Below are 523,538 nucleotides of genomic sequence, written 5' to 3'. Positions count from 1 at the left end.
AAATATAACAGTTTAGTATTAGTTTTATCAAAATATAACAGTTCAAAATATAAATGTTGAAAGAAGTCACTATAGTGTAGCAATGAAGCTTCTAAAACTGTGTTAAAATCGACATATTTTCTGCTAAGCTGAATAGTGAATAAGTGGAAGTGCAGCAGGGTTTTTGGTTCACGCCATCAAGTTATTTGAAAGAGCAAACTCTTCAAAGTCTCATACTCTCGGGACGATCTTCATTCTTACACAAAATTCCAATACTCAAAATGAATGATTCCAAACTTTTTTATTGTCTGGAAACCTACCTGAGCTGCACCTGGAGGTCCAACAAGCTGAAAATTAACAACCGTTGACATTTTTCTGCGTAAATGAATGAAACACAATATTCTAAGATTGAATTTTAATTGGTTTTGTGTATTTGTATTCTGTTTTCAGATGATGAGGAGGCCGTATTTGGAATTAATGTAAAAAATACCGAAGAAGAAGATGCTTTATGTATTTACTGTTTCAAGTACACAAACAATAATTGCCTCCTGCTTAAAGATGTGCTCTTGGTGATTGCAAAACTACTAGCAAAAAGAGATTCTTCCAAGTCACCAGAAGATTATATTCTATTTGATTTCCCTATCACTAGAATCAGTAGTCTTCCTATTATTGAGTGAAAATTTTGAAACGTACGTTTTCATGTCCCTGGTCTTTTACTCCGTAGATACTGTATTTGTAGTATATTATTATGTGTTTTAATATTTTTTGGGACGGGGGCAACATGTTACAAACATTTATTTGGTTTTAAGTAGGTTCTAGGTATTTTTTTCGTATTTTTAAAGTCTCAAAATTCACGACCATGACGTGTCCCTAGGGTACATTTTTCCACTTTCACGCTGTTTTTAGACTAATTATTCATGCCGAAATATATAAAGCCATATTTTTAAGTCATCAATAGTTATTAAACTTACAAAAAAGGAATAATGTTGTTTTCTTTCCAAACTGACTACCATGACAAAATAGGTTTGTCCCTCGATTTGACGTCCCAACCATAACTTTGGAAGACGACAGTGGCAATCCTGGCAGCGAATAACGTCAGTTGGTTTTAGAGACTGGTTCGGGACGTGCATTAGTTTTGTTGTGCCGGTGGTTTTGCAGTAAAAAAATGAAGTACAAGATTAATATAGGTAACTTTGTGCTTTTTGTAATTTTGGTGTGTCCACGTCCGTACGTAGTCATGTAATAAAGTAGACATGGTGTTAATTTTTGTTGATATGATATTTTAATTGCTACGTTAACCAAGAAATCCACTTTGCCTCCTCAAACATGAGGTGTAAGGCTGCCACCAGAACTGATTTTTAGTGAAAAATAGTGGTCAGTGCCGTTGCTTGGTCAAATTCCAGGGGGGGGGGAGAAGCCTCAAATTTCCCAACTGCTTAACATAGATTTCCCAACTATTTTTTATTTTAAGAAATCAATTTCTGTACTATTTTTTAAAATCTACAAATTATTATACTACACTGCAGTCACACTCAATTCAGTATTTATTAACTTGCATTAACAAAACATTGCTAGTTTTACATATATACAAAATTACTCAATTCAAAAAACGTCTAAAACTTCTACAAATTCATAATGAAATTTTATAACTTCAATAACTTGAATAAGTATTTTTTCAAATCCAAAAAAAACTTTACAAACCATTGTGGTAGCAGACGTAGCAGTGTAAAATTTTAGGGATATAAAATAAGCCTAGTACAAATTAGTATAGAAAAAAATATTTTATTACAAAATAATGAAATTAAAATACTTTTAGAAGTTGATATTAAGATCAACGCTTTAACTTTCATAAAACTTACAACTAGGCCTAAACAAGTTTGTAATGATGAAATATTCAATTCAATTCAATTCAAAACTTCTTTATTCTGTAACATGTAAATTGTTTACAAAGAATAGAGTCAGAGCTATTAATATCAGTGTTGTGAATAATATTATTCTAGTCTAGAAAAGAATAAACCTAAAATAAGACTTGTATAACATAAAAACGTTCAACTTGGTTCTTATACATACAATAAAAATGTTAACCTTCATCTTCGTCAAACTAGAACTTAGACAAAAATCAAACTTAGACGTGAAAGTCAATCATCAAATTTTAGGTTATGTTTTGTCCACGTAGATCTGTTTCAGAGTGAACTTTCAAATACAGAAGCTGGTCAAACATTTCAAAAATACTAAATTCCAATCCATTGAAACATTTGAGAGGGGTTTCTACACTAAACACGGGCTGCATTTGAATGAGAGGGGTAAGCTTTGTCTTGCCAATTTGTTGTGTAAATCAATTTGTAGCAATGGCACCTGTAAATCTGACCATACCATTGTAAATCCCCCTCATTCAAGGTCACGTGTATTTTCAAACTCTAGGTTTTTGAAAGATTTTACTTCACCAGCAGAAATTCACACTAGTTTAAAAAAGATAAGAAATAGGAAAAGTCAGGTTTTTTATAATAAATCTTTTTTAGGCACAGGACACAAGCAACACCAAATACCGTGGACGGCTCCAGAGTCTGCCAAATGCGGGCTCCCCCGAGTCATCTAAAACTGTTACATCAAAATATACGTGGTCTGGCTTCAAAAATTGAGGTTTTTGAAATGTTATTGGCACGTGAAATACCTGATATTGTTTGTGTAACCGAACATAATCTCAGGGATCATGAGTTCGAAAACTGCAAGCTAAGAGGTTATGCTAATGTAAGTGCGTATTGTCGCCAGTTTATGAATAATGGTAGTGTATGCATACTAGCAAGGGACGGCATTGAAATCCAAAGCATTGAAGCAAGGGAATTTTGCGAAGAGGGAAAGTGCGAGATTACAGCTGCAAAAGTAACTGCAGATAACGAAAACATTCTTATAATAGCTGTTTATCGACCTCCTGACAATAGCTATGACCTCTTCCTAGAACTTATGGCCAACTGTCTAGAAAAGAATATAAAGCCTAAAGATAGAGTAATTGTGGTGGGTGACTTCCCAAGTAGCAAAAATCGTTGGCAAATCGTTGGCCCAACGTTTCTGTCGATCGTTGGCCAACGGTATGTTTTGGCACTCAGTCTTACGGTTGGCCAACCAACAAATTTTTGCAGAAGGGCCAACTATCCCATTGGGCATAAACATAAAAAACACAAAATAATAAAGATTTTGTATGCAAAGCATAATTATGAGTTGAGTAAATTGATTAAATAGTTCATAAAAACTTATTTTGAAAATAAAACGAAATAAAATTTTTTGGCTGGGACGGGTCTCGAACCCGGTACCTTCGACATGTGAGCCTCACGCCTTACCTCTGAGCTAACTGTGCTTGTTGATTAAGAGTCTTTTCAAGTGGTGAAAGAGTAGCCGACAGGTGTAATGGTCACAATTAATACTTTAAATATTTTTGATGCTACAGTATAATATGATTCTGTTAATCTGTTTAGGCCTCAAGTAGTTGAATTGTTTTTCTGGTAGTTGGAGAGGATACTAGTATTTGAATATAGATTATTTAATTACCATTAGATTAGTAGGCTACTGTTATAATTGATTGTTATATTATTAATTAATCTTTTCTCTATAACTATTAAAAACTTGCTTAAATAAGTTAAAGAATATTAAAAAAAATTATTATAATAATTATTATATGTTAAGCAGGTGTTCCCCACTGTATCTAGTATCACAACATCATCTGACTACATTCATTATTGATCCAAATTTTTACAATATTTGTCTTATATTCTGCTGCCATAACATTTATGTACTTTTAAATAAACCAATTTGTTAAAATTCGTTTTAGAATGTCTTATACTTAAACCCAACGAATGCCCAACGAAGGCCCAACGATTCTTTCCTTTGTAGGGCCAACGAATACCAGTTTCCGTTGGGCCAACGTTGGCAAATCGTTAAAATTTCGGCCAACCATTTCCCAACCGTGCCGACCATTCCCCAACGTTGGGCCAACGATGTGTGCTACTTGGGTTTAATGTTGACGTATCAATAGAATCAACAACTTCTAACCAACTTAAATATATAATGAGCTCATTTGGTCTTAGAAATGTTGTGAAATCATATACACGTGAATTTAAGAACTCCAAAACTTTAATTGATCAGATTTATACCAATTGTACTGACGATTCTATTGATTGCGCTGTTGTAGTGTCAGCCCTCTCAGACCATCATGCCCAGATTGTGACAATCCATGGTCCTAGAATAATAAAATCCTTTGCGAAGTACACATTTTGTAGAAGATTTAACCAATCAAGCAGAGGGTTATTTAGATATTTACTGGCTTCTGCAGATTGGGAGCAATTATACAACACCAAGGATTTAAACACCAAATTTACAATATTCAATGACCAACTGTGCCATTTCCTTGACGTTGCTTTCCCAAAAAAATTACAAAAAATTAATAAAATTCAGTGTAAGGGTAAATTCAAACTGGACAAGGAGACAATAAATATAAAAAACCAAATGCTTGATCTTTATGTAGAAACCAAGGACTTAGACTCTAACCACCTCCTTCGTCAAAAATACTTGCAGATTAAACGCACTTACAGAAATATAATAAGGCAACAAAAATCAGATATGATTCATGATAGAATAAACCAATCAGATAATAGAAATAAAGTCATCTGGGATACTATTAAAGAAAATCTTCCAAACAAAAATAGCAATGCAAAAGAAATCAATCTTCATAATGAAAAAGGGGAAATAATTAAAGACCCACAACAAGTTGCTAATGTCTTTAATAATTTTTTTACATCAGTTAGTATGCCATCAGATAAGAAAGGCAAGCCCAATCATATAAAGCCTATTCCTGATTCTCTTTTTCTTAAGCCAACAAACAAGACCGAAGTATAGAAAAGATCATAAAAGATATGAAAAATAAACGGTCGGCTGGAACAGATGAATTGTCACCAAACCTGTTAAGAGAAGTTGCAGACCTCGTATCTAACCCTCTAGCTAATTTTTGATCAATGCCTCCTTTGAATGTGGCCAGTTCCCAGATGCCCTGAAAACGTCCATTATTAAGCCACTCCATAAAAAAGGAGATCGCCACCTCTGCGACAACTACAGACCTATAGCCATAACATCATCTATATACAGGGTGTCCGGTCATAAGTGTTAAATAAAAATTTGCATCAAACTACATGGTAATGGCGACATAATGACGCACATTTGAGGTTCCCAACCTCAACCGTTAGAGAATAACAAATAAATTAAGGTTTTCCAAAAATTATTGTAGTTGTTATGAAAAAGGTTATATTACTCTGTTAAAAATGCACTAATTGTTAATTTAAATGTCATTTTCAGATTCCTCACAAAATTTTAAATAGATATAACACATAATCGTTGGGGCACGGAAAAATATCCTACTTAAATTTCTTCGTTAAACAATTATTTTTTAAATCGACGAAAATTTAAATAACATTCAGCAATTTATTTCTCGGTTACCGAGTTCCGCTGAGTTTAACAAATATTACTAAAAACTTCCTTATTTAAAGGGCTTTACAATGGTGTAATATAGTTTTTACCAAGTTTCAAATTTCCTAATGTAATTCAATCATTGTTTTGAAAAAACATGGTAGGGCAAAGAAAAGCTATTGTGAAGAATAATACATTTAAGTGCAGGCAACGAATAATTTGTATTTTTTTCTCGCATGCAACGCTTTTTTGTAACTATTAAGCTAAGAAAAGAAACATATAGTTTTAAAATGTGTTTGTGATAAAGTTACGGTTATCGTACATTTTTCATATTTCAGATAAGATCTCAATTAACTCGCGGAAGTTCGGTTGTGACCAAAACTACCCGACATGGATTGGACGTGGTCGACGTGGAGGAAGTGTGACATGGCCTCCTCGATCTCCAGACTTGAGCCCGTGTTAGATTTACATGAAAGGTCTAGTTTACTATACTGTTGTAAGCTCTGAAGTTGAGTTACGGGAGAGAATCTTTGAGGCTGCTGGGAAAGTAAGGGAAAAATTGATGTATGAGGTCACAGTTGGCGCAATTCACAAGCGAGCTAGGGCCTGCTTGTGGGAAAACGGAGGGCACTTTACACCCAAACTGTGATTCCACCTTAATAAAAGTTGTGCTTCGGACGAAGTATGTCATTGATTTGATTTGTATTGTGTGTTTTTACTAATGTATTGTGTTTTTTTAATAACAAATTTTCCAAAGTCTAAACAAAAACTCTTTAGTTTGGTGAAAGTGTAGTCTGGTCAATCATAAATTACACAAACCCTTATCATCACTGGTCAGTTCATTAAATAGTAAGTAAAATTCATTATTTTTTACAATATCTGTTTTGGTTTAGCCGTGATTTTTCACAATAGTGCGTAAAGTTCCCCATAGATTTGACAGTAGATAAATGTAGTTATACATCATTGTAAGACCCTTTGAATAAGGAAGTTTTTAGTAATATTTGTTTAACTCAGCGGAACTCGGTAACCGAGAAATAAATTGCTGAATGTTATTTAAATTTTCGTCGACATTAAAAATAATTGTTTAACGAAGAAATGTAAATAGAATAATTTTCCGTACCCCAAAGATTATGTGTTATATATATTTAAAATTTTGTGAGGATTCTGAAAATGACATTTAAATTAACAATTAGTGCATTTTTAACAGAGTAATATAACCTTTTTCATAACAACTACAATAATTTTTGGAAAACCTTAATTTATTTGTTATTCTCTAACGGTTGAGGTTGGGAACCTCAAATGTGCGTCATTATGTCGCCATTACCATGTAGTTTGATGCAAAATGTTATTTAACACTTATGACCGGACACCCTGTATAAGGTATTTGAAAAGATAATACTACTAAGACTATTAGCATTTTTTACAAAAAATAATATTATTTCAGAGAAGCAATTTGGGTTCACAAAAAAGAAAACCACCACAGATGCAATGACTGACCTTATCTCAAATTTAGTAAATTCATTGGATGCAGGGGAACATACAATATGGGCTTTTTTTCGATCTGAGCAAAGCCTTTGATATGGTGGATCACGTATTGCTTCTTGATAAGCTTTCTTGTCTTGGAGTGCGAGGGCTGGCACTGCAATGGTTTAAGTCATTCATTACAGGACGGAAGCAGTTTGTGATGATTCAGGCGGTGGATGACTTAGGATATCTGAATACCTACCGCTCACCCCATTGCGAGTCTGCTCGTGGCGTGCCTCAGGGGTCAGTCCTCGGTCCGGTGTTGTTCCTTGTCTTTGTGCATGATCTTCCATCAATTGTAAATTCTGGAAACATTTGTCTGTTTGCTGATGATACATCGCTCTCGGTTTCTGATCAAAATTTCGATGAACTCAAAATAAAGGCCTTTTTGCAAGCGAGCTCCATGATGCAGTGGTTCGAGGACAACTCATTGAGTCTAAATGCCAGAAAAACTGAATTTGAAAATTTGTCTATAAGTTCAGCTGGGAAAAACAAAAACAATTTCCTTTTGAATGATGTTGAGCTCGATGCAACTGATCAGGTTAAGTTCTTGGGATTGGTGCTCGATAGAAACCTGCGCTTTCATTCCCATATTGACACTGTGTGTAGAAGGATTTCTTCGGGAATCTTTCTTCTCCGCCAACTTTCTAAGTTTGCAAAATGTGATGTTCTAATTACAGCATATTATGGAGTGATTTTCCCGCACCTGATATACACAGTGCCGGTGTGGGGGTGTGAGTGTGGGAAAACGTCTTTCCTTTTCCGACTCCAGAAGAGGGCAGTTAGGGCAGTCTTTGGTTTGAAAAGAAGAACATCTTGCAGGCAATACTTATTTCATCACAAATTTTAAAAATTTCCCTCAATATACATTTTGGAAACTTTGATTCTCATTAAAAAAAACTTACACCAATATCAATCTTCACTTACACATTCCTATTCACTACGTAACAATTCTCATCTTAAATTTCCATCTCATTCAACTACATTTTTCAAGAGACACTTTCATTACAATGGCATTAAACTTTTTAATCTCCTCCCTCCCTCCCTTCAGCTGGAGTCGGACTTGAACAGCTTCAAAAAGCAAATAAAAAAAAATACTCTTGGCCAAGGGTTACTACAGTGTTCGAGATTGTGTCACTGGTGGGTTTAGTTAGTTAGTTTTTTGTTGAAAGAAGTATAATTGGTATAGTTTTATTGAAGCACCATTGTCTATTGTTTATTTTAATTTTAGTTCTAAGCTATTAATTGACATGACCAATGCAAATTTTGTATTTGTTATTTTGGTTCAATAAATGAGTTATGAGTTATGGAGTGATTAGTTGATTCATTTTTGTAAATCCTTAATTAGGAATGATAAAAAACTTTGGAAGATTTTTTAAATATATTCAGGCAATAAAATATATTTCATTTAGGTTATTAAAAAATAAGAGTTTTAAAGGTAATACCGATGCACAAACCCTCTTGAATGTTATTTTAATCTACTTATTAGCAAGTAGGCCTACTCCTGTCAGTTAGCCTGCTCCAAATACTACAAAAAAAGGTATAAAATATAGTTCATGTGACTGACGTGAAAAATATTTTTGAATTTCTTGTAAACACTAACAAACAACATAATTGAACTGAAGAGCTACATTGCTTGCACTTTCAAAATTCAAACTCGCAGACGAATCATTCAGAATCATCAACACAGGACAGGATCAAGGTAGCCAACATACGTCCAATAAGGAACAAAATTTCTTGTAAACGAAATTCCAACAAACTATACCGCTAATTGATTATAGATTTCTTAAAATAAGGCATGTTTAGCCATGGTTTAGCCTAGTTTAATCAAAGTTAAATGAAATCAAAGAAACATCAAGTTTATTTGTCCAAGACAAATAAACTTTTATCTTTGATGGATTTTCGCAAATATTTAAATTTTATTTAGTTTAAAAATATATTTTTTTTGTATCTGACATCCCATCTGTCCCAACTCGTGGCAAGGAAATTCCCAACTTTTCTCTTTCTCAGATTCTGGCAGGGGAGGCTCCCCCCTACCCCCTACTATTGTTTACTGGCACCGATACGTCAACGACGTACTTTTGCTTATTCAAAGCCAATAATAGACAAATTTACCTGTTTAGAAAATATCCTAATAATCATCCTAGACTTAAATTCACATGAGAAAAGCTCTTCAATCAACTTCCTTGACCTGACAATAACAAAATCCGATAACAAACACCTTTTTAACATTTATAGAAAACAGACACAATCATCCATATATCAGCTCTAATCACCCTACTCTCACAAGATCGCAGCCTACAACTCAAATGCTCTACAGATTGATTCCTTTAAGTGAAGAAAATTATATAAATGAACTTAACACAATAAAACACATTGCCTTGAACACGGTTACATCTCTGACATGATTGATAAACTGCACAGGAGAATTAAGATGAGGAAACGCCAATAATAAAATCGCCAAAGATAAAACTGATACAAATACGTGACATTAGAGCTCTGTAAACTCAACCAACGTCTAGCAACTCGTCCTTTAAGTGTAGGCACAACCATTCAGTTGCATACAGAACTACGCACGCACCCGACGATGGACTTATCTCCAAAACGGCCGTAGTGCTAAATTAACAGGATTGCGAAGATTGTAAGTAGCCTTTATATTCATTACACGCAATCTGGTACACTGAATAATGTGGCAAAATGTGTGTTAATTATCTGGCTGAATAAAGGGCTTTGACTTTGATTTTGACTTGTTATTTATATTTTGAGCTTATTGGTACGTCTGGCTCTAAACAGTGACGTTGCCAATTCTACCAGGCCGTGGCCTGGAGTTAAAGGTGGCCGTGATTAAATTCTATGGTTTTATTCTACATCCGTACTAACATATAATGTTGTCCGGTTCTGGTCATTTCCAACGTTAGAGTCATAAAACTATTATTCCGCATATCTATTATACCGTATTGTAAAAATATGATTTATATTTTACTAAGATGAGTCGTTTAGGGTATAATATCCAATAATTTAATTCTGGATGAATTCATATTCAGTAATAAAATCTCCTCAATACTTTACAAAAGATCTTATAATCAATGGCTGCAAGAACAAACTCAATAATAGCGAAAGAATATCGTAAAAGGATTTCTACACTCACTCAACGAACAATGAAATGTAATCTGCTTCTGTCACTTTACAGCTGTTAAACAAACTCAACAGACAACAACATCCAAGCAAGAACTTAAAATTAAAAAAGATATATAATATAATTATTGTCGTCGTCGGACGTCGACCGTCCCGTCGTTGTCGTTCTCTCTCACTCTCAGTGCTCTGTTTGTAGTCTTATTTAGAGCAGATAGATAGATAGATGATTAAAATAACATGAATCCATCCTAGGCCAGGCCTATTTGATATCTAAGCCGAATCAGTTTTGATTTAATTTTTATAATGGCTTTGCTATTTTAACCTAGAGTCCTCAATGGAAGTTTGAGACTCAAGCAGCCTAATTTTCAAAACAAGGTCCTATCCTACCATCAACATTTGGATTCATAAGATATCATTGATTACATAGCTTCTCTAGGAAAATGGATACAGAGCTTTGTGATAGCTTATTGAAATGGGTAAGTTAAACTACATTAACATAAGTTGATTATCAGTGATGTAGAAATATTTAAAATTAGGTTAGGGTACAGTAATCAAGCTTTTTGGTTATAAACATGTAGCATAAGCTTAGGCAAATTAGTTTAAATGGATTTTGTATCCGGTTTATTCACTTCTAATATGAACATGTACAACAAAATAATTTTATGACAAATGTTTGGTGGACACACACATAACTTACGTGATCCAGATAGGCTAAGTTAAAAGTGGCAAAATGCCTAAATTCTAGCTGTAACTCACAAGAATCCATCCATGACCTTAACTTCCATCCTAGAATCCACTGTTTACGCAGGAAACTCCCATAAGGCTCTACCACAAAAAACTACACCTTTTCCAAGATGGGATTTAAACCCTAAATCATGTAGCTGTTTCCTAACCAGGAGACATCGACCGCTCGGCCATTGATAAGACCGCATGTCTAACACACTTACAAAACCCAGTAGCATTTGTTGGTACTTTCGTATTATACGGAGGCCACTTATTTTACAGCGCGCTGCGGCGGTTAGGATAGGTTGGGTTATCATAAATATGTTTGTAGGACTTTCCTCATTTCGTTATGAATCGAATGATACCAGATGAGTCATAACAAATTTATGATAGGCCTAACCCAACCGAACATAACCACTGTGAGCGCGCTGTATTATAAGTGTGGCCTCCGTATAATACGAAAGTAGTTAGGCCTACCCATTTTTTACTATAGGCCTAAGTCAACGTGAGGTCAAACGCTTTTCAAGTGAAAGCTGTCCAAACTCATATAGGCCTAATTAAGTTTTGTAGATGTGCTGGAAATTGAGCCCGTCCCTCCTGCACCAAAGTTCGAGACGCTAACCACAAGGCTAGCAACACATCGAAGCTTTCAGCTGTTTGAAAGTTTTCAGCTGTGAAGTTTGGATAAGCTACCAGGTTCAATAAATAAAACCTTTGATAGATTGGCCTTTGGAGCTCAAAGAGTCAAAGGTCTTGGTATGTTTACCCATTTAGCTTAGCTTCCAATTAGGCCTAACTTAGACCTCATTTAGGCTAGCTGCAGAGCAAAGACCCAACACACCTATTTCCTGACCAATAACTTGAATCTACCTAGGCCTATACGATGAAGGGTGGTTTTTGCATCACCAGGCATGAGGCCAGAATATTGATTTGAATTAAAGGCATCAGAGGATTAATTCGTTGATGGTCTAGAATCAAAAACAAATTATATAGGCTAGGCTACTTCTAAGACACCAATGGAGTTACCAGCAACTTGGTATTTATTTAACCCTAGATCACTAAGCCTTCGTAATATTTACGACGACAGTTGGTAAAACTGGTTTGGGGCTGACGCCCCACCCTCAAACTCCTCCCTCTCTCGTGACAGGTCCAGTAATTGGCCTTGCAATTCAGTCTAGGGCCAGCTGTCCTGTGGTTCAGTTCGGCGTGTGTGTAAGTTATTGAAGTGTGTTTCGTGATTTTTAAGACGGCTTATGATGGTTAATTCTTGTAAAACATACGAATGCTTAGTGTTTGCGTAAGTTTTTCTTTAAGGTTTTTATTTCTACACGAACATTATTATTTTGTAATTTATACTAAGTTAGGCCTAGGCTATCTTGTTATTCTTATTAACTTTATTTGACAAATGGCTCATAATGATAGATCTTTAGACCTGAACTCTATTAGGAAAATTGTTGCTTGAATAAAACATCAAAGAACCTCTCCCGGATGATACAACTAGTGATGAGAAGATATTTTAGAAAGGGATGACGTTCAAGATAGTGATAGTGCGGATGAAAGTTCAAATGATAGTGATAAGGATCCCGAGTGGAATCCAAATGAGAAACATGGCGCTACCTAGAAGTCTGTGATATAGACTTTACTGATTCAAGTGATATCCGGACGATCCTCAACCTCTTGAAGAAATAGAGACACCTGTATCACCTTATCTCAAGCCTACAACAGTGGAGCCCCCTGTAGATATACAACCTGTAGAGTCTCCTCTCCATCTTTGATTAATCTGCATCCCATTGAGACAGCTCCAACTGCATTGCCCCTATTATCACCAAATTCATTTTATGGTCCACAAACTTTTCAAGGAGTTACTAGTGAACATGATTTACAGCCAGCAGGTGTTGGAATCAATGTACCTGTTGTTGAATATGAAGATCCAACGAATGGTCCAAGTACAAGCTCTACTAGAGTACTCCATAGAGGAATATCTCGTACATGAGGAAGACCTACTACAGGCGAAAGATCAACCACTTCGCACAATAATTGCTATGGAAGACAAAAAAACTAGTTAAAATGAGCCAACATCAGCTAATTGTCTGAGCCTCCTGTATCACTGGTGCAGGGTGTCCACATTCTGGAAAGTCAGGGATAGTTATGGAAAAAAATTCTGGCCATTTAAAGTCATGGAAATAGGCAAAAAGTCATGGAAATCCCCAATGATGGATGTATTTGTTTTCAATGCTCTAGTAGTGTATATTACAACTATGTATGTTAAAACTTTATTCTTACAACTGAAATTGCAACACTGTAAACTCAATAAAAAATAGATAATAAAAGTATATAGATGGGGGAAAAGGAGAGAGTGGAGAGAGAACTTGGACAGCTATGGAGACGTAGGAGGCTGGGTTTTCTTTTTTCTTCCTTTTTTGAATACCATATTTTTGCATAATGTATTACTCCGTTGTTACCTGTTAATACATATTTCAGTATCTTTTGTGAATTAACTTGTCAAGGCAGTATTATTTGTGTGTGTAGGCCTACCTACTTTATATTATAATTTTGAGTAAAGTTTGTGAGTCTTGAAAATCAATAGTAGGCCTAAATGGTCATGGAAAGTCATGCATGGAAATTCATGACAAATTTTCTGTGGACACCCTGCTGGTGCCTTAGGAAGCAGATCCCCTTATATTAGTGTCAAACACGTAAGTTATTCGTGGAAGGGCCATACTCTATGTAGCACCAGTGCACCTCAAAGACAGAATGCCCCGGTCAGAAATGTGGTGTACGACCAGGTCCCAAAAACAATGCAAAAAATGCATATACACCTGGAGAATGTTTTGAGCTGTTTTTCACTCCTGAAATGGCTGTTCTTCACAACAGCCTCCGTAAATTATATGGAATTGTTTGCTTTCTTTGGAATCCTACTTTTTCTGCTACAATGAAAAATAACCACTTATCAAGTAAAGATATGTTTGATCCAAAGCTGTGTGGGAGTCAGTATCAGACTGTGATGAGCAAAGAATAATTTGTTGATTTTCTTTGCTTTACTCTCAGATTTCTTGACAAAAAAACTTGTGCGGAGGGATCTACAACAGATCCTTTAGTTCCAATCAGAGAGTTGCGGGATCAGTTAGTTACATACTACAGATATAGCTACAAGCCTGGTCCCTACATTACAATAGATGATCAGTTTTTAGCATTCAGAGGGAAATACAGATTTAGGATGTACTACATCCCTAACAAACCTTCTAAATATGGATTATAACTAGTGATGTGATACAAGCATCTCTTCGTAATCTTTTTGCACACTATTGGTGCATTGTCATCAAATATCTTTCTAATGTTTGACGTAATTAAGGTTTCCACAATGTCTATTTCCTGTTCAATCATAATACTGTTCCAGGCCAATGCGGTAATCTCAGTCACAACTCGATTAATGTCGAAGTTTCTATAATCTCTATATTTTATTAACTTGGCTTCAGATTTGTTCCTACTTGTACTTAGTATGCAATAAATTAACTTATGATCTGTTATGTTAATGCCTCTGTGATCCGTTATACTCGCAGCATACATTATGCTGGTCCTCTTGACTTCAGTCAACCTGTCCACAATGATGTGGTCTAACAAGATGGCTGAAGTTGCTGTTACTCTCGTTGGCTCATTAATTAGTTGTACAGCACAAGCTTCTTTCAAGAGTTGGCTGTAATATTGACATTCATTACTTGATTCCGACATGAGATCAACATTCAAGTCCACTAAACAAATGACATTGCTCACTTTGACTGCAAGATCCACAAACAAAGAGTGGAACAAGGAAGCAAAGCAAGACTGCCTCACATTGGACGGTTGATAGGCCACACATAGCCCGAGTCTCTCACCCCTTATTTTCTAAATGACACAAAGTGCCTCTATGCTAGGGTTTAAACTATCTTCAAAGCTGTGGCTTCAAAGTGTATACCATCTTTGGTGTAGATGGCAACACCACCACCTCCTTGATCTTAAAATTCTACATTTGTGTTACGATCAACACACTTATTCATTGCCAATTAGCTGATATGCATTGTTGCATAGTTATCTATGAGGCTTAGTGTTATTGGGAATTTATTGTAGCACAAATAAGACACAGCATGGTGTTTCCCCAAGCTCGAAGAGTAAGAAGACATACGTTGAAAGTAAATCGTTGGTTTTATGCCTAGAAAGGTTTGAAAATAAGTTTCCAGGTGTGATTCCAGTACCTAATACATAAACTATTATTGACATATACAAATTTAAGGAAACCGGATCCGTAGTGAACAGCTGATAAGCAATGAACTAAAGAAATAAGGGATATCAACATATACCTAAGCTTGTTTTGTTGTTAAACAGAGCATCACAGTACTTGCAATATTTGGGTTGCGTTGAAAAAAAACAACCTGTACACTATACACTTAAACCGGTATCAGTGACCTTAGAAATAACCTGCCTGGAAGTTAATGCAAAATGTACATTCATAGATTTATACAGGTCATGAAGTTAACTATTTATTTCTTAAAACTAAAAATTCTGTATGTATTTCCAGCTTCAAACATTTGACCTTGAATCTCCGCATGACAAACCTGAGGATGTTCAGGATGGAGTAGCAATGGCCCAGGCTCTACACCAAATGTAAGTTTGATGTGATTGGTAGGTATTATTAAAAAGAAAAAATATTTCATCTTGGATTTTGTTTCTGTGATATGCCTATATGATTATTAGTTGTATTAATTTTTATTCTAGTTTCCATGTAGCCACCATGAAACAGTAGGCCTATAATATCATACGATTTTCAATAAACAGCATTGGCTACAAAACATCAACCTGATCCCCTCTCCATCTACATCATAACAAGGAGACCAGGGCCATATTTAGAATTGAGGAGGCCCCCCGGTGATTCTCACCAGAGAGGCTCCTCTATCTTCTGATTTTTCTTAGGTTGGCACTTAAGGGTTTAGAAATACACATCGTATTGTTTCAACACGATAAATTGACCTTTTGTTTTCAACCATCCGATCGGCAAAAAAATCCGCCGTTAGGGAAATATGGCCCTGACCGAGATGATAGAATTGGCCGACTCTGGAACTGTCTGACCTGGGGCCCTATATTTTGAAATGGTTGACAGTTGAGTCAATCGTCAACACTCAACTCAACCAACAACAGGATTTGGTATTTTTGAAATCCAACAGTTGAGAAGTGAGTTGGGAATCACTAGTTGAGTGACTCGTTTTGGAAATGAAGGCATACGACCGCACAAAATTCAGATTACGTCATTTTGAGCCAATCACAATGCAGAGTTCTTGCGATCTTCGATCTAACCTCTTACTCTAAAATCTGGATCCTTTTATCAGCTAATCTCAATCTACCATATTTTGAGAAACTGAGGTAAACTGTCAACTCCGTTCGTGAGAGATTGAGGTTATGTCTTGCTTAATCTTAGGGATTGCAAAAGTACCTTAATTGTATAAGTAGGCTTATTCAAAATAAAATTTACTATGGATGCTTGTTTTAGGCTGTAGCTCATTATAGGTGTACCCGAAATAAATTATTTGCTTTCTTCGTCTCTATTTCAGAAATCAGAACACATCACCTTATTTTAGTTCCCTTCATCGTTTTTGTTTCATGTTATTTTTAATTGTGTTTGTATTTAGGTTAAAGCTTAAATGGATATTTGCCATTGCACTGAACGCATACCGTAACTTAAAATAATTTGACCCTTTACCCTTTATTAACCTGAACCCTTTATTAGGTTAATTAATTATAGTATTGAAACAAACTAACTATGATATTGTTCTCTTTACCACGATCTTAAATAAATCATAATAACAATTATCTTATAATAAGTTAAATTAGTAGGCCTAGTCTATTTCAAAGTATTGCAAACATACCAACAAGGATAAAACCCTTGATTTGATAGTCTAGTATTGACACAGCAAATAAAATAAAAATACAATTTTGTCTACAGAAAACAATCGCATAAAGTATTGGGTACTATGACATTGACAACAAATACATAACCTCTAATCGCAAATCGCAATTAGTACTCAGCAATAACAATATGGCGTAGACTCAAAAGAGCAATTTTTGCCTAAAGATGAAGAAGAAAGTGCAGTCAACAGTCCACTCAACAGCTCGATAGGTGGTGAGTAGTTTTGGTTGGATAAGTCAACTGTCAAGCGTTTGAAAAATACGAAAGTGAGGGACTCAAACTCAACTCAACAGTCAACCATTTCAAAAATAGGGCCCCTGGTCGGTTGGCGGAACTGGCTAACTGTCCCACTCCGGAATCAACTAACTCCGGGACCTGCACAATTTTGTCCCACGACGGAATTCACTAACTCTGGAAGTCACTAACCCGGCCCCGCCCACTGCACGGAGCGTTGCTTAAGTTGTACGACAAAATAATCGTTTACTGCCACGATTATTAATACGTCAGGGATCACGAAGAGAATTGTTATTGTTTTTTCAATGATCAATTAGTAAGTGGAGGCCAAAACTCGGACCTGGCCGATAGGCCCTACATCACGTCGCAATCTGCCAGTTTTGGCGCAGTCATGCTGCTGAGCCCAAGTGGTCACAAGACCGTCCCTGACCAATCAGAGCGTTCCGAGTGCCTTGAACCATGATTCAATACGAATATTCAGGCTTGGTAGGTGCTGCAGCCAAATCATTACTTAAGGCATGAGCAAAACTAAGAATGAAATGAAGTAGGTGAAAAATGAGACCAGGAATGTATTACCACGCTATCGTTAACCACGTGCGCTGCAGTGTCAGCGCATTCCATGATATATCCGGCCAAGCCACGACATCTGGTTAGTATTGTTGAAATGAAATGAAAAATTCTTTATTTTACCAGGCAAACTTAACCTGACAAACGTAAATATAAAGAAATAAAAATGCATTGAGATTTTTTATTCTAATATAAATCTACATATTTAACAAATCAAGAACAGATGAAACAAAAATGCAATTTAACAAAATAATAATAACTATAAATAGAAATAACAAAAAAAAAACACATTCACACCGTCACACCCACACGCGCCAGCAATCGCGCAAAAACACAGAAGCCCTAGGATTGTTGCCGAGTTATGAATTAATAGAATAGACTGGAATACCGTTTTTAAGGTTCACTTGGAGACTTATACGAAGTTAAACTAGGTGGCGTTCGCAGAGGCATCCACAAAATTGAGCGGAGTCATCAAGGGTTCGTATTATATTTTTTTTCATACTGCAGTAAAAACGTTTTAATGCATGCGTTGCGGGTCTAAAGTAGCATTTTTACTCTTAGGGGAGTAAAAATCGTTTTTAGCCTCTACGGAGTAAAAATCAGCTGTTGTCAACTCAGTTGTAAATTTCGATTGAAAACGATTGCATGTATCGGAAATATAATATGTATCGATTCGTGCTTCGTAATCATTTTAACCTACAGTCTACAGTCTCTTCCCATAGCATTTTAGTATTGCAGATACATTAATCCATTCCCACACTCAACACTGCTCACCTTTACTACTTCCTTCGCCACCCCCTACGTCGTGGACCTGTTTCCCTCTCTTCCCATAGCATTTTAGGATTGCAGATACATTAATGTAATTGCCAAAGACAGTTCCCACACTCTGCACTGCTAGCCTTACTACTTGCTTCACTATTTCCTTCGTCATAGACCTGTTTCCTTCCCTTCTCATAGCATTTAAGTATTACAGATACATTTATCTAACTGCCCAAACGGTTCCCCCACTCTGCACTACCAGCCTTTAATACTTCCTCCGTCGTGGGGCCTGTTTCCTTCCCTTCTCATAGCATTTTAAAATTGAAAATACATTAATCTAACTGCCACAGACGATTCTCACACTAAGCTCATACTTTACTACTTCCGAAGCCATCTTCCTACGTCGTGGACCTGTTTTCATCACTTTCCATATCATTTTAGTATTTTAGATACGTTAATCTAATTGCCACAAACATTCTCCACACTCTCGCACTGCTAGCCTTTACTAATTCTTTCACCATTTCCTATGTCGTGGACATGTTTCCATCCCTTCTCATAGCATTTCAGCATTGCAGATACATTAATCTAACTGCTACAAACGGTTTCCAATTCCCACACTCCACGCTGCTCACCTTACTACTTCCTTCACCTATTCCTACGTCGCGGACCTGTTTTCCTCTCTTCCCATAGCATTTTAAGATTGTGGATACCTTAATCTAATCGTCGTTAACAGTTCCCATACTCCGGACAGCTCGCCTTGACTACTTTCTTCACCACTTCCTACGTCACGGACCTATTTCCCTCCCTTCCCATAGCATTCCTCCCTTTCCATAGCATTTTAGGATTGTAGATACCTTAATCTAATCGTCATAAATAGTTTCCACACTCCGGACAGCTCGCCTTGACTACTTCCTTCACCACTTCCTACGTCGCGGACCTGTTTTCCTCTCTTCCCATAGCATTTTAAGATTGAGGATACCTTAATCTAATCGTCGTTAACAGTTCCCACACTCCGGACAGCTCGCCTTGACAACTTCCTTCACCACTTCCTATGTCACTGACCTGTTTCCCTCCCTTCCCATAGCATTTTAGGATTGCAGATACCTTAATTTAATAATCATAAAAAGTTCCCACACTCCGGACTGCTCGCCTTTACGACTTCCTTCACTACCCCCTACTTCACGGACCTGTTTCCCTCCCTTCCCTTACCATTAATGGTTTGCAAATACCTTAAATCTATTAGTAATAAACAGATCCCACACTCCAAACAACTCGCCTTTACTACTTCCTTCACCACTTCCTACGACACAGACCTGTTTCACTCTCTTCCCATAGCATTTTAGGATTGCAGACACCTTAATCTAATCGTCATAAACAGTTCCTACACTCCGGACAGCTCGCCTTGACTACTTGCTTCACCACTTCCTACATCGCGGACCTGTTTTCCTCCCTTCCCATAGCATTTTAGGATTGTAGATACCTTAATCTAATCGTCATAAACAGTTTCCACACTCCGGACAGCTCGCCTTGACTACTTCCTTCACCACTTCCTACGTCACGGACCTGTTTTCCTCCCTTCCCATAGCATTTTAGGATTGCAGATACCTTAATCTAATCGTCACAAACAGTCCCCACAGTCCGGAGTGCTTGCCTTTACTACTTCCTTCACCACTTCCTACGTCACGGACCTGTTTCCCTCCCTTCCCATAGCATCAGAGGATTGCATATACCTTAATCTAATGGTCATAAACGGATCCCACACCCCGAACAGCTCGCCTTTACTACTTCCTTCACAATTTCCTACGTCGCGGACCTGTTTCCGTCCCTTCCAATAGCATTTTAAGATTACAGATACCTTAATTTAATCGTCATAAACAGTTCCTACACTCCGGACAGCTCGCCTTGACTACTTCCTTTACCACTTCCTACGTCGCGGACCTGTTTTCCTCCCTTCCCATAGAATTTTAGGAATGCAGATACCTTCATCTAATCGTCATTTTTAAACAGTTTCCACACTCCAGACTGCTCACCTTTACTACTTCCTTCACCACTTCCTATGTCACGGACCTCAATCTAGTGTCGTCATTTGATTATAATTTATGATCCATACCGTTTCTGTTCTAATATCTGTGGAATAATGCTATCAGCTATTTCTTTATTTACTGCATTCAATAGTCAACAGCTGATCATATGTCTTTGTTTATGTGTCAAATACTGCTTCCATAAGGATTACATTGAAACTTTGAGACCCAGTGGGGCGGATTCCTGAGAGACTTTTTTAACGCCATATAGATGTTGGCACTCACCGATATGGTCTTTATCACCTTGCAAAATTTGAAAACGATTGATTCAGCCGTCTAGGAGGAGTTTGCGTATTACGAAATGCATAAGAGTCGACGTATAAGAGCTTCGCTCGCTTCGCTCGCTCCGCTCAATAAAATACAATACTGCTGGCCATGGTTGGTAAATATCAACCTAATGAATATCTGATGTCGGCCTGTAAGGCAGGTTTAGGAAGTACCATCCAACAGGTTTAAGCCAGTCAACTTAAGCTTAAAGTTACAAATTTGTAACAAAATGAGGCAAAACAATTCTAGGCCGTCACACAACCATTCATAAGGTATCTTTGAATAATTTAACAAGGTTCTCATGGGTCTAGGCCTAACTGATAAGCCATTCTGATTTTCAGAGATCCAGAGTGGTTTAGTTACAATTGGTTGAGTAAGATTAAGACAACAGACACCAGAAATTGGAGACTCAAGGTAAGCTGTTTTATAATATAGGCCTAAATAGGTTGAACCTATACTGATTTCCTTTAAACACAGCTGTTTTATAATATAGGCCTGAATAGGTTGAACCTATACTGATTTCCTTTAACACGTTCGCTACTGCAATAGTACGAAATTTGTCATTCACATAGACCAGCGACGCACATATGCGACGGCCGGTTTCCACCCATAGACTGCCATCGCATATTTGCGTCGGGGTTCTAATGTTATTAAAATGCTTATATCTTTTGTAACGGTCTATTTGAAGGCACTGAAATCCCTGCAGTGGTCTACAGAGATGTCTGACGCACAACTGCGTCACTTAGTCTGTGGATATGATGATTGGTGACGTCATATGATAGTTGGAAAAACTGGTCTTTACTTTTCTGCATCACTGTATGTATGTATGCAGTATGTATGCTGCATTATCCTATGTAGCTTTTATATTTGTTCAGTTATAAACTTATCTTGAATAATCTGTTTTTTTTACTTTCATCTCAAAACACAAACAAAAATGAACTGTCGCATATATGCGACGTTTGGTCTATTTCAAGAAAACTATGATAATTTTCACTATTGTCTTCGCTGTAGACCAGGCGTCGCAAATATGCGACATTACAAAAGGTTATAAAAAATACAAAAAAAAACATGAATAAATTATTTACAAACATGATTGTAGCGTATTACAATGTAAATGATCACTGTTTTACAGGTTTTTGCCTGTAGTCTGTGTGTACTGTTATCCAAGTGACAGCCGGTCTATGTGTAAGATTCAAATGTTTACCTTGGTCTGTGGTAATGACCGCGGGGTCGCATATATGCGACGCTCAGTAGCGAACGTGTTAAACACAGCTGTTTTATAATATAAGCCTAAATAGGTTGAACCTATACTGATTTCCTTTAAACACAGCTGTTTTATAATATAGGCCTAAACAGGTTGAACCTATACTGATTTATTTTAGTTCCTAAATACTTAACTCTACTCCTCTATTATGTAAGACTGGATGTATTAATTAGCACAGCAAGAAATAATACTACTTTACCCTAGAGTGAACTAATTTACTGGCATAGGAAAACTACTGGTTATGTACCTAACTAGGTTTTTAAACCACAATAAAAATTACAAATAATTATATAATATTGGGCTGTATATAGATTTATTCAGAATAAATCAAAGAATCATGCCACTTTAAGTTCCCATGGTCAGCCTAAAGTCAAAAAAGTCAAATATTTTTACTAAGTTGTTAAATTGGTTTTTTATAAAAAAAAATTATATTTCTGGTTGCAGCTCAGTACAGGTGAGTCACATCATCGTATAGTAAATGATAATAATACTATTGTAAATGTTGTGCTGATTATAAAAATGTATACTTTATGAGAGTTATTTCAAGTTATTTCCTTTATGCAAGCTCTAATGACAAATAACCTTGACATAGGCCTAAGCCCATCCAGCAATCCCCTCAAGTCACTTAAACAATTCTTATAGTTTTTATCCATTTTATCTTAATTATTTATAACTTTTTACAGTTTTTAATGCTCAAAAATGTATAGTGAGGACTATGGCCCGAGTTTAAAAAAGAAGCTGCAGATCTTTATTTAAAGCTATCGGTATTTTAACAGTTTAAAAAAATGCATCTTATACATTAATAAATATTCAATACAATAAACAAAAGTTTCAACAAAATAAATAGAAAAAAAAACAGTAAACAATGATCGTAAACAAAGCTGACAGACAACAGTCAACAATAACTAAATTAACACAACCGTTTATATAGATAAAACAATCGTTCAAAGAGGAATAAAAATACTGAAACTTTTGTAAATATATACTATAGGCTAACTCATGACAAATCATGTTAAACAGGGGGCTCCAAAATTCAAAATTATGTTAAATGCAGTCAAGTAGTCGCACATTTTCCAGTGCAGGAACACTCACCATTGTTGTAGAAAAAATATGGGTAACGTACCAATACAGGTTCTTTGTAAAAAGCAGAGTCCTCCCTCTCAGACGGCCACACCTCCACTACACCACTGGTTTAATGGATCAATATAAAAGAAAAATCAAGGATAACATTTCCTACAAAAATGGCCTTGTTAGCAAGGTATCCACCATTTTGTTTTTTTATGTTTTAAATGTAGGCCTATATCTTAAAAGATCTTTGCGATATCCTTATGACATTTGGTATACAATTGTTAAAAGACATAGGTTATTTAAAAAAAATAACCATTACAAATATTTGTTTGTTTCAAAGTAGCGTGTGTCGCATATGGAGAGTCAACTGCCCTTACATTTTTGTGATAAATGTTCCTAGTCACATAACAAATAGAATTACGTTTCATTTGATGAAATATTTTCAGGTTAGTAATTTGAAAAAAATACTGGAAAGGATTACTGACTATTATCAAGATGTTTGCAACCAGCCTCTTCATGAGTCGGGAAAACCAGATGTTACAAAAATAGGTCAGTTATTTTTTAACCTGAGCTTAGATATTTTAAACAGGTGATACCTTGACTTTTAATTTCTAATCAAACTGGCTCCAAAAAGGAAACTATTAAGTATATGAGGCCGAACTGGAAAAACTGCGCCTTCAAGCAGCAAAGAACCATATATGGAGAGAGATGTAATATGAATCCTTCAATGTGTGTGTATCATCTATGTACTTTCCTTGCACTCCTCCCTCAGTCCCTGAGTAAATCATATGCATCCGTCTCTATTGGGCCTCTCTCTACAGTAATTTATTGTCAAACAATTACGCTGGGTAGGCCACCGACCACTTGAATAGCCAAAAGAGAATTTCTTTTTGTTTTGGGCCATTTTTCCTGAATTGTTAATTTGTTTGTCCTTTTCTCATTAATAAAGGCTCCTCTAGGATTTGTCTGAACGCCAACATGGCCAGTCTGCCCCTGAACTCAACCTTAACTTCTAATCCCAATCAATCTAACTTAGCTAATCCCTGTGTCTATCTGTGTGTTATAACTTTTTCTCTTGGGCACCGATGAATTTGAGTGTTTAGCCCATGCCTTGTTGTAGGTCATAGAAAATCAGTATGATTGAGTTGAGATGTCGACATGAAATAAACTTGGACAGCACAGAACTCTTTGTGACTTATTTTATAAGATGTTTACTACTTTTATCCATCTTAAACGTAGAGGTTAACTGTGAGAAAGGACCATTAAGTCCTAAGTTCGCCTCAATAAAGAAGCATTATATTTGTATTTTAACCAAATTGAATTGAAAAATCCTTGATTGCTCAACATACATTGTTGATGTAACAGTAATCAAATCACAATTGTCATTGAAACACAATTATTTGTATATAATATATAAAACAGTAAATCTTAAAATTAATGCCTACATAACTAAAAAGAATTATTTTTTAAACTGTATACTGTTTACAAAAACATAAAATTCCATACAATGAAATATAGAGCAATAAAGTCTTAAGGTTACAAACTTATTAGGGGCGTGCGATGCAACGAAAATGCATTGAAATTCCGATTCGATGCATCGAACCGCGATTAAAATCAGTGGGGGACAAAAAACTATTCGATTCATGAGGGAGTCAGTATCCATATACGAAAAAACGCCTGCAGAAAGTCAATGCAATACCCGCAATACAAGAGCGCGTTGTTGTTGCGTTCCCTTTGCGAAAGAGTTCTTAATTAATTCTTTGCATGTAAATATTACTTTAACTGTTTTACAATTATTTTGTTTTGACATTGCAAATGATGAGAAGTTTTGTTAGTGTAAGCAGTGTGAGACATATTTTACTACAGTAAACATAGCCAAAACAAGTCACTCCAAAATCATTCTAAAAATAATACAAGTCTTAAAAATCGTTACTTGATACTTAACTAGTAATACTGATGTTTTAGACTGATAAATTTGGTATTTTTGTAGGTCTGAAGCTGGACCAATGCCCGTTTTTTTACTTGAACCGACTTTATTTTACATACACTTGAGTGGACTGTAATATCTGACTTGCTTCGGTGACTTATTTGGGGCTAGACATGAAGAACAATACATACATTTGAAACAATGGGTTTATTAAGGCTTTCACTCTTCACAGTTAACATGGATTGTACTTTACTTTTACCTAGAAATTAAGTGTACCTTATATCTTACAGTAATATTTAACTTAATTTAGATTTATTAGTTGAAATCTGGCCAGATGCATTAATTTCCCCAATACTTAAAAGTGGTTAAATGGACTTGGAGGAAGGAAGGGAAGTGGCCACATAATGTCTGTTGACTGTTACTGATGCTAATAATGTTCACTTATGATGTTGGAAAGATCTTACCCACTCCACCAGTAGTTCAGGCTTTGCCCACTAGAGTTCAGCACCAATCAAACACACAAACACTGCATTACACTTAGTTTACTCACTTTCCACAAGAGTAATAGGAGATTGGAGGGAAATAAGGAGGGCCCAAACAGAAGCTATGTACACCTTGTAGTTTGAAGGTCTGATTCTATCCTCTCATTTGATCAATGTAAACCGTATTAAAAGTTTTAGTACAAATCTTAGAAATGTTTTTATTTATTTAGCCTACACCAAAACATAACTTATTTGTAAAATCAATATTGTAAAATAGGTAACATGCTTAACATTATGATTCTGCAAGTAAAATTATGAAATAGGCAAGTAAAGCAGCTCACTGACATTTCCAGCAATACAGGTTCTTCTAATATATAGTTGAAAATAAATATTTATTCACCAATTATTCATATAATAATAATTTATCATATGTATGAATAGGCCTACCACATCAACAAAATTTGCATTACACAAATGTGGTAAATTTTAATTATTGTTATTTCACTCCATTGACAAGTGTTGAATAGAAAAATGCCGTATTGCTTCGAATCGAGTTGCATCGATTCGAATAAAAAATCTTTTGAATCAAATCGTTGCTTTGAATCGAACATTTTTTGTTGCTTCGCACACCCCTAAAACTTATGTGGGAATCTACACATAATTCTTACACAAACTCAGTAGGCTAGTAGAGGAATGCCTGGCTGGAATCAGTGCCACAAATCATGCTACATATATATATGTCGAGGAATTTTTATCTTTCTGTGTCTAGCAGAAAAAAGGATTGGTTAAATTAGCATGGTTGTTAGGTGAGAATTAGATAAGGTATCAAATTGTAATCTTTTAACTCCTAATAGCCCAAAGCCAAAGTAGTTGAATGGTTTATTTGAAATAAGTTACTCTGTTGCAGGTGAAAAATGTGACCCTACGGAGCTTGGCCGTTTACTTCAACTTATTTTGGGATGTGCTGTAAACTGCAGTCAGAAAGAGAGTAAGTTTACAAACTCTAAATATTTGTTTTATTTTTGCTTCTTAGTTTCTTGATTGATTATCATTTTAGACAACATTGTAACACCTAAAAAGTGAAACAATATATTGTAAATATCATTTGTCTCAAAGGTTGTGGTTGATCAAATACTGGAATGATATGATAACATTTATACCTTAGCGGTCGGAAGGCCACTACATGTGGCCACGAGATCCGTAACAAGCTGTAATATATATACGAAGCGACGCACCTATAGCTCGGCAGGACTACTCTTAGTGCCCCCCCCCCTCCTTTCCTGGCTTGGTCACCATTATTACTACTCTTGTTTTTGTTTACCTCTTACGCTTGGATTTAAATTCATAGTTGCAAGCCTTTTAACTCCAAAACACTGATCTTTAACCTAACATATAACTGTAAACTTGGCCATCATTAGGATTCACTTGTGTACACTCTTATTTAGTAACAAATTTATTACTTAAATATTAAAACGTTTATAATTAAATTATTTAATACTAGCAACAGAGCCCGTTGTGGTTAAATACAACGGTCTCTAGTAAAATAATGGTTATGCACCACCATACACCACTTTACTCACTAATATTAATGGTACAGATTAAGCACATAACATTAGAAACACACACTTAACATAAGGAACACCATTTAAACACAAATGCAAATTGTTAACAACAACATTCAATCAAAGAAAAATCAATTAAATAACAATATAACAATAAGTTTGTTACATCCTAAATGCCTACCTTTACTTATTACTTATTTATTTTATAACTATTATCAGCTGGTTATAATGTTTACTTGTTCACTTTGTTTTTAATTTGTGTTGAATAAAGTTGGTTAAAATTGTACTTTGATAAATACTTTTATTATTTGTTCTAATTACATACAGAAAAAAGCTGTTCAATTAATTATTAACATATGTTTCGTATGGTTAGATTATGCATATTGGTAAACCAATTATTGCCATCTATAAAATTTATTGGTTTTTCTTGTCCGAGTCGGGTTAGCTCTTCTACCCGACTGATTTTCATAATTTTGGTCTTAACATAAAGCTATGCAAGCATATATTTGTCATCAAGTATCACCATTAATTTATCTAATGTATTACTCGACTTCTTCAATTAAATGTGTATTCCAGCAGTTCTAATTACATTACCCTATATGTTTTGGTCTTAAATTAAAACGTTTAGTGAAATACCAGTTTTCATTTCAGCTATTGATTATTAAGATCGGACTACCTAAAGCACACTGCTGAATCACGAATCATCAATAATTATAATCATTTTAGTTTAGTACTTATCTGCAATCAATGATAGGTAACTCTATTTTTATTTAAGTTATTTTATGTCTTGGTTTATATGTCATAGATTTATAGTCAAGGATCTTGCTTGCAACCTCAACAGTAACTGTTGACTTTAAGTGGTTTCACCTAGTAAATCTTTAAAAAACCATACTTCCATTATTATTTGCTAGTCTACATAAATTAGGCTTTCCAATGACCTATTAGTTATTTAAATAGGTTCAATAGAACTGTAGATTTAATTGTACGAAGTTTAACAACAACATCTTTAATTCAGTATTTTCTCACCACTATAAATAGGGAGGTTGCTTAACGTTTTTGCAAATAACTTTTAAATGGTGAGGAAATCGACCAAAGTGGAAGGTGATATTCTGATAGAGAATGAAATTTCCTACAAATTACTATCATGTATTTCTTGAAAATACTCAATAAAGGCAGCCTAAAGTTAGCTACAAATATAAAGTTGGAAATATAAACTTGGGAAAAAAGGCGTTTTAAATGTATTATTGTTTTTTTTTTCACCACAAATATTTGATAAAATCATACTTTCATAATTATTTGCAAATCTACATAAATTAGGCTTTCCAATGACCCATTACTTAACAAAATCGGTCTAGTAGAAGTCTAGATTTAGTTGTACAAAGTTTAACAAAAATATCTCTAACTCAGTATTTTCTCATTATATAATTTCGGAGGTTGCTTAGCTTTTTGCAAACTTTTAAATGGTGAGGCAATCGACCAAAGTGGAAGATGATATTCTTAAAGAGAATAAAATTTCCTACAAATTGATACCATGCACTTCTTGGAAATACTTTAAAAATGCAGCCAAAAGTCGCACACAAATAAAAAGTGTGAAAAACACTGTTTCAATGTATTTCTTATGGAAAACATGTTTTTTTAATTTTTCACCATAAATCATGGCAAAAACAAACTTTCATAATTATTTGCAAATCTACACGAATTAAGCTTTCCAACGATCCATTAATTAATAAAATCAGTCCAGTAGAACTCTAGATTTAGTTGTACAATGTACAAAGATTTTTAAAACTGAATTATATATAGAATAGATTCTTAAATATAATAAAACACATAGTATCTTTTATGGTTAAAACTGATTCAAAAGCAATGAAAATGGGTAATTTACAATTATTTAGGCCTATATAAAAAAAACTACAAATCAAAACAAAATATATTTTACAAATTATTATGATTATTGTACAGTTTTATGCAAATTACCAGCTTTATATTAGTTTAGTGTTAAGTAGAAAGATTATATCTAATATATAACATTACTGTAATTTAAAAGATTAGTACTTAAAACAAAATAATATAAAGTAGTATTGTATATAAAAACCGTTAAAATAAAATAAAATGCTGATTTCCCTCTACACCTTAAAACTCAAAAGATAGTCATCTTTGTCGACTTGTAATAAATCACGTATAGTATCGGATGTTAGGTCTCTATCTGAGGCCATTTGAAATCATAAATATCAATTAATTACATATTAAAAGGCTTTACAAGGACTATTGCACAACACAAGCTAATAACTCACAAGGAAAAACGTGATAATATTGTTATAAGCTCATATAACAACCAATCAATCAATTAATCAATTCTTTATCCAGAACGTAGAGATACATCGTACATGAATGCGCCATTATGGTTTTTTTATATATTTTTTAGATAAAATAAGTATATTACTTTAAGTAAAAAAATTTATATAACAGCAGTTTTTGACAACGGATTTTTGTTGTCTCCAGATAGTTCCGATGATTGTCGAGGGAGTGCAGCTCCTCCCAAGCGGAGATAATCAAAAACAAAATTACAATGCTAAATATTATGAAGACAAACAGAGGGCCACAATGGGCTGGCCAGCCGAGCTGAATAGGGATTGCGTAGTGGGCTTTACGCATGGCCGGCCCGAGCTGCGGGGCTACCTTCAGCGCTGACAATGTCGCGTTATTCAACAAAATGGAGAGGGCCACTAAGTGTGGCCTTCCCGGTCCATAGGGAAGGAAAAGAGAACGATAAATACGACCGCAAAGGGTTAAAAAATTTTGAATTATACCTACAGGTGTATTTCTATTTGCTTTTATTTAATTAATTCAGTAGTACCCAAAAAGGTTTTATCTGTGAACCCACCTTCAAGAAATCTATGGTATCTTGGCTTGTGCCAACCTAGGACTAGCCAGATGCTACAAAGACAAGAATATAGTGATTTCGTCTGATTGTCAGGCTGCTCTTAAACTGCTCTTGAGTCTTGACTCCAATGAAGTCACCTTTAAGCTACTTTGGGAGTGTTTCAACACCCTATGCAGACTTTCCACATGCTACTCTGTAACTCTCGGCTGGGTTCCAGGACATGTAGGCATAGGCAGCAACGAGAGTGCAGATAACCTGGCAAAAAATGGTGCAAGCATGCCATTCTTTGGACCCGAGCCATTCTGTGGCATCAGCAAAAGCTGCTGCTAAACATGCAATCATGCAATCAACAAATGGTCCAGAGGACAACACCTAGAGCATTGGCGTAATTATCCTGGACAATCACTTGGCAAGAAATTTCTCTCAGAACCTAGCACCCTCTTCACTCGCTGGCTGACAAAGCTGGGGAGAGGGTAGGTCACGCAGGTACTTGCTCTTATCACTGGACACGGCCATTTCAGGAAACACCTCCACACTCTAGGAATTGTCAATAACAATCAGGAGTGTCGACTTTGCAACCAGTCTGATGAGACTGCAAAACACATTGCTCTGGATTGCGATGGACTTGAGGCTAGGAGAAGGGCTCTGTTTTGTCTAAAGCAGCCAGGTGATGAACCAGACACTAACATTGGACAAAAGCTCCTGCACCTAGTCAAAGACACAGGCATATGCTTACCCAGTTAGCGGCAAGTGGTATGCACCATAAGCTTCGGTTGACCTGCTTGGACCACGAATCCACCCCTCTCACAATACAATATCCACCTTCTTAAAACCACACATTCTGTTATCATTTGATTCTAGTAGTCAACAAAGGTTGCCATAGTTATATGAACGTTATAATCGTTGTAGTAGTTCTGATGATAATAATGTACAGCATCCTTCCATACTAACTAATATTAACTTAAAAAATTAGATTTAGAAACCAGGTAACTGTAAATTGCCATCTTTTTCTTAGTTAATATTCCTTACTCATTCCCTGTGGTACCTAAAATAAAATTTGTCAGTTATCTTTGTCAGCAACTTTGTCTTTGGCTCTTTTCTACATGTGTTGTTGTGTCTTCTTCTCTCTTTACACCTTCTTTTCTTTCTTTCTCCTAGTGTTTCTAGTCAAGTATCTGTCTTGCTATGTCTACATGCTCGGTTTTACTCAATACAGGGTACATAGAACGGATCATGTCTCTGGAGGAGTCTGTGCAGGTGGTAATCATGAGATCCATTCAGGAGTTGGAGAGTATGCATGGATCCACCAACTCATACCCGTTTGTGACAGCCACTCTGAGTGAGACTGAGGCTCAAGTGCAGAAACTACTGGTAGATCTGCAGACTGCAGTGGAGGAGAAAAACCAAACTGTGCAGAGGTGTCTCAAACTGGACATGCAGGTATACTACACAATAAAACATGTGGAAACAGTCAATTACTGCTAGGCTTTTAATACGTGGTCAAAGATTTAAAATAGTACATTACGTTACTAGCCCAATAAGTGACAAGCACGATACTAGTAACTGTACGCTGCACGGTGATTTATCCATTTTTGGTGTACAATTTATTGTGTACTGCACAGCAGAGAGTAAATTACTCGCCTATAAACAGGCACAGGAAACAGATGTTTCTGTTCAGTATGATGTGATAGTATATTTCTATTTAATTACTAGTACCGAAATTGGCATTTTCTGGTGCTTGTTCAAGTTTCATGTTCGAGGCCAAGCCGAACAAAGGAACACCAAAATTCACAAGCGAGTCAAAGCCAAGCATGTGAGAATTAGAATTCAAGTACAAGACAAAGCCTAGGGTGGGAATAATTGGAGCAAGTGCTGGGAAATCGCTTTTAGGACAAGTTATGAATTATACTTTTCATCACAATGCTAAAATACTCACATACAGAATAATAGATCAGTAAAACTAAAACTATTATATTTTCTAACTAACATTGTCTATAAATTATCCCAATGGGTTACTCACTGACTGACTCACTCACAGTATACAAATGTTTATTCACTTCTAGAATAGCTGGAGATCTGAAACTTAGCACGATTAATAGGTCTTGGGCCCAAACAATAAGGGAAATTCCCAAAAATGTAGTTTTTAAAATATTAATCCCTCAACAAATTGAAAATGACGGATTTTCAATAATTTCAAAGGAGGTGTCAAATTGTTGTTTTGATAAAAAACTGTAGGCACCTTGTGGTCTTCATTCTAAACGAGCTATATCTTTGTAATTTTAAATTATTTACCATCTCTCTCCCCCCCCCCCTTACGCTTAAAGCTCATAAGCCCTTCTTTTGTGTTTTATGCTGACCTGTAGTAGGTTAACAAAGTTTTGGGCATGTTTAACTTTATACCTTACCTAATACATGTCAGTTCTATTTATTCTAACATTTGCTGTGTTATGTATAACACAGCCAAACAAGCTTATGACTACTTCTTTTTACATTTGTATTGTTGAACTTTAAAAATAGCTGATTTAAATGATAAATATAAATGGTAAAGAAAGAAACACTTGTGTACATAATGGGCAGATTTTACTCAAATATTCACACTTTTTATATAGTCTTAGTTCAAACCCCCTTTTTAATTATCATTATTATAAATGTTTACAACATTTATTTTCACCCTGAAATCTGCTTGAATTAAACTGCTAACAAAATTATATTTAAATATTACACTCCAAATACAATATTTTTGCAATTTCTGAATTTTGAAAAATAGCTTTTTGAGTATTAAGAGCGTAAAGTCCATCATTGCCGATCGAGAACTGTAGATGGCGGCACTCAGCTTTTGAGAGTGGAAATGACTGTTTGTGTTCGTAATACACACAAGCTTTTTCCTACCACCATAATTAATGTATTATAACACACAGATTAACTTTCAGTTAGCCTATATATAAATTTCGTTTAGGTTATGTTTGCTTTTTTAGGTTATGTTATTTTCTTACCAGTTGTTAACGTACCGGATCTGCGGCTGTAGTTCGCGTAGAAACGCCAACAGTGAAATCAGCTGATTACCGAGCGTAAATGAACTATTTTGCGTACTGTTTACATGTGGAGCAATATGATTATTATCATGCAATAGTAGGAAAAATACAATTTTATTGATTGTACATGGTTTTAATACGTTTTTGTATTAATGTAAGAATAAAAAACTTTGTTTGTCTAATGTTTCAACACCCGGAAAAAAACTCTGTTTGTCACCAATCGTGTTTTAAAATCAAAGACACCGACGAAGAGTTAATGATCTTTCTCCTTATCATTCAGCAGCAGTTTAGTCAATCTGAATTGGTTTCAATGAGTAATGCATCTTGGACCATCAGTAAAACAATATTGTAATTAGAGAAAAACAATTTTGTAACTATTACATAGGTATATATATATATATGTATAATGGATTTTAATTCTTTTTATGATGATATTTTAAGCCATTTAGTTTTATGATAGACAACAACACAAGTAGACTTCCCATCACATTGTAAATTTTGAAGCTTGTTTTTCGTGTCTAGTTCCTGTCCGGTGACACTGGTGGCTAGTGTGGACGAAATTTAGTTTATATTCTTTTAGAGATTAGTGCTTTTCTGTTTGGTTACATGACTAAAGTATGAGTTATTGTTTATGATTATAACGTTTTATTTGGTTAAACGGGGTTTTAAATGACTGAAATAACAAGAAACAAATTGTAAACAAAACACGACCTCTACAGTGTACCAGACAGAACTAACGATAAAATTGGCTTCAGCTGTTCCATAAGGATGGGAAATCTACTAAGGGAGTATGTTTTATCTATGGTTTTATCCTAGGTTCTTCAGTTACAAGAAGAGAAGGCAAGTTTAGAAGAAGATAAGAAGAGACTTATGGAACGTTTACAGGAAGATCCATTGACTGGAACTTCTTTGTCACATAGACAAATAAAAGATCTTAAAGAACAGATCTTCAAACTAGAAACATGTAAGAAAGTTTGATTTAGTTTACTTTTCTAGTATGTGATGGTCAACTAATGGTTCTGAGACGATTCTCTGATCAGAGGAAATCAAACCTTTTACAGAGATTTGTTATATGAAATAAAAGTGCCATGTATAACTTTCCAAAGTCTATAAAACAAATTGTGGCATGTTTTATTAATATTTCCTTATTATGTTATATTTCATTATTAATTCTCCACTAATTCCCCACTAAATATAATGTCTCGCACTTGTAACACCTATCAGTTTGATATATTTAACTTGTCACAAAAAAATTTTAAATGTCTGATTGTTAAATGAATTCAAACTTTCTTATCAACGTTAATTAATAATTTTTTCAAATAGTACCTATTTATTTGTTATATTATATTTATTCCATATTTATTATATTTGATTCATGACCATCAGTATTATTTTAGTTAGTATAAATTCTCTTGTGACTGTATTATATTGTCATTCTTATTTATATTTCATATTCTTTTATTTATATTTTGATTGAAACTGTTATATGACTGCCACCATAGAAGACGGACATTTTTCCCTTGTTTTTATTTCTATATTGTAACATTCTTTTTACATGATATCCTGCATGATTCTTTGTCGTTATATTTGCTACAAAGTAATTGGCATGTGCTGTTTTGTAGCATTGGAAAATAAAATAAAATAAAAATAAAATAAAATAAAATATTTTTGTTAGTATTTTTATAAAAATTATTCACAAGTGTTAAAGGCTGAATTATACACTGTCAATTTTCAGATAATTTAGTGTAGAATCAGTAACAGATTTAAACAACTGTAGGCATGAGGATATGATGAAAATAATAGTTGATAACTTGTTTATGGTACATTGGTAATAGGCGGTGGCCTGAATATTCCTTATTCATAAAAGATTTGAACAACTTTACAAAGGTAGTGAAGATTTCATTTTACTGAACAACGTAGTCATGTCAATTAGGGAGATAGACTTCTAGGGAGTAAATTTGTTGGGTTGTATAATTGATACAAACTTAAACTTCTTCTAAGCTACTCTCAACAAGAATAAAATCATATCCGTCAGTTGCAACACCACTTTTTAAATTATTAATCATAATATGAACTCTATAATTAAATATGTTTTATCCGTTTGCAGAGTAAAAGATGTTGTTGTTTTTGTTCTACTTCTTATAAAATACTCTTGTTCCAGCACGAGATGACTACCGAATGAAAGTTGAATTACAAGAAAAAGAAATGCTAGAGTTACAATCAAAACTGGATACATTACAACAAACAGCTGGCGAAGCTCGGTTGCTGAAAGATGAGGTTGACATTCTCAGAGAGACTGCGGACAAAGTGGAGAAATACGAAGCTACTATCCAATCTTACCAAAAGAAACTTGAAGAGCTCGGTGACCTTAAAAGAGAATGTAAAGTTTTAGAAAGCAAAAATGTAGAACTACTTGAACAAAATGTTGAACTGGAAAAGGTATTTGATACATTTTATTTAAGTGGTTTTTCTTGGGTGAGTGTTTGAAGTAATACTACCCCTAGCTACTTCGACCTGTTGATCTTTTGTACCACCCCTCTTCCCAGTCTGACAGCATTAGGCTTGTTGCTAGACCTAACAGCTGTGGGACCTCCAATTGTCTCATCTCTTCAGGCTCAAATCGCGGCCTTCCTAGAGATTTCAACCTTCTAAGGGCCAAGGCCGAACAGTCCAGCCCGTTTTTTGAGTAAATAAATAAATCTTTCAGAATCAGAATACTTTATTCTTGAACATAGAGTACAGAATAGGTGTCAAACATTACAGAGATTTAAATATAAAACAGCATAAAGTTGTTGGGCTTTGAGGCGCTGTTGGTAGTTATGGTTATTACTATGAGGGTTGTTTACTTCTCACTGGAACATCGGTGATGTTTTCCAGTTCATGAACTCTTCAACTGTATAGAATGGTCTCTCCACAAGCCAAGCCGATAAGCGTTGTCTGGTGCTGCTTATGCTGGGGCCTTTTATTGTCTCTGGAAGCAGGTTCAGGAACTTCACTCCCATGTAGGAAGGCTTTTCTTCAAAAAGAGTTAGATGATGGAACTGGAAGTGTGTAATTCATAGCCTGTCGGTTGTTATGGCTGTGCCTATCCGTACCTCCTTGGAGCAGTAGCCGGCTTGCATGAGTAGCCACAGCTAGGATGTACAGGCTTGTATTCGTTGGGATTTTTAGTTCATGGAATTTCGGTCTGTGACTTTCTCTCTTGTCAATATCTGCTAATATTCTTACTGCTTTTTTCTGGTGGATAAGCACACGTTGGAGGTTGGTTGCCGATGAGTTTCCCCATACTTCAAGGCCATATCGAAGATGTGATTCAAACAGTGAGTGGTAGGCAATCTTGGCTATGTTGGTGTCACTTATGGTTTTTTTTATCCTTCTTATCACGTAGACACTGCTAATCAGCTTACTAAACAGGCCGTCAATATGGGGGTCCATGTCAGTTTCTGGTCTATTATTAAACCTAAATACTTTGCTTCTTCTGGGCCTTCGTTGTCTGGGATCCTGCATACCCCACCATTTCTCCTGCCAAAGACCAGTTGTTGTGTTTTCTCTTCATTAACTACTAGGCTGTTGTTTTGGAAATACACTGCCTTTGTCACCAGACTCACAGACTGTAGACTGTTGCTCCATTATCACATTGTTTAGTTAATTTGTCAGAAATACAGTCTTTAGACTGAGATCTTCCAAATTTGTTTGTGAAGATAACGGCAACACCTGCAGACATATGTTTAGGATCTGCGAAATCAGCAGAGATTGTGTGGGCAAAACCCACCGAACGGTCATCTCTCATTTTGTTGATCATGATTTTCATGTTTGTTTCCACAATATTAATTTTCTTGTTGTCAAAATTTAGGGTAGACTTCTTTCTGCTGCTCCATTGGCTCTAACTATTTTTTTTAACTTTTCAGCCAGCTTGATTTTGCCCCTGTTGCTGAAGTTCAATCCGTGAGATGTAAATTAGTGTCAAGGAAAAAAATGAAGGGGCAGTAGGGAAACATTAGAGTGTAAAGCCACAATGTCTTCCAGGTCCTTATTAATTTTTCCAATTTCAAAGTCGAGTTCTGGTTTGTCATGTCTCCAAGGCAGGGAAGCAATCATTAAATTGGTATGATTAGATGTTTAAATTACACTTTTTACTTTATTTAGAAGATGTTCAGAGTTTTGGGATTGGGATTCAATGGCATTAGTTCCTCCGATGACCTAAAGATAATCCTCCTTTCCAAAGCCACTGATCTGCTCCCTGGCAAATTCCACCACATCACTGAACGTAGCGTTTGGTTTAACAAAAGGGCAAACATTGAAATTGGGTCTTTGTTCAATGAGGTGGCCTAAGTTTCTTCCATGGCTGTCTCCCAAAATAATGAGTTTTGACTTATTTGTTTGTAATTTATCAAGGTTTTGACTATTTTGTTGTTGTTTGCAGTTTGTGTTATCTTTTGACCTAAAAAAATTGCTTGATTGATTGGTTGCAGTATTTTCTTCGTCACTTTTTTGAAGGACAGCGAAAGAGTTCTTGTAGGCTTACTCAGTAGATGGAGTTTTTTTCTCTCCACTGAACCTTGCAGCATTTTTTGGTTTTTGCCAGTCATTATCATTGGTTTGCTGGTCGTTGTCTTCATCTTGGAAAACAGTTTAGACACTTCATATTGTATTTCTCTGCTTCTTGTGAATTTGTTTTATTTAGTTCAGTATTTTCATTTTGTAATACAACAACAAAAGCCTCTAATGATATAATTGAGTCTATCGTGTTTTTTGTTTCTTGCCTGTATACCTCACATTTCCTACAATTATTCCTTAAAACATTAATTTCTTTTAGCAACGATTCTTTGTCGCTTTGCATTAATTCAATCGTTGATTGAAAATTTTTATTCTCATTTTTCAGTTTACAATGTTTACATAGTTCTTTCTTTAGGATTTGGATGTGAAAATCATCCGGTTTATCTTGATGAGAGATTTTAATTTTATTTTTTAATGTAGTGTTCTGGGATGACAGATCTTTAACACATTTGCTGCTGAAAACATTTAAACAGGCGCTCGCCAATGGCGGCGAGGCCCGGGCGGAGCCCCGACGCGCTAACTGAATCAGCGATCGCTATTGGTATTGAAATATCTCAGTAAGGCGAATCACAAAAGAGCAGTGGTTTGTCATCTTCTTGTCTTTGTTCTGCGTTAATCCGAAAGTGGACGTAGTTCACTGAAACACCCAAAGGTAGCAGCGCTGCCTGGATCAATAACCAGAGTCTTTGTAATATGGCTCGAATAGAGAAAATCTCCGAAAACGGGACAAAAGCATTGCGAGACGGGATTTTACAGGCAATTTTGGTACCAATCTACACCAGAATAAAGCTTGCATTCTAAGCTACAGGCTGGTAAAGATTACAACTAGGGATGGTCAAGTCTCGAAATTTCGGGAAATTTTCGGGAAATTTTCAATCTCGTTACACGAGACGAGATTACTTTTTGGCCGAGATTTTTATCGAGACGAGAATTAAAAAAAAAAAAAAAAAAAAAAAAAAAAAAAATTAAAAACGCCTGCAGAAAGTCAATGCAATACCCGCAATACAGGAGCGTGTTGTAGTTGCGTTTCCTTTTCGAAGGCGTTCTTATTTAATTAATTCTTTTAATGTAAATATTACTTTCATTATTTTAATAATATTACTTTAATAACATTTGAGAAGTTTTGTTAAGTGTAAGCAGTGTGAGGAATGTTTTATTACTATAAAAAAAGTCAAAACAAGTAACTATTTTATAAAAATTAATATTGCTTTTATTTTATGATTTATTTTATTTTAGGATAAGTTGAACTCTATCCCAACTAATATCACCATGTTTCCTAATCGTAGGCATTTTTAATAAGTTAGGCGTGATTAATAAAAAAATGTTATGCTGATGTTATTTAATGAAAGATTGTAAATATTCTTGCCTATTATCATTATTTTAGTATTTAAACAGTCATCTAACAATGTTACAAAATCAGGTAAAAATTTCGAACGTGCATTTCCCGTTGTGTATGAGAAGAGAAATCTCGTCTCGATCTCGTCTCGAAATTTTATGAGAAATAAAAAATCTCGTCTCGTCTCGTCTCGAACTAAAAATCCAATCTCGTCCATCCCTAATTACAACGTTCCCCGACAATGGCTGAGCTCACATTGAAACAAGGTTGTTGCTATGCCAACATGACGGGTGCGCCCGCCAGACACCTGGCGTGCTAACTGCGCATGGCGGACCGGCCCGTCACTTGCCCTCAATGTGTTAATTTGTCTCATGTAGCTGTCGCTTTCGACCTTTGCTTGTTTAATGATGCTTTTAGTTTTCGTTCAGTTTCAAGTTTATTCTGAAAGGATGTTGCTCCAGAGTGTAGTTTTTGATTTACTTCTTTTAGGTGCCTTATAGCCTCCTCAGCCAGATTAAGTTTGTCTTCAAATTCTAGTTCCTTGTGGGATTTCTCCTATTTAATTTTGTAAATCTGCTGTTTATGTTGATTATTTTCTACTAACAAAGCATTGCCTAATTCAGCAGCCAGAGTCAATGATTAGATTCATTTGCATCAAAATTCTCCTCTTATGACAAGTCATGGATCTTTGATTTTAAGCTTTCAATTTGATTAACATTTTGATCTGATTTGCAGCTGTCACAGGACCAGGTTTTAATGTCATTCTCTTTGAGGTTTTTGAACTTTTTAAAACTCCATTCAAGGCATTTGGCATGGAACCAGCTTTTACAGGATCTGGTGCAGTGTATTCCTTGGAATCTAACTCCAATTTCTCAGATTTTACAGGGATATTTTGACACTTTCTTTATTCTGTTTAGACAGTTTTTTATTAAGTGTTTGGTTCCTCACTACGTCTGAAAAATTTTTAATGGACAGTTTTTTATTAAGTGTTTAGCTGGTTCACTACATCTGTAAATTTGAAAATGGACAGTTTTTTATTAAGTGTTTGGCTGGTTCACTACGTCTGTAAAATTGAAAATGGACAGTTTTTTATTAAGTGTTTCACTACGTCTGTAAAATTGAAAATGAACAGTTTTTTTAAATGAAATGAAATGAAATGAAACAATGCTTTATTTACATGATCTAAGTATAAGTTTTACAATACATTTCCATAGTATAACCAGTCCATGATTCACACAGCAGGCTCGCATTTTTCCAACTTGGTCTTATAAGACCATCAGCCGGGTTGGCAAACACATTGTAAATGCTAGATAAAACAAGTACAGTACATTTGTATACATTCAAATTACCTTTCTGATGTACCATTAGGCCTATTTCAATTAAAACAACATTTGTTAATTAATTTATTTTATGTTTTTTTTTTAATTCTATACATTTATACATATATTTGTAACTTATAAATTTCTTAAAACTAGAGAGTGTTCAGAGCTTGAAAAAGGCTAACAATTAAATTCTTGTATAATTTCCCACCTGTACCGCCAAGCTTGCTATAGGAATCGGGCAAGCCGCACCCAATCAGCCCCGTTCAACAAGGATATGAATGTATCCCGGGACAAATCCTCTAAACCGAACCAAAAAATTCTAAAATGACGCAATATCTTCCACAACAATCTCAATATCTTCCGCAATATCTTCACTTGGCAACAAAGTGGTAAACATCCTCTACTTCCCCCAAATTGCATAACGAACAGTTATGATTTTGATTTTGTATCCATGGTTTATAATTTAAATATAATAATTCACCTCTACACTTGAAAATCCATTTAATTGTATTAAAATCCAACTTTGAAAAAATGTAACCATTATCTTTCAAATCCAAACTAAGTGATTTATAAATAGCATGATAGCGAGCATTCATGGCTGTCTGAAGGACACGCTGGCGATTGTTATCACGGACCGCAAACAACAGCTGACCCAACTGATATCTTGTTTCACTAATATCATTTTGTTCTACTGATAAGTGTACTGATAAACTTTCTGCTAAACTCTTCCATTCCCTATACCAAAATATCAGTTTTCTTATAACTTCATTAGCTAACAATTTTGGTAAATGTGATTCGGGCATATTTAATACTTTCAAAACATATTCAAAGTGAAGTTTCAACGTATGAATGGAAATTGGGTCTTGGTCTGTTTCTAAGTATATAATGTAATTAGGTGTGCATTGAGGTAAACAAAAAACCTTTTTGACGAAAAAACTTAAAAGTTGTTCAACTTCATTATACATATTAAAACCCCAAACTTGTGCGGCATAACACATTATTGATCTTACTACGGAGTAAAAACACTCAAATTTTAACAATACTGAAATGTCTTTATTTTTAAAAACCTTTGACCATAACGAATTTACTGCATTTTTTGAGGACGTTAGCTTTTGTTCAAAGTGTTTTTGGAAAGAAAACTTTGATGAGAAAACCACCCCAAGATACTTGTAAATGTTTACACACTCTATTAAATTTTCTTTATAACGCCACCGCTCGTTTGCTCGTAAGCCGCCACCATTCCTAAACACCATAACCTTGGATTTGTCAAGATTTACTACCAAATTCCAATTCTCACAATATTTTTGCAGATCATTTATCATTAATTGTAAACCCGCCGCCGAAGGTGACACCAAAACAATATCATCCTCGTATAACAGAACTTTCACTTTGAGGTTTCCAAAGATGCACCCACCCCCTAGAACATCATGTAGGTCATTTAAAAACAATGAGAATAACAAAGGACTCCCTAAACATCCTTGCCTCAGGCCTTTTGTTGTCTCAAAGCACTCTGACACACCTTCCTTACACCATACACCTGCTGACGTACCATTATAGCAACTTTTTAATAATCTTATTATCTTTGAAGAAATTCCAATCGTATAAAGTTTATAAAACAACGAGTTTCTGTCAATCCGGTCAAAGGCGGCAGAAAAATCTACAAAAAAACAGTATAATTTGCCTTTTTTGACTGAGAGCCTTAGATTAATCATATTAGAAAGGGAGAAAACATTATCTACTGTAGAATAGCCTTTACAAAAACCTGCTTGGTACTCACACAAAATATTTTTATCTGTAACCCACAATTCGGTTTAATATTACACCTATAAACAACTTAGCCACAGCATCCATAAAACAAATACCTCGATAATTAGACACCTCTCCAATATCCCCTTTTTTATGTAATGGATAGACAATTGACTTCTTAAAACTTTCTGGAACCTCTCCCGTATGTAAAATTTTGTTAAATAATTGAACTAAAATATCTGTTAGCCTCATTGGTCCAAATTTAAAAAAACTCATACGGTATGCGGTCGAAACCAGCGGCTTTATTTTAGGGATGGACGGGATTGAATTTTTAGTTCGGGACGGGACGGGACGGGACGGGATTTTTTCTGTGCATAAAAAGAAAGTCTTGAGTATTGCAGTTACCAAAAAAAGACATACAAAATCAATTTTTACTTTTTGTGGTACTGATCTATAAAAACCAAAAAAATGTGTAACAATATACAGGTACCTATAGAAACTTGTGACTCGCGGTCACGGTGCGATCGTCAAAATGACCGTGGTCACGGGGTGATCGCTGGTATGACTCGTGGTCACGGCATGATCGTCGGCATGACTCCACGGTCACGGCACGATCGTCGGTAGGACTCCGCGGTCACGGCGCGATCGTCGGTAGGACTCCGGTAGGACTCCGCGGAACCGCAGGGGGCCCATGCTTGCGTGGGTACGTGGCCTAGCGACCACGCGGACCCTAGCTCTCCCAGAGGGGAGGTAATTGCCCGGTGTTTGACCCGGCACTTCAGGTAGGCCACAGTTATGGACGACTGGTAAGCGCCAGCCCCTTAGGGGGAGCCTCCAGTGACACTCCCTCCATTCAGGGTGGGGGGGTGTTTAGCTCTCAGTGACGCCGTTAATTCCGCCTCTCCTCACCTACCTGTAACTGTGGTTGTGACTTGAGTTCTTCGGGCTCGTCCTACCTGTTGTGTTCGACTGACATTTTGTGAGGCATATCCTCGACTTTGGAAGTAGCCTCGTCCTGGGAGGTGAAAAACCTAGCCGCCAAAGGGGAGGTAACTGCTCGGTGTTGGTATCGGCATTTCAAGTAGGCCACAGACATGGACGACTGGGCATTGGGTCCCAGTGACATTCCTGCATCAAGGATGGAGGGGTGTTTAGTTCTAGGAGAGATGGAAGTGCATCATAATCTCTAACCTACCTGTGTCTGTGGTTCTTTGGGTTTCGGCCTGCTTGTTGTGTGCGACCAGCATTCAGTGTGGCAAATCCTCGAATTTGGAAGTAGCCTTTCCTGGAGGTGAAAACGGGCAAGTACCCGTAGCTCACGGGGACACTCAAGGGAAACGTAACTTTCCGCAGTGTGAGGGTAACGGTTTGTAGGCACTTATGCAAACCAATCCCTGTCTCTGATCACGGACGGTATGGTTATCTTGAGTGTGGGGGGTTCTTCCCGGAACCTCAATTGAGTCAAGGGTGTCGCCACCTCTGGTGGATAGGTTCATCCGGGTGGGTCCCACTTCTATACCTGCCTCCTTTTGGGAAACGAAACCCTGATGGCCTGGCAGTGATGTTGGGTCTGACGGGCAAACGAAGTAGATCGGGTGCTGGCTCCGAGCCCGCCAGGGGTATCTGGGGATCTATCGCTCTGGTTATCTCTGGTTTCCCAGCAACTGGGTAAGGCCTCGATCGGGTAGTGGTGTAAATGGGAGGTTGGGGTTCCCCCGTCAGCGTGCTGACAGTCCCCTTCCTTCTGGCTATGATGGCGGGTTCTGCCTGTCAGGGATTAGATAGGTCCCGAGTGTTGCTTGCACTAAATGCGTCGGGGCGCTCCATTATGGTCCTCTAGGGCTTTGTACCTGGTGGAACCCAGGTGGAGTGACGCTTAAACAAGTAGCCGGAATCCCTGGTTAGGATTGAGGGGCAACCCTCTTTCCGAAGGGTCTGCTTCGGCAGCCGGTGAGCCTGATGACCTTAAGTCATCCGCCCATGATGTGCTAAAGGTTGATGCGTAAGCTTCGGCCTACATCATGGGGCCCGGGTATGTCTCACGATAGGTACCGGGTATGTAGTCAGGGGGCTTCGGCTCTCATGACAAAGAATAATAATAATAATAATAGGACTCCGCGGTCACGGCGCGATCCTCGAAATGACTTCGTCTCCTGCGTTCGCGGACCTATCGCTCGCAATAGCGGCGTCATCGGCACTCGCGAAGCGGCAAAATCGCCGACGATCGGACCAAATCCCGTCCCGAAAAATTCCCGATTAAAATGTAATCCCGTCCCGATAATCGGGAATATTTTTTTCCCAAAAAATTCCCGAAATTTCGGGACCCGTCCATCCCTACTTTATTTACTTTTGATGCCTAGATAGCTCGATTTACTTCTGAGAAACTAATGTCTTTATCTAGAAACTGATCAACTATTAGTGGTTCGGCAAATAAAAAGGTCGTAGTCTCCATCGGCGGATCAAGTAACATTTTTAAGTGCCGGACCCAATCCTCAACATTTTGCCCCCCCCTAATATTTGCTCCCACAAAATTATTTTTTGTTTTTAAATGCTTTACTGCTTTCCAAAAATCACTCATATTACTAGCCATCTTAATTTGTTGCAGCATATTTCTCTCATAGTCTAATCGTTTTACTTGCAGCAACTTTTTGTACTACTTATTTGATTCCAAGTATTCGTTTTTTGAAAATTCCGTGTTTAACCTACGGTAAATTTTTAGCAGTTTAAAACTCTTGTTCCTACTCTTATTGCAGTCCCTGTCAAACCAAGGTTTCTTCTTTTTAAATCGCGCGTTACTAGAAATGCTCTGATTTCCCCGTAATGCCGCGGGCTTCACACACGCTGTTATCTTATCTAATAAAACATTTGGCTCCACATTTTCTACTGATCCTAGGGTGTCTAAGTGCCTTTCAACCTTTACTTTGTAAAATTTACCGTCTTCCTCTGTCCAACTAATCTTTGGCAACAAAGGGATACATTCCATGCTAGTTAAAGTGTTTTCGCGCCTTAAACAAAGAGTTAGTTCAATTGAAAAATGGTCAGAGCCTACAAAATCTAATACACGAAAGTCATTAACTTCATTAAGACACTCCAGTGAGACTAATGCTAAATCTATTACCGATGAACCATTTTTGTTTATAAATGTTAATTCGCCGCTAACATCAGAAGGTGTGCGGCCATTTAAAACAATTAAGTTATAATTATCACAAAACTCTAGCACTTTCTTGCCTCTATCATTCAAAACCTTATCTTTTGAACATCTAGTATTAAAATGTCTATTTGGCTTCATTAGAATAAACTTATAGTTTAGAAGTAATGTTTGGTGTGCAGTTTAGTAGGTATTTTGTTGGTTTTACCACATAAACTTCACTTAAAAGAGGGAAAACTTTCACACTACATGATGGGTGTCCGCCATGTTGGTTTGCACTTACATGAGTGTTGAGTGTTTTGAGAAAATTCATTTTCCCTCATTTTCACAGAATATGCATTGGTCTGTCTGTGATCGCCCAATAGTTCTTAGATGTTTCCTTGTTGGGCCGTGCCCAGTTTGCCGCCCCACTAGCAAGCACGTTTTCTGAATTCCTACCCCAGCAGAAGTATGTCCAGAATTGCTTCAAGTACTGCTATAGGGCAAGTTTGCATGGCCCGACAAACCCCATTGCATGCTAGTCTTTACAGCTGTTGCAGTTTTCTTCCTGATACTGTTTGCTCTGTCTTTGGCCTCAACAAGCAAAAACAACCCTTTAATGTTGAGCTTATCAATTTTTATAAAGAATTTAAACAAAACCTTAGTGAACAACTGAAGCAAACTAAACAAAATTATTACCGGCAAAAATTAAACGAAGCCTCTAATAACCCTAAGCTGTTTTGGAGATTAGTCAATGAACTGGCCGGCAGAATAAATAAAAAAGATTCGTTTCCAATAGATAAATTTACATCAAACACTCAGTTATCTACAACATTGTATAAACAAGTCGCAGATGATTTCAATATTTTTTTCTCTAACGTCGGTAGCTCACTGGCCAGTAAACTAGACCCAAGTGGGGCCCTTTTGGTTGATGACTGTGACTATCAACTCGACACGACGTTTACGCTTCAACCGATCACTGCACATGACTTACAACGCTACGTCTGCGGCCTGCGGGGGGGTTCCGCGCCTGGTTACGATGGTATATCGGCCGATGTCCTTAAAGCAAACTTTCGTATCCTCTGTTTTCCACTTTTACACATTGTTAATTTAAGCATAACTTCAGGAACTTTTCCTGATTGTTACAAATTGGCTAAAGTCTTTCCATTATATAAATCCAACGAAATCACCAATATAAACAATTTTCGCCCAATCTCATTGTTGAGTATTTTTACTAAGATAATTGAAAAGGCTGTCAAAGATCAGTTGGTTGCTTACCTTCATTCTAATAACATTCTCAGTGAGCATCAATACGGTTTCCGTCACGACAAAAATATTTCAGATATTCTTTTTGATGTAAACAAAGAGTTGTACGATACCATTTCCAACAAAAAACGTTCTATACTAATATTTCTTGACCTTAAAAAAGCATTTGATTCTGTAGATCGTTTAAAACTTCTCAACAAGTTAAAAACAATTGGAGTTTGCGGCAGTGCTTTGGAATGGTTCAAGAGTTATCTTTCAAACAGAGCTCAATTTGTTACAATTTGTGGTACAGACAGTGATCCTATGCCTGTCGATTATGGGGTGGTCCAGGGAAGTAATTTAGGGCCTATTCTTTTCTTAATATATATTAATAATATATCGAGAATTAATATTTTTGGAAAGTTATTTTTGTTTGCTGACGATACACTAATTTTCCTGGAGGGGAAGTCGTGGCCCGAGGTGCGAGAAAAAGCGCAACATGATCTAATGGTTATAAAAAAATGGTTAGACCAAAATATTCTTTCCCTAAACATATCAAAAACAAAATTTATGCCTATTTCTATTAGTAAAACCACAGATTATAATTTACAAAACCTAACAATTCATTCTTGTAGTGATTTCCTTAACTTGTCTTGTAATTGCGAAGCTATTGAAGAGGTAGCTTCATATAAATACTTGGGTGTAATTTTCGACCGTCGGCTGAAGTGGGCTGAACATATTCAAAGTGTTAGGAGTAAGGTCAGGAAATACATGTTTGCCTTTAGACAAATGAATGGAATTCTAACCTTAAAAGAAATTAAAATTGCCTACTTTGCTTACGTCCAATCTTTGCTCTCATTTGGGATTATAGCCTGGGGAGGATGTTTTAAAAGTTTGCTCGAACCTCTAAATATTGCTCATAGGTCACTTTTAAAGATTGGTTTTGGTAAATCTAAACGATTTCCGTCTGACGCCCTATTTAAGGAAACATCAATTCTTACAGTTCGCAAACTATATATCAAATGTTTACTAATTAACATTTTCAAGAATTGCGCTAGAATATTTAATGAAACCTCACATTCTCATAACACAAGATACTCATCTCAAGTCCACATTACTACACTTCAGGTATACAACACATAGTGTATCTCACATAGTGTTTCGAAATTTTTGTAAATACTATTCTGAATTAAATTTATTTGACGCCACATCTATTGTCTCTTTTAAACGTCTTGTTAAAGAATGGCTACTTAATTTAAATACGGACGAAGCTGATCTTATTATTACTTCATCTTACCGGCGCGACGGGATCGGCCCGCGACCTTTGACTTGACCATTGACTTGACTTGACCATTGACTTGACTTTGACCTCGACATTGACAGCACACCCTAGCCGCTCTCTCTCCGACGCTTATATTGATATTTATTGCATGTTCTTTTATTATTGCATGTTCTTTTCGTGTAGAGTTCTGTCACTTATTACATAACTCAGTCAGTATTACTTAACTGCTGAAATTCATTTAATTTTTCATTTAATTTTACTTTTCATTTAATTTTATTTTTCACTCATACAAAATAATAAAACTAAATTGCACCACTTTAACTTTAACTTCATAATCTTTATAGCAACTTAGCAGACGCACAGGCACAGCCTATGTCTGCTAATTCCAGAACTAATTAGATAGGAACAACCTTTTACGCATGTATACAGGGTGATTGATATAAGTGTGCCAGCCGTTTTATTCGAAAACTATAAGAGATATAAAAAAAAGTTAAATAGTAAGTGCCTTGGATGTTTTATTTAAAAAATTGTAGTCAAGTCAAAAAAATTATTTTAGCCGCCATTTTTCCAATATGGCCGCCAACTTTGATTTTTCTTATGGAACACCCTGTATTTTATGATGTATTCTGGTAGAAAAAGTAATTTTAAGACGATTTTATTCTTGTAATTTTTTCCATAAACCAAACCGTTTCAAAGATAATAATGGTTTAAGTTGTGAAATTTTGAATGGTTTTCGAACAAAACAGCTGGCATGCTTGCTTAGGCCTTTATCGAAACTATTTCTCATGCAGAAATTTCAAAAGTTTAACCATTATTATCTTTGAAACGGTTAGGTTTATGAAAAAAATCACAAGAATAAAATCGTCTTAAAATTACTTTTTCTACCAGAATACATCATAAAATACAGGGTGTTCCATAAGAAAAATCAAAGTTGGCGGCCATATTGGAAAAATGGCGGCTAAAATAATTTTTTTGACTTGACTACAATTTTTAAAATAAAAAATCCAAGGCACTTACCATTTAACTTTTTTTGATATCACTTATAGTTTTCTAATAAAACGGCTGGCACACTTATATCAATCACCCTGTATAGTTAATTAGTTATAGTTAGTTAGTTTAGTTTTGCATAAAGCCCTTTTTTCTTTTGTACATTTGGTTGTGTAATTTTTATATATGTGGTGGAATAAATTCATAATTCATTCATTCATTCATTCATTCATTCATTCATTCATTCATTCATTCAACACCAAGGCTGCATATGTTACCATTGGCTTGGTTATGATATCCAAGGTCCAGTACATTAGACTGGGGCTCAAGCCCCATTTCTTGCCAAATGTTTTACTACAGGCTCCGAAGGATCCTGTGCCTTTTGAAAGGACATAGTTAAGGTGCCTGTTCCAGGTCAGTTTCTAGTTGAGAAAGACTTCTCAGGGTTTTCAGGCTATGTTATTTGCTTACCGGATATTATGTTTTTTTAGAAATGCCAGAACAGTGAAATTAGCTTGTAAAGTACCAAATTTTAAGGGGGTAAAAACGTACTGCAAATAAATGAACACCGGAACTTACCTGATTTTTATCCACAATAGCCTACTCCTAGGCCTATGTGTTGGCCATAGCTTGGGCTATGGGCCAAAGAACGTAAGCCTATTTATAATCACAATGAAGTACATACACACACTCACACAACGTATTTATCGTTAATAGCACTGCATTTTACCAAATAAAGTTAAACCGAGCGATTTTACAAGTATTTAACGCCGACAACCACATAACCCCAAACTGGTGTTTGTTTGTTGACAGACGACAGACGAAACTAGACCGGCTCAACAGTTGAATATTTGATCACCTGTACTATATTTGAATATTTGATCAGTAGTACTTAGGTTCGCCGCTTGAGCGCATAAGCCTCGACCGGACTGGAATGAAGGATTTTGCTGGGAGACTAAATTATTCGTTAACTAGATTTTTAAACCTCTAAATTTAATAACTTAAAATTTCGCCGACTTGATTCCAGACCCGCCAGTTCCTGCCAGCCAGTGACTAGCGTTGGCTATTTTTCGGTTTGTTTTGAATCAATTATCAATTAGCTAAGAAATTACATTTGTTCTGTTCGTTTAACGAATAATTATTACGTACGTTTATTTTAGTTAATTTGTCGTTTAGTATCTTGAGACTTATCGACCGAGTTCTAAACCCCGTCTTTGGCGGGTGAAAGAATCAAGACTGGGAGTAAGCTGAGTTGAAAAACAATCAGCTACGAAAATTAATATTAAATTTATCTTAAATCATCTCACGATCAATCCTCCGTTTAGTTATATTAATTAGGCTCCGACGAAGCTGTAGGAATTGATTTTTACATTATATTCTATTTTCTAACATCTTTAGCCAAATAGTTTAAGGTTTAATACAAGTATTTATATCAGATTGGGTAAGATTGAATACTCGTCAGTCCTACAGAGTCAACCTAAAAGCTATGCAAAATTCTCCACAACACGTCAACAAAGGTGGTGATGATATAGCTCCAATTGAGCGTCTGCAGGATTTCTGAGCGCTTCTAGAGCTCTGAGCCTTCGATAAAATGTTTATAAATTGATCAGTTAAAGCCGTGACAACTTCGTATCGACCCCTGGATTTTTCTCGGCTCCTTCTGAGCACTCCGGGGAAGAAATTTGAGTGTGGCTGGTTCTAGGGGTAGGCCTAGCCTGAATTAGGTGAATACTAGATTATTCCCCCCTAGAATTTTGCGTCACAAGCTGAACGTGAGCAACAATTAATAAAGTGGGAATGAGCTATTTCGCGTACTGTTTAAACAAGTGTGGAAATGTTGCAGTGGTAGGAAAAAATGTATGATTAATAAATCACTACATAGTTATTGTTCGGACCAATGCCCGTGTTTGACTTTAACTGACTTTATTTTAAACATACACTTAAGTGGACTGTATTATCTGACTTGCTTTGGTGACTTATTTGGGGCTAGACATGAAGAACAATACATACATTTGAAACAATTGGTTTATTAAGGCTTTCACTCATCACAGTTAACATGAATTGTAGTTTACTTTTACCTAGAAATTAAGTGTACCTTTTATCTTACAGTAATATTTAACTTTATTTAGCTTTATTAGTTTAAATCTGGCCAGATGCATTTATTTCCCCAATACTTAAAAGTGGTTAAATGGACTTGGAGGAAGGAAGGGAAGTGGCCACATAATGTCTGTTGAAGTTACTGATGCTAATAATGTTCACTTATGATGTTGGAGTGATCTTACCCACTTTCGAAGATCTTTACATCTTTATAGGAAGTTATTAAAGAAAATAATTACTTGAAGCACTACATATTTACATTTACTTTAAACCAATACTTAGAAACTTTAACACTGCACCAAACAAAACCCTAGACATGTTGCTTGTCTGAAAACTTTTCCAGAAGAGAGAAAGTAGATAAGATCACCCACTCCACCAAAGTTCAGGCTTTGCCCACCAGAGTTCAGCACCAATCAAACACAAAACACTGCATTACTTAGTTCACTCACTTTCCACCAGAGTAAGGAGATTGGAGGGAAATAAGGATGGCCCAAACATCCCCCCACCCAAAATGAATATTTTAAAACAAACACATAAAAACATTGAAGCTTAATCTTGAAAAGGCAATAGACATAGTTTATTCACAGGACGAGTGAAGGTTCCACTAGCAGTCTTTATCTGCGCCACCCAAACGGTTCCATCTGTGCCAGGATACACTTCGAGGACTCGGCCAATGGACCATGATGTTGGAGGAAGGTTCTTGGCTGGAAGAAGTATCATCTTCCCTGGAGTGAGGTTTGGAATGGTAGTATCCCACTTCGGGCGATGCATGAGGGTGTGAATGTATTCTCGAGACCATCTCTGCCAAAAATCCTGAACACTTCGGGAGATAAGCTGCCATCTCGATCGAAAGTCTATGGGTTGATTTGACAGATCCTCTTCAGGGCGACTTAAGAGTAGAGGAGCACCCACAAGAAAATGTCCTGGAGTCAAATAATCAAACCCATCGGAAGGGCTGGATGACACTGGACACAAAGGACGGGAATTCATGATAGCTTCTATTTTCGCTAATAGAGTTGAATATTCTTCAAATGTTAAGGGACGATCTCCGATTACTCGTTTGAGGTGATGTTTCATTGATTTTACTGCGGCTTCCCAGGAACCACCAAAATTTGGAGCTGATGGAGGGTTGAACTGCCAATTGATGTGACGCTCTTCACAGTAGGACTTGATTTGGTCATTACCCTGTAGTAATCCATCTCTAAGTTCTTTCAGTTCTCTGGCTGCACCCACAAAGTTTGTACCTAAATCACTATACATAGTAGCTGGCACCCCTCTCCTTGAAATACATCTGTCCAAGGATGACAAAAAGGCTGCAGTAGAGAGATCACTGACTATATCTATATAAACAGCTCGAGTACATAGACAAACATAACTACCCAACATTTATAGGTTTTAGCATTTCTCCTTCTACTCTCTTTACACACAAAAGGACCCGCTAAATCTACACCAGTGTTGACAAAAGCTCTTGTCATCTTAAATCTACAGCTAGGAACATCTGACATGAGTGGTTCTAACGGTTTAGCTCTAAACCTATAACAATTCATACACTTAAATACAATACTTCTTAAAAGATAACGTATTCCAGGAATCCAAAACTTTCTTTGAATAAGCGATTGCATTAATTGTGCTCCTCCATGTAAGGTCAACTTATGATAGTATAAGCAAATCAACTCCGCTAATCTACTCTTTCTGTGAATCAAATAAGGATGTTTCCTGGCACTTGAGACAGGAGCTTGAGCTAGGCGACCCCCCACCATTAGCAAACCCTCTTTACATTCAAAAGGAGTCAAATGTTGTACATATCCTTTAATAGGTTTATTACTCTTAATACTGTTAATTTCTGAGGAGTAGTATTTGCCTTGTGTGAATCTAATAAGTACCTTTAAAGAATTGCTTAGTTCTAAATGAGTGAGCTCTCCAAACCTTCTTTTATTTACACTTGCTTTAACATTAGACACAAATCGCATAACATAACCTAAAACATGTTGGACCTTTGTCAGCGAAGAACATGATTGCAATAATGATTCTATAATACAATCATTATTTTTATCGGGGATCTCCTGAGTGACGAAACTACTTTATTCCCTTTTTGTTTCTGGAATGGGATTAACACATTGATAATCACTACGAGGCCACTGACTAATATCAAACTTTAGGAAGTTTGGTCCATGCCACCAAAGGTTATGATCAACTAACTGGGTAGGTAGTAACCCTCTTGAAGCAGCATCAGCTGGATTGGTTTTTCCAGGAACATGTTTCCACATAGAAGGAGGTAAAACTTCTAGAATTTCAACAACTCTGTTACATACATAGGTTTTAAGTTGATGGGGTGGTGTATGTAACCATGACAGAACCGTACTGCTATCAGTATAACATATGGTATCATAAGTGGGCAAATTGGATAGAAAGTCATTCAATGACCTTATTAGCCTGGACAGAAGCAAAGCACCATTTAATTCCAACCGAGGAATTGTCACCGGTTTGAGTGGAACAACCTTACTTTTAGATTTGAGTAGGTTAACATTTACTTGATTGTCAGAAGACTTTACCCTAAGGTAAACACATGCTCCGTAACCCTTTTCACTTGCATCACAGAAGCCTATCACCGAGATTTGGTCTGGGTCCCTGAAACTTATATACCTGGGTATTCGGATCTTTTCTATTTCCTCCAGCTGAGAAAAAAATTCCAGCCATAACTGAGCCAAGGGAGCAGGGAGATTTTCGTCCCAATCAATGCCAGCAAGCCAAAGCCTTTGAATGAAATACTTTATCCAAAACGTAACAGGAGTGAGATAACCATTTATGTCATAAATGCGCGCGACTTGTGACAACACACCTCTTTTCGTAGTTACTGGATTTTCATTGGACAACTTGTAACAAAATACATCGGATGTAGGGTCCCATAGAAAACCTAAAAGTTTAATGCAATGGGATGATTCAAAGGATACAAAAACATTTTGTTCTTCATCAGGAATGTGTGATAACACATTTGGACTGTTACTAGCATACTTTCTGAGTGAAAATCCTCCTTTACTTAGCAAATTAGTTACTTCATGGTACAACTGAACAGCTTCCTGTTCTGTATTAACTGCACATACCATGTCATCAATATACATGTTGGACGTGAGGGCCTTTGAGGCAACTGGGTAGCTGTCCCCTTCATCCGCAATTAACTGTTTTATTGTTCGTTGAGCTAGAAAAGGACTACAGGTTAATCCAAAAGGCAGAGTTGTAAGTTCCCATTCTGTAATAGGTTGACTAGAATCATTTCGCCACAATAAATGTGTGTACTTAGTGTCATTAGGATTAAGACCTATACATCTGTACATCTGTTTGATATCACCTATTAGAGCTATGGGGTTCATTCGAAAATATAACAAGATCTGAGATATATCAGATTGTAATTTAGGACCTGATAATAGAAAATCATTTAATGATTTGCCCGTATTACTTTTTTCACTAGCATTGAAGACCACTCGCACTTGTGTAGTTGTACTTTCCTTGACAACAGCATGATGAGTTAATAGATAATCTACTCTTGTAGTGGCAGGACGCATATGCCCTTGTGTTACATAGTCTTCTAAATTAGCATTGTACTGGTTTTGGAAATCAGGAAATTTTGCCATTCTTCTTTCTAAGCTAAGAAGGCGTTTATGAGCTACCTGTCTTGTGGATCCTAAATCATCTGGAGGTACAGCTCCCTTGAATGGAAGAGAAACTTGATATCTCCCATTACTATCACGAGTGGTGGTTTCTCTGAAAACCTTTTCACAGAAAACATCATTATCATCTGTGGGAACTACATGAGTGGGTTCTTCAGACTCCCAAAATCTTCTTAACATATCATCAAGGGATGGTGTTTGGGTAAACATGGTTTGAGCGACAGAAGAGTTTTGAACAATGGGAATTTTACCAAAAATTATAAATCCAAAAATGGTATCTAAAGCTGCTGGAGAACCTTTGATATGCACCAAACTCTCGGAGAGTATGTCGGAGTAATGTTGAACACCTAAGAGGACATCAATCGATCCAGGTTTATCGAATTCGGGATCAGCTAGTTGTATATTACCAAACCTGTTGTGTATACTTGGGTCTAGCTTGGTTTTTGGCATGTTAGATGATATAGTTGGCAAAACTATAGCTTCTACTGACAGAATGGGGTCTTCCCTATGGAGCGGAACAATGGAGCAAGATACACAACCCCGATTATTAGAGAATGAAGATGATCCAACACCTACCACATCAACTGAGTACCTTTTGCGGGGTAATCGTAAAGTTTGTGCTAGGGACTCTGTAATAAATGATGACTCACTGGCAGGATCAACAACCATACGACATTTCACCCAGTCACCTGTAGAGGACATAACTCGAGCTTGGACTGTACCTAACAACCCAGTTGTACTTTGTTTGTGTGCTTGTGATTTCACATGACAATTTAATGCATTAGTGGATGGCTCGTTACTTCCAGGAACTTGAGTAGGGAGGGTTTTACTGGTTTCAGTGCTACATTGTGGTATTTGTGGTGTGTCACGGTGCAACAAGGAGTGATAGTTTTTGTTTTTACATGTTCGACAACTGAACTTACTTCTACAGTTAGCACGTGGGTGTGGCCCTAAACAAGCATAACACAGCTTCAAATTATTTGCTGTCTCGAGTCTTTGTGTAGGAGACATTGCAATGAACCTTTCACAGGAACTTACTTTATGTGTATCCTGATTTTTACACAATGGACACTTAACCTTATCATTGTACATTTCTACCCCTTTGGTTTGAGGTGTGCTACCTTTTGGTTCTTGAGCGTTAGACATAAAAGACTTAGTAGTTGAACTTTGTTTGATACTTTTATTGGATTTTCCACTTTGGGGAGAGTAGTTGGGGTTTGTATTTGGCTTACTTACATTGGGGGCCTGCACCAAGGAGGCAACTTTATACTGCTCATATACAAACAATGATGAGTCCTTAAAAGTAGGAAATCCTTATGAGAATTCTTATCTTCGAATAAACGCTTAGTGTCAGGATCAAGAACATTCATGGCTAAATTGAATACAACGAAATCAGCTAAATCAGGAATTTTCAAAGCTTTCAGGGATTCATACTGAACGCAAAATACATCTATAAACTGTCTTAAGTTGTTAGAAGAACCATTCATGAATGGTTTAAACTGAAGTAGTTTATTCAGATAGTGTGTACCCACTAACCTCTTATCTGTATACCTTTCTACTAGCTTATCATATGCTGCTTGATAATTCTCCTCATTAAAATCAAAGTGATCAATAACTGATAGAGCAGGTACCTCTAAATATGATTTCAAAAAAGAAAACTTTTGTATAGGAGCTAACTCGGTTTCATGCACAAGTGTATCAAATAAAGACCTAAAAGCTGGGAACTTTTCCAAATCACCTTTGAACTTTGGAATGTCAATTGGGGGTAATTTTGGCCTCAGTTGTTTTACATCATGAGTAATAGGAAGTACAACATCTTTTTTTCGATTATCTAGAATCAACTGACTTTGAGCAACAACGTTATAATACAAATCCTCATATGCATCAGAGGTACTTTCAATGGTCACTGCAGACTCTATTATTAAATTTAATCTTGCTAACTTATCTTGAATTTCATTGAATAACGTATAATCACTTTCAACCTTTTGTGCTCTCGCAATAAATACATTTTCATTTTCTGGTAACTTCTTAATTAAATCATAAGTAGTTTGTAGTTTACGAAATAATCTCTCACGCTTCTCAACACAAGCCTTACTTTCTAACTCCTCTTTAGTACCCATCTTAATTAAATCTATAAATCAATAATTTTATAGTTTGAAAGACAAAACCACTTAAATAAGTTGATTTATTTACAAATAACAATTTATTTATATATTAATTCTTCTTTTCTTTTCATGAAAATTAAAAGAGAAATTTACAGGGAAATGCATGAGCATTAGCAACCTTGAATGAACAATAGCTTGATAAGCTTATCTCTCCCAGACATGAAAGACACTATTGAATTTTGTACAAATAAATAAACCCTTTAAAGTCACCAAACTTATTTATTTATTAATATAACTTATCCTGGCTCCGACAGGACCAAATGTTCGGACCAATGCCCGTGTTTGACTTTAACTGACTTTATTTTAAACATACACTTAAGTGGACTGTATTATCTGACTTGCTTTGGTGACTTATTTGGGGCTAGACATGAAGAACAATACATACATTTGAAACAATTGGTTTATTAAGGCTTTCACTCATCACAGTTAACATGAATTGTAGTTTACTTTTACCTAGAAATTAAGTGTACCTTTTATCTAACAGTAATATTTAACTTTATTTAGCTTCATTAGTTTAAATCTGGCCAGATGCATTTATTTCCCCAATACTTAAAAGTGGTTAAATGGACTTGGAGGAAGGAAGGGAAGTGGCCACATAATGTCTGTTGAAGTTACTGATGCTAATAATGTTCACTTATGATGTTGGAGTGATCTTACCCACTTTCGAAGATCTTTACATCTTTATAGGAAGTTATTAAAGAAAATAATTACTTGAAGCACTACATATTTACATTTACTTTAAACCAATACTTAGAAACTTTAACACTGCACCAAACAAAACCCTAGACATGTTGCTTGTCTGAAAACTTTTCCAGAAGAGAGAAAGTAGATAAGATCACCCACTCCACCAAAGTTCAGGCTTTGCCCACCAGAGTTCAGCACCAATCAAACACAAAACACTGCATTACTTAGTTCACTCACTTTCCACCAGAGTAAGGAGATTGGAGGGAAATAAGGATGGCCCAAACAGTTATACTAAGTGTAGAAGAATAAATAATACATATTTTTTATGGTTTTTTTATGTTAAAGCCATAGAATTTTTAAATATATGTTTCATAATTTATTAGTGAAACAAGTTTAGCTGCAATAATACCTGTAGCAACATAAACCTAAGACAAAGGAAATGGTCATTAATTTGGCTTAGGCTAAAATATATGTGGGTGGTAATTTAATCTATTTCTAACCGAAAATCACCCACAACCAATTAAACCTAGACCTAGATGCAATAAAATTTGTAATGCACATCATTGATAAGATTATCCACATTTGACAGGAATTGAAAAAGTCAGCTGCCTGGAAAACTCAGGTGGAAGTGTACAAAAAGCAAATAGCAGAACTTCATAGCAAATACAACGAAGAAACTAAACGAGCAGACAAATGTGAATTTGACTACAAAAAGACAAATGAGCAACTAAAAGCCGTCACAAGAGAAAAAGAGGTGAGATAATATTCTGCAATTTCAATTTGTAACTAAACTGTACGTAGTATCCGAGTGTTTGTAGTAGTCGTGATGAAATCCAAACAGTGTTAGCAATTTGGCAAGTTTGTATACAATTACACTACACTATACAGGGTGTCCCACGAGAGGTGTCTCAAATTGGTTACGGAAAAACGGCTGAACCTACAAGGATGAAATAAAATTATTTTCCACTAAATCGACCCCAAGGAATAACGTAAAAATATTTTAAACTTTTTTACGTTACAGAGTGTGCCAAAAACTGAGGGTCACTAGTTCGAATCTCGGAATTTTACAATGCAAACATATGCTGTGTTATACATCATTTTAAAGGTATTTAATAGAAAAGCATTTTGGCGAAAACAGAAATTAATTTTCTTTTTCCATTTCAAAATGGCGGCAGTTAAAAAAAATATCTATATTTTTTTAATATTATGGGTTTTTTATACCAATGTACTTAGTTAGCCCTTCTCCGGTTGAATTTTTTTACTTGTTATGAAATTAGCTTTACTCTGATATGCTACAAGTAAAAGTTTTTTTGAAACGACAAAAATTAAAAAAATAAATATTTTTGAAAATTTGCAAATGCTCATTGTTCAAAATAAAAAAAAAAAACATATGTCAAAAGGCACATCATTTTATAGGTTTTTTTTTTAATTTTGAACAACTTTGTAATTTACACTTACTTCGTATCTCTTTTAGTTTTTGTGTAAATAACAAAAATCCTAATTTTCCTTTATCAAATGCATGTTATTTGAGATTAACACTAATGGCCCCATTTCAGAAAAAAAATGTTGAGTATTAAAAAAAATATTGATTTTTTCCAAAAAAACTGCCGCCATTTTGAAACAAAAAAAGATTATTAATTTATGTTTTCACCAAAATGTTTTTCTATTAATTACCTTTAAAATGATGTATAACATTTGAAAATTCCGAGATTTTAACTAGTGACCCACAGTTTTTGGCACACCCTGTATCGGAAAAAAACGTTTAAAATATTTTTAAGTTATTCTTTGGGGTTGATTTAGTGGGAAATAATTTTATTTCATCCTTGTATGTTAAGCCGTTTTTCGGTAATCAATTTGAGACACCTCTCGTGGGACACCCTGTATTTAAGTGATTGGTCTATATAGAACAATAAAGCTAGAAAACAAGCACTTCATGGTTTGGTGAGTCATTGGCTCAGTTGGTAGGGAAACGGACTACTTTGTGTGTTCGCTTCCTGGTGCCCGCAACTTAATTTTATAAGCACAGATTATTTGCACTTTTCAGACTCACCCCTTACAATGCAAGATTAAAAGAGGCTTCTAACATCATTAGGAAATGAACATAATCATGCCAAGAAAAAAGTGTTGTCATATGAATGCAATTTAAAATTTTTTCCTGAAATTATAAATATAAAAACCCATCATAAGCTTTTTAATTTTAATTTTTATTTTTTTGCAGAGCCTAATGAGTGAACGAGACCTTCTAAAAGAGACAAATGAAGAGTTACGTTGTTGTCAACTGCAGCAACGAAATGACAATGCTGCGTCAGTGAATCAGTTACAAGACAACATCATCTCACAGGCTGAGCTTAAGTAAGTCAAACTATTAGAAAATTGACTATATTATATTAAAATCCTACTAATCCGGCACATTCAGTACCGTACTCTGGCACCGGTCTTGTGATTTTGGCATTTTTTCCACTGAAACCTTCATAGCACTTTTGGCAGAGATTTTGATTTTGAGCAATCAGCTAAGTTAAAAAGCTGAGATACATGTTTCTGATGATGGCATCATAATTTTGAAAAACAAAAATAACAGTTACAACTACTGAGCCGATTGAGGAAGGTAAAGCCTCCATTTTTGTTAAATTACAGCTCAGGGGCTAAAATCATGGATTTTAAATCATTAAAAATCAATTGTATTTAAAAATCAATCATCCAGCCATAAAAAAAAAAATTATGTTAAAAAAAAAACAACAAAAAAACAACTGTTTATCACCATGGACTGCTGGTCTGGACAGTGGATGGTGATCCAAAGACAGTAAAGTACCGTTCCGGTATAAGTCGCATAGGCAATCCAGCATTGACTAAAGTCTAGTCTCTAACCAGCTATGTCTGGCTTATCTGGCCATGACCCTACCACTGAGCTACCATGTTCCGGTATAAGTCACAAAGGCAATCCAGCATTGACTGCAGTCTGGTCTCTAGCCAGCTATGTCTGGCTTATCTGGCCATGACCCTACCACTGAGCTACCATGTTCCGGTATAAGTCACAAAGGCAATCCAGCATTGACTGCAGTCTGGTCTCTAGCCAGCTATGTCTGGCTTATCTGGCCATGACCCTACCACTGAGCTACCATGTTCCGGTATAAGTCACAAAGGCAATCCAGCATTGACTGCAGTCTGGTCTCTAGCCAGCTATGTCTGGCTTATCTGGCCATGACCCTACCACTGAGCTACCATGTTCCGGTATAAGTCACAAAGGCAATCCAGCATTGACTGCAGTCTGGTCTCTAGCCAGCTATGTCTGGCTTATCTGGCCATGACCCTACCACTGAGCTACCATGTTCCGGTATAAGTCACAAAGGCAATCCAGCGTTGACTGCAGTCTGGTCTCTAACCAGCTATGTCTGGCTTATCTGGCCATGACCCTACCACTGAGCTACCATGTTCCGGTATAAGTCACAAAGGCAATCCAGCATTGACTGCAGTCTGGTCTCTAGCCAGCTATGTCTGGCTTATCTGGCCATGACCCTACCACTGAGCTACCATGTTCCGGTATAAGTCACAAAGGCAATCCAGCGTTGACTGCAGTCTGGTCTCTAACCAGCTATGTCTGGCTTATCTGGCCATGACCCTACCACTGAGCTACCATGTTCCGGTATAAGTCACAAAGGCAATCCAGCATTGACTGCAGTCTGGTCTCTAGCCAGCTATGTCTGGCTTATCTGGCCATGACCCTACCACTGAGCTACCATGTTCCGGTATAAGTCACAAAGGCAATCCAGCGTTGACTGCAGTCTGGTCTCTAACCAGCTATGTCTGGCTTATCTGGCCATGACCCTACCACTGAGCTACCATGTTCCGGTATAAGTCACAAAGGCAATCCAGCATTGACTGCAGTCTGGTCTCTAGCCAGCTATGTCTGGCTTATCTGGCCATGACCCTACCACTGAGCTACCATGTTCCGGTATAAGTCACAAAGGCAATCCAGCATTGACTGCAGTCTGGTCTCTAGCCAGCTATGTCTGGCTTATCTGGCCATGACCCTACCACTGAGCTACCATGTTCCGGTATAAGTCACAAAGGCAATCCAGCGTTGACTGCAGTCTGGTCTCTAACCAGCTATGTCTGGCTTATCTGGCCATGACCCTACCATTGAGCTACCATGTTCCGGTATAAGTCACATACGCAATCCAGCATTGACTGCAGTCTGGTCTCTAACCAGCTATGTCTGGCTTATCTGGCCATGACCCTACCACTGAGCTACCATGTTCCGGTATAAGTCACAAAGGCAATCCAGCGTTGACTGAAGTCTGGTATCTAACCAGCTATGTCTGGCTTATCTGGCCATGACCCTACCACTGAGCTACCATGTTCCGGTATAAGTCACAAAGGCAATCTAGCGTTGACTGAAGTCTGGTATCTAACCAGCTATGTCTGGCTTATCAGTCCAAGACCCTACCACTGAGCTACCATGTTCTGGTATAAGTCACATAGGCAATCCAGCATTGACTGCAGTCTGGTCTCTAACCAGCTATGTCTGGCTTATCTGGCCATGACCCTACCATTGAGCTACCATGTTCCGGTATAAGTCACATAAGCAATCCAGCATTGACTGCAGTCTGGTCTCTAACCAGCTATGTCTGGCTTATCTGGCCATGACCCTACCACTCAGGGGCGTCGTCTTAAGGGGGGGTAGGGGGGGGAGCCTCCCCCCCCGTAGAATCTGGGAAAGAGAAAAGTTGGGAATTTCTTTGCCATGAGTTGGGACAGTTGGGAAGTCAGATACAAGAAAAATATATATTTAAACTAAACAAAATTTAAATATTGGCGAAAATCCATCAAAGATGAAAATGTCTTTGACTTGGACAAATAAACTTGACACTTCTTTGATTTCATTTAACTTCGATTAAACAAAGCTAAACCATGGCTAAACACGCCTTATTTTAAGAAATCAATAATCAATTAGCGTTATAGCTTGTTGGAATTTCGTTTACGAGAAATTTTGTTCCTTATTATTGTGGACGTATGTTGGCTACCTTGATCCTGTCCTGTGTTGATGATTCTGAATGATTCGTCTGCGAGACTGCGAGTTTGAATTTTGAAAGTGCAAGCGATGTAGCTCTTCTGTTCAATTATGTTGTTTGTTAGTGTTTACAAGAAATTCAAAAATATTTTTCACGTCACTCACATGAAATATATTTTATACCTTTTTTTGTGGTATTTGGATCAGACTAACTAACCGGAGTACTTGCTAATAAGCAGATTAAAATAACATTAAAGATAGGTTTTGTGTATCGCTATTACCTTTAAAACTCTTATTTTTTAATAACCTAAATGAAATATTTATTCTCTGAATATATTTAAAAAATCTACACAAGTTATTTATCATTCCTATAAGGATTTACAAAAATGAATCAACTAATCACTCTGAAACAGATCTACGTGGATAAAACATAACCTAAAATTTGATTTTTGACTTTCACTCGTTTGATTTTTGTCTAAGTTCTAGTTTTTGAAGATGAAGGTTAACATTTTTATTGTATGTATAAGTTTATCAACAACCAAGTTGAACGTTTTTATTTTATACGAGTCTTATTTTAGGTTTATTCTTTTCTAGACTAGAATAATATTATTCACAGCACTGATATTAATATTTCATCATTACAAACTTGTTTAGGCCTACCCTAGTTGTAAGTTTTATGAAAGTTAAAACGTTGATTTTAACTTTTAAAAGTATTTTAATTTCATTATTTTGTAATAAAATATTTTTTCTATACTAATTTGTACTAGGCTTATTTTATATCCCTAAAATTTTACACTGCTGCGTCTGCTACCACAATGGTTTGTAACGTTTTTTTTTTTGATTTGAAACATTACTTGTTCAAGTTTTTTGAAGTCATAAAATTTCATTATGAATTGGTAGAAGTTTTAGAAATTGAGTAATTTTGTATATATGTAAAACTAGCTATGTTTTGTTAATGCAAGTTTATAAATACTGAATTGAGTGTGACTGCTGTGTAGTATAATAATTTGTAGATTTTTAAAAATAGTACAGAAATTGATTTCTAAAAAAAAATAGTTGGGAAATCTATGTTAAGCAGTTGGGAAATTTGAGGCTTCTCCCCCCCTGGAATTTAGCCAAGCAACACCACTGCTACCACTGAGCTACCTTGTTCCGGTATATATGTCTCATAAGCAATCCAGCGTTGACTGCAGTCTGGTCTCTAACCAGCTATGCCTGGCTTATCTGGCCATGACCCTACCACTGAGCTACCATGTTCCGGTATAAGTCACAAAGGCAATCCAGCATTGACTGCAGTCTGGTCTCTAACCAGCTATGTCTGGCTTATCTGGCCATGACCCTACCATTGAGCTACCATGTTCCGGTATAAGTCACATAGGCAATCCAGCATTGACTGCAGTCTGGTCTCTAACCAGCTATGTCTGGCTTATCTGGCCATGACCCTACCACTGAACTAATGTTCGATTAATTACTTATAGCCCCTTTGCCTCTATGTTATAACAGTATTTCTGCCGTGTTGAGAATAATAGTTGTTTGAAGACAGTGCTGAGTAATCTGGCCAAAATCTCAGACATGATAGACAAACTATTCAGCTAATTGTTCACTGTACACTGATTACTAATTCAAAAATGTTAACTGTTTTGTACTAGGCCTAACAAAAATATATTTAAAAATTAATTAGTTTAGACATGCAACAGTGTTTAGTCTAAGGATAGTTTTTATTTGTGGTTATTGTTCTCTTGAGTCATCAGTGTTTATTTAGAGTGGTATCAATCTTGATATATCATCAGTCAAATAAACAATTGCTATCTTGATAAGAAATCTGGGCTAACATAAAAATCCATGACTAAACTATTAATATGGCTTGTGTTGAGACCGACTTGTCATCTTTCTAATACTGATTTATCAAACTCATCAGTTTTGAAGTTAACCTCATGTGTCTTTGTTGGAAATAGTCAGTGTAGAGTGTTGTTTTAAAACAAAAGAGGTAAAATGGCCAGGATTAAAATATATGTCCAAAGGATGTAATAATGTTAAGATTCTTATACAAATTAAACCTTAAAAATTGTTAATAGGTTATCTACTAAATTTACCATTTAGTGAGCCGGTGGCTCAGTCGGTAGCGTCGCGGACTTCGGGCCCAAGGCAGCGATGTCGTGGGTTCGGATCCTGGTCACTGCTACTAAAATTTATCAGTACAGTTCACCTTTGTACTGTACCGGCTCACTCCTTGCTTTGCTGTAAATGTTCCACACACGGGCGGTTAGTCTATGTGGACAGATAAATGCAAGGTTAAAAGAGGCCGCCAACCTCTTAAAAAAAAGGACTTTTTTCTTGAATTATATTGTGCATCTATACTGTTTATATCTGTTACAATATTTTTATATCTTTTGGGGTTATTGTTTTTCTAATCTGTCTTTGTACTGACTTGATTATTTTTAGACAAAAAGTTGTGATGCTGGAACATAAATTACGTTTAAGCCAGCAGACCTCCGAAGATGAAAAGTTGTCAGTGGTCCAATCTTTACTAGATGACGCCCAACAACAAATTAATCAGCTAAGGCTAGAAAATAGGTAAGATTAATAAGATATATGTGTACAATACGGGTAGGGGTTTGCGGGTCTGTCCAACAGTTGGCTTGAGAGGCCGGGTCAGGCCAGAAATAAATTTCGGCCCGCAGACCTCTGAATAGGGGTAGGCCCTAATTATTATCCATGTAGGTGATCACTGGTGTGGTAATGAGACTAGGTACTGTTTATTGTTGTGCATGAATAAACACTCAATTGAGATTTGCAACATTATTATTATTATTTTTAATTAAATAATTTCTTGATCAGCATTGTATGTGTTATTAAATTTACGGAAGGTAAATAAAAAGATATACGTCTTATAACACTTAAAACATATATTTACGCTTATACTGTTTGCCATTTCTTATACCATACCATTTCTTATACTGTAGAAATGGTAAGTGGTGATAGATTTTGATTGGACACTCCAATCGAATCATCATCAGACCCAATAAGCGAAGCGAATGCAGTATAAGCGTAAATATATGTTTTAAGTGTTATAAGACATATCTTTTATTTACCTTCCGTATTATTTATTCAAAAAGTTTTAAGTTAAAAGTAATTTAAGGAAATAGGAATTATGAGTTTTTTTTAGCTTTGGCTATATATTTATCAAATAGCCCTTTATATTAAATCAAATCATAAAAGATTGCCAAAATTGAACTCTTTTCATAAGTATTTGATGAGAAAAGGTAGTGAATTTGCGTTCAACAGACATAATTTATCGGTATACGAGAAAATTCTATCTTATAGTGGTGTTAAAGATTTCAATAGCTTACCTGACAATACAAAAATGTAACTGATTTAAATCTATTTAAAAACTTTTAAAATTATTTCTTGACATTTAGCCTACTTAGACTAATGGTAAATGGTTGAAACTTCGTATGAGTGAAGTTTAGAACACTATTAGTTCCAATTAAAAGCTTAAGGGTTAATATTTTATATTTTAAATATTCAAACAAAGTCGGTACTTTTAAATGATTTTTGAAATATGACATGAAAAAGTTTGTTGGCTACTTCTTTTTAAATTTTTTGGTTAGGTAAGTTAAAAAAACTGTGGATTTTGTAGCTAAAGGTTTGAATCTTCTGAATTAATCCCGCCACGTCGCATCATCCAGGCCTACTACAATTACAATTGTTGATACAACACTACTGTGGTAACAACATTTAAAATTTATAAATATATTTGTATAAAAAACGTCTTACTTTTTGTATTAATCTAAAAATGGATATGCTTTTTTATAAACATGAATATGACAGTCATAATGTAAAGGAGTGTTGTTTTATGAGTTTAAAAAATCTTGTGACTTTGAAATTCGTACATTCTAAACCAAACTTCAGAACTTTATCAAACTTAAATACAAATAGATACTAGTGATGGTCGGATCCGAATATTGGACTGCCGGATCTGAGCTAGAACCGACACCCGGTTTTAATGGATCCGAGTTTTTTTAAATTATTCTATTAACACCACACGTTTTTTATGAAGTACAATTCATACATAAGAACAGGTGTTATGTCATAATGATGTATTTTAAAATAAAATTAATAGTGATTATCTGTGTCCATATAAAAGACTATCTGTATCCATATAGAAAAGTATCTGTATACATATAAAAGACTATCTGTATCCATATACAAGACTATCTTTATCCATATACAAAACTATCTGTATCCATGTACAAGACTGCCTGTGTCCATATACAAGACTATCTGTATCCATATACAAGACTATCTGTGTTCATATACAAAACCATCTGTATCCATATACAAGACTGACTGTGTCCGTATAAAACACTATCTGTATCCATATACAATCTATCTGTATCCATGAACAAGACTATCTGTATCCATGTACAAGACTATCTGTATCCATGTACAAAACTATCTGTATCCATATAAAAAACCATCTGTATCCATATAGAAGACTGCCTGTGTCCATATACAAAATTATGTGTATCCCTATAAAAGACTATCTGTATCCATGTCAGGGCCTGATTACCCATTAAGCTAATTAGGCTGGAGCCTAGGGCGCCAGTCAGCCAAGTGTTTTAGGGGGGGCGCCAGACAGCCAAGACTTTCATGATATCCATACATAAAGCCCAAAGAACCCATGAACTTTTGAGAAAACTACAAGTCACACCCCCATAAACCATATAGGCCTACTTAAAATATTCGTAATGACAAGAAACCTTGCGCTAAACTATCCATTATTTCATAAATTGCCCTTTAAGGTCGCAATTCCTTTCCAAAGGGAACTTTCCATATACCTAATGTTAAAAATACCTCAGCTGTACTTATTTGTTTATTTCAGCTTAACTTAACCAATCAATAGTTTTATTAATACCTATGAAGTCAAACGGGGTGAAGCCCGTGGGTTATAGCTAGCTTATAATATAGTAATAATTGATTTGTAAAAACTAAAAACATTTAACGATACTTTTGTTGCAGATAAATACAGATAATTGTTGTAAACTAAGTAATTCCATCTAAAGGTCCTAATGAAATTGGTTTAGGCCTAGGTGACTAACAGAGTTAATTTAGAAAGTACGCATATTATTGTTTAGTTTTTGATATTTTAGGTTAGGTCTACTTTTTATTTAATCATATGTTTAATAAAATGTAAAATAAATACATTATTTTAAATAAAAACGTTTTACATTCCTTGAACAACCGATTTGTTACTATTTTAAAAGTTCCTAATCAAACCATGCATTAATTATTTATGATCAGTTTTCTTTTGTTTTTAAATAAACTGAATACTAGTATAATGCCTTTGGCCATTTTTAATTTTGAATTCAGTATTAGTATTCATTCTTTGAAATTTTGAAAGTGGTAGCAGTGAGGAGGGGTAGTGGAAGGGAGGAGGGGCCGTGAAAAACGTCAGCCTACTGGCGACTAGACCCTTAATCAGGCCCTGATCCATGTACAAGACTAACTGTATCCATATACAAAACCATCTGTATCCATTTAGAAGACTGCCTGTGTCCATATACACAATTATCTGTATCCCTATAAAAGACTATCTGTATCCATGTACAAGACTAACTGTATCCATATACAAAACTATCTGTATCCATATACAAGACTGCCTGTGTACATATACAAAACTTTCTGTATCGCTTTACAAGACTATCTGTATCCATGTTGAAGACTAACTGTGTCCATATACAAAACTATCTGTATCCATATAGAAGACCATCTGTATCCATGTACAAGACTGCCTGTGTCCAACTATCTGTATCCATATACAAAACTATCTGTATCCATATAGAAGACCATCTGTATCCATGTACAAGACTGCCTGTGTCCAACTATCTGTATCCATATACAAACTATCTGTATCCATGTACAAGACTATCTGTGTCCATATATTAAACTATCTGTATCCATGTACAAGACTGCCTGTGTCCAACTATCTGTATCCATATACAAACTATCTGTATCCATGTACAAGACTATCTGTGTCCATACATTAAACTATCTGTATCCATATAAAAGAACATCTGTATCACATTACCCAGCCATATGAATTTTTTATGTCAACAAATACTGTAAAATTGCCTAGCCATATGTGCTATTTAAAAAAAACCCGTCCTCGGGGAAAAAAGAAAAAAACGTATCCGGATCCGAACATCTGGAACCGAAGATCCGGATCCGGTACCGACATTTTCTTTGATCCCCCCATCACTAATAGATACATATATTATAAATTAATTTGTGTGTTTTCAGAATTTTTGTTACGCCCAAAAAACTTTTGTTGTTAATTATGTAAACTAACTTTTTCTAAGAAACGTTAAACGCTATAGAACAAGAATTAAAAGTGTGTTTTGAAGGTCATATCTGGAAATATTTATAATGTAAAGGCGTGTTAATGGTATTATTGTTTATTTTTACAATTGGTTTGAGAAGATGTGGGAGTTTAACATAATAAAATTGTAGGATGAAAAGGTAACACGGGTAACACTGTAGAAACAGTCATTGCCATACGGTTTCATCCACATGCACTACTTGTTTTTCTTCCTTGTCTTTGACGATGTAACCAAATATGCCTCTGAGATTGGGCATCTATAATGTATGCTGGATCATGCACACGAAGATGCCAATTAATTGTGCTATCTATGATTTCAGGTAGAATGCAATAACCACCTTGGCCAGTTTTGGCAGCATTGTCTTAGTCCACAACTCACTGTCTATGGTGATCCTCTCAAACAAACAGTTAATTCATACGTGTGAATATAATGAAATCACATGAACTCCTCTTTGTTACGATCAGTAAAATATATAAACTGTTTGCCAACCGAAAGAATCTAAAGTGCTATGAGGATGAATTCAGTAAATACTCCCGTATATAAAACGCGTGACCGATGACAGGTAGGCAGACGAGGAAAATATAACAAAGACAGCTGAGTAGAGTGTGCGGGAACGAGGACAGAGATGGTTGTAGGCGCAGGTGATAGGGGAGGGAGGGGCGTGTGCCCGCATGTGGTGAGTGTGCGTAGGTGCACTGTACACACTCACATCGCACGCCACGCTGATTTTACGTGATTTCAATTTTCTTTCCAGCATTAAAACGCTTAAAAATTTTCCATTGGAGTATTTTTTTATACATTCTCTACATCTTTGGCTTTGTTTGCGTTTCTTCTCGATTTATGTCAAAATAAACGAGGTATTGAATTTACAAAAAATGGTACTTTTTTATTTATAAACGATATGGGAAATAAAAAGTTTTAGCTTAGAAAGATAAATTTTGTTGAATTTTTAAGAGTAGTTTGATTAATATAGTCGAAACCATTTTTCTGGAAAGCAAGCGGAGTTCGCACTTCAACAACTAATTTATAACTCGCTTATCAGACCTCTTAAAAATTTCTGGTGAAATTTTTTCTCACCTTTATAATGGACCTTAACAATTATATTTTTAAAAAATATTTTATTTTATTTTCGATCGAACACCCTTAAGGAGAAATTTGAGTGAAAATCAAATTAGACAAATGGAAATTTACTTAGCCTGCAGGTTTCCTGTGGCGGGGGTATTTAATTTACTCCTTGATAGTTTCTGAGCTGTGAAATTGTACAATAGACCCAGGCTGCACATTTTTGTCCCATACTGTATTCTCTCCACTTCTGGGTTTGTCCATGTCAGCATGTCCGTAATATCAATATCCATACCTTTTTAGGAAATTTCCCATATACCTGTTTACCAACCAAGACCAATTAACTTTTTCTTGAGGTCCCTAGAGGCCAAAAACACCATCTGTTCAAAAATCATATATATATATATGTGTCCCTTAGCACGATAACTCGAGCAAAAATAATCCGATTTTGATGAAATTTGGTACAAATGTGTAAACCTACATTTATTCGAACGAGTTTGCAAACCAGCATGATCGGACTTTTGGAACAGGGGTTTATGGGGTAAAAATAGGTTTTTCCCATTTTTGACCGCTTGAAACACAAAATTTCACAATATCTTTCCAAACCATTTTACCTAATGGTTACGGAGAAAATTCCAACAAATTTTAAATTTAAAATTCCCATGTTATTCTTATGGAGAATAAGTAAACTGTTGTAATTTGCTTGTTTATGAACATATTTTGATCAAATTTGGAAAATACATTCATTTGTTACTAAACTACAGTATCAACATTTTACAACAAACACAGTTTTTACCCTCCCTGTTGCAGCAAACCTAAGTACTCGATAAACTAATTCTATTTAAATAGGGAATAATGTGATATTTTTAAGGAGACGTTTTAGTGTAAATCCAATCAGGCAAACGGAAATTCGCTATGTCTGCAGGTTTGCTGCGGCGGGGGTATTATATGTATGTGTTTGTATTGTGTTTACGGACTGAAATGATTTTACTTAGCGCTTTATGTATTAGTGGTGATCATTTCGGTTAAGTGCTTGAAGTGTCTATTTATTTTGAAACTCATCTTATCCATCCTTCCTTAAATATTTTAGACAACTAAATCAGCGGATTATGGAACTTGAGGGAGAAGTTACTGATTTACATGAGAGAGGGGAAGACAGTGTATCTACTCTGAAAGTGAAAATAAAAGACTTGGAAAACAAACTTCAGCAAGAAAAAGAACAAAGAACAGCTGAGCTGGAGGAAAGGGAGATGGCTCTTGCAGAGAAAAGTGAGTTTTGTCTAAGAAAAGAATTAATGATCAAACAACAAAAAATTATCACGTGTGCATGGTGGCAGGAAAATACACAGGTGTGCTATTCCTGTCATTTGCTGACATCACCCAGATTGCAGATTGAAAAAATCTGCTGATGTATTGCCATATAAGTATATATTTGTTTTGATTTGATTGTTATTGTTTTTATAATTTTTCTAAATGGTAAAATGTTGTTTGCAATCTGAGTGACGTCAGCATATGACGGGAATAGCACACCTATGTATTTTTGTTCCACCATGTCACGTGTGTCTATATTTCTTGTGTCTTTATTACGAAAGTCCCACCCCTTATTATTTTTTTTTATTAATAGAGATAAAATTATAATATTCAGGGAATGTTTATATGATTAAAAAAGGATGTTTTTGGTGTAGGCTATGTAAACTTTCACCCCCTCCCCACCAGTTTGGGGGTAAGTCAAAATTTTCAAATGTAAATCAAGTTAAATACCGATTACATAATTGTAAAGGTCATAATAAAAGAAAAAGAATGGCGCAAACTAGAGGTATCCGTACGGCAATCCTATCAAAAGTTATGGCAGCTCAAAGTTTTAATCTCCCCCTCCCTTTTTTTGAAATAATACGTTTTTTTAACGGCTATAGCTCGTTGTTCAATTTAAAACACGCCAAAAATCCGAGTAATTTTAAACATTTTTTAAGTAGGGTGTTTTATGAAGATGAAGGAGTGCGATTTTCGGAAAATGTCTTTGAGTGTTTTGTAAAAAATTTAATTCCTGACCATAAAAATCCTCTTTTAAATCTTTGCTAGCTCTTACGCTAAATTTAATAAGTTCAGTTCAATTGTGCTCTAAACATTTAACCTTAGATCTATTGTGCATATGTATGTGGAAGTTAACTTCGAGTCGCCTTATAGTGGCACACCGCGTAAGCTACTTCTGCTCTATGACAAAGATGAACACCTGTTCCAATGACAAAAATTGTTTCAAATGGAATTTACTTCCTCTAAAGAAGTACGTAGCGTTCATTCAAGACCAGATTGCCCACTTCATAATATTTTTTCACAAAAAAATATTATTATATAGCCTATAATATAACCTTCCACCATGCACACGTGATATATTATTATATAATATAACTGTTGGCAAGTGCAGTTTTTTAACTCCTGTCATGCGTCCAATGGAAGGTAAACGCAAGATGCAGGATCTTTGATAGCCGTAATCGCGAAAAGTTTAGATAATCAGAAGCCCAAATAATTAGGGCCAGAAGAGCTTAAAAACTATGATCAGAAAAGCAATACTTATTTACAGTAAAAATGCAATTACAATTTACAACATCAACAATAAAATGGCACTTCGTTGCCAAGTGCCCTATACCGCGTCATTTTAAAATTTTTTGGTTCGGTTTATAGAGTTGTTTTAGGGCCTCTTCACACTGGGCCACCATGGTGGCGACACCGGTGGCGACACTGGTGGTCGGTCAAAATGCGCATGGACCACCAGCTCAGCCACCAGTGCAGCTGCAGCCACAAAGCTCACGGTTGGACGTCGAAGAGGCAGGTGCTTAGCGTATTTTTTTTTTTTAATTGTGAAAACATAAGAAAAAAACGTATTTTTTTGTTCATCCGTTTTTATAAGATATAAGTACCAGAGAGACTTTTTTCATTCACTACCAAGACCTTAGAAATAACCCTGACACGTTTCACAATTATAGAATGAGTGTTTTAAGTTTTGATAAGCTTCTGGGACGTCTGAAAGATAAAATATCTCCAGAAGAGAAACTGCTACTATTGTTGTGGAAAATTAAAAAAAAACATAGTTAATATACCATTTATTAATAACACTGTAATACCTTGACTCAATGTATACATTGCAATGATGAAAAGATGTAAATGAAATAGAGTACCTATACATTTTGTTATGTTAATAAAATCGTTTCCCCATATTTATTACCTTAACAACTTCAAAAGATTAGTAAACTAGTATACTGAGTAATGTTCGCTGGTAGTGACTGGTGGCGCTGCCAGTCGCTCCAATGTGAACAGTCCGATAAGAAACCATGGTACGACGTGGTGGCGCCACCAGACTGGTGTCTCTGAAAATCGCAACCCCGAGCCACCGCATTTCTGGTCGCGCGGCCAGACGCGCCACCAAAGCTCAGTGTGAAGATGTCCCATTTAAATCAATGCTAATGTAACGTAGCCACCATGGTGTCGCCACCGGTGTCACCACCATGGTGGCCCAGTGTGAAGGGGGCCTTAGTTGACCTGGGATATTTTCATATCCTTGTTGAACGGGGCTGATTGGGTGCGGCTTGCCCGATTCCTTTAGCAAGCTTGGCGGTACAGGTGGGAAATGATAAAGGAATTTAATTATTAATCTTCCTTCAAGCTCTGAGCACTCTCCTGTTGTCTTTAGAAATTAATAAGTTACAATAACAAATATATATATAAGAAAAAAATTTTATAAGCAGAAATAATGGTGGTTATTGGAGCAGAAAGGTAATTTTAATGTATACATAATACACCAGGGACGAATTTCCCACTAGGCACACTAGGCCAGTGCCTAGGGGCGGCAGACCCTTGACCGGTGCCGCCGCTTACGGGTGCCGCCGTTTACGTGTGCCGCCGCTTACGGGTGCCGCCACTTACCAGTGCTGCCACTTACGTTTTTCCCGTCGCTTACAAGTGCCGCCCCTTACGTTTTTTCCGTCGCTCACGAGTGCCACCCCTTACGTTTTTCCCGTCGCTTACGAGTGCCACCCCTTACGTTTTTCTCGCCGCTTACGAGTGCCGCCACACATTTGCGGCCACTTACTAGTGCCGCCGTTTACGAGTGCCACCGCTTACGAGTGCCCTGCTTACAGCTGCCGCCTCGCCGCTTATGGGCGCCGCCGCTGCCATAGTCCGCCGACTGTATGTGCGACCACGACGGCACGGTGGTGAAAGAAAACGACAGTCAAAAGGCAATGATGAGATAGATGAGTTTGCAATGGTTAAAAGTAGGAGGAAACCACTGTAAGGACTCAGAATGAAGACTTTACAAAGATATTTATGTGAAAATATATAATTTCGAAGTCGTTATTTCTTATATTCAACTCAAGTACTGTATGTCAATATTACGTATTTTAATGTTTGTGGGATGGTAGACCTTTTCAATTGTAATTAAAATATAAAAAATATCTTGCAGTGTTCTTTTATGGACACTCTAAATGGGTTATACTTAGTTTATATTTAAAAAATAATAAATTTCACCACACTAAGATGTTTATAGCCGTTTTACAAAACGTTAATTGGAGGCTCGAAGCTATGTAATTGCTGTCCAGGACCGAAATGGCAGCTGTCATCGTCATTGGGGACCGATTTGGTTTTTACAGCCCTAGGGTCACAAAACCAGTTGTTCAATTACTAACTTAAAACATCAATGTATATAAAATAAAATATACAAGCAATATCCATATGCATTTTATGTCATCGCTGCCTAGCAACTATTTATTAGTATATTTTTGCTGGTTCCTCTAGATTATTCCTTTACATAACCTTAAAGTTATAGTTGTGTTAACTGTTAATATGCATTTATAGTGTGAAAATGACAACTTAAGACCCTCAATCTTTGTACAGTGTGGTGAAAAATGGTGTTCGTACCACGGGCCGAAAAGGTTTTGCAGCTCTTAACTTGGTCCCGAACTGGTCCTAGGTACGAAACATACTATGAGGGGGGGCGGCACTAAGGATAGTGCCTAGGGGGGAAATATTTATAAATCCGTCTCTGTAATACACTTGTTTTATCTAGCAATTATAGTGTGTTTGCCAACCCAGCTGACGGTCTGTTGGAAAAATGCGGGTCTGATGTGTGAAACATGGTGGACCTTTCTATAATATCGAAATGTTGTAAAACTTGTACGAACATTTTAAAATAAAGCATTGTTTCATTTCATTTCAAAGCAAAACATTGATAGAAATCACTTCAAGTTTTTGACTTTGACATATTTTTACAGAACAAATAATTACTTTGATGCAAGAAACAATCAGCCAAAAAGAGCTTGAAGTACAGGAATCTGAAGACAAATACAAGAAATGTATAGAGAAAGCGAAAAATGTTGTCAAAGCTATGGATTCTAAACAAGTGCCTTCATCAATGGAACTCAATATCCTTCGCAGTCAACTTCTAGAGCGGCAGAAGATGATCACTGACTTAGAGGTATTTATCGTAGTACTCTCAAACTTGGCATCCTATGATGCAACAATATGCAATACATTATATTCACCATTAATTAATTTGATTAATTACACCACACTCAAATAATCAGTAAGATTTTAAACAAATGTATTAGGATTTAAATTTAAAAAAATAGACATTAACAATCAAATGAGTAGTAAATTAAAACACATCTTGACCCTCAAAACTTAGATATTTTGCTTATATCTTTATATTTATTTTGTTACAGAAAGAATGTGAGAAAACTAAATCATTAAAAGAAATGGAGGAAAAGCTTATTTCAACTGCCTTTTATAACCTTGTAAGTAAAATGTCCATGAATATGAATTTGACAAACCAGATTTTAAATTGATACCTGTCATGATTACTAACTTGAATAGTGGAAGCATATTCTAATATCCCTGTTTTACTAACAACAATTTTCAAAACTACTGCATGTAAACCCCTGAACGTGTTTGGCAAAATTGATAATTTAACTGTTTTAACTCAGGCTATACAGCTACAATTGGCTGTTTTAAGTAAATGATATTTTATGTACCATACTTGAAATTTCAGAAAACCAGCATATGAAGCAGTATATTATCTTATTTTAATTTTTGATTTGTTTTGCATGGTCAGGGCTGATTTAATAATCTAGTAGTTATTAACATGCCAACAATTATTTAGTACGACATGTTCTGATGCTAGATGATATGGTAGGACTACCTCCTGAACATGTGTTGGCCTCCAAAAATCATCAAACTTTTTTACCTTAGCCGTGGACTACGCACAACACCGGTAGTGATAGAAAAGCATAGGCAGAAACCAGAAAAAACAAGCCTGGGATTCTCTGAAGTCTTTACTTGGCTGATGGAATTGAGGACATGTAGAAGATCTCTATCCATTTTGAAAAGATATTGTGACTTATATTCTAGGGGTGAATAATATTGTATCTCAAAACAGGAGGGGGGAATAATATTTTATCAAAAAACCGGCTAGACCGACCCCTGGAACTAGTGACACTCAAAATTCTTCTCCGGAGTGCTCAGTAGGAGCTGACAAAATCCAGGGGTCGATACAAAGGTTGTTCCACGGTTTTGACTTATTAATTATTCTATTTATTTTAATTTAATCTTTAATCAAAGGTAGATCTAGAAGCGCTCAGAAAATCCTGCTGGCAGAGCTATAATTCTATAATATTCTAATATTCTGTAATCCATCAAGAGGCTGCAGCATTAGTTCATTTAAAACATTGTTTGTTGAGTTAATTCCTTGAGGATAGAATCTGTAAAGCACCGCTGCAGTACTTAGTGTGCACCTATAGGTTGTAGCAAGTATGTCGGATATTGTTGCTATTTCAGTTATGTTGTGGAACTTAACTTCAAGGGATTCTGTTCTGTTGATGTACGGGATTTGGTTTACGTCCCCAACAAGCATAGTTTCTTTTACTCCCGATAGCACAGCCGCAAAGAGTATCTCTCCTGCATGCATCATAAGGGCTTCATCTACTACAAGCCTCTCATATTTCTGTCCTTGTTTTATGTGTTGAGTTGAGTTTATTAAAAGAAGTTATTCAACCTTGCCCGTTCCTAGATTTAGAAGGAATTCTTTAACCCTGATTTTAAATAAGTTGAGAGAAGGTGAATCAAAGATGGCTAAGTCATTAAAATAAGAGCTGATGTTACAAAACAGTATAGGATAAATTTAAAAGGAGTTAAGTGAAGAAAAAGAATAATTTTGTTGTAATGTAGTAATACCAACTCTTGAAGAATACCTTGTGTTGTGTGAATGTGCAATTCCATGGAAAATGTTATTGTAATTTTTGAAATATGAATTAATATATTTTTAATGTATAGTTTAGTTGGTGAATAGAAAAAAGGGACGTTTCCTCAAATAAAGCGACTGATGGATATCGTCTGCATCTTCCAAATCCTATTTTTATTATTGTTTTTTGGGCAACATTTAAAGGTTCCATAATACTTTTATAACAGCCACTCCATGCTATGATACTGAAAGACAACAATGATTGATAGATACATCCATAAACAAGCAAACTAACAGAGTTTTCTTTTTCTCCATTAGAATAACATCATAAAAAAGGAAAATTTACTTAAATTTTCACTATTGTTCTTTTTAATATATGCATATATATGTAAATACATCTTTTGTAGAAATATGTCCATTGTAAAACGCCGGCCGCAACAGACGGGCTTTATGTCCATTGTCGTATTTAGTGCTGAAAAATTGTTTGTTGTACATTTATTTAGTAAATAAAAACACTTTTTTCATTTTATTTTAATTTCATTAGAATGACATGGGAATCTTACAGTACAGTTTTTTTTTTTAATTTCCTCCATAACTTTTAATTTTACTACAATGCTTCATTGTACACATTATTTGTTTTTTGGGGGGTGGTGGGAGCCATTTTAGTGGGTGGCAGAAAGAGACTAAACATTAATTATGTTTTTTTTTCTGGAACGGTCTCCAGAGCACCAGAATAGTACCCAGTGGGTAAGAATAGGCAAGGCTGTACATAAAAATATTTTCAGAATATTCACTGTTTAACGTAATTAACTTGTTTTATCTCTAACTAGGAATGCCAGATGTGTAGATTTGAAAATTTTTTGGGCGTGAATAACGCTAAAATTGCGATCAAGGAAAATGTCTTAAAAGATTCCGCGACCAAAAATTTACAATATTGCCGAAATCTGAAATATGCAAAGGGCTAGCTAGCCCTAGCCCATTTGTTGTTGTTTTTTTTTTTTTTGTTGAATCTTTACGATTTGTAGATTATCATGGTGCATATTACCACGAATTCGGAATATGATTACGACGTCACCACGGTTGTTAGTGCCGCGATTACAGAAAATAGTTAGGATAGATTTGTAATAAATCATAGCATCCTCTAATACAAGGCCGCGACAAGACATAAGTGGCAACACCGCTGTCCCGTCAAACCAAAACAGCTGTTGCACTAATTTATAATGGGCTGTATAGGAAATCTTTATGCTTACACTTTTGTTATTTCTGTTATTACCATGACAATAGGCATGACGTTGCGACGTTGCCACACACCAACCAAGCGGCCTTGTGTTTGAGGAGGCTATGGATAAATACACAATAGGCTGCCGGCTACACAAAATTTACTATACACCTTATAAACATATGTCACATACTTTAATACACCTAGGTTTTTAAAACTTGAGATTTTATAGTTAAATCAACAGGAAGGCTTAGTTAAATTGTCAACAATTAACCTCCTGTTAAACACTTCCGTCAGTGTTTAATTTAAAGGGGATATCTGACATTACAATTTAAAGATTTGTTTACGAAGAGTGTGTGAATAAAGTGTTAGTTATCATGACAGATTCTTCAATTATCACTATCTTTTGCAAATACTAGATATCACATAATGTTTATTTTGGGCATGACCCAAAGCAGTGCCGGATTTAGGGTACTTGCGGCCCTAGGCCAAATTACTTGAGCGGCCCTCCCCCTGTGGTGAAAATTCCTTGCAATCGCGGAAGTATAGTGACTATCTCCTATACATCAAGGGGACATCATCATCGACACCCGTGATCCTGGATGAAATCGTGGACATCTCTCCTAAACCAAGTCAAAGTCATCATAGTTATCCGGGACCGCAGTAAAATCGTGAACATCTCCCGCGAGCCGCAATCACGGGGACATCATAATTGAAACTTGCGATCGCGGCAAAGTCGTGTTAAAAAAACCTCTCCCGTCGACTGCGATCATGACGACTTCATCATTGTCACCCGCGGCCGTGCCGAAATCTTAAACATCTCGCTCGGGAAGCCATCACGGGAACGTCCTCATTGACACCCCGAGCCGTGGCGAAATCGTTAACAACTCCCGTGAACCACGATCACAGGGACATCATCATCAACACTCACAGCCGCGGTGAAATCATGAACATCTGCCGCGGGCCGCAATCATGGGAACATCATCATCGACACTTGCGATCGCGGCAAAGTCGTGTTAAAAACATCTCCCGTGGACTGTGATCATGAGGACTTCATCATTCTCACCCACGGCCGTGCCGGTATTTTTTTGGGGAAAATTATGGGCTTCAATTTAATGTACCGGTAGCCTATACATAAAACATTACATTACAAAAAAATTTTCAAAAATTTTTGTGGGGTTAACATTTCTCAACAATTATAAAATCCATGGGGACATCCACATTGACACCCCCAGCCGCGGCGAAATCGTTAACATGGCGCCATTGTATTATTCTTAATGAAATTACAAAATAAAGAATGAAAAAAAACATCTCCCGTGGGCCGCAATCACGGGGATGCATCATCAACACTCACAGCCGCGGTGAAATCATGAACATCTGCCGCGGACCGCAATCACGCACGGGGACATTATCATCGACACTTGTGACCGCGGCGAAATCGTGAACATCTCCCGCACACGGGCCGCAATCACGGGGACATCATCATTGACAACTCGATACAGCATCTAATTCGTGAACGTCTCCCGCGGCCGCGGCTAAATCATGAACGTCTCCCGCGGGCCGCAATCACGGGACGTCATCACAGGCACCCGAGGCCGCGGCAAAATCGTGAACATCTCCCTCGGTCCGCGGAGACATCATTATGGTCAGCTGTGATCGCGGCAAACTGGTGGTTTAAAATAAATTATTTGTTATTAATTTTATCTAAAAAATGTTTTTCCCAATCCTCTGCGGCCCCCTTTTGCTTGCGGCCCTAGGCCGCGGCCTAATCGGCCTAGTGGTAAATCCGGCACTGACCCAAAGTAGTCTATATTTATTATAGTACTGGACCCAAAAGTGTCGCAAACTCTTAGTTTTCTGGAATAAAAAAAAAATGGAACATAGGCCTATTTTATGACATAGCCTATAATTTAATTTTTAACTTTTAGCTGCAGAATTATAAAAAAATGATCCATGAATTATAGCTTTTTTTTTATTATATGTTTTGAAACGCGTGAAGAGGAGCACCAATAAAAAGAAATTGTGTAGCGAATCGCTACAATAGCGCAAGTCATTTACACTCATACTACTCCACATCATCACAATTGTATCAATTGAGTAATATTGTAAAGAGGTTATTTCGTTGTAAAAAATTTATTTATGTGAGAGTGCATCTCTCTTAAAATCTATTACAGAAATGGGTTATGTGTGGGAATGCCTATGTAGTTTTCAACATCAATCCAGATAAAGTCTCTTGTAAATAGGCTTCAGTTCTAAATACAGTAGTATAAAGTTTCTTATACGATAGTGTTTTTGACTAGATATTGTATTTCCAAAAACATCATCCTCATAATTTTCATTTAGTAGTATATTTCTCAGTGCACATGATAATATTAACAAATTCATAATAATAAATAATTATAGCCTACATGTTAAGTTAATATAATTTTATAATTGGGTAAATTTTAAGGTGGTACAGTAGTGGGTTGCCCGACCCAAAAGTTTGGGAACCGCTGCTCAACATGATTGCTGTAACGAAAATTGGGGATTTCCTTCTTTAAGGGTAAAAATTTGAAAATTCCCAATTTTTGAAAATCCCATGAGCCAATCCTGTTGGTTTGGGAACTCAATCAAGTTTATCCCACCCTATTACCTTCAAGCCAAATTGTATTAAAATCCCTTGAGTTATTGTGTTTACACACACACACACACACACACACACACACACATATATATATATATATATTTATATATATATATTAATTTGAATGAATGGTGTTTTTGGCCTCTGGGTGCATAGAAATGAAAAAGTAAATCGGTCCCCGGTCTAAAGTCCTACCATGCCAACTCTGATATAGAAAGATACAAGATACAAGATTCTTTATTTGGTCGATTGAACAGAAATACAGTTATAGACCACGTCAAATTGTTGAGTTAGGCTACAGATACATACAAATTGAAATATTGCATACAGTACAGGTACATATTGAATGGACATTTTTGGTTGACTAGATTTTGTAGGAATAGCTACTTCCCTATAGGAAAATTTGCTAAAACAACAAACCCTTTGGTGTATTTACTGCCTAGAATTTCTGAGAGCTTGAACTGGCATAGGCTGAACTGGGAAGTTTTTTGAGAAAACCTTTCCACTAGATATGCAAGATATAATAATCAGGAAGTGGGTAATAATCAGTTCTTAAATTCAGATTCAAAAAGTAAGTTTTAAGTGTTATAAGACGTTTCTTTTATTTACTTTCCGTAAATTTAATAACACGTACAATGCTGATCAAGAAGTTATTTAAAAAGTAAGTGGCATAGGTAGGGGGGGGGGGGGTCAGAGGGATATATCCTCCCTTGAACATATCAATTTAACCCTTCCAGGACTACAGGCATATATATCCGCTAGCATTTTGTGCATAGCGAACAGTAGGTGGATATATCCGCCGATTATTACACCAGTTATTGTTATGCTTGATTGTCTATAGCATCATTAATCTTCCAAAAAACCGTTCTTTTATTCAATTATATCTTTAACCAATGTACCGTACTAGGAATTTTTTTATAGAAAAATAAGAAATTTAATTTAAAAAAAATGTTATGAACCAAATTTTAAAAAATTAAAAAAAAGTAAAAAACAAAATTATTTTGGACAAAAGTGCTGCATAGGTTAACTATTTACAAAACATTCTATAAATTATAGATATAAAAAAATATTTTTTGTTTTGATTTAAATAAAAATAATTTTGCTGTCTGTATACATACTGTACTAGAGGCCGTCTCAGAAGGGTTAAACGATTGATATCTAATGGATATGAAGGAGGTGAAAAAAAACCTTTCTGAATTTTTTTTAGTTTTTAAATTCTGTTGCTGATATGTTGCAATAAAATAAATTTTGTTATCTTTTTAATTTTACCTCTATTATACAAGCTTGTTTTTCGTAGTATACTTTCAATATCTATAACTGGTACCAGATAAACTGCTATGCTGGTGGCAGTGGTACGGTATTTGCACGCCAAACAGTCAACCTCCTAAAAACCCCTCCTCCTTCTAACACCCCTTCGCCCACACTACGCTTGATCATACCTTCATAACACCACTAGTGTCGGCGTAAGACTGTCAGTCGTCTGATGTTAGTTGTGTGCGTGTGTGTTTGTTACTTTGCTTCAAATCAACTTTCAGTCTTTCACTGAATGTAAAATTTAGGGTTTTACGGGTTCAATTGAACTTCTTATACTGCATTGATATTTATAAACAATCATTAAGCTAATACAGTGTTAGCGGTTGTTTTTTATAAATATTCAACGTAGTGACAAAAATAACACAAAAAAAATTAAATACACAAATTAACAGCATAAAAATGCAGTTTAGAGGTGATTTGGTTCAAGCAGCGACCAAAGAACTTGAATGTTCAAATTTTTTTATTGTTTCGATTTTTAGATCCCTTTGTTCGCGATTTGTGTTGTTGCAGTCAAGGTCATTCCCCTGACCAACCCCTTCCCCATATCTTGTAGTTTGAGAGAGAAGTAGGCCTAAAACCCTCTGAGTTAATCACTATGCACAAATGACCATCTAATGCCTAATGCGTACATTTTCAGAGCACATACCTTCCGTAATTTACATTTTACATTGTCTAAAATTGTCAGTTCTTAGCAGGCGTGGCAATGCAACAATTAAATTAGGTGATTTTTGCCTTTAAAATAAAATTTTAAAAATATAAGTGTAAGTTAACATTTTTATCAAAATTCTAGTGTTCAAGGATTGAAAAAGCAAAATTTTATCATAAAACAAAAGAGCGTATGTAGTTTGTAAATAAATTTAATAAAAAAAAACTAGCTACCTACAAATGAAACAAAAAACTTGAATTCATTAAAAAAATTTTCATGCAATTTTATTGCTTATGCTTGGTAAATTAAATGCCAGATTTCACTTTCTAAATTCATAAAAATAGTGTTTAGAAAAGTTAATTATTCAACATTTTCCCGGGAGAGGACACCCGGACCTTGCCCGTTATCCACCCCTTGAAAAAAGTCTATCCACGCCACTGCAAAAAGTTACCTTAAAATCACAATACATTCTCACTTCGTTTTTAGGTTTCCCAACCTCAACAAACGTTTAAGTGTACTGCAACTACTACACTACTGTACTCAATGTTGTAATCTTTACAAAATATTGATTTATTATCCTTCAAACCCATTTATTCTTATTCCATTCCCTTAATAGTTCCGACACCCAACTTCAGACAAGGTTAAAAGTTCCCTTCAAATTCTTTATAGGAGAACCAGTTGAAAAGGAAAACCAACCCTTTACATTTATGTTAGATATTGTTTTTCAGAGGAAATTTTATATTTGTCAAAAACAATTATTAAAAGCTAAGCTCTAATTTTTAAAGGTTTTAGTTTTCATTATTGTTTCAGGGCCAAGCGAGACAAAAGGAGTCAGTTGACCATAGGTTGCAGAACCTAAATCTTGGCCAGGGTCAATCCTTCCTGGCTCGTCAGAGACAGCCTACGAGCCGACGGCCCCAGTCAAACTTCAACTCAAAATAGTATTTTCCTACAGTCACCTGACAAATTGGGCTGCACTGATATTAGTACAGAAAGTTGCTAATTGCTGCTTTTAATTACTTTTGCCACACTCATTTACTTTTGCCGCACTATTTTTTTTGCCGCACACTAGTATTTCAACCAAACAACACAAAACAGCGTGCTTTTATCAGGCACGTAATCCGCGTACGCTTGGAAATAGGTTGGCAACACTTAAAGATACTACGACTATGATCAGCTGGTCCAGCGTTTACTATTTCGTTCAACACTTGGATTTAACCTATCCGAAAAACTTGTTGTATAGTGTTGAAAAACTACTTTTTTATATTTATATGCTTTATAGTAACTGTAGGAAAAATATAATGTGTAACGCGAGTGCAAAGTGCCTTTGCTGCACTCAAAAAACTTTCCACACTCGCCTGCGGCACGTTACACAAATAACTATTTATTTTCAGCTTTAATCACCCTTAACCATTTTCAAAGTCACCTTTCTAGTGCCTTACGCCACTAGATTTTCTGTCAGGTGTCTGTGCTATGTTAAGCACCACATATTCTAAACTATCAATAGACTATCAATGTGCATGTAAAGGTTGTATTTGTTACAACATATATTTATATAGAAATGATTGATTCACATTAATGAACATACGTGTATTTATTGTTGAAAATGTCTGATATTATAGTCTAATGAGCATGATTAGGAATAATGAATTGTATTTAAAATAATTGTTGACTATTGATGTATTATATTAATTTTTAAACAATATGTTTCTATTCTATTGAACTTGATTTTAATATTGTTTATTACTTTTCAGTATTTTGTAGATATGTTGCCATGTTAATAAAAATAATTACATGAAACTTAAACAAATTTATTATATCCTATGATTACTTCAAAACTCTCAATTAATTCTTATTGATGATTAAATTTATTGTCATTCTGAACCAGTGGCAGTTGGGGATTGTAGCAATATCATATTCATTATTCAGACAATTAAATAACCACTGAAAATAATGGAGACAAACATTTTGATTTTACATAGTACGGTAAACATTCAACACTTCGACACTCGATAGTTCCAGGGCCGGATCTAGGAACCGCGAAACCCCAAAATGCGGGGGGCCCAAAGAGCTCATAAAATTTAAAATTATTTTAATGCATATAAACATAATTGAATAGGGCAGTAAGTTTAGTTTTGACAGACAAATCTTATCAATATCAAAGCTCAAGTTAAAATTATTAAGTAAATTTAGACCTACTGATTTTACTCGTCAACAACTCGGGACCTTTCCGTTGACAGTTTAATAGTGTCACTTTCAGTCTTTCCAGTCAGCTTGTCAGATCCACCCAGTGCGGGCTTCACAGATCCACTACGGTCCGATCGACGTGGACGTAGTGTCAACTTAGTCAACTATCAGTTGAGCGTTAAGCTCGAGCTGAGCAATAAGTCTGTAGTACAGGCCGGACTTATACTAACCTCTGTAGCGTTATCTAATGACCTCAGGGCCAGTGAGAGCCGTCACGGGCCCCTGGGCTGAGCGATGCCGGGCCCCCTATTTTCGCGATGTAGTGTCTAGCCGCCTCCGTGCCGTTTTGTTAAACATTTAACAATATATCTAAAATGCATGATAGTTTGATTAATTCTCTTGCTCATAGGTTCAACTTTGTTCTACTCAAACATTACTAAGTGAACTGGAAAACCATGCTAAAATCTCTGATTTTAGCAGATTACATGTACAGAAAAGATTTTACATTTGACCATGATTTGTATGTAGGCCTATCTATCTTGAAAATATAGTGTAAGTAGTACTAATACCCCTCAGTGTGGAGGGGGGCCGGGGGTCCTCCCCCAAAAATTTTTGGACATATTTTAGGCTATTTGGAAACCAAAATAAAAGAAATTACACGGATTCAGTGAACACGGTGAACATACTTGAAGGACCTTGTAATCGGCTAAGGCCTAGCACACACGATAGACTTTTTGTCGGCCGACTATTTAGTCGTAGTCGGGAGTCAAAGTCGGCCCCATAGTGGTAAATGTGAGCGTGCACACGGGCCGACTGCAGCAAGACAGTCGGCAGACTGTCTGCAGACAGTCGGGGCAGTTTGGTGCTGACCGATTTTCCCGCCGACTGCTCCCCGACTCAACTGTTGTGTCTTATTGATAAAGGCATGGAGATAATAATAATAATAATAATAATAATATATCTTTATTGTCGTTTGGTAATATAAACATTACAATAGACAAGGTCAACATGTTTTGTTACATATGTTATATAAAATATTAAATATTCTACAGAAAATGTTAAAATAAAGTTAAAAGAATCTTAAAAGGATAAAGCATCAGTAATAATAAAAACTTTGAAATTAACAGGGAAAAGACCATAACACGAACAAAGAATCATCAAGACTGCTTGGCCTCACATTTAAGCGTTGAAAAATCTACATTCTGCAAAAACTCCTCAACTGAATAAAAAGCACGACTTGTTAGCCAATCTGATAATTTTGACCTATACAAATGAATATTTTCCTGATTTCTAAAATATATTGGAAGTTTATTAAATAGTTTTATTTGCAAATATTTATAACTTTTGATAAATTTTGATAGCCTGGCTTGAGGAATGTATAAATCTTTTGATTGTCTGGTGATATACCCATGGATTGAGTTGCAAGGAACAAATTTATTCAGATTCTCTTTAACGGAAACTAAATTGTAAAAAATTAAAATATTAGAGAGTGTCATGATTTTATTTTCAGCAAAAAATGCTTTGCAACTAACCCTATCCGGAATTTCAAACATAATTCTGAGAGCCTTCTTTTGCCATGTAAGGACCCGGTGAGCTCCTGAGCTATTACCCCACAGTATATTGCCATACAGCAAGTGTGAGTGAAATAAACTGTGGTAAACAATTAGAAGTGTTGGTTTAGAAACACAATTTTTAAGTTTTCTTATCAAACAACATACTCTTGACAATTTTGAAATGATATTATTGGTATGTATTTCCCAAGTGAGTTTAGAGTCTATGGATATTCCGAGTAGTTTGACAGAAACTGCATTGTCTGCTTCAAGATTACGCAAAGTAAAACAAATTTTTTCTGTTTTATCATGATTTATTTCAAGAAAATTACTTTCAAACCAAAGCTTACCCAATTCAATGGCGTTTTCTATACTTTGGTTTGCAGAGTGAAAGTTGTCAGCTGATGAGATGAAGGTTGTGTCATCAGCATATAAAATTGTTTTGCAAGGTATGGAGTTTGGCAAATCATTAATAAAGAGAATAAACAAAACCGGACCCAGTACCGACCCTTGAGGAACCCCAGCAAGGACCTCCTTAAAATTTGACCTATCTTTTCCTAAATTAACAAATTGTAGTCTTCCACAGAGGTATGATTTTAAAAAAATTAGTTCGTGCTCCATTATTCCATAAAATTCTAATTTCTGCAAAAGAATTGTATGTAAGACCGAATCGAAGGCCTTGCTGAGGTCTAAAAGTGCCACACTAAGATAACCACCAGATTCAAAACTATCCAAAATATCAGACACCACCGATTCTATAGCCAAAGTAGTTGAACGACCCGGTCTGAAACCAAATTGGTTATTGTTTAAAATATTATTTAAGTTAAGAAAATCAAAGATCTGGGCTTTAGCACATAATTCAACTATTTTTGATAACACTGGAACCATTGAAATTGGTCTATAATTTGAAATAAGAAATTTATCTCCCTTCTTATAAAGAGGGATTGTTTTACTGATTTTTAAGCAATTTGGAAAGGCTGAAGTAGAAAACACCATATTAACAAGATGAATCAGTGGTTCCATAATGTAAGGAGCTATGAATTTTACAATTTTGTTTGAAAAACCGTAAGCATCTTCACTGTTTGATGGATTAAGAGATCTTATTATTTTTTTCATATCATTCTCTGTTACCAATTTCCACAAAAATTTATTTCTAGAACGATTAGCATTATTTAGAAAATTAGAGAAATCCAAACTCCTACCTTGCTCAACATGAGCCTTCTCTACCACCTTTTTCCCAACATCTATGTAATGGTTATTAAAATCATCTGCTGAAAAAGGTGGAACGGTATTATTATGTTTGAAAAAATCCCCACTTTCTGATTTTACTATTTGCCAAGCAGCCTTACATGTATTCCTTGAACTGCTAACAAATTTCTCATTATAATTAATCTTAGCCACTTTAATCATAGTCCTATATTTTTTCCTATAAACTGACAGAGTTCTCTTTAAATCATCATGTTTTGCTAAATTAGGCATTTTTGTTAAATCTGCAAGAAAAATAACAGTATCTCGCATTTTCCTTAGAGATTCATCAAACCATTTATTCTTTAATTTACTCTTATAATCATGCCTGATTTTCTTAGATATTCTAGGACAGTACAAATTAAAATAATAAACAATAGTATTTAAGAAATATTCAAAAGCAGTGTTTACATCCAGAGTATGAAAAATAGGCTCCCAATTTGCATTACACAAGCTCAATGCTAACATGCCAAGGTTCTCCTCATTAAGTTTACGAAAAGAAATTTCTTTGAGTACATTTGGTGCTATATTTTTAATTATAAGTTTAAAAAACAAAATGGGATGATCAGATATTTTATAATCCCACACCGTATGAGTGAATTGATGTTGATCAATATTTGTTGCGATATTATCAATACATTTATCCCCTTTGGTCGGGTATTTAAAAACATGATATAAGTTGAAAGATTTTAAAATACTTTTAAGCGATTCAGTACAATTGTCAGTTTTTAAAAAGTCAATATTAAAATCAGCTCCTAGTACAATTTTGCTAGAAGGTTTTTTTGACAGAACGAATGATAAAAGTTTTTCTAGATGATGAAAAAAAACATTACAATCTGAAACAGGCGTTCTGTATAGAGAAATGAAAACAATATCAAATTCATCAACATAAATACATGCAGCTTCAAAAAGGCTTGTGTACACAAAATGAGAAATATCAATCACATCATACATAAGTCCCTCACTAACCAATATAGACGCACCTCCATGGGGGTCATCCTGCCTGCAAAAAGATGCTGCAAGGGAAAAGCTTTTTGGTACATACAAATCTATTTCTTTTTTAAGCAACCAATGTTCGTTTATGAGTACAATATTGCATTTTGATTCCTCCAAAACTATTGCCAATTCAGGTAACTTATTTCTTAAAGACCGAACGTTAATATGAATTACATTTAAATTAATATCTTTTAAATTATTTAAAGCTGCTCCCTTTGCAGAAGAGGATGCCCCATTGGAGTTGCCTCTAAAAAAGAGGTGCTACAGATATTCACATCAGAAGCACTCACACTGGCACTCACACTAATTTTGGCCTTTTCACTATTCTTCCCACACTGTGACACTGCTGCTGGAGGTGGTAGGGGGCAGATGAAGTTGACAGACTAGTAGTTACATGAGGTACAGGCGAGCTGGACGCCTGTAGTTGGCATACTAGAGCAGGTCCGACTGGAGAGGGAGCGTCTTGTTCGTTGAGAGTAGGAGATTTTGTGCTACTTGGAGCAGTTGAGTGGTGCAGTGGTAGAGGTGGGTATTCTTTTACTGACTGAATATTCGGTGTAGCCAGCTTAGTTGCGAGGTTGTTGGAAGCAAGAGAATGTGATGAGGAAATCAGTTTCTTAATGCAGTCCACAAATCCTTTAAAAGACATTCCATTTCTGAGCGTTTCTGTGGTAATTTCATCGAGAGTAACAATTATGATTGAAGCTGAAGTGTTCTTTTGGAAATTAAGTAAATTTTTCATAAAATGGTGAGGTGAAACTCGGTCTCTAATACATCCCATGGGGGAGCAGATTAGTGTTTCCAAATTGTTTTTCTTAAAATGGTTTGTTAGTTGTTCGAAAGCCGAGTCATAGTAGAGTGTATAGTTCTGTAGGTTTGTAGACTTCTGGTAAAACTTTTCCTTAGTTACCAAGCTGTATATTGTTGCACCTTGTTTGGATTTCTGGAATGTCAAGTTTCCTCCACAATAATCTGATTGGCAGGGTCTACCAAATTTCTCCCTGAATACTGTAGCTACTCCTTTGCTCATATGTTTGGGACAGTTAAAATCAGCAGAAATGCAGTGAGCAAAAGCACAGCTGGCATCACTCGCAAACAAATCAATAACTTCTTTCATATCTGCCTCTATTAGCTGTATGTTGGATTGCTGCTGATTATGTTTAATATCATCGATGGATGTCTTGTTGACTATTTGTTTAGTGTTATCTTTAATACACTGTAACAACAAACGAGCAACCTCCCTTTTACCTCTGTAACTCAAATGCAACCCATGAGCTGTATGGTGAGTTCTTTTTAGTAAATGTGTGTCAACTATGTAGATGTTATTCATACGGGCCGCCAATTCCTGAATGTAGTTATTGAGAATTTTAACCTCTGTATGCACTAGGTCATTAGGTCCAGCATCATGTCTCTGGGGGACTGTGCAAAACAAAATGGTTTTGTTTTTATCAAACTTTTTTAATTTGTCCTCAAGGCTCTTAAATATTTCTTTAGTTGAACCATCAAAAGTGTTGTTTGTTCCTCCCATAATAGCAACAAATTTACTTTTCTGTTTCAATGCCACATCAACAACATGCAAGAGGCCTGTATTTGGCATAACGATTCCTGTTGAACCAATACTGTAGTTACTTATGTTATTTATTTTAGAATTTAGCCTCCGGATTACGTTGAATATATTAAAATGGTGTAAATACCTGCTTCGTGGTAATCCTAATGTTGCTAGTGTCGCAACTAGTTTCGACTTTTTACAAAGTCATCTTCAGGCGAAGGCGTCAAGGACTCTTATCAATGACGCAATTAGTGCTAAGCCAAAACTATTTCCAATTTCAGAATAATTTTTACAACCAAAAGGAAGGATTAGCCATGGGCTCCCCACTCTCCAGCATCCTAGCAGAAATATTTTTAAACAGTTTTGAAAATGAACATCTATTTTCACCTGACAACCGTTATAGGGATAAAATAGTTTTTTACCACAGATACGTCGATGATACCATCGTACTATTCAACGGCAATAGTAGACAACTCTCTTTGTTGAACAACTATCTGTGTAACATACACAAAAATATGAAATTCACGCTTGAAGAGGAGGAAAACAACAGTTTGAATTTTTTAGATCTAACCATAACAAAACAGAACTCAGCATTTACCTTCAAAATTTACCGAAAACCAACTATTACAGACCAAACCATCCACGCAGACTCTCATCATCCCCATTCACAAAAAATAGCCGCCTACAATAGCTTTGTACATAGATTGCTTTCAGTGCCAATGAGTCCATCGAACTACAACGATGAAATAAACATTCTCAAACACATTGCTGTCGCTAACGGTTATCAGAGCAATATTATTGATAAATTAATTCTCAAACACCAAAAAAGAAAAATATCAAAAACAAAAGATAAAAAAACCTATGTTTCAACGGAGTACGGCTCATCTCTAAGTACTAAATTCAAAAATATTATGGCCAAAAACAACGTCACTGTATCGTTTAAAACAGTAAACAAACTTGGGTCTTTATTAAAAGAACGGCCCCAAACGACAACTCCAATTTTCGATAAGACTGGCGTTTATAAGATAAATTGTGACAACTGCTCTAAATACTATATTGGCCAGACAGCTCGTTCCTTCAAAAAAAGATTCAGAGAACATTTACCAAGAAAAACAACATCCGCTCAAACCTCAACTTTTGCCGAACATTTAGTCTCAGATAACCATAATTATACAAATATCGACAACAACATGACAGTACTGCATCTATCTAACAACCATTTTAATAGAAACACACTAGAAGAATTCGAAATATACCGAGCTGTAAAACTTGACAGACAAAACATCTTAAATGACAAGCTTTCCTTCCAATCAAATTATATTTATGATACGGCTATCAAAATACTAGAGAAAGAGTCAGGAATGAATGGGATGGGACCTACAACAGCTGACTGATAACAAGACAAAAGGAGTGACGTCATCGCACCGACCGACCACGTTGACCGGTAGTCTAGACCTTGCATCCATCCCGGTCGTGTCACATCATTCCTTTACAGTTACCGTTGTTCGTTTAATTGTGTTAAATGTACCGTTTTTACGTGTTAATGTCCGTGTTCGTGTTCGTGTTTTTATGTACATTTATGTGTAATGACGACCTTCATATGAAGTGACCACCAGTTGACATCCTTGACGCCTTCGCCTGAAGATGACTTTGTAAAAAGTCGAAACTAGTTGCGACACTAGCAACATTAGGATTACCACGAAGCAGGTATTTACACCATTTTAATATATGTTATTTACTTCCTGAGCAACACCCCTTCCCAGGCTGTCACTGACTAAAGATAAATTTATTGGTTTTGTCCTTGGTCTAATCGTGTTTTTATTATTTTCCTTCTTTTTTCCAGTTTTCCTATTTAGCTGATTGTTAGTTTTAGCACTAGTTTTTTTTATATTTGAAACACCATTTAGACCTTTTTCCGTATTGCTTTCTGCAAGTAAATGATAAGGATTAGATGTATTTATTTTTGATGAGATCTCTTGTAGATTGTTTTTCTTATGACTAGATTTAATGTTTCTCTGTGAATATTTAACTGTAGTCCAGTCATTTTCTGAAGTTACTTTGGGTGTAACTATTTTTTCGTCCTCTTTTGTAACTTTTGTCTCCCTATCTGCCACACAGCTCATGTTGGTAAAAGTTGACTTATCAACCAGAGTTTTTTCCGCAGTCCCAGACTGGTAGGCTAGATGTGAGGCCTGGAAAATCACTTTCTTCAATATTTCAGAGCTAATATAAATGAAATTATTGTTACAAGTCAGATATGCAATAACTGCTCGTTTCACAATTACATCATGTTCTTCTATAGTGCGTTGTTTGAAGACCATTTCCAACTGATTTAATTTCTGATCCAGAATTGCCTGAATAATCCACTCAATAAACATTACCATGAATACCCCACAGTCAACTGAATTATTTCCCTGTTGAGGACAGGTCACAATAGTCAAGGGGAGTTGCTCATTTTCAGTGTTTTCAGATTGAGGTAGAATATACTTTGAGATCCTTGATATAATTTGCTTGGCTGAACTTAGATTGTACTCACTAGATAAGTTAGAACGCGCACACTGACGACTAAATAGTCTGCCAGTCTGACAGTCGAGTGCGTTGCTATCATGTGTATTATTATTGTTATTATGATAAGTATTATTATTTGTGTGTTATTGTTATTATTAAGGCTTCGACAACCACCAGTGTGTGTGTTTTGAGGGACGAGAAAGTTGATAAACTTATCGATGAAGTTGAGGCACGGTCCCATCTTTATAAAAATACTTTGAATGAGTATTTGGTCATAATAAAAAAATACCCCCGCTGCAGCAAACCTGCAGACTAAATGAATTCCTATTTGCCTGATTTAATTTTGTATTTAATCTATTTAAATAAAATTAGGATAAACGAGGACCTAGGTTTGTTGCTACAGGGAGGGTATTCAGGATGTGTTTTAGTAAAACATTAATATCTGAGTTTTGGAATTTCCCTCTAACCATTATGATAACAATTAGCATGCTAAATTATTTGTTTTTTAAGCTCTGCAAAATGTTTTCTAAAGAAATTACAGAATCTTTTGTTTTTATCGTAAAAAAAATGGGAAACCCCCATTTTTACCCGATAAAATCCCCCATAAACCCCCGTTCCGATAGTCCGATCATGCTGGTTTGCAAACTCCTTCGAATGAAATGAAATGAAATGAAATATTACTTTATTATCACAAAAACATTTCACAGATCCAGCGTTAGCTGGTGAAACAGGTGATATTGTCAGGGATCTTAAACACTAAGTTACATAACAAAACTAAAATCCACATAGCTTTAACTAAAATATATTTACTTATCATTTAAATAATCGGAAATATTATAATAATTTTTCTGTAAAAGGTATCGTTTGAAATCATTTTTAAATTTTGAAATACTGTTAATTTCTTTGAAATTAGTGGGTAGACTGTTGTAAAGCCTTAATCCCATATAATAAGGAGATCTTTCATATAAACAAAGGCGATGTCTTGGATATTGAAAATTTTTTGAGCGTGTAAGATATGGATGACTGATTTGTTTATCATTGTACATTTGATAATTAATTTTAAAATTCACCATCATTTTAAATATAAAGTGAAGGCAAAGTTAATATCTCATATTTAGCAAATAAAGCTCTGCATGAGGTTCTTTTAGGCATAAATGATAAAATCCTTATAAATTTCTTCTGAATTTTGAAAACTGCTTTAGAATAAGAAGTTGCTCCCCATAATTCAATCCCGTATTGCAAGACAGAAAAGAACATTGCATAGTACACTGTGAGTTTAGTTTTTAAATCTATTACATTTCTCAAAACATACATTTGAAAGCAAGCCGTATTTAATTTACCAACTACCATTTTTATGTGTGTTTTCCATGTTAAATTCTTATCGATATCTAAACCCAAAAATTTTGCATTTTCAGTAAAGGATATAATATTATTATCATAAGATAATTCAACAGTGGAGTTTTGCCGATTCTGAATTGTTTGAAATAGCATCACCTGTGTTTTAGAATTATTAAGTTTTAGCCCGTTGGCTGTAAACCAATTAGATAAATTAAGAATAGAAAGACTGATTTCTTGTTTAAGATTTTGCAAATTATTTGATTTAACTATTGCTGTAGTGTCATCAGCATATAAGATAAGGTTAGACGATACATTTCGAGGTAAGTCATTAATAAATATTAAAAATAGCAAGGGGCCTAGTATTGACCCTTGTGGAACCCCACATTTAGTGTTAAGCCACTGTGAAATACATTTTTTACAATTATTGTTCTTTGATGTCTGTTAGTCAAATATGAATGCATCCAAGATAGAGCCATATCAGAAAATTCATAATATTTAAGTTTACTCATTAATATATTGTAATTTACACAATCAAATGCCTTGGATAGATCACAGAACACCGCAGCTGTGCTCTGAGACCCATCCAGGCCATCAGAAACCTGATTTATGAAATCTGAGACAGCAGATATAGTGTTTTTCCCAGATCTAAAACCATATTGTTTATTGGTAAATAAATCATTATTTTCGAAATATGAATAGATTTGGTTGTAAGCAATTTTTTCAAAGATTTTAGACAAAGATGGGAGTATTGAAATAGGACGATAGTTATCAGGGTCCATTACTGAGCCTTTTTTGAAAAGTGGTTTCAGCTCAGCATTTTTTAATTGATAGGGAAAAATTCCTTCATCAAAACATTGATTGATTACTAGACACAGAGGCTCTGCAATATGGTTTATGACATTTTTAATTAATTCAATAGGAATTTCATCCCATCCAGAAGATTTTTTATTTTTTAAATTTCTAACGGTTTTTTTAATTTCTAAAATCGATACATGTCTGAACTGAAATTTCATTCTTATATTATTAGGCCTACTAGTATTATTAATCAAATTAGTTGCAGTGTGTAAGCAAGGCTTACATTACAATTTATATTTTTGTAAATGTTGCAAAATTTATCATTGAGAAAATTTACCACATTTTGTCCATCTTTTAATTGCTTGTCTCCGACACACAAATCAGGGAAATCCAAATGATTGGCATTCAGGACTCCAAGTTCAGACTTCACAACATTCCACACCGCTTTGCTCTTATTATCTGAAGATGATATAACTTTACAATTAAACATTTTCCTAGCCTTATCGCAAACAGCTTTAAATATCTTTCTATAGTTTTTGTAATACTTTTTAAAATTAACATCTTGAATCGTTTTGGCAATAGTGCTTAGCTCTCTTTTTCTTTGACTTGATATTTTAATACCTTTAGTCACCCAGCTTTTCCTATATTTATTTTTGGGTGGTTTGTTAGTGTAAAATTTAAGAGGGAAACATTTATCAAAATTTAGGGCCCTTTCACACGAGGCCACTGGTGGCGGCCACCGGTGTCCGCCACCAGTTACCGGCCGGGAAACTGCAGTGGATGATACAGGCAACTTACAAGCCACTCCACTTCAGCCACTGTACAATGATAGTTGTGAAAATGCTGTCGAACAATGAACATCTCCTTCTTCTCGCGTTGATAATAAAAAAAATAAGGCAAAGACACAGGCGTACTATACCGAATTGCCGGTTACTTTTCAATTTCGCAAATTAGATCTTCAGTATCCACTTTGTTTTCTACTATTTTGTTTGTTCTCTTATTCTGTTGTTTTCCTTTGTCTTTTTCTTTTTCAGCAACGTCCTCTTTATTTTTCTTCTGATCACTCATTTTCACAAACAAACAATTCAACACGAAAACACTCAACAACTACCATAGTGTGTTTGTCTTTGCAGTCTGCATTTGGACTGATTCAAAATAGTAGCTGCGCGCTCATCCACGGTGGCGGCCACTGGTTGCTACGTGTGAAAGCTCCCATTTAATTCAATGCCCCGCGACGAGTTGCCGCCACTGCAGTTGCCGGCGGTTGCCAACTAGCAGTTGCGCGAGGAGACACTGCTCGGCCACTGTGTAGTGGCGGGCAACTGCAGTGGCTGCGTGTGAAAGGTCTCATTTAAAATAATGTTAAAGCTGTGGCGGGCAACCAGTGGCTGCCACCGCCGCCACCGGTGGCGGCCACCAGTGGCCTCGTGTGAAAGGGCCCTTACTAACAACTGATTGAAAAAATTGTTAAAATTAGTTTGAGCATCTTGTTGAGGCAATATATTCCAATTAACTTCTGATATGTGTTGATAAAAAAGTGCTTTATTTTGTTTTGAAAATAATCTTTTTTTGTACTGTATTTTTTTGCAAAGTGCAGTATTTCTTAAATTTCAATAAAAAGTGCCCTGTGATCTGTGAATAGATGTAGATTTACTCGTTTGTACCAAATTTCATCAAAATCCTTTTTGCGAGTTATCGTGCTAAAGGACAAATTTATATATATATATATACAGAGGGGTGCAAAAGTAGGTATACAGGTATACAGTACAAACAGGCAAACAGTTTCAACACACAAGGAAGTAGGTGTTTTTGTCAAGTAAAACTATTTTATGAGTTGGTTTAGGTGTCTTAATACTCTTCAAATTAATTGGAAAAGATTGGTTTTGTATGAATTAATATATTTTTCTATACAATGTTTCATTACTGTATACCTAATTTTGCACCCATCTGTATACAAGGTGATCAACTCAAGGAGGCCACCATTGGGATATCGAAAACGGTAAGAATTAGAGAAAACTTTAAATGGGGGACATTCCTTTATTTTTTGTGGCAATTAAAAATATGATTTTATTTTTTTGAAATTCAGCCGCTATTTTCCAAAATGGCGGCCAACTTTGAAATTTCTTATGGAACACCCTATATTTTATCATGTTTTCGGATAGAACTGGCAATTTAAAAACTTTTTTATTCCTGACATTTTTTCGATAAACCCACTGGTTTAGGAGTTACAGCCTATGGAAAAATGACTTCCGGTGTACATTTTTACATCATGTAGCTCCTAAACAAGTAGGTTTATAGCGAAAATGTGAAAAGTAAATAAGTTAAATAAGTCTAAAAATTGCATCCACATTCCAAAAAGACCATAAAATTCGTTTAAACTATTAATTCTATTATTTCCAAAATGCTGGCCATTTTCCAAAATGGCGGCAAACTTGAAAAGTGGAAAACTGTGTATTTTATGGTCTTTATGGAATGTGGATGTGTGTGTCCGGATATTTCCTCAAATCCGAGTATAAAGGTTTCAAGGTTCTCTGACTATAAATTAGATGCACCCAGTATTTGCTCTTAAGTTTTCTTGCACGAAATCTTGTCAGTAACGCACATATGACAGCGGTTTCTGTCATATACATCCTTTTGACACTCGAAATACGACTAAACAGTCGTGGCGTGTGCGCACCCATAGTCAACGACCAAACAGTCTTGACGACTTTTCGATTGTCCCCCCGACTCCAGCCAGACAGATGGCCAACAGTCGGCCGACAAAAAGTCTCTCGTGTGCGGTAGGCCTAATTTACGAATTCCATGTAAGATTTTCATTTTCACCCTTACACATTATGGAAAATAGCTGACATAAGGTAAATGAAAGGAACAGACTGATCCAAACCCTAAATGTGTGTGTACTGTGTACCTAGGATCCTAAATGATTTGCTGGTTTGTAGCATATAACTCAGGTCTTCTCACAGACGAAGTCAAGAACTTGACTTTGTCTATTGAGAACTCCAACACCTTTTTGGTAATGGTAAGACGTTATTTTTCACCACTTAAAAAGTTAAAATTTAGGGTTTCTAGTTTATAACCATTTAAAAATTCAAGACTAATTCCAGACTTTTCAAGACTAATGCTAAATTTGTCAAGACTGGAGTTTTCAACAATTGGTGATGTATTTATGCCAAAATGTAGCAATTCTCAATTCTTGATACTAATGCCAATTTTTTTAAAATTCAATCAAATATTTTAATTCTACACCAAACCCTGTCTTTATGTCATAAAGTATTAATATGTAATGGGGTGTTTCTCAAGTAAAGAAAAAAATGTAGTAATAAAAATTCTAACTAGCCAATTTGGATTTTTTGAATGATGAAAATCTTCCACGACTAAGTAGACATAACATTAACTGCCTCGGACGTCATCGTTGCCGTTCGTGTTTGCGGCAAATGATCATTTCCCGCGGCCATCGAGACATCATCATTGACTCCACGGCGACGGAAACGTCATCGGCGTCGTCTGCAATGATCGCGGAAAAATCATTAAAATTCCCGACTTTCATACCAAAATAATGACTAAATCCCGACTTTCCCGTTTTTCCCGCCTACTAGACGCCATAAAAATAATAAATTTTGTTTACAAAAAATCAAACTTTGAGGTTCCTATTTATTATTTTAAATTAATTTTTCTAACTTGACCAAAAAGAATGTCAATCCCCATATGTGGCGGCCAATTGGCCGCCGCTGTTTCTAACCCATTTAAAAAATGTTTATTTTATTTTGTGTTATCCTACCTTGCCACGACAGGTTTAGGTCTCTAATATTTTATGAAATACTATTCTTGCTTGAATAGAAATGAATATATGATTATATTAATCAGAAAATAGAAAACCTGTTAATGTTTGCTATAGCCCCGTTCACACAGGACGAGTTTACAAGCTACACGCCGGCTTTTTTACACGCAGCTAGTAAAATAGCTCAGTGTGAACGACATACGCGTTCAAAAGCTGCTTGTAAAAAAGCTCTGGAAAAAGTTGACGCTGCCGCTACTTTACACGCCAACTCACCAGCTTTTGAGCGAGTAGGCATGTAAAGTAGCCCAGTGTGAACACAGTTGCTTGTGCTTGTGAGCATGTTATTAAAAGATGTCGGAAGATTTGGTTCAAGCTAGCTACTGAGCGAATGGAAAAAGCATCGTGTGAACGACTACAAGCGCACTCGCTGACTCGCCGGCGTCTTTCTACACGTCTGCGGGTTGGCAAGTGGACAAGCTCCGTATGAACGAATACAAGCACACTCGCCAACTCGCCGGCTTCTTACATGCTGGCGAGTAGGTAGCTTGTAAACTCGTACCGTGTGAACGAGGCTTATCTTGAAGTTTTAGACTTTAAACACGCAAAATTATTGAAAAAGGTATTGAATGGAAAATTATATTTAATTAAACATACATCTTGCAGTTTATTACATTTAATTTAACATACATCTTGAAGTTTATTTTGTTGGTAATCAATGATACTTATAAACTATGCCTTAACACTAGAAAGTAAATGGAGGTAAGAGTAGACTAGTAACTAAATAATAACATTAAACAAATTAACAATAATTTTATCAGCTAAATAAATACAACTTCCTGCAAAATTAATTTTAATTTATTATGAGTTTATTTATGAGTGAAATAATTTGATTCAAAATGAATAATTATGCATATTAAGTGGACAAATGAATTTTTATTAGTGTTTTAGTGATGATATCAAACATATTTTACTGATCAATAATAGGTTATACTGTATATTTTTCTTTAGTGCTGTAACTCACAAGGTTGTTACTAGTCACAATCATTGCTTTCATGGAACGCCAATCCCCTAAGGTTCAAAACTTAATATTTATATTGTTATTACTAAATCAAAATTAATAATTGTTTATACATAATTTGCCTCCAGGATTGATTTAATGACTTAAAATGAGGTTACTAACCTGTCGTCAATCAGTCCTACATATTGTCGTTGGTTTTGTCCTTGGCCGGCCACACGCAAATGTACATGTCTTTGTATTGTATTATAAACGTTTTCGTATGTGTTATGTTTATGTGTGAAATAACTTTGACGACGGCTTGTGCAAGAAGATATGTTTGACATATGACGACTGAAAGAGAAGATTTGAAAATGGAGTTTTAGCCCCGAAACTAGTCATCAACGACAATTTATAGGACTGATTGACGACAGGTTAGTAACCTCATTTTAAGTTAATAATTGTATAACAAATATTTACAATGTATTAAGTGCAAGTTATTAGCATATTAATTTCAATGCTATTTTTTTAGTTTTTAAATTTTCTGTTATTTCAATAATTTTTATCTTCTTTCAGCATAAACTTTTGAATGCAGGGTGATAAACTTTTCAAAAAAGTAACCTAACCTAAGATAGGCATTTAAAAGAAATTTCTAAGGGTAGACCTTTGTAAATTAATAATTTTATTGTACACACTGAGAAATGATAAACAAAATGAAGCTAAAAGACTGTATATTTAGGACAATAAAGACCCCTTACACAATTCAAATATAATTGTGGAATTTATATACAAAATATTGAAAGTAAACATAAATTCAGGGACAGAAATGTATTGAAAAGATTAAATTAAAGAATGAGTTTCCTTATCGTAAATTTGACTGAGATTTAACTGTGGAAGAAGTTATTTCTTGCTGTAGAGAGCTCTGGCGACAGGAGCTGGGATGTTGTAGCAACGGGTGAGAGCATCTCCTGTGTAGCCAGGCGGACAAGAGCACACGGCTACATGGTTACGAGCGTTGCACATAGCGGCAACACCGCACTGGTTTGTACAAGACGAAACGCAATTGTAGTTGATGCAGTTCTGGTCGTTACGGCAGTCGTTATCCGTGCTACACTCGCCTCGTCGACAGTAGGACAACGGATCTCCCAGGTACCCAGGGATGCAGGTGCAGACAGGTCGTTCCTTCCCAGAACGATCGTGGCCCGGCTCACACCTGGCGTTCGTTCCACAAGGGTTCGGGATACAAAGATCAGCTGGGGAAAATAAATTATTGTTAGTAGAAATATGTTAAATACATGTTTTTAGATGGTAAAAGTTGTAACATCAATCATTTCAGTTTCTAGAAATAAACAAAAAGTATTATCTATATGGATGTTCTCAATATGACATATCAATTTTTTATAGAAAACATCCACAGGTAGCAACAAAATTGTAAATTAATAAAAAAATAAACCAAATTTTTTAAATGGTTGTATTGTAAGTAAAAGTAATGTAAGCAACTCACATAACTAGGCTTTACACTATACGTTTTTATGGCACATTCCAAATCACTTTGAATACATTTTTTAACTACAACAAAACTTTCAGCAGCCGTAATATATAATTAAATTATTTACTAAAAAAAAATTGATGTGTGTTGACAATTATTACCCAAATAGATTTTTCGGTTTTTCCACAAGATGTAAACTAGTACTGTATTTAAATAATATTTGTCAAACTTAAGACTGTGTTGCTATCTTAAAAAAAATATCAATTCAATTTAACTAGGAATGCTTTCATAGCAATGAAAGTCAGTTGAGTGGAGCAATCATGTTTCATGATTTTTAATAAAGCAATAAATGAAAAAATTGTATGGATACAATACAAAATAAAAATGTTCCCACACTCTGCACTGCTAGCCTTTACTACTTCCTTCACCATTTCCTACGTCGTAGACCTGTTTCCCTCCCTTCCCATAGCATTTTAATATTTTAGACCTACATTAATCTAACTGCCCTAAAGCGTTCCCACACTCTGCACTGCAAGCCTTTACTACTTCCTTCATCACTTCCTACGTCGTGGACCTGTTTTACCTTCCTTCCCATAGCATTTTAATATTTTAGATACGTTAATCTAACTGCCATAAAGCGTTCCCACACTCCGCACTGCTAGCCTTTACTACTTCATTCACCACTTCCTACGTCATGGACCTGTTTCCCTCTCTCCCCATAGCATTTTAATATTTTAGATAGATTAATCTAACTGCCCTAAAGCGTTCCCACACTCTGCACTGCAAGCCTTTACGACTTCCTTCACCACTTCCTACGTCTTGGACCCGTTTCCCTCCCTTCCCATAACATTTTAGTATGGCAGATACATTAATGTAACTGCCACAAACGTTTCCCACACTCCGCACATCTCGCCTTTACTACTTCCTTCAACACTTCACTTCCTACGTCGTGGACCTGTTTAAGTTTGCCATTTATGAGATGGATCCATGAATGTGATTCGCCGACGAATTGTTTAAGATAAAATGTTATTTGTTATAACCTTATATAGCTACACAAATCAAATCTGTTAATGTACCTAAGAAAGTATGTTTTATCTATGACTGTACCTATTCAATCAGTGGTCGTTTCCAAATTGCGACTTAAATGTAAATCTAAGACTTTCTCTAGTGGTATTTGATCAGTTGTCATCATCCAAATTTGTTTCCTTTGTGCTGTGTTTAGGTCGTGGCTTGATTTTATGCTATGATTCTTTGTTTTGTTTACATTTACTTACACCGCTATTTTGTAACCATCATGGCAACCCATAAGACCAATGTTACAATTTGAAAACTTTGAGTTACCGTAAAACGGGGTGACTTGATACCACTTTTGAAGTTTACACCATTGTATGTTTGTAACTAAGCACATTAGAACTAATATTTTTATTTACTTATTACAGTCTTAGCTTATACTAACTATTTACAAAGTAATATATTTTTACCATGGTTACAAGTAAAAGAAAGAAAAATAAATATTGCCGGTTCAAGTCACCCCTGCAAGTGGGGTCCCTTGATACCAGCCTATATGATTGCATGTGATTTCAATGTAATACAATATTAGGCTTATTCAAGGGGTTATTTGAGTCCATCTTTTTTACTGAATCTTTTGATATTTTTTACATATTTTTAGCATAATTATTACTGACTGAAGTTATTAATAAAATTATAAACCAAAACGCGGGGTTTGTTGGTAAAACTATAAAAAAATCTGTAAAAAATAATATTGGACCAAAACACAGTATTACTTACCTTAACATAAACTAGAAGAGTGGTGTGTTCAAACAAAATAATAACCAAAATTGTAATTACTTATTTTACATTTTTTTCTTCTTAGTGAAATGTTGCAATTTTACACGTCGTCGCAGTTATACTTCTTGAAAAAGTGGTTTAAATTTTAAAAATGTTTCTTTCTCAAAAATTCAAGGACAGAGAAGATGTTGTCAGCTTTAAAGTAACTTAATTAAATTGTTCATTATATACACTATTTACAGGGCTTCTTAAACACATTTATTCATTGGTTTTGTTCTTCAGCTTCAATTTTTTTCATCTTGGGGACTGCGAACATTCCCCTCGCGTTAATGGGTAATGGAGGTGTAATGGTTCTTTCATATCACATTTGTTATACCAGCATACATCTGGATTGGTAGGCCATTTAAAATGGTTTGGGCCACTCATTGACATTGAAGTTATTTTTTAGTCCTCCCCAGAAACTAAAATTATTGTAAGAAGGGCATCTTTCATGTACAGCCAATGTGGTATCAAGTCACCCCGACATGAAAATTATGTTGAGTTTTGATAAGACGAGGTTTATGACAATCCTATAATAGATAAGAGATAAAACTATGCTGACAATGTAATTTGAGAAGTTGAAAAAAGAGAAAAAAAATGCCACAGGTTTCACAGAGTCATTGTTCTGAAAAAAGTATAATATTATTCGGGTTAAAATTTTCGGGAAACTTTTTTGCTTTTAAATTTCATTTTCTTTTACATTCAATTTTGTTTCAATTGAAGATATTATTATACCATATTGAAGCTAAGGTATTAGGCTTAAAAAAAAGTTTAAGTGTACAAGTAATTTATTAGTAGTTACAAAATTAAAAAAGTTTAAAACTTTTTTTAGCTTATGGTTTCAAGTCACCCCACAGGCCTCAAGTCACGCCGTTTTACGGTATTTTAAATTTATATAGGCATTATCAAAAATTGAAATTGGTTACGTCTAAACCATCCAAACATTTGACAAAACAACCTTGGTAAGTTTGGGTAAAATATGTTCAGCCTTTATTGAGATTAAGTGTTATAAAGACTGCATTGAAGTTGATCCCAAAGAGCTTCGCTCAATTACAGTAGACTCTCTCTTATCCGGACTCCTCGGGACCGAGGCCAGTCCGGCTAACGGGTTTTCCGGTTAAACCGACATCCCCAAAAACTCGTTAAAACGGACTGTTTACTGTGATATCATTCAACTTAAATTTAGGAGAGCATTGTATTTAGACACGTGATCACTGGTCTCAAATCTTTCCCACGAGAACAGTCGTTTCAGTACTGCCCACTTCCTGCCGATCTAGTCCGGTTAAACCAATGTGCTGATAAAAATGGTCCGGTTAAAGATATGTCATTTCCGCCGAGTGTTGTCCAGTTAAACCGATGTCCGGTTCAAAGGTGTCCGGATAAGAGGAAGTCTACTGTATTTATAGCGTACACCAGTTTACAAATGTACTTAATTTAGGACAAACCATAATTAAGTACAAATTACAGAATGGCAGGTAGGCCTACATTAAAGTAAAGCAGAACAAAAAATAAAACAAAAAAGGCATGAAAAAATCTGTCTGAAAGTAATGAGCCGACTCGTGAATTTGATATAACAATGCACAACAGAAAAAATACTCCTGCACAGCAAACCTGTAGACTAAGGGTATTTCCATTTGCCCGATTTGATTTTCACTTAAATTTATTTAAAGTAACATTAGGGTTGCTGCTACAGGGAGGGTAGTAAAGAATGTTTTTTGTAAAGTATTACTAGCTTAGTATAAAAAAATATATCAAGATTGATCAAAATATATCCATAAACAAGTAAACTACAACAGTTTACTGATTCTCCATAAGAATAACATTAATATTTTTAATTTATAGTTTTTTAGAATTTGCTCCATAACCATTAAGCGCATGAAAACATTTCAATATACCCTACGAAATTATTTGTTTTTTTAAGCTCTACAAAATGGTTTAGGAAATTGCAAAAATTTAAGCCCTCTTTCACACCAGCACGGTGCGGGAAGGTCCCTGTTTAATTGAATCATAGCCTATGGGAGCTTTCACACCAGTGCAGGTTCGCCCAGACAGATCTAAACCTCTGCCGGGGTTGAAAAATCACCAGGACGAACCTAAACTTCCGATGCGGGACCGAACCAGATGGCTAGTTTTTTAGAACATTGGCTCTTATGTACGCTTTCACACTTGTGCGGGACGGGCTGGTAAGCACATGATTAGTTTTTATCAAGTATTATATTTTGGTTTGGTTTGAAAGCAAATGATGTGAGTCAACCCCCCCCCCCCCCCCCCCCCACTTGGCAAACCATCTTTCATTTGCATGATTATTTTTGTACAAAAGATTTCATGCCTGATTAATTTTATATAAAACATTGGTTTAATGATTACTTAAATTTTTTTATATAAAAGGTAGGCTAATGAATTGTTGTTTTAGCCAAAACCTCATACAATATATGCATAAATATACATATATCAACAATTGAACTACCTACATCATTACGTTTTCCCTATGGGGCCATAAAGAAAATTGGTCCCAGATCCGTATGTTATTGTACCACATATGAAAAACCCTTCTTGTTGCTGTACCGTAAACCCTTCTTTCCTGTAGGGAGGAATTAGCTAAAACGGTGAAAGCCTACCATCTTATGCTGTAGTAAATAAAGCATGGCGAGCGGTGTATTTAGAATTAAAATCAGATATGCCGTGGACATCCTACAAAAGTTTAAGATCTTCCTCAAAGGCCACTGGCACCTTTCTCAACATTGAGGGTCATTTCACACAGGATTCTGGAAGTCTTTCACTGGTTTTTTACTTTAAGAATCCAATGTGACTCTCAATGATGAGAAAGGAGCCAGCGGTATCGAAATATTCAGTGTTTCTTCTGTATATTTTTAAGGTAAGCGTGCTTATACTGTCCTTTGTCTCCTTAATTCTAAGGCAATAAGCCCTTTCTAATCACACCAAATATCAGAAGATAGATTTGTTCCAATTCCAGGAAGTTTTAGTTAAGATAACAACTTTTTTGCATAGTGTAAAGTTATGTATTCTTTGTGCTGTTTGGTTGGACTATTTCCCATACATGTAAGCCTGCTATCCAAACTATAAATCATAAAAACCTAGGCCCTTGTGCTCTATGTTACTTCCTAAATCAGTCACACATCACAGTGATTTCAGGTGCCAAATCATGTGTCCACTATGTTTTAAGCAACAGTGTTGTAGTTGTAAAATCTCCAGTATGAGAAACGCTCTGCATTTGACTTTGGGGATAACATTGAAGGGATAAAATCACCACTTATTTACAAAGCTACCGGAAAAGGAAAAGCCGTTTCCAATGTCCCTTTACAACTTCACCACTGTTCTACTCACTATCAGGTTTTTTTAGTATACACTGTACCTATAGGGTACGAATAAGGAATAACTCATAAAATTAATATTTTAAATCAGGAAAAGTGACTGGTATATGGTATATGTCCTATTTATGTTGAACAAGGATCATTGAATAACATAAACAAGAATAACAGATTTACTTATCAAAACTGGATATTTCATCATCAGTCAGTTCTGATAATGACTTTCACACATTCATTATAAACAAATAGATCGTATAATTTCTACCAGCTTTGTATTACTGTGTTAAATGAATCATCTACCTATATAGTGTTTACAATCATCGTAGTGCTCCAGTGCTAGACAACGACTTTCCCATGCAAATGAATTCAAGATGCAAACCTCAAAATACACTGCCATAGACAAAATAACACTTGTAATAAGATTCTTGTTTAGTTCCAGTTCTCAAATGTCATTTAAAAGTCTTCATTCAATAGGCTATAGGCCTAGTAAACTTATATTTTAATTGAGTTGTACAAATAAATATAAAAATATTGATTAGTAGCCTAAGCTCTTTTTAAAAAAATATGCTGAAGAATGGTTTTTTTAAATAAGTAAATTAGTTATAAATTAAGGATTGAAAAATGTATTATACCATATCCCCCTTACCAAATCCCTTTTTATTAGGCCTAAATATGAATTTTAGGCCTAGTTAAGAACTTCATTCATTTAAACAAACACAAGTAAAATCCAATAAATTTTTTATTATGAGGTATTGCCAGGATTATATTACTGTATCAGTATAAAGGAAAAATAAAAATTATCCTCCCAAAAGGATGATTTTATCAACCATAAATAAGTAGGCCTACTTGATTTCCCACTAGCAAACTTGTTATTCTGCTATTTCAGTGTATTTGGGAACAGAAAATTGCTGCTTACTGACTGAAATCACGAAGTTGAGAACAGTGTCGTAGCATCAACAATGGAGATTTCACCACAGTTGTTGTCCGAAAACTTCCAGAGACTGATTGGTCATAGTTTGAACCTATTCATTTTACACTGGTGTAATTTTGAACAGTAAAAAAATACTTAGTACACAATGTTTATACAGTGTGTAAATTAAGTATTGAAACAAATCTGTATATTTAAAACCGAAATAGATAGAAATATTCTGTTTGTGGCAATAACTGTTATAAAAGGTTTTGCAATTTTTTACATAAAAATATTTTTTAACCCCCATAACAGGGTGGGGGTAGGGGGTGACTTATGTTTTTCAAATAGCAACCCCTATTGACTGACTCATCATTTTGAAGGATTTGTCAAAAGAAACACAATAAAGCAAACCCGAGGTGGATATCTCACCCCTAGCAAAAATGACAGGTATTTCAAAATTTGATTTACTGTACGTGAAAAAAGCACCAATTTCACAAATAATGGAAACAAATCTGTATTTTTAAAACCGAAATGGATAGAAATATTCTGTTTGTGGGATTGATTGTTGACATAGGTTCCGCAATTTTTTACATCAACAATATTTTTTCAACCCCTTTAACAGGGTGGGGGTGGGGGTGACTTACTTAAAAAAAACAACCCCTATTGAGTGACCCATCATTTTGAAGGGTTTGTTAACAGAAAGACAATGACGCAAACCCGAGGTAGATATTTCACCCCTAGCCTAAATGGCGGGTATTCCAAAATTTAATTTATGTGAAAAAGCACCCATTTTGGAATACCCGCCATTTTGGCTAGGGGTGAGATACTCACCTCGGATTTGCGTCATTGTGTTTCTTTTGACAAACCCTTTAAAATTAGGGGTCACTCAATATTTGCTATTTTAAAAAATAAGTCACCCCCTACCCCCTACCCTGTTAGGGGGGTTAAAGAAGTAATTTTGATGTAAAAAATTGCGGAACCTTTGTTTACAGTTATTGCCACAAACAGAATATTTCTATCTATTTCGGTTTTAAAAATACAGATTTCTTTCCATTATTTGTGAAATTGGTGCTTTCATAAAACGACTTTTGTCAAAAATTAAGCCCACAGTTTTAGCACAACTGAGTCCAATATTTCAATGTGATACTTAATTTAACTTCCCTACATACCTAAAAAATATAGAACTTACTCTTCTCGAATGGGCGACAGCTGACAAAAGGGTTTCCCGTCATGTCTTTGGGACAACTGCAGACAGCTGTAGTTCCGTCTCTTACGCGACAGTTGGCATTAACTCCACAAACTCCCGCACATACGTCCACACACTTGGCGTTAAGGCAGGATGGTTTGTGGGAAGGACAGTCGGAGTGAGTGAAGCATTCGGCCCGACATGAGACGTATGGGTCTCCAACATGACCCTGTAAACATACAAGATATTTACGGTAACAATACTTTGTGAGAAAAGTGAACGGGTTGTTGACAATAAAGTAGACTCCTTGATAAAAATATCAGTAGCTTATATTAATGGTGAAAAGGAACGTGTCAATTGAGATAGCGTATAGGGTGAGGGTTAAAGCTCACAATAACACTTGAGTCACATAACCCCTAAGATGCTACAGGTGTCAATTCAATCTAATGGCAATCAATTGTTGACATGATTGTACATAAGCGTGTTGAGGGAAGGGTTCTTGTGCGCAAGCGTCCACCAATCGCAAGCGGATTGCCACTCTAATTTAATCAATCGAAACGATATTTATCGTACCATTGTTGATTCAATATTTTAAGAAATTAAACTGTTTGCTCTGGTATGGAAATCCAAATAAGGCCGGGGCCACACTCATCTTATCTCGCTGAATTTTTTCCACGGGCGTTACCCGTGGGTTTGGGAGATACATTAAGGTATATGGGGCAGGCCACTAGAGTAAAAACGTCCGTGAACGCGTTTGTCATCAGTCTCGCTGGTTATACCAAATAACGTGGCAAATCGCACGTGTATTCTCTACTAACATTCCACGGGCGTTGCACGTAAAACTAGTCGCGGGGCATTGCGGCTTATGGGAGTGAACACACTCATCTTATCTCGCTGAATTTTTTCCACGGACGTTTCTAGTTTTAACCTGACTGATTTAGTACGTTGAGGGGGGGAGGCGGAACACGGACACGGACGATTTTTATTGCCAGTGTGGCATGCTCTAAGTTATCAGTCTCACTGGTTTGCACGAAAAACCAGAAATCTCTTATCGTCTTATCTTGTAAGACGAGTGTGGCCACGGTCAAACTATTTCACGTGCGTCGCACGTGAAAACGGAAAAAACAGTCTCGCTGGTTAAAAGTTACAAGTGTGGCCCAGGCCTAAAGAGTAGCTTACTGAAGAAAGACCTTCCACTCATATTCCAACCACCCAATTCATGAAACACTACTAATCAATAGACGTCGCTGTAAACAAAAGACTAAAAATTATATCCCACTATGTTTTAAACTGTTTCTTTCTAAATGGGCTAGGGATAATGAACTTTGAATTTTTCGGGGTAGTACCGGTATTTCTAAAACATAGATTTCATAAGTTAGGATTACGTACATTTAGTTTTTAACATTTTGTTTCTGATTTGTGAGCTTGCAGAAAAATAGAGTCTAGGCTTATTACTTACAGGAGGGCACGAACACACAGCTCGGTGGTTCTGTACTACACAGTTGGCACTTGGCGCACAGACTCCGGTGGCACACGCAGACTGACACTTGAAGTTCTGGCAACTCTGGGAAGCAGGGCAGTCGTAGTCACTCTCACACTCGTGGCGGCATCCACTCAGAGGGGAGCCAACGTAGCCTGGCAGGCAGGAACAAGTCGGGGTGTTGTTGATGACATCACACTTAGTGTTGACACCGCAAGGAGAAGGAATACACAGCTCCTCTGTCAAGAAAACAATGTGGTTTGAAAATGATCCAAAGGTTATTAATTAGGTGAATCAGTGGCTTAATTGAAAGGCAGTTGTGTAGGCCTTAGTTTGAAGTTGCGGCCTAGACATTTCCAATTCCGATATAAGTATGCGAGTTCACTGCTTCTCTCATGGCTGTGTAATCTGATCAGTAACTTAAGATGAGTGTCTTCTTTTCTGAGGTGATTCTTTTCTGGCATAAGTTACTATTGTAGACACCTTCTTTAACATATTTTTCATACAAACTGAGATGATGTAGTGGGAGCATGATGTTCGTTTGCAGTGTTGCACGTGTTTGTTGTGCTGACTGTTAATAAAGATCTACATTTGGTTTACTGGGTAGAAACTAAATGTAATAGCCTGATTACTCTTCTTGTGTATAGGGATATTAGACCTAGCCTAGGTACTGTATTTTGAGTTAACTTATTTGTATGATTCTCTGCAGATGTCTTGGTAGTTGAGGTTGAGGCTGAGGTCTAGACATGCTCAATTCAGATAACTTAATAGGAGAGTTTACCTTTGCCTTTACCTTCTTCTTCACTGCCACTCTCCTTAAGACAGGGGGTACGTCTTCTTGTTTGGGCAAAGCCCCAGGAAGTTTATTGATGGTCAAAGATTGACCCGAGTTCTTGATTTGGATGACAGCCTAGGCTATTTCGCTGGTGTTTCGTGTATGTGTGAGCCTATGTGTTTTTGTTAATAGTGTAGAATTCTTGTTTAGTGTAGCATGGATTTTGTGTGAGATGATTTGTAAGGGTTTGTTTGAATTTGGTATTGTTAGATTTTAGGGATTTGATATTTTGGGGAAGGTGGTTGTAAAATTGTGTGCCAATATACAGGGGTTGGTCCTGTGCCTTCTTTAATCTTTTGTAAGGGAGATCCATATCTTCTTTCTTCCTTGTTGATGAATTTCCGCTCTTGTCATGTTGTTTTCTTGTATGGAGTATAGAATGGTGTCACAGATGTACATGGATATAACTGTTAATATTTTGTCTTCTCTGAAGTACTGTTGGCAGGGTGTGTTGAATGGAAGATCATTTAATATTCTTAAAACTTTCTTCTGTAGTATTAAGATTGGTTCTATGTATGTTTGAGGTGCACTTCCCCAGGCTATTAAGCCGAATTTGATGTGGAATGCCATGAGTGAGTGGTAGGCTATTACTGCTGGATTTTTCCCCTGCTATGGTTTTTATTCGTTTTATTACAAAAAATGCAGAGGATAGTTTGTTTATCAATAATTCTGAGTGCTTATTTAAAGTTAGTGTGCTGTCTAGTTGGAGTCCTAAAAATTTAGTATGGTTCACTGTTGCAATATTTGTTTCCTTCCTGCGGTTCTTGGGGTTGAGTGGTTTTAGCTGTGAAATTTATTTGAAATGTTTTTGAATGGTTGATTTCCAAGCTCTGATCGTATTTAGTTCTTCTTCTGTTGTTTTCATAGTTGATTTTATTCTTTCTTCAATTTCATTGCAGTTATGTCCTGGTAAACAGCAGAAGTCCTGGCAGACTTCCGGCAACAATGGCTACTAGGAAACGCGCGCAGTGTGGAGTGTGCTCCAAAAATGTTAATAAAAACGATAAAGGACTCTGTTGTGAGGGTTTTTGTGAGGTGTGGTTTCACTCGAAGTGTTTAATGATCTCATCTAATGAATACGACATGATTTTGGCCTTAGGTGATAAAGTGAAGTGGTTTTGTGATAACTGCCATGATACACTGAAAGTTCACGTAAGTAGATTCAATGCTGACATTATGACCAAGGATATTCTGGGTTTGATGAAAGAGTTAGTTTCGAGCAACTCTCAAATAGCAAAGAAAATTGACAATGTTTTGGGCTACCAAAATGTATCTTATGATTCTTCTCATATTGACAAAGTGAGGTTAGACACAAGTTGCTCTAAACAGGAAACACATGTACTTGACGAAAGTAGTGATTTGTCGTCTGCATTGACAGTGACACAGACATCCAAATCGGATGGAAAAGATGAAAATGTCATTCATACTACTGTCCCCACTGACATGTCTGCAAATACCGCCCGTTCCTCAACTCAGACTGCCTCTGATACTCTTCCTGAAAGACTGCGTGGGGTGTCATAGCTTATAATGTCATAGCTTATAATCGTGAATTTGTTCCATAGCTTATAATGTTGAAAATGTGGCATAGCTTATAATCAGTTATAAGCTATGCCACACTTTCACGAAAAATTATAAGCTATGCCACAATTTCTCTAAAACGTTATAAGGTATGACACATTTTCAGTTTCACAACTTATAATGGTCAAATAGTGGCGCAGCTTATAATTCCGATTCTGTTCTATAGCTTATAATCCTGATTTTGAGTCATACCTTATAATCCTGATTTTGGGGCATAGCTTATAATTGAAGAGAATGTTGCATTGTGGGAATGGCATCAGCTGCTCGCTTCAGTCAGGTCTACCATATATACGATATTTTATGGTAGGATACGATAATTATTGTAATTGGACCGTACTGACAACTGCCCAACTGCGATATCGTAATTTATAACCTAAACATTTATTTATTTAAATGTTTTTAAACGATTTTTATACGAGAAATGGCAACAATTACATGCTATATGACAATGAAAATGCAAGAAATATTTATAGAGAGAAGTTAAAAGATATGAAAATGAAGTGAAGGATAACGGCTAACGGCATTGAAAATTAATGAATCTTATCAATAGTCCGGCTGGTGTTGACAGAAGATAAAGAAGAGGAACAATAATTATTAATAAATTGTAGCATCAAAAAATTCCAAAACTATTGAGGTGTTGAAATCCAGTAAGTTGTGTTTTAATCCAATCCTGTTCCTAGGCCTTGTTATTCAAAGTAACAAAAACGCAGTAGGCTATTATTTGCTTGAGTGTTATTAGGTTAAGTTAGTAGGTACAGTTGCCTAGCCTCTACTTAAGCTTAAGGTAGCTGTGACTCAAGTTACAGATTTCCTGTGACAGGCCTAAACAATTAACTTAATAAAAATATCAGTGAATGTATTCAACGGCTGCACTTTATTTTACGTCCTACACTCATTCGAATGAAAATATTGATTATTAGATTGTTTCATTCGATATATCGTTTGGTTAGTTAGGTTAGGTTAACCTTACCTAACTAACCAAATGATATAACTTATCTAAGTAATAATCGACATATCGATCGATATCTTCATTCGAATGAGTGTAGGACATAAAGTAAAGTGCAGCCCTTAAGTTTACGTCCTACACTCATTTGAATGAGTATTAAGTATTCGAGTAGGCCTATATTCGATATAAGTAGGCTATCAAGTTTGTATCATTTGTGTAACCTTAGAAATGGTAAGCGTGATAATACTGAGCCAAGAGATTTAACTTGGGTATTCCTACAGTTTCTTAACTGGGCTACGCTAACTTAAGTTAATATATTTTATTAAACTACAGTATTGAATTAAAAATATTGATTAATAATAGATATTTTAAAATATACCTATCTAAGTTTATTATAAAATTAAATTATCATAACCTAACTTAACCAACCAAACTTGCTGATGGTGAAAAAATCGCATGTAGGTTTACTAATCGAATCGATAGTTTCAATAAAATTAGCGTAGCCCAGTTAAGAAACTGTACCCTTTAACTTATTCTACCATCAATACTGTTAATACTATTCAATGAAATGGCGACGATACATATTAGGTATTTTAAGCCAAGTATGAATGGAAATTTAGTAGTCTATAAAATAACTTACAATAGGCAACGTCACAAAACTTAAGTTAGGTTAATTTCACACAGTAAACAAGGCAGCAAACCATGCAGTTAACTTATGGCAAAAAAACATGTAGGCTACCTAAGAAAATGAAATTGTGACACATACCTGAGTACATGAATAAAATTACAAATTAGGCAAGTAGGCCTATGGGTCAACTTTTTTCATATTAGCCCACCATACTTACAATTGATTGTAATTGGCAAAGGCAAATATCCTTGTATTATGTTTCTTTCATAACCTAAAATCAAATGAAAATTCGGTTTGAAGGTGTAAGGCGGGATAAATCTGAATGAGTTCGCGAACTAGCATGATCGGGCCATGGGACCGGGTTTTAATGAGTTCTATGCAGAGAAGGGGCCTAGGCCAAAAAATGGGGTTTTCTCATTTTTTACCCTTAAAACACAAAATTTATCAATTATTCTCTAGACCTTTCTAAAGAAATTAAAAAAAAAATAATATGTTATCTATGTATCGTGTTGTGTATAGTGGAGTCGTGGATTAGTTGTCCGCTTAACTGTGTGTGTGTGTAAGTGTTCGCATAAAAAACTCAAGCTAACCGTTGCACCTATAGTGTTAAAAAATTGCACGAATCTTAATTATGACAACAATGGAAAGACACCATAAAATTTAGACAATTCCGTTCAGTAGTAATTATAAAACCCTCAAAATACATTTTTAAATTTGTCCCATAAGAATAACATAAAGAAGCTACCTTCTTCTACTTTTTATTTGTTTATGTTTTGCGACCAACAAAAAGCTTGATTTATATTTTAAAGTATATATATATATAGGCTATATTTATTTTTATAAATCAAACTTGAAAGCTTTATTTTATACTAAGCTATTAATGTTTTAATAAAAAACACACTTTATTAGTTCCACCTGGGTAATGACACTTGGGTCCGAGAGAACCAGTGGCCTTCGAGTTTTTAAGTTTTTATCTACCAATCCAAATATTTGTACAAAGAAAATATGCCCTACCTTGAGCTATAGTTCTATATTCTGTTTTTACTTTTAACAAGAAGTAGGCCTGAATGATGTACACTGCCTATTTTTGTTCCAGGTAAATTTTCTTGTAAAGCTTGGAGAATTGCAAATGTTTGGTGTTAATGTATGAGAGTACTTCATATGTAAACAATATTGATGAAGTTGTCTGCTTATTTGGGGCCAAATAAGAAGGAGAGAAATTTTCTTGGAAAAGAATCGAAAGCAATAAAGATAAGTAAGTTTGGCTAAGTTATCAATATGATTAAAAAGCATTTTCAGTCCTTGTTTAACATTAACACGTTGACTGCTAACGCCGACTCTAGTCGGCGTCGCTAGCACTTCAATGTGGCGCGCGCCGACGAAGGTCGGCACCAGACCAACAGAAATATATTGAGTCAGTGTGAGCTTAGCCTCAGACGGAGACGTTATAATCGTTGCCAGCCTGCCAGCTTAGAATGCGAGCTTTACTTTGGTGTAGGTTGGTACTAAAATTTCCCGTAAAATCCTGTCTGGCAATGCTTTTGTCCCGGTTTCGGGGATTTTTTCTCTTCAACCCACATTACAAAGACACTGGATACGGATCCGTGCAGTGCTGCTACCTTTGGGTGTTTCAGTGAACTACATCCACTCTCGGGGTAACGCAGCACAGTCACCACTGCTCTTTTGTGATTCGTCAGACTGAAATATTTGAATGCCAATTGCGTTCGCTGATTCGGTTGCGTGCCGGGGCTTCGCCCGCCACTGGGAGCGCCTGTACGTTGTTTTCAGCAGTCATCGTGTTAACTTATGATGTGCTGTGGCGGTTAAGTTTTTATATTTGGAAAAAAATACACTTTAATCAACTTACAGCACTGTTCAAGTTTCAGAGTTACCTATGGTGACAGAATAATACAAGGCATGTTATTTAAGTAAGTACTGTTTTTAAATTTCTCCGTTTCAGTGCTGCGATTGGCATTTTGGACATTTGTGCTGTGTATGTGGATGTATTGGCAAGCCTGCGCTGGAAATTCGGCACAAATCGGCTGTGTTTACATCCGGTTTAGAGCATTCAAAACGGTGCCGCCAATTGAGACTGCCGTCGCCTGTGAAGTTTGCGCTGTACCGGTACCTAATTAGATTTTTAAGTGCTAAAGGTGTGAAAGCCATTTAAATTCATTGACAGATTAGTGAAGTGTATGGGGAGAAAATTATGAGTGGCGGAATTGTACCTACGTAGGTGGGTAAGGGCATTTAAAGATGGCCGCACCAACGTTCATGAGAAGCAACGCACAGGGTGGCCATCTATCAAATTGTCATGGTGATTTCCAGGATGTGAATCCGTTATCTTCGGAACCGGAGACTTACGCTGTACAACTACACCAGTCTAAATATGTGGAAAGATCAAGTTATTTGTTTATAGTTTATTGCCCCCACACAACTGGTAACAATAAAGTAGTTTCACATCTTTTTGTGGTAAAAAAATGTTAATACCAGCACAGAATTAAATTAGTTATTTTTCCCCAACACCCATTAAACCTTAGATACATCGATTGCTCATATGTAGGACCTTGAACAAAAACGATCATACTAGTTTGATGAGACACCGTGCTTGTCAGATCATGTGAAATGAGAAAGGCTACTATCTTACTAATGTTATAAATGTGAAAGTTTGTGTGTTTGTTTGTTCGTTTGTGTGTTTGAAGTTCAATCACGTGTTAATTACTGGATGGATTGGGCTCAAATTTGGCATGATGATAGCTCACATTCACGATTAACATAGGTATAGGCATATTTTTATCTAAAAAATCCTTTTGGGCTCCGCCTTAGTGGCTCTAGAGTTTCCCATGTTAACCTTATGAGTACTCATATTTAAATGAAATTAAAGAATTTAGTCAGCTGTTTCAACTAAAAAGGTTGGTTCTATGATATGCAAAGGCATTAAGAGTTTATAAGATTTACCAACAGGATGCAGCACTATTATTTTTTTTTCATTTATGAAAACAGCTAATTTGAACTAAGCAGCAACAAAAAACTGTGATACACAATGAGAACTGTCTGTTTACAGTTATGTTTGTTTTTAATTTCACGAATAATTTGTGATATTTTGTGAATCTTTAATAATTAATTTTTAGCGAATTTCCCATATAGGGAATAAGCTATTACCGTAGTACTCATGGTAAGACCTGGACGCGGGACCGATTTTTTTTTCGTTTTGAGGTCCCTAGAGGCCAAAAACACCATCCGTTTAAATTCATATATATTTATATATTTATATATATATATATATGTGTCCGTTAGCACGATAACTCGAGCAAAAATGATCCGATTTTGATGAAATTTGGTACAAACGTGTAAACCTACGTTTATTCGAACGAGTTCGCGATCCAGCATGATCGGACCATGGGAACGGGGGTTTACGGGGGGTTTTATGGGGTAAAAATAGGTTTTTCCCATTTTTGATCCAAAAAACATAAAATTTAGCAATTTCTTTCCAAATCATTTTGTAGAGCTTAAAAAAACTAATAATTTTGTATATTCAAGCGTTATTATACGCCTAATGGTTACTGAGAAAATTCAAAAAAATTGTAAATTTTAAATTCCAATGTTATTCTTATGGAGAATAAGTAAACTGTTGTAGTTTGCTTGTTTATGAACATATTTTGATCAAATTTGGAAAATGTTTTTATTTCTTACTAACTATTAACATTTTACAAAAAAAAACAGTTTTACCCTCCCTGATACAGCAAACCTAAGTACTTGTTAAACTAATTCTATTTAAATAGGGAATAAATGTTATATTTTTAAGTAGACATTTCAGTGTAAATCTAATCAGTCAAATGGAAATTTGCTTAGTCTGCAGGTTTGCTGCGGCGGGGGTATTTTCTTTTCTTAGGGTGAAGTGGTAGAACATTATGGCTATGGTAGATGTGTAATACTATAGTCATAGACAATAGAGTAAATATAGACTGTCAAAGAAAGGTTTTGCAATCTGCGCTAGAGCGTTTTTGCCGTTCGATATCAGTTATCGGTATCGTCGTCGTTGTCGACAACTCGCCAGCTGTTACCAGCACTACCACTCTTGCAAACGAAATGATTATTATTCGCTATTGTCGTCTTCTGCAATCGCGTCAAAATCATGAACATCTTCCGCGGCTGTGTAGACATCATCATTGAATGCCGTGGTCACGAAACGTCATCGTCATCCACAATTGCGGCAAAATTGTGAACATCTTCAGCGGCCGTACATACAATCGTCTTGCGCGATCGCAGAAAAGACGTGATCATTTTTCCCGTGGTCCGTGGTCACGAAAACGTCGTCTAGCACAGTCGCGGTGTAAGAACATCTCCCGCGGTCGTGTAGACACATCATCCATCGTCTTGCGCCGTCACGGAAACGTGATCGTTGTCTAGCACGATTGAAGTAAAATCATGCAATTTACCGACTTTGATATCAAAATAAAGACTAAATCCAAACTTTTCAAGACCATTTTGAAATTCAATACTAATACCTGACGTTTTCCCTGACTACTAGACATCCTGGTTAAATTTTATTTTGACCTTGCAAATATAAAACAAAACCTTCCAATAAACCACTTCCTAAAATTATGGATTAATAAAGAAAAACTTTGAATCATTGTAATGAAACTACAAAAGTATAACAAATATATGTTTAAAAAAAATACAATAAAAGATGGCATTTAAATTAATTTACTGCTTAATATTAGCCTAAATAAGTCAGTAAACTCCAATTCCGGGGGATTCCTCCAAAGTTGGCAACACTACTCCCAACTACCAAGTTGTTATGGAAACGGTCGCTAGCACTTGATGCTGCAGCGGCGTGCGCCGTAACTACACATTACCCCTGGTGGTCGGCGCCGGAATATACGCTAACCGCAGCACAGCTGGCCACTCTACTCCTGCCCAGTATGGTCAGACCAACTAGCATATGATTTTATGAAGCCGTACTTGGGCTACCGCTGTATGGTTTCATCATGACATGTATTTCAATCATTCACTGGGTTATAATTTGTATGTATTTGAATGGATACATTTAATACTTAATTGATAAAAGACTATGAAAACCGTTTAGTGCTCTATGATGTTCTATAATGCTATGGTGGACACAAGAGCGTAATCTGATTTGGTTCTACAGTACTTTACTTTACTTTAATTTTAGTAGTAGCCTGCTGTTAGCAGGTTTGTGCTGTGCTGGGCAAGTGTGTGCAATATCCATGGAAAAATTATGTTGAATCCTCTCACCTTGTGCAAGGATCCTTTAAGTCAATCTCAATTTCTCTTGCAGCAAAGTCCAGGACAAATTAACCACCAAGCTAACAAGACACCCCTTTCTCTATTTAGTTCTGATAACAATTTTGAGTTATTGTTTATTTGTTTCAGGATATCATGACAGAAGAATGCAGAAGGGTTGCTCAGCTCTTAACTTCGCCTTATAATCTTTATTTATTTCAATTGTGTTGTAAGAAGTATTTTTTAAACAGTAAAACTTTCTCCAATTTATAGACTACCTATTATGATTCATTGTTGTGTTTTATTAAGGTCCCTACCCTTATCTAAAAAATATTTTATAAACCAAAATGTTTAATGCTGTTCGCCTATTATTCTTGATGAAACATTAAAATACACTCCATTATTGAGCCTAATCATATTGATTTTCTACTTTAAAAAAAGTAAGTAACACAACCAAGACCAGTCCTTAAATAAAAGTACTTCATAATTATCCCAGTAAGACATAATGGATTTCCAAATTCCTCCCTAGGAGTTAATCTGCATCCGGACAACCAAATTTTTAAGATTATTATATTTAAAGAATAGGCTTGCTAATACAAATATTATGTTCATTTATAACTTTTATCTCATTATCTATACATAAAATTGATTAAAATATGTGAATGCGACTATTATTACTGGAGGGGAGGGGACGCCACAACCACGTTTGCTCCGGGCGCTGCCAACCCTAGGGATAGCCCTGATATTTACCTTAGGCCCCATTTATGCTCAAGTTTGGTTTGCAACTAAGGCTTGGTGTGTCGCCCAAAACAAGCGACAAGCAAAATTTAAATTTCTTTCTTTTGTACCGAATGGTGGGGAAAGCTTCTAGCCAAGGGTCTGTCTCAGTGACCAGTGTGTCTCCAACCTTCCTATGCGTGGGGTGAGTTGTTAAGTTGAGTCATGCAAATCAATCCGTAGTTTGCAGTGTTAGTTGGCAAAAATTTAATTTTCAACAAACCCTAAAGCCACAGCCGCATGGATATAATTGCCAGGGATATAATTTGTTTGGAATTAAATTAAGTTAGGAAAAACTCATTTCATCCTCACCAACTTATACATACCGCTCCCGAAATTTCACGTCTTAGTTCAACCAAAATTCAATTTGTCCGCATTTTGGAAAAAAACTCATCCTATTCTCTTTGATTCCTTAAGTGTTTTATGTCTGACGTCCAGTTGTAAGTAACTATATATTATTTATTGTATTAGTGTTATAATTACTCTTAGTGGGTCGTACAAGCCGTTACATTTTATGTTATGTTTTGGCCTCCTGTTCTTTGAGCACATGTTTTCAGATTCAGATACTGATAAGTACATTTTGTATCCATTTTGATCTAATTAATTGGTATTGATACATAGTCAGTGATATTATCATTATTCTAAAAAATAAATAAATGTTCAATTATTTGTGATAAAATTAACGTAATTTGATTAAAATGTTTGTATTATAATCGTCATTGCAAACACATTGTTCCCATAACACAGTATTATTCCAAACAAAAAGTTACAAGAGTATAATTGCCAATAGTTTTTTTTTATTTTTGCCAATTACTTGGAAAATTTAATACACTTGGAAGGGCTGCAGGTTCGATTCTGGCTTGCGATTGTAGTTAGTGGGAGTGTATTCCAATATAGACGTATCCGCCATAACACTCTTTAGCTATAAATAATAAATAATCTTTCATACCATTGCCTTGAGTTACGTACAGTTATACTGTGTAACAAATTGGACAACGAGATCTACACTTCAATTTTATAGTCTTTCAGGGTAGCTATAGTGACCTGGAAATGTCAGGAAATATTAAATATCTGGAAAAGTCAGGAAATTTTGTCATAAGTCAGGGAAAATTGTAAAATGTTTAAAATAATTGTTTGTAAAGGTCGATCTGGTGAGAGTACGTATGCCGTGTCGCGGTAAACTAAAAAATATGTTTGTACAAGTAAATTTTGTGTTTTTGTACAAATTAAATTTTGTTGTAAACTGTGTATCATCTTATCAAACTCTGTTTAATTTTATTAAAGCAAGCTGCAAAGTTTGAATATAAGCTACAAGCCTGTATCTATAGATTTTATGTATTTTTTGCATGTCAACAAACATAAGATATTCTTCAGATAAAGATTAGTCCTTTTGAAGATTTAGTTAGAATTAAAATTGTAATTTTGAATTTTTCGATCAGGGAAAGTTTAAAAAAATCATGGAATCGTCAGGGAATTTTTAAATGTGATTTCACTAGCCAAAAAAAAACTAGCATTTGTCTTTGGATTTTGTGAGTGTTGGATCGTCTCAAACATTAAAATTTCAAACCTTAATGTCACTGTCGCGGCTATATTGTAACCGCGCCAATCACTTCATTCCTCTACCGAGATGAGGTTCGTTATACAGGGTGTTTTTTTTTAAACTTGCATCTTTATTTATGTAAAAACCGTAATAGATAGAAATATGCAGTTTGCGGGAATCATCTATTGACGTAGGGGGCCCAATTATTTTGAATTCAACGTTACATTCACATTCCCCCCCTTTCCCCCCTGCCCCCAACTTAATTTTTTTAAATAGCAAGGTACCCATTGTGACATATCAAATGAAAGAGCATAAAAAAAGAAAATGTTTGATGAAAAAAAATTTAAAATCGGTTCATAAATTTGCGAGATATTTTCCCCCCCTCTTCCCCGGAACTTAATTTTTTTTAATAGCAAGGTACCCCTTGTGACATATCAAATGAAAGAGCATGAAAAAAGAAAATGTTTGGTGAAATTTATTTTTCATTTGATATGTCACAAGGGACCTTGCTATTAAAAACAAGTTATGGGTAGGGGAAAAGGGGGGGGATTATCTCACAAATTCATGAGCCGATTTTAATTTTGTTTCACAAAAAATTTTCTTTTTTCATGCTTTTTCATTTGATATGTCACAAAGGGTACCTTGCTTTAAAAAAAAATTAAGTTCCGGGGGAGGGGAGGGGGGGAATATCTCACAAATTTTTAACCGATTTTCAATTTTTTTCGTCAAACATTTTCTTTTTTCATGCTCTTTTATTTGATATGTCACAAGGGGTACGTTGCTATTTAAAAAAATTAAGTTGGGGGGAAAGGGGGGGGAATGTGAATGTAACGTTGAATTCAAAATAATTGAGCCCCCTACGTCAATAGATGATTCCCGCCAACTGCATATTTCTATCTATTGCGGTTTTTACATTAATAAAGATGCAAGTTAAAAAAAAAACACCCTGTATAGTAGTGATAACATTAATGGCAAATATATTAGGGTAAAAAGGCCATACATTTCATAACACATCACCTTGTGTCATCGTTATAATATAATTATATTCTCCACTGAAGTTATTTTTAAATATATGGAATTGTGATTTATTTACTGATTATCATTAACCTTTCGTATTTCAATCCTAGCATAAATATAGTTCTTTCAAAGAGTCGTAATTATAACCAATAAGAATCCACTACAAAAGATACACCTTGGGTGCAACACTAAGTTTAGTGTGGTAGTGTGCAAGGTAGAGTCAGTGTAGTCTTAAGATTGTTTTCAGCCTTGGAAGAACTAAAGACTACCAAGAACGTCCCCTAAGGACTTCTGGGGGTAATTTTATTCCACAGGGCCCACTAAATTTTTATTTAACATCAAGCTTCCACTGCCAACGCTCTGTTGTAATATTTTTGTTCACTTAGTTCTTCCAACCCAGGGGCAACCAATTTGTAAAGAACCAGTCAGTCGAGAGGTATTTGAGAGTATTTACGAGTAAAAATATATTTGAATATTTTTATATTAAATATGTTGTTAGAAATCTGTTTTTTTCTTTACACTTTTACTTAGTACTGAATCACTTGATCAATACAAATAAAATCTTAAATGAAATTATTACTTATTCCTTATTACATTACATTATGACTATTTTGGTAACTAAGTGCCTTCTTGTGTCAAGTTTTGCTAATGACGTAGAGTTCAGTATGGATTTTAGAATTTTAGTACTGTTTATAAATACTTGGATATACCATTTTTGATATTAGAAATTACATCAATGGACAAAACTATTGTCAAACGTATGTTTCCGATCTTTGGGAAGAATATTTTAATTTTTCTTGCAATAAAAAATCATGCTTGGGTTACTTTTTAACAGAAAAGTTGCATTAACTTCTAATGTTTACAGGAATGGGGGTTGCACTATTTTGTAGTGCTTGTCCTGTGACACTGACCACTACATGACAAGATCGTTTTATTTGGCTAAATGAAGGCGTAAACAGTGAAACAAATTGTAAACAAAACATGACCTCTATAATCTACATTGCACCGTACAGAAATAAAACTAAAATTTGGGCTTAAGCTGTTCCATAAGTATGACAAATCTACTAAATATGTTTTGATCGTAGATCAAACATCAAGTCCCTTAGAAGATTTGTTATTCTTGTTGAAAAGCTGAAGCCAATTTTATTGCTATTCTATGCCAACTGTAGAGGTTGTATTTCTTTTACAATATGTTTCTTAATTGTTATTTCAGTTATTTAAAACCTAATTTAACCAAATAAAACTATCTTATCATAAAAATATCTGGTCTCCTAGTTATATAACCAAACAGTAAAGCACAAAAATCATAAAATTACCCTAATATAATAGAAACAAGATTTCGTTTACACTAGCGATCAGTGTCGACGTACATGAAATAGAAACGAAAAACAAGCTTCAAAATCAACAATGGGACGAGAAGTCTACTTATGTTGCATAGTCTACGGTTTTATCTATGAAAAAGTATTTTTACACCGGTATTACACAATATTAAAAAATAAATATTACCTATACAATAGTTATCATGCATAGCATAAATAAGCAACACGAGCAATATTAAACTTATGATAATATATTTCAGCTTACATAATTAAAGTAAAACAGCAGATACAAAAAATTATTCTATTATTCAACAAAAAACCATTTAATATATACATCTATAACATATGTCGTCCAGGAGTAAAAAAAACTTGAAATACTTTTAGTTTTGCTACGTTGGCTGCACTTAACGCGACTTCTTATTGCCGAGTAGCGGCTGCTAGTCCATACGATAATTTGAGGACCATTGCACGATAATTTTTTTGTCTACTCAGGATAGATCAGCTGTCCCATCCGCTATGACGTAATTCCCGCGCGTTATAAGCTATGCCACGTTTTTAAAATTATAAGCTATAGAACAAACGAGATTTTATAAGCTGCAGCACATTTGAGCTATGCCATTATAAGTTATGCCACATTTTAAGAAAACCGTTATAAGCTATGCCACATTTCTACGATTATAAGCTATGGAACAATTTAAATTTTCCATTATAAGCTATGCCACATTTTCAAGATTATAAGCTATGCAACAAATTCGCAATTATAAGCTATGACATTATAAGCTATGACATCGTACCAAAGACTGGGTATAGCCTCTGTCACTAATGGGACTGTGACTAGTGTGACTCCTCCTAATGGTCTGTGCTTAACGCCTGATGTTGGGATTGGGAATGAACTACTGACTGAACTCAGTGAAATTTCTGGCGGAACTCAACAACAACATGGCCGCTCTAAAGTTTCTCACCCCACTTCTTCTGTAGATGTCAGCTCTAAATTTGTAAATAGAGATCTGAGTGTTAGTTTTGCGGATAAACTTAAAGCCCTACCGAAAAATCTACAAACTACAAGTGATACCACGGGACCTTCACAGACTCCCAAATCTAGAACCTCCAAAAACATCATCGTCTGCACTGGAAACGAGGTAGGCCTCAAAACTGCTAAACCTGTAAATAGTTCTCCAACCGAAAGAAATTATATATTTTTGACTAGAATTTCAGTAAATGAATCTTGCGACTCAGTTTCTAAGTATCTTTCTGACAGGCAGGTAACAGTCAGTGATTGTATAGAACTCAAAACGAAATCCGATAGTTACAAATCGTTCAAGATAGGGGTAACCTCAGTTTCTGAATCTAAGTTGCTGAGCGCTGAATTTTGGCCTGCTGGTGCACTTGTGCGAAAATTTCACATTCGAAGTAGGCATAATGTTCAATCTAGAGTTTTTTTAGGGAGAGCAAGCCTGAACAACTGGCAAACATAACTAAAGACATATTCAACACTAGGCCTAATGACACCTTACTTCTGGGTCACTGGAATGTCCAGAGTGTTAGGCCTAAGCAAGCCCTTTTGACTCTATTTGCTGAAAATGAGAAGCTAGACATCTTGTGTTTGTGTGAACATTTTTTAACGCAAAATGAAACTGACTTTTATAGCAAAATATCTGACCTCAATGCTGCCAGTTTTTTCTGTAGGTCTGAAATTCGGTGCGGTGGGTCTGCAATTTACATCCGTAGCGACATCGATTTTAATGTCTTGAATGTAAATAGTTTCTGTAAAGAACTTGATTGCGAACTTGTTGCTGTTCTTTTACCTGCTCAAAACACCATCTGTGTATCTGTTTATCGTTCCCCTAGTGGAAGTTTTGAAAGTTTTTGTGAACTTTTTGAACAGTGCCTTGTCTTTCTGAACAGAAAATCATCTGTTAAAATTGCTATAGCTGGAGATTTCAATGTAAACTTCGTTGGAGATGACCATAGAGCGAGGACTGTTGTGGAGCTATTGAAATCATATGGCCTGTACATTACCTGCTTTGAGCCAACCAGAGGAAGATCCTGCCTCGACAACGTTGCTGTTAACTTCCAACCCTCCGACTGTGACACAAGGGTGGTGGAGCTGCATGGGGATGATCACGCAGCCTTGGTAACCTCTCTCAATGTGGCAAACTGCAGCCTGGTAAGCAATACTTCTTTATCCTGGCGTGTGAATTATACTTTTAGTTCTAGGCTAGTTGATGATGCTGATCTTGTGCGTTTCAGGGAGGCACTTGCCAGCACCCCTTGGGAGGAAATCTTAAATGATGCTGGAGTTAGCAATAAGTTGTACGGTATGTTTTCTTTAAAAAATTTCAGGAGATTTTTGATATGTTTTTCCCTGAAAAAATCAGACCTTACCGACCCCAGAAGACCAAAAAGGTTAAACGTTTAGTTAGCCACAAGGAATGGTATACAGATGAGTTGGCTAGGATTAAAGCTGTGATGCTAGCTCTTAAAGATAGGTCTGCTGGCGGTGAAAATGACAGGTACCTTTTAAGGTATAGACAGGCCAAGGCTTATTATAAGGGACAAATTGAGATGGCGAAGAAGAAGGCTACTGAGTCACAAATCGAACACGCCCCAAATCGCTGTAAGGCTGCATGGGATGTCATCAACTCGCACAGGTCTTGCACTAGACGACCTGTTGAATTTGCAAGCCCTGATACCTTCAATGGATATTTCATTGATTCTGTAAGAGCTATCACTGAGGCCTTACCTGATGTAGATGTGGACCCCATCCAGCTTCTGGAATCTAGAGTGAATCCTCCACCTGATACTCTAACAGTTTTCCAACCTACAACTCCTCACAACCTTAGAAAGCTGGTTCTGTCTTTCAAGCCATCTAGGAGCCCTGATGTGTTTGGTATGTCTACCTACATACTTCAAAAAACTATTGATGCCATCGCCATTCCACTTGCTGCTGCTGTCAACGACTGCCTTAGTTGTGGCGTCTTCCCGGACTTTCTGAAGACCTCGAAAACTGTCCCTATTTACAAGAAGGGTGACCACCAGAGGCTTAATAGCTATCGGCCCATCTCCATAACTCCTGTCTTCGGAAAGGTGGTAGAAGCCACCATAAAACCCCAGCTTGAAGCATTTTTTGAGGGACTTGACCTCTTCTCGAATATGCAGTTTGGCTTCCGTAAGGGCAGGTCAACCGTTGATGCTGTTGCAAAAGTTGCTGCAAGCGTGGAAAATGCATTTGAAAACCACCAAGCTCTCTCTCTGACTCTCTGTGATATCAGTAGAGCATTTGATTGTGTCTCCCACTCCATCTTGAAAAGGAAACTCCACTTCTATGGGATCAGGGATGCCGCTCTTGCCATCCTGAGTACTTACCTCGAACGGCGCTCGCAGGTCGTTGCAGTTGGTGGAGCTGTCTCCAGCACTTTGCCAGTTGATTTTGGTGTCCCCCAGGGTTCAGTGCTTGGGCCTACCCTTTTTCTCATCATGATCAACGATCTCGACAACCTTGGCACTACCCTCATGTTTGCAGACGACACTTCTCTCCTGTCAGCTGGTACGAACATCGATCAAGCTTTGGCCATCTCCAGACAGCGTCTTGAAGATACAACTGCCTGGTTTCTGGCAAACCGCTTCCAACTAAACGAGGATAAGACGCAGCACATCATCTGCAGCCTCTCCAGAGATCAGCCTGGTGTTCAAGATCCAGTTAAATTGCTTGGATTTGTTCTTGATGGGAAGTTCAGCTGGATACATCACATTGACCAGACCACCAACAGACTCTCACGGATCTGTTTCCTCCTCTTCAAGCTGAAATTTTGTGTAACGGAGGCATATTTGGTGATGGTGTACCATGCCCTCTTTCACTGCCATGTCAGCTATGGTCTTCTTCTCTGGGGACACTCGCCAAAGGTTGTTGAAGTGCTTAGGCTCCAGAAGCGTGCATTAAGGATTATTACTGGGAGTGAGTATCGTGCTCATTGCAAACCCCTCTTTGCACGACTTGGTGTGCTTACTGTAGTTGGCCACTACATACTTCTCTGTCTGGTGCACGTTAGGGCTAATATAACAACCTTCACCACTCGTGTTGACGTCCACCAGTATAACACCAGGCAGCGCCATCAGCTTGATGTACCAAGGGTGCGACTATCTAGGACCCAGGCTAGTTATAGTGTGTCAGCCATAAGTCTGTTCAATAAGCTGCCACGACATATCCAGTTGTTGGACTTGAGAAAATTTGAGGCAGTGTTAACCACTTTCATCAAGAGCCGGGCCTATTACGATATTTCAGAGTATTTAGGGGATGATTTAAGAAGCCTGTAGCCTGCCGGAAGTATGTAAATAGTTGTAAATATTGTTTTTTGTATTAGTAATCGTGTTAAAGTGACGCTGTCAATCCCACATTGTGGGTAAAAGACGAAGAAGGAGGTATTAGGTATTAGGTAGGTATTAGGTATTAAGTTATCAGTGTAATTTGAGAGAATCATCTCTAATGGTTGTGTCATCTTACCTGATAGGCCTAAGTGATGTCTTGAGTGTCTTCCTCATCAAGGCGGGGGTCTGGCATATAAGTATAAGACATATAAGTTAGGCTGTTAATTGTAGGTACACAACTTATTTATAGCCTATTAATACAGTAAGTTACATGTGTTTTATACAGACTGAGATGATGTAGTGGGAGTTAACGGTCAACGTTTGTAGCGTTGCACGTGTTGAGGTACAGTTTCTTAACTGGGCTATGCTAATATTGATTGAATCTATCGAATTGAAAATATTGATTAATAATCGATATTTTTAATATCTCTATTATAAAATTAAACTATTATAACCTAACCTAACCAACCAAACTTGCTGATGGTGAAAAAATCGCATGAAGGTTTACTAATCGAATTGATAGTTTCAATCGATATTAGCATAGCCCAGTTAAGAAACTGTACCCAGGCACTGTTTCGTTTGCTAGGTAGAAACTATGCCAGTTTCACTGCATATACTTCACGAATGGGTAAAAATTATGACCCACGACACGAGTCACCCTAAACGCACTTCTTGAGGTGTGAAATTCGTGTGGGTCCGAAATAAATACCATGTTAAGGGTATCACTGTGTTTTGAGTTCTTTGCATACTTCTGCATGCTTATTGTTGCAAAATTTCTTCCTGCTAATTGTATTCTATTGCACCGGTACCGGTACTCAATTGTAAAACGGTGCATTGCCATAAAAGGGCCTAAAAAATTTATAAATTTAAAAATGCTTAGCAGTTGTGGTCGAGGCCTAGACATGCAATAACTCGGATGCGATGCGGACTCATGAACTAATCAACTGATGTAGATGTAAAAAAAGTAATTGAATAGATAAACTCATTTAATAATTTCACTTGGTCATCTGCTTCTCTTAACCCTTAAACTCACTCTCGCCTCGCGAACAGTTGAACGTTGAACAGTTCAGTTCAGTTCATCTAGTCAGTCGCCTCACCAGTCGCCAGTCGCTTCCAAGATGTATGGAGTAAAAGACTTTTACTCCATGCATCTTGAGTCGCTTCCGCCACGTCAGTCAGCCAATCGCCATGCGCCTTCGCCCACGGCCACCTTTAATTTAACTACATGCCGCGGCCTGGTAGAATTGGCAACGTCGAAAGTGGTGTTGTTAAGTGACATACGTCCCATAAGATAACATGGCAGACAGGTGACATCAGCTTATTAATTCGCACTCTATTGATTTAAATTTAACTTTATGAACATAAATGTATTAAAATATTGAAAATAAAACATACAGAATTGAAAACCGAAACAATATGAATTACAAATCTAGATCTGTACATTTTAAGCGGAGTCAATATTGTCATAGTCCAGTAACCAATCTTTCGTAAACACACAAATATTAGCTGCTTCCAAACAAAACAGCTGTTACAACACCACTTGCGACGTTGCCACTTCGAAGGCCGTGGCCTATCGCCACTAGGTGCGCTGGTGGTAGGTGCGCTTTCGCTTTGACGTTCGCAACAGTTCGTCTAACTGCCGCTAGGTGTCTCCCGACACAGAAAACGTACTACTATTAGTACGTTTTCTGTGCTCCCGAGTTGAATTTCCAGTTTTAATCCACCGTCGTTTAATTTATTTATCTATATTATTAATTAGTAAATTAAAAAAAACTGAACCTTTCCCAAACAAATTAAAACAAATCACGTTTTTTTTTTCAATTTAAACCAGTGTTAGTATCCTGAAACGCGTTTTTACTTGCAGACTCTCGCAGTGACTTTGTAGTAGCTGGTACATGACCTCCCCGATTTGCTTTAACCTAATTGCACTATCTGGGTTCAAGTTTTTATAATACAATACAATATTTAAAAAGCCGTGAATCGTGTCTCTTACTTGAGACGGATGATTGGCTTAACTCTCAATCCTCAAGTAGAGTTGCCACCTCGTTGTGGCAATTTTTTACCCTAAAGGCGAGCTAAAATTACCCTAAATCTACTTTGAGCTACCCTAAAAATGACCCTTAATGGAAATCTTTGTGTTAAATGCTATATAACATTGTTAAAATAATATAAATCTTCAATAAGGTTGTTAATTATACTTAATAAGGTTTCAATATCAATCAATATACGTAAAAACATCCTCGATTCTCAAAAATACCCCCAACGCAGCAAACCTGCCGACTAAGCGAATTTCCATTTGTCTGAATTGATTTTCGGTTAAATATATTTTAATAACATTAGGTTTAACGAGTTCCTAGGTTTGCTGCTACAAGGAAACTAATAAAGTGTGTTTTTAAGTAAAATATTGATAGCTTAGTACAAAATAAATAAATTTGCCAAGTTTGATCAAAATATATCCATAAACAAGCAAACTACAACATTTGACAATATTCTCCATAAGAATAACATGGGAATTTTGAATTTACAATTTTTTTTAATTTTCTCCGTTGCTAATAATCGAACAAAAATTCTTTTATATACTAAATTATTTGTTTTTTTAAGCTCTTTAATAAGGTCTAAAGAGAAATCGGGAAATTTTGTGTTTTGAGGGTCAAAAGTAAGAAAAACCTATTTTTACCCCATAAAACCCCCCGTAAAGCCCATGGTCCCCATGGTTCCCATGGTCCGTCGTGCTGGTTCGCGAACTCATTCAAGTTTATCCTGCTTTACACCTTTAAACCAAATTTCATCAAAGTCGGACAAAAATTATTCAAGTTATCGCGTTCACGGACGTATATACATACATATATAAAAATTTGAACGAATGGTGTTTTTGGCCTCTGGGGACATCAAAATGAAAAAGTAAATCGGTCCAGGGTCTAGGTCTTACCGTGCCACCTACGGTAATAGCTACTTCCCTATAGGGAAATTTGTTAACAACACGAAAAAGTACAAAATGTTCATATTCAGCTCAATGTATACAAAAAATATCGAACCAAGAATTATTGAAGCCTATTTTTAATTGTATCAACCCATTACTACTTTTTTTTACAATAATCACTTCATGATACAGTACGGTACTGTATCATGACGGAATTATTAAAGTGTTAGTCTATTTTTCTACATACAGTATATATACATACAGTAATTTTTAGACACAATCGGTAAAATAATCCTAGTGTGATTCAACTCAATCACATAATTAAATACCAAGAAGTAATGAATAATATTTCATATTTTATTATAACGTGTTATGGAATCGAACGCAATACAATCTGAAACATATAATTCACAAATACAGTATTGATAACGATAAGATCAATGATTATGAAAATCATAGCAATCGATTTAAACCGGTTGAGTCGCATATCACGGGTTTGCCATGATATGTAATGTGTGTTTTTTCTCAAATTTTGAAGTTTTTTCATGTTTCTAGTTCAATTTCTATTGTTAAGCTAACTTTTAGTTTTACCCTAAAATTACCCTAAATCTACCGTTACCCTAAGACTACTAAATTGGGGTAAAAAAGGGTAATTACCCTAAAGTCTCGAAATCGGAATCGGATCGGAACTCTCCTCTCCTCTCCTCCTCCTCTCACTCCTCATGCGTTGGCTTTTTTGGGATTTTGCTGTGTTCTTGGTTGTCGGTTTGCAGGCAACGTTGTAGATGTTGACATTTTATTCTTATTCGTAATTTGTACAAGTGTTAAAAAAACTGATTATCAGGATTCGAAGGACTATAGGACTTCATGGGATTGTTTATAAGAAAGGTTGGGATTGGAGACTATGGGACCGTCCACATTTTTACAGCAAAAGTTTTACAGCCCGCTTCCGCTCCTCGTGCATGAACGCAGCCTTAGGCCCCGGCCACACGAGGCGGTTTTACCGCGCGAAGTTAAGCCGCGCGAAGTTAAGGGGCTCGACAACACATTGAATCAAATGAGAGTGACCACACGAGGCGAAGTTTAGCCGCATGTACGGTTGAGCGGCGCCATGTCGTCCCTCGACCGCGCGAACTTAAGCCGCGTTGGAGGGGATGACACATGCAGTCTTATGAGAGTGGCCACACAATAGGGTTCGACCGCGCGGCAGCCGCGCTTATTGGAGATATTCTTCGGACATTTCCAGTGGTTTTTGAGTTTGTTTTGTGTGTTTTTTACCGGTTGTGTATGTGGTGTTCAAACAATGTTTGATACATATGAACTCCGAACTATGGTTTCGCATGTGCTCGTAAAAGGTTTGGAACACAAAAAATTGTTTTTCCGTTATGAAGGGATGGACCCAATGATTTATGTTAACGTTCCAGATCACCACACGCTTTTAATGCACAAACTAACATAAGTGTTTCGCCCATGACTAAAAAGAGTGAACTAAACTATGTTTTAATAGAGTACTGATACTGGGAAAACCCAACAGGAAGCGGTTCATCCGCCCCGTGTGGCCAGGCACTTCGCGCGGCTTAACTTCGCCAGTAGGTACACAGAGTACTCTATTAAAACATAGTTCAGTTCACTCTTTTTAGTCATGGACGAAACACTTATGTAAGTTTCTGTATTAGAAGACTGCATGTGTCATCCCTTCCAACGCGGCTTAACTTCGCGCGGTCGAGGGACGACATGGCGCGGCTCAACCGTACATGCGGCTAAACTTCGCCTTGTGTGGCCGCTCTCATTTGATTCAATGTGTTGTTGAACCCCTTAACTTCGCGCGGCTTAACTTCGCGCGGTTAAACCGCCTCGTGTGGCCGGGGCCTTACGTAGCATGTTTTGTCATTTTTAACCCCCTCCCTCCTCTTGCGATGCTGCACAACGCAAATTTAACCCCCCCCCTGTAACGCAACGCAGCCAGATATTTTCTTAAACTATAAGGTTTTACGTGGTACGAAATTTCTGAAATAAAAAAAAAATTAAATCCTGAGTCCTAGTAGCTCAGTTTTTTAATACAGTAGCAATAACAGGACATAATTTTAAACAATACATGCCCTTACATATATAGGACGGAACTCATATTATAAAGGTCTTATAGGCCTATTTATTATGGAGTGTCAATGCAGTTACCCCTTGTCGGTGTGTATGAGCAGTTTTTGTCGGTGTCAATGAATAGTTTGTTATTATGATTTGCATAACGATTTTTGAAGGTAGCTGATGCAATAACTTGGTGACCAGTGGAAATAGATATCTTTTTCTGAGCTGGATATCCCACTATGTCCAGAAAAATGCCTTCTACATTAGAGTCTTTAGAGTTGTAATTAATTCTGTCAATTGGCTGCTATGGTCTGGAAATGTCACAAAGTGATTTTGAGGTAAGTTAGATGGTTTAGGTATAGAATTGTTTCAGGACTGCTAAAATTCGTTAAAAAAAACCTGATGTACGGTACATGTTGAGAGTGTATGTCCTGTATGCTATGTTCAGTCGAGGTATCCAAAAGGAGATGCCTAGTCATTATTATTTTTGAAGCCAAAACAATAAACATAGACATAACTTTTCTGATTAAACAATTAGCGACATTTGATAACAAATTTTGTTTCATAACTATACATTTAATCAGGCTTTCTATTTAATCATCGCTATTTGTTACGTACGTTTTATACTCTCTAGCATACGAATTTTTATTTAAAATAACCACACAGGATACAACTGTGGTGACGCCACTAGAATTACTCACATGCACATGCGTTGTTTAGATGGATTGTGAATACTTACGAGGATCCATGAGTCGACAGTTGCTAAAGGGGTCGCCTTTATAGCCCGTGGGGCAGCTACACACCGGGACGTGGTTCCGTACATGACAGTCGGAGTTGACACCACACACTCCTGCACATACATCTACGCAACGATAGTCCTTGCAGGCCTTGCTGGCCGGGCAGTCACTGTTATCTATAAATCATCAACATATCGGTAAATATTGATATTGATTGTATATTATATGAAAGCTTACTGTAAGCAGGATTCAAGAGGCTACCCTCTTGTATTTAGAGTTCAATATTTGAAATATGAAACAGATTTTGTAGCGTTTTAATTAATTTCATCCATAGTGTAGAAGTTTTTACTGGGGGTGGCATGGTAAGACCTTGACCTGGGACCAATTTGATGTTTCATTTTCATGACCCCAGAGAAAAAAAAAAACGCTTTCTCAAATGAATATATGTATATATAATATATATATATATATATATATATATTATACCCACAATGTTTCGCCATTGAGTCCATTAGAATACAAATGTGGTCTCCCTTACCAAATCATAATATTTATTTTAGATTATGAACTTTGTTATTATTACTTAGAAAGTTCCTTTATATAAAAGAAAACATTTTCAATGAATTACATTACAACCATGTTTGGCTTCAGAATCCTGGCCAAGAGCAGACAAAAATGCTTCCATAATCTATATCATTTTTCCTTGTAAAATTATACCATACAAAAGTATGTATAAGTAATCAATCTGTTCTACTAAAAGAATAATAAGCAGGGCTCAAGTCCTCATTTCCTGCTGAATTAAATAATGTTAAAACTTTCTTTCTCATGAGTCATTAAAGTCACTCTAACAGACTTAGACATTTATTTTGGATAGTCCTATTACTCGTAAATCTTTTAAAATGGTTTCAGAAATCGTCGTGAACAATTAGCATAATATGCCTACAATTATAGTGTGTAGTTTTTTAGAACATTATTTGACATCCGATTAGGTTTTAGCATAGATTAAACATGTGGTTTTAGTTTGTTTCTAAGAAGAAAAGAGAATTGATACAAATGATCTCTTTAGTTCAATTCAAAAATATACTTTGAATTTATCATTGAGGTTAAGTTGAAGTTTAAACGAAATGATACATTTTAATTTTAATATTTAGCAATATAATATATATTTTTATATTTTAACCATATGATTGCATAATCAATCGTAAACTAGTAATTTACTAGATTTAAAATGTGCTTAGAAACTAACTTTTAGAAAATTGTAAATACCATTTGTCACGCCCTTATGAATACACCTCTTTTAAGTGGTAGTGTAATGAATAACTAGAGAATTTAATTAATTTGTTAACTTAGTAAAAAGCATGATAATGTTCTAAGGTAACATGATACAAACGAGTGTGTGTTTATCTTATGTTAATAGGCTGACTTTAAGTGTTAAAACTGGAAAAATGTGAATACTTGTAACACTTGCTATTACAAATTTATTGTGTTACATGTACCTTGGCATTCCCCTCTCTGACAGTAAGACAGGGGGTTTCCCCAGTGGCCGGGCAGGCAGGAACACACAGGACGGCCACTGGACACATAGCACTGGGTGTTCTGTCCACAAGGGTTGGGACTGCAGGGGTTCCCGTCATAGGACACTTCGTACCTGCCTGTGGATAAACATCATATGTTAAAAGAGATCATTTATAGATATATCCTGTCCTGGATAAAAATGTATGCAAAATAAATAGCTTAGGTTACCTTTTACCATAAATCCTTATAGTATTCTGATGGATATAGGTTCAAGGGTTAGGTTTCCTGATTGTCAAAGTTTTCGCCTCCGCTGTTGACTTTGTATTGTAAACCAATGGATTCCAAAGATAAATCTACTCTTATAAATGATTGAAATGTAGTATAAACTAAAGATGAAAAAATAATTATGATAACTGCACATAAACATTTTGACATCGTTTGTTCGATATTACCAGCATTGTTGCGTTGGTTGTTCATTCATTGCGCAGAATGTTGCAACAACCGGGATCGTGGTCGTGGAATAAAGCCTCGTCCACACATGGCGATTTGTCTGCGGAAACATGGTCTGCCGACTGTCTCCAGTATGTTGCTATATTGTCTCCAGTATGTCGGCCGACTGTAGGCAGACAAATTTCGGTGTTTCTGGAGACAAAATACAGTGTTTTCTGTTTCCCGTTCGAATGGGAAACACGGAGACAAGAGACAAAACTTTTGTCTCAAGTCTGCATGTGTGGACGTGTCTGGAGACAGCAGACTGGATACAAGCCGAAGGTGTTCAACATTCAGCCCATTTAGTTAGACTACAAAGCGGTAATATTACGATTTTTGGGCGGTAATAAAAGAGCTGGATTGAGTTTCTTGAAAGTTTTGGAATTAGTTTTCAATGATTTATATCATTAAATGACATTTTATTGAATTGTTCATCTCTTCAAGTTTAAAATCTTAAGACCAACAAAGCCCAGCAAAATTTCAAAATCTTTAGAAGTCGACCTCGTGAAGTTACTAAATCCTCCACCTAATCTGAAGGTCTGATAGAAGATTGCGACCATCGTACGAACCTTGCTCGAGAAAATGTAGAGTCCATCATAGTCTCTTCCTAGATTAATAGGCCCATGGCTCAGAAAAATGAAGCCCGCATAGGATATAATTACGTCCTCCTCGGTCACCATACCAACAAACATGGAAACACTGGCTGGCTAGTGTGGACGCAAAACACATCGGAAACTTGTATCTGAAACTGTGTTGACCGCGCACAGTCGGCAGACAGTCGGCCGACTCAGTCTCCATGTGTGGACTAGGCTGGACGCGCCTAATTACGCGCCCGCGCCGGCCCGACAATCGAAAACTAACAACTGTCATGGCTTTTCTTCAAGACTCTTAGTTCAAAATTACTTTAGAATTTTTGCTGTAAAAGATTTTACGTATTTGAACAGTCGCAATTGTCTCATTGCTCAGTAATACACCCTAAGTGTATTACACGATCAATGGTATTCATCCAATGATTCAATTCTCCTTTTCTTTTGCACAATTTTTTTGACAAACAATTCCAGGTCTGTGTCCAACAGAGTAGAGGGGGTTTTTTTAGTGAGTAGTCTGTGATAAATTCAGGAGCCTCGCACTACAGGCTGGCTACCTGTGTGCGTAAAAGCAATGTCCCTCCTCTCCCTTGAAAAAACATATCATAGTTTATTATATATGACGTGATGAGAAGTACGTTCAACATTGAAGAAGTGGTATTTAACAATGAGGAAAGATAAAGTTTGAAACAGAAAGATACAAGTGTTAACAACGGCAAAAGGTAACAATTTTTCACAATTTTTGTCTAAAATATTTCATAAAAAATACATTCATGAAAATAAAGAAATTTAAGACTACAAGAAAAACAAGGGTTAATTTTAGGAAGAACTTATAAAAAAAATATGAAGTTCCGTTTAGAGAACTTATATGATATTGTAAACTGGTATTATAAAATTGTGCTTGTTCCTTTATGTGTGAAAACACCATGACCTGGGAACAAAAACGATTTATAATATTCAATTGAAAAAAAAACCATCTTTTCGGAACAGATTAGGCCTAAATGATTTCAGCTCCCAAACATATTGTTACAATGAAAATAGTTTTAAGTCGAATAAATGTCTGGAACATCCAAAATAATTTTGAAATACTGGGGATACGAGCTCTTATTGTACACAGGCTACCAAAAATATTCAGATAACTGGAGTAATACATAGGCCTAACATGCCAGTGCCAACACATCGGTATTTTGTTATCTTAATGCGACAAATCACACCAGACTTAATTGGAAGAAAACATTTATAATTGTATGAAACTTAGTACTTCATGCCAAAATGACAATGGAAAGTATTCTCGTTTGCCTTGTTTGATCATTTTGTTACTAAGGCAAAAAAAATATATTTCCTTGGCACAAGTATGGTTGTGTCATTAAAATGTAAGCTTTTGACTAAAAATATGCTACATTTCATTCACCCCCAAACTCAACAGTATAATAGTATATTGAAACATTGAAAGCATAAACAAGTGACTAAATTATTTATGTATAAGTTGCATTTCATGAAAAAGGTGGATATAAAATGTAGACTGTGAAGATAAGAGCTTTTATTTCAACGCGGTGTATCATCTACATATGCTTTTCTATTTCTAGATTATATAGAATATTTGAATTACCTAGAGCCACATCAAATGTCAGGGCTGAAATAGCAACAGCCACCCATATCTGAAACAAACATAACATATTTATTAAACTACCAATCGAATAAGAGTTATTTAAAAAGCAACATAATCACCAGAAAGTACTTTTTCTTATAACTTAACTTTATCAATAGATATAAAATTATGTAGTTTTATGAAATTGCAGTAAGGTTTTTCCAAGGGAAATGTCTATTACTTATTGTACTGATTGTTAATATTATCATCGTGAGGATTCATGTATAGTTATGTATGTTGTATTTATAGGTTTATTTTTATACTACAAATATTCCATTCTAAACTGAACACATTCACTGTGATTTTTGCCCTGTAAAATATTTAGTTAAACACACTGATAAAAAAAATTAGTTTTATGATTGCTCTCAAAATATAAAGCCTTTTAACTGAATGCTTTCCAAAAAAATTTAAAAAATCGTCGGTTTTTAAACATTTTACTCGTATCAGTCGTTTGAGCTTCCATATCAGGTTTCAAAACGAATATCATCACAATAAATAAAAAATCAGACATAGTATTTTGCTCCAGTGGAGATATGTTGATTATTAAAACCTGTTCCATGCTTGAGTTACTTTTACCTCCAATCATTCAGTTTGTATATAGTAAAGTGTATCAAGCATTCGTGGTAAAGCATTCTTAATAAATGAAGCATATCGTATTCATTGGGCCGCATGAAGTATTGAGACCTAAATATTTCATCCACTATGATAAAAATTTACTATTTTATATTTTTGATCTCACAAATTTGTTTAGATCTTCCATTATAAAGAATTATGTTTTTATAGCACTTGAGAAACTGCGTTATAGTTGATTAATTATTCTATTTAATATGGACATTTTCTTTACCAAAGTGTATATAGAATATGATATGCAAATAGTTTGATGAAAATCATAGATACAGTACTGTATGAAAAGCACAGTTAAATACATTTTAAATCAGACATATAAAATATGTCTACAAGCAAATAACTGTTTGAGAGTGAATGTTAATTGAATGGCCTTAGAAGTGTTTTGTTTACTTTCACAGTTGATATTGCTTATTCCTAAAAAACTTTTTTAGTAATTTAGTAAAATTTAAAAATTGGGCACCTTTTTATGGAGTAAAGGGAGATGGGCTTTCTTCAGGTATTAGATCTTACATAGTTTTTTAGACATATTTTCATAGAACTATAATATTATTAAGATTGGTCATTAGTTCAACTGAGGATGAGCCTTCGATTTTATAAGAGGTTGTTGTTTTCCTTTTGAATGAGTTCTCTACCACTAAATCATTCAATAATTATTGAAAATATTGAAACACTCAAACATAAAAGTATTTTAAAACCCATGAGAAATGAACTTTTAATATGTAATAGTTTTAACTAGAATGCAGTGAGGCGTAATAGTCTGGATTGGTGTACCTATATTGAGTACGGTTTAAGAGCTTTCAACAAGCGAGCCTGTGCCACAGAAATCATTGTGCTGGAAATTATCTGAAGCTAATTTGTATATGATGGATGCTATAGAAGTGGTTTGTGCTTTAAATGGAAAGAAGAGTTTAACTTGAACTCAATAAACACACCTACGCCTGGAGCTAATATGCATATTGGTTGTAAATTACTTTAAATAAATCTATTTTTACCAGCATTAAAAATATAAAATATAGTACAGGTAAAATTCTTCTAAAAGACTAGTAGAAAACATAAAAATTAGTCCGTTCATGAAACTTGCAGGAAACATAGTACTTACCATTAGGTTTTGGAATCTGAAGAGTCCTGACAAACCTGACGCCAATCACATTGCGGTGAAACAAGCAGGGGAATGTATATTACTTTTCTTGTACGGATCCAAGGGCGGTACGCTTACACTAAATCTAATTAATCCTTTTCAGAAATCATTGCAGAAAAGTGTAGCCAGATTGGGCTCCCTACCACCAACATCGGACAGTGCTGCTCAAAACTCCTACCACACTCAATATCAGATACAGCTCTGGCTAGGGAATAAGCTGCTTCCATAAGAGTGGGGTTGAGCTAGACACAATAACTACTTGCTACCAATCAGAACAACTACTGAGCCAGCTCCAGAGACAATACTGAAATTAGTATCTTGTTTGTGTTAAGGTCAATGCTCCTGTGTTACGACACCCCACTCCCTTGGATCCCATGAATAAAAATGTTCTCAAAATCACCACCCCCATAAACTTTAACCCCCACAAAATGGTACTTCCACCCCCACAATCACTAGGGACTCTTCAGATTTCAAAACCTAATGGGAAGTACTACGTTTCCTGCAAGTTTCATGAACGGACCAATTTTTATGTTTTCTTAGGTGAGTTTTACCTGTACCAATAGTGTACCTACATATTTTCCTATAATTTATTACCATGTTGGGGGATTTATCGCTGAAAATCAGGAAGCTATATATTTTCTTCATAGTGATGATTTCAGAGGACAAACTTTTGAAGCTTACTGGAGTTTTAACATAAAATGGTACTTAGGATTTTGTTAAGTTATACAATTTACTAAAAACCTGTAGCGAGTCTAAATATTTTAAAAACATTAGTTTGATTGTTTTTCTCTCTATGTCCATATTTCTGACCAAACTCAAAAAGTGAACCCATAGATAGTTTTTCTGGGACCCTGTATTAATCTTTTCAAATTGAGAGGTAAAATTTCGCTTGGGTCCTTTTATGCCTTGACTTATGGAGAGCACAAAATTTGATATCTTTATTAGGTGGTCAATGTGCCTACATATGTTATAAACATAAGTTATATAGTTCGGTTAACTTTGGTAATGCAAAAGGTATATCAATATGAGTATAAAATATAAGTTATGGGTTTGAACAAAAAGTTTAGTAGGTATAATCATCAGCAAAAGTGAATTATTATCAACTTTTTGACCAAGCCAAACTTAAAAGACTTTGCATTGCAAATCATACTGCAACGAAAAACGGAAAACGGAATCGGATCGAATGAAAGTTGCTATTGCTCTTAAAGTTTTAAAAATTATTAAGTTTTATTGACATAGAAATGAAGGAAAAAATATGGCGTTTACAAAATAAAATACCTCATTTTAAGTTTTGAAAATAACTTCACTCAAATTGCGGCCACTGAAACGGACACACATTTTCAAGCATTGCTCGAAAACGTTACTCTTTGTTCAGTAACTATTAATTGATTAGTTAAATTTGGCTCCTAATTGCGGCCTTTAATTCTCCCAGAGTACGTGGTTTTTCAACACCTGTCTTCATATGACTCCACAGGGATAAGCCATCCATTGACAAGTCCGGTGAAGACCTCCCAACATCACCAAACCATGAGATCACACGCCCAGGAAATAACATTCAAAATGCAGCAATAGGCATTGGCCGTGTACGCAGTTGTCCCATCTTGTTGAAACTATATGTTCTTGATGCAGACTTTCTACCCTTTAAGTTAAGGAATGAAAAAGTCCGTTATCATGTTCATGTATCTTGCAGAATAATTAACAGTGACAGGAGTTCCTTTTCTTCAAAGGATGATGGCCCATAAATCCCTCATTTCCCTACAGCACACTAAACTGTGTTCCAGGTGTTTTTGGTTTAATAACTGACCCTTTAGTTCTAAATAAGAAGCCCACCTTAAAAAATTGTATTTTGACTCGGAAGTTCACCATGACGACCAATACGAAAGTAATGTCTAAAACGTAATTGAGTTTCACATTTGACTCGCCACTTTAAAAAAAAAACACCAACATACCAACATGCAATGATATTTCGTCCACCACGGCATGATGGCGACTAAATGGCATTCTATGGGGAGCTGAGTGACCTTAAACCCAAGTTTCTCAGAGTACAGTATCACAAACTAAGAGAGAAATATAAACTCACTCTGTGGCAAAATCTTAAACAATGTTCTATTAGGGTACAAAATTGGGTTCAGCGGGTCCATACATGTGAAATATTTATAGTTGAAACATAAAAATGTTTAATTTTTGTTTTTCTTTGTTGTGTGTTGTTTTTTTTTTTTATCTCAGATACTAGGGTGGATACTACACATGCATGGTTAAAAGGTCTGTCAAAGAGTTAGTTAAGATTTTCTCCTTTAATTTTATTACACTGTACTCTGATAGTTGTTCTTGTTTAGTCTATAAAAGATCCATAGTCCTTTAAGTTTGTCTTGGTCTAAGAGTTGGTGTATAGGTACAAGAGAAATCAATAACTCAATATCGATAACTATAAATAAAAAACAGCTCACTCTGAGGCTCATTCAAACTACGGTCATTTCTAATAGCGAACTGGCTACAACTTTAACAAAATAATGAAATGTATAGTGCTTTCCATAGTCTATTAAGTAACTGAAGACACATAAATATAAAACTATGTAATCCTAATGGGTAAATATTCAGCGAACCATTTCAAGAGATGTGTTTATTTGGAACCCTTCCCACGTCCAGACTACAATATCATTTGCGGACTACAGGTTATGTACTTGGGTAGGATTGTGTGAGTTAAATAAGAAAGAAACCCTTGGGATGGAAAAGATACAGGTAGTGAAAAACAAGTCATTTATTTATAAAAAGTCGTAAGGTTTACTAATTTTAACTTTAAGGCCCATGTTATTGAAGTTAACAGAAAAACAACTTATTGTTTTTGTCAATACAAAGTCCATATTACAATTGGTAACATTGGCCAATGAATATTATAAATAAAATAAATAAACCATCATTATGCAGTGTAACAAAAATGTTTCAATGGCGTACAAGGAAGATGGGTGTCCAATAATTAAGAAGAATTAGGAGTGAGTTACTGTACCTGTCAATATTAATTTGTAATACTTGCTCTTGCTAGCGAATGTTTGCTACAGTACCACACTAGTGGTCGTTGCTAACTTAGCGATGTTCTCCAATGCACATTTCACTTAATTTGATTTGTAAGGCTATTCCATTAAAATTTACAATCAATATTCAGGCTTTTCCAAAACTTCAATTTAATTTCGATTAAATTTTGAAAAATAATCCAAAGGATGAATTTAGAGATGCGTTTTTACCTATATAATTTTTCAAAATCATCTCACAGTTAGATTATAGCACTGAATATTATGTATTTTGCATTCTCTCTTATTTTATAGAATCTATGAAATACCCATTTAGAATATCATATTTTTTTATGAGTAGATCATCTTCACACAAGCCTAATAACAAGCAACAACAACAAACAATAACAACAAGCTTAATAATTTGAAAGAATTCAGGTTTTAGACCGACTGTTCGTTTGCCAGGCCACCAGCATTATCGGTATATTAGCTTAGATTAGCATTGCAATAATGAAAATGCTACTGCTCTTTTTAACGTCACTTACCGTCTAAGTTTTCTATTATTATAGGCTGTTGTACTAAACTTTAGTAATGTATCGTAGTAATAGATTTTACTTAACGATATGTAGATGGCCGTGTCTTTATTTTTAATTGAAATGGGAACGCAATTATGCCTATTTTTAACAAAAATATTTAAAATGAATGTAGAATGGAGTGAAAATTCTTACGTAGCCTTGTTTTTACCCAACTCAAGTCTTTTTAGAGACTCTTCATTTAGCCCTATGATACATGGGTCAAAACGTTCTGACAATGTTCAGGATTGAACCGAAAACCTTTTGATTGTTAAGTGAGTACCAAAACTTCTTCGCAACAATTATTTAATATCTTTTGGTAAACCAAATGTATATTATTGTACTTTGGGAAAAATTGGCGTAGATAAAGTCAACATGCCTAAAATAAAATAAAAATTTCGTGTAGTTAGAATTGCAAATCTGATCAAATGAAAATGTGCATTCATATTTTTTGTCGCATCAATTGTAAACTGTTTCCAAACAACATGATATTTCATTCCACCCTTTTGGGAACTCTCCAAAACCCACATATCGTTCCTCTATGTTATTGTTCCTAATGAATATTTGTTGGCAGTTTATGAAGGGTTTTCATAGAAAGCCTTACTCGCTTAACCTTAATTTATCTATTCCAAAATGGTGTAAAGACACTGTACTTTGTGTTATTCATACTATTTAAGGCTGTTAAAACACTTATGTGCAGCACTACGTTATCGAAATAAAATTCTGTATTATTTAATCTACAATAGAGTTTTATTAGACTTAACCTCATTTAATATTGGTTCCAAGAGCTATTACGCAAATAGGCGATTGAGGCAAATGTTAGATACATATGTGGTTCACGTTATGTTTGTGGTCGCGGTTTGAACTGCAGCTATTTGTTCCAGTATCAATTAATTTCTGATGTAGCTCGAGTGTGATTTCCAAATTAATTCCAATAATTTTATATTTATAACATTATAAGTGTTATAATTATTATTACATCATTTTTCGTTGATTTTGGTAGATAAATTTTCATTGCCCACATTTTGTTTTCGTTTGACTTTTTTGTTTTTAACAATTTTTTTAGAGACGTTCGACCATTGATCCTAATCAGGGAATTAGTAATTATGTAAGCTGTGTAAATGTACCAAAAACAAATAACCCCGCTGCAGCAAACCTGCAAACTAAACGAATTTCCATTTGCCTCATTTCATTTTCAATTAAATCTATTTCAGTAACATTAGGTTTAACAAGTAACTAGGTTTGCTGCTACAGGGAGGGTAATAAAGTGTGTTTTTTTAGGAAATTATTTATATCTTAGAATATATATATACAGGGTGGCTGAAAAGTAACTTGCACCCCCCCTTAACTTTTCAACTTTTAGATATTTGAAATCGGTTTGCGGCAACCTTCTTAGATATGAGGGGCTACAATAATCATGTTAAATTTTGAAAATTTTGCCCTCAATGGTAGCGGGGGTAGGGGGTAGCTCAAAACTTTCAAATGGCAAGTATAGTCGATTTTGGTATCAACAAGTCTATTAACAAGTCTTTACGAAACAAAACAATTGACATAATTAAACGAAAATCGACCCACTAATAACAAAATGTTGCCCTAAAACGTATCAAATCCAAATAACCATGAGGGTGGCTGAAAATTAACTTGCACCCCCCTTTACCTTTTTAACTATTTGAGATATTTGAAATCGGTTTGCGGCAACCTGTTTCGATATGAAGGGCTACAATAATGATGGTAAATTTTAAAAATCTTGCCCTTAGGGTAGTGGGGGTTGGGGGTAGCTTAAAATTTTCAAACAGGAAGTATGGTCGAGTTTGGTATAAATTTACAGGTCTTGATACAGTGGCGGTTTCAAGGGGGGGGGGGCTATAGGGGCTAAAGCCCCCCCTTGGCCCTGGAAAAATAAAATTTAAACGTACATTTTGTCCTTAACGCAATGTAATAAAACAGACATGACATTATAATGTAGTTTTTATTAAACTTAATAAGCGATGACAGGAGTAGCATTAAGTTCCACATAGATAAACTTTTTGGACAATATAGCACAACGAATAAAACAATATTACGCTTTGGAAAGTGTTGTACGCATCAACCAACCTTTACAGCAGTCAGCTGTTGACACGCTTACAGCGGACAAAGGCGGGTGCCGAGCGCGCGAGCGAGGACGGGGAAACAGCTGATTTCCTGATGTTCCATAGTTAGTTGTCAAATTGTCTGCTAGCCACTAACTTTACATAGACATCAATCGTAGCACCAGTAGTCTATTACCATTGAATATATAAACACTAGTGTTAAAGTGTATAGTCAATGCTATTACTGAATTCGATACTATATAATTGTGACAGATCTATGAAATGGAGAAAAACGTATAAGGTTAAAAAAGTGTCTACTTGCTTTCATGACATATAACAGGTGAAATGGAAGGTTTTATGACAATTATTGGGCATAGTTCTAGACGTTAGAAATGGCTTTATAAAGTAACCAAATTGCTTTTAGGAGATATGGCTTCGTAATCTACAATAGGCCTACGTTTCGAAATTCATGAATGCAACTTCGTCATAGTTTGATTTTTAAAATGTCTACTTGCTCATGAAAAAGACAAAAATAACAGGTGAAATGGCCGAAATGGGAGGTTTTTGGACAGTTGGACACAGATCCACTTTAATAATGGCGTTAGAAAGTTAGTAAACAGCTGTTAGGGAAATATGGCCGTAGTCTACAGTGTGTTTTGAAATTCATGAATGCAATCGTCATAGTTTAATTTATTTTAAAATTTCTACATTTGCTCATGACAAACAACAGGTGAAATGGAGTTTATGGACAATTGGGCACGGTTTTAGGTGTTAAAAATGGCTTTAAACAACCACCAAACGGCTTTGCAAATTCCACATTTTCCCGGGGGATGACCCCCGGACCCCCCTGCTTTATTGTGGGGTGCTCCACACCCCCCAAGCCCCCCGGTAGCCCCCCCTTGACAAGGTCCCAGAACCGCCACTGTCTTGATATAACTAAACAATTAACATAAAGAAAATATAAATCGGACGATTAATAACAAAATGACAGCTAAAAATCATTAAGACAATGGTTATTAAAAGTAATTTTTAACTGCCATTTTCTTTTTAGTGGTCCGATTTCAATTTTCTTTATGTTAATTGTTTAGTTATGTCAAGACCTGCAAAATGATACCAAACTTGACCCCACTTCCTGGCCGCAAACCGATTTCAAATATCTCAAATAGTTAAAAAGATAAAGGAGGGTGCAAGTTAATTTTCATCCACCCTCATGGTTATTTGGATTTCATATAATTTAGGGCGCCATTTTGTTATTAGTGGGCCGATTTTAGTTTTATTTATGTCGATTGTTTTTTTTCGTCAAGACCTGTAAAATGATACCAAACTCGACTATACTTGTCGTTTGAAAATTTTGAGCTACCCCCTACCCCCGCTACCCCTAAGGGCAAAGTTTTCAAAATTTACCATAATTATTGTAGCCCCTCATATCTAAGAAGGTTGCCGCAAACTGATTTTGAATACCTCAAATGGTTGAAAAGTTAAGGGGGGGGGTGCAAGTTACTTTTCAGCCACCCTGTATGTATGAATTGCACGGATGGTGTTTTTGGCCACTGGGGACGTCAAAAATAAAAACATAATAAATCGGTTCTGGGTTCAGGTCGTACCATAAGACCGACGGTAATAGCTGATCCCCTGTATGGGGAATTCGCTAAAACGTGAATGTATTTTACATGGTTACTAATTGACAGCATAAGCAAACATTTTCATCAAATTTTTGCAGTCGTGACCATTGTGTTTTCCTACCTATATACTATTTATATTAATTATTAAGTTCTCTTAGGATTTTTTGTTCTTAAGAGTCTTCATTAGTGGTAGCCATAATTGTTTTTAGTCCCATAAGAGCAATGTTAACTTTGTAACAGAATTTTTAAAAAACCTGTTGTGATAAAATAATGATTGAGGTGTTAAAATTAAGGTTTGGTGATCCTCTAGGGAGTGAGGTTTTTAGATTTGTCATTTTTCCTCCACATAATGAGTTAATGATCATTAATTAAGCCTTAATTAAATAATTTACTAAGGAAGACAAAAACAAATATTTGAAATATCATTTCCTCATTCCCTAGTACTCTATGTTATAAACATAATTATTCATTTTCAAAACTATATCTTTATAAATAATACCGGCATGCTGCTTCAAATGATGGTATGTTCTGTCAAATTTAACACTTACGGGATTATTTATTATTATTACTATTATTCATTTATTTATTATTATTTATTATTATTATTATTATTTATTATTATAATTATTATTATTACGAGATTATTATTATTTTACTTTTACGGGACTAAAATCCAATATGGCTACCACTGATGAAGACTCTTAATATAAAACAAAATGGTTTATGTATTAATATATGTTGTGCGTTTCTCTTGTTGTTTTAGGTGGGTTCTCACCCAAGGACGGGATCAGAGTCCAAATCTCGACAATACTTAGTATTTTACTAATTGCGACGAGAAACGTCCGCAATAACAAAAATTTACCGTTGTAGTTTTAATGCTAAAGATATTACAAGCCTGCGTTTATTCAATTATTGTGTTTAGTAAATGTTTCAAATCCTTGCGCTACACATCACAATGGTGGGACTTAGGTAAGTATTTTTAGCGAACATTTCACAGTTTAACGTTTTCTACGAACCATTGTTTTGTTATTTACAAAGTCGTTAACCACAATGAGTCTTGACTGCTAAACGCTCACGTTGAATTGCCTTAGTAAGGACACTGTAAGATATGCTTATGCTACTAGTCCCCAGATAGCTTGTGAGTGCATTTGTTTTAACAATACCAGTAGCTTCTTAGTAAATAAACTTTCTAGTGAAATAATTTATCCGAATATGAGCCGCCGGTACAGTACAAGGGGTGAACTGTACTGATATTATACTATTTTCGTCAATGCATCTAATTCACGAACATTATACAATAATTAATGTTAGATACTGTCTAAATCGTTCTAAATTGTTCATACGTATAGTTGACAGTTTGTAAATGAATAATCTGTTTATTAAATGTATAGGAAAATAAATTAAAAATCTCGAAGAAAAAGTTTAACAAGACACTCAAGAATTTTAGTTTATATAATTTAGTAAGATATGCGCAAGGCTCCATAATTGTAAATATATTCTTGTTAGCAGACTTTATCATAAACCCCTAGCCTATACTGAGAAATTCGAGAGTGAATCTAAACCAATAGCCCGAAAAGTCATCAGCCTATTGATATGATAAGGCGACCGCCCTTGAAACGGTTAATGGGACCAAGAGGCTAGGTTTTTCCAAATGAGTTTTTTAACAAGATAATCTCTGGAAGTAATTTTGCATAGAATGTTTAGATGTTACTGTGCATTTATAATGAGCAAAAAACTACCCACCTGCGAAAATGCGAACAATAAAGCACACATGTTATGTTACGTTTGATAACGCAACTGCTAAAGTTGAATTTAAAAAACGGATTAATAATTGTTGGTATAATATGTACATGTTATATCTATAAATTATTTTAATATATTTTTAGATAAAACATGTTGTTTGGAAAAGGGTACAAAAAAAGCTTCAAATACTTTAAAATCGCATTTAATATTATATTGTACTGCCATATTGTAATTATGACCAACTAGACATTATACAGAACTTGACTATCGGTTTAAAAGACAGTGCTGCAAAGCAGTGCTTGATTTGTACAGTTTGAGGTGCACGACAACTAAACCCTCGTACTCTATTCCAGAGGCAAAGTTGTTGTACAACAAAAATAGTAAAATAACATGAAGTTTAAATATTTTTGTTAAAACACTTTTTTATATCTATAATTTTGATAAAGTCTCTAGAGAGAGGTCCTGTGATGATCCATTTCTCCTAAAATCACACCAAATTTCATATTACTTCAAGTGTTTTTCAGCTCTAGACGATTCGTATTGCTAAAGATAGCCGAAATATAAAAAAACAAGTCAATCTTCAGCCATCGATCGAATTTAATATTAAAAACTACAAAAAAAGACATACTCAATAAACTGACAATCCATTAACATCCTTAGGATGTACATCGCTTATGTAAAGCTATGCTATGAGTAATATCTTTAAATATTTATAGAACTATTCCATTCCAACGATAAAATTGAAGCCAACTTTAGAATAAGCATCCACGTAGTAGAAGTGAACCACCGACAGATTGTGCTGATGTAAAATTCTGAGTTCTGTTGAATATGCAAACTTCTTAATCGAATCAAAGTAAAGGACAAGTTACAGTAAAATGTAGAATCTGTGTCACATATACTATCACAGTAACAGAAATACGGGAGAAATACCCCTGCCACAGCAAACCTGCAGACTAAGGGAATTTCTATTTGCCTGATGGATTTACACTAAAATGTCACCTTAAAAATATCACATTTATTACCTTAAAAAGCATTAAATTTTGCGTCGATTGGTGTTAAATACGTAACAATCGGCCGAGCCATTCAGCCGTTGTAGCTTTTCTAAGTTGGGTCATTTAATTTACTAAAAGAGACCTATGAACAACATTTTCCGTAGGATTCGGTATTTAGGAGTTATAAGCGAAATACTGAAAAAAGTGCAAAATTTTCATAGTTTTTCGACTCCCAAAACTTAAGCAGACTTCAGAATCCGTCGCAAACTCACACGACTCTTATCTGGGACCCCCAAAAGGTATTAAAACACTTTCCAGCTTTAGATGATTTTTTGGGGAGCACTCCCTATATTTGATCTAATTTGCCTGGACTAAATTTAATAATTTAAGAACTGTTTTTACTATATTTATTAATAATCATAATCAAACTCAATTGTCGATTTGTGAATAATCCTTGAAACCTTTGGAAAAAGTAGAATTCCTCTTTTGCGAAAAGTTGTGTATTGTATTACGTATTGCATACAGTGTATTATGTACTCACATTAACGTCGACCATCTCTGCAGGAAGCGCGGTGGCCACTAGCTCCTCAGTCGTCTCTGCGGCCACTAGGCTAGGCGGTTACTACGTTCAAGGCCGAGCCCTAACATGGCAACTGATCTTCCTACACTTCCCTGACACTTCCAATCTTGCCTCATATCTCGTTCCTACTCCCGCTGTCGGAAACGGAACGCCCTGTGAATAAGAATATTCGGCGAGGATAACCTCCTAGAGTGCGTAGGTGTCTAGGCCTGAATAAACAAACTTTCCGGGTCCTGGACTGGACTGACTCGTTGATTGAGAACTGACCCTGCTAATATAAGCATTCCTAAACTGTCGGCCCCTTTGGCATTATTAATAGATCATTGCAGTTTATTTCGTGTTTGGAAACGTGAATGAGAAACCTACGTGGTTGGACATAACTCGTAACATGAATTATTTCGATAGGTCGTGTCTTGGGAAGACTATATGATCCCATTATAGTTTATGTGTGTAATTGGATAAAATAATATATGACTAAAATTTACAAAGTCAAATTAAATCAAATAAAATCTATTAATCGTCATAAACAAGCAGTAACTTATGCCTTAACATAGTCATAAAACCTCGAGTCTACGCACAGTCCCTGCCTATGTAGACTTTTTCCTTTGTTATAGAAGGTATTTTTTTTACACCTTTGTTCGCTTTATTTCTACAGTATAAAATTTTTTTTTTGTTATCTAGTTAGTAATGTTTGCTGCATTATATTTCAGTAAAAGAAAATACAATGTACTAATATGTTTATAATTAATGGGAAATCAAATATTATTTATTTTGATTGCATTTCAAAATACAAACACACAGACATAAAATGTGTTTTCCCATGAAAGGAAATTACGTCGATCAAGTAGTTCTTTATTGATGTAAATTGAGATCGTAAGGTCGGTTTTAATTCGGAAAGCCTGATATTATTCCAATAATTTATTTTTAAATCAAATTGAAGTTGATTGAAGTATATTGCATTATAAATGGGCCAATTTCTGTATGACAAATATATGTTCTAATTCCATGAAAATATTTCCTTTGATTGGTTTTGTGGAAGTGAATATCACTATTTCTAACTGCATAGGGATAGGCATTTATCAGCAGGTCAAGTAAAAAAAGTTAATTATTGAAATTATCAGTGTCAGTTTTGTCGGCTCCTGAAAGTAACTTGAAAGAAGTATCTTAGGTAATCTGTTTTCCACTCGTCGTAAATACAACTCGTCGTAAGGTACAAAATAATAACATATAATAATAAGGTATAAGATAATAACATAAGTATCTCGTTAGATATCAAGATAATAATAATATAATAATAAAATATAATCACAAAATAATAAGATAATAAGATAAATACCTTCTTAATCTTCTCGGTTAATAAGATAATTAAAAGAATTTAAATTTAAAATTCCCACTGTTGTAGTTTGCTTGTTTATGGATATATTTTAATCAAATTTGGCAATTTTGTTTATTTTGTACTAAACTATCAACATTTTAATCAAAAACACACCTCAATACCTTCCCTGTAGCAGCAAACCTAGGTACTCATTAAAATTATTGTCATTTAAATACGAAAGAAATCTGATAATATTCCGGGTATATTTTTTTTGGAAATCCAGCCAGGTAAATGGAAATTCGCTTAGTCTGCAGGTTTGCTGCGGCGGGGTTTTTTTAATATTCACATGCGGAGCATGATTGTTGATGTCGTAGATTTTTCTATTAAAGGCTCCTTTTATGTTAAGAAATTTCACATAATCTTGATACAATTAAATGCTGGTTGAAAGTAAAAGATGGTCCTCTCTATAAAGTTTTAAAGTTATTTTAAATATTAAAGAAAACAAATAAACTTACTAAATAATAAGAGCAGACAATAAATAATCGGTGAAGACCAACCTTGTATGGTTTTGCACCTATACAATGCATGTATCAATTGTTTTTGTTCAATAAACAAATTGATTGATTGATCGATTGCTAAGTACTTAGGAGGATGAGGGGGCCAGAATCCAAAGCTGCTAATTTGTGGGGGGCAAATCAAACCAGTCTATTGTATGTACGAGTCGAATGGGGTTTTTTACAGATTTTCGTAGGCTTGTATTTTATTAATAAGAATCTAAGCAAAATATGTCCTCCATCGGTTATAAAAATGGAAGTCACTCTTGATATAAATCCCAATTATAAGTGATCTAGAGCGATTTGCAAGTGATAATTTACTTGGTTGTCTTGTGCAAGTTCAACATTTGCTTGTACGCATTGTCAATCAATGATGACAATCGCTAACACGAACGATGTTAACGATTGTGCTGCGTTAATTACACAAATACTTAAACTATTTGATTGTTGTGATTTTATTGTTATAACATTTACAATAAGTGTATTGCGGAAGCCATTTTATATTAAAACTGTTTATACTTTGAAAACACTATCAAATAAGTTGCCATCAGCGAGCATAGAATCTATTTCTATGTACCATATGTTCAGTTAAGAAAACGTACTGACAAATATTTAAGCGGCTGAAATTTTAATCTGGAGAATAATTGAAAATTTAATGATGCTGCAATGGAAATGTAGAGAACGTAACGATACATCATATTTATCTTTAATAGTGGACAAATAAGTCGTAATAAAATAAAATAATTATGAATTAATCCTTAAATTACGATCAGAATCTTCAAAACGATGAAGTGATGATATTGTGTACAAGTGAATTAGTAGCAAATTGATAGTATTACATAATGAAGTGCATACAGCTAAACGTCGCACAAGCCACAGAATCGTAAACATTCTTACAATGTATCATGGCTTGACATAATCTTTTGTCACTAAGATTTTTCTACTTTAACTCCAAACTATACAAAACTTAAAAATTACAGTGTTTATCAATTTTAACTATATTAGCATTAGCGTATAATTATTTGTCATTACATCCAGCAACAAATTAACGACGTGTTCATCAACGCTTCACTGATTTACATATGAAACATTTTTAACTCAAGTAAAAATATGTTTGATTCTAAGGTGAAAATATGAACGATGTAAGAATAACAGTAGAGCAAACCTTTGACAAATGAGTCCAAGGAGTTGCCACCTGCCAGCGCTCAATGGGCCAATAAATAGCCAATGAAACATTGCGAACACTGCCTCGCTTGAGTTACATAGGGCCCAATACTCCTGTAGTACTTGTGTCCATGACTTGTTACAGAATCATCCAGCGTGTTTCGTGTACATTTCGTCGAATGAGATTACTACTAATACTAATTTATTAGTATTAGCCCCCACAGCAGCAAACCTGCCGACTAAGCCAATTTCCATTTGTCTGAATTGATTTTCAATTAAGTCTATTTAAATAACATTAGGTTAAACGAGTACGGTACCTATTTTTTCTGATACAAGGAAACTAATAAAGTAGGTAGGTATATTTTTTAGTAAAATATTAATAGATTAATATAAAATAAATAAATTTGCCAAGTTTCATAAAAATATATCCATAAACAAGCAAACTACAACATTTTACAATATTCTCCATAAGAATGGGAATTTTAAATTTACATTTTTTTAATTTTCTACGTTACCAATAACCGTACAAAACACGATATTTACTATGTTCAGACTTTGTTGTTGTCTCCTATTTATTTAATTCGTTATTGTTGTTATAGATATTTAATTAATTGCCAATGCTATTTTTAAGGATATTATACGTTATTTATTGATATTTATTCGTTTCTGTCATCTATTGTATTGTTGTGAATGATTACTAATAGCTATATTCTCTTCAGCAAGAGGAACTTTAACCATATTTATTATTTATCATGCATGTTAAGATTTTGTTGTTAGAGTATTGATGCTGCAATGTAACTCGGTGTATCCTGTTTGTAATAAAACAAACAAATAAACAGACGAGTTGAGTATGCACTGAAAGTCTGACAAAATTTGACTTTTGATTATTGTTGGGGACATCTAATAGATAAAAAAATCGATGATGTCGCATTTCTAGGATAGTCACAACTCGGATGGGAGGTGGGGAAGTTGCGCGCGTCAGTGTTTTACGTTTTCGCGTTAAACTCTCAAACGGTTTATGATAGAAAGGCGGTTTCACCGTCTATCTACGCCTAAATATATTGTCCTTCAAAAAAGTGGAACAATAAACAATAAAGTGGAATAATAGGAACAATAAAAGTTAGACGACGTTTCGGAATCTGTGATTGGATCCCATCCTCGGGTGAAAGTATTTTAAAATGTATAAAATCTTAATCTATCCCATGTGTCCACCGAGCTGCAATACACGAGCAGATAAATAGTTATAGATATTACAAATAATATCCATGCCCCCCCCCTATTTATAGCAAAACTGCAGCCTGAGCGAATTTCCATTTGCCTGATTCAATTTGTACTAAAATATTTCCTTATATTTTTCAGATCTAATCCTTATTTAAATAACATTAGTTTTAATAAGTAATTACGTGTTTCTGCTACAGGAAAGGTAATAATTTTGGGAAAAAAGAAGAAATGTAACTGTTCTAGGTCAAAAGTCGGGAAATCGATCTGTCCTTCCATAAACACCGTTTCCATATTCCGATCATGCTGGTTCGAGAACTCGTTTTAGTTAGCCTATGTTTACATTTACATGTTTTTACCAAATTTCAATACTTCAATTTAAACATTTAAGCATTATATCTATACATCTAATTCCGTAAGCCCAAAATTTTACAATGAAATTGTGAGCGAACGGGAGGTCGTAGAAAACTGGGAGAGGTCTCATTTTAAAGGTCCTTGCATGAAATTTTGGGGGAAATTGTTCATTTTTCTTAATTATGCACCAAAAGGTTTGTTAGGGAATAAAATAATTCACATTTAAATAGCATGGGAATCTAATTGTATGTTTTTTATTTAGTGTAAACACAGCTGTGATTATATAAATTGAAAAAAATTATAACTACACCTGAATGTGGATTATTTTGTTATTGTAAAATTGTTACTGAATTAGTAAACAACACAAAGTGTAAATGAGATAAAATCTTTTGAACAAACAATTTGATACTTTTAAACTCAATACTTTACAATGTATTGTTCTTGTGCACAGTAATAATGTCGGAAGACCACCACGCAGAGGTAGTGTTCCTCGAAATGAACATTAAGTTATTCCTGTGTATAGATTACGACTTTGATTTGGTGAAATTGTGACGCAAGGCCAATTCTGCACAGAAGATGGCATTTATTTGAAAAACCATGGTCAACTATTTACCATGGTCAAGTATTACCCATGGTCAACTTAATATTGCATTCAGCCGGGTAAAGCGACCAGATGATGTTAAAATAGTACTAGAACCAAATAAAGACCAAGGAATCGACCAATAAGGATACTATACAACAAATGTTGTTTTCAGAGAGATTTTGTTATAGCAGCATTTTACAATTGGGATGATGACATTATCTCTATGTGTTTTTCTAAGTGAATTTATCTATATTCAAAGAAATCTATATAGATATAAATAATTGTAATGAAGATTATTATTGGAAAATGTTCCTTAGTTGTATTAAGATTAGAAAGTTTATATTATAATCACACCGCATGTCCTTTGAAATTTGAAACTCTTTTAAATAGAGCAGACATCAAAATGCATTATGCAGGTATCTAATAAGTAGGCATATTATACATATTATAATATACAAAAATGTTAAACGATAATTCAAGGTAGAGTACAAAATAATTACTAGAATATATATATAGGGGCTATTGCCCCTAAAAGCCACTAGTTTACATATATTTACGCAAGTAAACAGCCAAACCCCCGTAACTGGTTTCATTGGTCAAAATGAAAAGAAAATAATAAAAATATCTAAAATTGACTATTTAGCAAGATATTCGCAATTTTGTTTTAGCGAATTTCCCATTTGGGAATAAGCTATTCCCGTAGGTCTCATGGTAAGACCTAAACCCGGGACCGATTTACTTTTTTGTTGTGAGGTCCCCAGAGGCCAAAAACACCGTTCGTCCAAAAATTCATATATATACATAGGTGTGTGTCCTTTAGCACGATAACTCGACCAAAAATGATCAGATTTTGTTGTAATTTAGTACTAACGTGTAAACCTACATTTATTCGAACGAGTTCTCGAACCAGCATGATCGGACTATGGAACCAAGAGTACACGACATTTAACCATTTCTTTCCTAACCATTTTGTAGGGCTTTAAAAATAAATAATTTTGTGTATTGAAGCGTTGTTTTATGTCTGTAATTCAAACAATTCAAAGTTGAAAGTCCCCATGTTATTCGTATGGAGAATAAATAAACTGTTGTAGTTTGCCTGTTTATAGATATATTTTAATACAAAATTGGAAATTTTGTTTATTTCATACTAAGCTATCAACATTTCTGAAATACTTTGCTGATTAATTTTTGATCTTATATGAACTAAATTCAACATTCGACAAAATATTATATCGTCACTTCCGTTTGCTCAAGTTATGTTTGCTTTTTCCTCACTTGCGTTTACTTTAGAAACGAGTGACTAGTCATGCATCCAGAAAGATTACGTATTTCAACTTTACATGTAGATAAACATTTTATATCCTCTGTATGTATTTGTTTTTAAGATTTGTCATCACGTGAATATATTTTATAAAACCACTGGATTTACTCTCCATTACTGAAACACGATCTTTGTATTTTTTTAGTGAATTTCACATTTATGTAACATAAAACTAGCTATTACCGTAGTCCTAGGTCTCATAAAGGACCTAAACCTGGACCCACACTACACAGTAGCACTACTTTCCAAGTACTTGTATCCTTTATTCATTATATGCACTGAAGTAAAGATTTTTGCATCTATAACTTTGACTATAAAGCTCTAAACCCTATTCCGGACATAACAGCTTTTTAAGATTCTTTAAAAAACCATTTAAGTTTAGGAATAGTAATATTGTTAAACTCTGCGATCAACTTGATTCTCCTGTTCTTGAGTGTAGTTTCAAATAAAGTAATGAATTAAAGTGTCGGTATTTTGTGCCCGAAAAGTCCTCATAATAATAGTGAATTTAGGATTTTATTTGTAATACATCATAACAATCAATTAGAAAAATTGATAAATATCTTAATGCCGGGATTAGAAATAGTGGCTCTGGTTACGAAGGAACATTTTCTTCAAATATACAAATTCCCAGCTTAGTTAGTTTAAATTATACACCAATACCGGTACTAATATCCCAGCATTCTGAAATTGACATTTGCATCACCCCGTACAGAGAGTAGCTATTTTTTTATAACAGCTGATATCAAAGTAAGTAATTTATTAGCAGCCTAAAATTTAGAGCAAAGGAAACACGATCAGCCTTTTCCATTGCTCTACATTTACTTCCCCTTGCTCTCAATCAGTTCTCCATCTGCCCACTACGTGCGTTAGTGTTTTGTTTACAATTAATTTTTATAATTGAAATCAGCTGTTTTTACCGTTTAACATTACAAATGTGAACAATATGGTTAAGCTAGTTTTTAACAATACAAATTTTGTATTGTTAAACGATAAAAACTCCTGATTATCAGTTTTAGCTTTCAATTTTCCCATTGCTATGTAGGTTTGCTATAATCTTTCCCTGAAAAAACAAACAAATTATAGTCTAATAACGCTTGTAATAATATATTTACACTTATACTGTTGAATCACAAGACGGTAAAATACATATGAAAGATGGTAAGTGGTGATCGATTTCGATTGGACACTCCAATCATCATCAGACCCAATAGGCGAAGGTAGGAATAGGTAGGGGAATAGGGTGGAATAGGTTTATTTGTTTTTTCCAGCTCATTTAATAACACGTACGATGCTGACCAAGAAGTTATTCTAAAATCTTTTTACTTTCATTTTAAATTCATGTTTTACGAAATTTAATCATTTTATTCTGTATATAAGTATTTTATTCTGTATATAAGTTTTTTTTTACGTCGTGATGAAAAATATATATCTCTTGAACGGAAAATGATTTTCCGGCACTTGTCCATTTATTTACGTTCTCGACTTCGCCTCACACGTAAAATTTTGTGTTGTTGTGTTCGGCCATTTTCGAAAAGTTGGCGAATTTTGTGGGTGGTACATTTTTATCACCAACAAAAACTTACACTTAAAGTATTGGCGAGCGTTTAGAAGTTATACAATTGCACAAATCAATGGGTTTTCTCAGTACGATTGCGGACGTCAATTTCCTCAGCCAAAGAATGACTCATTGACTCCTCTATTTCTTTAACCATCCCTGAGTCAGAAGTTGAAATTAGGAAACAACTAACACTCCCAAATAGCATCGTGGGACCCAATACCTTTGACTATTAATACAACTAGACATTTCATCCCCCTGTTAAATTTGTAGCCAGATGTTTATCAAAATCGGCGTAGTTGATGTGAGCGACATACAGATTGCGCAGATCTAAATTACTAAATTCTGTCAAATAAACAAACCTTTTTACCAAGTCAAACTTAGGGAATGACTTATGATGAGTAGTAGCAACAGTTTTGATCCATCAACCTGGTCAGCAACACAAAATAAGGTATAAAATAGAATAGAATGTTGCACTAGCACATTCTGTGACTGGCTCACAACATTACGTTATTTTTTAATAAAAAATTGGCTTCAGCTGGTCCATATAGATGGTATACTTCAGTATTCAATAGTCAATGCCAATACCTAGTGAAACAAGATAATAATTTCACATGACTCTTCGCCTCACCAATACAGATCTATAGCTTAGTTGCCAGAATACAATCAAAGATAAGAACAGTCTATTAATATAGAGGATCTACTCATTTTAATGAGCTAAATTGTGGTAGTTATCTAATTTTACATTGAAATAGTTCCCTTTACAATATCACAGGGTTAAATAGTTATGCATTCAATATATTTATGGCATTTGTTTGCTTTTGTATGTTTACCAACATCTAATCACATTTGTAGGAAAATATAAAACCTCACGATATTAAACCTCTAATAATACAAGAAATAAAACTTAGATAAAATTGATTACTGGTACTGTACCACTAAACCTGAAGCAAGCCACTAGCAACATTTAGAGTGAATGATGGCACCAAACAGACAGACGAAAGTAAAAAACAAACTGTTTGGCTTAGTGGCGACAAGAGAGGGTTTAGCGTTAAAACGACCCTGTGATAAAGCAACCCTCTTGTCTACCAGACATACTTTTAGGCAACCAGAACCAGACTGTACTTCTAGCCAATATCGCTCGCCTTAGAGGATGTGGCAATCCGTATATCGTCTTTAATTATCCATTGCACCCTATTGGAGAAACAAATGTGGCGATCTCAAGAGTTTGGATCTTCAGATATAGTTGAAATCATGTCATATCAGATAAACAAAGGTTGGACCTTTCAATAGAGTTTTATCAGAATTTAAGACATTATATACATCCGTAGGAAGAAACATGTCAGTAACTCATGCTTAAGATAGTGACATCCATTGAATACTCGTAGGTGGAAGCATTAGTTGGATGCGTTAGCTTCATGAAGCGTTTTTTAGCAAATTTCCAATAGATAAAAAAAAATATACCTACCATAAATATCATGGTAAGACGTAGACCAGGGACCGCTGTACCTTTTTTGATTTGTTAACCTGAGAGGACGAAAACACCATAAGATAAAATTAATATATACTGATTGTACCTCGAAAGGTGTCTACTATTAATTTCATACAAACCGTTGGTCCCACAATGATGAAATTTTGAAATATTGCAATAAACCAATCCCAAATAATAACTGAAAACTATTGAAATTTGTTTTCCAATACAAGATGTACTAGAACCAGAGTTTCACTAGTTTGAATCTCACAATTGTCAAATACAAACATGGTAATACTTGGATGTTACTATCCTTGTACCCAAAAAATAGTTGGGTAACGACTCTAGCGTTACACTAGACTCAGATAATATTACGAGAATTTACCTAGAAATAAAACGTTTGTTCACATTTGTTGTATTGATAGTTCTGTTTACTTTTTATAGCTACTTTTTGAATAAATAAGTGACAAACCAAAGTACTCTAAAATTCATATTTTATCAAACTTATTCGTATTTTGGCACTAAGGCCATGATCACAGTATTAGTTATGAAAGTAGGTATACAAATGAAATAAAGAAATAGTTAATAACATATGTTTTGAATTGATAGTAAATTTTGATTAAATGGTAGGAAGTATTTTTTTACATGTAAATGTATAAGATTCTTCCCTGATTTGTTTGATTTTTCATGAATTGGATTTTGTTTTTGCTTTTGCATTACATTGAGAATTTGGTTGCCGTGTTCTTTAGAGTGTATGTAAATTTGCAGTTCTTCTTTACTCCTAGCCATTTAATCAAAATTTACTATAAATTCAAAACATATTTTATTAACTATTTATTTATTTGATTTGTTTACATACTTTTATAACTAATTCTGTGATCATAGCATTAGTGCCAAAATACGTATAAGTTTAATAAAAAATGAATTTCAGTGTACTCTATTTCACTTATACAGGGTGACAAAAAAGTCTGGAAACGGCTTGATATCTTTTTAACTAAATTCGTTAGAAAATTCAAACCTTTCACATCACCTTATATGCATGAAAACTACTTTTTGCAAGTATTACCATTTTTTTACCTTCACCAGGGGACGGCCCATGAGGAGTAGGTACATGATCTTCAAAGTAAGCATAGGTTGATATGCACATCATTTTTAAGGTCTGGTCAAGTTGGGTTCATTACCGGAAACCACATCTCAAAAGGTTCATTCGTTATAAAATGGCGGCATTTCAAAGTTCTTACGGAATATACCTGCACAGGCCTTAGTAATGGTAAATACTCATAGTCAAAATTAGCCGGGAAATCTGAAACCCGGTTAAATTTGTTTTGAAGATTGAATAAACTTAGTATATGGGCTAGTTGACTTTAAAATACAGTTTCTGCTCTCAAGATAATGTTTAATACGAGTATTTACCAATATTAAGGCCTGTAAAGGTATATTCCACAAGAACTTTGAAATGCCGCCATTTTGTAACGAATGAACCTTTTGAGATGCGGTTTCCGGTAATGAACCCCACTTGACCAGACCTTAAAAACGATGTGCATATCAACCTATGCTTACATTGAAGATTATGTACCTACTCCTCATAGGTCGTCCCCTGGTGGAGGTAAAAACATGAAAATGCTTGGAAAAAGTAGTTTTTATACATGTAAGTCGATGTGAAAAGTTAGACTTTTCTAACAGGTTTAGTTAAAAAGATATTAAGCCGTTTCCAGACTTTTTTGTCACCCTGTATATATACTGTATAAATCTATTTATCTTTCCTGCAGCTCAACATTAAGATATTAAGGAAAAACTGTATATTGTCCATTATACTAGATTTAATATAATAAACCCCCTTTAACTGGACCATCTGGTAAAAATTAACGTTTGTTTCATACAGGATAGTTAAAGCATAATTGATAAACAATCAAGTATACTTCTGAGTTATCTTAGGAATTAACTGTAGTGAATTGTCTCTGTTTGCAGATCGCCAGTTGGATCTGTGTAATAACAGATGGTGTTTACTGAGTATATGTAATACACAGGCTTGTGTGTTGTTGTTGACCACTGATAAGTACGATAAAATGGTTAGCGACTCGGACTTTGGGTTCGATTCCTAACATATTCACGAAAAATAGATGGGTTTGTTCCGCTTTCTCCTAAAATCTTTTGAAATTCCTCAATTTAAAATGAAACTGGCTTAGGCAATGAAAATATACTACTAAATAATTTATGAAGTATTGTACAGGGTGTCACTTAAGTCCATAGTGGGCTGTTACAAAAAATTGCCTTATTTTACAATTATTTAAAATCGTGATATTTGAGTTATTATTATTCTATATTTTTGAACTTGGTGTGGTTTGATAGGAAATTTAAAAAAATAAATAAAACTATACTTAACATATTTCCATAAATTTAGTAGTTTAAATGTAAAAATAAAAATTGCCACTATTTTGACATTTTTTGAATCAAGATATTTTTTTCGTACATGGGTCAACTACCTTAACCTGCATACAAAGTTTCTTAAAGATTGTTTGGAACAATATATAGATTAGACAATCAAGTTTAACAATTTCCCTATTCCTTAGTCACCCAACCTGTATAAACAGCCTCAGTATCAAAGGTCAAACCCCAACCTTATCTCTGAAGCTAGTTCCGTGTTAGCCACTGAAGAAGACACATGGGGTACCCCACTACACTACAAGTTCAGTAAGCAAATTTACTCTTGCAAAAAGGTATTTATTATACTTTCACTTTAATTTTTTGGGCTGTTCCCATTATTCTATCCAACATAGATAAAAATGTTTATATTCAAAATAAAAACTGGCGGATATATGGTTAACGAAGCGATTTTGAGAAAAATATTTAGTGACGTGTCGGGAGTAAGAAAAAATAGCCTACTAATAAACTTGTTTGCCTCCTTTGTTGCTTTAAAAAGCGTGTTTCACGAGTCTTAAATTTCGCTTTGATATCGTTGGATAAAAATTGTGCACATATTTTTTTTCTTGGTAGATTTTATGTTCTATTTTTTACATTAGATCAAGGTGGACTTTATCAACCCCGATTAGTAAAAACACAAAGTTTTTACTACGTTTCGGCATCTGAAATTTGATTCCGACCTCAGATGAGAAGCTGCCTCAAACCGGTTATAGTAGTACGTTTTCTATGCTCAAACATAACTAGATAGATAAAAACCCAGCTGAAAGTGGAAAAATGGCAACAGAAACCCACACAGGAAGCTGAACAGTGGTCAAAGAAGAATAAAAAAATCCTTTAATGAATCAACAACTAGTAGAAATGGAGGGTGGGAGAGTATAATTTTACTGTCTGATTATAATACTTTATTAACGCAGCCTGACAAAAGATTAATTTTAAACAGATGAAATGGGTGATGTTTATATTTTAACCAGATACATAATGACATGTTGTCGGGAAATATAATTCAAATAATCTGTAAAAAAATTTCGGGCCGACAAATAAAGATTTGCGGGTTTATGTTGTAGCACGGACATGCAGAATAAACCTCGGTCAACCCCTCTGTATATACTGTAACTCATTTGTACTGTTGGAATACCTTTGTAGTAAATACCTCCTCCACCTTGTCCCATGTGATAAATTGATCTTGCCACTTAAACTGAAAGCTGATGGATGGAAGTTACTCTTGCGTTAGTTACCAGGAGCGAGATCGACTGATATACAGAGGCGCGTAGGCCGATATATAATGGCACCTCTAAAGTGGTAGAATCAAAACTTGCAAATTAATCCGAAAGGCTAACGCAATCTATGTATTTTGCCCTGATAAGATATCTGCACGCGAATAACATTATCTTCTACCAATCTATAACTCCAGTTTTGCTTTGACAAGAATTGAAGAATAAGTTAATAGCTATAACACTCCATACTCTTGATCTTTGGCTGGAGTAATTTTAACCTTTATGTTTAAGATGCTGTGTCTACCACCTTCCAATTACATTTCAACGATTAAAATGTAATTTTCGAAAAAAGATCATATTTTTGGTTTAGAGTCAATTTGAAACTCTATTACCTTCATGTAAATCTACAATCAAACTCTAACCTAACCTAACCAAATATATGATTGTATAAAGGGTAATTAAGTTATAGTGATGGTTTCGAGTTTTTTAATGTATACTAAGGTGTATCAATCAAATGATTTGGTATTTTTTAAATTCAAGCATACGTTTTATAATTTAATACGTAATCTGCATAACATTTACTAGATTTTACATGTCTTGCAAACATTTGGGTAAATTAACAGTCTTAATGGAATTTGGCATCAAATATTTTTAAATGATGCCATTTTTAAACAATTTAAGAGCTTTTATTCATTTTGCACAAACCCACTGGTCAATAAGATAAATAATTATACAGAATGTCAACGCTGTCACTCAAACAGTTAAGGAGCTATGAATGTTTTTGTAAAAATCACATACAGACAGATAGACCGAAAACGGAATTAGATAGAACACATTTTATATTAAATTTTTTGTTTCTTTTGACATGCTGAATAACGTGACAAAGTTTGTTCACATGACCAAACTTTATCACGTTTGTTGTCACCATATGGTTGCAAGACACACTGTAATAAATAGCTCAGTCAAATCAGCATATTAATCAGTGCCATCGTTCCATCAATGAATATTTATTTACAATATTATGGTTATGAGGTGTAATACAAAAGTATCAGTTTCCAGTTTGCTTGGCTAGTCTTGGAGTACGTAACATGTTCTCAAACCTACCATTTAATACACTTTATTTAAAATTATCTGAGATTGTATAATAATTTTCCTTTGACGTTTCCGGAAGACCCGTAATATAATTGAGACAACGACTCACTTTATAAGGCTAGCATGGTTGTAGCTTAGCCATGAACAAGTTGACACGTTAGAAAACAGTGACATTACAATTAAAATCACACGTCTGTCCTGGGGTCCAGGTATAATTTTCCGTTTGACAATGGCTAAGCCCAGGAGTTTGGATCCTGTCATAAGCTGTAGATTCATTTTTTTACACAATCTTTACAAAATCCGTAAACCAATATTATTTAAGGTCAGGTGAGAAGTCACTGATTCGCATGTCTCCTCCACTAAAATATATTACAGCATTCCATTTATTTTTTCCCACTTTTCTTGTATGTAGCGTCAATACTTACTTACCTTTGTCGAGCTTATTTGAATGCTATGTCAACATACATGATCAGACACATTTGTACAAAATCAAATAATTTGGGCTTTAAAATTGTCAAATTAATTTATAAAAACGTGTAAAACCGTAGAGTAAGTTATGGATCGAATGGTGAAATCAAACAAAATCGTTTTAGAAATAGATTCTTACCAAGCCATCGGTGACAGTATAAGTAATATGTAAATGTGTATGCAGCAGATTACTACAGACTTGAGCGCGTAAGGCGCATGCGCGGAGGCGGTGGTGGGCGCCATTGGGCAATAACTTGACCTTAAAACTGTATAAATTATAAAATCAGAAACAATAAGATTACCGAAGCCAAGTACATACAGAGGCGAGAGTAATGGAATGAAAAAGAAAACTTGTTTTGGACCTTGACTATTGTTAAAAGTAGAACACCGGAATTATACTTAGGTGTGTTTTGAAATGAGTTCATCTACCTCATAAACAATGCATTTTCGTGCAGTCTCTGTAATTATAGCAATGCTTGATCATATTGTTATATAACAAGTATAAGTACACAATGGAACCATAGTCTATCAATTATGTAATGGGTCATGTACACCATTTGTAAATAGTTACATTTTTGTTGCCATGGCTTTATAACAATTAATTATATTCATCTAGGTAATTAAAATTTGTTTGCATATGACGGTGAACGAATCTGATGATACAGTAATTTGCACAAGTGTATAGATATACCTTCATTTTTTTAAAGGGATGTGCGGAAGTTGCGTTTACGCTCACCGGGGGCCTGCCTCTAGTGTGAGATACCAACGGGTAAAACTACCCACTAAAATCCTCAGATTCTTCACGCACTATCCTGGGAATTCATCAGAACTACTATTGTGCCAAGTTTGCCTATTTCCAAAAGGCTGGCTATCAGTTAGGCGAATTTAGGAAATTAGGCTGTGTATCGGTTCATTTCTTACACGCTCCAACCTAGATCTACAATTCAATCAAGTCGTTATTTTTACTTGGATGATGTTCTGAACGAGGTGTAGCCAGCAGTGCCAGCTGCCCTACCCCTTGATCATGCTCTCGCAAACCGAATCAACTAATGGCCTTCCCAAAATAACCGGCCTCTAGACGAAGAGCTGCTTAATAAGGATGACACCAGCAATCACCAGGACAGGGTGGCTTTCGGACGCAAACTTAAGTACAACCTGATGCTGCAGACGGGCGAGCCTTAACCGATAATCTTTGTTAAGTGCGTCTGCCCTCGCCTCAGAGATAAAAAGTTTAATTCTACTGGACCAATGACCCCGACATTGGCCATCAGCATACTTAAAGCAGTAACATTTCTAGAAGACTTACGTCCATTATACGGACACTACTCCGTTACTTCGGAGTTTCCAACCCAGTCTAAGAAATGGGATATAATGAGGTATCATGTTGGTTTTTCTCTACGCAAATGAAGTAGCGTTCTGCTGTTTTGAAGTGGCTCAATTCCCCACACCGATAAACATTCTTGGCTTGTTCGGGTCCATTACAGTTACGGAAGAAACCGAACCTAAAGAAGCGAGAACATCAGGTCAACCACCCTCCGTCTGAGCCAGCAATTGACCTATCCGATTCCGATTCTCAGATGTGCGATGTGACTAAGAGTCAGCAGCTTAATTCTCGCATTAGGCGACCGCCATACGTTGCTCTCTCCAGTCGGTCCTTGTAAGCCGTACTTCGAAGGAGTTGACTTTCGGGATCTCAGATAATGGCCCCCTGACCTCAACATCCGTCGACAATCCGTCAAGGTCCCAGATCTCCAGTGAAATTAGACTTGAGTTGTGCCCTTGCCCTCCAGAGTTTCTTTGACTTTTGAAGCACAAACCTCATCAGATTATCCCAGTTTGAAGATAAAATTCTTGTTTTGAGAGCATCTGATCGATTTGGCAATTTATTGTCTTCGTCTCCCCCCTTTTGGCCTTGGTTTGAGCTCACCCCAGAAATCAGAAAAATAATGCCCTCAGAGAATATCCAGGCGAACAAGAAGAAACTAAACTGTTATTAGCTGTGTGTTCTAAATTAACTCTAATGCATTCTTTAAGATCGCCTTAGAAAACATGCACCCTAAACAGATAATTGGGTGTGATGCTGCCTAGTTGATAACGCCTCGGACTTTGGTGAGACATGAACGGGTTTAGTCCCAGGAATAAGACAACAATTTGAATTATGAAATTGGGCTGCACTCCTAAATCGTTTGTGATTCCTCAACTTAAATTGTCACAGGTAGACTTTGATAAAAAATGCTGACTAAACTGAACCATCCGTCTTAAGTAGTACAGGGGTTCGCAAATAATAAATATACAGTCCATTAAATGATTTAATTTATTTGTCCTAATTTATAGTATATGTAAACGAAAAAAAAAACAAATTGACAAAATAATATACGATTATTAATTTACATCTACAATCCATACGAATAAATTTTTATAACAGCCACTTATTCGATTTAAAAAAAAAAACACATAAAAAGTCATGTGATATTTAATTTAGAATTCACTGCGGCAGATGAAAGAGTAGGCCTACCTTAGTATGACGATATTGTATATTGCGGACAAGACTATTGTCATTGCTAGCGGTCATTCTACCCACAACAGCGATAACCCTTTATGTGCGATTGTAAATGTTATTTGGCCAGTTTAAAGTCTGAGTCAGACCTTGGATGACGGGAGACGCCCATCCGCTGGGCTGGGGCCTTTGGGGAGTCTGTCAAGAAGAAAACTGCCGGTTTTGAATTTGTAAACACAGCATTAATCGTAGATTCACTATAGTCTATACTATCTCTTTTATCGCAATAACATTCCAATAACATTTACACCTTAACACCCAAAATGTTACTTTTATGTATTACGTAACAAGCTAAGATGTTTAGCATATACAAATGAGAGAGTAGTTCACAGAATATCTGCCAATCATCTCACCCAAAAGCATGCATGAGCATGCGTCATAAAACACACCATCTTTATTGAAAACGTTTAACTTTAAGCACAAGCATCAGTGAAGCAGTAGTAATAGCCTACTAGGCTGTATATAGAGTATGTTTTAAAGTGAGACATAGCACTGATATGTATGATTTGTGGCTATAAGGGAGTCCTCCAAAAATATTTTTGAATTCAATGTTCTAAAGTAATGCCACAGACATCCTTTTACAGTCAAAATGTCAAAAGATCATGGTGTGATACAAGTTTTAGTTTTTGGTGGTGGACATTAGCCGTTGTCTACGTCACAAGCAAGTGCAGTAAAATAAAATATATCTTTCACTTGCGTACAAAACATATTTCCATCAATTAAACCACATACAAAAAAATCAAATAATTAGATTATTTATAATGGGAAATTGTGTTTTTGCACATTTAAACAAAATAACTGTGATATCATCAGGCTATTCACATTGAAAGCCCCTGGTATTAGCGTAGTCATTTATCTCCGCTTCATGATATCTATTTTGTAAATATTCCTTTCTATAAGACTGATTACACTGTCCTAAGCCACACAACAGTTTATAAATGATTTCTCCCAATGAATATATAATAATAATTAACACAATTCTTGGAAAACAGGAATAGAGACATAACTCGTTTGATATGTTCTCAATGTGTTCCAATATTTTTTCCACGGTCTTGCAGCTGAAGCCAGTTGTTTATAATGTCTCCTCTAAAGCTACAGTTGGGTTTTGTGATAGTAAATTGGTGGCTTGTTAAAGATGGTCGTGTTAAATTCTTTAGGTTTTAAGCTCAGTCAAGATAGAAGTAATTATAGAAGTAGTTAATTACTGTCATTAACCAATTTCCAAAAAACCACTTGTATAGCTAATTTTGTCCGGAGATTTTCGAAATACGTATTTAAATTACAAAAGACATTTCGTTCAAATAACTGTAATCCATTAAAGTACAAGTTGTAAAAATTTTCTTTATAGTTTTGTTTTATTTACATCTGGCTTAGTTATTTTCCATACAACCTGTGTCAGGAAAACACAACTCGGATAAGAATTAAGAGTTTAATATTAATATTGAATTATAGTACTGAAGTAGTCTATCTTTATCTGTATGGTGTATGTTAAACACTAATTTCACAGAAAGGTGGATTTCAAAATCCCGTTATGCGTTATGCGTTATGTATGTGTTAGTGTTTTATCATTTTACAAAGACTTATAATCATTTTTGGGGATTTATGATTGTATCAGATAATTTGAAAATAGTAAGTAAACTACTCTATATTATTAGATAATATTACTTACGTTCGCTTTCCGTAGCTATTGCCGTAGGTCTCATGGTAAGACCTGGAACCGGAACCCATTTGATTTCGTTTTGATGTCCCAGAGGCCAAAAACACCATCCGTTCCAATTCGTTATGTCCGTTAGTGCGATAACTCGAGAAACATTTTCAGATTTTGATGAAAATTGCTACCAAACGTGTAAAGTCGGCAGGTTGGCTGCAGCGAGGTATCATACACAATCAACGTCTCCAAAGTGTGTTACTTATATCTTCAACAACTACTTATGTCTTGTGTAGCGCATTGCACTTTTTACGTTATAGTTTGACAACCATTTGTAGGATTTAAAATCATATTAATCGGAATTTCGAATATTTTATGTATTCAAATTGTATGTTAGGATCCGTTTCGTAGCTGTATAGGTCATTTCGTATTAACTTGTAACGAATATATAAAGCATTTTGAGAATTTGTTCGTCAATATTTACGCCTGTGGTATTGAAAATATAACTAAGTACATATGCCTACCTATATAAGAGGACAAACATAAAGGGTGAACATTTCTAAAAATTACGGAATTGAATTCACCCTTCTTGCACCTCTAGGTCAGCAACAACCCCGCAATATCTATTTATTTTATATTGAATTCAAAATCCAGTATTCATTAACAGTCCTAATTTTTAAATAACATGTCCTTAAAGTTTAAACTTTTCTTCTAAAATTCAGCTTGATTAAATCGAATTACATTATGATACTGTGCTTTTCATCTTTCTAAATCTTTCTGAATTCATATTCATTTTTATACATTCCTTATCTTTATACTTAATTTCATACTTTCACTTCACTTCAATCACGGCTTGATCGTGGTTTTAATCTCGAATCGAACAGCTTTCTCCTTATTTTCGACCCACCCGTTCTGTACATACTGCTGTTTCGTCATCTTTAAATGGCTACGCCATTTATTTGGGTTACTGTTATATATATACGTTCTTACATTCTAAAACAATAAATATAAGTATAAGAACAATGACACAAAAATGTGCTAGCCTAAAACTAGAAATGTACAATTTATGGAGATTGATTCTCGTCAAATATTTTATAATACAGTATAACTCTACTTCTACAATAACATTCATACTAGTAGTATGTTAATAACTGTGATTATTGTAATATTTTTAGTAGCCTATTAAAAAAAATAATTATACTGTATACAAAATAAGTTTGTAAGGAAGTCTCAATAAAATAAGCTAGAAGCTATCAAATATAAGACATTGTTTTTGTGTTTGGACAGTAAAATTACACCGTTGGACGGTACAATTACAACCTTTAAGCAACAAAATGTGTACACTTTTAACAATAAATGTCCTTAAAAATTAAAATCTAAATTTTATAGATATATTCGTCAAGTTAGTAAAAAAAAGTCAACTCTAATTTTTTCTTTTAGTTTTTTTTTACATAACGTCGAAAAACTTTATGCGCAAATTCGAGTAATTGAAGTAAAATTTCTATAGTTGTTAAAAGCTTAATACAAATTTACTTTGAATATGTCTAATTGCGTTGCGAAGGTTCACATATATTTTTGCTTTAAGTTTTAACTGATTACTTCTAATAAATGCTAAAATCTTTCCTTCAATTCGAGTGAACATGTCTCATATACGTTTCAGGAGCTCCATTTGGGTCTTCAAATGTTTCACAAACTCTGGGTTACCAACTAGACAGCCATCATTTGCTTTCAATATAGCAACAACTTCATTGGAAGCTGGTCAAATAACATAACGTGTTTTATCTTGATGTCTGTCAAAGTATTTGCCCAGCATCTGTGCATTCTCACGTTGTTCAAGTGGGGTGTCACTTAATACCTGTCCCAAAGTTTTGAAAGCTTCTAAGTATAGATTTATCCGTTGAAATATGTTAGAAAACTCTTACAGAACATTTAGTTTTCAATTCCTAAAATTGAACAGTGGGCATTACTTGCTTCTCACAAATCATACCGTAGCGACTGCTATGTGCACTTTTAATTTAATGATGGGCTTGACAGTTAACTACATACACACAAGGTTCTCCTCTTGTGTTAGGTCTAATATTTCCAATAACCATAGCTACCGAGTAAGCTTATTATTTTTGACCTGAAATGTCTTGATTGTCGGCGACTTCATTTGCTTGTAGAACTGGCAAAGTAACCTTGCCGTGATGATAGAAAGAAGAAGTTAAATGTGAGGCTAATTGAAAGCTCGCTTAATCCTTGCAAGGCGGTATGGAATTTGGTCAACAACAACCGTGATACTGGTCAAGTGCTGTCACCTGCCTCTAAATGTCCCGATGACTTCAACACCCATCTCATCGGTACTGTAGCAGGCATAGTAGGCCCCGCTCCTGTTGATAGCAACGAAATAGTCAAAGACATACGGTCTCCCGATATCAACCTTTCAACCTGGCAACCTCTTACACCAGAGAGCCTTGTCACCATGGTAGGCCATTTTAAGACCTCTCACAGCCCCGACATATATGGAATGACTACTGTCATCCTAAAGCACACTATAAACATTGTTGCCATACCTCTTTGCCAGGTCCTGAACTCCTGCCTAAGTGCCGGAATATTTCCTAGAATCCTAAGGGTGTATAGAACTGTCCCCATTTACAAAAAAAGGTGATCCAGCAATTGTACAGAGCTATAGACCTATATCTATTATACCAACTTTCGCTAAGGTCTTTGAAACCGCCATTAAATTCCAGCTAGTCTCTTATCTTGAACGCAATAACCTGCTGTCCAATCTGCAACACGGCTTCCGTAAAGACAGATCAACTGTCACTGCCGTCTCTGAGCTCATACATCGCGTTCAACAAGCCTTTGAGGATACCAACACTGTTGCCTTGAAATTATGTGACTTGAGCAAGGCATTCGATTGCGTCTCACATGACATTCTCCTTGCCAAATTAAATAAATATGGGCTGTGCGGTGCAGTTTACGACACCTTTGTCACATATTTGGAGAACCGACAGCAGGTCGTCTCAATAGCCGGAGCTAAGTCCCGAGCTCTCAATGTTCCTCACGGGGTGCCTCAGGGATCGGTTGTGGGACCTGTCCTCTTTCTGATAGCCATAAACGACCTTGAACTAGGTGGCAATGCACTCAGGTTTGCTGATGACACTACCCTAATTTCTGTTGGTGACAATCCAGGAACGGCTTCAGAAAGAGCTGAAGTGATGTTTAGGGCAGCAAAAGATTGGTTTGAGACAAACAAATTAAAACTCAACCAAGACAAGACACAAAAAATCTTGTGTTCGCTTCAGTCAAACTTGGCTCAGGACGTTGATACGGTAAATCTACTGGGCTTTACGATCGACCCAAAGCTGAGTTGGAAAGATCATGTGGATAACGTGGCAAAGAAATTATCAAGAGTTACACATCTTCTCAGGAAACTAACAAGACTAGTTGATAAAGCTTACCTAGTTGTGGTTTACCATGCATTATGCCATAGTCACGTATTTACGGTCTTCAGCTATGGGGTCATGCATCCAATGACTCCAGAATCCTTAAACTGCAGAAGAAAGCTCTGAGAATCATGACTGGCAGTGGGTGACAGGAGCATTGCAAGCCTATTTTTGTTGACTTGGGCATACTTACCATACACAGCAACTACATCCTTCAATGTGTGAGCTACGTACACTCCAATGTGCATACCTTCACCACCAGGCAGCAGGTGCATGCGCACAACACCAGGCGCAAAGACCACATTGATGTGCCCTATTGCAGGCTCAGTAGGACAAAGGATGCTTTCCCGGTCATGGCCCTCAGACTGACCAATAAGTTGCCGGTTGCAGTTAGGAATTTAAACAAAAATCAGTTTCAAGCCAGGTTAAAGTGTTGGCTAAAAGCTAGGCCATATTACTCGCTTAAGGAGTTCTTTGAGGACGACCTCACGGGACTTTAAATCCACCGCCATTAAGTTTATTAATCCGACATAATGGAAGTTTGTAAATATTGTAAATATTAGCTTTTATTTTTAAAATTGTAAATAGTTGACGCAGCCTAACCAGCTTATGCTGGTATCAAGCCAAGGAGGAGGTAATGAGGTAATGAGGTAAGTGCACAATCCATTTGCTTTTGATGCGTGTTACAAAACTACATAATTTTGTCAATTGTCAGATAATTATAAGTTCCTAGTGCGAAATTATAATTATCTGGGTTTCTATTAATTTCCCCATTACATTATTATCATTATCATCAGCTGGTCATAATCTAACCAAATCCCTCACTAATTCCCTCTTCTTCTATTATTCTTTTTAACACTTCTATGCCTTGGTATCATTAAATCGGGTTAGGCTGAATCAGTGTAATATAAAAAAAAGACTTAAAAACAAATCAATAAATCTAGGCATATATAACTATGTCGTATATACATATAAATAGGTATACATATACTGTATACTATATAGTAATGAAAAAGTAAGTAAATAGAATCATATGATGGTTTCAAAGAATTGTGTAACAACATAATATTCACATGAAGTAGATTATTTGTTTAATTTATAAAAATTCATTTGTCTGGTCGATCTGCTGTTTCATGTCAAATGAATTTATGTCAAAGATTTGTGATTTGAAATATTATAGTTAAGTTTTCTAGATCATGGTAGTCATTCTCAACTAAATTTTACTATTCCAAGCATTAAAACAAAAAATTAACAGTCATAATACACAGAAATTATTATGTAGTAGACGTTTACTATTCTAATCTAGAGGTTAAATACCTTGTTGCCAACGTAATCCTTGGTAGACTTAATGGCTACCGGTTTCGACACACTTATGGTGTCATTGTCAAGCCTAGACGTGGTTTTTCGCTCCTAGGAGGTCGTCATAAAGTCTTCAAAAACACATAACGAGACGAACAAATAACAAAAACGAACACGAACACACATTTTAACGAATACAGTATGGCCATACTTAAAATGTGTTAAAATGTGTGATCGTGTTTTTAAATGTATTAAAATGTATGTCGGGAGGTTTTTTAAGAAGTATCTTTATAGACAAACGATTGTTTATAGGTCAAAGGAAGGAGTTTTGTTTCTTGACAAAAAATGCATATGAGCTTGGTCAATAAGTGCCTCCAAGATAAAATAAAACTGAACAAAACATGTCTACTAAAATAAAAGAGTTACTAGGGATATGTTTCCACAAAATAAAAATAAAATTTCCGGCGTGAGTGAGAGTGTAGGCTACGTTAAAATGAATAAAAATAATTGTTTATTGCTTATTAGATATAGACCGTTCGAATATTTTCATTACAATCTTTGGTATGAAAATATTTCATCCTCAAGTTAAAAGTGTTTTGTTTTTGTATTATCAAATATACCATGTATAATTCTTAATCCTGTACTGGGGGGGGGGAGAGTAAACAGAGTCCGTTTCTACGCAATTGGTATTTGCTAACTTTTTTAAAGTAACAGTCCAAACCCTGGTCTTGCAGCTATCTAATTTTGACCTTTTGTTAAAAAGAATCGTTAATGGATTAACAATCGACTCACCTAATAGAATACAACCAGTGTTGGTATTGATCTGTGAGTAATTTATCGTTTATGAATCACCAATACCAAGGTGAGATTGAGGAGATGTCCATGAGAATGTCCCCTGACCTGACCCACCCATCTGCCTTACATGGACCCCAGAACATGTCACTTGGGCAACGCCCACCACCCAGCACTAACAACAGCATATCTTGGAGGTCGTTGTCAATTGAAGCAGTTAGTTGATAAAACAATAACAAATGTTTGTTTGTTTACGTCAACAAAATAAAAAAAAAATATAGTAAAACATAACTTTTCCATAGTAAACATTACTTTTCCGTAGTAAACATTGTAATGATGATTTGTATACAGTAGTGTAGCGAAAGAGTAACTCCCATGCATTTGTTTACATTCCTAACCTAACCCAACTAAACTTGCTGATTATGAAAAAAACTAATGAAGGTTTACTAATCGAATCGCTATTTTCAATCGATATTAGGGTAGCCAAGTTACCATAACTGTACCCGGACCCGCTCTCCGTTACATCTATCCCACTACACCCCTTCAACTACCCCTCCCCTGAATCACTCTTACGCTCTGGGGGGGGGGGGGCAACTGGCACTCGGGCCTACCTTACGGTTTCGACAGTTTATGACCCCCACGGCAAAAATTAAGCTGGCACACCCTCCGCTTCCCACGATAAGGCGACTCATCGCCTACCTGGATTAGTGCTGGCGCAGTACAGGCTAATGCTAACGAGGGATTATTTAGACCTTGGGATTAGGACTGGATTTTTGGCGCAGTGCAGGTTTACCCTATGATAAGAGTTGTTAGTTTTAGAATTGATAGTACTGTAGCCCTATTATGAGTTAACAATGAGAAAACTAAGATTCATTCAAGTAACAAGACCCAAGCAACAACAAAAATGTCTAGTTTTAAGATAGATAGTTTAATGATTGTAGGTAACACGAGCAACAACAAGTTTATCTAGCAGGGGAAAACGTATAAGAATTCCATATTACGTACGTTAATTATTTTAGAAGGGAGAGAGATGTATGCTGGTCTGGTGGTAGAACGCGGGACTACTGTCCCCACGGTCCGGGTTCAAATCCCGCCATTCATCAATGCCTTTTTAATAAATGATAATGCCGCTATCGTCTAGCCCATTTTAAAGTAAATGTGTAAAACTGTTCCGGGCTAGAGCCTAGCGTCCTAGCATTTTGAGATGGGAAATTAATTATAGTTTTGTAATCAATAGTAGTAGTGAGCATACCCTAAAGAAACAACGACAGCAGTGGACGGTTTTGTCATGATAGTATACGAATCCGAATAGGTCAAAACACATACCACCAAGGATTTGGTAATGAGGTATTTAACCTCTTGAGTAGCATAATAATTGTAAAGTGATCGAGAGGTCCAAAACCAGAGGATGAAATAGAAGTCTCATTCTAGTACCTTAAGTCACAAACAACACAAAGAATGTGTTTCGGCATTGATGTTAGCTTTTTAGAAACGAGCAACAACATTGATGGTTTTGGAACTGATAATAGCATTCTGGGTACCCTGAGCAACAACAAAGTTGATGGTATTGGGACTGATAGTATCCGGGTTAATTTTGGATCAGCGCTCTAGCCAGCGCTCTGGCCCGTTGCTGATATTAATACCATCACAGTCGCCCGTCCGTGATTTGCGGGTAAGCTGTTCTGTTTGTGGTGATTTCCGGAGACGGTGCGATTTGTGTTGTGGATATTTGTGTCTTGTGTGGATTTTACATACATAATTGGAATAACAAAGTCAACAAACATCAGGTAAGTAACTAGACAGAAACAAATCCGAACAATTTGGATTCCTGAAAGCGTGGTTTTACAAACAAAGGTGATTTTGTAGCAAAAGCCATTTGTAGCTAAAGAAAAAGTCACTCTTTAATTGAAAATAAACGTTTGAAATTGTATTCATTTGTATTAAGAGACTAAAAAACAATAATCATATGAAAAAAATTAAGGTCAGTGAAGTGTTACGTTTTCATGCAAATTGTTTAGACATGTCGGCTATCGCTCGGTCGGTTTAGTTTGGAAGACATAAGACATCGAAAAGAACTCGGTCGGTCAGACCATGCGGCAAATAACATTGACGGCAACCCTGCTTCCTTCGCTTATAGAATTTAGTATTATATAAACACTCGTTATGTTAATCGATTAAAAAAAAAACCTATATTTAATTTAGCTTATAAAGCTGTTATAAAAGCTAAGTGTTTCATGAAATTTCATTTTCTCTCAACCTTACTTGATTTTGGATGGTTTCGTTGTTATCGAAACTTATTAATGCTAACTTCAAGCAATCCACATTTTGTATGATGGTAGTCACTTATATTCTAAAACAACAATATTATCAAGGGGCTTGACCAAGAACAGAACACTTTTGTTGCCCTACTTTTGAAGAGGATTGCATTTAACTTTAATTTTAAGATCACCTGTTTCAGAACTAGTGATGACGTACGTTTCCTTGTAAGAAAATGTTAATTGAGTTTGTGCTATTAGGGATATACTTACACTCAGAAAAGCAGATAATTTTTCTTCTGTGTCTGTTTTTCTAAATACATCATTTTATATCTTTTAAACATCTTTAACAGCTAAAAAAGACGTATATTTTATAAAATAGATTATATAGAGAGCTGTAGTGTATATACGAGTGATTTGCATGGAAATGTTTAAATGTAGTGTGCTACGATGAACTTATGAATTATGGCTTACAACTATGTAGATTTAAAAAAGTAACCTTCTCAAAATAATGTTTAACGCTAATTAATTAGAAATAATGAGTGAAAACGTATTTGCAATACAGTACTTAATTAGATGAATTTATTTGAACATTTTAACCTCTTTATGTGGCATACAACTACATTGACGTTTTTAACACATAAGGAGGTACATAGCCTATTTAACCTTAAATAATATGAAATGCATTTAAAATCTTTTCATAATAATGTTCAAACAAACTTAATCATAAACACAAATTTCTTACCACGATTTATATAACAATGAATATGCATCAGGGTGACTGAAAAGTAACTTTCATCTTCCCTTAACTTTTCAACCATTTGAGATATTTTAAATCTTTTTGCGGCAACCTTCATAGATATGAGGGGCTACAATAATTATGGTAAATTTAGAAAAATTTAACCTTAGGGGTAGTGGTGGTCGGGGGTAGCTCATAATTTTCAAATAACAAGTATAGTCTAGTTTGGTATCATTTTACAGGTCTTGACAAAACATAACAATTAACATAAATGAAATAGAAATCGGACCATTAATAACGAAATGGCAGTTCAAAATTACTTTTAATAACCATTGTCTTAATCATTTCTATCTGCCATTTTGTTGACCCCCTACCCCAGCTACCCCCTAAGAGCAAAATTTTCAGAACTGACCAAAATTATTGTAGCCCTTCATATCCAAACAAGTTGCTGCAAACCGATTTTAAATATCTCAAATAGTAAAAAAGTTAAAGGGAGTGCAAGTTCATTTTCAGCCACCCTCATGGTTATTTGGATTTGAAACGTTTTAGGGTGCCATTTTGTTATTAGTCGGCCGATTTTGGTTTTATTTATGTCAATTTTTGTGTTTTTTTAAGACCTGTTAAAAGATACCAAACTCGACTATACTACTCATTTTAACATGTTGAGCTACCCCCTACCCCCGCAACTCTAAGGGAAAACTTTTCAAAATTGACCATAATTATTGTAGCCCCTCATACTTAAGAAGGTTGCCACAAACAGATTTCAAATATCTCAAATGGTTGAAAAGTTAAGGGGGGGGGGGTGTAAGTTACTTTTCAGCCCTGTATAGCATGCTGCAGGATGGCCAGTAATTTCTTGGGTTTGCAGCAAGGTAGGCAGTACACGTTTCAAAAATTTGTTATTGATCGAAATTATTGAAATTGTTTATCCTGGTTTGACCAGCTGACCTTTTAATGAACTATCTGGTTGTGAACAAATATATGTGTTGAAAATAAGATCTGACAGTCAACTACATATGATTATTTGTACAGCTAAAACATCTACTGTGCGACGCTTAGAGTTTTAAAAATCTTTAATATAAATTCAATTTTTATTTTGGAACTTAGTATATGGATTACTCAAGAATATAGTTTTCTCCCTTCAAAAACACTTTTTAATTAGACGTTTAGTAAAGTGTGAGTTGATAATACTGTAATTAAACTGTACAGTAAACTGGGATCAGTAGTAAAATATATACATTAAACTTAATAATGACGGTTAGTATTTGATACTGTATTACATTTATTTATTCTATTGAGCCTTAATTTAAGAAACGCCCAAGGGTTAGTAAAAAGAAATATATTTAAAAAGCTACTAATAACAAGAAGAATAAAACATAAATGACAAAATTTGGGCTCTAGACTAGTTTATAGACAGGCAAAGGAGCCATCTGAACAATTTCGCTAAATTAACGACAGTTGAAGTACTGACCAGCCTTAAAATATCACTTTAGACCAGTGGAAACAATAGTACAATGAGATAAAAATAGAATTTAAGGTAATTCATAATAGTAAACCATATAGTGTTAGCAAATCTCTCATCAGGTCTATGAGCTGCTATTTCAGTGAACAGTGTTCATGTTTAGTGCATGTATGGGGGAACAAGATTTTAATACCCTGATTGCACAAAATTATCATTACGGAAAACAATGTGTTATCAGATGTGAGAGCCGGATACTTAAAAGTTGTTTGGTATATGCATAATTTTAATTCTAAATAAATTGGCAAAATTTATCTAAACATTTACAAAACCAGCCCTTGATAGGATTAATGGAATTAAACCGTATGGCTTGATTCCCTTTTAAGCAAGATTTTCTTTGAATAAACCCTGACCCTGAATTTCTTTGGCCTTTTGGTTTTTAAAAGAATATTCTTATCATAATAAATGGACCTTCGGAACCACACTCAAGTAGCTTTCATTTGTTGATAAGAAACAATACTGTTAAAGCTTATTGTTAACTTTTCACTGTAGAATTACCTTAATCGGGTTGTTACACAATTAGATACAATCATTTTGTGTATTGTGAAATACATTTATCAACATTTTTTTTAAATTAAAATAATAAAACAGTTGTTGATATATGTGTTTCATTATGGTTTTGGACCAATAACTTTCAAGTCCGTGGTACTTGAAGGAGCCGAGTATATGATTATTAGTTATTACTTATAATAGTAAACACATTCATTGACTGATAAGACTAAATTTACTTCCTACTTCGTAGTGTTTAAACAAAATCCTGTCTTTTATTTTCTTACCAAACAGTAAAACAAATAACACAGTAGAAATGCAGAAAATAATTTAATCATATTTTTTATGACGAGCCTCATAAATTTTGAGAATACTAATTGGTCGTTTTAGTTTATTTTGCAACAAAAGCAATTAGGCAGGGAGCACGTTCGTCATTTTGTGTTTGTTTTATTGAAAGTGATAATGAGCCTGATGTGTCTGTAGTTATGCGTTTCACTGAAATGGGCTACAAAATGATTTTAGGCAACTTTAACACTGATATAAATACAAATAATCATTGAATCATATGATGTTGATTTGTTTACTATTAAATACCAAGTAACAATTACGTTTTCCAAGAGGGTATATTTATTTAATACTCCACATTTAATTCAACTCGCCGATTCTCACTGAATAATAAATTTGACTATCAGTTCCGTAAGAGTAAGTTCCATCTACGTAAATGAACATTATTTTTAAAGAATGTATTTCAACTATTTTCTTTTTCAACCGTATTTTTAATGGACGGTTAAAATTATACGTATCCATCCAACGTATAACCAAGTTCGAAATGTTGCTAATTTTAAAAGTGACCCGTGACCCTCACTTTTGGTACGCCAGTGGTAAAACCTATCTTTTGAAGGTTCTTAATTTTTAGGGACAAATAATTTTTTACATAAAGGCTATCACTCATTGGTTCTTGGTAAGATGTAATGCCCTGGTGTCTGTTACCTTTAATCGAATGCTTACATTTCTTGGACCAAGATCTAGATGATTTGGACAACTTGTGAGGAAGTTTCCTCTAGAGCACTAGGATAAAGGGTGGTAAGGGTCGATAAGTGAAAGACTGGGTATCTTACACTTCCTTTTATTTAGTGGTCTTTTATCCGAACACACAGGTTTCTATGTACAATTGTATATACAGTTTTGATCCTGGGTCCGTAGTCCTCCTACCAGGCAGAGTCTCCGGGTGTAATGTGCTACTGCTCTCCACTGGAGACGGTTCTGGCGTCACTTGCTCAGAAGTTAGCACTCTCTAGGCAGTCCGACGACAACTCCGTCAATACTCAACGTATACCATGTATACGCTTTTTAAGGTGGCGGGGGACCAAACAAGTCCTCCCCTCCACCTACGACTATAGACTCACGGGCTCAACACGCCCATCCAGCGGTGCTGGTGGCCCAACACTCCCATCCAGCGGTGCTGGTGGCCCAACACTCCCATCTAGCGGTGCTGGTGGCCCAACACTCCCATCCAGCGGTGCTGGTGGCCCAACACTCCCATCTAGCGGTGCTGGTGGCCCAACACTCCCATCTAGCGGTGCTGGTTGCCCAACACGCCCATCCAGTGGTACACGCGGCTCATCAGGTGTCCCGCGGGCTCAACACGCCCATGTGGAGCATACAATGAAATGAAGCGTGACAGTTTTAACTATTAAACGTAAATATAGCAGATTACGTAAATATAGTAGATTGTGTCAGGTTTACCACATGCACGATGTTAAACTTTGTTTGGACCAAAAGTTAAGCCAATAATTTAACCCCAAACAAACAATCATTTTGAGGTACACCAAATATCATCATTAGTGAGTTGCTTACATAGTTGATGTTTACTGAAACATGTTTGATGTATAGCTGTGGTTTGTAACACTTTACAATAAAGATTTTAACAATGTGGTGGATTCTGGCAAGGAACGTTTTGGTAAATAGATCCGTTTACGGATTTGGATTACATTCATGGAATAAAGATTTATTTATAGATTCATAATCCTTAAACTATTGATCAGCCGAATACAATTAGATTGTTTTTGTCAAGTAACGTTTGAGTCCACTGATGACTCGAAAACACCATTATTTGTTATTTTACAAAGTTCGCAATAGTTAGAATGACAAAATTGAAGATATATTTGTCAATATGACCGCTTGCTCCATGACCAAAAAGGAAAATGTGTGATTAAATATTTGCCCTAAAAGAAGAGGTAAACATTTAGTCGACACAATCAAACTCTGGCTTTGTTAAGACATCTAACACACGTCAAAATAAGCTTATCACGCCATCATGGATTTTATCATGACCGTGTAAATGAATAATAAAATCCAAAGTCCAGCGCTTCTATAGACAATATAGTCATATTGTGAACATCTACAACCCGCTTTATCTAACCACCCTATCCAACCTAACCTACCTACTCGTTCGTTACATGTATTACATTAAATATCTCATAATTTAAAATCAATATACAAAACCACAACTAAACTGAAACTAAAAACAACTAAGTATACACAAATTTCAATACGCCACACGTCAAATGGTGGTGTATGCCAGTGGGTTGTGTTTTCTGTGGTTGTATTAAGGTAGTTAGGAAAATGTAGATAATTATTTATGTCATTATAAAAATGGGAGGAGCTCCCTTACCTCCCGAATCATAGTGTAGTCAAAACACGAAGCGGAGGAAAAGTCCATCAAACTAAAATTAAAATAGTTCACCTTCGGATCTATGAACTTTTTAAACCACTATGGATTTCGAACAGTCACCTCTGTCGTCATCAGGCCCAATCAGAGACTCCATTGCTGAAGTCTAAGTGGGTTGTGTTGCTAGCCTAGTGGTTAGCGTCTCGGAATTCGGTCCGGGAAGGACGGGTTCAATCCCCGGCACATCCACTAAACATCTTTCGTGACTCTCTCAAGAAATGCCACTGGCGTAGAAATAAGTACCCATTGTAACATATTTTGTATATACCACCTTGTAAATGTTTTCACCACTAGGTTAAATGTACATGTATCATAAAGTGTTGTAAGATGTATTACATCACGTTGATATAATACCGCCAACGCCTAATATTCTAATCAAGAAGTTATTTAAAAGTGAGATCAAGTAAAAAAATACATTGTCTATTACAACTTCGCATGTTGTAATACGATTTTCTTACAAAAGCGAGAAATGTTTCGGTGTGACAGCGGGTGGTCATAGTAACAAACCAACTTGACACCTGTGTTCGCGCTTTGATGTGAGGACTCGACCAGCTCATACCAATTTGGACTCCTCTACGGAGGGTTTTCATCTGTCAAAAGTATTACATGCTGCAGACATATACTCATCTTCAACCTTATGTTCGAATACAAACTAGATTTTCAACGAATTATTTATTATTAAATCACGGTTTATTAAATACTAAATTATAAATTAGATTGTTGTCTGGGTATACAAGTAGTTATAGTCCTCGCCTTCAAATCTGAAGCTAACTGGTTCGATTCCAAGCGGTGTAAATTTTGTCCCCAGATAAAAATAGTAATTACTCTCAATTAATAACACTATTAAACAAAAGGTATGATTTATATGGTAATTAGGACAGTGAATGGACCACCCCATACAAAAAATGTAAAAATTTATGTAATAAGTACAGGTCTTTCTCAGTCTGAGATATGTACTGTTATTTACGAGTAATTACGATCAAAATTAGTACTGTATTATGATAACGTAAATAACATTATTACTTTATATCTGCGTATGCATATGAAGATAAATGAGCTTTAAATCCACCCAAACATTATAATACAAAATTCTCTCTTTGTTTACAAAATACTCAATAAATTACAGTTTTATTAGTAAGAAAAAACTATAGACTTGCATTGAAAAATCCCAGTCTGTCTTTTGATATATTGTCATTTATGTTACCCATTGTAATATTCTTTACAACTTCTTGTATAGGCCTACTCATGGCTACTACCACGAAGTTTGTTATGATTCCGTTACTAATGAATATTGATAATAATTACACTCAATTTAATGCATATTATGGACTCATATTCGCGTAGTCGTTGTAGCTAATTTTAATTCAGTAAACTGGGTAGTCAACAAGAGTAAATTAGTCTCATTATCTGATGAGAATTCAATACTATCCTGTGTAGTAACTTAATCACATTCTTTTAAAACCAAACATCCTTTTTACAGTATATTTATTTAGTATATTTACTTTTACAGTTTTATTTAATATAATAAATAAAACTTAATGCATGCTTAACCTTTGTTTCTCTCTTTCGCTATAGTTTATAGTTGTTTTTGGGTTGTTTAATCATGTTCAGTATGTATTAAGTTTTAAAGGCCGCTCTCCCAAATCAATCACGAAACATGAACCAACATCAGTGTAAACTCCCCACGTTTAGCGGACAACGCTTTATGCAAGGTACGATCAGGTTAGAGATAATGATGATTGTTTTTATTTTTGACGTCGAAGCTAACCACAGGATTACTCATTCCCAACCATTATTCCTTTATTATTAATCACTGTGAATAAAAATTTGTCATTGCTAAATGAAAAATTCAGGTTTGTTGTTTTGTTTGCGCTTTAGCATTTGAGTAAGGTTAACAAATGACTCAGAAGAGCCTTATGTACAAGAGCAATTTAGTGAGCTAAACTTAGTTGTTGATAAATATTACTCACAGCCACCTTAAACACAATCATGATATTAATTTCAAACTGTAGTAGCATAAGGTAAGATTTTTCGAACTTCTTTTTCGGGTGTAGCCGATTGAAATTTTACTATAACACGTATAGGTATATAAGACATATATATGAACCAGTATAAAAATAGCATATTTCATTACTAGAAAGTAAAGCGACTCTTTTCTACACGACCCCAAGTTTCACGACCGAGGCGATGCCGAGGTTTACAAATGAGTGAGGTTTGAAAAGGTATTTTGGTCCTTATGTTAAACCATGTGGTCCGTACCTCCAAAAAAGTTTCCATCTGGTTGTGTTAATATATACGAACAGCTTTTACCGTTATTTACTTCAACAATAAAACTATACATTCAAATTCAAATTACTTAGTCTCTAATATTGAAATTCAAATTCAATACTAAGTGTCTAAATAATAGAATTTTGTGAAGTATAATGTGGAACTATTATGAACACACACAAATCTTTGAAACAATACGATAATATTCTTTCATTTATTTATTTATTTTTTATTTATTTATTGCTCTTGACAACTTTTACATTGTGTAGCATATAATATTTATTCAAATATTTATAGTTACATAGAGGTTATTTTATAAAATTACACTTTAAATTAAATTTAACTTTAAACAAATAAATCAATACATTAAAGAAATGGGGGAAAATACATTTATTAATAAAACCTTAAAATATTTAACTCATAACCCCTGGGGAATATAATACTGTGGCCCTTAACTCCAACGGTGCGCAGTGAACTCATCCACCGAATAGAACGCCTGATTGTTCAAGTCACAAGAGTTGTAAATTCATCAATCCGTACTGAAATTAGCCACTTGGGATAATAGCTGATATCAACGAATTTATATCTCATGACTAGTACAGAAATTGGCATTTCCATTGCACGTATAAGTTTCATGTGTGGAGGAAAGCTGAACTCAGGAACCCCAATTTCACGTGTAAGGGGAAGCCGAGCATATGAGAGTTATTTTCACGTACGGAGTGAAGCAAGGGACGGGAATAGTTGGAGCAAGTGCCGAAAGATAATTAATGTACAAGTTATGTATTATACTTTTCATCACGACGCAAAAACCCTCACATACAGAATAACAGTCATGGTAAGACCTGGACCCGGAACCGATTTACTCTTTTCGTTTTGAGGTCCCCAGAGGCCAAAAACACCATTCGTCTAAATTCATATGCATACATAGATGTGGGTCCTATAAACTGTCCTATATAGTAAACTGTCGTAGTTTGCCTGTTTATGAAAATTTGTCTGATCAAATTTGAAAAATGTTTATATTTCATACTAAACTATTGAATGTCACTAAGAAAACACTCTATTACTTTCTCTGTAGCAGCAGACCTAAGTACCTTACTCAGAGAAATAATGTTATTTAATAGGGAATAAATATGACATTTTTAAGAGATATTTTCGTTAAAATCCAACGAGACGTATTATTAAAATTCACTTAGTCTGCAAACCAGCGATAGTCTGCTTCGGCGATAGTATGTTATATAGTTAATGTTATTTATACTACGCTTATTAATACAGTGAAGTTCCTTTACAGTTATTCTGGTTGGAATAAAGACTTGATAAAGGTTTCCATACATAGGGTTTTCTTTCGTCCCAATGCTTAAAACCGTAGTAGTACTTCGTTTATGATTGACTGGGTATTTTAATAACATTCTTGTAATATCGTAAATGATTTAAATTGTTAATGTACAGAATACTTGAAATCTCGAATATAACATTAAATCACGATTTAATGCAATATTTACTGTAATATAGTGTATTCTATTTTTCTACGGTATTTTGAGCAAAATAATAGATTTTTTTACGATCTGGCCTTTACTGTAGGTATTATGACACATACAATTTTACAAATTGCAAAACCATTAAATTTATAAGATATGTTTGGACAATAATACTGAATACTCGATGAATACTGAAATTTACGCTAATATCAATTAAAACATATTCAAAATGTATTTCACCTACGTCATAGTATATTACGTTACTAGTCCTGAAAATAAGTGTTTACCGGACGAGTGTGGTCGTTCCCGTGCGAGACGAAGTCGAGTACGGGATTACCATACGAGTCCGGTAAACACATTTTGGACGAGTTACGTACGATAGTTTACGCCATACTACTTAACTCGTACAAATCCTTATATATTTCCACCAACTAAAGGACTAAACATCACCACTCATAACCTCTAAGAGAGGTTATGTTTTTGTTTATAACCAAACCAATCATTGCCACGCAAATACAGTATAATCAGCTGATTGGTGTCCGGTAAAACTCATTGCAGAACAGTATTACGCAATGAAACCCCATTTGAATAAGCTGGCGGCAAACAGCTGTTTTCTGGACTAAATCCTTGCGTGGGAAGTTCGTCAAAATAATGTAGTGTGGCGTAAAAAATATTTCACAAACTATTCAAGGGAGTATCTCAGTTGTTTCTTCATTGATTTTCTTTATTTGTATTCTTGCTTTCTTGACAAATGCTACTGTTTCAGGATATTCTTTATAAATTACATTAGTTAAAAATGATATATTTTAACGTGATAGCTATGAGCAATCTTAGGTGTTTTAGAACCTTAATTCTAGGTTTAATAGAGAAATATCTATGGGCTGTTAAACATTTTTACTTTAAAATTCGTGATAAAAAATTTTGGATTTGACTTTACCAAATCTAAATAAAAATTCATAAACATTTTTAATTTTTCTATGGAAGTATTTTTTATAAAATCCCAGTAGAAGTTTATCAACAATTACAGCATGGTCTGACATGGCAAGACTTAATTGTTAAACTCAACACAATTGGTAAATGTATTTATTAAGAGTAATATAAGACTACATAAACAACACTAAACCCATCTCCCTTAAAGCCTTCCTAAGTCAAAAACGTGTGTTTACTAATTATTGTGGAAAGCAGTTCCTCTTATTTTTTCACCAACTGAATAGCAGGAAACAAGGTGGGAAGATTAAGTTATTTAAGAATATAACATTAATGGTAATGGGTTTCCAGTATTAAAAGTTCAACAGGTTGCTAAAGCTTGACACATAGGCGTGACACACCCTGTATAATAATAGAAATGTGTTATTTGAAACTTTCTCAAGTACTTAAGAGAAGTCTTTAATTTCAAAGTTAATATTTTTTTGCTGTAGGCTACTCGCTTAATTTAAATCTTTTGCATTTCAGGTACAGGGAATCACCCACTAACATTGTATGATACATCTAGTAAGTAAAGACTTCAACTACGGTACCTAATTATGTTCCTTTATTATGAAAAGGGCAATTAAATTCAATGGAATATACATCTTTCTTCCCGATCTTTCAACACAGCAAGGGTGTTTCAAGTTTTCTGTTTCAGTCTTCAGAATCCACCAGACATTAACTTAAGTAAATTTCTATATTTATATCCAATCAATAATTTTAATTCCCATAACGCCTTGCTCAAGACCAACCTAATAATTATTTTACCCGATTATAATAATTTGTGGTGTAGGCATATTACCAGGCTTCATTTTGTATACAGAATATAATATGGGAGTATTTCTTTATTTAACTGAAGAACCTTAAACTATTTTTTCCACTATACCAATGACTTAAGTTAGAAATGAGCCAGTTAATATATTGGAGGGTTTGTAATGATTTATAATACACTCTATGCAACTAACACGAAGGACACACACGGTGTTGAGCCAGTTTCGTGTTTTAATTATTGGTCTCACTTACGAAGTAGAATTGAATGTAAACCATCTGAACATTTAGGTTAGACCAACCAGTTTGTCTTGTTGGGAAATACAACCCCCACTTGGTTGAGATTCATTATTGCATATTCAAATAATTTAAACGTTGTGCAAAACTAAGTAGGTTACAGGTTAAATATGGATGCAATCGAGTCAGGACGAAATAAAATAAAAATATAAAAGGGCAACAACAAGGAGAAAGGCAAAAGGATAAACAAGCAGAAACTTTAATCCTCTGAGCATGCGTCGAGAGGAATTATAAAACCAAAAGTATGTATTAATAGCAAAATCTTTAATATGTTTCATCAATATTGCCTGGACTGACCTTTTTCATCCAAGATCAAGTGAGCGAAGGTCAAAAATACCTTTTACTACTTTTCGTCGTACTGCACTATTCTCCCAGCTAATACTTTGCTTGCATTTATAAATTAGTCCAAACAATTTTTCTACCTTGTTTTGCAAGTATTTATGCATATGTGTTACTTTTATTTAGATACCATATTTATTACTCATCCAACACAATTATAAATTAATAATTTAGCGATGCAGCTTTTTTACTATTTAACTTTTTGTAATCAAACATCAAGATCGAAATCTCTTTACTGTCTTTCAGCTACAAAGGCAATTGACATTTTCAAAAATGATATAGAGTAGTTAATAACAGAAGGCATCACATAAAATGACATCTTATCATTAAAACAAACAAACATTTAACATAGACATGGATTACATAACAGGAACCTCGATCTTAAATTATTTAAAACTTATATTCAAAATATCCAAGAACCTATCTACAGAGAAAACCCATTTTAATTTTAACCATGAATCAAGGATAGTTTTGAATTCTTTTATAGGAATTGTTAGTGCGGAAGGGGGTAATTTATAAACAATAATATACTTAAATATTTGTAGCTATTGTGTGTAAGTGTAAGTCTTGTAAGTGTTATGGCTATTTCTTGTGTAATGTGCATGTTTGTCAGATTGGATGCTATACTGGTCTATAATCTCTTTTACGTACAGTAAGCAATTTAAAATGCATAAAGTACGAAGGGTTAGGCCTTAAAATCTGCTCTGAAATCGTCCCTGGGCTTTGTTCCTCTAATGCACCTAACTGCTTTCCTTTGCCATTTAAAAACTGTTTTAGCTCTTACAGAGCTACCTCCTAAGAGAACACCATATTGTAAGTGAGCATGGAAAATGCATAATAACAATTTAGAATATTTTTTACACTTACGTTGTCCTTTAATTTTTCAAACAAAAATATAGTTCTAGCCAATTTACTTCATAAAAAGTGTATATGCTCACTCTAATTCAGCTTCTCATCAATATGAATTCCTAGCAATTTTGCCGATTTTTTGTAATGAGAAATGTGTTTAAGGTTAAAATGAATTTCTTCTGTTTTTGTGTTATTAATATTTAATTCATTTCCTTGAAACCACTCTTCAGCCAACTTTAACATCTCATCCCGTTCTTCAAGTGATTTTGACCACTTGTGAGTAATGTAGTATCATCAGCGTAAAGAGTGGTTTTACAGGGAATAAAACCAGGTAAATCATTAATAAAATCAATAAAAAGTAGAAGCCTAAGGACCGATCCTTGAGGTACGCCCGGGTACGCCAATTTTTATTTTAAATAGATTATATCTTGAATTGTAAGAATAAGAAAATGTATTTCATTGATCTTTTTACCAAGAAATAGGACTCGTCTTATACATTACAAAATAATCATCTCAATACAATCAATTTTCTTATACATCAAAATGTTACATAAAATACAATTAGGCATAATAACTTATTTTAATAAAAATTTAACATAAAAATTGCAGTTGATAGAGTCACTTAAGCTGTGGAAAGGATTTTGAATAAGCCGATTATAAATTCTATTACAAAAATATTATAATCAACAAATTTTGCACTCTCAGGTAGTTTATTAAAAAAGCGAATTGAGTTGATTTTGAAGGAGTCGCCCGTTTTAGCCAGTCTATGAGGTTTAATGCTGAGCTTGCCTCCACCCCTAAATGTTGTACTCATGACTGTCAGATCTAAGTGGGGGAGAATGCAAGTTTGACTTGGTGTAGAGTAATATTTGAAAGATGTACAAACTGATTACTGCTGGAATTTTTAATTCTATGATAAGAGTATAAATAGGGTAGAGTATAAATATATACCTGCAACATCTGAAAAGGGCTCTTTAAATAAATATAAGCATAACAGATTTAATGATTTTTCAGCTACCCCATGAAAAGCCAAATTTTTAATAAGACTTTTATGAGAAACTGAATCAAAAGATTTAGCCAAATCAGTTAATGTAGCAGACATATTCATTTTATCATCACATGTTTGTTGTGTAAAAATGTTGTTTGTGTGTAAAAAATTAAAATAATGACAGAAAAATTAATCAAGTCATTGTAACAAGAAGAACCAGAATGGAATGTTTATTTTCACAATATTATGAATTGATTAACAATGATCACCTGCTGTTGTTAATTTTAATTGTAAATGCTAGTAGAAAAAATTAACTAAAAGAACTGAACATCACAATTGTTTAAAATATCTGTGATTATGTTTTCATTATGAATTGATTAACAATGATCACCTGCTGTTGTTAATTTTAATTGTAAATGCTAGTAGAAAAAATTAACTAAAAGAACTAAACATCACAATTGTTAAAAATATCTGTGATTATGTTTTCCAAGGCTTTGATTGTGGACAAATTCGATCTCAACCCAAACTGAGTATCACAGAACAAGTTTTTTTTAAATATGAATAAATTTATTGGTGTAGACAATGTTCTTATATTTTGGAAAGAATTGGGATTAGAGACATTGACTTTATATCTACACAATGCAATTTGAAAATGGCACTTTTCATAATTTTCCTGGGGGTTTGGGCCCAAGACCAAGACGTGTGCCAAATTTCAACTCCCTAGCACTTCTAGATGTGCTCAAAAATTTGTATACCAACAAACATTTATATTTGTGTGGATATAATGTCAATGTTAGAGATATCGGTCTGTAATTATCTGGATGTGTTTTTTGCCCGTTTGAAGATTGGTATTTTAGCAGATATTTTATGACATTCTGGAAAAGATTCTTGTTCAATCATCATATCATATAGAATGGTAAGTGGACTTATTAAAAGTGGGTCCACCTTTTTGATTACATAATTGGAGAAGCCATAATAATCTTCACCCTTAGAACTACTTAGTCTATTAATTGATTCTAAAATATTTAATTGAGAGATAGGTGACCATTGGAATTTAGTATCAACCTCACTTGAGGCTGAGTAGTGTAGGCCAATATGTAATTTCATGTTTTTTTTTTGTTTTTTTTTTGTTAAAGGCAAAAACTTAATATATTTTGAAAGGAGATATAGTAATCTCCAAAAAAAATTAGGGTATCATTTTTTCCAATCCAAGATGGCGTCCAAAATGGCCGCTGTTAGGTACCATTTTCAGGTTTTTCCTAAATATCTCGAAAACTATCAACTTTTTGTATACTATACTAAATTAGGAAATTAAAGAAGATTAAATTTCCTACAAGAAAAGCATATGATGTAACTATTTCCGTTCAACCATTTACAAGATATAATAAATAACTTATTCAAATACTCCTTCCATAAGAAATACATGTAAATTTGTATGTATAATAAATGCGAAACATAGCAAAACCTATCCACCTATGGCCAATATAACCGATATTCTTGAAATCTTGACAAATTTTCCAGCAATTTGACACTTTAATCATAAAAATTGGTCAAAAATTAAGGCGAGGGTGAGCACACAAAAAAGCTGTAATTATTTAAGAAACTATTGCAAATAATGCGGTTTTTGTGAGACCGCCAACGCCTTAATTTTGGACTAATCATATCACACAGTGTTTATTTGTATTTTAGCAGTCATACATCAATTAACACCAAGTAATAACGTGATTTAAATAGTTAAACTATATTTTAAAGATTACACTGTATCATTTATACTAATTGGCTAATATAGTAATTTAACAATCGTTCATGTTTGTACATTTATTTCCAATTCCAATATAATTTAAATTACATGTGTGCTACAGAAGAAATTAAATTATTGCTAAACGGCAGCCATTTTGGACGCCATCTGGTATTCGAAAAAATTACGCCCTAATTTTTTCCTTATGTTTGCATATATTTTACTAGAATAATCTTTTGCTTTTAACTAAATAAATCCACGAATTTTTATTTCATTACAAATGAGCCTACACAGGTCCATACGTAATTTCATTTAATTTTTAAAATTTGGTTTTTTATTTGATAATTTTTAAATCTTGACCAAATTTCCAGCAATTGAACACTTTAATCATAAAGATTAGTCCAAAATTAAGGCGTTGGCGGTCTCAAAAAAACCGCATTATTTGCAATAGTTTCTTAAATAATTACAAATTTTTTGTGTGCTCATCCTCGCCTTAATTTTTGACCAATTTTTATGATTAAAGTGTCAGATTGCTGAAAAATTTGTCAAGATTTCAAGAATATCGGTTATATTGGCCATAGGTGGATAGGTTTTGCTATGTTTCGCATTTATTATACATACAAATTTACATGTATTTCTTATGGAAGGAGTATTTGAATAAGTTATTTATTATATCTTGTAAATGGTTGAACGGAAATAGTTACATCATATGCTTTTCTTGTAGGAAATTTAATCTTCTTTAATTTCCTAATTTAGTATAGTATACAAAAAGTTGATAGTTTTCGAGATATTTAGGAAAAACCTGAAAATGGTACCTAACAGCGGCCATTTTGGACGCCATCTTGGATTGGAAAAAATGATACCCTAATAATTACAAATTTTTTGTGTGCTCATCCTCGCCTTAATTTTTGACCAATTTTTATGATTAAAGTGTCAGATTGCTGAAAAATTTGTCAAGATTTCAAGAATATCGGTTATATTGGCCTTAGGTGGATAGGTTTTGCCACGTTTAGCATTTATTATACATACAAATTTACACCATTTTGGATTGGAAAAAATGACACCCTAATTTTTTTGGAGATTACTATATCTTCTTTCCAAATATATTAAGTTTTTGCCTTTAACAAAAAAAAAAAAACACTAATCTTCATTTTATTACAAATGAGCCTGCACTAGAGAGCAGAGCAATTGGGTCCTTTGTACTTTGTCCGTTAAGTATCTGTTATTATTCAGTAGTAAACAAGCATAATTTACAAAACTACAATTTAAAACAATTATATCATCTGAAACAGAATTTTCCATCTTAGAATAATTTATTTCGTTCTTTATTACATTCCAAGCAGCCCTACTTTTATTTTTTGAATTAGCAATGTACTCATAATTAATCTTACGTGTAAACAATTTTGTTTCATGGCTATAAATTTTTTCTCAGCCTTAAATAATTTAACCAATTCTTTTCACTTATTACACGAGAAGCATTATTCTTATCCTTTGGAGTAATGTCGCTAAAGGGATGCTATTGTAGTAAAATATACTATCATCATCATCATCATCATCATCATTTATTGATTTTTCCCTCAAGGGGTACATAAAAAAACATTTCCAAAATCAATTACATGAAAAAAACAAAGGTTAGTACATTAGTTTTACTAATAACTAGGTAAATAAATAATCATATAAATATTAACATGCAATAAATAATTCAATAAATAACCAATAAATATCTCATAAATAAATACTGTATAAACATAGAATACCGGTAGAAGAACAATAAATATTTACACTGATAGCTGAGCCAACATTAAAAATTAATTATATTCAAAAATGCATTAAAAGAAAGAGATCCGCATTGAAATTTTAAACCAGACATTTAAGGGGGATTTGAGTCAAGAGGGGGGGGGGGGAGGGCAGCTGTATGTTGCCTGCGGACCTTATTTTCCATTCATTCTCTAATATATAAAAAAATATCTTCAAATGTTCCGCAAACTCACGCAATGTCGACATATTATTTTCCATAAACATACTGTCCATTCCAGATTTGCCCATTCCATTGTACCTACATTCAATAAATGCGTGCCTTCCATTCTCTATTTCCCCAAACAGTACACATATTCTATTTCCTGTCTCATCTTTCCTGCACATCCACAGCCAGGTTCCTAATCTATATCCCGCTATCAGTGACCTCTGACTTGGTTAAGTAAACAAACATACTCTGCTCCTGTCCTTGGCACTCCAATCATCCTTATAACTTCTAAACATTTATTTTTCATCGCCTCAGTCCATAAATAAGAGTAACATGCATTCTTTAAAACATGTTTAATTTGTTTAGTTTTTTTAAGCTAAGAGTATCACTTTGCCAGATATCAATTAAATAAATATTTTCTAACAACTGCTATTTTGCCTGACCATGAACTGTTGTTTCTATAATTTTCATTAACTTTTAAACAAGCTCTTTGTAATTTCTTATCTAATGATGTCTTTATTCTTACAAAATATACTATCGCTCTTTCTTTAGCTTTAAATGACGTTAATAACCTGCCAGCTTCCAAAATCGATCCACTATTGGCTATATTATAACTTACTCCCAATAATCTTTTACAATGTGCTATGCCTACTCTGTTTACAATTCTTTCATCACATCTTGTTCCACAGATTTCTGCTCCATACAAAGAAATTGGTTCTACTAACGCATCAAACATTCTATTTATAAGCTTTATTAATTTTTTTTTATTTTCATAATAAGTCTTTCTGACAGTCGAGGCAGCTACTTCCGCTTTGTTTGCCATTGCTTTTTGATGCTTAGTCCAAGTTCCGTTATGATTTAACTCTACTCCTAAGTATTTATTTATACTCTTTCACAATTTCTAATCGCTTTTTCATTATTTACCAACTTAGGGAAGTAAAATATACTACATAACATGAAGATGAACCCAACAAATTTTAATGAAAATATATTTATTGAACGGGGCTATTTTCCTCGGAATACGCTGCGGATGAGTTTTACAGCATGCTGCTTATTTTCGCCCTAGAGAAAAGTAGAGCTGCTTTAGCCACGTAACCCAAGAATTAAAAACAGCCCTATTTGTCTGCAGTGTGATGAAAATGTTGCTTACTTAACATGTTTTTTATGTAGACATTGTGTAAATGAAGACAATAAGAAACACATAAGATGTGATAAAGCTGTTATTAGCAATATTAATACAAAAAACAGTATGTACAGAAAACATTTTTTTAAATATGTTCAATTGTTCATATTATAGGAGTGTTCATTCTTTTGAATAAAATAAGGGGTTAAATGACCCTTCGTTAAAGGACGGACATTGTAACAGATATTGTAATCCAATTAGGTAGTGTTCAGGGAATGAACTTAATGAATGTAATTGTTGCTATTAACAGCGCTACCATATCTGATACCATTCTTTTTAAATTTTCTGACGTAATACCTAAGACTTTAGAAATGCGTAAATTCCATGGGTTAACTACAACCCATATACCCCCGCTGCGGAAAACCTGCAGACTAGGCCAATTTCAATTTAAAATTCTGACTACGAGGTGTGTTAAAATTATTTATTTCCCGTACAGTATTTGCATCCTCAGGGTTTTATTGTTCGATTATAATGATATAGGCTAGTTAGATATTTTTTAAGTCAGAAATATTTGTACTATTATTTGTCAATACTAATGTTTACGGTTTTAGAGTTCTAATATAATAACATTGTGTTCCGTATTTCATAATATTACTTATATTAAATTACTTACTTCTTTCACTTATTGAAAATAATATTATAATCTAGGCAATAAGTGTATGACCTAGTATTTTAGGGCTTGGTAAACCAAGGTTTCAGCTTCCTAAAATAGTAACTAGAGATGGTAGATTCTAAGAATGTCATATTGTACTTGAGAATAGTGGTTTGTAAACAATTTATGCAAATTCCTTCCATACAAAATCTATCTTGTAATTTTTCTTGTATTTCCCACTTTTTATCAAATTGTATTGCCTTTTTTATAATCACCCTTTTTATATTTAATTTTTGAAAGGTTTAATGCATGTTAAGATATGACCTTGCCGTGCCTAATTTTGGATAATGTATAAATAATATTGCATAATAATATGTCATTCCCGCTATTATTACAAATACACGTTTTAGTGTAGGGAAACCAAAGCATTTTCAAACCAATATAAGTGTAGGTCTTCATTATTTTGAAGGGAAATATCACGTAAAATTATTTGCGCTTGTGTAAATTAGTTTAGAATCCCCTTGTACTACTGCAGTATAGTTACCATATTCAAAGAATTTAGAATAAATGCAACAAAGGGGATTCTAACTCTATACACCATCTTTGCTTAATTTAAAATAAATAGGCCTATTACAAATGTAAAATATTTTACCCCTAATATTTTACTCTGACCTGTATGGAAAGCTAGAATGTACTGTAGGCCTACACTGTATCAAGTTGAGTAAATTCAGAGTGTATACCTGAGACATATAGGAAATTCAGTACCCACTCGAAATTAATCTTATTACAAGCAATTTATGCTCAAACTAATCACAATATAGCCCACCCCTCACATTTGTAACATATATCACATGCCACATGCCTACGCCAAAAGAGTATTTAGTTTATAATTTACTATGAAAATAAATAGTTATAAATACATTGTCAACAAAGCTTTAATTTAAGAAAATGCATTTATAAATCAAAATATGCTGCTATGGAATTTCTTTGCTTCGAGGAAGAAAGCCAAGAAACTTCAACTTTGATTTGGTCAGATCCTTCAAGTTGTCCTGCGTGATATGGTATACGTACTTACTTCATTGTCACACACTGACACATGCAGGCGAGAGCAATAGCAGGATGTTAGCTTTGCTTTAACACTCTATAAAACTCTTTCTAGGTTATACACTTTATAATGTACCGTTTTTATAATTCCGTGGTTGTTTTTATTTTAGTTTTTCCATCTCTTCACAGCATAATAGTAAAGAAAATATTGAGTGTATGTCTCAGGACGAAACATAAATCGGTACAACAATACAAACAAACAAAAATACACCTTTCAAGGAAAGTCCGCAAACCAAACGACATTCTGTTTGATATACACATATATTCGTGTTTTGAGAAAACAGATAGTTTTGTAAAATCATTGAAATCAATAATAAATAATGAAGATATTTGCAAAATTTTATAGAGATGAATACTAAAATAAGCGATTTTAAAACATCAATTTCTTACACAGGCTTAATTTTAGTAGGACAACACACTTTCAGTTTAGAGGGTGTATTGCTAGATTAGCGTCTCGGACTTCGGTGCTGGAGGGACGGGTTCAATTCTCGGCACACCCACACAAGTTAATGGGTTTTGACCTCTTTCCCAACTTTGACTTTGAGACATACAGTAATATAAAGTGGTTTAAATACCTGCATAAAAGTTATCCACAATACTTTAATACACTTTATTGAAATATTGGTTATCCGGAGGCTAAATCACAATGAAAATATAGTAATAGCTTATTTCCTATATGGGATATCCCAATTGTGGATCATAAAAACACTCCTAAAGCCTCTCTTCTCACCCATGGTAGGAATCATTGGGATGGTTAAATAAAAACATTGAGAAATTGGGATTTACTGGAGTTATCGTGCTTTCGATTAGTATTGTTTATTCGTGTATAAAAAATGCTGCATTTTCAAAGACTTGGTAAGCCTCTGGATGCTATCATTTTACTTAAAATGGCGTACAATACCTGCATAAAGTAATCCTTGGTTGCTATAGTGACATTTAGTTTCGGTTCTTACTACTGTAGTAGGTTGAACCATCATCAGGCCTACAAGGATGATGGTTCATGCCAAAAGTTCTACTAAGTTGGAACTACAGCAAACAAGGATTACTATATGCAGGTATTGAACACCATTTTAAGAACAAAATGCTATATAAACTATAAGCAATTTAGACGAACGGGGTTTTTACTTCTGATATTCATTAAATAAAAATGTTAAATGGCTTTATATCGAAGTCTCGCCTTACAAAATACCATACAATCCATATCATTCCAGGGGAACCAAAATTCATCGAATCATGTTATTTATACTGTACATGAATATGATAGTAAATCATCTTTTACTTTTAACCTCTTTGGATAATAATTATTTTAAACCAATCTCCAAAGATCTGATCTAGTTTAATTATTAAAGCATAATAATTTGATGTATAAAAAATCAAGTAGGGATGTATGGGACCTTTCTGTCTGATACTATCACGATCACGAACACAGAGTTCTTCACAAAACTATGCCCTACATAAAACTTGTCTGGACTCAACAGAATTCCCCATTTCCTCTGGACGCTATGCACTGCACCTTAACTGCTACTAACTTATTCATGTACAACTAGTACCCTCGACACTTCCTCCACTTGTCCATCTCATTATGGTGAACGTGTTCACCAGTGAAAATAATAAACAAATTAGAGTTACAGTACTAAGATCAACTTAACATATAAAACGACAAACAAATAAAAAGCACAAACTAAAATAATTAAATTCACCATTGCCTAGGAAGAACGAGTGCATTTCTATGATTTTTAACCTAAACCATTAACAAACATGTTTTGACACCACAGGGAATTTCGTTATCATTGACTATACACAGAGTAGACTTCCCTTCCAATGTAACATTTTTAAGCAAAAAAAGTTGTGCAATCTGTTGAGATGGTCTACTAACTAATGACAATATTCTGTGTCAAGTGATAAACCAATCAGCTGTTGGTATGGATTTTTATTAACATTAAGTCCAATACACTAGTACCCTCTGGTCAGATGGTCCTGGACTTGATCTATTTTCTTGGCTTTATATTTTTATATCGGATGCGAAATCTACTCTGTGTATAGTCAATGTCGTTACAATTTATGTCGTATACAACTTTAGACAAATGTACGAGAAACTCCATTTTCCAAACTCAATCTTTGACTCAGGGACAGTGCAGCATGAGGCTTCCATGGCGGGTTCTACTCCTAGAGACCTCCTCTCAAGAAGGTACTGTGGCTGCTGTTAGTCAAGAGCCTTGTGCACCATGTGGCACGTTATGATAATGACTGCTGCAGCTCTGTATGGATTGTCATGTTAAAATCTTTCTCATTGCTACTAGTTCACGATTAATTCGCCAGGAATACAATGGATGACATCTTACAAAAATTGTGGTAACATTAAGCTACAGTTCAATATTGTAAAGAAAAAAAAAGAAATTCTTTACTTATTTTGTAAGGAAATACAACTACTTTTTGTAAAGAAAAATAAGAATCTCTTTACTTATATTTTTGGTAAGGAATAACAACTACTTTATTTCCTTACTTAATTGATCATACCATCAAATAAAATCACCTCACACCTTTATGTAATACAATTTAGGTATTCCATACAGGTGTGAGTATAACAAAAAGTTGCCCCCTGGTGGGGTTTGAGAATGAAATTTAATTTAATTTAATCAGACAACTGAGGACTAAATCAATTACAGAGCAGTGCCGTGGAATTAATGATATTAAGTGGGCCCTGCAATTAAATACCCCAGAAGTCCGATTTATGGACCGTGAGAGGTCTGATATGTCCTCCTTCACACCTTCTTCAGCTTAATTCTAAACACTTCTTACAACTAATAGATGTGTTTGTTTCTACGTTATTAGGGCGTACAATACGACAGAGAAAAAAGGCACGCGCTTTAGTGAGGAATTGTAAAGGGTTTCCTACAACGATTTACATGTCTACCGTAAGTGATTCATTCCAGGCTGGGCCCGGCGACGGCGCGAGGCTATTTCTAGCTCAACACTTGGGCCGACACACCCAAGTCCACGACCGCTCCCACGTGCTAACTTTGCTAAAGAATCTGTTTCAATCCACATTTACGTGTTAAAATTAACTAAACATAATAAATTCTTTTACGAAACAAAATTCACATAAGATAGTTTTTGCCTAAGCTGTTTTCGTAAAGATCTGATGTTGTTAATATGTTTTAAAGTTAAAGTTGTATATTTGTTTGCAAAGTAAATTTTCAATACACAGACATTTATCGCCATAGACGTTTTCTTTTTAATTACTATCCTACAGGTTTAGACTAAGCCACCAAGTTTCGGAATCTGTTCAAGCCTTTACGTAATTGGCTATACAGTACGGACTGTCTCAATTTAGTTTTGTTTAGTAATTTAATTTTTATTTTACTAGAGCAGATTAATAATAAACGAGTTTGTTTTTTTTCCTCCAACTGATGAATTCAACTAGTTTGGGAGTGACAAAAATTATAAGTTATTATGTTAATAGTATTACATTACAACTTATCTCCGGATCTATTTTAATCAACGAGTGTTGTATTTAAATCTGTTATTTCATCCCTAGATCTAACATTGACCAGTTGTCCGTTTGACAATTGACCTGTTGAGGCTGAATTTTAAAATACCAGTTATTTGATGGTTTACATAACACGTACCAACATAGTTTTAGTTAATGGACAATAAGTAAATAAATATAGTTTAATAGTAACAATCCCTGCCAACATATTTATATATCTTAGTCTTGGAAGAAATTCCTTGTTATTGAGGAGACCAAATATTTTAACCCATTTGGTTCAAAAGGGTCATCAACAAGGGACCACAGCAATTTCACTTTTAGACCTCAACCTGCGTTTTTAAAACATCCACTAAATTCAATAATATTCATTGATCATCAGTACTAACTCAAGGTACTTGTCTCTGCCACCATGGAGGATATGATATACACCTTTTCTCCGAAGAATAGAACTTTGAGTGTAAATAGCTGGCACTCGTAGTTAGTTCATCGACTTCTTTCTGTATTTCTCTTTTGACGAGCACTATCGATTGTATAGGGTCCGCAAATAATTTGATGATAGTCGGAAATTGGTTTTTGGGAGATCAAGATCCCATAAAAAAACTTGATTTCGTAATCGTCTTAACACATGCAATTATATACTTGTTAGACTCGACTTGTCGAGCACTATCGATCTATAGGGTCGGTTTTTGTCTCTTAGGGCCGCTTTCCCCAAATCAAGATTAACTCTGATCGCGGTTTAAACTCTAGTTTAACCTCAGATTCACTTTCCCAAAAATAATTTCTCCGTTTAAACTAGGTTTAAGTTAACCCTAGGGGTTAGGCTGGTTTAACTGGCGATCCGTGGGTTAACCCAGGAGACAAGAATAATAGCTTGATTTTGATTGGCTCTTGGCTGACTTGTTACGTTCGGCAGACGGCAATGGCAAATATCCTTGTTTGACATTTGTTAAACATAACCTAAAATAAATTGAACTGGAAATAAATTAAAAATAACAAACCAGAACCTATGTGGACAATTAATTCATGACTATTTCAAATTTAAAGATATAAGGCTACAGATATACAGTAATGGTTTTAAGGTTTTTAAATGCGTAGAGTAGGCCTAAATTATTATATATTTTCGGTAGGTAGTATCGTAGTTGTGTACAATCGATAGGTTACCTTGTCCATAGCAACGCAACAGTGGTTGGAAAGTTTGCTCATAAGAAGCCTTTTGGTTTGATTTTATTTTAACACGAGTCTTACATTACACAAAAGTAAATATTAAACATTCGGGCCTAACCACTAGTCTATTATTATCATGTGTAAATTAACAACTACTGCAGTACGCCTAAAATTAAATTTAGTTTAGAAACATCGAACGTGTCTAATGCTGAGTAGCCTAGGCCTGCCATTACAAAGGATAGGCTCTAGTTTTTAATCCACAAACATTAATTTTGCGTCTTTCCCAACATTTTATTTTCCCATGATTGTAAATGCTTTTTTTATGCGTACAGTAGGCCTACTGTTTAATTAAGTTTGAGCTTAAATAAACACAATAAATGAAATGCTTATAAATTAGCATCAGTACAATTTATTAGCCTGCAAATAAAAATGTTTCTTTTTAATGTCAACAATTGGAGACAATGACACGAAACCTAATACAAATAACCAAAACACGAGAAGATTAATGACAGATATGTCATAGTGGGAAGTTAAACAGCTAATATTGCAGACAAAATTGCATAACAGTGTTGCCAACATTGTTGCTTGCAAAGAAAAGCTAGGTTAAACTAAACTTTCATGACAAAATAGTGGGGAAAGCCATCCTAAGTTTAACCCACGGATTAAAGTTAACCGAGATTAAGTTAAACTTGATTTGGGGAAAGCGGCCCTTAGCTTCAAGGGCAAGGACCATATACGGAAAACGGACAAGTATCAAAATGCACTTATGTTCATCAGGTTTAATTGTAATTGAATAAGAATAAGCGAATCACTGACATTGTTAATTATTAAAGAAAACTCATAATGTCATGACGTCCATAATGAACTTTTACGGAATAGTGTTATGAAGGCTAGGGGAGTCGAGCCCCTTCCCCATGTTTTGCGGAAAATTTGATGTTATAAGCGACCCCGTATTCTACCTGTTTATTGGTTGACCATGAAATCTCTTGGAAGGGTGGATGTGCGTAATTAAGGGTTGTCCTTGGGGGATCCCTCCACCAAGTGCGCGGTTAAGGCGTCTACCTTTGGTGATGTTGAGCTGCGCATGTCGTTCCCAGAATTCAGGGATTAACCGAACTAATGGTCGTGCTGCGCATGTGGCTCCTCCGTCGAGGGTAGTCTACAAACTGCGCATTAATGTTTTCGGCTAAATTGGTAGTCAACAGTTTTCAAGTATTCTAAGTCATACTGTTGGGAGCAAATGTAACAATATGTTCACTACGGTTGTACAATTGTAGAATGTACCCACTTGACACTCTTACGGTACTCTTCTGGTGCTCCCCCGACCATTCGGGTAGTGAGAAATTATGCCGGGTCTATAAAATATTTGAAATGATTCATCTATTCTCGTAACAGATCCATTGTTTGGTTACCACTGGTCCAAACTAATTTCCATCTGCAGTACGACCTAACTAAACTGTAATAACTACCTAACTATCTAATAACTATTCGCATTTTCTAGTGGAATGTGGTACGTCACAGTCCTCTCAAGAATCGCCAACTATTGTGAAACAAACACATAAAGCCTTCAGGTGAATCAAACTGGATTTTAAACATTTCACTGGAAAGTTTCATTTATTATAATGCTACCGTCAAAGTATATAATCAGACGTTCTGTATATTCCCAAAAATGAATCTGCAAAATATGAAATAAAGCTATTAATAATACTAATAATAATAATACTATAATATAAAATAAATATATACTTTGCCTAGTCATTTTATAAAATGCTTATTGCCTCTATATGTATAATACCCCCGCCGCAGCAATCCTGCAGACTAAGCGAATTTCCATCTACATTGCTGATATTCTACTAAATTATTCCCTTAAAATTATCAGATTTATCTCCTATAAATATCATTAATTTGTTATGAGTACTGAGGCTTAGTTGCTACTGGGAAGACAATAAAGTGTGTTTATATATATATATATATATATATATATATAGCTTAGTAATAGCTTAGTAATAAATAGCTTAGTATGTAGTAAACAAAATTTCCAAATTTAATTTAAATATGTCCATAGACAAGCAAGCTACAATAGTTTATTTATTCTCCGTTAGAATAACACGGTAATTTTAAATTACAAATTTTTGGAATTCCTTCCGTAACCAGGCATAACGCAGTAACGCTTCAGTGTACTAAATATTTGCTTTTTTAGCACTAAAAAATGGTTTGGAAAGAAATTTGAAAAAAAATTATGTTTTTAGGATGAAAAATGGGAAAACCCCATTTTTACCCCATCACAACCCCAAAAACCCTTGTTCCCATAGTCCGATCATGCTGGTTCGTGAACTCGTTCGAATAAATGTAGGTTTACACGTTTATACAAAATTTCATCACAATTTTTACTCAAGTTATCGCACTGACGGACACATATATAAATAAATAAATATATATATACTGGTATATGAATTTAAACGTATAGTGTTTTTAGCCTCTGGGGACCTCAAAACGAAAAAGTAAATCTGTTCCGGGTCCAGGTCTTACCACGAGACCTACGGTAATAGCTTATTCCCTCTAAGGGAAATTCGCAAAAAATATGGTGTTTTGTGACTTTTTTAGACTTCCCCTCCCTGTTTTGCAGTAATTGATCTAATCACCTTGCTGGCCTTACCTTACCACATACAAAATATTTATTTTTGTTAACACTTTTTTAATCTTTTGATAATTTTTTTGTCATTTACCTATCCAATCTCAAATAAAATAACTTTAAATAATCTAAAGTGACCATAAACAAAATAGTTGAATATTGTCAAGTAAATCGTTTCTTAACAAACATCTTTATTTTATACTTTTCCTGACATACCTATGGTTATTCTATACATGGTCTAGTCCAAGATAAAAAAAATTCTATCCTAGCGTCAGGCATAGATTACCTGCATTGTATACTTTGCGGGTAACATATGTAACTAAATGGTTTTGTGTAGAAACAAAGTTCTCGCTTAGAGGAGCCGCAGTCGGGTTGTGGGTCGGGGTGATGGGTGGGAATGGGGTGGTGACGTCCGGTAAAGGGGGGGGGGAGGGGGTGCGCCGTGACGCTATAGTTCGACGACGCCGGTCGAACTCACAGTTACATAGTAGTGAGGCTGATACATAGTCGCCGTGTCGCGGACAAGACGTAGTGGGTGTGTCTTCAACTGATGGCTACTGGGGACCCTAGGACATGGAGCTGGCCGCCCCCCAGACCCCAGGTAAACTTTGACCCTTATACCCGTGTACCCATCTGGCCCGCCGAGCTGTGCCGGTGTAGTGTCTCGACCCGCTGGCAGGAGTGTTGTTTTGGTAACTGATAAGCGTATACCGAAATACCTTTGGGGACCATTATACTTAGTCAACAATGGGAAATATTCAATCCATACAATATATGGTTAGGTAAGAATAAATGTTAGTTACCTCACTTCTCGTCACTCATAATAAAGCATTATAAAATAAGAAAACGAGACAGATCTATGTTGTAATTAGGACTTTATAGAAAATAACGTACGTTACATTAAACATGAATATAACTTTAACACCTTATTTTATACATAATCATTGTTATTTAACATGTTTTATGCTTATATGCGGACTTCTTTTCATTTGTGATCAATCACGACTAAAAATATTATACTTTAATAAAACTATTGTCCCGGAAATATGCTGGCCATTGTTGTAAAGGATACTTGCATGTAGGGTGCATGCATACACAAGGGCAGTGCTGTGTTATGTTGTGTTTCAAGAGTTCACCCTAATTAGCTACCCTTGGACCAAGTAAACAACGAACTGTAAAATTAAAATCTCACATTCATGTTAGAGCACTGCTGGTGTTTTCAACACTATAGTAATAAGGATTTTAATTTAAGCCTTTCGCACCGGCATACTTTTAATCGTAATTTATTAGTAACATTTGTGTATCCTAATTTTGTACTAGGTATTTAGTATCTGTTGAGCGTATTTAGCCATAAAAAAAAAAGATTTTAACAACGTATTTTTAACATTTTTATCTTGTCTACGTGCTATTAAGTGAACAAAAATTTGGTTTGGAAAAATCTTTTTGTCTTAAAACAATCTATACATGTTTCGTAGACTAATTGTAGAGTTACATTTTCTAGACATTATATTTTGTTAATTCAAAATTCTATTATTGTTGAAAGTCTCCAAACACTGGCCATTTAACAATGAACACACATTAGTTTTTTTTCTGACAGTATTGTAATAATTTACCTTAAATCTAAATATTTTTACATTTTAAACTTTTACAGACTCATGCATATATGAATACAAGGGTGTATGAGTGTAAGTAGTTTAGTTTGTAAAAACTGTTTTAAAGTATTAAATTTAATCAAACCCTACCTTAAAAGTAACACCTAGGAGTCCTCTGGCTTCAACGTAAGCAACGCTATCTAACGTAAATTGCAGGTTTCACATTCTGTAGGTGTTTAAAATAAGAATAAAAAAAAAAACAACTGTATACTTTTAAGACACTCTGACACTCATGACATTTAAGTTTATTCGATCATGTTTGTCATTTTTTTTTAAAGGAGTTCAACAATATATAGTAGTACTTGGTTTAGTTTACATTGAAATGATTTTGAATTATTCCGAAGAGGAGTAGTTATACGCAACTGTGTTGTAGTAGTTCAAACGATTATTTAAAAATACGTTCTATGGAAAGAAACTATTAAAACAAAAGAAGAAGGCTAGACTACGAATCACTTTGTGAAATTAATATTTTATTCCAACAATGTTGAATGTTCCTACACAATGTTCCCTCCGTAATTAATGTGATAATGTACATACACCACTTTTAAATTCATTGAATAATCATTTTTCCGAATACGCAGGAATACAATTTAAACTGTTAAGATCCCTAAATCAAGTAGGCCTAGTCGTACTATTGGACATAGTGTTCTAGTGTTGAAACAACAGCTTTCCTTGAGGCCGATTTCCTTAATAAACCAGTAAATAATTTCCTTAATAAATCTGTAATAAACCAGCCACTTTAATCATTTTCGTTTTAGTACTTCTCGTGAAAAAGATATGGTCCAGTATACATCGAAATATTTATTTTTTAAATAAAATTATACCACCCAGAAATCAATAGTGACCAATTGTTCGCTTGGAAAAATCGAAACACATTATATAAAGTGGATATTACGGAAAGTTGCGTTGAGTACAGTACTAGTAGGCCTATCGTCGCAGCGAACGCTCAACACAATGAAGCAAACACGTCTTGTCCTGTTTGAGCTGCAACTTGACAGGCCTACGGAGGGATTGCTAAGAAACACATTATATAAAGTGGATATTACGGAAAGTTGCGTTGAGTACTGTACTAGTATCGTCGCAGCGAACGCTCAACACAATGAAGCAAACACGTCTTGTCCTGTTTGAGCTGCAACTTGACAGGCCTACGGAGGGATTGCTAAGAAACACATTAAATAAAGTGGATATTACGGAAAGTTGCGTTGAGTACTGTACTAGTATCGTCGCAGCGAACGCTCAACACAATGAAGCAAACACGTCTTGTCCTGTTTGAGCTGCAACTTGACAGGCCTACGGAGGGATTGCTAAGAAACACATTATATAAAGTGGATATTACGGAATGTTGCGTTGAGTACCTACTGTACTAGAATCGTCGCAGCGAACGCTCAACACAATGAAGCAAACACGTCTTGTCCTGTTTGAGCTGCAACTTGACAGGCCTACGGAGGGATTGCTAAGAAACACATTATATAAAGTGGATATTACGGAAAGTTGCGTTGAGTACTGTACTAGTATCGTCGCAGCGAACGCTCAACACAATGAAGCAAACACGTCTTGTCCTGTTTGAGCTGCAACTTGACAGGCCTACGGAGGGATTGCTAAGAAACACATTATATAAAGTGGATATTACGGAAAGTTGCGTTGAGTACTGTACTAGTATCGTCGCAGCGAACGCTCAACACAATGAAGCAAACACGTCTTGTCCTGTTTGAGCTGCAACTTGACAGGCCTACGGAGGGATTGCTAAGAAACACATTATATAAAGTGGATATTACGGAATGTTGCGTTGAGTACCTACTGTACTAGAATCGTCGCAGCGAACGCTCAACACAATGAAGCAAACACGTCTTGTCCTGAACACGTTCGTCCCAATACCTCTTGACAGGCCTACGGAGGGATTGCTAAACAAGCGCGTCCAAACGTAACCTTAAATCCGCTTACTTAGAACTACCTGCTTTAAATTTGGAATTCAGTGATTCCTTCGTCGACCAAAGGATTTTAGGAATACGAAATCAACTTATGACATGTTCTAGGATTTCTTACTTAGTGAGTTTATTTGCGTGTTTATCTACATCGAGACGTTTATCTACAGTTGACAGTCAATCATAACAAATCCAGAGGCCATTGTCTATGTATGAAACCTCTACTATGTTATCGTACTAAATAGATGGTCAATTAGAGACCATTAATAGAGTGGACTTTGACATTATTTATTCTCTACAACAGGCTACTTATGAGGTACATATAACATCTCGTGTGTACCGGCTCAGTTCTAGAATTGCTTTAAGCTTTCCAGTTTGACGCTGAGTAGATAAATTGGCTAGAGGATGATATATTAATATGCTAAAACTTCTTTTTCGAGAATAATGAACGAAAATGTGTTGATCGGATACGCCCGCAGTGAACGTGTTAAATGATACAGTGCCATTCGACTGTTACACCTTTGTCGAAGTAGAATTAGAACCAGGTCTTAGGTCCATGTTAGATTATGAAATGAGTTAATTGTATTTGTCGGATCCCACAAAATTATGCTAGTTTATTTTTAAAATCAAGCCTTTCAAAACAAACAAAAAACGGTTAAAACATAAATTGCTAAATATAACGTGTTACAGCGCCCAAGAATTCCTTAAATGTTTTGAAAGCTCTTAAATGCAACTATTGTAAATATTAGAATTAGTAATTGCTGTATAGAATAGTATTTTAGTATTTTTGTACTGTTGTGACCAGGTTAATGCAAACTGTAGCCTACTATTGTTACTTTGGCCCAATAAAATGATTTGATTTTATTTTATTTAAAGAATTAGAGTGCTATGTTTACGTAACCTCTGGAGCTCCACTTCGAAGAATGTAGAACTATAAGTAAAGCAAGACTTGAAATTTAAAATCTTGATTGCAGCCAAATCTCGACTATGGTTCGGCAATATCGAGCGGGAAAACTAAGCTACGAGCGTCTTGTTTGTTTGAACACCAAGATCTCGATTGTTTCTTTAATCCTTGGAGGCAATCTTTTCAGCGATTATGAGACTTTCCTTGACAAATTTCGGTTATAAATCTCTAAAGTGTCACAACAAGTTGTTTAAATATTATAACATTAAAGTTTTAATATATTCATTTCCCCATTTACTTTTTAGAGTAGTTAGTCCATGGTTTGAATTTAAGCTATCTCCAGCCAGTGGTAGATTTATTTCTTATACTTCCCATCCTTTAATGAATCGAGAACAGTTTAAGATGAACTTCAACCAGGTAACAAGAATTATGTAAAAAAGGTAATTAGATAAACTAGAATCATCCAATTACCATAGATTGATCCAATGAAAGTTGATGATTTCACAAGTATATGAATTGGTCCAATCGACGAATACCAATTGACTCTTATTGATTCATATCCATATATATTCATATATTTTTTTAGGGAAATTACCAACTACATTTTCGGCACAATGGACGAGGATCAAGATGAAGCATTTGTTTTGTTTATAACCATGTCATAACCAGCCGACTAACATTAAAGAGGTCTCAATTGGCCTGTCCTAGATTAGGGGACACAATGAGATTTGCCTGATGTGTTTTGCTATATATATAATCCACGTATCATCTATTCTATCATTACTAACTATCGTCACATATATTCTGTGATATAACGATTCTAGATATTTCTATTTACTGTATAAAGGGATCGTGTGGTTGAGTTCTCGACTCACATATTTGTCTCATGGAAGAATAGATTTAATAATTTGAACGAGTACAAATCGATATTCAAACAAATCATGTGTCACTAAACGTGTTTCCTTATAAATCGTGGTTTTCGAACTTAAATGAAATCACAATGATAATGATTTTTACTATAACTAACCACAGTAAAAGGATTTTGGATTCGAAAATCTGTTCTAAATCAAATTTTTAGACTAAACATTGTTCATCAGTATTCCACGATGAGATTTATCACAAAAATGGTTTCATAACTAAACACATTGACAAAGTGAATGTTCCACCAAACTAAAACTATGCCAGGAGAGGCCTACACAATATTAATTTGTTAGTACAAACGCTATCACAGTAAAGTAAGGAATTTTAAAATTGATGATGACCGTTAAATTAGATAAAAATACCCCTGCCTTAGCAAACCAATTGCCAATTGCGACTATGTGAATTGCAATTTGTCTAATAGGATTTTTACCAAAATATTTAAACAAGTCATATTTATTTACGGTTCAAATAACATTATATTTAACTAGTACTTAGGTTTGCTGCTACGGGGAAGGGATAAAGTAGGGTTTTGAAAATTGTAATAATATAATAAGATGAAATAAATAGATTCGCCAAATTTATTCAAAATATATGTGGATTTCATTATAGTTATTATGTAGGCCTACACAATGTTTAAAAATAACTGAGACCGTTATCCTTTTATACTATCTACGTAATATTCTATTGGCGTTTTTGTGAATTTAGTTTTAAAACCCTAAAACCTTCTTACTTAATCAAGAAAAATTAATGTGAAATTCTGTAAAAACTTTTTGTATATCTCTTGTAATACAGTGGATTTAACGTAATTCTAGACATCTCCCATGGTTTCCCCAGTTAAAAGCCAGTTTAAAGATTTACTAACAACAAAACATTTAGATCAAATGAAAACTCTATACAAATTATAAATGTTAATTTGTCCCCTACGTCGTTTTATAAATTTCTGTCAGAAACTGAAAACAGCATTTCTTTATTCCATCTAGCCACACTAGAAGTAAAATTTTATTTGTCACCTAAATAAAAACGAATCAAACCTTTTTTCATACAATAATTACTTAATGGTATTTATAACACAACCTCTTTATGTCCTGAATGGAAACAAAACAATTTTAAGCGTACTCAGTATGAACAATTTTATTAAGTGTGCAATTTTGAGCAAATTTCTGTATAAAATCAAACTTATAATCAATAATCCTTATCTACAAAAGTATGATGGCTAGAGGAATGGCTTAACGCATTTTTTTAACTTCTTTTATGGGGAGAAGGGAAAAAGCATTTACGCACACAGGTGGCCAGCCTGTAGTGTGAGACTCCTGAGAGGATCAGACTACTCACTAAACAACCCCTATAATCTGTCGGACACAGACCTGTGACTGTTTGTAACATTTCATCAAGTCAGGCCAACATGTGACCTATGCCCTAGGGCTCTCACTGTTATTTTATACCCTAGACCGCATCCCGGTCAAGGTCGATCTTCTTGGAGCGGAGAATACCCTTGACGATATGCGACACACAGGTCTAATTGTCCTCACCCTCCAACGTACGGTCATCCTAATGATGGCTCATTAGGATGACCGTGTCCACCGACAGCAGTCCTACGTTGTATTGAGCCTCCAGACGGGGCCTTTCCCAACGCGGACAGCGGGAAAAGTGTGTTCCACGTCTTCGGGAGTGCCTGGGCAGTAGATATAATCGGGTGACACAGCTTTGCCATCCTGAACAGGTGCGACTGGAAAAATCCGTGACCCGTCAGAAATTGGGCAAGGTAAAAATGTACCTCACCGTACCACCGATTTACCCAAGGTTAGACTTGCTGAATCAGTCACCTGGTCCAGCGTCTCCTGTTCCCAGCTCTCCTGTCAGAGCCGTTAGGTGCGGGTGAGCTTCTTGCCTAGACCTCTCCACGCCGCTTATATTGCCTTCCTCTCCGCCGCCAAAGGTTTGACGGGGATGACTCCAGCAATCACCAGGACGGCGGGTTCGGACTCTGATTGCTGCCAGACGCTGCACTCGGGCGAGTCCTGTACACCTCTTTATTGACTGCATCTGGCCATACTTACACATGGTACAGGAGTACGGACTGGACCGCAGACATCAACAGCCTTCAACGTTCCCCACCCTCAACGGCACAGAATCGCAATCTCAGTTTTGCTCAGAGCGAGCGAGAGACCGCATTCTTACCACTAACTCGATAACAAATACCAATATCTTCCCAACCAAATTCATTGAAGGTTTATGTTCAAATTAGAATACAGTAATTAGTATTATGTATGGATAATAAAGTAGAATACAAATTAGGATAAATTCTTGATGAGTAGTATAATGTTTTATTGTAATCGTAAGTAATACAATTTTCTTTCTAGAAATACAGGTATTATGTAGTTTTTCTTCATCATGAGACTAAATTGAGCGTAACAATAATTTTTTTAGGTTTCATCGCAACAGTAAAATTAACTTTCATTTAAATAGTTAGAATGTATAAATAGGTGCAACATAAACTCTGAACAAAGTTTTATTGAGTTGAAGGTTACGAAAGAGTTGCCAGAACGAAAGTCGCGTGGGATTTGATGATGTTCGTAAGGCTTCATGTAAACTGGTCCTTCTTACACCACCGAAAAGTATAAAATCGACGTTAATTTAAAATATGTCACTATTTTTTCTTTATAGTGAAAGCACGATTAAAATGATGTTATTTTGAAATTAAGCTGCAAGAAACCCTTTTTTTATACTGTTTGGAGTTTCAGTCGAGAATATTGTCATTAATTTACGTGTTTAATTTAAAATGAATAAAATCATATTTAAAAACACCCACCACAGCAAACCTGCACTCCTGCAGAGTAAGCGGATTTTCCATTTACCTGGTCAGTTTCACTAAAATATTCCCTTAAAATTGTCAGATTTATTTTCTATTAATTAATTGTTAACAAGTATTTAGGTTAGGGCTGCTTCGGGGAGGTAATAATATGTGTTTTTCCAATTGAAATGTTAAGAGCTTAGTTTAAATAAACAAATTTGCCAAATTTAATTCGAATACATCCCTAGACAAAAAAACCCCACCACAGCAAACCTGCAGACTAAGCAAATTTTCATTCGCCTGAATTGATTTTAAATTAAATCTATTTAAATAACATTAGGTTTAACTAGTACCTAGGTTTGCTGCTCAGAGAGGCTAATAAAGTGTGGTTTTTAGTAAAATATTAGTAGCTTACTATAAAATAAATAATTTTGACAAGTTTGATCAAAATATTTCCATAAACAAGCAAGCTACATTATTTTACAATATTCTCCATAAGAATAACATGGGAATTTTAAATTTGCAACTTTTCAAATTTTCTCCGTCACCAATAACAGTACAAAAACACTAAATTATTTGTTTTTTAAGCTCTTTAAAATGGTCTATAGAAAAATTGGGAAAATGTTGTGTTTTAAGGGTAAAAAATGAGAAAAATCATTTTTTACCCCATAACCCTGTAAAACCCTGTAAAAATACCCATTTACATTTTTTCAACCCCCATAAAACCCTGTTTCCATGGTCCGATCATGCTGGTTCGCGAACTCATTCAAGTTTATCCCGCCTTACACCTTAAAATCAAATTTCATCAAAATCTGAAAAAATACTCAAGTTATCGCGTTCACATTAGCAGCTTTAATCACTACCCTAAAATGGAGTATTTTTGAGCATCCATAAAAATTATTATCATACAAGTCCATATTAACTGACATCATTAAAATCTACAGCAAATTCTAGACTCACACAAAATGGTTGCCATAACACATTTAATTAAAAATTACCATGTTTAGGGACTAAGTGTATAGTCGCACTTTAAACTTGTTCTGTCTATTTATAAACAAAAAAACTTAGTGATCCATTAAATTACACTCAATTATATTGGATTCTGTATATATGCCCGTTCAAAAATAAGGTAATCTATTTGGAATATTTCGATTCATCAAATACAAATCTCCCATTGAGTGATCTCATTGTAAGAGTAAAAAAGAACACAGAGAAACCTTGGATATTTCAACCATAATCCAGTGTTAGCTATTCTAAATTTACGACGGATTCTGGGCTGACAAATGGAAATTTCAATCGGCCGTCAATTCTGCTTGGATAAAACATGCTATCTGTTCAGTTACAGGCATGGGTTTGGTCTTCATAACAGTCATTAGAAGCGGTTTCCTGCGTTTAGCTGACCATATATCGTTGACACAAAGACTATTAATTAATTATTTAAAATTTGTTGTATTTTTAGGGTAATTATATTCAATCAAAATATTTAATTATAAAAAAAAACTGAGCATATTGGAATGTATAAATATGTAAAATCCAAATATTTCAAATCGAATCAAATTTTATGTCAGTCATTATTATAAATGTAAAAACCTACAAAATACTTCTTCCAATAATCACACCAGACTGCTTTAGAACTAATTTCGATATATGTTTACATAAATTTATGTGGTAAAGATAATTAATTAGGAACATTTTGATTGTCCCTTTACTTTGCATAGAGAAAATTAAGGAGGTGTATTTTTTAAATGGGACTTTAAAACGAATAAATAGTTTAATGCGTGAAGTTTGACCTATGTACAAGATTTTTTAAATTCTGTTTTTGTGAGAACCGATTGATACAAAAAACCTAAATTAATGTTCTGAGAATGGATCGGTGTTTCAATGATGTCATTAGCCAGAACACAAACATCCCAAACTTGTTTTAATAAATCACGTTTTGTAAATGTTTCCCTCAATAAATGTGCAAAACCCATGATCGAGTATAAGCAACGCAGCAATGGATCACAACAATATTTCTTTCCATGACTAACAAGAACTCATACTCATGAATAATGCATTTTCATTTTAGTTTTCGAAGTAATTTCAACCCATCTAACTACCTCTATAAACGGATTTTACATGAAATATGGGTAATATTATTCACACCATTTGGGATTATATTCATTAAAAATTTTAAATATATAAACATAAATGATAGGAATATGTATTGTTTGACACATTCTTGTCGTTGATGCAATAGCTTTTGTCATCAAAATCATCGCTTAAACCAGGATGGTCCTGATCGCATATTGCATCCCAGGCGCCATCGCATATTTATGGCTTGTCAACAGTTTTCATGTCCCCCCTCCCATCCAAGCTACAGCAAATATTTTCTGGTTTTTCAGCAATGAAACTAACGCATTTCAATAATAATGATTTTTAGTAATGGTGAATTATTTGAGGTGTTTTCAATAACTTATTGAGTTTTGTGAAGCGAACGTATTTTTTACCGCATGAGAATGAAACTAATACATGTACCACCGTTATCCTACAATGGGGGCTTTTCAGTCAATTTCTTAAAAATGCTATCTGGACCTGAGAACGGATCGTATGAATGGTTAAATGTGATGCCTGTGTTGGATGTGAGGGAAACTATCTAGCACCTTTCTACAAACTGGAACAGGTTAAGCCTACTATGATTGATCACCAAATAAAAAACAAGTCTGGCATGCACCCATGACTGTCACGGAAGAAAACAGGTACAATATAGGTACATAACAATCAAGAGAAAAGGTTGATAGTTTCAGCCCAGCTTATATGAGTAAGTTCGTTATTTTCAGACGAGAATTACCACAAATTATTGCTATCTAAAAAGTCTCAAACATATACAATTGGATGTATGAAAGCTTTATCTAAAAGTTTCTAAACGGGGTTTTTTTTATGGGTTGTATGGAAGTGATACCTTAACATTAACGATAATTATGTGCCCACCACAAATGTTTAGGGACTGAAACCCTGTCAATGTCGTATTTAAACATGTATTCACACGCCACAACCGCCATGAGCGATTTTCCTACAGATCTGTATCCAGGAATTTCACATTTTCAATTGTAATTAAAATATAGAAAAATCGTGTTTTGAGGTGAATTAAAAATTGGATAGTGAATATTTATGAACCAGAGTCTGCATGGACACGTTTTAGCATAATCTGACTAAATATAGCATCCTACATGGTCACTGTCGCCTATTAAATGTACTGTATGTGTTAAATGTGTGTATCTTAAAATCCCTAAACTATAGGTTTCCATGTGGATTTATCAATTTAAAAAATGTAAGACTGCCGTATTTTAAATACGATTTTATAGTAAAACATAATTAGTGCGATTTAAAATATACAGGGTGAGTTTTAAATGAGTTCCCCCCCTACTTTTTTCTACATTTCTTGAGATATCAACTCCGGACCACGTCAGATCATTGTAGAGTAGTAAGTACTTCATTTTGACCGGGTAAGAATTTTTGGCCGCCATATTGGATACAAAGTGTTTTTTTCAAATGTAAAGGTAGGGTTGTGACCCATCGTTTTAAACTAGATTTTTATGCTGAATACGATGCTTCAATTTGTTTTTTTAAATCTTAATTTATCTAAAGTTATGAGAGCTTTTTATAACATTATTTTTAGCCCATTTTAACATTGTGCATTTAGAAACCAAGAACATAATCACAAAATAGAGCTCAACCTAACTCAACCTAACTATAAACCTAATGCAATATTGTAAAATACCCCTACACGTCTAGTATCAACGTGGAAACCTTAGGGGGAAAATCTTGGGATTAGCTGCATTTTCTTAATAAGTATAGTTTGGGATTCTCACGATTGTTCAATTTAATTTGCATGGTAAAATTTACATTATAAAATAATCCCAAGTACATAACTAATACAACGCTATCTAATACCAACTAAACGATTTGTATTCTTCCATTCTATAAAGGTAGATGTCTGTAAAGGTATCATACAATTGTTGCTAAGGAAACCCTATTGTAAATTTATAAATGATTTTTAATGTTCAACTAGTTTACTCTCGTTAATCGTATAACAACACATACTATATATATATTATGTAGTTTGTATATATATATGTATTTAGTACAGTTGTTTTAAAATCACAGATATCAGCTAATTGAAAAAACCATTCTTCTGTCTTTCCTTTAAATGCTAGGGTACTAGGCTCTAGCCCAATATCATCCCACACGTTACTTCAGGCTAGAATCTTGGTTCTACAGGGTGTTTCAGAATTCGTGTCGGGTATTTTAGGGTATTATTCCTGGTAAGAAATCTATTTAAATAGCATATTTAAATTGTCAGGAAGTCCTGAGTCGCTATTTCGTTTTTATCACTTATTAATTGTTTTCTAAAAAGTAGTACAAGATACAAAATTAAGAAGAATGACAATTTTTAAAATTCATAAAACAAAATGGTGGCCATATAAAATTTTGCTTCTTGAATGACTAAAAAACAGTTGATTTTACATCAATAACCTTTTTCAGGCAATTCAATTACAAATTGATTGACACCTTACTTTTTAAGGAAGGACTAATACTAACAGATATGACAGCTTTTACATGACCGCTGGATGTTAGATATAGTGCATGCCGAGGCATGCGGCCTAAGTCTGCCACAACAATGCAACAGTCTCCATCCCCTTTGTAAGTAATTTTTAAGCAATTTTCGATTATTACAAACAATAATAAAATATTACATAACCCCAAAAGTTTACCACAGCTGATAAGTTTGGGTGTTTTGTGTGAATTTTAAAGACATTAAAAAGGTGTAATTTTTAAACCATCCTAATGATAGATAATTGATAAAAAATACACTTTTTGGATTATGTAAAATTTGATTACTGTTCGAAATCATCTAAGATCACTCAAAAATAACTTTCAAAGGTGATGGAGATTGTTGCATTGTTGTGGCAGACTTTAGCCGTATGCCTCGGCATGCACTACATCTAACCTCCAGCGGTCACGTATTACTAAAGCTACCATATCTCGGTTAATATTTGTCAAGTCTAAAAAATAAGGTGTCAATCAATTTGTAATCTTGTAAGATTTGTGTAAAGTCAACGGTTTTTGAGTTATTTGAGAAACAAAATTTTAAATAGTCGCCATTTTTTTATTACTTTTAAAAATTGTCATGACTTTTTTTAGCTTGGTCTAGTTGTCATAAATGTTCGTGCAAAGTCTCAATTTCATATCTTTTACCACTTTTCAGAAAACAATTAATACTGTAAGTGTAAAAACAAAATAGTGGCTGTGTAAGTAACTAAGGACTTCCGGACAGTTTAAATATGATATTTGGATATGTTTCTTACCTAGGAATAATACCCTAAAATATCTTACACGAATTCTGAAACACCCTGTTCAACATCGTTAAAAGCCATTATTCATTTATGGGAATTGAGCCTGTGATGATGGGGACTCAAGTTCCTCTCTTTACCACTAGACTAGCTCGCTTCCCTTAATCCACAGATAAAACCGTTTGCACCACGAAACGGTTATGGGTACAGTTATACGAGTATATGAAAGTTTTCAAATAATCTTGAATCTGATATGAATAATTTCCTATGTACGAGTATGGTTTTTCAACACATCCATACCAGATACCATATACATATTGGTATTACGCTATATCAAATGACATTATACTGTTCACAATTATGTGCACCATCAAATGACACTTTTACTAGTTCTCCAATACTCCACCTCATTTCAATTAAATTTCACATTTGATACACAAAATTCATTGTTTTGAATAATGTACTTTGCAATCTCGTTATTGAGGGCAAGGCCTTGTAGCTACGTAACCGGGGGGGGGGGGGAGATTTAAGGTGGGCAAGGGTGGGGGGTGTGCGTGCCCTATGCTTATCTCTTGATCACATCAGTACGGTACTTACTCTCGGGACCATCCGTGGCTGATAATGTATCAAACAACAACCACCTTCCATGCCTTTCGAGATTAGGAAATATTTCGATATCCTCCTGAGGAATACACTTATACTCGTATTCAAGCTCCAAAATAAATATGGAGTGCAACCCTGAAAGTGCTCTATCATTACACTTGCTCATTTCTCAAATACTCTTTGTTGAAAAATTTCTGTGGTAGAGTAGATGCTACTGGAAGTAAGATTGAAATAATATTGTATTGACATCAAAATGTTTTGTATTTATTGACGTTACAATGGTATATTTAAATGCAATAACTTCGTCCTTATTTACCTTTATTGAAATATTACTAATTTGAATGTACTATTGTTTTGACCTCCGTAGCTTATAAAAACAGGTGACTTAATGCAAAACAAGACTTAATTAACTTAAAAATTCTAATACAATTTATAAAAGTAAGCGATGTAAATAATTTATTTTTTGTGGTTTAGTTAGCTTAAATAATTGTGTTCGGAAGTACTGTATGACAAAAAATAATATCCCTTATCACGAGGGCTAGAAGTGTAATTTTGGCCCGTGCTCGTTTTCTCAACTCAGTTTCCCTTATTGAGGCGAATTTCATCATTAAAGTGTAGCTCTAGTTTGACTATAACTACACTTTAAGCCATAATGATGAAATGTACTGTTATGAAATCGTCTAGTTGGTTAAAATGTTAAATTTAGACCTAGTTAAACTGTTGTAAATGAAAATTATTAACTGCATATTCAGTAGATGAGTGCATATGTATGACCTATAAATTTAATATCAAATATATGGTTAAGTATACAAAAACTGTAAGTCTGTATTTATAACTTGTTCCTATGATTTTACGGGTCCGAGGTCACCATCAAGATGGCTTTCTGTCAACTGTTCAGGAATTTCTGTATGATTTACCCATATAATAGCTCTATTGCTACCATGAGTATGTTAAGGCTCAGTGCAGCCAACCCTTTTGTCGTTCAATTTTGTTTTGAACTACTTCTTGGTTAAAAAATATGATTTTATAGCTTAGGAGTTCGTAAAAAAGAGAAGACATTGTTAATTGTTTATATCATCTAAGTTTGTTCAATTATATCATAAATTTATGAAAAGTAACCATCAAGTCTCAAATTAGAGATGACTTGAGCCGTCTGCGATTCCTCGCCAAATCCAGAGTCCGAATTGTCGATCAAGCGTTTCACCATCACTAGATATTAACACGTTCTGTGGTACTACTTGCTCAATGGAAACGAGATAGTATAATGATAGATCACGGAGCTTTGGTTCCGAGGTCTCGGGTTCATATTCCGTTAATCATCAATGACTTGCTTGCCTTGACCATCTAGCTAGTAATGTACGTAAAAAGGTCCCGGGTTAAGAGACTAGCTTACTAACATGTTAAGGTGTAAAATAAAATAAAAGGAAAGGAAAAACTATGTATAAAACCTGCTTGACTAAAACTATATGTTGATGACAGGTGGATTTGAAACATTCGTTATCGATCCACGTCCAAACGTTATCTTCTGATAATTGGATTTGTTTGTTTGAAGCACTTTACGGCCCAATAATCAATATGAAGTACTGCAGTTAAGATGGTCAGTAATATATGCAGCTTAGGCTCACTAATATACTATGATTTTTACTTAAAACCTGAATATTTAATGTTATCATATTGTTTTTAATTTAAAATCATTGTAATAAAGCCCCATATTGTACAGCAATAACCATTTTCTTTTCTTCACAAATAAGAGAGTTTAATAAAGAGTTTAATTCATAAAAGTAAATTTGCTCTGAATTAGTATTTTAAGCATTGGTGCTATTGTAAGGATATCAAACACGCCCTCCAAAAATGTCCGATACATCTTTAGTTATACTGCAAACATGAACGAGACTGTAAATACATTTAAAATATGTATCAATGGTGAACGATGACGTATAGCCTGATAATGACCAGGTGACTATTTGAAACAGATTGCTATTTAAACTTAATTTAAATGCATATACTGTCTCGTACACTTTGACAGTGTAGGCCTGTGTAGACTTGTAGACATCGTTACGGTAGCCCACTTGAAGGAAAATGATTTCATTGTTTATAAGATTGTACTTATAAAGATTATAAGTACGTAAAATTATGCATACTATTATTATTATTATTATTCTTTATTTAAAGGAACTTTCCCCTGGTTTGTGTCTTTTTAGTTGTTTTAGTATTGTTTATGTCATAAATTCAAAGTTTGATTCAATAAATAAAAAAAAATTATATTGCAGCTTTTACATGTTTTATATGGAAAAGATAATCGTAAAGACCTTCTTATCACTTATATTCCGTATTTATGATAATGAAATAACATTTTGATATAATTTATAGTTTGTAGTTTATTATGAAACCTAATAAAATACACGTATATACGTTCTTGAGACATAAACCAAATATACTGTATGAAACAATTATAATTTCAAAAATTCTGGTTGGTTTAACCAACAGTTAACTGGCCCCCATTGGGGGGAAATAATTTGTTGGTCGGACAAATGGAAACACCTCACATTACAGAAAAATTCCCGGATTTACCATTTTTACTTGGGTTTGTGTGGTCCCCAACTCACTAAGACATGTCCGAGTAGTTCCCCAACGGCCGCAACTTGGGTTTGTGTGGTCCCCAACTCACTAAGACATGTCCGAGTAGTTCCCCAACGGCCGCAACTTGGGTTTGTGTGGTCCCCAACTCACTAAGACATGTCCGAGTAGTTCCCCAACGGCCGCAACTTGGGTTTGTGTGGTCCCCAACTCACTAAGACATGTCCGAGTAGTTCCCAACGGCCGCAACTTGGGTTTGTGTGGTCCCCAACTCACTAAGACATGTCCGAGTAGTTCCCCAACGGCCGCAACTTGGGTTTGTGTGGTCCCCAACTCACTAAGACATGTCCGAGTAGTTCCCCAACGGCCGCAACTTGGGTTTGTGTGGTCCCCAACTCACTAAGACATGTCCGAGTAGTTCCCCAACGGCCGCAACTTGGGTTTGTGTGGTCCCCAACTCACTAAGACATGTCCGAGTAGTTCCCCAACGGCCGCAACTTGGGTTTGTTGTCTTATACCATACTCTCGTAGTTCTAAAATGTGCCTAGTCTTTTTAACAGTACTGAAATAAAACTACGTTAAAATGTAGTATAAAGAAAAGAAATGCATCCATACAATTCGTATCAACGAATCGAAATCCCAATTATAATGGTCCAAAATTACATGCTAAATGCACTAGGAAAGCTATGGCATTCTTCTTGATTTAGACTCGTTTACGAAGGTAAGACGGAAAGTGGAATTCTAACCTCCAGCCAGGAAAACTTCCCTAAGAAAAAACATGATGTCACGGAACCTGTCAATCAGCTGGTATTATATAAGGTGGACCACAAGGTTTCATGGTCTCAAAAACAACCGATATATACGCTTTATGTGCTGTAAATGATATGCTTTGTCCTATATCAGTTGTTTTTTTTTCAACCACATGTTTTTAATTTAAAAGTGGCGTAATAGGTTGTAACATTTACGTTGATTCAAATAATCATTGATTTGAGAAACTCATAATTAGTATTTTTACTTATTTCCCCCTGAAAAGTCCAAATGGGACAATCCATATCCATGAGATGTATACTTCAAGTATCTAAAGTGTGTGATAACATTCAAAGTTTCTTTTATAAATCCAACCTTTCTCTGATGGACATTTAAATATGAAAATTTTAAAGTTTTACAATAGTGCATGTTTTTCTTTTGCTTGCTCCTACTGTAACAATAGTATATGGAAAAAAGTATTGTTTTGTCAAAATTATAGAGTTTGAGTTGTGAGTGGATATATCCGTATTGGGCCCCTGGACCCAAAAAAGTGGTTTTCGAAGTGATCTCTATGTGTGTGTGTCTGTCTGTCTGTACGTGTGGATGTGTACAGACCTACTAGACCACACCTGAGATCCGATTTGGATGAAATTGTATATAGGTACTATTCATGGTAGCTCCAGGCGTTTTCTTTTTTTTTGAAATTTTGATTTGGAGATTTCCCAATAAAATCCCTTTAAAACCCATGATATAACGGAAAATCAAATTTTCTCGAAAACGGCCCGAACGATTTTGATCAAATTTTATAATGATACAGTCTTTTAAATTCTGAACAAAATTATACAGCTCCAATTAATGTAAAATTGGGTTTCAAAGTAATTGTAACTTATAAAATAACAAAACATCTGATTTTCGGGGAAAACCCTATTTTGATTAAAATAAGTAATAAAAAATAGTTTTTTAGTATGTTATGGTCCTTATAATTTTAAATAAAATAGTGTATCCTCCCATTGCTGTAAAAATTACGATTCAAAAGTTATGACAACTTTTGTGATTTTCCTGTATCACAGGAGCTGGTTGCTTCCACCGATTATTTATGATAATGGTTGTTGAAAAGCTAATGGGAGAAAATATGTGTCAGATTGCTGATATCATTTATTTTTGTAAGGGAATGATAGAAAGTATGGTCTTGTTTCTATTTTAAATCGACAATTTTGTTGGATAGCATTATTTATTAATAGACCCATGGTATTAGGTTCCAGAATTGAACTAGCATGTAATCGAACCAGCGACATCACTGCGATCACTATAACCACTCGGCTGGCCAGGGGAAACGGAGCGAGTGCTCGCCGTTCTGTTCTTTGCCATCTGTCAAAAACCGTCAGATAGGGCCGAGTGCCGTTTGACTCCCCAGAGCGTAGAGTGATTCAGAAGAGGGGTATTTGTGGAAGGGGGTTTATTGGGCAGGATGTAACGGAGACCGGGTACCATTTTCTTAACTGGGCTACCCTAATATAGATTGTAAATTAATATCGATTCGATTAGTAAACCTTCATTCAAATTTTTATTAATCAGCAAGTTTGGTTTGGTTAGGTTAGGTTATAACAGTTTCATTTTATCCCTAAAACAATTTTTTTCTCATCCCTGGTTGATCTTTCCACCCCCATACTCGCAGCACCGTGGAACCAGTCACTGATACCATTGAATTTTTACACTGTGTAGATATAAAGTCAATGCTTATACCCAGCCGGCACTCGCCCCGCCAAGCCTCAGACTGTAAAAAAACGGCACTCGCCCCTTGCATTCGCTGCCCATACCCACACATCACAGTTTATTGTTATCGGCACAGGACCGATGGCCTACAATATTCCTAGTTCTAAAACATTATTTTACCAAAAATACGTCACGCCTTATAAAAAACTAGGTGCAACCCGTTGAAATCGACGGTTACTTTCAAGGCTTACGCTAGTTCATCTAACTGCGATAAATTGGGTGAAATATACATATTTTGAGCGTTTAGCATTGTTTAAAGAGTAATAAGTGTAAAAACAATAATAATATTAATTGCGTTAGTTGCCAAATTTGGTTGATCATTAAATGAATAAAATATTCCCCATACTGTACGTCATCGGAGTTATTATTAGTATTGGTATCTCTTCCTTTGGAAGAACCTAGTATTAAAATCGTATTGGTGGATCTTTTGCAGTTAAACATTTCCATCTTTTCATCAGTGTAATATGATTTTTATTTCAAAAGAAAATATTTTTTGGGAAGACATATTCTTTACTTCAAAGGGAGGTATATCCGTTACAGTGTGAGTTTGATTTTTCCTTCGTCACGTCACGTCAGTTCATATCGTACTTCTGTGCCAATGAATGAACCCTCTAGCATAGTTTTGAGAAATTGGTTGTGGGGTTACTATTAAAGCTGGAATTCCTTGAATACTTGAAGTGAAGTTGGCTTTTATTCTTGAACTGTTAGGGGCCTCCTAGTTCATATGGTCTTGCGGCTTCATTGGCAACAAATAATGCAAATGACATAGCAATGGGACATTTCCAAAAAGCAAGTAAATTGGCTGTTACGTATGTATTGACATTTACATATTTTTTTTTTTTTTTTTTTTTTAGGGAGAGGTGGGATAATGCATTTATGCACACAGGTTGCTAGCCTGTAGTGTGGGACTCCAACGGGCTTAAGGCCCAGAGACTACCCACTAAAAACCTCCTCTACTCTTCGGACACTAGCCTGGGAACACTTGTCGCACTTCATCAGAACTAGGCCGAGTTTGCCTACGCCCGAGGGGCTTATGCCGTGTCTAGCCGTTTATTTCTTATCAAATCTAGACTATGTTCCGATCTAGATCATTCTTTTTAGCTTGAAGGACATTCCGGACAAAGTGTGACCAGCAGTCCCAGTTGTCCTCACCCTTCAGCAAGGTCTCACAGATCGATTCAATCGACAGCACCCCAAGATGTTGAATGGCCTCCTGGCGAAGCATATCCCATTGTGGACAGTGGAAAAAAGTGTGTTCCGCGTCGTCGGGAATGCATGGGCAGTAAATGCAGTCAGGTGAATTCGTTTTGGCCATCAAGTGCAGGTACGACTGAAAATAGCCGTGACCTGACAAGAACTGCGTGAGGTAATAGTCTACCTCACCGTGCCGCCGTTCTACCCACGGTTGGACCTGCCTGATGAGTCTGGCAGTCCAACGTCCTCGAGTCTCCCTTTCCCAGCTTTCTTGCCACATCTGAAAAGTGCGGGAGCGCTCTTCTGTTCTTGCAGCGTCCTTTCCGATGTAGCCTTGTCTCTGGTAGATTGCCTTCCTCTCCGCTGCCAAGAGTTTGACTGGGATAACTCCAGCGATCACCAAAACGGCCGGTTCGGACACCGTACGGTACGCGGAAGCGACCCTGAGTGCCGCCTGACGCTGCACTCGTGCGAGCCTCAACCTATACGCCTCCTTGTTAAGCGCGTCTGCCCACACCTCAGAGCCGTAGAGAAGCACGGACTGGACTGCAGACATCAGTAGTCTTCTACGGCTGGACCGGGGACCACCGACATTGGCCATAAGCCTAGTAAGAGCAGCAACACTCCTAGCAGCCTTGTCCGCCGTACGGAAGATCTGGTCCCTCCAGCTCAGCTTGTTGTCCACCATGACACCAAGGTACTTGGCGGTTCGCGTGGTTTGGACAACTACGTTCCCAACTCGTAGCGGAACGATGGTTTCAATCCGTTTTTTCGTGAGGATGACGATCTCTGTCTTGCTCAGAGCGAGTGTCAGACCATGATCAGTCATCCAGGCGTTTAAAACGCGCATGACTTGGTTCAGTTTCAGTTGGGCTAGCTCAACGTTGCGTGCAGCAATGAGGGCTGCGACGTCATCGGCGTACCCAACTAAAACGGTCTCCTCTGGCATCTCAGATCTCAGAAGGCTGTCGTAGGCAGCGTTCCACAAATCTGGGCCGAGTATCGAACCTTGCGCGGCACCGGAAGGTCCATCGTCCACCCATCCATCCGCGAACCATCTTTAGTTTCGTAATTAAGAGTTCTGCAGCGCAGGTAGTCCTCGATCAGCCTCAACAGATATGCTGGTACGCGGAAGCTGTTCCTCAACGCGCTCAACATATCGACCCATCTCGCCGAGTTAAAAGCATTCTTGACATCTACATATTGTTAATGACAGTAGCTGCTTAAATAGTATTTTTTCTTTGTACCATATTTTACAGCCAAAATGTCGTGTTATTTACAATAATTGTACCAACCCAGTGCGTCAAAGTTCGTAATATAGGCAGGTACAAATTATTCGTCAAGATGGGTACCATTTTAGCCAAGGTTTCTATGTTTGGATTTTATTAGACACGATAAGAGCAGATATTTCTACATAAATATTTTATATGTGTAGAATAATATGATAAAATTTAGGCAAACGTGGTGAAAAAGACAGACACCAACCCGTACAATAGATATAAGATAGTTCAATAAGAAATAATTTAAGAATTGCTGTGATAAAAGGATTTTCCACTGATTTCGTAATGGAACGTTATATTGCAAAACATGACATGATGAAGAAGACAATCAATTTTAAAATCAGAAAATAATATTGCAAATACTTATTTGGTAGAATTCAGTAACTCCCAATAAATGTGTGTTGTTTGAAATACAATTTAAAAATGAACAGCTGTTTCATTGAAATTATTATTCACATGGCCAAAATGTAAACAACTCTGTGGAGGGATCTTTAAAGGCTTCTGGAGCAGAGTCCTAAGGAATTTTGCTTCGTTTTTCTTTTGATATCTCATCTACAGACCAAGACCTTTCTTTGGACACCCCTACCAAGTTTCTACGCCCAGCCATTCTCTCAAATTAGTGGGGACAAAGTTTCCAATTAAATATTTAGATTTCCCCCATGTTAATTTATGGGAGAAACTCCAAATTTGATGGCCTGAGGGGCAAAGCCCGAGGATTTGTATTACAGGAATTGGTAAAAGGGGGCGTCTACACAAAAAATACTTTATTTTGACACATCGTTTGTAAAAATCCGTCCATTATTAACGGAGGAGTAGTGTTTCGTAGAAATCGCCTTCACGTATTATATATAAGGATATATATAAACAATTTACTAGTTCGTATATTCATGCTTTATTTGATGAAAAGGTACAGTAAATGTAATTCCAACCAAGTCAATTATCATGTACAGAATACTACATACAAAGTGTGTTATGAAACCCGAACAACAGAAGTGGGAGAGTGTATGGTCTAAGTGGTGCGGTGAGGGGGTGAGGGGGTGAGGGGGGTTGTTGTAAGAGTGCCAATAAGCCATCATAAGATTTACATACGGGAGCACGGGTCCCCAGTCTACAAGTATAAATCATTCCTACAATGTGACTAAGAAAGATACGACATTGGCCGGCTTGGGAGCAGTCACCGGCCTTCAGAAATTATCACCCCATTTCCGCTCATATTGTGTTGCAACGAAACTATTGCGATGTTTTGTTGCTGCAATAAATGGGTTTGTTCCACCTAGCGTTTAGCATGTATCTTTCAAATACGTTTTAGAAACTAATAGATTTGCATTTTTATTTAACTGTAACTGATATTTTATATGTGGCATGTGCATGTCTGGATAGCCGAGTAGTTATAGAACGTTTTAATATATGAAGGTCGCTAATTTAACTAGGTACCTTACAAAACTCTAATGAATACAAAAATAAATATCGACTCAATTTTAACTGGTTGAACATTAATACGCTGGCTATGAAACATTTTTTGACAGTCTATTGCTTTTTTTGGAAGAAAGGTTACCCAATCTTTCACTACCAATAGGCTAAAAAATTGTCGGGCAGAACTATTTTATAATAGTTCTGCTATTTTATAATAGCCGAAGTGCTGAAGGTAATAGTACAATCGTTTTTATTCAGAAAAATAATTAGAATAAAAATGCACAGTTTTCATATAAGTTTCATCAGTAATTCATAGTAAGTCATGGACTCTTTAGCAGCAAGGCTTCTTAATTGGCAAAGCCAAGACTTTTGCGAAAACGTGTCATAAATGCTATAATAACTTGCATTAATGAGCATTTATTTTTTATTGTATTATATTATTATAAACTTAATACCCATTAGAATACATTTTTATTTCAACTACCAGTTTCATGTATTAAAAAAATTCAAAAGCTCTTGACTCAAAGACAAAATGTTTCAAAATAAACTTGTTTATATATTATTTATTTAATTTTGTGTACATCAATTATATTTGTATCAAAATGCACCAATTTTTGTCATGCTAGAAACATCCTTTCTTCTTGTAACGAAAACTTATGCGATATTCCCTATGATGCTCCTACTTAAATCACAATTGCATGTACGAAATTTAAATTCTGAAAAGGGTAAATATTCAAATTGTTTAGAGAAAAGCATTGAACAAGCAAACCGTAACATAGTATATGATGTAGCGTATAGATTGTTTCCATTAGCATTGCGCGATACCTTTTAACGATGTTTTCCTGCTGCAATATTATTATCAAAAGTAAAAGGTTGACAGGGGCCGGTTCCTCCAAATGGCAACTCATCATGGTTAATTATGATGTAAGAAACTGAACATTTCCTATTATTTTAACAATTACTCAGCGAAATAACTTATGACTTAGTACCTTAAGACTTTACAATAATAATCAAAAAATACAACAATTCCTTTATTGACCCATATTCGTGCTTCTGAAATGACGGACTTACATTGTTCCAAAAATGACGCCCAATAAGTCATCATCGGTACATTTATCTTCTGTCCCAGCTAGCGCCTCCCAGAATAATTCTTACGTCACTGCTGTGACATAATACTTATTTATACACACAATACTTCTTTCAATTTAATTAATTATCTTCTATACGGAGGGAATTTTTCTTTTTGGTAAATTGAAATAGAACGTCTGTGGTGATAAATATAATTTCAATGTGCAGCATTCAAATTCAAATTCAACTGCAAATACCTTTTCTAGCACATCAAATGATTTCCACCATAACGTTATTTGTTTGTTTTTTTTTCAATCCATTTCCTAGATCGTGATTGAAACCAAACTATTGAAATAGAACAATGAATATGTCATTAGACATTTCTAGCGTAAAAGAACTTGCAACCCAAATTGGAGTAGGCATAATCCCTACAGTTGACAGTGAAAATACGACAGCTGAAGGAAGGTTCCCTTTGGATAAGGAATGTTTACAAGTTAATATGTTAGTGTCAATATTAGTTAAATAAATTACTGTTCTGAACAACTCTTTGAATTAGTCTGAATGCTTGTTGTGTTCTATGATGGATTAAAATGCTGATTAAGTCGAATCTGTCATGATTACAAATTGTGTTAATGGACAGTTAATGGAGGATAAGGGGACTATTTTTATTTTTACAAATTGTAATTCATCCCTCCCAATGGTCCTATAAATAACAAAGCTTGGTAATTAAAACAAAGCTAAACGATGAATGCATAGTTTTCTTGGTGGGTATAAGATAAATATAAATTAGGTTTCATCATATTAAACATTTACAACAATATACAAACAATATAATCCACGAAATGTCCTTATTTTATTCATATTATTGTTTTGATTTCATTGACGCTATCATAATTAAGTCTTGAGCTCAATACATCCCACTCTTCAATGCTCCGAAGTATAGATAATATTTGTACAAACATCAAATAACAAAGTCTTTTATCTTTTGCAATATTTTTTAGCTTAGAGTTCTTTGTTAATGGTTACCCTTAATTCTTACACATGTTACTACAAGTTAAGTATCAAATACATAATGAATGAAGCTAACAAACGTTTAATATTCATATTAAATTTCAAATATAAAGTAGCGTAGCTATATATAAAAGCGTAAAATATAGTAAATAAAGTTCCAAACGGGGTTAGATGAGTGATTTTCGACAAAAAGAAACCTCTCTTAAATCGTTAGCACCCCAAGACCTCTTGACTGAAAGCTGGAGCTGTATATGGGTTGATAGGCTACCAAATCGTCGTATGTAACCAGATACCTAACAAGGTGAATTAGTATCACTAGTGTAAAATAAATCTGAAAACGGTTCTTTAGGACAATATATATAGACATATTAACATGCGGTTCGGGTTATCATATCAGAAGTAACTTTTTGATCAGCATTGTACGTGTTATTAAATTTACGGAATTTAAATAAAGAAACGTCTTATAACACTTAAAACATTTACGCTTATACTGTTACTCACAAGACGGTAAATATACAATAAAGGTGGTAAGTGGTGATCGATTTCGATTGGACACTCCAATCATCATCAGACCTAATAGGTGAATCTTCATCTATCTTCACCTATTCACCTATTCATCTATCTATTCATGGATCTTCACCTCCAGATTCCGCCAGACGCTGTGGAAATGAAGACAGCCCTGTTATGGCCGCCAAGATCGCCTGTTTTAACGCCATTTTATGTTTTTCTAAGGGGGGGATTTATTAAAGACTAAATGGTATCACCCTCCTATGCTCTAAACCATGCAAGAATTAAGACACGTGTACCGGCTGAGTACTTAGCCTTGTTCCACACTTGTACCCACCTCATTAAGATTAATATTACCTCAACGAAAGCCTCGATTGTTGAAAGGGGGATCTTTAGGGATAACCCGCGCGTTTTGATATATCATTTGCTCTAAGCACGAAAGCAGTCCCTAATTACATGAATTTGTGTAAATACTTGTTTCTGGGTGGTTCAATTGTTTCTTATCGAATCTATATTTTTAATATAAGTAACAGAGAATCTGTTTACAACAATAAACATGGTTCAGCACTTTTAGATCTATTTTTGAGCTGTTACTGATAATTTTAATGAGGAATATTTAACTGCATTTAAATACAATTTACATTTTTAAACGTAGTTTACTAACAATATATTTATCACTATGACCGATCAAAATAAAAAACCTAAAAAAATGTGAACCGTAAGCATTTAAAGATAAACAATAGTTAGCTATACAGAATATTTAGAGTTATTCGAGGTAACGATTTAACAGTTTAATACAAAACCAATCTGTTGAAAGCAAACAAGACAAAATCAAGCGTTAATAATAGACTATGTTTTTTGCGTCAATATTCATTAAGGTAATCTACATAATACGCCGAATCCGACTTTTTGCCTACGATTATACCTCCGTCTTGTAGTGAAACTTCAGTATCCAGGTTAGTTATGCTTTACGGGTTGCGGTTTATCAGATTTAACAATGTATTGTTAGTCGTTTGATTTAAATGGCGATTAGAGTTGGAAATACAAAAAAAGGCTTACGGTGAAAATTTATTAAAGTATTTGTGAATTATGTGACACCGTTCTTTTAAGTAACCGTTTTGCTCTTTGTCAGTTTATGTACTTCTATAGTCAATAGTATTCCCGTGAGAACTTGATTTAAAATGAGGAGTTATAACGCTACGTCAGTTCGTCTGTGTTAAGCCCCCCATACACGGGCGAGCATGTTCGCGAGCATGCTCGTGACGGTGTTGGCGACGAACATGCTCGCCCGTGTGTGGGATCCGTCGCGGCGAGCATGTTGGGCTCGGCGCTCGGCTCGTCAGACCTGGCGAGCCCGAATACGAACATGCTCGTGAACATGCTCGCACGTTTGTGGGGACGACCAATATGTTCGAGAGCATGTTCGTCGCTGCAGCTTGGGTAGAGATAGGCTAAATGATTCCATCGATGTAGCCGCTACTATGATTCAAGTTACACTCGTGGACTCATTACAAGTAACCGTTCCGATTCCAAACGATTACTTCGTTACCGCCATTACAAAGTAGCCGCAATAGACAGATTGCACTTGTAATCATCATGGTGTTGATACTCTGATGTATTCCAGTTACAGTAATAGATTTAGAATCAATGTTTACAGAAGCTAAATAAATATTTATTTGTGATTGTAACGCAATAAATAGAAATTTAAATGAGTTTCCAAAATAGAGGGTTCATAAATTACAATTTGTATATTACAGTATTACAGAAATGTGTACAATCAATTCTGTAGCAATTTGTCACAATCAAATAATTCTAAGAAAGGCAGGAATAAGCAGAACTACGAGAAATGTTATTGCACAAAGATGGAATTTTAACCAACATTATTTTCAAACCATAGCGGATGAATTTAATCCGATAACCTAAGGCCTGGCACACACGGTCGATTTTTACATCGGCTGATTACAAAATCGGCCAAAAATAAATCGCTCCTGATTTATGTCTAAGAAATAATGCGTATGTTGAAAAAAAAACTAAATGCTGTAATTGCAGCAAAAAAGCAGGAGTATGCTAAATACACACAACTTGACTGTCACAGAACACAAGAGAAGCAAGAATAGGCCTAGGAACCGCTACCGAGCGCCGAGCATGTTCGCGAGCATGCTCGTCCGTGTCTCTTGGAAACGACAAGCATGTTCGCGAGCATGCTCGTCCGTCTGTTGGCAACGCCGAGCATGTTCGCGAGCATGTCCACCAACATGCTCGCGAACATGCTCGCCCGTGTATGGGGGGCTTTACAACACAGTTAATGCTCGTTGGCATGATGCAGCACATCGTCCAAATGATCTACAGGGTGATTGATATAAGTGTGCCAGCCGTTTTATTCGAAAACTATAAGAGATATAAAAAAAAGTTAAATAGTAAGTACCTTGGATTTTTTATTTAAAAAATTGTAGTCAAGTCAAAAAAATTATTTTAGCCGCCATTTTTCCAATATGGCCGCCAACTTTGGTTTTTCTTATGGAACATCCTGTATTTTATGATGTATTCTGGTAGAAAATGTGATTTTAAGACGATTTTATTCTTGTGTTTTTTTTCATAAACCTAACCGTTTTAAAGATAATAATGGTTAAAGTTTTGAAATTTTTGCATGAGAAAGAGTTTCGATACAGGCCTAAGCAAGCATGCCAGCTTTTTTATTCGAAAACCATTCAAAATTTCACAACTTAAACCATTATTATCTTTGAAACGGTTAGGTTTATGAAAAAATCACAGGTATAAAATCGTCTTAAAATTACATTTTCTACCAGAATACATCATAAAATACAGGGTGTTCCGTAAGAAAAATCAAAGTTGGCGGCCATATTGGAAAAATGGCGGCTAAAATAATTTTTTCGACTTTACTACAATTTTTTAAATAAAAAGTCCAAGGCACTTACCATTTAACTTTTTTTGATATCTCTTATGGTTTTCGAATAAAACGGCTGGTACACTTATATCAATCACCCTGTATACTCTTCACCATGCTCTTCCTGCAGAGCAATAGTCTTCAAATATTTAAAAAAATATAACATCTCATGAATAATTCAATTTCACCAAGCTATGGTTACTAATGCTAATGTCACAAATTCAGGACATTCCTTCAAATCAAGTTTAAATTATGGTACAGTGAAATATAATGTATTTGTAGTTTTTCAATTGATATGAAATTTTAAAATGTTACAACAGCTTTAACACATAACTTGGCTTTTTTTATTCTACAGTTATTTTTAATAGCCTTTGTACTTTTTCTAACGGAAAGGGACCGAATCAATAGTAGGGTAGTTGTACGTAATTGATGATCAACACTTCCAATATTCAGGTGCACTGATCTAGATTTAGAAAGTCAACATGGATACTTGTAATTGCAAGCTTAATTGAATTTTACCCTGACGTTTGGAGTGGTTTTCGATAGTTTTAAAGGTATCACTTATGTAACGCGTGTTAAAACCCTTTCTAGCTTTTACCTACTATGTGAATGGTAATGTTACAGCTTCTCTATGACCAGTCATTAAGATTATGGGTGACTATTTACAATAATAGGACTAACAATTAATAATTACAGTATATGCTCGACCACTCCCAACTATTTAGTGGTATACTTATATTATAGATGTACATTATGGATGTTTAGAAGATTGTGTATTTATATAAAAGCTTTTAGTAAAACTGACATAAGCATTAGTTAATTTAAAAATTAGTTCTATCACCGAAGAGTATCAAAATAAAAGTATTTTGGTAGAACTGTTGTAATCTAGCTAAGATATTATATTGCCCAAATTCGTAATAAATGCTCGAAATAATTAACAAGGTATACGTAGGAGCATATCATATGTAATATATATATGAGTAAGCCTATATGTAGTATTCGTATATCGTAGTCGCCACAAAACGTTGTCAACGATAATAATTGACGACTACTTTTAGTATTGTTCAATATACCGAGTAATAATTAAAATTATGTCAAATGTTCACGATACTACGAACATTGTAATACACATACAAATATCATGTAAAAACTACCAACCTATGCACTTTTAGTGCACTATCTTTGACTATTGATACAATTAGATATTCCATTCATATGTCAAAGTTGTAGCCAGTTTTTTATAAATCAAAATGGATCTAGTTCTGGTTGATTTGAGCCACAAACAGATTACGCTGATGTGAACTACAGATTTTTCTTTTTAACTTTTTAACCCAGTCAAACTGTCAATACAACTTAGTGTAAGCATTTTTAATCCAACCTTAACTGTCTTAGTAAATACCCCAAGGTACTTAATTGAAATTTAGACTATAGCGCATTCTGTGAGTGGTTCATTCAACGTTGTTCTTTCTTAATGATAAAATAGGCTACAGCGGGTCCATATAGATGGGGTATCTACTTCAGTATCCAATAGTCAATGACCGTACTCACTGGCAAAACAAATCCATGTAAATGAATGTACAATTTTCATTTTTTTGTGTCATCCAAGCTTCAAGAACTTAAGTTAAGTTTCAAGAACCTGTCGTTGCCTGCGTTCATGAGCTAGTAGTTTGTATTCACCTTGTGTAAATTAAGCCAGCTTTTGAGTAATCTTCAGGGCCTTTTCTATTTTCATATCACTAACACTAATACTGTTGTCCATTGTTAGCAAAACAACGAAATAAGAAGGAGGACGAAAGAATGGTGAATAATATATAATATAGTGTTAGTTAGTAATATGAAGATAGAATACCCCCTGAAGATACTGCATGAACTGACAGAATGTACATAGGGCAAATACAGCCTACTAGCTCAAGGCCGCAGTCAACAAAAGGGTATGCGTAAAATGAGATTATAAATAACCACTATTAGTCACAAAACACATTTAATCAAATCGTCTTCCAATCAGGTCATCCCCAGAGAATTTGGCATGGGTACAACGATTGTAGTTTATCGAATTCTAATTCATTTGATTTTACAGAGCTGTAATTTACATCTATTGTGAGCTAGATTTGAGTCCAGTGGTTCAAAAATACTAAAACCAATATGCTATTACAATGATGCATACAGATTGGGGACATCGGGAATTACTTGCGCGTATTTAAATTCAATGTAATTAGGGTAAATATCTCGTAGAACATAATCAAGATTGATATCACTACTTTGTTTTTAATGTAAAGATCTCGTAAACAGGTACTAAGATGACTTGATTATAATTGTACTTATTGGCGTTACTATACGACGATAATCAAATAACATTTTTTTTAAGTAAACTTATGCTGTAAACAGTTTCAAGACGGCAAATACATACAAAATATTTTGAAACGGCAGACGATTTAGTAATTTTTTCGTCATGAACAAGTCAAATCGGAGGTTGCGAATTGAATCACGATCAAAGCCATTACATTTTTTAGATTAAAGGAATAAAACTACCCTTCGAGGACTAAAAATATAAACAGTACCCTGAGAAATGTCCTAAGGCAAATGTATCGATATATACAACACTCAGGCACACTATGTGGATATAGTGCAAAACTTGTGATGAGGAAGCTGGAGAGTCTAGGGGTCTCCGATTAGGCCAACAGGTTGCTTGCTAACTGATGGCTGATGGCAGGGAGTCTGGTTTGGAGAAGGTGTTTACGGGCGTCCCCCAGGGGTCATTGCTGGGACCATTGCTGTTATTGTGATGATTAGCATCTCATGCTATCATGTATTGATAGCTGCATCTCAGGTAGAACGAGCATCTACGCTGACGACATGACCAAGGGAGCACAATTTAAGGGAGCAGATTTTGGCTCAGCGTTGGAGCAGATTGAGTTGGCGTACAGTGAAGCCAAGGTCTGGTTTCGGGCTAGTGGGTTGGCACTGAATGAGGCGAAGACGCAAGAAGAATGAGGACCTTGGTCATCTTGATGTGGCCAAATTACTGGTATTCCACTTTGGCCCAAAGTTAGATTGGAATGAACACGTTGAAATTGTTCTGAAGAAGCCCAGCAGAGTAATTCTTTTGTTAAGGCGACTACAAGACAGTGTAACTCCCGAATGTGTGATGTTTGCCTATTTTGCCTTTTCAACAGCATAATTGTGTATGGGATCCGCACCGTTGATTAATTAGTGCATCAGTGACAGCTACAGCAGTACAGGTCATGAACAGCAGTTCTTCAACAGGGTTTTGCTATTTATTGACATAGAATTGTAATTTAAAGTCAATGGACGATTACCAAGTTATATCAGGCAAAAATATGTAATTATAAAATATCTCAGGAGTAGGGAATCAGCAGGAACATTGCAGACCACATTTTAAACAGTTAGGAGTGATGACTGACCCCTGCCTGTATATGTCAGCTAGCCTGTTGTGGTGTAAAGAGGACAACATGAGCTGGAGGTGAGGAGTGATATACACGAGCATAACACAAGAAAAAAGACTGTCTAAATGCCTCAGATTTAGAGTTCTGGCAACGAATGTTAAGTCTTTTAGTACAGCTCTTTCAAGATGTTTAATAGTCTGCCAGAAAACCTCAAATACTGCAGTCTCTCAATTTTCAAGAACCGGATTGAGGAACTGTTCATAGAGCAGGCATTTTACTCTGTGGAGGAATTCTATGAATTCATGGCAAGTAGAGAACGAAACCAGCCACTTCACCAAATCAAATAAAAGTTTTATTTTTTTGAGTGTGTGTGTATGTGTTTTTGAGTTTTTATGACAATGCCCCTTCCAGTCTACTGGGCAACGGCTGCTTTCTTAAAGGTAACTAGGTATATCACATATTTTCTTCGTAAGTCTGTTTCTTAGGATCATAAACACGGATTTACTGCTTTATTCAAAATGTAACTTGATATTTTACGATTAATTAGTGCATCAGTGACAGCTACAGCAGTACAGGTCATGAACAACAGTTCTTCAACAGGTTTTTGCCATTTATTGACATAGAATTTAATTTAGTAATTTAAAGTCAATGGACGATTACCAAGTTTTTATAAGAAAATGTTTTCTTTACTTGAAAAACCAAAGCTATTTATGATTTATCGAATTCTATTTAAAAAGATCAACCCTTATATTTACTAGTATGGCACTAGAGTTTTAAATGAACATTATAAGTAAAAAAACCCTTGATCTGCAGTTTCCTAAACAAAGGTATTTATAAAGTTTCAAACAGTTTCGGGGCTATAAATATGGATTTTAAAAATGTACATTAGTTTTATTCACAATATGTTTTACAATGTTTGAGGATATGTTTTACTCTAGTATATGAATATACAGGGTGTAATAAAAATTAGGACCTCCCTTATTAACTTTGGGAATGACCATTTTAAGAATACGCACGAAAATTATTCAAATATGGATAAAATATATCCATAAATGCATGTTATATTATCCCTAGGTTTTAACGTCGCTCGAGAATCATTATTTGGCCTGGTGGGATGATCGCAGTGTCAGTTACTGGGTCCACGTAGACGGGGTAGAATTGATTGATGTTTCAAAACCGAAGTCGAAGAGAACAATAGGCTGGATTGACTGACTTGCCAAATATCCGATGATGAAAAACACTCTCACTTTTAAAATGATGCGTTGTATTTGTTCATTTGTCTTCTTTATGGCCTGACATTAGGATCGAACTAACTTTACATTTCAGACTTAGAGAAACCTCATTCGAATTTATTACATATTAGTTCAATCAGTGTTTGGCATTATCGTTTCAATAATACAGAGTCATAGCCATGTTTTAACAGAATTTCAACAAAGAGTGTATTTTGCATTCAGAGAGTTTGGTATACTTTTTATTACATCTTAAGAAGTGTTATATTTAAGATCATTGAAGGTACTTTCAGGAGGACATATCAGACCTCTCACGGTCCATAAATCGGACTTCTGGGATACACAATTACCAGGGCTCATTACAACATCTTACTTCCACTGCCGGCTCTGTGATTGGTCCTCAGTAGTCTGATTAAATAAATTAAATCTCACCTTTTCAAACCCTACCAGGGGCAACTTTTTATAACACTCACACCTGTATGGAATAGCCAAATTGCATTACATAAAGGTGTGAGGTGATTTTGGTTGATGGAATGATCAATTAAGTAAAGAGAATATTTTGAATATAAGTAAAGAACTTTTATTTTTCTTTACAAATTTCAGAAAATTAAATATCGAAATATTGCTTTATGTTGTGCCCAAATTATTTAGGTTGTTTCTGCTTCATCTCGGAATAAATAATATACAAAATGCATAACAAAATAATGCAATCAAGGTCATATAATTCAATTTGTATTGTCGCCTTTCTTATTAAAACACAATTTCACATTTTTATTGATTAAAACTTTTTCACCTGGTAAAGCGTACGTACACACATATTAACTATTGTTTCTATTGTTAAAATAGTGACTATTGACTCATGACTATTGTTAGTAGAATTGTTTCAGAGTTTACGAAGCGATTATGGAAAAATGTTAATCTTGATTTTCTGTTTGTATTTTTGCCCATACAACCAATTCTCGGAGTTTGGCTGTTTACTCACAGGGCACTTTCTTTGTACATTGAAAATGGCTCCCGTATGTAAAATCCTTATCCACATATGTAATGATTGTTTTTTTTTTGTTTTTGTAAAATAAGGATTTACACAGTTTTATACCTGTAGAAGGGGGCATTCTTAAAATATTTAAGTCACAAGTACAGTACTCATTCACAATGTTGATTCCACAAGTGAAATTAGTGGTATGACAGAAATCAACTAACGAGGTTTGTTTTGTAATTAAAACATTTAAATAAAATGAATCGATGCAACAAAACTATATTATTGATCAAGTTTAAACACAGAACTACTGTGGTGACAAGATCCAAACAAAAAGTCAGTTAAATAGTCACCCAGATGTGTGCCGTACAACTACAGTTTCTCACAGTGTATATCAAAACACCCTGGACTTGTAAGATGAGGAATTTCAAATACAGGAGTCAGACTTGTGAGATGAGGAATGCAAATACAGTCAGTCAAATAGTTGCCCAGAGGTTGTAAAGCTGGATAACTACTGTGCTGAGCGGGAATATACGAGTTGTTAAGTTACAGATGCACTCAAGTTAGAGTTGTATTTGTAGAGTTGTAACGTGACTGTTTCCAGTGTTGTTCTTATGTTTGGAATATATAGTCAATGGTTTGGTCTAACTGCGACATGAACGTATGTCTGTATGTCTGTACATCATATGGCTTCCGTATAAATAAAAAAAAAATAATCGGTTGTGTGATTGCCATTTTCATAGGATGTAATGTTAATGTATTTTCTAAGCCGCATGTTTTGACATAATAAATAAAATATAATTTTCTCGCTTTACCCTTGTTACCACTAATTATAAAGTGATAGTAATTGTAGGTTAGATAAATTAATTATAACGCTGATTCCAGGCTCTTATTGCAACAATTTGCAAGGTTTTGGACAAAAGGCTAAGGACAAAAGGGTCTGAGCTAAATGACCCTTAAATGAATCACATGTTCTGAGACAAAAACTCTTGCTGGTTATCTGATTAAACAGGATAGGTACGAGCTTTGCTCAACTTGGATGGAAAAATCTAGGCGTGACAAAAACTTTCCAACTGATCAAAAATCGTATAGTTAAAGTTCTTACTACAGAAACATTTTTAGTAACATAACTATCAAGTACTTTTTTTAGTTAGTTTAGGGAATTTCCCATATAGGGAATAAGCTATTACCGTAGTACTCATGGTAAGACCTGGACCCGGGACCGATTTACCTTTTAGTTTTGAGGTCTCTAGAGGCCAAAAACACCATCCGTTCAAATTCATATATATATGTGTCCGTTAGCACGATAACTCGAACAAAAAATATCCGATTTTGATTAAATTTGGTACAAACGTATAAACCTACATTTATTCGAACGAGTTCGCGAACCAGCATAATCGGACTATGGGAACGGGTGTTTATGGGGGGGTTTTATGGGGTAGAAATAGGTTTTTTTATTTTTGACCCTGAAAACACAAAATTTCATAATTTCATTCCAAACCATTTTGTAGAGATAACAAAAACAAATAATTTAGTATATTAAAGCGTTATTATGCGCCTTATGGTTACGGAGAAAAAAAAATAAATTTAAAATTCCCATGATATTCTTACGGATAATAAGTCAACTGTTGTAGTTTGCATGTTTATGAACATATTTGGATCAAATTTGGAAAATAATAACATTTTTAAACCACAACGCTATTTTACCCTATTTGTTGCAGCAAACCTAAGTACTTGTTAAACTAATTCTATTTAAATAGGTAGGGAATAAATGTGATATTTTTATGGAGACATTTTAGTTAAATCCAATCAGGCAAATGGAAATTCGCGAAGTCTGCAGGTTTGCTGCGGCGGGGGTATTTTTATCTTTGGATGTTCTGTTTCCTAAAACTTTTTCTGTCACGGAAATAACCTAAACCATAAAATACTCGTGGAATTGATAGAAAAAGAGAGCCCACCGTACATAATTTGCCCACCGTGCAAATTTGAAGTGAGGACTGATGATTATGGTGTGCAATGTGAAGGACGGTGTGGAAAATGGCACCATGCGAAATGTGTGAGTATCTCAGACGATGATTACAAGAAGATCATGGACCTTGGGGAAGTTATCCACTGGTTTTGTAAACCATGCGAGCAACAGCTGCTCAAATGGGTAAATGGGACGGACGACATCTCCGATATGCGTAAAACGGTTGCTGATCTCTTACAAATAGTTAAAGGTGTAGTGAATGACAATTTACAACTAAATAATAGGATGGACAAATTCGAAAATGATCAAGTAATTGAAACCCAATTATCTTTTCCTAACCCTAACCCTACTTTCAACAAGCCGTCTGCCACGACAAACGCAAGTGAAAAAACGCGCGCCAATTCATTGCCACAGAGTAGTCGTTACACCACAGCAGAAGTTAAAAAAGCCAATGGTAGGTCAAAGACGGAAGAAGTACTAAATAGTAATGCCAAAACTAGTAGCTTGGTGGGCCTTGAGCCGTCTGTTGTTACCACTGTTGTTACCGCCCAAACTGTCAAAAACAATAACAATAACCTCTCAACTACTCAGGATAAGGTTATGCTGAAGACCAATAAACCAACCTACGCTGAGAAGATTAAAGCTTCAAGAGTCAATCATAACAAGAAGGAAAAGGTTATTATTGGTTCGTGCAGTAATAAGACTTCAGACCAAAATGGAATAAAAATAGCGGAAAGGCAGTATTGGTTGTTTATTTCCCACATCCATCCAGACGTCTGCAAGGAAAGTGTTGAGTCGTATTTGAAGGATGGTGGAGTTGAATCTTTCGAGTGCTGTGAACTTGAGACTAAATTTAATAACTATAAGTCTTTTAAAGTTGGAATTCCTGAAAAACATTGGGAGGAGGTGTTCTGCGCCGAGTTCTGGCCTAAGGGTACCCTAATTAAAGAGTACACTGCAATGAAGAGGACAACCAATACAAGGGTTTTTTTAGGGAGACAACACCAAAACACCACAGCTCGGTAAATAAGTGTTTAATTAAAATACTCCAACAGAACATGCAGTGTCTGACCAATAAGTTAAATGAAATGGACATTCTTCTGTCTTCTTCGGACTTTGACGTTCTTTGTTTAAGTGAACACTGGCTAACAGGTGAACAAGTCGATTTTGCGACAATTGATGGTTTCTCTTTGTTGTCTACCTACTGCCGAGTTGAACGTATCCATGGCGGTACCTGTATATACATTGCCAATAACCTAAAACATTACTTCTCAAATCTGGATATATCATCCTTCTGTGCGGAGCTGCATTTTGAGGCATCGGCTGTAACTTCGTCGGAGTTGAAAATTATCATCGTATCCATCTATCGTTCACCTGAAGGACTCTTTTCTCAGTTCCAGGACAGTTTAGAGGACATGCTACAGTTTTTGATTACATCAAGCCCTGGATATGCGCTTATTGTGGCTGGAGATTTTAATGTGAACTTTGGATCAGGAGACATAAATGACAGAGTCTTACAAGATTCATTCCGCTCATTTAACCTTTACTGCACCAATTTTGAACCTACTAGGGAGACAAATTGCTTGGACAATATTGTTGTGAATCTACCAAAGGAAGATTACAAAGTGTCAGTCAGAAATTTTTTTATCTCTGACCATCTGTCAGTGTGTCTGAACTTTTCAATCTTGAATCATAGTGTCTCATCCATAGGCCCTGGTTATAGAAGATGTTTTAACACCGCTAATAAAGATTTTAAATTTGGAATAACAACATGTTGGAGATCAAACAATATCTTAGTAAATATTGTAAAGCTACAATGACCTAAATTATATATGTATCATCGCACAATCAAATGCATTGAAATACAATACCGATGCTAGAAAACTAAAACATCTTTGAGTGTCAAGCTAAAGAATATTGGCTTCAATATTACATGTCGTAAAAATAAGGAATCCAACCAGCGAATCAAGTACCGAGTTATTAAGTTGTTTGAATCGCCAAATGTAATTTATAAAACCAATTTGTTACATATTAAATAGATTATAAACAACTGTAACTGCGGTATTAAATCAATTTTTGTAAACGTTATTTTTGGGCTACATTTATAGTATTTTAATACTCGATTCAAATAGACAAGTTTCAAATTGTGAAAATTGAACACTCTACAAATCTACTAATCTAATCTAACCATGTCTGATTACTTATTGTATCGTGTGCTCGACATGTCGCCATGGGCAATAGCTTATTCCTTAAACATTTATATTTCATCCACTCAACTACTATATTTTCATCTCTAAGGCATCATTTGGCACAATCGTGTGTAAAGTCTTCAACTCGTTTATTGTAAGCTGAAATGTTGTACATAACATATTTCTAAAACTTGTTATGAATAAAAATAAATCCAATTAAACATCTCTCGAGTCAGCAGTCTAGTCTGGTTCACTTTGAGAGCCATGTCTGACGAACGAAGTGTGCTCGTGAATTTCTTAGAAAATAAGATCTTGCTGTGAAACTCTAAGATATTTCGTAATTATATTATTTCTCTCCAAAAACAAAATGCTTTTCACTACATAACAGAGATTTTATTTTCTAGACACTAGATTTGTTAGGAGCGTATTAAATAAATGTATAAAGGAAATTCAATATTGTGATACGACACAAAACTCTGCGGTCAATATGCATACGTACGTATCGAACGTTTACAGGAATTTCACATGTGCAAAACGTGAAATGTGCACAAATCTCCTTCGATTTAGGGAATAAATGCATCTAAACGAGTACGTTTGTTTGTACTCCCTTTCCAATGAAAACCCTTTTATAGAGAAAAAGGTAGTAGTCATCACTTTAAACACAAATCAATGGATGTACATATGTTCTTCAAACGAGCTAAGCTACCAAAAATGCATGTAGAGGCTACATGTCCACAAGGACATATCAAACAATTTGAGTTTGATAGACTTGAAAAGTCTAGTTCTTATATTGTCTTTAAAATCATCAGTTACGTTTTAAAAATTGTCTGTGCTATGTAGTTTTGTAGGTCTTTCAATCATTGAAATTTTAAGTTCTTCGACAAAAAATATAACCCTTTACTGGTAAGCTAGCTAATATAAAAACCAGCTTGTCCTGAAACACTCTGAAAATGTGATTCGTAACATTTTTTCATGGCATTTGTTAGACATAATTGTAAGTTTGTGGTCATATTGACTTGGACATCTTGGACGAAACTTCACGTTCAGTCCTTCGATGGAAATGGCGCCCGCTTAAACGTTTACAACGCTGTCCGTTCGCCCTCTGAATAGCAATATGTAATATATTGCCGTTGCCGTTCATACGTTTTGGAATTTATAATGGACTGAGAATATCATATTCGATTGTGGAGCAATAAATCTAGTGAAACTTGAAATTCACGCAATGATTTCTATAAATCAATTACGACAATAAATGACGAAAGTAGTTACGAAGAATCAATTAAATCGATGGTTCAACCAAATTAATTGATATTATTTACCTGATCCTAGGGAACAACTATGGACTGATTTTAATTAAAAATCGCGTTCGGCTTGTGGAATTTCGAACCTGTTAGCTTGCTGAAGGATACTAAGAAATACAACCCTATATGATAATGTTCCTTTCCACGACTTTAACATTGTAACATTTTGATTGGTGTTGTTTTTGTGTCCAAGAAGAGTTTATATAAATGCCGATGACCTCATACATCAATGAGAATAGTGTTTAACGTTTAATCTGAAGACGTGCTCTTAGCAGCACGAAACAGCTGTCGTTATTTATAACACAACAGGATCAATTGACGCTACAGGTATTCTAAACTTTTTTAATATTGCTATATCTTGATCCAAAGGCTAGCCCATCATGAAAGTAAAATAAGCCCTCGTTCATGTTTAGTGGAAGTAAATCATTTCGATATTTCTACTAAATTATATGAATGAAAGATATATATAACAGTTCGGTATTTACCCCCGACTTATAGACAGTACAATCCACAGTTCAAAATGCAGTTCACGCGTAATAAGATTTGAATATGTCTAGTGGTTCTAATATCCCTACGATATAACTATGTCTCAATTAAATGGGAAGTTTGAATAAATTATTAGATTCAGATCGAAAATGTTAAATCGAATATACATCAGATCTTCCCTGCGGAAGCCTTGATGATGTAGAAGATATCATTTGTTGAGTGCTTTGGCAGCAACCCAGCTCCCGACATACAAATTTCTCAATTTATGAGTAAGTTTTCCCATCCAAAGTAAAATTATCGGATTTCCTTTTTACGCTGTTTAACATAGAAGGTATGGATGAAGTTACATTAAGGGACTTATTGCCAAAAACTTAAAGGTAAAACATAACATCGGAGTGGAGATTCAAATGTATTAGCACATCGTTTGTCAGAAAGTATACGTAATAGGCTCAGAAGTTAGACGTTAATTGGTTTGTATTATTCAGAATTTTAATAAAAAAAACTTATTTCTTAAGACATAGAAACGAATAAATATACATCAACAAACAAATAAAATATATTGTAATTTTTTCATCTGAGGAATAGCATCAAAGTAATTGTGAGTCAATATCTGTTTGTCCGCTATTGAACGAGTGGATCTCCATAAACTCTTCTAATCAAATTAACAGTTCAATTAAGATGCAGATGGAGCCCATTATCCCCCTTAATTTACTTTTTCAAACTCGATGAGCATCATTTAGACATTGAGATAGAAAATATGTATATTTGCGATAACACTAAAGCATATTAAGGTAGGATGCTGTAGGCCTCATTGCAAATTTATATTTGGGCTGACAACAAAGATAATACCTATCTGATTTTCAATATTTTTTATATGATTGTAAAAGTATTACAGACTCATGTATAACGTCACCTATCAACCAATAATCTAATAGTGGTACATTACGTATTCTGCTAGATGAAAGAAACAACGCCACAGCGAACCTGCAGACTAAGCGAGTTTCTATTTACCTAGCTGGATTTGTACAAAAATATTCCCATAACATTTTCCGGTATATTTCATATTTAAATAAAATTACCTTTAACGAGTAGGTTTACTGCTACAGGGAAGGTAATGAGTGGGTTTTTGTTGTTGTTGTAATTGTGATTTTTGTTGTAACTAAATTGCCGAAGAATTCGATTAAAATATATCCATGAACATGTAAACTGCAATAGTTTGTTTATAAGAAACATGGGGATTTTGAATTAGCATTTTTTTGAATTATCTCCGTAACTGTTAGGCATACAGTTAGGCAACAGTGCTTTAGTATACTAAATGGTTTCTCCAGCTCTACAAAATAGTTTGGAAAGAAATAATGAAATTTTTTGTTTTAGAGTCAAAAATGAGAAAAACAAATGTTTACTCCATAAAACCCCACATAAACCCCTGTTCCCATAGTCCGATCATGCTGTTTCGCAAACTCGTACGAAAAAACGTAGGTTACTTCGATGTCTATAGTAGTTCGACTCTATAGTAAATACTTAAAACTTTTTTAATAAAAAAAAGAAAAAAAGTGAAGTATTTAATATTCATGTATTAATACCTATTAATGTAAGTCGGTGGCTCAGTCGATGGGGGCGCAGGCATCCCTCCCCTGCTGTCTACTGTTGGGGTAGATTGCCAGTCACGAACACTCTTTACATCTTATATAATGTCTTGGGTTCGCGTCCAGGTGTCCAGGTGCCGCCATTAAGGATTCCGTCTCCCGAGCGCCGCGTCTCGCCAGGGCCGAGCGGGCCATCTGGCATAATCTGACAGTTTTGACAGCCGAATTGGAATTCACAATAGCAACGAACTGAGGTAAAGTAGTCTGCCTAATTGAGCATTGTAGACGATCAGCACTTGAATGGCGTTAATTGTACATACATTTTATTGCAGACATGATAAGTCTCGAAGTCTAAATTAACATTTAATGAATATTTTAATTCAGCTTACCTGCTCTCGTACTTTTGAGATGCTCGCACCTAATCTTGAATGACTAACCTAACCTAGCTTAACCTAACCTAACCTTTACTGCTTCACGAATTAAACCCAATAATACCGGAGTTTTTAAAGAGAAGGTATTAACCTTCGCCACTTCTGCATTACTGAGCAAACCCTTTGGTAGTTTATGGCCTCGGCGCTGGGGAGACGGCCATTAAGCGTCTATCAGTCTCTTACTCTCAGTCTCTTAATCTTTTACTACATCCACTACAATACTAGGTTCCACGCACAGATCTTTGAGACCTATGATGACGGACAAATGCTAGGTAAAATACGATAGCCTAAAAAAACGTGATGACAAATTAAAAGTAAAACAGTATGCAATGCCTCCTAGATATACAAGAAATTCTACAAATCCTTATCTAAAAACACATCATAAGGAGCAGTGTAAATAGATAATTACATTTAGGTTCATTGCATACCTGAATTATACTTATTTATACATTCTCCCCCTATACATAGTAAATGGAAAAAGTAGGTAATGTTTTCATTAACAATTTTTAGGTTGAGTTTTAGGCCACCCTAAACAAAAAAAAGTGGGGTTTAAAGTTATGTTTTTGTATGTATGTGTGTAGATGTGAACATAGCTACAGACTACACCTGTAGTTTAATGTTGATAAAATTTTGTATGTGCATTCTAATAATCAATTTTATCTCCTGGAATCTTTTTAATTGTTTGGTAATTGGGATTTGTAATGGCAAATTTCTTATAAAACCCTATGAAAAAAAAGAAAAATTGGATTTTCATAAGGTGTTATGAAAACATAATTTTCCGTTTTTCATACTTAATTGTAACCAAAATTGTTAGAGCAGTGGCACTAACAATTTGGGTCACAATAAAGTATATGTGGCCCTTTTGACAAAATGGAACAACCTCCAACGCTGTAAAATTACGCTATTGAAAGTTATTATGATTTTTGTAATTTCCGCATCAAATATCATAGTTCCTTCCGCCACATATTCATTATAAGGGTTGTTGACAAACTAATGAAAGAAAGAATGCGTCAGTTTGCTGATACCATGTTTTACATTTAGAATGGTTTTAGTATAACATTTGCTGAATTAATTAGATAGGGTAGTCGCAAAAGTCACAGAAGTGTATTCAGTAGAGGAGTAGATAAAAGCAGTGAAGCAGTTTGCTCATGACGACACGGTATACAAGGACTCGCTTGCTCAAAGGACAGAGTTGCCGAACTGCCTTGGAATACGAGCAACCCACACCTCATTGAGCGATTGCGCTCCCCTTTGAACGGGTCGCTACGAGCAACTAATCAACTGATATGAAGCCTGTCAATGCAATTTATTTATTACTAGACGACCTATTCTATAAATATGAATATTCAATGTTTCGCTTGAATCCTTTATCATGCGGTAGAATAAGTAATTATAGTTGACGTTTTGTATGGATTGAGAGAAGCCAACATAATACTGTATGAAACGTACTACACCAATTGAATATTTTAGTCATCAAATTCCATGAAAATAACTTGAGTAAAATGATTCTGATGCTTGTGTGGGCGAAGCTACAAATACCGTCTACTATATCATAAATCTCCGGCGCACAGTGTTAACTCATAAAATATATTATATAGTCATATAACCCGTCCACAGCAAACCTGCAGACTAAGTGAATGTTCAATTGTTAGGTTGGATGTTTATTGAAAATTTTCATCAAAAAGTCACATTTATTCCCTTTCTAAATAACATTAGGTTTAACGAGGAGTTAGGTTCACCGCTACCGGGAGGGCGAATGATGTTAATAAAATGTTCGTTTCTTCGTAATATATTTATAGTATAGGATAAAATAAGTAAATTTGATAACTGAGTAATTACAATAGTTTCATAAATTTTTTACCTAATTCAAATTCAAATAGTTTTATTCAAGATATAACAGGCATTGCCTCGCCAAGTTTACAAAACTTGTCGACGAGGACCAATAGATAAAAAAATGACAAAGTTTACAGTATTTTTTTCTTTAGTATTTTTAGTCCAAAAAATATAATAATAGTTCTAAGGCGGTGTATGGCAGGCACCTATTTCATAACCAGATTATTTTGGAAGCAAAACTTAACTCTAAAAGTATTAATAAGAAATATAAAAATAACATATAAAGAAGTAAACGGTATTCTACCTAGATTGGTGATTGTGATGTTTCGTTGTCTTTGGATTTGTGAGTTTATGGGCTGCACTTTATTTTACGTCCTACACTCATACGAATAAAAATATCGATATATGGATTATTCGATGTATCGATTATTTTATTCGGTTAATATAAGGTTAGGTTAACCTTATCAACCAAACTTGATATATCGAATAAAAATCATCGATATATCGATCGATATATTCATTCGAATGAGTGTAGGACGGATACTAAAGGTGAGTGATCTTGTCTTTAAGCATGATAGAAAAATACCCCCACCACAGCAAACCTGCAGACTAAGCGAATTTCGATTTGCTTGATTGGATATACACTAAAATATCTCCTTTAAAATATCACAAAATTATTCCTTATTTAAATAGCATTAGTTTAACAAGCACTTAGGTTTGCTGCATCAGGGAAGGCTTAAAAGTGTTTTAGTGTGAAATGTTAATACAGTATGTAGTTTATTATGAGATAAATGTATTTTCCAAATTTGATGAAAATATGTTTCTTCTGCATAAGAATAATATAGGGATTTTAAATTTAAATTTTTTTTTTATTTCCTACGTACCCATTAGGCGCATAATAATGCTTCATTGTACTGAAGAGTTTTTTTTAAGCTCTCCAAAATGGTTTGGAAATAAATTGCAAAATTTTTTGTTTTTATGGTACAAAATTTGAAAAACCTATTTGTACTTCCATAAACCCCCGCTCATACGTATTTGAACGGACGGTGTTTTTGGCCTCTATGGACCTCAAACGAAAAAGTAAATCGGTCCCGGGTCCAGGTCTTACCATGGGGAATAGCTTATTCACTATATGGGAAATTCGCTAAAAGAGTTGCTCGTCTCGTGTTTGTTCGTTTGTTGGTTGAACATAACATCGCACTAAAAATGCACATTTTTCATGATCAGAATAAATAACATTTGCTAGAAAAGCTTTCTTTTCCATGTTCTTCCCTAAAAATGTATAATAAAGGAATTTAAATTTTGTTAAGATTTGTTGTAATTTTCTCCTTAACCTTTAACCATACAAAAACACTTCATAATTTTGTTTATAGCTTTACAGGCTCTGATGAAAATTGGTCAAGTTTTATTTTGTAGTTGTTGAAAAACAATTATTGAAAGATTCTAAGCCCCCTTAACACCAAATTCCTATTGCCCGATCTTGCAGGTAATTTTATTCCTATTTTATTCAGGTTAATCCAGCACTACACATTCATGCCAACTTTAATCAAGATCTAAACTAAATTTTATTTTCAAGCCTCTTGCTTCATATTAACAGTTGAGCACACTGCACACAATCGTCGTCAATATACAAAATACAACATTAAACCCACACAAATGAATGCATTTTATTGACATACACGAATGCGCGGCCGGTAATAGCATGTGTGGTGACGGACAAACGACACAACTTGTGTGTTCGTGTCTGTGTTGTATTTTTGTGTATTGATGACGACAATGTATTAGGTCTAACGATATTTATCATACAGGGCGAATAAAAAGTTAAGACCCCCATCTAATATTTTTCTAACTAAATATACAGAGATATCCTATTGTTGTTAAAAACTTAGCAGGAAGTTTCATTTTATGATTTTGAAAAATTTGGGTGTCCTCCGAAAATGGGGGATTTTTGGGGCAGCTCAACAATTTTTAAAATGAACATCCTTCAAGTTACAACTCATTTTGAAGTGTTATCAAAAACACATAAAGAATGGTGGAAACCAGAGCAGCTATCTGTTCTATATCCAAAATGTTAGCCCATCAAATGTATTGAAGTTTTCGCATTAAAAAGACAAGGAAAATAAATATAATGGTAATACTGGCTACCCATTTTTTGGGGGACACTCAAAATGTTCAAAATCATAAAATAAAACTTCCTACTAAGTTTTCACGACCACCAAAGTTATATCTCTGTATATTTACTTAGAAAAATAGGTACTTCAGTATTAAACGGAGGCCACATTTTGTCAGCGCGCTGCGGCGGTTATGTTAGGTTGGGTTATCATAATAGAAAGTATCGTTCGATTCATAACGAAGCGAGGAAAGTCCTACACACATAATATTTACGATAACCCAACCTAACATAACCGCCGCAGCGCGCTGACAAAATGTGGCCTCCGTTTAATACTGAAGTACCGAAAAGTATTAGATGAGGGGTCTTGACTTTTTATTCACCTTGAATACTAGCAAAGCACTCGTCCTTCTTACCGGTTGGGTGGCTTAAAGATTTTTTAATTCTATTACTGTATGAAATATCACAAACACATTATTGAATTTAGAAACGAATTTCAATTGTAACACTATGTATCTTTCTTTAATTCGAGTAAGTGGTGAAAGACCTATTTTGCTACTTAGTGCGATATGTTAGCAGCGCTGATACATATGAATATACTTTAACTATGAAATTTCATTTTTAAAAGCTAATTAATAGCTGACTTAAAAGTGTAATACTGTGACTTAAGTGTTAAAACTTTCCTAGATGTTATGTTAATAGGCAAAAGGTAAAAAATAACCCTTCGATATAGGGAAAAGAGAAATAACACAAAACCTTTCACTATCTTACATTGATGAAGCATATTTACATACAACATATTTATCACAAAAAAGCGTCAATTTAAATCAAACATCAACCAACAACATATAGCTGGTTAGTACCAGCATGCTAAGAGCAACCTAATTGCAAGTGACTTCATATTGCAAACATAATGATCAACCAATGCACCCAACTATAGATTTCCTTTTAACATACTTAAATGTTTTTATGGAAAACGTGAGGGTAACACAGTCCAATTTACAATTGAATTTTGGATATTGAAGTAGTCTTCCCATCCATATGAATTTAGTTTAGATCTTGATTAAAGTTGGCATGAATGTGTAGTGCTGGATTAACCTGAATAAAATAGGAATAAAATTACCTGCAAGATCGGGCAATAGGAATTTGGTGTTAAGGGGGCTTAGAATCTTTCAATAATTGTTTTTCAACAACTACAAAATAAAACTTGACCAATTTTCATCAGAGCCTGTAAAGCTATAAACAAAATTATGAAGTGTTTTTGTATGGTTAAAGGTTAAGGAGAAAATTACAACAAATCTTAACAAAATTTAAATTCCTTTATTATACATTTTTAGGGAAGAACATGGAAAAGAAAGCTTTTCTAGCAAATGTTATTTATTCTGATCATGAAAAATGTGCATTTTTAGTGCGATGTTATGTTCAACCAACAAACGAACAAACACGAGACGAGCAACTCTTTTAGCGAATTTCCCATATAGTGAATAAGCTATTCCCCATGGTAAGACCTGGACCCGGGACCGATTTACTTTTTCGTTTGAGGTCCATAGAGGCCAAAAACACCGTCCGTTCAAATACGTATGAGCGGGGGTTTATGGAAGTACAAATAGGTTTTTCAAATTTTGTACCATAAAAACAAAAAATTTTGCAATTTATTTCCAAACCATTTTGGAGAGCTTAAAAAAAACTCTTCAGTACAATGAAGCATTATTATGCGCCTAATGGGTACGTAGGAAATAAAAAAAAAAATTTAAATTTAAAATCCCTATATTATTCTTATGCAGAAGAAACATATTTTCATCAAATTTGGAAAATACATTTATCTCATAATAAACTACATACTGTATTAACATTTCACACTAAAACACTTTTAAGCCTTCCCTGATGCAGCAAACCTAAGTGCTTGTTAAACTAATGCTATTTAAATAAGGAATAATTTTGTGATATTTTAAAGGAGATATTTTAGTGTATATCCAATCAAGCAAATCGAAATTCGCTTAGTCTGCAGGTTTGCTGTGGTGGGGGTATTTTTCTATCATGCTTAAAGACAAGATCACTCACCTTTAGTATCCGTCCTACACTCATTCGAATGAATATATCGATCGATATATCGATGATTTTTATTCGATATATCAAGTTTGGTTGATAAGGTTAACCTAACCTTATATTAACCGAATAAAATAATCGATACATCGAATAATCCATATATCGATATTTTTATTCGTATGAGTGTAGGACGTAAAATAAAGTGCAGCCCATAAACTCACAAATCCAAAGACAACGAAACATCACAATCACCAATCTAGGTAGAATACCGTTTACTTCTTTATATGTTATTTTTATATTTCTTATTAATACTTTTAGAGTTAAGTTTTGCTTCCAAAATAATCTGGTTATGAAATAGGTGCCTGCCATACACCGCCTTAGAACTATTATTATATTTTTTGGACTAAAAATACTAAAGAAAAAAATACTGTAAACTTTGTCATTTTTTTATCTATTGGTCCTCGTCGACAAGTTTTGTAAACTTGGCGAGGCAATGCCTGTTATATCTTGAATAAAACTATTTGAATTTGAATTAGGTAAAAAATTTATGAAACTATTGTAATTACTCAGTTATCAAATTTACTTATTTTATCCTATACTATAAATATATTACGAAGAAACGAACATTTTATTAACATCATTCGCCCTCCCGGTAGCGGTGAACCTAACTCCTCGTTAAACCTAATGTTATTTAGAAAGGGAATAAATGTGACTTTTTGATGAAAATTTTCAATAAACATCCAACCTAACAATTGAACATTCACTTAGTCTGCAGGTTTGCTGTGGACGGGTTATATGACTATATAATATATTTTATGAGTTAACACTGTGCGCCGGAGATTTATGATATAGTAGACGGTATTTGTAGCTTCGCCCACACAAGCATCAGAATCATTTTACTCAAGTTATTTTCATGGAATTTGATGACTAAAATATTCAATTGGTGTAGTACGTTTCATACAGTATTATGTTGGCTTCTCTCAATCCATACAAAACGTCAACTATAATTACTTATTCTACCGCATGATAAAGGATTCAAGCGAAACATTGAATATTCATATTTATAGAATAGGTCGTCTAGTAATAAATAAATTGCATTGACAGGCTTCATATCAGTTGATTAGTTGCTCGTAGCGACCCGTTCAAAGGGGAGCGCAATCGCTCAATGAGGTGTGGGTTGCTCGTATTCCAAGGCAGTTCGGCAACTCTGTCCTTTGAGCAAGCGAGTCCTTGTATACCGTGTCGTCATGAGCAAACTGCTTCACTGCTTTTATCTACTCCTCTACTGAATACACTTCTGTGACTTTTGCGACTACCCTATCTAATTAATTCAGCAAATGTTATACTAAAACCATTCTAAATGTAAAACATGGTATCAGCAAACTGACGCATTCTTTCTTTCATTAGTTTGTCAACAACCCTTATAATGAATATGTGGCGGAAGGAACTATGATATTTGATGCGGAAATTACAAAAATCATAATAACTTTCAATAGCGTAATTTTACAGCGTTGGAGGTTGTTCCATTTTGTCAAAAGGGCCACATATACTTTATTGTGACCCAAATTGTTAGTGCCACTGCTCTAACAATTTTGGTTACAATTAAGTATGAAAAACGGAAAATTATGTTTTCATAACACCTTATGAAAATCCAATTTTTCTTTTTTTTCATAGGGTTTTATAAGAAATTTGCCATTACAAATCCCAATTACCAAACAATTAAAAAGATTCCAGGAGATAAAATTGATTATTAGAATGCACATACAAAATTTTATCAACATTAAACTACAGGTGTAGTCTGTAGCTATGTTCACATCTACACACATACATACAAAAACATAACTTTAAACCCCACTTTTTTTTGTTTAGGGTGGCCTAAAACTCAACCTAAAAATTGTTAATGAAAACATTACCTACTTTTTCCATTTACTATGTATAGGGGGAGAATGTATAAATAAGTATAATTCAGGTATGCAATGAACCTAAATGTAATTATCTATTTACACTGCTCCTTATGATGTGTTTTTAGATAAGGATTTGTAGAATTTCTTGTATATCTAGGAGGCATTGCATACTGTTTTACTTTTAATTTGTCATCACGTTTTTTTAGGCTATCGTATTTTACCTAGCATTTGTCCGTCATCATAGGTCTCAAAGATCTGTGCGTGGAACCTAGTATTGTAGTGGATGTAGTAAAAGATTAAGAGACTGAGAGTAAGAGACTGATAGACGCTTAATGGCCGTCTCCCCAGCGCCGAGGCCATAAACTACCAAAGGGTTTGCTCAGTAATGCAGAAGTGGCGAAGGTTAATACCTTCTCTTTAAAAACTCCGGTATTATTGGGTTTAATTCGTGAAGCAGTAAAGGTTAGGTTAGGTTAAGCTAGGTTAGGTTAGTCATTCAAGATTAGGTGCGAGCATCTCAAAAGTACGAGAGCAGGTAAGCTGAATTAAAATATTCATTAAATGTTAATTTAGACTTCGAGACTTATCATGTCTGCAATAAAATGTATGTACAATTAACGCCATTCAAGTGCTGATCGTCTACAATGCTCAATTAGGCAGACTACTTTACCTCAGTTCGTTGCTATTGTGAATTCCAATTCGGCTGTCAAAACTGTCAGATTATGCCAGATGGCCCGCTCGGCCCTGGCGAGACGCGGCGCTCGGGAGACGGAATCCTTAATGGCGGCACCTGGACACCTGGACGCGAACCCAAGACATTATATAAGATGTAAAGAGTGTTCGTGACTGGCAATCTACCCCAACAGTAGACAGCAGGGGAGGGATGCCTGCGCCCCCATCGACTGAGCCACCGACTTACATTAATAGGTATTAATACATGAATATTAAATACTTCACTTTTTTTCTTTTTTTTATTAAAAAAGTTTTAAGTATTTACTATAGAGTCGAACTACTATAGACATCGAAGTAACCTACGTTTTTTCGTACGAGTTTGCGAAACAGCATGATCGGACTATGGGAACAGGGGTTTATGTGGGGTTTTATGGAGTAAACATTTGTTTTTCTCATTTTTGACTCTAAAACAAAAAATTTCATTATTTCTTTCCAAACTATTTTGTAGAGCTGGAGAAACCATTTAGTATACTAAAGCACTGTTGCCTAACTGTATGCCTAACAGTTACGGAGATAATTCAAAAAAATGCTAATTCAAAATCCCCATGTTTCTTATAAACAAACTATTGCAGTTTACATGTTCATGGATATATTTTAATCGAATTCTTCGGCAATTTAGTTACAACAAAAATCACAATTACAACAACAACAAAAACCCACTCATTACCTTCCCTGTAGCAGTAAACCTACTCGTTAAAGGTAATTTTATTTAAATATGAAATATACCGGAAAATGTTATGGGAATATTTTTGTACAAATCCAGCTAGGTAAATAGAAACTCGCTTAGTCTGCAGGTTCGCTGTGGCGTTGTTTCTTTCATCTAGCAGAATACGTAATGTACCACTATTAGATTATTGGTTGATAGGTGACGTTATACATGAGTCTGTAATACTTTTACAATCATATAAAAAATATTGAAAATCAGATAGGTATTATCTTTGTTGTCAGCCCAAATATAAATTTGCAATGAGGCCTACAGCATCCTACCTTAATATGCTTTAGTGTTATCGCAAATATACATATTTTCTATCTCAATGTCTAAATGATGCTCATCGAGTTTGAAAAAGTAAATTAAGGGGGATAATGGGCTCCATCTGCATCTTAATTGAACTGTTAATTTGATTAGAAGAGTTTATGGAGATCCACTCGTTCAATAGCGGACAAACAGATATTGACTCACAATTACTTTGATGCTATTCCTCAGATGAAAAAATTACAATATATTTTATTTGTTTGTTGATGTATATTTATTCGTTTCTATGTCTTAAGAAATAAGTTTTTTTTATTAAAATTCTGAATAATACAAACCAATTAACGTCTAACTTCTGAGCCTATTACGTATACTTTCTGACAAACGATGTGCTAATACATTTGAATCTCCACTCCGATGTTATGTTTTACCTTTAAGTTTTTGGCAATAAGTCCCTTAATGTAACTTCATCCATACCTTCTATGTTAAACAGCGTAAAAAGGAAATCCGATAATTTTACTTTGGATGGGAAAACTTACTCATAAATTGAGAAATTTGTATGTCGGGAGCTGGGTTGCTGCCAAAGCACTCAACAAATGATATCTTCTACATCATCAAGGCTTCCGCAGGGAAGATCTGATGTATATTCGATTTAACATTTTCGATCTGAATCTAATAATTTATTCAAACTTCCCATTTAATTGAGACATAGTTATATCGTAGGGATATTAGAACCACTAGACATATTCAAATCTTATTACGCGTGAACTGCATTTTGAACTGTGGATTGTACTGTCTATAAGTCGGGGGTAAATACCGAACTGTTATATATATCTTTCATTCATATAATTTAGTAGAAATATCGAAATGATTTACTTCCACTAAACATGAACGAGGGCTTATTTTACTTTCATGATGGGCTAGCCTTTGGATCAAGATATAGCAATATTAAAAAAGTTTAGAATACCTGTAGCGTCAATTGATCCTGTTGTGTTATAAATAACGACAGCTGTTTCGTGCTGCTAAGAGCACGTCTTCAGATTAAACGTTAAACACTATTCTCATTGATGTATGAGGTCATCGGCATTTATATAAACTCTTCTTGGACACAAAAACAACACCAATCAAAATGTTACAATGTTAAAGTCGTGGAAAGGAACATTATCATATAGGGTTGTATTTCTTAGTATCCTTCAGCAAGCTAACAGGTTCGAAATTCCACAAGCCGAACGCGATTTTTAATTAAAATCAGTCCATAGTTGTTCCCTAGGATCAGGTAAATAATATCAATTAATTTGGTTGAACCATCGATTTAATTGATTCTTCGTAACTACTTTCGTCATTTATTGTCGTAATTGATTTATAGAAATCATTGCGTGAATTTCAAGTTTCACTAGATTTATTGCTCCACAATCGAATATGATATTCTCAGTCCATTATAAATTCCAAAACGTATGAACGGCAACGGCAATATATTACATATTGCTATTCAGAGGGCGAACGGACAGCGTTGTAAACGTTTAAGCGGGCGCCATTTCCATCGAAGGACTGAACGTGAAGTTTCGTCCAAGATGTCCAAGTCAATATGACCACAAACTTACAATTATGTCTAACAAATGCCATGAAAAAATGTTACGAATCACATTTTCAGAGTGTTTCAGGACAAGCTGGTTTTTATATTAGCTAGCTTACCAGTAAAGGGTTATATTTTTTGTCGAAGAACTTAAAATTTCAATGATTGAAAGACCTACAAAACTACATAGCACAGACAATTTTTAAAACGTAACTGATGATTTTAAAGACAATATAAGAACTAGACTTTTCAAGTCTATCAAACTCAAATTGTTTGATATGTCCTTGTGGACATGTAGCCTCTACATGCATTTTTGGTAGCTTAGCTCGTTTGAAGAACATATGTACATCCATTGATTTGTGTTTAAAGTGATGACTACTACCTTTTTCTCTATAAAAGGGTTTTCATTGGAAAGGGAGTACAAACAAACGTACTCGTTTAGATGCATTTATTCCCTAAATCGAAGGAGATTTGTGCACATTTCACGTTTTGCACATGTGAAATTCCTGTAAACGTTCGATACGTACGTATGCATATTGACCGCAGAGTTTTGTGTCGTATCACAATATTGAATTTCCTTTATACATTTATTTAATACGCTCCTAACAAATCTAGTGTCTAGAAAATAAAATCTCTGTTATGTAGTGAAAAGCATTTTGTTTTTGGAGAGAAATAATATAATTACGAAATATCTTAGAGTTTCACAGCAAGATCTTATTTTCTAAGAAATTCACGAGCACACTTCGTTCGTCAGACATGGCTCTCAAAGTGAACCAGACTAGACTGCTGACTCGAGAGATGTTTAATTGGATTTATTTTTATTCATAACAAGTTTTAGAAATATGTTATGTACAACATTTCAGCTTACAATAAACGAGTTGAAGACTTTACACACGATTGTGCCAAATGATGCCTTAGAGATGAAAATATAGTAGTTGAGTGGATGAAATATAAATGTTTAAGGAATAAGCTATTGCCCATGGCGACATGTCGAGCACACGATACAATAAGTAATCAGACATGGTTAGATTAGATTAGTAGATTTGTAGAGTGTTCAATTTTCACAATTTGAAACTTGTCTATTTGAATCGAGTATTAAAATACTATAAATGTAGCCCAAAAATAACGTTTACAAAAATTGATTTAATACCGCAGTTACAGTTGTTTATAATCTATTTAATATGTAACAAATTGGTTTTATAAATTACATTTGGCGATTCAAACAACTTAATAACTCGGTACTTGATTCGCTGGTTGGATTCCTTATTTTTACGACATGTAATATTGAAGCCAATATTCTTTAGCTTGACACTCAAAGATGTTTTAGTTTTCTAGCATCGGTATTGTATTTCAATGCATTTGATTGTGCGATGATACATATATAATTTAGGTCATTGTAGCTTTACAATATTTACTAAGATATTGTTTGATCTCCAACATGTTGTTATTCCAAATTTAAAATCTTAATATCAAAGACTTCGATACTCGCTTTACTTGGTTTACCAAGTTGTAGCTAAATAAGTACTGAAAAAGTTAATAATTTTGTTAATCGTAGAAAGTAGATTATCAACAGAGTGTATGACACTTACATTGTCTTTACATTTGTGTACCGTAAAATCGTAGACAAGAATTTAGATTTTTTTAGAATTTAGATGTACAAAAAATATGATTTTAAACATATGTTCGTTGAAGGTATATATTTTAAAATCCTTTATTTTAACCTCACATTTTTATAAATGCATAGTTTTAATTGAAGATCCTCTTTCAATATCAATTAATTCAAAGAATAAATGAATTCGCAGACCATTGGCCACCCAATGGAAAAATAGTACTTCATGCATGTATAAAATTTTCTCTTTTCTGGTAAGTTTGGCCTAATTAGGTTGCTAAGTTTCCAAAGGGAGAACTGTCGCCAAAGCTTCTCTTGTTTCTTGGTAGTTTAATTGTTACCAATAAAGTTTCAATGCTATTGAGAATTATGAGGGTGATTTAGCAAGTATTGTGAAAGTACTCTCCTTACATTACAAAAAGATTTAGCTATGAAAATGGCAAGGATCTTACTTTAAACAAAATTTGTTTGGCAAACAATAAAATCGAAGTTCAAGATAATATTTTGATGTCTGTTATAAGAGTAAATTAAATCATAGTGAATATCAGTATCTTTAGATATATTTTCGAGACCATATTAATTTATTTTCAGTAAAGATCGACCCAAAACATTATAGAAACACAATATTCCTTAATTACATACAATGTAGCGTATAATAAGGTCAATGTGTTTTCATCTAAAGTTAGGGCTTTAATTTCCTTGCCGATCTTAATGTTATATGGATGTTCTGTTATCTAAAATTTGATAAATTTCATATTTAAGATTATGTATCGCATCGTCCTAGGGTGGTTTAAAAGGTTTACAATACAATGTCGGTCTATAGTGTACAATGTACACCCATTACTTTTAATTAACTAATGTATCCTACGTTTATTTATATTTTCTGGCAGATTATACAGTTAATCGTATTTATTTTAGTGCTGAACACAGTACCGACTACAAAGTAATTTTTATATAAGTATAAAACGTTAATAGTTTCCAATTTGTGATGGAATTTGGGTTGTAATTTCATCACTTTTTATATTTTTTTATTTGGTGACTCGTGGTAAACCACGTATTTCTTGTTTAGAAGACAATTGTGAACTTCGGCTAATACGAGTGAGTAAGAGTAATGTGATGGGACCATTTTATTAAGCAAAGTAAATCAATAATTTGGTTTTATAAGACGATTTGAAAACTGTATAGACCTTTTTTAAATAACCAAACCAAATGAACAAACATGAACCGTCTACAAAAAGATAAAACGGTTTTTGGTAGTGCAGTACTCAATATAACTTCCTAATGCAGTTTATTTTATTATTTTAAGATCTATGAATTCCTAAAATAAATTGTACAAATGAAGAGTACAATTTGAGGCAACATTTTCTTAGGTTTTACGTTTTGTTTACACAAAAACTGTCTTATTCCTGTAGTTTTTTAAATTTTTTGTTAGTAAAATATATGACTCTAAAATAAAATTCTAAGGATAAATAAAAAGGATAAAAAGGAATAAAATAAAAAATAAAAAAAGGATAGACAACCACTTATAGGGTTTAGAGAAGCAAATATTTTTACATCCCACCTTCCAATTTTAAAAGCTTAAAAGCTTATAATCCTTAAAATAATTTGTTCAATTTCTGAGCCTGATATCGTTCACTCAGTGCAACAACAACAAAGGGTTTTAGTTATAAGGGCTGACGTAGTTGTCAGTACACCACAGACCTTGTCACAGGCTCTTTCGTAATGAACGAGCTAAAGTCATTACACTTCTAAACTAAGCTATCACCTCTTATAATGACCTCCGTAATATTCTGTCCCTTTTATGACAATGTTTCGTTATTTCTTTGTCACGAGTGTAACGTGCGACAACTGTGTAAAGTTAATCCAAGCGGGTGTTCTGGTTTATGAGCAGCTATCAAATTATTCTGTAGTTTGATCCATTGAAGTCCGATGACTTGTACAGTCTGTGGTCTGATTGTGTATGGTGAGTTGGCTGCATCGTTTTACCATTTTGGCTAACAAGTAAGGTATGCACCAACTCAAGTTCTGCATACATTGTTAGACCATGTGTGGGCGAGATGTCACTAACTTAATACCTACAATTAATCCTTAAAAGGGATCAACTCAATCAACTTTTCTGGGAGTCAAAATCAACTCAAGTTTCGTATCACGCTATGCATGAAGGCTGTAGATAGGAATTTCCGAATCAAATTTAAAAACAATGAAATCAAAATATAATTAATTGTATTCGCGATAAAAAAATGCACCAAATCCCAATATATTTGAGTGACAGATTAAAGATTCTTGTCATAAATTAAAGGTGGCAATAAATAAGTTTGAAGCTTTTTTGGGATTGCTTCGGGCTTTAAAAGGTCCTATGAACTAGTTCACAGAAAATAGCCTTCACCAGAAAAATAACAAGATTAGAGTGAAGGTTCCAAGAATGTTGTTAGTAAAAATATACATTTTTGAAATTAGTCCGTGACTCCAATTGTACCTACTGTTTTTTTAGAATTGATTACAAAAACAAGATCACTGTTGATGATTATTCCCATTGAACTGCCTGATTGCACCCAGATAAATATTTGAAGAGTTATAAGGAGAGATTCATATCAGTCACGTCTTCAAGCTTCATTTTTGTATTTGAAGCGCATGTGTTCAAGAAACTTCCACTCTAAATTTTATGCACGCAATGGTATTTATCGATATCAATTTATATATATATATATATAACATAATCATTTAGGGAATAATCGATTTTCACCGACAGAGTCAAAACTTTAGACGGTAGGTTTAGTGTGTGGACTATAGAGGGTTTCAAATTTGACACTTGGACTTGAAGCAGACCGGGTCCATTAGGTTCTAAAATCAAGTTGGCTCATGTTAAAGAGAGTTCGGTGATAGAAAATACTGCCACTATTGATATTTGGACAGATTTTTATAGAAAGAGGAAACATTAACTCTTTGATTTTACTATTCTTTATCCTTTTGTACATTTGGAGCAAAATAAAACAAAACAAAACTTCAAAACTAACGCACTTTAGCGTAATCAATAACTAATGTTTTTGCTATTTCACAATACGTAAACCCCAACAATCAACAATTTAATAGTACTTTACGCAACGATCGCGTAAAGATAGTGTAACGACAGCAGAAATTTAAGGTACGATCCCTGGCGAGTATCTTTAAGGCCTACGGCAGTGTTTTAATTACTAACAATAACTACTCAATACTTTTCAGAGAGGTTATGTTTTCGTTTATAACCTCTCATTGCCACTGACATTGATGCAACGAAACAGTGTACCAAACACTAACTGCACCATTCAACAATTAATTAAATTGGCCTGAACAGATGATTAGTTGAAGTTCAAAGCATTACAATTTTACTTATTTTCTCTCAACCCTTGAACCTCATTAGTCCGTTAACCGTGTGGTTAAAATTGCAATAAGATGTTATAAACGAAAACATAACCTCTCTTAGAAGTTACAAGTAGGTAGTAATTTTTAGTTACTAAAACACTGTCGTAGGTAAAGTAGTGTACGCAACTCGCGTAGATAGTGTTAATATAATCTTTACACAATCGTTGCGTATAACGTAACTATAACGACACTCATAGAATCTTCTACTCGTGTCGTTAACACTATCTTTACACGATCTTTGCGCAAACTACTATTACGTACACTCCAAAATATAAAAGTAGCATAGACACTTAAAAGGGTGCCAAAATACTTCACACCATAAACCAGACTAAATATGTACAGTATCACAGTTTTTTCATGTCACAAACACAAAACGGGGAAATTGATAAGGCAACAACAACATAAAATAATCAATAAAGAGTTGTTTGATAAGGTAACAATTGATAAGGAAATTGATAAGGCAACAACAACATAAAATAAACAATAAAGAGTTGTTTGATAAGGTAACAATTGATAAGGAAATTGATAAGGCAACAACAACATAAAATAAACAATAAAGAGTTGTTTGATAAGGTAACAATTGATAAGGAAATTGATAAGGTAAGTTGGTTACGAGTATGTTTTATCCGAGATTTGATCTGTTAATTTAAGTTAATCATAATTTTAAGTTTGTTTTGCTTCGTATGGACTATTGATTGTCAGCTGACAAGCAAGCAAACCACAAATGTAGCTTTTATCAAGATGACATGTTACTTGTCTAGTTCTTTTAAACTGAACAACAAGTTCGTAACCTCTCAACCGAGCCAAGAGATTTCATGCCTGAGAGACGTGGATATGAAGGACTGAGGCTGTTATACAAGGACCTCTTCACCTTGCCAGTGGATTATGCCTTGGCCCACTGCGTAGCAGAAGACCTGAGAGCGTCGCGAGGTATAGCCACAGTCTTCAGGAAAAAGTTTGGAGGGACCGAAGATCGTGAGCGTCAGAGCCCCGCCATTGGCAAAACCCTCCACCTGGAGCGCAATGGACAGCATTTGTTCTACCTCGTAACGAAGGAGACGTCAAGCAAGAAGCCCTCCTACGAATCCTTGAAGAAGAGCCTGCAAGACCTGCGAGACAAGCTTCTTCGGATTGGAATCAAAAAGCTTGCTATTTCTAGGCTGGGATGTGGTTATGACGGACTGGAATGGAAGATTGTAAGAAATATGGTGCAGGAACTTTTCGTGGACACTGGCATCGACATTGTGGTCTGCGTATTCAACCTGTGGGGAACCGGAGACATTATTGGTCCAGAAGATCTCAATCTTCGAGAGAAATCTGTTCTGGGGCAGAACAGTCTTAAGGAGGGGGTAGTGTTACAAATCAGGAGCCGTTACAAGTCAGGAGCCCCGAGCAACAATAGCCAGGCGCCGTCTCAAAAGGGTTGTTTGTCAACACGGAATCTCCGAACGCACCAGTAACAGACAATAGACCCATGTCAACGGACTACGTCAATAGGGTCTTTGACATCCACCAGAAGCTTCCACGGTGATCTGTAAACAGCTTTGTTTGGGCTACTAGGAGTCTCCAGAATGTTCTACGGCAAACTTATATAAGGGACCGTCTTCCGGCACACGGCAGTTGAGTTGAGTTGAGTCTTCCGAGAATCACCGCAGCGACCACCCGTCGGTGTGAGTGACCAGTGCTAGTGCTAGTGACAGTGACAGTGTAGTGACAGAATAATCTCGGCTTTAGCTAGGTTAGGTAGAGTCAGTTAGGTGTTAGGTAATTGTAATTATTGTAAATAAAGAATATTAGTGTAAATAAAATAGCTATTATAAAAGCCAAGTTTTTATTGTAAAGAACTTGTTAAGCCCGCAACACTATATTATTATTACCTAAGGTATTCTTTATTTTTTAAAGCTGAAGATTATATGCAAACTTATTTCGACCAATGGAACCACACTAACAGAGCTGTTAATAAATTCCATTAAGCATGCAGGATATTTTTAAGCAAATGTCAGGAATAGGTAACATAAAAAATTTACCTGGTGGGGTCTTTCTGAGTTAACCTTAAACACCAACTACAGGGAAGAAGCTACTAACAATATTTAGTTGGTTAAATAAACGTATAAAATTGACCTTAAACAGTGTCAAATAGTAAATTGAATATCATAAGGCAAATATCCTCAAATTAAATAGTCCTTAAAGGAGTTATGCAGAAATTTCCACTTACATTAACACATGTGCCAGTAAGGCTCAATTCAAGTGTAATGGGGAGCATGTTAGTGATATTGCATCAAACAACAAACAGCAGACAACTTAGGTCAAAGGTCACTCGTTGTCACCCTCTCTTGGCCCTCTTTGTGATATGTTTACCAAACAGCTTTAAAATAATCAAATTTAAACCTTTGTATAAAAAAAACGCATGACATTATGTTTGTACGTCAGACTTGAAAACCTTAACAAGTTCCTAGATATACTGATTTATAAAAGTAGTAAAGATTGAGTTAAAAAACTTAATTAATGGATGGGATCAGATGTATACCTTATTTTTTATTTTGAAATTACATGTCTATATTGGGGGATTTTATATTTTGCTAACAACTCGGCAACCTGAGTAAATATTAAATATGTAACGTTGTTTCTGCTAAAGTAGACAATAGATCACTACATACAGGGTCATTCGTTTAATACAATAAAATACAATCTGGAGGAAATACAACGACGCCTTTGCCTGTCGGTATACGTGAAATGCCATTTATAGCTTTGTGTCCTCTAAACTTTGTTTGGGGAATACCCAAAAGGAAAAAAAGCTTTCTCCTTAGATTTTCACAATAATATATACTGTATGTAGGGGATTCGAAAAGAAGAATTTATAGCACATGTGACAAATTTCACAAAATGTTTAACAAAAGAATTGTTTGGTAAAAACTTAAAGTGTAAATTTTCAATATAGGTCCATTCAGTCAAAACATTAATATCACAAAGGGATAAGTAAAAAGGGAAAATATATATTTTAAACACAGACAACGCTAGACGAGTCTAGTATATTTGTATGTATAGTAGGCCGTAATGAAATTGCTATTGTAAATATCAATTCTTAGGTTAATAAATACATCATGAGCGCATTAAAACATATTGCTTAGTTAACGAAATATGTGGTATTAACAAAAACCTTTTGAAATTTAGTACATAGTTTTATGGGCTCATATGACAGACATGTGGCTAAATATATCCTAACGATAAACTTAGTTAGAAAATACTTAGAAAACTCCCCATAAAAAATTATGCCACGTCCACCTCTCACAATTGCAAATGATTTGTCAAACGATTATACAAATTATCTATCATATTGGTCAGTCGAGATGTTGTAAAAGACGTTACAATGATTCGTGTGAGAAACGCCAACGGCAAGTGTCATTACTGACATGCACCACATGTAAATGAAGATATGCATGTGCTGTAAACATATCATCAAATGCCAAAGAAGGAGGAAGAGAGAGGTACAAATATGTTTTCTATTTTACATTTGATGTGAAGCGAAAGCATACATAAACAATGATTGTAAAATCGTCTGGCACAGAACAATTTAATTTCAGTCTTAAAATACACCATTTTAAAACCATACGAACAAAAAATGTTGAGGAGTTTCAAAGCAAAAAAATATGTTTTAATCCACTTTACGATTTAGTACATATATCCCACTAAATTCACTAAATAAAAAATATACAAACAATACAAACATTGGGACAAAAAATATGTCTTGTTGTACAAGGTTTTAGCTGAGGTAAAACTACATAAACTTGATAATTAATTTCCATCTATGTTTTCAATCAGTTTTTTTTATCATTTTGTAGCATCTACCAATTCTTAAAATTTAAAATCATTCCTTGGCCCTTACTGTCCTTTTGAGTGTTGAAAAATAGGACATTTAGCTATGAAGTGACACTTAGTTTCATTTCTAGGAAATTAAAAAACAAAAATAAATTATGTATTTATTTATTTATAATTTATTTTCCAAAAATTATATTTTAATTTGTTAAGTTCAGCTTTAGCTTTTATAGCCGATAAGAATATTTAATATTCGTTCGAACCATCAACTTCTCTATCACGGTGTGGATTCCTGTTGCGAATACACATATAAAATACCAAAATAACCGTTGATAAAATCATAAGGTAATTATATAGTGTTTGCTATGGTGTAAAGGTTTGATTATTTCATATGAAGATGTAAAAACCTGACCATTCCTGTCCCATACTTCTAAGATTTATATGATAATGAGTGGATATCAAACACAAAATACATTAACCCTCCCCCTAATGTTGGTTGGGATATGTAAATCTGATGGGCTGTGTAATAAAATAAATTCTTTTAATTAGGTATATTAATAAATTATTTCGTATTTTGTCCTCAAAATGGTTTCATATCCTTACTAAAGCTGCTGAAAACCCGCTATATGTACAAAGTAGATATAATTCAATGTTAAATGTTTGTTGAAGTCTTCACACATAAATAACTAAATTAAGTTAAAATTAAAATTGTTCATGATAATAAAGTGCATCATGTTCGCTCCTGTTTTAAATTCCATTGATCTTTATTAAAAAAAAAAACTACTCTATATATGTTGTATCTATTTCTTTAGTAATATTAAAACATATACAGGGAATGAGATATTTTACCTCAAGTTCTATTGTCTATTATCTAATATTCTACTTTTTTATTTGACCAATATTTAGAATTTCGTAGAAATAGATCTTTTTATAATTTTTTAAATGTTTACTATCATTATAATCACTGTACAACCTGAGTTTGTGTACATATAATACATTTTAAGTAGTATCTTACTTTGGTTAAAGAAAATGCTAGATAATCATTTAATGATGTTGAAAGAAGATTGGAGAAAATATTTACCTGAACCTTTTGGGAAATACAATCTGATTCATTGTAAATTAAATACTGTTAGATATCAGATAAATGGTAGTCGATAACAATTTATTTTTCCTGTTTCGTAAATTCAAGCGATTGTGATTTCATAAAGCTGAAACGTTATATGCTTTCACTTAACAAATAATATTGTCCGAAATAATATCTAGATCCTCTCTCGGTCCCTGGATCATTCTCTGTAGCGAATACAGTCATATTCTTTTCAAAGGAATATTGCGTCCTTAAAAACATTCTACCATTGTATTACGAGCACAAGCACTCATTACCGCTCTCGAAATGTATAGTCACACTCAGATTCGTTCTCGAGCGGCAATGACGTACTTTGCGCTCTTAAGAGTCCTTGGAGGCTATCGGCCATCTTGGATCATTTCAAACAGCTGCTGAAGAGCTATTTATCATCTCAATAGTTATTTGTGCAACTAGTGAGAAAAGTGAGCAATTGACTCACTCGAGAGAAATCCTTACTCACGAGCCGTAGGCGAGTGAGGAATGGTTTGTCGAGTGAGGCAATTGTACTTTGAACTCGAGTTGCACATTATACTTTTCCTACAGTTACCATAAAACAAATAAATTGGTGAAGAAACATAACCTATTTTTACACAGAAGTGAACTTTAATATAACATTTAATGTGAAGTGACAAATACAACAGTACAACAGCTGACCAGCTGATTTACAGCCAGTGCTGCCAACGTATTTCACGCGCATACTACGTTGCCTGCATGTTACGCGCTCACTATTTCGTGCGTTCACGTTGCAAATCTGGAGTGAGACAAAGTAATTAGAGTGAGACAATGTTAACATTGTCTCACTGATGAGCGAATTGGCCACTTTGCTTTCTCAAATCAATGAGAGAACATGTACATTGTTAGGTAACTGTAGGAAAAATATTTTATTCAAATACCAAAGTGATTGTAATTAAAAGTGTAGTGCACTGTGAGAATAGACATTTTCGTTGTAGGTTTTTTTTTAGTTTTAAGAACGTCTAGGCTCCAAGGACTCCTAATACATATGTATAGTGTTCATATAATAAAACGGTTTACGTATTGAGCTCCCTCCTAAATAACATAAATACCATCTGGGCTATCTTGAATAAACCTGCACATCATTAGTTCCTGTCCTAATCTTAAAATACCCATTATTTAAAATGCTGTAAATCCTGCAAATACCAGTTGGTAAATAAACAGAATGGAATAAACCCTTGATTATTAAACAAAGATAATAAAAAAAGATAATAAGATAATTAAAAGATAATAAAGATAATAAAAAAAAGTAAAGATAATAAAAAAACACACAAACACACCCGTTTTTGTGTGTTTCTCCGCCTTTGCTGTTTTATAACCTTTTTTTAGAAACAGTGTGAATCCTGATCTTGTTACTATTCAAGTCGACTTTTTAATTGATAGCCCAGCGACAAGCTGCATCTATGTTCAGTAACAATCCGTTTGGAATCGAACCAGAAACCTTCAGATTTGAGCGAGCAATAAAACCACTCATACACATATACAACCAATTTTAAAACAAAAAAATTCCTATTTATTCATTCTCAATCCTCTATTATTTTTCCCTACTTTTTAACTTCTCACTACACAGTCTCAAACAATCATAATAGTCCCAATTCTTCACCATCGAAACTCTTTAATATCAGACTCTTTAACATTATTTTATTTTTATTTCGTAAATTTGAGTTTTAGCATTGACTATTGGATACAGAAGAATACATCCCATCTATATAGATCAGATGTCGCCAATTTTTTCTAAAAAAGAATGTAGTTGTGTGAGCCAGTCACAGAATGCGCTAGTGTCTAAAATTATATTTCATACCTTATTTTTTGTTGCTGACCAGGTTGATGGGTCATAACAGTTGCTATAGCTCACCATAAGTCATTCCCTAAGTTTGAATCGGAAAAAAGGTTTGTGTACTTGACAGAATTTAGTAATATAGATCAGTGCAATGTGTAGGTGGCTCACATCAACTACGACAATTTTGATGAAAAACCTGGCTACAAATTTAACTTGGGGATGGAATGTCTTGTTAGTTGTATTAATAATCAAAGGTTTTAGTCAAGGTGAATTTCTTTACAAACTTGGTCAGTAAAAATAAAGTGTGAAAATACAGTTGTGGTAATATGTAGCCTTTTAAAGCACCATAGTGGTACTATATCTTATACTTAAATCCCAATCCTTTTGACCTTTCCTTATGCACTTGGTTCATTGATTTCATTTGTTCAATTTTTAAACGGTGCACCCGATATCTGACGCAATTTCTTCGATTAGTCGGTACAATAGAACTTTTGCTGCCAGACCTGGTAAATAAAATTACCTAAAAAGCGCTGCGTGTAGATTTTAACAACTCAGCCCACCTGGGTAATTGAAGATGAGGGAAGGTTAACGGAGTTTATAGCTTTGTTACTGACTTATATCAGTTGGTTCTGTAGCCAAAATTAAACTAGGAACACATTTTTCGTTTATTCAATGGCTTAAATAACGTGCTGATAAATAAACCGTTATTAATTTTTGTTACATTTTAAATAAATAAATAAAATTGTCTTTATTGGTTCAAGCGTTAAGTCAATTTTACAAAACTGTTTTTCTCTTACAACTTTCGTCATCTAATATCTAACAAACAATTAAAAACCAAAATAAGTACATAAGACTAAAAGCTATACATGAAATGAGCACATTTTTATATTCGTTTTGAAGCCTGTTAAACCTTTTTCTCTTATTTTTGAAGGGACAGAGTTGTACAATTTAGGTCCGAAATAAGCAAAGGCTCTCCGACCTACCTCATGGCTGACTTTAGGCACGTGCAACAAATCGTTCTGTCGGGTGCTGCGCTTAGAAACGTCCCGCCGGGCTGGCAGTTTTTCTCTTAAGTAGAGTGGCTTACCTAGGGATAACGTTTTGTGTATGAGAACACAAGTAGAGGCCTTACAAAAAACTTCAATGGGCAGCAATTTCGCATCACTTCTGAATGTACTTACGTGTTCTCCTTTTCTTAAGCCATAAATGAACCTGACTGCTGCATTCTGCGTTCTCGGTATTTTATTACAGTCACCTTTTAATATACTGTTTCCATATGCTGGAAGACAGTATTCAATAGCAGAGAGAACTAGCGACTTGACTATCTGGACCCTAGCGTCCTCAGGCAATAGGTATCTAAGCCTATACAGTCCGCGTAATCTACCCAATGCCTTCTGACACGCATTTAGAGCAAAACTAATACACCACCAATGTTCAACCTAATACATTTAGAGCAAATGTATTAGGTACTTCCTTTAAAACTCAACCATGGGCTAAATCAAATTTGCAATAGCTTTTGAACCGTACTTTTTACGGTAATAGTGGTTGTATAATTTAATTTATAGTTAAACGGGCTATAAGTAAAATTTAATCAAAATCGTCATAGTACTTTTGTTAATATCTGATTTCCGTTTTTTTTTTTTAGTTATGTGGGGAAATCACTATTAAAATCCAAATTAAAAAAACCCTGGAGATGCCATAGATTAGTACCAACATAATAGAGTTCATTAAACTTTAACCAAAGGTGCGGTATGTAGTTCTCTACACATACATTGATTGATTGATTGATTGATTGATTGATACACATTAACAAACATCACTTGGAAAACCACTTTTTTTGGATTCGGAGAGACCCAAAACGAACATTTCCACTCAAAATTACAACTTGAAAATAATTACGAAAACAATACTTTCTCCGTATACGGGGGAAATGAAAAAAATTAAACGCTTGGTATTCTCTGGAGAGTTTTTGAAGTACATTTCAATAGTCTTCCTTACAATAAACATTTTCTTTAACACCTTGTATTTAAATTGATGTTTTATCACTAATAAAAAAATTCCAAAACCATAGTAAGCCTAATGCGAAAATCATGAATCCATTGACGCATCAGTGAAACCACAGTTAAATATTTAGGTGTCTTACTTGTTTAACATTGACGGCCATACCCTGTTATGCCACTTAATGCCACAGCCCATGATCCATATAGAACCGTAAATGTATTGTTGTTTAAGATATATATAGTTTAATTGAGAGTGTATCAATAACCAGGTATAATACACTTATGAATATAAATTCAATATTTGTTTCTGCAATGAATTACATAGAGAATTTAAAGAATATCAGGACTAAGGTGCATGGTTGTTTTGACGAATGACAGCGTGTGTTATCACTACATTAAATTTTTAATGGATTTGAGTTACGTAGAAAATTGTTATTATAGTATTGTTAGTAATTGTTTTAGAGCCATGGCACATTTATATACCAATATGTGACTAAGTATTGTTTTAAATGCATATCATATCGCTGTGTATTGTTGTTTCAAACGTATATCATAACGTTGTGTATTGTCGATTCGAATGCATAAAAAAGGAACTTGGTGTATTGTTGTTTCAAATGCATATCACAATGTTGTGTATTGTTAGCGAATTTCCCTATAGGGAATAAGCTATTACCGTAGTACTCATGGTAAGACCTGGACCCGGGACCGATTTACTTTTTCGTTTTGAGATCCCTAGAGGCCAAAAACACCATCCGTTCAAATTCATATATATACAGGGTGTTTGGTACTCAGTGTGAAAAGATTTTTTTGGTGTAAGTACAAAGTAAATGCAGTATGATGATGCATATAAAATGTCCCAAGTCTAAAAATTAGCTTCCCAAAGAATTATTTTATGTTTTTCAAAAATAACTATGTTTTTAAACTTAATACAGCTATTTCTCAATTACCTGTAAATGGATTTGAGTAGACAATGTCATTTTCGTGTTCTACATTAAATTTTGAATAAGAATAATACAAAATGACAGATGATCAGTTGTAAAAACTCCATCGTAAATAGATTCAAAGATAAAAATTAATTAAGTTTAAAAACATAGTCATTTTTTAAAAACATAAAATAATTCTTTGGGAAGCTAATTTTTAGACTTGGGACATTTTATATGCATCATCATACTGCATTTACTTTGTACTTACACCAAAAATTTTTTTTCACACTGATTACCAAACACCCTGTATATCTATATATATATTGATATGTTAGCCTGTATCTTCAATAAAGTCAATAAAGCCTGTAATCACATTAAACTCGCGTAAGTAATTTTTCCATGTTATATTTATATATGTGTCCGTTAGCGCGATAAGTCGAGCAAAAATCGTCCGATTTTGATGAAGTTTTGTACAAACGTGTAAATCTACGTCTATTCGAACGAGTTAGCGAACCAGCATGATCGGACTATGGGAACAGGGGTTTATGGGGGGTTTTATGGGGTAAAAATTGTTTTCCCATTTTTGACCCTAAACACTTAAAATTTAGCATTTTCTTTCCAAACTATTTTGTAGAGCTTAAAAAAACAAATAATTTGGTATAGCCTATTGAAGCGTGGTTATGCGCCTAATAGTTGCGGAGGAAATTCCAAAAAACTGTAAATTTAAAATTCCCATGTTATTCCTATGGAGAATAAGTAAACTGTTGTTGTTTGCTTGTTTATGAACATATTTTGATCAAATTTAGAAAATGCATTCATTTCATACTAAACTATTAATATTTAAAAAAAACACCCCTTTTTACCCTCCCTGTTGCAGCAAACCTAAGTACTTATTAAACTAGTGTTATTTAAATAGGGAATAAATGTGATATTTTTAAGGAGACATTTTAGTGTAGATCCAATCAGGCAAATGAAAATTCGCTTAGTCTGCAGGTTTGCTGCGGCGGGGGTATTTTTAAACACATTCTACTTCATGGTGTAATACATTTGAAGCTAAAATAAATACGTACCTTGTGCTCAGTTTGTTTAACGACTGCAGTAAGTGATGCAGTTTTGTTTCGTACATATATAAGAGAACACCCGAACGTGGATGGTTATTATTTATTTCTATGCGAGTTATTATGTTCACCCTAGAGCAATATGTTATCTCTTCTGGATCATTTATAACGTGTATAGTATCGTTTATTCGCAATATCAGAATTTAAGGCTACACCGTTGGTAAGTATTTGTGATTATATGCTAAGGGTGATGATATGTTTACTTCATCATATTTACATAAGTTTTATACCTAAAAAGAAACATTTACTAGTGAATTTCCCATATAGTAAGCTATTGCCGTAGGTCTCATGATAAAGCCTCGACTCGGGACCGATTTACTTATTCATTTTAATGTCCCCAGAGGTCAAAAACACCATCCGTTCGAATTCATATATGTTTATGTACATATATATATGATGAGTTCATACAGGGTGTCCCACGTAAGGTGTCTCAAAATGATTACGAAAAAACGGCTTAATGTTCAAGGATGACAAATAATTATTTCCCACTAAATCGACCCCAAGGATTAACGTAAAAATATTTTTAACTTTTCCCGATACAGGATGTGCCAAAAACTGAGGGTCACTAGTTCGAATCTCGGAATTTCCAAATGTAAACATATGCCATGTTTTACATAATTTTAAAGTTATGTGTAGACAAACATTTTGGCGAAAACAGAAATCAATTATCTTTTCCGTTTCAAAATGGTGGGCAATTTTTTGGAGGAAATCAATATTTTTTTAATACTCTGTGTTTCCTATACCAATGCACCTAGCCCATCTCCGGTTGAATTTTCTCACTCGTTATGAAATTAGCTTTACTGTGATGTGCTACAAGTGACGGTGTTTTGAAATCATAAAAATAAAAAATAAATGATTTTTGAATATGTGTAAATACAGCCGTTAAAAACCAAATGGTTGCCGTTTTAATACTACATATCATTGTTATTTTTCTACATCAATGACTAATATGCGACATTTGTATATTACCGTTTTGACTTGGTGGCTTTAGTGAATTACCTATTTGATGTAAGCGGTAGCGGTAGGTTAAGTTTTAAAATTCAAGGGAAGAAATTAACTTTTATAATAAAAAAAAGTAATATACTTGAATACACAAAAGTATGTTCCAGCCCTTTAAAAGGATCGACTGTATTTATGCAAATAGGTAAATGAAATCTACTACCCTTGAAGTAAAACTTTTGCCAACCCTCTTTTTACAACGACTCTAAGGAGCTATTTATTGCAAACGTTGTTTAAACTTTACGATATTGATTTTAGGAATCGTGATTAATCAGCCAGTTGGAAAAATAGGAATTTTTACATTTGAACATTACTATAGAAGGTGCGTGTTTCTCTAGGTAATTTTGATAATATTTACTATTTTTTTATACATTTTTAGAGTGCTTTAGCTATTTTAAAGCTACGCTCTCCATAATAAAAGACCCTGAACATCTTTAAACAATTTTTGTTTTTAATTTGTTTTGAAATTTTTATCATTTATTAAGGCTAGTAGTTATTAATAAAACTTTATATAGCTTAACCTTACTGCAATGATACTCGATTTAGCATAAATATGGCTTAAAATAACTAACGTGATTTAGCCATTATGATTTAATGCAAAATTATAGAAGCATATGCAGGGTAAGATTTATCTTTGTTTTAAATTATTGTTATATTTTGCACTTTGACCATTGCACAATAATGCAGCCCATGGCATGAGGCTCAGAGGTGCTAGATTAACTCGATTATTTCCCCGAGTCCACCAGTAAATTATACACGCTGTGGTCATGACAGGTGCTAACTATGAACCGACAGCCCAGTTAGTCAATTGGCACTGCCAGATATCTGCCAGATAAAACTGTATTGGTGGAAAATCTCACTCCCAGCTAATCGCAGCGATTTCAACCCAAAATCGTTCTTGGTTACATGAATTATTTTCATTTTTATCATTTTATATTTACATAATATATTATGTACACCATGTTTATGGTTCTACGTATTTATTCGGTACATTTATTAACAATGATTATATAACTGAGCTCGGTGAAAATCCATGAATTAATACCAGCCGTTCATGTTACGTAAAATAATATCCATTCTACATCCTACATTCTAATTACCTATTTATATCAGCTATTTTAAAGTTTCACTCGGCAAAATGGAACATCAAAATGGGGGTTTGAAATAAATTATATGGCAGAAATCAACGCAACAATCAAAACTTTGGGCCGGGATATGATAGTTGTTCTGAGGTAGTGATTTAAGCGATTGAAGTAAAATTGCTTTCGCAGTGAGTGATTTTAGCGAATATATTTTAATATAACCAGAATCCAGATAAGATTTAATTTAATAACCGTTAAAACCCTCAACCACTATTAAATGTTTAAGATAAAGTAATGATTGCAACGCGACTTCAGTAAACATTTTAAATTTGAAAAGATTTTAAGATCAGATAGGGGTAAGAATATGACACAAAAAGAACAACGTCGACATCCAGTAATTTAAAATACGTTTGAATGTCGTTGAGAATATATCCTGGCACGAGTGGTCCTGATGAAGACGATCAAGTGTGAAAGTGAAACGATTTTCATCCACATTGATGGTGGTCGTCAGTAGATGTCTTCTGGATGGGAAAGCAGAAAAGGTTATATTAGACAGGGTACATTTGCTTAATGCTGTATGGGTCTTATGACTTTTGGCATATGTTACTACATAAAACTCAGTGTTATTCTACAAACATTAGAGGAATTGACCGGCCGTAAGAATGATGTAGACGATTTATGTATTAGTGAAATTCCCTATATGGAAGTAGCTGTTACCGTAAGTGGCACGGTGTAAGACCTAGTCTTGGGACCGACATATGCAGGGACCAAAAACATATTTTGTTTATATTTTGATAACATTATTGGTCAAATTTATTTATTTTACTTTTATTTTAAGAGGCTGACGGTCTCCTTTGCCTTGTATTTGCCTATCCACATAGGACCGTGCGTGAGTGGAACGTATCCAGCAGAGCAAGGGGTAAGCCGTTACAGTAGGCCTATAAGGGGGAGTGTACTGTACGAGAGTTGTTACAAAGTAGTGGCAGGTACTAGGATCCGAACCCCCAAGAGGCCTTGGGCAAGTCTGTGGCACTATATAACAACTTACCAAATAGTGTTCCATACTACATACTACAGTATACTATTAATATTTTAGGGGAAACCCCCTTTTCCTTTCCTGTAGCAGCAAACCTAAGTACTCGTTAATGTATTAATAGAGGTTTGACATTCTTTTGAACTGTTTTATTTGGTTCTCAACAAATCTATTAAATTTTCAAAGTGTTTCAACAATCACACAAAACATAATGTTTGTATATATTCTCTATGTTGTCGTTTCATTTCTAAAACTGCGGAGTATAAATACATAGCCTACTTAGGAATAATCGTCAACAGCAAAAAAAACTAAAAAATATTTAACGTTGTTATTAAACACACAAATATTGTAGTTTAAGTGCTTATCTTTGACTGAGATTTTTTTTAATTCTGGGGTTTGGCGATTTGTTTCCACCGCAATAACACCCCAGTAATTATTGAAAGGAAACGACAGAAATAATATGACTTTACTTTTTAAAGCATCGCTCTTATCTCAAATGTAATGATTTACTTTGAAAACCTTAATTCATACAGAATAACATGATTTTTCAATACTTAGAACAAAAATGTTACATATTATTAATTAACTGGTTTCATTCAGGCGTGAGCTTCAACAATATCATTATTTTTCACGGAATTGACGAAATCCACAAAGCTCCTAAATGTGCAATTATGTAACCAATTTTATATTTTTATCTTTTTATGTTTATATCTTTATACATACTTTGATGTCTTTATTGTTTTATTTTTAATTTTTAATAGATCTTTTATTTTATTCGTGTTCATTTGCACCATTGACATTTTAAATTTTGTTGTAAGGGACGGTCTAAGACATTGTAGTAACAGTGTGATGGTAATCAAAAGCCCAACTTTCATTAATTAATAGCCCAATAAAAAATGGCATTTGGGTCCAGAGTAGTCTTAGAATCAAACCAGCGACCTTCCGATTTGGAAGCGATCACTATGAACACTAGGCTTCCTAGACAACCTATTAATTGTTGTCTTGGTTTGTCCATTGTTGTGTGTGTTTACAGACGTGTTTTACAGATTGTTGTCTTGTTTCAGCTGTCACATCGGGTGTACACTATGAGTTGTCGGACAACGGCAACGGCAACGGCAAGCCCCTGTCTACTGCTTGGCAGACGGCACTGAGCGCCACAGCCATGAGTGCGGTCAACAACAACAACAACAACAACAATAACAACAACAATGCCAACAAGCAGACGCCCAAGCGGCCGGTCAGGAGAGGGGTGAAACCTCCCCCAGAACGGCCGCAAAGAGCCCTCCTCTGCCTCACCCTTAAGAACCCAGTGCGGAAAATGTGTATAGACGTAGTCGAATGGAAGTATCCTTTTCAAAGATAACGTAGAATAGGAGGTACTAGTAGTAATATCATACGTTCGAGTTGGCAAAATTGATATTTGACGCAATGAGTGGATGGAAGAGGAAAGTGTGGTTACAATCAATAGCACAGTTGTCTCACTTAGGTTCTCGCGGATTCTAAACATGCACAGCTTATTTCTGGTTTGTTATTTTTAATTCAAAAAGGTGTAGGTAACTTCAATCATTTTTGCAAGAATCTATAATATTTCATATAGTTGTTACAAAAAGATTTAATAACAACAATTGCTATTTTTAAATATAGAAAAATCAACTTTTATACTCTCACCTCGGTGTTTGTTCTATTAAGTTTTTTTTTATTGTTGTTTTGAGTTATATAGGGTATCTAGACCATAAAACCACCGGGTACTTTTTTGGTACCCTTGGGCAATAGCCGCCATCTTGGAAAATGGCGGAAAACGTAATTTACAGTGTAAGCTTTTACTTTAAACGCTGTTATCAAAATAACATGCTATCTACAGCAGTGCAAACGCTTTTACAATACTCACACTGAAATTCCATGCAGGAAAATATCATATTTTAATTAAATATTTTGTGTTTTAAGGCCAGTATTTCTTTTTAAAGTTAATAATTTAGATAAAAATATGTTCTATCCCTACTTTTTTCATCTTTGTGCTAAAATCTTTGAAAAAAGGCCATGATACATGTAACAAAAGTTGTAGATCTTAAAATTGTGCATCCAATGCACCTAGGGATCTTTGTTGGATCAATGATAACTTTACAACAATGTGTAAAAAATAACTTTTTCCTACAGTCACCCGACAAAGTTGGCTTCCTTGTACTGTTTATAGTACAGAAAGCTGCTAATTGCTGTATATTTATACTTTGCCGTACGGTTTATACTTTGTCGTACGGTTTATACTTTGCCGCACAACAGGATTCCAACGAAACAACACAAAACAGCGTGGTTCTATTATGCACGTAATGTGACGTAATCCGTGTACGCTTGGAAATAGGTTGGCAACACTTAAAGATAATAATACTATGAGCAGCTGATTGACTATTATAACTACGATTTAACCTGTCATTTCGTGTTTATAGTTTCGGTATTTCTGAACTTTCTGGACTTTTCTTTTAAACGTTTTTAAAACATTTCTACGTACTTAATAAACAAAAAAAATACCTTTAAAGAATTTTTTTAGGCGCGGAAACCACTTCAAATTGCAAAAACATACGGAACTATATTCTCAAAACGCGGAGCACATTTCTTGCCGAGGAAAATTAGCGGAGTGATACGGACCGCGGGTACTACTTTCTCTAGGGTACCATTTGTGTTGCTGCTGAACCTAAAACGTGTTGTATAGTGTTTGAAAGACTAATTATTTATATGCTTTATAGTGACTGTAGGAAAAATATAATGTGTAACACGAGTGAAAAAGGCCTTTGCTGCACTCGAGATCATTCCGCACTCGCCTCTCTCGTGTGCAGCAAAGTGCCACTTTCACCACTAGTTACACAAATAACTATTTTTTTAATTTTTCTATGACAATTAGGGGTATCTAATACATGAACATAATTTATATAATCCTTCCTAAGAATAATCTTTAGTTCTTTTCTACTGTTTTTGGTATCAAAATGCTCAATAAATCAACGGCTTTCATTTACGCTAATTAAAATTCAAATCATAGGATGTAACTAGTTATGGACCCCCCAAAAAGAGTAATTTTAATTATAAAAAAGTCTCATCAAAGCCCTATATCTTTGGTGATTATTATGCTATGTTTTATGTATTTATATGAACACAGTCGGTAACGTACTAGCTTTCATGGAAAATATTAGTTATTGGGTTTCAAAAATGTTTAGATATAGATCATCAATCAATAAATCAATAATTTTTCTTGTAATTTGTGGATTTGTAAATTGGGAATAGTCCGGCAACCAAACAGGGAATTTTCCTTGAACCCTGTTTTGTTCTATTACGTTTTGTAAAGATGATATTTTATTTTGGTAGTATATAGATGCAGAAAATAGCGGGTACTTACAAAGTACCTTTGGGCAACTTCTATAATTTGAGATAATAATTGTCCATATTAATAAATAAATCTATTAATTTAAAACATGGTAATTAAGCTATAAACTACGCGTTTTTAGTTCGAATATCATGAAATTTTTTATGAAACCTCGTTATAATGTTACTTATAAATTTACCAGATATTAGCCATATCAAAGCTGTTTCAAACTGGCGGCGGAAAACGTGGTTTTTATCTTTAAGAATTGAATTTTTTGCCCAATTGAAAAAAAAAACTTGTTATACGACCTTGTTTTAGTGTTACCGGTACCTATAAGCGAACAAAATATAAGTTTTGCCAATTTAAACCTGAGCTTCTATAAGTTACTAGCAAGACACATTCTTTACATCATTATTATGGCATGTAATAATAATACTCGATTATGAAGTTAACTGAATTCCCGTAGCACTTGTGGCTATGCTTGTTAGTATTTGCGTCACATTGAAAAAAGACGATAAGTTAACAAAATTAATAAAATCGATTTCAACATAGTTGAGTTTTATTATTTTGTATTGTAACATAAATATTTTATTCATATAAAATTGTAACTTACATAATAGACCTACATGTAGGAATAACTTGTAAATAACGTTTCAGTAACCTTAGTGACTATTAGCGATTTCTCTATAGGGAAGTAGCTATTACCGTAGGTCTCATGGTAAGACCTAAGCCCGGGACCGATTTACACCATTTTGATGTCCCCAGAGGCCAAACAAACTCTTTCGCTCAAATTTATATATATGTATAGAAAATTTAAAACATAGTTCATTTAAAATCCCATGGAGAATATTGTAAAATATTTTAGTTGGCTTGTTTTTGGATATATTTTTAATCAAACTTGGCAGATTTGTTTAATTCTATACTAAGCTATAAAAAATTATAAAAATAAAGAAATATTTTAATAAAAAATACTCTTTATTAGTTTCCCTTTAGCAGCAAACCAGGTACTCGTCAAACATAAATGTAAATTTAATAGATAAATTGAAAATCAATCCAGGCAAATGGAAATTTGCTCATTCGTCAGGTTTGCTGCAGCGGGGGTATTAACTCATTAATCTACACTGTCATAGTCTTCACTGACGTCTTGAATTTGTATTTTTCTATTTAAACAGGTATTATATCCACAATGACAAAATACTGTGCAAGGTAAGCCTGAGTTCACGCAACTACATATATTTCAATTCTGTTCACTGGTGCATATCAAACGCAACAAAAAAAAACTTGATAGGAATAAACCAGGTTAGGTTCATATCTGAGTTTACCCATAGCTAACTGAGGTTTTCTTCACCAAAATGAATAACACAGCTCATTTAGATCTTGAGATAAAGATCTTTAATAAAAGAGAGTCCTTAAAAATTGAAAACCTAATGTTAGTTAGAGGTCTACAACTCACCTTAAGCTCTACATATTTAAATGAAAATTGTCTCAAATGAAAGTTCTAAGTTGACCTAGTGTTTTTAGATCAGAACGAATAACATAGTACACATAGCAGCTGAGAAATATGTCTTTAAATACAGAAGGAAGTTAAGAAACAACAACTTTTATTCTACGTTTAAGCTTATAACTTGCCCCAAACACGTCAGATTGCAATAAATAATAGCTGAAAAGTACCGCATTAACTCACTGAGTATTCCCATACCACAACATACAATATCACGTAACAATAACACGAGACACAATCATTAACCAAAGATAAATTGTCAAAAAATCAAATTTTTATTGTTTGGGGTCCGCAACTCATGTTCAACTCAGCCGATTTTAATAGTCAATGGCTTGGATTAAAGCCAGTAACTCACTGAGTATTCATAGTATATAACATTTCATATAACGTAATTATAACCTGAGATAATATCTTTAATTAAAGACAAATCTTGGAAAACTAGAATGTTATTTGGTTAAAGTTCTATAAATCCCCTCAAACCCGATAGATTTGAATTACCAATGCCTCAAATGAAAGCCAGTAGTTTGCTGAGTATTTTTTTTTTTTTTAACATAACATCGCATAATCAGTACTCGAGTAACAATCTTTTTTTCAAAGAAAATTATACAACCATTAAAATCTTTGTTGGTTGAAGTCTTGTAATTCACCTCCGACTCGTTCGTTTTCAGTGATCTACATGTCAAATGGATGCCAATTGTTTACTGAGTGTTTTTATTGCAATACATACAACATCTAATAATAATAACTCAATGGGTTGGTCAAAATTTAAACTTTTATTTTTGAAAAAATATTGTTTCTTTGGAGTGAAGAAGAATAGATCGGCCTTAAAGTCCTTAAATATACACAGTTAATAGTTCAAATTAAATTTGATAATTTTACAAACATTTTAATACCAAAAACAGCCAGAGAGAAGTGGCGGATGGTCTCAGGAAGGATGTTACAATTTTATTGAACATATAAAATATCCTTATTTTACATTGAAAATCAATAAAAAAATTATTTTCTAACGCTTTTTTCTGGCGTTACCATTGATCCAACAAATATCCAATAGATGTATTCGATGCCAAATTTAAAGCTCTACAAACTTTATAATGTATATTATAGTCATATTTTGAGTAATTAAGGCGCAAAATTGAAATAAAAATAAATATGATATTATTTTTTTATAAATTATAAACTTTGACAAGTAATACTGACCTTAAAACAAATTATATATATTTAATATATGGTATTTCTGAGTAGGGAATTTAACCATAAACATTTGACAATAACATGCATTGTTCCATCTTAAATAGTTTTTTTTATTACATTGGTTTAAGTAAAAGCTTACACTGAAATTTACGTTTCCCGTCATTTTCCAAGATGGCGGCTGTTGCCCAAGGGTACCAAAAAAGTACCCGGTGGTTTTAGGGTCTACTTACCCTAGATATTACATATCAACAATAAAAAAAACTTAATAGGACAAAACCAGGTTCGGGTCAATTCTGCCGGACTAACCAATTAAAATGTTTATCAGATGACCATCAAGTGAGGTCAAATTCTGTAACTATAAGGTACATTTTTGTATACTGGCATCAAACATTAATATCTACTTGTATCTTTAATTGATATACACATATCCTATAGGAAATATCTAGGGTTCTTCATAAATAACCTTTTAGTTCATTTATGAACTTACTAAAGTTGTCTTCTTTCATAATTCTGCTGCCTAGGTGCCTTAAAAATTGTACTCCTATGTAAGTCGTTTTCACAGTTTTAAGAAGAATATTAAGATATACGATCACGATGTATTAAGGGTTGTTCTTATTGAATCGTAAGTTATTAATTGATTTTAAGTTCCATTTTTTGTTACTTTCTATAGAAAGCAATCGGATTTACATTTGTATTTCCAAATATTTTATGACCTGTAAGAGTGTATGTACAACAAACGTTTTCTATTAAGTATTTATATAATTTTAGAAAATTCTTTTATAGTAGGATCAGAGTCTGAATTTATTTCAGTGAATCTTTTGATCAAAGTTGGCTCTAGCTGTAAGCCTGAGTGATATGGGAATAACTCTTGTATCAACTAAATTCGAAATCAAACTCAAAATAATAATTAAGCATTGACACTGTTTGAATATAACGTTTATTACCAAACTAAAACAATTTTCAATGAATTGTTTACTTACATAGTCTTTACTGGTTATTATCTCGATATGTAATTAAACTGTGCTTTAGCTCAGGAACAGCTCAATTATTTGGAAAGTCACCTGCTAAGTTCCACAACAGTTTATAGAGTAGGTAACATGACAGTTAAGTATTAAAATTCATTCCGTTGTGCTGTTATTTTCATCTGAACCACATGCAAGTTTGGTGGAGCAAACGAGTACAATGTTGGACAGCAATGAAGCAATTTTAAATTGTTTTAACAAAACGTGGCCAGTTTATTGCAGTGTGTTAATACCATATTTTTTCTTTCCGTAAAAACACACTTTTAACGAAAAGAAATCTTGGTGTCAATGTTACTAGGTTAGATACTTATATTTTCTCTTCGCGACTACATAATTATTTAGCTTTTAAGTGTAATAAGGGAAGCAGTATTTTACATATATATCAATTTATGCTATATATGTAATGGATATTATTGGGATTAGGGCTACTAAATATAATTGATAATTACAATTTATTAAAAGGGTACTAATGTTTATGTGTTTAACCGTTTATACAGAGTGTTCCACGAGAGGTGTCTCAAATTGATTACGGAAAACGGCTTAACCTACAAGGATGAAATAAAATTATATTCCACTAATTGGACCCCAAGAATAACGTAAAATTTTTTTAACTTTTTTCCGATACAGGGGTGCCAAAAACTGAGGGTCACTAGTTCGAATCTCGGAATTTTCATATGTAAACATATTTCATGTTATACGTAATTTTAAAGGTATTTATTAGTCAAACATTTTGACGAAAACATAAATTAATTATCTTATTCCGTTTCAAAACGGTGTGAAAAATCAATATGTTTTAAAACTCTAAGTTTCCTATACCAATGCACTTAGCACTTCTCCGGTTAAATTTTCTTACTTGTTATGAAATTAGCTTTACTCTGATATTCTACAAGTAAAGGTTTTTTGAAATGACAAAAACTAAAAAAAATATTTTTGAAAATTTTCAAATGCCCATCGTTCAAAATTTTCAAATAGAAACATATGTCAAAAGGCACATCATTTTATAAGTTTTTTTTTAATTCTGAACAACTTTGTAATTTACACTTACTTCGTATCTCTTTTAGTTTTTGTATAAATAACTAAAACCCCAATTTTCCTATATCAAATGCATGTTATTTGAGATTAACACTAATGGCACCATTTCAGAAAAAATGTGTGTTAAACCCAAATAACATGCATTTGATATAGGAAAATTTGTTTTTTTGTTATTTACACAAAAACTAAAAGAGATACGAAGTAAGCGTAAATTACAAAGTTGTACAAAAGACGTATAAAATTATGTGTCTTTTAAGATATGAACATTTTGAACAATGGGCATTTGCACATTTTCAAAAATATATTTTTTTATTTCTTTTTCATTTCAAAAAACTTTTATTGTAGCATATCAAAGTAAAGCTAATATCATAACAAGTAAGAAAATTCAACCGGAGAAGTGCTATGTGCATTGGTACAGGAAACAGAGCATTAAAAACATATTGATTTTTTCTTCAAAAACTGCCGCCATTTTGAAACGGAATAAGATTATTAAATTCTGTTTTCGCCAAAATGTTTGTATAATAAATACCTTTAAAATTATGTATAATATGACATATGTTTACATTTGAAAATTCCGAGTTTCGAACTAGTGACCCTCAGTTTTCGGCACACCCTGTATCGGAAAAATATTTTTACGTTATTTCTTGGGGTCGATTTAGTGGAAAATAATTTTATTTCATCCTTGTAGGTTAAGCCGTTTTTCCGTAATCAATTTGAGACACCTGTCGTGGGACACCCTGTATACATATATGTCTGAAATTATTGTAAATTTGATATAGAAACTTTAAAAAATCGTAACGTTTGTAGAGCTATTGAAAATAAGCTATAACTATACATGGTTTAATATTATGTGGCTAATGGGTGATGGCTAATATTCATTGTTATTTATTCTAAACTAGGTAAATTATGATTTTACAAATAATTAACTCCTAGCTTAAAGTGTAAATGAATGCAATAGGTTTTTATTGATAAGTTTTCCTTAACAGGAACAGACCGTTCGAATGGTTGATTCTATTCACAATTTTTGCCAACTGTGTGGCACTGGCAGTATACACCCCTTACCCTAATAGTGACTCGAACAGCACAAACGCTTATTTGGTAAGTTGTTCACACTTATATGATACGTTAGATTTCATGAGGTAAGTATAGATGGTGGCCGTTTTCAGTTTCTGATGCAACAATTATCATACAAAACTGCAGGGAATTGTTTAAATTATTGTTAGCGTTATGAAAATAATGTATCTAAATCGATTAAAATAATCAATGAATTGCAGTCGAAAATTTTTAACGGACCACAATTAATTATTAGTTTCGAATTCTTGATTAGCAATCGCGTTACAGACACAAATTGGGAGACGCCTTAGAGATTCTCGTTTGTTTGGTAAGATACATATCTGAGAATATTATAATACGACGTGAATAGTTATAATATTCTAGTCATAGTGAATAGTTATAATATAATACGCAAAAATAGTCAGATTAAGCATAACTTTCAATTTCATATACCATTCACTTCATATATATCGGTGGGCTATATATTTTACATACAAAAATATTTCGAATCTATTTGCCTTCAACAGTAAAAGCATATATTGTGAAATGTATTTTCTAAATTTTCCGTTTTAGTATCGTGTTGACTATTATTTTATTAGATATTTATTAGTTTCATAGGCAGATTAAGTAAAATACTATTAAATTGTATGCATTTTAAAAACTATAAATAATATACCGATCATAAGTGTTACGCTGTTAAAGAGCTTTGAGATTTAATTAGATAACTGTAAGAGTGCAATTTGGCTCTATGACGCATTCTAACATTTTGTCAGCTAAGCTGTCGAAAACGTGATAACGATTACATACTTTCAAAAGCAATACTGATTAGACCATCGATAAAAATCAGATATGAAATACATTAAATGTAATGCAGTTTATACTTAGAATAATTAAATATTTAAAACACGTAATTTGTAGAGCACATTCGGTAAAATCAATTAAAACACATTACATCTACAGTGTTGGCATGAGCTGAACTAGGTAAAGAGAATCTTCATAAAATATCCATCTTGGTGAAAGATGTCTCGCAAAGATACGTGTCGTTCCAAGCAATAACTCAAAACTCACTCTTACATATTCAACACTTGCAGGAAATATTTTGTACTAGCCTATACCAAAGTTTGTTTTGTCCTCTTAAAAGGTTAACAGTAAACATTTTTAGCTGTTTAACTGTAACAAAATTGTTCTTATATGTCTGAAATTATACTAGATATTTTCACAATATAGTAGTGCCAACAGAACAGATGATACTTGCACTACTTTAGTTTTATTATGTACAATCAGTAAATTGTTTACCAAGCAGTAGATTGAGCTTTTCAATCAAAATACACACACTATCAATACACTAAACGCTATTATAGGAATACGTTAGTTTTGTACTATTTACTGATACTTTATTTGTATCACATTATGATAAACCTTTTCTGATTGTGACACAAAAAGTGTACATTGCCAAGTACTGTTCAAGTTGTTATAATTGTTATAAAACAATTGGTTTAGAATATACTTTAAGTGAGATAATGTTAAATCTAAAATATTCTTAGTTATAATTAGTTTGTTAATTATTACATTTGCTAGTTATGTATGTTATATGGAATCACGTATTGTGTACATATTGTGGAAGAATACCTTCAAGTTTTATTTTCGTTTTAGAAAACTTTGAACTTTAACAGTAGTTTCACTACATTGGCGTTGCAGGTTCCCAAAACTTCACCACCGACTTTTACCGGTAACAACAGTTTCGCCAATTTGCAGAAAATTTCATTTTTATCTAAAAAGACAGCACAACTTTAATGGTTACTCAATCCGAATACCTTTACTATTAGCAGTAGACCGGTTTTTGGGTAGGCCTACTTAGGCCAAATGAACCCGAGCGGCCCCTGTGTAACTTCCCTGTAATCACCGTGAAATCGTGAAAACTTCCTGTAATTGTGGAAAATTAGGAATTTAATATTTAGGAACTTAAATTTCATTTATGTTCAAAATTTTTTTTACAAAACGCTGTGGCTCTTGTTTGCTTAGTGGCATACCCGGTACTGACTATTAGTATATATACAACTTGTAGAGCTCTTTTTAACCTAGTATATCATGTTTATGACATATCGCGTTTAATCTATGCTTCAAGGGATCGTTCCCATTACCTATGTACTAATGTATTATGATCTTGTTGCAGGAAAAGATTGAATACATTTTCCTAGTGATATTTACTGTAGAATGTGTAATGAAGATAGTAGCTTATGGGTTTGTTGCTCATTCCGGTGCATACTTGAGAAACGGATGGAACTTGTTAGATTTTACAATAGTAGTCATAGGGTAAGTAACAATAGTAAATGTATTTCATAAGTAATAATGCATTGCAATAATAGCTGTTGAAATATATAAGTTTAAGGTATACCCTCCCTTACTGGAAGAAGAGGTATTCTGGTATAGTTTAGTGTTAATTAATTATTATTGAACAGTGCATGTTAATAATATGTCATAGTTACTTAATAATAGTCTATATAGTTACTTATTTAATGAGTAACTATAAATTCAATCATAGAATCACATAAGGTATCAGATTTTGCATAAAAGTATTTGTTTTAATTATCAGTCTCTTCGTCTCTTTCGAGTTCCTGAATTCCTGAAAGATTAATGGTAGGGCGGTTTTAGGTTAGTTAATTTACTCTTTACAGTCTTTAAATTGATGGTTTAATCAATAACAATGTGAATAATCACATCTATACTTTGTAAACACCGTATTATTTTAAATCATAACATCTCAAAAATTGTGAGTGGTTACAAATATTCAAATTGTAAAGGTTATACGTACTTTATGAATGTATATACAGTATATTGCATTAAATATAATTTAATCTAAGAATAATGAATGATTTGTAATGGTGTTTGTAAATAATGTCCAATTGTTCTATCATTTTAATTTCATGATGGCAAGTGATACACGGCCAGAAGAATAAGAAGATATTATAAAAATCTGGGAAATATAATGTAGTTTCCACTGATTACAATGTAATAGACAATTAATTAGACTATCCATACTATAATACCTTCGTAATAATCGAGGATTACTATTACATTGACTAGACTGTCTCGTCTAAACAGGGTGTTTAGTTTTAACGCAAACCAAATCATAAGAACCGTGAAACACTACTTAGGGACAAAACTCTAGCTTATAATTTTGTAAATTACTTTATTACCAATCAGCTTTTATGATTTTTTGCATTTATATCTACAATGTTTAGTCTTTTGAAAATTTATTTTAAAATAAGACTCAACATGGTGTTTTTGCTAGCTCAAACAGTATGTATGTATTGCAGTACAAATACATCAAAAGCAAATTACTATATTGGTCTTATGCCAAGAAATATTTTAAATTATGTTTCCAGGTACTGTGTCATTCCAGTATAAAATACCTAAATTATACAGTATATTGTACTTGTTAGAAATTTAGGAACTAGATCTGTAGAAAACAAAAGGCCTAGGCCTACAATGCAAAAATTATCTCTCTGAGCTTGCTGGGAAAACACCTTGAGTCTGATTCCCAATAAATAAATCACTGTAATACCAAACTGTGTAGGAATCAATGCAACAATGCATATAAGCTAATTGGCAATTTAGTAATGGATACGGGGCTACCATTTTATAAGCGTCTTTGGTCCTTAAACAGGGACTCTTGGTAATTGTATGTGTACTCGTAATTTGGGTTGCGTTTAAAAAAAACCCTGATTTTGTTTATCTAAATATTAGTTCCTTTTTTTCACTTCCCAGACAAAATTAGAGATTTTTCGGGATCATTTTGTTAGGATATAACTGAATAAAGCAAGGTAACATGTAAATTATCGTTTTCACGTAGGTTAAAGTATTACGTTTTCCAAGTATGATATTTTGACGATGCATATCATCAATATTAAACAGAATTCATGCAAAAATGGACTATTTTAAAAACTGCAAACAAAAATGCAAAATATTTTCTCTTTGAAACATAATACAGCATAGGGTTTTATCGTTGTACCAGAGACAACAAATTAAAGACTAAAAATATTATTCCTAAAACTGTTTTTGATGTACGAAACCTCAATAAGTTTTATTATTATTTTAAAGCGTAATACAACCTAAAAGAGTTATTTTTATCACTGAAAAAGCCAAAGAAATTAACCAAGCATCTGTTAACAAGTATTAAAAAATTCATAGCACTTCAATAAATTTAGGTGATTCGTGTTTTCGTGCTGCTCATATACCAATACTTCAAATCTTTATAACAATATTACGGGTTATTGATATCTTTTTTTTTTATTTTAATAGTTTAGTTTTGACTTAAAAAGCTGACAGTTATGTAATAATATTGTTTTATTATTCAATATATTAGGTTTAATTTATATTTAGTGTCACTTACTGTCTGTACTGTTTGTAATTATTGTATACATAAAATATATTGTTTGTGACTTGGGTTGTCTTGAAAACCAGTTATTTTTTTACTGAAGACCGATTTCAATCAAGGCATTATTTATTTATTAACTTTTGAAATGTATTAATATTTTTAAATTGATGTAAAAATGAAAACAGACGATTAACTTCATTGTAGGTGTTAGCCTCTGGATTGCCAAATAATATTAAAATAGGTTCAAACTAGTGTACATGTTGCTCGAATTCGAGCAATTACAAAGTATTACAGGAGTTATTTCAAAACGAATAACAGTCATATTTACAATGAGTTTAAAGAGTCAATTCAAAGATTACCGGTGTGTAACTCATGGAGATACTCACGATGTATATAACAGTAATTAACATTTCCTGTAAATATTGTATCATATTTCATAACCTGGTATTGCTTTTTAATGTTTTCTACAAACATTTCCTGACTTATAGCCATATAAGGTTGTCCATGTTTATCTTCGTTATTGATAAACCTAAAACATTCCGGCTGGTTTTCTCCTTCTCAAATTGCTTCGCTGTACAGGCAACACAGGTCATTGATAGAGGGCCAATTGAGAACAAAAAGTCGTTTTGGGGTAGTGTTAGGACACATTTGTAACCTAATAGTTGAGATTGTCCAGGGTCAGGTGCTGACTGTCCCACTCCACTGTTCTGTAGCTGCGGTCGTTATCACGATTATGCCTCCTGTCTATGTTTCATTGTCGTCACGTCGAAAGCATTTAAAAGAAGAAAAAAACAACAAATAAACTAATTATAGCTACACAAAACAACGATAAATGCACAAATTTAAGTTACAGTCATGCTAACACGATCCGCCATAGCGACAAAAAACAACAATAAATACGCAAATTTAAGATACAACCATACTAACACGATCCGTCTTGGAAGTTATGTTTACACAAACTGAAATAGTAAATAAATGTACTCAATGTGTTTCAATGAATTGAAAGATAAATAACAGCAATTAAATTATACAGCTGATCAAAATGTAAACAATTATGTTCTTCATAAGGATAACATGGGAACTTTCAAAGCCACTGGGGCAGAGCCCAAGGGACTTTTTCAAAAATGTAAGGCCAGTTTGCAAATCTACGCGACACGCTCTTTCCAATGAGACGTCAATGGATAAAATCAGCAAAGAAATGGCGGAAGAGTTCAACCGACAAAGTTTCATGTAGCGTATTAATTATATAGATACCTGCTATTAAGCAATCCAATGTTGTAAACACAACTAGTTTCGGTGCCTGTGTGGCGCCATCATCAGGCTGTACAAGGACCCTTTTCTTTCTTAATACGAAGAGCGTCATATTGTTTACACAAAAATAAAAATAATAAAATAAACACGAATACGAGACATTTATGGTAACTGATCAGTTACCATAAATGTCTCATATTCGTGTTTGTGTCGTGTTCTTATGTCTATTTATTATTTTCGTGTAAACAATATGACGCTCTTCGTATGAGGAAAGAAAACCGTCCTTGTACAGCCTGATGATGGCGCCACACAGGCACCGAAACTAGTTGTGTTTACAACAACATTGGATTGCCTACTAGCAGGTATTTGAACCTTTTTTAATATTATTTGGCTAACTCACAAATATATGTTATTAAAACCATTACTTGTTATTCACTTAATAATGTCTATTGGGAAAAGTCAAAGCATTTTTATCCTAACAACTCAAAGTAAAATACATTACCCTTAGGTCTAATAGAAATATCAGCTATCAGCCCAGCAAAAATGTTTCTATTAAATGACCAGTGTCCTACTGGGTTAGAAATGTTGTATGTGGGACACTCCTAAAGGTTCTGTTTTGGGACCCCTTCTTGATTAAATTTGCTCAAATTGAGTATTTTTTTGCACTTAGATAAAAAAAAAAAATACTTTAAACAGATACTAAAGTCTCATACATTTCATTTATGAGTTATTGGTAGTATGGTAAGCTTCTTGAATCATTATTTATTTATTCTAAACTTGTTGATTAAATGATTTAATGAGCGCAAATCAACCTCCCCAGACCTACTCTGGTTGCTTAGCTGAAAATATTAATACTGGAGTGCCTATTCCTATTATATGTTTCGTTGTTAGTTTTCCTAAGCAAACTATTATATTTTTTATTATTTATAAAACTAGTAGCCTATATATACAGAAATTTTTAGTTTAAATGTAATCTAAACCAAAAACCTGAAAAATATCCATACAATAATTTGTGGTTGAGGTTGAGTAATCCAGTTAGTTTAAGGTTATTTGATTATTGTGTTCAATACATGTATATTGACCGTGCATTGATTTTGAAATGAGTTCTTATTTGCATTTGTAGATTGAAAATTGATATTACATCACACGTGTTAAAGTTAATTATTTTCATTTCCCAGAATGTTAAGCACAGTACTCCAGAGCGTGATGAAGGAAGGCTTCGATGTCAAAGCTTTGAGAGCCTTCAGGGTTTTGAGGCCTCTAAGATTAGTTTCTGGAGTACCGAGTAAGTAAAGGAATACTTTCTGTACATTTTTTTTAGTATGTGCTATGGCTACCAATTCTATTAGTTGCAGCATTGGTTCTGAGGTTTAAATTTTAAAAGGAGAGCTGGTCTGTTGGTTGAGCAGCTAGGGCTTCGGTTCACAAAGTAAAAGGTTAAAATCCTGCCAATCGCCAATAGTTGTAACTATGTGATAATGTTAAGACCCTTTAGTTCTAACATAAAGTGATGTGTACAAAAGTTGTAGACTGGAGCCAATCGTCTAGAATCCTAGGATGTAAATAAAAAAAAAAAACTGTAATGTATTCATTCCTAGGGGATAAAATCTACACCTTATAAGCCTCGGATCTGCTACAAGTCGCGGGTGTGTCCAGGGTTCAATTTAATTTAATTTGTTAATTGGCTGGGCTCAGAACATACAATTTTATAATTCACTCAGTCAATTATTGGTCATCATCATTGCCCAAATTAAAGCCAATTAACCCCCTGTCGTGTTTCATTACAATTTAAGTTGGTTTGACAAGGTAATCAATCACACGTCACCTTACCTATAATAACCGTAGGTTAGCTGTGAACTACAACTACTGCTTGGGCGTTACTTACGCTCACAAAATAAAATTACTCCTCACTAAAAGGTTACTTCACCTTTTAATAAAAGCCGATAAATCGTAAATAAAGAATAACCATAAAGGAAATTAATTTCACGACTAACAACTATACTGGGCTTCCCTGAGATGTTTCACCCGGGTGTGACGTGGGGGGTGGGGAAGAGATCCCGATTAAATCAATTTTAAGTGAATTAGACTGGTTTTATTGTACTACATAAAGGACCAGAAGACGGGACGGATAACGACAAGGCCCGTCACCTAATCACTTCAATTTGACAAAAATAAAATATGTTCTGTACCAATAATTTAATGGATATGAATTATAGGAGTAACGATGGACATGAGCTGTTTCGCCCGTCCCCTAACAATATATTTAATCAAAATGCGGTAGTATACATTAATAAGTCTACACCAAGAATTATTTTTAAATCAAGAAACAACTAGTAATATTACTTAACAGTCTTGTGAAGGGTTTAACCTATCTAGCTTGGAACTGTCATAGCCAGCCAATAATTTCCATCCACTAAAAAGAAATAACAATAAAGCAGCTGCAATAATAATAGAAAATTAAAAATATACTATATGTAACATCGGATTACTTACTGGTAATGTCCGAAATGGGGACGACGACTAAGTTTAATTGTACCAATAGGTTGGCTAGACCAGAGCGAGTTTAGCTTAGAAGGGGATAGAAGTGAGAGAGAAGTGACCAGCTACACGCCGCGCCAGCCGATCAAATGAATCTTGATCCTTATAAGTCTTGGAGTTCTCTCACTCTGATTCAATGATTCAATGATTTATTTGGCCATTAAGCAAAGCAACAGGCTAAGTCAATACAATACAATACAATACAAAGTAAATAATAAATAGTCTCTTGATTCACAAATAAAATGCAAGTTAGATAAAAATAATAATAAGGAGAAATAAAACCATGCAAAACAAAACTGTAGCAAAACCATGCAAAAATAAAAACAGGCAAGAAAATAGCCATGCAAGGCAGTCAGTGCATGAGCATTACCTATAACAATACTGGTAGTCCTACTTTATAAAATTCAGACAGGTCATGAAAAGGGTTTTCTATCAACCAGTCCTTCATTACTGCCTTGAACCTTGAAATAGGCAAGTCCGTTATGGCTACTGGTAGATGGTTGAAAAATCTGTAACCTGAAACAGGGAAGCATTTAATTGTTCTGCCCAGCCTGTGTCTATGTGCAAAAACATTTAAACAATTTCTTGTGGCATAGTTGTGTACTTGGTTGTTTCTCAAAAGGTGCACTTCATTTGCCTTAATTTCTAAAAGACATTGAAAGATATATACATTATATACAGTCGTGATGTGGTTTTGTTGGAACAGAGGACAGCAGTGTTCCAGGTACTGGGCTCCACTCAGCACCCTGACAGCCTCCTTTTGCAATACTAGGATTTTACTTACACCAGAAGAATGGCCCCAGAGCCTGGTTCCGTAAATAATGATGGAGTGGAAAAAAGCAAAATAAGAGGCTCGAATGAATTCCCCAGACAAGTCAGTACTCAGTCTTCTGAGCAGGAATATGACCCTGCTCAGCCTACCGCACACCGACTCTATGTGGTCTCCCCAGGTGAGGTGTGGGTCCAGAGTGAAGCCCAATAACTTCACAGGTCCAGTCTTTTCACATGCCATGTCCAGACTGAAGGTCATTGATTGGGTTTTGGACTCATTCAAAACAAGTTTGTTATCATTGAACCATGAGGTGGCCATGACAAGAAGGCTTTCAACCTTCGATCTAGAAATACTGAGGATGGGATCCTTGGCAAACAGGGTAGTGTCATCAGCATAAAATATGGCTCTACCAGACACATGGTAGTACAAGTCATTAATAGACACAAGGAACAGAAATGGGCCCAAAATGGAGCCTTGAGGAACACCATGATTCACAGACAAAAGAGAGGAGTTTCTACCTCTCCAAGATACTACCTGTTGTCTATTGCTAAGATAGGATCTGAGCACCTTGAGTGCATCGCCGCGTACGCCATATCTTTCCAGCTTCAGGATTAGGATATTTTGTGAAACACAATCAAATGCTCGTGAAAGGTCACAAAGCAAAACTGAGACATTTAATCTATTTTCGAGTGAGTTGAGCACAGTCTGGAGAAGGGAGTCCACTGCCGAGACAGTAGACCTGCCCCTCCTAAAACCAAACTGAGCTGGCACAAGCAGGCGATGGTCCTCAAAGTGCTCGTACAACTGTTCTAGCATAACAGCTTCAAACACTTTGGCAAATATGGGGAAAAATAGCAATAGGCCTATAACTACTGACATTGTCATGGGCTCCTTTCTTAAACACTGGGACTACCCTGGATATTTTCATTGCATCAGGAAAAATTCCCTCTTTCAAACAAGCATTGATCACATTTGCAAGGTGATTTGCAACATAGTGGACAAAACCTTTTAGCAGATCAGTTGACATATCAAAGTAATCTTTACTTTTAGATTGCTTGAAACTGTGAACAATTTTAATTATGTTAAGGGCAGTAACAGGCTTCCAAGAAAAGTCGAAGGGAACCAAAGGAACCTTTTCCAGGTTACATCCAGTACTGTCTACATTGGGGTTAGCCTCTTGTGAAATATTATTTACAGTGCTACAGCTGTTTACAAGTTCCTCCACAGAGTTAAGGAAATATTCATTAAAATCCTCTGCTTTAGCAAATTCACAACTAACAGGAGCTGACTTAGTCCTAGTTCCCTTAATAAAATCCCAAGCTGCTTTACAGGGATTAGGTGCCTGTGAGATAGATGAGGCAAGGTAAGCTTGTTTTGCCTCTTTTACTTTTATTTTATAATCAGTCCTCAAACTCCTTAAATAAGGTATGAGAGCAGGGTTACTTTTTGAAATATCGCTAACTAGGATTACTTGATCTCTCAACTTAGACAACTCTGGATTGTACCAGTTTACAGACTTCTCAATTTTATTGTTTTGAGTAGGCCTACTATCAGTTATCTTTGTTTTGAGTGGGACACAAGAGTCCAAAGCATACTTAATGTTGTCAAAAAAATATGTAAATGCCATATAAGCTGGAAGATAGGCCAGAGATTCATTCCATAAATTCTGATATGATTTCAACACATCGTGAAATGCCTTAACATTTGATGGGCTGAGTAAACTAAAGCTAACCTTAAAACTAAGTTTACCAGCTAACAGTTCCTCCCCATTCAAGTCAAATTTAGGTCCAGTAGACAAACTTAGGATGACATGTTGATGGTCAGCAATCTGGTCTCTGCTAACCCAAGCACGATAGTTCCAGCAGTCAAAGTTGGTTAAGAATGTGTCCAGAGATGCTTTACCTCTTGTTGGCTCAATAATACTACTATATATATTGAAACTATGTAGTAGGTTTAAAAAATCACGAGCCTCCACTTGTAGGCTTTAGTTAATCTATGTTATGGTCAGTTCCAATAACCACAGAGAGACCAAGAGTGGTGAGATAATAAAGACATTGGTTCAGAAGTCTTAAGAAAGTGACAATACTACCACTTGGTGACCTGTACATGGTAACAACAACAAGAGATAGTTCATGTATTGCTACAGCTGCAAATTCACCTTGCACTTCAATAGAAAAGTTACTCAGGTCCAAAGGTATACAGGTTAGTTCATTGCGCACAAACAATGCCACGCCCCTGGATACATGGATAAATCTAGTTTGTTGTTGATGAAAGCATTATCAGATACAACTTTGTTAACAATTTTAAGTAAATTCAAAATACTTGACTTAATTTCTTCTACATCTTCAGCCTTCTCAATGACTTTTTCAAACCTAACCTCACATGCACTACAAGCCCACTTGGACTTCTTACCTAATAAACTCATATAATTGTACTCTTCGCAACTTATTTGCACACATTCAGAATGATACCATTTCATGGCCCCCACAAGGGTGGGGCTGGCGCAACTCTAGTCACAGGGCCCGGGCCCTCAGGGGGCCCGGGCCTACCCATTTGTTTTTTATTTTTTTCCCCATTGAAGATCACTTTACAGCTCATAAATTGAAGATAAAAAAATAATATTTAAATATTTTAAAAAAACAAAGTTAAATAATTTAAAATGTATTAATTCTTGATTCTAAGGAAGTCTATATTTAAATTCTATAGGTGCGTAGGTGCGTATGTACTATACAACAGCAGAACAGCCAGCTCGGGCCCCAGTGGCCGGCTCCACAAACTCCCTCTACCCCTTCCTCCCGCCAGGCGCCTAGCCACTCCTACCTCATTCTCCCCATAATAAACAAAGTTTGGTTTTATAATTGAACTGATAGTTTCAAGAATGAATCCTTATAGTTATAAGTTAAAATAAAATTTGTAAAGCATTGAAAAATTGACATGTACTATGTACCATAGCTAAGGTGACCAGACGTCCCGTTTTAGGGGGACTGGTCCGTCCCGACAAATCCTCTCGGGACGCTTATTTGTCCTGTTTTATCAACATTTGGTCCCGGTTGCACTTTTATGTATGGAATATTTCAATTAATAATTATTGCAATCTAGGTTATTTGACACAAACTTAAAAATTCTTTACTTTTGGAGTTTTAAAAATATGAAAGATTGTAGGCCTAATAATTTTGACCTAAGTTTTCTTCCCAATTTGCTCGGTATAATACTGTACTAAAGCATGGATTGGATAGCATCGGTCATTCTCGGCATTACTCGTGCACATTTGTTTTTCTCCGTGACTACTCGGCGCAAGTTCGGCAGCTCAGGCATCCACTCCCAAAAAATGTAGTATTGTTAAAATTCTTGATGAAAATTGTCACTGAATAAAATATGATTTCATTGGTGTAAGCTGTTAAACTCAATTTACGTAAGTTTTTTCCTACTCCATATTACAAAGTACAATTATAGCAGTTAAGATAGCCAAACCCTCTTACAGGGAAATAAAAAGGACAAAATATTAATAGGCATGGAGCTTTTGTGTATTGATATAATAGTTTTAATTGCTGAATTCCTGTAATTTTAAGTCTTATAAAACTCATTAAAGAACTCTTTTCTTCCTTAAAAAAGGCTGCAAAAGTGCCATTTACCACTCACAAATTTAATACCTAGATTGCCTTAAAAACTCACTAAAATACATGACATTTTCAAAATTTTCCGGACCCCCCCTCTACGCTGGGGGGTATTCCATACCCCCCCGACCCCCCGGTTGGTAGGGGGGCCCGAGCCAGTTCCTGGTAACAGGGCCCACAATTAAATGTGGGGGCCATCTTAATATATCGCAATAGTAATAAAATATAACAAATACAATTTGGCAAAAAATGTTTTATACAATTATTTATTTATTATTTGTATATTTTTAGGACCCGATTGCAGCCTGATAACAAATATGAAGTAGTTCCATGTTTCCTTGGATTCTAAAAGGTTTCACGTGAATTTTACAGTCTTTTGTTTTTTTTACACTTTTACAATCGTATTATAAATTTGTGAATAACGTAGCCATATGTTTATATTATGACACCTCAACAGTGAATTATTATTAATTTACGTATGTTTTTCCAGGTTTACAAGTAGTGTTAAACTCTATTCTTCGTGCCATGGTGCCTTTATTACACATTGCTCTACTAGTAATTTTTGTTATTATTATTTATGCAATTATTGGTTTGGAAATGTTCTCTGGAAAATTGCACAAAGCATGTTACAACAAGACAACAGGTAATTTTATAAAATAAAAAGATGTTGGGCTAAACTAAGGTAATTTATTTTTAATTGTAACATTTATTGATAATTTATCTACCAGATCCAGAAATAACTTAGATTTGGCAAACAATTCATTTTCACCAGCAATTATTTTTGTGATTTATTTGGATACATGAATTTCATAGACCGAGTGAGCACACTCTTGAACCACGAAATAAAATCTATGTAGACACTTAATCTATGTAAGTCTTAAGTCCCCTCACACCTGGTGGAGGGCTCCCTCACCAGGATGCGTCCTAACTAAAAACCCCAACTCTTCCAAGAAATCTTATGCAGTTGATTAAACAAAGGCAGCAAATAAATAAAAGCTTAACTGGCGAATTGCTGGACCCTTCTTATACATAGGGTGATAAATCTAATAGTTCTTTGCTAATCGATTTTTTCAATAGGAATTCCCTCTTCTAACTCTTTTCTCCTGATTTTTAGGACCTTAATTTTGTTCAGCTGCACACTCGTCTGTTGGCATTAATTTTAATTTTTATTTCAAGAATAAAAAAACATTAGGATTCATTGATTTTAAAAGAACCAATTGTTTACCTTTTTGCCTATATTTTAACAATAAAATTAACAAGCCTGCTCCAACATCAAATGAAAAATAAGCATGTTAAATCTTTAAGAATAATCATTTCCTCTATTTTTTATATTCGTGTAACTCATATTTAAAAGTTTTTCTTTTTTTTTACTGTGCACCGGTAATCCTAAAGTTGAATTTGACAAAGCATATCAATGATATAGGGGTAATTTTTTGTAATTGATTTAAATTAAATGTACATACATCTTCTACCTTATTTTTACTCAATCATTAAATACATTGATCTTCTTTGAACATTTAAATATTTTTCAGGTAAAATAATGGACAAACCTCATCCATGTGCTGACCCAGGAGCCTCAGGCTTCCAATGTTCCTTCTATGGAGATGACATGGTTTGTCATGATGGTTGGGACGGTCCAAACTTTGGAATTACAAATTTTGATAATTTTGGATTAGCTATGCTAACTGTTTTCCAGTGTATTACCCTTGAAGGGTGGACTGATGTTTTATATAATGTAAGTATAACTGAATGCAAATAGAAGAATATTAGCACTTATTATTGTGGTGTAATAAAATGTACGAAATATAATTGCAATTTTCCACACCATCAGTAGAACATTATTTTGTACAAACTGTTTTGTGTTATTAAAACACTGACATAAATAAAACTTTTTCCATAGCTAAAAATGTCCACTCCTCTTTTTTTCTTTACTAAAGACAATGGTTCCCAACAGGTGGTCCACAGGACACTTGAAGGTGAGAAATAATTTTTTAATGGAATTAAATTAAATTAAAATAAATGTATATGACAAATAAAACATAATAAACGTGTTGATTAGTTCAAATAAATGTCCCACCTTCAAATTCAGACTGAAATCATTGCTACAAAACAACAAACTGTATAACTGTATTTGTATTCACAACTTTCTAAAAAAATGCTGTGCAATGAGGAGATTTTATATTAAAAGTTTATGATAAAAATGTACATTATGTTCAAATATTGTAAAAATAAACATTATGTCTTTATTAATATACTAGTGGCTTGTAGGGACATAAGTCCCTAAAAAGCTCAATAATATGTAACAAATGACTCTAATATTATCATTTAAACAAACTGAGAAATGTATCATCTATCTATGTGTCAAAATAGATATCCCTGTAAGCCATATATTTTGTGTAAAATCAGTCTGTTGTTTATTTTTATTTGCCTTTGTTGATGTTATTTTCAATAAATCATTCGAATCACTACATATTTTTAACCGTTTAAGGTAGTTTTGGTCTTGTGGTTATTGGTGATAAAAAAGACTTCCCTGATTGGAATTTTGGAAATTGTCCACGTCAAATATGAAAGGGGAATTAAAGGTGTGTTTAGGTAAGCTTAGTTCTTGCCCAAAACAGCTAAATTAGCATCCCTACCCAGTTAATATTTCTAAGTGTATAGTCCTTTTGTTAAGGTTTAACAACATTAGTGTAAAGTAAAGGCATCTCATTGACCAAACCCTAGATTTGTTTTTCTGATCAACATAAAAAAACCACAATTATTAGTGTAAGTTTATGGGATGGTATTCCTCTTACAGGTGCGATTGGAGTGTAACATATTCTATCGAATTAGGCCTAAATCAGTTGATTCTTAACTCTTTTGCAAGCAACAGACATTACCTGTTTAAAATCTCCAAACAATATTGTTTTCCTCCCATTGGAGCTTGTCATAGTACTAACTTAATAAAAAAATATAAATTTCCTACCCATTCCATCTTTATTCCCAGGTTATTTTCTAAGAGTGGACGTTGAGGTTATTCCACTTCATAAAAAATATTGAATAAACACTACAATAAATCTCAAATTTAAAATAAAGAAAATGTAGGATAAATCAAGAACATATGTTTTCAAATAAAAACAAAGCAAAGTTTTCCATTTTTAATCTTGAATCGTTATTATTTAGTCAATGTGGTTATTTCATGTTAAACGTAAAAAATACACAAATTTGAAAAGTTTCACAGTAAAATAATTTATTTTCACATTCTATAACGTAACTAAAAAGTCTTATATTATAGGTAACGGTATCCCTGGTTTTATATAGTACATTGCAGTCTTGCAGAATTGACTGGCAAATAAGTAGTAATCCAATGTTAACATTGCTTGATGATAAATTTACGATCAGCTGATCAGCTGTATTGAAGTAAACAAAAATCAGCAGTAAATGGCTTCTAATGCTATTCTTATGGAAAACATTTTACGTTATATCTCGTTTTCTAGCAACTTTATGGGAATTCTGCTATTTTTCCCGAGTCCCTGGAATCAAGACCTTTAATTTAAGACCCCTCCCATTTTTCTGCGACTTACCAGACGTTCACAATTTTCTGGTAAAAATGTTGTCTTACAGAATTATATATAAGGATTCTTTTTATTGTATTTAAATATATTTAAAAATTGTTTAGAGATATAGCAAATGGTTTTCTGCGATACTGTTACTGTCAGGTTAAATAGTCCGGACCCCATCAAGTTGGAAACCACTGTTTAAAATATTAAACTCAGTTATGCAAACTTATTCACTTCAAGACTAAGATACCTGCAATTGGTAGAAACATTTTGGTCTTTTATACTATTTTAATCATACTTAAGAAAAATAAGAAAATACTGAAAGATAAATAAAGTACATAGATAAATACAGGATATGTAAGGTATACTGCTTACTTTTCATTCAGGGTTACAATTAAGCCTGGAACATCTCTTTTAAATTTTTAAACCACAATAGAAAAAAATACCAAAGTTCACACGTACGGTACTTACTGGTGATTGTAACACACACATCTGCCCAATTACCAACCGGATAACCCCTTTGGGGGACGTCCACAAGGATTCAGACAAAATTCTTAAATAGCGGCATAGGTCAAGCTGGTATCAAATTAACGGTCTCCGTTAATAAAATACAATGCCACAAACTCAAACGGACAATGGAGTCAAAAATGACAGCTGGTCAAATAGTCCTTGAATTTGCAATGATTAAATACTTGTGAGGCCTAGAAGCGGGATGAAAATCATAAACTTAAGCAGTTCGATATGCACATCACATTAAAGATCTTTATTAGTAGAATATAATTCTTTCAAATTTGAGATCAAAATATCAGCTGGGTAAAAAATGGCAGCCGTTCAAAGATTCAAAATGGCAGATTAAAGAAATATTTGAACGGCTACCGTTTTTGACTTGGTTGTCCATTTGAGTTCGGATTTCGGATTTGAGTTCGGATTCCGCCAAAGGGGTAATTGGGCAGATGTGTGCATTACCATCACCAGTAAGCATGTGTTTACTTTGGTATTTTTTTTATATTGTGGTTTAAAAGTTAATAAAGTGGTTCCAGACTTAATTGTCACCCTGTATCTGTATAATAGTTATGTTTACAATTTCCATCCAGTACCACAACGATTATATTGTTCTTTGCAATAATTTAATAACCAAAATTTGTTAGCGGACAATAAAATGGCAAGCTCTTGTCCCACTTTTTATATCCAACTAACTTATTACAAAATAATAACAAATTACTAACAATAACAAGTCCATTACAGTTTCAGTTGTTATTCAAAGTTTTCGCTACAGTTACTATACTTTGATTTGAAGCAGTCTAATGTTTTCTTTTGCAGATAGAAGATGCACTGGGAAATACTTGGCAATGGATTTACTTCATTTCAATGGTTATCCTGGGTGCTTTTTTCGTCATGAACCTAATTCTTGGTGTCTTGAGCGGGTAACTATCTTTTAAAATATTCTTTGTTCAAACAAGAATTAATATTAGTATAGCTACTTTAGCGTAGTTTTCTTGAGTATGTTGTGAGTTATATTACAACAGGGTAGAGCATACCTGATTTTAAAACGCATTCATAGCATTAGTTATGCATAAAACAGCTCCCTGTCATAATAGGTTTGTTATTAAAAGTTTGCATTAGTATCTAGTAAAGGACTTTCACTAGATACAAATACACAAATGTGTATTTAAAAAATATAAAATATCACTACAAGATCATAAAAATAGTTGCGTGCCCAAACTGCAAATAAGAAGAAAGTCTAAGGTCTTTATCTCTTAAATGACTGCAAACCCTACTAGTTTATTAACCCAGTGTATCATATTTAGTAACTCTAGTTTTCAATTTTCAACACTGATTTGATAAACTCCTTAAAGCTGCATACAGATTGACGAGACAAATGAGTATATTGTAAACATACAAAATTAAATAATAACAAATTAATTGCATTTGTTGTATATTGGTGTGTTGGTGGCTCAGACGTGACGTCGTGAGGCAGCGATGTCGTGGGTTCGGATCCTAGTCACTGCCATTACTTTTAATCAGTACCGGTCACCCTTGTACTTTACCGGCTTAACCCTTTCTTTGCTGGATCTTACATATCCAGTCTATGTGTGCTGATTGTAGATTAGTCCATGTGGACGGGAAAATGGAAGGTTAAAAGAGGCCGCCATCCTCTTTAAAAAAAAAAACAAAAAACACACATTTAAGAAGGAGAATTCTTGCTTTTGAGCAGCCTAAGAACTCAAATCAAATCAAATCAGATTTATTTCCACAATAAGTACAAAAAGAATTAATGTTACAACAACTAGTAAAATACAAAGATCTAGAAGCATTACATAAATTGTTTATACAAAATTAGGTAAAGTTAAATTTAAAAAGTTATTAATTGTATAAACTTAAGTTCTAATTGAAATATATCTTCTTCGGCTAGTAATAATTAATTAATTGGAAATGAGTCTACACCTCAGTGGTCTGTGCGTAGACTCGAGTTTTGTAAAAAATTGTGAGTTTTGAAAAGATTCTGAGCTAAATTACTATTTGGAAGAAAAAAGATCTATATTATGTGCTTGGTCAGAAGTGTTTCTATAATATTCTTCTGGGGAGTTCCATGGTCCTCCTTATACATAAATATCAAATATTATTTTATTCCCTCAAACCCCCAGGCAAAGATTCCCATTTGCCCATTATAGAATAATATATATATATATTTTTTTTCAGTGGACCAATAATTAATAGGTACTGCACTAGAGTCCATTATAGATTTACTGGTTAATACCATAAAACAATTGTATTACAACACCTGTAATGCAATTATTTTTACATTGATGTATGAGTCTTGATAATATGGTAAAGTTTATGGTGTTACTAAAATAGAAATCTTCTTTTTCCAAAGAGAATTTTCCAAAGAAAGAGAAAAGGCCAAAGCAAGAGGTGATTTCCATAAACTTAGAGAAAAACAACAAATAGAAGAAGACTTGAGAGGATATTTGGATTGGATCACGCAAGCTGAGGACATTGAACCTGAGGGAGAAGAACAAGGAAACAACCAAGATGGGAAAAGTAACTATTTTCTATTTTGTTGTTATTTTAATTTATATATTTAATATTTGTTGTTTAATGATCAACACTGTTTTCTTTCTAGGTAGATTGATATTCAGCAGTTCATTACCCTTAAAATGTTGGTAAAGCCAACTTTCTTGTCCTATTAGAGTCTAGATTATCTTGCATTTTCTCTGATTTGACCTTCCCTGAATACCAAGAAATTGTATGATATTTGTGTGTGGTATGACTGTAATTTGTATCCAGTAAAAAAAAAACCTTTTTCTGCTCTTGTCCATACTCAAGATGTTCTATGAGCCAAGGGCTTTATGACAATGCGTACCAGACAATTTGTCAAATCTTTATCCCTACCCTAACTACTTCTAACATCTTAGTTGCTATTGTTGTTACACAACCGGTGTTTACTTCATAAGTGATTATTATGGTTTATAGGCCTATGTTGTAATCAAAGCCTAGAACAGGGTTTACTCTTTATAAATAATTAATTTTAACATTTTTACTGTGGGTTTGATTATTATTTTTTTGTGTTACTCCTCCTTTCCACTTATCCGACCTTACCACAGCTAGTTTAGGTCGCAATATCAAGATTCTAATGTCTAATATCTAAAGAAAAGAGAGGTTGAAAAATTTCACCTTGAATTTGTGTATCTATTGCCGTTTAAAAGTGTATTGGATATTATGTAGGCTACAGTATAGGCCTACCTAATAAGCTGTCAACTTGTCTATGTAAACAATTTACTCATAGGAGTACGGTAAACATTGTCCACACATTACTATACCATTTCAATACAACTGCTCTAATATATGAATATAATTTTACATTTTTTACCTTCATTATTATTAAAATATTCATTACATGTACTAATATGTATATTATATCTTATTCTTGATATTTCTTTTAACATAGTTTAATATTATATATTTATATGTTGATTCCACAGATTTTCTAGTGCCATCCAAGCCATCATAAACACAGGTTCGATCAAAATGGAAACTAGGCGTGCAAACACGCTACCTATCACTTTATAATAATCCTTTACAAGATGGTATTTTGTACTGGGACAATGTGATGCTTAATTACAAGTCCCACCTAAGTAATATCCATTTCAACAAGAGAAGCCATGAAGTTACATAATTAGACATAAAATTTTGGTTAACTACAGATATAGAAGTTATAAAATGCTTACAGTATGGTGACTCCTGACAATTATAAGGGGTATACCAGTATTTTTCTGTATATTTAAGACAAAACACCTCTGTGATAGCTCAGCCAACATATTAGTGGTTGGTTTAGTCTCTAAATTTTCATAGTTTGGGAACACTTTTAGGGTTTGAATTTTTTATGGGTACAGTAAACGTTTGGGGATGTGTAGTAGTAGTACTATAAATCTCAGTTTTCTAATATAAAAATACTTGTCTGTCTGTAATATAGAGGGATGTGTGTAATGTCACACCTCACCATTGCACCCAGTTGTGAATCAAGATATTTATAAACTAAATAGACATAGCTTTATACAAATGGGGTATTTTAAAATTAAAACTCTTAACTTTCTACTTTCAAAGAAGTTAGATGTGTAATATTCCGTACAATGATCAGAGGAAGGGGCATGGACCTTCCTTATGGCAGTGTGTTGCCATTCGTCCCGCCCGATTCTGTCAGGATAGTACCAACTTTAAACCCTTTTGCCCATGTTTATGCCTGTGTTAATCCTAGAGGGAGCGGACATCCAAAAGTTCCCGTTACCCAAAGGTGGCAAATATTTGATATATGTAAATTTTGATATCGTGTAATTTTTAGATGTCCACTTACAGTATTTTTCACGCTGAATCCAAAAATAATCTAATGACTCTGCCTTCTAAATATTTAACTCTAGGCCTACTTGCACCAGAGGGGCCTAAAAACCTAGTTTGGTTTAATAAAACGGTATGGTTACAAACAATAATTCTTTGGTGTTATAACCAAGAAGTAAAGAAAAAATCATAAAATTGGCCCTAAAATAATAAGATAAACTAAATTTCGGTGACACTATCGCTTAGCGTTACCAACATAAACCAGACATAGAAAACAAGCTTCAGACTTTACAATGGGATGCGAAAGCTACTTTTGGCTACTTTGTGTTAAATAGTATATTCTGAAGATAGTAGATATCTGGCCTAGTTCTGTGTGATGTTACTAGCCAACTTTAAGCCGCGTTTACACCAAAGTTGACAACCAAAAGTTTACAACCAAAAGTTGGCAACTAAAAGTTGACAACTAAATGTTGCTCCTCACTACCCATGTAGCACAGATGGTTGGGCCAACGTTGGTAAATTGTGGAGCCACACAGTTGGCCAACGGTAGAAATGTCACCTCTTTAAACTGTTTTCCAGCCAACCATTGTCCAACCGTTTTATTTCACACAAAATAATAAAGATTTAGTACGAAAAGCATAATTATTAGTTGAGTAAATTGATTAAATAGTTCATAAAAACAAATTTTGAAAAAAAACTAGAACAAAATTTTTTTGGCCCAGACGGGTCTCGAACCCGGGTCCTTCGACTTATGAGCCTCTTACTTTACCACTGAGCTATCTGTGATTGCTGATATAGAGAGTTTTCAAGTGGTGAAAGAGTAGCCGACAGTTGCAATGGTCGCAATACTTCAAACATTTTTGATACTACACAGTATAATATGATTCTGTTAATCTGTTAAGGCATCATAAGTAGTTTTTTTTTTTGGAGTTAGAGAGGATACTGGTATTTGAATGATTAATTAATTACCGTTAGATTGTTAATGCTATTATAATTGCCTGTTATATGATTAATTACTCTTTCCTCTTAAGTTGTTGCAAATAAGTTAAAGAATATTAATTTAAAAAATATTTGCATTATTAAAATTATTAAAATTCATTGTTGTAGCGCCGGAACTGTAATATATAAAATATCTGGTTTTACAATACCTTTATCAGTTCCAAAAACTTTTGGAACTGATAAAGGTATTGTAAAACCAGATATTTTATTATAATTATGTTGTGAAAGCTAGACCCAGAGAATGAAAGTCGTGTAAACTCAACTATGGACCGTTGGTCCAACGGAGTGAAAAACGGTTGGACAACGGTTGGCTTGATGTATGATACCCAGCAATGCATATTAATGTATTTCATTAACAATGAACCAATGTTGGTCCACAGTTGTAAATATTGGTTGGCCCAACTACGAGATATACAGTTGGACAACGGTTGGTTGGTTGTGGAAGCTCCAACCAACCATCGACCAACTGTCCCACAGTTGGCCAACGTTGGCCCAACCATCTGTGCTACATGGGTAATTTAGAGCAACTAGTGGAAAACTTGTTGCCAAAGAATAGGCGCGTAATAATCAGTACAGTGTGTCAAGGATGTCGTCGGACGAAGAAGGTGCAACATTCCTAAACAGAAAATAATGTTTACTAGCTTTAGTTACATTATTGAATCAGCAATCTGACACATACTATCTCCCATTAGCTTGTCAACAACCGTTATCATGGATAAGTGATTAGAGTAGTAATGATATTTAATAGGTATTTAGTAACTATGTTACTATGATATTAGGTAAAATTACAAAAGTCACATTTTAACTTTGGAATCGTAACTTTTACAGCAATCATCAGGCTGCAGCAATAGTGGGGGGCTGCACAACTGTATATTGTTTAGAACTACAAGGACCTCAAAGGTAGTAATTCAAGGGTGGCTACAACATACTAAATCTTTATTAAAGTCGTTTCGGCCATTTCCGTCAAAATCAAATTTTCCGTCTTTTTATGGGAAAATCACCATTAAAAATCAAAATCTCAAAAAAGTTCTAAAATACCTGGAGATATTATTGAGATTTGAGATTTATATGTAGTACCTACATACAAATTTTAATCAAAATCAGACCACGGGCGTGGTCTGTAGCTCTGTACACATCCAGAGTTATTAGGCATAATTAAGATATTTAAATAAGTTAGAAAGATAGCTACCGTAACATTTTGCCCTATTATAATAATTCAATAATACACATTTACAATATGTGTACAATATGGGAAGGGGAATAGTTCTCCACTAGTTTTCAACAAGTTGCTTGCGCAAAGCGCGTAGCAACTAGTCTTCAACTTTTTGTTGTCAACTTTCTTTGATCTTACCGACTCTCCACGGGAAACCAAAATTTAGTGGAAAACTTGTTGCTCCAATAGTTGACGACAGAAAAAGTTGCTGCATTTTGTAGAAAAAGCAACAAGTTTCCGAAACTAGTCGACAATCTGGTTGTCAACTTTGGTGTGGCTTTATGTTTAGATTGAAAAATAATAAAAAAAGATTTTAGTGATAAATTTACTATAATTGTTTGTCGAAAAGCTCTACACCCACTGAATGTATTAACCACTGTGAGACGTAATTATCATACCACCTGTATTGTTGTAAAAATAAACATTACCAATAAAAATCTATATAACATTATATCTATATGCTACATGACTACTAAGTGCTACTGGTTAAGCATGTTGAAAAAAGGGAAAAAAATCTAACCTCAACCTCTTTAGACTTAGGCCTCATCATCCAATGATCCAATCCAATCCAAATTCCAAACAAAACAAACAAAACAAAAAACAATCAAACATAGGTTAAGGTTAGGATCCATACAGCAATAATAGTTTCAGATTCTAGCTCAAAAGTAATTTTGAGTAGGTAACTCTAATATAAGATAACAATAAGTGATATTGTATTTAAAAGCTATGTGTTGTGAGTTTGTGTTGATATAATGAAAATCACCCAATAGTCTACTGTCTACTCCTACTCCTACTGAACATTGGATAGGATTTAGTTTAGATTTAGACAGAAGGCGGGAAAATTGTCGTTTAAATTTTACCAATATAATTGTACAGTATCTTTATTTTTAACTGAAACAAAAAGACATGTCTTCCGTGTCAATCAACAGAAATCTAGAACAGAAGGTAAAATAGTAATAAAGTACCTTTTGTTCGTATGTTAATGGATGCAATATTGAATAAGACAGGTCCATATTATCATTATAATGCTAATCAAAAGGTTGCTGAACCCATACATTTTTGCAAGTGAGATTCATCCCAATACGGTAATTTAAAAAGGCTAATCCAAAATCTAACATGATCTCTTAAGAGATAATTATCCATTAGGTAGACCTTATCCAATAAGTTTCTCGGCAATAATACTACCCACAACAAGTTATAAGTTAACCAAAGACTGTCCTAATTTTTTTCATTTTGACAGATACCCATTGTACATATGATTTGTTTCATTACATTGTCTTAAATTACAAGCCACATAATTATAAATTAACCTTGTTGATGGCATCATATTATCCGTGCTATATTGGTTTTAAGAGGAAGCACTACCGTAGTGTAAAAGTCCCTCTGAAACCAGAGTTAGCCTCTATTAAACACTATCACTTTTTTTTATTTAGTGATTCTAAATTCTTGACAGCCTTGTTGTCATATTCAAATCACTGAGGAAAAGTTTAGGCCTACCCATAGAATCTATAGCCTTTTCCAAGTCTCGTTTCAAGTGTTGAAGACAAAATGTCTAGTCAAAAGCTGTGTCTTAAATTTCATGAGGTTTGATAATGTTTTGGTGCAGGGTTACGTTAAGCCAATTAAGGGTGTGATTATCAAGATGGATTCGCCTTAATTAGACTATCTGGGCCCTAAATAGTTTTTTTAAATAAAATTTCAAATGATATGGATGGATATACTTAGGCCTACACTAAAGAATATTGCTGAAGAAGCTACACTAGGTGAAATTATTTTTAAGCTCTTTTTTACCCATCAAGCATGGGTATTGGTATGCTGTAAAAATGGAAATCGAGTGTTGCCACTGATCCACCTTGATGGGTATCTTTGGGGTAATGCATCACTATGACCTTAGAAAAATATACACATGTATATCAATCATACATCTAAAAAAAAAAAACAAAAAAAAAACAAGAAAACGTTTAGTTTTAGTTTAGTTTTTTTTTACCAAACAAAAAAGTTAAGTTATACCATGCTGTAAAGGATTATTAAATGTAGGCCTATATTTAAACATAAAAATAAATTGCACTCGGCATTGTACTAGTTTTCCACCATCTCTTAGTAGGCCTATTATTTTGTCACTTTTGCTTTCAGGAGTGTCCATGACCAAGCAATTTGGAGAAATTTGGCCCCTTTTATTTTGCTGATTTATAGCCTACTCTGCTGATAGAATAGTCAATCTAAGTAAACTATAAATAATTTTCAGATTGTGCCTACTGTACGGAATTTTTGACAAGCCATTGAAGTATCAGGAAGTTATTTCAAACATGAAAAAACTATAGCAAAATCTATCTGGCGAATTAGGAGGATTACTTTAAGAGGGCAACTAATTGCATCCCATAAACATGGAATTCTCTTCAGCCATATTGAAGGGCAAAGTACTGTATTCATACTCTGTGCCCCTGGGCCAAGGCTCATCTGGCTTATTTACAAACTGGGTCTAGTCTTACAAACAAGATTACATGTCATGTGAAACCATAGTCACCTCTGGGCACTCCTGCATGCTTTTCAGACACACAACCATTGGCCAAAGCTTTTAACAGCATGACAGTAGAAAATGTTTGTCTGATGTTGCTTTCAAAATTTGTCAAGAAAATCTATATACTTTTTAGTTTAGTAGGCTACTTGACATATGTTTTTTAATGTAATTTTAAAATCATTTTGTTTTGAACAAAACAAGGTGTTAGAGATAGAGGTTATTATCATCTTGTTTTCAACCAGTAGCCAGAAAAAGTTTTTGCACAAATAGATTTTTTACAATCTTCGTAATATCCTTTTTGAGGACACTTTGGGATTACTCTTTGGGGATAGGGCCTACAGCTTTTAAATCACTGTATCAAAATGTAGGCTATACTCTAGTACTTAGGTGATCCCTGGGCTCGGTTGGGAGCTCCAGGGAAGGTAGTAAAGTTTGTTTTTTTGATCAAAATATATCCATTTAATGAGTAAACTACAACAGTTTACTTTTACTCCATAAAATTAACATACAACAAATAAAGTGACATTTTTTGAATTTTGTCAAAAACCATTGAGCTTACAACAACACTTCAACATACAGTACTAAATTATTTCCTCTCTTAAGCTCAACGGCTGGGTAGCTGAGTGGTTATGGTTATAGTGCTCGCCTGGTAATCAAAAGGTCGCCGGTTCGATCCTGAGAAAAGTCAGTAGCTTTTTGATGGTTTGAAACTGGACCCAGCTGTTCCTGATCATTGGGCTTTAAATCAATGATCGTGACTAATGAAACCGCTGATCTTAGTCAGTACCTAACAAAGCTACACAGATCATCACACACCACTCTACACTCATCCTTCACTCATATTTGGATTAAAATACATACCTAGGTGGCGTACCCATCTCAATGATTGATTGATAATAACATGTTTAGATGGTCAAAATGAGAAACCCCAATTTTTACCCCCATGAAACCCCGTTCTCATAGTCCGATCATGCTGGTTTGGAAACTTGTTTCAATAAACCTAAGTTTGCTCTTTGTATCAAATTTAATCAAAACAAATTATCTTGCTTGAGTTGTCTTGCTAACAGACACGTATAGCCTATATGAATTTGAACAGATGGTTTTTTGGCATCTGGGGACATCAAAACTAAAAAGTACAGTATATTGGTCTTGGGTCTAGGTCTTACCAATACCATGAGACCTACAATATTGTAATATCATAGGCTATTCCCTAATTAGGAAATTGCTAAAAAACTATGGTCCCATTCATCCAGGATGTTACCTATATCACTGGTGGTCATCAGTCAACCCAACTTGAATAAGGTACATTTAAAATAACTTTCTAATTATTTACTTTTTTTTTGTCAATCAGATAAAAATGACAGAGAAACAGAATCTGCGGATCGGCTTGAGGGTGATGAGGGAGAGGTTCAAGAATCATGGTTCAGGAGGAAGAAGAAGGACTTTGACAGGTAATATTACAACCTACATTTATGTTTTCTTAAGAGGGTATTCACTAAATCTTTTAATGTAAAAAAAACATCCCTGTGTGTGTGTGTGTGTGTGTGTGAACTGTTTGGTCTGCCAGTTTGTCCAATGTAAAATTTATCACCGTCATATCAGGTTATTTTGTACACTCCTGTTTTATGACAAATATCCTGTGCTGTATTTTTTATGGAAAACGGATTTTGGAGCTTATTAAAGGTTCAGAAAGAGACTGTCTATGATTCTTCATTCCATTTGTTAGTGTATGGGATGGAAAGATATGCATTCCAGTTGTTTTTTTTTGTTTTATCACTGTTAACAATATGGATGTTTTCTTTATTTGTTTTTTGGTCAGTTTATGAATTTGTTTTGGGCTATACCCAATTGAAACAGCAATGTATTAAATTACCTCTTTTTTAAAATCCTCTGTGTTTAAAGTTAGGCCTACCATGAACATTATATGAATGAAGCTATTGTAGCCTACAATGTTGGAAGGGTTTATGGAAGTTTCATGAACGGCGAGATAATGGCATTCAGGCAAAATAAGTTCTTATACGATGATCTGATGATGGCTGAAGAGCCGAAATGTGTTTAATCCGTCAGGTCTAAACACGGACCATAATGGGACAGAAGGCAATTTCCCCTTTATTTATCATATTACTGGTGTGGAACCACCACAGTAAACAATAGAATCAAATCAGTGAAATTTTAGATCAGTCTGTCTATTGTTTGAGTAGTCTTATGTAGCCTAAATCATATTGTCAACAACAACAAAATTTGGATGATTACAATAACAGTGCCTTACTGCAGCAATATCATTCATTGAAGACTATGGCACAAAATGAAACCAAGTTTTAAGCAATAATTTTCAGTCAATGCACCACTCAATTGATCTTTATGAGAAATGCCTTGGGTTGTGTCCAAAATTAGTGTGTAAAATGGTGCAGAAGTTATTTTACCTAGTAACGTTTTCAATACAGAACGTGCAAGCAGACCAATGATTTCATTTTGTATATCATGATGTAAATACTCATTTCTGCTTTTTCATTGGTCATATGCGAGCTTTAAGTAGCTGATCATATCTGATAATTGAATCAATAATGTTCAAAAGGTTGCCACTTTCAGGTCCAATCTATTGAATATTTCCCTGTGGCCTCTAAAGGGCAATGAACAGTCATTTGAAAACAGTGCTGACATTCTAACTACATAAATTATCCTAATAAAAATATTCTTCCACTTCCGGAGTTCATCGGAGAGTTGGTCGACAATGGTTTTATTTTTCTTCCACAAAATATAAACCTTGCACTTATTTAAATGTGATTTGCTACATTCATGTTTTTTTTTAATTTTTTAGGCCTTGCCACTTATGAATCCCAGTAGCCCAAGACGTTGATTCTGGACTGTTACTAAATAACCAACATGGCTCACGATAAGCACCATCTAATTTTGTAGAGTAGCACAACCAGTATCTGTCCACCTTCTGTCCAGTTAATGTTGTGTAACTATAGTATTCCGATCTAAATGATAGCTTGGATACAGCATCCTTTGGGAAGGGACGGCAAGGTTCCTTGGATAACACATTTTCCTTAGTTTCCACAGAAACGGGCTCCGGAAAAAAAACAATGTTACTTGGAGCGTTGTGTCAATGTTAACCTCATCGCATTGTTCGTTAATATTGGAAATATCAGTAGTTTCGTTGTTATCATCTGTATATTTTTCTGGTTCCCCAATGGTTGTACTTCTTTGTTAAATTTCCCCATCACTGAAAACTACTTTGTTTTCAACATTAGAAATGTACTAAGTGAGTTATTTGTATAATTGGTTAAAAAAAACATCAATCTTTTGTAGTTTACCTGTCTTTTCTTTCTGAAGTTTTATTTTTTGAGCACCACTCAAATGTTTATAATATGGTTTCTCACATTTGCCACTTAGACCGCATGCAATAGATCCACCAATCCAAAATTTAACTTCAAGTAACGACAACGAATAACATGAGGATTCACAAATGAAAAATTATTTGTTCACATGATGCTACTGTTATTCATCCGGACCAGATGCCGGAAGTTCTTATCTTTTCGCCGGCCAGCAACGTCAAGTCACCGCGTTGCCCGAGGTAGCAAGCGATAGCTGCTTTATTACCAATGAGAAACAATACACCTACTTCGTACCACGATATTAAATAATAAATACTGCTATCTAAAAAATAATGGCTATTGCCGTTTTATACGCACAACGTTGTCTGAAGACATTTAGATTTGATCATTTTTGAAATTTCTTGACAATACTCGGCAGGGTCCGTCGCAGGTCCGGTTCCTGGTAAGATTCCCGAAAAATCCCGATCAAGGCTTGCGGGACACCCAGCTCACGGGCCCCCCACTGATGCTCCTTTGCTGAAAACATCACAAACCTGGTAAATTTTAAATTGGCTTGTGATTTTTGGGAAAACTGGATCACAGGAAGGTACCTCACAACCGGCGGGACAATGCAATGACGGCGGGACAGTGCAATGACGGCGGGACAATGCAATGACGGCAGGACAATGCAATGACGGCGGGACAATGCAATGACGGCAGGACAATGCAATGACGGCGGGACAATGCAATGACGGCGGGACAGTGCAATGACAGCGGTCATTTTAACACTCCACTGGAGATCAATTAAAAAGACCTATGTCTGAACACTTTCCTTACCACTTGTGCTGTTGGTTTTTTTAATGAACTTTAATGGCATCGTTTTAAGTACCATAGTAGGCATTTAAAAGATTTCAAACAAAGTAATGTATTTGGACGGGACTGATACATTTTTACATCAACACTCGCCCTGGGTAAGTCCATTTATGTGAGAAACTGTCATATCTTTATATACATATAAATTGTTAAGAACATTAGAAATTTACTCGTCCATGTTGGCAAACCCCAAATTTATTCTTTGATCTTTAATCCCTCTAGGTATAGTTGTACACCAACTAAGTATCCGGATCAATTTGGACCAAAATCGCCTAAAAAAAGGGCCAGCTTGCACACATTTGAATAAAAAAAACTCTGTAAAATTGTAATTTTTAAATTTAAGTTACTGTAAAGGGACTAAAAGTGAGATGAATTGAAAACATATTTTGCTGAAAGCTTACATGTTCAACCACTTTATTGTATTTAGTCCATAGAAACATGTATACAGTGTACAGTTAAAACATCAGACCCTACAAATTCTCCCATCGCCCACTCTAAAGTAAAGAGCTTAGTGCAAGGGCAGACAGTAGGAAATCTTATTTCTTGCTAGGGACAAATCTGGATTATTGATGGTCCAGATTATTGACATCCAAATTATGGACGTTCTACTGTAATAATATTATTTTTAATAAAGTATTGCTAAGTAAACCAGGTCACGCCACTTCCCTAATAACCCAACAGTCCAAGTAAACTGTCACCTGTTACCTCAGTTATTGCCCAGGTTTCATCCTGAGATGGCTCCTGCCCGTTTGGTCATTAGCACAGTATTTGGTTCAAACTGTTGTATTTATTTAACTTCCTAATACCCCTACAGTGTAAGAACACTACACAACACAAACAATCTACATCATGTAATTGGGATAAAGTATTGAGGATCTACAACACACTTAAATATTTATTTTGCTAAGAAGCTACTTTAAAAAAAATTACGTTGCTAATTTCAGAGTCAACAGAAGAATGCGAAGAGCATGTAGAAAGGCTGTAAAGTCGCAGGCATTCTACTGGTTGATCATAATTCTGGTTTTCCTCAATACCGGAGTGCTGGCCACCGAGCATTATGCACAGCCTGATTGGCTGGATGATTTCCAAGGTGAGAATCCTCATTAGTATTATATAAAGATTTTTCAAAATGTAGAGCATCTTCGGGCTTTATAAGTATGTTTTATGATATCTTTGAAATGCTATCGTGTATTAAAACATTCTATTTAATTTCTTGATGCTTATGTCTAAGACAGTTTTGACTGAAATCGAAAGATATGTCACTGTGAATTAGAAAGTAAAAATCAAATAATCTTTCTTCATAAGATAGATTGAATAGTACCTAAAAAGAAAAAAAATGCTTTTACACGTATGGAGATTAAACAAAAAATAAGTAATCTTTTTTCCATAAAAATAAAATACAAAGAGAAATATGTTTTTCAGTCAAGGGGGTGGGAGTGTTGCACGACATCCAAATGTCACAACGTCCATTGATATTTAAGTCAGTGTCTGCTGTCTCACGACGTCCAATATAAACTATTCGACTGTAGCACGACGTCCAAATCTCATCATGTCCAAAAGTACAGTAACTGCAAGAAACATAATCTTTCAACAAGCTTTGGACATCATGGGATTGGTCGTCGTGCAACAGCGCACTTTATACTCTTAAAAGTAATAGTTATAGTTCGACCCAGTCAAGTTTAAGTAATCAACCACACTAGATCCTGTCTGGAACGGATTTAAACTCTTCACCGACAGGTCTCAAGGATCCAGACTAAATTTTAAAAATCACTCAAAAAATAGCAACAAACTAAACACATTTTCAATTTTTTGTCAAAATATTCAACATTTAAATTAACGGAAAGAACTATTAGAAGTTGTTTTAGAAGAAATTAAACCCAATATCATTTTTTGGACCGAACACAACATGAAAGAAAATTAAATAGAAAGATTTAATTAACCCAACTTTTCTATTACTTCTGCATACTCTCGTACAACCACCTTCGGCGGTGGTGTGATGATTCTGTCGGAGAAGAGTTTGAACTCAAAACCCTTAACTTTAAAAAAAGTTTATGAACTGACTGAGGATAGCTTTTTGAGTGTTGTCTGGCTAAATATAGAATAGAAAAATTGCCTTTTGTGCTGGTAGGAGTTTACAGAAAGCCCCAATTACAAACATTAGAATTTTTAAGTAGATTAGATAGGTTAATTGAACTTTTAGTTGCTTAAAAGATGAAGTAAATTTTGTTATTGCTGGGGATTTCAACCTTAATGTATTACTTACAACAAATGAATGCACAATAAGCTTCGATTCAACTGCTTGGACCACGAGTCCACCCCTCTCACAATACAATACAACAAATAAAGTCCAAACTTTAAAAAACATCCTAAAAAGCTACAATTTTAACTATTTAGTAAATTTTCCAACAAGTGTAACCTGTAATACTGTCACACAGCTATGGATAATATTTTAACGAATATATATAAGTCATTGACACATGTTACTGGAATCATCACATCTCTTTCCGATCATGATGGACAAATTTTAAAACTAACATTATCCAAATACAAGAAATTAAATTTGGCCAGTGAATATGTTGAATGTAGATTTTTCTGATAATAATATGAATATAAAAAAAATATTCTTTCATATGAAAACTGGCTTCCATTATATTTATCAAAAGTGGAAAATAAGTTTGATGTATTTAACAAAATTTTTCGAAATAATTTTAATTTAGTATTTCAAAAATACCCCTGCCGCAGCAAACCCTCAGACGAAGTGAATTTCCATTTGCCTGATTGGATTTACAATAAAATATCTCATTAAAAATATCACATTTTTATTCCCTATTTAAATAGCATTAGTTTAACGAGTACGTAGGTTTGCTGCGACAGGGAGGGTAAAAAAGGTGTTTTTAGTAAATGTCAATGTCAATAGTTTAGTAAAGTAAATGCATTTTCCAAATTTGATCAAAATATGTTCATAAACAAGCAAACTACAACAAGTTTACTTATTCTCCATAAAAACAACATGGGAATTTTAAATTTACAATTTTTTTGAATTTTCTCTGTAATTATGAGGCGCATAACAACGCTTCAATATACTAAATTGTTTGTTTTTCTTAGCTCTACAAAATGAATGGTTTCAAAATAAGTTGCAAAATTTTATGTTTATTTTGTCAAAAATGGGAAAACAAATTTTTACCCAATAAAACACCCCATAAACCCCCGTTCCCATAGGTCCGATCATGCTGGTTCACGAACTCGTTCGAATAAATGTAGTTTTACACGTTTCTACCAAATTTCATCGAAATCTGATGATTTTTTTTAAGTTATCGTGCTAACGGACATATATATATATATATACATATATATATGAATTTGAACAGATGGGATGGTGTTTTTGTCCTCTGGGACCTCAAAACGAAAAAGTAAATCGGTCCCTGATCAAATCAAATCAAATCAAATCAATCTTTATTCATAATGTGTACATGAGTCATACAACGGAATAGTGTCATTTCTTTATAGCTAACAGGGCTTATAATACATATTTACAACTGGTTATACTCCTCAATTGAATAAATAGGATTTGATGTAATACAATTTTTTAACTTAATTTTAAATTTATTAACATTATTTTCTTTTTTTATTTCTTTAGGTAAAGTTCTAAAAAACTTTGCTCCTGCATATGATGGTTTTTTGGTGTAGAGTTGCAATCTGTGATGAGTGGGTATGATTTCCGATTTATTTCTGGTATTGTATGGGTGAGTTGGATGGTTTATTAATGGCTTGCTTGAATTCAAAGTTTTGTAAACCATAATTGTATCAAAAATATACTGTCCATAAACTGTAATAATTTGAAGATTTTTAAATGCTCTCTACAGGATACTTCTTGATGAAGATTTTTAATGATCCGAATTGCTTTTTTTTGTAATTTTTGAATTTTATCAAGATTTTCTTGTTTGGTGGAGCCATAAAGACAGATGCCAAATGATATATGGGAATGTATATAGGAATGGTATATTAGTTTGCGTGTTGATTGACTACATAAATCTGCCATTTTTCTCAAGGCACATAAACCTGAATTAATTTTTGATATGATTTTGTCCACGTGTTCATTCCAATTTAGGTTGCCATCTATTAGTAGACCGAGAAATTTTGTGCTAAAAATTTGTTCAATAGGTTCCAGGTCTTATTCCTGATCCAGGTCTTACCATGAGTACTATGGTAATAGCTTATTCCCTATAAGTGAAATTCGCTAAAAGAAAATCAAAAGCTATTTGTATAAAAGGAAAAGTAACTGGATTACTGAAGAATTGATGATGGAGAAAAAGTATATAGGTTGTTGAACTATCAAAATATGCTAGAGTTAAGTAATGATGATATAATTAATTACTGTAAATTAAAAGATGGAGATTACAAGAATAAAACTTGTTAAGGCTAAGAAAACTTTTTATGATGAAAAAATAAAACCTCTGAAAATGTCTGCAATAAAACCTGGGAGATAATACAAGAAGAGTCAGGCAAAAATGTTAACAGCTTAAGAGGAGCAATCAATGTAATAAAGATAGATGGTGAAGCTATATGTGATTCTCTGAGCATCTCAAACTTTTGTAATAATTACTATATTAATGTAATACAGTCCACTCTTGGTAATTCAAACACTTGATAATTCAAAACTCTCGATAATTCAAAATGAAGGCTCAGTCCCTAGAGAATCTCTCAATATTTCAAATTTTTACCATGCATTTTGATACACTCGGTATTTCAAAGTCCAAATAGAGGGCAGGTCAATTTGTAACACGCAGTAATTCGAAGTTTCGTCGAAAAAACACTCTATAATTCGAAGTAACTCAGTAATTCGAAGTTTCGTCGGTTAACACTCTTTAATTCGAAGTCACGCAGTAATTCGAAGTTTTGTCGGCAAAACACTCTATAATTCGAAGTGATCTCTTCCTGTTATAACAGGAAACTATACAGTACAGTACATCCTGTTCCCATGGTAGGCTAGTGTTGGACGTTTTAATGTTTGTTTAGTTAGAGCAGTAGTCTGAGTTAGTTCGCTGACTTGCGCGACATCTCCTTGAGCAAAAACGTAGTTGTCGACAGCTGATAGTTCAGCTATTGGCGAAATATATAGCGCTAAATAACAGATTTCTTTGCAACTACAGTAACTGAAAAATAAGCCGTTGATTGTTTAAAAGTGTACTAAAATACGGTATGATGTTTTATTGTAACGTGCTGTACCTTTGTATGTATTAAACAAACAAACTCTCTGTAATTCGAATGGTTTATTTTTCTCCCGATAAATCGAACTCTTGATAATTCAAAACTCTTGATAATTCAAATTGATATGCTTGGCCCACCAATTTCGAATTATCAAGAGTCTACTGTAGATGATATTGTTCAGGACGCCTCAAATAATTCAATTTTGCCCAATGGAATAGGTTTGCAGGACAACATAAATCATATTGAACTTGAATACTTTAAAATGTAAACCAGTTAATGAATCAGAGATTGAAAAAAATATTTTCCCCTAAAAGAAATAAGCTATCAAGTGGCCACAATGAAGTTACTTTAAAGTTAATTAAACATACAGTAAACGCCTTGTTAAAGCCATTAGTACATTTAGTTAACAGTTCCTTAATAACCGGAGTTTTTCCTCACAGTTTAAAAATTTCTAAAGTAGTGCCCATTTTTAAGAAAGGTGAAAAAACTGAAAGAAGTAATTACTGTCCAGTTTCTGTTTTACCTGCTTTATCAAAAATATATGAACGGGTGGGGTATAATAGATTCTTTGAGCATTTACAAAATAATAACCTTTTAGACAAAGAACAGCATGGTTTCCAAAAAGGAAAATCAACAACTTCAGCTCTTCTGAGATTTGCGGAAACAATAATTGACTCTATTGACAAGGGGGATAAGGTATGTGTCATGAAATACTTCTTAAGAAGCTTAAAGTTTTGGGCCTGCCAGATGTTCCTTTAAAATGGTTTAAATCATACCTCTCCGATAGATCTTAGTACTGTATGTTGAAATAGTTTCAAAAAAGGAAACCAAGTTGTTAAAAATAAATCACAAACATTAAAAATCAAACATGGAGTCCCTCAGGGTTATATATTAGGACCATTATTATTTCTCTGCTCTATGACCTTGTTATGCCCTCAATTTTAAAACCAAAGATAGAAACCAAAAGCCAGTTATTGTTGTACACAGAAGATTCAAACCTAATTATTTCAGCTAAGAATTACCAAAATCTTGAACTTGCCTGTAATGAAAATTTGAGTAAAGTTCAATCCTATTTTCTTAAAAATAAACTTTTTTTTAAACTGTCAGAAAGCCAACCAAATCGTTTTTTCGGCCTCAAAAAGGAAATAAACAACAGAATTAAACATCTTTGTTAGAAATTAAAAATATATAGAAGATCTTGAGCATACTCAATTTTTATTAGGGCTTTACGTAGACACAAATCTTAAATGGGATTATCATACACAATTCATAACACACAAATTTCCTCAGGGTTATATGTTTTGAGGCATATATCACTATTATGTAGCCTGGACACTCTAAAAATCAATATATTTTGCGCATATACATTCCCATTTGTCTTATGGTCTGGCAATATATGGAGGAACGTCCAAACAAAATTTAGATACAGTACTGAAACTAAAAAAAAGGCTATAATAATCATGCTATACTTAGACAAACGAATAACTGTGAAAAATAAATTTTCAAAACTACATTTTTTGACTGTCTATGATCAATATATACTAGAATTTATGTATGTTAAAAACCAACTACAAAGATTGAAAATTAGAAAAAATGTACATTCATATGACACTAGAAATAAGAATGATATAAATTTATCAAAACATAATCTCATCTTTTATTGAAAAAAGGGAACCTATATGGGATCAAAATTTTCAAACCATTTTCTTACCAAATTAAAAAGTAAAATAAACCAAAATGATTAAAAAAACTAGTTAAGAATCATCTGCTGCAAGAGTTATTATTCATTTGAAGAGTTTTTTCAATTTAAAAAAGACTAAAAAAGGTTGAGGTGCTCCGCTGGGAAAAAACAATAAAACTGTATGCAATTTCTACTTTTCTGTAAAGTGAAATAAAAATGTAAAAAAAATAGTTGTAGTCTGAAATTGACATTTGACACTATTCATGTACGTACACACAATATGAATAGAGAATTTTGATTCTGATTCTGATTGATAGATAGATTTTTACCAAGGCATAAATATGTTTAGGCCTAGAGTTTTTCAATTTTACTGCAAATGGATATCAAACTCCATTATCATACCTAGATACCTATTAACGTCTTGATGATGTATAAATGAAATTTGAATATTAGTTGATGTTAACCATTAACTGTAATGCAGGGCCGCGTTAAGGGAGAGTGGCGCCCTGGGCAAACCCAAAAGCAGCGCCCCCCTTATATATATACAGTAACTATAAAGGTTTTTTTTACGCTAGTGGCATTTTACGAGAGTTACGAGGGATAAATGTTTTAGTTTGGTGATTGGGGTTAGTGCAATGAACTTGAGAGTAGTTGCTATGCGAATGCCTCTTGCCCTGCGCCAATAGCTTAATGCACTACGCAGTGATTTGATTACTGTTCAGTACAGTACAGTATGCAGTTCATTACACCATCGATCTCTGTAATAATAGAGATCGATGCATTACACACGTATTGAACGAGATTCTACGAAGAGAGTATTTTTTTACCATGGTTCCTAATATAGGCCCGTGCATATATATATTTATACATTATAGCGTGTTTTTTTACCAGTTTTGTTTTGGGAGGGAGTTTTCAATTCCGTATCAGTGGAAATACTGGTTAATACATTTCACTTTCTTTAAAACTGCTTCTTGAGTTTGTTTTCTTTGAGCCAACAGCTTGCGGCTCTCGGCTCCACTAGGTTTTTTATGCATTTTTCACTGTTTATAGGCCTACTTACTTGTATCAACACTTCTCTATTTATTTATTACTGGTTCACTAACTGCAGTGTGAGTGTCAACACTGACTAGTGACTGTAACAGTTTAGCTTGTGTTGTGACTGATTTGACGACTGTGCAGTAGGCACAACACGAACACAACCTAACGACTACTGAGGGAGGAGTCCTACTACTAGTCTACTACTGTGTACTGGACTGGCGCCACGGCCGCCGCGCGGTAGTTGGTAGTTGTGACTTTTGGGGATGGGGGTGGGACTGGAAGGGAGAGGAGGGGCACGTCAACCGTAGGCCTGTAGACTACAGCTGGACTACGTGCTATTCCTGTAATTTTCTGACGTCACCCATATTGCAAACAAAAAATCAGCTGATGTATTGCCATATAAGTATATATTTGTTTGATTTGATTGTTATTGTTTTTATAATTTTTCTCAATGGTAAAATGGTGTTTGCAATCCGAGTGACGTCAGCATACGACAGGAATAGCACACCTATGTATTTGTGGAGGGTATTTCCTTCCTCCATGCAGGCCTACTGCCCTGCCTCTGATAGTATAGTGAGTGCGCCCGGTTCACACTGCTACCTGCCTTTCCCTGACTACACGAGGTAGGCCTATAACCTGAATGTCGAGTATTTTCAATTTTGTTGTATTTATTTACTTTTGCAATGAGGGAAAATCACTTAACTACAAGATGAAATCACCCATTTTATTTTTGAAATCCCGGCTGATAAAACCCTATTTTTCCTAGTGCGGGCGGAGGTTCAGGGCGCGCCCTGGGCGCCCCCCAACCACCGGCGCCCCTGGGCATATGCCCAGTCTGCCCGTTTATAAAAGTGGGCCTGTGTCTATGTTGTAACCCCAGCTTAATCAATTATCTTGAAAGATACAGTTTTTGGCATATTTGATTGTAGTCCCAATATAACAGTAGAGGCCTATATGTCATTCTTTATCTCATCATTTAGAAGAGAGGAGTATTTAGTTGACCCATATCTATAAGGCTAAGATCACATTGGACACACGCTTGCACAAGAAATTTGGTGGCGCATGTGTGCGCTAGCTTACGTGAACAGCGATGTGCTCACACTGAAAGCAAGGAGTTGCAATTTAATTACTATAATCAGGTCAGTTAAAATTGTGGTGTTAGATGACTAGGACATTGTTTTAGAAAGTGTTATTAAGGAGTTTTTATCATGGATGAACAAGATATTAGGGACGAGTTGAAAACGAGTATTTTGTGGACAGAGAGCAAGATGGAGAGTATGCACTAATCTTTCAACGACTTGCTAAGGCAACCTGACAAGATTTTCTGGTACTTCAAAATGACACCAGAGACTTTCTATTACACTGGACAATAAAAAACCTATACTAAGCAGGAAATCAAATTTTTCAGGCAAGAATTTCCCTATCCATAGTACAGCACGTCACTTCTACTCTACCCAATGTTCAGGAATCAACTGACCTCTGAACTGAGATTCTGCCATTTGCGCACGCTTGCAACTACGAAACAAATATCTTTGTTTCGGTGCAGAGTCTGAGCAAGCTTGCGCAAACATGCACTTGCTGGTGGCGGACAGTGTGAGCAGCAATGGACAAGTCACCACTTGTTTCTGTTGATCTCAGTCAGATTTTGATTATAGGTGCATCATTACGCTGTTTTACTTATAGATCTGTTTTACTGCAGAATTACGCTTGTGCATGCGTGCGCAACCAAAATAATTGTGCAAGCTTGCGTCCAATAAGGTAGGTGTTGTAGGTGCCAGATTGAGAGTGCTATTTCATTAGAAAATAAACTTCAGGAATTCCAATTTACTTATTTAAGAAATGTAGTCTTTGCATGAAAATTGTTATCTTTACATTCCTCTCTCTTATTGCTTTTATTTTTCAGAGGCAACAAATATGTTTTTCATTGCCCTCTTCACATTGGAGATGCTTTTAAAAATGTACAGTTTAGGGTTTCAGGTAAGATTGTTAATTTATTATTGACACCATATTTTAAACAAATTACATTCTTAGTTTGATTGAAAATGTCATTACACTAGGTAAGATAACCAAACCATAGAAGGTTCCTTAAGCTTGGTTCCCAGTGTAATATGACATTGGTATTAAAAGATTTATTGTAAGAACATGAATATTTACACATTTTAAATTAAGTGTATCAATTGATTCAATTGAATAAAGTAACAACTCATGATTAAAATAAAACCTAAATAAAAATAAAATTGTCATAAATAAACTGTTTTATTAAAAATATATTCTATGTTTTGGTGTTAAAATGTATAGTTTTCCAATTAAATGTACCTACTTTAAAAGAAACCATGGATTTAAAAGTAGCATCGAATAACAAATTTTCCTTTGTTTCAGGGATATTTTGTTTCATTATTCAATCGTTTTGATTGTTTTGTCGTTATTGGAAGCATTTCAGAAATGGTTTTAACAAGAACACATTGGATGCCACCTTTAGGTGTATCTGTTTTGCGTTGTGTACGATTGCTCAGGGTTTTTAAAGTAACCAAGTAAGTAATTTGTGTTTGTAAATTAATTGTTGTAAAAATTTGTAGAACTATTTGTTTGACATTAGAAAAATCTTGAAACTACTATTAGGTTAATATCAAGGTACAGTATATGAAGCATTTTCTGTTATTATCGTTTTGTGTATTTTAATTTTTTATCACCTAACTAAATTTGAAAATTACACTTTTTAGAAGAATTCATTACTTAAACATTTTTTACTAAGCCTGTATTATTAAAAAAATAAATAATCGGTGTCTTAAGTGCTGAAAACATTTTGTGTTTTTGTAATAACCTCTTAAATCCATATTTCATTAAATTTCAACAAAAAAACTTTAATCTAAACTCCTTAAATTATCTTATAAATAAATTATATATATATATCCAATTAAATGTTTGTAGGATTTACCTCCAAGGACAGATATTTCAAGATAATTTTGGGGTTTTTATTTGGTGTCATGAATCTTTTGCTACGTCATTACTGTAGTTTGAATACCCCTTTTTCTGAATTTGTTCAAAATTTGGGGTACAATTTAAATATATGGTCTATATGTTTCAATTTTTAAATGTTATACAAACAAGCCCAGATTTGGAATGAGGATAAGGGTACAAGCATAGACAAAAAGAATTAAATATAGACCGTCAGCTGTGCTGCGGTTACCATAGGTTCTGGTGCACACCGCTTGGAGCGCCATGTAGTTACGGCGTACGCGCTACGTAAACTACAGCGGTGTGCGCCGGAACCTATGGTAACCATGGTAACCACAGCAAGGCTGATAGTCTATATTTAATTCTCTTTGTCTATGGTACAAGCCAACTCCTCAAATTAATCCATGTTCATATTTTCAAACATATTTACTTTTAACATTTATCTGCATTGGTTCACGTCTATTTTAAAATTAGATAAATTTACTTAGAAGGAACTTGTATAAAGCATAACATAATGTGTAATGTACATAGCATAAGATAAGGTTTTTAACACGTTCGCTGCGGGCTACCGCCCGGGCGGTAGCTCCGCGCTCCGCCACGCTGCGGCGCGCCGCCCGGGCGGTAATGTGCACCCGCCAAACTTATTCCGTTTGAGTACAGCCGCACTCCGGTGTAGGTCGGAGTATTTTTGTCCGTGCTTCGTGTATGACAGTGGCAGTTTGGTGGTGCAATCCATTTGTAATTATTGTTACTCATTCCGAAACTATACCTGGTGGATTTTGACTTACTCATTACGTTTGTTTACTGTAATTTTGTGCTATATTAATTTTGTTTTATTGTAAAATAATGGCATCTACTGTGGGTGTTTAGCAAACTACAAAACAGGACATCACCACACGTTATTTTATATTCGTCATACCGAAATATGAAAGCCAATAGCCCGGCAATCGGGTTTGTTCGACGCTGCGGGCTGCGCCGCACTGGAGCCTGCCATTTGATGGGCAGCAGCGAACGTGTTAAGCATAGCATAAAAACACCTTATAATGTGATTAGACCAACTCAATTTAGCTTTAATAAATTATAGAGTTTTGTATCAAGTTATGAACTTGTTATGGACCATTTCACTTCATTTAGCTGTTTTCTGTAGGATAAATGAATGGGATATATTGTTATAATATAATGTAAACTCAAAATGTGATTTTCATACTGTGAGGTAGGTCCCGGGTTCGATCCCCCCCAAGTCACCAATGGATTTATCTAAGTGATAATGCCGCAACCCCTAGGTCTAGCCTGAAGTAATGTGAAAAACAATCCCAGGCTCGTGCCTAGCGTCCTAGGACAAAAAAAAAAAAAAAAGAGAATTGGTAAATTAATTGGTTTTTCTCTGCTTCTATATGGGTTGAAAATGGATAAGTATTTGTTTCCTCTAAGTACTATTTTTTCTGAACCAACACAAATTCACAGATGTTTATAAAGATCTTTTGTATCCAAGCTTGGCTTAATCTGGAAATCATTGATGTGTGATGGCACTGTTCCTTGATGGCTCCCTCCTCAGATCCAAACAAACAGAGACTCTCACCTGGGTTTGTCTAGTGTTGGTCAGCAGTATCCACACATCTTTCTTGTTGCATAGCCAGTACAAAAGAAAAGTGTGATGTTGTTTGTTAGTCCTTTTTAGGCCCTACTGCTCATAATCCATACTCTTTTGTCTTAGGCTGTATCAAACTTCAGTGAGTTTTTTTAGAACCCTTTCAGAAAATGTTTGTTCAATTCGTGATTTTGACCCTTTGTCATCTCCATCTCTCTGTTCTTGTAAAACTGAAATAAACGTTTGGACGTTGCACAATGTGACTTTTGTCCTATAAATATAATTCAATGTTTACTTGCTTACTTAGTCCCACTCAAGGTATTGACAACGTTAACTTTTAGAACTTGCATTCCGTTGGTTAACTGAGTGTGTACTGTGACTAATGATAATCCCTCTGTCTGGAAAACCAAAGATCACATAAGACTAAGATGGAGCACATTGGCCGTGCCAAGAAGCAATGATATTTCAGTAGTCTGTATCAAGATGGCGGCTGCCAGTCGTGATGAGCCTTAGTGGCGGACCAGTACTAATGAAATCTGAATTTATATCAATATTCAATAATATGTGTGAAAATATGGCTTTGCATTATGAATATTCCTTTAACTACGACCCCTCTTATATAACTCAAACTAAAGCCAAACTACATCAGTTACAACATTTTTTAATATGGTTTAGAAAATTTTACTCTTTATCAACAAAATTCACCGTTTTTTAACTTACCTGACCAAAAACTAAAAAAAATAGCAGCTGTTAAACGTTTTCATGTCACATTTCAAAACTCATATAAATAAACCGATTTTACTTGAGTATTTAAAATAGAAAATATTACTTTTTAAGCCTTTAATCAGAACAAATATTATTCAAGAATTCAGTGACTGCAAATTTGTAACTCAAAGATTCAACCATATGCCTTTACTCTAAATAGGCTAGATGCTGAGTTATGTGGAAGCGGAACATTGAGTTTTTGCGCCGTTTTTATCAACAACTAGCGCTTCTATCCTTGGGCAAGATGGCCATCTGTGCTTCGGTTGCTAGAATGTTAATTGGATAGGCGTGCATATAACCGGTCTTATGTGATCGTTGGAGTAAACCAACTGATGTAAAACTAATTTATGGCCAGTAACGGCATTTAGGAATCCCTGGAAATTGTTTTCAGGAACCTTCTTACCCACTGGCCAGTAAACTGAACGTTTTGTTTTTAAGCTAGAGAACATCATTATGAACACTTATTTGGTGAGATAACATATTGCAAAATTTTAATAATGTTGTTAAATAGTTAAAAAGTAATTTTTTGTTAACTCTTAAAAAACGGTCGTAGGTAAAATATTTTAACACTTGAATACCATTTACTTATTACTCTTTTGCAGGTACTGGAGATCTCTATCAAATTTGGTCGCATCGCTGTTGAATTCAATCCAATCCATTGCGTCTCTGCTGCTTCTATTGTTCCTATTTATTGTTATTTTTGCTCTACTGGGGATGCAAGTTTTTGGAGGAAAGTTCAATTTTGAAGGTGCTGTAGATGATAAGCCTCGCCAAAACTTTGACAGTTTTTGGCAGAGCTTGTTGACAGTATTTCAGGTAAGAATCAAACTATGTAACTTATTTTAACAGCTTCCTGATCGCAACGCAATGATTGCTTCAGTTGACTCTTTTCAGAAAACTGGAAGTGTTATGAATAAAGTAGTAGTCATCTTATCATCATTTTTGGTCAGGCCCAATTCGAGTCTCTGATTGGACCTTAAACCGTGTTATTAAACCCAATGTCATTGCTAACTTTTCCTTAACTGTTACAGTATTGCTTTCCGATAGTTTGTGCCTGTTTGGAAATTTGGTGACCCAACATTTGAATCAAAAATTCAAAGTCAAAATAGCCATTTGTAGGAAGTTCTTGAAACTCCCGTCACACCCTAACTCACTCGACAAAGGAGTTAGTCTATGTCATCATCTTTTAAATCTTGAGACATGTCACTTCCACTACAGTATATTTAGTTCTTGCCTTAATCAAACAGGCAGCCGCAGCAAGAAACACATCCTACTCAGTACTCACGTGACATTGTCGTGTAAACTGACGTGGAAGTAGAAAAATATTAATAACAAAAGTGACAAACCAAAATAAAATGTTAATAATATTCAAAAGTTGCTAATTTTAATATTTCATATTTGTTAATAACTCCGGTCTAAATGCGGCTTTATGTTAAACATAATGACTAGTTAAAACTGTTCGTAATTGTAACATTTTTACATTTGTTTACCGTCTTGTAAATGTTTACAGTATAATTTTAAATACAATATATCAGATAGTGTTTGAAGACATATTTTATTTATTTTATTCCTATCTTTGCTCTTTTGCAAACTTTTTTAAAAGTTATATATTTATTATATCTAGTTGTTAAATCAGTCCTTTTTTAGATATTGACTGGTGAAGATTGGAACGCAGTGATGTACGACGGAATCCAGGCATATCACGGTGTCGGAGGATTTGGCATCTTGGCCTGTATTTACTTCATCATTCTGTTCATCTGTGGTAACTGTATCCTTTAACATTGGCAAACAATGGTATGGATATATTTTATTCCTGAATTATTTATACTACAATATTTCTCTTCAGGTCTAAAATCTTGGCAAAGTATGAAACGCAAATAATGCAATTGATATAACAAACGTAACGTGACAATCGGTAATAGTTGAAGTATTATTTTCATAATAATATCAGAAGCAGAAAGCATAAAACATTTACTATAAACACACCAACAACAACAACAACAACAAGATTGCTTGTATTTTAGGGTCTATAATTTTATCTTTGTAATTGGATTAAACTATGGGTGTGTAAGCACATGATTTGTTATGTGTATCATAAATTATTTTTCCTACAGTTACCTAACAATATACATGTTCTCTCACTGATTTGAGAAAGCAAAGTGGCCAATTCGCTCATCAGTGAGACAATGTTAACATTGTCTCACTCTAATTACTTTGTCTCACTCCAGATTTGCAACGTGAAGGTAAGAAATAGTGAGCACGTAACATGCAGGCAACGTCGTATGGGCGCGAAATACGTTGGCAGCACTGGCTGTAAATCAGCTGGTCAGCTGATGTACTGTTGTATTTGTCACTTCACATTAAATGTTATATTAAAAGTTCACTGTGCAAAAATAGGTTATGTTTCTTCATAAATTATGGTAATAAATTATGGTTTTATGGTAACTGTAGGAAAAGTATAATGTGCAACTCGAGTTCAAAGTACAATTGCCTCACTCGAGAAACCATTCCTCACTCGCCTACGGCTCGTGAGTAAGGATTTCTCTCGAGTGAGTCAATTGCTCACTTTTCTCACTAGTTGCACAAATAACTATTACCTACGACCGTTTTTTAAAGTAGCCATTTCAGTCCAGTTCTTAGAATTGAAAAGTTTCACTTTACAGCTGTTTACTTTCATATCCGCATAGTTTCATTTCATATCCGCATAGTTTTCTCATATCCACACAGGTAACGAACCAATGAGGTTCAAGTATTGAGAGAAAAGAATTAAAATTGTAATGCTTCGAACGTCAACTAATCAGCGGATCAGCTGATCAGTTGACCAATTTAATTGTTGATCCGACTTGTTCATGTTGATACTCGCGTATTCTTAATTAAGTTGGTGGAAGTCCAAAAATAAATGAAATATTTGCCGAATTGTACCTGATACAATATTATTTATGGTAAGAATGCTGCTAGCAATGTAATATTTAACGAAGTTTAACAAACACGTAATTACAGGAAATCAGCTGATTATACAACAAGTCGTTGCATCACTTTCAGTGGCAATGACAATACACGAAAACATAACCTCTCTAAAAAGTTATCATTAGTGATTGTAAGTAATTAAATCCAGATTGATAGTAATTAAAAAACGGTCGTAGGTAAAGTAGTGTACGCAACTCGCGTTAATAGTCTTTACGACACTCGTAGAAGTTTTTAAGGCACTCGCCTTAAATTTTCTACTCGTGTCGTAAAGACTCACTTAACGCAATCGTTGCGTAAACTACTATTGCAGTCCACAAACAATTTTTGCTGCTGTTTCTCCCCATATTATCTAGGTTTATTTATTCTTATATTTTTTATTGAACTGAGAAGCAATATTTGGGTTAAAGAGCGGGTTTCGGAGTTATGAATTATCTCTAGTTCTAAACTAGAAATAATCACAAGATTTAGTCCAGAACTACAGAAACTAGGTTTTGGAGATCAAGTTCTGAACTGAGTATATAGTTTTATTTATTTTCATTTTATTTTAATTTATACAAAAATTTATTTTATTTTCATATCGCAGGTTCCATGTTACTATTTTAGTTTCCCCAGTAGTTGAAGTATTCAGCTGTGCAATTTAGCGAGTTTAGTGCTGAGTGTGGTGTTTTACATGCGAGTGTCGTTGCTTGTATTTTCTTTTTGTATATAGCTAATTATAAATTCTAGAATGACTTATACACTTTAAATAAGAAAGAAAGGTGATTAAAGTTCTGTGTGATAATATTTTTTACTTAGAAAGACAGCAAAATTGTGTTAAATTGCAAAGGGGTTTCACACTTTTTTAAATAGTAAAAAAGTTAAAATCATAAAATAATATGATTCCAGGATTTATTCCGGGATCGCCTTGGAAAAATCCCAAAATCTCGGGTTTTTACTAAAGCCCTGGGAATTTGACCCCCACTTGTGAGCAGTAAGGCTTAAAAATTGTGAATGTTCATTGAAAAAAATTGAAGTAAATGCCAAAAGTTCGTTGACATATTGTTCGGTCATGTCGTTCCAAATCACAATCTAGTGTTATGTTTTTTGAAATGTCAAGAACTATTATTTTTCACGAAAATATATCAAGGCAAATATGTTTAATAAATACAATTGTGAGGTAAAGCCATCACTTGTTTTAGGTTTTTTCCTCTATTCTAGGTTTAAAACCCAGTTGGTGTTTTAGGTCCCACTTCTAAATAATAATATAAACAATAACATTTCAAAATGTGTAAATGGTTTTTTTGAAATCTATATGTGTTTATGGTACAAGTGTATCTCTCTTCCCTTAAAACTTCGGTAAGGCCCCTGTTATACTACGGTGGTTAGCCACGTTGCTAGCCACATGGCCAGAGTCTGGCACGCTGGCCACATCGCCGGTCACCTAGCCAACAGTCTGTTCAACGCAGTTCAGTTTTCTAGTCGTAATGATGCTATCAAACAGTGAGTACATGTTGTTACTAGCTCTCCTTCTAAATAAAATAAGAAGAGGGAAAAGAACAGTGCACGTTCTATAGTACAATCCCAAAGAGCAGGATTCTAGTGTGCGCCAAAATGGGTAGCTAGCCATGTCGCCAGCCACTGTAGTGTAACAGGCTACCATATAACAAAATGTTAAAAAGTACACTTCCACAGCTCGGAGCAGCCACGGGCCGGGAGGCTAGTGACTGTATCGTTAAAAACAGCCACCGTGCACTTGGCTGTTTTAGCCACCCAGTCGCTCATTTTTGTACACGTCACCAGCCACTGTAGTGCTGTAGTGTAACAGGATTCCATTTGATTCAGTGTAACACTTGCACCTGTAGCTAGCCACGTGGCCAGTGATGTAGCTAGCCACCTTAGGGTAACAGGGGCCTAAGGGAGAGCTTGACTCCTTGGGCCCATACAGTTGGCACCCAAGACTAATTCTAAATGTCTCTAATGTTTTCATTCAGATTATAAACAAACATTTTCACTAAACTATTTACATACCTTGTATTACAGTTCACATTTAGTGTTTTTATCCACTACATATGTTTTGCCTAATATGGCATTTTCAAGTGGTTTACAGAATCATTATATCCAAATTGGACTTGTCAAATTGTAGAGTTTCAGGTTAGAATAGAAAAATGTATAAATTACATAGATAAATTTTGCACTATTGTAAGGATTTGGTAATTGCCACAGTTCTTTTTCAATAGATGAAGTAATCCTCTAATCCTAAGTATAAGCCTGCTATGAAAGCTGGATTTCCTTGTTGATGGTTTCCTTAACTTCTATTGAAGATATTCTACTAAACGTCTTCTTGGCCATTGCTGTAGACAATCTGGCAGATGCTGAATCACTGACAGCAATAGAGAAAGAAGCTGATGAAGAAGTAAGCTATGTTTGTGTGAGACTTTCTCAGAATACATTTTTTTAAATTGTTATAGTAAATTGTACATAGTTTTTTTTTATTGCAATCCATATTAAAAGTACTGGGAGACACATTTTTTGTCAAAACAAGCTTGCATGTTGGTATCCCTGTTTTCTTTACTTCATTGCCGATCAGTTGACATGCATGGTTTCATAGTTATCCATGATGTTTAGTGTCATTGGGAATTTATTGTAAATGATAAGACTCAACATGATGTTTTCACAAGCTCAAATAAAGTATACATTTTAGATATATATATTTTTTTTACAGATCCGATATCCTTAAATTCGTATTATGTTAATAGTAGTTGATTTATTAGGTACATCATTAAAATGTGTCTCACAGTACTTTTAATCTGGATTGCGTAAAAAAAAAAACAACCTTTATTATCAACTGTATGCAAAATGCATGGTTCTTAAGTTAGGGACAGGATTTTTTTGTTCCTCTCAAAATCGTGTGTGTGTGTTAGGAAATATATTATTGTCAATCCTATGTAGTGATAGAAATTGTAATGAAATTAACAAATGAAAAATTATAAAATCTCAAAATCAGAATTGACATTATGATTATCTCCAATAACCGCAGTGACATCATGATCACAATAATTAAGTATTATCACAAAATTTCCATCCGGAACAAGTCCCATAACAGTTTAAATCCTGCCTTTTATAAAGAGCTAAAAAAATAAATTTTGAACAAATATAAAATGTATTTTATTGTACTGTCATTTCTATGTGTTAAATTCTATATTCTTATCCAAACGCAAATATTAATGTAAAATAAAGACAAACCAGATTCTTTAATATTAATGCTCTTTTTAGGCAGAGAAACAAGAAGAAGAACAAATGGAAGAGAATCAAGAGCAAGGTTCACAGATGGATGGGGAGGGAGAGGAACTCGGAAGTGACGAAGAAAGAGGAAGTTACAAGGATAATCTGGATGAGGAAACTGAAGAAATGTAAGAAATTTCACGTTGGGTTTTAGATTTCCCCAGAAAGGCAGTAATTTTCAGAATAATATTTCTACAAATGCTCTCTTCCTTTTTTTCTCTTGAAATGATGGATTCTGATGTAAGTGCATATTTTAGATCATTACAACAAGTATGCATGGTGAGCATGTTTAACTCTTATGAAATTTTTCTTGGGCACAAGTCTTTGTGTAATCGTAATGTTATATATTTCAACAGCTGAAAATCGATTTGGTACGACCACGATATTGTTTGTTATTTCAATGTTATCTTTGTTTAGGTCAGTCAAAGACGAAGACACTAGGAGTCACACAAAGGTTTGTCTGGAGGTTGGAGAAAACAATGATTACTACGAGGAGCAAAATGGCAACCAAGGTAAATATTGTATCACTTTACCAAAGCATCTCTAAACATTTTTACAATAGAGCATTCCTAGTTTTGGAAACAAATAAATTACAAGATACTTTGTTTGAATTATTGCTTTATTCTCAAGTTTACTGAGTACTGGTAGTCCTTAGTGGACACTGGACAGTTTTTTTGTCAACCTCTGATTGTTCAGTATAGACGAGGGGCTAACCTCCCATACTACATACACACTCCACTATTGCTGCGCTGCACACTCATAATAAATTAAAATTTCATCTGAACAGTTTTGTACTTTTTATAAATGATATTTTTTATAAGTTATACTTTGCACTACTACTTAAAACCAATTAACTAGCAATTATTTCTTGTTCAATTGGTTTTTAATGGAGGATTATGGCTAAATATTCCTGTGGAATTTGTTAAAAAGTGTTAAACACTCAGCTGTCTTGTGTACTGGTTCCCATAATAAGTGGTGAAGTTTTAACTTTTAAATCTTATGATTTAAGCGCATCAAAAGTAAAAGGTATGCAAAAAGGTGATTTTTTCGGGTGAATGGAAAAGTTAGAAATTTCAGGAACCCCCTTCAATGATAAAAGTGGTAGTAAGTAAAATGAAGACGACAGAGAAAATTCTGACAAAATGAAACTGGACATTTTAACAGAGGTTGAAAGATATGTTACATTTTTAAGTTCATATGAGGGGTCAACGGAATTTTATCCCCCTGGAATTTTACCCCCTGGGCAAAGCTGACGTCACTATGACGTAGGAACCTGAGTGGCCAAAAGTTTGTTCGCGGCCGGAATTTTACCCCCCCCCCCCCGGATTTGGAAGTCTAATGAAAATAGCCAGAGCGTGATTAATTAGATTAGCGATAAAAACCGGAATTTTACCCCCTGTCCATATAACTAGCGTTTAGACAACTAAAGATGTACGGGCCGGATTTTTACCCCCGGAATTTTACCCCCGGAATTTCACCCCCGGATTTTTACCCCCGGAATTTTACCCCCTGGAATTTTACCCCCTGGCTGATTTTAGAAATTGAATGATTGATTTTCTTATTTATGTTTTTAATTAATTGTAATCATTTTATTATTTAGTAGCCAATCTTTATTTATTTTGTAAAGAAATGTTCGAAACAATTATCATTCAGTTGATTTTTTATACGTCATATTAACCAACTGTTGGCTTAAAAGATCGAATCCTAATACTAGAATCTCAAAATTAAAATTAAAAACTTGTTCAATTAGTTAATGTTACAAATAAATTAATATACAGTAGGCTACTTAATAATAAAATGTTTGCTTTAAATTAAAACAGAATGAAGATAATTAATCATTCTCACTAATTTATATATCTGGCCAGGGGGTAAAATTCCGGAGGGTAAAATTCCGGGGGGTAAAATTCCGGGGGTAAAAATCCGGGGGTAAAATTCTGGGGGTAAAATTCCGGGGGGTAAAATTCCGGGGGTAAAATTCCGGGGGTAAAAATCCAGGCCGTACACTCTAGGTTTTTATAATTTTATGTGTTCTGATTAAATTCACAACCGTGAAAATATATGTTTAATTCCGCGTTTAATCTATCGAGCTGATGTCGCGAAACTCAAAAGTTCGCGGCCGGAATTTTACCCCCTGGTTTGTGACGTCACGTTTGCCCAGGTGGTAAAATTCCAGGGGGATAAAAATCCACTACCCCTATATGAGGAGGAGAGGAAGCTTGCGTGGAGCGTGGGGGGGACATAAAGATATCTGCTATTACTGATGCTCTTACCAAAGTGGATTTTTCTTCTTAACACTAGAATGCCTTTTATGAGTGATGGTTTTGTGTGTGAATGGAGTCCATCCATTTCCTGCCACTAGCCTAGATTCTGTACTGAACAATCAGAAGTAAAAAAAAAAAAAATAGCCCTCTTATTAAGTACTTTTCTTAATCTCTTTGTAATTTTATTTAAATACAATTATTGTAAAGTAAGGAGCTCCATTTCAGATATTAGTGGAATCTTAATAATGCTTTGCTACAAGGCTGCAACAGTCTAAAAATTGTCCTTGCTTTATACGGTTTTGCTTTCCATAGAACTTTGTCTGAATTTGTCCATGTATAGCAAGGAATACCTGAGTATGATGACCCTTAAAATTTTTTGTAAATCATTTTCATTAAAGTTAAAAAAAGTTAATGTATAAGAAAAAGTGTAAATCTATTGAGCGATTAGATTAATGATAAAATTAATGTATAAAAAAAAAAATCCTATCTGTTGAGCTATTAATAATATTAAACTTCTGGTTGTGAAAGAAATTATAGCGTACAAGGAGCATTATTTAAACATGTATAATAATATGTCATATTTTTTGTAGTTACGTTTAGTTAGTTTGTTTAGTGTTAATTCCCTTCATATGTTGACAAGTTATGACATAACAATAACTAAGGCTCAAAATGCAGAAAATATTGAAATATTTTATAGTAGAGTTTAGATCAACTGACCTTCCACGTTATTCGACTCTCTTTATGGCCACATGAGTAAATGAGCTGTTTACGTGTGGCGTGACTGTACATCCTAGTTAATGTGTCAAGACAACCACTTTTGTCCCCCTCTACTCAAGAGATGCTTGACTGAACTTCCCATTATTTAGCAAATTTCCCAGATAAGTAGGAAATGAGCTATTGTAAACCTTGTAAGCTTGTAAACCAACATTAATTCAAACGAGTTCCGGACTAGCATGATCAGACTGTGGGAACAGGGTTGTATAAGGTATAAATAAATTGGTTTTTTCCATTTTTAACCCTTAAAACATAACATTTTGCAAATTCTTTCCAAGACATTTTTTAGAGCAAAAAAACAAATAATTTAGTATATTGAAGAATTTGTGTACGCTTGATAAAATATTTAGTTACGAATAAATTTTGAAAACAAAACTAAAACTCTTTTACTTTTATGGAGGTTATTGGTTTACTAAACTGTTGTATTTAGTTTGATTATGGATTTCTTGATTAAATTTTGATTAGCTTATTCCATACTATTACTTAGGTATTAACATAAAAAAAATCTTGATTACTTTCCCTGTAGCAGAAACTACAAGTACGGAAACCTAATGTTATTTCAATAGGGAATAAATATGATATGCCTAAGGAAATATTCTGATGAATATTGAATCAAGCAAATGGAAATTCGCTTAAGTCAGCAGGTTTGCTGCAGATATATACAGCCCTATATAAATTTTCACACCACACAGTTTGTATATTTCTCATACATGCATACCTTGTTGACTACATGTACATCTCAAACATTGAACACACATTTAAGTTTTTCTTTTAAAGAGAGTACAAGATTTAACAGCCAAGCATTGTCAAACAGAGAAAGCATAAACCAATTTCACACTTTCTTTCTGTATATTTTAATATTAATTTTTTGTTTGTTGAATGTATAGGCAGTGGCGTAGCCAAGGGGGAGTTTGGGGGTCATAACCCTCCTTGACAAAAGGATTATAGGAAGGAAGATAATTAGGATGTAGCGGGAGACGATCATTATGTGTCCGTGATTGTGGAAGATGTTAATGCCTCCGTGTTATCAGAAGATGTTCATTAAACATAATATTTTATAGTAAAATATTATGTTTTACTATGTAATCATTGCCAGATTAATTACAAAATCAATAATAAAATTAAAATTAAATTAAATAGTAATAATAAAATTACATTATTATTACTTACAAGATGAATTTGTTATGGCAACAGCCATAATCGTGGAAGATATTCATAATGCCCCTGTGATCGCGGCAGATGTTCATGATGTATCTTTAATCGCAGATGAATTTCACAAATTCGCCGCAGTTGCGGGAGACGGTCACTATGTTTCTATGATCACTGAAGATGATCACAATGTATCGATGATCGCGGAAGGTGTCCATAATCCTCCCATGGAAGATGTACATGATGTTCCTATGTTTACAGGAGATGTTTATGATGTCTCTGTGATCGCGGAAGATTTCACGACTTTGCCGTGATCGCGGGAGATAACTTTAATTATAGTCTAATGTTATTCTCTTCCTTCTCAACCCTAAAATAACCCATGTGTTTGGTAAAAAAATTGTCTTTAAAAATGTTAGGAGACGTGACTTGCAACATTTTTAGTTCCAATGTTAAAACTTGAATACAAAAATATGGGGTCTTAAATATCAAAACTAAGTAGGCCTACAATATTAACATACAATACAGAACCTACCGGTACTCTAAAAATCGGACCTTACTGTTATTTTAATCTTATTATAATTAGTTTTCAACCTTAAATTCAAATTCCAAAACTGTTAACTCCACAATTGGGGCTACAGTAACGTAATGATCATCTTCTGCAATCGCGATTTTGTAACATGATACAACGATGTGAATTAAGGACAAACGTTGATTATTTGTTGAATTTATCAGTCATTACTTACATTAAAATTTCTCAATTTCATACACAATTTACATTTGCACTCAATAGAAAATGTTATTCAATATTCAAATATTGTGTGTTTGAAGTTAGAAGAAATCAAAAATACTCATTATATACTTACATTATTACATAATATTTTACTTTTTTTAAATGGCCCTTAAAATACCTCATTATTAATGTCCTAAAAGATCACGGGTGTTGCCCTCAGACCCCCCCCCCTCCAGTCTGCTATGTAAACCCCCCCCCCCTTACTCATTCCTGGCTACGCTACTGTCTATAGGCCTACTTCCCTTGTAATGTTTAGGTTTGGAACCTTTATTTGGAATGTTTTTTATGTTAAAATAATGAAAAATTTGTTTTCATTATTTGTTATGCTACCCGATCTTACCATGGCCAGTTCTGATTGGATTATTGAAACTCTACTGAATATAAAATATATTTTTGACAAGCACGTGAGAAATGATCTACTAAACTTATTCATTGTTTATCTTTTATCCTTGATCCCTCAACCTCAATTTGCATTCTTCTACCCAACAATTAATTTATCCATCACAAATTTTTCAGTATCAGTTTAGAAATTGTTCTAGTATGTTAATGTGGTGTGAGCTGCTTATTTTAACAGAGAAGCGCATGGAAGGGTCCATCTCAGATGAAGCAGTGCTGCACAAGGCATCGGCATTGCCTCGCCGCCTTTCTGATTCCAGCCAGAAAACAGAAAAAAAGCCTCTTCCCTTAGGCAGCTCCTTTTTTATATTTAGTCATACAAACAGGTAGGTTAAGCAGCTGTGCACCACATTTTATGCAATTTTAGATTCCTTTGTTGAATTTATAGATTAGGTACTCTAATTTATGACTATGATAAAATAATTTTTATAAACCTAAATTACCTATAACTCTTTAGGAGTCTGATAAAAATATTTGATCCATTGTGTTAGGAGCGGTTTCATTTTAAAGTACAACAAATTCAAAAATGTATTTTATAAACTGGACATCATAAGAACCAATCTATTAATTAACAAAGGAATCTAAAACACGGCTTATTGTTAAAATGTGTTCAAACAAAACTACGCAAATGCTATTTAAATGTGAATTTTACAATGTATAACTGTTCTCATCAGTTATTACTCAACTAAAACCCCCCCTCTCCCACTAATTCTATTTCACAAATAACTATTGATTTCCTTCACCCAAAATCCTTTTTTGCTAAACAGCTTTAAAAGTCCATTCTACTCCAAAATGTCAGCCATTCCTTATGTGTTATTCCTCCTTTTCATTATATTAACACAGTATAAATCATCTACTGCGCTGGAGATTAGTGTCATTATATTTGGACAAGGATCATCGGCTCCTTGTATCTATAGACAGATCTCATTGGCAGATGCTTGTTATTAGACTTGGAGCTAGAAGACGGAGTATCTGCAAGGCCTAGGAGACTCTCTGAATTCAACATGGCTGAGAAAAAACAGCCAATACCACCTGCATCCTCATTCTTCATTTTTTCAAGTACCAACAGGTGAAAAGACGATTCTTTGGCCCCTCTGAGCGCTTCATCGATTCTTTCATCTTAGTTCAATTAGTCCTCATTTCAACTTTTTTTGCTCTATGTTTTTTTTTTTTTGCTTAGTTGCTATACTTATTTTGCTTATTAGTTGTATTTCTCATTAGATTTGCACACTCAATTGTCTTTCCTATGTTGCACCTTCTACTTCTAGGATTTTCAATTTTAAATTTAGTTCCAAATAAAATACTATATTTCAATACTTTGGCACAAAGCACAAATTAGATGATTGATGTTTATTTTTACTGCTTAGTACTTACAAGGTTTAACTTCCAGTGCCCAATCAATTAATTCAAAGCTTAAAATAATCATTAACAAAATGTCGTAGAAGTGAGTCTGGTACATAACTTTTTCCCTATGAAGTTAATTTAATCAAAGTGAAAAAATATTTTAAATCATAAACAAAAAAAGAAGACAAATCCTGAAACTTATGTAATGGTTTAATTTGATTGAAAAGTAAAACCATTTAAATGGGAACAAATATGTTCACTAAGTTTTGTTGAGAATGATTTGTTCACTATTTGGAAAACAACACTTCGACAACAGAAATTTTAGTACCCCCAAATTTCGATGTTATTTCTTCTTCAAGTCGAATCAAGAACAAGTTGGTGGTTGAATTAGATGTAGCGAACCCATATTGTAGTCGCTTTGTAACTAGCTAGCTGCTTCTTATTTGCTTATTGTTGTTAGTATTCTATCTTCTAGAACTTGTGGTTTTTTTCTCTCTTTTCTTTCTTCTCTAAAGTTTCTGCAATTTAAGGAGTATTTATGCTTGTGAATTAACAAAAACCCAGCATATTTTCTTTTCTTTTTCCAATTATTGCAATTCAAATACAATTTAAAATTTAAATGATTTTGATAACACTAAGTAGGTTCCAGTACATATCCTATAGAGTCGATGATGATTTCACAAATTCAAAGCAAGATAAATCATCTAAAATCATCATTCATCTAAAATGGTCATATGATCTTAATGCATCATCAACAGCTAAAGAAGATGAATTTCGTCAAAGGAAGCAGTGTAAATGTACAACTTAACAAGGAAATGTTGGATTTGCAACTACAGTCATAAAATGGGGTTGGATATGTTCATTATAAGAATTGCTGTATTGTTACAGTACCGAAGACCCCAGGGGAAAAAGGGGGCAAGTCCACTTTTGCAAACTTTTCAGGGCGCGCAATCTTAAGTTTCAAACCCTATACAGAATTCAATATTCGCTTTATATAAAAGGCAAATATACTGTTAATTTAAGATATATGTTTGTTATGATATCTACTTATACCGTTATATTGACTTTTATAATTATTATGTTTTAATAATATTTTTTTGACCTAACCACCACTTTTTTGGGGGAAAAAGGAGGCAAGTCACCCAAAACCAGGGGAAGAAAGAGGTATCAAAATTAAACAATACTGTAAGTTCAAAAAGTCAAGTAGTTTAATAATTGTTGAAATATTATAAAAACAATATTAAGAAATCTAAACATACAGTTTTTTTTCATTTTAATTTAGGTGTATTTTTTCTTCATTCACGAACATTCTTAAAAGGTACCGCCACCTGAAAAAAATAAATAAAATTACTGCCTCATTGCTCAAAATTGTATAATAAATCAGTAACCGATTTTGAAAACGACTCAATTTTATTTGGATTTATATTTAACAATATAGCCTACTTCATTACGGACTTACTTGTGTCATCGTTACTGCTTTACTTGAAGCTCCTTGTAGAAATTCTGGGACTCTTCACTGCAAAACTTCGCCAATGTCTGGAGGTCAAGTTATGGTTTCAGTCGAAAGTTTGTGCGGTCGATTTTCGTGTTTACCACGCATATCATTGGGTGCCATACCGGTATCTGTCAAAGCCTTTTGAATATTTTCTAATCTTTTTTTTTTATATACCGTGGACGGAGCGAAAAGCCTTTTGACATACAACAATGTCAAGTGGATTGCCATTACGGGTTAATCTCACTTTATAGCCATACATGGCTTTCCTCAAATTAGCCTCGTTCATAGGCTTTCTGGGTTTCCTATGCTTAATTAATTGTATACTAATCAGTCCAGCTAAATGGTCTGTTTGCTTTTTCCACTCCCCGAGCTCATTAAATTTAGCGATCAACCCGTTTCTTTCATCTAAAGACAAATTATCAAAACATCGTTTATAGCAAGAACAGTCCTCTCCTAACTCATGAGATTGAGCCCTAATCTTCTTACTAGCATCACTTACTCGACCGAAACGTTTTCTTTTCTTAGGAAAACTGACACACTCATCAACATTCTGATCACTATCCGACATTTTCTAACCTAACACTGCACTGTTAAACCCACTATATTGCGCAAAATTAGGTCGAATCCACACATTCATACGCCAAAATAGGTTATTCACTGACAAGCGTCTAGTCTCACTGACAAACAAGTGGGTACTGGCTTGGCAGTCAGGCGGTGAGTCACTCGTTCTATAAGCAACAAGTAGAGACTTGCCTCTTTCTTCCCCACTACGTACTGGACTTGCCTCCTTCTTCCCCACACCCCCATATCTTCCAATGTAAATTACAGCCGTACTAACCTTCTTCTTCCCCTTTTGAGTTTACCATGTGAAAATTTCAACAACAAAGAACCGTTTTTCATCCTTAACTCAAAAACGCAAAATAGTGGACTTACCCTCTTTTTCCCCTGGGGTCTTCTAATAGAGTTTGTTGTTTTCATTTAGACAAATGCATTTGGATCAGTGGCTTTCATTTATTTACTTGGCAATTGCGGATTAGTTATTCTTAAAGAATCTCTTGTTCTTTATAATTAATACATAAATGTTATACAGGGTGACAAAAAAGTCTGCAAACAGCTTGATATCTTTTTAACTAAATTCGTTAGAAAGTTCAAACCTTTCACTCTTCACATCAACCTATGAAAACTACTTTTTGCAAGCATTGCCAATTTTTTACCTTCGCCAGGGGACGGCCCATGAGGAGAGGTACATAATCTTTAAAGTAAGCATAGGTTGATAAGCACATCATTTTAAAGGTCTGGTCAAGTGGAGTTCATTGCCTGAAACCGCGTCAAAAAATGTTCATCCGTTACAAAATGGCAGCAGTCCAAAGTTCTTGCGGATTATTCCTGCACAGGCCTTAGTATTGGTAAATACTCATAGTTATTAGTTAACATTAGCCGGAAAATCTGAAACCTGGTTAAATTTGTTTTGAAGATTGAATAAACTTAGTCTATGAGCTAGTTGACTTTAGAATACAATTTCAGCTCTCAAGCTATGTTTAATACGATTATTTATTTACCAATACTAAGGCCTGTGCAGGTATATTCCACAAGAACTTTGAACAGCCGCCATTTTGTAATGGATGAACCTTTTGAGACGCGGTTTCAGCAATGAACTCAACTTGACTAACCCTTTAAAATGATGTGCATTTCAACCTATGCTTACTTTAAACATTATGTACCTACTCCTCATGGGTCGACCCCTGGTAGAGGTAAAAAAATGATAATACTTGGAAAAAGTAGTTTTCATACATGTAGGTTGATGTGAAAGGTTTGAATTTTCTATTGGATTTAGTTAAAAACATATTAAGCCGTTTCCAGACTCTTTGTCACCCTGTATATTTGTTAAAACAAAGTTAATAAACAAAAGGAAATATGTAGGCCTATGAATCTAAAAATTAAAAAACTAAAGAAGTTTAAGTGTGCCTTGGAATTTAAATATTTAAAATATGCCTAGAGTTAAGTGTAACATTAATACTGGTAACTTTTCTGTTTAGAGAATTAAATAAAGAATAAACTTTTTATGGTATGCAATAAGCTGTAATAAAACGAAGTTGATTTTTCAGGATAAGAGTATTCTGTCATTGGTTCTGCAATCACAGTCATTTTGGAAACGTCATCTTAGTATGTATTATGGTATCATCTGCTCTCCTAGCAGCAGAAGATCCTATTCATGCAAACTCAACTCGAAATGAGGTAAAATACTTTTTTCTTTTAGGTAGCCTATATTAATGTTGGGAACTATGAACATAGTCACAAAACCATTACTTACAGTTATTTATTATAACCTAACATAACTACAACAATATGACTGACAAGTTCTACACAAATTAAAAGCTTTTGGTATTTATAACACTTCTTTAAATACCAAATCTTTAGGAGTTGAGGTTGACGTTGACAATAATCTCAGTTGAGACCAACATGTACTAAAATTGGCTAACAAAATTGCATCGGGTCTTTATGTTCTAAGAGAAATGTCGTTGTTATGTAGTCTTGACATATCCACTCTCACATTATGTTATGGTTTAGTAGTTTATGGTGGTACAAGTAAACACAACTTAGATACAATCTTGATTTGTCAGAAAGAAGCTTTGAGAATTATATTAAATCTAGAAGAACAAATATCAGTAAAAAATAAATTTTATGAGCTAAACATGTTGACGGTTTATGACGAATATAACCTTGAATGTATAATGCGTGTTATATATAAATATAATGAATTAGATCTTCACAGTAGTATTCATTATCATAATACTAGACATAAGAACCATTTTAATTTAGAGTTCATTAACCTACTTCTGGATATTGAAGATTTAAATTATTAAATAAACTGTTACCTGTTCAATATCCTTTGATTTTGTTGGATGACGACCGGTTTCGTGACAAAGGTCACATCATCAGGTCAATCCTCGTAGAACGATTTGTTAAATACACTTAAAGTTTATACCGAACACAGAACACATTATATTTACAATTATTTTCCCGAACTGAGATAGAAACCATCTGAAAACAGACAGAGCGTGATCATTTTGACTTTAAATCAAAGTCAGAATTGTTTCCCCTGCTCATATAATTAACATTTAAGAAAACTATACATGTACAACCCGGAATTTCATGCCCCTCGTAAAATTATCCGAGTAGCTAATGCTGAATTTTACCTCCCTGGAAATTTACTTCCTGACTAGATATAGAATTTGGCAGGAGTAATGGGCATCTTTTGAAGAAAACCTTTGAACAGTTAACTACCTACTTTGTATTGGTGTTAATATTTGTGTAATAAAATGTAATGTCACCTCACTCTAAGGGCATGTGGGGATGTGATAAACACTGAATACCGCGACCCTTCCCTCTCGCCGAGTGCCGAGAGCGGTGGGGCAGGGACGTAGTCATTCCATTGACTCTTGACTTTTATTTTTTTACATTTTTCCCACTCTCTACATTCTAATGTGGGGGAGGGGGCTGGGTGGATTTGTAGGGGTCGGTGGGAACCCTCACCACTCCACAGCCTATCCCCATCCAGCCCCATGCAGATTGTCAAAATTATATCCAAACAAATGTTTTGAAAATATATTTTTGTCTAGATATTAACTACAAGGAAAAGAAAAATCATTATTTTTACCATAACTTGTTTTACCATGTTGACAGTTCAATAAAATATAAATTAAAGATTAAAGCAAACCATTCTGCAAATAATGATAAAATCCCACCCTCTCCTTGATTTGAACAGATAGGTACAGAAGTAACAACACCTATAAATATTCAGCAATAAATGAACAAGTAAATCACACATTTTCCTGGCAAGAAAACTGCTCAAAAAGATGTTTTTCAGACTTAATTTTTCTAAATTTTCCAGGGCAGGACCCCTCTCTCCCTGGGTGTATTCCGTACCCCCCCAGACCTCCCGGAGGGCTAGCACCACCTGATTGCCCTCTCTTAGATATTTACTAAGCGAAACATAGCACCCTATTAGGGATCCCAGTCTGACCCTGTAGGTAACTCCTATTTTCATTCTTTGAACAGAAAATATATGTCAAATTACTATGCCCAACAAAACCAAAGGTGTAAACATAGACATTGGTAGTGAGATAAAAATGGGAGAAATTATATATTTACAGGTATAACTCGGCTAAAGTTTTATGGTTGAAATCCCTTTTTTTTTGTTTCAGATACTTGGTTACTGTGACTATTTCTTCACATCAATTTTCACTTTTGAAATATGTTTGAAAATAATTTCCTACGGCTTTGTTCTACACGATGGGGCATTTTGCCGTTCAGCATTTAATCTTCTTGATCTCTTAGTTGTTTGTGTTTCTTTAGTCTCTGTTTTCTGGAAGTAAGTTTAGCTTTATTATCTTTGTCTAACAACATAGTGGAATGAATGTTTCACGTTCTTACTAGTAGATCAGAAATCATATTCAGACTACCGATCTGATTTTATTACTTTGTAAGACATATACATGCAAAAATAGTTAGTTGTTGTGTATAACAAATTTTGTTATCTGATATTATATGACCGATATGAATAATCGTGGGCATTCTTTTCCCTATGTTGTTAAGCATTTAGATAATAGTTGTAAAATGTTAGAACACACTGATCATTTTAGTATAGAATGCATATTAATGAGTGTGTATGTGTATGAGTTTAGATGTATGATGTAAGATAAAGATGTTAAGTACTCAGGGGAAAATACCTTATATCCTTCTATAATTTTGGATTAATGCTTAATTTATTATCTATCTATATTCATAAAGAACTATATATTATTAATATTTAATAATTAAGTATCCTGAGAATGTATTAAAAATACTAGGGCTATCCATAAATCAAGGTTTCCATTGAGTACCTGTTGAAGCTGTAACCAAAGTTATACAAATTTGACATGCAGATCACGGTGTGCCTGAATGAGAGAGGCTGGCAAACTAATAAAGAACATCTCTATAAAACTATCCAGGACTATGGTAAGCCCTGGAAGCTTCTAACACGCCGATCGCCAAGCAAAGTTTCCTCAAATTCAATCATTGTATCAATGGAAACTGGTGAACACCCGCTGCTGGTCTTAGTGAGCAAATGTGTACGACCTTCTACAAACTACCTAAACACATTTTCTACGTCAATACACTTTCCTCAGAGTCTTTGAGAAGTATACAAAGTATACACTTTGAAATCTCTCAAACGCATCTAAATGGTAGTTTTTGGACAATTTTCAAATATAAAGGTAGGTCAAGTGATACCTCATTTTAATAGTATATTACCTTACTAGTCCTGAAAATAAGTGTTTACCGGATGAGTGTGGTCGTTTCCGAGCAAGAAGAAGTCGAGTACGGGATTACCATATGAGTCCGGTAAACACACTTTGGACGAGTGACGTACGATAAGTTTACGCCAAACTACTAAATCTGTACTAATCCTTATATATTACCACCAACTAAAGGACAAAAATCACTAATCATAACCTCTGAGAGGTTATGTTTTTGTTTATAACCACTCATCGCCAAATACAGTATAATCAGCTGGTTGGTGTCCGGTAAAACTCATTACAGTACAGTAGTAAGTAATGAAACCCCATTTGATTGCTGTTTTCTTGACAGCTGTTTTCTTGACTTGCTGATCCTTGTGTGGGAAGTTCGTCAAAATAGTGTAGTGGTCAAAATAGTGTAGTGTGGCGTAAAGATATTTGTTCCCTGATCAGCTTGATTAAAAGATTTTAAGCTTATCTTGATTCTCATGTGCTATACCAGCTGATCATTATTTTATTTATGATTGTTTATGTTTTGATTTTACAGTTTTAGTTTTCTGTTTACATCTTAATAAAATGAGTTCATTAAGTTATTCAAATCTATTCTTTATTTAAAACACAACAAATGGCGACGAGTGATGAAAGAAATGATATCAGAAGATTAAAGCATCAAAGGGGAGCACTTAAAGGACAAATCAAAAGAACTCTACACCTTTTAAGAAGCAGGGGTTCATCAGTCTATGATGCTCCTGGCAGATTGACTGTTGCAGAGGAAGCATGGCATAAATTCATGCTACTACATGAAGATGTTTTGAAGATAGTAGATGAAAATGATTTATAAAAAGAACAAGACTACAGAGCTGATGTAGAAGAGGTATATTTAGAGATAAGAGCATTACTACAGCCATTCTTTACACAGAACAAAATTACAGATGAACACGAAACTTCTATGTCAGTTGAACACAATAGCCATGTACCCAACATAAACTTTACACCCTACACAGAGAATGAAACATTTAAAAATTTCTTGATGAGACTTGAAAGCTATTTTCAGTTAAAGAAAATTACAGATGAAAAGACTAAAACATGTTTGTTTATCAGTACACTTATTCCAGAAATGCACCAAACATTGTGTGATTCAATAGCTCCTGAGTTACCAGGCGACAAAACATTCAATGAACTCACCGAATCCTTAAGAAATTGTCTTGAGCCTTCACCTAGCATACTAGCTAACCAACATAAATTTGTTTGCAAAGTTCAAGAACCTGGAGAGAACATAGCTGTATATGCCAGAGAACTGAAACGTTTAGCAACTGACTGTGATTTTTACTGTTATAACTGTGAAAGTACGGTAAGTGATATGTTTTTAAAAATGCAGTTCATACGGGGGCTAAGAGACAATGAAATCAGGATTAGACTTCTTCAAGGAAAAGATAGCAAAATTTCTTACAACAAAGTGGTGCAAACTGCGATTTCCATAGAACAATCTAAATCGGAAAGTTATGAAATTAATTTGAAAAATCAAGATTCAATTCTAAAAGACACACTTAACATTAACCGACTGCAAGCTGGTTACCAAGACAAACAAAGTGCATTCAAGGGAAACAAAACCATAGTTTCTTTTGAAAATTTGAAAGGAAAGTGTTACAGGTGTGGCAGTGAACGGCATAAGGCTAATTTTTGCAGATTTAAGAATGAATTCTGTAGAAAATGTAATAAGATTGGACATATTTCAAGAGTTTGCTTATCTAGCTGTAGAACTGAAGTCAAAACTGGGAAGAACAAGGAACTGAAATCAAACTTAATTGATGTAGAGGACAACCATTCGTCGGTCCACGAGATTTATACAATGGCGTCAAATTCACCTGGAAGTGATAAGTTTTTAATAGATGTGGATATTGAGGGAAAGAGACTGAAAATGGAACTTGATACAGGCGCAGCGTTAAGCTCAATATCTAACAGTGATTTTCAATCACTACATGTAAATAAACGTCTTTTCAAAACTGCAGTTGAGATGAAAACTTATACTGGTGAAATCATTAAGCCTCTTGGAGTTTGTTTTGTCGAGTGCAAATACAGAGATTTTAATTTCTACGGAAAATTGTACGTCCTGAGACAAAAAGTAGAGCCAATATTTGGAAGGGAGTGGCTGAGAGAAGTAAACATGGATTGGGCAGATATCAAAGTAGTTGAGAGTGATTGTTCAGAAAAATTGGACAAATTATTAACAGATTTTCAAGAAATTTTCAGACCCGAAATCGGAAAAATTACATCAGAACAAGGACACATAGAGTTAAAAGAAGGAGCTAGACCTATTTTTATCAAACCTCGACAAGTTCCTTACGAATTGAAGAAATCAGTTGAAGAAGAACTCAATAGACTTGAAAGCAATGGAATAATATCAAAAGTTGAAAGTTCGAAATGGGGAACTCCCATTGTTCCAGTAAGAAAGGCAAATGGAAACGTAAGAATTTGCGCTGACTACAAAGTGACGGCAAACAAACTTATATGTGATGACAAATACCCAATCCCACGAATTGAAGATATTTTCACTAACATGAATAAAGGTCGATATTTCTGCACATTGGACATTAGTAATGCTTATCTTCACCTTCCGATGGATGATGAGTCTAAAGAAATACAGACGATAAGTACTCATTTGGGACTTTATAGAGTAAATCGAATGATGTTTGGCATAAAAGTTGCACCGAGTATTTGGCAACGGTTTATGGATAAAGTTCTCCACGGTTTGAAAGGTACAGTTTGTTTTTTTGATGATATTTTGGTACAGGGAAGTACTATTTCAGAAACTTTGGATCGCCTAGAGAAAGTTTTTGAAAGAATCAGACAGTTTAATTTGCGTTTAAATCATGAAAAATGTAAATTTTTCCAGAAAAGTGTTAAGTATTTAGGACACGTCATAGACAAAAATGGCTTACACAAATCTGCTGATAATGTCAAAGCTATAACTAAAGCCAAACGACCAGATGATGTACATCAGCTAAGAGTATTTTTAGGTCTAGCCAACTATTACACACGTTTTGTACCAAACATGTCCAGTTTACTGGAACCACTGAATGGTTTGTTACGGCAAGGAAAAAAATTCATATGGACTCAAGATTGTGAAGATGCATTTCTGAAAGTAAAAGCAGAAATAACAAGTGATCAAACCCTAGCTCACTATGACCCAAATGAAACGTTAATCCTAGCAACAGATGCAAGTCCCACAGGGCTAGGGGCTTGCTTATCACATAGGTACAAAGATGGATCTGAGAGGCCCATTGCATTTGCATCAAGATCGCTTACAAGAACAGAACGCAAGTACAGTCAGATAGATAAAGAAGCTGTAGGAATTTACTGGGGCTTGAAGAAATTCTTTGCATACTGTTATGGAAGGAAGTTTGTCTTAATAACAGACCACAAACCCCTTGTATCCATCTTCAACCCAACAAAGACCTTACCATCTATGACTGCATCGAGGATTTTTAACTATGCTCATTTCTTATCGGGTTTTGACTATACGATTGAATACCGAAGTACAACACAACATGCTAATGTGGATTATTTATCAAGATTTCCTGTTACAGAAGTATCAAATGTATGTGACGATCATGAGCAATATCTAATGAATCAAGTAGAGATGATGCCTGTATCAAGAAGACTAATTGAAGAAGAAACCCAAAAAGGATGAGGACCTCAAAAAGGTATACGAACATCTTACATCAGGAAAAAGCTTAAAAGAAATTGGTTTGAACGATAATGAGTTTTGCTTACAAGATGGTTGTATATTCAGAGGTCATAGAATTTGTGTACCTTCCACTTTACACAAACAAGTCTTGGAAGAATTACATGCTGGTCATATGGGCATGACAAAAATGAAATTGCTAGCAAGAAGCTACTGTTATTGGAGAAATATGGATCAAGAAATTGAAGCTATGGTGAAACATTGTCATTCATGTCAACAAAAATTGAAAAATCCACCTAAGGAGACAACACACCCATGGGAGCTCCCGAACGGACCTTGGGAACGCATACATATTGATTTTGCTGGTCCACTGCGGGGTTGGTGGTACTTAATCGTCGTTGACGCCTACAGTAAGTGGGTAGAAATTATACCTACAAAGTCTACAACTACAGCTTGGTGTGTTAAACAATTAGATAGGTTATTTACAACCTTCGGGCTTCCTCATGTACTGGTATCAGACAATGGGACTCAATTAACTTCAAAACCATTTAAAGATTTTCTCATGAGGTATGGAATACTACAAAAAACCATCGCTCCCTTTTGTCCCAAATCAAATGGACAAGCTGAAAGGGTGGTCCAAACTGTGAAGAGCCTTATAATTGCAAATGGATGTGTCGAGAGCAAGATTAACACTATACTAAAACAGTTGAGAAAAACACAGCATTCCACGACTGGGAAGTCTCCCTATAGCCTCATGTTTGGGAGGAATATAAGAACAGAACTGGATCTATTAGTAGAGAAGCCTAATTTGAAAGAGACAGAGATGCAAGTAACAAAGCGACACTTTAATATAGGAGAGGGGGTGCTGGTGAGGAACTACTCCCTTAATTCAAATGACAAATGGACAGTTGGAAAAATTGAGAAACAAATAGGAAATGTTATTTATCTTGTTAGAATGGAAGACGGAATTGTGTGGAAAAGACACGTGGACCAAATAAGAAGATTGTAAATATATGAAGAAAAATAAAGGGGGAGGATTGCTATACCAGCTGATCATTATTTTATTATGATTGTTTATGTTTTGATGTTACAGTTTTTTCTAAAATTCAGGGTCTTACAGTTTTATTAATGCCAGCATCGGATATGTTTCTTGTAATAAAAAGGTATCACTGACCTTACCTCAGACGCGGCGGGAGATTTGATTGTTTAAGAGAATTTAAAAACACACAGTGAAGCATATATGACAGCTACAAAGCTGAAATTTGTGTCATTCTGTTCACAAATGATGCCAGTAAATGGTGATGAGCCTTGTTGCAGCATACAAGCGCTCAACAGATTTATACACAAAACCAGCTCTTACTTAAAATCAGCCCTCGTATTTTTATAAAACTTTTTTAGTTTTTTAAATATTGGCAGCCTTTTTTTACCTTGAATTTACCCGTCCACGTGGACCTCACCAGTGCATGAGTGTTGTAAAGCAAAGTAAGTTGAAGGTTAACAAAATGGAAAATACAGTTTACATGTTTTGGTTGTGCCCACAAGGCTATCAAAACACATAACGTTTCTATCCATTGTATTTACTTATTATGCATATAAATTTATCGTTTGGTCTTTTAACCCTTCCAGGGTGATGGACGGATATATGCGTCAATCTTCATTTACTTTCGGGCTGAAAACGAAAGTATTCGAAACGAAAGTATAAACGAAAGTATTAGGATATCCGTCCTAATAAATTTCTTTAACTAAAGATGGATATATCCATCCAAAGAACAAATTTATAGACATTGTTTATAATAGGAAAACAAACATTATACTGCATTATAAATGGGATATTTTGTGTTTTTGTGGTTGACAATAATAATTGCCACAGCTATTTTATTTTTATGGATAAAAATAAAAACAAGGGAAGGAATAGCCTAAGGTTGACGGATATACCCGTCTGCTGCCCACAAGAATAAGGCATAAGACAGATGTATCCGTCAAATCAAATTATATTTTCTTCATAACTTTTGTTTTTTTTTTACAAAAATTAGTTCAGCGCTAAGGAAAATATTTTTATTATCTATGAATGATTTCAAGCAAAATAAATACAAAACATAACCACTTTAGTTGTTGAATTTTGGCAAAACATAATTCAGGTCCAGCCCTTCATTTAGTTTAGCCCTGGATCGGTTGAAATGTTTAAATATGGCTTCATTGTTACAGATCAGGTGCTATCTCAGTAGTGAAAATTCTTAGGGTCCTGAGGGTGTTAAGACCTCTAAGGGCTATTAATAGAGCTAAAGGACTGAAGGTAAGACATCATTTCATACTTACACAACTTATTTCTAACTACACAACTCATGAAAAAATGGATGTGCGAATAGATTTTTTTTTAAACTGAGCCAAACTTTTTTCTAACTTTGAGTTTTGAGCTTTTTCAAGTTGAGTGGTTTATTACTACTGTATGATTAAAATTTTATCACAAAATATGACGTACAAACAAATATATATTTATTTCTCAAAACATATTTTCAGTGACAATTACCTAGGCTCATTTATAGAATGTTCAGCTAAACGTTATAAACACATTTTACTCATGGAAACTGATATGTTTAAGATAACAGAAAGGTAAACTATCAGTATTTTAGAATAAATTGTGTTTTCCTCTTAATTTTCAATGTTGTACTACTTGTTATTTATATACAACACTAAATTTATATCTGTTGATGTCAATGATTATTATTGCTTGAAAAAGCTCAAAGTTTAAGCTTCGCACACCCCTCATCAAATGAATCTCTTAACTTTAGTAATTCTCAATACCTAAAATAATTTTCATGACTACTATTGTTAACTACCTATTGCAAATGTGTCATTCTTTAGCTTAAGGCCTAAGGAAAGAATATTTTTCCTTTTCTTAAATTATTCGATACTTAAAAATAATAACTATAAGTTATGCTTGAAAATATAATACTCTATATGTATAGAAGAAATGTACTACTATACAACATTCAATATGTATTTTCCAATTTTACACTCACTTCTTCTTTTCTAAGTTTATCTATTTTCTTGACTGGTACTGTGCTCTTTACTTTATTGATATATGATGATTATGTAGTATATGCATTTCAAGGATATATATTTTACCAATTTTCCTTCAGTACATTTCTAATAAAAAAATTAATTAAATAAACACAAAAAAATAAAATGCATCTTTAAATTACACAAGATTAAATTTTTGCTGAATTAAACGAATAATAGTGTTTTGATATTTTTTTTGTTTGTATTGAAGTATTTGTCTAATTTGGATTGTAATCAACATAGTGATTAACAAAAATTATCTTTCAACTTTAAATCATATTGGCATTTCTGATCATTGAACAAAATTATTAATAATAGCTTATTGCGATAAGTAGGTACTCATAGAAATGTACTGATTGAATATCTTGTATCCTCGAGTATTTTATTTCTTATCTAGAACATTTAAAGAAAGTCAACATTAGTAATTTACCTGCACATAATAACTCTACTGCTTTTCCAAAATATTGAAGATTTCATATTTTAGTTGGTCCACTCAATGCTGATCAAGAAGTTATTTATATTTTAGTTATACAAAATTGCTTGATGGTCACTCTAAATTCTTCATAATTTACAGGTTACGTATCAACCAGTTAAAAATTATTTTGATGACACTTGAGTACAAATGAATTTGCAAGTTTGTATTTCATGTCCATCAAAAGGTACACTGTTGAATTCCCTAGAGTTTTTAAATGTTCAAAAGACAGCAAGGTATGGAAGTGTAGCTCAAAATCTTACAGTTAAGTAGCCAATTTAACAGGTTGTTTCCTTCTGAAAATAAATATTTCTGTACATACATAACTCGGTGTTTAACATGTTGATTGTACACATCCATTGAACTAAGTAACAGTGAGTATTAACATGAATAATGGTAGATTTTTGTCTCTATGTCATAAACAATAAATGGATGTTTAGGCTTGAATTTAATATTAATATTTTAACAAACTTTTAGTACTCTTCATTAAGAACCACAACAATTTAATTTAAATCATACATTAAAATTAATTTAATATTTCTTCAATGGAATCAGCTGTGCTATTTTCCAATCGTCTTCAATTTAGGTTTCCGCGTTTTACTGAAATGTAAACAAATGGTATTTTAAAAGTTTTCAACGTCTTTAAGTTTGCCATTTTGCCATATTTTCAATAAAAATTTAAGTTCTAGAAACTGACCCAATTTTAAACTCATTCGAGGCCTACCCACTCAACTTGAACTAAAGTATTTATAATCTTTCATACAAGTTGAAATTAATGTTGACTTTCTGGATGTAATGTTTAGCATGTAGTGCAGTGTGTGATAGTGGCGGTAAAAACAATTGGCAACATTGTCCTGGTTACGTGTCTACTACAGTTCATGTTTGCAGTAATCGGAGTACAATTGTTCAAGGTAAAGTCGGGTAGCCACTGTGTCATGGTTTTGCCCCTCCCCTCCCCACCTGATCCTTCACCCTGTTCTACAATGAAATGCCCCTGAGGTTGTCAGATGGTATGTAGGTAGCCAGACCTTTGGGCCTCATCTGGCATGCGACCAGCTAACTCGACCCTGAGTGTTTTAAACAATACTAAGACTGTTTATGCTACCCGTAGGATAGTGTGTGCTATGAAACTGTTCTAAACATTTGTACTTGCTATGAGTAAACGAGTTGAGAAAATATATTAAAATTGTAATTGAAATTTCCTTAATTGAAATAGTTTAAGCCCCGTAATTCTAGAATTTGTTTGAGGTCACATAGAACACTTATTTAGACATACATCCTTTTAGTAAAATAAAAATAAACAAATAAACAGAAAGATCGTGTTTTGAAATTAAATGCTGTATCAGAAAAAGTCATCAGGCAGGTGGAGTTTAATCGATTGAGGAATTGAAATCGAAATCTCTCTTTTCCTATCAATACATCTTTCAAATGTACACAAGTAAACTTATAAAAGACCTAGTTCAAACCTAGTTTTTTATCAAATCATAAAATTAGGTGTTCTAAATACTATCCATATCTTATTACTGCCATAATTTAAGCTCACTCAGATTACACTTATTTGGGACCAAATGAAGGTATTAAAACTATTTCCAGCTTGCTGGGAATTAATTCTTCGAAAAATTCTTATTTGACTGGCCTATTACTATACAGCATTATTATACCTCAACACATTAAATTAGAACAACTATGACATTTATATTTTGTGGATTTAAGTAATTCAACAAGCACATAATACAGAAAACTGTTAATTATTTGGAGTGTATACAAAATATTCCATCACGGTTTTTGCATGATGGTTTTAGTAGCGATATGATATGTTATTGTTTTTGGTTTGCAAATATGATTCCCTTCCGTAAAATAATTGTCTTTGTCCTAAATCTAAACTTGCATCTTTATATCGTAACCATTTGATTTCAGTTCATTCAGTAAACCTTATTTATAGGACATTAATATAATAAACATGAACAGCTGATAAAGGTCCAAAAGCCAAATGGCAATTCTTTTAATTCTATCAACATAAACCTATGCACTGTCAAAGTCCATCGACTAGATTGAATGATGTTTTGGGAATCCTCTAGCAATGTTTGGTGACATTAATGCCCTAGCTATAAATAGTTTTGTGAACATTGTAAACTTTGTGATTCAAATTAACTCCTTCAACGTTTTGAATGTTTTTAAATGAATGTTACTTATCTGTATTAGCACAGTTAATATTGACTCTTTAGACTACAGCGGTAAAATATTGCATTAAAATACTAGCCTAAATCATTAGGGTAAAAAACAGGGTCGTCGCTTAGGGGGGGCAACTGCCCCAGGCGGCGGCTTTGGGGGACGCCGCAAGTGTCACGGCAAAAGTAGTACAAAGATTTCAAAGAAATGTTGTTAGATGTACCTAGCATAGAGGTGTGCAAGCAGCTCAATTTTCAAGACAAGTAAAGCCTAGCCTACAAGCTTGAGCGGCAAGTCAGAAAATTGAGCTCGAGCGGAGCGTTTACTATCGCAATGTTATGGCTATGGCAACACGTGTCTGCAAAGATCACACTTTCGCCGCGATCAACAACAATAAAGTTTCCTTGATCGCACAAGGTGATGATAATGTTTCCAAGACCGAGGGGGGTGATGAAGATATGTGCGGGATTGTGGAGAATGATGATTATATTTTCGTTACTGCGGGAGATATTAAGGATTTTGCCAAGATCGTAGAAGACGATAATGATGTCTACACACCGCAGGATAGTCATGATTTTGTCGCAATTCAAGGTCATTGGGGAGGTCAATGGCTATATTTCCGTTACCAATGGATATATTCAGGATTTTGCCGCGATCGTGGAGGACAATGATTATGTCATTGATGTCTCTGTTATGGATGTCCCAGAAAGCGACGCAACCCCATGTGTATCGCTCATTGTGTATTTAGGTGGGAGAGGGGCGCCTGATAACATTCTGCTCCGGGCACCACATGATGGCTCTAGTTAAAATTTCTAGAGTGTCTAGATGATAACTAAAACAAGTAAAAATATGGATCGTTATTAGTTGGTAAATCTGCACATTTTTACTGGAGATAAATACTACAAAACAACTTATCTCAATGTACAGTTAAAGTTTTTTTTACATGCCATATTATTTTAAAACACAAAAAGCTAAGGGACTTTTTAAGTATAAAATTTCTTAGTAGTAATGCAACAATCTTCAAGGTAATGAGATAAAAAATATATCCTTAGGATACACTGAATATTAAAACTCAGCTTAATTTATAAACATTAAAATGAAATCAACTTCTATAGCTAAATATTTTCACAAACATAACAGCCAATGCCAAAAACTAGAGCAGGTTCTTTTTAGGATAACCATTGTGGGAGTCTAAACTATTTATTGAAACAGTTCAAACAGAATACTGTTAGTTTTACCATACATTTTGGTTTGTAAGTAATAGTTATAAATAGAGATTCTCATTTGGCAGGGATTAAATAATAATTACAGCAATCCTAAATATTTGTTTACACAACCAACATTGGAAAGTTTAATGCAGATCTAGATATACTGATGAATGAGAAAACCCAGCTACATAGCTCTTTTCGTGTGCTTCTTTAACTGGCGGAAAATTTTATGTGGAAAATTTTACAGTACTTAGACTTACAATCTGCTAAACCCTACTAACTGCAAATTTATTTAAATGGGAAAGTATAAGAGGTATGTATGCTATTTTAACTAATACAACTAAAGATGAATAAATGAATAAATGAATAAATGATTTTATTTCCATCAAAAATTAACAATGTATGAACATTTGTAATATTGGAAATATAACTGACCACTTTAACAAGTTGTGTGGTCAGTAAAATAAATTATAATAATCTAAAAATAAACATTGAATCAGCCTAGCTCAACATAAAAAATGACACCTGCTCTCTGTGATGTTTGACAATCCTTTTCTTAATAAAGCTAAATACTTAAACTAAAAAATCAAAGAAAACAATACTTAATTCAAATTCAAATTAAAATTACATTTAGATGAGGTATTTTCATGGACAACATCAAGCATCATGCTATTTCCAAAATTTTGTTTCTATCCCTACCCTCGCATTCCCAATCTAAATAATGAAGTGTGCAACAAGGATGAGGCCAACCGATAACACTATCTACTACATTTGTAGGCGCACACACACACATTCGTTCACTCACTCACTCACTCACTCACTCTCTCACTCACTCTTTATTACCATTACCTGTCTTACTGCTATCTAACCAAGGGTCATGTTATAATCGGCTATGCTACAAACCCTCTCCGTGACCAACGGGCGGCTGGTAGCCCCAGGGTATCCTAGGGCCGTCAATGCACTGTCCCCGTGGTACATCTGGATTCGGATGCATAGCTAATTCACTCACACTACTCATTTATTTCACAGTTATACTTCTCATTCACACTTACACCTAAATGAGTACAGAGCTCATCTGACTAACATCGTCTTTCTCTAATAACCATTTAAAAGCCTGTTGAAAAAAGGTTTTCTTTGAATTTAACTGCTTTATGTCTGTTGGTAATTGGTTGAAAAGTTTCGGACCTAGATACAACAATGACCTTCTAAATAATATTTTATTTACTTTTGGCAATTTAAAAATCCCTTGTGTAGTACTTCTCGTTCCATAATGTCTGTATTCGATGTTTTTATTGCCACTTCTTACGTAAAAAACCCTTAATACTTTATAAATAAATAAATGTTGTATAGGTAATAATTTTAATTCCTTGTAGAGTGGAGATGAACTCTCCCTAACATTTTTCTTCAGTATTATGCGTGTAAAAAAGTTTTGAGTGACTCTCAACCGATCTATTAAATATTTGAAAGCACTTCCCCAACAGATTATGCCGTACTGTAATTTAGAGTTAATCAAGGCAAAATATAAAGTTCTCAAAAGTGAAGTATTGCAAAAATTTCGTAAATAGTAAAAAGTTCTCACTGTTGATCTGATTGTGTTATGGAGGTTGTTAATGTGTATATCCCAGTTCATTTTTTCGTCTAATGTGACGCCAAGATATTTGAAACTAGCTACTTGTTCAATACCGGCAATCGCATATAGTAGCATTGCATTCATGCGCATGGTATTTTATTGGAGATAAGAACTTAAAACCTGAAAAATCAAAGTTGATATATTTTGTTTTACTGACATTTATTTCCATGTGATTTTTTACACACCAGTTTCTCAGCAGCACCAAGTCGTGTGTAATAGGGTGGGCTGAAAAAAAAAATTATTTTTTTTTCTTAATGCTATACCGAAAAAAACTTGTCTCTATGATGGGTTATCAAAATGCAACAAAGAAAAAAAATCTATACCTAACCTCCAGCTAGCGCATTACACTTGAAATTTCAAAATTTCACTCAAATCATAGGATTTTTAAAATTTTTTAAAAGTATCTAAACCTTTATATATTAGTTTGCTATAGTGAAAATAATATATTTTAGAGTTACAAATAGTCAATAAACTATAGGAAGTTTTGTAATTTTTAAATTTGAGGTGGCGCAAAGGCCTTCAATATAGTAAATTTGTGACGTTTTTAATGCTAACCAACTGCAGTGCAGTACATTCTCTAACTTTGTTGTACCCACTACTATTGTGTTTTTAGATCTATAATGTTGGTACTTAAATTAAGAAAACCTCTTGGAAAATTAAATAAAGATATAAGCAATTTACATACATATATCAAAATGGATTTAATGAATACAAAATAGATTGTTAAATACAAATTTCGATTCCCAAGCTGCAAAATTGTAGTCTATTTGACTCTCACTGAATAGTTATTTACATATTTGGAACCTTGAAATCATGTTTGCTTGTAAAACTTGGCATTGAAGCTCGTGAAAGCAGTGTTGTTCGGATGAAACCATCTCTGTTCTTGACGCCAACAACTTTTGAGGAGGCTTCAGTTACCAATTTCACACAGCGCTCAACTGCTTGTGTGTGACACGGGAATTTATGAAAGTTCCATTCTTCTGCTGTACTGGCAGTTGAAATCTTGGCCCACATTTCTTCTTCGGTTACTCTTCGTAACAGAGGTGGTGGATAAATAGCTGTAGTAGTCCAATCAATAATTTCGTAATATTCTTTTGCCTGGAAGTTGAGTTTTGGAGGTTTAAAAGTTCGGACTAGCTTTTCTTTGGAAGCCACGGCCCTTGATTTAATAACTCTTCTAAACCCCAACTCTCTGATATGAGCCCTTTCATCAACGATCATACTCAGTAGCAAGTTTTCTGGATGTGCGAAAAAAGCATTTCTTTCGATCACAGGATCAACCACCTTAATCAAGTTTTCTGGCAGGAATCTTGATGATGTTATTAAATCGAAAACATGTTTTGGTCCATCAGTAAGGTATTTACTTTTTTTAATCTTAAACCATACAGGCATGTATGATTTAAGTATAAATTGTACCAAAGTTTGGTGTTCTTCAGATGGATTCTCAACACTTAAATAGAGACGCAGTACTCTGTTTGCTGTTGTCAGCCATCGAGAATGAGAAATAGGACCTGGTTCACGAACTGCCAAGTCTGCCAAGCAGGTGCCTGATTTTATAGCCGAACTTATGTCCAGAAGATACTGTTGGTCTTTACTTAAGATTTTCCTATCAATTTCTGGTATGTCACAATCAATGCTTTGAAACTGCACAACTGGAAGTTTTTCACAATTTTTGAGTTTTGAGCCAATATAACCACTAAAAGATGTAGGACCAGTCGTTTCACCATCCAAAGTTTGAAACAAGTGCCTAAATGGTAATTCATTTAGGTGCAAAAGGCAAACTCCCCACTGCAGTGGTCTTTTAATTTTCTCTTCGATTTTGCGAATTACACCAGTTTTCCAGCCGGTGTTTGTGACAGTACCATCACATCCAATCACATCAAGCTCATCCAGCGAAAAATTTTGCTCATGTAAATAGTCCAAGACAGCACTGGCAATGTCCTTTGAAGTTCCAGTAGTTGGTGATACATGGCCAACATAAATTGAGCCAGGTTCCTGAATGATAGAGTAGTGTTCCTCTTTTACAGTTCTTCTAAAACACTTTTGATTCAGTTTGTCAATCTTCAATGTGTTATCCTTTCGGCCATCAAAATATAGCCCTTGAATTACGTCCGGCTCATTTTTTATTCTATCTTGGAGATTCGATCTGAATGATTGTTTTTCCCTTCTAACCTTGTTCTTATCTATTATGAGGGAATCGTCCTCTTTAGTTGCAAGACCTAGGTCATGAAGTACACTAGAGGCAATAGCAGCTGTTGCTCTGTCCGAAACCCCAAATCGGTCACTTGCCAATACGGTATTTTTTAATTGTATACGCATTTGCCACTGCTGTTTAGTAGAACTCGGAATAGGAATGTAGTCGTCATCAGAATCATCAGACTTTTCTTTTTCCATTAAGATTTTGTCTGGATCTATGTTTGACTCCGTCACATTCTTAGAGCATGTAGGCTGGGAATATGAAACTGGTGGAATGTTAGACGACACAACCCGATTTTTTATTTCCTTACGTTGCAGTCTTTTGATTATTTTTTTCGACTCCTTCTTGTCTACATTTCCAATTTTTCCTTGTCCAAGATATCTTTGGAAATACATAAACTTAAGTTCAAGCACGGGAATCTTTTTGTCTTTTTCACATTTACATGAAATTGACAAAGGGCACTCACAGATCTCAGGGACTTTTTTGCAGTTGCATGAGTATGTTATTTTACATTTACATGCAGATACATCAAATAGTGATAAAGCCTTTTGCCTGAACTCCTCAACTTTTTGTTTGTACTTCTCTTTTTCCTTGTCACGCTTAAAGGACTTCATTAGATTACGGTAGCTATCATGGTATGAGTTTATTAACTGAACGATTCTGTAAGGCGTCACTGTTGGTATTGATGCTTTGTCAAAGACTGCTTTTACTTTTGGAGCAACAATATTTGATATCTGAGAGAAACTAACAGGCTTATTACTTTCTAATGCTAGTACATACTGTTCATGGAAACAGCTCCTAATAACATCCTGGTAATTTGGAAGCTTACTCACAGGCAATTCCCTTGGACAGCCAAACAAAGGACAATCAAAGTCACTCCGAGTCACTTTCTTGGCAACGGCCATCACGCACAATAAACTTAACTCAAAAAATTATAAACATAATTTACAAGATCAACTCAAACGTCAGTCCAAAATCGTACACAGATGTAAACTGCCGAGTGACAGGCCGTCTCAACGTCTCCCCGCGAAGTGCATTGTGGGTGTGTGGAGAGTATGGGTGGGGGAGCCCGGCAAGGCCGCCGGGTCATCGCCCGAACTCGCAGCTGTCATCCCGCACTTGACTCAAAAATGCGTCATTGTAATGACTATTGCGCTACCTCAGATTAATACAATTAAACTTCTGCAATTACTTATTGTATTTCCAAGGCTCTGTTCTAACGTAATATCACTATAGCAGTCCAATATGCAGGTATTTAGATGCTTTAATTATATTTACAAAAGCTTATAATTTGAGTGAAATTTTGAAATTTCAAGTGTAATGCGCTAGCTAGAGGTTAGGTATAGATTTTTTTTCTTTGTTGCATTTTGATAACCCATCATAGAGACAAGTTTTTTTCGGTATAGCATTAAGAAAAAAAAATAATTTTTTTTTTCAGCCCACCCTAGTGTGTAATGCTTTCATAAATGACCTGCTCTCTTTGATGCGAGTAAAATAAAGCAACGTCGTCTGCAAAAGCATTGATCCTTCCTCTGAATGGTAATTCCAAAAGGTCGTTTATGAAAATTAAAAATAAAGTGCTTGACGTCACTGAACCTTGTGGAACACCCGATCTTACAATGTGGGGTTGGCTGACATTGTTTTTAATTCTTACCTGTTGGTTCATCTGAGTTAAATAGCTTTCAAACCAATTTAAGGCCACACCTCTGATACCGGCAGCTTCTAATTTGTTTAATAGAATTGTGTGATTCACAAAATCAAAAGCTTTTTTAAAGTCTATAAACAGCCCTGTAGTCTTTAAATTTAAGTTGCAGTTGTTATAAATTTGTTCAGTAACTGTAATCAAAGCATCTTCTGTAGATTTACCTTTAATGAACCCAAATTGTCTGTTGCTAAAAAAGTTTAAATTATTTAAGAAATTTAACAAACGTATTTTACATATCTTTTCAAATATTTTAGAGAACACAGACAAAAGGCTTATTGGTCTTAGATTGTCAAGTTTCAAGTTATTACTTTTTTTCCATATTGGAACTACAATACTTGATTTCAATTTATGCGGAAAAACACCATTTACAAAACTTAAATTTATAACGTTGACTAAGGCAGGGGAAATTACATCTATACATCTTTTGACACAATCCACTGTTATGTTATCATAACCAGAGGATTTTTTGTTTTTTAGGCTAGTTATTACTGCAGTTACTTCTTCGACTGTAGTAGGTAATAAAAAAAATGATCGTGGTTGGATTTTAAGCGGCAGTAGAACACCAGATACGATTGTACCTATTCCTGTCATTTGTCCAGATTGTACAGAGATTAAGTAGTCGTTGATAACTTGAGCGACAACAGCTGGGTCAGAGATAAGCTTGTTATCATGTGATTCAATCTTATCCACAGTGCCCTTGCTTGTTCTACCTGTTAGACTATTTATTATTTTCCACTGCTGCGCTGTATCACCTTTGCAGTCCTCTAGTTTAGTTTCGTAAAATTGGTTTTTTGTAATAGCTATTTCATTACCTAAACTACTACTGAACCTACGAAAGTAGCTTTCAAAATGTGTATCATATGGCCTCCTCCTAAAAATGTTATACAGTTTTTTCCGTTTTTTAATTTTATTTATGATACTTGATGAAATACAAGGTGTAATCTTTTTTGCCTTATTCAATTTACTATTTACATTTGTCTCTTTCATGCAATTCTCCAAAGTATCAACTATATTATTATGAAAAAAGTTGAGACTAATATTTGTATCATTGTTATCAAAAACATTTTTCCAGCTTACTTCTTTTAACTTTTCGTTGAATAAATTTATATCAATGCATTTTTTTTGAACATCTGAATTTTCAAATGTTTCACTCTGTGTATCAAATACACCCTTATATTTAAGCCCTATAAAACAATGATCTGTTACACCTATATCAAAAACAGCACTTTCAAAACTATTTACATCCTTAAACCTAATAAAAATATGGTCAATACATGTTTGAGAAGTACTGGTAATTCTAGTAGGACTGTTAATCATCGAGACAAATCCATTATTATTTAATAAACTGTGATATGCTAACGTTGCATTATCTATACTTAACAAATTTATATTGACATCACCTACATAAATAGCATTACCTGTAACATTCTCTAACAATTTTGACAGTTCTGAGGTAAATTCGTTTTCTGAAAATTTGTGTAATCTATAAAGGCAAAACAATTTGAAGAAACAACTTTTTAATTTAACATGAATAATTAGAATATCTGCAGTTTTAAAGTCAAAATGTAAAGTATCAATACTAAACGAGTTATTTACAAAACATGCTACTCCACCAGCTCTGTAAACATCATTACAACTAAAAAAGGCCTTAAAACCCGGTATGTTATATAAATTAGTTTCATCTGAGCCTATCCATATTTCACTCAAAATAATAAAATGAACTGTAGCTTTAATTTGATTTAATTCTAATAAAAAACTGTCAAAATTTTTTCTCAAACTACGTATATTTAGACACAATAAGTTAATTACAGATGTTGTGTTTTTGTCGCAAAAAAAGTTACTTAAATTGATAATTTTTGACGAACTATCTTCTGTAATAGTGAAAAAGAAGACTTAAATAGATTTTAATCCTTGTATTTAAAAAAGAAAAATTGAATACAACTAAATTAGCAAGAAAAATGTCAACCATGAAATGACTCATTGACTCACTTTTGATTTCACTTGAGCGCATTAAGTTCATCGTAGCTGTTGATTCTCTTGCAACGGTCCTTATCCGCCTTCCTCACAAAAAACTTCCCCTCCCGGTACCACGCGTAGGTGAATCCAACTTGTTTGCACTTTTCCTTTAGCGCCTTCAGGAACAGTTTGTTTTCTGGAGACAGATGCTCGCTGATGTACACTCGTTGATGTGTGAAGGTCGCATTGATCTGTTTGGCAGTGAGAGGAGTCTTTAATTCCTTATAATTCGAAATCCAGGTTTCCTTTACTACGCGTGCGGTGAACTGAACAATTATAGATTGCGAGCGGTCTTTCTTGAAGCTGGGGATCCTGTGTGCCGCCGAGATGTCGTTGCTATGCACCTCTACTCCAATCGCAGCTCCTACATCTTCAAGTATTTTACTAATATTCTCCCCTGCTAAGATTTCAACCCCATGTTGAATTTGTAGCCAGATTTTTTATCAAAATCGTCGTAGTTTATATCAGCCACCTCCTACAGATTGTGCTGATATAAATTACTAAATTCTGTTAAATAGATCAACTTTTTTACCAAGTCAAACTTAGGGATGTTAAATAGATCAACTTTTTTACCAAGTCAAACTTAGGGAATGACTTATGAAGAGTTATAGAAACTGATGTTATGACCCATCAACCTGGTCAGCAAAGAAAATAAGGAATCAATCAATCAATCAATCAAATATTCTTTATTCACAAAGTTTAGACAATATGTCTTGAATAGCGTCATTAAACTAACATAAACAAAAAATTATAAACTAAATAATTAAAATCATTCACAAAGGATTTATATAGTAAAACTAAAAATGAGTGCTATAACTTTAAAAAATCACAAAATCCTGATTACGGAGGCTACGTTAGAGTAAAACTAGGTAGTAACTGGAATTCAAATGGTCGTTTCGAGATTACAATTTAAAAATTCTTTGATGGAATAAAATGGGTTTCTTATCAACAAGTCTTTTAGTAGGCTTTTGAATCGGTTTGTATTATTTTCTTTTTTAAGTGAAATCGGTAATTTTTGAAGAAATTTTAAGCCTGCATATGAAGGTTTTTTGGTATAGAATTCTAAATTATGTCTAGGAAGGTTAATTTGAAAGCGTGTGTTATATTTACTTGCAGTGGATAATAAATGAAATTGTTTTGCATAAATTATTGTCTCATATATATACAAACTGTAAACTGTTAATACACCCAATTCAGGAAAGATATTTTTAACTGAATCTGTTCTTTTTAATTTCATGATCACTCTAATAGCTTTTTCTTGTTTTATAAGTATTTTATCCAAATTTGCCTTAGTTGTTGCTCCGTAAATGGCGATTCCATAGGATATGTGGGAATGAATTAGAGAATAATAGATTATCCTAAGAGTTTCCAAGTTGCAATCCTTGGACATCAGCCGCAAGGCATGAATGCCAGATGATAATTTATTTACTACATAGTTTATGTGATTATCCCAAGATAGATTTTCATCAATAACCAGTCCCAGAAACTTTGTTTGGTTTACCTGATCAATTTTGTCTGTTTTTATAAAAATATTAGGTTCAAATGCTGTTATTGATTGTTTAGTTGAAAAGGATATTAGATTTGATTTTGTTGTGCTGATAAGAAGATTTCTTTCATCCAAAAACTTTTTTATAGAGAGAAGACTCCTGTTTGAGGATTTTTCAATAGTTAAATTGGATTTTCCTGAAAACAAAACATTAGAGTCATCAGCATACAGACACATAGATCCATCACTGACCGGGATCATCTCTGGTAACCCCTTAATGTAACAGAGGAACAAAAGAGGCCCCAAGATCGATCCCTGGGGTACTCCATATCGTAGTGTCTGCCGCTGAGATCTAAAGTTTTCAATATATTTAGTATTTCTTTTCTCTATTACGTAGTCCACTTCAACAAACTGTTCTCTGTTTTCTAAATATGAAGTGAACCACCGTAATTCTTTTCCTATTATTCCTAATTCATTTAAAATATTTAATAGTTTACAATGTGAAACGCTGTCAAAAGCTCTACTAAGGTCTAAAAATATTCCAACTACTTTATCACCATTATCTACTGAATTTATAATTGATTCAATAAAATCTATACCAGCTGTTATTGTAGATTTTCCTGGTCTAAACCCGTGTTGCTCCTTATCAAACACTTGATTTGTTTCAAGGTAATTAAAGAGCTGAATATAAACAACTCGTTCAAAAATTTTTGAAAAAACCGGTAAAAGAGATATTGGGCGATAGCATGATGGGTCTGCGGTGTTTCCTTTTTTGAATATGGGAATAACTTTGGCTAATTTTAATTTGGATGGAAAAATTCCTGAAATCAGAGAAGAATTTATTACATGTGCTAATGGTTTTAAAATATATGGTAGTGATCTTTTAATTATTGTGATAGGTATTTCATCATACCCCGTTGAATATTTATTTTCAAAAGAAAGTATTAATTTTCTAAGATTGTCTTCAGTTATAGATTCAAACTTAAAATTTTTAATAATGCAAGATTTTGAGGGTTTCTGTGTTACTGTACCTATTGCTGTTGTTAATGGTTGTGAAACATATGGCAAAACAAGCTTTTCAACTGCAGTTGTAAAAAAGTTATTAAATATATTACTCACTGCCAGTGGGTGTGTTACCGTTTGACCATTTTGAATAATGGTTTTATTTGAAGTTAGATCTACTGTTTTCGACTTAAGTTTTATTTCTTTTTTTATAATTTTCCATGTTACTTTAGTTTTATTAGTGGCATTTTTTATCTTTTTGCCGTAAAATGTTTGTTTCGCTTTGTTAATTGATTCTTTAAATTCTTTTTTCTTTATTTTAATCATTTTACTCATTGCATTATATTTTCTTCTCCTACATAAATTCTCAAGTTCTGTTATTTCAAACTTTTTCTCTACTATTTCACCTGAATTCCATTTACCATCATTGTACTTTCTTTCCATACTAATTACTTTTGGAAAATTTACATCAAAATAATAACTAAAAATAGAAATAAAAACATCATATTTTACATCTACAGAAGATTGAAAAACATCTAACCACGATTCATTACTTAAATCACTTAAAAATATCATAACATCATTTTCCTTAAATTTTCTACATGTTTTCTTTACCGACTTTTTTTTCATGCTTTTTAAACCTACTAGCTCTAAAAGCTGACCATCGTGATCAGATACAAGTGTTATTATTCCTGTTACATTTGTCTGAATGGTGTCTATATTAGTAATAAAATTATCTATTGCTGTTTCTGAGTTGTTGGTAACCCTTGTAGGAAAATTAACTTTATAAAACATATTGTACATAGTTATAGTACTTAAAAATCTATAATACAATGCATCATGTTTCAGTACATTTATGTTTATATCACCTGCTAAAATTATATTTTCATACTTCTTTGTTAAAACATCTAATGCAGCTTCAAGTTTAGTTAAAAAACAATCATTATACTTATACTCAGGAGTTCTGTATACACCTACTAATAAAAAGGAAAAATCATTAATAATTATCTCAGCCAAGCAACACTCAAATTCCTTCTCTGAAATAATTTCTTGAACCTCTTTATTTAAAACCTTTTTACATTTTACAAATCTGTTGGTTAAGATTAATACACCACCACCGGTGGTGGTTTTCCTTGTCCAAAATGAAGATATTTTATAATTTGTAATGTTTACATGTATTAATTCCTCCTCATAAATGTTAATTTCAGTTAAAACAACAACATCTGGGTTAATTTCATCCAAATTTATTTCTAAAATGCCTAATCTTGTTGATAAATTTTGAACATTTTGGTGAAATATTGAAAAATTTTGAGTGCTGCTATTACTAATTACTTTATGTGTATGACAATTTGTCTGTTTCAATTTGTTAAGATCTTTACTGTTATTAAAGCATATTGGAATAGAAGTATTATGGTTGCCAATAGAATCAGTATTTTTTACAGGATTATAAAAACTTGCAGAAAAGTTTTCATTGTCATACCAATTTAGTTTAAATTTAGGCCTAAAGAAGAAGAAGCAGGTGAATCACTGACACTATATTGCCCATTTGTATCACTCACACACACACTTGACGACATTTCTTCTTGAGGTTGCTCAGCTACCTCCTGGTCTCCAGGTACGGCATCTTGCTTGTCTAGTTCCTGAGGTGCAGGCAGTGATGGTGTGAATATCTTCTGTTGCATAGCGGGAAGGTCCTGTGTTGATGACTTCACTTGTAGATGTTGCAGCAAAATATGATGTCTTAAGCTGGTATTAAACTCTTCGTATGTAAGCCCGTTCCACAATGATCTTGAAGACCACCATTGGTTGTAGGATATAACTTCCACAGGGGTTCCGGTGAGTTGCTGAAACTTAAATATATTTCTTGCAAATAGCTCTACCGGTATCTCATCACGGACACATCCCATAGCAGAACAAATCAGCTTACTAAATCTTGTTTTATTGAAATATTTTATCAGATCATCGAAAGCTTTGTTGTAGTCGGCTTCTGTTGGTTTGCCATTGTATTTATGTTTAGTCACTAGAGCATAAAAACCAGCACCGTTAAGGATTTCTTGGTAGGTTAGGTGGTCTGTTAAACAGTCAGATTCTTGTGGTTTTCCAATAACTTTTTTGAAACTCACTGCCACCCCAGCGGACATTTGTCTATCAGCCCCAAAATCACTAGAAATACAATGTGCGAAAGCAGTGTTTTCACTATGTTTGTATTCCATAATTTTGTCTTCCATGTCGGTTTCTATTAAGCTTACTAGAGGCTGATGGAACTGTAACTTGTAATGTAGCTCCTGAGATTTCCACCAACATAGGGCTTTTATAAAAATACGGGCCAGTTTTGTCGTGCCTGCAGCATTTAGATGTAGACCTTGTACAGTGTAATGCTGTCTCTTCATGTGGTTGAGATTAATTAGAATGACTTTGTCTAGTCGTATCGCCACTTCCTTTATGTAACTATTTACTCTTCTTATTTCATAGTTCTCTTTGCTATTTTGAGGCCTGTCATATCTGTTAGGTACTGTGCACAGGAAAACAGGTCTGTTCTGGGTTAATGTTTTTAGCTCACTTTCAAGGTTTTTATATATATTTGTAAAATCTTCATCCAGGCTATTGTTTGTTCCCCCAAGAATTAGTAGAGGATTATTTTTGTTGTCAATCTTGGCTGAAGAAATTACTATGATGAAATCACACCACAATGAAGAAATTACTTGAAGAAGGGTTGTGTTTGGTCTCACATAGCCAAAAGTGTTAACTTTTCTTTCACTAAGCTCTTCAATTTTTTGAGCTAAATGTTTCCCTTGACTGTCAGAACATACAGTAACATTTGACTTGAGAAAATCCTTTTTGTTTTTATTTTTATGAAATTTTGTATTGTAAACTTGTTTTCTGTCATCCATTTTTATTCGGTCCTTGAGCCAATTAGTTTGGTTTTGATTAATGCTGCCAGATGTCTTGTTCAAGTTTTCATTAAACCTGTTTAGGCACTCAAATCTATTGCTTAGTTGTAGGTCATAGTTTTTGGAATAAAATACTTTAGTTTGATAACTTTGATTTCTTCTACGATTAATTGATTTCTGCTTCCATCCATCCACGACAAATTGTTGGCCAGCAGTATGTTTTTTATGTTCCACAGTCTGGTCATCTGATGTAGGCTTCATCTGAGATTGACGAGGTGTGAAATCAACTTGCACTGCTTCATCTTTTCCTGTGGGTTTATTTTGTTCAGCTGCACCATTTTGAACTGAGTCTAACATTTGTTGTATTAGCTCACTCTTGAAGTTATGTATCTGTGAGGGGTTATACATAATTGAAGCTAGTTGTGCTCGTTTTGTCCACACACTAAACTCACTGAAAGTAGCAGGATTTATTATGAGATCCTGAGGTGATGCTAATGATTTTTCATTCATTATGTGTGCAATTAAAATGTCAACCATTATAATCATAAATATTCCACAGTCAGAGCCATTGTTTTGCTGCGGTATTTTGCAAGAGTGAATTTTGACTGGCTCCTTTGAGTAGTCAAAGTAAGCATTCAATTTTTCTGCAATTGTTACAGCTGACTTGTAATTGTTTGAATTGTTTATGGAGTCAAAATACAAGAATGACTTCATTGTTCTGGAGTAGAGAAGTAGGCTCCAGTGTGATCCGCTAACTTCTTCCTGAATAGATTTTGAGTCATTAACTGGAATAATTATGTAATTCTTATTCTTTGGATCTAATGGTGTTAAAAGTGTTTCATAGTCAGCTAAACATTTGATTGCCTGACTAATTACAGGGTTCATCAACAATACACACTGATGTTTACTGCTAACTATGGTATCCATCATCTCAAAGTAGTATCGTATTGAGTCATCTGTTACCCAATTTCCTCCTAACAACGAGCAAGCTAACCTAATATTATGTTCTTTGGAAGTGTCTGGTATTTTGACATTTTGAATATTTGTAATTGTTTCATTTGTCGTTTCTGTTGGCAAATCAATGTTACTAATCGATGAATCAGAGAAGATTGACAAACTTGACTCAGAACCTAAGCTCTGTGATGAATCTTGATATTCTATGCTGCAAACTTCGGTATTTCCCGCTTGACTACTTTTTGATGTAGAAAAGTTAAAATTGTCAATAGTCAGGGATAACTTGTTCTCAGAAATGTATTTCTGTAGCTCCTTTTTAGATCTAAAAATTTTCCCCTTTGGCGATGTAATGTACACATCAATTTTTCCTGCACTTAAACCTTTTTTTCTAATGACTTCTTTCCTTCCCCATCCGGGAGGTACTAAATTATTTACAGTCATGATTTGATTTAAACATACAATAGAAAACAGATAATTTATCTACATTATATATACAAATAAATATTCTGGACCAGTCAACCCTTTCAATTATTTGATTAAAATAAGGGCATCAATAATAATATCCTAAACGTGACTGTAGTACAGAGATAACAATATTATGGCATTAACAATGCTGCTTAATCAGTTTGTTTGTAAACAGAATGTTGACAGGTGGTTTGACAAGCAGCCAATGTGGGTACAAAGTTCACTGATGGAGCTTGAGTTTTCAGCGATGGGTGGGGTGGGTGGTGGGAACTCTACATGATAATTTGTTGAAACATGAAGTAGTCACATCCAGAGTCAAACCAGTTCTATTTCCTGTCTCTCAGTTAACAAAAAGTAAAAATTTATTTCAGTGAGTGCGGTTATACTTTGTAGTAATATAATTATTGAAGTGAGACCCAACGTTTTAAATTAGTTTTTATTACTGTAGTGAACCAAGTAAAGTGTTATGGTTATAAAGTTTCAGCAGTGAAAACATGTGGTTTTCAGCAATAAAAAACGTGAGTTTTAGTTTTCCACTTTAGATAAATATTTTTGAAAAAGGGGCCATATTTAGTCTTTTAGATATATTCAAATACATTACCAAACATCTTTGACTAGATTTTAAACACTTTCAAAAGATCTAAACCATCAAAATTAAACTTTAAAAACTTCACAAATCTTCAATGCAATACAATGTAGCAGACGACCTTAATGAAGAAGACATGGTCCAGTTATATCCATGGAATCCATGGATAGTTATGCCCCAATAAAATAGAATTTTAGACACTATCACATTATGTGTCAGGCTCACTCAACTAGTTCTGTTTTAATAAAATATTGGCAACAGCTGGTCCATATAGATGGGAAGTCTACTTCAGTATCCAATAGTCAATGATGTTATGTTATACAAGGACATGTTGTTTAAGGATATAAATTTTAAATTGCTTTTCAAAATTATATTAAATAATTCAACAATTTTAAGCAGCATAACTCGCTTGGTAATCAGAATTTAATATTATTTTCCAGTTTTTCATCATTCTGATTTCCTAGTTCAATGGGTCCTAAAAAAATAAATTTTACAAAATAAAACAAAGTTTATAGCTACTTAGTTTCAGGCACTTGTTATCATTACCATTTCTGTTATCAAGTTACAAATTTTTTTGGTTGAATTGTGTTCTTGAAATCCATATTTATTCACTATATATGGACTTCAAGAACACGAGGCAACTAACAATTTATTCCTCATTTAAACAACATTAGATTTAACGAGTACCGGTAAAATTTGTGTTTGTTAAGGGAGGTTTAGTAGTGTTATTTTGACCAAATAGTAGTAGTAAAGAATAAAATGAATAAATTTGCCAAATTATAACCATAAAAAAGGAATCTGCAACAGTTTTCATTTCACTTGGCTCAGGCGGCAGATGAACCACCTACGTGTCGATTTAGTAGTTGTGTATTTACTATGTTTTCAGAATGGTGCGCATAATGACCCCGCGCTACCCTCCCTTCCTCAACACATTCCCCCAAGGCCATATCCTCAAAACGCAGGATGATGAAGAATCTTAAGTATAACATGGGAATTTTAAATATACTGTTTATTTAAATATTCTTTGTAACCTTTAATTGTGCAACAACGCTTTAATTTACAAAATTATGAGATTTTTTCAAGCTCTACAAGATGGCATTGATGCAAATTGGGCATTTTCTTGTTTTAAAGATAAAAATTTGAAAAAAAAACAACTATTTTTGTTTTTTGAACATTCCAAACCCCAAAGTACCCTATTCCCATAACCCAATCTTGCCGGTTCGCAAACTCATTCAAGTTTATCCCGCCCTACACCTTCAAGATAAATTTCATCAAAACCGGAAGAAAATTACTCGAGTTATTGCGTTTACGGACACACATATATTAAAATTGGAACCAATAGTGTTTTTGGCCTCTGGGGACATCAAAATGAAAAAGTAAATCGGTCCCGGGTGTAGGTCATACCGTGCCCACGTGTCTACGTTAATAGCTACTTCCCTATAGGGAAATTCACTAAAACAGTTATTTTCTGTTTTATTTTGAATAAGGGAATACACTTCAGTTAAATCCAGTAGTGTATAGAAAATATTTTAACTATAACCTTATAAGCCCCAACAATTTATCGGTCATCATGAGTAAGATTACTAAACCTTCTCTTAGAACCGTCAATACAAGCATAACTGAACAAAAATGGTTGCAAACTGTATCTGGATGACATGTGCTGCAATCTGGGATAGAAGTTTGAAGGTCTCTGCTAGATCATTGGGTTTATCATTCTTTACTGATAGTGAGCAGAGCGCTAGTGTCTACTAGCTCCACGGTGTTATGAGCCTGTAGACACTACTGTAGATTGAAGGCTTATATTCTGTCTAGGTCAGGAGAGGGTACGGGTAGACTAAATTTGCAGTTACACCTTTTATCTGCCAATTTCTGAATTTTTAATCATCCATACAGTGTTTACGTCCACCAAGCAAACTTTTTTTATGCCTTTGGATTCTTATGTTCAGTAGTTGAGGGAAAGCATGGAAAAATAAGCATTAGTTATAAAAGTTCCCCCTAGGGTAAAAGAGTTAAACTCAATGTAAACAACAAATTTCTCGGTACAAGATATTGTATGAAATCCCATATTATGAATAAAATCATATGTTATTCACACTTCAATAAGTTACGAGACAGGGATAACCGATTTATTATCATTTAGTATGTTTTCTTTTGCCTCTTCCCATTAACCTTTAATAATACCATACTTATTTTTTTCAAACTGACATAATAAACTACTACACAAATCATGAGTATTTCTATCTAATTTGTCTTCGTTCGATAAAATGTTTAAAAAAAATGTGTAGGGTAAACTGTTTAGTTATATGAAATATTTTCAGATATTTATTTTAACGCAGACATGGTGACAGGATTTAGTTGCTTTATTGATTTGTTGCGAAAAAGTAACAAAGAGATTGTAATTATCATTTGTTTGATGCTTCATATTTATTTCTCAATATATATTTTAACTGTAGTGTTTTTAAAAGGCTTGGATTTACATTTCGAGTTTATAGTTTAGTAATACATTTTTTTGTCATCCTCATCTACCTCACCATTATACTACATGGAGATATAATGCACAGATCAGCACAGATAGATTTTTAAGGACGTGTTTATGCCTTGACATTTAAGTTAAATGCCACTTAGTTTGTGCTTCTGCAAGCTTTGGCTCCTTATTACATATTAGAACCCTGCAATGTACCTTGCAATCAGAATATAGTTCACATCATTAGTAACTATTTTTGGACATCTTTAAAATAGGATGTAAAAACTGATGTAGTAAAAACTAAACACTAAAAAGCCTTCCCTCCTCTACGTTATATATTTACCTTCTCAGTACAACTTACACTGTTGGCACGTCCGTTTAATATCATTAATGAATCATCATCACTGTGACTGATGCGGGTTACCTTCTCAGTACAACTTGCGCTATTGGTACGTCCGTTTGAATCATCACTGTGACTGATGCGGTTACCTTCTCAGTACAACTTGCGCTATTGGTACGTCCGTTTGAATCATCACTGTGACTGATGCGGTTACCTTCTCAGTACAACTTGCGCTATTGGTACGTCCGTTTGAATCATCACTGTGACTGATGCGGTTACCTTCTCAGTACAACTTGCGCTATTGGTACGTCCGTTTGAATCATCACTGTGACTGATGCGGTTACCTTCTCAGTACAACTTGCGCTATTGGTACGTCCGTTTGAATCATCACTGTGACTGATGCGGTTACCTTCTCAGTACAACTTGCGCTATTGGTACGTCCGTTTGAATCATCACTGTGACTGATGCGGGTTACCTTCTCAGTACAACTTGCGCTATTGGTAAGTCCGTTTGAATCATCACTGTGACTGATGCGGTTACCTTCTCAGTACAACTTGCGCTATTGGTAAGTCCGTTTGAATCATCACTGTGACTGATGCGGTTACCTTCTCAGTACAACTTGCGCTATTGGTACGTCCGTTTGAATCATCACTGTGACTGATGCGGTTACCTTCTCAGTACAACTTGCGCTATTGGTACGTCCGTTTGAATCATCACTGTGACTGATGCGGTTACCTTCTCAGTACAACTTGCGCTATTGGTACGTCCGTTTGAATCATCACTGTGACTGATGCGGTTACCTTCTCAGTACAACTTGCGCTATTGGTACGTCCGTTTGAACCATCACTGTGACTGATGCGGTTACCTTCTCAGTACAACTTGCGCTATTGGTACGTCCGTTTGAATCATCACTGTGACTGATGCGGTTACTTTCTCAGTACAACTTGCGCTATTGGTACGTCCGTTTGAATCATCACTGTGACTGATGCGGGTTACCTTCTCAGTACAACTTGCTCTATTGGTACATCCGTTTGAACCATCACTGTGACTGATGCGGTTACCTTCTCAGTACAACTTGCGCTATTGGTACGTCCGTTTGAATCATCACTGTGACTGATGCGGGTTACCTTCTCAGTACAACTTGCGCTATTGGTACGTCCGTTTGAATCATCACTGTGACTGATGCGGTTACTTTCTCAGTACAACTTACGCTGTTGGCACGTCCATTTGAATCATCATTACAGTGACTGATTTGCATTTATCTGCAATAATGTTCTTGAAAATTTCTCTACCAAACAAATGACTTCTGTATATAGGGATAAGTCTATGTTTTTCTTAAATAACTACTCTGTTTTAGTGGGCTGGGGATTAAACACAATCAATATAAAAGGTTGTCATTAGGTATAAAAATGTAATTTCTAAATAACACATCATCTTTTAAATAAGTGATTTCCATAAAAAAATTTAGTAGAATATTTTTGTCAACTGCTACATTCAATCCTAAAGTACTGTACCTGATTTACCATTGGATTTTGGCTCATCCACCTCACTGCAGATCCTCAAAGTGTTAAGGCTATGTAAATTTGTATTCAATGTATAAGAATCAGTCATTCATCTGAGCAACGCTTTTACTGCAGAATCCTAGTTTTTTCAGATATTTATTGAGTTAATTACTTTCCTACCTATTCCATGCTAGTCAGCCCATGAATTTGCTTGATTTACTATATGCGCCGATATTACTATATAGGCCCATTTGTTTACTCTTCAAATAGCAAATGTAAAACGAGTGTTGAAGTGTAAATACAAATTGCAATATCACCGTTACTTTTTCTTACGCTACTTATTGTGTTGTTATAAGATAAACCTAACTCATAATGGGATACTTCTTGGTTGTTTTCTCTATCTATTTTTACCAATTTCAAAACACTTTTTTAAAGATGTTAACTATACCTGCACAATTTGTTATGTGCCTTCCCTAGTAACAATTTTTTTATTCACACTATTTCTGACCACTGTAAATGCCACATAACAGCGCCTGACCACTTATTGGTTTCCTAGAGGGAAACTTTCTTTTTGCCAGTTGATATACTGGGTTCCTTATGTTTTCTATTATCCTTAATTTTGAATCATTAATTTTTCTGAAATTAAAAATTAAAAGAAGTGTCTAATAGATTAAGTGTTCTTAATTAATTTCTTCTAATAGACGGTAGAAGATTAATTTTGGTATTAATTTATTTTTGGAAGTGCAAAAATTAAAAAGTAATGAAACTCCCACAGGTTTTAATTACCTCTATCAAAAAAATATAAGTATAACTTTAAAATAATTTCTTTAACTTTCTTAAAAATAGTATAGTTTCAATCAATAAAGCTGTCTCCTAAACACATGATCTTACTTAACGTTTGTCCTTGTTATCATATTTTAAACCGTTTTATATGTAACAAAACAATAACTATATTAAAAAAAAATTAAATGGATGAATTAATTTATGAATCATAGGTGAAAGGTCGACCTCAAGGAATGGCATTTCTATACCCAGCCCTGAGCCCCGCCTTACTCCCCTATTTTGTGTGTTACAAAAACTCTTACTAATCACACCAAACCACCATTCACGTTTTGCCTGCTTTGTTTGGCTTGAGTGGTATGACAAACACTGAACCTGGAATCTAATTGTTAGAAAACCAGCTTGGAACATATAAATATTTGTCTAACGCGAGTTATGCTGCATATTAATCTTTTGTAGTTTTTACAGTTCCAAAAAGTGATTCCATGACTTTAAAGGTTATGTTTGTTGAAAATTTTAGGTAGGGACATACATCTTCCTAACTAAGATATACAGAGAATATACGCTATTCACACTCATATATCAAATAAAAAAGAATATATATCAACAAATTATATCATTGTTGCTACTTATTGTTTATTATTAATACACAGAAACTTTGACCATCTTATGAAAATATATTTCATTTTATAATTTCTATAAATCTTGGAATTTTTATTCATTTGTATAACATGGTTACTCTATGGCGGCATAGCTGGTCTAGTGGTTAGAGCGCCAGACGTCTGTCTTGAAGCCCCAAGTTTATACGGCCAATGACAATGGCTCTTAGCTATGTGACATTTATATACATGGCTCATTAATTTAGAACCCACCAAAAGTTGTATGTCAACTTATCTGAAAAAAGAAAAAGGTAGATCTTTTAGGGGAGAAGTTTTTCTGTGACAGAGAATTCCCTCAAATAAAATTGAGGTGACAATTTTTTTAAAGTAGCATACTCAATATATATACTGTATATATCAATCTGATTTCTAATTTTCAATTATAGTACATATCTAGTACATACTTTTAAATAGACAGTTATTAATTAATTAGTGTTTAGGGTTAGCCTTCCCAGATGGTAGTATGTATACAGACAGCAAAATACTTATTTTTAAATAAAAATAAAAAAAAATTTCTTTTTTATATTCTTAATTTATAGAATGTTGTAAATAGTTTATCTATGCAGCATTTTTTTCCAAAATAATTTTGAATGTACAATGCTGCTTTGTATATAAAAATAATATTTTATTCTGTAAAATAAGTTATTTGTATCAAAATTCAAAATTGAATACAAAGCTCTTATTTACTTTACCAGAATTAGGAGTTAGACACAATGAACGTAAGCATACTGTAAATTTGAAAAATATACATATTATCATTGACTATATATACCTATTCAGGCTCCTACTATATTTTCAAGGCTTCAAACTAAAAAAAAATTCTAAACTGTTGGCAATCAGAAATTGTATAACGACTACAATATATGACCCTAAGAGTTGTTTTGGTTCAAGTGAGAGTATGTTTGTCAGTTTATTGAACCATAGATGAAGCATACTCCCTTAGGAGAGTGTGCTTAATCTATGATTGAACTCTCTATAATAGCTTACATATAAATCAAAGCAATGTCAAAAGATGTCCTGTATTACTGAAGAGGAAAAAATTATGATCACTCAAGTTTAAACTTAAATATCTCTGGGATGGATCGTCTGATTGCGTTGAAACTAAAATCAAATCGTAACTAGCTCAAACACATTTCACGTGGTAACAAGAGAATTTTCCCTTAACAATAAAACTTAATTTAAGCGAAAGACCCTAAATATTAAAGGTTTTTAAGAAGTTCCACACTTACAGCGAAGTTTAAACTTAAATTGTAAAAAAAAACTAAACTAATTATTCTGCAATTTGTGTGGTTTATGGCAAACACTATGATATAATTGTGAAATTTTATTTCCCATAGTTTTTATTTTTATAAATTTTGTTAAAATCATTATTAAGACACTACAAACATTGTTAAAAATATCAATGTGTTCGTTGTGACTCAAGAAATAACAACGATGCATTCGATTTATAATCCAAACATGGTTGCCTTTTTCATGTAATTTAAGTTAAGTTAAAGTGTAAGTTAAGTAAATAAAAAATAATAGTGACAAAATGAACCATTTTTATTTATTTATCTTTTAAATGTTTAGTGAATTAACTTTTTAAAGCTGTCTTTGTAATATCAAACAATTCAAAATGAATTTAGTAACTAGTTTGTATATGGATATGACTTACAACTTTTAAATTACCACCTTTTTCAAAGGTAAAAAATGCCAAATTTATTTATTAACTGATTTTTACAATTAAAATGTCATTAGATTTGAATTTTGAATAATTTTAAATTTCATAACTTCTATAATTTATATTTTGTGGCTCGTTTTCAGAAAATTTTACTTTGAAATTGTTAAATGGCTACCACTTTTGCATTTTGTTTCTAAACCAATTCTTACAATTAAAGTGTCACTGGATTTGAAATTGGGTGCCTTCGATTTAGTGTGGTGTATAATTTTTATTTACCGGCTCCTATTCAATTCAATTCAATTCAATTCAAAACCACTTTATTCATTTCCTGTACATAATACATTGAATAGTGTCAACAGTTGCTTAGGCCTAATAGTTATGAAATACATTTCTAACATAATAAAATAAAAACAAAATTTCACAAACTTAATTTTTTTTTTTTAAGTCTAAACAAAAAATACATAAATTGAATTTGTTTTTGACTTCAAAGACTATTCAACTCTTCAAAAGAAAAAATAGCCTTGCTGATGAGAAATCTCTTTAATTTATTTTTAAATATTGTTTTGGAAGTCTCTAATTTAATTTCAATTGGGAGATTATTATAAAATTTTGATCCCGCATACATGGGTTTTTTCTCAAAAAGTTTTAGACTATGGTGGCCAATTGCAAGGTTTTCCCGATTTCTGGTAAAATAATTATGACTATCCCCAACTCGTTCCAAATCATGAAGTCTGTCCTTTACTGATAAAATTGTTTCATAAACGTACATTCCGTAAATTGTCATTATATTTTCCGATTTAAAATGTTCTTTATCAACAGAAGTTTCAAAATCTAAATTGCAGATAATTCTAATAGCTTTCATTTGCTTTTTTAGAATAGAATTCAAATTGTAATCACTAGTTGCACCATAAAGTGAAATCCCAAAAGATATACTTGAGTGGATATATGAAAAATATATAACTTTTAAAGTTTGTTTTTCACAAAAGGGTTTCAATCTAGATAAAGCAAATAATCCCGATGTGATTTTGGCAAGTAACTTTTCAACGTGACTGTTCCATTTCAGATTTTTATCAATTACCAATCCCAAGAATTTCATGTTGTCCATACTTAGAATTTCTGTGTTCTCGAGTCTGATGATTGGTTTATTTTGATCCCATAATTCTCGAGTTTGAAAACTAATGAAATTTGTCTTATCTGGATTAAGAAGCAAATTATTAGAATTAAAAAAATTATTTAAAACTGATATATCGGAATTTGCCTTAAGTTCAATTTCATCATTTGATTTTGTAGTGATTTTCAAATTAGTATCATCGGCATATAGGCAAAGTTCACTCAAGTCACTGAGTTGGGGAAAGTCTCTAAAGTAACAAATGAATAATAAAGGGCCTTAAATGGACCCCTGAGGCACTCCAAATTTCACATCTCTAATAGAGGATCGGTAATGAATTTTATAGTTTTTGTTGTTTTGGTGAATTAATTCTACAAACTGTTTTCTGTTGGAAAGGTAAGACTTCAGTAACTTTAATGCATTGTTCTTTATCCCTATTTTGCTTAGCTTTGAAAGTAAAAGGTCATGTGATATTGAATCAAAGGCTTTACTTAAATCCATAAATAATCCTACCACTTTCAATTTACTGTCCAAACTATCAATAATAGATTCAACAAACTTTGTGGCAGCTGTTATTACAGATCTACCACTGCGGAAACCATGTTGACATTCTTCAAAAAGGCAATTCTTTTCAAAAAAATTTACTAGTTGATTATAGATTACTTTTTCATAAACTTTAGAAATAGCGGGAAGCAATGCTATTGGTCTGTAGTTTGAAACTAAGTACTTGTCCCCTTTTTTGAAAAGCGGTTTTAATTTTGCTACTTTAAGTTTATCAGGAAAAATACCAGAAATTAATGAAGAGTTAATGATGTGAGTGATTGGTTTAAGTAATACGAATCTTGCTTTTTTTAATAGTACCACAGGAATACCATCATATCCTGTACTAAAAGAATTTTTTAAGTGGTTTAAAATGTAATCAATTTCTTTCTCATCAACAAAGCTAAATTTAAAATTGTTAGTACTAATTAACAACAGATCATTTTTTGAACTATTTTCTGTCTCAACTTGAGTTTGCTCCATACTACATATTGAAGTGTCCTTAATTAAATCTGCAAAATAATTATTAAATTGGTTACAAACCAAAGAAGGCTCAGTACATACAATGTCATTTGATTTTAAAATTATGTTTTGTATATCCTTTGCTTTATTTCCTACTTCTGAGTTGATAATCTTCCAAGTGGTTTTATTTACATTATTTGAATTATTAATAACAGATTTATAGTAATTTTTCTTTGCAGTGTACAATCGTTTTCTGAAATTTTTGTTCATTTCCCTAGTTTTTTTAAACATTTTTTTACAATTAACTTCTCTAGCCAATTTGCTGAAATTAGTTATATTTTGTTTTTCTAACTTCAATTCATTAGAGATCCATTTTTTGTTAGAATGTTGTCTTATCAAAGTCTCAGGAAAACAATTATCAAAATGATACATAAAAATGTGATGAAATGTATCATACTTTCTTTCAACCGGTGATGAGTAAAGGTTTGCCCATGATTCAAATTCCAGTGCCCTAATAAATTGATTAATATTTGCATCGCTAAATTTCCTCTTATACTTAAAATGGACCTTTGAACCAATATTTAATTTGGTGGCTTCACTATTATTGATAATTTCAAGAATTTGACCATCTTGGTCTGAGAGTTGAGTGTTGATTCCTATGACTCTGTAATAATTGCTTTCTAAATTGGTAAAAATATTATCAATTGCGGTTTGAGTTGATTCAGTGATTCTGTATATAGTAACTTACTGGCTCGTTTCCATGAAATTTGACTTTAGTCCACCATTTTGTAATCTACCGGTAAAGTTTTTTAACAAATATTTTGGAGATTTAAAATAAAGATGACATTAAAAAGTACCAATTTTCATAAAATAATAAAACCAAAGCATATGATTTGAACTATTAATTGTTTTAGAAAAATTACAAATTGTCAGATTATGGCTAAACAAAGCCAAAATCTAAGAAAAAACTTTTAAACACATTTTTTTATAATTTTTACTTATTTTAGTATGTATGACCAGGTTCCGCAAAGCCTACAACATATGTTTGTGACATCCTTCTACATACACGTTGATTTTTCTTTAAAAACATTTTAAATTTTAAGCAGAGTTATCTTCAACTAATTTCAAGTATCCTCTATTATGATAGAGATTATATTAGAGAGTGGTGGTAAAAGAAATTTTAGTATACAGGGTGGTAAAAAAGTCCCTGGACAGTTAAATATTTTAAAAAATAATGCAGATAGAGCTACAATACTTGGTACAAAGTTACAGGGCATAAAACTCTATTTTAACACATATTCAGTGATTCAATAACTCTTCAGGGGGACGGCCCACAAGGAGTCGGAAGTAAATCTTAAATGAAAGCATAGGTCAATATGCATATCAAATTAAAGGTCTTTTTTAGTAGAATACAATGCCGCAAACCGCACTTCAAAAGGTTGATACAGCGCAAAATGGCAGATGTTCAAAGATTTCTTGAATCCGCCATTTTGAATCTTTGAACGACTGCCATTTTTTACTCAGGCATTCTTTTGAGCTTGAATTTACGGCATCATAATCTACTAGTAAAGACCTTTAATTTGATGTGCATATCGACCTATGCTTACGTTAACAATTTTCTTCCGATTCCTAGGGCTGTGCCCCCTGAGTAAGCGTATAATAACAATGTAAATTAAATGAATCTTTGAACAACTGTCATTTTGCGCAGGATCAACCTTTTGAAGTGCGGTTTGCGGCATTGTATTCTACTAAAACAGACCTTTAATTTGATGTGCATATTGACCTATGCTTTCATTTAAGAATTTCTTCCGACTCCTTGTGGGCCGTCCCCCTGACGAGTTATTGGATCACTGAATATTTGTTAAAATAGAGTTTAATGCCCTGTAACTTTGTACCAAGTATTGTAGCTCTATCTGCATTATTTTTTAAAATATTTAACTGTCCAGGGACTTTTTTACCACCCTGTATATAGAATCTATGATTCCTTGAACTAAGTGTTCAACTTTAGCCTATTATACATAACTATCCAACCAATTGTAGTTTTTTGTTAGAAATTTTTTCATGGGTAGGGGTAATGTCTTCTAAATATTCTCTAGCAAATCTCGGTTGATGTTTTAATTGCTGACGTCAAAAAATAAGATCAAATCAAACGCCCCTCCCCCTTATTTTTAAAGGTAGGAGAAAAAAGTATTAGAATGAATTAAAAAATATTTTTTATATTTTGTCACCATACATTATAAAGAATTTGTAGTTTAAACACCTAGGTTGAAAACCAAGCAAGCTATTTATATTCTTAATATTTCGTCATTTTTGGTAGTCATCTCCTTTTTTCAGTATCATATATATTCTTTTAAAGATAGTGACATAATTAATCATGAACATTTTTAGGGACCTTCATTCGTAAAAATACTTTTAAAGCTAACAACCATAGAATTAATGTTTTTGTGCTATCATTTCTCCTACACCAAGTGTACCATTTCAAAAAATTGCTTGACATAAGCCAAGAATGATGAGAAACAATATGGCTCATAGTTAAAGTCATTAAAAAACAAAGCAGTTTATTTATTTGTCAGAAAAGAAGTGTACAAGAGCAAAAGTAGGAAACAAATAAGCAATCAGCTCCATGCATCTGACATCATTTTTGTTTTGACTTTAAGTATTTGTCTTTGTTGATTTTTGTGTTTTAACCCTTTTGAGTGTTCAAAGTGTGATTTTTTATCAAAAAATAATGTACAGCATATTTTTTTTATAAATAGTGGAGTGTATAGTAATTAATTATATCTCAAATCCTAGTAGATGTGAAACTATCGTTGAAGGCTATTCAAATATCCTTCTTTACCACGTCTTCAGCAAAAATGTATAGAAAGATGTATGTCAGGGGGTATGAGATGAAGTCTTAGTCAAACATTTAGAAATTTGTTATTTTTAAGTACCGGTATCACAATTTTTAACTATCTACAACAAAATTTGTCCTTGTTTGTGATAATAATAATCTTTTCTTCTAAAAAAAAAGGCTGGCGTCCTTTTTAATCTTGCATTTGTTGGTATACATGAACATTGGGCCTGTGCATGGAAAGTGTCAAGAAAAGTAGTGAAACGGGAACCAACATCATCAATGCCATGGATTCGTTGTTTTTCACACCACTGACTCAACCAAAATACTTCAACTATCTTGATGTCTTAGTTATTGCTTGACAAGCTGGTGTAAAAGTTTACAAGAAAATTTCAGTTAATCCTAAAGAACTGGAAGTACTCTATTTGTCAACAGATGGATTAAATAGAAGAGGTTGGCAGCATTTGGGGTTGGTAACTACAGAGAATAAAGCTCTCGTCTAACGGAATGATTATTTTCTAAATAAAACATGAAATATTGCAATCATTGTTGTATTAATAACCATAGCACCGGCAATGGCTGATTCAAACAATTTGTAGAGGCATCATCACCTTGCACTCGACAAGCATTGCAACTAGTTCAGTATAGAAGGTTCCATTTAATTCAATGCACCTACAATGCTAACTACCAACCACGATTGGTGCTTGCATGATGGTTATAGGCCTTAAATACACAATTCATAAAAAAATTATATTCAATTTATTTTTCAACAGATAAAGACAAATTTAAATTGCATGATCTTAAAGGAAATACTTTTAAGTCACATTCAATATTTGAAAACCATTTACACTGTTAGATATGTGGTAAGACTATTGGATTTGCAAATAATATTAAAAATATTTTTACAAATTGAATTTTGGTTTGAAAATTAGGACAATGAACTACTGTACAGCTTGTGACATCTAAGCTGGCACTTGGCCGATCGCTACTTGTAGCTAGTTCAAAAACGTTATGTCCCATCATGCGGGTTGCATCAACTGTCCTCGTGACCCATTTGAAGGCGCTCAAGTACAATGCAAGGAGAGTCAACCCCGTGAGGCAGCGGAAATGTTTGCAGTTCGGTCTTTTCCCTACCTCCCACCCTCCTCCCGCCTACACTGCCCGCGCTAGGTCAAGTGCCAGCTTAGATGTCAAGAGCTGTATCAAAGAATTTCTTCTACAGTATCTCATTTGATTGACAGCAGTCCAGGAAATATTCTTCGATATAATTTTATTTACTTAACATACTTAACTTACTTAACTTTATATGTTCTCGAATCCTTTAAAACAGTTTTAAGATGTTGTAAAAGATATCCAAATTCTAATTATCTTGACAAAGAAGAGATCTCAATTTGTTTCCATGCAATGTACAACTCTTCAGTTACTCTTCGTGCGATATTGGAATTATCTAGTCTAGACTTTAAAGCTTTTGATAGTTTGTTCTTAGATTGCCCCAAAATAATAGGTAACACCTAAGTTTATTCATTTGCCATAGCAAAAGATTAATTTAATTTTGAAGCAAATTTCACTGTGCTGCTTTCAAAACCACCTTATCAAAAACAAACTATAATACATTTAATGTTTTTTAAGACTTTTGCTTAATGTTTTATCTAAGAACCTTTCAAAAAGTTTCACAAATTGTTTCCCATACAAGGTGTAATGGTGCTCTCAATACGCAGTTCATAAGATAAAAAAAACCTGATGAATATGGAATTGTAGAAAGGATTTGTTTTGTTAATAGTCAATGTTTGTTGTTTACGTATGTTTTATTGGTAAGATGTAGGAAGTTAAAAAAAAATACTCTAGACATCAGGTTGATCTTCCAAAACTTTTAAAATTTCATTTTCTTAAATGCTCTTAGAAATTTTCTTAATCTGAAAAATATTAAAAATTTTTTGAAAACCTTTTAAATTCAAAAATCACTTAAAACACCTGAATTTTAAAAGCATTTGTAGCAGAAACTTTAAGTGTATGTCTTTTCAAAGAACATGATGGTCTTTTTTTATTTTATTAGATCAAATGTGGTTGATTTCATTAGCATGCCGCACCATAATTTACAATGTAAAAAATTACTGCATTTAACTGGGACACATGTTTTATTGATTACACTACAGTATTAAAATTTCAAGAACTTTGGGGAGCGAGCTGGTCTAGTGGTTAGAGCGCAGGACTTCGGTCCAAGAGGTCCCGGGTTCAAATCCTGCCAAATCACCAATGGATTTTATCTAAGTGATAATGCCGCAACCCCTAGGTCTAGCCTGAAGTAATGTGAAAAACAATCCTAGGCTCGTGCCTAGCGTCCTAGGACAAAAAAAAATTCAAATCATGTTTACCCATAGGCAAGGGAATACTTATCAGCTACTAATGTTTGTGAAAGTATTGTGTAACTGAAAGTTCACAACTTTTAAGCAAGGCTAATTTAAAATCTTATATTATAATTTTATTGCATACTACAACCAGTTTAAGGGAGGGATGTAAATAGATTCATAAATCAACAAATTTGTTATATTGAAATTCAACTAAGCAGTTAAGCTATATGAAGTTTCAAGGCTAATTGAAGAAATTAACTAGACTAAGTATTAAAAAATTAACCCATTTATCTATGGCTCTAAATCGACTTCAGGATCAAATCTTTAGTCACTCACATTTCAATAGTGATGCTCCTATATAAATGTTTTACCATCAATTAATTTAATTACTTTCCACTAGTAGAATACAATTTAGAAATGAGTTGAAATCTCCCTTCCCTCCCTTCCCAGTCCGATCACTACACCACTGTGTCTGTCTGCAGCTGTCAACGAGGTCTTCAAAGGTGGAAATTCATCAACTGTCTAATGCAGTATTTCCTTTCTCATTATACATTTATTGTATGTGCCTCTCTATCTACATGTTCATAGTCTGTTAGTATAAAGTACTTTACATTTCTATTCCATTCTTGCTGTATACATTTCTTTTCCCACTATACAATAGTATATGAGTTTTATAGTCAAGTCACTACAACACACTACATCCCCTCTCTCTTTCCTTGTTTATAGTACGTAGTGAAATGTGTGATAGTCGCGATTAAGACCATCGGGAATATCATGCTGGTAACGTACCTACTTCAATTCATGTTTGCTGTCATAGGAGTTCAACTTTTTAAGGTAATTTTCCCTATCTTAAGCCTAGATATCCTAGATGTATTAACATTGGCTTTGCATGGCTTCAGTAGGTGCATGCTGGTGAATGGATGTTTTATATCAACTAATCTCTGGTAGTAGATAATACCATTGCTTTAAAATAACATTTTATAAAAGGGGTGTATAATAGTGGAGAGAAAAGGAATTTAGTGCCAAAATGGTTTCACTTTAACGGTTTATGCTCCCACTATAAACTCTTGATTTACCACCGAGAGGAACTAAGTTCCAAACAATGTCCGTCCGTCATAACTTTCTTAGTACTTAATGTTCTTTTTTGGTACAACTACAAAGTAATCAATTTCAAATAAATAATTTGCAATAAACTGACAATCCATAATCAATTGTACAGTCAACACGGTAATTTGATATTTGATTTTGAGAGCAATATATAAGTTTTCTTTTATAAGTATTTTATTATGTGCTGGCAATGTTTTGAATATACATAATCAAGAACTTAATAGCATTATTATAGTAAATAATACTAATTATAAAGGATTCAAAGCTAATATAAATAGTACTTACAGATGAGTATATGTATCCCTGTGTATTTATGAGGAAATATAATGTTTGTTTCAAACTGTAAACTTTATGGGTTTATAAAAACAGTAGTTTTACTCAGTTCCTTTTTTTGAACGCATGAACTTTGAATGTTCATGGTTTGTATTGGCTTTGAGTACATTTGTTGTACTTTAAGTAGAGGAAATGACAAATTGGACTTTTTTTATAGGATATAACCTGTCAAGTCATGTAGGCCTACTGTTTGGCTCCACTGTAGTAACAGGGTGTGGATTTCAATAATATTTTAAGAAAATTGCTCCCAAAATTAATTTGGAAAATATCTTTGGTTAAAATAAAACAATTTTCAATGCCTATTAGCCTGGTTTTTTATATTGTTTTCGACCCTTTAAATTAAGAGAATAAAATAGTTCCAAATGATCATTTTGATTTTACATCATGAAATATTTCTTCTACTATTTATTCCATTGCAACAATGGTATTTTAGTCAACTGCACTAATAGCCTCCTCCTCGAGTCTATTCTGAAGGCTCAGCACTGTACATATCAAATCAAATCAAATCTTTATTCATCATTAAATAACATGAGTTACAATAGATTTCGTCAAAATGTATAATGTAAATACCTTAAAGACACCTCAAAAACATGAAAGACAATTGGTTTAAAGGTTTCCAGCCAATAAAATAAGCAAATAAATAAGCAGTTCAGACAAAAGCACCTCGTATAGAATTATTTGTTAACTAAGTTAACTTATTGAAAAAATAAATACATAAAAACTGATGTATAATTAAAAAAGCAGGTACGGTACCTGTCATGAATGATCATGTTACAGGTGGTGACACGATCTATGGCCAACATTGTTTCAGTCTGAAGTATGTATCACATATCTTTTCTGTGCAAATTGAAACATTCACATTAGACATGAGGGTGGAGGCTATATTAGTGTAATTGAAAGGTTCTGTCTCACCCTTGGTAGGCCAAATACTTCTGTGGAACCTCGATAACAAGAGTTGACAATGAGTGTCGTTTTCAAATACATTATTATTTGATATTACTTCTCATCACTTGTTATTGCAAACGTAGATAAGAAGTCAATCTTGATAACAACTTTTATATGACAACCTCATGAGAGACTTGTCATCCAGGTTCTACTAATATCATAATTCTCAATATTATTAATTAATTGAACTTAAAAAAATGATAATAACAAGTTAATATTTGTGAACAAAATAAATGATAAAGTACTGCAATCAAACACCCGATTCTATGTATCTATGTGGGACAAGATAAGGAGTTTCCATTTTCCAAACAACCCAGTATGAAGTAATATAATTCTGTACATAAACAATGTGGCAATGTTAGGAAGTCCCGGCTGTACTGTACTGTTCTTGTTTCTACCCCCCCCCCCCCCTGCGCCTCATAACTCTTTCTCCGAGCCTTAGCTACTAAATGCATTAAGACACTGCCCCTGCCAGAACCTTGTTACGAAAGCAGATCATGTAATACTAAAACCTATATTTTCAACACCTCTAATCAGTGATAAAACTTTCTGATGGAAAAGAGACATATAACACCTTCTAATCAACAGTAACGCTTACAAAACACTTTGCAATTCAATGATGTTCCCATAATCATTATTCTTACAACTTTTGACACAGAGAAATACCAAGAATTAAGTTTGATTTTTCAAAACGTTTCTATTATGCAGTTTCTTATTGTTATTCGACCCTGTTCATATCAGTTACAGAACTCAGAACTACAGGGGGTGAGTGTACTAGTGAATGACTGTATCGTATAAAAGAACCTCATATTAAAAAAAAAACATCATTTTAAGTTTTTGTTTTGCCTAGTCTATCACTTGGAGATTGGTTGGAATCTACCCTGTCACTGGTTTAAAACAAAGTGCCAATAATTATTTTGTAACATAAACAAAATTAAGTGTTCCAACCAGTTCATCTTCAAGCCTCCCATTATGGCGTCTCATACAAATGGTTGGTTGTAATTTATCATGGTTCTTAATTATTAATTGAAACTGAAGATACAATTCTGTAGGCCTACTCAATACTCATTAATCCTAACCAACAATTATTTAAACAACTGGTCATTTACTGGATTACAAATTTGGTTATAACTAGTTAATGACGGTCATTAGCTAGATTTGGATCAATTTTTTATGGATGTTGTTTTCTGATGGATAAGTGCTTGCTAGGGAACACACAATCTCATCATAACTTATGTGGATACACTATAACCAAAATTTGACAGGAGGTTAAATTTTACGGTAATTTACTAGATGAAGAGTCAAATGAAATCAAAATTACTTTATTTTGTATCGATTAGACATAAAATTTTTTTATTATTTTGTATTGTTATTTTTATTTTTATTTTTATTTTTTGTCATTGACAGGTACATTCACCCTACTTCCTGAAACATATCTGAAAACAGACCAGCGTTGTGTTTAAGTGTTTATTTACTTCATTTTGAACTTGCTGATATCACTGAGACACATTTAAAAAAAAAGATAAACACGTATTCTAAAGTTTTATTTTAGTTATTTATTTAAGTCCACAGCAGCTCATACTATCTCATTAACTGAAGTCACACAAAATTTACATTTCCAATGACATAAGATGCATATGTCCACTTGTGGTTGGAATGTGTTTTGTTTTTATGTTGTTTTCCAGTTTCCACATTTTAAACCCCAGATTCATAGCTGCTTCCATCATAGCTATAGGTAGTTAATGTTATAGCTGTGATATAATTGTATAAATATTTCCTGTGATGTACCTCGCTTTTACAATGTTTGAATCCTATAGCAGCAAATAAAAATCAGCAAACATGAATTTGTATTGTTAAAGTTCTGTGATCTTTAGAAATGTTAGAATTTTGTCCTTCATTCTTTAAAATGTTAACTAAAATATATTTCCTCTCTTTCAGCAATCAAAAAGTAATTTTGATCCCAGAAAAAAAATTTGTGTGGTGATTTTATATAGGCCTAGGTTTAAAAATCTCATCATGGATTACAAGTATGAAAGTAGTATTTATTTGAACTCCTGATTGCTTTTAGCACCAAAATTAAAGTGACCAAGACGACGATTTAGCGTTGGGGCATAATTTAAACATCAGTAATTTAGTCTTATCTCAATTTTTTGGGTATTCATAGTATGAGATGTTACCTATCTTAGTCATCAGTTGTATTGTCATCAGGGGTCCAGACCAATCGAGATCAATCCTGGAATTCTATTAATATATTACATTCAAGTTGTAGACATTTCAAATGAATGTAGAGTCCCTTTGTCAAGCCCCTGATGTTTTTAAACTGGCCTCAAAAATTATACACTGTACACTTTTGCTGTCTTTCAGAGTCAAAATAATACCACAGAACTTTTATCACCTATCTTTCTTATGAACAGTATAGACATTAGAATCAGTCATCCTAGAAACTTATGAAACACACAACTCGTACTTCAACTATACCGGGGAACAGCAAAAACTAAAATTTAGCTGCTCTGTTCAATAAATCAAAATGTAAGGATAAAGGTAAGGGTTCCACTCTAAAATTTCTAACTAAAAAAAGAGGTTACTTTTAATGGCAAAATCAACACATTTTTTGGCTAATTTATTTTTTTCTATGAAAACAAATTTTTTTGCCTGCATCAGGGATTAGTGAAGAGCAGTAAACATGTTATGTTGGCAGCAATAAAACAATTTAAGATTCAAATAACAAAACAGCCGTACATGAAGCATGCAGTTTAGGACTATATTAAACAATTAATAATCAGCTCATGCGTCTGGGACAAATTAAAAAGATAGAAGGATAAATACAAACCTCTTAATAGTAATGCAATTGGTGTGTTTTTAGCTATTCTTTAGGCTTACAGTATTATTAAGAAAATAACACATCAAGCACCAATTGTCACGTTATGTTTGCCATTTTAATTACGCTCTTTATGTCAAGGAAAACTCTTCAAGTTAATGAAAAATGATTTTAAAATATATGTATACATCCTGTTAATCCCAGTGTAAAAATATCCAAGAATTCAAGGCATAAAAAACTGGCCGGGATTCGGGATCCCAAGATTTAGATCCCTTATTGCCATAGGAAATGTAGACGATAGGGGGGTTAGCTGAAAATAAAGATTTCCAATAAGACTTCCACTTCATAAACGATTCAATCAAACCACTTTTATTGTTACTTTTATATGATGACTTAAACTAAGTCAATTATTTTATTCCCTGTTTACATTTGTGTGGTTGTTTGTTGTCTTATATTGGTTTATTCAATACTAAGAGCTCTTCATTTTTATCAAATGCAAAAGCTATCAATTAATTACAACAAATAGGATCAGTAATTAATACAGATTTATTGTTTTCTTTTATCGTGATATTTCCAGTTTTCCACTCTTGAAGATATAACAGAACCAGAATCAGAATCATTTTACTCAAGACTTACAATACAGAATGATGTAAACTGTAAAGAATTATACACTTCCAGAGGAAATTTATATCTACTTAATGAGTATTAAGTGCATGTGTCAATTACAAATCAAACTTTATTGTCACAAGAACGAGTGTACATAGCATGGCTATAAAATAGGTGACATTGGCAAATTATAATAAATACATAGTTGGTCAATCTTACATTCTATAGTTAAAAATAAAAGGCTGACTTTGATTTTTGAAGTATTTTACAATAAATATTCATTAATATGGTAGTGTTTTTTTTTATTAAAAATTTTGAAAATTCTTTTTAAATGTCATTGTATTGGCCATATTTTTTAAACCTACTGGTAACTTATTGAAAACTTTTTTCCCGTGTATGTTGGTGTCTTTTCAATGAGACGCATACAATGGATTGGTAACTAAAAATTACTTTTAAACCTTGTGTTATATATGTGGTCATAATTGTCATTTAACAAAATTTCATAGTTGGATTGTACCATTACTAATGTTTTGAATATGTATAAATTTGGAACAGTTAAGATTATTAATTCCCTAAACAGTGATTTACAAGATTTCCTAAAATATGAGAAAGTCATTATTCTTAAAAACTTTTTCTGTACTTTAAAAACTTTAGCTGAATCGCACGATAATCCCCACAACTCAATCCCATAGTTTGGAATTGGAAAAAAAAACATAGTAAATATTAATTCCAGTTTTAAGGTCATTTATAGTTACGTAGTACTAGCATTTGATAACAGGCAGAATTCAGTTTACTAATAATATTATCAATACAGTTACTCCAAGAAAAATTAATATCCAGTTCCAAACCAAGGAATTTTGCACTGTTACCGTACTAAGTGGTATCAACTGACCCTAAAAGATGATTTCTGAATTGTACCCTTCTTTAAATTGTAAAGTACAAAAATTGAATAGTTGAGTTTTATCTTGATTAAGTTTTAGGTCATCAGCTTAAAATCAGCTTGCCAATTCAAAGAAAGTTTGATTATTTTATGCTCGAATTCACTCTGGGACCTGGCTTTGATAATTGCAGTTGCATCGTCTACATATAAGATATTTTTTTATGAATTATTTCTAGGTAAATCATTTATATAGAGTAAAAAGAGCTAAGGTCCTAAGATAGACCCTTGTGGAACACCCATTTTTATGTTTTCCGAAGGAGACTTTGATATTAAATAACCTTTCAAAATTACTGTTCTTTGAGACAAGTTTCCTAAGTATGATTTAATCCATGTAATTGATTGTTTGGAAAATTTATATACAAATACTGTACTTCGTGATCACATTTCCTGAAACAGTTTAAATTGGTAAAAAATAAGTTAAGAACATATTTTTTAGTTCATCTATCAAAGATTAAAAAAGAAGATAAAAAATTATCCATACACACTTTATAATTCTTGAATAGCTAATACATTTTTCTGTTCAGGTAACTATGAATAATTATTTATATATGATTTTATTGCAAGTTAAACCTTAATTTACTTTGTTAAATATTTTAAATATTTAGCCCGTGTGTAATGAAATACAGATTTTCTGATCGTTCAATTAGATGTGTAAAAAATAAACAATCCATTGATACAATTTCACCCAAAAATCTTGTTTGTTTTGTACATAGGTGTACAAAATGTCTTAGCATGTTTAGTTTTGCAATTAACTGTTATAATCTCAATGTATTTTTGTTGTAAAAGACTGAGTAAATACTCAATAACCAGTAGTTTGTTTGGTGACATACAAAACTTTAACTGACAATACAAATACTAAAAGTTGGTTTTCCTGATTTTAAAAGCAAAGCATTATTTATAAGTGCTACAAAGAAGCAACTATGTCTTCTATAGATATGTACATGGCAAGATGGTCTTTTTTTAACCATTAATTGTGTTGAATTTGGATATGTATATTTAAATAATTTTGAACAAAAAAATAATTTTTAAAACCCCCTTTCTACAAATTGACTATTAAGAACCACCTGCCTGATATGTTTCACTGTTCTAAACTTATTAATATTGCAAAAATATAATATGTAAAAAAAATTTACTAATAGCCTATCCTCTTTGCTGACTTTTAATACAATATATTTCTGTTCAACAATAGAACTACCTGATCGTTTATTATCATTTATGATCATATACAATGGATACATTATGTTATTCAACTCTTATCAATCAAGTCACTATGACTTTAGCTCTGAAGATTTTTTTTTGTTCAGAATTCAAATTTAAGAACTGTACAACCAAAGTCAATACATTGATTATATGTTCAGAATGAAAAGAGTAATAAATATTGTGTCCCCTTTTAAATTTAATTTATTTGAATGTGCAATTGTATTAAATGTATCAAAATATAATTCTAAAGCATTTTGTTGTTTTTACAAATTAAAATGTCAATAATAATTGTTTATTCTTCATGGTTGTTATACATATGTTTCAAAGAACACAGTAAAAAATGGTGACTAGTATCCTAACATCTCATACTCATGGTGAATCGGTTTTTTGTCATACTAATTAGCTTACTTTTAACATTTAGTTGTAGTTTACTGTAATATGAGCGTAACAAGAATTATAGTTGCTTCAGCACTAAACAACGAAATAATGTTGTGTTTTCTTTTATTAGGATTAGTTAGAGAGCATTTAGAGCACGATTTTAGATGGTTAATATAAATATGTTTAATATGTAACAATTCATAAACTATATTTTACCTTTTTGAAATCCTTATTTTGTTATTTTTAAGGCATCATTACTTCCAGTATTTTCTAACCGTGACAATTGTCTTAAAAATTACTTTTGCAAGCCTAATAATTACTCAATGGCCCAATAATAATTATAATTAGGTATAATTTTACCTTGCTTTATACTTGCAAACGTCCAATGGTAATTATTCAAGAAATTTTCAAAACGGTAAACTACTCATGGTATGCTGATACTTTAAGTTATGGAACATAATTATTCCAACAATCTTATTCATGCAACTTAAATTTTAGATTTAATATAATAGAGTTAGTTAAATTGATATTTTTGTTATTACAAAGAATTATTTTGACCTGTAACAATATTCTAAAATTCCTGTCAGTAATTAATATTCTACAATACTCCTTGAGCCAAATCGTATAATCTTTTTTTAAGTTAAAACTAATTGTAGATAGAAGAAGTGTGAGTATGGTTCATTACTAATGGTTTATTAGAAAATGTACACAGCATACGTAACCACAGTGATAAAAAAAAATTAGAGCATATCTGTACTGAATTAGACGTTACGAACAAACAAACTGAAAAGTATGAACAAACATTGAAATAATCCATAAATTGTGTCTGGGAACCTCCAATTCCCTAATTCCTCACGTCAAAGTTCCTTGGTCAAATTTTAATATAAATTTGAAAGGTAAGAGCTTTCTCATATTGATTATTTATTTTTTCAATTTATGAAAAAATAGGGCACTGTGTTTGGATAACCCCCTAACTTTTAAAATATCATCTGTCTTGTGATCTGTTTTTACCAAAAATTTGTTATTAATTTGCAAACCACCAAGTCTATCTTTTGCTAGTCTCTAAAGTCTATCTTTAACAGCAGGACATCTTGAATAAATATTGAAGCATTGTGTGTACTTGATTAAGAAGGATAGCTGGGGTAAAAAAACCTTCATGTTTTGATACAGCTGACTGTGATCTTCAACAAAAGCTTTAAGTGTTTAATTACTTTTCTTGAGCTATAACTATTTGGCAGCTAATATTTCCTCATAAATATACGATTAAATTTTGCATATCAAAATGTGATACATTTAGCTTATTCAGGTAAATTAATCAAGTGAATAAAGATATAAATATTAAATAAACATTAATATAAGTGTTAGGATGAAATGGAAGCCTAAGGGTAAGTACGAGCATACTTATTTTAATTGTATGATTGTTTTTATTGTTTATATCATTGTAATCTATTTCACTTTCTAAATTATTGTATGTTTTATCACCTTTCAGGTATAGTAGATGAGTAAGAGAAAACTAGTATCATAAAAACTAGTGTATTTATATTTAATTTTATGCTGTATTAAATATTTTATATTAATCTTAATAAACATTTCTTTACTTTTAATATCTGCCATTAACTGATCCATGAGATCTAATTGTTTTTTATTTTTTTATTTTAGGTTCACAATGAATCCGTTTTATGTTCGTAAGTGAATGAACTAGGCATTAAAGGCACTGATCAAAATTGAATGATTTCTTCTGCCTTCTAACATCTTTATAGCTTAAAAAATAGAAACTAAAGATAATCATTTATTTGCTTGTACTTTTCAAGATTACTCATCCCCGAGTGTTTTGTTTTCAGGGGAAATTCTATTCTTGCTCAGATCGCTCTAAGATGACGGAAGAAGAGTGCCGGTAAGATTTCATTTATCTACTTTGCTTTGTATACCATTATGGTAAAGTGTTTCCAGATCTGGTTTTATATTAGTTAATCTTGTCAGATCTGGAATGAGTCCAGCCGCAGATCTGGTCATATCTGGCATCCAGATCTGAAATGAGTCCAGATATGGAACCCAGATCTGAAATTAGACTATATCTGGATATGGCCAGATCTGAGATCTACCTTTCAAAATTTATATTTTAAATATTTTCCCCATACCAGACTCTGTAACACCTCCGATTTTTATTTGTTGAATTAATTTATTTTTATAAGTTTATTTGTGAATGAGAATGAATTTAAATTTAAAGTGACAAACAATGCTATGGAAAACATTTAAATATTGAAACTAAACATACTTTGATTATGGACTGTAAAATTGGTTCATATTTTACATGGATCTATGTGTGTGCAAGCGTGTATTTAGTCAAGTACACCACTGTGTTACTGTTACCACCTCGGCATTGGTCGCCGTGTGTGCCCGGTTCCGTTCACTAATGTGGTTCACTGTTGGAATTTGGACCGTAAAAACTCTGCATTCCAAAATTTGTGTGTGCAACTAGCCTAGTGCTTGTTTTATTCGTAAAGTTCCACTGTAACAATCACATGGACGCGTGAGATTTTCTATTAACATTTTCATTAAACCATATATCAATGCCCTGGTTACTTAAAGAAAGTTTAAATTCTACAATCTATAATAGCCTTATTAATAACAGTACCTACCATAGTTTAGTAACCCTCCACAACATGACCAATAATTATTTTTAAATAGAGGATTTACACTCATATTATTTATACTGCTTTAACATTCTATACTCACAATTAATTTTCAACCAAAAGTAAGAAAATAATTGCTTCAGCATGGCGTTATCGTGATAAGTTGAGACTAAATACATTTCAATTAATCATAGTTCAAAAACCATAAATTTAAATCATGTGTGGTTTCAGAGGTCATTATCTGATTTTTGAAGACGGTGACATAACTCGACCTTCTATAGAGAAGAGAGAATGGAAAAAAAATCGTTTTAATTTTGACGATGTCGCCGAAGCGATGCTTACATTATTTACAGTCTCAACTTTTGAAGGATGGCCTGGGTAAGTGTGGAATCCATAGTCGAGTTGTGGATTTAACTTGTGGCTGTGATTTCAGAGGACACTACCTCACTTTTGCGGAAGGCGATATATATCAGCCTTCTATAGAGAAGAGAGAATGGGATAAAAACCGGTTTCACTTTGACAATGTGGCAGAGGCAATGCTTACATTGTTTACTGTCTCCACCTTTGAGGGTTGGCCCAAGTAAGTAGAATCTTGTTCATCGTTGGATACCGTTGGATTGGCAGTCTCTTCATCTCGGCTCTTTTCACCTTCATATTGGTTTCTCTATTTAGTTGGTTTTTGACACACATTAATAATTTTTCGTTCTGTTGTTTACAGCTGTATTTTGTTAGTTTGGCCGTTGCTTATGTTCACTCCTTATTTCATAGGGCTCAAATTATTTTACATTATTTTATCCATTTCCTAATTATATTTGACAACTATGCACTATATATTGAAGTTTAAAGCTCTTTTATGTTGTGCTAACCTATTAAACCTATTCATAAATATTTTTTCTACCAATCCTGTTTTTAAGTAAATAATGAGCAAATAATTGGCAGTTCATAACGGTTTAGTATCATATTTTTTATATTCTAAACTATGATTCACAGACTTCTTCTATAACTTATTTTTATTTTATTTTTATTCTATGCACGATATTGCCAGTTTCAAGTTCAGTTCAGTCAAGTTCAGTTTCAGTATCAGAGTTTTAATGCTTAAATTGTGCTCTTACACATCACATAAACACTCAGTTATAACTTTGAGAAAAATGTAAGTAGCTCTCCAGGAATTGAGTCAAGCTTTGATTACATCTAAATCTAGGCTACCTCCATACAGAAATGATAAATCTATGTAACAACTTTAAAATTCCATAGCAAGTAGTTTAATGTGTTTTTGATGTATCAAAAAATCACACATATTTTGATTTTTAATACTTAAATATTTTGTTACATAATGATATTGGTCGGCTCAAACTTAAGGTTACCGGTATACAAAAACAATAATTTTGGCTTCAGGTTTTACTAACTGGAAAATATAAGTACAGAGTTTTCTTTTCTAATTGCTTTTGCTTCATTGCTTCAGAGTTTTGTACTGTAATTTGAAATTTCATTATAATCATCCGAGGGATAACTAACATGAGAACATTAACATGTTACAATCAACATAGTATAATATTTTAAATATTTAATGCTCTTGTGTAATATTATTTCAAATGTTTTAATTTTTTTTTGCACTTGTATAATTATCATGTTGTTTTTTGTATTCAACACCATAGGTCAAACATTTTCTTTGTCCTAACAAAAGAACATAAGATATACAGAAATCTGCAGTATATAAGGATAGAACACTATGTACTTGTCAGATTAAAAGATATAACAAAATAAAATAACATTAATTGACGAATCAACATATACCATTAAAAGTAATAATTAATATATTAATTATGACTAATCAATCACCAAACCTTAACTGAATTAAACAAAGCTCATGAAAGATTAAATTAAAATTTATATCCAGGAAAATTTGTGATCACATCAACAATTTACATTGCATTTTATTTGCATTGTCTCATGAAATCAAAGCACTATGTGATCATCTCCCGTGATCATGACAACGTTGATATCATTTCTCGCGATCACGGAAACATAGTAGTAATCTTCTGTGAACTGAATTGAAGTGACACGACTTTGTGAAGAGAGGACAAACGGCAGTTTGTGGAGGATTTTAGTGTTCATCAATACAAATTTCCTGGTCCCATACAAAATATAAGTACAATTCATAGAACTTTTCCCTGTCATCATAATGCAAGTACAATTAATTCTTGATTCTTCCGGTCAGCCGGACACCATCTTTAGCCTAGATTGTCTTAATTGCCACTCCTACCTCTTCCATGGTACAACATAAATCTTCTTAATCCTCCTTCTGAATCGATTTAATGTTCTGCCACTTGTTGACGCAAGGTGGGAATTTGAATTTGGTCAAAGAAAAATTGATTTTGGCTAAATGGGTTGACCAATACCGCACTCCATAGGGAGTTTTCACAGAATAAACCAAGATTTTTGACTGCTGAAACTGACAGTAGGGTTTAGGTTCCTTAATAGTCTTAACCCGTTTATCTATCCTTGCTTTGTCAAGGTTTTAGGCAAGAGATCAGCAAAGTTTAAATCACCAGTGAAACCGAACTCTTCATCTAGATATTGACAGTGGTGTCAACAGAGGTAGACATTTATGTGTGTAGCACTAATGTACTAGTTATTGAATATCATCCAATAAAGTAATTTAACTGATTCATATAAGTTCTGATAACTAACTATCAGTTTATAGGTGAAAATGCATTATAATGTTGAATGTTGCTATTTCACTTCACAATTTTACTCTGCATAGTAAAATGATAAAATGATAGTAAAATGCATAGTAGAATGATGAATAGTTAGATGATTCTGTAAAGTCTTTTACTTACTCGTTAATTTTCTTTTTCAGTTTGCTGTATGTGTCTATCGATTCTAACGCAGAAAACAGAGGGCCAATACACAACTTCCGTCCAATAGTAGCTGCTTACTACATCATTTATATCATCATCATTGCTTTCTTCATGGTCAACATATTTGTAGGTTTTGTTATTGTTACATTTCAAAATGAGGGTGAGCAAGAATACAAAAATTGTGAGCTCGATAAAAATCAGGTAAGGAGTTATGATTAATGTGTTGTATACCTCATACATTTATCATCCACACCATTGAAAAAATCAAAATGTTAAAAATGATCATGTTTCTACTTTCTAAATACAATTTTAACACGTTCGCTACTGCAATAGTTCGAAATTTTCTATTCACATGGACCAGCGACGCACATATGCGACGGCCGGTTTCCACCCATAGACTGCTGTCGCATATATGCGACGGCTAGTCACATTAAAATAGACTGCCGACGCATATTTGCGTCGGGGTTCTAATGTTATTAAAGTGCTTATATCTTTGTAGTGGTCTATTTGAAGGCACTGAATTCCCTGCAGTGGTCTACAGAGATGTCTGACGCACAACTGCGTCGCTTGGTCTGTGGATATGATGATTGGTGACGTCATATAATAGTTGGAAAAACTGGCCTTTACTTTTCTGCATCACTGTATGTATGTATGCAGTATGTATGCTGCATTATCCTATGTAGCTTTTATATTTGTTCAGTTATAAACTGTTCTTGAATAATCTGTTTATTTTTTACTTACTTTTACCTTAAAACACAAAAAAATGAACCGTCGCATATATGCGACGTTTAGTCTATTTTAAGAAAACTGTGATCATTTTCACTATTGTCTTCGCTGTAGACCGGGCGTCGCAAATATGCGACATTACAAAAGGTTATAAAAAATACAAAGAAACAAGAATAATTTATTTACAAACACGATTGTAGCGTATTACAATGTAAATGATCACTGTCTCACAGGTTTTCGCCCGTGGTCTGTGTGTACTGTTTTCCAAGTGACAGCCGGTCTATGTGTAAGATTCAAATGTATACCTCGATCTGTGGCAATGACCGCGGCGTCGCATATATGCGACGCTCAGTAGCGAACGTGTTAACTTATTTTCACTTCTGCTAATGAAAAGTATATGTATAGGCTAAGCTATGTTGTTTAAAAAAATCATAAGATTTATGGGTAGGCCTATATTATTATGTGATACTTGTCATGAAAAGCTCTATATCAGCAAACAACAATAGTCATCAAGTTAACAAAATATTCAACTTCATAAAACTTTTCCTCATTAAACGGAAAATAATTTCAGTTAAAACCACCTTCTCATAGGAACTCACTTTCTATTGTCTCGTTAATAACCTACTATGCTACCACCTTGGAAAAACGAAGATTGTTGAATTATTAAAAATTAATCCAGTTCACTGAAACGTTGTTCGTAAAAAAACAAAATGCCTATATACATCGCCTCCCCCCATGCCTTGTACATCAAAGAGCACCATTTGCATTGTTTAATGTTGCTGTAAGTTTATAGTATCATTTAATGATGTTTAATACTATTGATTGGCTTTTTTTAATTAAGGGTAAACACGATCGTACTAAGTTTGGAACGGAACTGGATTTATATTTTGTTCCTAATTGTTTTCCTCCCATGATAAATTATTATCGTTTCTCATGATTGTGGTGAAATAGCTGACATTTTGAACAAATCCTGAAATGAATGTAATCCCATACATACCATCCCAGGAATATATTTTTCCGGAATATTTGCCAAAACTTCGGGACCGGTCCATCTCTAATGTTTATAGTCCCAATGCTACAAAAGATTTAGTAGGCCTAGTGTTAATTTAAATAAAACAATAGGAAAGTGTCCTGGGCAGCCACCAGTCACTGAAGATTTGATCAGCTATGCTATTCCACCTTTTATACTCTAACAATTCCTTTATATCGTTTAGCTTTGTGCCTTATGCATGTTTATGGCTGTTACTTACAGAAACTTACAGAAATAATTCTACAGTTAATGTACAAATATACCCAGTGTCGGATTAACCACTAGGCCATGGCCTGTAGCCGCAATATTTTGAACAAACAATTCTTTTTTTATTGAATTTCGATTTCTAAAATTAATAATTATTCATGCTTGTTGGTTCAATGATGCCCACAATTATGATGCACCTGTAATCAGGGGTTACAATCATGATTTTGCCGGGATTGTGGGATATTTTCACGATTTTGTTGCGATCACGGTTAGTGATGATGATATCCCTGTGATCGTGGGAGATTTTTCATGATTTCGCCACTATTGCAGGGAAGCTACACATAAGGGGCAGGGGCCCTATATCCATCCAGCACTGAATATACCTGAATTTCAGAAACCAATCTGTTGTTGATTTGATTAGTGATCAATATGAGATGGTTCAACATTACTTTTTTCAAACAGTATTAAATTTTTTTGAATACTTCAACTCACTTCTCAAATCATTTGTTTGTTTCAGAGGAACTGTATAGAGTTTGCGTTGAAGGCTAAGCCAGTTAGAAGATATATTCCCAAGCACCGGTTCCAGTACAAAGTGTGGTGGTTTGTCACGTCCCAGCCCTTCGAGTACACAATTTTTATCCTCATTATGATCAACACAATCACGTTGGCAATGAAGTTCTACAACCAGCCACCATTGTACACATATTGTCTAGACATCCTCAACATTGTGTTCAGTGTTGTGTTTGCTGCAGAGTTTGTCTTCAAGGTGGCAGCTTTTCGTTTCAAGGTACAATTATAACTCTTCAGAATCAGAAAGTTTACTGTCATTGATCAAATGCAGATTGAAATACACAATTTCACAACGCTTAAAACTAATTAATCAATTAACCAATAGGATAAAATAAATCTTCAGTACAACCTCAATATAACAAACCTCTTCGCTGAGTTCTTTAGTAGTTTTTTTTTATGTACAAGTAAATTTCACTTCTACAAAAAAAAATTAAATGTACTCAAAACCAACCATGATAAAGGTGTCCTATGATGAGGTTGAGTTTGTTAAATGCCTAAACAACTTTAAAAGAGGGTCGTGTAGTTTTTACTGTGATAAATAGTTTTTTTTTTTTTTTTCTTAACCCTTTAGGGGTAAAACAAGCCTTGAGGCCTTGAGGGGTGAAACAATTATATTTGAGGTTTGCTGGGCCTACATGTGCTATTGCTTCTAGGAATGCCGGCAATTTATTTTTATTTTGTAGGAATGGCCATAAATGTAGGTGTTTAGTAAAAGTTTCATAGAATACTTATTTATCAACAATTTTGGCCTAAATTTGTTTTGTTTTTTAGATAATTAGATCGTACATTGTAAAATACTAATTTTAGTTGGTGTTTCATGAGTTAAAATAGAATATATTCACGGGCAAGACAGAAAAATTGTGCAATATATTCAAATTTTCAAAGTTTGAGTTAAAATAACATAATTCAAAACTATATTCATTGATATTCCATTTTACATTTATTTTAAAGAACATTAAAAACAAAATCATGCACCTATAGGCCTAAGTTACCAAGTCCAGTTACTGGTACACTTTATGTGATTAACCAAAAACTATCAGCAAAACGCACAAATAAATTATGGGATTATCACTTTTTAAAGGTTTAAAATGTATTTTCCAACGATTCATGACCATAACCTGCAACTCTATTTTACCAAAAAAACTCATAAACAAACATTTACTAGAACGTAAACAGTTGAATAACACACAAACTAGCTGTGTAAATCCGTCTACTATTGCGTAATGGTTTTTGATTGGTTTACCACATTTCTCAGCTCCATTGTACAGTAAAAGAGCAAAATAGTTGTTGCCAACCTCCTTCTGTCACATTTGGTGCAATTTTCAGCCAGCTTTATTGAAATGTGTTTCTGTATGAAGTGATTTTTTACTCCGAGACGCCGGCATTTCTCGTGCAACCTCGACCGTCTCCGACCCATAGTGGGGGTATAGCTGACGAGCCGTAGTGCAGCATTGGTAAGCGCTTTTCGTGTACCTGCAAGTCTACTTTGTGGGTTACTGTTGGTTGTGTACCAGAAACTGAGTGGCACAAACTTGGTAGAGGGTCATAGAGATAACACCCTGTTTCATCACCAGTCGCCATTTAATTTTTAAAAATTTGGATCTGCATCGGCTATATCAACAGAGTTCCTGATACGTATTTAAGTATAGATGTACACATTATTTATAAACAGTGTGCACATGTTTTTGACCAATGGACAATAACCAAAACATATTTCCTGCTGGTAAGAGCTCTTCCCTCGAGCACGGACTTGCAGTCCATTCGGGGGAATACTATTCTTACCCTAATAATGTATTCCTGTATTTATTAAGCTGAATAAAGTGATTTTTGATTTGATTTATTTGATATCAATGAATCCACAAGCCATTAACATTCGAGGTTCTTTGTGCTCATGAGACACCATTTTTGGAACCATTCACAAACAAATTTGATGCACGTTCAAATAATCATGAAGAATAGTGCGAACACTTCCATGAGATAAATGTACCTTAAATGTAAAATGCAATTTCAAAGTTTGGTAATTTCCGATTTTCACGCACAACTTGTCGTACTCGCTCAATGTTTCCGTCATTGACTGCTGTTAAAGGACGTCCACTACGAGGGTCATTGTCAATGCTTTCACAGCCTTCACGACTTTTCTTCATCACTTCTTCTCCATAAGCTTGAATTAACAACTCAAGAGTCTCACTAGGTGGTTTTTTAAGTAGAAAACAGAACTTAATCTTCGCACACTGTTTATAAAATACCATTTTTCAATGCAAGTACATGACCGACAGTAACCGACAATGTAGACTTGCAGGTAAGTAAAGCTCTTATCAATGCTGCACTACAGCTTGTCAGCTATACCCCCACTACCGATATGCCCTCCTCAGGAAACCACACAAAAAACCACAACAGGTTAACATGTTAAACGTGTTTCAAAAATATTTGGTTATTGTGCAATATTGTAGTGATTTTATTGTTTCTTGTTTTAGAATTACTTTGGAGATGCATGGAACGTTTTTGATTTCATCATAGTACTGGGAAGCTTTATTGATATTGTCTATGATAGATTACATGTAAGTATTAGTATTAAACTACAAAATTCTTTAGCTTTTGTAAACTACGGTATGGGAAGGATCATTTGAAAATTCAATGTCTAGAATGTATTAACATTTTACCACCTTTTAGTCAATATTTTCTTTCTATTGAGTAGTTTTATTGAATCTTTCCAATTTAATTTCAAAAGTAAATTTAATTTACAATAGACCTCAGATAAAGATTGTTATGTCAGTTTTTTCACATAAAAAACCACTTAAGTAGGAGGTTTTCTCTTGATTGTTGGTTTTCTGTCCATCCGCATACTGCTTAAGGGTACTGAATCGGATAATTTGGGTTATTTTATGAAAGCCACTCATAAAAAAGTTTTAATTTGTAAATTACATAACACTATTTCATCCAATTCCAAAAAGTTGTATTCCTATTCTCACTGACCCTGCCAAGTAATGACTGAAATTTATTGTTATTGCCCAGTGGCTTAGTTTGTAGTTTTTGGGTTTATTGTACATTGATTAAATAATTAGTATAGTTGTCTGCTGAAACTTTAGATTAGAGTAACAGCTTGTTCTTATTAAGCGGTGTTTCCACTATGCGCCATTTTCTTGCATCTTGCTTCATGCGTTTAGGCCCACCGCATGCTACAAAATAGTCGCAAGAGTCGATGCAAGTATTAAGTCCGACAGGGAGCACTCTGCCCCACACGCGCCTCATCGCCAGATAGTAGTGTACATCAGTTACTTGCGTCTTTCTTTTTGTCTAAAAACAGGTGTTTTTTTAAATAGTGATTGAGTGGAGTGTTTTGAAATTGTATGTGAAATTAAATCCAGCAACATGTCAAAATCAGTAGTAGACATCCTTGTTAAATTTTGAAACAGTCGGTCTTTATCAAGTTTGTGAACTTCACTCATTACGTCACCAACTAAGAACCTTGACCCCAAAATAAGGCCTTTGCCAAAAAAAGGCGCTTGTTCTTTGTAAAATGATGATTAAAGCTGCACATTCAACACTACACACAACCGGCATTGTAACACTGATGCACATGAGACAGGCTTAGTTAGTTGTTTCAACAAGTGGATAGATGCAAGTGGAAACGCTGCTACGAAGTTAACAGAAAATGGGGACTGGTTGAGATAGCATGGTAATATTTGTTAGTGTGTCTTGAATAACATGTTTTGAGGTTTCAGTTTTCAATTACTAGGATTCTATTGGTTTTATTGGATTGTAAAAAAGTTCTTAATTTGCATCGCCGTGTCACATGAAATAGTCATTAGATTCATATATAACTACTTCGATTTTATATTTATGTTTAAAAAAAAAAATTGTTATATGTACACCTCATCTCTGATAAATTATATATTTTATTAGAATAATTTTTAACTACTTTATTAAAATCTTTACTAATATCTCAAATTGAAAAAAAAATTTCTTAATCTTTTTAAGTTGTCTTTGGCTTGAAATCAGTTGTATTTGTTTGGTAACCAAGTATGTCCAAGTACCAAGGTAAGGTCGAAAAAACATTTTGAATTTAACAAAAAGTGTAGCTGTCTAACAACTAGAGGTGTGCGGATATCCGAAAAATCGGGTCGGATTCGGTTCGGTTCGGATATCCGTATCCGAACCGAGCCCAAATTCGATATCCGACAATATCCGTTATATATCCGACTTTTTCGGATAGACAATATATTTTGACGTTTTGGACAGAAAACTAAATCTCCATAACCACCCAGGACAAAATTACAGCAATACGTTTCCAACGACCTAACAGCAAACGGGAAAGAAGCCGTATGATGCAATACTGATAACTAGTTTAGTTGTTATCGGCTGTTTTGCTTTACGATTAGATTCATCTGGAACGAACAGACATAAAGCAGAAAAGAACCATGGTCAAATGAAAGTCAACTCGCGTAATAGTTTTTTTTACAGTACTGTTTCAAAGTAGAAAAATCTAGCCTACTACTGTGATGTTACGTAAACAATAGATTTAATGTTTCCCGAAAAAAAAGTCAGAATAGAAACAATAGAAAGGCAACACAATAGAAGGGTGGGAGGGGTTGGGCAATGACCTCGAAAGGAGCGCGGGTAGTGAGTCAATTAGGACCGGAGGGGGAAGGGGTGGGTAAGACCTTGAAGCTATATATAGACTTGCACTACTTCCCTAAACCTAAAGGACTGGCGAGTGGTATTCCAATCACAGGACAAGATACGTTGTTTTTTGGGTATTCATTGCCCGGTTTGACTTTGGATTGTCTTACTGTGTAGAAACTTTGAATGATAAAAAAATAAAGTTAGAACTAATCACGACTATTTAGCATTGATTGTGTACATATTAAATGATTAAACTATAGGGACCATGGATATATACAAACTTTTGTCGTGATTTTAATTTCAACATCAAAATACAATATTGCACAATTGTGATATTTTAGGTTATTGACCTTTATTATGCATCCGGTATTGCTGTTTCAGAAGAGAAGCACGTTGATAAATTATAAATTGATATTCCCGTAGTTAAAAAGAATTATTTTATAAACCTATAAAACAAAATCATAAAATCTTACATAAAGATAACAATAACGGAAATTGTAAAAAGGGTATAAAGATAACAACGTTATTCTTTCTCTTTGTTCTTCTATGTCTTGGGTTTCCCTTCATCACGCATTCAACAAGTTGCCATGGTTACTAATCACCCATGTCGTTATCAGCTTTTGTGACCTAGCGCACAGCAGAGGGGTAAAACTTGACAAAAATCGGTTAATTTTTACCTATTATTTAATTACCAATGAATGTACAGTACTACTTTATTGGTATTTGGTACTGTATTAATAATCTGTAAAAATGGCAATTTTTTGTCAAATTTTACACCAATTTTATTGAAATTTAAAGGTGAATTTTAATAAAACAATTATTACCAAATATTTGTATTCATTTAAAAGATTGATTTGTGGTATTGGGTTGCCCACTGAGTGCAGCCGAGCGGCACTAATGAGGGTCGGACCTTCTTGGGGGTGAACAATAGAAGGATTATCAGACCCTCCCCTCCCCCGTGGTCTGGAGAAAGCTTGTAATGTAAACAAACTAGTGATGTGACGAGTCGGGTACTTTCCTGACTCGAGTGACTCGACTCGCCAACTGCCGTGAACTCGAGTTACGAGTCGAGTCAGACTCAACTCGAAACTCGACCCGAAACCAATGCATCATGTGAGTCTGCAACGACTCGGAGTCGACCAATAGGGTTATAGTTTTGCGAGTCGGCCGACTCGGTAGCGGCCAATAGCGTATAAGCTTTACGAGTCGAGTCGACTTGACTCGAGACGTTCCGAGTTCGTGTAAGTTCGGCATTCTCCGTACGAGTTCGTTTTGTGGATCGTGAAGGGTTATACTCGCACTCGGCCAATAGGTTTTCAGTTATACGAGTCAACTCAACTCGCGTTCCGCCAATAGCGTTGAATCTATGCGAGTTGACTCGTAAAGCTGTGACGCTATTGGCCGAAAGCGAGTGCGAGTAAACTCGAGTCAACTCGTTACGTCCCGAGTTCGTTAAGGTTCGGCTTTCTCCGTATGAGTTCGGTTTCTTGACTCGGCTTTTGCGAGTCGGACTCGTAACGTTACGAGTTCGTGTAGCTTCGGCAATCTCCGTACGCGTTCGTACCAACTCGAGTTGTGAATGAGATGACTCGAGTTGACTCGACTCGGGTCTTGACTCGAGTCAACTCGACTCGCCAACTCAACTCGTCACATCACTAAAACAAACTATTGCACAAGCGTGACTTGACATTGGGCTGCTTCAACTATAATTTTGTCAAATGAACTGTGATGTTTCAAAATCAAAAACAATCATTTGGGACCATTCTGCTTAACAATAATGGACTGCAATTATTGTTGAACATACAATCCATTTTTAACAAACTAAGATTATACGATTCAAATACAATTATAAAAATTATCTTGGTATTTTACTTGGGGTAATGAAGTTATGTAGGCTAGTGTAATTCTCGGTTCATCAAGGTTCTACTGAATTATGTTTGGCAGTGAATAAGTGTAGAATGCAATTTATAAATTCAGGGATACACACCTTTTACACAGTTATAAAGTCTAATTGCCCAACATCAAATCGTGAGCTAGAGCCCATCTTAGTGCATTAGTGATGTTTTCTAAACTTGGCAAACCCCCAAAATGCCACTTAAGGCCAATAATCCGTTCCAAAAACGTAAGGAAATACAATGTGAAAATAAACTTGAGATCAAACTCCTTGGCTTGTGAGAACCAGGAAACAAGATAAAACATAACCTCAAGTAAACAAGCCCAAACGTTTGACATCAGTCCTGCTGAGCTAAGGTGTTGTGTGAAGATTTCGGCTGCTAGTGTACTTAATTCAAGCAACCAACTTTTGAAAATAAATGTTGTGAATTGTGATTTTCAAGAGAGAGAAAACTGTGGACTTGGCTAATTTGAAATTCTATAATTCAAAATCGCCATTTAAGTTTATTTACACAGCTTTACATTGTTTTATAGGTTAAAAATACATATGCAGCTTATTATTAACCGCGCGGAACTATCCGAATCCGAAAATATCCGAATCCGAACCTCCCAATATCCGATCCGATCCGAACCGAGCCTCAACTATCCGATCCGAATTCGATCCTAAATGAAATTTCACTATCCGCACACATCTACTAACAACAACCACAGGAAAGGAGTCATCCAACATTACCCCCCTTAAATATTTGAACCTTCAACGATCTACTAAAGACAGATATTTCTCTGGCTTAATCTCCCTACTAGGTAGAAAAATGAGAACGGTAAATTAGCTACATTTACAGAAAATTTCATTGGCAAGAACAAAATAAAATTATTGTAACAGAAATGCTTAAAAGTTTGAATACATTCATACCAAAATAAATAATCACAGTATTTGTTTCATCCTAATCCCTTTGTGTCATTACATGTCTCTACATAGACTCAGAAGGTTTGTAAGGCATTGGTTCTAACGTTCTGAGCACATGTTCACTATAAGCTGATTCACCACCACTTAAAGCACTTTTTATTTAAATTTTAAAAATGTACGGTTAAACATATGGATTTTATTAACACACTTTTTTGACAAATGACCACTGTATGAATAAGAACAAATAACTATTAGGGTAGTTCTTAAATATTTAAATTTAACAAAAAATCATTAAAGAACTATAATTTACAGTCTATATTTAAAATTGGTTTTATCCATAAATCTTAAAGTTCTACTTTATATTTTTTTTATGTTATTTGCTTTATATTTTATGAATAAATCAATTATAGCCGTTTATTATTTAAAAGATTCAATATAATTATAGGTTGGATTTTTTTTCAAATATTTAGTTTTCAAGAGATTGTAAAATCTGGCTAACCATTGAAAGGGTGCTTGTTCTTATTTCATTATGTCCTCTATTCCATTTGTTTTCCAATAGTATTCACAGGGTGTCGAAGTGAGTTACGGTTTAGTATTGCATGGTAAGATTGTCAAGTTTTCCTCAGTGAGCACCCCTTGTGTAAGTTGATTATAAACTTCTTCACACACCTTTTTTCATCACAGAAAACTGTTCTCTTTTGTCCTTGCTAAAATCTACAAACGCAAACACATTTTCTTGTTTAAAAAACCAGTTGTAGACTTTGCACAAAAGTTAGTACAGTAGAACCCCAATAACCATATTCAAGATATCCAGCGTTGTCTGACCATTCTTCGCCTACCAGCCAGTCTCTACGAATGGTCATTCATATTTCTAGCTAAAATAGTTTGCATTCGGCGATTTCTTCAGTTCTTGGCTCAGTTAGCTTCCTATTAGGTCCTTCATACAGTACGGTAGGTGATTTCTCAGTGTAAGGTTATATCTGCCAAGTGTGGTCCAATTTAGTAATATCAATATCACATAACTTGACCCATTTCAAGTGTTAGGATGCTGGTTTTAAAATCCGAGTGGATTTATATTGCTCAATGTACAGAATTGTTTGTGTGTGTTCAAGGCTACTGCTGTATAGTGTATATATAATCAAAGTTTGAAATTCGGTCTCAAGGTTTAGAAAAGTTTAATGTTTGATCTTATAGCTATATATATATATTCTTTTGGAGCATGAGGATCTCATTATAAACGTACATCAAAGTTCCTACCCGTGGTTTCAGGCCCTATATCTTAAGTGTGATCCTACCAAGAAAAAAGATTGTTTACAGCTAATTATATTAGTACCTCTTAAAAATGTATTGTTAGGACAAATTTTTCTTCTACGGTCATATAGCTATAATGATAATACAGGCCTATTCACATTGGTACATCCTTACCATCATCTGCAAATACTGTAGTAGTCATAAGTAGGGGCTTTAATTGATTCATAAGGAACCTTGTATCAAGAACTTGAATACAACTTTGATGAAGATTAGAGATATAAAATACCCTGGCATATATAAATGTGGGTAAATAACATTTTTTCATAAATACCAGGGTATTTATGATTATTCAGCTACACACTACACTTGAGTTTTAATTCAGTATTTTCCTTTAAAATATGATTGGAAGGTGTGTATTGTGTATATTTTACTTTAGTTCATCAAACTTTTTGAAAATAAATAGTAAATACCTATAATACAAATTATTTGTCTAATTATTATTAAATTTTGATATTTATGGCCCAAATTCCAAAATTTCATACAGTGGACTATCAAAACTGTATATATGTATATGTTGTTATGTTGGTTAATGTGAGAAGAGTTTGTTGAATAAGCTTATTCTATTTTTAACTGAACATATTTAGTGGTACTACTAGTACATAAAGACAATTTTTGAATCTAAAGGCCACAGTCCATGTAACAATTTGAATCTTAAGTACAAAACTGGTTTTGTCGGTAATACTGTTTGGATATGTAGTGAAGGTGTTTAAGAAAATATTCATAAATTAGAGCTACTAAGTTTTGCCAAGATTTTTTGCTTATATTTGAAGTATAATTCAAGTAAATTCACTTACTACAAAAATGTATCACATTATGTGAACAAGCTATTAACAAATTTAGCATGTTGTATCTAGGAGAGTATACTAAACATTACAATTTCTTTTATTATTGATCCTCCAGAAAATGTGTAAAAATAACGGTTAAGTATTGCAAATCATAAATACTCACTTTTTTAGCAATGTTGGTATTTTTTTGAGCTTCTTGAGCTTTCAGTTCATCACACATTACAAACCATACACCCTTATGACGAAATTTCGGGTTGAGAGACAAAATTAGGTTTTTAAAATATGTAATAGTCGTCTCACCTAGTGGTGGGAATCACCGAATGAAAATAACCGAATCAATCGGTTATTGATGCTAAATAGACTAATTCGGTTATTTTATCCTGGTTCGGTTAAATTAGTCTTACCGAGCGATTCGGTGATTTAGTTATATAGTTGATTTAGTTTGTCACATCATCAGGAAACTAAAATTTATTCGGCGATTTGTTCGACTAAAAATCACCGATTGACGCTAAAAGACTACCTAAATGCCATTCAGTTTGCCATAAGATAAAAAATAGTTGTGTTTTGTGACAGTGAATAATGAATAAAATTGATTCGGCGATTCATTCAACTAAAAATAACCGATTGACGCAAAAAATAACTGATTGATTATTCGGTCATGGAAACCATTCGGTTATCCCATCACTAGTCTCACCTGAAATTAGGTCACACCTTAAAATTTGTCCAGATAGCCTAGCCTACAATGAGATAGTCCAGGACTCTGACGTGTTCGTTAATTAATTATCGTTTTGAGTTTATTGGCTCAGAATATTAATTACAACAATAATGCTTACAATGTTAAGCTTACCTTTAACAAGTCAAAGTCAAAGTCAAATCGTTTATTTCCAAAAGTTAAACAAAACAATAAACAGATACAAATTATAAAGAAATATATTTTTCCGCATAGGCATAAGCCCGTGTGCGGAAAAAGAGTTCTAGATCTGCTATAACAATACCGGTTACATTCTGGATATACAATAATTTTATTTGTCTAAGTAAAACATGTATTTATATACTGGGTGACTATTCCTTAAAAATGAGTAATATTAAATAAAAAAATCATTTAAAAGTTAACATGTACTAAATTGAATGATGACAAAATAACACAATAAGTAATTTCAGAGAAGAATTTCCTAAAGTAACCAAAGATTAAAGTTAACAACCAAAAATGTATCTACAATGCCAGGGTCTCAGCAGTTTACTAACATTTTACTTTTTTTCTAATAAGCTCAATTATATGGGGATTTTATCAGCGCTTCCGTAGCCGTCCGGCCAATGCTGGCAAGCCATGTTCGGTCGAAGCCATGTCGAAGTGCTCATGATAGTCATTCAAAAAATATGTGAATCGAAATTTAGAACTTTGAATAAACTATCGTGAACGTGGATAAGCCTAATTAATTATATAGAAACTTAACCTAAACGTGGTTCATTCGTTATACTTGGTTATCACCAAAGTAAACTTGTCGGGAAAATTAGACTCGGTCGATCACCATAGTCGATACGGGTTTCTTAAATCAAATTTACGTAAGACGGTTCGGGGTAGCGGAATAAGTTGTACGTAAACCGTTCTGGCAACTTAAATGATTTCCGAAGCTGGTTAGAGTCAAAAGGCTGTGTGCTCGTTCGTGAAAAAGCGTGCGGGGTGCGCGCGACTGCGGCACAGTAAAATAAAAATAATAAAACTTCTCTAAAAATGAGATTAAACAAAATAAATTTGGTAGCACACTAACCTGATGCCCTTAGGATTCTACCAGGAACGGTGGAAATCTTTAACTGACCAGAATTTAGTGAGTTAGGTCAGGACTGTTGGATTTATCTCCAAACAGCAAGCGTATTGACGGTTCGGTAGCGTGCAGACTCACAAACTGCTGTGCCGGGCTTTGCTCAGGGAGATGGGTCGGGATCACTAACAAATATCTTCCTTTTAACCTTTTTACTTCTATAGCAACCGGGTCTATTGGTACTAGCTCGGTTTAGGGGGTGCCACTCCGTTTGGAGATCTCTCATAAGAGTTTACAACGGAGAGAAAAACTCTTCTCGTGGTTGCTATGGTAGTAAGGCAGAGAGTTAAACTTTACCTAACCCGATTTTCATGTCTGATGCCGTAACATCAATACCCTAATGTATTTAGTAAGTCTACCTGATCAATCTCAAACAAATATGCAAATATACAGTACCCAATATTATTCAAATAAATATGTATCAACTGACTTAAGACTAAGATAATAAGATACCAAAAGGAAATTATCCAACCAATCAAGGTTAATACCTCTCAAATTAGGCAAAATCTGTTTAAGCCACACTTGCAATCTGTTGTTTGATTGTCCACTAATCTAGACAAGTTTAAGGAGATCAATAAAAAGAATGATATTTCTGAAAGAATACAATTAACTTTAATCGATGATTGTGTTTAAGGCACTTTTGAAAGTTCAAACAAGGTACAAGAGTTAATAGCAAACAAATGTTGGTACTCTGAATCAGAATAATGACGTTGACAACAAAGATACAATACAAATCTATACAAAATCTCAATGGTTAAGGCACTTTGGCAAAAATCAGACAATGTAAACAAGTTATTAATCTAAATAAATGGACCCTTTATAAGACAAGTAATATATCTAAACAACTTAATTATCTATACAAATACGCTGACGGTGGCCACCCGCTGAAATATCAAATACATAAAGGAACAAGAATATTAGGAACATAGAACATAGGCCTATAGTGCAGTAGAAATAGTGTTGGAGGTGGAACTAATTGCAACATAAATTATTTCAGTTATAAATGGTAGGTAATACAATTATAAAAAACATACTAAAAATATACATTTGTACTGTTACGCAAAATACGGTTTTTTGGCCGCCATTTAAAAAAAAGTGTTTAATTTTAAATTATTGTTAAAAAATCTGGTTTGGTATCAAATTATAGAAAATTTCATGCTGGAAAAGAATATAATGGTTGAATTTAAAATATACTGTTAACAGTGATGCACTATGGGTGAAAAAAGGTGCGTTTAAAAACTTGCCATTTAAAAGGTTTTTTTTATTTATAAGTTATTTTATACTTTAAATTTTTTTTTCATTTTTGACTCTTAAAACATAAAATTTTCCAATTTCTCTCTAGACCTTTTTAAAGATCTTAAAAAACAAATAGTTAAGTATATCAAAGTGTTTTTGTACGGTTATTGGTAACGGAGAAAATTCAAAAAAATGGAAATTTTAAATCCCCATGTTATTCTTATGGAGAATATTGTAAAATGTTGTAGTATGCTTCTCTATGGATGTATTTTGATAAAACTTTGCAGATTCATTTATTTTATACTAAACAAATAATATTTTACTAAAAACACACTTAATTAGTTTCCTTGTAGCAGCAAACCTAGGTACTCGTTTCGTTAAACCTAATGTTATTTATTTAATAGACTGGCAACAGAGCCCATTGTGGGTTAAATACAACGGTCTCTAGTAAAATAATGGTTATGAAATCCATACACCACTTTACTAATATTTGGTACATATTAAGCACATAACATTAGAATCACACACTTAACATAAGGATCGAACACACTTTAAACACAAATGCAAATTGTTAACAACAATATTTAATCAAAGAAAAATCTATTAAATAACAATATAGCGATAAGCTGTTAAATTATTAACTCATGTTTCGTATGATTAGATTATACATACTGGTAAATCAATTATTGCCATCTATAAAAACAATTGGTTTTTCTTTTCACGGGTTAGCTCTTCTAGACCGGTTTTCATAATTTTGGCCTTAAGCCGGGTTTACACTACTGTATGTAGCTAAACCTGCTATATAGCAGATTTGTGTAACATCTAGCAATGTTGTATAAAATTTGCTAGAAGAAGAAAAAGTAACTTTTCAAAAGTGCTATATAACATTGATATTTGTAGCAGATCCTGCTATATATAGCTAAAATTGTGCTATCCATCGGGAGTCGGTAAATAGCAAAAGAAATACGTGCTACATCTAACATTGCCATATTTAGCAATGATATACATATATTTTTTCGCCTAGCATCTGTTATCATTTAGTGCCAACAGTTCACAGTTGTAGCCTCCTGGATGCGGACGGTTTTGCTCAGCGATCTTTGTTTACAATGGAAGGACTGGAAACGGAAAGTGCGTAGGATCGGGATGCAATTATAAACTTAATTAACTGTTCTGTGGACAACCGGCGTTTTGGTTATACGTAAAACGTTTTTGAAGCCGTATTTCCCGTTTTAATCATGGACTGTCAGCGTATTCGTCATCATTTAGGTCCCGTAATAAATCTGCTATACTGTACTTATTTCTCGAAGCAAGATGCGGTCGAACTTAAAACTTGCTAAAGTCTTCGCTTCCGCCTCTCTCTCTGACTTCCAAGATCCCCGCGATAGCTGCCACGAACAATGTCTCTTCAACGCACATTTCGATACGGAATGCGAATGAGGTTGTGCTACATATAGCATATAGCACGAGCACAATAGAATCGCAAAAATTGTCCGTAAATTCTTCATACAGCAAAAGTTATATAGCAGGTTTTGCTACATAGTGTAAATTCGGCTTAAAGCTAAAGGTATGGACGCACCATAGATTTGCCATCAAGCATCAGCACTCATTTTGACGTATATTTCGAGTCATGCACAAACTGCCTCCCTGTACATTACTTACGGGAGATAATTTTTTTTTCGAGTTCGTTTGGCTCTTCTACCCGATCGATTTTCATAATTTTGGTGTCAAAGCTATGCAAGGACATATTTCACATATTACATATTGTCATCAAGCATCATCATTAATCCATCAAATGTATTACTCTACGAAACAAATTAAATTGGATTTTTTAATTTTTTACTTCAATTAATGTATTCTAGCAGTTAAAATATCCTATATGTTTTTTTTTATCTAAAAACCTTCAGTGAAATACCAGCTTCCATTGGAATTATTGATTATTAAGATTGGATCTACCTAAAGCACACTGCTAAATCACAAACAACCTATATTGTTTGAAAATGGAGTTATTTATCATCGATTTATAGACAAAAGATCATGCTTGCAACCTCAACAAATCTTGGTTTCACCTAGCAAATCTTTAAAAAAATCAAACTTTCATAATTATTTGAAAATCTAAACGAATTAAGCTTTTTAACGAACCATTAGGCAATAAAATCGGTCTAGTAGAACTCTAGATTTAGTTATACAAAGATTTTTAAAACTGAATTACTAGATTTATTTGAAAATCAATTAAGACAAATGGAAATTCGTTTAGTCTGCAGCTTTGCTGCGGCAGGGGTATTTTGTATTACGACCGTATTTCTAAAGAGTGCTTATAACCACTATTATAACATTTTTCAGCATTAAATTTCCTATAATTTGACATCCAAAAAGTTATTTTTAAGAATATTCAAATTTTGACATTTTTTTCAAGATGGCTGCCAAAAAAACGTATTTTGCGCCACAGTACGGATGTATACTTTTAGTATGTTGATTAGAAGCATACTACCTACCATTCACAGCAAGAATCATTTCTGTTGCAATTAGTTCCACCTTAAGCTATATTTTCAGTTATTTCTACTGCACTACTAACCTAACTTAAATTACAAATTTTCCCCCTCCCACCAACCAGATGAATTGGCCCCACAATCCGGAATCCCGGAAAATCCAAAAGTGAATTAGTTCTGGGTCAGTCGCACTGTCCACTGTTTGAAAGGCTGGCCAGCAACCCATTAACTGTTCTTCCAAGTGAGGTTACTCTAATGGCAAGTTACTACAAGTTATCACTTATCGGTTTGAAGCGAAGTCCCTCAGACTCAAAGGGGGGGGGGGGTTCCACAAGTCCGTTTAGACCAAGGTAGGCCTAAGTCTATCTGGAATAGGCTCTGCTCTCCACGTACAAGCGCACTCCACCAGTCTCTCGGGCAGTCCACAGGCGAAATTCTCAAGGCACGTCAGCACTGCACGGCAGTAGGATACCAGAGTACCAGCCCTATATAAATCCCAAAATATAATAGTATGGCGTATACGGTACACAATATTTACACTGTGGGGGGAGGGGTTAGGCCTATTGTGAATTACAAACAACAAAATACATATAAGGTTCAATATAAAGCTAAATAAACATGAAATTTGCAGGAGACATAATAAAATAATTTACAATTTTACGGACATTTACCTATTACACAAGAGAACAATCTAATAGTTACACAAAATTCAAAATGAGAGCAAGTTGCGCTTTCGCTTCGATCAAACAAAATCAGTCTCGGCTTATTTACAAAATATTTTCAGCGCCTTATGACTTTCTGAAATGGGCTTGACTCAATTCAGCTTAGGCCTAACTCTCTTGTGAGATTAACTTGCAAAATAGGCTACAATAATTAATCAAGTAAAATGGCAACATGGGAAAAATACTAAACCTAACCTAACCTAACCTAAAATGATATACTCTTCTTGCACCACAAAACCAGCATATTACCTACTAACCTTGAGCCTAAGAAATAGGGCTTATGAGAACACTTGGGTTTTTTTTTCAGTTGAATAGGCTAGGCCTAGGCATAAAATTCAAGTTAACAAAATTATAAAATTTAAAAATCTACGATTGATGAATTGAGAGGCAAACAACAAATCTAGGCTATTAGTATCCTTGAAATTATCGAAATTATTCCCAAAAGCAAAACTTGGAAACATGTGCGTCACACCTTGCAAACTTTAACATGAAAAAGGTCCAAGACCAGAGGCCTATCTTACACATTTTAAACAAAACAGAACTATTTTACAATTAATTAGCCTATCAGAAAACAGGGTTTAGTGAATATTCTACTTATTCCACATTGAAATCTCACTTGAATCAAAGAAATATCTCTAAAAGTTACATTTTCCACAAACTTGTTCAGAACCAGACATGAATGGACTGTGACGACAAAGCTTCAAGTTTTAATTTAGTTTTCCTTTAAATCAAAATTTTGAATCATAAAATGAAATGAGAAAATATGTTAAAAATACGAATTATTCCTCTGCCTTACCTCTAAAATCAGCAAGTTGATGCTTTTAATCCTAAAATTCAAGCGAGGGCTACTTTAAGATGTTCTATCTTCGATAATCAGAAATGGAAAGGACCTAATTCTAGCCGGGCGTTCACTGCGCCAGCCACTCACTCCATCCGAATCCAATTGGAACCTAGGCCGTCTGTTAGCCTCGAACATGGTTTTTTTTCCATGACTTCTTGGCGTTGAATATTCTTACAATCGACCGAGGGTTATTATGGCCATTGTATGAGCGCTATTCTAAAATACAATGTTGAAAGTAATTGGTTGGGTGATCAGTCCAACCTCCAATGGTGGCCCACAATCGGATTGTTACAAGCGGGTGGACAACTGACCATGAGGTCTGCTCTTCTGGCCCTTCTTCGCCATCGCCCCTGGCGGCGGGGTAGGTAACTAGCGTCCTCCCCTCTACGAAGACGTAGGACGGCCTGCCCCTATGATGCCGCTGACAACGCGGGCGCGGCTTACCCCGAATGTGGAAAATTATTATCTTTGAAATACAACTTTAAAATGGATTTTTACCCCTCGATGGGTTTTGGGTCGTTACACCCTAATGAACAAATGACCATAATTTTTTACTTATTTTCACATGACAAATCCAATGAACTATACACAATCGCAGAAGACAATCATAGTGCTGTCGTGATTGCAAGATAAATACTTAGTGTTCATTTATAGTCATAACAAAACATTGTTTTATTTTGTTTTATGATGCTACTTTACAGAATTTCCTGCTAATCCGAACAATTTGGTGATTCAAACAGAATGCAGTCCCAATTAGTTTGGATTATCAGGACTCTAATTTATTATACACACTTCCAAGAGAATAAAAAATCTTTACAGATATCTTCCAAAGAAAATCTTTCTAAAACTTTTAAAGGGACTGCTATCAAACCAATTTACCTAACCCGCCATGTTAAACTTCCCTATCCCAAGCGTGATGTATACAACTTCCTTACTTCTCGAGTGATGTAAAGTTGAAAAAAACTCACTCGGTGATGTAATGAAACCCATTTAAATAACATTGAGTGGATAACTTAAAAAATATACCTCTATGGAGCCAACGACGTTCAACGCTAGAAATCAGCTGTGTGTTTGGATTTTATTGTTATGCTTTGAAGAATTTTCCTAACCTAGCTTTTGTTTGTAAATGAACGTTACTGTTAGAAGATGAGTGAAATTGATAATGAAGCATATTGCTCGTAACCTCCTGAATATTGTCGGGTCAGGTAAAATCTTGTACGTTACACGTTACGCAAGAGCGTGTTTACATCACTTAGGTAAATTATGCAACTCGCTTCCGCTCGTTGCACAACATTCACCTGCGTGATGTAAAAACGCTCTTACTACACTTGTAATGTAAATAGATATTAAAGGTGCGAATTTAAAAATTTTAAATTTTAAAAGTTAAGATCCGGATTTGTTGCTTTATGAGTTGTCAAAAGTAATAAATGCAATTCATAGTGTGTCAGAAAATGATCATTTTTCAAAGATCCCAACATTCGGATTGCAATTGTTTTGTATTGTTCATATTTTACATCTTCAGTTTATTGGCCCTTGTATTTTGTACCTTCATGGTATATTTAAGTGTTTGCTTGGACGCTCATTCCTGTATTTTATCCTTGTGCTCAATATTTGTTTTACACATCTACACCTTTTCACATAAAAAAAACACCACCAATGAAGTTTGTTTTGACTGATCAGTTGTAAAAACTCCATTGTAAATTGATTCAAAGATAAAAATTAAGATGTTTGATAAAAATTTAAAAAACATTGGTCTATTGCATTTTTCACACCCTGTATACAAGAAAGTGTCGGAATATGTTAAAAACTGTGCCATTTTATAAGCTTTCCAACCATATGCTACACTATTGAGGTTTAGATATTTTTTTGTTTGTTTTAGTGGTTTGAATACCAGAAAACGGGGAACTTTTTTACTGTTTTTACTGTTCAAGCTGAAACAAAATACAACTTTTGTTTAATACATGCCGACTTTCTATGTTTTAAATGTTAAAGACATTGTAGTCTTCAAACCACTAAAGCGTATATAAGCAGACATAAAGCTCAATGGTGTAGCATATGGTTGGAAAGCTTATAAAATGGCGCAGTTTTTAACATATTCCGACACTTTCTTGTATACAGGGTGTGAAAAATGCAATAGACCAATGTTTTTTAAATTTTTATCAAATATCTTAATTTTTATCTTTGAATCGATTTACAATGGAGTTTTTACAACTGATTCTCCATCATTTTCTATTATTCTTATTCAAAATTTAATGTAGAACACGAAAATGACATTATCTACTCAAATCCATATTCAGGTAATTAAGAAATCGCTGTATTAAGTTTAAAAGCATGGTTATTTTTGAAAAACATAAAATATTTCTTTGGGAAGCTAATTTTTAGACTTGGAACATTTTATATGCATCATCACACTGCATTTACTTTGTACTTACATCAAAAAATTTTTGTCACACTGAGTACAAATCACCCTGTATAATTATAGATGTAATCAAGTTTACGGATCTTTTAAATCTGTTTTCATTTTATTTACGGAAAACCTTAATTAAATATTAAATAACACTTTAAGGAGGTAGGGATGGATACACAACTAACTTACCTAAGAAAAGAGTTTCAGGCAGTCGAAATTACACTAAAGGTTTACAGTACAACATTGTTGTTGTATGCCTTCAACTGCCAGACATCCATTCTTAGGTAAGTTAGTTATGTATCCATTTCTTTCCCCCTTAATGTATTCCTAAGACTAGTGTTTTTTTGTCCTCTAAAAAACTAACCTATTTCAAAAAATATCACAATGTTCTCTGAATATTTGCACACAAAATAAAGATCATATTTCACAGTAATAAAAACTGGAATTTCCCTCATTTTCATTGTTTAAAGTGCTAATTGATATGTTTAATGCTATTATCGACCACATTTCATTCAAACTAAACCGCCATAATATCACGGATGGTTAAACAATAGTTTAATCATTAAAATCAGCCAAAATACTACTGATATAGCAAGGCCTTCACCATTGCCGCTTGTAAAATTTAATAAATACTTACTATTGCACCAAATTATGGTTGGACAAAATAAAGGCATAATAAGAGAAAATAATTAATTTCTATGTGTTATTGTGTTATGTAGGAGGGAACTCCAGGGGTAGAACGGGTGAGTGTATGCATGTGGGCAGTTTGGTGCGTGGGCTCACTGTAATTCTCCAAGGACCGAAGAATAAACTTACATTTCCCCTCATTATTCCCCTGTTCAGAGGGGCGTCCCACGAGAATAGAATTGATTAACTTAACTGTCTCATGAGAATGCTATGTATAAAGTATATAGAGGCAAAGGTTTCAATCTATTCTCGTGAGGTGCCCCGCGCTATACCTACATTTTGTCATACCCTGTTTGTAGATTGTGTTGCCAGTAAAGCCTTCCCCTGAGTGCAGTGACTCCCATTATATTGAAAATATGTTGATTTCCTATTGGATTTAGATTACAAATATTGCACTCGGGTTTTGGGCATGCGCTGGAGTTTTCATATACCCTGATTTTGGTCATATAAATATTGAATGATTTATTGTTTCAGTCAGTGTGATGGTTTTGAGCACCTTGTTTATCCAGTGTAATTTTAAAGGAATCAGGTTGAGAAGCCTGACTCAAATGCTAGTTTGTCCTTGCTGAAAATGTTGTTAATCAAAAGTGTAATGGTTTCATAAATTGTCTTTCAGTAGAATTAAATTTTGTATACGTTTTGGGTATAAAATATTATTTTCAACGAGTAATCTTATTTGATATGAAGCAAGTTTTAATTGCTTTTGGAGAGCTTCGTATGTTTGTTGTCAAATATAGTTCTAAATGCAAATGTAATTTTCTTGAATTTTATATTGATATAAAGAAAATTGTGGATATAAAAACTGTCAAAGTCGGGGAATATTAATGTTCTAAAACCAAACAAACTTCACTATAAATTAGCTTTATTCGTTGTGCTACAAAAACTTCAATATTGTTGTAATTATATGATTTTGTTTACAGCCAGGATCCAACCTTATATCTGTCAACTTCTTTCGCCTGTTTCGAGTGATGCGCTTAGTGAAATTGCTCAGTCGTGGTGAGGGAATTCGAACACTCCTATGGACTTTCATCAAGAGTTTCCAAGCTCTGCCTTATGTGGCTTTGCTTATCATCATGCTGTTTTTCATATATGCTGTAATTGGAATGCAGGTAATACTATCATTCAGCACACCTAAAAAAAAACCTAAATTTTGTATACATACTTTTCCTTTTTCCTCTGTCATATGCCTTTTCACTTTTATCTTGTATAACCTCATTCTTCTAAATCCCACAAAAATAGAACTGTATTTACCACTGGAACCTGATTTCTTTGTCTCCTTTCCTTTATCACCATCATTTCTATTTCCTAGGCGTTTTCTCTTCTAGCATGTCCAAACAGTCGTGCTCTCTTGCTTTACCTACTTTCTAGCCACCTTTTTTTTTTTGTTTTACTCTTAAAACGGTTTAAATTCTCATTTTTTTATTTCATTATATTGAACTTTAGCCTCCTGATTGTATTTAAATACTAAAGAATTAGTATAAATACCTACATTTATACGATCAAATGTGTTGCTAAATTGCAACCGGCTTCCACTCACATAGGTGTCACCGGCCAGTACAGATGTCTTCTCGCTTCATTCGAAGGTCGTCAATTCATAATAAATAAATACATTGAACACATACACGTACACGAACTCAAAAACAAACATTTATAGGGTTAAAAGGAAGGGTAATACTACAACGGCACAAAATCAGGATCGGTGTGGTAAGTGATGACGTTGTGCCTGCGGATTTCCCGATCAGCTGATAGCTTCATTCACAACTGTCCCTCGCGTTAGTATCTTGATTGCAGTGTCGTAAATGTGATTTGATTGAAAAAAAAATCCTGTCGTTGATGGTGTTTTGGCTGCCAAATTTAACGGCCCTATAGATTTCTAATTCATCCAAGGTGTTTCTATTGAATCGGTAATTTGAAAGGTGTAGGAGTTTCATATTACTATCAATATTAGTATAATTATGGTTGAGAGATAACACTTAATATTGATAGCAATATGAAACAATATAATAATAACAATAGTAATATGGTACTACTGTTATTCAGGCAACAGAACACCTGAAAAACATAAACCCTCTGTTGTCACCTATATACCACAGCAACTCTCCCTTATTCTCAACCAACAGCGCTGCTACAGCATGAATTAAAAAATATAGTTTGCCTTGTACCTCCTTGTATATTGTCAATAATAATTAAACTAAATGGAAACAATTCTTATTTAATTTACCTGTTTATCTTTTAATTGTTGCCTGTAAAAGATGTTTACAAATCTTTTATGAGGAAATGGAAAATACAGTATTTACTAGCCAACGTATGAATCAACAGTGAGTTATATAGTGTATTGACAAGTATGTGTACAGAATAAATTTTCAAATGCATATGTTATTATTATTATTGTTTTTAGGTTTTTGGAAGAATAAGACTAGCTCCATCAGTCGATGAATCACAAATCCACAGAAACAATCACTTTCATACATTCCCCCAAGCTGTTTTGGTTCTGTTCCGTTCCGCTACAGGTAGGCTACAATTGGAGTATCAACTTTTTAAATCAATGGATTTTGAAAATTTAATGTGATATTTTTGTGGTATATAGAAGTGTTGTTCATATGAAAAATCTACTTTTGTATCTTTGAAATATTTTAATGAATAACTAAATCAGAAAAAGGCTAAAAAAGGTTGCAATCCAAGCCCAAAATTCTCCCTCCCATAATCAGATTAAGCGGGTTCACAAATATGAATATTGCTTGGCAAGTTTGATCAACATTTCGTCATGATTTGCTCACGAGTGTTATTTAGTCTACAGACTCTTTAATGCTTTGCCTGAGGAAATGAAGAGCCAAAGTCCTGACCCTGGCAGGTTCAAGAGGGAGTTGCTGAAATAGCTGCTACTCCACCCTTTTTATAGCGTTTAAGAGTATAAAGACTGTCAAAACCATATTTTGTGAAGCAATATCACATCAAAAATGTTTAAACTGTATTTCATATGACTCCATTTTCAATCTTGATGATTGCGGTTTATAAGTCAGTGAAACATAACAAACAAATAATTATTGATTTTATTTTATATTCTGTCATTATTTGAATTTCTAAAGACTCCCCGAGTAGCAACTGAATCATTATTCCCAATCATAAGTGTATCCTAGAAGAGAAGCAGTTTGAGTGTTGTACTACTATGTTCGTAATTGATAGGATTAAATTTGTATTGTTAGGTGAATATAGAGCACCAAAGAGCAATGTCATTGTGTTTTTGGATAGGCTTGAAAGTATAATTAACTCTTTTGTTTCCAAAACTTTGAAAAATACACATATAATAGTTGCAGGTGATATTAATATCGATGTAGGTACTGGAAACCAACAACACTCAAGCCAAAAACACACTTTGCAGGTTTAAAAACATTTTAAGGAGTTTTAATATGAGTTATGCAGTAAATTTTCCAACTCGAGTTTTTTATGGATCAACTTTAGCTATAGATAATTTTCTTACTAACTTTAAAAATGATGAAATTAAAGCAAGCGGTGTAATTACATTACTGTCAGATGACACTACATTCATTGATACATGACGCTCAAATTCTCCAAATTGTAAATTCACAAACTAAACAAAGTAATACTGATTATAGAATTTATAATAGGAGACAATTTAGTAAAGAAAATAAAGAATTGTTTAAAAAAATTTCTGGAATCTGAAAGTTGGCAGACTGTTACTTTTTCTCCAGTTGATAAAAAAATTGATGTTTTTTTTTCAAACTGCTTTTATATTACTTTGACTAATCATTTCTAAAAAGAATAATCTAATTAAAAATAAGAAGAAAATCTTGGATAAATGATTTTAAGGGAAGAGAAAAAAACACATTATTCAAATGAATAAATATGCTTGTTTCAATAACAATTTTAATTTGGAAAATCTGGTAAATTAAGACAAACATTTATAGGAAAAAACTATTGAAGTAAAAAAAAACTGTTTTATGATAGCAAGATTAAGAAATCCAAAAATTTACATTAACATCTACCATTTTGCGCAGGATCAACCTTTTGAAGTGCGGTTTGCGGCATTGTATTCTACTAAAAAATATCTTTAATTTGATGTGCATATTGACCTATGCTTCCATTTAAGATTTTCTTCCGACTCCTTGTGGGCCGTCCCCATGAAGAGTTATTGGATCACTGAATATGTGTTAAAATAGAGTTTTATGCCCTGTAACTTTGTACCAAGTATTGTAGCTCTACCTGCATTATTTTTTAAAATATTTAACTGTCCTGGGACTTTTTTACCACCCTGTATAGTGCGTTGCTGTATCCTTATACCTTATACATAATTTTAAAATGGCTTTATCATAGTCTTAAACATTATTTTTTAATTGATTTGACACTATTCATGTACAACCATGTATACTTATGAATAAAGATTCTTGAATATGACTATAAATATTATACCCAGAAATTATATTTTGTTAATATAATCCTGTAACTGTAAAAAGATATTCCTTTCTAAAGATTTGTCTAGGTTGCCTTATATTTTGGTTTAGTATTTTATTTTAGTTTCTTAATTAAATACCCAAGGTATTAAGTATTAAATAAATTGTTCAAATAGGGGCTTGAAAAACTTGAGCCCACAGTGTACAAACACAAGGCCACTAACGTTGTTCTGAAGTACAAGATTCTCTGTAGTTTGTGTGGTAATTTAATTTTCAGGTGAAGCCTGGCAGGATATCATGTTGGATTGCTCATACCGACCGGGCGAAGTCCTGTGTGATCAAGAGACAGAAGAAAGGGATAGTTATGAAGGATGCGGGTCCAGCATTGCCTTTCCATACTTCATCTCATTTTACGTTCTTTGCTCATTCTTGGTAAATAAATTTGTTTATAAATCATACGTCAAATAAATAATTATATTTTTATATGACTGTACATGGCTATTTACATATCTCCCAGAGGCATATCTAGTTGATCCAAAAAGTTTTATATGACAATCCACGGTCAATTTCTAATTCAAATTCAAATACATTTACTATAGAAATTACAACAGCTTGGCCTCACCAAGTTTAAAAAACTTTTCGCCGAGGTCCAATTGATGCATAAAGCTAACAAACAAAATGTTTAAATTTTTTCCCTTTTTTCTAGAACAAAGATTCCTAAATACAGTAGACTCCTTATCCGGACTCCTCGAGACCGAGGCCATTCCGGATAACCGGTTTTCCGGTAAACCGACGTCCCCAAAAACTTGTTAAAACGAACCGTTTAAATGCATACTGAATACAGAATTTGACTTGAATTTAGGAGAGCATTGTATTTAGACACGTTATCACTGGTCTCAAATCTTTCCCACGAGAACAGTCGTTTCAGCACCGCCCACTTCCTGCCGATCTAGTCCAGTTAAACCGATGAGCTGATTAAAATTGTCCGGTTAAAGGGATGTCATTTCTGCCAGGTGTAGTCCGGTTAAACCGATGTCGGGTAAAAGGTGTCCGGATAAGAGGGAATCTACTGTAATACTATTTCTACGGCTGTTTGTGGCAAGCACTTTAATTTTAAACAAAGTAATTAGCAGCACACAAAAAAAAATCTAAATGTAATGACATAAGTAATTGCTTTATAATCTATGGGATACTATTTTGATTGCTTATATATTTGATTTGGACCTCTTTGCTTTTCATGGTTTGTAGACCATGTTTGAATTGAACTGTTTGTTTGCACAGCAGAGGCAGTGCCGAGCTGAGTTGATTGAGAGAAAAAAATAAAACCTGAAGTCGTTTGAACATAACCTCTCACCGTGAAACGCCCATGCATGCATGCATTCTCACAAAGTAGAGAAAAATAATTATAATAATAATGCGTCAAAACTTGTTTTTCTTGTAATTTTTATCAAAATATAGTTGGCACTGTACTATCGTCAAAATTGTAAAAAGCAAAAAAATTAGGAAAATGCAATAATACAGTGTTAGATTGGAAGAATCAGGTCTAATGGGTGTAGGCCTACTGAGTTAGTACACAACAACATTTTAATACATAGTTTTTTGTTTTGTATTTTTTTTATTATTTAAATACAGTAACCTTTTTTCTGGGCAAGTGATTTAAATGAGGGGGAATCTATTATACAGGGTGACTGCCGGGAACCGGACGTTTTTTAAATGAATAGTACACCCTTATTTTATATAGTAAAATTATTTAATTGTTGAATATATATTGGTGAAAACATACCATTTCAAAAAACATATGTTTTATGGAACCTTTTATCCTAGTTTGGGTTTATTTCTTAAAGATGATATCATGGTGATGGCCGTTAACCTGGATACAGGTTTCCAACCTCTGGAGAAAATCATTACGCACTCTCATCAACATGTCTTGTCCAATCAAATTCACCTCTTCGGTGATTGCATCTTTTAGCTGCAATAATGTTCGTGGTTTGTGAACATGACACGAGCTTATTTCAAATACCCCCATAAGAAATAGTCACAGGGCGACAAATCTGGTGACCTCGGCGGCCACGGCACGTCACCAAAACGTGAAATCAACTTGCCAGGGAACATGTTCTTCACAACTCGCATCGATGCAGCGGCAGTATGCGCTGTGGCCCATCTTGTTGGAAGTAAACATTTTTCACGTTTATTCCTCGCCTCCGAAGTTGTGGCTTGAGATATGTTTCCAACATGTGAACATAGCGTGCATAATTCACTGTCACTGTGACTCCATTTTCCTAAAAAAAATACGGACCAATTATCCCAAAGTGGCCTACAGCACACCAAACCGTTACTTTTGGAGAGTGGAGTGGTTTTTCATGAAAGTTACATGGATTTTCAGGAGCCCAATATCGTAAGTTTTGTTTGTTCACTGAACCGTTTAAGTGGAAGTGAGCTTCGTCGCTCATTAACATGATTACATCAGGATTATCAGTAAACAACACCTGCATACGTACTGTGAAATCTTCTCTTTGTCCATAGTCCCTCTTTTTCAGTTGCTGTACCACCTGTATTTTGTAGGGATGAAATTTTAAATCTGATTTTAAAATTATTCTGACAGAATCGCGCTTCATGCGGCATGAAGCACATGCGTAGCTCTTGTGCGTGTCTTCGTGTAGAGCGACCCGGGCTCCTCATCAAAGCAATTCTCACTGTGGCGATGTTGTCTGGTGTTCTCACTGTTCTTGCTGGACCGGGTGGCTTTTTCTTTGATACTGTTCCTGTTGTTCTGAACTTTTGCGCCCATCTTAGCAATGTATTTCGGCTTGGAACCGTGTCATTCCGCGCAATATTAAAGTGGCGTCGGAAGACACGCTGTGTTTTGATAACGGATTCGCCATTTTGAATAAATGTGTCATGTGCAAAAACAAGATGCTGAACTGACCACTGATCCATCGTGACTAAAATGGTAAAGCTCACTCAAAACAATGACATAACCTCAATCTCCCTAGCACGTTTAGCAACAATGTAACAGCTGTTTCAAATTCGTCCGGTTCCCGGCAGTCACCCTGTATTATGCCAAAATACATGTTAGTGCTAATGTTAAGTATTATTGGTAAAATATACTATTTTGGTTACCAGATAGTTCAATTGGAAAAACATTGTTGTCACTCCAATCAACCTTTTTTATAGGAAAATTTCGAAACTTTGGTAGGTGATGTCTGGTGGAAAAATAAGCCACACTCGAAAGTACAACAAAATCAAATCCCCCTTAAATAATAAAATGATAGTTAATTATTCATCAATATTTTGTTACAGATTATAAACTTGTTTGTTGCTGTCATCATGGATAACTTTGACTATCTGACTCGTGATTGGTCTATCCTGGGACCTCATCACTTGGACGAGTTTATTCGCCTGTGGAGTGAATATGACCCAGATGCCAAAGGAAGAATCAAACATTTGGATGTTGTTACACTGCTGAGAAAAATTTCGCCTCCGCTTGGTTTTGGTAAACTCTGTCCACATCGTGTCGCCTGCAAGGTTAGGACAATTATTTTGCTATGAAAACTTCAGAGGTTAGGCCTACGCTTAATGTTCAAAAGTGTGCATTATTTGTTCAAGGAATTAGTACCTTTGTTGGAATATACTGCATGGTAGAGATTTTTAACAATTTTAGTTTAATGGAAAAACATAAATTAGGATCAGAAAAAGGATCATGATTTTTGCATTTTACATATTACTTTCTTTAATTTAATTTAATTTTGAATCATAAGTCTTGTATTCATTTTTATAGCCCCAGGATTGCGTAATATGACTAATAATGGTTAAAAACGTACCTTGTCAGACAATCCTTGACATGTTTTATAGTGTCGAAAATAAACTTGCTACATGTTTCGATTGTGAAATTTAATAACCACCGAAACATGTAGCAAGTTTATTTTCAACACTATAAAACATGTCAAGGATTGTCTGACAAGGTACGTTTTTAACCATTATTAGTCATAAGTCTTGTCCTAATTGTTTAGTTCAATTAAGATCATAAATTGAAAATTTATTGAAAATTTATTTTATATGTCAGATAAAATAGTACCTGTCTTGGCAAACTTACAAGTATAAGTGAACATGTTTTCAAATGTCTATTTACAGTCTACTTTTAGGATAAAAGGTATAATATTATACCCCCTCCGCAGTAAACCTGCAGACTAAGCGAATTTCCATTTGCCTGATTAGATTTTTAATTAAATCTATTTCAATATCATTAGGTTAAACGAGTACCTAGGTTTGCTGCTACAGGGAGGGTAATAAAGTATGTTTTTTTAGTAAAACATTAATAGCTTAGTATAAAATAAATAAACTTGTCATGTTCGATCAAAATATATTCATAAAGAAGCAAACTACAACAGTTTATTTATTCTCCTTAAGAATAACATGGGAATTTTAAATTAACGATTTTTTTTATTTTAATTTTTTGTAACCAATAACCATACAAAAACACTTCAATATACTAAATTATTTGTTTTTTAAGTTCTTCAAAATGGTTTAGAGAGAAATTGGGAAATTTTATGTTTGAGGGTGAAAAATGAGAAAACCCTATTTTTACCCCATAAATCTCCCATAAAACCCCATTCCCATGTTCTGATCATGCTGGTTTGCGAACTCGTTTGAATAAATGTAGGTTTACACGTTTTTACCAAATTTCATCAAAATCGGATCATTTTTGCTTGAGTTATCGTGCTAACGGACACTTATATTAAATCAAATCAAATCAAATCAATTTATTCATCACAAAAATTCATAATACAGAGGCTGAATATCAGCAATGAATATGTGACATGTCAGTACAAATCATGCATTAAGGTATAAATAGTTTACACATAATAAATATATACAAATATTAAGATTACAGTTGACAGGATAAAAATGAATTCATGTCATAAGGACAAAGTGCAATCAGTTTTTCTGAAAGTTTCTTTTTAAAATTATTAAGGCTCAAAGACTGGTCTGTGAAATAAAAGGACAATTTGTTGTAGACTTGTATGCATTGATAATAGGGTCCATTGTGAAACAAAGCTAATCTGTGGCTTGGAATTTCCAAAAGTTGTTTGTGTCTAGTTTCATAACTATGAGTTTTTTTACAGTTTTCAAATAAATAAAGGTTGTTTTTAATGAAAAGTGCCAAGTGTAAAATATAAAGAGCAGGAAGGGTCAAAAGTTTGAATTTTTTAAAACTGGATCTACATGATTTTCTTGAGCTGATGCCAGCAATGACTCTGATGGCCTTTTTTTGTTGTTTAAAGATATATTTGCTAGAAGGTGAATTTGCCCAGCACAACAAACTGTAAGACATAATTGATAAAAAATAACCATGGTATACTAACATCACTGTCTTGTCATCGCAAATTCTTCTAATAATTCGGAGATTAAATATAGCTTTATCTAGTTTAGGATATAAATGGTCACAGTGGTTATTCCATTTTAAATTATCTTGAACTGTCAGTCCCAGAAAATCTACTGATTTACAGACAGGAAGGTCAATGTTGGTGTTGGGAACTGCAAAAATTAATTCTTTGGACCTGTTTGAGGAGGCGGAAAATTCTAATATTTTAGTCTTGGCATGATTTAAACTTAGACCATTCTTGCTCAACCAGAAACTGATGTTTTGAACAGAGGAAGAGATATTAAGTGCCAATTCATTTTTGTCTTTACCTTTGACTATTGCTGTTGTGTCATCTGCAAATAAAATTAAATCTGAATTTACATTTGAAAACAAATCGTTGACATAAACTAAGAACAAGAATGGCCCTACCTTTGAACCTTGAGGAACTCCCAAGTGTACTTTATTCCAATCAGAAAAAACTGAGTTTCCATTCAAGGTATTAATCTTTACTTTTTGAAACCTATTTTGGAGGTAGTTGCCGAACCACAGGACAACCTCCCTACTCATACCATAACATTCCAGCTTTTTCAACAAAATATCATGTCTAACATTGTCAAAAGCCTTGGACAGGTCACAGAACACACCAGCAGTGCTCTGCGACCTATCCAAGGTGTCCAAAACATGTGTTATTAATTTAAACATGGCTTGAGTTGTTGAACTATTTCTTCTAAATCCAAACTGATTTGAATGTAAAACATGTTTCTCAAAAAATGGAACAACTTGTTTCAGTACCACTTCTTCAAAAACTTTAGATAGCACAGGTAACAAGGCCACTGGTCTATAATTATCAATTGACTTTTTATCTCCTTTTTTAAGAATAGGAATCACTGTAGAGTGTTTAAGTTTTTCCGGGAAGTCTCCATTTCCTAGACTTTTGTTTATAACAAAAGTAAGAGGCTTAACAATAAAATATGCAGCAGCTTTAATTACAGGGGCCGGTATTTCATCCCACCCTGCAGAATATTTACTTTTCAGAGACTTAATGGCATCTAGGACATCTTTTTCATTTACTAATTTAAATTTAAAACAATCAGAAGTTTTGCATCTAACTAAATTAATGGCTTCAGCGGCGGGAGATTTTGTGATATTGTCACCAATTTTAGAGAAAAAATCATTAAAGTGTTTAGCAATTGCAGAAGGAGTTTTGACAATCGAAGATTTAATCACAAGCTCAGATATTTGACTGTCTTTATTTTTTTGGCCCAATTCTTTTTTCACTACATTCCAAGAACTTTTGGTCACATTTCCTGATTTAGATATAACTGAATGTAAATAGTTTCTCTTTGAAATCTTAATTCTTTTACGTAGGTCTTTACAATGATCCTTGTAATCTCTCCAAAGTTTTGTGTTAGTAGATAACTTACAATTCTCAAACAGATCTCTTTTCTTTTGACATAATAACTTTAAATCATCTGTTATCCAACCTTGATCATTATTGCTTTTATTTTCACACAATATCTTTTTTGTTACAACTGGAAATGCCTCCAAAAATGCCAGATAGAAATAATTAAAAAAACAATTAAAACTCTCATTTGCTGTGTTAAACGAGTAACAACTGTCCCAATTTGTTTGGTCAAGTGCTTTACAAAAGTTTTCAATGTTAATCTGACTAAAAACTCTTCTTCTAATTGTTGAGTTTGATTTTTTTGTTGTTGTAAAGAGAGTAGAAATGTATTGAGCTGTGTGATCTGAAAAACCTAAATTAATTACTTGTGAATGCAATTCAGATAAGTCAATGTTTGTAATAATGTTGTCAATACAGGTTGCACTACTATCAGTAATTCTCGTTGGAGAATCAATGCAAACAGATAAGCCATATGATTTGAGAATACCTAGGAAAACCTTCTTATTGTTACTCTCTTGACCTTCTTTAGCTAAAGTATTTATGTTGAAGTCACCAGAAATACAAACAATTTTTCTAGTCAATTCTTTAGAAATATGAAAGAGAAGTTTTTCAAGATTACTAAAAAAAGAGCTTAAATTACTACTTCTATAAATGTTGATAATAATGAGTTGTTTCTTTGTTTGAAAATATAAGCTTCTAGTTTCTATTGCAACACATTCAAAACTTTCCTCAATTGAAAATTTCTCAATATCTAAACGTACACTAAAATCTAAAGACTTATGAGCTAAAATACATGAACCACCTCTTATTTTATCTTTTCGATTGAAAACACTAGCTAATTTATAGTTATTGAGTGAATTAAGCAATCCACAGCTGCCATCTTTGAGCCAGTGCTCACAAATACAGATGAATTTTGGCTTTAAATTAAAAGTTTCAAACAAAAGTTCCATCTCTTTTATTTTTAGGCTGTCTATACAGCCCTGTATGTTCAAATGAAAAATAAGAGGTTCATTTACTTTGTTTATGCCTGGTCTAAAAAATCATTGTTAGAGTGTGGTTTTGATGCCTCTACAGCTGACAACTGTGGACTAGTCAATTCCCTCAACAATTCAGAACTATTTACAATTTCAGTCATATTTTCTATTTAAGATAGCTCAACCAAACATAACCACCACGCCCTGTGTGAATTCGCCCTGTATAAGTGGCTTCATTATAATACCAAAGTACCGATAGTATTTTTTCCCCATCAGAATTACAATGCTGTTTAAGGAGGGTTATTGGAAGTAATTTTTTTGATGTTAATTTGTTGTTAGTTGTCAGATTTTTATTCTCTTTATGTCAATTGTTTGGTCTCATCAAGACAATGTAAAATTATATGAAAGTCGACTATGCTTCGCATTTGAAAGTTTTGAGCTACATCTCACCCCTACTAAGGGTGAAATTTAAAAAATGAACCATCTTTATTGTAACCCTTCGTATTTAAGAAGGTTGCCGCAAACCGATTTAAATCATCCCAAATACAGGAACGGTAGTTAAATAGTTAAGGGGGTGAAAGTTACTTTTCAGCCACCCCGTTGTGGTTATCAAACCAATTTTGTTTTATGTTTTAGCGTCTTGTTTCAATGAACATGCCACTGAACAGTGATGGAACGGTTTTATTCAACGCAACTCTTTTTGCTGTTGTTCGAACCTCACTTCACATAAAGACAGAAGGAAATATAGATGATGCCAATTCTGAACTCAGAGCTGTTATCAAGAAAATTTGGAAAAGAACGAGTCCTAAACTTTTGGACCAAGTCGTTCCTCCCCCAGGAGGTTTGTATAGTGTTTTTGGTAGTGACCTTATTGTGTTTTTATGAATATCTTTTACAAAAAAAAATTAGGGCTGTCCAGAAAATAATACAATACAGGTTTTAAAATATGAACTAAGCAAAAACTACTTTAACATATTTGGAAGAGGAACCTCTAAGGCTATTTTTTCATGTAGTCGACATTTAAATCAGGCTCTTTATAATTCTAAAAGGCAAGCATTTTAATACCTTCTTCCAATATTTTGGTTCCTGAAGACAACTCTCAGTACTACCGACGGATTCTTTTCTTAGGAAAAGTATCGTTAAAAAGAACTGATGTAAAAACGTCAGTAACAACAGCACAGTTTGACGTTGGAGGCCGTGAGTTGAAAGTGTGGCAACCGTAAATCTGTCTCCAATTGGTCATTTACTCACTTTATTTTTTTTTATTCCTTTTTAACTACTAAGTACATCAATAAAATTGACAGGTGAATAGGCATGAAATATTTAAATCTAGTTGTCTTAAATTAAACAATAACAATACATTAACTAAATGAAAAATTATTTTAGATGAAAATAATGATACCAATAATTAAATTGTAATATTGATAATAATAAATAATTTCTTATGTGTTGTTAAATTTTGTTAAGTAAGTTAAATTTTTTTTTTAAACTAATAACACTAAAAACATATTATATTCACATTTATACTATTAACTCACAAAACGGGAAGTATATACAGGGTGTCCCAGACCACTTGGCCGGCTTCTATAACTCCAAAATAAAAGCAAATAGAAACCTAAATGCAACTGGAACCTCCTATTTTGACCCCAAGGAATTCAGCTAAATTATTTTTAAAACCCAAAAAACACCCCAAAGGGCAGATTTTGGGGGTGGGGGTGGTTTTTGGGAAATTTTCAAATGTAAAGGGGGGTTGTGTTATAACTCAGTTTAAAGGTCTTTGAGTCCTCATTACTTATTTAGTGGAAAAAGTTTTAAATTATTTTCATCCCTATTTACAGTGTTCATAAACGTACAACAAAATAGACCTTTGAACTACTTTTCACTGTAAAGAGGTGGAATTTCATAGCGGGTTCAAATTTTGATAACACTTTAATTGCTGAATGAGCTTTCAAAAAACTCTGGTTTCAACCTTTTTCCTAACTTTTTACTTATGTTACACATTTTAAAACTTTTTGATGTTTCAAAAGCTGTTATCTCAAAGATTTCAAATGGTAACATGGGTTGAATTACAAACCACATTATAGCCCTTAAAATAAGCTACAATTTTTGTATTTAATGTTTTTTGGTATCTTTATTGGTTAAAGAGCTGTAGCGATATTAGTGTATTTTAATGTTTTATTAAATTAATGGTTTTTAAAGTGTTTGCTGTTGGAAATGTACACGCCTAGGTCCCGATTAAAACTAATTATGTCTAAAAAATCAAATAGTACCCAGACAGTGTTTTACTGTAAATTTAAAATATCCTATACAGCTTTTTGAGGGTTCAAACACACAGAAGGCGTGGCGGAGTTTAGCATGGTGTGGCATTTAAGAGCGTGGCGTGGTGGGGCGTTGTCAAAGCATTCATGGTGCACACAAGCGATGGAGCGTCAAGTGTCAAGGGGCTTCAAAATGGTGTCGTCAAAGTTTCCACGGTCATTGCTCTGTGAAAATATGTATCTAAAGTGTTGGTCATTACTTGGACCTGGTAGATCAGAGTGGGTTAATGAGATAAACGGACACCAACGATTTGGTGAATATAACCATTTGTTTAAAGTTTTAAGAAGGCATGAATCCCAATTTTTTTGATTACATGCGATTGTCAACTTCCAGCTTTGATTATATTTTATCATGAGTGAAGCCTGATTTGGAAAAACGGTGGTGGTGCAGCTTGTGACGGTACTGCCATATGGGTGTACGTTCATAAACCTCTGCTATTAAGCCGGATTGCAACAGTTCAACACTGGACGGTGACTGGCACTCGACTGTGACGCTACACTACTAGACGCTCTGAAAAACAACCAGTTTGTTTCAAGGTGGAACTCCACGCCCTGCTCCCCCACGCTAGACAAGTAGATGCTTTCAGTGTGTCACGTTTACTTGACATGAGATTGTTCACCACACTCCGCCATGCCACGCCTTCTGTGTGTTTGTGTTTGTACCCCAAGAGATTTTTTGATTTCATATTACCAATAAGTACAAAGTAAATTAGTTGTGATACACCTCCAGAAAATTTAAACTTTTCATATTTGTTCAGTGGATGACGAGGTCACTGTGGGAAAGTTTTATGCCACATTCCTTATTCAAGATTACTTCAGAAGGTTTAAGAAAAGAAAAGAACAAGAGCTCAAAGATGGAGACAAGGAGTCACACAATACTGTTACTCTTCAGGTTTGTCTCAACTTCAGTTATTTATGTTATTGTATGGTATGATCTGTTATTAATTTTGTTTTGGAAGTTAATTTTTGGTAGAGTTATGCTGGTCCCCGATAATTTCAGGTGGGTCAACCAACTGTTGGCCCGAGAGGTTTGTTTGGGACAGAAATAGATTTTGTGCCAAAGTTAGGTGAGGTCTAGCTGAGCCAAGCATTAAATTTTTCGATCGCAGAAAGCGTCTGCCAAATTTTACGATTTTCATGCGATTGAGGGTGATGATCACATCTTTTCTTATCTAACAGGGGCTGTCCGAGACCATAAAGCACTTCATCCAAAAAGTTGAATTATTGCACACCCCCGACAGTTATTTTATTGGTAGACCCTACAAATTAGGGCATCCGATGAAAGCCTGTAGTCTGTCTTCTCCTGACCTACCGCAGTGCCTACAGATCGGTTTATCATCAAACAAGTTCATCCCTTGTAAATGGCCCATGACACAATAGAGGTGCATGCTCTTTTTCATGATATACCACAGAAGGGTTGTGAATCAATCATTGTTGCCGCTGAGGCAGCATTTGCCAATCTGTCCGCGGCTTCATTTTCTTCAATGCCTGAGTATCCCCCAGCAAAGCGTAAGATCATTCCTCTTATGCAATTACAGTTCAGACACAGTAGCAAGACAATCCCACACGAGCCTTGAGTTGAATTCGTAAGAGTTTAGTGCACATCAAATTAAAGAACTTTGTTAGTAAAATACAATGCCGCAAACCCAAACTCAAACTGACAACTGAGTCCAAAATGTCAGCTGTTCAAAGATGTATTGAATTTGCATTTACTGCATTATACAACCTCCTCAGGCGGCCCTCTAGAAGTTGGAATAAAATCATAAACGTATGCAAAGGCCGAAATGGACATCAAATTAAAAGGCTTTATTAGTAGAATACAATGCTGCAAATTTGAGCATCATAAGAACATTTGAGTATAAAATGGTAGCCATTCAAAAATTGAAAATGGCAGATTTAAGAAATCTTTGAACAGCTTCTATTTCTGACTTGGCTGTTTGTTTAGGTTCAATTTTGTAGCATTGGCCTTTAATTTGATGTGCATATTAACCTATGTTTACAGTTAATATTTTCTTCTGACTCCTAGCAGGCTGTACCCCTGAGGCATAAGTATATTTTTATATAGTGTATCACTGAATAATGTGTTAAAATTATTTTAATGCCCTAGTTTGTGTTTTGTCTACCAAGTTTTGAAGCCCTATCTTTATTCCTTTTTGAAATATTTAACTGCCCCGGGAAATTTCTTCCATCCTGTATACGTAATACAATATGGGTTTTCCCTATAACATCCCTTTTCCAGTCGTCCTAGTTAACCAATTTTTATGATTTAGATGTCATTTGAAACCTTATGACCCAGTGGTGTGGTGAACAGTAACAAAAAAGGTGATATCCTTGAGGGTTTTGCCCCCTTGCGTTTAATTTATTTCTAGAGTTCATTTCCAGAGTTCATTTTTTAACCGACTTCCCCACTACCAACAAAAGGAGGAGGTTCTCAATTTGTTTGTGGCGATGTTTTTTTTTTCTATGTATGTTCACCAATTTCTCTGTGATTCTTTTACCGATCAGTGTGGTTCCACCACCAAAATAACCAGGAGAGTTTCTATTTGGTACCTTATATATTATGTTTAAGTATAATATTTGTTTCGGTGAAAAATTCTGAAAACTTTAAATATTCAACATTTATTTTGTTTACATTTTTGCAGATTGTTTACATTTGTGCAGAGAAGGCAATAAATAATAATAACATTCCTACAGCTGTTAGTTGAAACAATTTAAATGAAGCTACAGACAATTCCTCATGAAACAGTTGCTTCATATTGATCAATAAACTATTTCTTGCCATGGAGCCTAAATGAATTACATTGAGAAAAAATGCATTTTGTTTTGGTTACTATAAAAGATGTATTTTAACGTTTGACCTGATTTGTGTATACAGTAGGCCTAATTCTGTTTTTAGTATTGAATATTCTGACTTACAAAAACATATATGTTTCAGTGAATAGCTGTATGATATTGACAAATAAAGGTGTATTGTGAAAACCAAAGCATTCGTAAAACAGGTCTAAATATAAATCAAATGCAATTATTCCTTACACGACCTAAGAAGTGTGACAGTGCATAATCGTCAATTGTCTTAAAAGTGTTAAATATTTTAATTACTAAACATGTATTTGTAGATGTGGAATGTTTATTGATATTCTCTACCCAGTTACTATATCATAGAAATACTATTATGCCTGCTTCGGAAAGTCCTAGAGGAAGATGATTTGCAATTTCGACTAGGCTATATCTTGAGCAAACAAAACCCCCTACATGACTTTTAACCACTTTTAGCTGAACCAATCTTTCATATAATATTTTCCAAAGGTACTATACGAAAGGTACTATGGTGTTAACGACCAATTTTTCACTTTTGAGAGATTTTTTAGTGATGGTAGCTGAAGAATAACTTTCATATTGTTCCAAAAGGCTTGAGACGTTACTGTATTTCTTTTTATAATGTAGAAGTACACTGATTGCAGGAAACGATGATGTCTGACATTTCAATGTATCTAGAAAAGTCAATTAGTTTTTCATTAGGCCTAATGTAATGGACAACTCTTTCTTTCTTAAGGAATATCTAAAGATGTTTATTTTCATATCCATTGATTATGTAACCTGAACAGGTGACTCAAGCAGTTTTAAAATAATGATTGTTCTGTGGAACTTTTGATTGTTTCAAACAGTTTTGCTTATCAAAAATCCTCAAGTAATTAATAGCCTATATAAAAAATTATACAGTCACTAAAAATCATTAAATAATTTATTTTTGTAAAAAAAAATACAACCGACTTCAAACGCTCTAAAAAGAATGAAATAATTTCAATAAAGTAAACTAAATAAAGTAATAAAGTAAAGGGTAAAAAAGTCCCTGGACAGTTCAATATTTTAAAAAATAATGTAGATAGAGCTACAATACTTAGTACAAAGTTACAGAGCATAAAACTCTATTTTAACACATATTCAGTGATCCAATAACTCTTCAGGGGGACGGCCCTCAAGGAGTCGGAAGAAAATCTTAAATAGAAGCATAGGTCAATATGCACATCAAATTAAAGGTCTTTTTTAGTAGAATACAATGCCGCAAACCGCACTTCAAAAGGTCGATCCTGCGCAAAATGGCAGATGTTCAAAGATTTCTTGAATCCGCCATTTTGAATCTTTGAACGACTGCCATTTTTTACTCAGGCATTCTTTTGAGCTTGAATTTACGGCATCGTAATCTACAAGTGAAGACCTTTAATTTGATGTGCATATCGACCTATTCTTACGTTAACAATTTTCTTCCGATTCCTAGGGCTGTGCCCCCTGAGGAGAAAGCGTATAATAGCAATGTTAATTAAATGAATCTTTGAACAACTGTCATTTTGCGCAGGATCAACCTTATGAAGTGCGGTTTGCGGCATTGTATTCTACTAAAAAAGACCTTTAATTTGATGTGCATATTGACCTATGCTTCTATTTAAGATTTTCTTCCGACTCCTTGAGGGCCGTCCCCCTGAAGAGTTATTGGATCACTGAATATGTGTTAAAATAGAGTTTTATGCCCTGTAACTTTGTACTAAGTATTGTAGCTCTATCTACATTATTTTTTAAAATATTGAACTGTCCAGGGACTTTTTTACCACCCTGTATAACCGATTACAAGTAAATTGTAATTTAACAGCTGTTCAGTTTTACGTTTAACCATGGTCAGATTGTAAACAAGAGACAAAACAGTTTATAAAAATGTATTTAAAATAGTCTACTTCTCAGTCTTATCTCACAACAGTGACGGGAATAATTAAATTAATTCAAGGGAATACTTCTATGAAATGTCTAAGCCGTTTACCTTTGGTGGGTTGTGTGAGCTGGTTGACAACTATTCACATTTGTTTTCGAGGTTTATCGAAATGGTGAATTATATGTCAAGTTTGGTGATGAACGTAATCCCTTGAAAAGACTCAGATTTACACAAACCCTTTCTAGCGGGCACAAAAATGTAATTGAGGCCATAGTGATCACCGGATGTACCCGAGGGGAATAAGTTTTCATACCACGACTCTCCCCGGTTCCTACGGACTACCCGTTTAAAGGTTGCAATTCCCTTTGAAAGTGTGATTCACCCTCACCATCAACAAAGCGCAGGGACGGTCACTTTAGATCACAGGCCTAGACTTGAGAGAGGATTGTTTTCTCATGGACGATTTTATGTTGCATATTCAAGCAAGTTTAGCTCAGCCACGAGTGTGGTGATGCTAGCACCTTCTGAGAAAACAAAAAATGTTGTATACAAAGAAATTCTGTAAATAATAAAAAAAATAGTACAAATAACGAACCAATAATAATAATAATAATAATAATAATAGTAAGAATAATGAACTGGAAAACTGCAGATTCAATCATTATCGTAAAATGATATATAAAAATACACTAATTTATTAGAAATGTCAACCAAATTGAAAGTTTCCGTTTTGGATCAACCGATCTGCAATATGAACGTTGGATCAAACGATCCGCTATTTTTAACTGTTGGATCAAACGATTTTGAATCTTATGAAATACTCCCATTTGCTTGCAATTTGTGTATAGGTAAAATTTTTTTCCAACTTAACTGTTTTACATATTTTTTACATTTTTAAATTCTTAACGTATAACAAATATTTTAACCAATAAAAAAAGTAAAACTTTTGTATAGATTGAAGTTTATTTATGTTGGTGGTTTTTCATGTTTGTTTTCATATTTCTAGGCTGGTTTGCGCACGCTACATGATGCAGGTCCAGAACTGAAAAGAGCAATATCAGGCAATCTAGAGGAACTTATTGATGACAATCCAGAACCAATGCATAGGGTGATTTTCTTTATGTATTCATAGTTTATTCTTTAAATAATATTAATAAGGGGTGAAAGTTTGTGTATTTGACCCCCAAACCATAAAGGTTTGCAATTTATTTCCAACTTGTAGAACTTAAGAAAACAACTAATTTAGTATATTGATGTGTTGATGTACATTTAATCATTATGGCAAGAATACAAAATAAAAATTTAGCTAATTAAAAACGTTTTGTGATATTTTATGGGAAATAATTAAATGATTGTAGTTTGCTCGTTTATAGAAATATTCAAATTTGTATAAAACTTGGCAAATTTATTTATTTTATTTATACTAAGCCATTAACATTTCATTCATTAACATTTTAAAAACACATTTTTTTGTTACCAAACACATCATTAGCAGCAAACCTAAGTACTTATTAAAATTAATGTTATTTAAGTAGGGATAAATTTTAAATTGCCGCAGGTACCAATTACATAAATTTTAAAAACTTTTGCGTAATGTGTAATTCAAATCATGGTTCTTTTTTAAATAATAATAGCAGAAAACCCAAAAAGAAATCTTTTGTATGGCCTATCTGTGAGGAGGCTAGGTTAAGTAAAAAATATGCATGGTTAATGCACTTGAATATACAAGGATGAATTACAGATAAAAAAAATGAATTGGACCTACTTTTGCTTGAGTCTAATATATCTGTGCTTAGCTTAAATGAACATTGGCTTAAAAAAGATCAAATTAATATTTTAAACGGTATAGAAAATTACACAGTTGCTGCTCATTTTTGAAGAGAAAATACAGCTCATGGAGGCTCATGTTTATTAATAAAAAAATAATTTGAATTTCTTTGAAAGAAAGGATCTTTGTATATTCAGTGATGAGTTAGTTTTTGAAATGTGCTTTATTGAGATAGTTTGTTTCAATGCAATTATTATTTCCATTTATAGAATTCCATGTATTTCAAATTTTAGAATTTTTTTAAATAAATTAGAAAATGTGTTTATTTTACTGTAGAAAGAGCTAGGTTCTAAGGATGTTTATATTGTAGGTGACTTTAATGTTGACATTTTAGATACATGTACTTTTCCACAACAGAGATTGGATTTTTTGAATTTGTTAGATATTTTTGGTCTAGGTATAAATATAGAATCACCAACAAGAATTACGCCGAACAAAATTTCATGCATAGATAATATCATAACATTCAAAATTAAGCCAATTGATACAAAAATCTGTATGAATGTTGAAACTGGTCTTTCTGACCACAGGTCTCTTTTTATTTCTTTACAGGGAAATGATGAGAATAAACAAAAATTACACACTTCTTTTAAGCAAAGAATTTTTTCTGAAAGAAATATTAATAACTTTATAAACTCTATCAGCAAAATGAAGTGGAATACTACAAAAAATAACGATCTTTTTCTAAACAGTAATAATTTTTTTGGTTCTTTTCAAAGAATTTTTGAGGAATCTTTCCCTTTCAAACCTGTTAAAATTAAAAAGAAAATAGTAAATAAAAAATGGGTAACACACGCTATTCAAATTTCTAGTCAACAGAAAAGAATGTTAAGCAACTTAGCAAAGAGTTCTACTGATGTTAACTTTATTGGCTATGTAAAAATGTACAAAAAAGTTTTTAAATCTGTTTGTAACCTAGCAAAGAAAATGTATAATTGTAGTTATATAAATAAGGCTAGTAATAAGACTAAAGCAGCATGGGTTGTGGTTAAAGCCGAACTTGGTTACAAGCCAATCAATAATTCTTTTCCTGATTTAGTAATTGATAGCAAGTTAGTCTCAGATGGCACAGTTATTGCAAGTCACTTTAATTCTAAATTTATTGAGGTAGGGAAGGATTTAGGGGTAAATTTTTCCAAGAGTAAGGCAATGGAACTAGTAAAAAAATCAATCACACATAGGCCTGATATTCCAATTTTTAACTTTAGTTTAGTTACACCTCAGCAAGTTATCAAAATAGGCAAGTCACTAAGCGATAAAAAAACGGCTGGTTGGGATTTCAACTACTATGATAAAAAAAGTAATTAAGTTTGTTGCTGAGCCATTGTCCATAATCATCAATCAGACTTTCCAATAGCACTTTACCTAATCATTTGAAGTATGCAGAGGTGAAGCTGTTATTTAAAAAAGGTTCTAAGAGTAATTCAGATAACTACCGACCTGTTTCTGTCCTGCCTTCTTTTTCAAAGAGATTTGAAAAAATTGCATTCAATCAAATGTCCTATTTTCTGGAATCTAATAACTTATTAGCTGATGAACAGTTTGGTTTTAGGAAAAATCGAAGTACCACTTCCACTGTGGCTCATTTTGTAAATTCAATAACACAGAGCTTGGATGGGTCACAGAGCACTATTGGCGTGTTCTATGATCTATCCAAAACCTTTGATAGTGTACACCATCAAATTCTTCTTGATAAACTATCCTCCTATAGATTCTCAGAATCAGTTATTTTGTGGTTGAAATCATATTTAAACGATCGCTTTCAAAGAACAGTTATTATTAAAGAAAACATTAAGTATGCTTCTGAATGGGAAAAGATTGTTATGGGGTGCCTCAGGGCTCTATATTAGGACCGTTATTGTTTTTGATGTACACAAATGATCTACCTAAGAATGTTAAACCTAGTTTGTTGTTATATGCTGACGATACGACGGCCATCATTAAATCAAAAGACAGTCATGAACTAAGTTTAGCTTTGAATCAAGCTCTTCAAGATCTGTCAAAATGGTTTAAAGTAAACGGTTTAAAAATGAACCACATTAAAACACAAATAGTAAAATTTCAAACTGCACAGTGTAGGGGCGATCTTGAAGGCTTTGTTTATTTTGATAATGATTTTGTTAATTTTTAAATTTAGCAACACAGCTAAATTTTTTGGAATTGGCACATTCATAACACCTCTAAAAAGTTAAATTCAGTATGTTTTCAAATGTTGGTCTTAAGAAATGTTGTTGATTTAAACACTAGACTAATGATTTATCACGCTTTATTTTCGTCAATTTTACAGTATGGAATAGAGCTTTGGGGCGTCACATCTGATTCGTATCAACTTTTTAAACTTCAAAAAAGAATACTTAGAATTATGACTTTTAAACCAGTAAAACATTAAGTGAATGAATGGTTTAATTACCTTTACTGTCAAAGCGACCTTGTAGTCTTAGTAGGCTACTGCAGTTTCGATAACCTTTTCATGGTATCTTCTTCAGGCTAGGGACATCATCTTCGTTCGTTTTCACGAACACGTAATTTTGAATAAAAACCATTGAACACACGGACACGAACACAAAACATTTAAACGACACATTAAACATAAACTGTACAAATACTGGGACGGCAAGAGTGTGTGGTGGCGCATGCGGACGGCTGGTCTACATCATTTACGAAACGGCAATCAGAATAGGTGATATGAATTCAAAGAAAAAGGATCGCATCTGACGAAGGGGAGGGGAGAGGGAAGAATGTGCGTGGACTGATAACAACCGGTAGTCTAGACCAGCCGTCCGCATGCGCCACCACACACTCTTGCCGTCCCAGTATTTGTACAGTTTATGTTTAATGTGTCGTTTAAATGTTTCGTGTTCGTGTCCGTGTGTTCAATGGTTTTTATTCAAAATGACGTGTTCGTGAAAACGAACGAAGATGATGTCCCTAGCCTGAAGAAGATACCATGAAAAGGTTATCGAAACTGCAGTAGCCTACTAAGACTACAAGGATCGCTTTGACAGTAAAGGTATTTAAACCATTCATTCACTTATTGAAAAAGCGATTCAGAGGCTGTCAACATGAAGCGTAAAACATTCTTGCAAACAACTTTTTAAAGAACTAAAGATTCTAACCGTCCCTAATTTGTACATTCTTAAATGTTTATTGTATGTGAAATCAAATTTTGAAAAACTCCACAGTGAAAATAATCGGCACAATTATAACACTAGATTTCATACAGATTTTCAATATCCTATACACAGATTAAATCTTGTGGAAAGGACACCTTCTTATATGGGTAAAAGATTTTTTAACAATTTGCCTGGGTACTACAAATCTATAATAGGATTAGTATCTTTTAAAAAGAAAATTTTTGAATTTTTGTTGGAAAAGAATTATTATAGTATTGATCAGTTTCTCGAAGACAAATCAATGTGAATTGTTTGTTTTGTTACCTACTATGTATTTATTTTTACCAATATAAGCTAGTTTATTTTAGTATAGTTTGACAATGTCACCTGTTTTGTCTGGCTGTGCCAGAGCATTTAAAAAAAACGTTTTGTGACAATAAAGATGACTTTGACTTTGACTTTGATAGATTTGATTTGTTTAATGAAATATTTTATTAATAATCCAACCAGGTAAATGAAAGTTCGCTTAGTCTGCAGGTTTGCTGCTGCTGCGGTATTTTTTGTTCTATTGATCTGCTTTTTATGGTTACTTATATGTCAATGAAAACTTTTCCGTTCCAATAAAATGTCTTTAAAAGAACTAAATAAAATGTATTTCAATATACTTGTTTTAAATATCATAAAGAACTTTTAAGTGTAAATTTCTAATTGTAATGGTAAGTTTCTGTTTTCTGTTACGTGGGATCAGCGGAATCACTCACTGTTTGGGAGCGTGTGGTCTTCAGTGAGAAGGGGTAGAGGGAGTTTTCATCGTACAAAGTCTCTCAAGGTCAACGCAACCAACATTAAGGTGAGTGGAAATCACACACTTAATATCAGTCTTTTGATTTACAACTAGTTGATATGTTTACACATAGTATTCCAAAAGTCATTAGTACGTTGTATTCTATGGAAAATTGGAAAGTAATAGCAGGATAACTAATTATTTAAAATATACAAAAAAAATAATTATTTAGAAATGTAATATTGAAAGACACATAGAAGTTATAGAACAGTTTCAGCGATAAAGAAATGTTATTTCCTTTCAAACAACTTAAAATGTAATGAAATGTGTAGTCAAAGAAAGTTGGTCAATTGGCTTAACTGGTGTGTTTCATTTTTACCATAATACTCGTGCAAGTTAAATCTTAATTTAGATTATAATAGTTTTGCTTGAAAATGTATGTTGCTATAATCGAAATCCTAAATTTTTCTTAGTTTAATTTTAAAGATAGATTTTATATTATATAACCAAACATGAATAAACGTTTGATTTGTAATTGCAATTTTCTTGTCCTAGTAAATTTAACAAAAACATCTCTCTTTTTTTATATACATGATTCAAAACAAGTTTTATCATAGTTTAGTTTTTTTCAAGCAATATATTAATAAAGTTGGTGTTATCATAATTAATTCTATACTAGTATTGAATATCAAGTGCTACATATATTTCGTCATAGATCTTACTCTATTTTTATCTCAATTCTTAGTTTCTATTAATAAGCTTGATGCTGGTTGTTGAAAAATGTGGTTGACAACAAATTTATGACATTTATTATTGCATTTTATTTAATATAAAATATGTTTAAAATATACTTTCCGGCATAACTCACATAACTTTTGAACACAAATAATTGGGCCTGATTTTAACTGAGTTCATGCTCAATAACCAGTAAACTCCCAATCTTCGTCACAATGTCTACAATAGTATTAAAATGGTAAGTAAACTATATTTCACACAATTTGTTTTCTGACAGATGAATCATCTGGATGTGCCTGGAAGAAACCTTAGAAAGGTAGCTAGCCAAGCAATGTATTATTTCATATTGCTTTCTTATGTGTTGCTTCGTGGAGGCAGTTGCTTCGCTTTCTTTTATTTGCAGACATAATCTCATAGACATTTTATTCTTCATTGTATTGATATGCCTGAACCTGTGTATTCACTAAGACGTGGTATGTCTAGGAATTTTGTTACATTTATAAATAACTAGTCAAACCTAAATCCTGAAAAGTATAAGAGTTATGTTTAAATCAATTTAAAAAATAATTGAAACTTAGCATAAAAGTAGTTTTAATTGCAGATAATTATTTAAGATCTTAAATGTTTGCTTAAGCTCATTAGTTAGCCTAGGCAGAGCATCAATGTTTGTTCAGCAAAGAATTTCAATTTAATTTACTTTTTTTAGAGTTACCTATTTCCTTTTATATTTTCAGTTATTTACCACACAAATGTTTTTTTTTTTCTTTTTTTTGGGGGGGTGTTCATCAACCCCTAGCTACTTCGGCCTATTGTCATATTGTAGCACCCCTCAAATCAGTCAGAGATGTCAAACTTTTATGGGCCAATGCCAGACAATCCATACATAAGTGTTCAGAGGTTTCCACCTCGTTTTTGCAGAACCTGCATTGGTCTGTCTGTGACCTCTTTATGGTTCTAAGGTGTTTCCTAATAGGTCCGTGCCTAGTTAGCATTCCTACTAGTAATCTGATGCCCCCCTTTTTGAGGCTCAATACACCTTTCCAGTCTTTCATTGAGGGGTCTATTAGTGTTTTTAAAGTCCTTAGTCCTGGGTTGGTCCTCCAAGCCTCCGCCTTCTGGACCTTAACCCAGTCTCTGACTTTGGCTACTCCTGAGCTAATTGGCGTACCGCTGTAGGGTTCTGGTCCTGTCAGATGTTCTTCTGCTCTCCTCCTGGCCAAAGCATCGGCTTTCTCATTCCCCTCAAGCCCCGAGTGTCCTGGGACCCAACCTATTTTGACTTTATTCCGCATTTTGAGAGTGTTTTAACACCCCTTTACTGTTTGTGACTCTGTCACACAAGACACCATCGCTTTTATTACAGCTTGGCTGTCTGAGAGGATCAGTATTTTCCCCTTTCTCAGGTTCTAAATGTAATCTTAATACGAATTTAAATTAAGTATTTTTTCTTTGATTTTTTAGTTTAAGTATTTAGCTTTGTTAAGAAAAGGATTGTAAAACATCACAGAGAGCACCAGTACGTGGTATTAGTTGCTTTGCTTGTGGATGAAAAATGTATGCTTTGAAATTGAGATTATTATCAAGATTATTAGCACTATCAAATAGTAAATTGTATGGTATAAATTGTAAACTCAGTGGTCCATATTTCTTTACTAATTTTTCTGGGGAGAGTGGGTGTTTAGAAAAATAATAAATTATTGTAAAATTCAAATCTATGTATGTAAATCCAAAAAATTAAGGATGAATTATGGATATGAACAAACAAATATTTAATTAGGTAGTTCAAAGATAATAAACGCTAATGGCTTACCAACAATGACATGTAAATTCTAAGAAACATATGGACAAGGTGAAAGGAAAATTAACAGTTTTCTCTTTATACAGAGTTAATCTTTAGATCATAACACGAATCCTGAAAATCAATATAAGATAAAATGTCACACTTGACCAGGAATGGACCAAATTCTTTAGGCTTATTATGAGTTTGATTGATTTATTTATGTATTTCTGGAACTAAGCATATTCTACATTTAAATTCAATGCATATAGTCCAGGAGCTGAGGGGGTTTGAGCATGCATGAAAGTAGTACGCAATGTTATTGCTGATTATTGTAATATGGACTGTGGTGATCAAAATTACGTATGTCGCCTATTTCAAAAGTGGTCGATAAGGTGGGGGGGAGGGGGCAAACATGGCGGTTTGCACTATGCGTTAAAACGCTGATATTTCGAAAACGGTAAAAGATAGAACATCGGTTAAAATGTCGTTGTAATTCTTAAAATGTGGACTACAATAATGGTTATTGAGTCCGAGGTCGTATCTCTATAAATAAACAAGTTATTGTATAAAATATGTAAAAATGGACTTTTCGTGTAGTTTTTTTTACCGAAAGTAGAATTAATTTGTGAGTGTCGCAAAGAAGTAATATCAAATATCTTTACTGATAGTTGTTATATGGACCGTGGTGATAAAAAATACGCATGTCACCTACTTTTCAGGTGGTCGAGAACTTGGAGGGAGGGGGGTAAAGATGGCGGAACGCGCTATGCATTGAAATGACTGTAGCTCTATAACGGTACGAGATGGGACATCGGTTAAAACGTAGTCTTAATCCAAAAAATATGGCCAATAGAAAAGGTTATTGGGTAAAAAGTTGTATCTTAACTAATAAAAAAGTTATAACAATAATAAGTTTAACAAAATCTACATTATACAGCTATTTTCTTCAAAAATCATATGGATTGTTGATAAATAATAGTGTAATTACTTAATTACCTGGCTAAATATTTACCAGATGCATTTTCTTATAAGAAAAAAATATATTATTACGAATGCATATGGTTTAAAATGTAAAACACGGCCTCCAAACGCCTTGGGGTTCGTCCGATAGGCTGCGTCATAATTGCTTCCCCCAAAGTTCATTGCCTTCCAACTCAGTGATATCGGGGTTGTAAAAGTATTTGTACATTTTAAGACTACTGACATTTATTGTATTTATAACATTCTTTTATAACTTTTAATAGTTATTTAAATATTTTAAATTTCAATAGGCTACATTTTATTTTAAGTTGCTTACGTTTTTTTTTTTTTAATTGTGTGTGGCTGGTTTTTATATACGTTTGTTCTTAGTGACTAGTGGATTAGGCAATTTTAAAGTAAAATTTCACCAACTTCCAAAAGTTAGGTACCTATTTTAATTCAACAAATAATATGAACAACCCGTATAATTGTTATGGATAGAATGAAGAGATGTACAGTATTTTTTATTATAAGGTATTTACTTTTGTCGTTATGTTTTTTATTTCATATAACTGTATTTAATAGAATCTGTTACATAATTATATTGTAATAACCTATAACATTATAATTAAAATTTAATTTGTAGTGGTTATCTGTATTATGCATTTGATTGCGGCGAAACCCCAAGTATTATATGTAGTTCGGAGGCCGTGTTTTACATTTTAAACCATATGCATTCGTAATAATATATTTTTTTCTTATAAGAAAATGCATCTGGTAAATATTTAGCCGAGTAATTAAGTAATTACACTATTATTTATCAACAATCCATATGATTTTTAAAGAAAATAGCTGTATAATGTAGATTTTGTTCAACTTATTATTGTTATAACTTTTTTATTAGTTAAGATACAACTTTTTACCCAATCACCTTTTCTATTGGCCATATATTTTGGATTAAAACTACGTTTTAACCGATGTTCCATCTCGTACTGTTGTCGAGCTACAGTCATTTCAATGCATAGCACGTTCCGCCATCTTTGCCCCCCCTCCCTCCAAGTTCTCGACCACCTGAAAAGTAGGCGGCATGCGTATTTTTTATCACCACAGTCCATGTTACAGCTATCAGCAAAGATATTTGATATTACTTCTTTGTGACACTCACAAATTGATTCTACTTTCGGTAAAAAAACTACACGAAATGCCCATTTTTACATATTTTATACAATAACTTGTTTGTTTATAGAGATACGACCTCGGACTCAATAACCATTATTGTAGTTTACATTTTTAGAATTACAACGACGTTTTAACCGATATTCTATCTTTTACCGTTCTCGAAATATCAGCGTTTTAACGCATAGCGCAAACCGCCATGTTTGCCCCCTCCCCCCCACCTTATCGACCACTTTTGAAATAGGCGACATACGTAATTTTGTTCACCACAGTCCATATTACAATAATCAGCAATAACATTGCGTACTACTTTCATGCATGCTCAAACCCCCTCAGCTCCTGGACTAATAGTTATTAATAGACTAATAGACTGCACCATCTAAAACTACCTTCTGGTAAATTTGCGTGCTTCAGAAAGTCTTAGGATGCATCATACTAATAAGTTTGTCAGTATATTGTGAGCCATCCTGAATGGAACTGTCTTTACCGAGCCCAGGTGGACCCCCCCCTCCCCTACTTTGAAATGTAACTAAGAAGAACCCATCCCCTACCAAACAGTGAGCAAGTCACTAGATATATTTATCTAGAGCGGGTCACAGTGAGATATTTTCACTGAATGTATTCAAGAAGAATAGTGATAATTGTTTTGGCTCGGCTATGGTCGTCTTCAACATGTTCTAATTATTCAACAAGTATCCAAAGAAATGTTAGCAAGATCATTTTAATATGACAATGTTTCTTTACAACTTAGGCCTACTATAGTTCTTTGTCACTTACTACCAACAAATTAATGTCTCATTCATGCAGGTTCACGTTTTGAAAATGGAAAACTTTTACTGTCACGAATATATACAAAAATATTTATTAAATTTGTAAACACTGTTTTTTTTTCAACTGTTCTTTTTTTACCTATTTATTTAATGAGTTGTTTTGAACAGGTTTCCCCTACAAACTCGATAGACTACCTGCCGTACAACTCCTTACAGAGGGTAGTGACCGATGGAATGAACCATCTCAACAACATGATGAAACCTCCACCCCCTGGGTAAGCTGAAACAACCCCTAACTTGTTACTAAAATATTTAAGTAAAAAGGTTAAATATACCTGTTGTACTGTCAAGTGATCCTGGTTTTTTTCATCAGGCAACCACTGTTTTGATACTAAAGGTTCATCATCAGACTGAATATCAAGTTAAGATCTTCACTGATTTTATGTAGAGTCTTTGTAAACAAACATACAAATACAACTACATGGACACAACACACACAACTACATAAACAATTTGACAAACATTTTACCAAATGGAAATAAAATTCTCAACATCTGCTACACCACGTGCCCATAGTTATTATTTTCATTCAGCCAAATCTTTGTTTAATGTACGTGTTTTTGTGTCTTACTACAGTAGACCCTCTCTAATCCGGCGTCTTTTGACGGGTAAGGTCTTCCACGATCGCAGCAAAATTCTTATTATCTTCCGCGGCCGTGTAGACATCATCATCCACTCCAGCGGTCACGGAAACTTCATCATCGTTTTTCGCGATAGCGGCAAAATCATGAGCATCTCCCACAGCCAGGTAGATATTATCGTTGTATTCCACGATCGCGGCAAAAATGTTATCATCTCCCGCGGCTATGTAAACAGCCTTACTCACTCCGCAGTCACGGAAACGTCATCGTCGTCTTGCGCGATTGCAGCAAAGTCATGAACATCTCCCGCGGTCACGGAAACGTCATCGTCGTCATGCGCGATCGCGGCAAAATCATGAACATTTCCCGCGGACGTTTAGACGTTATTAACAACTCCCACCATTACGGAAACATCATCGTCGTCATGCCCGATCACGGCAATAGCGGTTTCCGATCGCGTGATCTTTAGAGACGTGTTTTAAGTGCATTTTATTTTAAGTGTTTTTATTGATAACATTCCAGTAATCCGGCATTTTCACTAATCCGGCAGTATCACGAGTCTACTGTAGCTGGACTCTTTACAACATCACTGATAACTAAATGTTCTACTCGATAATGAACATTTAGGTTGGGTATCAGTGGACACCTTTAAAAAAACTGAAACACTGGACAACACACCAGGTAATTTTACCTACTTTTTTATTTGTATAAACGTAATCCATAAGCTAAAAATGTTTAAACTTTTAAATTTGTGGCTTTTTAAAAACATTTTCTCTGTGATACAGAGTTTATTTTTCTCATCCATTAATGTGAATATTTTTGCAAAAGGAAAAAAAGTTTGAACAAAACATTTAGTGTCACAAATGTATTCTGTAATTTTCAAAACTAGATGTTGTTTTTCTTGTTTTCTGTGTGTAATACAATAATGAACAATGTTCTCTATTGTGTTAGTATTGTCCTAGAGTATTACACTTAGTGTTGTCGAACGTATTAGAACTATCATCATATGTCACTTCATGCTTCATACTTATGAGCTTTAAAAATACAAACCATCACAAACTGTCTCTCACCAGCAAGGTGTTACTATGTGTGTTCTATGGTTCTTTAGTATATCTTGTACACCTAGATATATTAATGGTTTATCTGTTTGTAATAATTTGTTGTAGATGTTTCTAATTGTAACAAATCATTACATACAGGGTGAGTTTTAATTGTGCCCCCCACAATTGTTCCAGATTTTTTTCAAATACCAATCCCAGGCCACTTCCAAACATTGTTGTGTAGTGAGTACTTCATTTTGACAAAGCGGTCATTTCCAGCCGCCATCTTTGATTCGCCATATTGGATGCAAAATCTGTTTTTCAAATGTAAAGTTGGGGTTGTGACCCATTATTTCAAACTAGAATTTACCCTGATTTCAATGCCTCAACCCGTTAAAAAAATATTGATCCATTCCAAAGTTATGAGGGCTTTTTATAACTTTATTTTTAGCCAATTTTTACATTGTGCATTTACAAACCAATGCCATAATCTCAAAATAGTGCTAGATAAAGATAAGCATACACCACCAGTCATTGTCCACCTATTTTCACTTGGTTACGACAGATGTATTTTTTTCAGTTGCCATCTTGGATCCACTATTTTGAAATATAATAAATCATTATTTAAATAGGAAGGGGGTGTTGTAGCCCATCTTTTCAAATAACTTTTTTAAGCTAAACTCAATATCACAATCCATTTTTTGTTATCAAGTTTTTTTATGAAATATTGCAATTATTTTTATTAAAAATGTCAATATTTCAAAATCACAATATGAAAATTAAAAACTGATCGCGGAATTGAGTTCAGCTTAAAAAAAATTTTCAAAATGATGGGTCACAACACCCCCTTATGATGTACATGAAACAACACGAACACAAATGAAATACAATGATTTATTGTATTTCAAAATGGTGGATCCAAGATGGCGACTGATTAAATTACATCCGTCATAACCATGTGAAAATAGGTCGACAATGACTGGTGGTGTATACTTATCTTTATCTAGCACTATTTTGAGATTATGGCCTTGGTTTGTAAATGCACAATGTAAAAATTGGCTAAAAATAAAGTTATAAAAAGCCCTAATAACTTTGGAATGGATCAAGATTTTTTTAACGTTTTGAGACATTGTAATCAGGGAAAAAATATAGTTTCAAATAATGGGTCACAACCATGTAACCCATTTAAAAAACATTACATTAAAAAAAGATTTTGCATTCAATATGGCAAATCCAAGATGGCGGCCGGAAATTACCACCTTGTCAAAATGAACTTCTTACTACCCAAAAATGTTTGGAAGTGGTCTGGGATTGATATTTGAAAAAATTTAGAAAAAGTTGGGGGGGGGGGGACAATTAAAACTCACCCTGTATATGATTGTATGGATCATCAGAGGAAAAACCATCATCCCTTTTGATGACTCAAAATTACATATTAAAAAAAAACTAAATAAATACTCTTTATAACCTCGATTGAAGCTATATTTTAAACATTCAATTTATACAGGAATTTGAATAAATACTCAAATGGGACAAGTTTTTTACAGTTTGTTTATCAATATTTTATGACAAAGCACATGGGTGTATGTGTGACAAACACAACTTCATAAAGAACTATAAAGGTTAGGAATTAGGAAAAGGCCAGTTGGCTGATTAGGATTATTATGTACAAGGATAGGGATCAGCTAGCTTACCTGGTAGATAGAGTCCAGATTAGCGTTTGTAACACACACAAAACATATAACACAAAACAGTAAAACTTCATATTTCGTCATCTTTCTTCTCCCTCTTGACACAGAAAACATACTACTATAACCCAGAATGCCAACCGCGTGGTAAAAAGCATTAAGTGTTTTGAGAGAGCTTTGCCTGTCAATCGTAGGCAGCGCCACCAGCGTTGCCATGCACTCAGCTGGATGTAGATATAGTGGTGATAATAGGTTTAATTTTAGCAGAGGAAGAGGAGACACGAAGGCGGAAGCAAAGATTTTGAATGCACCACATAAACAGAAAAGGACTAAGTTTTGGAGAGTTCCACACCTTGTTTCCTGATCTTGTAGAGGATGATGTGAAAACCTACCTGATTTTTTCATAATAGATCCTATTTCTGCCTATATAAGTTCACGCCGGATGTTATTAAAATATTCCTGAAGTCGCATGTTGTACAGTTTCGGATATTTCTCAACGAGAACAATCACCTTACTAACATCTATGTAGTAAACATAGTATACAACACACTAAACCATTGCGACTTTGACAGAGTCCCGTGCCGCCCGCCCGGTCGGTGTGCAGTGCTCCCGGTCGGTACGGGCGACACGGGCGGTACGGCAGCTCGGAAATGTCCTAGAGTTCTGTCTCCCGGACTTTTTAACAAACGGCGGAAGCTGCCGAACGTCCATTGCCGGTCTTCCCGCCGTAGTGGGCGCACTCATATTACATTCAATGTTATTAACTTTTAAAAATTGCCGTGCCGGCCGCCTGTCCGTGCCGTGCCGCCGTAGTGCGCGCGAAGCTTAACAGTGACGAAATATCAAGTTTTCTGTTTTGCGTTATGTGTTTCATCTGTGTTACAAAAGCTGATCTGGACAATCTATACCAGGTAGCTAGCTGATTCCTATCCTTGTACATAATAATCCTTCATATAGAACTAAGTAGTTATATTTCGCTTTACATTAACATTTACAAAATTTGTTATAACTCTTGAGTAGGGTCAAGGATATGTTAATGTCACATTATAATTGCAATTTGAAGTAGATAATTTAATGTTCACTTGCTAAAAACATTGATTTGCTAATCTAAGTTTTTATGTTATATAAAATTAATAAACATTTAATCTTTGTTTCACCAAATATTTCAACACTAATTTCTTTATTTTGTATTAAATAACAGTAGAAATAAAGTTTTTTATGTTGTCAAAAAGTATTCATCCTAATCAATATTCTTTTAAGTCTCATATGTAGGAAGATTTAAATTGTTATTTAAGTCGTATTAACTTTACTCTACAAATTCAAATTTTCTGATGTAAAAACCACGATCCTTTAGTATTTTGCTAGAAAGGATGGTTTATAAGACAATAAAAATAGTTTGTTCATAACTTTAGACCTATAATTACACATATTACTATTACTATTAGACATATAATTACACAAGGCTTACACCTCAAGCAATCATTACTGTTGTATGTTATACATGTTCAGTTTTGGAATGTTTGGGAAAATAAATTGCACCGTTGCTAATCATGGTCGTGTTGATTCTTGTAAGAGTCCATCATTTGTGTTTAATTGTTTGTTGTCTTTTTCTCCATCTCGTGTTTTCTGTCGTGGCTCCTGTTAGTGTTAGCGTTAAGGAAGCAAAAGCATAATTTAATATGAGTATCATCATATTTAAGGGGTATAATGGTCGGTCCAGCCACTCAAATCCCTGTGCCTTAAGTTCATTATTTTTTTGAAGGGAGATAAATTCGAGGAAGGAAAATTAATTTTAAAAATAAGTTTTTTTTGTTGAATCCATTGTTTTATCAAAGTTTCTTATCAAAATGACTTAACAGATCAAAATATGAAAACATATCCTTTTCCTCTCACTAGGATGTTTTTAGGACACCATTTGATCACTGAAATAAGTGTTTTGTAGGCCGAGTACTAAAACCAATACTATAACATCCTAGAGCCAAAAACTGGCTTAAAATTTATAAAATCGTAAACTTATTCTAAACTCTCCATACCTATAAAAAAATTCAATAAAAAATTGGCAATAAGCACATTTATGTTTAATTTTTTTGTTGCTATACGATCATAAACTAAATATTCTAAACTGATTATCAATATTTATTAAGTCACTATGTAGTAGAACTATTATGTTTTGTTGTCAAAAGATTGTATTTTCACATTTTTAGCAAATTTTGCCGTATAAGACTATTACAGTACTTTAAGTTTCATGGTAAGACCTAGCTAGGCCTTGGACACTTTGTTTTGATATCCCCAGAAGCCAAAAACACACACAACATTCGTTCAAACATGTGTTCGTGTATGTGTCCGTTAGCACCATGACTTGGTTAAAACCATTCAATTCTGATTGAATTCGGTCATACATGTACAAACCTACACGATGCCTAGATTATAGGAACAAGGTTTTTAATAAGGGTTTTATGGAGTAATATTGTTTTACCCATTTTCGGCCATTGAAACAAAAAATATCCCAATTTCTTTCTAATCTTTTTGTAGAGCTTAAAAAGCAATATTTAGTAAATTTGAATGTTGTTGTATGCTTATAGATATTTTATTTTGATCAAATTTGAAAAGTTTATTTATTTCATACTTTAAGCGATTTATATTTAGCAAAAAACCCACTTAATTACCTTCTCTGTACCAGCAGACCTAATTACTGTTCAAAATTAAACCTAATGTTATTTAAACATGGAATAAATCTGACATGTTTAAGAGAATATTTTAGTGAAAATCCAATCAAACTAAAAGCCTGCAAAACCTCACTTTCAGCCCTTGGGGGGAAATATGCCATTGAGAATGAATTTTTGTTGAAAACATATAGACAAACAAAATCATTTGCTTTTTTGATGATTATATCAAATCATCTTCTTTCCGTAAATAAACATACCTTATTGCACAGTTCATTAAAAAAATGGATACTTAATCCTTTTCTGTTATTTTAAATGGTTTATGCTTTTACTTCTCTTCCGTCCCTGTTTCAATAAGTAAATGTCTAGTAGGTGTCCCAGTTGGTAGTTGTGCATTCTCCCTTTTCTTCAAGTTCATCTGTGTCTTGCACTGTTTGTTGTGTTGGTGTCACTGTCATCCAAGTTCATCATCATCTGTTGTTATAAATTTAAACGTTGGTTCTGTCCAGTGAAAAGTCAATGCAGGACATTGGCCAAACAAAAGAAGATGAGTCCATGATTCCGTTGCGACATCTTACAGTGTCCAATGGTGACGCGGATATGACTTACCGGCCATATCAAATTATCGAGTAAGTTGTTCCGCAGCTATTCTTTTGGTGTTTGTGGATTCCTGTTATGTACATTAACCACAAATATTCTATGAATTGTGTTAAAAACTGTTTGGACATCTTAATTATGCCATCTATATTAATACATTTGTAAGCAGTAAGCACTTATATTGGTCTAAGATTGAATTATCTATAGAATATATACATTGCTAAAGAAAAGGTTTTAGCAGTGGTCACCTAAAAAGTAACTAGGAACTAGAATTATTATTAATATACAGGGTGTCCCGTAACTCTCTGGACACATGTATATAGCGTTATTGCTTAGGTCAAGACAAACACATTTCACCATAGGAACATGGGTCTGTGGTGTCTAGTTTACCGACTGTCGGCATTTATGTGTTTTTTACAAAAACATGAATAACTCCTAAACGGTTTGAGATACAGCGTTGGGATTTTTCAAAAATGTTAATCTTATTAAGGCTTATCTTTGTTTAAAATTATACTAAAAAATCATTAACCGTTTCAAAATGGCAGCCATTTAAAATATTTGATGCCAAATTTCACGAAAACCGTTAACTTAACGAAGAAATTGCAAGTGACAAAAAAGTTAGTAGGTACATTCTATGTAGTTTTCAATGATACCTTATTTCTTAAGAATGGATAAATTATAACAGAGAAATGTCTTCTTTTCCAAATGCATGACCTCTTTTCTCCATTTAAACAATGCTAAACAACGTAAAAGGAGTATTAGCATTGTTTAAATGGAGAAAAGTGGTCACTGGTCATGCATTTGGAAAAGAAGACATTTCTCTGTTATTATTTAAAAATTCTTAACAAATAAAGTATCATTGAAAACTACATAAAATGTACTAACTTTTTAGTATCTTGCAATTTTTTTGTTAAGTTAACGGTTTACGTGAAATTTGGCATCAAATATATTAAATTGCTGCCATTTTGAAACAGTTAATGATTTTTTAGTATAATTTTAAACAAAGATAAGCCTTAATAAGATTAACATTTCTGCAAAATCCCGACGGTGTATCTCAAACAGTTTAGGAGTTATGTTTTTGTTAAACACACATAAATGCCGACAGTCGGTAAACTAGACACCACAGACCCATGTTCCTATGGTGAAATTTGTTTGTCTTGACCTAAGCAATAACGCTATATACATGTGTCCAGAGAGTTACGGGACACCCTGTATATTTGGCATAAATGGAATAATAAGACTTTACATCAAAAAAGTTTATTTGCATTTTTTTATGATACCAAAATAATCTCAAGATTTGTTTTTATCAAGAATATTACTCTATTTTTTATTTGTTTTCTTTAATAAATTATTTACATGAAAGTGTCAAGCTCTGATGACTATGAAATGAATGAAATGAAATGAAAAAAGTGCTTTATTGTACAATTACATAATAGTCAACCTCCATATGTACAACATATACAACACTAACGTGAACATGAAATAAAATACATACTGCTAAAATAAAAAATACCTTACACTTATTAAACAATGGTCTATGGTATCTATACAGCAGAGAGTCCTATTAAAAATTAAATTCTTGGATTGAATCCCATCTATAAAACCAGGCCTCCCTTAAAAATTTACAGAAAATACTCCAATCCTCCCCATTTAAATATTAAATAAACTCAGCTTGAGCCAAGAAATGTCTACCTAACCCTTTAAATGTAATGTTTTTTTTTTTATTGGACATTCTGCTACAAAATGAAATACTGTTTTATCTTTATTTAAATTACAAAGGGAGCAAAGCCCACTTCCATCGTTCCATGGTTTATAATTCAAATGAATCAGCTGAGCTCTAGCCTTAATAAGCCACGACACAAGTCCAGTGTCAGCCTTATCAGTCAGCAATGTCCTGCCGCCGCGGTCAAGGTCAAGGAGCAAGTACTGGTCTCGATATCGCGCTGTCATCGCTTGCCCTACACAAAAACCACGCCATCGCTCTCTCTCGCACTCGACCACTGTCGTAAGCTGCGCCACTACCCGCTCCCTCTGCTGTTCCCACGACTTAAAATCAATCTCAATATCGAGCTTTTTACCAAGTAATTTCCAAAGTGAAATACAACCAACATTCTTTGTAATAATTTCTCCTAATAAAGCTCTAGGCAAACGATCTGTTGACATTTTAAACATAATTTTCTTTAAATAATTTATATTTTGACCTAATGTGAATAAATGCAATTTTTCAAAATTTGTCCCTAAATACAAAACATAATTTTCTGTGTTTCTAGGCAATTTTAAAAATTTTTTAATGAACCTCCTTTGAACGGCTTCTACCTGTGCACTTGCACAGCAACCCCAAACCTGTGCACTGTAACACAAAATGGATCTAATAATGGAATTAAAACAAATACATTTAGAACTTAAAGAAGCAGTCCTACAATTTAACAATCTTGACCATGATGAGCTTATAGCAAACTTTGCTATTCTAGATTTCTCCTTAAAATGTGTCTCCCAGGATAAGGATGTTGTAAACAAAACACCTAAATATTTATATTCATTTACAATTTCTACAGGATTCCCCTTTATCATCTGCGTACATTAACATATTGATTTTTCTGCCTGCACAATTAAGACCTCCCCCAACAAATTCAGGCATGTCATTTATAAATAACTGAACACAATCGGAGAGCTTATACAACCTTGCCTCAAACCCACATTTTTGTGCTGAAAGGTAGCTGGTACAGTAACCCCCTCCTTACACCAAACACTTGAAACTGTGCCCGTATACATATTTTTTATTACTTCAATCACTTTCGTCGACACACCTAGTCACATTGTTTTTAAAGCGACAAAAAATCCACAAAAAATGCAAACACCTTTCCCCTCTTAACATTAAGCTGTAAACTTAAAATAGAATAATGATTAAAGATACTATCCACTGTTGAATAACCTTGTCTAAACCCTGCTTGGAATTCTGTTAAAAGTTTACGTTTTTCAACCCACTCAATCAATCTATTGTTCATTAAACTTACAAATATTTTACAAATGCAATCGATGAATGACAAACCCCTGTAATTTTCAACCTGATTAATATCCCCCTTTTTATGTAATGGAAAGATTATGGATTTTTTTAAACTGTGAGCTAAATTGAATTCGAAAAACATTTTATTGTAAACATCTAATAACATGAACATAAAAACATCAGGAGATTTTTTTTTAAACTCACATGGCACCCTGTCTACACCTGGAGCCTTATAGCTCTGATGACTAATGAATGGTGTAAACTTTATCATTCCAAATACAGTAGACCCCCTCTCAACCGGCCTCGCATTAACCGATTATCGGATTATCCACCCTCGATTGTAGAATATTACAGTTTGTTTTAACCGACCTTGCTTTGAGACCAGTTCGGTTTAACCGCTGCTTTCTAGGAATCTCGGCATTTCCGCTCCCATGCTCGGCGATGGGAACCATAAAGCTGGGTTTTCCTAGGCGCGGAATCGGCGAGCGGAGAGAGGAACGTGGAGAAGCGAGTTCCGCTCGGCCCGTGGCGGTCCGCTCCGCTGCTAGGAAAACAGTAACATTAAATTACGTAAGACAAGCTGAGTCCGCTCTCCGCGTTCCTCTCTCCGCTCGCCGATTCCGCGCCTAGGAAAACCCAGCTTAAGCTTACTGTCTCCACAGGATGTGACTGAGAATAAGTTATTCTGTATTTATCTCTAAAAATATTGCCAGTTTGCCATCATCGTGCTAGCACGAGCACGTCTGATTTGTTATCTGTGCGGAAAATTTATAAAATGTTAAGTGCGTTACGATTTTGATAATTGATTATCTTATCGCTAGAGTAAACAAACAACCAACTTGTAGGGAGTGCAGGAGGTTGGGCTAACGACTCCAAGGTCAAGATCGTTTTTGTGACTCCAGCCTCCAGTGAAAGGCTATAAATAAACATCCTGTCTCATAACAAAATGGTCGCTTGTATCTTTAATTTCAACAAAAAGTTCTGTACTGTATTACGATAGATTTGGAAAGCATCAATTAATATTACATTACTAAAGTTATTAAAATAAGAATTTTTATTGGCTCTTGTCTACACAACAATAATTTATTCCACTGAAATTATTTTACTTAAACATGTTTTGTGTTTATTTGTGACATTTTCTATCAATACAAAAAAAAGGAGATAAGTGTAATTCATTTTATAAAATAATGCAATTACGACTTCAAAATAATGATTATATAATTCCAAATGAATGGTACTTCATTATGTTATGTTTTTTTTTTAGGGATTGCCCGTTATAACCAACCTAGGTCCTGTCCCAATTAGGGTCGGTTAAGAGGGGGTTAACTGTATTCTTTTACAATTTAATGTAACCAGATTTTTGAAATTTAGTTTATCAACAAAAAAATGGTCTTTCAATCACATATTGTTAGGATTTCATCCTTTGGTCCAGTACCAATGTCCTCAATTTTTTTTAGGAATAAATTACCTTATAAACTGAAGAGTTTCCTCTTAAAAGGATCATAAAACAATGATGAAACTCTATGTAAATAACTCATTTATAGTATCAAAAGAAAGGGCTTTAGTGGAAAAGATATCAACAAGTTACTCTTGTTTTTTTTGTTTTTTTTATTGGCTAGAATTTCTAAAACGGGAGGTTAATATCATAGACTCCTGTAATTTTAAAGTTTAAATTGTTTTATTCAATACAGTAAGCAGAACCCCTCATTTGGCCACCACGGGACCAAGCCCTGGCCGGATAACGATTTGAAAACCAACCTACTATGAAAATGATGATTTATACCTAATAATGTATGTATTACATATATGCAGTCAAAAGTATCATTCTCAAGTCTTTTCTGGGATTTTATTTATAAGCATAAACATGTTTGTAAAAATTAAAAAATAAATTTATATGTAGCAGTAGTTAAGTAGTAAACGTACAAATATTATGATTCCAGGCAACAAAAACTATTAAATAATAATGGAGGTAAAATTGCAAAAAAAATTGGCCTTGAACATCATTAGAACTTAAATGGTACATATCATTTTTCTTATCCATTTTGTGAAATAACAAAAATTGATGTACCGTACTAACCCCGCTTTGGAAATAATAAACCAACTGTTCAGAGTTTAGGCCCTCTAGCTCAACTGAGTATAGTAACAAGGTAAAATGTATAAACAAACAGATAACTAGTGAGAACGCTCAAGATGCAAAGACTAGTGCTTGCATCTAAACAGAGGTAAAACCAAGGCTTCATATCAGAGGTTTGACTATAGTACAAATAAATCTTGTCTTTAAGATATAGGCCTATTTGTGTATCTTGGATCTTACTACAAACCACATTTAAATAGATTTTGTTAACATGAATCTACAGGTTTATCCCTTTGAGCTACAAATTTCAATATATTTATTTTGCAACAATAAACATAACCAAACTCTCAATTACTATACACTAAAACCTCTCTAAACCGCACCCCTTTAAACAGAAACCCGTCATCATAAAACATTTGAATCAACTGGAAAATGAGTTAGGTAACAGGAATTTAATGAAGTAGATTACAACGGATCTCATACCATAATGTAGATAAAACTTAGAAAACAACTTTCAATCATTTTAAGTAATAGATTTTATGTATACGGTTGTAGATTTTAAGATGATTCATATAACATAAAAAACTACTGGTGTAAATCTCTTGGAATAGCTAGTCATATCCTTTAAATTCTTACCTTTGTTGATTAACTGAAAAATTAGTTATCCAAATCATCTTTGCCCCTTTATTTAGGTTAGTCAGGATTCTACTTCATATGCAAGTTTATCTCAACAAACAAAAAATGAAAGATATACCTTAATGTGCTTTAGCCTAAAAGTCAAGTTTACAACTGCTATGTTTGGGCTTTCGATTTACCCGTGTTGTCAGAGTCAGTGCTGTAGATCGTTGGGTATGATCAAAGACCGATCAGTGTAAGTCGTTACCTAATACCTTGCTGGTCAGAAGACAGCTCTGTAAATACTATAGATTGATGGGTTGGATTTAAAATTGTGTTAATTCATTATGAGTTCATCTGTGTGTGAGAGTGCTTAATGGGGAAATGAGAGCCTAAAATAAACAATTGTTGGCTCTGGTTGAAGTTGACAGGATGGGTGAATTGCATCTCAAATTAGGCATTCTTACTGTAGATTCATCTACCCAAATATTTTTCAAAAATAATTTTCATTTTTTGTTCATAAGATAAGGGATAAAAAAGTCAGGATGAAATCACTTGATAATGTTTTGAGTCCTAAGGGTTAAGTTTCTACAAGCCATACAATTGAAATAACAAATACAAACCCATTCCTAAGTTTTACCTAATTGCAGTTATCATAGGTCATCAAAGGTGATAACTTTTTAACCACAATAGAAATCCAATCATCATAACTTAAACTATATAATACGCCAACTATCCGAATCGCATATAGAATTTTACAAACCCATAACTACAGTAATTAGAATTATTATTAAAGAAAGCAGAAGCCGTAATCACGGTAAAATCCTGAACACATCCCGTGGTCCTGTAGACATCATAATCATCATCCGTGGTCACAGAAAGATCATTGTCGTTTTCCATGATAACGGAATAGTATATTTCATTACTAGCACCAAAAGTGGCATGTTCTGCCGCGCGCTCAAATTTCATGTGTGAAGCTATGCCCCACACAGGAAATCCAAATTTAGAGTTATTTTCAGGTACAAGGTGAAGCTAAGGACGGGAATAATGGAGCAAGTGTCGGAAAATAGCTTTCGGTGTGAGTTATGAACGATTCTTTTCAACACAATGCAAAAATACACACATACAGATTAACATACCATACCTCAGTAGCATTAAAATTTTTAGACCATTCTTTATCGATGAAAATGAAAATACATTTCTCAATGTACATATATGCCATATGGTTTTATGATTATAGATTTTTTAGATAAGTATATTAATAAATACTTCCTCACTTACTTTTATTGACTTTGTTAGTTTATAGCTTTACTCACTTGTTTTTTTATTTACTGATCATAAAAAATCACAACAGCTCTAAAATCACAAAAATCAATAAATCTCAATCCATTTTTAAATCGTAACAGCCCTCTTCTGAAAAAGACCTGTGATTTGTACCAGTTTCTAAACTTTCTGTATTCCTCTTCTTACCCTTCTCATGATTTTTCTGGTTACCTCTGAAGCATTTTTCATCAAATTATCTGGAATGTTACACATACTTTGAACAATTTCAAACACGCACTATACTAAAACATAGCAAAACAAACTAATGCCTGTTTACATTTAGATTGTGCAACAATGAAAACAGCTGATTTAAATCATTAAAATAAACTATAACAAAACATTAGCGCACATAGTGGATAAATGGAGATCCAATCGAGAGTGAGAGAGTGAGAACCATTGCATATACTATAGCAGTATACCCAAAAGACTCAGATTTTCCTCTTTCTTGTGAAATAATATTTAGAGCGATAAAAAATCAGCTGATCGTTTTTCTCTCACTCTAAATTAGATCTTGGGAAACAACAACTTTCTTTTATATCAGCTGTTATCAAAAATAGTTACTTTCGGTATGGAGTGATGAAAAAATCTTGAACAACTGCGGTCTTGTAGACATCATCATCATCTTCTGCATTCAGGGCGAAAGTGTGGATGATCCGATAGTGAAATCATCGCAGATGCATCCTACGAGTGCAATGATAAAATCTCGGCTTGACTCAGTCTATTTTCTATAAAATTCCATGAATTTTGATTTAAACACAATCATCCAAATGTTTTGTACCTTCTTTTGCAATGAATAAAATTATCTGAATGCGGTACGGTCCCAATTCGTTTAGGATAGTTGAAGTTTAGTTTCCTTTTTTGGCAGGAGGAACGATTGTTGGTATTACTTATAAACAAATGTTTTGAGACACACAACCTTAATCATAATCTACTGGAAAACTTGTGTATAGTATAAACAACCGACAAGTTAGTCTGAACAAGTGTATTTTTAAACCCTATTTTCAATGCCTCAGGTAAACCAAATAAGATCAGCTTTTTCCACTTTGAGAACTTCAGTAAAGTAACCAACTCTTTTGTAGATAACCTCTACAGAGCAATGCAATCTCAAGCATGTAGTTGGTTCCTATCATAGTTTTGTGAACTGAACCACACAAAAGTGTATCAAACTGAACTCATCGAGAAGTGTATTCATGATTTGTTGTATAACTGTGTAAATTAAACATATGCTTTTTATTTAGGCTATTTGTTAAGTAAAACTGTTTGTATGTTATTGGATTGGCATAGTTTCCGGGCATGTCTGTGTTTGGTAAGGCCTGTCCTAGATTGTCAACATACAATGAAGATTCCCCATTGTTACTTCACTCTGTATGCACTTATCTACTGGTCAAATATAGGTCTCCTGATTCTGTGTCATAAGGAAACTTGATTGATTGTTTTTTTCCAGTTTGCCATGTTTTCATTCTAATTTCAGTTACCTTGATTTATCTAGACCAATGAGTGGCATTCTGTACTCATGCCTATCTACTTGGATTGTTGTATTGGGCTCCAAAGAGATGTTCCTTGAATAGATCCAACTCATTGGTTAAGACTTAAGAACAATTGTATATAATGATATACAGGGTGATAGATATAAGTGTGCCAGCTGTTTTATTCTAAAGTTATAAGAGATATCAAAAAATGTTAAATGGTAACTGACTTGGATTTTTATCAAACAAATTTTGGTCAAGTTGAAAAAATAGTTTTATCCGTCGTTTTTCCAATATGGCCGCCAACTTTGATTTTTCTTATGGAAGACCTTTTATACTTTGAATTTTTTCTCTAAAGCTACTCATTTAGGAGTTATAGCGTGTTAAATCTAAGAGTAAATTACTTGTGGTGTACATTCTGCATCATGTAGCTCCAAAACGGGTATGTTTAGAGCGAAAATGTAGCGAAGAGTAAAAAAGTCTTAAAATTGCATCTAGATTCTAAAAACATACATAAAAAAATTGATTCAACTTTTCAAAATGGAAGGGAAATTTGAAAATAGAAAAACTGTGTATGTCATGGTCTTATTCGAATCTAGATGCAGTTTTAAGACTTATTTACTGTTAGCATTTTCTCTCTAAACGTACCCGTTTAGGAGCTGCATGATGCAGAATGTCATGCAGAAACCTTGTCATTTTTTATTAGTTTTAACACGCTGTAACTCCTAATTGAGTAGCTTTAGAGAAAAAATGCCAAGAATAAAATCAATTCAATTGATATTACTTTCTAAAAAATCATAAGTTATTTTTATGTTTGTTTGATAGTTCAAACAAATAGTGTCCTTTAACAAATTAACATATTTTGCTGAAAAACTTTGAACAATATATTAGCCTACTGTAGAGTTAAACCAAACAGTTATCAAATAAATGTCGTGCAGAATATTCTAAACTCATTTTTCCTTTTTAACTTTCACTGAAAAATGTTTCCAGAAAAACTCGTGACAGAAATCAATTCCTCCATCCTAATTCATATGGTAAGACTTGGTTTGTTTAAGTTTACGTGGAGTGTACTAACAAAAATATAGTTGAATCAAACCACATTATTGTATATTTTTTGCAAAAGTTTTTTTCTAGTAGCCTAGTTATAATTCCTTTTGTGTGTTGTTTTCCAGACCGTATGATGTGTGTAGGCTCAATTATCATGAAACATAAAATACCAGCTTGTATATGTTTTACATTAATTTACTAGTGTGTTTGAATATATTTACCTTGTTAAAAAGACTATGAGTTGAGTTAGTATTTTAATTTTACTTTGTATTAAAATTGGGTACCGTTAGCTGATTTGGCAAAACATATAGGTACCCAAGCAAACAGGGCAGCAATCGGGGGTCCCTTACCAAATCAACTACATAGTTTGTACAGATCATACGTGGATACTTTTCTGGTTGTAAACATTTCTCCAACCTTTCATCCCCCAATCCCCCAAGATATTAGTTCAAACATCCATTAGCCCTCGTTTATAAACAAAGGCTTTATTTAAAAAAAAGTATGAGGAACGCTTTGTGGAATGTCTTGTATCTACCATACTGGTATCAACACTTAATTCTCATTTCTAAAGTGAATTAAAGAAAAAAAAGTTTAGGCATGTCATATTCCAACCCTGTGTTGCTTGTCAGCACACATTGTGATGTTTTGAGTTTTTATTATAATTCAATTGACAAAGAAGTGCATCTGTATAACTGACATTTTCCTGTCTACACTCATGGATTGGCCTTCCTGTCTCCTTATACTATTACTTTTCACAGTTACTTAAACAATCTTTAAACCCCTAGTTGTTTGCGGACCCAAATTTTTCTTATAGGTGTGCTTTCAGGGAAAGCTATCCAGCCCTTAAAAGTTGGTGGGTAGCAGACCCAAGTTAGTAGGTATCTCTTTACTATTGTATAAATTAATGTTTTCCGTATTCATGCACCTGTTGCCATTACTCCAAACTACTAAATTCGTTCAGTAGTTCGCATCATAAACTGTAAATAAATAGCTCCAGAACTGATAAAAAGTTGGAGAAGACTAAAAAGGCTCTCAGAATAATTGTGTCGGAAGTCTCATAACTATAGTGTTAGCAAAACGGGAGTGCCGATGGAGACCTGTGGGGGTGTGTGCGTTTGAAGGGACTTGACCTGGTCTCCATCGGCACTCCCGTTATGCTAACACTGTAATCTTGACAGTTAAACTAGGCGCCCACCGGGCATCCAGCGGGTGACGCGGAGAAAAAATTCTGTCCGCTTCACCAGGGGCCGTGCCCACCAAACAACTCTAGCTGAAGCGCGGGGCGGCGCGGAGAATTATTCTTGTGGAGGGGATGTACAGTGCTTTTCGATTCGGACCTGAACACGCCCGAAGGGACTTACTACCTGTATGGAAGATTTGCTTGGTTCTACTAAACCAGAGTCTAAGCTGAAAAAGAGTAGTGAAGCTATGACGGCTGAAAATAGTAAGATTGTAAATGAATAAAATTAGTTTTTTTTTTAAGTAGGAGTTAATTTTTAGATTTTAGGAACTAATATCTTGAAAACTGATAAATGTACAAAAAAATACAAGATACAGGAAAGCTCTAAAATATAATTGCCTGAATACTCTTTGTGTAACGTTTTAAATCAAAATTGTAAAACGGTTACAGCACCAACATGATTGATAAACTGTACAGGATAATCAAGATGAAAGCCAAAAATAAAATTGATAAATATGATAAAAAATATGTTTCATTAGAGTCCTGTAAACTAAACCAACATCTAGAAACCCGACCTTTTAGTAGGCACAACTATTCAGTTGCATACAGAACTAGCAACAACCTTCAACCAGGTATGTTGTGAAATCCACAACATACCTATATTAGAAAATTCAGGTGTATACCGTGTGTGGAAAACGTGACTTTTATTATATTGGACAATGGGCAGATTGGTAGTTGTTTTAAAACCAGAAATAAAGAACAAATAAACTCTGTAAAGGAATCAAATCCTGCCTCAAATTATGCCGAACATATTCTACAGTATTGCCATATTGCCGTAAGAATAAATGAAGACATTACGTAAACCATGATACATGCATTGTAAATATAACAAAAAAACAATGATATACTTTAGGGTACCATTACGCACTCGACAATGGAGTAATCGGCTGTAATAACGGCTGTAGTGCAATATTACTTTATTACCACTGGTTATTATCATTTACACCCAACCAGCCACACTCAAGGATGAAATATAATTCACAAATAAAATATGTTTTTAGGCAAGGTATTATTCAATTGTAGATATTTTGTGGGCTTCAATTACCTTTATTTTGTCTGACAATATTCAGGCAGATGTCAAGTTCAAAGTTGGTTGTGTTGCTAGCCTAGTGGTTAGCGTCTCGGACTTCGGTGCGGGAGGGACGGGTTCAATCCCCGGCACATCCACTAAACTTTAATCTCTCGTAACTTCTCTTGTGAAATGCCACTGGCGTAGAAAAAAGAAAAGAAAAAAAAGACAAACAAATATTTAATTGTGCTTAAATATCCAGACTGGCTGGCGTTTGTGGAACCAAAAAAACTTCTTGTGTCCTCATGGTTGAAAAAGTTTTTTATCCTGCTCACAGGTCGTTGGCCTAACCAAATGCACCACCAAAATATTGCACAGGAGCACCACTTACCAGGGGGTCTGGGGGAGGGGGTTCAGGAAAGAAGGGGGTTAAAAGGCTCCTCTCAAAATATTTTGGAAAATAAGTACTAAAGAATTAGGTATATTGTAATTTTTACAAGATTTTGCTCACAAAAACTAGTGAAGTCATTTATTGACTATATTGCAAATATTCTTACATCATACAACATCTGATTTTTATCTTCCCTGCTCTAGGGGGGTGCAACCGCCTCCCTGCTCATCTCAGTGGGGCTCATCCCCTAACAAAGACTGAGTAGATTTTTGAGTCCCACGAAACACGTTGGACTAGATGGTCTAAGATGGTTGGACAGGAACTGGCGGGGCAGTGGGCAGGGCTAGGACCGTCATCTTGGCGTCAGTGTTCCTACATTTATTAAGCAACCAGCTGTGGTAGCTAGAGCATGGTGTCTTCTGTACTTTGTATGCAGTGGAGTTTTGAAATGAGCGCTACAAGTGTAAATCCCGCCAGTTGTGAAGTCCGATATGTGATAAGGATTTTGTTAGCGAGAAATTACAAATCTATTGAAATTTATTGCCAGATTATTTATGTGTACGGCCAAGGAATAATGAGTGAAAGCCGACGAGTGAGTGGTGCATAGATTTTAAAAATGGCCGAACCAGTGTTGAGGATGAGGATTGCAGCGGTAGGCCTGGTCATGTGATTGATGAATTGGTGGTAAAAATCAATGAAAACCCCCATTATTGTTTTACGATCACGGAACTCAGGACATTTTCCTCAAATTTCACAGAGTTCATGAAATAGTGATTGGTAAACTTGGATACCACAAATGTTGTGCCAAGTGAGTTCTGAACAGTATACCACAAAAAACAAAGAGTTGCTGCAGCACTGACATTTCTGGAAGAGTATGACAAAAATGGAAACCATGTTATTGATCTATTGTAACTGGTGACGAGACTTGGGTAAAGCATCAACTGTGAAACAAAAAGGCAGTCGATGGAATGGGGTCTCACGCATTCCCCCAAGAAATCAATTAAGTATTGGCAGATTCTATCAGCAAGAAAAATCATGGCTACTGCGTTTTGAGACGCTCAGGGAGTGATTTTAGTAGACTTTCTTGAATGTGGCCAAACTATTAACTCGGAGAGGTATTGCGAAACACTCTGGAAATTAAGACCGCACTGTGTAGACGGGCGTTGTCATGAAAAAGAAAAAATGTTTTCGCTAAGTTTTCCACATAACGCTTGTTTTTGGATCGCACATCCAAAAACAAGCGTTGTGGAAAACTTTTTTTTCTTTTTCATGACAACGCCCGTCCAAACACGGCCAACCGTATCTGAGAGTTATTGGATGGGTACATCCCGGATTTGGCGCAGAGTGACTACCATCTGTTCCCAAACGTGGCTCACTATGCTACACTTTGACACTGACGCTGAACTCCATACTGGTGTAAAAGATCTGATGTTTAGCCATCCAGCGGCATGTGCATCCAAATAAATCTAGTTTATCTTTATGTATCTTTATTAGGGGTCTCAATCCCAGGATCCCGAATCCCGGTCAGTTTTTGATAGATAAAAATAATGGGATTGGAGTCTTTTAATCCCAGGATTAAGAGATTATAAAACCATTGTTTATATTTATTTTTTGTGAATTTTAGGAGTTTTACTTACGGAAAATAAATAAAAAACACCAAATAAGTTAACACTTGAAAAACATGTACTGTTTAATTAAAGGAAAGTAAATTTATAAACATGAAATATGATATACCTTTTGATATATTTCGATTGGACAGTTCAATTATCATTAAACTCAATAGGTGAATGTAGTGTGAATATGTAAATATATCTTTCAAATGTATTAGGCATATTTTGATTTACTTTCTGTAAATTTTAATTAGGCTTACATTAGTTAGAATTTAATTATAGTACCGGTATAAATTTTAAGTTTTACTTTTGACAACAACGCAATTGGTGTGGTAAACATAAAAAATGGCAATCGGTAATTTAAGTATTATTTTCTTAATAACATTGAAGGCCTAAAATTTAACTATAAACACACTATTATTATTTCATTATTAAGATAGCTTATATTAAGGGTCTATAACTTAATCTTCGTATTTGGTTTTAAGTGCCGTCTTTTTTAAACTGTAATTCTAAATTAAGTTTTTCGTACACACGCTACTACACAGATGGTTTTGTTATGTTTTTTACCTTAAATTGTTTTATTGCTGTCAATCAACATAATATTGTTACGCTGCAACTGGTGATTCTTCCCATATTTTATATTTTTATTTATTAGTTTCCATATTAGCATATTATTCTTAGTAGTCATATTTCCAACCGTGAGTCTTGGCAAGTTTAGTGTTCGATGGAGCGTGACCTATAGGCTACATGCGAGTGCAGTTGCTCCTGTTTTTTTTGTATGTATTTATTAAATAACAGAGTGACATATAAACATTTATAAACTGTAAATAAGAAAAGATGGGTGATGATAGTTCGTGTGGAACATTTTTTACTTAGAAAACTGCATAATTGTGCAGTGTAACATTGGTAAGACCAGTTTAAAACATTAAAGGACTCAACAAGGGGACTTCTCGCTCTTTTAAAATATGTAAAAAGTTAAAATCATAAAATAATATAACCCCGGGATGGGCTAAGAAAAATCCCAAAATCCCGGGATTTGGATTGAAGGCCTGGGATTGAGACCCCTAATCTTGATTAACTCAGAAATTTTCATCACTGTTAAATAGACCAATAAGATCCAAGTTCAACCAAACTTATAAATTTATCATTACTATTAACACTCTCAGTTGAGGTGCCCAAACTTATTTAAGGTTTCAATTAAATTTATTTATCCACAGCATAAATAAGTTTATAATGATTTTCCATTGAAAATAGAAAATAATGTCTTTAAAATAAAATAAAATAATATTTTAACCATCTTGAATATTTTTTTAAATGTCTATGATGGTCTCAAGCTAAGGTTAACATCTGTAACTCCCCTTTCCACAGAAAATTCCCCAATCTTTCTCTAAAGTCATACATTGAATTCTAAGTATCTAATTACATAGTGTATATGGTTAGGTTACTTTAAAATACAGATTTATTGAAAAAGAAGGGTTCAAAACTTAACGGTTGGTAAATCTGTTTCTGTGATTTCCAATAGCTTATTGTTACACCAATAGAAAGGGTGTGTTTATAAGTTTGTTTTGACAAGGTTATGTTTTGTCTTAATTTTAGTGATTGAAGTTTAAGGATTAAAATTGTTGTCATTTTGAAATTTTAAGTTGAATCAAGAATTTTTTTCTCTATCATTGGTTTCTTCTACCTTAACATACATACCAAGTTTCATAAAGATCGGTTGACAAAAATTCAAAGATAAAAATGTTTATGTAAAAATACAAAATGGCGGATATCTACTTTAACAAAGCGATTTTGGAAAAATGTTATTCTTGATTTTTTTATTTTGACCTAAGGAATCACTACGTAAATTATGTCCCCACCTTTTTTAAACACCCTGTATAGGTAGATGTTAAAAGTAAAAAATGTGTAAAACAGGTTGTAAAACTGCTAATCTGTTTTCAATAAAAAATATACAACTTAATTGTAGCCTATATAACTAAAAGTTGTGTTTGCAAACCGAGTTGGATTAGTAAAGGGGAGCACAAAGTTGTATCAGGAATAATGAAATAATTACTTCCCCATATTAGAAGTTTGCCAATGTACCAAATCAACTTTCAATACAAATGTCAAATTAACAACAGATTATTTATTTCTGTTTGACGTTTTATTCACATTTTAACAACATCTGATCATACTTCAGCATTTTTTTTTGTTTCCTCCTGGAAGTTTTGTGACCCCGTTGGTTTGTTCAGAGCATGGAGTGCATACTAACAGTTTGGTAACATTAACAGCATGCAGGAGAGTCGAAGAGACACCGAAGTAAGTCCGCCGACGCCTCCGCCCCGACGTGCCGCGCGACTCGGGTGCATTGGTGGTGGAGGGGGGCCGCGTGAGCCCTCGCCGAGCTTCTCGCGCATCGCTGGTGGGCTCAAGCTCGCGCAGGCTCAAGCTATGGCAGTGGCTGTAGGCTTTATGCCTGACCCTCAACTTGACCGTCTCAGTAAACGATCTCCCTTACTTCACCGAGCATCCTTCCATGGCAGAGGTGATAACAGCACTTTTACAAATGGTTTTCAATAAATATTTATTCGTAATGCATGTATGTTTTAATTCAAAGTTCTGCAATCTTAATTTATTTTTGTCGCACTACACAGTAAGCAGCTGGTTTCTAGTCTCTAGACAAAAATTCTCTAGTCATTAGTTACAAAAAATGTCAGTAAAATCACCTGGAGCTCGGTAAATTTTCTGAAGACATATTTTATTCATATTCTCATTCCCAATAAACGTTGCCCGATTTGTCTGAAATTTTGTATAAGATTGTCACAAATGTTTAGAGAAACCATAATATTGCTTTGTTTGTAATATTAAAGATAATTACTTGTCACTATTGAGCTCACGATTGCGAGTTGAGTCGAGTGGCAGTGAAGGGATCAGCTGCTGCACCTGTGAACAATAGTTGGCTGGCTGAGGGCAAGAGCTCAACACCTAAGTCCACAACTATAGTCTTTCCATTCTTTTTTTCTGACTAATGCCAAAAGTATTTATATTTGAATGTTTGTTTACTGATTCTTAAGTTTTAAATGTCTATACTGCATTAGGACTGTAGATTGTAGAAGTTTCAACACTGAGATCTCCACTTCATCATTTTTTTTCTTTTAATATTCAGCTTAAGTTTAGTTAACATTTCTAAACTATGAAAAAATATAAATAAATAAGATCTCCAATCATTTAACACGTGTAAAAAATACTGTTTGAGCTACCAAGTGCAGAGATACCAATACGAGTCTTTGGATTCTTATCACTGTTTTACAAACCATTAAATCCCAGCATCGTTAAATGAAAACCCCTGCTTATGATTTCATTGCAGAATTGGAATTTTACATTTAAGTAATTTTAAATTCTGTGATCTTTAGGTCCTCCAATAAATCCAACAAATTTTAAACTGGTCTTTCAGTCCAGGATTTATCAAGTCAATGTTATTTTGTAATATCAGCAAATATTGGGCATGTTATTTATTTTTGTATTTTAACTAAACAAAACGTTTTATATTGTTGCAGGGAGCAAGGTGGGGGAATCAAACGGCAGCTTAGCCACTGACAGACTCTCTCACTCCCTCCCCGGCAGTCCAGCTGACCGAAGACCCAACTTCCCAGAAGTGGTAGGATCAGCTGAGAGTCTAGTGGGCAGGGTGAGTACTTGCTTCATCAATTTAGTGTGGTCTGTGATGTCTTGAAAGGCTTGTGAGAGAGAGAAAGTTAACACACTACTTAAAATCTTTTTCACTCTGACCTTGAAAAGTTTGGAGTCTCGTAGACACATTTGAGTGTTGGTGAGGATACCCATTTCCCCTGAAATTGCATGTTTCCATACAGGTCATTGTCTTAGAAATGTATCCATAATTGGATATGTGAACCTGTACTAAGAATAATATACTCCTACAAAGTGAGTTGCTCTATCAGTAATCATTTAAAAAAGAATTGTTTATGTTCTCCAAATAACACAAAGAGAGTACCTACGTTGTGAACTCCTAGTACAACAACAAAAGGTCAAAACAAAATAACCACCACCTCGTAGTCTATTGGTTAGTCCATCAAATTTTATAAATGTATTCAGTTAACCCAATTGAATAGATATCAGTTGAAATGTCACACCATTATTTTTCCTAAATATCAGGATTGTTCCTAGGTCACGTGATGGTTGGTAAAAAATCCAAAACTATTTATCGGTGTTGGTACAATATCATTAGGAACACTGACATTTTCCTAAAAACTCTAAATGTGTAAAATTTATCGAGCTCAATTCATAATGGTTTTTAGGTGCTGGTGGAGCAGGGATTGGGCAAGTTCTGTGATCCAGAGTTTGTCCGCTACACATCTCGTGAGATGCAAGAGGCTTTAGACATGACACAAGAGGAAATGGATCGTGCGGCTCATCGCCTCTTGCTACAGGAGCGACAGGGCCGCCCACTATCCTTCCAGGGTGAAAATCCTCACTTATAGCACATTGCCCCCACTGACACTACCAAGTGCCTACGGTCCGTTTGGTCCCAACTAAATGACAGTCGCTTGTGGATCATTCCGGTCTTAATATTTTAGCACTGTTTTCCTCCCTTGTGTCTGTTATTCGGTAAACAGTTGACTTTATTCTTCGGTGGATTGTTCAGTTGTTTTACAAATGGATGGTGAATGTTTTATGGAATAAAACCAGCCTCAAATCGGACATTGAAAGAAGAGGTTTTTTAAACTGTGTAATAAAACCACACAAAATGAATTTGTACAATATTGTGTATTTTAATAAAATATCGATAACTGTCAAATTGTTTGTGATGTCCATATAATGGAAAGACTATATCTGTTTAACATTTTGTTTTTTAAAATACCAGTCGATTTATTTTGTAAGATAAATTTGTTACCCTCGAGAATGTCTTGTTATACTTCTAAAGTCTAATCTCAATCTATCTGGCAGGTCCAGGTCATTCTAAATATATTAGATACATTAGCGTAATAAATCTGGGTGGTGTAATTAATTTGTAAATGTTAAGCGTACTATAAAAACAATCAAAAAATGTGTAAAGACCGAATATTCTCTGATATTTTAACAGTCTCTAGATGTGTGTTCGATTGTATTTGTTATATCCTACAAGGACCATTTGCCTGAAGAAATTGTAAATTTTTATAAGTGTCCATTTTGGAAAAAAATTTAACAAGAAACTTTTAATATGATTATTTATTTTCCAGACCTTTTTTGTCTCTATTAGTGTTACGTTTTGCACTTGAAAAGTTAATTTAAGTACACTAATGTTATACTTAAATCTGTATTTTAAACTGTTAAAACCAAGCCTATATCTGTGATAACTGGTAATACTCAGAGAGTCAAAAGAACTCCCATATGTTTAATTAACTATTATTAGAACATTTGTAATTTAGTGATTTGGTAATTATACATATTATTAAGGTGACCCTGGGAACCTATAGTAATTTATATATATCATTAGAAACTAGATTTTTACCTGAAAACAATAGTGCAAAACTTTGCTGTTGTGACAAAAATTACTCACACACCAATCATTTCAATTTTTTAAATTGTTGTAGGCCTATTAGGAATGTTGATCTGCACTTCAATATTTACACTCCAAAATCTAAGTTAATAAACCCAATTCACATTTATTGATTGATTGTATCTAATTATCAAGTAAATATTACATTAACAACCAACAATTTGACAAGAAAAAACCTCAAGGTACCTTTAAAAATATTGGAATTAAAGATTCATATTACCTCTTGGTCACACATATTTTCATTCCTGACTGGATTAGTGGATTACTGGATTATGAAAAATGAATACTTTTTGTTTGGTTCTTCTCTTCACTTCACCGAGTGGTTTAGCTTAGGTTTTCACCATGTAACGTTTTGTCCCATTATAATAATGGTGTAGTGGCAGACTTAACTAAACCTAGACTAGCCGATATTTTTATTCTATGAACAAACTTCTTTGAAAAAATTTAAATATTACAAATTGACACTGTTCTAACCTAACATAACCCAACCAAACTTCTCGAACAGCTTAAAATTAGTTTTTATAAGATGGAAAAACATGTGAGGTAGGTAGGTCGGGCGTCTTGCGGATACGTGACTGCATTAACAGAAACCCTTCCTGAAGGTAGGTTGGATTAGGGAAGTTAAAGTTTAGGTTATGTTATAATGAATCGAGTTGTTTATATATGTTATTTCCAGACTGTTTTTGCACTTTTAAAATTATTATTTATTGTGTTTAAAGCACTATTTCAATAGTAAAACAGGTTGGAGCAACAACTTGATTCATTATAACCTAAACTTAACCTTCCTTATCTAACCTAACTTCAAAACACTTAATACAGTCACAAATTCACATAACACCCGTCACCTACCTACCTCACATGTCTAAATAAGAACTGATTAGTTCACAATAATAATGATCAACGCTCAGTTACATTTAAAAATGCTTCTACCACTTTATATTCTTTGTATGGTAACAAAACCAAAATATCTCTGGCCTTCGGCAGAACAACAACAGTTTTTCAATCAGAGGTCCTGGCGATTGAGTGCTGTGCTAATAATATTATTAGCAAGAACCTAAGAAAGGGTAAAATCCTTATTCTCTCTGACAGCCAGGCAGCATTGAAGGCGCTGGGGTCATGTGTGACACAGTCACGAACAGTAAAAGGGTGTAAAAACACCCTCAAAAAGTTAGCAGAGCGAAACCAAGTCAAATTGTCTTGGGTTCCTGGACATTCGGGGCATGAGGGGAACTAAAAAGCCGATGCATTGGCCAGGAAGGGTGCGGAAGACCAACTGTCAGGACCAGAACCCTACTGTGGTACCCCCATAAGCTCAGGAGTAGCCAAAGTCCAAGACTGGGTCAAGGTTCAAAAGGCTCTGGCCTGGATGAACCACCCAGGTATGAGGACGTCCAAATTACTAATCGACCCTACTGATAAAGGTTGGAAAGACTTGCTGAGCCTTAAGAAAGGGGACATTAGTCTACTAGTAGGAGTGTTAACAGGGCACGGTCCTATCAGGAAACATCTCAGGACCATAGGGAGGTCACAGACAGACCTCTGCAGGTTCTGTGAGAACGAGGTAGAAACCTCAGAACACTTATGGCTGGACTGTCCAGCGTTGGCCCATAGACCAATGTATAGGTTACATCTCTGGGGAGGTTATTCCTGGAACCAACAGAGATAAGGAAGCTGGGTGTCTTTCAGCTCCTGGGCTACTTGAGGAGCCTAGGGCTGTCAGAATGAATTAAAGGGTGCTACAAAAGGTCTCCAGGCCGAAGTAGCTAGGGGTATGCCATTACCCCAGCCCCCACAAAAAAAATAAAAAAAACCTAAACTTAACCTTCCTTATCTAACCTAACTTCAAAACACTTAATACAGTCACAAATTCACATAACACCCGTCACCTACCTACCTCACATGAAGAACTGATTAGTTCACAATAATAATGATCAACGCTCAGTTACATTTAAAAATGCCTCTACCACTTTATATTCTTTATACAAACATAATGTTTGTCGTCTTAGGTTTTTTTCTTCTTCCCTAGACGATCCTTTCAATCGTTCATGTTTGTATTCAATTCACTTAACACATTAATGGCGACAGAGACAAGCAGACAAGAGGCATTACAGTAATCAAAATCAAGTTTCTAATGATATATAAGGTTCCCATGGTCACCTTAGTATGCATAATTTTCAGTGATTTAAATTGAAGGAGGCGCCATACAGTTTTAGCGAATTTCCCTATAGGGAAGTAGCTATTACCCTAGGTGGCATGGTAAGACCTAGGCCCGGGACCGATTTACTTTTTCATTTTGATGTCCCCAGAGGCCAGAAACACCATTCGTTCAAATTTTTATATATGTATATACAGTAGAACCTCTTTAATCCTAACTAATTGGGACCAGGGGTAGTTCGGACTATTGAATAGTTCGGATTACAGAACATATTGTTGTTTTTACATAACAATAGCTAAAACATGGCTAAAATTGATCAACATTAATTTGGGAAAAGTGAAAAAATGTTTTATAAAGTAAAATACAGTGTTTATTTAATACAGTAGTAAACATGGTGAATAAACAGTACTGTAAATTAAATACAGTATACAATAAAGAACTGCTGTACTGTGTATAGAGTACAGCAATGAGGAGTTCGGATTAGTGGACGTTCGGATTACAGGGGTTCGGATTAAAGAGGTTCTACTGTATATATATAGATTTATATATATATATATATGTGTCCGTGAACACGATAACTTGAGTAATTTTTATCCGATTTTGATGAAATTTGGTTTGAAGGTGTAAGGCGGGATAAACTTGAATGAGTTCGCGAACCAGCATGATCGGACCATGGGAACGGGGTTTTACGGGGGGTTTTATGGGGTAAAAATTGGTTTTTCTAATTTTTGACCCTCCAAACGCAAAATTTCCCAATTTCTCTTCAGACCTTCTTAAAGAGCTTAAAAAAACAAATAATTTAGTATATCAAAGTGTTTTTGTACTATTATTAGTTACGGAGAAAATTCAAATAATTGTTATTTTAAAATTCCCATGTTATTCTTATGGGGAATATTGTAAAATGTTGTAGTCTGCTTGTTTATGGATATATTTTGATCAAACTTGGTAAATTTATTTATTTTATACTAAGTTATTAATATTTCTCTAAAAAACACACTTTTTTACCCTCCCTGTAGCATCAAGCCTATGTACTCATAAAAATTAATGTTAATTAAATACATTTAATTGAAAATCAATTCAGGAAACTGGAAATTCGCTTAGTCGGCAGGTTTGCTGCGGCGGGGGTATTTTGACCCAGATGGATATTGCTGAGATATATTTCGATCAACTGCATAAATGTGTAACCAGTACATTTTGTGTAACAGTTTCAACCCTTCACGTCAGTAGAGTTGACAATTATTAAATAGTTGACATTTCACTGTCTTTTGGATGTCAGATGGTTTTTTTATCAATTCAAAAATGAAAATTATTTCAAAATATACATACAGTATACTCCCTCTTATCCGGACACCTTTTAACCGGACTACACTCGGCGGAAATGACATCTCTTTAACCGGACAATTTATATCAAAACATTGGTTTAACCGGACTATATCAGGATGAAGTGGGCAGTACTGAAACAACTGTTCTCGTGGGAAAGATTCGAGACCAGTGAACACATGTCTAAATACAATGCTATCCTAAATTTAAGTCGAATATCAAAGTAAACAGTCCGTTTTAACGAGTTTCTGGGGACGTCGGTTTAACCAGAAAACCCGTTATCCGGACTGGCCTCGGGCCCTAGGAGTCCAGATAAGAGGGAGTCTACTGTAAGCTTTAATAACAGACAAGGTATAAATAGTGTTATAGTTCAATAGATAAAGAACGAATGGTTACTTAAGTGAATAAAAATGTCCTTTATTAAACCATATACAAGGATATCACTTAAAATTATAATGTCTCTGTATCACAACTTGTAACTCTAAACAAAACCTTTAACATGAACTTTTTCATATTTCCCTGACTAGAATTACAAAAAGGTAACAACAAAAGTTAGACAATAATACAGTAGAACCTTGATCATCCTTACTTAACCCTCTCTAAAAGAGCAGGGTAAGTAGTTAAAAACGGATATAGGTATGGTTCGTTTTAGTTGTTAAGAGTCGACAGTTGCTACAATTTGTCCAATTTCAATTCTTTTGCTGAGCCAGAGAAAAGAGAGTCTAATAATTTGATACACTTCTTGTAAGAATCATGACCATGTAACTTAAGTGAAGCCATGAAATTCAACTGAAACTAAAATAGGTATACATAATTAAATTAAAAAGGTAATGAAATCATAACCTCATATTATACTTAGATTGGAGTAAATTAACAGTAACAGTTGGAGTAATATAAAAATTGTGTACAGAAAAATAAGCCATTCATCAAAAATGAAAGCTTAGTAACTGCTTCAATTTTTTGTAACCAAACATAAAGCCAGAAGCAATGTAATTGGTACACTATTTATAGTTCAGTATTACACTGTTATGAGATTTGCAGGAATCAAATATGTATTAAATATTGAAAACACTACGGACACCTCCAAGTCAAGGATCTCTTTACCTATTTTTAAGTTGCCTTAAACAAATTAATCAAGTAAACGAATGGATTAAGACTTAAATCAGAACATTACAGAAAAATGTTCTTTTCTTTCTCTTGTCTTGATTCTTGAAAATGTTTAAGACCTTTTAAATTATAAATATCTAACTTTTTACCATCTAAATGTCCAGACCAAAAACAAAGCAACTTAGTTGAAAAAAAATCAAATCTTTCTCAAAAAACGAACATGAGTTTTCTTTTCCTATCCTAAACATAATAAACATTTGTTCATTGTAAAAAAGTCTATCAACTAATTTAACATCGAGTATATTCATAAGCAGCAGTCTTTGAAACAGTCTTGGTTTTCATGTTTTAGTAAAATTGCTTTTTTTGTATATCACATCAATTTCACTTTTTTTGCACTTTTTCTATCGCATTCATACGGCCCCAAACAGAAGGGCGATTGAAGTCAGGCAATCCGTCAGGGAAGGGGGTTTTAGTTCGGTAGTAGTCGGACGGGCAATGCATGACAAACTCAAAGTATTCCAGCTTACGAGGACTATCATCGTGGGGACCTGAAAAAGGAAGCAGACATTTTCAATAAAGGAAATTTGTTTTAATTATTAGTGATAAGTTTTTTATTCCTAAATTGCAAAATACATTATATTGGAAAGTCACTTTACAAAGGTGAAATGAACATCTCTTGATTAAGGTAATATGTACAAAATACTACTAACATAAACAATTAGACTATTTGGTTGGATCTAACAGGAATCACTTACTACATGTCAGTGGAGAAATCACTAACTCTGTTGCAAGCATTTTCAACCAAGGTAGAACCCCTCATATTCAATTCAATTCAATTCAAAACTTCTTTATTCTGTCACATGTAAATTGTTTACAAAGAATAGAGTCAGATCTAACCTAAATTATACATATATTTTTAATATCTAAAAATACATCCCACAGTTCTTAGGATAATATATACAACATACGTTACACACATCACTCCAAGAAATCGTGGAAAAAAATAATATAAAATAACTACAACTGAGTCTTAAAAATTAATAAAAACACACAGTAATTACTATATCCTAGAATAACCACGTGCAGCAAAGATTTTTCTAATTATAATTTTCAGGTATGTCTTAAATATAATAATTTTGACTACGAGAAAAAATGTTGGAGAGAGTAAAACGTTGATTCAATCAAGTATGCCTTCAATAGTCTCAAAAACTTATTTTGGTTTTTTTCCAATTTAATATTTCCTGGGAGGCCATCAAAAAATCTATTTCCTACATATGTTGTTTTCTTTTTGAAAAATTCCAAATTATGTTGTTCTACTAAACGATGAGCTCTAGTATTATAAGAATGTGTTGTATTGCCAATCAAAATCCTATTGCCAAGTAATGTAAATTTTATTGTTTCATAAATGTATAAACTGTAAACTGTGAATATTTTTAAATCTTTAAAAATATGTTTTACAGAATCTTTTGATTTTAAATTAAACATTATTCTTAAAGCTCTTTTTTTGCTGAATCAGAATTTTATCCATTTTCTTCTTTGTTGTTGATCCATATATTATACAAACACCATAAGCAATATGTGAATGTATTAGAGCAAAATATATGGATTTTAAGGTTTTAATATTACAGGAGTAGACCAGTCTCCTCAAAGCATATAGACCACTTGAGGTTTTATTCATAATATGATTAATATGGTTGTCCCAAGATAGCTGTTCATCTATAGTCAAGCCTAAGAATTTGATTTCATTTAAATGATTTAGTATTTCATCTTCTAGGAATATTGTTGGACTTATTCTATTTTTTGTTTTTTTTGTTGAAAAAGATACAAAACTTGATTTACTGGAGTTTAATAGCAGATTTTTACTATTTAAAAAGTCTTTAATCAGTGATAAGCCAACGTAGGATGATATTTCTATGTTCTCTTTATTGTTGGCCGAGACAATGACGTTGGTATCATCTGCATAAAGACACACTTTTCTATTTCTATCCCCCATCATTCTAGGTAGCCCCTTTAGGTAACATAGAAACAGTAATGGGCCGAGAATAGATCCCTGAGGGACACCGTATTGGATTGGTAATGGACGAGAAGCAAATTTTTCGTTATACATAAACTTCTGATGATCTGTAAAATACTCTATTTCTACATATTGTTTCCTTTCTGTGAGGTAGGAGCAAAACCAAGCCAATTCTGTACTTTTTACACCTAGAGAGCTTATAACTTGGATCAGTTTGCAGTGCTCAACACTATCAAAAGCTCGGGATAAGTCCAAAAAAATGCCAACGACTCTTTCACCTCTATCAACAGATTCGATTATTGACTCAACAAACTCAATACCGGCTGTTATAGTTGACTTATTTGGCCTAAAACCATGCTGTTCATTATCCAGCAACATGTTTGATTCAAGGTAGTTTGAAAATTGGTTGAAAACAACTTTCTCAAGGATTTTTGAGAATACTGGAAGCAGTGATATAGGCCTGTAACAATTAATATCTTCTGGATTACCTTTTTTGAAAATTGGAACTACTTTGGCAGTTTTGAATTGTTCGGGGAACACTCCTGTTATCAGTGAATGATTAATTATATGAGTTAAAGGTGAGCAGATTAATGGCAACGCTGTCTTAATGGTTGATATAGGTATTTCATCATTGCCTGGTGAGGGTTTATTTTCAAAAGATAATATTATTTTTTCAACATCTCTCTCCGTGACAGTTGAAAATTGAAGAGTTGTTTTTAAATGTGTTTTAAACTGAGTATTTGCTGGAGGCACTATGGTTATTTTAGGAACTATTAAATCTTTTACAATATTGACAAAAAATATATTAAAAGTTTCGCAAACATCAATTGGATTTGTGATATAACTACCTTCGTGCATCAATTTTATATTTGTATTACATTTTGACAATTTTCCCAATTCGGAATTAATTAAGTTCCAGGTAGTTTTAACTTTATTTCTTGAGTTTGTAACTTTTTCCTCAAAGTAAGTTTTTTTATTGTTAATTATATATCTTTGAAGTTCTTTTTTCTTTTTTCTAATCTGAATCTTAATATTTTTGTCCTTGAGTTTTCTGAATTGAGATTCTAAGTGGACTATTTCAGACTGTTTCAATTTTGATACATCGTCAACCCACTTTTTTTGCTTACATAGGCCTTCTGTCAGGGCCGGACTTACCTATGGGCGAAGGGGGCGAACGCCCGGGGCCCCCGGGCCAAGGGGGGCCCCGCCAGGGGCCCCCTTTGTACATTAGTTTTTATCATTAACTTCGAAAATTGATCAGACACTTAACAAATGGCCTTCTTTTGTAACAGCTTTATTTTTATTTTCGCTATCCTATCTTTAAGGTTATTGTTAGGTGCATTTTAAGGCATTACTAGGAATGAGATTCTTGACCCTAAGGGACTTTTTCTCAGAGTTGCACTGGGCCCCACGCTTAGGCCTGGTTTACATGAGCTGAGCATGTGATAGGCTGTGACGGACAAGTTTCAGTTTCAATGAAGCCGCTCGCCCGAACGTACGGCCGCGGCGAATGGGTTGAAGGGGGTCCCGCGCTTGGGGCAAAAATACAATAAATATGAAAACTCTAGTCCCAACGTAGAACGTAACTTGTAAAATTGTATTGTGATAAATGGAGATTCACTGGAGTTCAAATACTTTTAAAAATAAAAACATTGCTCCGTTTATGTTTTATTAAATGTTATTCTTTTCTTTTACCTCTAAGTATATACCAATCAGGATTTTAAGGGGTAGAAGTATATTATCCGTTCAATTGAAAGGTTTTGTAAAATAGTAATTAATTAAGTTATGCGTCCAAATTTTGATCTCCAATTACGTCTTTGGAGTCAAAATCATATACTGTAGCAACAGTAAGATTTTTAAAATCTATATAGACACTTTAAAACAACTAGAGTCGTCTGATGTTAACAAAAAATTACATTTATTGGGAGTGGGCGAGCGTTGTCGACTGTAAACATATTTATATTTTAAATAAATTCTTAAATTTCATCTTTAACCATCATATCTTTAAAATTCGTATTAGGCCCATTTAAAACTTGCTACTGATTCAAGTAAATCAAATATTACAATTTTCTAATACAAAGAGACATGTTGAATGGCACCGACGAGTCTACAAGTATCATATTCAAGGTCCCGGGCAATGGACGCACAACCTGACGTCTACAGTGAACTGCTGATCGAAGTGGCAGCCAATCACAACGTTGAGCACCAAAGGGGTCATCTATGATTGGACACTGTAGGCAGGGTTAATTAGAATGATGGGAAATCTAAAAAAAAAGGAAGGGACAGGAGGAGCAAGATGGCATCAGTCTGGAAGAAGATTTGCGAGGCTTAGGACGGGGTCGGATCGAGTAGACCCCACTTAATATATCAGGATTGGTAAAATCTGCCACCTGAATACGTCCTAGGCCAAACTACTTCACCTACTCAGCCCACGCCGAGAGAAGAGGTTCCAGGGGGTCGTCATCCACCATCGAGGACCAGGATCAACCACCGAGTCATCCAACAACGGAGACAAGGGGAGGCCTGGACATCACGAGACGTCACCTCGGGGGAATTCATCTACCCTCAAGATCTTCTCCTCGGTATGTCAAAATTCAATTATAATTCCCAGGACAACAAATTTTAGAAGAAAGAAGATAAATTTAAATTACATAAAAAAGGGCCTAAGCTAAATAACTACAATTCATTCAAATTAAACCTAACTTAAAAATAAAAATTTAAAACCTAAATAATCGATGATATAAATCATAAATAATAATACAAATATTATTTCCTGCTAAATAAAAACAACAACAATATAGCCTTAAAGGTTAAACCTGTAAAATAATGTATTTGAAATAGCCCAAGTAAGTTCTCATTTAGTATTTTATTTTCAAACGTGTATATTTGGTAGCTTGCTAAATGTAAATAGTCTTTGTTTGTTAAGTGTATTAATTTTATAGAATTTCATATTAGCCTTGTGTTTTAAGTTTTGTGAACTGGACTTTGGCCAAATGGCAAAGATGTAGATTAATAACATTTTATGAATATCTATATATTTTTTTAAAGGGTTTAATTAATTAAGATCGAGTCGTTTTACATATGTATTATATCTATCACTTTTAATCTTATATGTGTTCAATTCTCTTATCTTGATACTGGGGCCCCAAAGATATTTAATTCCTTTGGTAAATACGTCATTTGAATTATTGATTATTATATATATAGGCCTATTGTGTTTTAAAGGGTTATATACATTAGACTAAATAATGAAATAAAATTTAGTAACTCATACAATGGTGTCAGTTCAATCAGTTCCTGAGTATTCTCACATATGCCAAGCGAGTATACTGAGCTTAGTTGTAGTCATTTTGTATTTTTCACATTTAAAGTAAAAGAAAACCCCATAAGTTTACATGGTGGAGGCTGCCGATTTGATTTAATTATCAACAATGATTGGACTGGCACAGATGAGTTATGCATGTTAAAATAAGTGTTGTATGATTAATATGTTTTAAGAAAGTGACAATCGCATAGCAGGGATTTTGATTTAGCAAAGCGACAAAACCGTGTATATGCTTAGATTAAGTTAAGACTTTGTCAGGTTATAGTTGTTCAACACATAAAATACCTTAGGGAACTTTAAACGATCTAATAGGCAATTTACACAAACCGTAAATAGTATAAAAAATATAAATACAGTAGTGACAAAAAAAATACACATTTAGTTTTAATTAAATTGCAGTCAAGTAACTAATCATAAATAACATACTCTGTTAACAATTTTTTTAAACATAAAAAATGAAATGCCATTAACAGAAGTTGATCTACCCCCAGACATATATAGGGTTAAAAAGGAGCAATTACAGCTTATTTTGTCGAAATTTAACATAAAATATCGGGATGAGGACCTTGTAGCCGAATTGAGACCCATTGTAGCTGACCTTAAAGCTTTTGTAAAAAATAATTGGTCTGAAGAGAAAAAATTGATTTTAAAGAAACTTTTAAGTAAAAGATGTCTTTCGGAAGCTGAACTGTCAAAACACCCTTTATTGAATCGCATACACAAATTCATCAGTGATAGGGAAAACTTGTATGACACACCAGCTAGTGACAGTGAGGAGGACGAAAATTACGAGGACATTGATATAGCATCAGAGGACTTAGGAGAGATCCAATTAGCCGGCACATCTTTAAACGTACATTTACCACAACCCTTAAACAATACGGTTTGTTACGTAAATCAGCCTCCTTTAGCAAACAACATGGCACAACCCAAAGAAAATTTACCATTAATTTCTGCTGGTACATACCACGGTCTAGTCACGGAAAACCCCAGCGATTTCATAGACAAATACGAAATCGCAGCTCAATCAAACAATTGGCAGGAAACGTCAAAATTAAATTTATTCCCAGCCCACTTAGCGGGAACTGCACTCACTTGGTACCAACACTACATGAAAGGGAGACTAATTGATAGTTGGGATGAACTTAAAAACACCTTTATAAGTGCATTCACACCCGTTGCACAAGCTCAAACACTTCAAAACATTTTGGATAAAAAAGTACAAGGGCAGGATCAGCCGGTACTGACGTATTACTTAGAAGTACTAACACTATGTAAACGTAAACAAGCGATAAGCAGAAGCAGCTGCAACAATCAATGATAATGAGCTGATAAGGGATCCTGTCTAGTCCTGACTCACGCGCATTCACACACATAAAATGCCTTATCGCCTATCCAAAACAATTTAAATCACTTTACTCCCATAGTTTGTCCTTTGAGACTAGTGGTCACGTCAAGTTGGTTGAAATTGTCTTACTTTTGTGTTATTTTATTGTAATTCTGCAAACTAACAGTACAAAAACAAAGCTGAAGTGAGTAATGTTGTATTCAATGCTATGTTTGTGTTGTATTAATCGATATTGGATCCATTTAAACATCTTTCAGTTACTCATATAAATACTTAGCTTGTGAGTGTTTATTAGACATTGCAAGATTTTGCTCCTCAATAAAAAAACTCAAACTTGAAAGTCCCAAATGGTACTTTTCGTGCTAGGACTTTAACATATTATAAAAACGAGAATGCCATAGGTACCAAAACCATTATGAAAATAAAATAATCACACCTATATTGTAGTAATATTGAAAAACCATACAAATCGACGGCAATAATCGATAATTTAAATACGTAATAAACAACAATATATCAATACTTCTTATCCAAATATATTATGGTAGCCTACCATGATACCATACCAAATATGCCGTCAATACATTTTTATTTTTGTGTATAAAATTAAAATATGCTGTATATAAAAATATGTTAAAATAGTTATATTTTAAGAAATTTTTTTTATATAGAACTTATTGCTTATTTGGCCTTAAATTGCTCTATTTGAAGCCTAAATTTAGAAAATTTTCCCGGGGGAGGACCCCCTAATCCCACTGGAGGACCCCCCCCCTGAACTGAAATCCTAGGGCCCCATTGGAAAATTTGCCCGGGGCCCCTGAAGTCGTAAGTCCGGCCCTGCCTTCTGTGACAAAAAGTTTCGGAAAATTTACCTCAAAATGATACTTAAAAATATTATAAAATACATTATACTTAAACTCAACAGTAGAATGAATAACCTGAAACCAGCACTCTGAACTTAAACCTCTAAGAAAAGTTTCTTTGTTTCTTTCATCAAACTTTCTTACTTGTTTTCTTATGAATTTTGGTTTTTTGTAATCAGGAACTCTCAGTTCCATTAACTGACCGTCATGATCTGAGATATGAGTAATTAACCCAGTTACTCTTAAGCTATGAGAATCTATATTTGTAATAAAGTTGTCTAGGGCTGTGCTTGAGTGCTCCGTCACTCGGGTTGGAAAGTTAACTGTGTATCTCATGCCATAAATTGTTAAAATATTAATAAATTTGGTATATTTATCATCTTTTTTTAAAACGTCTATATTAAAATCACCAGCAATGATAAGTGTTTCAAATTTTTTACACAGAATGTCTAACAAAATTTCAAAATTTTCAAAATATTGGTCTAGGTTCAAGTAATTAGGAGATCTATAAATACACCCAAATAAAAATGTAAGCCTGGAAGTACTGATTTCAGTCAAACAGAATTCAAACTCTTTTTCAATTAAAAGTGGTTGAACAGAAGCTAAGTTAATACACTTAAAATTCACATTTTTGTGGGTTAATATCATTACACCACCACCTCGCCCTAAACTTCTGGAGAAATGTGATGCAGTTATATAATTAGACAGATTAATTAAGCCAAGTTCATCCTTTGTCATCTTATGCTCAGTAAGGGCTATTACATCAGGTTCTATTTCATTGAGAAAGATTTCCAGAAGATCTAGGCGAGATGGTAGATGCTGAACATTGTGGTGTAGAATGGAAAAAACATCTTTACATTTATTATTTATGTGACTAGTTGATATATCTTGGAATGATGGTGTTTGAAAACGGTTTGGTATAATTATCTTGGTGGATGTGTCAGAACAATTTGTGAGTTTAAAGGACAGGTAGATTGGAGTACACTATGTGGTTCTGTAGGAATATTTACAATTAATGATGGGTTTAAGGAGTTAAGATTCTGGGGAACATTTTTTCTTATTATATTACTTGCATCCTTGGCACAATTACTCTGCTTTTGCACTTCACTTATAACACACTGGACACTATCAGGGGCTTTTCCGACTGTCATGTTGTATTGGAGTTGCTGCTGGGCCGGAGATTGGTAAGATCCCTCACTGCCACTCTGCACCAGCGTGGATGGTCCAGATAATGTTGAGATTGGTGTAAGAGTATTGGTCTCTGTAGTAGTCTCTATAGTGGTTGTCTCCAGAGAGGCGTTAGTAGATGATGGTGTTGGAGTAATGGTGTCCGTAGCATGTGGAGCTGAAGTGTTTGGTGCGTCTCCTGGTTTCAATAGTTTTTCCCACTCTGCTGCCAAACTGTTCCCATCAGAGGAATTATTCACTTCATTCACAACTACTGAGACTTCTGCGCCAGTATTTTCTTGAAACTTCATTAGGTTTTTTATAAAAATGAATGGCGCCACTTTGTCTTTAACGCATCCAAGTGGAGAACAGATCAGTCGCTTTAGGTTCTTCTTTTTGAAGTCTTCTGTGAGCGCTTCAAATGCTTTCTCATAGTAACCAATAGTGGGCTTTCCAAAGTAATGAGATTTTGTAACCAATCCATAGACTGTGGAGCCATCTTTAATTTGTTGACTGGTCAGGTGTTGGTTGATAAAGTCAGCCAAAGTTGGTTTGCCAAAGAAACTCTTGAAAACCACAGCGACACCTGCTGACATGTTCTTAATGTGCCAAATATCTGCAGAGATACAATGTGCAAAAGCTGTGTCTGGTCGGTTGGAGAGTTTATTTATGATATCTGTTATGTCGGTTCTCACTACTTTTATAGGCCCACTATTGCTCCTGAGATTAAAAGGTGTCTTCGGAACAGATGATGGAGAGTGTTCTGCAGGATCAAAAGTTGTTGTCTTGGTTCTTAAATTGGACTCAGTACTGAAGGGTTTGTTTAGCCAATTTGCAATACTCCTGGATACAACAGTTTTTCCTGTCTGATTTAAATGATATCCATCTTTAGTATAATGTTTTTTCGAGTTAAGTTTATGACTATAGTTATTTGTGCAACTAGTGAGAAAAGTGAGCAATTGACTCACTCGAGAGAAATCCTTACTCACGAGCCGTAGGCGAGTGAGGAATGGTTTTTCGAGTGAGGCAATTGTACTTTGAACTCGAGTTGCACATTATACTTTTCCTACAGTTAAAGTTACCATATAACAAATAAATTTGTGAAGAAACATAACCTATTTTTACACAGAAGTGAACTTTTAATATAACATTTAATGTGAAGTGACAAATACAACAGTACAACAGCTGACCAGCTGATTTACAGCCAGTGCTGCCAACGTATTTCGCGCGCATACGACGTTGCCTGCATGTTACGCGCTCACTATTTCGTGCCTTCGCGTTGCAAATCTGGAGTGAGACAAAGTAATTAGAGTGAGACAATGTTAACATTGTCTCACTGATGAGCGAATTGGCCACTTTGCTTTCTCAAATCAGTGAGAGAACATGTACATTATTAGGTAACTGTAGGAAAAAAATTAAGTACTTCACATTCATTTTGATTGACAGAGACAATAGCCAGGAATTACATTCATCTATCTCAAAAAATTGTTTCCCATTTTCTGGCTGTTGATAGATGTAGGGTAACTCTGTCAATATAATCCTTGCTTTGGAAGACTTAATAAGCGATTCGATCTTTGCTAAGGCTAGTTTGAAATGTGCTGGTTCTGTGTTGTTAGTTCCCCCCATCAAGACAACACAGTCATCTTCTTGAAAATTCTCCAAGGTTTTAGCCAATTGTTCCACCACATATAAGAGTGAGGCACCTGGGTAGAATACAGATGATACCCTATACTGAGGCATAAGAGGGGATAGCATATCGGCAATATTTCTAGCATGACTGTCCCCGGTTATATAGAAATTTGGTTTTCTATTTGATTCAATTCGATGCAAGGTCTTGAGATCTTCTGATGGCAATGTAGTTTTTTTGTTTTCTGTCCTACCATGATTTTTCCTTTCAGTGACAACAAACTTGTTCTTCCTATTAGTTTTAATTTTTACTCTAGTCTGTTTGCTTTTTATTTTCTCCTTAATAAGATGATTTGGTGCAGCATCATTATGGTCAATGTTATTCAGATTTTGATTAGTTTCCTGGAGACTCACAAGTGCACTAAATTTATTGTTGGTCTGAACAATATTGACTGGTAAGACATTTTCCTTGCTTGCGCGTCTACTTTTCTTATAGGATCTGCTCACACGTATCCATTCATCGCCTGGCTTGATTTTAGTACTATTCTCAGTAGAACCTTTGGTTGTACCATAGACTAAGCAACACAAGTAGACTCCTCATCCCATTGTAAATTTTGAAGCTTGTTTTTTGTGTCTAGTTCATGTATGTCCACACTGATCGCTGGGGTAGACAAAATTTTGTTTCTATTATTTTAGTGTTATTTTCATGATTTGTGCTTTACTATTTGGTTATATAACTAGGAAACCAGTTATTGTTTATGATTAAATCGTATTATTTGGTTAAATAAGGTTTAAAATAACTGAAATAACAAGAAACAAATTGTAAACAAAACATAACCTCTACAGTTGGACGTACAGAACTAACAATGAAATTGGCTTCAGCTGTTCCATAAGGATGACAAATCTACTTAGGGAGTATGATTTATCTATGGTTGTACATAGCTGAATATTTTTAGATTGCAAAGTTTGTGTACCAGTTGTGCATGTTTCGGTTGGCAAAAAGGAGCTATTTTTATTTTTACAAAAATGTGTATCAAACCAATCATGTAAAGGCACTTGCTTATGTTGGGGGCTTTGACAGTAGAAATCAGTGACTAGCTTTGTGTAGACTAGTACATTTATTCCACACTCATAGTTGTTCTTTTGCTGGGCACAGGGAATATTCACAAGAGTACTGTCCTCTAGCTTAATATTAGACATAAGTTTGCGTGCACTGAGCTCATTGTGATTAGAGCTTGAGTCAAAATGAAAGGTCAATTTCCTAGGGATGTCAAATATTAAAAGACTCCAATGGGATCCAGAATCTTCCATGTCGGGGGTAAGGCGATCACTCAGACAACAAAACACATATCTGCAGGACTTGAAGAGCATGACCTCCAGTTCAAATTGAGCATCTTCTTGACAACTGTGTTTAAGAATTTCTGTTGTAAGAGGGCCTAGAAAAAGAATAGATGCTTTATCAAGATCAGGGTTCACACTAAATGAATGAAAGTAAGACTGAAGAATGGTGTCGTCCACCCATCGTGCTTTGTCCCAAGCTACATCGTCAGACCTTAATAGCTTAGAAACTTCTCCAGCATCCTTTTCAACCTCCAGCTTTTTTAGTTTGATCTCAATTTTGGTTTTGTATTGTTTCAGTTCAGACATCTGATCCTTAAAAACCTCTAATTCTTTCAAACTTGCTTCAGAGTTCATTCTTTCTATCTTGAGCTTTTCTGTTTCTTGACGTAAAAGTGCCTTTAATGTATCAATTTGTGACTTATATTCCTTAAGTTGAGTTAAATATTTCTGCTTGTCATCTTCCAATTGAGATACTACATTAATCCTAAGTTCTACTTCCTTTTTTGTTTTATCATGTGTGTTTTGTAATTTAGCTGAGCATTCGTCCTCTAATTTACTAATTTCTCCTGACAAAGAAAGCAGTTTTTCTTCAAGTTCTTTGACCTTAGCCTCACCTTGCTGTTCAAGTTTAACCCTATCATTTTTTAAGTCATGAACTTGTTGTTTCAAAGTATCATTTTCCTCCAGCAGCAGAACTCCAGCTTCTGCTGCTATGGTCAGTGACGTATTAGGATCCAACTCCGTATCATTGTTTAGGGTTGAAATTCTTTCTTTCAGGGTCAATAGGGAGTTATTGTCATTAGATGAAAAACAATCCTCACATTTCCAATCATGATTTTTCTCCTTGCAAATTTTTTTTTAAATCTATATTTTTCATATTTATACATTTGCTGTGGAACCATAGATTGCAAGCTCCATTGCACAGAACACCTGACGTGACTACACCTTTCCCACATGTTCCACATGGGAATTTTGTCATTTTATTTATCTGGAATGGACTATATATATATATAAACTTTATATTATTTTATTTATGAGCTAATAGTTTAAGGAATCGCCTAACACAGGCTCATTATTCATTCCATCAGCCAATAATCATTTCTCAAAATAATCAGTAGTATAAGATAAGTCCAGGTGTAGGGTTTGTTTACCTTTTAAAAGTTAAAAGTCCAATGTAAACAAACTCCCCTTTAAAAAACAAAGAAAATGTGTATGCACATGTCAATTAATTAATAGTAAAAATGTTCAGCAAGTTAAAATATAGAATTATTTTATATTTAAAAAAAATAATTCAATTATAATACGTTAAATTAATAAAAGTCCAGGACAATGTAAACAAACAGACGACACAAGTCCACCTGAGTTACTTGGTGATCCTGACCTTGTCCGGGTCTTATCAGCAGGTTCAGCAGGTTTGCGCAACCAGGTCTTATCAGGATATTTGTGCAACCAGTTATCTATCACATTCCAACTGTGCTGGACAGATAATGTCCTGGATCTTCACTATCACCGACTATTTCACTCTATGTTTTTCTGAACGAAAAGAGGTATGTTAATAATTCACTTTTAACTGATAAAAAATAGATTGTGTAGGCTAAAAATAACTGATTTTAAAAGATAAACGAGAGCACTTCCAAAGATTATTTTAGCTATCCGCCATCTTGATGACGTGTCCGACCATGACAAGACCGGGTCATGGTCGGAATGGCCAAAAGGTCGGATATCGAGACAGTTCGGTCCCCGCGATATCAGTAATCGTCTCCCGCGACCGAGGCAACACTCATGATCATTTCTTGCTGTTCCGGCAACATCGGTAATCGTCTCTCGTGACCACGTCAACACCCGTGAGCATGTCTTACGGTCTCGGCAACAGTAGCAATCGTTTGCCACGATATCGGCAACATCCGTGATCAAGCATCGGACACTAGGTCGGATATCCCGAGGAGTCGGTTATTCCGAGGTCGGTGTTCTACTGTAATGTGATTTTTAGATGTTTCTTAAACCTGAGTAAATAAGACTCTGGATTTAGCTGTTGAGGAAGCTGCTTAAAAAGGTTTATTCCATTAAAAAAAAAATTATGTTGAAAAATAAATTTAATGGACAGAGATTTTTAAGTTGTAAGATGAATGCACGTAAGGAGTTATACTGTTACTGTAGTTAGTGTTGATGTTTAATATTGGTTAATACTTTTAATTTCCCATATGGAGAACAGGGCCGTATTTCCCTAACGGCAGACACGGCGGTTACCGCGGCCTTGGTCTAGAAGGGGGCCTCACATGGGGTCTAAAATTTTTTTTATAAATTTATTTTACCAATAATCGGTTTTGCCGCGATCGCGGGAGACTTTGATGAAATCTGCGCGACCACAGAAAATCAACCGCCGTTAACGTAGAAGCTTGTCACTATTCATCCGCAATCGCAGATGATATCCGGGATATTATCGCGACCGCGGGAGTCGAAGATCAGGTCCCTGCTAACTTGGAAGATCCTCACAATTTCATCATGATCGAAGGAGACGAAGATTATGTCTCCACACAGATTATGTCCCATTTGTTAACATGGTGAGCGATTTTTAAACTTAGCGCCCACCGCAGGAGCGAACTAGGGGTGGCATGGCCTTTATGATACATTTAAATTTTTCATTGAAAAACTTACCAAGTACATATGACATAGGATCAAATCCTTTGTCTTTGAATGGCGAATCATTACGAGTTGGCAATAACCAGGTAATGGAAGCACTCGGTTCACAATACATGTCACTGAGGAACAAGTCAAGCTGAGCGTAGTATATACCTCCCTCCACATCACGAACTGACACTATATCCCCGCTTCTCCAAACTGTTTGCTGAAACAACATTAGTCTTAGTCATTATTATTTTTGATTGGTCATAAACAAATTACTTAAAATTAAAAGGCTATATGCTCTCTGACGTATATGGATTCAACACTGAGCTTTAAACCCCCTTAAGATTGTTATGTACACATAACAAATTATCAGTAAACATTTACTACAATTTAAATTGTAATTGTAATTTTTTATGTAGGGTGAGTGCACCAGTGAATGACCACCCTCGAGTAAATTACTGTTTCGTATAAACAAATTAATTTCAAGCTTTTTGTTTTGCCTAATCTTCTAGCCAACCACAAACAAACTTTGGAACCTGATTGGAGTCTACCCTGCAATTGGTTGGAAACTTTGTAACACATACAAAATTAAGTGTTCAAACTAGTTCATCTTCAAGCTTCCCACTATGGCGACTTGTACAAACAAGGTTGGTCGTATTTGTTATGGCTCTTAGACTATTGGTGGAAACTGCAATATATTATATGATGTAATTCCAGTAAACATGGTAAGGTACAATTTTGTAGGTACTCATTTAAAGATCAAAATCCTAACCAACAATAAACAGTAGGTCATTTACTGGATTACAACTTTGGGAATAACCAGTGAATTACGGTTTTGGTCCCTATCTAGTTTTGGATTCAATTTCTTTTAAAGTTTAGGAAACAATGTTTTCTGACAGATTAAGTATTTGCTAAGAAACAGATTTTTTTCAGAAATCAAGGTTACACTATAACTGAAATTTGGCTGCAGGTTAAAGGTTATGGTAACTTACTTAGATGAAAAGAGGTAATTCACTAGAACCAATATGGCAACTATCCTGAAATGGTCATTTTGATTGCATACAGGGTGTGCAGCTTTAATGTGAGAATTTTAAACAGTGTGTATTTGGTGAAAATGAGGTGGGGTCACAGTTTAAAAATGTTCTGATTTTAGCGAATTTCCCATATAGGGAATAAGCTATTACCGTACCATAGTACTCATAGTAAGACCTGGACCCGGGACAGATTTACTTTTTTGTTTTGAAGTCCCCAGAGGCAAAAAACACCCTCCGTTCAAATTCATATATACAGGGTGTTTGGTAGTCAGTGTCAAATATTATAAGGCATTATTATGCCCGCAAATTGCGATAAAAATACGCAATTGATACTCAATTTTTTAAATTGCGATAAAAATACGCAATTTGGATAGTCATATCTCACTCCTACTTCTGGCAACAGCCATTTTTAGATTTTTCAAAATTTCTTGACATTGCCTAGTAAAATCTCACATTTCTCAACTTTTAACCTACATAATGATATTTTCAGATGCATTTTTAGAATCGTCATTAACTTTTCTATCAGAAGACGTATAATATGGTACAGCTAAACCCATTTAAAAGTTTGTAAATTGGACTTAAATAACCAATTTGGAAAAAATCTAAAAAAAAGGGTGCTACAACTCGCATAAGAAAATTTTTTATCAAGTCGTAAAAACTGTCAAATAGTATAAAAAATTAAAAAACATCTCCACATTTTAAGCTTTAAAATTATATGCAATATGTGACATGTTATGTCAGCCTAAGGGGAGAAATATGAAGCTTTGAATTATTAAATACCAGGTTAGTATAGAGTATTTTATGAAAACACAAGTCAGAAGTAATTATAAGAATGAATAATTAACATTATATTTGCAATTTAAGTGATGTTACAGAATAAATTTTGAAATACAAGGAAATATTATTTAGTTTAATTGAATACAAACAGAAAGGTGGAAGAGCCGCACCTTAAGAATTTTAAATACGTTGTTAAAACTTACATGACTGTGTGTTTTTTTAGCTTTTCTTCATTGCTGCAACTGTAATCTTACAGTATAGGAAAGGGTCCTCTCAACTTTTTTACAACTAGGCCTACTGTATAGACATAGACATTCTTTACATGTGTTGGTACATACAGAATAGGTGCATTGTCAGAGTTAAAATTATCAGAACATAACAAATAAAATAGTAATCAAGAAGATGATATAAATTAACAAAATTGAATGATAAAACTATTCTAAACTAAAGGGGCATTGTGAAAATATGCAATTAAATAAAAGGCTCTGTAAATTAAGAGTTCAACTATATTATCTTTAAAATTATTTTCATTTAACAACTTATAGCTTGCAGGCAGCACATTGCACAGCCTCAGCCCAGTGGACTTTTTTCATAAAGGGTCAAACGGTGCCTTAAAATTTTTTTTTTGTTTATGTTAGTTTAATGACGCTATGCAAGACATATTGTCTAAACTTTGTGAATAAAGAATATTTGATTGATTGATTGATTGCCTTGGAAATCTAAAAATGTTTTCATTTTGATTTTGAGTATATTATACAGCTTTCTCAAGTCCTTTTCATTTTATAAATCTGTAGCATACAATTCACTATTTAAGGAATGCCCAAACAAGGAATAAGATAGCAAAAGATCAGGGAATCTGCCTGCCCATGCAACGGGTCTTCCTCGTCCAAATCCAGATGACTTAAGTCTCTTACCTCATTAGTGTAATGAAAAGAAGTGCTATTTTAAAATTGTATAGCCTATGTACTTCATATTTAAGTTTGACCAAAATCTAAGTGATCCAAGACTGCAGTTAAGGTGTGCTGCAAAACCTAGATGGGTTTGCCAATTTTAGTTTGTCTAATAAACATATGTCCAATATACATATGTTGTAAAATATATGTCCAAATTTAATTAACTGTTAAATAATTTACGTGTGCAGTGTATGCATCAAGAACATGCATGAGACATAACCTGTATTTAAGATTCTTAAGGTGCAGCTTATCCATGATTTGTGTATATTTACAATAAAAAATATATTATTAGTCCTACCTTGTATTTGAAAAATTGGGGTGTCGCATCCGAACCTGGGTGCGAGCGAAGGAGGATCAGGTGCTCGAAATAATTAACACACTTTACGTTAAGAAAAACCGCATTGGTGTGCGGGAGCCGGTGAGGTAGGACGATGACTGTTGTACAGAGAGTGTCGGGTGATCGAGGTAGCAGTGGGAACGGAAGGTGGTGTGATGGAAACAACCAATGGGGTTAGTTTATTTGATCAGGCCATATGACGTCACATCGTACGATATCTAACGGTACATGGATCGAGCTAGCAAATTTAATACTTGTAATATTTGAATCTGAATTAGAAATATATAATTCATTTTATAATTAAATTAATACACTACATTTCCTCCGCCCTTACTTTTGAACATAGCTTGTATAAAATTTTTATGGAAAAATGTATACACACAAATTGAAAACATCAGTAATGAAAATAAAAACACAATTTGAAAACATCAGAGTTAAAAACAACTTTAAAGATTGTAAACATCGGTGCTGAAAATAAACAGAAAAATATTGAAACATAAGTGCTGAAAATAAACACAAAAATATTGAAACATCAGTGCTGAAAATAAACACAATAGAATTGCAAACAAGCGTAAATATAAAACCATAACAAACAATTACAAATCCATTTTCTTTGGAGGATTCCTATCCCGTTGTGGATATCGCCTAGTATTAGTTGTAACAGGTGACGTAGCAGTCAGCTGATCGGGTTGTAAAGAATGGCGTTTCGCAACAATAGGACTATGCCGCTCGGACTGGCGTGTAGTTGGTGAGTGACGCGTAGTAGTGGGAGAACTCAGCTGTTGAGGCTGGGTGTGCTGGTGGGGCGGCCTGGCTGGTGACGACATCGGTGCTGACGATACACAGGAAGTAGTAACAGCTGATGTTGACGTCACGGGATCGTAGTATCTGCTATGTTCCGTGTTGATGTTGCTGCCTGATTGCAAGCCTACCAGCTGATCTATGTGTCGCTTCCAAGTTGAGCCTGTCTCTAGTTGTACAATGTATGTTTCTGGCCCTAGTCGTCTAACAACCGTACATTCAACCCACTTATCCTTCCCTCTATAGTCTCTTGCTAGTACACATTGTCCTATAGCTAATTGTCTAGTATGAGTACCCCTTGCATTTATGATCTGTTTCTCTTGTTTTTGAGCAACAGTTGACTGAATGTTTGGTCTGATTAAATCTAACCTAGTTCTTAATGGTCGATTAAACATAAGTTTGGCGGGAGATTCACAAGTGGTACTATGGACTGTGTTACAATAAGAGATAAGAAATCTACGTAAAGCTATATTTACATCCTCATTTTCAAAGATTGCACATTTTAATCTTTTCTTTACTGATTTTACCGCGTTCTCAGCTTGGCCAATAGAAGCTGGATGGTAAGGTGGAGTCAAGATTTGTCTTATTCCATTCTGTTTCAAAAATTTTGAAAATTCCTCAGAACAAAAAGGTGGACCATTATCACTAACTATTATTTCTGGTAAGCCAAATCTACAAAACATAGGCCTGAGTTTGTCAATGGTCTGTTTGGCTGAAGTGGAACTAACAAGTTCTACCTCAATCCATTTACTATGGGCGTCTAGTACAATTAAATATATTTGTCCTTTTAATGGTCCAAGGAAATCGACATGAATTCTTTGCCAAACATTGGGAGGAAATTCCCATACATGAAGTTTACTTTTAACAGGAGATTCCCGCTGTGCAAGACACGCTGAGCAACTGTTAGTCACGGCCTCAATATCCTTATCAATAGAAGGCCACCATAAATACGACCTGGCTAACGACTTCATTTTTACAACTCCTAGATGTCCATTATGTAATTCTTTTAATAAAGCCCCTCTTAAGGATTTTGGAATGACTACTCTATAGCCCCACATTAGTATTCCGTGTTCAACTGTTAGCTCAGCTTGCCTTTTGACATAGTCACTTAGATTAACGTCCGAATTGATTGGCCAGCCGTACAAAACAAATCCAAGGATTCTGTTTAACTCACTGTCTTTTTGAGTTTCCTTACGCACATCATTAAAATCTATTGGTACATCGCACTCTGATATACATTGGAGATATGTTCCTAAATAATCAATATTTACATTACTTTCTTCCCTGTCATTACAATTTAGCGGAAGTCTAGACAATCCATCCGCGTTACCATGATTTTGTGACTTAACATAATTAATGTCGTAATCGTAACCTGACAAAAATAACGCGTAGCGTTGTAGTCTGCCAGCTGCAAATGCTGGTAACCCTTTTTTCGAACCAAATATAGCTAATAGTGGTTTATGGTCTGTACAAAGAGTGAACTTCCTGCCCCATAAATACTGATTGAATTTATTTACACAGAAAACAATGCTTAGTGCTTCTTTGTCTATTTGAGAATAGTTCCTTTCTGCTGAGTTTAGTACTCTACTTGTGAATGAAATTGGTCTTTCTATTCCATTTTTGTCAACAATGCTTAACACTCCTGCGATGCCGTAGGGTGACGCATCACATGACAATTTAATTGGCAAGTCTGGGTTGTAGTGCGCTAGCACATTAGCTGAAACTAATCTTTCTTTTATAGCTTCAAACGCCTTTTGACATGACAAAGACCATTTAAAAACTACGTCTTTCCTTAATAATTGATACAAGGGTGTTAGAATGGTAGCAACATTTGGTACAAACTTTGCATAGTAATTAACTAGACCTAGAAAACCCTTGAGCTGTGTAACATCTTTTGGAACTGGTGCCTCTACAATGGCTTTGACTTTATCTTTGGATGTGGCAAGACCCTCTTGGCTAATTACGTACCCTAAGTACTCTAAGCTATCACTGAAAAATTGACATTTATCTTTACTAACAGTTAACCCTGTTGTCTTTAGCCTACTACACACTTCTCTTAGTCTCGACAGGTGTTCAGCTGTGTCAGCTCCGGTAACAATAATATCATCAAGAAATGACGCTACACCCGGGATACCTTGTAGTGTTTGCTCAATTACCCGTTGAAAAATACCTGGGGCAGAAGATATTCCGTAACAAAGTCGGTTATATGCAAATAACCCCTTGTGTGTACTTATGGTACAAAGTTTCTTACTTTCATCGTCTAACCTAAGTTGCATATAGGCTGATGATAAATCTATTTTAGAAAATTGTTTTCCTTTCTGTAAGATTGCAAAAAGATCTTCAATGCGAGGTATAGGATGTCTATCTACTTCTAGATATGGATTTAAGGTAACTTTGAAGTCACCGCAAATGCGTATTTTGCCATTACGTTTTAGTACGGGAACAATAGGTGTACCCCAATCACTAGTTGAAACAGTGGAAATGATACCATCGTCAACTAAACATTGTAATTCCTGTTCTACTTTGTCTTTTAAAGAATAAGGTATAGGTCTTGGTTTGCAATACTTAGGTACTACATTTGATTTGAGCTTTAACTTAACAGGATCTCCATTGTAACAGCCTAGCTTAGTGGTAAATACCTCTGGGAATTCGTTTAATAAATCTCGCACAACTTTAGACTCATTGCCGGATTCTACTTTTACTTCATCTGAAGTCGACATTACACTATTTACATTGTTGGGGATACTAACAACGATTTGGAGATCTTTAATCCAATCCCGACCAATTAGAGGATTAGCACCATTGCTTATAACATACAATGATAGGCATTTTTCTACTGATTTGTACTTAACATTAACATTGATTTTACCTACAGGTTTGATTTTTTCATGAGTATAGGAGCTCAGATCTAGATCTGTGGGGTTTAGTTTTACATCACTTAAGTGCTTATTGTAAAATTGTTCCGAAACAACAGAAACACAAGCACCTGAATCTACTTCAAATCTCATTTGTTTACCTTGTACTTGCAAATCTATTTTAATAGGTAAAAATTGCCGTCTAGTGGCATGTAACGTACCGAAACAATGGCACTGCACTGTAAAACGCGCTTCCTTTATCCACGCAGTAGGTTGTCGCACTCGTCGCCATTGTCGCATCCGAACCTGGGTGCGAGCGAAGGAGGATCAGGTGCTCAAAATAATTAACACACTTTACGTTAAGAAAAACCGCATTGGTGTGCGGGAGCCGGTGAGGTAGGACGATGACTGTTGTACAGAGAGTGTCGGGTGATCGAGGTAGCAGTGGGAACGGAAGGTGGTGTGATGGAAACAACCAATGGGGTTAGTTTATTTGATCAAGCCATATGACGTCACATCGTACGATATCTAACGGTACATGGATCGAGCTAGCAAATGTAATACTTGTAATATTTGAATCTGAATTAGAAATATATAATTCATTTTATAATTAAATTAATACACTACAGTTCATTTGTCCGAGTTTGTCAAAAATTACAAAATATTAGAAAAATCAGTTGTCCGAGTTTCATTTGTCCGAGTTTTGATAAATAATTAATAATATTTAGATAAATCATCTGTCCGAGTTTTCATTTGTCCGAGTTTATTAAATTTATTTTTTTAAATATCGAAATATCAAGTGTCCGAGTTTTTAACTGTCCGAGTAGGGTCAACATCAAAAATGTGACACCGAGCGCCGAGACAGGCGTCTCAGGCGCCTGCTCAGAAGCCGATGTAAACCTCTTCTGTGAAGAAGTCGGGCATCGTGCGAGAGCCCCTCACGTCGACTTAAGAAAGATAATTATAAAATTAATTTTATAATTCTTTTATTATAAAATTATTTTTTTAATTTTTTTTATATTTTTTATTATAAAATTAAACTGTCATTACCTAACACAACCAACCAAACTTACTGATAATATAAAAAAGATATAAAAGATAAAAATTGGATGAAGGTTTACTTATAATTTTTTATTATAAAATTAATTTGGAAATGTTTTATTATAAAATTAAACCGTCATAAGCTAAACTAACCAACCAAACTTGTTGATAATGTAAAAAAGATATAATATAATTTTTTTTAGTCTACGTGAGGAGCTCTCGCACAATGCCCGACTTCTTCGCAGAAGAGGTTTACATCGGCTTCTGACCAGGCGCCTGAGACGCCAGTCTCGGCACGCTGTGTCACATTTTTGATGTTGACTCTACTCGGACAGTTGAAAACTCGGACACTTGATATTTTGATATTTTTAAAAATAATTTAATAAACTCGGACAAATGAAAACTCGGACAGTTGATTTATCTAAATATTATTAGTTATTTATCAAACCTCAGACAAATGAAACTCGGACAGATGATGTGATCCCAAAATTTGTTCGGTAAAAATAATCTAAATTACATATGATCAGTATCTTCGTAATCACAGCTAACGTGTGTATTGATAAATATCACTACTTTTGCGTGGAATTCAAAGCACTACAACTAGTTTGGGGTGTACTATACACTACAGAATTTGATTTTACAAGTTTACTTGGGGTATACTTAACTATACAGATACCTTTTGCACACAACTTTCACTAAATGCATTCTTTTAATTGCGAGCAGTTAATGAAAAAGTGATTAATTTTATGTTTAACGCAATATTTCTCCCCTTAGGCTGACAACATGTCACATATTGCATATAATTTTAAAGCTTAAAATGAGGAGGTGTTTTTTATACTATTTGACAGTTTTTAACACGACTTGATAAAAAATGTTAAGCAAGTTGTAGCGCCCTTTTTATCGAGTTTTAAAAATTTGTTATTTAAGTCCAATTTACAAACTTTTGAATGGGTTAAGCTGTACCATATTGTATGTGTTCTGATAGAAAATTTAATGACGATTTTAAAAATGCAATTGAAAATATCATTATGCAGGTTAAAAGTTGAGAAATATGAGATTTTATTAGGCAATGTCAAGAAATTTGGGAAAATCTAAAAATGGCTGTTGCCAGAAGTAGGAGTGAGATATGAGTATCCAAATTGCGTATTTGTATGTACGCAATTTGGATAGTCATATCTCACTCCTACTTCTGGTATCAGTATATTATTGTATAACAGAGTATTTATTGTCTAATATTAATATTGATTATTATGCACTCAAATTTTGATGCAAATCAAAATTTGTGTGCATAATAATGCCTTAAAATATTTGACACTGACTACTAAACACCCAGACTATGAGAACGGGGGTTAATGGGGGGGGGGGGGTTTATGGGGTAAAAATTTGTTTTTGACTCTAAAAAAATAAAATTTCACAATTTCTAAAATTATCTAATTTCAATTTGTACATAATTTCATTATAAATAATAATCCTAATCAGCCAATTGGCCTTTCCTTAACTCCTAACCTAATTTCAATTTGATTACTCAAGAGATTTTGTTAGTAATGAATACCTTCGGACTACTTATTTTGGTTTTTTTCAATCACATATTTCTTACGGGATTGTACTATGGGAACACTCCCCCCACACCCATGAAATTCTTTTATTGCAAAAAAAAATTATAACGAACAATCCATAGGGCTGGCCCTGTGGATAGCTGTCGACTTCTTTTTTTATAAACCTTAAAATTATGACTATAGTAAATTTGTACATTTTCCACATACTCCTCTACACTAAAGCTAATCTTCATCAATTCACTTTTAGAGAGAGTATACGTTCTTACAATACAAGTGTCTAATCAATCTTGACATCACTGCCCATAGATTGGCCAAAATGTTTGAGTGGCTCATCAACAATCCATATTATTGTATAACAAAGTATTTATTGTCTAATATTAATATTGATTTTTAATTTAGAACCCACTATCTTTTCTAGTTTTAGTTTCTATTTCTGTTGAATATGTCTATTCCTTATAAAAAGGCCAATGACAATAAAGCTTTTGATTCTTGATTCTTGACATTAAATACATACTTGGCCAGAAGCCAAGTATACTAATACCAGGGTATTAAGTTATGTGTTAGTGTTACTAAAACTAAATGAAGATAGTGAAAATAAAAAAATGAAAATTAGGCATATGTTTTGTCTTTGTAAGAGACATAATGTGACTCTTTGTAAATCAGTTCACACACAAAATGAAGTAAATGTTACATAAGTAAACACATTACCTTGTAAAGCACCATTGTTGAGGTAGTATAAGTAGCACCAGACGGGGTCAGCTTTACTGGCTGAAATTAAAAAGAAAATTCCTGTTAGTTAATATTAAATCCATATACATACAGTTACAGTATTCAATATGTAAGTCGATTTGTCATTTTTTTGGTGGAGCTTTAGGATTTTCCCTCATTGTGCGTGTTATGGCCGACTGCGCATTGTATCCGTGTTTGTGGTTGTTAAATGTTTTATTGTGAATCGATAACGACAATGTGTTCAAATAATTAAAAGAAGATAAGAGGCTTAAAAATGATACTGTTGTTTAGAGACTAATCGCCCAAGACTAAACTAGAATCGATGACTTGAGGTAGGCTATATAAATCTATTTAAATATTTGGTAAAAATTTACAAAACCCAACTTACCTTAAATGAAATATTTCTGAAACATGAAATTGTGTAAAAAGAGTGTATATTGAAGTTAAAAACAAATAAAAATTTAAAACAATCCGAACAAACCGACCGGGGTTGTTGTACTTTGGTTAGGTTTTATTAAAAAAAAATATTTAACATATGATTTGGGGGGGGGGGGGAAATTAATATTGATGTTAAAAGAATATTAAGTATAACTAGTTCTAAAAAACCATACAAATCAAATCATGCTAAAAAAAAATACATTAAAGAGCCTCCATATTAGATATCTTGTGGATTTTCCAACTCGAGTAACAGAACACCCTAAAACTAGTATTGATAATTTCATAGTAAAAAAACCACGATTTTAAACTATCTATCGACGGTATTAGGCCTATAACCTGTCTTTCTAATCATGATGGTCAACTGTTAACCTAATTTATACCTTAATACTAACAAAAATAAACCATTTAAACGCAAATTACGTAAATTATCGGCTCAAAATATAGGTAGGCCTATATTATTTATTGAACCAAATCAGAAGTGAGCCCTGGACCAATGTTTACATGAGTTCCGATAATATAAAATATGAAGAGTTCTCAGACAGATTCATAATCCATTTCAACAATTCTTTCCCAAAAACCGTTAATGGTAAGAAGGAGAAAATATGCCCTGGCTCACAAACAACCTAAAAACTGAAAAAAAATTAACTAGGCCTAATACAATTGGCAAAAGATACATGTTTTAAAAATCAACCTCCATCACATGATCTATTAACACAAAATAATCATTAGGGTAAAAAAGAACCTAACTCAAGCCAAAATTAAATATTTTGAGAAAAAAATAAAAACCAGAGAATGTGCAAAAAACCATCTGGAGTAGCCTAATAGGTGTCAATTCAGAAGTTGGTAAATACACAATCTAAACACATAAAAAATATATCTTTAAGGGAACAAATTCTCGCTCAAGGTAATTCTTTGTCGGGCGTTTGGCACGTACTCACGAGTCCTATACATACAAATACGTGTGCATTATTTAACTTTGATGTTTTTAGTGCACAATGTAAAAAAAATTACCAACGTGAGAATCCAAAGGGGGGCCTCAGGCCCCCTCTTCTTCATAGGGATGGACCATCGAAGTAACACAACTGGAACAATGGGTAGATAGGAGATTTGGGATAAAAAGCTTATTCGTATCGAATATCACTTATCTAACCCTTTATTTGCCTTACACAACTATGCAATAATTTATGGTAAGTAATGCACAATGTGCTATTGGGAGTTGAACTAGATATATACAACAACTAACAACTATGAGTCACATGCATTCATTTTAATTTTTAAACCTTTATAAATATTTATGTATACTAACCTATTGTTTGTACAGTAATTATGATGATTTATTATGCTATGTGTTGCATATATTTCTTCATTGCCTTATTCTACCTTCTCAACTTCAACTACTTATTCTACGTTCAAGGTCATATTGCATTATATTTGGAGTGATTAGTTGATACACTTAGTAATTAACTTTTAAATTTATTATATATAGGCCTACAGGGTGGTAATAAAGTCCGAAGACAGTTAAATATTTTAAAAAATAATGTAGATAGAGCTACAATACTTGGTACAAAGTTACAGAGCATAAAACTGTATTTTAACACATATTCAGTGATCCAATAACTCTTCAGGGGGACGGCCCACAAGGAGTCGGAAGAAAATCTTAAATGGAAGCATCTAGATCAAATAAAAGGTCTTTTTTAGAAGAATACAATGCCGCAAAGCGCACTTCAAAAGGTTGATCCTGCGCAAAATGGCAGCCGTTCAAAGATTTCTTGAATCTGCCATTTTGAATCTTTGAACGACAGCCATTTTTTACTCAGGCGTTCTTTTGAGCTTGAATTTACGGCATTGAAATCTACTAGTGAAGACCTTTAACTTGATGTGCATATCGACCTATGCTTACGTTAACAATTTTCTTCCGATTCCTAGGGTGCCCCCTGAGGAGTAAGCATATAATAGCATTGCAAATTAAATGAATCTTTGAACAACTGTCATTCTTGGCTCGGTTGTCCGGCATTATATTCTGCTAGTAAAGACCTTTAATTTGATGTACATATGAACCTATGCTTCTATTTAAGATTTCCTTCTGACTCCTTGCGGGACGTCCCCATAATATGACAGAAAACTGATATTTCCTAAAAAAAGTAGATTTTTAGGGTAAAAACACAGTAAAGCCGGGCAGGTCGCATACTCGCATACACGCTGGTCCCCGCTTTACCACTGGTACATAGACACAGTAGCGCTCAGTACAGTCGCTTGTCAGCCGGAATGTTAGCTATCATTTATAAACAAATGGATTACCAAGCTAGGTTTGTTATAGCCTAATAATGTCTCAAAATAGCGTAAAAACGCTAATTTCGGCATATTGTTTAAAAAATTTTCCCGGGGGAGTACCCACGGACCCCCCTACAGACTGGGGGGGTATTCCATATCCCCAGGCCCCCCGGTGGGCCACCCCTGTTTCAAGTACGCTCTTGCCCCCCTAGTTTTGATCCTGGGTACGCCCTAGGGATAATATAATCTTACGTTTGAATCCTAGTTCATTTGCTATTTCATTCCCGAATCGTTGAGGCACAAATTAATTTGTCTACGTCCATAATTTTATTTCATGTAAACAAAACAACAAACAAATAAATCGACTATAAAAAACAACAATCTGTATACAGAGATCACAGTGAAAGATCCCGTGTTCTGCAATTTGCGCATGCCCCAGTCGAGCCTTCCCCGCTTGCAGCTACCAAACAATCGACTTGGCAATTCTTCTAGCTTGCCGCCTAGCTTACTGCTACCGTGTCGGCTACCAGCTAGGCACAACTGTGTGCGTACCCATAACAACGCGTGCTTTAATTCTACATAGCAGTAAGCGAGTAAGCGACCAGCCAGGCTACCAGCTACCTGCCCTGCTCTACTGTGTTTTTACCCTTAGCACTGTACACTGTACAGTAGTGGTGTTGTGTTGTACCAAATCTTATTGATTTATCTGTTGTCGTTTGGAAAATATTTAACTGTCCTCGGACTTTATTACCACCCTGTATATATTTTATACCGCAAGGGAATCTTTCAGCACAAAATATCTCGAGTTTTACAAGTCCTACAATGATGGTAGATGTCTCAAATTAAAAGTATTGATACCCTTACGGTGGGTGAAATTTCAATTTCAGAGAAAATTAGATATAATGTAAAATATCCTTATAAGAATTACATTAGGATTTCAAAAAGTATGATTTTGTTTTCATTGTAAAACAGTTACCGGTACTAACCCAGCTGGTGTAAATATTACTTACTATATTTAATTTAATTGTTACGGTAACTTATTTATTTGTTTTTAGCAAATTTCCCATATAGGGAATAAGCTATTACCGTAGTACTCATGGTAAGATCTGGACCCGGGACCGATTTACTTTTTCGTTTTGAGGTCCCCAGAGGCCAAAAACACCCTCCGTTCAAATTCATATATATATATATATATATATAAGTTATATATATATATAAATATGTTGTGTGTGTGTGTGTGTCCATTAGCGCGATAAATTGAGCAAAATTATCCGATTTTGATGAAATTTGGTAGACACATGTAAACCTACGTATTTATTCTAACGAGTTCGGGAACCAGCTAGATCGGATTATGGGACAGGGGTTTATGGGATAAAAATAGGTTTTTTTCAATTTTTTTACCCAAAAAACATAAAATTTAGCAATTTCTTTCCAACCTATTTTGTACAGTTAAAAAAAACACATATAATTTAGTATATTGAAGCGTTATTTTGCGCCTAAAGGTTACGAAAACAATTCCAAAAAATTGTAAATTTAAACATCCATGTTATTCTTATGGAGAATAAGTACCTACACTGTTGTAGTTTGCTTGTTTATGAACATATTTTTATCAAATTTGGAAAATGCGTTCATATTTTACCTAACTATTAACATTAGACAAAAAAAAACTTTTTTTACCCCCCTGTTGCAGCAATCTTAAGTACGTGTTAAACTAATTCTATTTAAATAAGGAAAAATGTGATATTTTTAAGGAGACAATTTAGTGTAAATCCAATCAGGCGAATGGAAATTCGCTTAGTCGTTATAGTGTATCGTTATATATCGATGATGGAAGTATTTAGTTTAATTTCCTGGTCTCCAACAGAACAATTGTCGGCGCCGGACCGCGCGTGTTTTTGCTCGCTTGGTTTACTGTTTCAACAATTAATAAATGTCTCCTACATTTGTATTTGTGTATTTTTTGTGTGCCCACGACGGAGGGAAGTATAGAAGCTGACGTTCATTTTACTTGATGGCGTGCTCTTGTAGCACGAAACAGCTGTACAGTAGTTAAACAAATTATTACACAGGATTGTTTTGACGGGTGCGGAGGTAAATTAAGTAAACCTTTGTATACAGATTTTATTTACTGAACTCAAGCAATCCACGTTTTCATTAAACGAATACCCATCAGCCTATTTTGACAGTAGGGCCTCTAATACCAAAATCAGCATTTTCACGGCTACAATTAAGAACGTAGATGTTTTTTTTAACGCTGATGATGTGCCGATGATTGCTGATATGCATATGTGTTATCGAAAATAACGTTTACTGGTTCAGGTAAGTAAAATTAAATAGCCTTAATTAACCCATATCGCAAAAGTTATGGGCAGACAGATGTACAGTATTAATCTGAACAGAGTAGGCCTATACCAATAATAACATGCTATAATACTACTAGAGTACCAGTGTACCTGTTGCTCGAATTCAAGCAATTGCAAAGTATCACAGGCGTTATTTATCGCCAATTAATGTTAATTAGGCCTATGCATAAAATGGTACCTATGTCTAATTAGGTTTTATACCAGTAGGGACTTTTTAATAACTTTATCAAAGTATTATTTTTGTAAATACATAAAAGTTAAAAGGTCAAAAAGCTTTTATACTAAACTATCACGACAATATACAAGCGCCGCAAGCCTGCAGATTGGGGAACGCAACACCCATCACTGTTGGAGCTCCGATCTTGGAGTAATAGTGGGACGATCTTGGAGTTCAAGATTATTACATATTTAAAATAAATTCAACGAGCTTCACAAGGATCCAACGCAGAAATACCAAAAAGAGCTATCCGACGTTGTGAAAAAATGCACCAGAGTGATCCCGAAGAATGTCGATATAAGATGAACATCCTGAATTCAAAAGCACCGGTGATGAAGGGGATCCCATAAATATACAAGAAGGATACAAGGCCTACCGATCAGACCATTAGTTAACTTTAAATGTGCTCCTACTTACAATGTTTCCAAAGTGTTAGCAAGTAAGCTCAACCACACTTGAGGTCAGTTCCAGCCGCACCAGTGACAACATACCTTAATCCGTTTTGCCCCACTGTGTAGTAGGTAACTTAACCAGGGTAGGTACCGGTACTAAATTTGGTAACTTAAATAAAATTCCCTGACTTTTCCAGGTTTTCTATATAATATGACTAGGCCTACATAACTTAAATACTTTTTCCATGTACGGTATACCATAAGTCGATATCGACTATTAAAGATCAAGAAGGAATAGAAAAAATGTAAGTTAAATATTTAAGTTATTTATTTACTCCTAAAGCCCCAAATACAAAACTTGTTTCAAACTATATACATCAATTCCTCACCCGTACTGATAAATAACTAACTTATCGATATAAAAATGTGCATCAGTGCTTATGTCGTTCTTTTTACCATTAGTCATCACCCTAACAAAAACCTGTTAAGAACAAAATGTAGCATAGGCTATCTGTAAAAAGGTAGTCTTTCAGGAGAAACTCCAGAATTTTTTCATAATTCCCTGACTTTTCCAGACCAACAAAATTCCCTGACTTTTCCCCCCACTGCAGCAACCCTGCAAACTAGGCCTAGGCCGAGGCGAATTTCCATCTAAGTTAAGTTAAGTTACCTGGATGGAATTTTAAAATGGTATATATTACCTGTTTCCGTCTGTGATCCTATATTTGTTGTATAGAGCAACCGGTTTCAAGGTTATAACCTCATCTTCAGGCTCTTGTTGTCACTCTTGCGAGATCGTCGAGTTTTATAAACACACAAAAACACTAACATTGAAATAAATAAACACGAGACATTGACAGACGAAGACGATTAACATAAACTAGTTCCCGAATTTATGTTAATCGTCTTCGTCTGTCAATGTCTCGTGTTTATTTATTTCAATGTTAGTGTTTTTGTGTGTTTATAAAACTCGACGATCTCGCAAGAGTGACAACAAGAGCCTGAAGATGAGGTTATAACCTTGAAACCGGTTGCTCTATACAACAAATATAGGATCACAGACGGAAACAGGTAATATATACCATTTTAATATTCAAGAAGTGATCCTGGACCAAATAACATCAATATGGATGGAATTTCACTGAAATATTCCCTTAAAATTGTCGAATTAATTTCCTACTTACATCTTTTTTCTTAAATACGCTTCGCCTCCCCTTTCCCTTGGTAGAATACTGTTTAGGTGTGGCATTTGGATTTTGCCGAGTCTTATAACAACGAGAAGCCCTCGTAGAATTTCTTTTGGAGGCAGTTTTTGGTTTTTCTATCGTGGCAGGTTTCTTCTCCTCTTCTTCAACAACCTTAGCTGTGTGTTCGGATTCGTGGCAGTCGTTGCACTGAACACCCTTAGGAGTCTGATGCCACATAAAGCTTTCATTTTTTGTGCATTTATAGCAGTGTACCTTTTCACCAAGCAAAGGCATTATTGAATTACTAGGCCTATTTAAAAATTCACAATTTAGATCTATTTAAATAATTGTCAATTTGTTATAGGCCTAAGATGTAAAATAAGTCAAATTGGCTAACAAAGTATCTAGCCTACGTTTAGGGATCAATCACATAACAGTAAAAATCAACTCACAGTAATGTTAACAGTGTAGGCTACTTCTACAAATTTAACTGTAGCCTGATGCCTGAAAATGCCTGACTTTTAAAAGCTAAGCTAATCCCAACAACACTTGTCTGACCTAACGACCAAACTAAAAACAAAACACTAGCCTAGGCCTATACCTATAACACTCAACGACCTATTGATGTGATTGACGCCGCGTACAGTGTTGCCACCGCGTTGTTGCGATTTTACCCTAAAGGCGGGCTAAAATTACCCTAAATTACCCTAAATCTACTTTGAGTTACCCTAAAAATTACCCTAAATGTTAATATTTGCGTTTAATGCTATAAAACATTGTTAAAATCATATAAATCTTACATAAGGTGGTTAATTATACTAAATGAAGTTCCAATATCAATCAATTTACGTAAAATTAGACTCGATTCTAAAAAACCACCCGAAAGAAGAACAAAATGTTGATTTTGACAGCTCTATCGACTATCGTATAGCGAAAAAAATCGAATCAAGAACTATCGTATTTTTTTACTGTATCGACCCATTACTACTGTTTTTGAACAATCATATCTTTAAAATACAGTACGGTACCACCAAAGCTTTAATCTATACATAGTAGTAATTTCTTGACACAATTTGTAAAATAATCCAGTTTAATTCAATTCAATCACATAATTAAATATCAAACCCAGTAATGAATAATATTTCATATTTTATCAGGCCTATAACGTGTTATAGAATCGATACATTCTAAAACAGATAATTCCCAACTATTGATAAGATCGATTAGGATAACTTATTATGAAAAATTCATCATAGCAATCGATTTAAACCGGTTGAATCGAATATGATGGTTTGGCCATAGTATGTAATGAACGTTTTTTGCCAAATTTTGAAGTTTTTTTTCATTTTTTTTAGTAAAGTTTCCATTTTTATGCTAACTTTTAGTTTTACCCTAAAATTACCCTAAATCTACTATTACCCTAAACTTTACCCTAAGACCAGTAAATTACCCTAAAAAAGGGTAATTACCCTAAAAGTGGCAACACTGCGCCGCGAACACTGGATCTGGAATACAAAGAGTACCAATACCAAACAAGCACAAGCAGCTCTAAAAAAAGGCAAACAGGAATAAAATTGTAAGACATTAACACTTATAGCTTGACAATTGACTTGACAGGAATTTAAATTGGATTTTGGATTAGGGCTAATGCACTATGCAGTTGAGTTGCAGTTTGTCCAATTCAATTTGCAGGATTGCAGATTGCAGCATTTTGCAGGTTGGATTGTTATTATTTTGTTAATTTGTTATTTGGGTTTCGGGTTTCGGTTTGTTTTGTTTGGGTTCGTTTCGTTCGGTTCAGTTCGGTTTACACAGTGAGTGGTTAGTGGTTTACACTAACACTTTAACTTGGAAGTTATCGAATTAGATTGAAAAATAATATATATATCGAGCGATATTGCCAAAATTAACTAGCTTACAAAAAAAGCATGAGGATATGCTGTTTACTGTATTCGTTTATAATCATTGGTTGTATCTTCTCCAATGGATAACTACTTTCGTACTTTGATAAGATGTATTTATTCCACCATTCCACTTGTATGGTCTTAACTAAGCAGGTTACTTTAACACAGAATTTGAGCTTCACTAAGTGATTGTTCAGACAATAGAGTTGTATATTTTTGTTTTAATTTGTATGGCACTTTCGTTGGGTACTTCAGGTAAATTTACATTTGTAATTATATAATTTTTACTACTACTGAATAAATAAATATATATATTATTTATTTATTCTTCCAAGGGTACATACCAATTTACATAATAAATTAACAATTAATTTTTGCTGACAAAATGATTTTGAACAAAAACAATTTACAATTAAAGGGTAGTTGCTACTAAAAATTACCAATTTTGTAAAAAGAATTATTTTGATTTTGTTATTGTTCTATGGTGTATAGGTTTGTAGAAAAACACAACATTTATGGTATAATATATATTTACGCCACACTACATTATTTTGACGAACTTCCCACGCAAGTATTTAGTCCAGAAAACAGCTGTTTGCCGCCAGCTTATTCAAATGGGGTTTCATTGCGTACTACTGTACTGCAATGAGTTTTCCCGGACACCAATCAGCTGATTATACTGTATTTGGGTGGCAACACTGAGCTAAAATTATAACTGGAGGTAGCACTGCCATGGCAGAAGTCTGTCAAAAGCGAGTCGCTGATTTTGTTAGGTTGGTATAGCAGTAAGTTTTCTTACCATAGCAATAACATGGCTTCTTATAACTAGGTTGTATAGCAACTCCAAAAAAGTGAGTTTTTTTGTCATAGCAATAACATGGCTTCTTATGGACACCCACCTCACGCAAACATGGCGGCTGGCGACACGCATCTTTGACATTCAGTGCTACCTCCAGTTAGAATTATAGCTCAGTGGGTGGCAATGAGTGGTTATAAACAAAAACATAACCCCTTAAAGAGGTTATGACTAGTGATTTTTAGTCCTTTAGTTGGTAGAAATATATAAGGATTTGTACGGATTTAGTAGTATCAGTATGGCGTAAACTATCGTACGTAACTCGTCCAAAATGTGTGTACCGGACTCGTATGGTAATCCCGTACTCGACTTCGTCTCGCAAGGGAACGACCACACTCGTCCGGCAAATACTTATTTTCAGGACTAGGCCTAGTAACGTAATATACTATTACCGGACACCAATCAGCTGATTATACTGTATTTGGGTGGCACTGGCAATGAGTAGTTTAGTTATAAACTACTCCAAAGCTTGTAGAAAGACTATATTTTTGGCAGTTACTGTACTTTTGGACGTCGTGGCACTTGGACGTCGTGCAACAACTCAAAAATTATGTTTTGGACGTCGTGGCACTGGAAAAATATTATTGGACGTCGTGGCACTTGGACGTCGTGCACCACTCCCTTCTCCCCGACACGCCACCATACCACGGCATCTTACTAGCAGAGCTCAAGGTCATTGATGTAATTGTAATAAACTAAATTTAGACTTCCACCCCCCAATGTCACCAATAGGCCCTAAAGGTTGGTATGTAACAATTCATGACGGTTGAACAATGACCTTTAAAACACGAATTTGTTTTCTAGCGTTTACCGTATCTTAGAAAAAGTTAGTTTAGATATTAACAACAAAAACTTTTTGGGCGAAAGACAAATTCTGAAAAGCTACAAATTAATTTATAATATATGTATCTATATCTTATTAAAGTGTGATAAAGGTTTGGCGTTTGATTTACAATGTACAAATTTTCAAAGCCACAATATGGTTTCTAAAACTCTTTATAAAATTTTAAAAAATATGATCCAAGAAATTGAGCTCTTTATCCACGAAATCCACCGTTTTTTAACTTACCTGGCCAAAAAATAAAAACAGTAGCAGCCGACGAACTTTTTTATGTCATATTTTAAAACTCATTTAAAAGTACCGAATTTATTTCAAGATTTAAAAAAGAAAATATAAACTTTTAAGCTTTTAATTAGAACCAATAGTGTCCTAGACTAATTGACATCTTTTATACGAAGCTTCAACGATTTACCTTTAGTCGAAATAATAGGCTAAATGTCAAGTTATTTTGAAGCTGGACATTGAGTTTTGGTGCCGTTTTCATTGGCATCTACCACTTCCAACCTGCACCATAGACAAAAAGATGCCTGCACTAAGATGGCGGACCTGGCTTCAACTGCTTGTATGTTAGTTATATAGGCGTGCTCCATCTATTGGTCTTATGTGATCGTTGATTTAAACTAACGGAATTCTGATGAAAATTTGAACATGAAATATTAGCAGTTTTGCAGGGATGATAAACAATAGTTTTTTTTTTATTTTTTTATTGAATTGCTTGTCAATTGGCAACAGATCTTAGAGATGTGTATACATTTTTTGGACGAAATTGAATTGGCAGATATCATGGTAAAGATGCGTACTAGAAAAAGTTACTGTCGCCTCATCCAATTTTTACAGCAGTCAGCTGTTGACATGCTAGGCGAGCAACCGCGACAGTGAGGACGGGGAAACAGCTGATTTCATGTTCCTAGATGGCAAATTGTCTGCTAGCTACTAACGTACACATGCATAAGCCATCTAGCGGTAGCACTAGTGCAAGGCCACACTAAAAAAACAGGCCGTATTGCTCGTCAAGCATGACGTCACGATAGAAGACGGCAATGACGTATTTCAGATTATATTTTTGTTTTCCATGAAAAGATTAAAACAAGCAGCAGATCACAAACGGCAAACATTACGTCATTGCGTCTTCTATCGTAACGTCATGCTATACGAGCATTACGGCCTGTTTTTTTTTAGTGTGGCCTTGACTAGTAGCCTCGTTGACTATATAAACACTTGTGTTAAGGTTTAAATACAGTAGTCAATGCTATTATTGAATTTAATACTTTTACTAATATATGAAATGGAGAAACACGTTACCCTAAAAATACAAAATTTCCCAATTTATATCCAGACCTTTTCAAATAGCTTAAACAGGGCCGGATTTAGCATTTTGGCGCCCCTAGGCCCAAATAATTTTCCGCCCCTAGTCTGGCCACAGTTATCACGCACATAGGCCTAAGTTAATTGCTTGAATACCACTCCTGGTCGGAATTTTATCATTGCAAGTTTTTTTGAAGAATTGACTCGTTTTCCTTAATAAAGTGCAGTCTTAAACACTTTTAGCAATTTTATGCTTTTAGTAAATGCTCACGTTTGTGGAACTGAAACAATACAACTCAACCCACCGAGCATTCCTGCAAAAAACATGGCCATTGATTCCAATTTCAGGCCCAAAAACATGAACTCCATACAGTACGTGATACCATAGATTAAACATACTCCTTTAGTAGATTTGTCATCATTATGGACTAGCTCATTATAACAATTCTTGTTATTTAAACTTAGTTTATCCTAAATAAAACGATGTAATCATAAACAATAGGTCGTCTCCTGGTTATATTACAAGAAATTAAAACACACATCATAGAACTAACCCTAAAATTATAGAAACAAAAGTATGTCAACACTAACGTTCAGTGTCACCAACGTGAACTAGACATGAAAATAATGAATCAACAATGTGATAGCTAGTCGACTTGAGTTATATTTAATCTATGGTGGTACTGCATCTAGGTTATATTTCCAAAGCAAAACAGAGCAATATTCCGGCTATCAAACCTGCGCGGCTCGAAACGGCCCAGGGTTCTTTTGTTTCTGGTATTACTATAACCATATCAATCCTTAGGTCTGAGGAGAAAATTACAGCATTAATGGTGCTTTGGAAGGTATTTAATTTGTCGAAAACCTGTTGCAAACTGAGATTAATATTTTTTTGTTAATTTTAAAGATAAATTGATCATTTTTTATTTATTCAACACAACGTATTATATATTTTAACTGGATCCTGCAGATTGTTGTAAACTAATCAAAAGATTAGTCAATAACTTTTGTTTTGTGTGTTTGGTGGTAACAGTGTCTAGCACGCATGCTACCCTAATCACTCCGATCAGTAGCACCGAGCCAACATAGTGGCAATACGATGCATACCACTCGGGCGCTCGACAATATCCCTACAGCCTACTCCCGTACCAATGTTCGTTACCAATGTTGTAACGAAATTGATGCGTAATTCTGAAAAATAGTTTAAATCTTCTAACAATTATTTCTTCCTATAAACTTCAGAATCAGAATGCTTTATTAGCCAGAGTTTTTTCTATCAACTATGACTATTTATTTTTATTTTTTAATATTTTAAAAATATATCTTCCTCTCGGCCTTGCGCCCTCTGGGAGCTCGCGCCCATAGGCCCGGGCCTACCGGGCCTATTGGGAAATCCGGCCCTGAGCTTAAAAAAACAAATAATTTAGTATATCAAAGTGTTTTTGTACGGTTATTGGTAACAGGACAAATTCAAAAATTGTAAATTAAAAAATTGCCATGTTATTCTTATAAAGAATATTGTAAAATTTTTTAGTTTGCTTGTTTATGGCTATATTTTGATCAAACATGGCAAATTTATTTTAACAAAATTACAAAACTATTTGGATCATGAACGGTACTCTAGTTTTCTCAAGGTAGGACACGTGAATTGGAATTTTGGCGTTACAGACACAATGACGGAAACAATCGAATAAACGTACAGATATTGACACAAGAGTCGTTTCGGCTTTCTTATTATATAACACGTAGAAA

General features: G+C 34.3%; 4 protein-coding genes and 2 long non-coding RNA genes across 21 annotated transcripts; 4 read left to right on the top strand and 2 right to left on the bottom strand.

Annotated features, from left to right (window-relative positions):
* Positions 1 to 10,208: 10,208 nt before the first annotated feature.
* On the top strand, positions 10,209 to 84,337 carry LOC129005577 (protein Hook homolog 3-like). Of its 2 annotated transcripts, XM_054434488.1 has the most exons (15): positions 10,209 to 10,565; positions 15,365 to 15,450; positions 20,997 to 21,069; positions 23,434 to 23,536; positions 26,304 to 26,384; positions 31,056 to 31,279; positions 33,688 to 33,835; positions 35,033 to 35,310; positions 57,674 to 57,838; positions 59,303 to 59,436; positions 64,535 to 64,666; positions 70,628 to 70,806; positions 74,802 to 75,004; positions 75,252 to 75,323; positions 83,378 to 84,337. In XM_054434488.1, the coding sequence occupies exons 1-15, from the start codon at positions 10,530 to 10,532 to the stop codon at positions 83,507 to 83,509; spliced, it is 2,046 nt and encodes a 681-aa protein (XP_054290463.1). In that variant the 5' UTR covers positions 10,209 to 10,529; the 3' UTR covers positions 83,510 to 84,337. The 2 variants fall into 2 exon arrangements, with proteins under 2 accessions (XP_054290463.1, XP_054290464.1); XM_054434489.1 differs by lacking the exon at positions 75,252 to 75,323.
* Positions 84,338 to 99,696: 15,359 nt separating this feature from the next.
* On the bottom strand, positions 99,697 to 150,352 carry LOC129005584 (fibropellin-1-like). The gene is made up of 7 exons (XM_054434513.1): positions 150,268 to 150,352; positions 137,920 to 137,968; positions 135,216 to 135,371; positions 133,722 to 133,895; positions 109,708 to 109,967; positions 108,252 to 108,477; positions 99,697 to 100,760 (listed from the first exon to the last, which is right to left on the bottom strand). The coding sequence occupies exons 1-7, from the start codon at positions 150,280 to 150,282 to the stop codon at positions 100,408 to 100,410; spliced, it is 1,233 nt and encodes a 410-aa protein (XP_054290488.1). The 5' UTR covers positions 150,283 to 150,352; the 3' UTR covers positions 99,697 to 100,407.
* LOC129005585 (uncharacterized) lies at positions 112,462 to 119,253 on the top strand. Of its 3 annotated transcripts, none has more exons than XR_008491842.1 (3): positions 112,462 to 112,745; positions 114,812 to 114,970; positions 119,113 to 119,253. It is a non-coding gene; the product is annotated as an uncharacterized LOC129005585 (long non-coding RNA). The 3 variants fall into 3 exon arrangements; XR_008491840.1 differs by having other exon boundaries at positions 112,462 to 112,788; XR_008491841.1 differs by lacking the exon at positions 112,462 to 112,745 and adding an exon at positions 113,174 to 113,318.
* LOC129005586 (uncharacterized) lies at positions 124,440 to 139,653 on the top strand. The gene is made up of 4 exons (XR_008491843.1): positions 124,440 to 124,754; positions 125,547 to 125,782; positions 133,703 to 133,916; positions 135,239 to 139,653. It is a non-coding gene; the product is annotated as an uncharacterized LOC129005586 (long non-coding RNA).
* Positions 150,353 to 176,425: 26,073 nt separating the features above from the next.
* LOC129005578 (muscle calcium channel subunit alpha-1-like) lies at positions 176,426 to 480,698 on the top strand. Of its 13 annotated transcripts, none has more exons than XM_054434499.1 (43): positions 176,426 to 176,550; positions 277,608 to 277,887; positions 285,631 to 285,736; positions 287,865 to 288,004; positions 292,499 to 292,605; positions 298,735 to 298,887; positions 299,777 to 299,979; positions 303,104 to 303,207; positions 304,659 to 304,825; positions 312,698 to 312,797; positions 316,481 to 316,626; positions 325,367 to 325,440; positions 325,843 to 325,994; positions 329,374 to 329,587; positions 330,419 to 330,539; positions 334,039 to 334,130; positions 334,991 to 335,127; positions 335,417 to 335,511; positions 340,548 to 340,695; positions 345,314 to 345,443; positions 347,414 to 347,580; positions 354,375 to 354,462; positions 356,505 to 356,612; positions 398,875 to 398,927; positions 399,898 to 400,044; positions 402,527 to 402,728; positions 405,008 to 405,277; positions 407,535 to 407,618; positions 424,811 to 424,834; positions 425,699 to 425,887; positions 427,177 to 427,288; positions 429,465 to 429,619; positions 432,488 to 432,712; positions 437,565 to 437,769; positions 440,005 to 440,138; positions 444,955 to 445,056; positions 449,638 to 449,739; positions 450,686 to 450,724; positions 455,263 to 455,369; positions 461,636 to 461,755; positions 477,773 to 478,026; positions 479,039 to 479,169; positions 479,798 to 480,698. In XM_054434499.1, the coding sequence occupies exons 2-43, from the start codon at positions 277,706 to 277,708 to the stop codon at positions 479,978 to 479,980; spliced, it is 5,772 nt and encodes a 1,923-aa protein (XP_054290474.1). In that variant the 5' UTR covers positions 176,426 to 176,550; positions 277,608 to 277,705; the 3' UTR covers positions 479,981 to 480,698. The 13 variants fall into 13 exon arrangements, 12 of the variants coding, with proteins under 12 accessions (XP_054290474.1, XP_054290469.1, XP_054290468.1 ...); XM_054434494.1 differs by lacking the exons at positions 176,426 to 176,550; positions 340,548 to 340,695; positions 356,505 to 356,612 and adding exons at positions 204,799 to 204,913; positions 341,318 to 341,438; positions 389,433 to 389,540; XM_054434493.1 differs by lacking the exons at positions 176,426 to 176,550; positions 340,548 to 340,695 and adding exons at positions 204,799 to 204,913; positions 341,318 to 341,438.
* Positions 480,699 to 484,905: 4,207 nt separating this feature from the next.
* LOC129005580 (GATA zinc finger domain-containing protein 1-like) lies at positions 484,906 to 517,510 on the bottom strand. Its single transcript, XM_054434503.1, has 4 exons — positions 516,878 to 517,510; positions 509,992 to 510,051; positions 499,960 to 500,149; positions 484,906 to 486,168 (listed from the first exon to the last, which is right to left on the bottom strand). Exons 1-4 carry the CDS (start codon positions 517,172 to 517,174, stop codon positions 486,002 to 486,004), a joined length of 714 nt encoding a protein of 237 aa, XP_054290478.1. The 5' UTR covers positions 517,175 to 517,510; the 3' UTR covers positions 484,906 to 486,001.
* Between the last annotated feature and the right edge of the window lie 6,028 nt (positions 517,511 to 523,538).

Source organism: Macrosteles quadrilineatus, unplaced genomic scaffold, assembly GCF_028750875.1.
Source record: "Macrosteles quadrilineatus isolate MER2022 unplaced genomic scaffold, UCM_ALF_1.0 Scaffold_24__1_contigs__length_1734639, whole genome shotgun sequence".
Classification (NCBI taxonomy): domain Eukaryota; kingdom Metazoa; phylum Arthropoda; class Insecta; order Hemiptera; family Cicadellidae; genus Macrosteles; species Macrosteles quadrilineatus.
This window is presented reverse-complemented; position numbering and strand designations above follow the sequence as displayed.

Excerpts from the sequence above, each read along its gene's own strand:
- LOC129005577 (XM_054434488.1), top strand. The coding sequence starts at position 10,530 with ATGGATACAGAGCTTTGTGATAGCTTATTGAAATGG. Across the intron at positions 21,070-23,433 it reads CCAGAAATTGGAGACTCAAG|GTTAGTAATTTGAAAAAAAT; the intron begins GTAAGCTGTTTT and ends AAATATTTTCAG. Across the intron at positions 70,807-74,801 it reads GATGGCTCTTGCAGAGAAAA|AACAAATAATTACTTTGATG; the intron begins GTGAGTTTTGTC and ends ATATTTTTACAG.
- LOC129005584 (XM_054434513.1), bottom strand. Across the intron at positions 133,896-135,215 it reads TCAGAGAGGGGAATGCCAAG|ATAACAGTGACTGCCCGGCC; the intron begins GTACATGTAACA and ends GATGATTTATAG. Across the intron at positions 108,478-109,707 it reads CTGTGTGTTCGTGCCCTCCT|GGTCATGTTGGAGACCCATA; the intron begins GTAAGTAATAAG and ends GTATGTTTACAG.
- LOC129005578 (XM_054434491.1), top strand. The coding sequence starts at position 204,886 with ATGGAGCTGGCCGCCCCCCAGACCCCAG. Across the intron at positions 204,914-277,607 it reads GGCCGCCCCCCAGACCCCAG|CTGTCACATCGGGTGTACAC; the intron begins GTAAACTTTGAC and ends GTCTTGTTTCAG. Across the intron at positions 334,131-334,990 it reads AGAAAGAAGCTGATGAAGAA|GCAGAGAAACAAGAAGAAGA; the intron begins GTAAGCTATGTT and ends TGCTCTTTTTAG.
- LOC129005580 (XM_054434503.1), bottom strand. The coding sequence starts at position 517,174 with ATGCCTTTGCTTGGTGAAAAGGTACACTGCTATAAATGCACAAAAAAT. Across the intron at positions 510,052-516,877 it reads GCGTATTTAAGAAAAAAGAT|CCAGTAAAGCTGACCCCGTC; the intron begins GTAAGTAGGAAA and ends TTTTAATTTCAG. Across the intron at positions 500,150-509,991 it reads CAACAATGGTGCTTTACAAG|CAAACAGTTTGGAGAAGCGG; the intron begins GTAATGTGTTTA and ends ATGTTGTTTCAG.